Source organism: Polyodon spathula, chromosome 19 (assembly GCF_017654505.1).
Source record: "Polyodon spathula isolate WHYD16114869_AA chromosome 19, ASM1765450v1, whole genome shotgun sequence".
Lineage (NCBI taxonomy): Eukaryota > Metazoa > Chordata > Actinopteri > Acipenseriformes > Polyodontidae > Polyodon > Polyodon spathula.
The window spans coordinates 16849847-17426562 of record NC_054552.1 but is presented as its reverse complement, the minus strand read 5'-3'; the positions used below and the strand labels follow the sequence as shown (position 1 = coordinate 17426562).

The 576716-nt window shown below is 40.9% G+C and overlaps 1 protein-coding gene across 1 annotated transcript; it reads left to right on the top strand.

Annotated features, from left to right (window-relative positions):
- The first annotated feature begins 161958 nt into the window (after positions 1 to 161958).
- LOC121294272 (CUGBP Elav-like family member 4) lies at positions 161959 to 486873 on the top strand. Its single transcript, XM_041217837.1, has 13 exons — positions 161959 to 162384; positions 184057 to 184139; positions 358135 to 358183; positions 408955 to 409083; positions 412656 to 412735; positions 430572 to 430715; positions 448392 to 448539; positions 450351 to 450500; positions 452520 to 452582; positions 454839 to 454919; positions 465842 to 465985; positions 473224 to 473371; positions 486406 to 486873. Exons 1-12 carry the CDS (start codon positions 162135 to 162137, stop codon positions 473349 to 473351), a joined length of 1449 nt encoding a protein of 482 aa, XP_041073771.1. The 5' UTR covers positions 161959 to 162134; the 3' UTR covers positions 473352 to 473371; positions 486406 to 486873.
- Positions 486874 to 576716: the final 89843 nt, after the last annotated feature.

Here is a 576716-nt window from a genome sequence, read left to right as displayed (position 1 = left end):
ACACACCACACACTCCTGTTGCTCTACTTATTAGAGGACAAGTAAAGGGTGTCTCCACCCATAGATGGGGAGATGGATAGCAAAATTGTCTGATAAAGATATACTAGTGAAACATTCTGCAAGCTATCAATTGGCTAGCATGTTAGAATTTGAAGGGGAACCACACCATTGTGCAACAACACAAGGGATCCATGAAGGACCCATTCGAAGTACACCAATTGTAGATTCCAAAGAGATTTTTGTAGACGGCTCTCGTTTTATTTGGAGGGTCAGTACTACACAGGACCTACGTGTTGGGCACCTCACACACACACACACTGAAGAGTTAATTAAAAGCAAACCTACCAATTCTGCACAAAAAGCAGAAGTCTTTGCAGTTATAGCAGCTCTTTAACCTAATGCTACCTACGTGGAATTACCATAATTGGACATGCATTAGACAAATATTGTTTTATCGCTTATAGTTTGATAACCATAAATCACACATTAAAGCCCAATATAGCAACAGAAATGTATTTAGTAGACCTTTCCAATTATGTAATGTTTTGTTGTAGGATGCATTATATTTTTTTTATTATAAGCGATGCCTCCAAAAAATATTGAAAATATTATAATCATAAATTATATTTCTAAAATATGAAACATTTCAGATTTTTCAAAGCGAAATAGAAAAAAAAACCAGAGGATATGGGAGCTATGAAATTTTGTGAGGATTTCAGATCTAATCAGAATTGAAATAGCTTATACAGATGAAGAGCTACACAATGTTTTGTAATGTGTGTATTTTGCAAAAAAAAAGAGCCGAAATGGCGGCTGTAGAAGCGAAAGTGAAACTGAACACAACTAAAAACATAATATAACGTGTTTGTGATAAAAGTTAATTACTGATGTGTAGAGGTTTCAATATATATGCCACACAAAATGTTGTGTGTTTATAATCATCATTTTTTATTATGTAAAAACTGTGAATACTGTATACTAGGGTAAAAAAAAAAGAGGAATAAAAAAACAGCTAAAAAATATTAAAAGTAATGACTACAGATCCATAATTATCCAACATTTTACACAAATATAGGCTAATATGTGTGACTAAATAATAATATGTGTGACTAAATAATAATAATAATAATAATAATAATAATAATAATAATAATAATAATAATAAAAAAAAATATTGAAGTCGGCACGGCAACTACTGCAAAAATAGTCCGGATTACGGGCAGCTTTTATTTACTTTCGCCTCTGTCTGGAGAAACATTTTCAAAACAATATACAAAATAAAGTAAAATATAATTTAAAATAATAGCAAAGCATCCATGAAGAGGGATCTTTGATGTCTGTACGGTAATAATTTTCTTTTCTTTCGGTCAGCGCCTGCCTTCAGCATGCAAACATACACACGCAGCGAGACAGAAAAGCATTCCGTAAGAATTTTTTTTTATATAAAAGTTTTTAAAACGACTAGTTAGTCCCAGGTCTTAGCTTTTGGTTGAGTTGTAGACCAGCACTTTTGGCGATGTAGAACGGGAGATACAGACGTTTCAAATGGGTGAGTGTAAATACAATTCCCCACTGAACTCGTCTGTAAAAGGCGGCAGACAGAAACGTTAGGTTATTACCATAACGATTGGTTGCGGATGCAACCCCGGTTCCCTGAAAGAGAAAATAACCATCAATGTATGTGACATTGCCATCACGCAGTAGGGATTGGCTGAGCTTTATAGCAGAGCTGCCGATAGGCCTCTGTGCGAGCTGCCGTGTAAGCCCACCCCCCTGGGAGCTTACTATACGCAGCATGCAGAGACTCTTTTCCTCTTTTGCTCTTCGGGCGGAGAAGGCTTCCGGAGCGACCTCGCGGGTTGATGGTTATTTAACACCTATAACACCTGTATAACACCTGTCCTAAGGTGGGGTATTAAACACTACATTGGCAACCTGAGGTGCCATAGAGTGTAGTACAGATGCTCCAAATAATGGCGCAGAGGAATCCAGCACGTTTAATCTGTAAAACCTTATAAAGGTATGCGGTGTAGCCCAATTGGCTGCCGCGCAAATATCAGACACTGGCACCCCTCTAAAGAGGACCCAGGACGTTGTCATACCCCTAGAGGAATGCGCCTTCAACTGCCCTGGTGGTGGAAGCCATTGAGTGTCGAGCATCGAAGCGCCGAGCTCGTAGCGTCAAGTCGCCGAGCGTCAAGCACGTGGCTTCGAAGCGCCGAGCGTCGAGCGTATAGCGTCGACTTCGAGCACTGAGTCCCAAGCGCGGAAGAGCTGCACTGAGTCCCAAGCGCAGAAGGGGGAACACACAGCAGTGGAAGATTCTAGACGGCTGCAAAGCAGACTCCACACACATGTGGTCTAGCCAGGCAAGACCGAGACTGCAATACACGCGTAGCCAAAGCCAACGACACGCGTCCTAAGAAATATATATATATCTGAAAGAAATAATATATATACAACCCAAAAACACACAATATATAATAATAATATTTATAATAATATTATAAATAATAAGAGAAGACGGAGACCAAACAAAAACGCGATGCCGAAGCAAAGCGTGAAGGATATATAACGTAATATATAAAAATATATAACACAATTATATAACCCAAAACCAATAATAATAGCATAACTGAAATAAACTCGGAGAAGGGGCAAAAACCAGCTTCTCAAGCCTAAGCTTAGTGAATACAATCAGTATGAGCTCTAGTACCTACTGCTACCGATGCTGAAGACAAAAGAGGGAGAGAGTCTCTGCGCGCTGCGTATAGTAAGCTCCCAGGGGGGCGGGCTTACACGGCAGCTCGCGCAGAGGCCTATCGGCAGCTTTGCTATAAAGCTCAGCCAATCCCTACTGCCTGACGGCAATGTCCCATACGTTGATGGTTATTTTCGAATTGAAACGGAACTCTGGTTCCCTGAAAAGAGAATGACAACCATTACCGAATGGGAAGAGCCTCTCTGACTGTCAATCTCTGATCAAATATACAAAAGCTGCCCTATCAGGGCCCTGCTGTGAGGGGGAAGTCCCTCCCACCTCCTGTTGAAGAGGGACATCCTCACAGTAGCACATTGCCATTTTCTTTCAAAAACAGAGGTCAGCTGGGGACACAACCTCAAAGGGTAATTGTTGTCATTCTCTTTTCAGGGAACCAGGGTTATGGTAATAACCTAATGCTCCCTTTCAATTTGAATGACAACCATTACTGAATGGGAAAGCTGTACCAAAACTGTCGTGGCTCCAGATTACCAACAGTACAGTTCCCCTCAGAGCAACACATGACACCTAAGGGCATGCCGCCTGCAACACTCTAGAGCCCAGAGAGGGTCTTGTTCGGTTTGTCACATCAAGGCGGTAAAAATGCCCAAATGTCTGATTACCTGTCCATGTAGCAGCATTACATAACTCATCTAAGGAAAGCCCACGAAGTTGCCTGGCCCCTGGTAGAATGGGCCATAATGTCCCCTCCTCTGACTCATGCGGGGGAGGTCTGAAAGTTTCCAAAACCACCGATTGGTTAATATGGATTGAGGATACCACCTTTGGCAAAAAAGATGGATTTGTTCTTAATGTTTCCCGCGAGTCACTTCCAGTGAAAGCCATACATGTGTCATCGATGGACAGCGTATGATTCTCCATTACTCGTCTGGCAGACGTAATGGCTATTAAAAATGGCATTTTTAGTGAAACAGGGCGCAGTTCTGCTGACGCCATGGGCTCAAATGGGGGACCCATAAGGTCCCGCAGTACCAGTTCTAGATCCCACTTGGGGACCATACTTTTCATGGGAGGACGAAGCCTCCGAGCCCATCTAAGAAATTGTGCCCCGGGCCACACAGAGTCAATTTTGTCATGGCACACTGTTATTGCTGCCAGGTATACCTTCAAAGTGGACGCTGATTTTCCTGCGTCAAACAGGTGTTGTAAGAAGGTTAATATCGTCTCAATTGGGCAAGTCACCGGATCGTGACCTTCGGCAAGGCACCAGTCTTGGAAAGCTTTCCATTTATATGAGTACTGGGCTCTAGTGCTCGGCGCCCCTGCAGACTGCAGTGTTTCTGCTATTGCATCTGGCAAACCTCATCTGAATAGACGGCTCCATTCAACGGCCAGAGTTGGAGCTGGGCTGGGTTCAGGTGCCATAATAGCCCCTCCGCTTGGCTCAGGAGTTCCTTGCGCAGCGGGAGCTGCCACGGCTGATCCGTCAACATGTCGGAGAGAAGAGGAAACCAGAGGCGTCTCGGCCATCAGGGTTCAACCAGCAAAACCTGTGCTCTCACCACCCTGATCCTTTCTAATGCCCCTGTGGCCAGAGGTGAGCTAGCGATCTGGCAATGTGTGGACTCGGCTGTGGCAAAGAGGTCGACTCGTGCCGGTCGAAACCTCTCCCAAATCTGTTTCACCACTTGAAGATGCAGCCTCCACTCCGAGCTGTCTGGTGCTCCTCTGGACAGGAGGTCTGCTGACTTGTTGTCCACACTGGGGAGGTGAACTGCCCTGATGAAATGCATTTTCTGTACTTCCAAGACAAGAGTTTGTGTGCTGCGTGGTGAATGCCTGGTGAACGCAGGCCACCTTGGTGATTTATGTAGGCTACCACTGTGGTATTGTCCTTCAGGACCAGCACATGTTTGTGCGCTTATTGCTGGTGAAAATATGATAACACCAGGCTCACTGCTTGCATCTCATGTGAATTTATGTGCGCTTGCTGCCAATGTCTCTTCCACTGACCTCTTATTCATCTCCCGTTCCAGACCGCTCCCCAGCCCAGACTGTATCATCAGACATCTGTAGTGATCACTTCCCCTGACAGGCATCTGTAGTGATCACTTCCCTTCTGTCAGGGGATCTGAGGGGAGATCCGAGGCTCAGATTGCCGGAACAGAGCCACTACTCTAGTGTCTTCCTGCTGTCTGGACACTCGATCTTACCGGGTGCACCTTGAGTGTATTCACCCAGGCTTGAAGTGGATGCATTCTCAGCAGCCTTAGTGGAAGGATTCTTGAGGCGGGTGCCATCAGCCCCAACAACCTTTGATATAGTTTGACCTATAGGAGAGTGTCCTCTCTGAACAGGGAGAGTGTGGTCTCTAATGAACAAATCCTGTCTTCCGACAGTGAGACAAGTTCACAGAGTTCAGTTTGATCCCCAGAAACAGTTGCTCTTCTGTTGATGTACTGAGAGCTCTAACTTTGCCACATGATCTATGACCTGTTTTGTGTGCGCCTCCAAACCAACCAATCATCCAGAGAGTTTAGGATCTGAATACCCCGCAGCCTGAGCAGAGCCAGTGCTGCATCCATGCACTTTGGAAAGTTGTGGGGCGCCAATGAGAGGCCAAATGGCAGCACGCATAATTCGTACACGTTGCCTTGAAAGGCGAAGCGCAGATATTTTCTGTGCGCAGAACAGATCGGGACGTGAAAATAGGCGTCTTGCAGGTCGATCGATGTGAACCAGTCACCCGGTTGAATGGACTGGAGGATACGCTGTGCTGTCAACATGTTGAACTTCCTCTGTTTGAGAATAAGTTGAGGACACTGAGGTCCACAATCGGTCTGAAATCGCAGTCCCTTTTAGGCACCAGGAAGTACCTGGAGTAACAGCCGCTGAGGGCATCGCTTGGACTTACCAAGCATACAACGTTCTTTCTTTGAAGTTTAGCAATCTCCTGTTGAAGGAGTATTGCCCTCAGTGGTTAGGAGCACGCCTTTGAAGGGTGGCTGACCTATGCAGAATTGTAGAGTGTATCCGTGTTTCATAGTCGATAGCACCCAGGGTCTTTCTTAGGCCCCGGCCTTGGTCTCCAGCCAGAGAATTGGTTACTCCTGGCCTGTGGTGGTCCCCTGCCGCTGGCCTCCTGCCTCTGCCTACTTGCCTACTCTGTGTTGGAGGGTGGTGTTCAGACCCTTTTACTCCAGCAGGCTGTACATGCCGCCTTGGGCGCTGACTATAGAAGGTGTGAGAACTTTGATGCCCCTTGTGGGACCTCTCAAGGCTCGCATCAATGGTTGCCCCAAAAGTCTGCCCCAGTGTAATGGGGGATTCAGTAGCACCTTCTCAGTCTCTATGACCTTGACTTGTCAGCTAAAAATGCCGGCGAGCGGCCACCATCTCCTCCAGCGACCTCCTTGATGCCTGACCTAACTCCACTATTAGGTCAGTCATTACCTTAGCCACCGCCTGGAGCTCCCCTGTGTCTGCCTCCGTGGCTCTGTCCTGCAGCCTCTCCACCAACTGGCTCTGGTAGAGTACCAGTATGGCCATGGCGTTCACTGCATGCACAGACAGAGCTATCGATGAGTATGCCTTCTTCAGCATCGCGCCCGTTGTCCTGCAAGGCTTTTACGGGCAGGTTGGGTCCTTATCCCACTTGGTGAAGGTGGAAACTTGCACCAACACCATGACAGTGTTCCAGATGGTGGGGAATGTGCCTAGGCCCACTTCTTGGGCTCCTCCAGTCAAGAGCAGAGACCCTGCTGTTCTGGAGGCTGAGGGTACAGGCGTTGGGTTGCCCCAAGGGGAGCACACCAAATCAAGGAAGTCTAAGGGGGTAAGGGGAGGATGTGCTGTGGGTGCTCTCTCTGCTGGAGGAAGCGGTTCCCCTTTCCCTCCTGTTCCGATGGCCATGGGATGTCCGCGGCTGCATAAGAACATAAGAACATAAGAAAGTTTACAAACGAGAGGAGGCCATTCGGCCATCTTGCTTGTTTGGTTGTTAGTAGCTTATTGATCCCAGAATCTCATCAAGCAACTTCTTGAAGGATCCCAGGGTGTCAGCTTCAACAGCATTACTGGGGAGTTGATTCCAGACCCTCACAATTCTCTGTGTAAAAAAGTGCCTCCTATTTTTTGTTCTGAATGCCCCTTTGTCTAATCTTCATTTGTGACCCCTGGTCCTTGTTTCTTTTTTCAGGCTGAAAAAGTCCCTTGGGACGACACTGTCAATACCTTTTAGAATTTTGAATGCTTGAATTAGGTCGCCACGTAGTCTTCTTTGTTCAAGACTGAACAGATTAAATTCTTTTAGCCTGTCTGCATATGACATGCCTTTTAAGCCCAGAATAATTCTGGTCACTCTTCTTTGCACTCTTTCTAGAGCAGCAATATCTTTTTTATAGTGAGGTGACCAGAACTGCACACAATATTCAAGATGAGGTCTTACTAGTGCATTGTACAGTTTTAACATGACTTCCCTTGATTTAAATTCAACACTTTTCATAATGTATCCGAGCATCTTGTTAGCCTTTTTTATAGCTACCCCACATTGTCTAGATGAAGACATTTCTGAGTCAACAAAAACTCCTAGGTCTTTTTCATAGATTCCTTCTCCAATTTCAGTATCTCCCATATGATATTTATAATGCACATTTTTATTTCCTGCATGCAGTACAGTAATGTAATTTGCCATGTGTCTGCCCAGTTCTGAATCTTGTCTAGCTGATTTTAAATGACCTTTGCTGCTGCAACAGTGTTTGCCACTCCTCCTACTTTTGTGTCGTCTGCAAATTTAACAAGTTTGCTTACTATACCAGAATCTAAATCATTAATGTAGATTAGGAATAGCAGAGGACCTAATACTGATCCCTGTGGTACACCGCTGGTTACCACACTCCATTCTGAGGTTTTTCCTCTAATCAGTACTTTCTGTTTTCTACATGTTAACCACTCCCTAATCCATGTACATGTGTTTCCTTGAATCCCAACTGTGTTCAGTTTGAGAATTAATCTTTTGTGCGGGACTTTGTCAAAAGCTTTCTGGAAATCTAAATAAACCATGTCATATGCTTTGCAATTATCCATTATCGATGCTGCATCCTCAAAAAAATCAAGCAAGTTAGTTAGACACGATCTCCCTTTCCTAAAACCATGTTGACTGTCTCCCAGGACCCTGTTACCATATAGGTAATTTTCCATTTTGGATCTTATTATAGTTTCCATAAGTTTGCATATAATAGAAGTCAGGCTTACTGGTCTGTAGTTACCTGGTTCAGTTTTGTTTCCCTTTTTGTGGATCGGTATTACGTTTGCAATTTTCCAGTCTGTCGGTACCACCCCTGTGTCAAGAGACTGCTGCATGATCTTGGTTAGCGGTTTGTAAATTACTTCTTTCATTTCTTTGAGTACTACTGGGAGGATCTCATCCGGCCCAGGGGATTTGTTTATTTTAAGAGCTCCTAGTCCCTTTAACACTTCTGCCTCAGTTATGCTAAAGTTATTTAAAACTGGATAGGAACTGGATGACATGTGGGGCATGTTGTCAGTATCTTCCTTTGTAAAAACTTGTGAAAAGTAATCATTTAATATATTTGCTTTTTTTTTTCTTCATCTACGATTTTGCCATTTGTATCTCTTAAACATTTAATGTCCTCTTTGAATGTTCTCTTGCTGTTGTAATATTGGAAAAACATTTTGGAATTGGTTTTAGCTCCCTTAGCAATGTTCATTTCTATTTCTCTCTTGGCCTTTCTAACTTCCTTTTTGACTTGCGTTTGCAGTTCTGTGTACTCTTTCTGCGTACTTTCTTTTTGGTCCTTTTTTAATGCTCTGTAAAGTACCTTTTTTCGCTGAATATTTTTTTTAATTGATCTATTAAACCATTTTGGCAATTTAGTTTTACATTTAGATTTGTCTACTTTAGGGATGTAATTGTTTTGCGCCTCTAGTACTACATTTTTGAAGAACAACCATCCTTCTTCTGTGGGTGTTTTCTCTATTTTACTCCAATCTACTTCTGTTAGTCTCTGTTTCATACCTTCATAGTTTGCTTTTCTAAAATTGTAAACCTTAGCTTTAGTCATTACTTTTGGGGTTTTAAAAAACACTTCAAATGAGACCATGTTGTGGTCTGAGTTTGCCAGTGGTTCTCTGACCTCTGTTTTAGTTATTCTATCTTCGTTATTTGAAAAGACTAAATCAAGGCATGCCTCCCCTCTAGTCGGTGCCTTGACAAATTGTGTTAGGAAGCAGTCATTTGTCATTTCCACCATTTCAATTTCATCCTTCGTGCTACCTACCGGGTTTTCCCATTTTATTTGGGGGAAGTTGAAATCCCCCATTCTTATGGCTTCTCCTTTGCTACACGCATTTCTAATGTCATTGTTTAACAGATTATTTTGCTCACCTGTCTGAATTGATTCGGTCTATAGCATGCTCCTATTATTAACACCTGGGCTTGAATTTTTTTCATGTTATTCTGACCCATATTGATTCTGTCCTTATCTTTCCTATACAGTGTATACCCACAAATATTATATTCATCACTCTCAGTTACCTGTTAGTGCAGTAGCTTCAAGTTCTAGAATTTTGTTTCTGATACTTCTAGCATTTAGATAAATACATTTAATGGTTGTCTTACCTGAGTTGTTGTTCTTGTTTTGATATGGTCTCCCTTCTGTTTTTTTGTTGATTTCTCCCCCCTTCCTTTCTAGTTTAAATGCTTCTGAACCTGCTCGAGGATCTTTTCTCCAAGTAGACTGGTTCCCTTGTTATTTAAGTGCAGTCCATCCCGTCTATACAGATAGTCCTCGTTGTAGAATGTGGTCCAATGATCAAGATAGGTGAAGCCTTCCCGTGTGCACCACGTCTTCAGCCATGCGTTTTGATTAATTATTTCCAGCTGTCCATATGGTCCTTTGCAAGGTGCCCGTAGTATACCAGAAAATACCACAGTTTTGGTTTTCTCTGTTAATTTCCTTCCTAGCTCTCTGAATTTGTTTTGCAGGGATTTTGGTCTGTCTTTTCCAATGTTGTTTGTACCGATTTGGACGACTACTACCGGGTCGTCTCCTGTTCGTTCTAGGAGCCTGTCCACGTTCTCAGTGATGTGCTTGACCGAGGCTCCCGGAAGGCAGCACACTGTTGTAGTAAGGTGGTCCAAACTGCGAATTGGACTTGCTGTGTTTCTCAATATGGAGTCCCCAACAATCATGACCTCCCTTCTTTTTGCTGTCTGGTCACCACTGTCAATGGGGTCCTGGATGTTGTTCCTTTCATTCTCTTGTTGTAGGCTCTGCTCATCAAAATTCTGAAGTGACTCAAATTTGTTGGTTGTTTCGATTTCTGGTGGTTCTGTTTGACGAAGTTTCTTTTTTTCCCTGCTTCTGCCTACCTGAACCCAGCTGTTCTGACCTTCTATCTCCCTGGTGGCTTTCAGTCTGTTAGGGGTGATGCAGACTTCCATGAATTGTGGGTGTGCCAGTTTCTCAAGATCCTGTTGCTGTCTCACTTCTTCCAGCTCCATTTCTAGCATACTTACTAGTTTATGCAAATCCTGGATTGCGCTGCACTTTACGCACACTTGGTTTAGCTCCGCTGGGTTTTCTCGGATTTCCCACATCAAGCAGGTGCAACAGATTACTGGCTTGAAGACCATGTTGAGGTTTTTTTTTTTTTTTTTTTTTAAGTTTAGTTTCTTCTGCAGCTTTCAGCCTGCTTTCATACTGCTTCTAAACTGCTCTGTACTTTCCACGCCTGTACTTCTCCCACTCGCTGTCGCTGGGAAGACTGCCTCGTTTAACTGCGTTGCTCTGCTGTGCTGTTGGCTCCTCCCCTCGCCCTTGTCTCAGAATGGCGCTGAATTTGAATCAGCTGCTCCGAGTTTCAGCTTGTTTGTTATCAGAAAAACATACGGCTGTTTGACTTTGAGCTGCTCTGTTGTCCTCTGTTTTCTGATTAAAGCAATTCAAGATGCAATTTCTCCTTACTGCTTCTAAACTGCTCTGTACTTTTCCACGACTGTACTTCTCCCACTCGCTGTCGCTTCCACTCGCTGTGGGAGCTGCATGCTCTCACAGCAAGACTGTGGGAGCTGCATGCTGCATTAGCGCCCAGAACTCCTCCCTCGGTGACACATGTGGCAAGGGCGGCAGGGTGCTCCCCACTGTGGCCTGGCCGATGGAGGTGGCTGGGTCTGATACGTCCGACCTGGACGCCGTGAAGGACAGCTCGCCTGGGCTAGGGGGTCTAGGCAGAGTGGACGGGGAATGAGACTATGGGAGCTTGGGCTGCCAGGTGGTATGGGGCAGCCTGTGTTGTGTTTTTAATATGGTCTCCAGCATGTATTGCTGGGCCCTTACAGTCTGAGCCAGCTCTGCGAAGCACCACTCGGTCGAGCTTGGGCGCCTTTGAGGCGACTGAGACGGTGAACGTCTGCGCCTGCGTGAGGAAGGGGAGCGATGCCTGTGTGATGAGATCCTGTCCCCCGGGGAAGGGGAGTGGTGCCTGCGTGGTGACCGTCTGTCCCCTGGTGAGCATCCCCTGGAGTGGTACCACCTCGGCGGTGACCATCTTGCCTCCCCTGAGAGGTGTCTGCGCCTCTGTACCTGTGGTGGGGAAGGGGAGGGTGACCCAGTTGTGTGGGAGAGATCCCTGGTCACTGTAGCAGGAGGGGGGTCCTGGACGACCTCTGCGGAGGTTCTTGGACCACAGATCTCATTCTCCCATGGCTTGGGGAGTAGAGACTCTGCTGGGGATAGGGCTGCTCTCCGTCGCTTAGTTCTCTTTCAGAACTTCCAACATGGAGAGTAGTCCAGCTCACCTGCCAGTGCCTTGGCCGCATGCTCTGGCCCTAGGCACCTGGCGCAGGATCGGTGCTTGTTGTGCCTGGGCAATTTTGCCGCACACCGGTCACTCTGGTGAAAACCAGCAGAGGACCCAGTAGAGTGGACTGACATGCTTTGCAGTTTTTTGGGGTGTTTTTAAACTACTGTGGTCATTGATCAGGCGCGTTTTTAAAACGATTCACCGGTGCCGAATCAGTTGGTGCCGGGATCGACGTCGAGGCGAGCGCTGTCGGTGCCGAGGTCGGCGTCGAAATGTGCATGGTCGATGCCGAGCCAATCGGTGCAGAGTCGATCGGCACCCAGGTCGACGCCTATGTGTAGCGTGGTTGGTTGCTGGCTGAAGATGGCCTCGAAGAGGTTCACCGGTGCCGAATCAATCGGTGCCGGGAACGGCGCAGAGAAAAGTGCTGTCCGATGCAGAGAAAAACACAGCCACACTAGGAAAGCCAGAGGATTGAAGGGGAGCACAAAGCCCGAGCTGTTTTTTTTTTTTTTTATCTGCTCAGAGATTGATGGTCAGAGAGGCTCTTCCCGTTAGTTAATGGCTGTCATTTGAATTGAAAGGGAACTAAAGTTTGAGGTTAAAAAAATTTATATCCCACCCCCTCCTACCCTAAATCAATTACACAGGGACATTCACTGTCGTCATGGCTATGGGCAGATGAAAAAAATGAAAGATAGTTGATTGGACGGCTGAGAAATTACCTTTTTTTGTCATCATTGAATTTTCAATGAAATTAGAGTGCTTTGGCTGGAAAGGGTTAAGAGTTTCCCGGAAGCGTGAAAATTTTTTCAGATAGTGCATTTGTATGTATTTTACAGAATATCTTCCTTTATGAGGGGGCAGTGCGAAATCAATCGGCCTTGGTAATTGATCATTTTAATAACAACCTGTGGTAGGATAACTGGGAGGACAGAGACTTGGAGACAATAAAACTGTAGTGAAAGCGCTGCTGCGCTGTTTTAATCCACGAAAAAGGTCAAACAAAACACAAATCTCTCACGCAATACACTTACAAAATAACTATGTTAAAAAGGTATAATTGCCAGGGTGATGGAACTAAACACATCATAACACAAATAGATAGAACGTTTGCAGATTACCATAGACATCCAGGGATCGTACACTTGTAAAATAAAATAGAGAAAGCAATGCTTCTTAGATGATATTGCTGGGTTATTTAGAGCAGGAAACTCAGTCAAAAACAGAGTAGACATTGATTTATTACGAAGATATGAAAATTGGTTAAAAAACACAGTTGGAACTGAGCTTATAAGTTTAGCATATATAACGCAGAAGCAAATTAGTGAAGACTTACTTATTATTTCAGAGCTAAAACAAGCTATGGAGTCTATTAAGGCATTTTTTATAAACCAGGATAAAATAAATCAATGTGGAAATTTAGCACAAGCTATGCTTGATACCCTGCAAAATGTTTTTCAAGATGTTTATGATGGGAGAGTTTCAGATCTCATGGCAACAGAACATTGGGCACAAGTGATAGATGGGAAATGTAGTAAAGGAAACTGGTGGAAAGAAGGAACAGGATGTGGAAGTTTGGGAGTGAAGGCCAGTACAATCCATCCTCAGGAAGCTTTAAATGTAATTTGGGGAAATATACACATATAGTGATTCCTGTTAGGGAACATTTTCAAGTTGAAGCTTTAAAAAAATATAGAAATGAAATATATTATAAATAAAGGATCCCATTTGATTGCCCATTACCTGCCCCTACACTGAGTGAAATGGTACAGTCAAGTATATTGACCCCAGTTGAAAAAACAGCCTTGAGAGGTTGGAACCTAGAGTTTATTCTTAGGGTTCCTATCGTTCAATGGGAAGATGTAGTAGGAGAGGTATTTCGGGTTAAAGACATTGGGATGGTAAGAAGAGATAAGGTGCTAATAGATCCCACATTGCATTTAGTAGCAAAAGAGGATGAGAGTTGCGTAAAGTTATGGAAATTTGAAGGTTGTATTGAATTGAATACACTAATTGTGTGTACTCATATAATGATAGGAGAAAATATTAATTTAACAAATTCAACTATAGAGATTAAAAGTTTTCAAAAATATATATCAGGAGCTCAATCAGCAAGTAATACTTGGTGTATAATGATATGCTGGGATTATTTTGAACATGCTGATTGATTATGCCCAATTAATTACACCTTCTTTTGTATACAATCTGATTATGAGTTGACCATAGGAGGTGAGCGATTTCCACATATACCAGAATTACACAAGTTTAATCTTACCCTTCCAGTTGATGTAGAAAAATGAATGAAACCTATAGATGCGTAGCACTGGGAAGCCCTGGATAAAGTTATCTATCATTCTAACAGTACTCTGCTTCACTTACAGTTTGAGGCAGGTCAGGTGAAGATTTGAGTACAAAAGTTTATGCAAGACTCTACCATAGGTTTGTTTGTTATATGACAACACATGGTGGGATTGGATTTTTAAAGGTGCCTGTGTATTTATGATATTAACTGTGTCTATCTCTATTGTTGTTTCTGTATTTGAAATGTTTGATTAAGCAATATGTAAGATAGCAGGGAGAGATTCTGCCCTGCTAAAAACAAAATGAAGTTAAAACTACAGTTCTGACCTGAAATCGCATAATGATCCGGAGGACAGGTTTTCGCAAGAGATCCTGTGACCCCCCCCCCCCCAATCAGTGGAAGAGTGATAAGAGACCAGAACAGAGGAAGGAAGGAAGAAGATCCTGAGATGAGAGCAAAGGAAATAAACACCATTGCATGGTTTGCAGGAAAGGGACTGACACTTGAATTTACAACTCACATTTATTCATAGGATGTCCCTTCCAACAGAGAGGGGGCTGTAAATTGGTGTAATTGATATCCTAACACTCTTAACCAAATCACAAGGTTTGCTTAAGAATTGTCAATTCTGAATGTATAATTGAAGATATTTTTGTACTTGTTAGTTAGTCAATCTGCCAAGGTAGCCTCAGTATATTGTTTTGACAACACAAGTTAATGTATTAAGCTGAGTTGAATATCTCTTGAAGTTGAGATCTTGGGTTGACGCCAGATTTAATTAATACTGTTAAGTTGAGTTGCAAGTTGTATATTTTTCTGGAAAGTCCCTCTCAATTTGTGCCTAAACTAATTTGGAGAGGAGTGGCATAGTTAAAGGGGAAGAATGGGGGAGGGAGGGGCTTCAGTCCCTGTCTTCATCCCTTCTCAAGGCTCTCTTGCCCCCCTGTTGTAGGGTTGTGTCCTGAGAGATGATGACATTAAGATGCTTTCTCTTCCAGCAGGGATGACTTTTCTGTGCCACTTTGATGCTGTGATTGAAAGCAGCTCTGAAGTGCAGCTTCTCATTCTAATCGCCTGGCTTCAATGCAATACAGGCTGACCTTCTCGCTGCCACACCTCCAGCAGGCTTTTTTATCGCCCTACTTATTTCATGTTCACTGCATGACACACAATTTGCAACTTCACTGTGAGACCTATAGCATACCCTAAGAACAGCATATGTGCTTTACAGCAGGCTCAATCACTTTCAACATGGTGTGGGAGAAAAAGACCACAGGCCTTATTAGCATCAAACTGAAATATAACAATAACATTAACAATAATCATAACAATCATGATAAGTCAAGCCAAAGATATCTTTGGCTTATAAAATGGTTAAGGTCAGAATTCTAGGGTTTAAGTATATGCCAAGCCTCTGCTGACAATATCTTTCTTCAAATTCTCAGTGGTCTAAGCTTATGAGGACTCTTATATTGTGTTTATCACCCTGATAAAACAATAACACCCTCATACCCCCTTTCTATGCTGCCATGTACAGTTAGTATGGCACAACGTATCGAACTCCTAATAGAACAAAAACAAAAGCATACAATCCTAGTAATAGAGACTACGTTATATGATTATTCCCTGTGTTACAAAGATAGCTCTTTATTGCAACTCCATTGCATATTCTCAGCTGGTGTGCAATGTGTCACTGCCATTGGCATCAGTGGTAGCTGGTGGCCAAAAAACATGGAGATGCAGAAAAAAGGCAGGGGGCTGCAGCAGTAGAATCTTATTATTGTATTCTGACTGACAACACTTTGTATCTTCTAAACTTACCCCAATTTGGCTGTTTAATGCATTTTCTCCACTAGCCAGCAAAAAAAATAAAACAGTAGCCCATCATAGTTTATTCTAATAAACATAACTGTTACCCACTGCCAGTGTGTTTAGAAATGCATTGTATATAGCACATAGGTTTCAAGACCACGTCACAGGGTGTGATTTGTCAAATTTCCAATGGGTTGGACAATATACATGAGTTACAAAACAGTAGGAAGCCTCCAGTAAAGATACATCACTTGATACACCGCTAATATGCTAAGATCTTCCAAAATGCAAATATCATTGTTGTTTAACACATTTTATGATTATATTATTAGTATTGTTATTATTATTGATAACTAAAATGTAATAACAACGTGTGCTTATAATGCTACAAACAGCATTTGCCAAACTAAAAACAGAGTGATGGTGTACCGTACGTACATACAAAGAATTGCCATACTATATGCAGAATGTTTGAATATCATATGCATAAATGACATTTTCCAGCAGAAAGACATTGTCAGTACAAAATCAATTTTCCCTGCCGTGGATGAAAATTGAAAGAGCAGAGCCTGTGGTACAAAAAAGTACAAGAAGCAGATCCAGGGACACATCCCCATCAAACCGCATCACGCTAGCATACTTTCTAAAAAAACATTTTCCAAATAAAGTTGTAAGGCAAGAGAAAAGCAGACAAAAATCAAGCACATCCTATCGACTTTATTTATTAAACATAAATAAATGACCTACAAAATAACTACTGACTGTTCTGTACCAGCTGTGGCTGGTGTCTTCTAAGTCACAAGAGGTCCAGTTACAAACCTGTTGTATCATCTGACCAATCTGCCATGCAAAAAAGGAGCTCCATTCATTTATTTACTGTTTTCTTCTAGCACATTAAAGGAAATGGGTGTGATCAGGCCATTCTGTATGTTTTCTGACATCCTAGTAAATACCATTCCTTGTTTCCATGTGAGCAGCAAGTAAAGGCTGGTTCACACTTGGCATGCAATTCATACGAATGCTACAAATGCACCACCTTGTGTTCAAATTGTATATGATGCAGACGAGCTGGTAGATTTCAACTTCTCAGCGTCAAGTTGGTGACGTCACTCGCATTCTCTTTCCTTTAGAATTTTACAAGTAAAATACAATTTAAAATGTCACTTTTACCATGAAACTGAATGGTGGCATTTGCTGTTAATCACACAATCATTTCTAATTTTTTTTTGGATCAGCTGTTTATAAAAAAAAGAGGCTCTGCGGTTTCCTTTCAAGTGGAATGACAACCATTACTGAATGGGAATATTTTCCATTTGCACAAAAAGCTTATTTCTCTCAAATTTTGTGCACAAATGTGTTTACATCCCCATATCAAGAAGCTAATTAAACAGCATGATCATTACACAGGTGCACCTTGTGCTGGAGACAATAAAAGGCCACTCTAAAATGTGCAGTTTTGTCACACAACACAATGCCACAGATGTCTCAAGTTTTGAGGGAGCGTGCATTTGGCATGCTGACTGCAGGAATGTCCACCAGAGCTGTTGCCAGAGAATTGAATGTTCATTTCTCTACCATAAGCCGCCTACAATGTCATTTTAGAGAATTTGGCAGTACGTCCAACCGGCCTCACAACTGCAGACCACGTGTAGCCACGCCAGCCCATGACCTCCACGTGTATGGAGTCGTGTGGGTGGAAAGCGGTTTGCTGATGTCAACGTGTGAGTGCCCCATGGTGGTGGTGGGGTTATGGTATGGGCAGGCATAAGCTATGGACAATGAACACAATTGCATTTTATCGATGGAAATTTGACTGCACAGAGATACCATGACGAGATCCTGAGGCCCATTGTCGTGCCATTCATCCGCCACCATCACCTCATGTTTCAGCATGATAATGCATGGCCCCATGTCGCAAGGATCTGAACACAATTCCTGGAAGCTGAAAATGTCCCAGTTCTTTCATGGCCTGCATACTCACCAGACAGGTCACCCATTGAGCATGTTTGGGATTCTCTGGATTGACGTGTACGACAGCATGTTCCAGTTCCTGCCAATATCCAGCAACTTCGCACAGCCATTGAAGAGGAGTGGGACAACATTCCACAGGCCACAATCAACAGCCTGATCAACTCTATGCGAAGGAGATGTGCCGCTCGGCATGAGGCAAATGGTGGTCACACCAGATATTGACTGGTTTTCTGTTCCATGCCCCTACCTTAATTTTTTAAGGTATCTGTGACAAACAGATGCATATCTGTATTCCCAGTCATGTGAAATCCATAGATTAGGGCCTAATGAATTTATTTCAATTGACTGATTTCCTTATATGAACTGTAACTCAGTAAAATCTTTGAAATTGTTACATGTTGCGTTTATATTTTTTGTTCAGTGTATAAAAAAAAAAAACCTCCCTATGAGGACCCTGCTGTGAGGAGAAGTCCCTCCCACCTTCTGTTGAAGAGGGACGTCCTCACAGTAGCATATCGCCATTCTCTCTCACCTCACTGAGACAACACCTAAATTGCTTTGTTCTCTCTTTATGCTGGAAATTGGCTCTTTTGCACAGTGAAAAGGCTCAATTTGAGTATCTAACCTGCAAAATCAGCGCTGACTACGGTCACCGACGCCGACAGCTCGGCACAGAAGCCTATTACTCGGCACCGAAGCCTATTACTCGGCACCGACACCTGCGCGCCATGTCAGTGTGCTCTGCAGGGTCCTCTGCTGTTTTTCACCAGTGCGTCTAGTGTGCAGCGAAGCTCCCAAGGGAGGATGGGCACACTACCTGTGTTCGATGTTTGGGACTGGATCACGCAGCCATGGTGCTGGCAGGAGAGTCGGACTGCTCCCCTTGTCAACGGTTATCTAATAGAACCAGAAGTAGAAGGGCAGCCCTCTCCCCAGCGTTTTCCCATTCCTCGGGGCAGGGAAGGATACAGTTTGTGGTAGCCCAGGGACCTTTTCAAAGGACCTCCGGAACCCCACCTACTACAGAGGGAGCACCTCCATACCCCAGGTTCACCCTCTCCTACCCCACCACCAGTACAGAGGCGTAAGCGCCCCTTCACAAAATCGCGGTGGCCACCACCGAGGTGGGACCGCTCATCGGGAGGTAGGTCATCGCCATGAAGGTACTGCTCCCTTGACCCTCGTAGACGCAGGCGCTCCCCTTCTGCGTCTCCAGAGAAACGCCAGAGCTCTGTGGAGCGACTCTTTAGGGAGCTGGCTCAGGCAGTGAGAGCCCAACAGGCAATGCTGGATACTTTGCTGCAGGCTCAGCCCACTGCTACCGGGCAGCCCCAGCTCCCCCACTCCCACTCTTCATCTCCGGCCACGCCTAGACCCCAAGCCCTGGTGAGCTCTCCTTCACGGCCTCAAGGGTGGATGTGTACAACCTCGCCACTTCGGTCAGACAGGCCACAGCTGGGGGGTCCACACTGTCCCTCCCGCATACCTCTCAGAGGGAGGAGTTTCAAGCCCTGATGCAGCGAGCAGCTGCTGCCACTGATGTTCCCTGGCCTGTGGAACAGGAGGGAAAGGGTAACCAATTCCTCAAACAAAAATGGCACCCACAACATGCCCTTCCTCTCTGTGAAGACTTTTTGGAGCTGGTTCGCTCTTCCTGGAACCACCCGGCATCTGTTCCCTCTGGCTTCAGAACAGTGGAGTCCCTGCTGCACACCGCCGGAGCCCAAGAAGCTGGCCTGGACACATTCCCTCCCATAGGGGACATGGTCACTGTGCTGGTGCAAGGGTACACCTTCATTAGAGGGGATAAAGACCCTATCTGCCCATGCAAGCCATGCAGGACAACCGATGAAATGCTAAAGAAAACTTATGCTTCAGTGGCACTGTCGGTCAGAGCGGCGAACGCAATGTCCATTTTGGTGATATTCCAGTCGCAGTTAGCGGCAAGACTGCAGGAGCGGGCAAAGGCGACAGATGCGGGGGAGCTTCAAGCAGTGATGGGAGTGATGACTGTCCTGATGGCAGAGCTAGGTCAGGCATCAAGGAAGTCTCTGGCGGCGTTGATGGCCACCTGCCAACATCTTTGGCTGACCCAGGCCAAAGTGGTGGAGACAGAGATGGCTGCATTGCTGGATGCCCCATTAACATCGGGGCAGACATTCGGAGCGACTGTGGATGCGACCCTTAAGAAGTCTCACAAGGCCACTGATGTTGCTTCAAAGTTTTCGCGCCTTCCTGCTTATCTCCAGTGCCCTAGGTGGCCTTCTCAGCCTGCTGGGGGAGCTGGGCCTAAACACAGCCCTCCACCTCAGGCCAAACAAGCAGGCAGAGGAACAGTCGGCAGCAAGGGATGGTTCACATTGATCGACCTCCAAGATGCCTACTTCCATGTCCCGATTCGTCCCACACACAGAAAATAACTATGCTTCGCCTTTCAAGGCAGTGCATACGAATTCTGCATTCTGCCATTTGGCCTCTCACTGGCTCCCCGCACATTTTCCAAGTGCATGGATGCAGCACTGGCTCCACTCAGGCTGCGGGGTATTCGGCTCTTGAACTACCTGGACGATTGGCTAGTTTGCACGCTTTCCAAAGCATGCACCTAGGCGCACACCAGACAGGTCCTAGATCATATGACGAAATTAGGGCTCTCCATACATCAACAGAAGAGCAACTTCGTACCATCTCAGTCCACCGTGTTCCTGTGTGAACCTGCTTGCCTCAATGTCGGAAGACAGGATTCGGTCGTTGGAAGTCACACTCTCTCAATTCAGGGAGGATGCTCTACTACAGGTCAGAATGTTTCAAAGTTGTTGGGGGGGCTGATGGTAGCCGCCTCGAAAATCCTTCCTCTAGGGCTGCTGAGAATGCGCCCGCTTCAAGCTTGGGTGAATACGCTCAAGGTGCACCCAGTCTGCGATCGACACTGGCTGGTGCGAGTGTCCAGACAATGCCAGAAGACATTGGAAGGTGGCTCTGCCCCGGCAATCTCCCCTCGGCTCACCTCACATAAGGAAGTTGTCAATACAGACACCTCCAGGCTGGACTGGGGAGCAGTCTGGAATGGAAGGGGAATAAGAGGTCAGTGGAAGGGTCCTTGGCAGCAAATGCATATGAATGCCAAAGAACTACAAATAGTGAACCTGGCATTATCTCTTTTTTGCCAGCAGTTAGCACACAAACACGTGCTGGTCCGGACAGAAAATACGACAGTGGTAACCTACATAAACCACCAAGGTGGCCTGCGCTCACCTGGCCTTCATCATGCGGTGCATAGACTCCTGTCTTAGATGCACAGAAACTTGTGTTCCATCAGGGTGGTTCACCTCCCCAGTGTGGACAACAGAGCAGCAGACCTCCTGTCCAGAGGAACTCCACACAGCTCAAAGTGGAGACTGCACCCTCAGGTTGTGAAACAAATTTGGGAGAGGTTTCGTACAGCACAAGTTGACCTCTTTGCCACAGCACTCCACTCTTTGCCCCCTAAGGTTCTCTATGGAGAGAGAAGGGGGTCCCCTGGGAGTAGACACGTTAGCTCACCCCTGGCCACAGGGGCTCTTGTATGCATTCCCTCCTCTACCGCTATTACCCTTGACACTAGAGAGGATCAGGGTGGAGAAAGCCCAGGTTTTGCTGGTCGCACCCAGATGGCCGAGGCGCCGCTAATTTGCTCTCCTCTCCAACATGTTGTGGGGCCAACCGTGGCAGCTCCCACTCCACAAGGACCCCTTGAGCCAAGCGGAGGGGTTATTATGGCACCTGAACCCAGCCCAGCCCAACTCTGGGTTTGACAGTTAAACGGAGCTGTCTGTCCAGACAAGGTTTGCCAGACGCAGTGGTAGAGATTTTCCAAAACTGGTGCATTGATGGGGGTCACGACCCTGTGACCTGCCCTATTGAGACAATTCTAACATTCTTACAACACCTGTTTGATGCAGGAAAATCTGCATCTACTCTGAAGGTCTACTTGGCAGCAATATCAGTGTGCCATGATAAAATTGATTTTGTGTCCCTTGGGGCACACTTCCTGGCAGTGCAATTTCTTAAAGGGGCCCGTATCTAAGTGGGATCTGGAGCTGGGTCTGGGGGTACTTACGGGTCCCCCATTTGAGTCCATGGCCTCAGCAGAGCTGCACCCTGTTTCCCTCAAAGTTGCATTTTTATTAGCCATTACATCTGCCAAAAGAGTAAGTGAGCTTCATGCACTGTCCATCAATGACATCTGTATGGCTTTCACCTGTAATGACTCATGGGTAACATTAAGAACTAACCCAGCCTTTTGGCTCTGCGTTGTTACCTAGATAGGACAGCTTCCTGGAGACTGTCCAACCAGCTGTTTGTCTGCTATGGGTCCCGTTCTAGAGGTCAAGCCTTGTCAAAGCAACGTCTAGCACACTGGGTGTCAGATGCCATACGCTTGGTGTATGAACAGATGGACACATCCAGGCTGGGGGACAATACGGCCCATTCTACCAGGGCTCTCTTTCATGGCGCCTGCTTGGATGAGCTTTGCAATGCTTCTACATGGACAGGTAGTCAGACATTTGTGCGTTTTTACCTCCTCCCTGAGCTCTAGGGTGTTGCAGGTGGCATGCCCTTAGGGGTCATGAGGGCTCTGAGGCTATCGCTGAGGGGCTGTACTATCAGTAATCTGGAGCCATGACAGCTTTGGTACAGCTTCCCATTTGGTAATGGTTGTCATTCCACTTGAAAAGGAATGTTAGGTTATTACCATAACCCTGGTTCCCTGAAAAGAATGACAACCATTACCCTCCGAGGTCGTGTTCCCAGATGACCTTCGATTTCGAAAATGGCGATATGGAGCAGTAGGTGGGAGGGACTTCCCCTCACAGCAGGGCCCTGATAGGGCAGCTTTTTTATATATGATCAGTGATTGATGGGTCAGAGAGGCTCTTCCTATTCGATAATGTTTGTCATTTTTTCAGGGAACCAGGGTTATGGTAATAACCTAACGTTATACAGTGTATAAGTTAAATGTGGCTGTGTGCACGACTCCCAGAACATCCAGAAGAGTGTTGTATTTTTTAAACCAATCAGAATGAAGTAACGCAGGGAGAAGATTGCGCACTATGTACTTCAGCTGCGTCCGTTTGTAGTGTCCGTCTGAATTGTATGCCCAGTGCGAGCCAGCCATAACTTGTCATACAAAGAATTATTTTTATAAGTTCCCTGTGTTGTGCAAAATTACTTTCTGTTCAGCCTATTTTTTGTTTATATATTTGCTTTGAAATATTTGCTATATTTAGCCTCAGATGACTCAAAGGTAGAAATGTATACATGGATGTATGCATAAAACAGTACAGTATTAGTAATAAATAGTAACACCAGCACAAATTTGTAGGTCATTATATTTCAATGTAATATTTTTTCAATTGTTTACTGTATTTTTTTTTTTTTAAAGATATATACCGTTTTAAAATGTTTCCTACCGTTATGATGGATTTTTTGAACTTCCGTCCCAGTTTCAGCTTTCTTGCAGAGGGCAGCAGTTTTTCCTCAAGGACTTCTCTGTAATTTGCTCCATTCATTTTCCCTTATATCCCGACAAGTACCCCAGTCCCTGTCGATGAGAAACATCCCCCCATAACATGGTGCTGCCACCACCATGCTTCAGAGTAGGGATGGTGTTCTTTAGCTAATGTGCTGTGTTGGGTTTTCGCCAAACATAATGCATTGCATTTAGGCTAAAAAGTTCAATTTTAGTTTCGTCAGACCACAAAACTTTTTGCCACATGTCTGCAGAAAATGTTTTTTTGCATACTTCAAATGAGATTTAAGGTGGGCTTTCTTGAGGAATGGCTTCCTTCTTTCCACCTTATCATACAGGCCAGATTTGTGGAATGCTTGGGGTATTGTTGTCACATACACATTTTGATCAATCTTGGTCATAAAAACCTGTAGCTCTTGTAAAGTTGCCATTGGCCTCTTGGTAGCCTCTCTGATCAGTCTCCTCAGTCATCCGGTTTGGAGGGACGGCCTGATCTATACAGGGTCTTGGTGGTGCCAAACACCTTCCACGTCTTAATAATCATCTTGATCAATGCTCCAAGGGATATTCAATACCTTTGATATTTTCTTATACCCATCCCCTAATCTGTGCCTTTCAACAACTTTGTCCCGGAGTTCTTTTGAAAGTGCCTTGGTGCTCATGGTTGAGTCTTTGCTTTGACATGCACTACCCAGCATAGGTAACCTAAAGGAACTGCTGAATTTATATTGAAATCATGTGAATCACTACAATTTAACACAATTGGAGGCCACTTAACTTAGTGTGTGATTTCGAAGGCGATTGGTTACACCTGAGCTAATTTAGGATTGCTATTACAAGGAGGGTGGACATTTATCCAACCAAGCTATTTCAGTTTTTATTTTTCATTATTTTTCTACAAATATCTTGAACATTTTTTTCACTTGGAAGTTGTGGGGTAGGATGTGTAAATAAATGAAAAAAAAAACCAAACTATTTTCGTGCATTTTAATTCCAGGCTATAAGGCCACAAAAGATGACAATTTTGAACAGGGGTGTAGACTTTCTATAGGCACTGTATATATATATATATATATATATATATATATATATATATATATATATATATACATTATTATATTTTTGAGGAGGCACTGTCTCCCTTGTCTCCTCTCAGGAGCCTCCCTTGATTCACATGCAGTCATTAAGGTTCAACTCTGTCAGAGCTGACCTGAACTTGGATTTAAGTATTTTCACTGTTGAAAATCCAGCTTCACTCAGATATCTTGACCCAAAACATGCACTTAAATTGAAGGGAAACTCCTTTTAGACATGGGAATTGCAGTTTGTCTGCTAATCACCACAACTATGGCTGAGATGATCTTGTCTTTAATTGCACCTCAGCCTACTCCTCAGACTCGAAAAGATTCATAATGTAATGTCCCTGGAGAGCAGAAGATCCTCAGCATAGTGCAGCTGGTAAACAATGAGTTTAAAATTACAGTGTAAAAACTGAGCTTAACTCCCCCGAGGTTTGCTTTGACTGCGCCGATGACATTTAGAATAAAAGGTGAGAAAAATGCCACAGCAATCTACGCAGATCAATTAAAAGCATGTGATCTTGTAAATGTTTTATAGTGTCACCAGGGCTTGAATGCAAATGGGGAACCAGGTGGAGGAGTCCTTGTGAAACTATGATTCCTTATATATTCCTTATATACTATTGGGACTCTCCCCGGCCAAGTAAAGGAAGGAGGAAAACTACAGGAGAGAACTTTTAGTTCTGTACGTAATGTTAAAGTAATCAAGGCAGAACTTCAGTCTGGGACTGGATTACTGTCTTTTAAAGAACAAGAGTTGAGGGGTTTACAGGATATAGTCAGTAAGAATGCTGGCCTGGATCCAGAGAAATTCTCACATTTCCATATGCCACTAGAGCCGAGTTAGAAAGGATTTATAATCAGTCCTAAGTGAGATCAAATTGCATTGACCTGAGCCTCCGTCAGCCCCAGTTAGGATTGCGGCTCGCTGCAGATCTCCTTCTCATGCTGCCTATTGGGTGAGCACTGAGAGGGTGCTGGAGGTTAATGGTGGGCTGTCAAGTACTTTTACTATCAGCTACCAGAGGGAATTCCAGAATAGGAATTATAATCTGCTACAAACTGAACATGTTTTGCCTTTGTATAATGTTGAATTACAAAGTGGATAGTAGCCTGAACTTAGCACGTAGATATTGGGAATGCAATGAGATTTTTACAGACTGGTTTCACTGTGCAGATGAAAATGTTACATTATTGGATCTTTGTGGCAGGGCATAAGCCCTGTACATGGCAAATATGTTGTTTATTGTATGTTTTTGGGTTAATTGTTAATAGATTGATTTAATTAATTGTTTAGCTGCTATGGCACTCCGCCGGGGACAATCACCTGTCTGCGAAGAGCAGTAGCTGAAAGCAATCAGCTGTTCCAGCAGGCAAGTGGGCGTGTCTCAGTGGAGTGTCAGTATAAAAACATGCCGATCACTAGGATCGAGGCTGCTGCAAGGCCTGCCGTTTTCACGGCACCTTTGATTTATAGTTTGTTGTATTTAGTGTTTTTACATTCTTGTACCATCGTCTGTGCACTACCATTGCTACTTCAGTGCGGGAACAATACGTAACAATGCCACAATCTTGTTAGAAAATCGACGTATTAATGACCTAATAGGTTTACTGCTAATGACAGATGCTTTTGAGAAAGTCACTTCATTAATTGGATTGTGGCTATTGATCCTCTCTTCTACTACTTCTGTCCAGACCTGCTTCCAAGGCTGTGGACATGGTTGGTCTTAAAGGAATGGTCTGGTTGATCTCAAATACAATACACCAGGGGTTTTCAACCTTTTTTTGACACTGTATCCTTTTGTCGGGAGGTTTCAGCTAAACTACCCTTTACAATTTTTGCTCAATGAATGGTACCACAGTTGCAATAAAAGGCAGAATAATCTGGTTAACACATTTCTCTTTTCTCCTGTTTATTTAGTATATCATTTTACAGTCTGGGACTAACAAATTGTTGAGACAGAAAACCAAACAGAAACCAGGCTTCATTCTTAAAACTTGGATGTAAAGAATTAAAAGGTAGTATTTAGGAATCTTTCACTTTCTATTGGGAAAAGTCATTATAAATAAAACAAAATAGTCTGCACTAAAATAGTCTCCACTAACCAAATATGCTTAAAGTGCATCCTGTAGAAAAAAGTTTAAAAACTGCTAACTAAGAAGTTATTTACAAACCGCTAAGATCATGCAACAGTCTCTTGAACGTGGACAGTCTCTTGAACGACAGGGGTAGTACCAACAGACAGACCAAAATCCCTGCAAAAAAAATTCAGGAGCTAGGATTGCAAACGTAATACCGATCCACAAAAAGGAAGAGAAAACTGAACCAGGTAACTACAGATCAATGGAACTTTCTAAGCCTGACTTCTATTATATGTAAACTTATGGCTACTACAATAAGATCCAAAATGGAAAATGACCTATATGGTAACAGTATCAATCATGGTTTTAGGAAATGGATATCATGTCTAAGTAACCTGCTTGATCTTTTTGAAGATGCAACATCGACAAAGGGTAATTACAAAGCATATGAAATGGTTTATTTAGATTTCCAGAAAGCTTTTGACAAAGTCCCACATAAAAGATTAATTCTCAAACTGAATATAGTAGGGATTCAAGAAAATGCAAGCACATGGATTAGGGAGTGGTTAACATGTAGAAAACAGAAAGTACTGATTAGAGGAAAAACCTTAAAATGGAGTGATGTAACTAGTGAAGTACCACATGGATCAGTATTATGTTCTCTGCTCTTCCTAATCTACGTTAATGAGTTAGATTTTGGTATAGTAAGCAAACTTGTTAAATTTGCGGACGACACAAAAATAGGAGGAGTTGAAAACACTGTTGAAGCAGCAAAGGTCTAGACAGCATCCAGAACTGGGCAGAAACATGGCAAATGACATTTAATAAAGAAAAGTGTAAGTTACTGCATGCAGGCAATCAAATTGTCAATTACAAATGGAAGATACTGAAATTGAAGAAGGAATCTGTGAAAAAGATCTAGGAGTTTGTGTTGACTCAGAAATGTCTTCATCTAGACAATGTGGGGAAGCTATAAAAAAGGCCAACAAAATGCTCGGATATATAGTGAAAAGTGTTGAATTTAAATCAAGGAAAGTAATCCTAAAACTTTTCAATGTATTAGTAAAACCTCATCTAGAATATTGTGTTCAGTTATGGTCATCTCGCTACAAAAAGGATATTGCTACTCTAGAAAGAGTGCAAAGAAGAATGACCAGAATTATTCCTGGTTTGAAAGGTATTTGATTTGCAGATTGGCATAAAGAATTGAATCTATTTAGTCTTGAACAAAGAAAACTACACAGTGATCTAATTCAAGCACTCAAAATTCTAAAAGGTATTGACAATGTCGACCCAGGGGACTTTTTAGACCTGAAAAAAGAAACAAGGATGAGGATCACAAATGGAGATTAGATAAATGGGGATTCAAAAAGGAAAATAGGAGGCACTTTTTTACACAGAGAATCAACTCCCCAGTAATCTTGTTGAAGATGACACCCTGGGATCCTTCAAGAAACTGCTTGATGAGATTCTGCGATCAATAAGCTGCCAACAACCAAACGAGCAAGAGGGCCCAAATGACCTCCTCTCGTTTGTAAACTTTCTTATGTTCTTATGGCTGCTGAACATATGAAAAGTGGTTTAAAAAGTCCTTTATTGTTACAGATACCAGTTTTAAAAAAAAAAAAAAGTCTGCTTTGGTTAAAGTACATCCTGTAGAGAACAATATTTAGCATTCCACTTCCCTGAATGCAGCAGGCTGTATCACAGTAAAATATAAATTACAACAATGTAGAATCAGGAAACTGATCATCACCAAAATCCTTTGTTATGTCATTAATCAAATGCAGCTCTTGTAAATCTGAAAGGGGAAATACAAAAGTGAATTATACTTTTTTTGTAAAAATTATTTCCCTTTTGTTATGTACACCAGTAAAAACATTTCAATAGCTGATGTTTTAGTTGAAGCTCATCCCACAGTGGACAATATTTAGCATGCTATCCAGCTGGAGAGGTAAAGGGAGAAGTCTGTTGAAGTTATGAAGGGAGTAAAGTTCAAAATAAGAGATAGCGCTGGAGTGATGGAGATTTCCAAAAGAGCTTTCAGAAGCATATTGATGAACCTGCATCACTTCTGCTCATAACAAACCAATGGGCCAAACTCCACAGCCCTGTCCTTCCTACAGTAATGCTCAGGGTCCTGCTGGAGATGGCTATACTGTTTGATAGTGTGAAAATGCTTCTTACAGTAATGTCACGTTCCTGCTGGAGATGGCTATACTGTTTGATAGTGTGTGAGGTCGGAATGTAGTCAGCCTTGCTGTGAAATGATTGGTTTTCAGTGCTGTAAAACAGCACGTCCCTCCTGTTCCTCTAATCCCCCTATGATCAGATTGTTAGTGTGATTGACAGAGCGTCCCATGGTGGGGATTAGTGCAGCTCACTGCCCTGCTGTGTAGCTACACATTACATCCTCTCGCCACTTCCTAGCGAACTCGCAATGATGGGATATTGATTGTCTGTGGGACGATGACTTACCTGCTAATTGAAAGGGTATCCAGACCCGATAGAGGCTTTAAAACAGTGAAACACTGCATTAACATACTAGCAACTCACTATTTACAGGTTAAAATAAGCACCAGCATAGATTTCTTTCCCAACATTTTTGAAAAATGATATATTTGTACAAAAATTTTTACCAATTATTTTTATGGATTGTTACTGTATCTGTTCTTGTACAAATGTGTTGAATGAATGGTTACTCGTTGGTATAATATCAGATCTACCGATATAGTAATGTTACAATGGACCAAAGATGAAAAGCTACAGTACAGCAGCATTTGATTTTAATAACACTAATAATAGGAGCAGCTTGTCTGAGTATATTGTCCTCTGATATATCATGTTTTTAAGAGCAAGCTTAGGGGGCTTCTGATTGGTATTAGCAGAAATTATGAACTTGTATTAACTTGTAATTAGGAATCATTCTTTTGCAGGGTATGATAAATGCACTAAAGCCCTCCACATGAAAAGTGTTTTTTGTGTGTCTGTGTTTGTGTGTGTGTGTTTATTTTTCTAAAGGTTTTGTGTTTAATGTATGTAAATACTTTGGGAAAGAATTTGAGACATCCTACCTGCTTCTGATTGTCTAGCTGCAGCTCTCTAACCAGCAGGTGGGTGTGTTCCAGCAGAGCTGCATTTACAAAAAGGTCCAGGTGACACACTTCATGCTGCTGTAAGGAGAAAGCTACTACTGCAGCCTGCAGCTGCTGTGTCATAGCAGCTCTCTCATAGCGGCTCTCTCACAGCGACTCTCTCATAGGGGCTCTCTCATAGTGTCTGTCCATAGCAGCTGTCTAAGAGGGGCTATCTCATAGTGGCTCTCTGATAGCGGCCCTCTCATAGGAGCTCACTCATAGAAACTCTCTCATATTGTCTGTCTCATAGCAGCTGTCTCATAGGGGCTCTCTCATAGCTTCTCTCATAGCTTGTCTCTCATAGCGGCTCTTTCATTGCTTCTCTCTCATAGCGTCTCTCATAGCTTCTCTCTCATAGCGACTCACTCATACCAACTCTCGCATAGCGACTCTCTCATAGCGACTCTCTCATAGTTTCTCTTACATAGCGGCTCTCTCATACCTGCTATCTCATAGCGGCTGTCTCATAGCGGCTGTCTCATAGCGGCTGTTTCATAAGGGCTCTCTCACAGTGACTCTCTCATAGCTGCTCTCTTATAGCAACTCTCATAGAAGCTCTCTTGTAGTGGCTCTCTCATAGCGATTATTTCATAAGGGCTCTCTCATGGTGGCTCTCTCATAGGGGTTCTCTCATAGCGGTGCTCTCATTGCTTCTCTCTCATAGCTTCTCTCTCATAGAGGCTCTCTCTTAGCGGGTCTCTCATAGCTTCTTTCTCATAACTTCTGTCTCCTAGCTTCTCTCTCATAATGACTCTCTCATAGCTTCTCTTTAAAAGCAGCTCTCTCATAGCGACTCTCTCATAGCTTCTCTTTCATAGCGCTGTCTCATAGCAGCTCTCTCATAGTGCCTCTCTTATAGCAGTTATCTCATAGCGGCTCTCTCATAGCTTCTCTCTCAGAGCGGCTCTTATTGCTTCTCTCTCATATGGCTGTCTCATAGCGGCTCTCTCATTGCGGCTCTCTCATAGAGGCTGTCTAGTAGCTTCTCTCTCATGCAAGTCTCTATTAGCTTCTCTGTCATAGCAGCTGTCTCATAGCGCCTCTCTCATAGAGTCTGTCTCATAGCGGCTGTCTCATAGTGGCTGTATCACAGAGACACTCTCATAGCTTCTCTCTCATAGCGGCTCTCATAGCGACTGTCTCATAAGGGCTCTCTCATAGTGGTTTTCTCATAGGGGCTCTGTCATAGCGGCGCTCTCATTGCTTCTCTCTCATTGCTTCTCTCTCATAGCTTCTCTCTCATAGCGACTCTCTCATAGCTTTTTTCTCATAGTGGCTTTCTCATAGCTTCTGTCTCCTATCTTCTCTCTCATAGCGAGTCTCTATTAGCTTCTTTGTCATAGCGGCTCTCTCATAGGAGCTCTCTCATCGCGGCTGTCTCATAGCGGCTGTCTCTTAGCGTCAGTCTCATAGCAACTGTCTCATAGAGGCGCTCTCATAGCTTCTCTCACATAGTGGCTGTCTCATAGCGGCTGTCTCTTAGCGTCAGTCTCATAGCAACAGTCTCATAGGGGCTCTCTCATAGCAGCTCTCTCATAGCCGCTCTCTCATAGCTTCTCTCTCATAGAGGCGCTCTCATATCTTATCTCTCATAGCGTCTCTCTCATAACGGCTTTCTCATAGCTTCTCTCTCATAGCTTCGCTCTCATAGCTTCGCTCTCATACCTGCTCTCTAATAGCGGCTCTCTTATAGCTGCTGTCTCATAGCAGCTTTCTCATAACGACTCACTCATAGCAACTACCTCGTAGCGTCTCTCTCATAGCGGCTTTCTCATAGCTGCTGTCTCATAGAGTAGTCTGTCTCATAGTAGCTGTCCCATAGCGGTTCTCTCATAACGTCTGTCACTTAGCGTCTGTCTCATAGCAGCTGTCTCATAGCGGCTCTCTCATAGCAGCTGTCTCATAGCGGCTCTCTCATAGCTTCTCTCTCATAGCGGCTCTCTTATAGCTTCTATCTCATAGCGGCTGTCTCATAGTGGCTCTCTCATTCTGGCTCTGTTATAGTGACTCTCATAGCAGCTCTATCAGAGCTTCTCCAATAGCGGCTGTCTCGTAGTGGCTCTCTCATAGCTTCTCTTTCAAAGCGGCTCTGTCATAGCGCTTCTCTCATAGCTTCTGTCTCATAGCCGCTCTCTCATAGCGTCTCTCTCATAGCTTCTCTCACATAGCTTCTCTCTCATAGCGGCTCTCTCATAGCGGCTCTCTCATAGAGGCGCTCTTATAGTTTCTCTCTCATAGCGTCTCTCATAGCTTCTCTCTCATAGCTTCTCTCTCATAGCTTCTCTCTCATAGCTTCTCTCTCATAGCAACTCTCATAGCGGCTCTCTCATAGCTGCTCTCATAGCTTCTCTCTCATAGCAACTCTCTCATAGCTTCTCTCTCACAGCGGCTCTCTGATAGCAACTGTCTGATAGCGTCTGTCTCTTAAGAGCTCTCTCATAGTGACTCTCTCATAGCGGCTGTCTCATGCCTTCTCTCTCATTCCTTCTCTCTCACAGCTTCTCTCTCATAGCGACAGTCTTATACTGACTGTCTCACAGTGGCGCTCTCGTAGCTTCTCTCATAGGTTCTCTCTCATAGCTTCTCTCTCATAGGGGCTCTCTCATAGCTTCTCTCTTATAGGTTCTCTCTCATAGTGACTCTCTCATAGCTTCTCTTTCATAGTGGCTCTCTCATAGCAATTCTCTCATAGCGGCTGTCTCATAGCGTCTGTCTCATAGTAGCTGTCTCATAGGGGGTCACTCATAGTGGCTCTCTCATAGCAACTCTCATAGCGGCTCTGTCATAGTGGCTCTCTCCCCGCCTACCGAGGGTACATAACCTTCACTCAGGGGAGCCTCACCGTCTTTTCGTGATGAAACCGTGAGGAAAACCAATGCGACCTCATGGTTGGTGGCCATCTTCTCTTTCAGGGAACCAGGTTTACGGGGGATAAACTAACGTTCCCTTTCAATTCGAAGATGGCCACCAAAGCATAATTATGGGAAAATGAGTACCAGAGCCCAAAGGAGAGAAGAACAGCAGCATATGAGAGACATCTTAGCCCTGCCTGACCAAGGTCAGAGGTGCGAGCGTGCAACCACAAGGACCCTAGTGCCCACAGAGGGCAATGAGGGATTGTGGCAATGTTGCCCCGCCCCTGTGTGTATTTTGGTGTTGTATGTTGCGTGTGGTGGGTTAATGTTGGTGTATAGTCATTGGTACACGGGATATAATATATGAGCACAAGTGTTAAAAATGTATATTTGTATTTAAGCACAAGGATTGCACAGCACAGCACAGTAGAATGGAGTAATATGCGAGAGGAATTGCACTTTTATTAAGAACATAAGAACATAAGAAAGTTTACAAACGAGAGGAGGCCATTCGGCCCATCTTGCTCGTTTGGTTGTTAGTAGCTTATTGATCCCAAAATCTCATCAAGCAGCTTCTTGAAGGATCCCAGGGTGTCAGCTTCAACAACATTACTGGGGAGTTGATTCCAGACCCTCACAATTCTCTGTGTAAAAAAGTGTCTCCTATTTTCTGTTCTGAATGCCCCTTTTTCTAAACTCCATTTGTGACCCCTGGTCCTTGTTTCTTTTTTCAGGCTGAAAAAGTCCCTTGGGTCGACACTGTCAATACCTTTTAGAATTTTGAATGCTTGAATTAGGTCGCCACGTAGTCTTCTTTGTTCAAGACTGAACAGATTCAATTCTTTTAGCCTGTCTGCATATGACATGCCTTTTAAGCCCGGAATAATTCTGGTCGCTCTTCTTTGCACTCTTTCTAGAGCAGCAATATCTTTTTTATAGCGAGGTGACCAGAACTGCACACAATATTCAAGATGAGGTCTTACAAGTGCATTGTACAGTTTTAACATTACTTCCCTTGATTTAAATTCAACACTTTTCACAATGTATCCGAGCATCTTGTTAGCCTTTTTTATAGCTTCCCCACATTTCCTAGATGAAGACATTTCTGAGTCAACAAAAACTCCTAGGTCTTTTTCATAGATTCCTTCTCCAATTTCAATATCTCCCATATGATATTTATAATGTACATTTTTATTTCCTGCGTGCAGTACCTTACACTTTTCTCTATTAAATGTCATTTGCCATGTGTCTGCCCAGTTCTGAATCTTGTCTAGATCATTTTGAATGACCTTTGCTGCTGCAACAGTGTTTGCCACTCCTCCTACTTTTGTGTCGTCTGCAAATTTAACAAGTTTGCTTACTATACCAGAATCTAAATCATTAATGTAGATTAGGAATAGCAGAGGACCTAATACTGATCCCTGTGGTACACCGCTGGTTACCACACTCCATTCTGAGGTTTTTCCTCTAATCAGTACTTTCTGTTTTCTACATGTTAACCACTCCCTAATCCATGTACATGTGTTTCCTTGAATCCCAACTGCGTTCAGTTTGAGAATTAATCTTTTGTGCGGGACTTTGTCAAAAGCTTTCTGGAAATCTAAATAAACCATGTCATATGCTTTGCAATTATCCATTATCGATGTTGCATCCTCAAAAAAATCAAGCAAGTTAGTTAGGCACGATCTCCCTTTCCTAAAACCATGTTGACTGTCTCCCAGTACCCTGTTACCATATAGGTAATTTTCCATTTTGGATCTTATTATAGTTTCCATAAGTTTGCATATAATAGAAGTCAGGCTTACTGGTCTGTAGTTACCTGGTTCAGTTTTGTTTCCCTTTTTGTGGATCGGTATTACGTTTGCAATTTTCCAGTCTGTCGGTACAACCCCTGTGTCAAGAGACTGCTGCATGATCTTGGTTAGCGGTTTGTAAATTACTTCTTTCATTTCTTTGAGTACTATTGGGAGGATCTCATCCGGCCCAGGGGATTTGTTTATTTTAAGAGCTCCTAGTCCCTTTAACACTTCTGCCTCAGTTATGCTAAAGTTATTTAAAACTGGATAGGAACTGGATGACATGTGGGGCATGTTGTCAGTATCTTCCTTTGTAAAAACTTGTGAAAAGTAATCATTTAACATATTTGCTATTTTTTTTTCTTCCTCTACGATTTTGCCATTTGTATCTCTTAAACATTTAATCTCCTCTTTGAATGTTCTCTTGCTGTTGTAATATTGGAAAAACATTTTGGAATTGGTTTTAGCTCCCTTAGCAATGTTCATTTCTATTTCTCTCTTGGCCTTTCTAACTTCCTTTTTGACTTGCGTTTGCAGTTCTGTGTACTCTTTCTGCGTACTTTCTTTTTGGTCCTTTTTTAATGCTCTGTAAAGTGCCTTTTTTCGCTGAATATTTTTTTTAATTGATCTATTAAACCATTTTGGCAATTTAGTTTTACATTTAGATTTGTCTACTTTAGGGATGTAATTGTTTTGCGCCTCTAGTACTACATTTTTGAAGAACAACCATCCTTCTTCTGTGGGTGTTTTCTCTATTTTACTCCAATCTACTTCTGTTAGTCTCTGTTTCATGCCTTCATAGTTTGCTTTTCTAAAATTGTAAACCTTAGCTTTAGTCTTTACTTTTGGGGATTTAAAAAACACTTCAAATGAGACCATGTTGTGGTCTGAGTTTGCCAGTGGTTCTCTGACCTCTGTTTTAGTTATTCTATCTTCGTTATTTGAAAAGACTAAATCAAGGCATGCCTCCCCTCTAGTGGGTGCCTTCACAAATTGTGTTAGGAAGCAGTCATTTGTCATTTCCACCATTTCTATTTCATCCTTCGCGCTACCCACCGGGTTTTCCCATTTTATTTGGGGGAAGTTGAAATCCCCCATTAGTATGGCTTCTCCTTTGCTACACACATTTCTAATGTCATTGTATAACAGATTATTTTGCTCACCGTCTGAATCTGGCGGTCTATAGCATGCTCCTATTATTATGCCCTTTGAATTTTTGTCTGTTATTCTGACCCATATTGATTCGGTTTTATTTTCTTTGTCCAGGTTTAACACCTGGGCTTCAAGACTGTTTCTTATGTATAGCGCTACCCCTCCTCCTCTTCTGTCCTGCCTGTCTTTCCTATACAGTGTATACCCACAAATATTATATTCGTCCCCATCACTCTCAGACAACCATGTTTCTGTAACACCTATCACATCATAGTTACCTGTTAGTGCAGTAGCTTCAAGTTCTAGAATTTTGTTTCTGATACTTCTAGCATTTAGATAAATACATTTAATGGTTGTCTTACCTGAGTTGTTGTTCTTGTTTTGATGCGGTCTCCCTTCTGTTTTTTTGTTGATTTCTCCCCCCTTCCTTTCTAGTTTAAATGCTTCCGAACCTGCTCGAGGATCTTTTCTCCGAGTAGACTAGTTCCCTTGTTATTTAAATGCAGTCCATCCCGTCTATACAGATGGTCCTCGTTGTAGAATGTGGTCCAATGATCAAGATAGGTGAAGCCTTCCCGTGTGCACCACGTCTTCAGCCATGCATTTTGATTAATTATTTCCAGCTGTCCATATGGTCCTTTGCAAGGTGCTGGTAGTATACCAGAAAATACCACAGTTTTGGTTTTCTCTTTTAATTTCCTTCCTAGCTCTCTGAATTTGTTTTGCAGGGATTTTGGTCTGTCTCTTCCAATGTTGTTTGTACCGATGTGGACGACTACTACCGGGTCGTCTCCTGTTCGTTCTAGGAGCCTGTCCACGTTCTCAGTGATGTGCTTGACCGAGGCTCCCGGAAGGCAGCACACTGTTGTAGTAAGGGGGTTCAAACTGCGAACTGAACTTGCTGTGTTTCTCAATATGGAGTCCCCAACAATCATGACCTCCCTTCTTTTTGCTGTCTAGTCACCACTGTCAATAGGGTCCTGGATGTTGTTCCTTTCATTCTCTTGTTGTTGGTTCTGCTCATCAAAATTCTGAAGTGACTCAAATCTGTTGGTTGTTTTGATTTCTGGTGGTTGTGTTTGACGAAGTTTCTTTTTTTCCCTGCTTCTGCCTACCTGAACCCAGCTGTTCTGACCTTCTATCTCCCTGGTGGCTTTCAGTCTGTTAGGGGTGATGCAGACTTCCATGAATTGTGGGTGTGCCAGTTCCTCAAGATCCTGTTGCTGTCTCACTTCTTCCAGCTCCATTTCTAGCATACTTACTAGTTTATGCAAATCCTGGATCGCGCGGCACTTTACGCACACTTGGTTTAGCTCCGCTGGGTTTTCTCGGATTTCCCACATCAAGCAGGTGTCACAGATTACTGGCTTGAAGACCATGTTGAGGTTTTTTTTTTTGAAGTTTAGTTTCTTCTGCAGCTGTCAACCTGCTTTCAAACTGCTTCGAAACTGCTCTGTACTTTTCCACGCCTGTACTTCTCCCACTCGCTGTCGCTTCCACTCGCTGTCGCTGGGAAGACTGCCTCGTTTAACTGCGTTGTTCTGCTGTGCTGTTGGCTCCTCCCCTCGCCCGTGTCTCAAAACGGCGCTGAATTTGAATCAGCTGCTCCGAGTTTCAGCTTGTTTGTTATCAGAAAAACACACGCGGCTGTTTGACTTTGAGCTGCTGCTGTGTTTCCCCAATGTCCTCTGTTTTCTGATTAAAGCAATTCAAGATGCAATTTCTCCTTTCTGCTTCGAAACTGCTCTGTACTTTTCCACGCCTGTACTTCTCCCACTCGCTGTCGCTTCCACTCGCTGTCGCTGGGAATTCACGTGCAGTTGTACCCTAGACTCCAATTGCATGATTGATTAGCAATCGAGTCTCAGTATAGCTGCATAAAAGCAGCATGTTTTAACTCACTCTGGGTTGTGTGTTCGGTGAATGGAGAATGGGTGTGGAGAGGAGAAAGTGAAAACGTTAAGTATATCATAATTTCACTCATCGTGTTTGTTAGTGTGTTTTGTTTAGTGTTAATTTGTTTTGTTTGTCTGTTTATTTTGGCCTCAAGTGCCGTGTCCTGTTTTGGTGTGCTGTTTTTCTGTTTAAATCTTTTATTTTGTTTATTAAATGCTGAGCACAGCTCAGCTTCACCAAAAATCCACGTCTCTCTGTCTGTCCTGTGTTATTGTTCCGGGTCTGACGTCACCCACTACAGCCGTCTTTGTGAGAGGGATCTATCACATTCAGACGATAGAACCTGCAAAAAGTATGCAGGGTAGCCCAGCTAGCCACACCACAGATCTCAGCCATGGAGGCACTTCTGAAGAGGGTCCATGACGTAGCCACACCTCTCGTGGAATGTGCGGCTACCCACCCAGGCGTAGGTAAGCCAGCACTATCATACGCAGCTGAGACTGTGTCCACAATCCAATGCAACAGTCGCTGCTTTGAAAGTGGCTGTCCCAGGGTCCGTGTTCCATGGCAGAAGAAGAACTGGTCAGATTGATGCAGCGCTCTTGTCCGCTCCACATAACATCTCAATGCCCGAACTGGGCAGAGAAATTTCAACCTCCTATCCTCCTCCGAAGCAAATGATGGACGAAAGAAGGACTCCCCAGTTCCGCAGACTGATTCATGTAGAAGGCTGTAACCACCTTGGGGAGAAAAGCGGGTTTGCACGCAGTGACGCTCTGCTACCGTCATCCCAAATACGCATGCTGGAGCTATGCACAGACAGAGCCTGCAGATCACTAATCCGCTTTGCGGAGGTGTTAGCCAGGATGAAGGCTGTCTTCGTGGAGAGATACTTCAACTCAATGGAGTATATAGGCTCAAACAGGGCCTACGTGAGAGCCTCCAATACAATCTCAAGGCTCCACTCGGGGAGAGCAGCTCTCCTAGGAGGGCACAACCACAGAGCGGCTCGGAGAAACTGGGTAGCCAGGAAATGCGGACCCGGGGACACTGAGTCAATGGGGGCATTGCAAGCAGAAATAGCTGCTAGGTATACCTTCAATGTGAAAGGTGATCTAGCCGCCTCAAGCAGATCTTGCAGAAACTGGAAGATGACAGGCATGGGACAAGAGAATAGATCATGACCTTTAGTATGGCACCAATCTTGGAAATATTTCCACTTATAGGCGTACAGCTACCTAGTGGAAAGCGCCATAGCATTCTGTAGTCTACCCACAACAAAGTCTGACAGCCCTATGGCTGACTAGCGGCCCCTTTCAGGGGCCAGACCCATAACAACTGGAGCCTGCCCTGCTCTGGGTGCCAAAGCGTGCCTCTCGCCTGGCTGAGGACATCCCAGCGAAACGGAATATCCCAGGGCGGGCCGTTCAATAGCTGGCACAGGGCTGAGAAACAGATTCTCCTGGGCCACCTGGGGGCCACTAGGAGAACTGATGCCTTCTCTGACAGGATCTTTTTGAGAAAGACCGGGAGCAATGGCAGGCGAGAATGTGCAAAGGAGCACTCTGGGCCATATGTGGACTAGGGCGTCGACGCTGAATGGACCTCCGCAGCGGTGGAGGAAGTACCACAGGGGGAAATGTGTCATCTTAGCTGAGGCGAAGAGATTGACCTGTGACTTCCCGAACCATCCCCAAACGTGCTCCACCACCTGAGGGTGGAGCTGCCACTCCGACGGCTGTGGGCCCTCCCTCGAGAGGAGGTCCGCCGCCCAATTTTCCACACCCGTAACATGCATTGCTCGCAAATCAGGAGCCTGAAGGCTAGGTGATGCAACCCCGAGACCGAAGTCCACCATGGTGGTTGACATATGCCACCACTTATGTGTTGTCCATGCGGATCAGCACATGCTTGTTCTGCACTATGGGTAGGAAGCGCTGGAGGGCAAGGAACACCACGTGCAACTCCAGCATGTTGACATGTAGGGACGTCCAACGACCCGACCAGGGTCAGCTGACTCCTCTGCCTTCGTAGACCGCGCCCCAACCTGAGTTGGAGGTGTCCATCGTCACCACACTGCGGTTGTAGACCACTCCCATTCAGACTCCTTGGAGAGGGGATCCTCCACCAGCACTGGACCGCCACGAACGCAAGACACACTGTCAGAGGACGGTGCCTGTCGTGCTTGGGATGTAAGTGTAACGCATAGAGCTACTCCTGCAATGGGTGCATGTGCAATAAGCCAAGCTCGATGGCTGATATCGCTGCCACCATCAGACCCAGTAACTTCTGGCACAAAACAAGGGGCACCCTCAATCCCTGTCGAAACAGGGAGAGGTGGTGCTGGAGAGCTGCTATCCTGTTGTCTGACAGTCCCTGCTGGGACTATACGCGCATTGTAATGGAGTTCAGCCGGAGCCCCACATGCATTGTGCACTGCACCAGTGTCAGCTGACTCTTGGCATCGTTGATGGTGAGGCCCAACATCACTAGATGCTCTGTCACCAGCGCTGTGTGGGCCACTGCTCCCTCCCGCGACTGGGAACAGATCAAACAGTCATAGAGGTAGTTCATCACTCTGACCCCTTGCAGCTGCAAAGGGGCGAAGACAGTGACTACGCACTTTGAAAAGTACAGGGAGCTAGGGAGAGGCCGAATGGCAGCACGGAAAACTCATACACGCTGCCTTAAAAGGCGAAGCGGAGATATTTCCTGTGCTGTGGACGAATAGGGATGTGAAAATATGTGTCCTGCAAGTCCACCGTGGTAAATCATTCGCCCGGCCGGACAGACTGGAGTATGTGACGTCAGCATTTGGAACCGCCTCTGTTTCCTAACTTGGTTGAGGAACCGCAGGTCTAGGATGGGGCGAAAGCCACTGCTCTCTTCGACACCAGGAAGTATCTCAAGTAGAACCCCTTCCCAGAAGAGGTGGAGTCTACAAGACGAAATGCGCGCTTATCCATCAAGGCTGTCTCTTCAGTTTGAAGCACCAAGGCCTGAAGCGGATCCACGGCGGGTGCCCTGGAATAGCCTTCTAGGATGCTGCTGCGTGGACTGGCCACGGCCGTGCCCTCCACGCTGCGGGAGAGTCCAGTCCCTTGTCTGAGATTAGGCCTGTAGGCGATGCCTAAGGTCACCTAGCGGGGCTGTGGGAACTGGCACCATTCTGCTGACTGTCTGTGTCTGGGTTGTGTGCCAGCGGCTCGACCTACCCCACTCCTGAGCGGGGGCAGGGAGCAACCCAGCTACTCGCCTCAATGCCTCGCGTTCCTGAAGGGACCGCTGCAGTATCTCCTCCACTGCTGGACCAAAGGTATGGCCAGGAGATATAGGCGCGTCCTTATCGGTATCAGGCACCTGCCCCTGCGACAGCCACAGCTGCATGCGCACAACCACTAGGCCCTCCAGGCTCCGGCCCAGGGCCTGGCACTGCAGGCCAGAGATCTGAGCAACGTGTGCGATAATAATCGCGACTCTTTTGCCACTGGCTCTGGAAGCGCGGCGTCACGCAAAATACCATCCATGTATGCAACCAGCATACTAGATGTATTAACCAAGCAGTTACTCTTGGCCCCCGTCATGTAAGCCCTCAGGACATGTGTCTCCATAACCCTGCATTGCAGGTTCGGGAACATAGGGTCCCTGGGCTTACCTCCTACCAGTGAAGCCTTCAGCAAGGCTGCGATGGAGTCTATGGGGGGAAACCCAGCCAGGCCCAGCTACTCCGCCCCCTCCAGCGAGGCCAGTTGAGAACCGTGTCTCAACTGAGCCAGCGCTGTGGCGATGTGGTCCCAGGAGGAGCACACATAAAATCAGGGAAAGTTGGGAAGGGTTGGGGTTGGTGAGCCATGTCATATGGCTGAAAGACTTAGCTCTGCCTTTGCTGTCCAGGGGACATGCAGGTATGCTGCTGCGTGCCCCATGAGTGCGTGCATCGACCCTTACAGTGGTGGCTCGCTAGTGATTGAGGAAACCTTGGAACTAGGGACTGCGTCCATAGGGAACTCAGGCTCCGCTTCGACCTCCATCTCCGTTGGAAAAGCTGAATCCCCCAACGAGTCGGCGATGGAGAGCGCATCTTCATCAGAGCAAATGCCCGGTTGACACACTCTCCCTGCTCTCCCATGGGGAGGTCAGGGGGCAGTACAGTAACTGCAGTCAGCATAGGGGGTGAGGGGGGTGCCACACGGGGGCCCACGGTCAGAGCCAGTGGGGTCTGTTGCCTCTCTAAAAGTGCCATGATCCGGCTGATCTGAGCTTTCATGTCCATAATATCCCGCGCTTGCCGGGACTTCTTCACCCGTCTAGCCGTAGGCGATGGGGAGCGGCTGTGAGTGGACACAGATGCCTGCGCACAAGAGATCCCCCCCGGAGGGGATCTGTGACGGTGTCAGGAGGTGTGGCTGGGAGGGGCCCACTGCGGGGGATGAAGAACGCCCCCTGTGAGGCTCTCTCCAGGTAACTAGCGAGCTCTCGGGCTGAAAAGCTGTGCATATGCCTCAAGAGCCTTGTTGAGCTGTGGAGGTGTGCTTGGGGCATAAGCATCGCGCACACATGGTATGCCTATCCTCCTGTGAGATATTAGTCCCACAGGCCTCACAGGCATGGAATCTAGCCCTGCCCGTCATAGCTGGTATATATACTGCGTGCAATGTGTACCGCACATCATATGCCCCGAGTACCGTGCAACGCTAGCTACAGGCAAAAGATACTGTGTGCACCACGTGCACTGAGCACCTTGTGCACCGAGCAGCGTGTGCACCAAGTGCCATGCAGTACCGGTATAATGTGCACTGCGCGCACCGAGCACCACGTGCACCAGGCAATCGCTTGCACCAAGTACTGCATGTACACAAACAACATTGGAAGAGACAGACCAAAATCCCTGCAAAACAAATTCAGAGAGCTAGGAAGGAAATTAAAAAAGAAAACCAAAACTGGTATTTTCTGGTATACTACTGGCACCTTGCAAAGGACCATATGGACAGCTGGAAATAATTAATCAAAACGAATGGCTGAAGACGTGATGCACACGGGAAGGCTTCACCTATCTTGATGATTGGACCACATTCTACAACGAGGACTATCTGTATAGACGGGATGGACTGCACTTAAATAACAAGGGAACCAGTCTACTTGGAGAAAAGATCCTCAAGCAGGTTCAGAAGCATTTAAACTAGAAAGGAAGGGGGGAGAAATCAACAAAAAAACAGAAGGGAGACCACATCAAAACAAGAACAACAACTCAGGTAAGACAACCATTAAATGTATTTATCTAAATGCTAGAAGTATCAGAAACAAAATTCTAGAACTTGAAGCTACTGCACTAACAGGTAACTATGATGTGATAGGTGTTACAGAAACGTGGTTGTCTGAGAGTGATGGGGACGAATATAATATTTGTGGGTATACACTGTATAGGAAAGACAGGCAGGACAGAAGAGGAGGAGGGGTAGCGCTATACATAAGAAACAGTCTTGAAGCCCAGGTGTTAAACCTGGACAAAGAAAATAAAACCGAATCAATATGGGTCAGAATAACGGACAAAAATTCAAAGGGCATAATAATAGGAGCATGCTATAGACCGCCAGATTCAGACGGTGAGCACAATAATCTGTTATACAATGACATTAGAAATGCGTGTAGCAAAGGAGAAGTCATACTAATGGGGGATTTCAACTTCCCCCAAATAAAATGGGAAAACCCGGTGGGTAGCACAAAGGATGAAATAGAAATGGTGGAAATGACAAATGACTGCTTCCTAACACAATTTGTCAAGGCATGCCTTGATTTAGTCTTTTCAAATAACGAAGATAGAATAACTAAAACAGAGGTCAGAGAACCACTGGCAAACTCAGACCACAACATGGTCTCATTTGAAGTGTTTTTTAAAACCCCAAAAGTAATGACTAAAGCTAAGGTTTACAATTTTAGAAAAGCAAACTATGAAGGTATGAAACAGAGACTAACAGAAGTAGATTGGAGTAAAATAGAGAAAACACCCACAGAAGAAGGATGGTTGTTCTTCAAAAATGTAGTACTAGAGGCGCAAAACAATTACATCCCTAAAGTAGACAAATCTAAATGTAAAACTAAATTGCCAAAATGGTTTAATAGATCAATTAAAAAAAATATTCAGCGAAAAAAGGCACTTTACAGAGCATTAAAAAAGGACCAAAAAGAAAGTACGCAGAAAGAGTACACAGAACTGCAAACGCAAGTCAAAAAGGAAGTTAGAAAGGCCAAGAGAGAAATAGAAATGAACATTGCTAAGGGAGCTAAAACCAATTCCAAAATGTTTTTTCCAATATTACAACAGCAAGAGAACATTCAAAGAGGAGATTAAATGTTTAAGAGATACAAATGGCAAAATCGTAGATGAAGAAAAAAAAAATAGCAAATATATTAAAAATTTTTACAAAGGAGGATACGGACAACATGCCCCACATGTCATCCAGTTCCTATCCAGTTTTAAATAACTTTAGCATAACTAGGCAGAAGTGTTAAAGGGACTAGGAGCTCTTAAAATAAACAAATCCCCTGGGCCGGATGAGATCCTCCCAGTAGTACTCAAAGAAATGAAAGAAGTAATTTACAAACCGCTAACCAAGATCATGCAGCAGTCTCTTGACACAGGGGTGGTACCGACAGACTGGAAAATTGCAAACGTAATACCGATCCACAAAAAGGGAAACAAAACTGAACCAGGTAACTACAGACCAGTAAGCCTGACTTCTATTATATGCAAACTTATGGAAACTATAATAAAATCCAAAATGGAAAATTACCTATATGGTAACAGGGTCCTGGGAGACAGTCAACATGGTTTTAGGAAAGGGAGATCGTGTCTAACTAACTTGCTTGATTTTTTTGAGGATGCAACATCGATAATGAATAATTGCAAAGCATATGACATGGTTTATTTAGATTTCCAGAAAGCTTTTGACAAAGTCCCGCACAAAAGATTAATTCTCAAACTGAACGCAGTTGGGATTCAAGGAAACACATGTACATGGATTAGGGAGTGGTTAACATGTAGAAAACAGAAAGTACTGATTAGAGGAAAAACCTCAGAATGGAGTGTGGTAACCAGCGGTGTACCACAGGGATCAGTATTAGGTCCTCTGCTATTCCTAATCTACATTAATGATTTAGATTCTGGTATAGTAAGCAAACTTGTTAAATTTGCAGACGACACAAAAGTAGGAGGAGTGGCAAACACTTTTGCAGCAGCAAAGGTCATTCAAAATGATCTAGACAAGATTCAGAACTGGGCAGACACATGGCAAATGACATTTAATAGAGAAAAGTGTAAGGTACTGCACGCAGGAAATAAAAATGTGCATTATAAATATCATATGGGAGATACTGAAATTGGAGAAGGAATCTATGAAAAAGACCTAGGAGTTTTTGTTGACTCAGAAATGTCTTCATCTAGACAATGTGGGGAAGCTATAAAAAAGGCTAACGAGATGCTCGGATACATTGTGAAAAGTGTTGAATTTAAATCAAGGGAAGTAATGTTAAAACTGTACAATGCACTAGTAAGACCTCATCTTGAATATTGTGTGCAGTTCTGGTCACCTCGCTATAAAAAAGATATTGCTGCTCTAGAAAGAGTGCAAAGAAGAGCAACCAGAATTATTCCTGGCTTAAAAGGCATGTCATATGCAGACAGGCTAAAAGAATTGAATCTGTTCAGTCCTGAACAAAGAAGACTACGTGGCGACCTAATTCAAGCAATCAAAATTCTAAAAGGTATTGACAGTGTCGACCCAAGGGACTTTTTCAGCCTGAAAAAAGAAACAAGGACCAGGGGTCACAAATGGAAATTAGACAAAGGGGCATTCAGAACAGAAAATAGGAGGCACTTTTTTACACAGAGAATTGTGAGGGTCTGGAATCAACTCCCCATTAATGTTGTTGAAGCTGACACCCTGGGATCCTTCAAGAAGTTGCTTGATGAGATTTTGGGATCAATAAGCTACTAACAACCAAACGAGCAAGATGGGCCGAATGGCCTCCTCTCGTTTGTAAACTTTCTTATGTTCTTATGTTCTTACGTTCTTACACCTGCACCGAGTACAGCGTGCAATGACTACCGTGAAGCACCGGCGCACATGACTGTATTGGTGCTGTGAGTTAATAAGCACCATTCGCACCATGGTACCAAAGTAGGATAGGCTGAGTCTCACACATTGTGGTATTTAAAAAACATGGGCCAGCTATGCACAGTGCCTACCCTGACCACATGGTCACACACTTGAGCAGCATGTAGCCTATAACAGGTAGAGAGGGCTGAAGGGGTGACTGACTTGTTACAACACAGTAAATACAATACAATATACAATAACAGTATATATTACAGTACAGATGGGGGACAGCACACTGTCCGTTTGCTTCTAAGGCCTACGCATGTGGTGAAAGGATAATGCAGCCTGCATACATCTCAAATCAACAACGCGGCAAGCCTCGGTAAGGAGTATATGGCTGATCCAGCTGTAAGCAGCCACGCTGCAGCTAGTCCTCTGTGCAAGCACGGGAACGTGCAAATACAATCAAAACAAGGCCTGACCAGTGGCCAGCAGGCGGCTGGTGGGATAAGTCGACAGAGGAAACAGGCCCAGCCCTGTGGAGTAACAGAGCTCTCCCAAGTAAGAAAGGGGTGAAAAACACAGACACAGTTCTTAATAATAATACTTACTGGCAGTCAACTAAAAGATGACAGACAAAAGAGAAGCAGCCTGACACATGGAGCCAGCAGGTGCTGAAAGAGAAAATAGAAGAAAAGGCTACGAGTTAAGAGCTACTGATTCCAGGAAAGTGGCAGAACCAGCTTATAGCACAAAGTGCAGGGCTTGAGAAGCGAAAAGAGGATGAGGCTCTCCTGCATGATGGTTATGTACCTTCGATAGGCAGGACCGAGGGGGTTACCGAGGGGAGGGGGCCTATCGGCAGCTTTGATAGAAAGAGCTCAGTGACACCTACAAATAGTCGGGTGTATATCCAATAAAGATGTTTTGGTGGCCATCTTTGAATTGAAAGGGAACCTTATTCTTTATTTAAATATATGGGTGTGGCAGGCTGGCGAGTGGATAGAGGCCCAGAGACAGTCTGTAGTTCAGAAAAATAACTATTTTATTATAAATAAACACAAAAAGGAAAGGGCACAAGGGCCAAAACAAAGGGATCTAAACACAAATAAAGCAAGACAAAAAAGCAACAATAACAAAAATAACAATTTCCAGGCTGGGCAATGCCTTCATTGGATTCAAACTTTCAAACATACAAGCAAAACACCAACCTGCTTCCTCAGCTCCCTCCTCTTTAATGGGAAGCAGAGGCCTCCTTTTATGTCAGGTGGCTGGGTGCTGATTGATCGTTAATTAAACTAATCATCTAATCAACCCCAGCCACCTGAACACAATGAACCCAGGCAGGTAGGGAAATTTAACCCCATCCCTGCCAATTTCTAAAGAGCAGAGCTATGCTCTGCCGCAATGGGGTAATTAGACAATATGTTAGTAAACATTAAACTTTCATCTGAAATAACACTTACACCTCGGTCCTTACAACAAAGAACATTATGGAAAGCATCTTTACTTTGTATTCAATACCCTGGCTATCACAGATTCTACACAAACACTGTTTGTGTCATTGGTTCCTCCTTGTTTATGCCATTCATGTACAGATGAAAATGACAGATAGTACAATTGTGTCAGTAAAGCATGCTCTTAAAAAATGTGTTAAAAAATGCAAGTGTATATGTGACAGGCTGGCAAGTGGATAGAGGCCCAGAGACATGGAAAAATAATAAAAAAAATAATACTTATTATCAGATCACAAAATAAAGGGGCACAAGGGCCAAAACAAAGGTATTTAAGCACAAATAGAAAGACACAGAACAAGACTTACAAAAATAAAAGTTTCCAGGCTGGGCGATGCCTTCACTGGAACAGAAAATACAAAAAAAAAAAAAAAAAAAAAAAAAAAAAAACAAACAAAACACAAACCAAAAAAAACAGCAAGCACAAACACCAACCTGCTTCCTCAGCTCTCTCCTCCCCTTTATGGGAAGCTGAGGCCTCCTTTTATGTCAACCCCAGCCACCTGAACACAATAAACCCAGGCAGGTAGGAGAATTTAACCCCATCCCTGCCAATTTATAAAGGCCACCCCCCCCCCACCACTCCCCCCATGTACAAAGTACACAGGCCTCAATCGGCCAACTTCCCCCATCCCCAGAGTCCAATTATGTCCCTTGGGTAGGTTGTTTCGATGGGCAGAGGTGGGCGGGGTTGATGTCGGAGCCCCCAAGTCTTCTTTGTTTGAGGGGACCCCGATCTCCAAGGAAATAAGGCGATGGCGTCATTGGACCTGGACCCTCCAGCAGATGCAATGTTGGCGGGCGGGCAGCACCCCTGGACAGTGTGGGTGTAGCCTCCTCGGATGATGTGGGTCCCCCTAGCAGTGTCAGACCCTCCAATGGCGTCGGACCCTTTAGTGGCGCTGGACCAGGCGCAGGCAACCCCAGGCGATCCAAATGTGGCATCCCTGAGCGAAGCGGGCATGGCATCCCTGGGCGGTGCAAGGCAGGCATCCTTGGGCGGTGTAGGCGTGGCCAACAGTGCAGGAACCTCTGGCCAGGGTGGCAGAGGCCAGACTTCCTCCTCACTGTCAGCCGGTGAAGGCAGTTCCAGCCCCTCCGGCGGCAACGGCTGCAGCCCCCCACCACCGGCGGTGGGGGCTGTGGCCATTCTAGTGGCCTCTGAGGCAGGGCTGGTACCTGCCGTAACAATCAGGTGCGCTTCCACTGGGCTTCTCTCGGCAGCACATGTAGCCTTCTCCCCTTCTGGCTCCTTGGTCCATGGCTCCTCCCCTCTGGGCTCTGGGAGTGGCGGCTCCTCCCCTCTGGGCTCTCGGGATGGCGGTGGGACCTCTCCCTCTGGTGCTGGAGTCAGCAGCAACAGCTTCTCTCCCTCTGGCACTGGAGGCAAAACCAGCAGGCATTCTTACTCTGCTGGTGGAGACTTAGGCGGTGGACTCTCTGCCTTCCTCTTCCCCTTTCCCCTTCTCTGCCTCACCTTCCTCTCCTGGGCCAGTTCCTCCTCTCCCTCTTGATAGGGGCAGCGCACCACCGGGTGTCCGAACTCCCCACAGGCAAGGCACCAGCCTTGGTCCTCTAGATCACCAAGGAGGTCCTCCAGATCCTCGAAGCCATCTCTCCAGCTCTAGCCTTGAATTTCTTTATTACTTTTTTGTTTATTTCTCTTTAAAAAAATTGTCCCCCCCCAAAGAAAAAAAACAAAAAACCCTGCAGTACTGCTCTGAGCCTCCAGGAGGTGCTATAACCCCATCTGACACCACGTGTGACATGCTGGAGAGTGGATAGAGGCCCAGAGACAGACTGCAGTTCAAAAAAATAATACTTTTATTATCAAATCACAAAATAAAAGGGCACAAGGGCCAAAACAAAGGTATTTAAGCACAAATAGAAAGACACAGAACAAGACTTACAAAAATAAAGGTTTCCAGGCTGGGCAATGCCTTCACTGGATCAGAAAATACAAAAAAAAAAAAACCCACAAAACAGCAAACCAAAAAAACAGCAAGCACAAACACCAGCTTGCTTCCTCAGCTCTCTCCTCCCCTTTATCGGAAGCTGAGGCCTCCTTTTATGTCAGGTGGCTGGGTGCTGATTGATTGTTAATTACGCTAATCAACCCCAGCCACCTGAACACAATAAAACCAGGCAGGTAGGGGAATTTAACCCAATCCCTGCCAATTTATAAAGGGCAGACCTCTGCTCTGCCAGTCTATAACTTAGAAAATATGTCTTTCAATATACACCTGCTTTTGGACCTGTCAGATTGTTGCAGAGATTGGTTTCCAGCATGGTGTATGCCTGCATTTCATTATGAAGGTAACAACAGAGTACTTCTTCATTTATTTAGTATGTTCCTCAACAGATCTGCAGTGCATATGTTATTATTAATAGTCTACCTCAGAAAGCAGAAACATGTATGTATAAGGTCTCTGTGAATATTCTAAGAGCATTCAATAGGATACTTCCAGATTTTAAATTGGATCCAACTATCACAGGTCATAAAATCATGCCCCTGGGAAGTGGTTTAACAATGGTATGTCTGTCATTCATTGACTAGATGTAAAACATGCTTCCAAAACAATCTTAATAAATACAATTTTGTTACTAACTCTTTGTATCATTCTAAGAACTACACTAGAGCCACCAAGAGAATCAGCCATACAGTCAGTTAGAGAATGGGAAATTTGTTTACATAATGTCTGTGGTCAAGGTAAAACTTGACTGTAAAAGCAATTCCAGCAGCTTGTGTTTCTTCAGACATATAAAAATCCTGACCAGTAAGTATACTACAGATGGTGATGATGAACTTCCTATAGGGTTGAAGAATTTTTATATGAGGTAGAAGAAGGTGCAGAGGTGTTTGTGTGAAGGAATTTTATATGAGTTTGAAGAAGGTGCAGAGGTGTTTGTGTAATGGATTATTATATGAGGTAGAAGAAGGTGCAGAGGTGTTTGTGTAATGGATTTTTATATGAGGTAGAAGAAGGTGCAGAGGTGTTTGTGTGAAGGAATTTTATATGAGGTTGAAGAAGGTGCAGAGGTGTTTGTGTGAAGGAATTTTATATGAGGTTGAAGAAGGTGCAAAGGTGTTTGCAGGTAACCCAGAAACACTTAATAAGAAGTGTGTTAAAGTACAGTTAGTACATAAAGTGCTACTACAACATGCTGACATACTATATTAATATAAAATACTACAAAATACTGTCAAGTCCTATAGTATTACTATAAAATATTATAAATGACTATAGTATTACTATAAAGTATGACAATATACTATAGTACCCATTATTATTTGTACTATGGTACAGATATAATTGACTATAGTAGTACTACAAAGTAATATAGATGCAAAGGAGCATATGCCAGAGAAAGTAAACAAAAACAAGCAATATATGTTACAAAATGTATTTAGATAAAAACAAGCATACATTTTAAAAAATCCATGAAATACCAGTGCAGGCATTTGAAACGTGACATATCACATATCATTACCCCATTAAAACCCCATTCAGATGGATGTGAAAGTGTAATAGAATTTTAACATTACACATATTATTTTCGAATTAGCATGCTGATGAATCCAATTCTGTTAGTTATTAATGAAAACACAGTTTTAACCCTCCTATTATGTTCAGATTTTAGGTACATTGTTATGTTTTATGGGGTTCCATGTGTAAAATAAAGCTTTAATATATTTTTTTTTTCCCAGATTTAACTTAAATCTTGTATTTATTCTCAGATTTAACTTAAATCTTGTATTTTTTCCCCAGATTTATAAATGTTGTGAAAATAAATGAATGTTTTTTTTTAAATGTGTACATTCAAATACAATTTATAAATCCTAAAACATTTAGCTAAATATTTAACTAAATCTTTCAATCTCTTATCCAGATTTAACATTTAGCTAAAAATGTAACTGGCCAGCTAAATCTGGTGTTTGTATGCAAATGAGCTCTGCCCACTATGTGCTTTACGTCAACATTCTTAGAAGATGGTAAACTCGCCCGTATCTTCCATCCTCGCTCGCACACAAGCGGGGATATCAGTGGAATGAAAAGCTTGCTGCTTGTCTAGACTGAGCAGTCTCATGATAAAATGACTTATTTTAACACGGTTCAACTTGATTCATTGAGAGACAGCCCTGTTTCACATTTACAATGACATATTACTATTCTCATACAGCTCATTTGCATGGCGGAGTGATGCATTCTGGGGCAGGTAAATTAATGTATCACTGTGTTGTGTAGTTAATGAAATTGTGTTTGTCCCATCAATGTCTGTGACCCTGAGTGTAGATGTGTTTCCTTACTTTTCCCTGAAATGTTATTGTTTAGAGTTCCCCTGTTGCTATCTTGACAGGGAATTGTCTGTTAGCTAGCTTTAATTTCTGCTCTCACGAGATCTCCTTCTTGTTCTTTAGAGTTGCCTTGGCAAATTAAAGGTTCCTGAAAATGAATTATGTCTCTAATGTCAATAAGTTGAGCAGAAATGCTATATGATTAATGCATTTGTCTGGCCTGTCAACTACTTTAGCTTAACTGCATCCTGTAATTGTCTGGTGCTTGTGTATATTCATGAGCACACTGTATTGGAGTAGTGGCTTGCTTCTCTAGCTACACAGTAATACAGTGATTATTTATTTTAATTTATCGGTTTAGAACACCCAAAACACTCCACCCTGGAAAACATTAGTGTTATGGGTATACTTTCAAAACATTCTGCTGTGCGTTTATCTGATGTTTAAAACACTCTTCTTTTTCCTCACCACAATCACACCAATGGACTAATGACTGCTGTAAAACATACAAATGGTTTAATTAATTAATATGTGTAATTAATGTGGACTCCTGAAGTGTGTTTGGAAAGTACGTAGGGTGAATGATTTGAACGTATAAGACACTAACATTCCCCGGCAGCCCTCGCCCCAGCATGCATTGCTCCACCATGCAAATGAGCAATATGAGAATAGTAATATGTAATTGTAAATGTCAGACAAGGCTGTCTTTCTATGAATCAAGTTGAACTGTGTAAAAATATGAAGTCATTTTATCGTGAGACTGCTCAGTCTAAGGCAAGCAGCAGCCTTTTACATTCTATTGATATCCCTGTGTGCATGCGAGCAAGAATAGAAGAAACAGGCGAATGCTGATGTAAAGCACATAGCGGGCGGAGCTCATTTGCATACAAACTCCAGATTTAGCTGGCCGGTTAAATATTTAGCTAAATGTTAAATCTGAATAAGAGATTTAAGATTTTGTTAAATATTTAGCTAAATGTTTTAGGATTTATAAATTATATCTGAATGTACACATTAAAAAAAAGAAAAAAAAACATTTATTTATTTTCACAACATTTATAAATCTGGGAAAAATACCAGATTTAAGTTAAATCTGAGAATAAATACAAGATTTAAGTTACATCTGGGAAGTTAAATCTGCCACCCCATAATGTCTTGTGTCATATTTGGTAATAACAATTTCAAACTAATTTAAACAGCCTTCAATTAATTAAATGTTTTTATTTGTTTGGTTTTACTCTCGTATGCTCTTTTAGTCCAAGAGCTGTGATAAAACTTTGACTGCCAACCTGGGAGCTCCTCATTATGGAATGTCTTTACCAGTGAGATGCTGTTGCAATACTGACAGACAAAATTAGGCTCTGCCTTGTTGATATATATTGTTTGTTTTTTTGTTTATAAATATCTCTAGACAGGTGCAGCCATTTCCAGAAATAATAATAATAATAATAATAATAATAATAATAATAATAATAATAATAATAATAATAATAATAATAAATTAAAGTTTGTTTTATTCCTGCACACAAATCTACATAGATAAATGCCAAGGGTCCTGAAACATCTTATTTGTACACAAATAAATAAACATCTCAAAGGTTCTGTTTTCTGTGTATAAGTTCATGACCACAACTTAGGACAAGTCATAAAATATTATAGAGAAAATGAAAAGAAAAATAGCATTTAAGCTAATTGGAAACTAGAGTCGGGTCAAATAGACCCGAAACCTAAAAGGAGGGTTAAGCTTTACTTCCTTGTTTATACAACTGCCATACCGCCCACTACATATGGCCACTACATACTACATACTCTGTGACAACTTCAGCTTTAAAGCTGAAACCTCCGTGTGATGGAGAGCGAGAGGATCTGAGCTGTAAATCTCCCTCCCGATCCAAGAGGGAGCTAAGCAGAGGTACTTGCACGTCTGTACTGAGACTGGCCGGCTTGGAGAGAGGGGTGGAAAAGGAAGTCAGCCATCTTAGTGCAGGGTGGAATGACCATATTAGGGGACAAGATTACTGTGATCAGCTGTGCTGCATTAGACAACTGGCAGGTTTGCTGAGTTGTGCTGATCATGAGGTGGAGTCTCCTGGTATATAAGGGCTGTCATTTTGCAAGTGAAGGGCTTTTGGAGGTAACACTGAACCTGGGTTGCTGAGCCGTGCGTGCGTGCGTGCGTGCGTGCGTGCGTGCGTGCGTGCGTGCGTGCGTGCGTGCGTGCGTGCGTTACGTGTTTTTGATTTGTTTATTGTCAGGACGGGGGTCTGACACAATAAAACCAGGCAGGTAGGGGAATTTAACCCAATCCCTGCCAATTTATAAAGGGCAGACCTCTGCTCTGCCAGTCTATAACTTAGAAAATATGTCTTTCAATATACACCTGCTTTTGGACCTGTCAGATTGTTGCAGAGATTGGTTTCCAGCATGGTGTATGCCTGCATTTCATTATGAAGGTAACAACAGAGTACTTCTTCATTTATTTAGTATGTTCCTCAACAGATCTGCAGTGCATATGTTATTATTAATAGTCTACCTCAGAAAGCAGAAACATGTATGTATAAGGTCTCTGTGAATATTCTAAGAGCATTCAATAGGATACTTCCAGATTTTAAATTGGATCCAACTATCACAGGTCATAAAATCATGCCCCTGGGAAGTGGTTTTAACAATGGTATGTCTGTCATTCATTGACTAGATGTAAAACATGCTTCCAAAACAATCTTAATAAATACAATTTTGTTACTAACTCTTTGTATCATTCTAAGAACTACACTAGAGCCACCAAGAGAATCAGCCATACAGTCAGTTAGAGAATGGGAAATTTGTTTACATAATGTCTGTGGTCAAGGTAAAACTTGACTGTAAAAGCAATTCCAGCAGCTTGTGTTTCTTCAGACATATAAAAATCCTGACCAGTAAGTATACTACAGATGGTGATGATGAACTTCCTATAGGGTTGAAGAATTTTTATATGAGGTAGAAGAAGGTGCAGAGGTGTTTGTGTGAAGGAATTTTATATGAGTTTGAAGAAGGTGCAGAGGTGTTTGTGTAATGGATTATTATATGAGGTAGAAGAAGGTGCAGAGGTGTTTGTGTAATGGATTTTTATATGAGGTAGAAGAAGGTGCAGAGGTGTTTGTGTGAAGGAATTTTATATGAGGTTGAAGAAGGTGCAGAGGTGTTTGTGTGAAGGATTTTTATATGAGGTTGAAGAAGGTGCAGAGGTGTTTGCAGGTAACCCAGAAACACTTAATAAGAAGTGTGTTAAAGTACAGTTAGTACATAAAGTGCTACTACAACATGCTGACATACTATATTAATATAAAATACTACAAAATACTGTCAAGTCCTATAGTATTACTATAAAATATTATAAATGACTATAGTATTACTATAAAGTATGACAATATACTATAGTACCCATTATTATTTGTACTATGGTACAGATATAATTGACTATAGTAGTACTACAAAGTAATATAGATGCAAAGGAGCATATGCCAGAGAAAGTAAACAAAAACAAGCAATATATGTTACAAAATGTATTTAGATAAAAACAAGCATACATTTTAAAAAATCCATGAAATACCAGTGCAGGCATTTGAAACGTGACATATCACATATCATTACCCCATTAAAACCCCATTCAGATGGATGTGAAAGTGTAATAGAATTTTAACATTACACATATTATTTTCGAATTAGCATGCTGATGAATCCAATTCTGTTAGTTATTAATGAAAACACAGTTTTAACCCTCCTATTATGTTCAGATTTTAGGTACATTGCTATGTTTTATGGGGTTCCATGTGTAAAATAAAGCTTTAATATATTTTTTTTTTCCCAGATTTAACTTAAATCTTGTATTTATTCTCAGATTTAACTTAAATCTGGTATTTTTTCCCAGATTTATAAATGTTGTGAAAATAAATGAATGTTTTTTTTTAAATGTGTACATTCAAATACAATTTATAAATCCTAAAACATTTAGCTAAATATTTAACTAAATCTTAAATCTCTTATCCAGATTTAACATTTAGCTAAAAATGTAACTGGCCAGCTAAATCTGGTGTTTGTATGCAAATGAGCTCTGCCCACTATGTGCTTTACGTCAACATTCTTAGAAGATGGTAAACTCGCCCGTATCTTCCATCCTCGCTCGCACACAAGCGGGGATATCAGTGGAATGAAAAGCTTGCTGCTTGTCTAGACTGAGCAGTCTCATGATAAAATGACTTATTTTAACACGGTTCAACTTGATTCATTGAGAGACAGCCCTGTTTCACATTTACAATGACATATTACTATTCTCATACAGCTCATTTGCATGGCGGAGTGATGCATTCTGGGGCAGGTAAATTAATGTATCACTGTGTTGTGTAGTTAATGAAATTGTGTTTGTCCCATCAATGTCTGTGACCCTGAGTGTAGATGTGTTTCCTTACTTTTCCCTGAAATGTTATTGTTTAGAGTTCCCCTGTTGCTATCTTGACAGGGAATTGTCTGTTAGCTAGCTTTAATTTCTGCTCTCACGAGATCTCCTTCTTGTTCTTTAGAGTTGCCTTGGCAAATTAAAGGTTCCTGAAAATGAATTATGTCTCTAATGTCAATAAGTTGAGCAGAAATGCTATATGATTAATGCATTTGTCTGGCCTGTCAACTACTTTAGCTTAACTGCATCCTGTAATTGTCTGGTGCTTGTGTATATTCATGAGCACACTGTATTGGAGTAGTGGCTTGCTTCTCTAGCTACACAGTAATACAGTGATTATTTATTTTAATTTATCGGTTTAGAACACCCAAAACACTCCACCCTGGAAAACATTAGTGTTATGGGTATACTTTCAAAACATTCTGCTGTGCGTTTATCTGATGTTTAAAACACTCTTCTTTTTCCTCACCACAATCACACCAATGGACTAATGACTGCTGTAAAACATACAAATGGTTTAATTAATTAATATGTGTAATTAATGTGGACTCCTGAAGTGTGTTTGGAAAGTACGTAGGGTGAATGATTTGAACGTATAAGACACTAACATTCCCCGGCAGCCCTCGCCCCAGCATGCATTGCTCCACCATGCAAATGAGCAATATGAGAATAGTAATATGTAATTGTAAATGTCAGACAAGGCTGTCTTTCTATGAATCAAGTTGAACTGTGTAAAAATATGAAGTCATTTTATCGTGAGACTGCTCAGTCTAAGGCAAGCAGCAGCCTTTTACATTCTATTGATATCCCTGTGTGCATGCGAGCAAGAATAGAAGAAACAGGCGAATGCTGATGTAAAGCACATAGCGGGCGGAGCTCATTTGCATACAAACTCCAGATTTAGCTGGCCGGTTAAATATTTAGCTAAATGTTAAATCTGAATAAGAGATTTAAGATTTTGTTAAATATTTAGCTAAATGTTTTAGGAATTTATAAATTATATCTGAATGTACACATTAAAAAAAAGAAAAAAAAAACATTTATTTATTTTCACAACATTTATAAATCTGGGAAAAATACCAGATTTAAGTTAAATCTGAGAATAAATACAAGATTTAAGTTAAATCTGGGAAGTAGACCTGCCACCCCATAGACGGTGGGGTGTTACAGATTTGTGTAAACAATTTCAAACTTTAATTTAAACAGCCTTAAATTAATTAAAATTTACCATTGTTTGGTTTGTACTCTAGTTATGCTCTTGTTAGTTCAAGAGCTCTCGTGATGTGATAAAACTTTGACTGCCAACCTGGGAGCTCCTCATTTTGGAATGTCTTTACCAGTGAGATGCTGTTGCAATACTGACAGACAAAATTAGGCTCTGCCTTGTTGATATATATTGTTTGTTTTTTTGTTTATAAATATCTCCAGACAGGTGCAGCCATTTCCAGAAATAATAATAATAATAATAATAATAATAATAATAATAATAATAATAATAATAATAATCATATTGAAGAAGTTTGTTTTATTCCTGCACACAAATCTACATAGATAAATGCCAAGGGTCCTGAAACATCTTATTTGTACACAAATAAATAAACATCTCAAAGGTTCTGTTTTCTGTGTATAAGTTCATGACCACAACTTAGGACAAGTCATAAAATATTATAGAGAAAATGAAAAGAAAAATAGCATTTAAGCTAATTGGAAACTAGAGTCGGGTCAAATAGACCCGAAACCTAAAAGGAGGGTTAAGCTTTACTTCCTTGTTTATACAACAATACCACCCATACCGCCCACTACATATGGCCACTACATACTACATACTCTGTGACAACTTCAGCTTTAAAGCTGAAACCTCCGTGTGATGGAGAGCGAGAGGATCTGAGCTGTAAATCTCCCTCCCGATCCAAGAGGGAGCTAAGCAGAGGTACTTGCACGTCTGTACTGAGACTGAGAGAGGGGTGGAAAAGGAAGTCAGCCATCTTAGTGCAGGGTGGAATGACCATATTAGGGGACAAGATTACTGTGATCAGCTGTGCTGCATTAGACAACTGGCAGGTTTGCTGAGTTGTGCTGATCATGAGGTGGAGTCTCCTGGTATATAAGGGCTGTCATTTTGCAAGTGAAGGGCTTTTGGAGGTAACACTGAACCTGGGTTGCTGAGCCGTGCGTGCGTGCGTGCGTGCGTGCGTGCGTGCGTGCGTTGCGTGCGTTACGTGTTTTTGATTTGTTTATTGTCAGGACGGGGGTCTGAGTGAGTCGTCACGACAAAGTGCTGCCGCACTACTGCCAGCAATTTCACCTTGGACATCACACACCCTGCACAACTGAACTGAAAACGTCAGCACCTGAGCACCTGTACTTTCCACCACCCTGAAAGTGCACAATAAAGGGACTTGCTCTATTGGGACCTATGATTTGTATTTTTTTGTTGCTTTGGACTGCTTTCCCATAAATAAAACACACCCTGTACCATTGCTGGTATTGGGGTTATTGCACTTTTACCAGTAACTCTGTGATGTCTGTTTCACCACCACACCCACCGCACCATCACACTCCTCCAATCACTGCATGCTTAAAGCTGAAACTTTCTCTAATCACTGCATGCTAAAAGCTAAAACCTCCTCCAATCACTGCGTGTTTAAAGCTGAAACCTCCTCCAATCACTGTGTGTTTAAAGCTGAAACCTCCTCCAATCACTATGTGCTTAAAGCGGAAACCTCCTCCACCATGTGTCTATCCAAGGCAGGGGTTTGCTCAGCTGGGTTTGGAATGGGGATGTGTATTTGGATTTTAGATCCCACAAGTATAGGAGCGAGGTGTGGAAGTGGGACCTCAATTATTAGGGGAGTAGTTTTTTGTACAGTGTTTTGTCTTGCTTTTTGTACACCTGGTCATATGTCCACTGTGAGTTACCATTGCTGGTAATGTCATGTGATCTTGTTGTGTAAATAAAACCTGTCAAAGAAAATCTCTGTCTCTTCCCATCAATCAGTGAATATCCACACCTCCCCATACACCTCCAAACTGAAGTCATGTGACTTTTAGGTTTCTGGGGTATAGAGACTGAACACTTTGGGACCTTGTAACAGGGTAGACCTGGACTAACCATCTGAAGTATGCATGGTGTTGCACGAAGAGGGCAGCAGCCCCATGGGATCCACCTGTCAGTCACGTCAGTGACACAGAGAGATGGGGAAGAGGGTGTGTGGGCTTTCCCTCTCTCTGAGTGGCTGTGAGGTGGGTCTTGGGGGTATTGCTGGGCCTATAAAGTAATGCTCTGTTATTCCTTCAGATCTGCCCCTCTCAACCAACAACATTCTATCGGCCTCTCTTGACCATTGAAAATTTTTCTAATCTTTTTGCGGAGAAAAAAAACCCCACCTTTTTGATGATCAACACTGGACCGGAAAGGAGAAATTGTAATGTTGGACCTGGTCCGACATAAGAGCGCAAAGGGTTAAGGCTTTGTTTCCAAGTTCATTTTATTTTTCTAAAAGGGAACATTTTCAAGTACAATTCTAATTTAGACTGCTTGCAAGTACTAAGAAATGGCTCATTTGTTGTTTCTGTCAAAAACAGGCTTCACACTGCCATTTTACTGGACTTTCCCATCCTGCACACTTCCAGTTTTCACTACTACTGAACTAAATATGTTTTCATATTTTTGATTTTTACCCTGGCAAAGCTGAATTTCACTCGCCGCCCCGCCTCTGCTCACTCAGCAGCACCAGCAACACCTTGTCAGCAATAAACACTCATTTAGATGGCTTAGACAATCGCTCCAGCACTATTGCAGTTCCTCCTGCAGCCCCTTCAACTATTGCAGTTCCTCTACTAAATCCTTTATTACATCTTCTGTTTCAATGGCACCACCTGGTAACAACATCTGCTTCAGGTTCCCTTTCAGCTGCCGCCATCCGACATCACACCCTCTCCCCGTTGATCCGAAGGCAAGTAATAGACGATAGCCAAGTTCCACACACAAGTTCTGCACTGCCCACGGTCACAGACACACATACACTCTCTACCGTCCAGCGTCATAGACCCACACGAGCTCTGCACATTCATATGCAAAAATCTTCTTTCTGCTTCCTTTGAACCCAGAATCAAGGTGTTGGAAAATATGGATGGAGAATTGATTAACATATTGCTACGCATGTGGACTGACAGAGCTATACTGGTGTTCTTTTTTGAAAAGAGACTAAAATTGCAGATAGCAGACTGTTTGGTTCAAATTGCATGTACTTCTAACAATTGATAGAGTCCTTGCATCTACAAGCTTCTTGCCCAGCATTGACTGCAAGCTAACAAGATAACAATGCTGTTATCAGCCAGGCTCTAAGACTTTTAGAATACAAAGCATAAATGGGCTAAAAGGCTCCCAGGGACTGGCGTTGGACCCAAAGGTTCTCAGGGAGAATAAGAGATAACACCACTGGACTCAAAGGGTCTCAAGCAAAACAGAGAAATATGAACAAGGAAGATGACAAAAACTAGATGTATGGACCTTTTGGGGCGCCAGGGGTTTGAAGAATGCACTGAGTTCAGAGGTCATCACAAAGACTACACACACAGACACACACACACATATACACAATAAATTACATACATATAGTATATGGTATCAGAATAATGTGTTGTACCTTTGCTATTGGTTAAATGTCAGAGAAAGAGGAGGTGGACCATCTATAAAGAAGAGTATTTAATGTCATGCAAAAATTGTAAGAACGAGTAATCTGCTTGTCCTCTACCTGGGACCAGACTCCCTGCATATTTCGATAAACCTAACAACTGATTGAAGAAATTGACTCTGTGCATTTTCTTGAATCTACTTACTCACCATCCTTTTTTTAAGTTACATCACATAGAGTCTCTAATTCAAGTCGAGATGGACAAAGAATTCATGGTCAGCCCCTTCCCAGCTCCATTCACTGTCTTCAGGATTAATCCCATCGGAATAGCGACCCACAAAATATTGGGAAAAGCACCTAATCATCGATCTTTCCTCCCTGAGAAGCAGTTCCACTCCAGTCTCAACACCCTAATTCCCCACAATCAATTCTCCCTTTGCTATATTACAGCTTCCGATGCTATTAAATCCATCAAAGCAGCAGCTCACGGTGCCTAGCTCGCAAAAGCAGAAATTACTCCTTATATCCCCATCTTCGAAACCCCCCCCACCCGCTCAAGCAATCTTCAATCTGCGATCCCTATTTTCTTCAGTAGGTGTCTGTGGCAAAGTGCCCGCCCCTGTGCTATTTATTTGTGTTTTATGTTGTATGTATTGTGTTAATGTTGGTGTATAGTCATTCGTACATGGAATATAATATGGGTTACAAGCACAAGTGTTTAAAATATATATTTATATTTAGAAAAAAAGGGATTGCACAGCACTTCACCTGCAATGTAATAATATGTGAGCACAGAGACTTGCACTTAATTAATTCATGTGCAGTTGTACCGAGACTCCAATTGAATGATTGATTAGCAATCGAGTGAATTAATAAAAGTGCAATTCCCCGTGCTCAAATATTATATTTTACCTGCACGTAAAGTGCTGTGCAATCCTTGTGCGTAAATATAAATATACATTTTAAACATGTTACACAGAACCATTTATATCCCATGTACCAATAACTATACACCAACATTAACACACAACACGTAACATACCACACAAATAAATAGCCCAGGGGCAGGGCACTTTGCCATATATACCCCCTCCTTGTGCAAAGTACACCTGACCTCAACTGCCACCTCCCCCCATAAAAACCCAACAGTCCTGGTCAAACTCTTGGGCCAGGAAGGGAGGCTTCACTGGGCCATGGATGAAAATGCACTCAGCTCCCCTGCCAGTAGTGGCATGGCTGACAGCATGGTGGTCCACTCCCACAGCGGAAAAGCTGCTCTGTCCTGTTGCACCCCTGGCAGCGGAAAAACTGCCGGGGGCAATGCTTTCAGCAGACCTGCTGACAGCTTCCCAGCTGACTCATTCAGCCGGGACAGTCCTGGCAGTGGAAAAGCTACTGAGGAAGGTGGTCTCCTGACCTTTACCCCCTTCTTCATAGCCAACAGCTCCCTCTGGCGGGGCTCTGGCCACACTGACCACTGCGGCCATGCAGAGCTGACTGCGACCCCTGGTGAAGCAGTTCCGGTGACCCCAGGCGAAGGCAGCAGCGGACTCTCGGGAGAAGAACTCGGGAGGGGAGCCCCTGGCCATAGAAGTGGCAGCGGGAGCTCTGCTTCTCCCTCGTACCCTGCCACCGGTGGCTCCATAGGCATTGTGGAGACAGAGACATCAGGCAACCCCAGGTGATGCGGAGCGGCTGGCAACCCCAGGCGATGCGGAGCGGCTGGCAACTCCAGGCGAAGCCAGGCAGGCACCCTTGGGCGAAGCCAGGCAAGCATCCTTGGGCTAAGCCAGGTAGGCATCCTTGGGCGAAGACGTGAAGGGAATCAGGACAAGCTGGAGTGTGGGTTTTGGCCCTCTTCTCGGCCACTGCGGCCAGGCGGTTCTTCCCTGTGCTTCCCTCAGCAGTCTATGCATGGGCTGCCGAAGGCCACCAAGTCCTCATCCTTCTGGTGAAAGCAGAAGCAGCTCCTGCTCCTCTCCCCCTGATGGTGATGGAGACAGAGGCAGCTCCAGTTCCTCTCCTCGTGATGGTGGGGGAAGTGATACCAGCAGGCATTCATCCTCTGCTGGTGGAAAGGGACCCAGCAGGCATTCACCCTCTGCTGGTGGAGGTGGTGGAGGCAGAGGCAGCTCCTGCTGCTCTGCTTCTGGCAGTGGCAGAGACAGAGGCATATGGTCTTCTGGTGGTGGAGGTAGGAGTGGCGTGTAGTCTCCTTGCGACGGAGGTGGGTGCGGCATGTCGTCTCTTGGCGGCAGTGACGTGTAGTCTACCCTTGTTACAGAGGACTGGTGCTGCTCTCTCTCACTTGCAGGGGACTGGTGCAGCCCTCCCTCATTTGCACGGAACTGGTGTGGCTCTCCTTCACTGGCAGGGGACTGGTGCGGCTCTCTCTCACTGGCAGGGGTAGGTGATGAAGGCAGAGGCAGCACCTGCTCCTCTTCTCCAGGTGGTGACGGTGGGGGAAGTGATATCAGCAGGCATTCACCCTCTGCTGGTGGAGATGGGGACAGGAGGAATTCTTCCTCTAAAGGTGGAGATGGGGTCAGCAGGCATTCTTCCTCTGCTAGTAGAAGTGAGAACAGCTCCCTCTCGGACTTTGGATTCCTGTGGTCCTCCCGTCTGGGCGCTGGACTCTTGCGGTCCCCACGCCTGGGTGCTGGAGACCCTGCTACCTGGGCTGCTGTTCTGTTGTTAGCTTCCTCCAGGTAGCAGAGGACCAACTCCACACCTTCCTCCAGGGAGTTTGGGATGTGTTCCCTCTCATAAGCCTCCCATTGCTCCCTGTCCATCAGCCACAGGACCCGGATGGCTATGGGCATAGACTGGGCCTCCAGCCCAGCATTGTCCTACACCCAGTCTCTCATCCTGACGGCATCTTCTGCCATTGCCCTTTAATATAGATTTATCCTTTGCAATACTCCTCCTGACCTGAGTTTTGGAGGCGCTATTCTCCTGGTTCTGACACCACATATGACAAAGACAGCTGTATTGGGGACGTCAGACCAGAAGAAACACACAGATGAAATGATAAATGGATGCACTGCTGCGTGGTTTATTATTATAAAATAAAACAGTATAAAAAACAAGACATGGCACTTGATGCCAAAATAAATAGACAAACAAAATGGACTAACACTTAAACAAACAGTGCACTATCAGACAAATACATTGAGTCAAAACAACGGTTATATATTTACGTTTAGTTATCATTTTAAATTCTCTCCTCTCCACACCGGTTCTCCACTAATCGAACACACAACCCCAAGTGAGTGAAAACATATTGCTTTTATGCAGCTGTACCAAGACTCTATTGCTAATCAATCATTCAATTGGAGTCCCTGTGCTCACATATTATATTTTACCGGAAAGTGAAGTGTTGTGCAATCCTCATGCGTAAATATAAATATACATTTTAAACACTCGTGTTACACAGCCCCATTTATATCCTGTGTACCAATGACTATACACCAACATTAACACACAACACGTAACATACCACACAAATAAATAGCCCATGGGCGGGGCATTTTGCCACACTGGCCTTGGAAGTTTGCCATCTTCCAAGCACCTATAATAATGTAGGCCCAGAGGTACGTCTGATACTCTGAGGAATCACCAAGAATCCCCCTGCATCTTCTTCAAGGCTTCCTATAATTGTTCCAAAATCATCATTACCAGACACTGGTTCTCTTCCCACCTCTCCGCTCTTGTCACCAGACCAGGTCTTTCTTCCCTATTCTACACCATACACTCCTTCAGGATTGACACAGCCTCTACAACAACCACAGCCTGCTCAGCCATCACCTAATCAAGACCATGGGGTGTTGGTCCTCTTCAGCAGTCAACTCCTACATCCGATCACTGCCACCCGATACCTCTGCAGTTCATCAGTTTCTATAGCTAGTATGCCCGGAGTGGGGGCACCCTCTCCACCAGGACCACCAGAGGTTTTCCGATAATAGAAGTGTTTTTTCCTCTTCACTGAGCAAATGGTCGACGTATAGCTTGTTCCACTAACCATCTATGTTTACTTATTTTGTTTGTCACTGTTTGTCTCTTCTTGCTTATATGTTATACATTTTTCAAGCAGTCTTTGTTTGTCTTCACAGGTCATGTGCGGGTTCAGTGGGGAGCTGGTGGTCCAGCTTTTCGGGGGGGGGGGGGGGGGGGGGGTGGTAGAGAGTCTCACTTCTCCGAACTGGAGTTCCAGTAACTCTGCGGGTTCTTCGTGTGGTCAGACGGGACCACCTGCCACACTATTTTTTCGCAGCTCATGCTCTATATCTTGCCTCAAGAAAGAAGGCTCTGTCCCTTCCTCCTTTACCCTCCTGGGATGTGGCCCTCTTACTCTTAGTGCTCAAGTCCCTAACTAAGAATTATTTGTGTTCTTAAAGAATCTCTTTTCTTCCTTATTTCAAGGCTTTGTATGAGCTGTTCTGTCCTCCAAGGGTCGAACCCAGTCACTAAATGTGACCCAGTCACGACGCCGAGCCTATAACAGCTCTCCGAGAAGTCAGAGGACTTTGTCTTTTCAGGGCCCTGGTGGCCATTAGGACTAGCCTTGACTCCATAAGGAAGGCTGTCTTGGTTGGGGTCCAGCCTGTACTTTTCTCTCTCCCTCTAGAGTCCGAGCCACCAATCCTAAATTACAAAAAACACTCTTTTCCTCATGCAGCCCTGGCTCCTGCCCCATGAAAATACTATTCGCAGATTGAGCAGCGTCTTTAAAAGCGAGAACTGTGCATTTGCTCAAAGCACATTTTGCAATATGATTATATCGCTTTACTCAAAGACAGAAGAAGCTGTGTCTTCTTTTATGCTTTGTTCATTGCGTGTTTTATATTTTCCATTTTGCAATTTGATCAAAATAATTTGCTCAAAGACCAAAATAACTGTGCATTTCATTCTTTGATAACACCGTTGTGGAAGGGTTGTGGGTAATTCACTGGCCAGGAGACAGACAGGTGTACTTGAAAACACCACACAGGTGCACAGTTTTATTTTGCAGGGTGCCTTATTTCTTTTTAGCCCGCAGATAGCGCTGTTGGTTCGTGGTCTGATTTACCAACGATGGTAAACAGAATCACGGGCATACCAAGCAAGGGTACACAATACCGACGCCCTTGCAGGTGCTTCGAAACAATAATTGAAAAATAGAAGGCACAAAGAAACAGGGAAAATAAAACAGTAACACCACGTAACATTGAAAGAAGTAATTTAGGTATGATATTCACTGAAAGCAAACTTGTTTAAGGAGACAGTGGATAGAGTACAACAAATGGACCAGACCCACATGGTTGTCCCAGTCATATCAGGAGACGATGTCAGCTACTGTAGGTGCTTCGAAACACCAATTTGCACAGACTGCACCAGTTTTATTTTGCAAATTGATTTCTTAGAAAATTTAAGGCCTGCAGATCATGCGCTGTCTCTTGACACAGGGGTCCGTGAAAAAAGACCTACCAACGAATGGTAAACAGAACTGAACCAGGCAACTACCAAGCGAGGGTTACACAATAAACTGTAATAAGCCCTTGCAGGTATGGTAACAGGGTCGAAGACAGTAATGGTTTTAAAACAGAAGGCACAAACTAAACAGCTTGATTTTTTTGAGGATGCAACATAATGGATAATTGCAAAGCATATGATATGGTTTATTTAGATTTCCAGAAAGCTTTTGACAAAGTCCCGCACAAAAGATTAATTCTCAAACTGAACGCAGTTGGGATTCAAGGAAACACATGTACAATTAGGGAGTGGTTAAAGGTGCTGAAAAGTCTGATTAGCAATAAACCTCGGTCGCCGCTGGTAACCGTGCGACCCGGATCACCGTCCTACGCTGCCGGCTAACTAATGCCTGCTCAGGTATACTTGTTAAGGGGTCTGCCCAAGGGTTCCCTGGGCCCTCAATATCTCGCTCTGAACCTCCGTTTCTTTCTCCTAGGAGTTTTTTGACTCAGAAATCCTTGTTAAAATTGCAGACGACACAAAAATAGGAGACTGGTTCTCGGTCGTGGACCAGCGCTTCCAGCACTCTCGGCGCGTTTAAATGGGCAGACCTGAGGAAACAGCAGAGCATTTTTTTATAGGGGTAGCAATCTCTCAAGACTTGCCTCTCAACCATTTAGAGAGGGGGAAGGTCCACACACCCACTTTCCCACCTCCCCGTGTCACTGCCATGACTCACAGGCAGTTGTTGGACGACTGCCGACCTAATTCCTGCAAAATTCTAAAAGAACACGCCAGGGACTTTTTCAGCCTGTCAAAAAGAAACAAGATCCAGGGGTCACAAATGGAGTTTAGAAAAAGGGGCATTCAGTATAATACTTTTTTTTTTTTTTTTTTTGTTGAAGTGGGTAGTAAGAGTGTTGATTTTCCTAATTGCAATATGCCTCAAAAGTATAGAAAATGGCTATTATTCCCCACAAACTTTGCTTTTGTGACCAGGACAGTGATATTTCAAAATATCACTATTTCCAATGGGAAAACGGGCAAATGTGTGTCTTTTCGTTCACATAAAGTCAGAAAAAAAACCAAACAACATATGAATCCAAATTAACATGTATTTATACTAAAGTAATACAAAAATGACTACAAAAGATTTAGAAGTGAGTAGTTTTCCTGAGACTGTACACATTATACTGTAGTCAACTACTCACTTCTAAATCTTTTGTAGTCATTTTTTTTTTACTTTAGTATAAATACATGTGGCTATTATTCCCCACAAACTTTGCTTTTGTGACCAGGGCAGTGATATTTTCAAAATATCACTATTTCCAATGGGAAAACGGGCAAATGTGTGTCTTTTCGTTCACATAAAGTCAGAAAAAAACAACATATGAATCCAAATTAACATGTATTTATACTAAAGTAATACAAAAATGACTACAAAAGATTTAGAAGTGAGTAGTTTTTCGAGATTTACGATTATACTGTAAACTACTCACTTCTAAACCTTTTGTAGTCATTTGTGTATTACTTTAGTATAAATACATGTTAATTTGGTGCTAAAGTGCTTAGAGAGAGAGAGAGAGAGAGAGAGAGAGAGAGAGAGAGAGAGAGAGAGAGAGAAATTGTTATCCACAAAATGATATCCACAAAAATGCCAAGTTAACATTAAACAGGATGATTTTTCAAAAGGGGCAAAATAAGAACTAGGCTACAAAGTGATTTGTAAAAGCTGATTTGGGTCACTAAGTATATGGCTTTCAAAGGGTTTAGCTGAAATGAGCTGTGTATTCACTTGCTGATGCTTTAAAAATATAAATAAAGTGATGTGGTTGAATTAATCAGGCTTTAAAAATCAATTTGCGACCTCATTCTTATTTTGCCCCTTTTAAAAATCATGCTGAAAGTGTCATATAAAGATATGAGATCTACAAAAACATCAAGTTAACATAAAGTGGTCACCCATATAAACATATGAAATCTACAAAAATGGCCAAGGTAACATAACATGGCCACCCATATAAACATATGAAAGCTAAAAAAACAGCCAAGTGTGGCGTACAAAAAAGGGTCAACCCTGTAAATGTGAAATCAATTCAATCAATCAATTAATTTTTATATTACGCCTTTCATGGCAAGCCATCCCAAAGCGCTTTACAAAACAAGCAAAAATTGAACTATGATATCAAACATTAATTACAAAAAACAAAATACATCTATTTTCCATAAGCTTCAAAAAAATTGTAGGTAAATTCCTCCAGAGTGTTCGTTTCTGACAACTGGAGGCAGGGAATTCCAGAGGGGGGGACACAAGTAGAATAACTCCAACCTCCAACAGTGACACACCTAAATAAAGGAATGGTCAGCAACCAAAAACTTGAAGAGCGTAGTTGACATCTAGGGATATAGGGATGCAGCAATTCAGATAAATATGTAGGCCCTATTCCCTGAACAGCCGTATAAGTCAAGAGTAAAAGTTGTTATGTTAAACAAGACACAGACAAGGAAAGCTTGACCCCCCCCATTTGTATTTCAGCAAGGACTACAGTATTGGTAACATGGATACAGAAGGGGCCAGGTTTGCTCCAGTTGTGTCTTTTCTAACTTCGCCACTTAGATTGGTAAGAGACGTAAATTAATTTGAATGGTGCTGAAACAACTGGGACAGCTCTTGCAATAACCTAGATTTCCTGTAATGTTCAGTCCTCTATAGGTAGTCATTTTAGTCCATTGTTTATTCTAACTTGGTTGGAGTTACTATAGTGACTACCAACCAGATCAGAACAGACTTAGCAAGAGACTGATTCCTGGTATAGTCTGCACTACCTAAATATTGTACCATTAACATACATTGAAGCCACTTCATATAAAATCACATATAGGATATTAGCAACACTTCTAAAAACAAGGACTGACTGCATGGCTCTCCCTTCCCCCTACCTGGCCTTGGTTCTCTCAGAACAGGTCGCATATTAATATTAAAATAAACTAGTTCAATGTCTTTATGATATTCCTAATGAGATTCTGGATCCTTTGGGTAAACTCTGTTTTTCTACAATGCTGCAGAGAGATGTACACCCACTGGGCCCAAACACCACACTATCAAGCCTCTGTGACCTTATCACATTTGAAATTCACACCTTGAGAGATGAAATAAAATTGTTGAGGGGCTGAAAGAAAAGCAACAATTCTTAGGGGGATTATTTAATAGAAAGATGCCTAAACATTAAGCCAGTTATAAAACTATATTATTAACAGCATTTCTGCAAGACTAGCAGACATAAAAAACATCAAAACAAATAAATTGAGGGGAATTATAATAAATGTATGGATTTTACATCAAAGCTTGAATGCCAAACACTGCATCATAAAGAAACAACAATGAATTCCTTGCATGGTACTGTAACCTTTAACACCGGAATGCACGCCCACTGACAGTACAAGAGAGACTGGTGTTTAACATTACACACACCTGAATGCAAACCCACTGACAGAACAAGAGAGACTGCTGTTTAACATTGCACGTATTCTATTGGCTAAATAATCCCAATCTCTCAGCTAAACCCTAAATACTCCTGGTCTCCTGATCCAGGCAGGGCTTCGGTGAGTAAGATGAGTTCATCCAATGGCTCTCCCCTAAACAGCAATGCCACAGCAAGAGTGACACTAGCTTTTGCTTAACACTTTAAATCACCACACACCCCACTCTCCGAACTTTCTGTCTGGATCAGGATTCTCCAATGTCTCTTCTTAGTCAAAATACTGAGCATACACCTAAAACAGAAACTTAAATAGTAATTATACAGCTTCCACACAGCACAGATGTTCTGAAGGCATATGAGCGCCCTCCGATCTCACAAGCCTAAAGCCAGAATTGCTTTTATGCCAGCAATCCAGAGCAGAAATGGGAGGGTTACCAATCCCAGAAGACAGAGATCAGTCCTGCTTCTTATCAACTCGGAATATGCTTTGTGTCTGGTAAGTAGGGTTCGTTGTTGTGCAATGTGAAGAATAAGTCCCTGCCGGTTTCCCATCCCCCACCCTGGGAGCGTCAGAGCCAATGTGATGCCCCCTCGGGGTCCCCAGCAAACTTCGGCCTCTTTACACAGCCTGGACGCAAACTGATGCCATCCAAGCTGTGTGACTCATCCTTCTCTCCCCACAGCAGGGTGTTAACTGGATGAGCCACTCATGGACCGTGTTAAGCTCAGTAAATTAATATAATTAAAACATGTAAAAGAAAGTACATTTTTATTTTTGATATTGTGCACATTGCCATTGAAAAGATACACCAGGGGGCGGAGTTGAGACGGCACTTTATTTTTTTTTTCTGTCACTCAGTGCAGACACACTGTTTGAGCAGAACAAACGTGTGGAATAAAAATAAATTCAACAAGGCCTCGGATTTCAATCATTCAGGTCTGTGTCAGAAAGGGGTGGATAGTGTGCAGAAGTGTCTTTTTGTGTTTTTTTTAGCGTTTACAAGCTGCAAAAAAATACATTATTTGAAGTGACAAAGTCGGGGTGAGTGAGTATAAGACAGTAAATTTTATTAATTTTTTGGGGTATTATTTTGCTTTGTTATCTTTTAATTCATTTAATTGTTCTTCATCCAACTCGACATGTCTACTTACTTCTTTTGGGATTGTTTTTGCTAGTAATTTGTCACTCCATTTTATAGCTTTACTGTACATCTGTAACTGTAAACAAGATGATTACCATTAGTTTAAATTCTGTGAGTCAGCGCAGTGATTTCAGGTTTTATCTTATTGTAACCTTGTCAGGTTTTTATGAAGCAGGACTCTGTGTTGAATTCTCCAATTCACTGTTTGGGCCAGAATTCACGTCACCAAACAAAATAATAAACCCTTTCTAACTAACCCAATTGCTTTCGCTGCAGTCTCTCCTTGATCTCTCCTTGGTCTCTCCTCTCCCACATGCACCCCCTTATATACCTTGTCACAAAGATGGGTGCAGTGGGTGATGTCAGACCAGAAACAGGAACCAACACAAAATAAACTGAGAGGTGGAGTTTGGTGAAGCTGAGCGATTGCTTTCGCTCAGCATTTAATAATGAACAAACAGGAAATAAAAGGTTGCAAAGACAAACAAAAACGCATGACATGGCACTTTTGCCAAAATAAAGAGAAAAACAAAATGGACTACACAGACAAACACGGTGAGTTGATATTTAACTATTATTATTATTGTTATTGTTATTATCTCTGTCTCCAATCCTGTTCTCCACTCACCGAACACACAACCCAGAGTGAATAAAAACATGCTGCTTTTATGCAGCTGTACCATAGTTGTTACAACTGCACGTGAATTAATAAAAAGTGCAATTCCCTGTGCTCACATATTATTACATTGTACCTGCATGTGAAGTGCTGTGCAATCCTCGTGCCTAAATACAAATATACATTTTAAACACTTGTGTTACACTGACCCATTTTAAACCTGTGTACCAATGACTATACAGCAACATTAACACACTACACGTAACATACAACACAAATAAATAGCCCAGGGACAGGGCACTTTGCCACAACCCTCTACTCATTTCCCCCCACTGTCCGGCTCAACCAATAAAGCCCATGCTCTGCAGCTCCCTTTTTTCTGCCACTAACTCGGAGAGAAAGCATGGGCTGAGCCAATGCATCCCTAGACAGCAGCAGCATCCACACACTAATTCACTCCCCTTCCCATGCTAACTAATGACATGATCTTTTCCCTAACAATACATGAAACATAAATGACAGACCAGACAATCAAACTGGACAGACAACAAGTCCTGCAATGATGCAATTGCCTGGGTCATTACAATATATTCACACATTCTGACACACTGTTAAAGTTTAATTCTCTAGATATATGCAAAACTATAACATATGTACTGTATGTATATCCCAACAACAAGAGAACATAAGGAAAATAAACCAGTCCACACTTGAGCAGGCTGGATGTAAACTGTAGCACTATCAAGTGGCTCTCTCTCAGGCTCAGTTACTTGTTTACTTCAGGAACAATCTCTGTGGTTTAAAACAAGCAGAAAACAAGAGAATTCAATTCACAAGTTTTTACTGTGGTGAATAGGATCAAGCCCTTGAGAACAACACACTGTCTATCAGCTGTGCCAAAAGAGTCAGGCTCTATTAGCTGAACTGACAGAAGTATCTTTATATTGCAACCCAGTGAGCACCTAGAGTTCAGTGCAATGTTCCCAGCTTCACTGGGTCTGCCTGAGCATGCAGAGAAGAAGCCCATGTTCTGGAGAGCTGTCTGTTCCCCGACTGTTACTGCATGCTCCCAGTCCCCCAAGCAGCTCTCTGGGATGTCTCAGGCAGAGTATTCATGTTCGATGCTTCTCTTATTGAACACTGTGAGATAGCAGAGAGGGGGTTAAAATCCTCCCTGATAAAAAACATGTGAGAATGCATGTTTGGGTGAATGGGCTAAGGGTTTTAATTGTTTAATTGTTTTATTGTTGCAAATTAGAGCCAGGTGCAGGGTATTTAAGAGAGGCAGCCAATCTGCTCAGGGCTGTTGCTGAGAAGAGCCTGAGTGTGTGAGTGAGCAGTTGTATCAAGGTATTGTGTGAAACTTGTGTAAGTTTTTGTGTTCGTGGCAGGTAAACGGCTTAGCCGTCCTGCGTGTTAGTTAGGTTCCTGTTGGTGTGTAGTGAGAGCTCCAAAAATGGAGTTAGGTTTTTGTTTCGGGTTTGTTTTAATGTGTGTTTAATTAAAATGTGTGCATCAACGCTATTTTTCTTTCAATCTTGAGTGTATCGTTCGTGATTTGAAGGGAAAAGAACCCAAGCAAGCCTGTTTGGTGAGCCGGCCGTCACAACACCATAAGTTTTGTCTTTTTTTAAGATCAAAAAAGCCTGAAGATCTCCTCTTGTCTACAAAACTATCCAAGTTAAAGATTAAGGCTTGGCTTTTTTTTTTTTTTTACAGCCATTTTAGATGTGTTGCTCATTATAACCGTCATGGTGTTTTGGTTTTTTAAGTGCTTTGTATACCAATGTGACAGAAATACAATGATTTCTGGTGATAAATCTCCCTCCTGACCTGTGAGGGTGCTAAAGAACGAGAGAAGTATCTGGAAGGGCTGGCCTGACAGTTCGTTTCCGGGACTGGGAAGTCTGTCGGCCTGGAAGGAAACGAGACTCTGTTGTAGGACCATATTACCTGAAAGGTAAACAAGGGGCAGCTGCAAGTAATAAGGCAGCTGCAACCGTTTACCTAGATATCATGCGGGAGTACAGATAGGGGCCAGGGTAACGCTGATCTTTTCATTCGTTTGGGTAAAACGCTTGGAGAAAGGAGCGAGAGTGGAACTCTCATCATATTTGATATGTGTTGTGTTTGTTTTATTAATCGTTTGTTTCACTGTAGACAGTTTAAGCACTACTCCGGAGCTGTCGCAAAGGGTCAGCACTGTCTGGAGCACCCCTGCACACCAGTCTCCGTGTTTTCACCACCCACCCTCACGACTGCACTCGCCCAGGACTGGTGACCGTCTGTTTATCTTTGTTCGGGACTGTGCCCTGTTTCTGTTATCCCCGAGCGTTACACATCGTTGTGTATTGCCGGGGATTGTTTTCTTTGTTGGTCAACACACCTGGAAAAGCAATAAAGCACTTTTCACTGGATTATTGTTGTCTGCCTATCTCCTGCACCGCTGAACCCCTTCTCCCTACCAACCACTTTGCCACAACCAAGAAGATTCAGCTCACAAATGCAGTTTCCTTGATATGAACAGTAGGCATTCTCTTCCATCAGTATGGGCGAGGGAAACACACTGTTTGACAGAGGATTGGGACACACAGATACAAGGCAGTATAAAATAGTTGAATAGTCTTGCAATCTGATGAGCTGGCTAATGCTCCCATACATTTATTGTGTGGGTTATCATTTTTAAGCATGGCATTTTTAGCTACAAAAAAAAGAGACTGTGATTAGCAAGCCTGTACAGCAAATATGTGCTTGATTGCATAGTTAGAGACCCAGGCACCAATCAGCTTCTTCCCCTATTGACTGACATGCTTTCAGCCAGTAACATGCTTTGACCCAGAAGACCCTGCTGGGGTGAAATGACTGAGGAAGTGCCGGTGTGACAGATATCCTGAGAATCAGAATTTGAAACCTGTGTACAGTGGCTAATGGAGGTGCAAAATAGGGAAGATTTTGGTATTATTTCACTATTATTTAATGTATCATTCATTTGAATTCTTGATGCTGCAGCGACAAAGTCTAATCCCCTGACGGGCAATTAAACAGATCTGGTACGGCCGGCGCCATGTAACTGGGACATTAATAATTGGGATTTCTGCTTAAATGGGACAGAACTTCTATTTATGTTGTTTAATGATAGATGTCACTTTGTTTAATTGGGATATAGTATTTCAAATGATGAATGGAGATTGCTTTTCAGAGCAAAACAGGTTCACGTAGCTCAGTGCAGTGATTAAGTGATTACACTGTGACTTGCTTAAATTGTGTAAAACAGTGTTTTTTGTCTCGTTTCAGAGTTGTCGTCATAGTGGTTGAATTCAATTTCTAGGGCTGCTGCTAAATCCAAAACAGAAATCACGATTCAAATTAGAAATAATGATTACAAATGTTTCTTGCAAAAAAATGTGGCAATTATCTGCCCATCGTAAATATCACTTCTGTTTTTATTATTTTCATTTTTCAGTGCTTATTTTTTAGCTATTTTCAAGTTTTATGTAAATCTTTTTTTGGGGGGGGGGGATTTTGCTTTTTATATACTGTATGAAATTATTTTTTTGGTTACTTTCTAAAATACTTTATTTCTGTCAAAATATGTATAGTACTAACTTGACAGTGCCTTCTTTCCTTTGTTATCTTCCACATTGAAATTTTCTTCTGGGGTTTTTCTGTGCAGGCATTTTTTTACTATATTGCCACAATTTACAATTCTGTTTTAATTCCTCCGTATCTTTTAAATCCTGTGAATAAGCCTCCATTCCTGCTTGTAATCTCATTTTAAATCTCGCAAGCGGAGTCTTCAATAGAAATGTAGGTGTGTGCTGTCACTCAGTAGTTGGGGGAGGGTTTAAAGTATTCAGAACAGATTGATGATAGATACAAGTCAGGAATGACAGGTATTGTCCAGTTGCTGTTTTTTTTTTTTTTTTTGTAGAAGGATTTTTTAAATTTATTTATTTTTTATGGGAAAGGGAGGTCAACGTGGATGAGTCTCCATTTCCAATGTTTTTTAGTGTTTATTGGCTGTACACCTTTTTTTATTGTTTTTGTATCAGTGTGTTTTTTCATTTTCTATTGGTTAAAACCACAAATCAGAAGCGCTAGTTATAAATGACAGTACCTTGTTTAACAAACATGGCCCCAGAGTAAGTAATAAGCAATTCACTTTGTTTAGGAATAAAAAAAGAAAATTGACTCATATTTCAAGTGATGCATTTAGCATTTATCATAATGTGATGTGATTTAATTATTTTTCTTTTCATTTAAAATACTTCTCTCTTGTGCATGTCGTAAATTATGAGCTTTCAAATGCATCTCATTCTTTAATTGGGTCAGAAGCTTAATCTGGGTATTTGTACATCTCCCGAGGCATCCTGGTAAAGCGGTTCTGACTGTATCAGCTCCTCCATACGTTCAATCTGGACTGCGTTTGTGAATATGTTGATGTGGGAATCTGTGATTAACAGATCTGGATGAAGCTCTGGGTCACTTGGGCAAGTCAGCTGTCAGAGGGCTTCAGCATCACAACCAGCTCCCTCCAGCTGAGGGATATGAAAGGTGGCTCAATTCACTTTTAGGGGGCTGTCAGAAGGAAAGAGGATGTCTTGCTCTTGGCTGTTGTTGGCAGCTGTCATGTCATATTAAAACAGAGGCGATGCATCTGTTTGTGAATGGCAAAAACGCCACCTCCCCCGCTCTCAACCTATCTCTCATGGAGGAAATACAAGTTCACTTATATCTGACTTTTAATGGAATATTTCCTTGTTGTGATATTAATTGATCCAAAATGATCTAGACAGCATTCAAAACTGGGCAGACACATGGTAAATGACATTTAATAGAGACAATTGTAAGGTACTGCATGCAGGCAATAAAAATGTGCATTATAAATACCATATGGGAGATACTGAAATTGAAGTTTAATTGAGTTTATGTTGACTCAGAAATGTCTTCATTTAGACAATGTGGGGAAGATATAAAAGGGCCAAGAAGGTACTCGGATATATAATAAAAAGTGTTGAATTTAAATCAAGGGAAGTAATGTTAAAACTTTACAATGCATTAGTAAGACCTCATCTAGAATACTGTGTTCAGTTCTGGTCACCTTGCTACAAAAAGGATATTGCTGCTCTAGAAAGAGTGCACAGAAGAGCAACCAGAATTATTCTGGGTTTAAAAGGCATGTCATCTGCAGATGGGCTAAAATAATAGAATCTATTCAGTCTTAAACAAAGAAGACTATGCGGCGATCTGATTCAAGCACTTAGAATTCTAAAAGTTATTGACAATGTCGACCCAAGGGACTTTTTTGACCTGAAAAAAGAAACAAGGATCAGGGGTCACAAGTGGAGATTAGATAAAGGGTCATTCAGAACAGAAAATAGGAGGCACTTTTTTACACAAAGAATCGTGGGACTCTGGAAACAACTCCCCAGTAATGTTGTTGAAGCTGACACCCTGGGGTCCATCAAGAAGCTGCTTTATGAATTTCTGGGATCAATAAGCTACTAACAACCAAACGAGCAAGATTTGTAAAATCATTTGTAAACTTTATTATGTTCTTAATTTAAAATGGAATGTTGCTGGGAAAGTCTTTGATTTTTAATCTGTTTATATTGTAAAGATTTGGACTAGGGTTGAACTATTTAGTGTAAAACTATTGCCTGCAGGTTAAAAAAGTGAAAGACAGTGGGTTAAACATTAGAGGTCACCCAATGAGCAATATCTGTAATTGTAATGAAAAAACTCCAGTCAATATATATTAGCCAATAGGACTACACATTGCTAAATAAGGGTTTAATAATATACAAATATTGACTGGGTTGGCCAAAGGGTTGAGAAGGTGACAAGCAATGGATTATAAAGCTCAAAGCTGCCGGACTGACATGACAGCGTAGTGCCACATATACAGTGCCTATAGGAATGCCTATAGAATCAGGAGGAGGGATACCTATAGGAATCCGAATAGTGGGGGGGGTGGGGGTACCCCCGTTTAGACGTTTTCACTGTTTGTTGTGTTACAACCTGAAATCTTGATGCATTTAAATGAGATTTTTTTTTTCCTTTGATTTACACAACCTACTCAACACACTGAAGATAATTGTTATTGTGAAACAACAGTTAATGAAAAAACAACAAAAAAAAAAAAAAATGAAATGTCTTGGTTAGATAAGTAGTCACCTCCCTGAGTCAATACTTGGTAGAACCACCTTTGGCAGTGATTATAGCTGTGAATCTTTTGGAGTAAGTCTCGACCAGGTTTGCACATTTGGATCATGCAATATTCGCCCATTCTTCTTGGCAAAATTGCTCAAGCTCTGTCAAGTTGGATGGGGGTGGTTGGTGGACAGCAATCTTCAAGTCTTGCCAAGGATTCTCAATCAGATTCAAGTTCAGGCGTTGACTGAGCCACTCTAGGACATTCACTTTCTTGTTTTATGTTACTTTGGCCTGCTGAAAGTTGAATCTCCGTCCCGGTCTTAGGTCTTTTGCAGACTGAAACAGGTTTTCCTAAAGGCTTTGCCTGTATTTAGCTCCATCTATTTTGCCCTCTACCCTGACAAGCTTCCCAGTCCCTGATGATGAAAAACATCCCCATTACCTGATGCTGCCACCACCATGCTTCACAGTAGGAAGGGTGTTACCCAGGTGATGTGCTGTGTCGAGTTTGCGCCAGACATAACACTTTGCATTTAGGCCAAATAGTTCAATTTTTGTTTTATTGGACCACAGAATCTTTCTTTCCAGAGTCTCCCACATGCCTTTTTGCAAATTCCAAGTGGGATTTTACATGGCCTTTTTTCAGAAATGGCTTCCTTCTTGCCACTCTTCCATACAAGCCAGATTTTTGGAGTACCTCAGCTATTGTTGACACATGGACAGTTTCTCCCATCTCAGCCATGAAACGCTGTGGAACTTTCACAGTTGTCATTGGCCTCTTGGTGGCTTCTCTGACCAATGCCTTTCTTACCTGGCTGCTCAGTTTGGGAGGACAGCCTTCTCTAAGCAGATTCTGGGTGGTGCCATATACCTTCCACTTCTTAATGATCGACTTGACTGTGCCTTTGAAATCTTTTTATACCCCTCCCCTGATCTATGCTGTTCCATAACTTTATCCCAGAGTTATTTTGAAAGGTCCTTGGTCTTCATGGTAGTATCTTTGCTTTGAATGCACTCCCCAACTGTGGGACCTTACAGAGACAGATGTATTTAATTTGAAATAATGTGAACCACTTTAATTGCACAAAGATGGACTCCATTTAACTATTTGTGTGAATTCTGAAGGTAATTGGTTGCACCTGAGCTTATTTAGGAGTGTCACAGCAAAGGGTTGAATACTTATCTAATAAAGACCTTTCAGGTTTTTATTTTTAATTGATTTGTTTTTTTCACACCCCCCTACCCCCCTAATTTTTTCACACCTTGAAAGTGTTGAGTAGGTTGTGTAAACCAAAGGGAAAAAATCCCATTTAAGTGCATCAAGATTACAGGTTATAACACAACAAACTGTGAAAACATCCAAGGGGGGGGGGGGGGGTGAATACTTCCCATAAGCACTGTAGGTTTGTTGAAAATCTTAAGGTTAATATTACGTGTAGTTTCCATTTGGTTTCTCATTAATTTTGCCCTCAGCTGAAGGAAGGAGGGATGTGATTGGGGAGTGAAGTGAGAACCTGGAATTAAAAAGCAGAAGGAAGGTTAATTGGGTTGTAATTGGAGCTGAGGTGATTAATTAATAGTACCACCTTCGCTTTTAAAGTTTTCTTTTCAAAAGGACTGCACTTCTCTCTCCCACACATGAAGGAGATGAAGAAAGTGATGGCTAAAATACTTGCTTCTTTTTTAATGGTAGTATTCTAGTTTACTGCATCTTCTGTATAAGGGTGCTTTCCCATTGTTGGGATACCATCACCATGTTCATTTCTTACCTCTTTATATCCTATTGTGTGTGTGTGTTTTTCATTGTTATCTCTGTTTATGTTTCTGCTTTCAACCTTCTTATCATACCATAACTCACTCCTGGGCCACTAGAGCAGAGTGTGGAATGACCCGGTAAGGGTGAGTAAAACACAGCTTTGTATTAAAAGATGTCAAGAATCTGCAGACAAAATGCATTTTTTTATGACTTCAAAAACAAAGTAATAACATTAGTAATATGATAACAACTTTAATTAAATTGTAATTTTCCAGCTAATTAAAAACATGTGCAATTAAAACAGATCAACTGAGATTTGTGATGTCAAGATTAATCAAGATTTTTTTTTTCTTTATCGTTTGACAGACCTAAATTCAATACATAGTATTCCTGCAGATATCCTTTATAAAAGTTTATTTTTAAGTATGTTTGCACTTTTACCATGCTTTTCCTATGGTTATACTATGCATTTATCCTAGTTTACAATATAAATATGACAATATTCACCAGAACATTTACCCAAACCCACCCGCCCTCTTCCACCTGCACAAAATCTAACTTCCGGACCTGCTGTTTTCTAAATGCTGCGGCTGTCTTTTTTATGCGGCTGCAGTTTTTTAGATGTCAGCACCCCGTTCTCTGATGTCAGCACCCCTTTCTCTGATGTCACCACCCCTTTGTGTAGATAAGCTACTGTAATTGGATGCTCATTGGATGCATGGTGGAGAGATCAACCTCTGCCAGCTCACAATCCTAACAAGGGCTGACAGCAGGCTGATCCAAATTGATTTGATCTTGATCTGCTACTGACGGAAAGTGTGATTGCAATTTTTGTGAATTACAATGATCTGAAAGCCACCGTTGTTGAATAAGTGATGGGACTGAAAGAAGAGTTCAGCGACTACTTCCAAGAACATTGCAGCTCACTTGCCTGGGTTCATGATCCATTGTGTGGGCTCAGCTAATCTTGTATGCGAGGTCAAAGAACGGCTAATTGAGCTGAAGTGTGAAGCAATGTTTTGACACATGATATCGCCTGAATTTCTGGCTCTCAGTTGCACAGAAATTCCCAGAGCTCTCTACTGCTGCAGTAAAAGTGTTTGTATATTTTGCTTCGACATTGGAAACACAATACAGTATTATCAGTTGGGTGGCCAAAATTCTTAATCATTGTTGTTATTGTTGTTATTATTATTATTATTATTAACAGCAAAATTAAATCAGAGTTTAGCATATGTTATTATTACAAAAGATGTTACTCCAATAAATAAGTAAGTAATACAGTCCAGAGGATGAGCTCAATCTATTTCAACTAAAAGACAGAAGTGATCTCTCCAGGGCTTCTCCCTGTGAGCTGCTCCGGTGGCTCAGGGCTCTGTGCTCTCCAGCTGGCTGGGGAAGATGCTGATCTACTGTGCAAAAGGAGACACCCCACAGAGCTTGTTTACATCTCTCAGGAGGCCCATTAATCAAGCGAGATAGCTCAAGTAACCTGCTTCAGGTCATTAACTGGTCCAGGGGAGCCTGCATCCTGTATCAGATGTTACATTTACAGTACTGTGCAAAAGTTTTAGGCAGGTGTGAAAAAATGCTGTAAAGTAAAAATGCTTTCAAAATAGACATGTTAATAGATTATATTTATCAACTAACTAAATGCAAAGTGAATGAACAGAAGAAAAGTCTAAATCAAATCCATATTTGGTGTGACCACCCTTTGCCTTCAAAACAGCATCAATTCTTCTAGGTACACTTGCACAAAGTCAGGGATTTTGTAAGCATATAGTCAGGTGTATGATTAAACAATTATACCAAATAGGTGCTAATGATCATCAATTCAATATGTAGGTTAAAACACAATCATTAACTGAAACAGAAACAGCTGTGTAGGAGGAATAAAACTGGGTGAGGAACAGCCAAACTCAGCTAACAAGGTGAGGTTGCTGAAGACAGTTTACTGTCAAAAGTCATACACCATGGCAAGACTGAGCACATCAACAAGAGACAAGGTAGTTATACTGCATCAGCAAGGTCTCTCCCAGGCAGAAATTTCAAGGCAGACAGGGGTTTCCAGATGTGCTGTCCAAGCTCTTTTGAAGAAGCACAAAGAAAAGGGCAACATTGAGGACCGTAGACGCAGTGGTCAGCCAAAGAAACTTACTGCAGCAGATGAAAGACACATCATGCTTACTTCCCTTCGCAATCGGAAGATGTCCAGCAATGCCATCAGCTCAGAATTGGCAGAAAACAGTGGGACCCTGGTACACCCATTTATTATCCGGAGAAGTCTGTTCAGAAATGGCCTTCATGGAAGACTTGCGGCCAAAAAGCCATACCTCTGACTCAACTATGCACGAAAACACAGGAACTGGGGTGCAGAAAAATGGCAGCAGGTGCTCTGGACTGATGAGTCAAAATTTGAAATATTTGGCTGTAGTAGAAGGCAGTTTGTTCGCCGAAGGGCTGGAGAGCGGTACACAAATGAGTGTCTGTAGGCAACAGTGAAGCATGGTGGAGGTTTCTTGCAAGTTTGGGGTTGCATTTCTGCAAATGGAGTTGGGGATTTGGTCAGAATTAATGGTCTCCTCAATGCTGAGAAGTACAGGCAGATACTTATCCATCATGCAATACCATCAGGGAGGCATCTGATTGGCCCCAAATTTATTCTGCAGCATGACAACGACCCCAAACATACAGCGAAAGTCATTAAGAACTATCTTCAGCGTAAAGAAGAACAAGGAGTCTTGGAAGTGATGGTATGGCCCCACAGAGCCCTGATCTCAACATCATTGAGTCTGTCTGGGATTACATGAAGAGAGAGAAGCAACTGAGGCTGCCTAAATCCACAGAGGAACCGTGGTTAGTTCTCCAAGATGTTTGGGCCAACCTACCTGCCGAGTTCCTTCAAAAAGAGAAGAATTGATGCTGTTTTGAAGGCAAAGGGTGGTCACACCAAATATTGATTTGATGTAGATTTTTCTTCTGTTCACTCACTTTGCATTTTGTTAATTGATAAATATAATCTATGAACATGTCTATTTTTGAAAGCATTCTTGCTTTACAGCATTTTTTCACACCTGCCTAAAACTTGTGCACAGTACTGTATATGCCTACATCACTTAACTGCTTAATGGCCCCCTGCCAATCATTTTACTAAGCACCCAGGTCCTGACACACTGGAACTGAACAAGGACCTTCCTTTTACTAAGCACCCAGGTCCTGACACACTGGAACTGAACAAGGACCTTCCTTTTACTAAGCACCCAGGTCCTGACACACTGGAACTGAACAAGGACCTTCCTTTTACTAAGCACCCAGGTCCTGACACACTGGAACTGAACAAGGACCTTCCTTTTACTAAGCACCCAGGTCCTGACACACTGGAACTGAACAAGGACCTTCCTTTTACTAAGCACCCAGGTCCTGACACACTGGAACTGAACAAGGACCTTCCTTTTACTAAGCACCCAGGTCCTGACACACTGGAACTGAACAAGGACCTTCCTTTTACTAAGCACCCAGGTCCTGACACACTGGAACTGAACAAGGACCTTCCTTTTACTAAGCACCCAGGTCCTGACACACTGGAACTGAACAAGGACCTTCCTTTTACTAAGCACCCAGGTCCTGACACACTGAAACTAAACAAGGACCTTCCTTTTACTAAGCATCCAGGTCCTAACACACTGGAACTGAACAAGGACCTTCCTTTTACTAAACACCCAGGTCCTGACACACAGGAACTGAACAAGGACCTTCCTTTCACTAAACACCAAGGTCTTGACACACTGGAACTGAACAAGGACCTTCCTTTCGCTAAGCATCCAGGTCCTGACACACTGGAACTGAACACTGACCTTCCTTTTACTAAGCACTCAGGTCCTGACGCACTGGAACTGAACAAGGACCTTCCTTTTCCAGAATGTGATCAGACCTGCGATACTTTGAAGCACAGTCATAGTGCTGTTACATTCAGATGCCGCCTTTTAAACATGACGAGTGCTTTAGAATTTGACACAGGGACGGTGTGTGAACTTCTTTGGGCCCTAGTTAGAAACAACGAGGAAGGAACACTTTCTGAGAAGAATAAACCAATGATATATACAGTGGATCTCAAAAGTATTCCCCCCCACCCCTTCCACTTTTCCAAATTTTATTGTGTTACAACATGGAATCAAAATTGATTTAATTAGGAGTTTTTGCCACTGATCAACACAAAAAAAGTCCATAATGTCAAAGTAAAAAATAAAGTCTACAAATTGTTCTAAATTAATTACAAATATAAAACAGAAACTAATTGATCACATAAGTATTCACCCCCTTTGTTATGACACACCTAAATAAGCTCTGGTGCAACCAATTGTCACATAATTAGTTGAATGGAGTCCACCTATAAGCAACTAAGGTGTTTCACATGATTTCAGGTTAAATATACCTGTCTCTGGGAGGTCCCACAGTTGGTTAGTACATTTCCTAACAAAAACTACATCATGAAGATGAAGGAACATTCAAAGCAAATCCAGAATAAAAGGTTCTTTAAAAGGACCAATCAGGAGTAGGATATAAGAACATTTCCAAGGCATTGAATATCCCCCGGAGCACAGTAAAGTCAATTATTAAGAAATTGAGACAATATGGCACAACTGTGAATCTGTCTAGAACAGGTCGTCCTCAAAAACTGAGTATCCGGGCAAGAAGGGCACTAGTCAGGGAGGCCACCAAGAGGCCTATGGCAACTCTAAAGGAGTTATAGTCTTCTACGTCTGAGCTGGAAGACATTGTGCATACGGCAACAATAGCCCGGGTGCTTCACAAAACTGGCCTTTATGGGAGAGTGGCAAAAATAAAGCCATTGTTGAAAATAACTCACATGAAATCTCAGCTAGAGTTTGCCAGAAGGCATATGGGAGACTCTGAGACCAAGTGGAAGAAGATTCTATGGTCTGATGAGACCAAAATAGAGCTTTTTGGCTTCAATGCTAAGCGCTATGTTTAGCGCAAGCCTAACACCGCACATCATCCTGAGAACACCATCCCTACCGTGAAGCATGGTGGTGGCAGCATCATGCTATGGTGATGCTTCTCTGCATGAGGGCCTGGAAAAGCTTGTGAAGATAGAGGGCAAAATGGATGCAGCAAAGTATACAGAAATCCTGGAGGAAAACCTGCTGAAGTCTGCAAGAGACCTGGGACTTGGGTGAAGATTTATCTTCCAGCAGGACAATGACCCCAAACCTACAGCCAAAGCCACACTGGAGAGGCTTAAACAAAAAGGTCAATGTCCTGAAGTGGCCCAGTCAAAGCCTAGACCTCAATCCAATTGAGAATATGTGGAAAGAGTTGAAAATTGCTGTTCACCAAAGGTCTCCATTCAATTTGACGGAGCATGAGCAATTTTGCAAAGAAGAATGGGCAAAAATTGTAGTGTCCAGATGTGCAAAGCTGGTAGAGACTTATCCAAATAGACCGATGGCTGTAATTGCTGCCAAAGGTGCCTCTACCAAATATTGACTCAATGAAATAGACTGATGTGGTGAATCCAGGTGAAAGCTATGATCCCTTGTTGAAGTAACCTGTTAAATCCACTTCAATCAGTGTAGATGAAGGGGAGACAGGTTAAAGAAGGATTTTTAAACCTTGAAACAACTGAGACATTGATTGTGTATGTTTGCCATTCAGAGGGTAAATGGGCAAGACAAGAGATTTAAGTGCTTTTGAACGGGGTATGCTGGTATGTGCCGGTTTGAGTGTGTCAAGAACTGCAATGCTGCTGGGTTTTTCACGCTCAACAGTTTCCCGTGTATATCAAGGATGGTCCATCACCCAAAGGACATCCAAACAAACGGTTCATTGATGAAATAGGCCATAGGAGGCTGACACGAATTGTGCAGAGCAACAGGTAGGCTACAGTTAGTCAACTGACAGTCCAGTACAACATTGGTGCTGAAAGAACCATAAAAGAATGCACAACTCGTCGTACCTTGACAAGAATGGGGTATGGCAGCCAACGACCTAACAGAGTTCCACTTCTTTCAGCAAAACTCAAGAAACTGCGGTTGCAGTGGGCTAAGGAATAAAAACACTGGACACTGGAGGATTGGAAAAACATTACCTGGTCTGATGAATCCTGGTTCCTGCTGTTTCACACTGATGGGAGGACTAGGGTATGGAGAAAACCACATCAGTACATGCATCCATCATACCGCATGTCAACATTGCAGGCTGGTGGTGGTGGTGTGACAGTGTGGGATCTGTTTTCATGGCACACATTGGGCCCCTTAATAAAAGTGGAGCAACGTTTGAATGCCACAGGATATCTGAACATCATTGCCAATCAGGTGCATACCTTCATGGCAGCAGTGTATGCTAATGGATTTTTTCAGCAGGATAATGCCCCATGCCACAAGGCTAGTATTGTCCAGGAATGGTTATGACAGTGAATTCAGCTTACTGCAGTGGCCTTCCCATCACCAGATCTCAATTCAATTGAGCATCTGTGGTATGAGATGGAACGAGCTATTCGGAGTAGAGATCCACTACCAGCCAACCTGACACAACTGTGGGAAGCATTGGAGTCAACATGGGCCAGCATCCCTGTGGAACGATTTCGACACCTTGTAGAGTCCATGCCCCGAAGAACTGAAGTTATTCTGAGGGCAAAAAGGGGTGAAACTCAATATTAGGAAGGTGTTCCTAATGTTTTGTACACTCAGTGTATAACCAATGCTACCTTTCTTTCGAACCGAATGATCAGCAATGGAAACTTGCATGGGACATTCAACAAATGCAAATGCAGAATATAATACTAAAGCCCCTTTCACATGGGCATGTTCTATGGAGGTCAGCTACACAAATTCATTGTTCTTTGAAGAAGCAGACTTGACCTGGGTGACAGAAGGAAGATAGAAGAAAGCTTCACTCAGGCATGGCTGTTACTTGGTCTTCTTACAAACACCCATCATGTATTTTGTCTCGTTCGACCTGGGTCTAAACGAGACAACCCACATCCTGAGGTGGTTTCACACTACACAGAATTTTGACTCAGGTAGCCAGAACCCTGGTCAGAATGCCAGTGTGAAAGGGACTATAGCAGCTCCAAAAACAACAGCAGAGGATGCAGATTATATCCCACGTGAGTTCTTCGGTTCAGATACTGGTTCAATAAAAGCAGATGTTGGTGGCACTGATGGTACTTGTGCCCAGAGTACTTCCAATCTTTATAGGAATTGTTTGAGACACCTTTCCACTGTTAAACTCAAATTAAATATCATAATACTGTTTTTCAATATCTTTATTTTTTGGAAGAGTTCTCTTAAGAGAATTCAATTTACCGTTCCATCATGGGATCCTTCCCTGGATTTCTATTGGCTACGTTCAACGTTTTAGGGATCTGTCCATTCAGTTTCATACTCCGTTTTGGCAAAACGGCACACCGCTTTTTTTGACTTGTCACAACGCAACCTTGAACTGTGTTGTGCCCAACAACACTGCTGTTTTGCAACTTTTCCACCGGTGCCTCTCAGTCCGTGGCTACCATGACAATGCCCTCATTGCGTGACTGCAGGGAGTGGTAAGTAACCATGGTGACCAGGCAGCTTCATCTGCACTGCGAGCTCCGTGCCTCAGTACTGCAATCTTCTGGCTTGCTGCTGCTGTGCTTTTACAACCTGAGAGGGCTCGTTCAACTCGCCGAATTGTGACATCTAAATACTGTGTTAACATATTTATATACATGACTAACTGTCCTAAAACATGTAACGAAGATATTAAAATCTAAAAGAATATGCAATTGTTGTTCTACACCGACAAGGAATTTAATCACAATAACCAAATATATTCTACCCGGCTTCACTCAAGCCAATGGTTAATTCTAATCATAACCGCTAGATGGCAGTATAACACCACAAATTTTATACAGTCTCTAAGCTGGTTTGCTATCACTGTGAAGCTCACATGCTCCAGTTTTTCTATACATTCCTGCAGTTTGTTGTCATTCCGAGGGATTTGCAGGAGACCCCCTCCTCCTCAACCTTTTGTAGCAACCTTTTCAACTCTTCCCCTCTTCAAGGACCTGGTCAAGAAGCAACCTTACTCAGCTGTTTGAGATGCTCAGTATCTATCATCATAGTAACATCCTGCTTCCATGCATCATGTATCCATTCCTGTGAATCATTCCTGTACACAGATTTGTGTTTCCTCATCTGGTGCTGCTCGTCCAATCCGATCAGCTTCATCAAAGTCATTATTTCATCAACTCGAGCCGCTAGTCAGTCATGGAACCATGTCCTACGATTTATCAATGTTCCAGTCAATGTCCTCCTACCCCCAATAGACAATAAACTGCTCCCGACCAATCAATAGGTTTTGCAGACGCCCCGGAGCAACATATTCTTCATCCTTTCTGGTTCTGCAGCGGTCTCAGATCTCTGCAATCTTCATCTCTGCCCAAACGCAGCCCCATCTCTGGCTCCATCTAAATCTGCCTTAACACTGAAAGACCAATTTCTACTGCATTCAGCAGATCCCTACTCTCTGCAGCAGACCACCACACTCTACCAATGGTAGTCCTCCGTTCTCTATTGCAGATCTCTGCTTCAGCAGATCTCTGCTCTCACAGCTGGGCCTCTGCACACTGCTGACAGCACTCCATTGTTTTCTTCCTCAGACCTCTGCTCTGTTCAGCAGATCCTGCCCTCTACTGTCAATTGCTCCTCACTACAGCAGATCTCCACTCCGTCTTCAGATCAGTTCACTACTGCAGCTGCAAAAGTCGCAGTAGTTTACTGTTTAAATCTGCAGCTGTACTTCTCCAGAGCCTACAATGCTCCAGCCTTCCCCCAATACGTAGATCGTTGGAGCATTCCCACAATCAAGGCTAATGCTAATCCCCATCTAATCAAAATACGGGGCACTTCTTCAGCAATCCAATTCATATCTCCGCTCATCCTCCCAAATGTTACAGCATTAGTACTTGGTTTGAGACGTGGTATGAGACTGGAAATCTGTCTTGACTATGAGCTAAGGATTTCCACTATTAAGAGAATAACTAGCATTGCGAAACCCAAATCTCTGAATGTGAATTTACCTTTTCCATTTCAAGCAGACATGATAGTAGCAAACCGTTGATTGATCCTGTATTAACTAACACATAGAAAGGTGGCATCTCATCTCTGCCCTCATTTCTAGAATATGGGGCTCAAAGGCGCTGTGCTTCCCCAGTGCTTCCCCAGTCCAGCTAGCCGCCTCTATTTTCGGTATCCAAGTTCTCCAGATGGTCCCATTTGCTTCCACAACCCCCATCCAGAATCCTCAGCTTCTCCAGATGCTATTTGACTGAAACCTACTCTCACTAACCTCCTTCAGTCTGCTCAGCATTACATGTCTGCAGCCCCCCACCTATCCAAGTTCAGTCAGCGCCCAGATTTGAATAATCTGTAAGACCTCATCTTGGTGTCAGTTCATCACCTCGCTATAAAAAAGATATTGCTGCTCTAGAAAGAGTGCAAAGAAGAGCGACCAGAATTATTCCGGGCTTAAAAGGCATGTCATATGCAGACAGGCTAAAAGAATTGAATCTGTTCAGTCTTGAACAAAGAAGACTACGTGGCGACCTAATTCAAGCATTCAAAATTCTAAAAGGTATTGACAGTGTGGACGCAAGGGACTTTTTCAGCCTGAAAAAAGAAACAAGGACCAGGGGTCACAAATGGAGTTTAGAAAAAGGGCATTCAGAACAGAAAATAGGAGACACTTTTTTACACAGAGAATTGTGAGGGTCTGGAATCAACTCCCCAGTAATGTTGTTGAAGCTGACACCCTGGGATCCTTCAAGAAGCTGCTTGATGAGATTCGGGATCAATAAGCTACTAACAACCAAACGAGCAAGATGGGCCGAATGGCCTCCTCTCGTTTGTAAACTTTCTTATGTTCTTATGTTCTTATGTTCTTAATCATAGCCCTTCAATGGCTCTCATGGTCCGTGCTAGGGATTCTCTCCAACTCCCTCCAGTCTCTCCATATCAGCATTCCACCTGACCCTCTGTGGGATTCTTAAGAGCTTTCCCCCTGCCTCACCTTCATGTCTGTCTATATCAACATATATTCTCCATTTGCTAATTTCCACTCTTCAGAAAAGCCGCTTCTCCCTCTACAATGATTTACCCATGGAGATCAGCTGCCTCTCAGCCACCTTCCATGCTTACTTCATCACTTGGCTGCATACCTCAAGAAGGATCAATTCAGCGTGGTCGGTCCACTCACACGTCAAGAATCAAGTTCCCTATCTCCCTTTTCAAGGTATCTCCACAGCAGAACCCCCCCCCCCCCCCCCACTCCCCTCCTCAGACCATCTGTTCATTGATTCCTCTCACTTCTATCATCACTCGCCTCGCCTCGAGCAGACCTCCTTCCATTCCTCCACCCTTGCCTCCGAGCAGGCCTCCCTCCTCTCCACCCTCTCCTCCAGAGCAGGCCTCCCTCCTCACCTCCTTGCATGGCTCCATCCTCTCCACCCTCGCCTCCGAGCAGACCTCCCTCCTCTCCACCCTCACCTCCTCACAGGTCTCCCTCCTCTCCACCCTCTCCTCCATAGCAGGCCTCCCTCCTCAACTCTCCCCTTCCCCCCAGCCTGATCACAAATGTGGGGGAACTGGTCCTCCTCTGCAGTGGATTCCTACATTCATTCATCCTTCTCTGATATAGTTGTTGCTACTTTTAAAAATGCTAGAATCATCTCTACTCTTCGGAAAGGCTGCTTCTCCCCCACAAGGATATACTCATGGAGACCATCTGCCTCACAGCTTTCTTTGGCTTTCTCAGAAGCTCTGAATTCACAGTTCCCTCAGCTTCTTGCTTCCCCTCGGTGGGTATTCGTTTATGTGACCTCTCTTCTATTTCCAACTCCTATTTCCTTATTCGGCTGTGCACTTCAAAGACAGACCAACTTCGGCGCGGTCAGTTCATTCAGCTTTCAAGGACCAATTTCAAGATATATCTCATGCAGGAAACCCTGCCCCCCCCCCCCCCCGGACCCTCTATTCATCGATTCTTCACGATCTATCATCACTCATCTCTGGTTCTCAACTCACCTCTCCACCCTCCTCTCCAGGACAGGCCTCCCTCCTCAGCTTTATTCACCCCATTCATTCCGTATCAGTGCAGCCACCTCCGCTGCAAGGGCCAGCATCAATCAGAGTCTGATCAAGACCATGGGGTGCTGGTTCTCTTCTGCAGTGGATTCTTATGTTCATTTATCTCCCTCCGACATAGTTGCAGCCCATTCCAAATTGCTATTATGCCCAAAGTGGGGGCTACCTCTCTGCCGAAGCCACTAATTAGCTTTAAGAGGTTTAGAGGTTTAGTTTAGAGGTTTAGAGGTTTTCCCCTAATTAGCTTCAAGGGGTTTTTTCCTCTCCACTGAGCAGCAGGTATACACATAGTCATATCCTACTAAATTTTACTAACCACCCTCCTGTTTGTCCCGATTGTCCTTCTAGTCTTTTGTTTATGTTATGTGCTGGCATGTGCTCTCTTTTGTTTGTCTCACAGTGGGGGAGATTTGGTGAGGAGCCGGGGGTCCATCATTTTGGGGGGGAAAGTGATCTCACTTCCCTGACCTCAGGGCAGGCTTCAGCCTCCCTTGACCTTCAGGGGGGTTCTCACCATGTGAGTCAGAGCGGACCCCTGGCCACACTCTGTTCTTTTGCAGCTCCTGCGATTATCTTGCCTCACTCAAGGCTGTTCTATACTCAGTCTCAGTTTGGGACATGGCTACTCATGCTTGAGTCCCATATTAACCTCTATGCCTTGTTCTTATCTCAGGTCCCAGGCAGCGTGAAGTCTCGGCCAATTGGGGGTCTAACGAGCGCCCCTTTACAGAAGTCTCAGAAAATGGGTACCGCTCCCTCTCTATCTCCTTTCGTGTCCCTGTCTTCCGGGACCATCTTTTTCTGAGGGGCGGCTCCCCGAGTGATAACCCTCATATATGTTTTCAGTTGCTAGGTCCTTCGGCCCTAGGCTCGTGTCGGCAACGCTGCCCTCAGTCAGTGACCACTTTCTGTATCCTGTCTTTGTTGCTGGGTCCTTCGCCCCTGGGCTTGTGTCGGCATCGCTGCCCTGAGTCAGTGACTACCTTCTATCCTAGATTACATGTCCAGCTTCTCTGGTCTGCTACTAGAGTCGTCCTCGCCTACTCTTTTATTCTTTGTCCGGTCCTTCCTAGCCGGCAGTCTGTCCTACTTACCGCTCCCTTCTGCTTCTTCTGCCCTATCTCTACCCCCCAGCTCATGCCTTGTGAATTTAACTTTAAAAAACAAATAATAAAAAAATAATTCCACCATACATTGTAGTATTTTGTACAGTAAAAATTACTCAACATCCAATCAGCGTGCATCTTCCAAACATTCTGTTTTATAAATTAAGATTATAGCTGGAGATTTGTAGCTTCGACTGTTCTGTTACCTCATGTATTGTAACTTCACAGATTACTAATTCACATCAATCAATTTCTTCTATAATTATCAATTTGTGTTAATGAGAAGTAAACTAAAACCATTCATTAAAACTCCAAAGGTAGAAGGGTCCCTGAGTGGCTCATCCAGTTAAAGCACTGCCACTGTGAGCATGTTCAATATACAGATAAAAACACAATTTTTTTTTTTTTTTTTTAACAATAAAACCCCCCAAAAATGCTACTAATAACAATAATAATCAGTAAACAGTAATTATTGAATAAAAATCAAAAAACATCATAATGTGTACCACTATCGACATGCTCTGTGCCATTTATTGAAATGTTATACAACAGAACCCAGGGTTGCCTTTGCAACCACTGCACATTTTTCTTTTGTCTTTTCTTTTGTTTTCATTCTTATAGCAGACCCTGCACCTTTTTTGTGGTCTCTGCTTCCCTTATGTTGGAGGTATAGTCACAAATGCATGTACACAGCTACTTTGCACAGGCATTATGGTGGATCTGGCTGCAATAGATGCTTGCTTTATTGCCTTGTACCCAGTGGTGTGTTTTGATAGTATTTCGTCATAGTACTGACCAAACAGCTTCTCATTTGCAGCTGGCTTACCTGTAAAGTAGCTGCATGCTATTTTGTTTGTACAGTTTGTACTGTTCCTGGCTCCACATCCTCTTCATCATCATTCCTGAGTGATAAGTCAGCATCACTGTCGCTGGTATCGAAATCCTCCGAACCAGCTTCACTCCTGTTGCTCATTATAGAAAAACCACGTATGTTGTGTTTAGTTTTCACTAAAAACTAGATAAACTACAACTGAACAAGTAAAAGTAATAATAAAGCAAAAAAATAATAATTAAAAAAAAAAAATATATATATATATATATATATATATATATATATATATATATATATATATATATATATATATAAGATAGCAGGGAGGGGGTTAAAATTCCTCCCTGCTAAAACCTTGTGAAAATGCACTTGTTGGTGAACGGGCTAATGCGTTTTAATTGTGTTAATAGTTTTATTGTTTAGTTAATCCCCTGCACCTGGTGGTAATTGCAAATTAGAACCAGGTGCAGGGTATTTAAGGGAGACAACCAGTTTACTCAGGGCTGCTGAGTGAAGAGCCCGACTGTGTGAGTGAGAGCAGTCGTATCAGGAAAAGAAATTGTGTGAAGTTCGTGTGACAGGTAAACAGCTAAGCTACACAGTGCTCCGCTCACAGCATATGCAGGGGCTGCTGAGGACCGCCAGCATCCTGCTCTGGTTTTTCAAGGGGTACAGGAAGAGGCAGCTCCTGCTTTTCTCCCTCTGGTGGTGGTGGAGACAGAGGCAGCTTCTGGTAATCTTCTCCGGGTGTAAAAGGCGGCAGGGTCTCTTCCCCTTCTGGCTGCGAAGGCAGCAGGGGCTCCTTCCTTTCTAGCTGGGAAGGTGGCAGGAGCTCCTCCCCTTCTGGCTGCGAATGCGGCAGGGGCTCCTCCCCTTCTGGCTGCAGTGGTAGGACCAGCAGGCCTGCTCCCTCTACTGGTGGGGATGGGCACAGCAGGTCTTTTTCTGCTGGTGGAGGTGGGAGCGGCTAAGCCATTTACCTGTCACACCAACACACAAAACTCACACTGGCTTCACACAATTCCTTTTCCTGATACGACTGCTCTCACTCACACAGTCGGGCTCTTCACTCAGCAGCCCTGAGTAAACTGTCTGCCTTCCTTAAATACCCTGCACCTGGTTCTAATTTGCAATTACCACCAGGTGCAGGGGATTAACTAAACAATAAAACAATTAACACAATTAAAACTCATTAGCCCGTTCACCCACAAGTGATTTTCACAAGGTTTTAGCAGGGAGGAATTTTAACCCCTCCCTGCTATCTTACAATATATATACTAGTAAAAATTGAATGGCTTCCCGCAATATATCTCAGTCTTCTAAACGCTCACAGGTAGACTGGAATCACTACATCACACTCAATTAGATACAAATATCACCTGACCCTCCCCCTACTCATTGCGCATTCCACAGTACTAGCACTGCCTTAGAGAATGAAACCTGAAATGCTAGACTGAGAAACCGATCATAGAATAAAATGGGAAACTTGACGTACGCACATACGGCATGGTACTTTAAGTGGGTTTTCATTTGACATACTTGTGTACGTCATGGTGTTGAGGTGGTTAATACTGTCCTTTGTACTAACCACAGGATCAGCCACAGTTAGTATGCTACTTTTAGTTTGTTGCAATTTATCCACAGTGATCAGAGGATTTGACTTCTTACTGACAGAGCTCTGATCCTTGTTATACTCACAGTGATCAGTGGATTTGACTTCTTTCTGACAGGTCTGATCCCTGTTATACACATGATGATCAGGTGATTTGACTTCTTACTGACAGCTCTGATCCCTGTTATATACACAGAGATCGGAGGATTTGACTTCTTACTGACATAGCTCTTTTCCCTGTTATACACACAATGATCAGAGGATATGACTTCTTATGACAGCTCTGATCCCTGTTATACACATGATGATCAGGTGATTTGAATTCTTACTGACAGCTCTGATCCCTGTTATGCACACAGTGATCAGAGGATTTGACTTCTTACTGACAGAGCTCTGATCCCTGTTATACACACAGTGATCAGAAGATTCTATCTTTAAATATTTAGTTGTCTGGACAGCAAAGACATTCTTAGTCCTATAGCCTTGCAGCAGCTGATCCCTGGCCAATCACCCCTCAACCAAACATCGCAGGTAGGATGTCCCAGAGGAAGAGTTCTGCTCTCATAATTATTTACAAACTATTTTCCACCATGCTGTTTACAAAACACAAAACTCCAGAATGAAAATAAACAAAACAAAAACACACTTTCCATGCCTAGGGCTTCAGCGCTGTAATAACACTTCCTAAAGCACTGCATGTGGAAATAGCTTGCTAACAAAGGGGAATATTGCACTGAAATGGGGAAAACCTACTAAAGGCATTTGGGAAACATTTGCCTATTGTCTCTTAGCTTCTCTGAAGCTATGAGAGGTGATAATATTTTAAGAATTCTGGCATATTTTTCCAATTGTTCTCTTGAACACTGTAGTTTCTCACTTTGCTTGTCTTAGATAAACACATGCCTTTACAGCTGCATGTAATCGCTGCCATGCCCCTGTTTAGTGCAGCTGGTAATATGAAGTCATATGCAATAAACTGTGTAGCTCAGTCCCCATGCTCTCCTGATGTATGTAATTTAACTGTCTCTTTGAGTGCAATTACTGGGGATCATGCCTGTGTTCAACTGCAATCAGATTCACAAGCACAGCCAACACATCTCAACAGAAAGCTTATTCATTTTAACACCCTTAAATGCTTAAAACTAATTTTAATCTTGACATTTTCTTTATATTGATTTATCAGATCTCTTAATTAATCACATAAGTTATAAATATATGCATTTTTTTTTTTTTTTTTTTGTAAAATAAAAGCCTTACAATACCTGGATAAAAACAACTGCTTCATATGGTGCCTCATTATGAACAGGAAACACTGAATAAAGAAAGTTGCTGTGTTGAGATAAGATCATTTGTCTCAGGATCTCGACATTTCAAAGCATACATCAGGATCATTATACATTTATCTCAGGTGTTCACAATGAAAACTGCTGAAACTTTGTTCACTATAAGCTGTATCCATAAGCAATTTGCAAGACGCAAAAACCAAGAGTGATAGAGATTAGTAAAACTAGAAAGTCCCCTAGTTTGCAATTTTAAATTTATGAGCTCACGTGACCAGTCAGATGGTTCAACTATTCAACAATAATCATGGGAAAGGTCCTTAGTGAATTCGCAGGGGGCATGGCAGTGGGGCTACTGGCTGGTTCCTCAACACAGAGGGCAGCATTGATAAACATGTCTGAGAGTTACTGGAAAAGACAGGAAACTGACCACTTACCACCCCTGAGTTCCATAGTTAACCATTGCTTGTTGGTGTGTGACACCACATTCAAATCATGCTCAGCTCTGCCACGGGTGGCTCGAGTGGTGCGTATGGATGGTGACATCAGGTTAAGGAAGCATCACACAGACAGGTAGTACTGAGGTTGAAACTGAAGCGTTATGGCTGTGCTCAGTGTTTTATTAAATAAACAAATAAAATATATATTTTTTTAAATCACACAACACTTGAGGCCAAAATAAATAGACAAACAAAACGGACTACTCTAAACAAACATAGCAAATGTAATTAATTATTATTTTAAAGCTTATTCCTGAATCTCCCATTCTCTACTCACCGAACACCCAACCACGAGTGAGTGAAACGTGCGTCTTTTATGCAGCTGTACTAAAACTAGATTGCTAATCAGTCATTCAGTTGGAATCTCAGTACATCTGCACTTGAACTAATGGATTGATAGTGCTTAAATACAACAATATATTTTAAATCACTCGTATTACACAGACCCATTTATATCCCGTGCACCAATACCTATACACCAACATTATCACACCACATGCAACATTTAACACAAAATACACACAGGGGTGGAGCACACTGCCACAAGCTCTTACATATTTTTTATAAGTAATTTCCCAATTGAAACCTTTTACCAGCAACTCCACAAAAAGCATCTAATGCAGGTCAGGCTGGGCAGATCGCTTTCACTGTTCCTATGCTTGTTTTTGTTTTTTCAGTTTCTTTTCTCCTCTCACTCTCCTGGTCTTCTCTGTTTTTAGCGAAACTGCTGCAGGGGGAGCTGGTATCCTGCCCTCCCCCCTTCTTCATGGACGGCAGCTTCCCTCTGTGGGTCTCTGGCCACAGTGTTTCCTGCTGCCATTCAGAGCCGGCAGCGACCCTAAGTGAAGCAGAGCTGTCAGCAACCCCAGGTGAAGCGGGACCGTCAGCAACACAAGGTGAAGCGAAACCATCAGCAGTGATGCGGAGTAGCAGGCAACCCCAGGCAATGCGAAGCAGCAGGCAACACCAGGCGATGCAGACCAGCAGGCAACCCCAGGTGATCCAGATGTGGCATCCCTGAGCAGAGCGGGGGTGGCATCCCTGAGCAAAGCAGGCGTGGCATCCCTGAGTGGTGCAAGACAGGTATCCTTGGGCGGTGCAAGGCAGGCATCCTTGGGTGGGGCAAGGAAGGCATCCCTTTGCCGGTGACACACCAGTGTCCCTGGGCGAGGTAGAGCTGGCGACTCAAGGCGACAATGGCTGCTGACTCTCGGGAGACCATGGCAGCAGGGGACCCTCGGGAGGCAACGGCGGCAGTGGACCATCGGGAGGGGAGCCTCTGGCTATGAAGGTGGCAGCTGGATCTCCACTTCTCCCCCTGGTGAAGGAATCTGGACTAGCTAGGTGCTGGGGTTGACCCTCTTTATGACGGTTTTTCCCCCGTGCTCCGCTCACAGCATATGCAGGGGCTGCTGAGGACCGCCAGCATCCTGTTCTGGTTTTTCTAGGGGCACAGGAAGAGGCAGCTCCTGCTTCTCTCCCTCTGGTGGTGATGGAGACAGAGGCAGCTTCTGGTGATCTTCTCCGGGTGTAAAAGGTGGCAGGGTCTCGTCCCCTTCTGGCTGTGAAGGCAGCAAGGGCTCCTTCCCTTCTAGCTGGGAAGGCGGCAGGAGCTCCTCCCCTTCTGGCTATGAAGGTGGCAGAGGCTCCTCCCCTTCTGGCTATGAAGGTGGCAGAGGCTCCTCCCCTTCTGGCTGCAATGGCGGGACCAGCAGGCCTGCTCCCTCTACTGGTGGGGATGGGCACAGCAGGTCTTTTTCTGCTGGTGGAGGTGGGAGCAGCAAGCAGTTCTCCCACTGCGGTGGAGGCGGAACCAGCAGGTATTCTCCCTCTGCTAGTGGAGATGTTGGCTGTGGATGTTCGGCCTCCCCCCTTTTAGGCTGTGAAAACACTGGCTCCTCCCACATGGGCTGTGGAAGACACAACCCCCCCTCCCCTTGAGCTGTGGATGCACCGACTCCTCCCTCTTGGGCTGTGGACACTCGGCATCCTTCGTCTTGGGTGCTGGAGATGGCCGGGTCTGGTCCACCACTCAGAACCACTCTACAGCGTCCCCCACCAGACCCTGGTTCCACGCCTCTTCATACTGCAGGTCCCTGTAAGGGCAGTCCTCCCAGACATGCCCAAACTCGCTACAGGCACCGCACATAGGAGCCCCTTCAGCTCTCCATTGTTCCTGCTCAGTCGACCAGTCTGGGGGTCCAAACTGAGTTGGCACCCGGGACCACCACCTCTTGCTCTGCTGTGGTTGCTGCTGTTGCCTCTGCTGCTGTTTGCAGCTCTTCCTCCCCATCCTTTTCTTCCTCACTCCACAAGTAATAATAATAAATATAAAAACTGCAGTACCTTTTCTGGCCTGAGTTTAGGAGGTGCTGGTGATCCCACTATGAACACCATGTGTGACAGGGTAGCTTTGTTGTGATGTTAGAAGCAGGAACCAAAAACAAAGTAACTACAGGGCAAAAAGTTTATTTAAATAAGAAACTAAATATTTAAACACAAAAACACTGCTCACAGAGCCAAATAAAAAGTGTGAACAAAAACAAATCTCGAACACTAAAAACAACAAACACAGGTCAGGCTGGGCAGATAGCTTTCATTGTTCCTATGTTTCTGTTTGTTTTTGTTTTTCAGTTTCCTTTCTCCTCTCACTCTCCCATACTTCTCTGCACTCCCACCCTGAGTGCAGAGAGCTGCAAGCCTTTATGCAGGTGACCATCTCCCAATTAGCAACAAATTAAATTAATTAATTAATGGCCACCTTCTGCAGGAGGTTTTTAAATACCATTGACAGAGGACAAGCTGCCAGAACACATTTATATAAAAACAAAACAAACGCACTGCTACGCCATCATACACATACAATAATAAATCATAACACTGGTAATACAACAAAACAAATATAAAATAATGAACTGCATAGGGGCGGAGGGATAACATGTTCTAAAAATAAACAATTACATGTACAGGGCTCCTCGTCCTGTTACAGGGATCTATTCAAAGGGTTACCGCCAGTCGAAATGAGAAAACAGGAGAGCACATGATTGGATTTCCTCCATAGCCGCCTATTTAATGGCAGTTGCTATTCATAAGAGATCATTCAGATGCGTCGTTAAGCCCATCTATGAAGGTCTGTTTTAAATGAATTGAGATAAAGCTTAACGACTACGTTATCAGACAGTATTAACAAATCGACCACCCCCCCCAAAATAAATACAAAAAAAAAAAAAACAATAAAAAAAGAAACAAATTGTTACAGCTTTTTTTAAATTAGACTGTGCTCGTATAAAAGTTGATGCCCAAGTGATTAACACTGCCTAATATTTATTTTTTAATTAATGCTGTATCTTTGGTAAGCTGAAATAATAATGTAAATAATTAAGTGTAAAAAAGTGTTTTTCTTTTAACCCTTTCATGCATGAATTATGGTAACCTTAAACAAGATTTTTTTTCAAATGGTTTGTATTAGTCTTCAGGGCCTATAAAAACATGAAAAAAGTTTGTTTTTTTTTTAGTAGAAAATTTAAGAAGTTATACATCTATCCGACTGATTGGACAACATGCGTCTGAAAGGTAACAAATTGCCCTATTATCTGGTACAACATATTATGAATGAAAGTCTTTTTCTTTTATTTGGGAAAAAAAGTAATACAAAATGCAAAACTAAATGGCTGGTACCATTCCAACTGGTATGTATTAGAATGTTTTCTCATATTTTCTTTTTTCTTTGCCAGAAACAAAAATATCCTCAAAGTTGAATATATATATATATAATGCCCAAATATGGACGTATTCACCCAGAAAAAACTTCATTGTTGAAACAATATTGTTTTTTTCTTCCGAGTGTCATACACATCAAGGTACCATTCTTCCCTTTTAGTGAACTGAATTTGTTTGATTTTAGTGCTGGGTGTGGAAGTTGGCAAAGCACCCAGGACACAATAGCTCAAGACACTGCATGCAGATGTACTTAGTTTTCCACGTACAAGCCGCATCATGGCACCTGTTAGCATTTTTTGCATCAGTTAGCTTTGGCCAGTGATTCCCCACACTGAACCTGATTTCAGGGGGTGCCCTGGACACTGCCACTTTCACTGCTGCTACTTGGGCTCCCTGCTTTCTCTCCCTGTATGTCTGGCTGCCATTCACCATCATCACTATCACTGTCACTTGATTGTGATGGAATCTCCTCTACTACCCTATAGCTAGGTGCTCCTGATGTCTGGGTAAGGGAATAACAATGCTACTAATAAAACTGCTACTACTACCACATACTGCTGCTACTAATTACAATTATTCAGAAAATTAATTTTTAATTTAAAAACAGTGGAGAGAAGATAAAATGATCCAAATGAGCCTATTTGTGGACAACATTGCAAAATATAGCTCTTAGATGACAAAAAATATTTAGCATAGGCCTGTAGAATAGCATAGGCCTAATGTGCATTATTAATCTTAATATTGAATGCCGTCCACATAAGTGGACATATGGTTTACCATAAACAGTGAAAAAAAAAATAAAGTGAGTATTTGACAAAACATATACCATATTATTCCCTAAACATTAATTTCTTTGAATATATTGTTTCCCTGCTTTGCTTTTTTTGTGTAAAAGGATTTTGCAGAAATACCTGGCGTGCTTGCTGCTGCTCAACTTTTCTCTGCCATTGTACTGCCACCTTTATGTGTTTGTAGTACCTATCAAATGCCATAGATGGCAGACGTTTTAATTTCGGCAGATGTCCAATGAAGAGAATACCATGCATTAGTGATGTCAAAACAGAGTTTCTATAGGAGATAATCAATAAAAAATAGCTGCCCACTGTAATGACCTCTGTGTGTGAAAGGGTTAATTGCGTATGTCCTGCAAAGCAAAGGTACAATAACAATTATTAAGGTAATTTAAATAACCTGAATATGATTGCATCTTCCAGTATATAAATCATGTATCATACAGGCACACTGTTAATAACACAATGGGTGCTGCTGTCAGTAGATTCAATTTGTTTATGTTCCCAACAGCTACTGACGTAACTGAGCGAATGTTTATAGAGCTGATGATGTCATCAGTAGGAGACTGATTTTGGTTGTGAACAAATATATACCCGTTGATAAATTGCTCAGTCGTCTGTCTGCACAGATAATTTTATGAATATCAATAGGGACGACTATCGGTAGTTTTAAATGTCATTCGGTTACCTAGGACAGTCAGCAAGTACTTTTATGAAGACCTTATAATCTGTTCATACGCGTTCGCTGGCGATATTCCAAACAGAATACTCAGATCTTGAATGTGCTCTAGTATGATATCCCACAACTGATTCACGATTTAGCATACTAACAACAACGATGTTACTCACACTTGCCCAACACCATACAAATCTTGTTTCTGTCACTGTCTGTCTCACTTAAACACATACCTTTGCAGCTGCATGTAATCACTACCATGCCCCTGTTTAGTGCAGCTGGTAATATGAAATCATGTGCAACAAACTGTGCAGCTCAGTCCCTATGCTCTCCTCAAGTATGTAATTTAACTGTCTCTTTGTTTCCGCCGAGTACAATTACTGGTGAGCGTGGCTGTGTTCAGTTACAATCAGACTCTCACATACAGCCCACACATATCAACATCATGCTTATTACTTCTGCTGACACTGTAGTGAATTGCAAAGAACATTTTGAACTTAACGTCCTCGAAAACTTGCTCCTTCATTATTGGTTGCTTCCATTCAATTTATGGACTACTAGTGGGTTGTAGAGTGACACCCAGCCTTGGTCTAACTGCTCATTTGTACTGAAAGATTCCATTATGATTTAGGTGCACACTGTATTCTATGTTGAAGAAAAGAGAAAGTAGCTTAGGAGCCGACTGAGCAGCCTTCTTTAGTTGATTACAGGTGCTTCAAGCGATGTCTTAGAAATGTTTCAGATTATTCAGAACAAAAGAGATTGGAAGGAAATTACCAAGTACACTTTTTTTTTTTAACACTTCATAATTCTGGTCTTTTGTACTGCCAAACTTGCTGGGTATGTTAAGAACATAAGAAAGTTTACAAACGAGAGGAGGCCTTTCAGCCCATCTTGCTCGTTTTGCTGTTAGTAGTTTATAGATCCCAGAATCTCATCAAGTAGCTTCTTGAAGGATCCCAGGGTTTCAGCTTCAACAACATTACTGGAGAGTTGGTTCTAGACCCTCACAATTCTCAGTGTAAAAAAGTATCTCCTATTTTCTGTTCTCATTGCCCCTTTGTCTAATCTCCTTTTGTGACCCCTGGTCCTTGTTAATTTTTTCAAGTCGAAAAAGTACCTTGGGCTGACTTTGGGGCAATTTACAAGCAAAAACTGAAAAGTGTGGTCATGACAGTTCTGCTTCCACGTTTACATAAGAGTTTATTTTAGAGAGAGAATTTAGTCATCCAAATGCAAACTACCTTCATAATAATAAAATAACGGGAAGGGTTATTTAAATATCAACAAACGCGCTGAAAAGAGATGCTGCGCGATAAAGGATATCTTTTAAATAATGCATCAGGGTTGACATGAGGTTTTATCTGCTAGGCAGAGATGAAGAGAAGGTTACCCCCCATCTGTCTAGAATGCAAATGGCTTGCAGTAAAACGGTTCATGTTGCCAAGAAGAAGAAAATAATAATATAGATTTCCGTGTTTTACAATTACGGCATATTTTAGTTTAGAAAAGTAAATGATGGTTGGCACAATTAATGGGGCTGGTACTTCACAGGACATCTGGGAGGATGAGGATCCCAGCTTTTCAGTTTCTTGAATTTACCTCGTACCTGCAAAAGCATTCTGTTTATACCAAGTTCAGCCAGAGCACCGGCAATACTGATGAAAATGGTGGCATTTCTTTGGCGAGGTCGATCCAGTTCATCCATAACCCCCAGGTCTGCAATAATTTGGAGAAGGGAACGAGTTTCCTCATCCTCCAGTGGACCCGATGTTGCATGCTTTCAGAAGGGGTGGAAGCTTGACACATCTTGCAGGGAAAAAAAGATACATTATTCGTAGTATTATTTATATGATAATAATGCTGGTAATAATGATCTAGTAGTTCAAATGCATCGTTCATAATTAGGGCTAGGAGTTTGTCACGGAAAAGTTGGATGTAAATCACAGAGCAGTCACTGTCAATGCATTCAAAATCACAGAGAAAATGACAGAGGGAGAATAAAGTCACGGGGATAAAAAATTTAATAAAATAACTGTCTTTAATAAAAGCATATTGCAGCATTGGTGAGCACAGGTTCAGCAAATAAGGAAGAGACAAGCAAATGAAATTTCAATGTGTTGCTTTTTTTTATTTGCTCTATAATGGTGACTACTAACTAACAGTAGCATGTATAAGCGCTGAACTAAGCAGAGAATAAAGACGCAAACATGGGAAAGGGTAAGAGATGGCAAGCATAACAAACTGGGGGTGAGAAATACACACAGGGATCACACAAATAGGGTGTGGGGCTGACAAGAGACATGTACATTAAATTAAGTGCAACTGTACGACAAATAAAACACAAATGGAACAATAATTTCAATCAAAAAGAGGAAACTGTCCAATGTATGCATAGTACATACACATTGAATTTTGAACTGTTAACATAACTTTCAAGAATTATTTAATCAACGAGCTTAGTTTGATTCAGAATATTTTTTTTCTTCTCCAAAATTTTTTTCATAAATTTAAAAAAGGACAGCACATACTGTGTTGGAGTTAGTTCAAAATATGTAATTATTTATTAGAATTAATAAACGATAAATGCATTGTTTTTAAATGTGAAATTTAATATTAATAAGAAACACTTTCCAATAAAATCACATACATATTGAGCACAATTTACTAACATCCCCGCAAGTTACGCACATCAGCAAAAATCGAGGACACTAGCAAAAGTCACGGAATCTGTGACACCCACAACCACCGTTACTAAATCCCAGCCCTATTTATAATATACTGAAATGAATAAATAATATTCTAAACTGCTGACATCATTGTATTGGTATAAATCAAAATACAATATACTATATACAATTTATATATAATTTAGCAGTGACCCTCACCAGGAGAAGCGGATTGATAATAATGGATGGATGGATATTTAACTGATTTGTATTAGTAAGATTGGGACAAGGAAAATCTTACGCTACAGTGTAGAGGAGGACAACAGGGTGGGAAGAACGTTCCCAGAGAAGAGCGTTCTTTTATATAGGGGAAGTGGAGGAGGCATTGTGGTATTTCATGAAAGTCTATTGTGAAGTATTTTACATGACTGTCGAGTTTGTTGCTATGGGACTAATTAGGCCAATTAGCGTGCACTTTGCCGTGCTTTACCAAAGTGTAAAGACACTTAAGTCGCACACTTTTATTGCCGTACACTTTTGGAACGAGCACAATCACGCATCATTGTAAACCCCACCATTGTCAATACCTTTTAGAATTTTGAATGCTTGAATCAGATCATCATGTAGGCTTCCTTGTTCAAGAATGAATAGATTCAATTATTTTAGCCTGTCTGCATATGACATGCCTTTTAAACCTAGATTGATTCTGGTCGCTCTTCTTTGCACTCTTTCTAGAGCAGCAATATCCTTGTTGTAGTGGATACAGAAGAGGGGCAGTCTCCTCTCCAGCAATTGGAGGCAGAGCGCCTTGGGGCCCAGGAGAGGAAAGTGAGGAGAAGAAGGCAAAGAGGGGAAAAGGTGAGGAGGAAGCCGAAGGAACCAAGGTGGTGCACCCTGTGCATTGCCTATGGGCATGAGGATGAGGACTGCCCAGAGCAGGAGCCAGAGGAGGAGGAGCGTCCAACGTCTGAGTGGGAGGAGCCGAAACTTCCTATGCCTGAGTGAGAGGAGCCCGAACGTCCTAAACCCAAGAGGGGGGAGTCGGTGCTTCCACAGCCCAAAAGGGGAAGGCAGAGTATCCACAGCCCAAGTCTCCACCAGCAGAGGAAGAATACCTGCTTGTAACAGCGAGAGACCTTTACAAATTTAATAAGTTTGCTTACTATACCAGAGTCAAGTCATTAATGTGGATTAGGAAGAACAGAGAACCTAATACTGGTCCATGTGTTACACTACTGGTTACCTCACTCCATTTTGAGGTTTCTCCTCAATCAGTACTTTCTGTTTTGTACATGTTAACCACTTCCTAATCCATGTACATGAATTTCCTTGAATCCGTACTGCATTCAGTTTAAGAATTCATCTTTTATGCAGGACTTTGTCAAAAGCTTTCTAGAAATCTAAATAAACCATGTCATATGTTTTGCAATTGTCCACTGTCAATGTTGCATCCTCAAAAAAATCAAGCAGGTTAGTTAGACATGATCTCACTTTTCTAAAACCATGCTGACTGTTTCCCAGGTTCGGTTTTGTTTCCCTTTTTGTGGATTGGTATTATGTGTGCAATTCTCCAGTGTGTCAGTACAACACCTGTGTCAAATAGGGATGAAACAATAGTAAATTTCTATTATATGAATAGTTGTGAGTCCACACTTTCACGATACACTGATTATCAGGATAGTAGCGGTTATTTTTCAATTACTTTATTAATGCAATGTCATAAAGGCAGCTGTGGTGGATGATGTCAGATCAGAACAAGGAACCAACAAATAAACAACAGAGAGGTGGAGTTTGGTGAAGCTGAGCGATTGTTTTCGCTCAGCATTTAATAATTAAACAGAGCAGAACATAAAAGGTTGAAAAGTCAAACAAAACACAGGACAGGGCACTGGCAGTCAAAACAAAGAGACAAACAAAACAAACTACACAGACAAACAAGGTAAGCTGCTATTATTATATATGTTACTTTTTTACTTTTTCCTCTCCACACCTGTTCTCCACTCACCGAACACACAACCCCGAGTGAGTGAAAACATGCTGCTTTTATGCAGCTGTACCGAGACTCGATTGCTAATTCATCATTCAATTGGAGTCTCTGTACAACTGCACGTAAATTAATAAAGTGCTATTCCCTGTGCTCACATATTACAACATTTTACCTGCACGTGAAGTGCTGTGCAATCCTCATGCCTAAACACAAATATACATTTTAAACACTAGTGTGCATACCCCACATTACATCCCGTGTACCAATGACTACACACCGAAGTACACACAGGGGCGGGGCAACATTGCCACAAAACCCTATTGGATATTTAAGAAAATATTTAAGAAGGCTATCATGGTAAAACTATGGAATTACCATAATTATCATTGGGGTTCACAAACTTTCTTGGCACTGTCTGTGTATGTATGTATGTGTGTATGTATTTGTGTGTGTGTGTGTGTGTTTGTGTGTATGTGTGTATGTGTATGTGTGTTTGTATGTATATGTGTGTGTGTTTCTGTATGTATGTGTGTATATGTGTTTGTATATATTGTGAGATAGCAGGGAGGGGGTTAAAATCCTTCCCTGCTAAAACCATGTGAGGCTGCTCATTTGGGTGTCATGGGGTTTAATTGTGTAATTGCTTTAGTGTTTAGTTATCCCCTGCACCTGGTGGTAATTGTAAATTAGAGCCAGGTGCAGGGTATTTTAGAGAGGCAGCCAGTCTGTTCCAGGCGGCTGCTGAGAGAAGAGCCCAACTGTGTGAGTGAGCAGTCATATTGAGGTATTGTGTGAGGGTGTGTTTTGAATGTTTGTGGCAGGTAAATGGTTTAGCCATCCTGCGTGATAGTTAGGTTCCTGTTTATGTTTAGTGAGTGCTCCAAATAGGACCTAGGTGTTTGTTTTGTGTTTTTGTGTATTTCATTTTGTGTTTATTAAAAGTGCGCGTGAGCGCTGTTTCAGTACAATCCTGTGTGTTGGGTCGTGATTTAAAAGGAAGAAGAACCCGTGAGAGCCTGTGTGGCGAGCAAAAAGGTGACAATATGTATGCATCTATGCACAGCATGCATTGAGTCTCTGATGTGAAAACAGTCCTATACTGTTCAGCTATGGTCAAAAGTTTTACGTCACCATATAGAATTAACATATTTTGCTTCATAAAGTAGAACCTGTTGAATAATGTTACATTAACACATTGAATTACATACTGCTTTGTTGTTTTCCATATACTTGACGAAATACTGATGACATTTCAAAACATAACATGAAATACTATACTGATCAATTCAGTCTCCGTGTGGAGGGACGAGCTAGTACCTGTCTCAAAGGACACTGCTTATTTTAGTCCCCGTGTGAAGGGCTGAGCTGGTTATAGGTTCATCCACTATCATGCCACTGGTGAAGTCACACAGAGCCTTTTGCTTTCATATGATTGTTTCTCAATAGTTATACTCACAATGCAGGTTTAGTTTTAATGTTAGCTAATGTAGTTCAGGAGGCGTGCAGCAGTGGGCTTCCAATTTCCTGTCGATTAGTACCTATTCTCTATTTAAGCCCTGATCACTTGTACCTTCGCTGTCTAGTGTTTTGTTTTTGAAGCAAACGCTCAGACTCTGTCATTTCATGCTTAAACGCTAATCTACACTTCATTGCCTTTCATGGGAGGTCAATTTTTTGTGCTGCGCTCCCAAGATATTATCAATTATTTTCCTACCTGCTCCGGTGATTCTTCTCATCATTCAGCTTCTCTATTCGGCAGCAGGAGCTCCAGCGTTAGTCTTTCCTGCTCCATCCAGCTTCCAGCCCAGCAACAACACTGTCCAAACCGCAGCTTCATTACTCAACTTGTCCATGTCTTTATTAGACAGACTGGGCCTCCACTAAAACTTTCAAAGCTTCTTCAACAAGACATCGACATTCCTGTCATCAGCGTTTGCCTTGCCACAACTCCTCTATTTAAATCCACCACAAAGCTCTGTCAGCTGAATCTATACTCTTCGCTTGCAATCAAGTGCCCCTTCCAGCTCCCAGAGCCAGCACAATTTACAGTTCCTTCAGAAGATCCTGCCCTGGATTTATATTAGCTACATTCAACGTTTTAAAGACCTTGTGAGGCGAGAGTGTATTAAATAGAATGTCCAGACAGTAATTTATGTGTACAGAAATAAAATAATTTATTTTTATTATCTATACACAACAAAATAATTAAATAACAAAAGAAAACAAAATGGTGTGAGGGAAGGAGTGCAGGGGTGAAATCCAAAACCTATCGTGATAACTCGTCTTTAATCGTCTTCGTGGTAAACCATACATAAACAAAAAAAGACAAAAGAAATGTTAGTGTTTTTTTTTTAAAAATCCCGCTGCACCAAACTAGTCTCTCCCTCCACCCGTTACTCCTCCTATTTTACTTACGGACCAACTCCGAACACAGTAGTACGTTCCCTTTAGTATGTAATGTCCCGCCTCTGTAGTCAGTGGAACACCAATCCCCAACTGACAAGTGTCCTTATCCTTCACTTGACTCCAGTGGCTGGAATTTACATACTCGTACTTCCGCCCCTCACCAAGGTGCCGCCCCTCAAAAGATGACTTTTGCCATGGTCACGAGATCTTGGTAAGGGAAGTCCCGAGTTGGTTTGATGCCATCTACTGTCGGGAGGCTGAATCACAGACCGAAATCCCTTTGACTCATCACAGACCTATCCAGCCCATTTCATGCTCCATTTCAACATGTGGCGGCTTGTGCTTCGACTGGTCACAACATGCTGCAATGACACTGTTGTTATGCAATTTTTCCATCGGCGCCTCTCAGTCCATGGCTACCATGGCAAAGTCCTCACTGAGTGACAGCGGGGAGTGGTAAGTCGCCATACAGGTGACTAGGCAGCTTCATCCAGCATTGAGAGATCTGTGCCTCAGTACTGCAATCTTCTGGTTTGCTGCTGCTGCGCTTTCACAACCTGCAAGGGTTCATATTGTAATATCTAAATCTGCAACTGCACTTCTCCAGAGCCTCCAATTCTCCAGCTTTCCTCCAATATGCAGATCGTGGCAGCATTCCCACAATCAAGACTAACGCTAGTCCCCATCTAATCAAAATACAGGGCACTTCATCAGCAATCCTAGTCATATCTTCTCTCATCCTTTCAAATTTTACAGCATTAATACTTGACGAGAGATATGGTACGAGACTGGAAATCTGTCTTGATTACGAGTTAAGGAATTCCACTATTAAGAGAATAACTGGAGTTGCAAAACCCAAATCTCTGAATGTGATTTTACCTTTTCCATTTCAAGAAGGTATGATAGTAGCAAACCGCTGATCGATCCCGTATTAATTAACACATAGAATGGCGGCATCTCATCTCTCTGCCCTCGTTTCTAGAATATGGGGCGTAAAGGCGCCGAGCTTCCCCAGAAGACGATTCATATGTTCGTTCAGTCCAGCTGCCACCTCAGCCCTCAGTTCCAGCTTTTTTTCTACCTCTACTTTCAGTATCCAAGTTCAGTCAGCTGGTCCCATCTGCTTCCACAACCCCCTTCTAGAATCCCAAGTTTCTCCAGATGCTGTTTGACTTAAAATCCTACTCTCAGTAACCTCCTTCAATCTGCTCAGCATTACATGTCCGTAGCCCTCACCCCTTGTTCAAGAGCTCCTATTCTACAGCCTGCTCAGTGTCTTCAACCTTCTGCGCCCAAAATCAATCATATTCTTTCAATCAAAACCGGATCCTGGCTCTCATCGTCCATGTTAGGGATTCTCTCCCTCTCCCTCCAGTCTCTCCATTCCAGTAGTTTGCCTGACCATCCATGGAATTCTTTAAAGCTTTCCTCCTGTCTCACCTTCCTGTTTGTCTATATCATCTCCATTTTCTAATTTCCATTCCTCGGAAAAGCCTCATCTCCCCCTACAAGTATCTACCTATGGAGATCAGCTGCCTCTCGGCCACCTTCGATTGGCTGCATACCTCCAAGACAGATCAGTTTCAGTACGGTCTGTCCATTCAAGCCTCCCTCCACTCCACCCTCGCCTCCAGAGCAGGCCTTCCGCCAACCTGGCCTCCGTCCTCTCTACCCTGGCCTCCAGAGCAGGCCTTCCTCCACCCTCGCCTACTCAGTGAAGGCCTCCCTCCTCTCCACCCTCACCTCCTGAGCAGGCCTCCCACCTCGACTCCACCATCACCTCCGAGCTGGCCTCCCTTCTCTCCACCCTCGCCTCTAAGCAGGCGTCCTTCCTTGACTCACCCCCCCCCCCCCCCCCCCCCCAGCCTGATCATGAAGGTGGGGAAGCTGTCCCTCCTCTGCAGCGGATTCCTACATTCATTCATCCTTCTCCGATATAATTGCTGCTCCCTCTAAAATTGCTAATATGTCCGGGGGGGGGGGGGGGGGCTGTCTGCCGGGGCCACCAGAGGTTTTCCCCTAATCAGCCTCAAGGATTTTTTCCTCTCCGCTGAGCAGCAGGTATACACATAGTCACATCCTACTAAATTATTAGCCATCCTCCTGTTTGTCCCGTTTGTCCTCCTGGTCTTTTGTTTATGTTATGCGCTGGCATGTGCAGTCCTTTGTTTATCTCAGAGTGTGGGAGATTTCTTGAGGAGCTGGGGGGTCCATCCTTTGGGGGGAAAGTGAGTCTCACCTCTATAACCTCAAGGTTAGACATCAGCCTCCCTTTACCTTCAGGGGGGTTCTCACCATGTGAGTCAGAGCTGACCCCCAGCCACACTGTCCTTTCGCAGCTCCTGTGCTTATCTTGCCTCACTCGAGGCTCTGTTCTATACTCTGCCTCAATTCGGGACGTGGCTACTCCATGCTCGAGTCCCATACTAACCTCTATGCCTCTATTTCAGGTCCCAGGCAGCGTGAAGTCTCGGCCAATTGGGGGTCTAACGAGCGCCCCTTTACAGAAGTCTCAGATGCTGGGTACCTCTCTCTCTCTCTATCCTTTCGTGTTCCGGTCTTCCGGGACAGTCTTCCTCTCGATGGGTGGCTCCCTGAGTCATAACCCTCGTATGTGTTTTTGGTTGCTGGGTCCTCTGCCCCTGGGATGTGTCGGCATCCCTACCCTTAGTCAATGACCACCTTATGTCTTAGCCTCCATGTCCAGCTTCACTGGTCTGCTACTAGAGTGGGCCTCGCCCGCTCTTCTATCCTAGATCCGGTCCTTTCTAGCCTGCACTCTGTCCAACTTACCACTCCCTTCTGCTTCTTCTGCCCTATCCTTACATTGGCTCACAGTTGCCTTTAGAAAATAAAAACTAAAATTATTTATGTCAATTGAGCGTTAACATATTGCTCTAAATGTAAGGCAGATTCTGTACAGAATCAGTATCATTGCACTTGAAAATTAACTAAACAACCTAGCTTTAACAAAATAGATCACAGCACAATTAGCAATGAAAACAGGCAGTACAAAAAATAAACATAAATAAATCCAGCCAGCCATCGGAAAGAAAAACCCTTACACCCTTAATCTCACCCTTAATCAATAACGATAAAACGGGAATTGTGGTCCATAGTTTTAACCTCATTTGACATGGGTCAAAGTTCTACACATATTACAGCAGAACTTGTAGAATATTTCTTTGAAAATAGGTCACAGTGGTAGCCTAATGTGTAAATTGAGGGCAGCTTGATAAAGATGTACAATTTGAAGGTGTCCACGAGAGAAATCCATCTTGATGAATGTATTGGTTTAGACTGCAGGATTTAAATGGGATTGAGTCACAGGTAAAACACTAAAGTCTCCTGCAGTAAGGAATGAAATCTTAGTAAACTCCAATATGAGTGGGGTTGTGAAGCCTGAAACCCCAATCAGCTCTGATGATTGAGTAGATGCAATGGATACCTCAGATCAAGGGATTTTGAAATACCTCTGTGTTCAGCCGGCCCTTGGAGAATTTTCAAATAAGAGCTGAATTTGGACGAGATGAGTCACCAAAGCAGTGTGCTGCTGTCTGATTCAGAAGGCCTGAGCATTTGATTAGCTTACACAAGGAAACAGCTGCACATTCCCCCATTAATATTGCATCATAGTGTTGCTTTGACATGTTTGTCTGCATATGTATCAATAAAGTGATTGACGCTGTCTTCAGTGAGAATTGTTAATTTGCACCGTCACATGACCTGTGAGACACTCTCAAAAATGTCTCCTGATTGACTAAAGACAAAATGTTTCTGGAAGCTAAAATATAAGTTATTTGAAGGTTGTGTAGATAAGCATGTAGGTGCATCAATATTAATTTCAAGCTGTGAACCACTGGAGGATCTATTCAAGTAAGAATCAAGGCAGGTAGTCCTGCTAAGCATAAAGGGAGGATCAACTTCCATGACTCAAAACAGGACCAAACTTTATATGACATTTCGCTTCTTTCCAGATCTAGACACTCATGCATATCAACTATGGCTGTGCAGATACTCAGGAAATTGGAGTCATTCCCTTTAACATATTTTTTGTCGGCACATATTAAATGAAACCAAAACATAGAGGTCCAGATTTATAAAAGGATTGTGCATGTTTTCCGACCATAAAACGGGAGCTATGGGTTATGACTTATTGGATGGGATTTATAAAACACACTCAATGGCATAAACACGCAATTAAGACGTGATTTGCGGGGGCAATGTCTCTGTGAGCTTTAGCCCTTGATGAATATGTAATTCTGGGGCATTTCTGAACGAAACCGCTAAAATTGGGAGCATATTTTACAAATGAGGTCTATTAAATATTCCTTCTAATTTATTAAAGCTGCAGGTAATTGCCAGCCTCGTATTTGCTTGATTATTTTAAGAACTCTGAAAAGCAGGTGTTAATTTGCCGCAGTCAGACAGTAGGCTGTATACAGTACCATGAAAAAGCATTTGTCCCTGTCACAAAGACGGCCAAGTGGGCGGCGTCAGAACCAGGAAGGAATGAAATATACAAAGACAGGACGGATTAAATGAAATGATGAAGACGCCTGTTGGCGCCGGTTTAATACAAAATAAAAGGTTTAAACAAACACGAAAAACACAGGACACGGCACTCTACGCCAAAATAAATAGACAAACAAAAACAGACTAAACTTAACAAAACGGTGCACGGACAGACACTGACAAACACGGTGAGCAGATACTTTCTGTTATTATTATTATTATTATTATTATTATTATTATTATTATTATTATTACTATACTTATTTCCTCCGTCTCCAATCCCGTTCTCCGCTCACCGAACACCCAACCGCCAGTATGTGACAACGTGCATCTATATATACTATTGTGCTGGGATTCAATTACCAATTAATTATTCACTTGAATCCCAACACGTGAATTAATAAAGTGCAATTCCTCGTGCTCACATATTACTACATTTTACTTGCACGTGAAGTGCTGTGCAATCCTCGTGCCTAAATACACATATACATTTTTAAACACTTGTGTTACACAGACCCGTTTATATCCCGTGTACCAATGTCTATACACCAACATTTAAACACACCACACGCAAAACATAACAGATAATATACACAGGGGCGGGCACTTTGTTACAGTCCCCTGTCTGATTTTCTGCATTTTTGCATATTTTTGACACTGAATGTTATCAGATCTTCAACCAAAATCTAATATTAGATAAAATGGACCGTGAGTGAATAAATAACACACAATTTGGATACTTATTTCATTTATTTATTAAGGTTATGCAACACCAAATGCCCCTGTGTGAAAAAGTAATTGCCCCCTTAGACTCAATAACTGGTTACGCCACATTTAGAAATGGCTTTGTAACTGATAGGCATTAACAACTTTTTTTCTGGAGGTCTTCAGGAATTTCTTTTGATCGTGGCATGATTTGCCTGTAGAACCAGTGTGCTGACAACTTCATTCTGATGGTAAGGGCCAGAGTTAGTCAGATTTATATTGGGCAGTGCTGGCCCAAAGCAGGCCTGATTGTTAACCAAAATATTCAAACAGCTGACCCTAACTATTTCTTTAATTGGGTTGAGTTAACTAGGGGGGCAATATCTTTTTCACACCTGAAGATTGCATATTTGATTACCTTGCACACCAAACAGATGAAAAAAAAACACCAAAATTTGGTGTCATTTTTTTTGTCTCAGACTCCCTCTATATACTATTACAACCCACAAAATGATCTGACCAAATTCAATGTGAAAAATGTGCAAAAATGTAGAAAATCAGATCTTTTTCAGCAAATACTTTTTCTCGGGAAACTTGTCTGCAACAAGGAGACATCGTTTTCAAGGACAAAGAAACATTTAATAACATTTTGCAAAAAGAAGATTGAGTAAAATAAATAATTAGTTAAAAAGGAAAAGAAAAGGAATTTTCAGAAGCAGGGAACAACTTGTGCATAGCCCCGAACGGTACAAACAAGTTGAGGGAACAGGTGAGTGTAGGGCAGAGACCCGGGCCGTGCGGATAGGAACGGTCAGGGTAACGCTGCCGAGTGCCGAGTTTTATTTTCCCTTTTTCTTTTGCCTATTGTTTTTAATTATTCTTTTCAGCATCTGTGAGTGCGCCCAGATTTGAACTGTTTACCAACATTGATATTCTTGTGGTCCTGTCTACCATAACCCTATAACCCTCTGCAGGCTAAAATAAATCATTGAACAAAATAAAAAGAAATTGAATAAATAAAACTGGGCACCTGTGCAGTGTTTTCCAAATACACTTTTCTGTCTCCTGTGTCAGTGAATACCCACACCCTTCCACACGTGGTGTTAGTAGAAGTGGGATTCACTGGCACTGCCTACCCAAAGCAATGTAAGAGCAAAGAGGCAGAATGGACCCACAGCAATTCACCACTATGGTGGACCTCCTGAACCAAACCCTAACAGAGGTAGAGCAGGGGAGTGTAAGAGCTGCTGCACCCGACCCAATGCTACAACGGCCAACAAAAATGACAGTGGAGGATCGGTCGGACGCATACTTGGTGGTGTCTACCGGGTGGGCCTGAGAACAGTGGGTTAGCTACCTCCTGCCATAGCTGACAGGGGAGGTGCAGGTGGCCGCGAGGACCCTGGATTCCACGGCAATTCTGGACTAACCCACGCTAAAAGCTGCCATCCTCAACCGCGTGGGGACAGAGGGTTCCGGGAGGAGAGCTTTGCTGAGGAGGAACATCCCAGGGTCATCACTCCCCGATTGCAGGATTTCACCCAGGGTTGGCTGTACCCTGGAGCAACCACCACTGCCAGGCTGGTGGAAGTGGTTGTAGTTGAGTGGTTCCTGCAGCGCTTGGCTCTGGGGCCACACTTGTGGATGCAACGACAGGCACCTACCAACCTGGACTGGGCAAGCCACCAACCTGGACCGAGGTCTCTTGCTGCCACTTTACCATCAAGCCCCTTTGATGGCTCCTGTGCTGAAGCTTCATGGCGATAAACCAGATCACCGATGTGTGGAATAAGCTGGGAGGTGAGCCACATCGACCGGGATTGCCCTGCTATGAGATGTGACCTCATCCAACCAGGTAAGACTGGTCCATTCCATTAGTCACTCCAGCAGATAGGTTTTGTTATTCCTGTGTATGATACAAAAACCCAGACTCTTAGATTCAGAGTGTAGTCAGTCCCTAATACAAGAGCACTTAATCTCACTGGGGCATAAACAAATAATGCATATTAAAAGTATTCATGGGGATGTGCGCACTTATCCTAAGATGTTTGTGAATTTAAAAGTTCGTCAGCAAGTGATGAGAGTGCAATTGGGTTGGTGTCCTCAGTTGCCAGTATCTGTTGTTCTGGGGCGGGACTGCGAGCAGGACAAAGATTGGTAGGCTGCTGTGACGACCCTGTCCTCCCTATTGACAAGAAAGAGGAAGTAATTGGATAGATCTTCCTCTTTGCGACCCAACCTGGTTTTGCCATAGATTTAAACCCTGAAAAACTAAACGGGAATGCCAGGCTGGCAATGGAGGAAGTCCAAGAAGTTTCACATGGGGGAGATTGGTGAAGAGTCTGGGTGGAAGGCCGTGGAGACAATGCAGGGGTCGAGCCCTGTTGTACCATGTCGAGAAATTACCACTGGAGAAGTGCGTCACCAACTGCTTATTCCTCAGCCCTTTAAGGAGGATTTGCTGCAGCTGGCTCACGCTATTCCCCAGTCTGGTCATTTGGGAAGGTACAAGACCAAAGCTGGGCTCGAGACATGGTTCTATTGATTGGGGCTAGAAGGAGACATCAGGCATTTTTGCAAACGCTGTGGGGAATGTCAGAAGGCTAACCCAAGAGCCATCCCACAAGCTCTATTGGTGCCATTTCCCTTAGTGGAAGCTCCATTTGAGTGTGTTGGAATGGATTTAGTTGGACCTACTGGTCACAGTGGATTACGTTACGCGTTATCCAGAGGCCATACCCTTCTGCTCTGCATCTGCAAAATCGGTTGCCAACGAGATAGTGAATGTTTTCTCCAGGGTGGGGATCCCCAAAGAAATACTGACCAACAAAGGCACCAACTTTATGTCCTGGCTGGTCCGTGGAACATGTAAACTTTTGGGGATTAACCATTTGCGGTCCAATGTCAGACCAGGTCCGACATTACAATTTTCCCTTTCCAGTCCAAAAGACATAAAGCACAGGTCTCTAGTCATTTTTTCTCTGGAAAAAGCAGAGAAAACCTTTTAAAGGGCCAAGTGAGACAGATAGGAGCAAAATGAAGTGGAAAAAAGGGCATATCTCATAGCCCCAGGCACTACAGAGACACAAACACAAACATAAATAAAAGAGGTAGCTGCTTCTACATGCAGCGCTCAAAGAATTTCACAGACATTTGCAGAGCTTTTTGAGATGTTATAGTAAGAAACTAATGACTTGGGTTGCATTATTAAGGTGTTTGATGATAAAACAAATGATCAGGAGAGGATTTATCAGTATGCACGTATATAAAGAGGTATGTGAAAAATACAGTGAATGAGGGGTGGGGCTTGGCTGGAGATATCATATTGAGTGTCCTTTTGCGATTCAATGCCTTTTAAACCTGTTTTACTCTGAAAAAATAAAAATAAACAGCACATGTAAAATAAACAGTGCATGTGAAATAAATTTGACCTGATGAGCCTGACAAGCGCTGAATAAATGGACTGCAAAGGGTTAGGACCTCGGCTTTTCACCCCCAGACCGATGGTCTTGTGGAGCGTTTTAACATGTTGTGCAGATTTATTGACCGTGATGTGCATTACTGGGACCAGCTGATTGCTCTGCTGCTCTTTGCTATCAAAAAGGTACCTCAAGTTTTTATAGGGTTTTCACCATTCAAGCTGCTGAAAGGGCAGAGACTCCAGGGTGTGCTCAATCTGGTCAGAGAGATCTGGGAGGAACAGCAGGATAATTCGACCAATACTGTCTGGTATGTGTTGGACCTGCGCAAACGTCATGATTCTGTGGGAAAATGGTTCATTAACAAATTGCAGCAGGCTCAGTGCAGACAGGAGACCCAATATAACAGAGAGGGGCCAGTTATGCACATTTCAGCCAGGGGATAAAGTGCTTCTATTGTTACCCAGCTCTAAGTCTAAACTTCTGGAGAAGTGGCAAGGACCTTTTGAGGTTACTCGCTAGTTTGTGATGGTGGACTATGAGATCTGACAGCTGGAATGATGGAGAGAAAAGCACATTTATCATCTAAACCTCTTGAAGCTCTGATTGCAACAGGAGGCTTTATTAGTGGCACAAGCAGATGACATCACAGAGCTGGGACCTGATCTTTCTGTGTTGGCAAAAAAGGGGTTGGTACAGATTGCAGATAATCTGACACCAATACAGAAATGTCAGGCTCGGGTGCAGGTGGCTGATGTGTTTTCTCCCATCCCGAGGCAGACGTGAGTAGCCCATCTTCACATTGAAGTTGATCAGGGGGTGCCAGTTAGCCAGAGGCCGTACCGTATTCCTGAGTGCAAAAGGCAGGTAATAGATGGAGATTGACGAGATGCTCAGACTGGGTGTAATAAAGGAGTCCCAAAGTGACTGGATTGTTTTAGTGGATAAGCCGAACGGGTCATCTCAATTTTGCATTGACTTCAGGCAAGTTAATGAAAAATTGAAGTTTGACGCTTTAGTAGGGCGGTAAGAATGCCCTGCACATATAAAGGGGGCAGGGAAAGTAAAATGTAGTTGTTTTGTATTATGATTTAAAAATGTATTTATTTTTAGACTGGGGTCTCCTTCTCCGCTCCTGTGCAATTTATGATTTTGTATTTGTTGTATTATGATTTTTTTATTGTATTTATCATGGTGTGTTATTTTTTATTTGTGTATATTTTTTATATATATATGACGGCGAAGTGCCATGTGTTTTGTTTTTGGTTTATACTGTTTGGTAGTGTGGATGGGAAGCCGCATCCACTATTTAGCAAACAAGTGCAGATTGTGGCCGAGGGGTAATGGAATAATTACTAACTAGTTAAACCCCTTGGCCATGGTATAAAAAGCTGCAGCTCTCCATGTTCCTGGTGGGTGTTCGGAAGTGGAGAACGGGAGGTCGAGAGGAGAGAGAAATTTAAAAGTAGGAACAGTGAAGGCGATTCCCCAGCCTGATCTATATAGGTTTTGTTTCATGTTTGTGAATTGTTTTTGTTTGAATACTTGTTTTGCTCTCTGAGCAGTGCTTTTGTGTTTAAACCTTTTATTTATTTTTGTGTCTTTAATAAACGGTGCATGGCGCATCTTTTTGCCCTGCAGTACCTTGCCTTTGTTTTGCTTTCTGCATTCTGGCCTGACGTCGCCACAGCACCACCTGGGTGCAGGCCAGAAAGGGTACTGCAGTTTTTCATTTTTTCATTTTGTGTGGAGTGAGGAAGAGGAGGATGGGAGGAAGAAGGAAAAGCTGCAAAAAGCAGCAAAGAAACCTGCTGCACCAACAGCAGCAGCAAGAACAACAGAGCAAAAGGTGATAGCTAAGGGTGCCAACTCAATTTGGACCACCGGACTGGGCAGCCGAATAGGAGCAGTGTAGAATGGAATGGGCTCCTATGTGCGGCGCCTGTGGTGAGCTTGAGCACATCTGGGAGGACTGCCCTTATGGGGACCCCCAGTATGACCAGGCCTGGAACCAGGGCCTGGCTGGGGATGTGGCAAGGTGGTTCTGGGTGAGAGACCCAGCCAACACCCAAGAGCGAGGAGCCCAAACAGCACAGCTCAAATGTCCTGTGCCTGATGGGAGGAGCCTGAATGTCCTGCACCCAAGAGGGAGGAGCCCGAATATACTGCACCTGAGTGGAAGAAGCCTGAAAGTTTTACGCCTGAGGGGGAGGAGCCCGAATGTCCACAGTCCAAGAGGATGGAGTCGGTACATCCACACCATTAGAAGGGGGAGTCAGTGCGTCCACAGCCCAAGTACCCAACAGCGGAGAATACGTGTTGTTTCTGCCTCCACCAGCAGAGGAAGAGTACCTGCTGGATCAACCTCCACCACAATGGGAGGACTGCTTGCTGCTCCCACCTCTACCAGCAGAGGGAGAATACCTGCTGGTTCCACCTCCACTGCCCTGGGAGGAATGTTTGCCCCTCCCACCTCCACCAGCAGAGTAAGAGTACCTGCTGGTTCCGTCTCCAGCGCCATAGGAGGACTACTTGCGGCTCCCACCTCCACCAGCAGAGGGAGCATGCCTGCTGGTTCCTCCACTGCAGCCAGAAGGGGAGGAGCCTCTGCCGCCTTCGCCACCAGAAGAGGAGCCCCTACCGCCTTTGCCGCCAGAAGGGGAGGAGCCCCTGCCACCTTCACCACCAGAAGAGGAGGAGCCCTTGCCGCCTTTGCAGCCAGAAGGGTACTACCTCCTGGGGTGACACTTCACCCTGGTTACAAAAGCTGCCCCCTTAGCACGGCTTTACTGGATGAAGGATAACAATGGCAGAATCAGGCCCTGCAGCCCTATGCCTTCTGGGTAGTCCACCGGGCAGGGAAACTGCATCAAAATGCAGATTTTTTCTCTCAGGAAGGCATGGAGGTGTAGGATTTTCGAATGGACTGGTGGTACCATTTTGAGGGGGAGGGGACTGTTTGGCTTATAATTAAATAAATGGTTGTCTGAGAGTGATCGGGGTTGAATATAATATTTGTGGGTATACACTGTATAGGAAAGACAGGCAGGACAGAAGAGGAGGAGGGGTAGTGCTATACATAAGAAACAGTCTTGAAGTCCAGGTGTTAAACCTGGACAAAGCAAACAAAGCTGAATCAATATGGGTCAGAATAACGGATACAAATTTAAAGAGCATAATAATAGGAGCATGTTATAGACCGCCAGATTCAGAGGGTGAGCAAAATAATCTGTTATACAATGACATTAGAAATGTATGTAGCAAAGGAGAAGCCACACTAATGGGGGATTTCAACTTCCCCCATATAAAATGGGAAAACCCGGTGGGGAGCATGACGGACGAAATTGAAATGGTGGAAATGACAAATGACTGCTTCCTAACACAATTTGTCAAGGCACCGACTAGAGGGGAGGCATGCCTTGATTTAGTCTTTTCAAATAACGAAGACAGAATAACTAAAACAGAGGTCAGAGAACCATTAGCAAACTCAGACCACAACATGGTCTCATTTGAAGTGCTTTTTAAAACCCCAAAAGTAATGACTAAAGCTAAGGTTTACAATTTTAGAAAAGCAAACTATGAAGGTATGAAACAAAAACTAACAGAAGTAGATTGGAGTAAAATAGAGAAAACATCCACAGAAAAAGGATGGCTGTTCTTCAAAAATGTAGTACTAGAGGCACAAAACAATTACATCCCTAAAGTAGACAAATCTAAATGTAAAACTAAATTGCCAAAATGGTTTAATAGATCAATTAAAAAAAATATTCAGCGAAAAAAGGCACTTTACAGAGCGTTAAAAAGGGACCAAAAAGAAAGTACACAGAAAGAGTACACAGAACTGCAACGCAAGTCAAAAAGGAAGTTAGAAAGGCCAAGAGAGAAATAGAAATGAACATTGCTAAGGGGGCTAAAACCAATTCCAAAATGTTTTTCCAATATTACAACAGCAAGAGAACATTCAAAGAGGAGGTTAAATGTCTAAGAGATACAAATGGCAAAATCGTAGATGAAGAAAAAAAAATAGCAAATATATTAAATGATTACTTTTCACAAGTTTTTACAAAGGAGGATATGGACAACATGCCCCACATGTCATCCCGTTCCTATCCAGTTTTAAATAACTTTAGCATAACCGAGGCAGAAGTGTTAAAGGGACTAGGAGCTCTTAAAATAAACAAATCCCCTGGGCCGGATGAGGTCCTCCCAGTAGTACTCAAAGAAAAGAAAGAAGTTATTTACAAACCCCTAACCAAGATCATGCAGCAGTCTCTTGACACAGGGGTGGTACCGACAGACTGGAAAATTGCAAATGTAATACCGATCCACAAAAAGGGAAACAAAACTGAACCAGGTAACTATAGACCAGTAAGCCTGACTTCTATTATATGCAAACTTATGGAAACTATAATAATATCCAAAATGGAAAAGTACCTATATGGTAACAGGGTGCTGGGAGACAGTCAAGATGGTTTTAGGAAAGGGAGATCGTATCTAACTAACTTGTTTGATTTTTTTGAGGATGCAACTTCGGTAATGGATAATTGCAAAGCATATGTCATGGTTTATTTAGATTTCCAGAAAGCTTTTGACAAAGTACCACACAAAAGATTAATTCTCAAACTGAACGCAGTAGGGATTCAAGGAAACACATATACATGGATTAGGAAGTGGTTAACATGTAAAAAACAGAAAGTACTGTTTAGAGGAAAAACCTCAGAATGGAGTGTGGTGACCAGTGGAGTACCACAGGGATCAATATTAGGTCATCTGCTATTCCTAATCTACATTAATGATTTAGATTCTGGTATAGTAAGCAAACTTGTTAAATTTGCAGATGACACAAAAATAGGAGGAGTGGCAAATACTGTTGCAGTGGCAAAGGTCGTTCAAAATGATCTAGACAAGATTCAGAACTGGGCAGACACATGGCAAATGACATTTAATAGAGAAAAGTGTAAGGTACTGCGTGCAGGAAATAAAAATGTGCATTATAAATATCATATGGAAGATACTGAAATTGGAGAAGGTATTTGTGAAAAAGACCTAGGAGTTTTTGTTGACTCAGAAATGTCTTCATTGAGACAATGTGGTGAAGCTATAAAATAGGCCAAGAAGATGCTCAGCTACATTGTGAAAAGTGTTGAATTTAAATCAAGGGAAGTAATGTTAAAACTGTACAATGCATTAGTAAGCCCTCATCTTGAATATTGTGTTCAGTTCTGGTCACCTCGCTATAAAAAAGATATTGCTGCTCTAGAAAGAGTGCAAAGAAGAGCGACCAGAATTATTCCTGGTTTAAAAGGCATGTCCTATGCAGACAGGCTGAATCTGTTCAGTCTTGAACAAAGAAGACTACGCGGTGACCTAACTCAAGCATTCAAAATTCTAAAAGTTATTGATAATGTCGACCCAAGGGACTTTTTCAACCTGAAAAAAGAAACAAGGACCAGGGGTCACAAATGGAGATTAGACAAAGGGGCATTGTGGCAGAGCAAAGCTCTGCCCTTTATAAATTGGCAGGGATGGGGTTAAATTCCCCTACCTGCCTGGGTTTATTGTGTTCAGGTGGCTGGGGTTGATTAGTTGATTAGCATAATTAACAATCAATCAGCACCCAGCCACCTGACATAAAAGGAGGCCTCAGCATACCATTACGGAGGGAGCTGAGGAAGCAAGCTGGTGGTTGTGTTTGCTGTTTTTGGTTTGGTTTGGTTTGGTTTGGTGAATTTTTTTGATCCAGTGAAGGCATTGCCCAGCCTAGAAACCTTTATTTTTGTAAGTTTTGCTTTGTGTTTTGTTATTTGTGTTTAAATATCTTTATTTTTGCCCTTGTGCCCTTTTATTTTGTTTTTATTTATAATAATATTATTTTTTTGAACTGCAGTCTGTTTCTGGGCCTCTATCCACTCGCCAGTCTGTCACAGGCATTCAGAACAGAAAGTAGGAGGCACTTTTTTACACAGAGAATCGTGAGGGTCTGGAATCAACTTCCCAGCAATGTTGTTGAAGCTGACACCCTGGGATCCTTCTAGAAGCTGCTTGATGAGATTCTGGGATCAATAATTTATGAACAACCAAATGAGCAAGATGGGCAGAACGGCCTCCTATCGTTTGTAAACTTTCTTATGTTCTTAATAGGTTGTTATTTTGACACTGACCGTGGCCGCATTGAACACGTACATTATGTGGCTTTTTGCATTTTATAATGTTTTTTCCCTTTTATAAATTAATTAATTTCACAATTTCACCATTTGGAAATAAGTGATCATCCTGTTTGTTGAAGAATTGAAAACATTAAAAAAAAAAAAAAAGTAGATGTTCATGAAACTCTGTGTACTGTTTGTTTTAATTTACTTTTCAATTACCCTCATGGTACATTTGGGTAAAATGAACAAACAAATGGAACAAACTTGGACTGCACCTTTTAATTCATTTTGCAGTTCACATTACAGTAGAATTTAATTAATACAATCATAATGTTTCACTGTAACCCAATACTGCAAACAATATGTTTACTTCTAATGGCCCTATTCCACACAGTATATTCAGAATTCTTCAGAATAGCAAGTAGTGTTTAAGACATCATTATTGATGTTGATGATTAATACAGAAATTAGGCAGTCTACACACTAACCAAATTCAATGTCCTCTGTCATTTTTGAGCAAGCTTTATTAAAGGCAGTAATTACAGAACTAATCTAATAGTTTTATGCAGTCTGCTTTGAATTACTTCAGTCTGGAAGTCCAAAGGGAGAGCTTTCCTCAGTAGAGTTTCCAGTATAAAGCTGGTTTTCTTACATATCTTTAACCCTGTCAGTGGCGTTGACGGGAGGTCTTGTCATTGTGCTGCCTCTCTAATGTTTGGGGAGATTCAGATACAACAGGAAAGCGAATTTGGAAGGAAAACATTTTCTTTTCTCAAGCCTATGTGGGAGTCATCACCAACCCTTTTGGAAGAAAATATTATTGAAAGTGCATCTAATAATCAGAACCTATTTTGCTTTATTTCTGCATCTCAAGCATGAAGAGAGGCATGTGTATGCATTAGGTGACTAAAGAACAAATACAGATTTGATTTAATTTTACTTTTTTCCCCACATTAACTTTGTTCTCATTCAGCGAAGTATCACTATAATTTACATTAAGGATGTTGCAACTTTTTGGAATCCAGATCAAGAGACCTGAATGTCATTGCCAGTGCAACACTTCCTGTGGAACCCCCAGCAAGGACTCGCAACTTGGCACAGGCAGGGTGTAAAACTACGCTCCTCTGACTGTATGACTTTACCATTGTGGGCTTCGGTGCCATTTCTACATTATAGTATTAAAATGAGAGAATATATATTCTGTTTTGAGAGCTGGCAAAAATAAATAATGCAAGTCTGTATAACAAGGGTTTTTTGGAGTTAATCCATTCTTTGTATTGGTGGTAGTAACAAGAGACGAGTGGTGTGGTGTACAAAGTGAATGTCCAGACAAAACTCTCTATGCCAACAATGGTATATATTGGGGAAGCCAATATGGAGGGTTTGCAGTCCCAAACAACTGACACTCCAAAACCACAATCCTCTGTTTACAAAACTGTGCTCTGTAGTTCCTGGGTGAAAGTGGTGCTCGTGTCTGTGTAGTGCTTGTGCAGTGAAGGCAGGTGCTCCGGGTATTCATGCTGGCTACGTGGCTGAAGCTCCTGGGTCTCTCAGTCCTCCTCTGTAACACAAAAACAATAAAAACACAGCATTCTGACTTATCAGTATCGTCACTGTAAGGGCCGTACTAACACAATTGCATCCCCTTTGTACCATCAAACTCCTCCTTGCAATCAGCTGTTTGCCATGGTTTATCCAATCGCTGACCGTATCTGATCGCAATGGAATTGTTTAGAGTACAGGCAGCTACACGCTTCCCCCAAGATGTCCAACTTCCGTTTACTATCTACCATTGAGTCCACCAGTCGAGGGGAACACATACAACTGGTCTTACACAGATTTACAGATCAAATACCTTCACTCTCTGTCACAGTGGTATAACAAATTGTAACAAAAAGAGAGTGGACTGCATATCATTGTATCACTACATCATACGAAAACCTATCAAAAGTGGCTCTACAGGGGTCCCTGAGTGGCTCACTTGGTAAAGGCACAGCTGTGTGGTGCACAGGGGGAGTCATACAGTGCAGGTTTGTGTACTGGCTATGCGGAGCTGTCTTTCTTTGCTAGGAATTCTTAACAGAGCATCGCATTGGCTCTGGCGCTCCCGTGGGTTAGGGAGGTAAAACCGTCAGGGACTGTCTCTCCTCATCATGTTACAGTGAACCTTGTGAGCTCAGAAGAAACACCTGTTGGAAGCTCACTGACTTGCACTCTCAAGTTCCTGCTGAAAAAGAGGAAGCTGGCTCGGTCGTGGGGTTGGAGGATGCCCACTGAACCTACAGCTCTCCTGAGGTGTGTGTGGAATTTCTGCCGTGAGGTGGGAAAAAATTCAAATTGGGGAGAAAATTAAATTTAAAAATATATTTTCAAAAAATGGCTCTATAATAAAATCCCCTTTCTCATTAACAAGTCAATGCATGCATTTGATCAAATGATTGTGATGATAACAGCCTCGTTGAAACTCTCCTCCCTCCGCGGGGAATTTAATTAGAACAGACAGGGTTTCTTTTTACATTTTTATGCTTTCTTCTCCTACAGTGTGGCTGATAATTAGTTTTGTTTCAATGTATTTTGTATTATTTAGCAGAGTCAACAGTAATTTGCTGCTGCAGAGAGATAATGATATGTGATTTAAAAACATGATTGAATTCTGGAGTCAATGCAAAAGTCTATTAAAGTAAACTGATTAATGTCTCCCTAACATTCTTGTCTTTTTATAGAATTGAATGGCATCCTACAGCAAAGGAAATTAGTGGAAACTAGCATTATAGTTTAGAGAAAGTGTGGGGGCTGAAGACTCCAGAACAAGAAATTAAACATTATAGTGCACGTTCATATGGTTAGAATATATTTTTTTTGTTCTAAAGTTTTCAACCTGGTAACATTTTTTCTCAAAGGTCTCTGAAGCATGTTTGTGTTCTATATTGTCTTAGTGCGAGGACGTGACACATTCTAATACTAAGCTCTCTTTTCCTGATTGGGAGTTTTTATACAACAAATTAGTATATAAAAAACGCCATTATTATTATTATTATTCATTTATGCAAAATCTCCATTCAGCAAAGCATTCCGAGGACCTGATACAATTCCAGTTCCCAGATGATTACTGAGGGACTGAAGCTCACCTGCGTCTGTGACACCTGTGCTGCTGCTGACTGTCCCTGCAAAACAAGTGACAGTGGCACGCTGAGCAGCACACATTACAACTGACAGCTGCAAGCTGCAAACATTACTGCTCAGCCTTAACTTCAAAAACACTCATAATGATAAGGTAAAACTGAACATGAGGTGGCCGTGGTGGAGGGTCTTATGTTGCTTGCACATATTGAAATATGTTCAACAATTATGATTTAGGATTACATTAATTTATATAGCACATATACCATTCATGGACATCTCAATGTGCTTTACGTGTAGAAAAGACTAGACTAAAAAAACAAGTTTTTAGTTTTGTTTAAAAACAGGCACTGAGTTGGACCCTTAATGGCAGCTGAGAGGGAATTCTAGAGCCTTCAAGCCCAGTAGCCCTGGATGTGGTTACTGGCGCTCTAAGCAGGCAGAGGTAGGAAGAGAGCAAAGTACGAGAGGGTGAGTAGGGTAAAATGAGTTCCTTATGATTAGCAGTCAGACTATAACACATAGGAATTTCATCTTAACATATTTATAGATTTTACTAGCTATCATTGCAAAGCAGAACAGGTTCTTAAAATCACACAGGACAGAATAACCAAAAATACACAATTGCAGCTTCAGACAGCTTTGAGTGGCTCCTGTTGCTGAAATCAGCATGTAATTTGAAATGCAAAATACAGTTTCTGTTGATAAGAGAAATTTATTCAAATGAACACAAACATACAGGAAATAGAGATGAGAACAAGCCCAGTGAAGTGCCATGACTTTTCTGAGCGGTTTAGGGGATGTGTCCACATGCAATATTAATAAAGTGAAAGATACTAAAACAGACTCATTATATACTCCTTGTTACAATACATCTGAAATGAATCCAGGTGCACTGTAATCCTATGAAAAAAAGACAATGATTCTTGGTGGTAAATCTCCCTCCCGACCTGTGAGTGTGCTAAGTAACGAGAACAAAGTACTCTGGATTACTTGGCCTGACAATTCGTTCCGAGGGTTAAAAGGAAGTCGGTCGTGTAGAAAAGAGAAGGAGGTTCAGTAAACTAACTCATTGACCTGGAAGGGAAATTATGTGGCAGCTGCGGATTACAGGAGCAGCTGCAATCATTTACCAAGGTGTTATGAGTGATGGTATAAAGAGGAGTCAAAGCGATGTATCTGTTCCTTCGTTTGGTTTAAAGCATTTGAACTGTAAGGACTGTAAGAGACCCCATGAGAAATAAAAAAGTTTGTGAGTGTTTTGTTCTGTTTGTCTGTAATTACTAATATACACAGAAGACAATTACAGACACAATGAAATTGTGTTTAATGGTTAACCACAATTCCAGAGCTGTCTCCAAAGGCCAGCACTACACGATTGTCACTAATAAACTATCACCCACCACGAGCACTACTGCACACATCCAGGACTGGTGACCATGTTAGTATTATTGTGGGGCAGATATTTGTGTTTATTATTAGGGATTGCAACCTGTTGTTATTTACGCCACGCAGTACACATTGTTGTGTATTGCTGGGGTCTTATTATTTGGTCACCAGACCTGAATACAATAAAATACCTTTCCAACTTGATTCTAACTCTCCTTGTTTGTTTATTGAGCATTGTATCACTCCTGCACCTGTACACAATCAACCACTTTGCCACAAAACATTGAAACTTCATGATACAATAAATGTGAACATCATTAGATTACTCTCTGTGTTTGAAATGGTTGTTAGTTACAAGTGAAGATCTCAGTGGGATGATTGTTGTTGAATTACATGTTATTTGGACTTATCAATCAATCCATCAATCAATCTTTATTTAATAGATCACATTTGGCAATAAATTGCCACAAAAGCACTTTACATGGATAAAACAGTATATTAACAACTACAGAAGGAGTAACAATCAGCAATAAAAAGCAGAGAATACAATAAAAGCAGTAAATATAATAAAACAGTCAAAACACAAGACAATAAGGGAAACAAAACCAAGAAAAAGAAAAGCACAATCATTTTAGGATAAATAAGACAGATTATAAGACTGTGTCTGGATAATTGCAAAGCATATGACATGGTTTATTTAGATTTCCAGAAAGCTTTTGACAAAGTCCCGCACAAAAGATTAATTCTCAAACTGAACGCAGTTGGGATTCAAGGAAACACATGTACATGGATTAGGGAGTGGTTAACATGTAGAAAACAGAAAGTACTGATTAGAGGAAAAACCTCAGAATGGAGTGTGGTAACCAGCGGTGTACCACAGGGATCAGTATTAGGTCCTCTGCTATTCCTAATCTACATTAATGATTTAGATTCTGGTATAGTAAGCAAACTTGTTAAATTTGCAGACGACACAAAAGTAGGAGGAGTGGCAAACACTGTTGCAGCAGCAAAGGTCATTCAAAATGATCTAGACAAGATTCAGAACTGGGCAGATACATGGCAAATGACATTTAATAGAGAAAAGTGTAAGGTACTGCACGCAGGAAATAAAAATGTACATTATAAATATCATATGGGAGATATTGAAATTGGAGAAGGAATCTATGAAAAAGACCTAGGAGTTTTTGTTGACTCAGAAATGTCTTCATCTAGACAATGTGGGGAAGCTATAAAAAAGGCTAACAAGATGCTTGGATACATTGTGAAAAGTGTTGAATTTAAATCAAGGGAAGTAATGTTACAACTGTACAATGCACTTGTAAGACCTCATCTTGAATATTGTGTGCAGTTCTGGTCACCTCGCTATAAAAAAGATATTGCTGCTCTAGAAAGAGTGCAAAGAAGAGCGACCAGAATTATTCCGGGCTTAAAAGGCATGTCATATGCAGACAGGCTAAAAGAATTGAATCTGTTCAGTCTTGAACAAAGAAGACTACGTGGCGACCTAATTCAAGCATTCAAAATTCTAAAAGGTATTGACAGTGTCGACCCAAGGGACTTTTTCAGCCTGAAAAAAGAAACAAGGACCAGGGGTCACAAATGGAGTTTAGAAAAAGGGGCATTCAGAACAGAAAATAGGAGACACTTTTTTACACAGAGAATTGTGAGGGTCTGGAATCAACTCCCCAGTAATGTTGTTGAAGCTGACACCCTGGGATCCTTCAAGAAGCTGCTTGATGAGATTTTGGGATCAATAAGCTACTAACAACCAAACGAGCAAGATGGGCCGAATGGCCTCCTCTCGTTTGTAAACTTTCTTATGTTCTTATGTTCTTATGTTCTTATGTCTTTAGTCTGGTTTTAAAGCTGCAACAGTTGATGCTTCCCTTCCAGAACTAGGCAGATCATTCCATAGCTTAGGGGTCTGTAGCTGAAAGCTCTGCCATCTGCATTTTATTTTTACAATTTTATGAATAGTAAGCAGTCCAGCATCCTGGGATCAGAGGGTGCCTAGGAACATGTGGGATCAAATGACCATTTAAATAAGATGGAGCCAAACCATTTAAGACTTTATAAGTTATAAACAGGACCTTAAAATCTATCCTGAACCATAAAGGAAGCCAGTGTAGGGCTGGTAACACAGGCATAATGTGAGCATGCTTTTTTCTTTTTGTTAAACCCTGGCTGCAGCATTTTGCACAAACTGCAATCAGGATAAAACATAGCTTGGAATACCAAAAAACAGGGCATTGCAATAATCAATTCTAGATGTTACGAAAGCATGCATCACTCTTTTGGAGTCTTATAGCGAAAAAGAATGTGTTATTTTAGCAAGGTAAAAACAAGTCATATTAGTTACATTCCTAATGTGAGGTTCAAATGAACGATCTGGGTCAAAGATTACACCCACGTTTCTCATTTCAGCCTTCAGAGCAAAATGGAAGCTGTCTTCCGTAGAAGCACATATATTTGTTTTGTTTAGCTGTTTTTTAGATTCAACAACATTACTACTGTTTTATCTGAGTTTAACATTTAAAAATAATTTGACATCCATTGCTTAATATCACCAAAACATGTAGTAAGAATACTTGCAGATGTGGAGTCACCCTGTTTCAAAGATATAGATATAGCTGACTATCATAAGCATAACAATGAAAATGTACCTCATGTCTACGGACAATATCACCCAGGGGAATCTTCCCCAATTCTAACATATTGTAACCTATTTGAAAGATAAGATTTAAACCAAGACAGGAGAATCATACAAGGTTCTCAAGGCATTCAAGCAAAATTGGATGATCAGCAGTGTCAAACGCTAGACTTAAATGTTGAAGAAAAAGGACTGAGGATGAGGCCATATTTGCAGGTTTAGCACATCATTTACCACTCTGATAAGAGCAGTTTCAGTACTATGACATATGCTGCAAGGAATGTATGAAGCTGGATTGCTATTACTCTCTCCTAAACTTTGGATAGAAAGGGGAGATTGGAAATATACCTAAAATTATTAAGAACATTTGGATCCAGAGTAGGTTTTTTAAGCAACAATACCAGATGGAAGGGAACTGTTAATCATACTTAAAACAGTCGCCTCTTTCTCTGCAGCTCACTGTAATGGGAGGAAGATACTTGCTGAGCATCTAAGCCAGGAACTGCAAAAAAAAAAGACTGAGTCATATTTAAAGGAGCGTTGATGACTAATACTAAGAGGGAAACAGTAGGAGAAGGCTTTTGTAAATGTAGAATTATACTACATTCTAGATTACAGGATACTGAAATGAGAATATTGTTGAAAAATCTTTATTCAAAGACAAACACACTGAAGTTGTACACTTCTGTGTTTTGCAGTGTGTCCTGGGAAAGATACAGGACATACATATTCACATGTTGCATCAATTACATCCTATGCACAAATACAATGAACAATAAATACAATACAACACATGGAAAACAAACACATCAAACACCCTTGTACAATGAGGCATTCTTCAAATGGATAAGTAGGTGTGGTTTAAACATTCCTGATGCTAGTAGTGATTTCAAGGGCTCTGGAAGCTGGCTTTGATAGGAAAATGAATGTTAACTACTGTATGCCTACATTTTTCCTAAGTGAAGTACACAGCCAACTATATGTTGTTGGCAAAAGTACATTTGCAGAGATGACCATTTCATGGTGCAAATAGAAACATGTGAATGGTGTGATGAGGAGACTAAAGGGCTCAGTTTTCACCCACAGAGTGACACAATAAGAAGTGCCGTGACGCAGCATCTGTACAGGTAGCATGTCTACCTGTGACAGAGCTCCCCCCCCAAGCAGGAGAGCAGTCAACACTCCCTAATTACCACCATTCCCTTCTTCCAGTGAACTGCTTGCTGATGAAGAATTTGACTTGCAGTCAATTAGCAATCTTTGACAACATCCATTTTTTTAAATCCTCATCAATCTGTCGTTTGCTATAATCATTCAACTAAATGATAAGTTCCAGGAGACAGTCCTTGACCCCAGTTTTATTTTATGGGCACAATATTTTATAGATCTTGATTCTGTGGACCTTGCATTATTGATTAACGAGCATGCTCTTTATATGGCGTTTCCTGCTCTGAATTGTCATTGTTCTTATTCATTGGAGCAGTCTGAATCCGTATCACTTAATTATACTTGCTTTAGTAAGCTACATACTGCAGAGGTGTCCCTACAGGATCTGTTTTAGAACTCTTTATTTTTAATTTATTTATTTGATAAATTCCAATTTATCAATTAGCATTCTCCTCAATACAGTTTTCCATAGCAGTGATATATCTGTATAAAAATGCTCTTCCTTTTCAAACTACCACTCTGAAAACATTTCTAGTTTGTAACTAATAACCTATTCATACAACCTAAACCATGCATGATCAACACATAATAACAATGTGATTAAATAGGGTGCTATTACATTCATATTTCATTCTTATGAACAAGAAGCAATTATTGACACATTCAACTCTTATTCCAACCCACACTGTTGCTGATCATGAGGGGTGGTACCGACAGACTGGAAAATTGCAAACGTAATACCGATCCACAAAAGGGGAAACAAAACTGAACCAGGTAACTACAGACCAGTAAGCCTGACTTCTATTATATGCAAACTTATGGAAACTATAATAAGATCCAAAATGGAAAATTACCTATATGGTAACAGGGTCCTGGGAGACAGTCAACATGGTTTTAGGAAAGGGAGATCGTGTCTAACTAACTTGTTTGATTTTTTTGAGGATGCAACATCGATAATGGATAATTGCAAAGCATATGACATGGTTTATTTAGATTTCCAGAAAGCTTTTGAAAAAGTCCCGCACAAAAGATTAATTCTCAAACTGAACGCAGTTGGGATTCAAGGAAACGCATGTACATGGATTAGGGAGTGGTTAACATGTAGAAAACAGAAATTACTGATTAGAGGAAAAACCTCAGAATGGAGTGTGGTAACCAACGGTGCACCACAGGGATCAGTATTAGGTCCTCTGCTATTCCTAATCTACATTAATGATTTAGATTCTGGTATAGTAAGCAAACTTGTTAAATTTGCAGACGACCCAAAAGTAGGAGGAGTGGCAAACACTGTTGCAGCAGCAAAGGTCATTCAAAATGATCTAGACAAGATTCAGAACTGGGCAGACACATGGCAAATGACATTTAATAGAGAAAAGTGTAAGGTACTGCACGCAGGAAATAAAAATGTACATTATAAATATCATATGGGAGATACTGAAATTGGAGAAGGAATCTATGAAAAAGACCTAGGAGTTTTTGTTGACTCAGAAATGTCTTCATCTAGACAATGTGGGGAAGCTATAAAAAAGGCTAACAAGATGCTCGGATACATTGTGAAAAGTGTTGAATTGAAATCAAGGGAAGTAATGTTAAAAATGTACAATGCACTAGTAAGACCTCATCTTGAATATTGTGTTCAGTTCTGGTCACCTCGCTATAAAAAAGATATTGCTGCTCTAGAAAGAGTGCAAAGAAGAGCGACCAGAATTATTCCGGGCTTAAAAGGCATGTCATATGCAGACAGGCTAAAAGAATTGAATCTGTTCAGTCTTGAACAAAGAAGACTACGTGGCAACCTAATTCAAGCATTCAAAATTCTAAAAGGTATTGACAGTGTCGACCCAAGGGACTTTTTCAGCCTAAAAAAAGAAACAAGGACCAGGGGTCACAAATGGAGTTTAGACAAAGGGGCATTCAGAACAGAAAATAGGAGGCACTTTTTTACACAGAGAATTGTGAGGGTCTGGAATCAACTCCCCAGTAATGTTGTTGAAGCTGACACCCTGGGATCCTTCAAGAAGCTGCTTGATGAGATTTTGGGATCAATAAGCTACTAACAACCAAACAAGCAAGATGGGCCGAATGGCCTCCTCTCGTTTGTAAACTTTCTTATGTTCTTATGTTCTTATGAATAGTGAATGTTATTTGTGGAGTTTATTTATCTCTTGGATCAATGCCCAATTTGAATGTTGCATTTTCTCTGCATCTAGCTTACGATCAGGAGGATTGAACACTACTCTTTTTACTGAAGCAGTCACCGTTACCAAGCTCCTGAGCCCTGCAGACCAAGGCCTAGTCTATGAGGTCTTTTCCTGGACTCACTGGGCACCTGACCTGGAGTGGTTGCTGGAGCATGGAGAGGTGGTCAGGAGTGGTTGCTGGAGTGTGGCAAGGTGGTCAAGAGTGGTTGCTGGAGTGTGGAGAGGTGGTCAGGAATAGTTGCTGGAGCTTGGCGAGGTGGTCAGGAGTGGTTGCTGGAGCATGGCGAGGTGAACCAGCCCCATACAAAGCTTGCCAATCATAATTCAGGAGGCGAGACATCACTTACATCAAGATATCAATTCCCAGTATTCCAGCAGACCCTAGACATATCTGTGTATCATATACAAATGCTGTATCTATACACTGCTGCAGTTTCTATGTATTCCACTGTTCATTGTATTTTAGAATCTGTAAATTAAAATTGTGTTCCATTAAATGTTGTGGCACTGGATTTGTTTTTACACCCTAACCCATTTGGAGTCTAATGCAACATCAGCAACTTTCCTCAAAGAGTTCATTCAGCAATATGACTAACTGGTCTACAGGCAGAGCCATGGCTGCCCACAAAGTGCTGCATCCACACAGGTATGACTGACCAAGCATATCAAGACAGGGGCTTGTCAAAGAGACCATGCAAGACAGACTGGAGTGTAAAGCACATTGCCTTCCTTCTGAGGAAAGCAGTCACCACTGATTAAAGAGGAAATGAAGCATGGCTAGGAGCAATGTGAATGCTCATCTCGCACTAGTCAGTAACCTGAAATTATCTCTGAAAGCCCTTTCTTTACTGTGTGCATCCTTGAAGGGATTCTGTGGAGAAGTGGCCCTTTCAGTTGGAAGGCTAATACAGTAATACTAACCTGTGCTTTGAATTGCATTTTGCCAAACAGTTGCCTGCATTGCAAACCACTGGGATAAAAGGCCATGTCATCCAGATTGCAGTACAACGATCTCCAGGGTGTTGTTTTTTTCCTTCCCTTCAAAAAAGGCTCAACACAAAAAAGGCTTCTTTATCAACTCCTGATGTTTTTAAAGTTTAAAAGCACAACTTTGCAGGATTATTTTTATTATTGCTTTGTTTATTTATTTTATATTCGACCCACATTATGTCTATTCTTGGGTGTCAAAGGAGTGCATTTAAAAGCACCATAGGCACCTAAGCACGGGGAGAAGGGGCACACGCCCCCCCACTTTGAATATGTTTTTTATTTTTGTTAATTATTTATGTATCATACCTTGTTGTGTTTGGCATTGGTTTGCTTTAAAATATTTAAAATAAAATATAAAAATGGAAAAATATTCAGAGGATGGGCCACATTTATAAACAATCACAATAATTCTCGTTACATTCACTGACAGAAGGACTGCACTATGGCTAATGTCTGCTAGCAGTAAAAAAAAAAAAAACATTGTAAGTGAATGTAAACCTGGCAGGCAGTCAGGAGAGACGATTGCACAGAATATGAATACTTAAATATAGGGATATTTTTTACTTATTGCAAAAATATCTGAAGGAAGAAAGAGTATAAGACCATTATTAAAAGAAAAAAGATAAGGAAGAGAGAGTATCAGACCATTATTAAAAATTAAATAATGTTGGATTTTAGAATAAAAAAAAATTATGGTGATGTTGCTGGGGGGCCATGAACAAGTTCAAGTTCAATTCCCACCAAAATCTTTTTTTTTTTTTTTTAACTTGGATTAAGCAGTAGTACATATATGAAAATGTGCATTTTACAATCACACAGGCCTGATTTTACTTCAGTGAAAACATTGGCCACTATTGTTTTTTTCATAAAAATGTGTAATTTAGTTGTTCTTTGCTGATATTAATGTTCAGCTTTCCTATTGAAACGTGTGTACTTACTAATAGTTTAAAGTCACATTAATTTAATAATAAACATTTATGTATGATATTTCCCTGAATGAGTAAAAAATTATTGTGAAACTCGTGAAACTTTGTTCTTGTAAGTTGTAAGGTACGAATAGCTGACAAACAGTGCTATTCGACATTGCCACGCTGTAATTAATACAACTGTTATGCTATATTTAAACCAATGATTATAGTTTTCAATCCTGATATTTTCTACTTTTGACTTGTCTGTCTAGAGAACATTTTTCCAGAAGTCTTGTGGATCATCTATGTGCTCTTTAGCGAACTTCAGACAGACAGACGGGCAGCAATGTTCTTTTTAGAGAGAACAGTGGTTTCCTCCTGGCTATCTTTCCATGAACACCATTCTTGTTCTGTCTTTTTCTGATAGTTGAGTCATGAACACTCACATTAGCCAAGGTGACAGTGACCTACAGATCCTTAGATGTTACTCTGGGGTTCTTTGTGACTTACTTGATGATTTTCCGGTTTGTTCTTAGAGAGATTTTGGTAGGATGACTGCTCCTGCATAGAGTGACTGTGGTCTTGAACTTTCTCCATTTGTCAAATCTGTCTGACAGTGGATTGGCAGAGACCCAAATCCTTAGAAATGGTTTTCTAACCCTTTCTAGACTGATGAGCATCAATAACTTTTTTTTATGAGGTCCTCAGAGATTTCTTTTGATCGTGGCATGACGTGTTTCCACACACCTGTATGGTGAAGACCAAACTCACAAAGTTTATGATCTATATATAGGGATGACCCTCCCAAACTCACCCCTGATGATCTACCTCATTATCTAATTATCCCCTTAATTGAGCTGATAACTCGCTATAACGCAGGTTTTGGGGGACACGATCGAGAATTGTAACCAAAGAGCTTTATAAACGGGGAAGGGGGTGGGGGGGAATGACACATAACAACACATATCTGACTAAAATACAAAATAAAATAACTCCCTCTCTATAATGTACATATAGTCAAGCAAAATAGTAACTTTCTGTGAATTAACCATGCATAAAACCCAATATATGTAATCAGCATAATAATAATCAACGCTGTATTTTTTACGAAAAAAAAAAAAAAAAAAAAAAAGGTAACATTCCTACTTGTGGATCATTTTAATTAGCAGTTTTTAAACTATAAATAGCCTGGCTAAATGGCGGTCGGGGGTTCAGCTCAAAGCAAAAGAGAAGCAAACCAAGTACGAGAAGGAGAGGGAATCAAGAGAGGGGTAGAGGGAATGCGCTCGCCCCACTTTTGGCTGCCTGAGCAGGGCTAAACCGAAGCTGAAGCATCTCGTCTCCCAGAGAAAACCGTAGCTCCTCTCGCAGCAAAAAAGTAAATACATTAGGAAAGATAACCAAGTAAAAGGTATAATATTTATTTAGCTAAAAAACAAATGCTGAATAACATTTCTCTGTTATAAAGTGCCAGCGCAGCTTTTTTTTTCAGTTCAGATATTGTATGAAAAGGGAAAGACAGAAATGGAAGTTAGACTGAGAAGTTGTTTATAGTTTGAACAACACCGGTACTGTATTTACTGTAGGAATATTGCATGAATCGCTAGTACAAGGAATTGGGGGACTTGCTGTAGGAGTGTTATAATCCGAGGCTCTTTATTACCTAGAGCCTTATAGCGAGGGAGCATATATACACTATATATAGATATATTATTTAATTATGTCTCAGTCCTAAAATTATACATGTGGCAAAACTTTAGGCCATAGCTTTTACGTAAAACTGAATCAGAACAGGAATGCTTGAAAAAAATTTAAAGTTTCTAGAGATATTTGTATTTTTGAAATCTCTTAGATTTCAGTATATCATTGACTTCATTGGTCTGGGGCAGGTCATTTAGCATATTTCGAGCATCAATATTTATTTATTTATTTATTTTGGTGCCTAAGGTTGGGAGTGCTGTCAGTGCAGTCGAATACAACTGTACTCTTGCTAACATATGAGCAGTGTATGGTTGATCTACACTGCCTGTAATATTGTCATAAATTGGCTGTGTGAGGGCTGACGTTTACTATTTCAACCAATTAGCACTAAGAATTGCAATGTGAGGATGGGTGCTTATTGTTTCAACCTATCAGCATCAAGCATTGCCCTGCAATATAACGTTTACTTTCCGAAAGTCTCGTAGCCGCTGGTTTCGCTGTGATAATTGAGCTCAGCACGTGACAAACATTCTCTAACATCCAACACTACATTTAAAACAAAGCAAGGAATATTTTAACTGTTAACTCACATGTCAATATATTTATCAATAAACAAGCCATATTATATCATGCTGTACATGTTATTATTTGTGTTTGTTTAGCGTGTCCCTTTAATAAGTTGCATGTTAGAATTATAGGTGCTGTACAGCATTGTGCAGATATGTCACTGGAACTGGTTCTGCCATTTGGTGCTATTTGTGTTTACACTTGATAAATGCTCAGTAGGTATTCTATATTGAAATGCCGATCCAATTTTGTCGGTATACTATTACGAAAACAGCAACTCGAAAAGGATTGAACAGTAAAAACAAGATTTACCAGAGCTTCTTAGCAAAATAATAATAATAGCTTTGTGCCCTACTATTAAACAAGGCTAGCACCCCTGAAAAGCACTCATTAAAGTGATAAATATGAAAACGAATTGTGTGTTTTTGTTAGGCTCTAATTAGAGCTTCACACACTATAAATAGTTAAAAAACAAAAACAAACAAAAAAATAAAATAAAAAATAGATCCTTCGTACCGTGGAAGCAGTTATAAGAGTCATCTTTGTGGCTCTGCTTTGCCCCATAAACCAGAGCACTAGCATTTTCTCATAATAGGATGAAAAGCATGGTCTCATAACTTCTGCTCACCACAATACTGTTATAAAGAGGGTGCACTTTACAGTATATTGTCTTTATTTTTTGTTTTAATTCTCTGTGGATTTCAAAGCTTTCATGGTGACACCTTTGATTTACATGTGATTATAATCTGCCACTGCCTTTGCAACATATTGCATTGTAGATTTTGTTGTTCATAAACTAGTTCTTGAGAAATTATGAGCCCCTCAGTTATTTAAAGAAATCAAACAAACACATATGCTATTTCCAGCAGTAAAACATGTCCTACAGAAGGCCCTGGTGAAGTATGATTAAAATTGGACATGCAGTTCTCTCGTGAGATACATCCTTGACATTCATATGCCTATGTGTGCTCAATTAATTATCTTCTGTAAATACTTCATTTTTAACGGAACTGTACTTCAATCCCTGTATGTTTAATTTTATTTTCACTTTAAAAGAGAATTTAGCATGTAAGGCTACTTGGCCTACGAGGTGGCTGAGGGGCAGGGCAGGAGAGTATTTAGTGGCATAGGGTGCAAATTAAGACACACTCTCACATTCATCCTCCTTTACTGTTCTCTCTATGGGAGAGTAACTGCTAAATTGCATTACTACTGATTAGACACAAAGAACAGCAGTTTCAATAATGCAAGTATTTCATTTATCAATAGCATCTGTCATGCATGATGCAAACATGCAAATATATTTACAAAGTCATTTTACAACTTTCAATGCATATTTCATTTACCCTTGTCTTGTTTTATTATATTATTATTTTCCCATGCTTTGCTATGCTATTACATTGTATTACACTGAATGCTTCCTGCCATTTGTACCTCAAAATGCACTAATCATTTCTCAATTTATTTTTGTTAATTTTACATTATACTGAGACTAAAAGAAACTTATATACGGTTTACAGAAACGTATACAAGACTAGACTCATTGTTTTCAATGCTGCACTGCAACAAAACCTTTCAAACTCTCAAAGTCTTTTTTGTTGTTCTTTAAATCCAGACAGCCACTGACTGTGCCTTTAAGAAGGGAAAGAAAGTTCCTCCATTCTCCACCAGGGGACCTCAAGATAAAGACAGAGATTTGAGAAGCTTGATCTGAAAAGACCGATCAACAAACTCCCAAAACCAGTAGCAGCACTGGCCTGGGCTCGTCCAAAAAGGATACACAGTCACTCTTAATGTGAGCTTTATCGGACAAATGTACTTTAACGGTACATTTACAGATTATTTTTTAATGTAAAAACATTGAAATGTAGTAGGTTCCTGGAGTGGGATGTGTATTTTAGTGAGACTAGCGCTCACCTTGTGTGGCAAACTTGTTTTTAGCTTTGTTTTGTTCTCTTTATTAAATGTGACACAAAACATGTACAAAACATATATTGACTTTATTGTCCTTTATTGACTATTGTACAAAAAACACACACACACACACACACACACACACACACACACACACACACACACACACACACACACACAATACACACACACACACACACACACACACACACACACATATATATATATATATATATATATATATATATATATATATATATATATATATATATATATATATATATATATACAGTGGCTTTCAAAAGTATTCACCACCCTTGGACTTTTCCACATTTTATTGTGTTACAACATGGAATCAAAATGGATTTAATTAGGAGTTTTTGCCACTGATCAACACAAAAAAGTCCATCATGTCAAAGTGAAAAAAAAATCACAAATTGTTCTAAATTAATTACAAATATACCTGAATGGAGTCTCCTGTGTGCAATTAAGGTGTTTCACGTGATTTCAGTTTAATAAACCTTTCTCTGGCAGGTCCCACAGTTGGTTAGTACATTTCCTAACAAAAACTATAACATGAAGAGGAAGGAACATTCAAAGCAAATCCGGAATAAGGTTCTTCAAAAACACCAATCAGGTTTAGGATATCAGAACATTTCCAAGGCATTAAATATCCCCCAGAGCACATTAGAGTCCATTACTAAGAAATGGAGAGAATATGGCACAACTGTGAGTCTGTCTAGAACAGGCCGTCCTCAAAAACTGAGTATCTGGGCAAGAAGGGCACTAGTCAGGGAGGCCACCAAGAGGCCTATGGCAACTCTAAAGGAGTTACAGTCTTCCACGGCTGAGCTGAGAGACACTGTGCATATCGCAACAATAGCCCGGGTGCTTCACAAAACTGGCCTTTATGGGAGAGTGGCAAAAAGAAAGCCATTGCTGAAAAAAACTCACATCAAATCTCAGCTAGAGTTTGCCAGAAGGCATGTGGGAGACTCTGAGACCTAGTGCAAGATTCTATCTGATGAGACCGAAATAGATCTTTTTGGCCTAAATGCTAAGTGGTATGTTTGGCGCAAGCCTAACATCTCATATCATCCTGAGAACACCATCCCTACCGTGAAGCATGGTGGTGGCAGCATCATGCTATGGGGATGCTTCTCTTGTCAGGGCCTGGAAAGCTCATTAAGATAGAGGGCAAAATGGATGCAGCAAAGTACAGAGAGATCCTGGAGAAAAACCTGCTGAAGTCTACAAGAGACCTGGGGCTTGGGAGAAGATTCATCTTCCAGCAGGACAATGACCCAAACTTACAGCCAAAGCCACACTGGAATGGCTTAAAAACAAAAAGGTCAATGTCCTGGAGTGGCCCAGTAAAAGCCCAGACCAATCCAATTGAGAATATGTGGAAAGAGTTGAAAATTATTGTTCACCAAAGGTTCCCATCCAACTTCAGAGCTTCAGCAATTTTGCAAAGAAGAATGTGTAAAAATTACAGTGTCTAGATGAGGGAAGCTGGTAGAAACTTATCCAAATAGAGTAACGGTTGTAATTGCTAGGTGCCTCTACCAAATATTGACTCAAGGGGGGGGGGGGAATACTTATGCAATCAATTATTTTCTGTTTTACATTTGTAATTAATTTAGAATAATTTGTAGGTTTTATTTTTCACTTTGACATTATGGACTTTTTTTGTGTTGATCAGTGGGAAAAACTCGATTCCATATTGTAACATAATAAAATGTGAAAAAGTCCAAGGGGGGGTGAATACTTTTGTGAGCCACTGTGCGCGTATATATATATATATATATATATATATATATATATATATATATATATATATATATATATAATCTTGGTTTCCAGTCAATGTCGAGTATCTCTGAGATAACATGTTTTAGTCAGATATCACTACCTTTTGTGTTGTTGCATTTTTTGAAATGTTGAATTATTAAAACACATAGTCCTTGTGTGTCTCCCCTGGTCACGACTGCATGGTGTGCAAGGTGAGTCATACAGTATTGGATATACAGGACTGCATCCTGGTTTTGTGACGTCCCTAATCTTCTGCATGGGTTCCACAGGGAGAGCTGCATTGGTTATGGTGCTTCTGCAGGTTAGGGAGGCAAGATCGCCAGGACTTCACCGCACTACATCCTAATGATAGTATAGGACTGTGACAGAAACAGAATTATTCTCTCTCCTGAACTGTGAGGGTGCTGTGTAAAGGGAACATAGTGCCCTGGACTGGATGACCTGACAATTAATTCCCAGGGTTAGGCAGAAGTTGGCCATTTTGAAAGGAGGCGGAGCTACGGCACACTAAATCATCGAACCAGAAGGGAAACAATGTGACAGCCGCGGGTTAGAGGTGCAGTTGCAATCATTAACTAAGGGGTCATGATTGATTGTATAAAAGAGGACATAGCCAAGTGATCTGTTCCTTTTTTATGGTTACCGCTAACCAGAAGGAGTACCGTATTGTGAATCGTGAGTGTTTTGCTTCTTTTTGTCTTGTCTAATTGTAGTTGTTTGTTATTTAGACGGATAATATGATCCGGAGCTGTCTCTATAGGCCAGCACAAAACCCGGACAACACTGTACTTTGTTTCACTATAAATTGTATTTGCACCATGAGCACTGTAGTTTAACCACTGAGTTAAAATGTGTAGTACACAGCCTTGTGTACTACCATTCATTATTATTCACAGATTGTCATCAAACTTTGGATTACAAATAAAATACTCTTACACCTGAATTATCGTTGTCTGTCTGTTACTGATCACCACATCACTCCTGCCCCTGCACACTGCTAACTACTTTGCAGGTTTTAATATTTGACTGCAGAAAAAATATATATGTAGGCACAACACAGGACTGTGAATATATTATACTATCAGGAAATATTAGTGAATTTAAATAGGAATAGTACAGATGTTTGACTTGTCTGGTTGCAGATTGGATTGTGGACTGCAGATGGAACCAGTTTGATATTTGTACAGATTGGGTTTTAAAGACAGGAATGATGTGGCATACTGCATACCTTACTGAATTACTCTCTGATCCCCTAGTGGCCGTGGGGAGCAGATAAACATTACAGTTTTTCTCAATGCCTAAAGCAAAATTCCAGAAACTACTAGCACAATTCTCAAAACACTTAACACAAACACCAAAACTGAGTTTTAATTTGCTAAACTATTCACACATTTCATGGGTTTACATTCAAAATGCACAATTCTAAACCATATATTCAATTGCCTAAATGCAACTGTTATATTTTAATACTTGTTTCACATGTGAATGTCTTCTTTGCAAATTACATCAATCTCATTGCTGTTGCTAACACTCAATGCTTGTTAATTTAAATAACATTTTCCACGTGAAAATAATGCAGAGCTTAACTGATCAATCATTTATCAAATGGTAAGCTGTGCATAAAAGGCTGTGATTTCCAATGGAACCACGTTACAGCGTGTGAAAGCATGGAGCAAACTGGTCGTGGTCGTGGTCGTGGACCTGGACGTGGACGTGGATGTGGATGTGGTATTGTGGGCAGACAGTCTGGACAAGTGAGACAAAGGCATGCTACTGTCTCTGATGAAATACGAGTAACTGTCTAATCATGTCATAAACAGGGGCTTGACAACGAAAGCATCTGGGTTGATCGTTCAACCAAACCTGGGACACTCCACGGTTGCATCTATCATCTGTACATTTTGTACTAAGAATAGGTAAGTCAAGTGCATATTACAAAAATATTATAATTACTGTATGAGCATGTTTTGTGTAACATTAGCATTTCACAGTAAATAGCCATTGTGTATTCATTAATCTGCTTTTAGAATTAAAAGGAAATTGAATAGTGGTGGCCGTGGTCGTCTCCTTACTGAACTGTAAGAGTCAACAATAGTTGAGATGATCTGTACCAGTAATGACATCCGCCTTTGTGAAATATAAAGCAGAACTGATGATGAACATGATGATGGTGTGAACAATGTCAGCTTGTCAACCATTGACCGTCTTCTGAAGAGACACCAGGTTCGAATGAAACAAATATATGCTGTACCTTTTGAAAGGAACAGTGAAAGAGTAAAGGAATTACGGTACCAATATTTACAAGTAAGTTGACTATAGCTGTAATGCAAAATACGACCAGTAACGTAATATGAAATGTGCAAATTCTCAATTACTGAGTCCTGTTCTGAGCAGGGACCTTGGTTCTGTGAAATGTTCTGCTGATTTCAAATTTCCTTCTTGCAGTATAAACACACCTGAACATATCTTCATGTTTACAGTGAATGATGGATTTTGATGCCAGCATGTCTCCATGTGAATACATCTTCGTTGGTAACATCACTATGTGTGCTGCCATCTGTCAGCATGGAGTTGTTTGTTACAGAGGCCACAATGTTTGTCGTTTGGGACACTGTGTGTGTTTCCATCATGCTGTGCTGGAGCGTGAGTGGTTTGATGCACATCCCCATTTCTCTATGATGTACCTTCCACCGTATTCCCCTTTTCTGAATCCTATCAGAGTTTTTCTCCTCTTGGAGGTGGAAAGCGTATGACCACAATCTTCTTGATCAACCCACACCTCTCCAGGCCATGGATGAGGCTTGTAATAACATTACAGCAGAAGATTGTCAAGACTGGATCCATCATGCCAGTTGATTCTTTCCAGGGTGCTTAACCAGAGAGAACATTTGCTGTGATGTGGATGAAAATATGTGGCCAGATAGGAATGAACGACTTGATGTTCAATAATCATACATGTATATTATCTGTGTGTGTGTATATATATATATATATATATATATATATATATATATATATATATATATATATATTATATTGGTAGGTACCAGGGAGGGGGTTAAAAATCCTTCCCTGCTAAAAACCTTGTGAGAATGCACATTTGGGTGTTATGGGGTTTAATTGTGTAATTGTTTAATTGTTTAGTAATCCCCTGCACCTGGTGGTAGTTGTAAATTAGAGCCAGGTGCAGGGTATTTAAGAGAGGCAGCCAGTCTGTTCAAGGCTGCTGTCCTGTGTGAGGGAGGCAGAAGGTGTGGTCTGCTTCCAAGCAGTCAAGGTAAAGTGCTGTGTTAAACCGTGTGAGTTGTGTTTGGGTTACAGGTAAACAGCTTAGCTGTCCTGGTTGAGTTAGGTTCCAGACTGTATAGTTAGTGCTCCAAGAAGGAGCTAGGTGTTTGTTTGTTTTGTTTAATTTATTGATTGGTGTTTATTAAAAGTGTGCGTCAGCGCTTAAATCAATTCCATTTCTGTGTCCTGGGTCTATCTTAAAGGGGCAACGAACTTGAAAAGTGAGAGGAAGACATATGGTACTGGTGAAAGAATCTTTTACATATGGTACCAGAAGTGTGTGTGGGCGCCCCTATGACCCAGTAAAATGGAAACCCTAGAGGATTTGGTCGCTTTGATGAAGAGAAACACTGCTGCCCAGATTGAGGAGAAGCCGCCGCTCCCAGAGCCCAGAGAAGAGGAGCCGCCGCTCCCAGAGCCCAGAGAAGAGGAGCCGCCGCTCCCAGAGCCCAGAGAAGGGGAAGCCGCCGCTCCCAGAGCCCAGAGAGGAGAAGCCGCCGCTCCCAGAGCCCAGAGAGGGAGAAGCGATGAACAAAGAGGAGGAGGTGAGGTGCCCACCTCCATCACCCCAGCGAACCAGTCCGGCACTGCCAGTTGCGGTCCCTTGCCCCTTGCTCCTGGACACCCTGCCGGTCTTCCTAGACCTTCCTGCGCTGGACCTGGAGCCCAGGAGTCTGCAACATTGGCCACAGCTTTTCCCCTGGTTCCCTGCTCCGCTCTTCCCGAGCACCCAGACGTCGCTGGGCTGCTGCCAGACGTCGCTGTTTCTCCCCCTGTTCGCTGCTTCGCTCCCCCTGGGTGATCGGACATCGCTGCACCGGTCCCCAGTGGAAGATCTCTGTCCACTGCTGCATCCTCCTGTTCCCCGGTCGTCACTTCGGTCGGCCCTGTCATCCCGGTGGGGTCCCTTGTCGCTGGTTCATGGTCCCTTCCCGGAAGTGCCGGAAGGTTCGACCCACCCTCAAGTCCGCCCGTGGAAGAGGGCGGAAATGGACATTTCGGGACTTGAGTGTGGGTGGTTGTGTTTTAGGGGAGGGGGTGGCCTTGGTATGGCCGATCAGTGTTTCACACTTGAGGGGGAGGATGTGTAAGGTACCAGGGAGGGGGTTAAAATCCTTCCCTGTTAAAAACCTTGTGAGAATGCACATTTGGGTATTATGGGGTTTAATTGTGTAATGGTTTAATTGTTTAGTAATCCCCTGCACCTGATGGTAGTTGTAAATTAGAGCCAGGTGCAGGGTATTTAAGAGAGGCAGTAAGTTTGTTCCAGGCTGCTGTGCGTAGGGAGGCAGAAGGTGTGGAAGGTCCGCTTCCAAGCAGTCAAGGTAAAGTGCTGTGTTAAACCTTGTGAGTTGTGTTTGGGTTACAGGTAAACAGCTTAGCTGTCCTGGGTGAGTTAGGTTCCAGACTGTATAGTTAGTGCTCCAAGAAGGAGCTAGGTGTTTGTTTGTTTTGTTTAATTTATTTGATTGGTGTTTATTAAAAGTGTGCGTCAGCACTTAAATCAATTCCATTTCTGTGTCCTGGGTCTACTTTAAAAGGGGCAACGAACGTGAAAAGTGAAAGGATCTTTTACAATATATATAGTTACTGTAAGTTTAATTTTGTAAATTATTATTTTGTGCCAATCAAATATAACCAATACATTTAAAATGTATTATACATTTCTTTATAATGTTTGATTTTGTGAGTTTTGTAATCCGGTGACATATTTGGATTAAATAAAGGTATTTTCTTTTGCTTGAACACTTAAACACAAAATCTGTAACTATTTCTTGATTTGGTGCAAACATTTGGTTATGCAAGCTGTATAATACAATTTGGCATGGAAACTTAGTTTTGCCACTGTGTGAAGCTTTTTCTAATTGAGTGGGTAGTTCTGGTGTTTTTGTTAACTGTTTTGAGAAATGTGCAAATCATTTCTGGAATGTTGCTTTAGCCATTGAGAAAAACTATAACATTTTGGATGTAAAATGAATGGTGGTCAGGGGTGAGTAGATACCACTGAGGTAAGATAAGAGCCTCTTCATTCTTTATTGTATTTATCCACTAGCAAACCTAAGATACCGACCCTTCCTAATTCTCCAATTACTCTCCACTGCATTTGCTGTAATGTCTCTGTATTCCCTACTGTGTTGTGTGTTTCCTCGACTTCAGATTTGTAGCTACTAAGAACACTGCAAAGGGCCGCAATAAAGCAAGATATACAGCACTAACACGACTCCCAATGAATAATCCCTATTCCTGTGTGTTCACAAATGCACATCTCCTGTCTTTAGCTACAATCTTCAATCAAAGTAGGAGCGAGTGCTTGGAATACTGGCCCAGAGATATTAAGCACTAAACTCCAACTGCCCATATTTTTTATCGTTACCAATTACATGGTCTTATTGGGCTACTGTGTGATCAATCAGCTGATAATTATATCACATGTATTCAGTAACAATCCCTGAACTGCTCTGTCAATGGCAACACATATTATTAGACTATTACCATATATTCAATACCAGTTGTTCTGTAGAGTGCAGATAGGTTTCCACTGTGTAAAATAGCAGATACCCAGTAAAGCAGGGGTACATATTGTTAATTATTTTAATTTGGGCAATATTGAAAATGATGGCTAAAAACACAGCTTGATAATAATATTAATTTCAACTAAATATTATTCCAATTCTTTAAAAATGTAGGCTCTTTTTCTGTCACCTTACCTTTCTAACCCAGGTTTTCTAACTGAAGATCAGTAGGCAGCCTTGTTCCTGCTATGAAGTCGACAAGCTGCTTTCACCCGCTGAACCAACATGATTGAACACTGGAGGCTCAGCTTCATCATCTTCACCTCAACATTGAAGCTCAATGAGGTGAATGAACCCGTCTCGTTGTCTCCGCCTCCACGCTGAAGTGCAATGAGGTGAACGAACCCCAGCCTCATCTCCACTTCCATTCTGAAGTGCAATGAGGTGAATGAACCCCAGCCTCGTCTCCACCTCCACGCTGAAGTGCAGTGAGGTGAATGAACCCCAGGCTCGTCTTCTCCACCTCCACGCTGAAGCGCAATGAGGTGAATGAACCCCAGCCTCGTCTTCTCCACCTCCACGCTGAAGCGCAATAAGGTGAATGAACCCCAGCCTTGTTGTCTCCACCTCCACGCTAAAGTGCAATGAGGTGAACAAACCCCAGGCTTGTCGTCTCCACCTTCATGCTGAAGCACAATGAGGTGAATGAACCCGTCTTGTTGTCTCCGCCTCCACGCTGAAGCACAATGAGGTAAACGAACCCCAGCTTCGTCTCCACTTCCATTCTGAAGTGCAATAAGGTGAATGAACCCCAGCCTCGTCTCCACCTCCACGCTGAAGTGCAATGAGGTGAATGAACACCAGCCTCATCTGCACCTCCATGCTGAAGCGCAATGAGGTGAATGAACTCCAGCCTCATCTGCACCTCCATGCTGAAGCGCAATGAGGTGAATGAACTCCATCCTCGTCTCCACCTCCATGCTGAAGCACAATGAGGGGAATGAACCCCAGCCTTGTCTTCTCCACCTCCACGCTGAAGTGCAATGAGGGGAATGAACCCCAGCCTCGTCTTCTCTACCTCCACGCTGAAGTGCAATGAGGTGAATGAACTCCAGCCTCATCGTCTCCACCTCTGCACCGAATAGAATTTACTAGAATAGCCAACTCTAAGAAAAGTGATCATTTGATCATAATAAAAAGGATGTTGATTAAATAAGCATACCAACGTCATTTATGGGATAAATATTGTGCATAATAGCCTTAAAAAAAACAAAAACTATATTTAAATGAGTGAAAATTAGCAACTCTTATTAGCAATAGCAATATTAATATATGTTCCATGTTGTTCTTGCAGTATTGTATTTTAGTGCTACAGTATTGTATTTTGTTTTATAACTATTTACAAGCTAGAAAGCAGATAGTTATAATTAGAGGCCAGGCATGAAATTGGAGTAACGTAACAAGTTGGGTGTCACAGGAATCAGTATTAAGACCTTTCTTATTCCTAATCTATATAAATGACTTGGACCAAGACATAATCAATAAGCTATGCAAATTTGCAAACTACACAAAACTGGGAGAGGTGGCTAACTCCTAATCAGCAACTTTAATAATACAAAGAGATTTAGACAAGATTCAACCTTGGTGTGACAGGGAGGACCTTGTCAGTGGTTCTTGGTTGCATGTGTACCTTTATGGAAGCAGCTGGGACGTGCAACAGGAGACGTGCTGATAGGCAATTAATTGAGCAGGTAGGCTCGCCCAGTGCTGATTGGCTGGGTGTGCCCGGGGTGCCTGCGCACAGCTCAAAAAGTGTTTGCGCCACAGCTCGATGCTACTGCACAGCCACAGCCATACAGATAGGTGTTGAGCGATAGCTTGCTGTGTTGACCCTTCCACTTCAAAACGGTGCTCGTGAAGGCATTGCCCAGCTGAGATCATTTGAAAAGGCGTTTAAGGAGGACGGAGATGCCGAGGGGATGCCGGGACTCTCGGACCCCAGAAGTAGGCCAGTTTAGGGGATGTTGATCCCAAACAGTATAGAGAGGGTTTGTGTAGAGTAGTAGGTTCCTGGAGCAGTACTTTCCATTTAGTGAGGTTAGTGCCATTTGTGGGCAAATTTTGATTTTTAGCTTTGTTTTGTTTTGTTTTCTTTATTAAATCTAGCACTAGGATTACTATTGCTGGTACCATAGTGTCCAGCCTGTGTGGTTTATTAAAGCTGACTGAGTATACACTTGGGCTGACACATGCAAATGTAATGTGAATAAATGTGGTCTTGCACATAGGGTACAAAAACATTAGAGGCAAGTACAGCATGAATATTAACAAAATAGAGGAGGCTATGTATGAAAAGGACTTGGGGATAGTAGTGGAAGACACTCTAAGCCAACTAGAGATTGCTGAGAAGCTATAAAAAAGGAAAATAGAATGTTAGCTTATATAACCAAGAAATAGATCAGAGTACTAATTCCAGGATTGAAGGGCATGTCATATGAAGATAAACTGAAAGAGCTGAATCTGTAGAGCCTGGAAAGAAGGGGATCCAGAGTAGACTTAGTAGAGGTATTTAAAATTGTCAAGGGGTCTAACAAAGTAACTGCTGAGGATTGTTTTCACAGGTCACAGAGAACAGAACCAGGGGCTGAAGGGCATATTCAGAACCAATGGGAGAAGGCGGTCTTTCATGTAAAGGGTGGTGCCACTGGAACAGGCTGCCGGACAGAGTTGTTGAAACAGATCCTGCTGTCATGAACAACTGTATAATGGTCTCTGTGACCACAATAAGACATTTAGCTAGCCGTCTGGAGGAAGGGTGGTCCGTCTGGCCACTTATTAGCAGGGTGTTTAGATCAAATGCTTGAATTGGACCAATAAAAGGTATGGGAGGATACCAACCAATGCTGGACAAACAGTTACAAAAAGAAAGAGTTGTTGAAGAATGATGTAATGTTGTCTATGAAACTGGTCATTATGAGTAGTAATGCCTTTTTCATATTGCAAGCAGATATTGAAGTTTGATAAAGCATTAGTATTAAACTGACTCATATTGAGTGAATCATTCTGTGTTAATCCAGGGAGTTAACAGTAGGGACTAATCACACACAGACATTGGTCAAGAAAAAAAAAAAAAAGCATTTATGTACTTTTACATTTTTATAAGATTTCAACCCCAGATCTGACTTTTGTCAGAAAAGTGTACAATGAGCACCAGCTTCAGCATGATGCAGTGACGTCTGACCTGCTTGGAACAGTGTTGTCTATCCACTGTTTTAATTTGTTGATGTGTGCATGCTTTGATGTGTTGCGTTCATTCTATTTTACTGGTTCTTTTCTTTTTGTTTGTTCTCAGCAGTATGTCTGGCCTGCTCTTTTAAGATTAAAATTAGACACCTCATCTATAAAAAAAGGACATTTCCTTTAATTGCAAGGCACTTGATTTTTTATGTCATTTTGCTTTATGTTTCAAATTCTTTGACCACATTAAAAACAACTGGGTAGACATGAATGTTTGAAAGTATTCTGTAATTATACAAATCTTAAATGTTTTATCCAGTCCAAACAAAATCAAGATTGATAAAGCAGTTTACAACTGGGGCAATAGCATCCTGCTTCCACTTTTCAAATATTTTCTTACATATCCTTTCAAAATCTTATACCACCAATCAAAAGGTTCTTTCCCTGAGTGGCTCACCTGGTTAAGGCACGGCACCGTGGTGTGCAGGGTGAATCATACAGGGGAGGGCTGGTTTATATCCTGGCTGTACAAAGTCATCAGTCCTTGGTGGGATTCCTCTGGGAGCATTACATTAGCCCTGGTGTTCGCACTCACCTTGCTACTGGCCAGGTGCCCAGCAGGGCTGGCTTTTGACCTCCAGGGGCAGTATCTCAGCACATCCACTATCGATTTGCTGGGTGCAATAAGGAGAGTGGTCAAGGGAGGATGCTAATGGACCTTCGGTTTTCCTGAGCTGCTGTGTGGAATAGCAATGGTGAAGGAACATAACTGGACTTTCCAAATTGTGGAGGAAAATACTACATTTAAAAAAAAAAGTTAATTATGCTGCCCTCAGGACCAGCTGTCCTCCTGTTTATATCTCTAAATCAGATATATATTCACATCAGCATCAAAAGGATCTTCATGGTTTGTAATGCAGACCTAACAAAATAGAAACTGCTACCATAATATTGCCAATGGGGTGTGAAGCCACTATGGGCCACCACAACGGCACTGTTTCTCCAGGTTGTTCCATTGAGCCCTTCACGCCCTTGAGGCTGTCCCTGTAAACAGTCATTTTAGCAGTTATGGGTACAGAAGCACCAGCCAACTGAGCACAAACAATCATCCTCTATTAAGATTTGTGAGATCTGCTATCCCACCACTTGTGAGAGAAAAAGGGAGATGCAGTATTTAAACATAAAATATATAAAATATAAAAGAACTCACATCAGAGATACCACTTGCACGTACAGTGCTTGTTAAACGCTTGTTTACTTGAGATGTACAGCAATGGCCAAAAGTTTTGCATTGCCTAAAATTTTAGGGAGACATATTAATTATGACTCCCTCTGTATAATTATACTATATATATTTATATATATAAATATTATATATCTATATATATATATATATATATATGTGTGTGTGTGTGTATGTGTGTGTGTGTGTGTGTGTATGTGTGTATATATATATCTATATATATATATATATATATATATATATATATATATATATATATATATATATATATATAGACAGTTTTCTCTCGCTATAAGGCTCCCGGTTAAAACGTGCCTCGGATTATAACGCTCCTATAGCAAGTCCCCCAATTCCTTATTCTAGTAATTCAAGCAATATTTCTACACTAAATACAGTACCGGCATTGTTTAAACTATAAACAACTTCCTCAGTCTAACGTTCGTTTCTGTCTCTCCCTTTTCATAATTAAGATTTCCATTACATGAGATGTTGAACTTCATGCTTATTTGAACTCGGCTCTCGCCAAGATAAGCACCAGTTAAGACGTAGCATTGCAGTAAACTAATGTGATCCATCTTCATTTCCATCCATTTGCGTTGCTTTCCATCTGATGACGTAGATATCCTCCTGTCTGGTGTTGATTGCTGAAGTGTAATGCTGGCTCAAGGGATCATCTTATTTTGCCTCCCCAGCACAGCAACACACACAGCCGCTGTGATGCTGGCTCCGGGGATCAACCCATTGTGGTCTCCCCAGCGCATCAGTATGACAACCGTCCGGATTGAACTAAGAAGGATAAATCTCTGGGGTCTTCAAGTTGGCACCTTCCATCCTCTGTGTTTCATTGATTAGCCCATGACACCTCAAGAGGGCTGAACATTGATTCTGGCGTCCCAGCATCACCCCTCTCCATCCTCCACTTAGCTCAGCCCAGCTTACTTACCTGTACATCAGCATTGCTTTCTTTCTATTGTGCTTGAGATCCTTATCCAGAATCTTTCCATCTCAACCACGGCCAGTTGCTGCTCCTTTCTGCTGCTTCAGATAAGTTCTTCACTGTGCGACGGAACTCTTGGCCACTGAATCCGACGTCTCTGAGAAACCGGGTTGTAGAGTGAAAAATCTCGACAACCCACCTCCACTGGGTAAACTGACATCAGCAGCTAGTTGAGAATACCGGTTTCTTCCTCTCATACGCCTCATCCACAGTATCTTCCCATGGCACTGTTAATTCTACCAGATGAATAAGGCGTGATGTTCCAGACCACAAGACAATGATTGGTCGAAGGTTAGTGGTGGTAATCTCAGGTGGAAAAATAAGCCGTTGACCAACATCTGACATTATCTTCTAGTCTCTAGCAACTTTCAGCTGTCCTGGGAGAGGATTGGTTTTAACACCTTTTCTTGGTGGTTGCTCTCCTGGATGGAGGAATATTGTCTTTTTATGCTTTGATGGAACTGGTTGCAATTTATTGGTCAGGTTACGCTTGTCTTCCAATGCTAAAGCCAAACATCGCAGCACCTGGTCAAGGTGCCAAGTAAACCATCCTTGGCTAAGACTCACCTTACATCCTGTCAAAATGCGCCTTAATGTTGCAGGTGATGAATACAAAGGATCCTCACCCACCCAGAGGTTTCGATTCTGTGGTGTTGGGAGAACATCATATTCTGATCTGATGAGGAAACTTCCATTATCCACAGGTCTTGACAGCCAATCTTGTGTTGTTCCACACTCTCCCATCTCATCCATTCTCCTTACTTGGCTTGGGAAATGGCCTTTACACACCTAATCCTTTCCTTCTGCTTTTGCACCTCATTGACTATCAGCTTCCTCTGTTGAGCTGGGGTTGCCTTGTGCCATGTAGAAGGAGCTGAACTGAGACCAAAATCTTCTTTTCCATGCTGAACATGCCCCATAATATCTCTGATTCGAAGGGCAGCCTTATCATCTTCCACAGCTTGCTTTGCCCTCCATTTTCTTCCAGTTTTCAACACAGGTGCTGCCTCCCTTACGCATTTGTCGCGTGAATCTACTAATGTCATTTCCAGTCGGACTTTGGTGCACTTAAACTCCTTGGTTAGAGCAGAGATTGGTAGCTGCAGTATTCCTTTACCATAAAGTCCTACTCTGCTGAGGCAGCGTGGAACTCCCAACCATTTCCTGACATATGAACTGATTAAATCTTCCAGCTTCTCAACTGTTGTTACGGAAACCTCATACTCAGTCAGTGGCCACAGCAGTTTGGCAGTAGACCAAACTGAAAGCACCAGAGTTTCAGTTTGCCTGGTAAAGCACTACTGTCTATGCTCTTCAATCCTTCCACTGCTTGTTGTCTAACTTCTCCCACACAAACTGTGTCCTTTAGATCCCCGTTGTACCATCTCCCTAGACTTTTCACTGGCTTCTCGGACACTGTTGGTATTGCCTCAGCGTTAATGTAGAACCTTTTATCTACTACTTTGCCTTTAATTATAGAGATGCTCCTTGATTTAGTGGGCTTGAATTGCATTCGTGCCCATTCAATGTTATTGGTTAATTTGCCCAGTAACCGATTAGTGCAGGCTACGGTTGTAGTCATTGTTGTCATGTCATCCATATTTGCTCGAATTGGTGGTAGTCGCATTCCAGAAGCCAAGCGCTCTCCTCTCACCACCCATTTTGATGCCCAAATAATTACTTCCATTACCATGGTAAAAGCCAGTGGAGAAATGTTACATCCTTCCATTATTCCAACTTCTAGGCATTGCCATGTAGTGCTGAATTCTGAAGTTGAAAAACTAAATTGCAAATCTCCAAAGTAGGCTTTCACTAAATTTGTTATTGTCATCGGTAAGCTGAAAAAATCAAATGCTGCCCAAAGAAGTTCATGTGGCTCTGAACCATATGCATTAGCCAAATCCAGGAATGTAACATGGAACTCCTTCCTCTCCTTTTTGCTGATTGAATTTGTTGCCAGATTACGCTGATGTGTTCTAAGCATCCTGGTAAACCTTTAATGCCTATTTTTTGTACTGAAGTGTCAATGAAGCAGTTCTTTAATAGGTAGGTTTACAATCTCGGCACAATAATGCTGAAGAAAATCTTGCTTTCTACGTTTAATAGGGAAATAGGACGAAACTGACCGATGCTTGTAGAATCCTTTTTTTTGGTATAAAGACTCCACCTGCTCGGCACCATGCTCTTGGTACAACCTGTTTTTTCCCATGCCACTTTAGTCAATTTCCACAGGATTCGTAGAACTCCAGAAGCACTCTTATCCACTCTGTATGGCACTCCATTAGGCCCTGGAGATGATGATGCCCTTGTTTTTTTGACAGCTTGCTCTACTTCTTTCCACAGGTGCACAGTCTTCCATTTGGTATTTGGGTGGATTGAGAGGTGGGATGTCTGAAGGAATTGACATAGGCTCCTGCCTTTTTTAATCTGTATGTGTTTCCTCCAAATATCTCTCCAGCTCAAACTTAGATAATTTTATTGTGCCATTTTTCTCACTGGTGAATATCTTCTTTACAAATTTGAATGACAATATCAGAACTGAACAAAAAGTTGTGCTGGCACTTTATAACAGGCATCTTATTCAGCATTTATTTTTTTAGCTAAATAAATATTAAGCCTATTACTTGATTATCTTTCCTAATGTATTTACTTTTTTGCTGCGAGAAGAGCTGCGGCTTTTGCTGGGAGATGAGGAGCTTCAGCTTATTAGCCCTGCTCAGGCAGCTAATTAAAATGATCCATGAGTAGGAATGTAACCTTTTTTTTGGTAAAAGATACAGCGTCGATAACACTGGGCTTTATGCATGGTTAATTCACAGAAAGCTAAAATTTTGGTTCACTATATGTGCATTATAGAGAGGGAGACATTTTACTTTGTATTTTAGTTAGATGTGTGCCCCCATCCTTTCTCCCCATTTATAACGCTCTTTGGTTGAACCCCAATGATAATTATTAGTTTTAGTTCCATGTTTTTAGTTTTCCAATTCCATGTTGTTTTTTTTTTTAAACAAAATGATGTATGAATTAGACAAACAATGAGTAACGAAGATTCAGGGTATGTGAAAAAGTAAGTGAACTCCTGGTTTTATCAGATCAATTAAGGGGATAATTAAAATCAGGTGTTTAAATAATTAGGTAGATCTTCAGGGGTGAGTTTAGGTGGCCACACGCTATATAAAGATCATACACTTTGTGGGTTTTGTCTTCACCATACAGGTGTGTCGAAACATGTCATGCCATGATCAAAAGAAATCTCTGAAAACCTGTTATTGAATCTCATCAGTCTAGAAAGGGTTACAAAACCATTTCTAAGGATTTGGGGGTCCACCAATCCACTGTCAGGCAGATAGTCTACAAATGAAGAAAGTTCAAGACCACAGTCACTCTACCCAGGACCGGCCTACCAAAATCTCTCTAAGAACAAACCGGAAAATCATCAAGGAAGTCACAAAGAACCCCAGAGTAACATCCAAGGATCTGCAGGCCACTCTCGCCTTGGTTAATGTGAGTGTTCATGACTCAACTATCAGAAAAAGACTGAACAAGAATGGTGTTCATGGAAGGATATTCAGTACGAAACCACTGCTCTCTCCAAAAAGAATATTGCTGCTTGTCTGAAGTTCGCCAAAGAGCACATAGATGATCCCAATGTTCTCTGGACATACAAGTCAAAGGTAGAACTTTTTGGCCTCAATGAGAAACATTATGTTTGTAGAAAACCAAACTCAGCGTTCAAACAGAGGAATCTTATCCCAACCGTTAAACATGGTGGTGGAAGTGTGATGGTTTGGGGCTGTTTTGCTGCCTCAGGACTTGGACGGCTTGCCATCATTGACACAACCATGAATTCAGCATTGTATCAGAAGATTCTAGAAGAGAATGTCAGGCCATCCAACAGTGTGCTGAAGCTGAACCGAAAGTGGGTCATGCAACAGGACAATAATCCTAAACATACAAGCAGATCTACAAAAGAATGGCTGCAGAAGAAGAAATTTCACATTTTAGAATGGCCTAGTCAAAGTCCGGACCTAAACCCCATCAAAATGTTGTGGCAAGACCTGAAGCAAGCTGTCCATGAAAGGAATCCCTCAAATGTCACCATGCTGAAGCAGTTCTGTAAGGAGGAATGGGCCAAAATTCCTCAAAACCGACTGAAGTCATTGCTGCTCAAGAGAGTGCCACTAGTTACTGAATCTAAAGGTTCACATACTTTCTCACACATGGATATTGAATGTTGAATCATTTGTGGATAAAGAAATGTTGAAAAGGTGTCATGTTTTTATGTCATTAGTTTAATCAGGTTATCTTTATCTATAATAGGACTTATTAAGATCTAATAACATTTTAGGTTTGAAATATGCGAAATATGTCAAAATCATAAAGGGTTCACAAACTTTTTCTCGGCACTGTATATACATACAAACACACATACACATATACATACATGCACACACACAAGCACACATACACACACACACACACACACACACACACACACACACAAAGAAACACATACATACACACACGTATGTATAATATAGTTAATTTTGCTTCATAAAGTTTGGCCATATTGTAGCTTTCAACCACTAGCCTTTTAATTAATTGACAATCTCAAATAAGAGTCTTGTTTAAAGAAATACAGATTTAAATCAGTGTTCCTGTGGTAGTGAATGTGAATTTAATTATTAATGAATCAGTGTTCTTGTGATAGCGACAGTACTGTGCTAGGTGAACAAGTATTTAATTATTAACACAGTGAATCTGTGTTCTTGTGGCACTGCGGCAGGATTGTGCTAGGTGAACGCGTATTTAATTATTAACACAGTGAATCAGTGTTCTTGTGGCACTGCGGCAGGATTGTGCTAGGTGAACACGTATTTATTTACTGGATTATCCTACAACAGTATTGTGTTGTTTTTCACCCTAGTGTGACACTGTCGGCATTCCATCTCCAGGCTTGTATTGGAATGATCTTGCCTCTTGTGAATAGCTCAAACTAAAGTAGAAGCGAAACCCAAACTTTTAGATGGCGAGTCCACTAGATCAGTGGGTTAAGAATATATGAGGTAATGTAAGAGCTGAGGATGTGTGCTGGTTTTAAAACATGCCAAATAGAAATGACTTGATTATGTAGTATTCCTATCTGCTTATTTCTTATCAGACAAAATTCCAAAATAAATGTAAAAAGTGTTTAATCTCCTGGGTGCACATAGATAACACATGAGAGGACACAGCTGAGCTAGTCTAATGTAACATTGTGCACTCCTTCACAATCCCTCGCTTATCACACTTGAAACACGTCTTATTTTGGAGTGATTTTCAGGATCTAAAAATGTCAAAGTAAAAATTTTGAATCAGTAGCCCTATGAATGCTTCTGTACAGATAGCCAGGGAGGTCTTCTGTAGAATGCATGCAAAAACAAGTACCACCGCTTTAGTATTTCTGTGTTACTGCCTGTCTTAACTCAGATTCCTGAGTGATTTTTAAGTGCATGTTCCTTCTAAAGTAGAAGAGATATCACTTTAAAATTACTAGGTGTGCTCATAACTGAACTGACTTTCTGTATGCAGCTTTGCTATCTTGAGCTGGGAAGCCCCGGTTGAGTTGACACGGCTTGACCTGATATTACTATACTGTTTGAATGCTGTTAAACCATAGACACAATCCAGGACTGCTAGTCCTCGTATATGCATTACATGTTTACACAAGAATGCCTTGCCATTTATCATCCAAACCTTTCTCAGCACCTGATATGATTGAGATCAATCAATTGAATGGGACGTTATCAAGCAAAAATCATGCCATAGGAATGGGCCAGCAGGTAACTACTAGCCTCCCAACAGGTAGAGATGGTCTGGATCCAGTGCTTTAATGGATGTGGGATGTAGTAGCCACTAGAGGGCACTAGAAAGCGATGTTCAAATAATAGTAACATTTACTTTAATAGTAACACAGTTTAAGGGTTGCAATTAGGGTTAGGTGTAGACATTAGTTTTAGGAGTAGGGGTAGATTTAGGGGTTAGTAGGCTAGTAGGTACCTACTGGCCCATTTGTATGGGCTGATTTTTGTTTGATAACATCCCATTCAATCGACTGATCTCAATCAGATTGGCTGTTCTCTGCTACACCATTGTTTAAATGTGTACCACAACCAACCCCACACAGCTGGTTCAAGGCTCCCGCGATCCCCTCCCCCAGGGGGTCCCTGTTGTTAAGGGGGCCCCAGAGGTTCTGAACTTCAGAGGTGACTTTTTTATTGAAAATGAATCATTCCTATAATGTTTGCGGTGCCTGCCGAATCCAAAAACTAAGAACATAAGAAACTTTACAAACGAGAGTAGGCCAATAAGCCCATCTTCCTCATTTGGTTGTTAGTAGCTTATTGATCCCAGAATCTCATCAAGCAGCTTCTTGAAGGATCCCTAGGAGTTAGCTTCAACAACATTACTGTGGAATTAGTTACAGATTCCCACGATTCTCTGTGTAAAAGAGTACATCCTATTTTCTGTTCTGAATGTCCCTCTATCCAATCTCTATTTGTGACCCCTAGTATTTGTTTCTTTTTTGTGTCAGGTCGAAAAAGTCCCTTGGGTCGACAATGTCAATACTTTTAGAATTTTTAATGCTTGAATCAGATCACCACGTAATCTTCCTTGTTCAAGATTGAATAGATTCAATTATTTTAGCCTGTCTGCATATGACATACCTTTTAAACCTGGAATAATTCTGGCTGCACTTCTTTGCACTCTTTCTAGAGCAGCGATATTCTTTTTGTAGCGAGGTGACCAGAACTGAACACAGCATTCTAGATGAAGGCTTACTAATGCATTGTAGTTTTAACATTACTTCCCTTGATTTAAATTGAACACTTTCCATTATGTATCAGAGCATCTTGTTGGTCTTTTTTATAGCATCATCAAATTGTCTTGTTCATAGATTCTTTCTTTCAATACCTCCTATATGGTGTTTATAATGCAAATTTTATTGCCTGCATGCAGTACCTTACAATTTTCTCTATTAAATGACATGTTTTACTTTTGCTTACTAGCCCGCAACATAGCCTACCTTTGCTAGTTCATTGCACAAAGCTAGTGTAGGGCTACTATCTAGGCTTTGTGGTTTATCCAGTGACAGTGTAAAGTGACTAATTATATAAAAGCGAAATAAAAGTTTTCTTTTAGTTACCAATTTTTGTTTTTTAGCAATATGAACGTAGTAGAAGTGGGCAGAGCATTTCATGCAATATTTTTCTTGAGGGTGATTGTGGTTGGTAAGGCTGTATCGTACGCTGGCAGACCCAGCGGCTTAACACGTGTGTAAAATATCGCCCAGGAATGGAAATGAGACCAACTAATTAGATTTCAGTTTTGCTTGTGGTGGGTCACATAGGCGTTGTTTCAAAGACACAATTGTAAAAATAACTGGAATTACTTAACTCTATAAATATGTACTTACAAAACATTTGGCGAATTGGTAAAAAAAAAAGAGAGACAATTTTCACTCTAGGAATATATGCGCTTTGTCATACTGATATTTATTTTAGCTACTAAGCGCATATGCCCTGAATATCAAATGTCTTCTGACAGTTATAAACTCGCGGTCTCCGTCTTTTTTAACCCGACTCATGTTCCGAACGTGGTTTCCATCATAAAATGAAACACTTTTCTGCTGTTTTCCGACAGGTGGAATAGATGTACTATACATAAAGGTTGCAGTACAACTATTTAGTATTTAAATGAGAAACCTATATGTTAATGACACAAATTACAGTTTTATATCATTTCATTTCAGGATTACAATCAATGGACAGGTGGGACTAAAAGGTAGTAAAGGCAAAGAAAAACAAAACAGACGTGTGTTTCAGGAGATACTGAAAAAGAAGAGACGATACATGTAATAGAATATAATAATAAAGCATGTCAGGACAGAAAAAACACCATTAAACTTACAAAGGTAATTTAATGTGGCCTAATTTTGAATGTTCTTCATGTAGCGGTTTTGGTAGATATTTTATGCCAAAATGTAAAATAAATGAATCAATAAAATAATACATAAAAAAATATAGAAATACATCAATAGATATAGACGTGCTTTTATTTATTAACTTACTTATTTTTATTTACTTATGTTTCATTTTGGAATTAAATATCCTCCATACCATGTTACACGTATGAAAATTAATAACACAGGAGTGTATAATAAGATATCAAACAAATAACCGTGGCAAAGAATGACAGCGCTGTGAATAATACTGGCAAAGCAGTATGCTTGACTCTAAATCCTCTTTAAATCTATCACATAAATACAATATCGTAGCTTTACCCTGTCGATATCTTTGTAGCATTAGCTCTTCAGTAATGTCCAAACAGGTGGCTTATTTCAGACGGAGTCTGTTTGAAATAGGTTCCCGTCTCCTGTTTGAAACGGGCAGAACCATTTTAGACGGAAAATAGGCTACTCTCATTCCAACCACATCAACCCTTTTCATTTTTGTACAGGGGGTATGTAATTAGATACCCACCTAAAGCTACGTTTTTGCGACAGTTCTCATCCTTCCTGGCCATTTTAATTGCTCTGAACTTGAAAAACAGTCGGAAAGTTAAAACCCCGCCACAAAAGTCCTCCACGACAGTCAGAAAAGCTTTGATAGTCAGGGCATTATCTCAGAATACAGGTGTTCTATAGAAGCACACCGGAAGCATGGTTTTATATGGACACTAATAAGAACAGGTCAAGAAAAATTAAAGATGCTGCCACTGCCGTCTGTTTTATTTTCTTGGTATTTTGTGAAGTGCTTGAGATGCCATGGCGCAATATAAATTGAAGTTGTTATTGTAAGGACTTATACAATGTGTATCCAGTTTCAAACGTTAGTGCCCCTGCATGATTGATAGAAATACTGCAGATTCAGTAGGTCAAGCTATCGGACCTACAAACGGTATAGGGTGGAAATAAAAAGGGTGTATATACTGGAACTCTGAAGCACGGAGGTACCAAATTAAACCTTTTTATTTAATTTATTTCAGCTCTTGATTTGAACGTTTCAGTATGTTTACCAAATCAAATCGAACAAGCATCAGTGCAGCATTTTAACCCTCCCATAGCGCTTCTTCGAGAATTTTTCAAAACAATATTCAATAAAGAATGTAAAGTCAGTCTGTGGGAATGTAAAATTAAAGGTGTGTTTCTTTTTTTCTTACCCCCTGAGTTTGTTTCATGAAATTATTTATTTTACAAGCTGCAGGACTGCGAGTAATTTACATCAAACAAGACATAACGCAGCGAGTGTAGCTGATCAGTTAAATCAGATTAGCTTACACACACATGAATACTTTGCGATGTTATACAATTATTGAAAACAGCATGAGAATATTAGTGCCAAAAACGCATGTGATTTTTTTCAGTTGCCAACATTGCGTATAAAAGGCTCACAAACAGCTGGATTTGCAGTATGTAATAGCTACTCTGATTCCAGACTATTTTTGTTTTAGAAAGTCGTTTACTGGGGAGGTTTATTTGTGCCACATATGTATTGTTTGGGGCCAATTTCATGTTCCCTGAATATGTAGAACTTTACGTAAACACACAAGTTATATTGCTACGCAATGTGGCGTTTATGTTCATAGTTCTTGATTGTGTACTGAACATTTTCTGTGGTGGCCCATGGATCCTTTTTAAAGATATTCTCAGGAACCTCTACACTGGCACACACCTGGAGACAGACAGCTTTAAAAAAATCCACTGTTCCCTCAGGAACCTCTACTGGCACACGTCTGGAGACAACAGCTTTAAAATGATCAACCCTTCTCTCAGGAAACTCTGCTATCACACACCTGGAGACAAGCTTCTTTTTTTCTGGTAATAATAGATGTATAAGGAAGACCCCCATTTTCGTTTTTTTGAGCCTGTCCTGCAACTCCGTTGTCTTCTCTTATTGGCTCCGTCTATGTTATTATGCAAACAGTCTGGGGAGGGGTCTAGTCAAGAGCCAGTGGGCTGACGTCATACGGCAGACTAGTGGAAGCTGACAGAGAGAGAAGAGAGCGAGATCAAGAGGAAGGAAAACATAATAACAAAATAAAGAGAAATCTAAAGGAGAGCGAGGCAGAGCGAGGGAAAGCACGGAGAGAGTAAGAGAGTGAGAGAGAGAGAGAGAGAGAGAGCGTGTGTGAGAGAGAAAGAGTCGGCTTATTGGAAAAAGATGGCTACAGTCACCGCGAACGGATTGCAGCAGGAGAACGGATTCAGCACCATGAACAGCTCCGGCAGGATGAACGGGCTGAGCATGGGACAGAGTACCATTCCAATGAAGGACCACGATGCCATCAAGCTGTTCATTGGGCAAATCCCCAGGAACCTGGAGGAGAAAGATCTTAAACCGCTCTTTGAGGAATTCGGCAAGATCTATGAGCTCACCGTGCTGAAAGATCGGTTCACGGGGATGCACAAAGGTCGGTTTCAGTCCCTAACGTCATTCGCAAGGGTTCAAAAAGTGCCCGTTTAAGAGTTAAGGTTTTAGTGCAAAGATTTAACTTCCTCCAAAATCCGTAAGCATGGGTTAAATATAAATGTGAATAGTTATCTGGAGTTGTATATGAAGACCAGCCGCCCAGTCTACGTTTCAGTTCTGTGTTTGTATAAAGTACATAGCACTCCACTGAAAGAAAGGTCTGGGAAGTTTAGCGCAGTTAATACCATTACTCCCACCCCTGCTGTCAGGATGGAGTTTATGAATACTGCAGGGTTTAAAAGTTGTTTTAACACATTTTGTCAAAGACCAATTTAAACATAGCAAGCGAGTTTACGGCAGGCGTAACTAACTCCCATGTGTGTCAACAGACATGGGAACAGGTGTTTGGTGTCATACCTGCTAATATACAAGTGTTTACATTGACATGAACGAGTATTGTTTTGAAGGTACAGTGTTTCATAATAACACACAAGCTTCAGGAGAAATCTGTCAACGTGTAGTATTTAGGTAACGCTTTCCCAGCCAGAACAAAGCGATATATCACTATCAGCGGTGTAGACACCACGGCAAGCGCAGGGTGCCCAGAAAGAGAATCCTTCACTTGCAACAACAAGGACTGCCTGGGGACCCGGGTCAAGTAGCACCCGCGAAAGTGAACCCACATCTTCTTTCAAATGGTGTCAGTGTAATTAAAATGTGTTTTTAAACACACGACAATTATTGAAATGCATTTTACAGGTGAATCAAACAGGTGAATTGATGTGATTGCGTGCAGCTGTACTGAGGGTACAGATTTGTCTTAGATTGATGAGTTTTCAGTTTGCTAATTGTGTTTAATTTAATTTGTTTTGTTGAGAAAAAACAACGAGAACACTAGAACTGGAGACTGTTAATCATAATTCAATACAGTCCTTTCGCTGTATTCCGAAAGCTTGGATGTAGCCTATTCATTAGTAATCTGTTCTAAAAATAAAACTATTAAAAAAAAAATACTTAAAAAAAAAAAAAAAAAAAGATACGACCTTTGTCAATTAACATGTTGCACAGGTATATATGTAAAATAGCATATACTTCATTTTGGACAACCTTCTTTTGTATTAATTTGATATGTTCCAAACAACATAATCTCACCAAGGATTATGTAGTCCTTGTAATAATTAATTAAAGAAAGGAATGAGTAACACCAGCCGAATCTTAAAACCAGTGCATAGTCAACATGTTTAAAACCACCGAGTACAATATTGACTGAAAACAACAATTTTTTTTTTTTTTTTTTTTTTTAACAAAAAAAACATTTGAAGATCAAAAAAAAAGAAAAAATCAAAAGCTTTTTCATTAGTCTGATCTGTGCATCATCACTGTTGGTAAATGTTTTTTTTTTTATTATTATTATATATTATTTTAAATAATAATACAAAATGATCAAGATATATACATCTTTATCAATTGAGATCGAGTAAAGACATTGAGTACAAATTACAGAAAATATTGACATAATGCTTTAATAGAATTGAGCTTCTAAATTTAACCCATCACCACAATAGCATCTCATAATGGATTGCTGCACTCATCCATTCTCTTCTACCTGTTGCTGGTCTGAGTGACTGCTTTGTGAGTGGAGCTGCTTGCTGCACATTTTCACACTGGCTCCATGTTCTTTTGACAGCTCTTTTGTTTGTAATTGTAACAGGTGGCTGCTAGTGTCCACTCAGGCGAACTTCAGACACACAGTCACTTATTACTGATTCCTGTTCAGCTTCAATGAAAAGCCATTTCTATATAAAGGACAAGAGAAGAGTTCTATACAGTGGGTATGGAACCATTACATTTAAATACCATTGGGGGTTCATTCACTTTTGTGTAAAAACAATTTAAAAATAATTATTATTCAGCGAGTAACCTTCATCAATGTTTTTCATTGGGAACACCTGTAACCAGCGAGCTAGATAAGGGTTTGGGTTATTAAGTAATTTGCTCTCTAATTTAGACACTATGTGAGTAAAATGTATTTTGGGTGAGTACAATGCAACATTACCTTGAAGTCGTGAGTACTTTCAATAAATACTGTACATATTTTAACGTACATTATTTATTAGGGTATGCATTAACTACAACCCCTTAATTATGAACTGTAATCTTACTTGAACTACTATACGAAAAGTTGGTCTTACATAAAAACAAAAACAACAATTATTCATATTTGTTTGACTGACCACAAACACTATAGCTGTGATGTAAGTAAACACAGACACAGATTTATTTTTACTCCAAAACTGCAAATATAATATACTTAACAACGGGCTTGCATGCACATCTATTTATAAAGAAACGATAATATTGTATTCCTTATTGATCACCTTGCTTTAGCAATATAAAGCATCCCGACTCTCTCCAAACACAGAGTATTGTATTTATTTAGATTTATGTTCCAAAAATTCAGATAATTGATAGATAAATTGGTAGGTTTGGTTGAGGAACACTAAAACAGTGCAGAGAAATTCAGAATACAAAATCAAGAATCCAGTTGGTTATTCACCAGTCATAAACATGCATTGAAAATGAGGGGATGCAACTTCATGTTGTTTTTCTTTATTGAAAACCCTGGGCTTTTTGGTCACATGTGTCTGGCAATTCCCAGGCTGGCTACAATTAGCTACTTCGACATTCCATTCTCTAGCTATTACACGCAGTATATTCACAATCGATCACAGAGACACAGGGAACCAATGAAGTACAAGAATCCTGATAACATGTGAACAAGCTGTGCAGTAAAATTGCTATATGTATCCTTTACGCATTACATTTAAATATAAGGTGTAATTCATATTTTATTCAACATGTAAAACAGCCATTATGCAGCTAATCTGGAGCACTGCCTGCAGCCATTGATGGCTAACAACATATCAATATAAATTGAATCCATTATATAGATCCATAAAATAGCTAGTTTTAGAATTTACAAAATAAGTCCAGTCCAGGAACCATCTGCAGTCTACAGTCATTTGCAAAGCATAATAATCTACTTATGTAACCCATAAGCAGATATTTAGAAATATGTTTTAGTGTTTGTTGTACAGTTTTCCTTACTTCCTTGAGTAAAGTAATGTAGGCATCTTCAACACTGTTGCTGGGTGTCTCTTTGTCTAACTGATTATTTGTGGAATCACCGTAGGGTGAATTTGATAAACTACACTGGTGACAATTGCCTCCCAAGCCCCTGGGTGACACTGGCACCAAATACATTTTGACAGGTCCTCTGAGTATCCCAATGTACATAGCATTATCTGTCTCTTGCCTTCTTGCTGCAGTATACTCCTTTGTATCATTTCTAACACGGACACACATGGAAATTGCCTTACAAACAGCACTTCAGTTTCTACACAAGCTGCTTTTATTGCCTAATGTGTCCTTTAATGCCAGTTTATGGTAACAATCTAAACTGTCTTCATTGTTTTTGTTACAATAATCTAAGCACCTCCAAGCCACTTGAAAATTGTAAGTTTACAAAGATTTTAACAGTAAATGAAAGTAAAAACCCTAAATGTCACAGCAAAAGTAAAATATAAAGATGACTATACATCATGTGTTTGTAGCTTAAATGTTTACAGAGAAGGTTTCAATGTTTAGCTATTAAACAGATTTACATCCTTAGTAAATTGTGTGTGTGTGTGTGTGTGTGTGTGTGTGTGTGTGTGTGTGTGTGTGTGTGTGTGTGTGTAAAATGCTATTTAAATGTAATGATGACTGATTACACAGATATAATTAAAGTGTCAAAATGCATATGCATATGCATGTATAATGTGTGTATGCATTATCCTCTTCAATATTGCTGAAATGCTTCATTTTTATTGAGAATGTAACTTAGTTACTGTAGCTTTACTTGATTTACACACTTAAACTTGACTGTATAGAGCTCTGGATTGTGAAATCTGTGTTGTACACACTCACATGCCTGCAGCACACACTGAAGAAGGAGCAGTATAATGGAGCAGCAGATCTGTCACAGCAGTTTAGCAAAGCACTGTCTCTCAGTTATCAATCTCCTTCTGAGGATCACACACTGCTAATCAGGAACAAACATATTGCCATCTCCCAGTGGGACCAGCAACGAACACACACTAGAACGTTAAAAGACATATTTTGCATGATGAAACAAGCTCTGCATCTCAGCAGCTCTATGGTGTAGTACAGTCACACAGATGAGCCATTAGTCACGGCACACACCTCCAATGAGTTCATCACTAGGAAGAAAAGATTCACAAAACCCTCACGTTCAATTCAAGCACATCATATCCACTTTGCAGGAACATCTGTGAAAGGCCTTCAAAAGAGAACTTGTTTTCCACACAATACATGTCCCTTTCTATTTGCACTCTTGTAGAATCAAGGGAAGGGGACAGGCACCGACAGCCTGCCGATGCTTGTGCTAAATCAATTTAGAAGCACCCACATCTAGGAAATATGCAATGAGACTTTTTTTTTTTAATTAATTAATTCACACCTCGACTGCCTAGTTTGACCAAATGTTCCATTTAATAATAATTTGAACTATTTAGGAATGGCAATTATAATTATATATATAATTCTGGAGTGTGGACTGTGTGAAGAGAAAACTCATGGTGATCACAATCATATTTCTGTTGTGCGAATCTGGTGGCTACTGATTTGCTTGTTTTACCAGTACACTGAGCTGTCTTTTTTTTTACAATACATAATGCAAACACATTATGCAACCACAATACAAATTGGTGTGGTTTGGCAGTCAAACTTACTTGTAAGTCTGCAGTTAAGTCCGGTGATTGTGTTTCAGTGGTAATATTGACCTGTGTGCAGGTTATGTTTCAATGGCAGTGGTAATACTGACCTGTAGGCAGGTTGTGTTTCAATGCTTGTGGTAATACTGACCTGTAGGCAGGTTGTGATTCAATGGCTGTGGTAATACTGACCTGTAGGCAGATTGTGTTTCAATGTTTGTGGTAATACTGACCTGTAGGCAGGTTGTGCGGTGCAGGCTGTGGCAGCAGCTCATTCCAGGTCTCACCCTTTGTTTGGGTCTCTTTACCAGCTATTGCAAGGCACTGCTTGTTTCCTGCTGTCTTTTTGGTGGGTTTCTACTGAAGCATGGTCTCTATTATTGTTCCTAGGTCTCTACTGGCCTTGTACATCTGGTTCCATTCTTCATGGTACTTCAACCAAAATTGTTATATTCCATGTTAATATTCCTAGGTTTGCACAGTATATTACAGTAGGTGCTGTTTCTTCTCTCAAACTGTATGCTTTATTCAGCGTTCCTACCTCTGTGCTGCAGCGTACTATATTTGTATTGGTCATCACTTGCACCCTATCAACACTTAAGGTGATTACGCTTTATATAGGCAGTGGCTTGCTTTTCATGCACAAATAAAAAATAAGTCTGAACTTTTTGAGTATTTTGGTCATACCTTTTGGCCTATTTAGGTTTACATGTAGTTTTCTTTTAGGGATAGAAATTATACTTCAAAATTCAAATGACAAAACATAGAAAATGAAGTAAGCAGTAACACACAACAAACTTTACAAATGAGAGGAGGCCATTTCTTGCTCATTTGGTTGTTAGTAGTTTATTGATCCCAGAATCTGCTCAGCTTGACGGATCCCAGGGTGTCAGCTTCAACAACATTACTGGGGAGTTGGTTCCAGACTCCCACAATTCTCTATGTAAAAAAAGTGCCTCCTATTTTCTGTTCTGAATGCCCCTTTATCTAATCTCTATTTGTTACCCCTGGTCCTTGTTTCTTTTTTCAGATTGAAAAAGTCCCTTATCAATACCTTGTAAAAGTAAACCTTATCAATCAATACCTTTTAGAATTTTGAATGCTTGAATTAGGTTGAAGCATAGTCTTCTTTGTTCAAGACTGAATAGATTCAATTATTTTAGCCTGTCTGCATATGACATGCCTTTTAAGCCCAGGATAATTCTGGTCACTCTTCTTTGCACTCTTTCTAGTCCAGCAATATCTTTTTTGTAGCGAGGTGACTAGAACTGAACACAATATTCTAGATGAGGTCTTACTAATGCATTATAAAGTTTTAACATTATTTCTTTTGATTTAAATTGAACTCCTTTCACTAGATCTCTGAACATTTTGTTGGCCTTTTTTGTAGCTTTCCCACAAGATGAATCTTATTATAGTTTCCATAAGTTTCCATATAATAGAAGTCAGGCTTATTGGTCTGTAGTTACCTGGTTTGGTTTTGTCTCCCTTTTTATGGATCAGTATTATGTTTGCAATTTTCCAGCCTGTTGGTACAACCCGTCTCAAGACGATCCAAGTGTGTTATCGAGCTTATAAAATCAGTACAACCCAAGTGTTTTATCAAGCTTATAAAATGTGTGATTGGTATTTTGAAACTGTTCCTGATCAGAACGCAATGAGGTCTGAATCACTGGGCTCACTCTTTCAACCACATGGCATTGGAGTGTTAGCAGCCAGTCAGCACGAAATATTTTAGAAATACATTCAGCTGTTTTACAGATCTGCAGAAAATTACAGAAATATATAGATATGTGTAGATACAGGTATGATCTATATATGTATCTATTGGAAAACGGAAAAAAAAAAAAAAAAAAAAAAATCCTATAGTTTTTCAGTATTAAGCTTTTGTTTTAGGAAAAATCTGTCTTAGTGATTCTTTCTGTGATCAAAATACAGCTGGGACCTGTATAAAATTTTGGATTCATACATTTGTAATATGTTATGCCCATTGATTTCAAATAGATTAATAACATCTAAATTAAATGTAAACTATAGATGAATTTATATTCAATATATTGTATATATTTTATTACAAATAATGACCAGTTTTGTTATATTTAAAAAGTGTTTCTATATGTTTGGAAAAACAAAACACAATTAAAAAAAAAAAAAAAAAAAAAAAAAAAAAAAAAAACACATGTCCTCATCAAAGCATCATTGACTGCCATTCCCTTTATTCACGTGTTCAGCATGCAGTAATTGTATATTGTTCAGGTGTCAATATCATACAATACTGCACAGAAACCTGCCTTGTAAATAGCTTAGTGAATTTACATTTTGTTGTTGTTTTTAGGCAATTGAACATTTATTATAGCGTAAAACTATGGCTATTGAAACCAATTGACTGTTACCATTTCTGTTTCACAGATCTCATTTTGTTGTTCAGCATTTATCTCATACCAAACCCATCTGTACCTTTTTTAGTTTAGTTTATTAAAAATGTGTGTTTTTTTTATTTTTTATAATTAATTTCAGTGGGTATTCCAGTCTGTGGTGGTGAATTGTTTCTGCAGATCAGTGCTAGTATTCTGGGACCTATTTGTAAGTTGCTGTGGTTGTCAATAAGTGGGCGGCTTATGAGTTGAACAACATACAGTAGAACAGATATTCATAAAGCACCAGAACTGGGGCACATTTCAATACCAAGGTTATAATTGTACTTGTACTTGTGACTAAAATAGATTCAAATATGAGGATTATTATTTATTTGAATTGTCTAACTAAAATTACTTTTCAAACTTTTTTTGTATATCATAATTAAATATTATATTATATGAGTGGGGCACATAAATTGTAGGAAGAAATCAATACAAAGTGAGTTATCATTGTTAAAAAACTCTGGAATTGATAAAAACAATTGTAGGTACAATACCGTACCGAGCTTTGGGAAGGATGAAGTCTAGGACAATAGGCCAGACTTTCTAATTCGACTGTCTTTTGAAATGAGAAAAAAAAAAATCAGAAAATATTTCAAAACTAGAACCAAATAAGATCATTTTTAGGTTTATTATTATTATTATTATTATTATTATTATTATTATTATTATTATTATTATTATTATTACTAAAATGGTTCTTATTAAAAAATAACAAAATAAACTACAATAAATGTTAACATTAACACTGTTAGCATGTCTCAATGTCTGACATTAGGCAACATTAGAAAAGCGAAGTACAATTACTAATATAATCAAAAGGCAAGGGTTAAAAACATTAGAATGACATTTAAAGACACTTCAGTGTGTGACCTGACTTGTGAGTGAAACATTTGCATACATCACTTTGTGAATGCTGTACAGCATTGACTATATCAGTAAATGTTCTGCCTCAGTTTATTTACTGAGTTGGAAAACACATTGGCTTTCTCTTTCAGATCCTTGTAAAAGGAACTGACAACCAGAACAACTAAACATTTTAAAAGAGGAAAGAATGTCATCATAATATTCTTTTTTTATTGCAGGACCCTATTTTATCAATTATTAAACTTTCACTATTGCTGCATTTATACATACTAAAAGACTACTTAAGATGTATGTCAAGACAGAGAAAGTGCTACTATTGAAAACACTCATTTCCACGTAGACCCTGTGGCACAGAGTTAGGAAACGGTTAAACCAAACAGTGATAGAAAAAGCTATTAAACTGTTTTTGTTTTCAGCAAAAAAGTACTTGCAGCCCATTATCCAAGTCATCTCACAATGTTTGAATAGTTAGGACAAAAAGACAGAGCAAGGTCCAGTCCATAGAGTTTAAATCTGCAGAGCAGACAGACAGCAATTGGGTATAATATAATTACCGTGGTTGGACACAACATTACAAATGGCTATAATTTCACTGTCAATAGTGTGTAGGCCCACTATGGGAAACCAGGATAGAACTGATTCAGTGTGATGTGTCTGAAAGGCGTTATTTGGAGGGGTCACCATATTATAGGTGTGTGTGTGTTTATATTATAGGTGCTGTAAGGATATATATATATATATATATATATATATATATAATATATATATCTTTTAGAATATATAGAAAATCTACAGATGTGGGGGAACTTTGAAAAAGGTTTAAAACGTAAATGAGGACTCAATTATTGTAAGGCGACATTGGTTTTATGTTGGGAAATATTTTTAAGAAAAATAAAAAACTGAAATATCTTGCTTGCATAAGTATTCAACCCCTGTGCTGTGGAAGCTTCCAGTTTGCACCAATGAAATTAAGTGCCCTAACGAGGACACAATTACCATTGGCCTCCACCTGTGAACCATTAAAGTTGCTGTCACATTTTCTGGATAAAAACCCACTGTTGAAGGATCATTGGTAAGGCTGTGAATCTGAAGGAAAATGAAGACCATCTACAGAAGTTAGAGATAAAGTAATACAAATGCATAGATTAGGGAAAGGGTACAAAATAATATCCAAGTGTTTGGATATCCCAGTGAGCACAGTCAAAAACAGTCATGATCAATAATCAGGAAGTGGAAGCTGCATCACACCACCCAGGCACTGCCAAGAAAATGCCATCACTCAAAACTCAGCGCTCAAACAAGAAGAAGACTTGTGAGAGAAGCCACAGAGAGGTCAACAATCACTTTGAAGGAGCTACAGAGTTCAGTGGCTGGGAGTGGAGTAATGGTACACCAGTCAACCATAGCAAGAGCTCTGCATAACACTGGCCTGTATGGGAGGGTGGCAGGAAAGAAGCCGTTACTCAAAAAGTACCATCTGAAAACACATATGGAGTTTGCCAGAAAGCATGAGAGTGACCCAGCTGCGATGTTGGAAAAGGTTTTGTGGTCAGATGAGACCAAGATAGAGGTTTTTGGCCAAAACTCAAAGTGCTATGTGTGGGGCAAACCTAACACTGCCAATGCCTCAAGACACACCATACCTACAGTGAAGTATGGTGGTGGCAGCATCATGCTGTGGGGATGCTTCTCATCAGCAGGGACTGGGCATCTTGTTACAATTGAAGGAAGAATGGATGGAGCAAAATACAGGAAAATACTGCAAGAGAATCTGCTTCAGTCTGCTAAAAAACTGAAGCTTGGGAGGAAATTCACCTTTCAGCAGGTCAGTGATCCCAAGCACAAGGCCAAAGCAACATTGGAGTGGCTCAAGAACAAAAAGGTGAATGTCCTACAGTGACCCAGTCAAAGTCCTGATCTCAATCCCATTGAGAATCTGTGGCACTATTTGACAATTGCGTTGTCCAACCAACCTGAACAACCTGGAGCAAATCTGCCAAGAAGAATGGGCCAAAATCATTCCGACACTGTGTGCAAAGCTGGTACATACTTTCCCCAAAACACTTAAAGCTGTTATTGCAGTTAAAGGTGGCTCTACCAAATATTAATGTGTGGGGGTTGAATACTTATGCAAGAAAGATATTTCAGTTTTTTATTTTTCTTAAAAATATTTCCCAACATAAAACCAATGTCACCTTACAATAATTGATTTTGAGTTTAAGTGTTTTTAAAAATAAAATATCGAACAGAATGAAATTTCAATGTACCATTTGTAATTCAGTAATATGAGAGAATTGGTCAGGGGTTTGAATACTTTTGCAAGGCACTGTGTGTATGTATATATATATATATATATATATATATATATATATATATATATATATATAGTACTGTGCAAAAGTTTTAGGCAGGTGTGAAAACATGCTGTAAAGTAAGAACGCTTTCAAAAATAGACATGTTAATAGTTTATATTTATCAATTAACTAAATGCAAAGTGAGTGAACAGAAGAAAAATCTAAATCAAATCCATATTTGGTGTGACCACGCTTTGCCTTCAAAACAGAATCAATTCTTCTAGGTACACTTGCACAAAGTCAGGGATTTTGTAGGCATCTAATCAGGTGTATGATTAAACAATTATACCAAACAGGTGCTGATGATCATCAATTCAATATGTAGGTTGAAACACAATCATTAACTGAAACAGAAACAGCTGTGTAGGAGGAATAAAACTGGGTGAGGAACAGCCAAACTCAGCAAACAAGGTGAGGTTGCTGAAGACAGTTTACTGTCAAAAGTCATAAACCATGGCAAGACTGAGCACAGCAACAAGACACAAGGTAGTTATACTGCATCAGCAAGGTCTCTCCCAGGCAGAAATTTCAAGGCAGACATGGGTTTCCAGATGTGCTGTCCAAGCTCTTTTGAAGAAGCGCAAAGAAAACGTGCAACGTTGAGGACGTAGACGCAGTGGTCGGCCAAGGAAACTTATTGCAGCAGATTAAATACACATCATGCTTACTTCCCTTTGCAAACGGAAGATGTCCAGCAATGCAATCAGCTCAAAATTGGCAGAAAACAGTGGGACCCTGGTACACCCATCTACTGTCCGGAGAAGTCTGGTCAGAAGTTGCTTTCATGGAAGACTTGCGGCCAAAAAGCCATACCTCCGACGTGGAAACAAGGCCAAGCGACTCAACTATGCACGAAAACACAGGAACTGGGGTGCAGAAAAATGGCAGTCGGTGCTCTGGACTGATGAGTCACAATTTGAAATATTTGGCTGTAGCAGAAGGCAGTTTGTTCGCCGAAGGGCTGGAGAGCGGTACACGAATGAGTGTCTGCAGGCAACAGTGAAGCATGGTGGAGGTTCCTTGCAAGTTTGGGGCTGCATTTCTGCAAATGGAGTTAGGGATTTGGTCAGAATTAATGGTCTCCTCAATGCTGAGAAATACAGGCAGATACTTATCCATCATGCAATACCATCAGGGAGGCATCTGATTGGCCACAAATTTATTCTGCAGCATGATAATGACCCCAAACGTACAGCGAAAGTCATTAAGATCTATCTTCAGCATAAAGAAGAACAAGGAGTCCTGGGAGTGATGGTATGGCCCCCACTGAGCCTGGATCTCAACATCATTGAGTCTGTCTGGGATTACATGAAGAGAGAGAAGCAACTGTGACTGCCTAAATCCACAGAAGAACTGAGGTTAGTTTTCCAAGATGTTTGGGCCAACCCACCTGCCGAGTTCCTTCAAAAACTGTGTGCAAGTGTACCTAGAAAAATTGATGCTGTTTTGAAGGCAAAGGGTGGTCACACCAAATATGGTTTTGATGTAGATTTTTCTTCTGTTCACTCACTTTGCATTTTGTTAATTGATAAATATAAACTATTAACATGTCTATTTTTGAACGTGTCAATGACATAATATATAATATATATATATATAGATATATATTTTCTAAACATTGATATGTCAGCATTACTGGGTCGGTGACCCAGCCACACAAAAAAGTGATTTTTCAAAGTGCTTGTGTATTAGGTTACAATAACAAAATCCAAATTAAAACAAAACCTAAATTAAAACAAAACCTAGCTCTTTTTTGAGCACTAATTAACACAGGCTGCAACTTTCTCTAATCACCGGACAGGTAAGCTTATTTACCGGTTGAAAAACAAAACAAAACAATTTCTCACAGCACAACTCAAAAAATGTTACACACTACCTTTCTTTTACACTTACTTCTATACACACTCCGGCACAGTCGGGCTCCTACACACACCAGCAGTCCAGAACAGCCTGGCTGCTCTCTTTAAATACCCTGCACCTGGCTCTAATTTACAATGATAGCCAGGTGCAGGGCATAATTACTAATAAACAAATTAACACATATAATACTATACTATATAGTATGTATATACTATATATACTGCTGTGCTAAAGTCTTAGACACATTCAGGAGTTATATATATATATATATTATATATATATATATATATATATATATATATATATATATATATATATATATTTATGAGCATCAGTAATTTACTCAAAGTCTCCACTAGTGTTTTCCGCTATTATATGAACTTTGACTGTTATTAATACAGCTTAGCTCCAAAACTTGTGATCACAACAACTCAAAGTAAACTATACTGTACATGAGCAGCTTACATGAAGTGTTGTAGTAGCTAATCCATAAGATTTACCCAGTGGTTCTCAATGGAGACACGAAGCAATCCAAGGGGGCCTTTCGGTGACCCCAGGCGAAGCAGAACCCTCGGCAGCCCCAGCCAAACCGGGACTCTCATCAACCACATGCGAAGCAGGACCTCGGCAAACCCAGGCGACCCTCAGGAGGCGACAGCCGCAGAAGAGCCAGGCCTAGCTGTGGTGCTGGGGTTGGCCCTCTTCACAGCCACTGCGGCCGGGAGATTTTCCCCCATGCTCCCCTCAGCAACCTATGTAGGGGCTGCTGATATCCTGCATTATCCTGCCCTGGTCCTTTTATTGGTGCAGGTACAGGCAGCTTCTGCTTCTCTCTCTCTGGCGGCGGTGGAGTCAGAGCCAGCTCCAGCTGTTCTGCTCCTGGTGGGGGTGGAGACAGAGGCAGCTTCTGCTTCTCTTCTCCAGGTGGTGATGGTGGTGGAGACAGAGGCAGCTCCTGCAGGTCCGTGTCCCCTCTCTCTCGCTCCTTTCTTCCTCTCTTTCTCCTCACCTTTGCTTTTGTGTGAGGGCGGCAGCTTTTCAGGGTTCTCCAGGGTGCCTGGTCCTGGCTCATTTGGGCAGCCACTGTGTGCCCAAACTCCCCACAACTAGTGCATGACTCATTTAGGACATACATCCAGCCAACGTCCCTCTGCAGCTGCTGTTGCTTCTTCCTCCAGGTCCTCCTCTTTCCTCCCATCCTTCCTCACTCTAAAAAGTATATAACAAAAAAAAAAGAAAAAATCTGCAGAACCTCTTTCTGTCTGGCCTGAGTCGGAGCCTGTGGTCAATCCCATGATAACACCACGTGTGACAGGAAATGGCGTTGCAGTGACGTCACCAGACTGAGGAAGTACACACACCCGGCTAACTGCAGTTCAAAAAGAGAAGCAGTGCGGCGTTTATTTTTAATACACAACAATAAATAAAATATTTAAACAAAAACAAAACACTGCACAGAGCACAAATAAAATATTTAAACAAAAACAAAATCACGAACACAAAACCACAGGTCAGGCTGGGCAATCGCCTTCACTGATCCTATACTTAGTTCCCTTTCAAGTCGAAAAAAACAGAGTGCAAGGTATGGGATATTGCTGTCAGGCAGTAGGATTGGCTGAGCTTTATAGCAAAGCTGCCGAGAGGCCTCTGCACGAGCTGATGTGTAAGCCCGTCCCCTTGGGAGCTTACTATATGCAGCGCGCAGAGACTCTCTTCCTCTTTTGCCTTCAGCCTTTGTAAGACATTGAGTTGGTAAGTTTTCTCTCTGAGAAAATTACATCACTGATTGTACTCGTCAGCCTTGAGCTTGAGAAGCGGGATACTGCCCCTTCTTTGAGTTTATTTCAGTGTTCGCTCTACTGAGCATTATATATATATATATATATATATATATATATATATATATATATATATATATATATATATATATATATATATATATTCTTTTCACCTTCACGCTTTGCTTCGGCATCGCGTTCTTTCCTCGTTGGCTCTCTGTCTTACTTCATACTAATTTTATTACATTATATATATTCGTTTTGGGTTTTTGGTATTGTCTATTCTCTCCCTAGGTTTAGAATAGCGTTTAGAGGACACGTTGCACGCCTAAGTAGGCCACACAATTTTTTGCAGCCCCGGTCTCACCTCTGCGAGACCCGGAGTTCAGTCTGCTTCTAGCAGCCACTCCTAAAATAACACCCGTGGATTGTAATATTACACCGCGTGGTCGCTGTTAACTGTAGCTACGCTACAATATATCTGCAGTTCCTTTAAAATAGTTCCTTTAAAAACGTTTCGGCGTCTAGTGCATAGCGTCTTTACGCTCAGTACACATGCTTAGTCGGGCTGACTACCAATCAGCCGGTGTTTCTGCCACAGCCTCTGGCTGCCCCGATCGTCCAACAACCCCAAGAGGTGTGGGACGCAGATGCTGTATCTAGGGATGCTTCAGAAGGGGAGCTTCTCCTTGAGGAGGACAGCGTGGAAGCTGAACTAACTTCCCAGCACTCAGAGCAAGAAACTGAGTCAGAGGTGCTGGACACCAGTGATCCCTTGTGGTCATTGGTGGAGCGAGCAACTCGCCACCTGGGGATTCAGTGGCCAGCTGTGGAATTGACTCGGCGGTCACTGTTCGAGTCACCGTCTGTACGGTCTCCACAGTCCAGGACGCTCCCAGCCTTTCCGGATTTTATTAAGGAGGTACAATCCACCTGGGGAGCCCCAGCCTCTTCACCGGCAACTTCACAGAAGGCTTCCGCGTTTGCCATGCAGGGATGGAGTCAGGTTGGACTGGTGTCCATCCCACCAGTTGATGCTGCCTTTGCAGCCCTGATTAAAACACCAATGCTTTCTGGCCTAACTAAAGACCCTGTATGTCCTAACAGACAGTGCAAGATCATGGAGGTTCATTTAAGAAAGGCTATTCAGCAGCTACAGAGGCAGTTAGGTTGTCCAACGTGGCCAGCCTCCTTTCAGTCTACCAGGCTTCACTGGTGAAAGATCTCCCGGATCACTTGTCGGTGTTTTTGAAGATGGAATTGGTGTTGATCGCTCAACTCGTGGTTAAGCTCCCAGCTCAATGCAAGGGCTCAGGGCAGGAGTACTGCATCTCTGGTAGTCACCAGAAGGCAGCTCCGGCTCTCGCAGGCGAGAGTTCAAGAGCCTGACAAGGCCCCGTTATTAGATGCTCCCATTATACTGGAGCACACGTTTGGCCCAGCGGTTGAGGAAATGTTGCAGCAATCTGCTAAAGCCCAGGAGGCATCTCAGCAGAGATGTGGCCGCTTAAGCCTTTCCAGCCAACAGGAGCACCAGTGGTGTAGAACACAACCGCAGCACTTGCCATGACTACAAGGTGCTAAGACCTCACCATCTACAGCAGCTTGCAGCCAGCCTCCATTTGCGGGACCGCAGTGCGGAGGATGGCGCCCTAGAGGAGGTGACAGGCCATGCCCTTGTGGCTCTGGCTAGCTCTCTCTTGAATCCGCGTGGCCAAAACAGCCCTGAAATCTCCAGGCAGCTGTTGACCCACCCCTACACTGCCCCACAGCTCCAGTTCTGGCAACAATGCGCCGACGACATCTTGGTGCGCAAAAGTATTTCCACCGGGTACACCCTTCAATTCCAGTTAGAACCTACCACCTTCCGGGGTGTGGTTGTAACTGCAGTAAAGGACTCATACAGGCATTGCTCAGGAAGCGTGCCATTCAACAAGTAGACCCTGCTCTGTCCGAGCAGGGGTTCTATTCCAAATACTTCCTGGTGCCCAAGAAGGATGGAGGGCTCCGCCCTATTTTAGATCTGCGAGTGAACAAATACCTGTGGGTGTTATCGTTCAGGATGCTTACGCACAGGCACATCATCCAGTCTGTCCTACACGTCGACTGGTTTACCACCGTGGACCTGACAGATGCGTACTTTCACGTTCCCATCTGCCCGGGTCATAGGAAGTATCTGCGTTTTCCATTTCAGAGCAAGGTGTACGAGTTTTGTGTCCTCCCATTCAGCCTGTCGCTAGCTCCTCTAACCTTTTCGAAATGTATGGACGCTATTCTAGCTCCCTTGCGGGCTCAAGGCGTCCGACTGCTGAACTATCTGGACGACTGGCTCGCCTGCGCGCAGTCGAAGGAGCAGTTGGCACAGCACACAGTAATGGTTACAGACCATCTTCAGCGGCTGGGTCTGAAGATCAATTCAGAAAAGAGCCACCTCGTGCCAAGCCAACAGACTGAATTCTTGGGTCTGCATCTGGACTCAGTGTCCATGGAAGCGACCCTGTCGACACAAAGAGTTGCCTCCCTGGAGCGGTGTCTCTCCCTATTCAGATTGAGAGAAACAGTCAGCATGGAGCTGTGTCAGCGCATGTTGGGGTTGATGGCTGCTGCCTCGCAAGCCCTTCCCTTGGGCTTATTACACCAGAGACCTCTACAGGCCTGGTTCAATGCCTTCGCATTGCATCCGCGGAGAGACAAACACAGCAGGTTGACGGTATCCCGAACCTGCTGGAAGGCACTGCGTTGGTGGAAAGTTCTGTCGAACATCCGCCAGGGCGTGCGCTTGGGTCCCATCTTCCGAAGGGAGGTTGTCACCACTGACACTTCCAACCAGGGTTGGGGAGCAGTCTGGAACGGCTCAGGGACCCGCGGAGTGTGGTCAGGATCCTGGAGGTCAGCCCACATGAATGCTCTGGAACTCAGAGCAGTGGACCTCGCCCTTCGGCATTTCTTGCCAGTGCTTCTAAACAAGCACGTGTTGGTGCGGTGAGACAACACCACAGTTGTGGCGTATATCAACCGCCAGGGCGGCCTACATTCCCCTCACCTTCACCGGATGATAGCAATGCTGTTGCTATGGGCACAGCCGGGTTTGACTTCTCAGCGCGCGGTTCACCTACCGGGCAGAATCAATTATGCAGCGGATCTCCTATCCAGAGGAGGCCCTCTTGCAGGGGAATGGTGTCTCCACCCTCAGGTGGTTGAACGCGTCTAGGAATGGTTCGGCATAGCGCAAGTATATGTCTTCGCTTCGCGAGAGACCACGCACTGCACCCTATGGTTCTCGGAGAGGGACCCCGACAGCCCCCTAGAAGTCGATGCACTGGCTCACCAATGGCCACCAGGGCTCCTAGATGCGTTTCCACTGATTCCGATGATCCCCACCTTCTTGAAGAAGGTCAGGGTAGAGCAAGCGACAGTGATCCTGGTCGCTCCTTGGTGGCCTCGGACAATATGGTTTCAGTGCTTGGTGCAGTTGCTGCGTGGTCAACCACGGGAGCTTCCCCTGCGAGCAGACCTATTGTCCCAGCCTGAAGGACGGCTTTGGCACCCGAACCCCAAGCTCATGCAGCTATGGGCTTGGCCCCTGAACGGGAGCGCCTGTCAGCCTCAGGGCTCTCAGGGCTCTCGACGGCGGTGATTTCAACCATTCAGAGTGCTAGAGCGCCCTCTACTAGGTCGCAGTACAAGTACAAGTACAGTTGTTCCAAGATTGGTGTCTAGCAGGGGGCCATGACCCAATATCTTGTCCTATGACAGTGATATTACAGTTTCTACAGAAACTGTTAGATGAAGGGAAATCTCCCTCTACACTTAATGTGTATTGAGCTGCCATATCAGCTTGCCATGTATGCATTGACAGGTTATCACCAGATTGCCATTTTCTGGCATCACAGTTTCCCAAAGGCTCAAGACATTTGCGACCTCCAAGAACGACCAGTTTACCATCATGGAGCCTTGACGTGGTGCTAGAAGCCCTTACCAAGGCACCATTCGAGTCTCTCCACACTGTGGATATGAAGCTCATGTCTATTAAAACTGCTTTTCTGCTGTCAGTGGTATCAGCCAAACGTGTGAGCTAGTTACGTGCACTGTCAGTGCATCCATCATGTACTTGTTTCGCAGGAGACGGTTCTAAGGTCTCCATGCGCCCAAATCCAGCCTTTTTACCCAAGGTCATATCCCCGTTTCATATGAACCAACCAGTCGAGTTGATGGCGTTCCATCCTCCTCCTTTTTCTTCCCCAGAGGAAGAACGGTTACACATGCTTTTCCCCGTGCAGGCATTGAGGTGTTATATTGACCGTACAATGACTGGTTCTAAGACTTTGGGTCAGCCATTGTCTAAACAACGCCTTTCCCATTGGATAGTGGATGCTATTAAATTAGCTTATGAATCTGCGGGCCTTCTGCCACCAGGGCAGTTGAAGACGCATTCCACTAGGGGTATGGTGACATCCTGGGCCCTCTTTAGAGGGGTGCAAGTGTCTGACATTTGCGCTGCAGCCAGTTGGGCTACACCGTATACTTTTATGAGGTTTTACCGGTTAAATGTACTGGATTCCTCTGCTCCACTATTTGGAGCATCTGTACCACACTCTGTGGCACCTCAGGATGCCAATATCGTGTTGACTATTCCACCTTAGAACAGGTGTCATTGCGAGCATAGACGCTGAGGCGCAGCTCCTCATATGCCTAGATGTATTGCCTACGCAGTTGCGTTATGACATAAGTCTGTCCTGCTGCCGAGAATCCTCCTTCGTGATGACTTGAGTACACTGTTCCCATACCTTGATGGTTATTTTTGACTTGAAAGGGAACGATAGGTTGCGGATGCAACCCCGGTTCCCTGAAAGAGAAAGTAACCATCAAGCCGCGAGGTCGCTCCAGAAGCCTTCACGGCCTGAAGAGTAAAAGAGGAAGAGGGGCCGACTTACATATCAGCCCTCACAGAGGCCAATCGGCAGCTTTGCTATAAAGCTCAGCCAATCCTACTGCCTGATGGCAATATCCCATACCTTGATGGTTATTTTCTCTTTCAGGGAACTGGGGTTGCATCCGCAACCTATCGTTTTGTTTTGTTTTGTTTTGTTTTGATTTTCTCGCTCGCTCTCTCACTCTCCTCCGTACACCCCAATCAGAGTGCAGAGAGCTGCAGACTTTTATTTACTATGGCCGAGGGGTTAAACTATCAATTCTCTCATTACCACTCGGCCACATTTTGCATGAGTTTATTGATTGTGTGATTGCTGGCTAGTTTAACAACGCACCAGCCGACAGCCACACATTACCCTGAGGTTTTAAATTAGCCACTGGCAGAGAACGGGCTGTCAATCTTGTCTCTGCCAGCATAAAAATAAAAACAAAACAATAACAAAACAAACGCACGGTTACGCCGTCATATATACAATAACAAAAACAACACGGCTACGCTATCATTTAAACAAATCCAATCCAATAAATCAAAAAAACAAAACAAATACAGAATAACACAGGGGCGGTGAGGGAAACACTGTTCTAAAAATAAACACTGTACAGGGCTGCTCGCCCTGTTACAGTTGGGTAAATTGCATATACTTGTGAGCATGACGTAAAATAGAGGAAATCCACAACCATTTTCACATGGAAACCCGCATTTCACATGAAAACGTCCACTGATCCCAATACAGACAGTCTTGGGAGCATAAATGGAAGATGCCTGGCACAGATAATCCTATAATCCTATGTCTCTGCAGATTTTCAGCCATGGTAATCTGCAATAGCTGGGTTGGACAGTTTAATTATATACTTCTGGGTTAATTATTTTTTATTTAATTAAAAAAAAATTTAATTTGTGTGACAAATTAGTCGAAATATTATTCACTACTAACGATATGCCACCCCACCAATGGACATTTGGGAAACAGCAGTAAAACACATTGTTAAACAACCAGGCACGAGGCATTTACAAATGACAGCTTTATTGCATGAGTTTAACATTGTGCTTTAAAGTGAGATTCTCTGGTGTACCTCTGTGCATGGAAACCACATTTTCCTGAGCAGCACGAGAATTGTATGCATGGCTAATTTGCATATCAAGCTCCTACTTTCCATTCATTTACATGACGTCAGCTGAAAAGAGGGTCTTCTTGAGTAAAATAGGCTGAGCCAGTGGAAACCAGAAATGTAGAGGGTCATTTTTCATTTGACAGGAGCACAATGTCTCAAGTAAAAATAGAACACAAATGGAAACTCCCCCAGTGTGGCCAATAATCCTTACACTATCAGTACACTCAAACCGTCAATATGCAGAGATTTTAAATACTCTTCAAAAAGCTGTCAGGATGTTAACAATGAAACAGAAAATGACAGCTACTTACTCTTTAATTTCTGATAGTGGTTAGAATTTGATACATTTTTGCTGCTTGTGCATGTGTTTGAGGGAATATTAAGCCAAGCAAATTGAAGAATGCTGATGTTATTTTGCTCTGATTGGGTATTTTGGAAATAGGCTTTTCAGAATGCTAGGTTTAAATTCTCTGCACACCAGCCTTTCGGTGGAAGATATCAGCTTTCTGCAGATCATTTTGGGGCACAATTAGGTTCAGATTTTAAAGTTGGTGCAAGAAGTAATTTGGTTTGAAAAGTCCAGTAATTGAAGACATTGTGTGTATTAAAATGCAGCAAACAAACAATTTTGTTTGTGTTGCATGACACCCAGCAAGCAAGTAAGCAAGCCTGCCTGTCTCTGAGTGGTGACAACAAAGGAGGGTTTAGCGTTTAAAATGCAAAGGTGCAGAGTGGCATTATTGTAAACATCCAATTTGTAATCACTAGAATGACTATTTTGCACATGTGAAGGATACATTAAGTAAAATTAATTTGAAATTCAAATTCTTTGTCAATTGCAGCATTACCAATTTAGTCCACTTGATGCGCCCAACAGGGGGATTTAGTGAGTATGACCCACTTGCATGGACTAACGTTAGTACCATTTCTAATCTCAATTGCAGGCTACCAAAAGTTGCTGAGATCAGTGGGATCATCAGTTAAACTAGATCAAGATGCTGGTTATTACGTACTAAAGCAGACCCTTATGATTACATTAAGGGGATTCAGTCAGTCCTGGTTTATGATTGAAGCCGCAACAGTCAGGAGATGCCATCCCACCCATAACTCGTTGAGCCAATGAACAATTATAAATATCATAAAAATGTGAGGGTACAGCATTTGTTGCTACTTCCTAGTTGTCTGCCATAGATATATGTAATGTAGATAAAAGTGTCTTTATATTAACGAGTGCCAGCACCATCTAAAGAACTGCTGTGTATTTCCAGAGAAACAAAAGGAAACTTGATGCAAAGTGGAAGCTCACTAAATGATGCTGGCTCTTGCGTTTATCTAATGCAGTCTCATCCATGTTAATGTTGTATCCTAATAAAGTAACAGCACTCCAATATATGGCTTCTCATGGTGGCTTCTGTTTTTGATTGGTTACAAAAACTCCCAATATGTTTAGGAAAATGTAACAGAATCTTCATCCCTACTTGTAGGTGCTTGTAAGAAACTCTGTTCCTGATTCAGGACTGGGGCTGAGGTTACCCAGCAATGGTGTCTTTAATCTAACAGCTCTTTGTTATTTCTAGGATGTGCCTTTCTAACATATTGTGCCAGAGAGTCAGCCCTGAAAGCTCAGAGCACCCTACATGAACAGAAGACTCTTCCAGGGGTAAGTGACCCCATTCATGTACTTCTCCTTGCTTCTGAAGAGACCCCTGGCTTAGACTTGTTTTACTTTTTTGTATGCAAAATACGTCAGAAATATGCATCAAAACATTTATTATAGTCCATTTTCATAAAACTTGAACTCATTATTTAATAGAGTTCATTAAACAGTTCAAGATGGTCTCTTTCCATGCAAACAACCTTAACAAATCTGACTTCCAAAAACATACACAGGATGCCACAGAAGCAATACAAAATTCCCACATACAGTTTAGGGGGTTGGAAGTCTTATGTTGTTTAACAAGGTGAAATACAAATTATGCATCCATTATGTTGTAATGTCCAGAATTCATTTAAGTTTTTAATGTAAAAAATAATTCTCTACCTGCTTTCAAAGAATATTTTATATAGACAGGCACGGTATGTTGATATACTTTTTAAGTTCAATTAATACATATGCAATAGAGCAATGTAAACTTGATTAACTGACAAGATATCGGTACTTTTCCCACACCTCATTTATGTATTAAATATGTTGGAGCAGAAAACTAGCAGTATGATTCCTAAAAAAACTTGCTACTAAGGTCAGTCAAGTTACCAACAAAACGTGGCCTAGAGGATGGCCTTACTAATGAATGGACAAAGAATTTCTGCTATCACATGAATATCGTAGGATTTTGCCCTTTGACATATCTTAGTTTAGTCCATTTATTTAAGTATTTAATATTTCACTGAACAGTGCTCTATGTGTTATTCATTTTAGTACATTTTATGCAAACTGTTAAAAATAAAGTTTGAAGGTCTTATTAGAGAGATAATTGAACATGTTTGATACATGTGGGGCTGCTGACGCTGGCCTTAATATTGAATGTGACATTATATTGCTGTCAATAGGAAGAGGTCAGGACTGTAAGATAGAGGTTTGAATTGTGAGGTGGTCTTTTTACTGAGGTCACTTAATGTCAGGCTTCACTCTAATATAAGCACAACATGTAAATGGCATTAAAAGCATATCAATGCCTTTTTGTTTTTCAATGTAAATAGGTAAATGTACATATAATATGAGTGTGTAATATAACAGAGTGAAATGTTATTCATAAAATGTTTTATGATGAGGAGGTCCCCTCTCCAATTAGTCTTTCTTGAGCTTGCAGAAAAGCAGGAAAATAAATGCTTATTTGTTAAATGCTCAAGAAAGGCAAGGGACAATGGCAACCATCAGGCACTGTGCTGGTGTAGTGTGCAGTGTGGGTTATACCATTACACTGTGCAGGTTAGACTTCTGGGAGAGAGCTACAGTACAGTGAGACCTAGTCGACCACAATCAATCCAAGATAGACATACAGTGAAACCTCACTATTAAAGTGGTTGGATCTTACAAAATACTTGCAAAAATCATATGCACTCATTCACTATATAGGTCTCAAATGGACATGCAATATACTTATTCAAAGAAAGTTGCCTGCCAATCTTAGGAGTTTGACATGTTTCAGGCTGCATTTAGTGGCTTTACTATTGAAGATAACTTTACATTGTCGTCAATAGGAGAATTGTGGCAAGATAAAGTTGCCTTAGTTGCGGGATGGTCTTTGTAGTGAGGTGGCCTGAAAGGAATGTTTTATTGCAGACAGTTAACCTTTTCCACAGCTCATAAAGGTGTCACATTAGACACTGGACACCTGCTGCTTTGCATGTGTTATACCCAGAACCCGCTGTGCAAACAGAAACAGACACACGATTGCTGTCTTAGTGTATAGAATCTAGCACCATAGCACCACATCTGCACCCCTGAACAATGATCAGGTACCAGGAAGTAGCCGTGACATTTTTTTTTATAGTATTGTACTTAAATAATAAGTGTATGCTGAAAAAAAGGAAAACCTATAATATTTCCACAATGAAAGAGTGGAAATTTTAAAATCTTGGTTATCACTGATTTTAGAAGAAAGTGACCCACGTTACTGTATTGAAAAACTTTATAAAAAAGAAGAATCCTAAATGCCATTATATTGTGGTATATTTGTGAATGAGAGACAAGGTGACCTGCCTATCTGATTCAAGCCTGCAGCACATTGATCTGAGCTACAACTGGCATGCTGCACCCCCTCCCTGCTTTACAGTACACTCCAGACTCCCACACACTCCTGTCTCTGTGACTGTAGCCTAACGTCCGGCATAGTGCCATGTCTCTGGGCATCACCCCTGCAGATTCAGTATGCCAGCCCTGCACTCTTCCTTTGTCTTTACAGTCTCTTCACTGGATCACAGTCCACGCTTTACTCAAGCCAATTACTGTCGAGGGTCTGCATGGAACAGACACTCATTTGTGCAGAGCAATCCAGGGAGACCATTAAGTGGAAGAGAACATGATATCACATGTCTCTGTGTAACCATTGCTTTCACCTTGTCCCTCAGAAATTAAATCAAATATGGATAGTTTAAATTGGAACAGGCTATTCCAGGTGGTTTATGGGACACTATATGTTAAATTAATTGTAACTAACAAAATGATCCATGAATCTTATCAATTCTGCAATTTCTTTAGCTGCAAATGCCTCAAATTAACTGGTTTTAAATAGTACATGTCATAGCAAACATGCATTTTCATTTTAAAACATGAGATCTGGTACTACATTAGGTTATAAAACAGTTATCAGATTTAATGCATTATTTGTAGAAATCTATTACATTTGCACTTCCTGGGTGCATACTGGCTGAAAGCATGCCAGTCAATAGGGAAAGCTTCTAGTTGGTTATTGACAGGAAAGAATGGGTGTGACAGACGGAGATTTCTTTAGCCTAGTGTAGTACTAGATACTGTATCATGTTTTAAAATAACATGTTTACTATAGCACTTGTTTCTTTAAAACCTGCACATTTAAGACCAGGAGATAGAGTCAAGTCATAGAGGTGTTAGAGGTCATAGAGGTGTTCTGAGAAGCTGGAATAATTGAAGTTTTTCAGTTTGAAGTTTTTCTTAAGCAGCATAAAATCTAACTATTTATAAAATTACAGGCGCCTTAAAATGGGAGGAGAGGTATAACACAGGGATGATTTACCTTTTGGGAGAGAACTGAAGTTACCAGCTTTTACTGAAAAAAATAAGGGGCTGGAACAACAGAAGGGAAGACAACATTTATTTTCTAATGTATTATTTGAAGCATCTTGCCCATATATTGAAGTATTTAGAAGCATATAGCAGATACAAGCCATTTTTGTTGCTATGATTATTTTTACATTTTAGAATAATAACTTGTATAGTCTCTAGCTGTGTTTGGGGTACTTTGGTATGGTTATGCACATTTTATATTTAGTGCACATGTTTTGTTATTGTTTTTTTAAACGTGAATCTTGAAGGAGGATGTATAAGAGCAACTTAGAACCTATCTTTAAAACCGAACTGCGGAACCTAATGCTGGTTCTTTTGAATGTGTTTTTATACCACATTAAAATGACACACCACCTACTGCAATAACCATTCTGTTATTTAAACAGAATGGTTATTGCAGCTTGTAGAAGTTACAATCTGTTTAACGTAACAAGTGAAGTAATTAGAGCAACAATGTCAATGTTACAAAATGAGAAACAAACTGTACAATGTTTGCTTCAATGTCAAGCAGTTGAGCGCTATTGTGAATTTTTAATAAGAAACATTTAAACTACCTTAGCCAAGTCAATTTGATTTAAACGCCCCCTGTAAAATGAATGGAAGTACATAGGTTAAGATTTATGGAATTATTTTGCTAGCTACAGTCACTGTAGGGAGACGGATGCTTCTACGAATTGCTTTTCTCACTCTCCTACAATGTGTACCCGTTTCTTCTCTTGTTGAGCATGTAATTGTGCACCCATAACTTCAAAGACTCAGTATTGCATTCTGAGGTCAAACCATGTTTACTCCAATCTTAATGAGACTTAATTCCAGTTATTTCTAAAGAGAACCTGTTAAATTTGAACCAGATCCAAATCACTAATTACTTTCATGTATTCATTTTTATTTCAAAGTTTCAGCATGGGATACCCTTATGAGATTCAAGACCTTGCTTCCAAAGGGGGTCCTGTAGGTTTACAGCAGCAGTTACACACAGGCTCTATTACTTGAACACACCATACAGACAGCAGCAATTACATCATCCATGCCGTACATCCGCACATTAGAGCAGCAGAGTTCACAGGTACGTTATGGGAACAGATAGACTTTAACTCTGCTGCAGAGTTCAACAGGTACGTTATGGGAACAGATATACTTTACCTCTGCTGCAGAGTTCAACAGGTAAGTTATGGAAACTCTGCTATGAAGTTGCACAGGGTTGTAGTTTAAAAAAAAGAAAAGCCTGCAGGGAGAGAATTCCAACAACAAAGGACCTTCTGTCACGTGATCGTCTATTAACTGGAACTGATTGGTAATATAATTATTTTTGGTTTGTTTTTCATTTTGTAACATTGACATTGTTGCTCTAATTACTCTTCACTTGTTACGTTAAACAGATTGTAACTTCTACAAGCTGCAATAACCATTCTGTTTAAATAAAGGTCTAGCCTGGAGTGCACAATTTTAATAAATAAATTCAATTTACACAAACTTTCCCACCCACCCAACACCCTGTAGAGCTACAAAGCGCTTGCAAGGTACATCCAGAGTAACCTGTACATCATTTAAAGTCAGAAATGTATACATTTCTTGCAAAAGAAAATTGTAATTAAAAGTTGATAATTACTGTTTGGTATTCTGTCCTAACCCAGCAGTTTGTCAGTCCCAAACTGTTGTGACATAAATTATATATGAAAAAATGGGAACATTTTGCATTTGTTAATCAGATTATTTTACCTTTTATTGCAACTGTGGTACCATTCAGTAGAGCAAAAATTGCAAAGGGTATTGAGCTGAAACCTTCAGATAGAAGGGGTACAGTTTTTAAAAAAGTTGAAAGCCACTGCCCTAGATTATTTCACCCCAAGGACAGTCCTTTGTCTGTCTCTGATGCTCTCCCAGTTGTAGCTTCTTCCTCAGCTCACCAGACTCCACTTGATTTGCACAGTCCCCCTGTTTGGGGAGAAGGGGAGTGCATGACCTTGTCATATCAGTTCCATTTTCAAAGGGGTTCCTTATCCCTTGATATCAAATTTATAAGCATTAACATGATCAATTTCCAAAGAAGCCCCCATGATCCAGACATCAATGAAAGGGCCTGTATCACAGCTACTGCATGTAAGTTTGAACATATCTGTGAGATGTATTAGACCCTTGCTCTAGTGTGCACTATCGAAGATATAAATCAGTGGAGTTGTTTTTGCAGAAAAGATTGATGTGATTATCACCCCTTTAGATAGTTTTAGACAGCTATTTTAAAACAAAATACAACAATTGACCAATTTTGTAATTGTAATGTTCTTACAATACCTACAGTTCTTACTATGTATTTCCTACTGCTGATGACTTTGAATACATTTGCTTTATCAGATATATTAACATAATTGCATGAATTGTAATACTTTGATCATAGTACTGACAGCTTATACATTTATTGTGTCACTAACAATGCTGATAATCTTCCTTTTTACCTTTGAATCTGAACTGGAATGGTGCTCGCCTCACACGTCAAAGTCCCCTAATGTGTGCTTGCACATGATCCTGCATGCACGCTGCTGTTAGCCAGTGGGAATGTGGGGGTTTTCATTGTATTGGGGGATTTTTTTTTTTCCGTGTTTTGTTTCCCTACCATTAAGATTTCCAAATCAATCTAACAAGTTCTAAAAGTTGCTAGCTTTCATAGAAACAAACACATACACTATACAGTACATACTGTACATACAAGAGCACATGAAAACAGATTTGTGATGCACCAACAACTGGGTTCTGTTGAGTGTCCCAGCGACAGCGAGTGGAAGCGACAGCGAGTGGGAGAAGTACAGCGTGGAAAAGTACAGAGCAGTTTCGAAGCAGAAAGGAGAAATTGCATCTTGAATTGCTTTAATCGGAAAACAGAGGACATTGGGGAAACACAGCCGCGTGTGTTTTTCTGATAACAAACAAGCTGAAACTCGGAGCAGCTGATTCAAATTCAGCGGCGTTCTGAGACACGGGCGAGGGGAGGAGCCGACAGCACAGCAGAACAACGCAGTTAAACGAGGCAGTCTTCCCAGCGACAGCGAGTGGGAGAAGTACAGCGTGGAAAAGTACAGAGCAGTTTCGAAGCAGTTTGAAAGCAGGTTGACGGCTGCAGAAGAAACTAAACTTCAAAAAAAAAAAAAACCCTCAACATGGTCTTCAAGCCAGTAATCTGTGACACCTGCTTGATGTGGGAAATCCGAGAAAACCCAGCGGAGCTAAACCAAGTGTGCGTAAAGTGCCGCGCGATCCAGGATTTGCATAAACTGGTAAGCATGCTAGAAATGGAGCTGGAAGAAGTGAGACAGCAACAAGATCTTGAGGAACTGGCACACCCACAATTCATGGAAGTCTGCATCACCCCTAATAGACTGAAAGCCACCAGGGAGATAGAAGGTCAGAACAGCTGGGTTCAGGTAGGCAGAAGCAGGGAAAAAAAGAAACTTCGTCAAACACAACCACCAGAAATCAAAACAACCAACAGATTTGAGTCACTTCAGAATTTTGATGAGCAGAACCAACAACAAGAGAATGAAAGGAACAACATCCAGGACCCCATTGACAGTGGTGACCAGACAGCAAAAAGAAGGGAGGTCATGATTGTTGGGGACTCCATATTGAGAAACACAGCAAGTTCAGTTCGCAGTTTGGACCCCCTTACTACAACAGTGTGCTGCCTTCCGGGAGCCTCGGTCAAGCACATCACTGAGAACGTGGACAGGCTCCTAGAACGAACAGGAGACGACCCGGTAGTAGTCGTCCACATCGGTACAAACAACATTGGAAGAGACAGACCAAAATCCCTGCAAAACAAATTCAGAGAGCTAGGAAGGAAATTAAAAGAGAAAACCAAAACTGTGGTATTTTCTGGTATACTACCCGCACCTTGCAAAGGACCATATGGACAGCTGGAAATAATAAATCAAAACCAATGGTTGAAGACGTGGTGCACACGGGAAGGCTTCACCTATCTTGATCATTGGACCACTTTCTACAACGAGGACTATCTGTATAGACGGGATGGACTGCATTTAAATAACAAGGGAACTAGTCTACTTGGAGAAAAGATCCTCGAGCAGGTTCGGAAGCATTTAAACTAGAAAGGAAGGGGGGAGAAATCAACAAAAAAACAGAAGGGAGACCGCATCAAAACAAGAACAACAACTCAGGTAAGACAACCATTAAATGTATTTATCTAAATGCTAGAAGTATCAGAAACAAAATTCTAGAACTTGAAGCTACTGCACTAACAGGTAACTATGATGTGATAGGTGTTACAGAAACGTGGTTGTCTGAGAGTGATGGGGACGAATATAATATTTGTGGGTATACACTGTATAGGAAAGACAGGCAGGACAGAAGAGGAGGAGGGGTAGCGCTATACATAAGAAACAGTCTTGAAGCCCAGGTGTTAAACCTGGACAAAGAAAATAAAACCGAATCAATATGGGTCAGAATAACAGACAAAAATTCAAAAGGCATAATAATAGGAGCATGCTATAGACCGCCAGATTCAGACGGTGAGCACAATAATCTGTTATACAATGACATTAGAAATGTGTGTAGCAAAGGAGAAGCCATACTAATGGGGGATTTCAACTTCCCCCAAATAAAATGGGAAAACCCGGTGGGTAGCGCGAAGGATGAAATAGAAATGGTGGAAATGACAAATGACTGCTTCCTAACACAATTTGTGAAGGCACCCACTAGAGGGGAGGCATGCCTTGATTTAGTCTTTTCAAATAACGAAGATAGAATAACTAAAACAGAGGTCAGAGAACCACTGGCAAACTCAGACCACAACATGGTCTCATTTGAAGTGTTTTTTAAATCCTCAAAAGTAAAGACTAAAGCTAAGGTTTACAATTTTAGAAAAGCAAACTATGAAGGCATGAAACAGAGACTAACAGAAGTAGATTGGAGTAAAATAGAGAAAACACCCACAGAAGAAGGATGGTTGTTCTTCAAAAATGTAGTACTAGAGGCGCAAAACAATTATATCCCTAAAGTAGACAAATCTAAATGTAAAACTAAATTGCCAAAATGGTTTAATAGATCAATTAAAAAAAATATTCAGCGAAAAAAGGCACTTTACAGAGCATTAAAAAAGGACCAAAAAGAAAGTACGCAGAAAGAGTACACAGAACTGCAAATGCAAGTCAAAAAGGAAGTTAGAAAGGCCAAGAGAGAAATAGAAATGAACATTGCTAAGGGAGCTAAAACCAATTCCAAAATGTTTTTCCAATATTACAACAGCAAGAGAACATTCAAAGAGGAGATTAAATGTTTAAGAGATACAAATGGCAAAATCGTAGAGGAAGAAAAAAAAATAGCAAATATGTTAAATGATTACTTTTCACAAGTTTTTACAAAGGAAGATACTGACAACATGCCCCACATGTCATCCAGTTCCTATCCAGTTTTAAATAACTTTAGCATAACTGAGGCAGAAGTGTTAAAGGGACTAGGAGCTCTTAAAATAAACAAATCCCCTGGGCCGGATGAGATCCTCCCAGTAGTACTCAAAGAAATGAAAGAAGTAATTTACAAACCGCTAACCAAGATCATGCAGCAGTCTCTTGACACAGGGGTGGTACCGACAGACTGGAAAATTGCAAACGTAATACCGATCCACAAAAAGGGAAACAAAACTGAACCAGGTAACTACAGACCAGTAAGCCTGACTTCTATTATATGCAAACTTATGGAAACTATAATAAGAGCCAAAATGGAAAATTACCTATATGGTAACAGGGTCCTGGGAGACAGTCAACATGGTTTTAGGAAAGGGAGATCGTGCCTAACTAACTTGCTTGATTTTTTTGAGGATGCAACATCGATAATGGATAATTGCAAAGCATATGACATGGTTTATTTAGATTTCCAGAAAGCTTTTGACAAAGTCCCGCACAAAAGATTAATTCTCAAACTGAACGCAGTTGGGATTCAAGGAAACACATGTACATGGATTAGGGAGTGGTTAACATGTAGAAAACAGAAAGTACTGATTAGAGGAAAAACCTCAGAATGGAGTGTGGTAACCAGCGGTGTACCACAGGGATCAGTATTAGGTCCTCTGCTATTCCTAATCTACATTAATGATTTAGATTCTGGTATAGTAAGCAAACTTGTTAAATTTGCAGACGACACAAAAGTAGGAGGAGTGGCAAACACTGTTGCAGCAGCAAAGGTCATTCAAAATGATCTAGACAAGATTCAGAACTGGGCAGACACATGGCAAATGACATTTAATAGAGAAAAGTGTAAGGTACTGCACGCAGGAAATAAAAATGTACATTATAAATATCATATGGGAGATATTGAAATTGGAGAAGGAATCTATGAAAAAGACCTAGGAGTTTTTGTTGACTCAGAAATGTCTTCATCTAGGCAATGTGGGGAAGCTATAAAAAAGGCTAACAAGATACTCCGATACATTGTGAAAAGTGTTGAATTTAAATCAAGGGAAGTAATGTTAAAACTGTACAATGCACTTGTAAGACCTCATCTTGAATATTGTGTGCAGTTCTGGTCACCTCGCTATAAAAAAGATATTGCTGCTCTAGAAAGAGTGCAAAGAAGAGCGACCAGAATTATTCCGGGCTTAAAAGGCATGTCATATGCAGACAGGCTAAAAGAATTGAATCTGTTCAGTCTTGAACAAAGAAGACTACGTGGCGACCTAATTCAAGCATTCAAAATTCTAAAAGGTATTGACAGTGTCGACGCAAGGGACTTTTTCAGCCTGAAAAAAGAAACAAGGACCAGGGGTCACAAATGGAGTTTAGAAAAAGGGGCATTCAGAACAGAAAATAGGAGACACTTTTTTACACAGAGAATTGTGAGGGTCTGGAATCAACTCCCCAGTAATGTTGTTGAAGCTGACACCCTGGGATCCTTCAAGAAGCTGCTTGATGAGATTTTGGGATCAATAAGCTACTAACAACCAAACGAGCAAGATGGGCCGAATGGCCTCCTCTCGTTTGTAAACTTTCTTATGTTCTTATGTTCTTATGAGTGAGCTTATTATTTTGTAAATCACTTTGAATTGTATTGGCAAGATAATGTGCAACCTAAAAATGCTTTACTATTAAAGCCACATATTCTCCATTGCCATCGCAAGACGCGAAGCTCTCTTAGGAATTCCCCTCAGAGTCGGGGCAGTGACTTTGTAATTAAGCAAGCATTCCAAGCTGGGCAGATTGTGATCGAACCTGTGACCCATCAGACTAAAAGAGCAATTATATTAATCTAAGGTCCAATGATGGCCAAATAGAAGACCAATATGAGCCAGCAACAGCGTGCCTTTGAATATTAAGCATCTCACTTTCAAAATTCTCAACCCGCAAACATTAAACATGAAATGGCACCTTCGCTTTGGCTTTTCAATTTCACATTAGCACATACTCAAGACCTACCCATGATGTGAGCATGATTCTGTTAATTATTTAGTTTCTTCCTGAAATGTTAAACTGTAATTGGACCTTGGATGTTTTGAGCCTGAATTGTTTGTGTCTGTTGGAGTGGTTTGCAATCCCCAATGACTCCCTTCAAAATGAGATTTCTACCGCAAGAGTTTATGATTAAATACATGCAGAAAAAAAAAAAAAAACTCTTTAATATCACTCCTGCAACCCTGCCTCTTGTCACATCATAGTAATGTCCCGGATAGTGTGAGTCAATGGGGACAAGTGCTAAATAAAACCACGATGGCTATTTTCACATTGCTTAATTTCATTTGATTGGAGAGTTTTATTAAAGTAAATACGTTGTTGTTTCAAGTTAGTAAAACATTTATTCCCTTCAGATCTATAAACTTGTGTAACCATTTTCAGTACTTTGAAACATTTAAGTTATAATAATAATAATAATAATAATAATAATAATAATAATAATAATAATAATAATAATAATAATAATAATAATAATAATAATACGAATTATAATGTTGCGCTTTAATATTGGCCATATTTTAGTATATGTGGAATTCTTTACACGCAGGAGAAATGGAGAAATGTGCCCTCTGACAAGTAAGGGAATACCACTCTGACAAGGAAATATTTCATTCAAAGGAGGAATTACACTTCCTTAATGTGCTCCACATTCTTTTATTTTTCTTTTATTTATTTACTTATTTATTTTAAATAAAGGCTACTTAAATAAAGGAAACTATGGGCCACATTTACTAAACTGAGGTAAATGACCAAATTACTGTGTAGCAGGTGGAAGCCACACTGAGCTAAAAAATGAACCAGCGGTTCATCCATATTTGGTGTGACCACCCTTTGCCTTCAAAACAGCGTCAATTCTTCTAGGTACACTTGCACACAGTTTTTGAAGGAACTCGGCAGGTAGGTTGGCCCAGACATCTAAGAGAACTAACCACAGTTCTTCTGTGGATTTAGGCAGCCTCAGTTGCTTCTTTCTCTTCATGTAATCCCAGACAGACTCGATGATGTTGAGATCAGGGCTCTGTGGGGACTCCTTGTTCTTCTTTACACTGAAGATAGTTCTTAATGACTTTCGCTGTACGTATGGGGTCGTTTGTCATGCTGCAGAATAAATCGGTGGCCAATCAGATGCCTCCCTGATGGTATTGCATGATGGATAAGTATCTGCCTGTACTTCTCAGCATTGAGGAGACCATTAATTCTGACCAAATCCCCAACTCCATTTGCAGAAATGCAGCCCCAAACTTGCAAGGAACCTCCACCATGCTTCACTGTTGCCTGCAGACACTCATTCGTGTACCGCTCTCCAGCCCTTCGGCGAACAAACTGCCTTCTGCTACAGCCAAATATTTCAAATTGTGACTGATCAGTCCAGAGCACCTACTGCCATTTTTCTGCACCCCAGTTCCTATGTTTTCGTGCATAGTAGAGTCGCTTGGCCTTGTTTCCACGTCGGAGGTATGGCTTTTTGGCCGCAAGTCTTCCATGAAGGCCACTTCTGACCAGACTTTTCCAGACAGTAGATGGGTGTACCAGGGTCCCACTGTTTTCTGCCAATTCTGAGGTGATGGCACTGCTGGACATCTTCCGATTGCGAAGGGAAGTAAGCATGACATGCCTTTCATCTGCTGCAGTAAGTTTCCTTGGCTGACCACTGCGTCTACAGTCCTCAACGTTGCCTGTTTCTTTGTGCTTCTTCAAAAGAGCTTGGACAGCACATCTGGAAACCCCTGTCTGCCTTCAAATTTCTGCCTGGGAGAGTCCTTGCTGTTGCAGTATTACCTTGTGTCTTGTTGCTGTGCTCAGTCTTGCCATGGCATATGACTTTTGACAGTAAACTGTCTTCAGCAACCTCACCTTGTTAGCTGAGTTTGGTTTGTTTCTGTTTCAGTTAATGAGTGTGTTTCAACCTACATATTGAATTGAAGATCATTAGCACCTGTTTGGTATAATTGTTTAATCATATACCTGACTATGCCTGCAAAATCCATGACTTTGTGCAAGTGTACCTAGAATTGATGCTGTTTTGAAGGCAAAGGGTGGTCACATCAAATATGGATTTGATTTAGATTTTTCTTCTGTTCACTCACTTTGCATTCAGTTAATTGATATATATAATCTATTAACATGTCTATTTTTGAAAACATTCTTATTTTACAGCATTTTTTCACACCTGCCTAAAACTTTTGCACAGTACTGTGTGTGTATACATATATATCAGAAGTAGTGGTGGGGAGTTATGAAATGAAACATTAGGTCGGAGGTCTTGTCCCAAATTTCGGCATCATGCAAGACAGTCGAAAAAAAAACAAAATGTACAAAATAAAGGTTTCAAGGCTGGGCAATGCCTTCACTGGATTTAACAAAATTTCAACCACAAAAAAACCTGCTTCCTCAGCCCCCTCCTCCTAAATGAGAAGCAGAGGCATCCTTTTATGTCAGGTGGCTGGGCGCTGATTGATCGTTAATTAACCTAATCAACTGATCAACCCCAGCCACCTGAACATAATAAACCCAGGCAGGTAGGAGAAATTAACCCCATCCCTGTATATTTAAAAAGGGCAGAGCTTTGCTCTGCCACACTGACTCAAAGCTTTTATTTGAAAAACATATCTCTTCAGTGGTATTACTTTATTACTTAAAGAAAGTGTGTAGTTTTTTGCCCCCTAGAGATGCTGAGATTCTCACTCATGCATTTGTTATGTCTCATTTGGATTATTGCAATGTTCTTTTTGTTAATCTTCCTGCTTGCTGTTTACATCGATTGCAGATGGTGCAAAATGCAGCAGTAAGGGTTCTTACCAGTAGCAAGCCGACAGAACACATTATTCCAGTCTTAAGCATTTGCACTGGCTTCCTATTCAGTCCTATGTTTGCTTTAAAATACTACTGTTGACCTACAGCTCTTTGCACAGTCAGGGTCCTAGTTATATAATGGACCTTCTTAGCTGTTACATCCCTGGGAGGCAGATCCTCTAACTCTGGATTGCTAAAATGCATGGTTTCAAAACAAGTTACCCTCGGAGGGCGTAGTTTTAGATGTGTTGTCCCTTTTCTTTGGTACGCAATACCAACTTTCATTAGAGAATACCCAGCAGTAACTTCATTTAAAAATACCCTTAAGATGCACTTATTCTCCTTTGTATTTTTTAACTCTTTGACTCTACTGCAGTCTGCACTGTTTATTACAATATACTGTATTTTTGTGATGATTGACGTTCTTTAGATTTACAAATGTTATTGTATTTTATTTATTTATTTATTTATCAGTAGAATTGTTTAATTGATTAATTGTTAATAATTGTGTTTTACAATGTTGATTTGTTTGATTGTTTTGTACAGCACCTTGAGACACCTAGATGTGAAAGGCTGTTACAAAGACGGCCGGGGTGGGTGACGTCAGAACCAGGAAGGGAACACACCGAGACAAAACAGATGAAGTGAAATGATGGGGACGCTTGCTTGCGCCGGTTTATTGAAAATAAAATGGTTTACGCAGACAAAAGGCCGGACACGACACTTTACGCCAAAATAAATAGACACACAAAACGGACTATACTAAACAAACACGGTGAGCAGATAGACAGACTAACAAACACGGTGAGTTTTAAATAAACAAGTATTGTGCTGGTCCCACCAGCACGCAATAGCAATTGATATTAAACTCGATTCCTCCTCCGCCCTCTCCCGTTCCCTACTCACCGAACACCCAACCCCGAGTGAATAAAACGTGCATTTATATATACTGTTGTGCTGGGATTCAATTACCAATTAATTATTCGCTTGAATCCCAGCACGTGAATTAATTATGTGCAACCTTGTGCTCACATATGCACGTGAAGTGATGTACAATCCCGTGCCTAAATACAATTATACATTTTTAAACACGCGTGAAATACAGACCAGTTTATATCCCGTGTACCAATGCCTATACACCAACATTTAACACACCACACGCAACATATAACAGAAAAATAGACACAGGGGCGGGAATTTTGTCACATATCCCCCCCACCCCTGTGCAAAGCACACATGGTCTCAATGGTCACTTCTCCCCTTAAAAGCCCAAAAGTCCAGCACAGTCCTGGGCCAGGACCGGAGTCTTCAAGGGGCCCACAGGTCGTAAGGCTGTCAGCCACAATGCTGCCAGCGGGGTGGCATACTCCTGCCACTCTTCTGCTGCTGGAGGCTATGACGGCAGCTTCCCAGCTGACAGCGGAAATGCCGTCAGCAGAGACATTAATAGTCCCCAGTCTGGCTCCTCTAGCCGGGGTAGTCCTGGCAGCGGAAAGGCTGCTTGAGGGGTGGTCTCCTGACCTCCCCCCTTCTTCACAGCCAGCAGCTCCCCTTGGTGGGGCTCCTACCACAGTACTTCCAGCAACGGAAGTGCTGCAGTGGGAGCAGGTCTCCTGACCTCCCCCACGATCTCCAGCAGCAAAAGTGCTGCTGGGGTTGTTGGTCTCCAGACCTCCTCCCCCTTCTTCATGGCCAGCAGCTCCCCTTGGTAGGGTTCCGGCCACAGTACTTCCTGCTGCGATGCAGAGCAACAGGCAGCCCCAGGCGATGCAAAGCAACAGGCAACCCTGGGCGATGCAGAGCGGAGCGGCTGGCAACCCCAGGCGATGTGAAGTGGCTGGCAACCCTAGGCGATGCCAGGCAGACATCCTTGGGCGAAAAGTGGCAGGCATCCTTGGGTGAAGAGTGGCAGGCATCCTTGGGCAAAGCGAGGCAGAGATCCTTGGGCGAAGAGAGGCAAGCATCCCCGGGCGAAGCGAGGCAGGCAATCAGGACAAGCTGGTGTGAGGATGCAGCGGTACTGGCCCTCTTCTTAGCCACTGCGGCCGGGCTGTTTTCCACTGTGCTCCCCTCAGCAGTCTACACAGTGATTGCTGCGGAATGCCAGCATCAAGTCCTGGTACTGTTTCTTGTACAGGGAGAGGCAACTCCTGCTCCTCTCCCCCTGATAGTGATGGAGGCAGAGGCAGCTCCTCTCCTTGTGAGGGTGGGGAAAGTGATACCAGCAGCATTCATCCTCTGCTGGTGGAAAGTGACCCAGCAGGCATTCACCCTCTGCTGGTGGAGGAAGTGATACCAGCAGGCATTCATCTCTGCTGGTGGGGGAAGTGATACCAGCAGGCATTCACCCTCTGCTGGTGGGCAGGGACCCAACAGGCATTCACCCTCTGCTGGTGGACAGGGAGCCAGCAGGCATTCATCTTATGCTGGTGGATGGGGACCCAGCAGGCATTCACCCTCTGCTGGTAGACAAAGTTCCAGCAGGCATTCACCCTCTGCTGGTGGAGAAGGCAGAGGCAGCTCCTGCTGCTCTTCTCCTGGAGGTGGAGGTGGTGGAGGCTGTGGCAGCTCCTGCTGCTCTGCTCCTGCCGATGGAGGTGGCGGAGGCATGTAGTCTGATGGCGGCGGCGGTGGGAGCGGTGTGTAGTATCCTGGCGACGGAGGTGGGAGGGGCGTGTAGTCTACCCTTATTACAGGGGACTGGTGCAGCTCTGCCTCTCTTGCAGGGGACTTGTGCGGCTCTGCCTCTCTTGCTGGGGAAACCAGCAGGCATTCTTCCCCTGCTTGTTGTGTTGGTGGAGGCAGAGGCAGCTCCTGCTGCTCTGGAGACAGTGGTAGGACCTCTCCCTCTGGCGCTGGGGACAGCAGCAACGACTCCTCTGGCTCTGGCGCTGGAGAAGGCTCGTCTCCCTCTGGCTCTGGAGGCGAAACCAGCAGGCATTCTTCCTCTGCTGGTGGAGACTTGGGCGGTGGATGCTCTGCCTTCCTCTTCCTTTCCCCTTCTCTGCCTCCTCCTCACCTTCCTCTCCTGGGCCAGTTCCATCCCCTGCCATGGAGGCTGTCGGTCGGGTGATTTGTGTCTGACCTCGCTGTCGGCAAAGTGCCACTCCTCTCCTTTGTGGCAGGTGAGGCAGGTTTCCTGCTACACCTGTGGCGATCCACGGTCTCTACCTCACCCCGATCGAAGGCCTGCAAAAAAAAAAGGGTCTTCATATGGGCACATGTCACGGAGGTGCCCATACTCCAGACAGGCGAGGCACCACGTAGCCCCTCCTTCTTTTAACTCCCTCTGGTGCTCATGCTACCTCTTCATGTAGTCCTCCACTTCATCCATTTTTTTTTTTTGAGCCACACAAAAACACCTCTCCTGGTCTGACGCTTGGAGGCGCTGTTAATACCACGACTGACACCACGTGTCACAAAGGTGGCTGGGGTGGGTGTCGTCAGAACCAGGAAGGGAATACACTGAGACAAAACAGATGAAGTGAAATGATGGGGACGCTTGCTTGTGCCGGTTTATTGAAAATAAAACGGTTTACACAGACAAAAGGCAGGACACGGCACTTTACGCCAAAATGAATAGACACACACAACGGACTATACTAAACAAACACGGTGAGCAGATAGACAGACTAACAAACACTGTGAATTTTAAATAAACGAGTATCGTGCTGGTCCCACCAGCACGCAATAGCAATTGATATTAAACTCGATTCCTCCTCCTCCTCCTCTCTCTCCCATTCTCTACTCACCGAACACCCAACCCAGAGTGAGTAAAATGTGCATCTATATATACTGTTGTGCTGGGATTCAATTACCAATTAATTATTCACTTGAATCCCAGCATGTGAATTAATTATGTGCAACCTTGTGCTCACATATTAACTACTTTAAATGCACGTGAAGTGATGTACAATCCCGTGCCTAAATACAATTATACATTTTTTAACACACATGAAATACAGACCCGTTTATATCATGTGTATCAATGCCTATACATCAACATTTAACACACCACATGCAACATATAACAGAAAAATAGACACAGGGGCAGGCACTTTGTCACAAAGGCATTATAATACAATAAAAGTTATTATTATTATTTCAAGTGTTTGGCGAAAGGTCATTGTTTAAGATTAGATGCAGTTTGATTGCTTGTATTTATGACTGCGCCTCAGTTCGCACTCTGTGCACATTAATTTATTGGACATTACAGTTTCTTTTGTATATTTTAAAGCTATTTTAAGCATAGCCTATTTAAATATCACAAGTACATGGTGTCTATATAAATATATTAACATAGCCGAAAGTGTTGCATATACACCTGCCTCATAATTACAATGACCATACAATTCCCATAGACAATCTTGCTGCCTTTAATCCCAAAATATTAATTGCAGGAGAAACGTTAACTGTAAAATTATTAGTAAATTATATAACATCATATTTTCCACTGGAGCCTAGCTGGATCGTTGTATATATATATATATATATATATTTAATATCTATATATCCCCGATATATATATATAATATATAATTCTATGATATAAATTAAGTAAGATGTAACATTTGTCGATCACAAAGCTAGAAAATCGCCACTCATGGGGTTTCCTTGTGGGTCAATTCATGAAATGGTGATGCATGTGCACGTTTTTGGAGGATTACTAGGGTAAATCAGGTTTGTGGCCGAAAAAAAATGGCCAACGAGAGGGATAAGGTAAATCTGATTTACTCATGTAAATGATGAAACACACAGGAAAAACATACCCAGTTTTGCATGGAAAACCGCATTTCACGTGTAAATGTTAATGAGCATATTTATTCTTAACTATTATATATAAATATTTCAAGGGAGCAGGTCAGTTGTTACTGTGGATTCCAAGACGGCAGAAACTAATGGCCGATGGGCGATTTTATGGTTAGCAGTGGTGTAGTTCACCTTAATGATAATGCAGGTGGCTTTTTTCTATTATTGTGTTTTGCTGTCTGGTCTGTCATGTTGTATATCTCTTGTTGGTTTACAGTTCTATATAAAACCACTTACCACGAACTGCGTTATGCTCATGCTATAGTATTAATGCAGCTGTTTGAGAATACCTTAGCTATGTTTAAAGACAACACGTGTCTACCCTCCACGTTAATAAATATAGATGCTGAACTGGATGTCATGAGCCAGCTTGATCGCCCAAAACAGCGCAACAACATCCAACAAGTTGTTGATGCTCTCTAAGAACTGACCAAATAAAATTACAAATTAACGTATTGACTGTGTTTTATTTGTTTATTAAACATTAATATTTGACACTACAGTAATTCCAACACAATTTAAAAGAAAGGAGAGAATCTCTGACAGCACAAAACTCCTCAGATCATTCCTTTCCAATTGAAATTGGCGGCTGAGATAACCTTCACAGTTGCCAAGTCCGCTTATAAAAAGCAGACTTGGGCTTGTTTTTGAGCCGCTGGTTGGAACTTGCACAAACACCCACACTCTAACAATGGTTCGCTTGTTTTGAAAGGCAGTGTCGCTTTTTCTCGTGAGACTTGGCAACACTGGTAACCTTCCCCGTCTGTCTCACAGCAGGCAGTGCCAATTTTGGGAATTAACTAATGCTGCACTTCAGTCTGTTTCATAAGTATCCGTCACCTCCCTTTCAAGTGTCCACTACTCATATTTGCCTAATCATGGTGTTGAATGCTTCCTCAGCAGTGGTCAGCCTCCTAGACTGTAAGGTTTCTAAGCCAGGGTAGTATATGCAGCACCACCTGATCCCCTGCTGCATTGCCTGAATGAAAGGGATATATATATATATATATATATATATATATATATATATATATATATATATATATATATATATATATATATAAATATATAAATGCAGGTAAATTTGATATGTTCTAAAACGAAATAATTGGGTTTACAAGGTATTTTGCTTATACAGCAGCTACATAGTCAAATCCTTTATTACAGCAGCTTACATTCACTCGTGTACCAGTTCTCTGCTCATGGAAACCACATTTTCACAAAATTTCACTAGTAATCTTTCGGATGAGTACTTTACACATAGCTAATTTACATATCAGCCCCCACCTTTCCCATTCATTTGTATGATGTTGGGTGAAAAGCCTGGTTTTCCTGAGTAAAATAAACTGAGCAAATGGAAACTCAGAAAAGCCTTTTACACAAGACGTTTTTCTCATGTAAATGTCTTGCAGTGTATCTGCTAAATAAGCAGTACGTTCCTTTGAATTAACAGTTGTAAAGCTCTGTGGGATTAAAATAATGTACAAAACATAGCTGCCTTGATCATCATTGTCCTAGTCCTATACAATGCACACAGACTCAGAATCGTTCATTTTTCCAGTTAAATATTCTTCTCTTGGTGCACACACTTTAGGGAGATACTCTCATTTGTCACTGTTAAGCACAGCTGCACAATTCAGGATTTTTTTTTCATTAAAAAACTTTGTAAATGTTTTCATTAACCAGTGGTATGTTTGCTGCACTAAAGGCTTCCACTAATTCAAACCTGTTGACATTACGTATTTCTATCTAATTATGTCTTTGGCTACTGCAGTGCCTCGAGCCCCAGAGCAGCCCACTGGACTCATCTTCAGCCAACCAGTAGCCCCCCCACAACCTCTATTGGACTTTTCCCTTCCGATACAGCTGCAGCAGGACTGGGATATAGATACCATCTCCAGAGATGCTTCTGACATCCTGGAAGGGGACAGTGTAGAGGCTGAGGTAGCCTCCCACCACTCGGACCAGGACGCTGAGCCCGAGCTGGTGGACACTGATGACCCTATGTGGTCTGTGGTTGACAGAGTAACCCGCCACTTGGGTATTGATTGGCCCCAGACAGAGCTTCCACGGCGATCTCTGTTTGAGTCGCCCTCGGCCCAGTCCCGTCAGTCCAGGATGCTCCCAGCATTCCCGGACTTTGTTAAAGAGGTGAAGTCTACTTGGGGAGCTCCGGCCTCTGCTCCTGCGACGTCTCGCAATTCTTCGGCCTTTACTATGCAGGGGGCCAGCAAGGCTGGCCTAGTGTCCTTTCCACCGCTGGATGCTGTGTTAGCCGCGTTGGTGAAAATGCTGACACTGTCTGGGCTTACTAAGGACCCAGCGTGTCCTAATAAACAGTGCAGGACCACAGAGATACACCTAAAGAAAGTGTATTCTGCGGCCACGGAGGCAGTCAGACTGTCTAACGTAGCCAGTCTACTGACAGTCTACCAGGCGGCACTAATTAGAGACCTTCCGGACTGCCCTTCTGCGGCCCTCAGAAGCGAGCTAGACACGGTCAACCAGCTGATGGTAAGGTTAGCCCAGCTCAACGCACAGGCTCAGGGCAGGTGAATTGCTTCAATGGTGGTGGCCAGAAGACAGCTCTGCTTCGCAGGCGAGAGTGCAGGAGCCTGACAAGGCCCCCTTGCTGGATGCTCCAATCACTCCCGGACACACGTTTGGTCCGACAGTAGAGGAGATGCTACAACGCTCCATCAAAGCACGAGAGGCGTCGCAGCAAATGGCCAAGATGTGGCCAAGCAAATGGTTCCAGCCGAAGTGGCCCCAGGGACAGCCCTGGTGCAAGGCACTGCCACAACAGCAGGTGCGACCACGGGGTGGTAAGACCCCCCCCCCCCCCCCCCCCCCCCCCCCCTATCAGTGCAGGTCTTGGGGTTACACAACCATGGCACGTAATATGGCGCCCTAGCGGAGGTGGCAGGTCACGTCCTCGTGGCTCCGGCCAGGCCCCTCGTGAGTGTGAGCAGCCAAAGCAGCCCTGAGACACCCAGGCAGCTATTAGCCCACCCCTACACTGTTCCACAGCTCCAGTTCTGTCAACAGTGCGCCAGAGACATCTGGGTGCACAACACCATTTCCACCAGGTACACCCTTCAGTTCCGGTTAAAGCCTCCCCCCTTCAGGGGGGTGATCGTAACTGCAGTAAAGGACTCGGTTCAGTCCTCAGCTCTGAATGCAGAGATACAGGCACTGCTCAGGAAGCGTGCCATTCAACAAGTAGACCCTGCTCTGATCGACCAGGGGTTCTATTCCAAATACTTCCTAGTGCCCAAAAGGGACGGCGCGTTCCGTCCTATTTTAGATCTGCGAGTACTGAACAGATACCTAGCGGTTATCGTTCAGGATGCTTACGCACAGGCACATCATCCAGTCAGTCCGGCACGGCGACTGGTTTACTACCGTGGACCTGACAGATGCGTACTTTCACGTCCTATCTGCCCAGGTCACAGGAAGTATCTGCGTTTCGCATTCCAGAGCAGGGTGTACGAGTTTTGTGTCCTCCCATTCGGTCTGTCTCTAGCTCCTCGAACCTTTTCAAAATGTATGGACACCATTTTAGCCCCTTTGCGGGCTCAAGGTGTCCGACTGCTGAACTATCTGGATGACTGGCTTGTCTGCGCGCAGTCAAAGGAGCAGCTGGCACAGCACGCAGTGATGGTTACAAACCATCTTCAGCGGCTGGGTCTGAAGGTCAATTCAGAGAAGAGCCGCCTCGTGCCAAGCCAACAGACCAAGTTCGTGGGGTTGCATCTGGACTCAGTGTCCATGGAAGCGACCCTGTCGACACAAAGAGTTGCCTCGCTGGAACGGTGTCTCTCCCTGTTCAGGTTGAGAGAAACAATCAGCATGGAGCTGTGTCAGCGCATGCTGGGGCTGATGGCTGCCGCCTCATAAGCCCTTCCCTTGGGCTTATTACACCAGAGACCTCTACAGTCCTGGTTCAATGCCTTCACGTTACATCCGCGGAGAGACAAACACCGCAGGTTGACGGTATCCCGAACCTGCTGGGAAGCACTACGCTGGTGGAAAGTTCCGGCAAACATCCGCCAGGGCGTTCGCCTGGGTCCCATCTTCCGGAGGGAAGTGGTTACGACCGACGCTTCCAACCAAGGTTGGGGAGCAGTCTGGAATGGCTCAGGGACCCGCGGAGTGTGGTCAGGACCCTGGAGGTCAGCCCACATCAACGCTCTGGAACTCAGAGCAGTGGACCTCGCCCTCCGGCACCTCTTGCCAGTGCTTCTAGACAAGCACGTGTTGGTGCGGTCGGACAACACCACGGTTGTGGCGTACATCAACCGACAGGGCGGCCTGTGGTCCCCCCCGCCTTCACCGAATGGTAGCACGGCTGTTGCTATGGGCGCAGCCGCGCTTGACCTCTCTACGCGTGGTTCACCTACCGGGCAGAGTCAATTATGCAGCGGACCTCCTATCCAGAGGAGGCCCTCTTGCAGGAGAATGGCGTCCCCACCCTCAGGTGGTAGAGCGCGTCTGGGAATAGTTCAGCAGAGCGCAGGTAGATCTCTTCGCTTCGCGAGAGACCACGTACTGCCCCCTATGGTTCTCGGTGAGGGATCCTGACACGAGTGGCCGCCAGTCCTCCTATATGCTTTTCCATCGACTCCAATGCTCCCTGCCTTCTTAGAGAAGGTCAAGGTATAGCGAGCGACAGTGATTCTGATCGCTCCTCGGTGGCCTCGGAGAGTATGGTTCCCGAGCGTGGTGCAGTTACTGCATGGTCAACTGCGGGAGCTTCCCCTGCGAGCAGACCTATTGTCCCAGGCCGAAAGGTCGGCTTTGGCACCCGAGCCCCAAGCTCATGCAGCTATGGGCTTGGCCCCTGAGCGGGAGCACCTGTCAGCCTTAGGGCTTTCGACTGTGGTGATCTCAACCTTTCAAAGCGCCAGAGCACACTCTACCAGGTCGCAGTACACGTACAAGTGGCAGTTGTTCCAAGATTGGTGTCTGGCGGGGGGCCATGACCCAATATCTTGTGCTATGGCAATAATATTACAGTTTCTACAGAAACTGTTAGATGAAGGGAAATCTCCCTCTACACCTAAAGTGTATTTAGCTGCCATATCAGCCTGCCATGTACACATTGACGGATTATCATCGGGTTGCCATTTTTTGGCATCTCAGTTCCTTAAAGGTGCAAGACGCTTGCGACCCCCAAGAGTGACCAACTTACCGTCATGGAGCCTTGACGTGGTGCTAGAAGCCCTTAGCAAGGCGTCGTTTGAGCCTCTCCACTCAGTGGATATGAAGTTCATGTCTATGAAAACTAAGTTTTTGCTGTCGGTAGTGTCAGCATAATGCGTCAGTGAATTACATGCACTGTTACTGCACCCTTCATGTATTCACTTCGCAGGAGACAGTTCTAGGTCTCCATGCGTACAAATCCAACCTTTCTGCTAAAGGTTATATCCCCGTTCCATATGAACCAGCTGGTCGAGTTGATGGCATTCTATCCTCCTCCCTTTCCTCGCCAGAGGAACTACGGTTACACATGCTCTACCCTGTGCGGGCATTGAGGTGTTATATTGACCGTACAAAGACCGTGAGGCAAACAGAACAACTGTTCATATGCCATGGTTCTAAGACGTTGGGTCAGCCATTGTCAAAACAACGCCTTTCCCACTGGATAGTGGATGCTATTAAATTAGACTATGAGTGTGCAGGCCTTCCACTGCCAGGGCAGTTGAAGGCGCATTCCACTAGGGGTATGGCAACATCCTGGGCTCTCTTTAGAGGGGTGCCAGTTTCTGATATTTGCGCGGCAGCCAATTGGGCTACACCGCATACCTTTATGAGATTTTACAGATTAAACGTGCTGGATTCCTCTGCTCCATTATTTGGAGCATCTGTACTACACTCTATGGCACCTCAGGATGCCAATGTAGTGTCTGATACCCCACCATAGCACAGGTGTCATTGCGAGCATAGATGCTGAGGCGTAGATGTATATGCATAGATGTATTGCTTACACAGTTGCGTTATGACGTAAGTCTGTCCTACTGCCGAGAATCCTCCCTCGCGACGGCTTGGGTACACTGTTCCCATTCTCTTTCAGGGAACCGGGGTTGCATCCGCAACCTATCGTTCCCTTTCAATTCGAAAATAACCATCAACCCGCGAGGTCGCTCCGGAAGCCTTCTCGGCCCGAAGAGCAAAAGAGGAAGAGAGTCTCTGCATGCTGCGTATAGTAAGCTCCCAGGGGGGCGGGCTTACACGACCGCTCACACAGAGGCCTATCGGCAGCTTTGCTATAAAGCTCAGCCAATCCCTACTGCCTGATGGCAATGTCCCATACATTGATGGTTATTTTCTCTTTCAGGGAACCGGGGTTGCATCCGCAACCTGTCGTTACCTTGCCTGTGTTTTCAGTTCCTCCTTCTGGCCTGACGTCACTGCAACGCCATTTCTTGTCACAGTCCTCTATTTTATAACTATTTTTATGAGGTGAGGGTAGAAAAAATGCCAAAAATTCACACAATTATTTGTTTTGTTGATTTAGTGATTTTAGAGCAATCACTCAGGTTCCAAACTTATTATAAATCAATAATGCATCCATAACAAAGAAAGCAAGTGAAAAAAATTACTAAAAACTATTTTTTATGTGTTTTATAACTATTTATTTGAAAACTGCAAAATACAAAAGACAAAAGAAAGCATTTGAACCAACAATTATAGAACAAACAACTATGTACATGCTATTCATAGATTTATCTGTAAGTATCCAGTGTGATGCTTTTCAAAGCAGACACCTGTCTTTCACAAAACTATCTGCGCTTAGAGGTGCACGTCTCCACCCCCCCCCCGCCCCCCCTCCACGTCTGCCTTGTCGTGATCGCTTTCTTCATCCTCTGATTCGTCACTTTGAGAAACATTAATTTCTTCTTCAGTGGATTCTTCGAAATATTCATCTAAATTACTTTCATGGTCACTGACTTCTTCATCCATCATCTCTGCAAGTTCTTCAGGCTGCTGTGTCTTTCTCTGCAGTCTGCTCTCTGTCATGATGCTCTCTCCAAGTACTGTGTCTGCGCTTCTCTGTTCAAATCATTTTTCTCCAGCTTTTGAAGAGAAACTCGGCTAGTTCCACCTTCTTTCCGATCAGAGAAGATTGGGGAACACCCTCTGTCGGCTTTCTCTGCTTAGAGCTGACACATGACCTGTTAAAAGAGGTTTTTTTGTAATGTCGGACTGACATCAGACTGGAACAGGATTTTTGCAATGTCGGATCAGGTCCGACAAAGGGTTAAATACCAACCCCAGTGGCAAGGCACTAACTGAGGTGGAGGCTAAACACAGGCTTCATTACTATTGACACTGATACTGATTCAAGGTTGTTGTAGTCGGGGGAGTTATCACCTTAGTCCAATGTTGGCTTGAGTTTTAGTGATTCTCCTGTCATGTATGGATCATATTTGCAGGTTTATTTAGAGTTTCCTAAGTAGAACTCGGCAGAGCTTTACCTGACTGCGCTATTCTCTCAGGGTAAACAGTGTAAACCCCTCAAAGATTTATTGAAGCCAAATGAAATATTATGAGGGGACCACAAAGCATTTTGATTGATTTCCCCAGCAGCTTGCTGCGGAACAGCGACCGCCAGAGCTTAAAGTGAAAGTAAATGTTTAATTATTCTTCTAAATACAAATGTCAATTTCCCCTGTGAGCCAAGTAGTGATGCTGAGGGTACAGGAGCTCCTTAATAGATGTTCAAGCCTGATTGAATGAGAGGAAATTAGAAGGTTAAACTAATTACAGAACCAAAACGGGGGGTCAAAATCAAGATTCTGTTATGGGCAGTATTTGCTTTTTTATGTGTAGGACATCAAACTGAAAATTGCTCAAAAGGCATCTATTCAGAATTACATTACAATAAAGTAATTTACATTACTTTATTTTTTGTAATTAAACTAAATATATGCTAAATGGATTCTTTGCCAGGGACATTACATCCGGAAATGAGCTTCAGTGAATGTAAAACAAATGCACTTATATAATTAGGCCACAGAACAGTGGTGAGAGGGCATTGCCCTCTGGTAAGATGTGTCTGCACAGGATAGGTCAACTAATGCCTGATAATCAGTGTTTTAATGCAATTAGAAACCGGTAAGCAGTACAGAATTTAAATGTTTTCATTTTTATCAGTTTTTGTTTGGTATGTGGAAAACTACAAAGCGGGATCTGATTAAATATGTTGAATTAATATTATTCAGCAGGTTTTATCTGACTTTATGAAGCAAAATGAATTAATTCTATAGGGTGAAGCAAAACTTTTAGTCATAGCTGTACTTTGAATTGAATCCTATTTTGTAAATTGATGCCTACTGCAAAATAATGCTTTTTGATTCTAAATCTAAAAGACTGAAAGACAATGCACCATGAAAAGAAAAACAGGATTCATCCTATGATTGGTGGATGCTTGCTTCCTATTGGTAATCATAGTGAAAGGAAAGACAGATTAAGGGTCTCTATCACATCTTGTCTGGCTGTGCCTGCTCCCATTTCCCCAGCTAGTGACACGTTTCCTGGTAATTCAAAACCCAGGAGTTAGGAAAAAAGATTCTTACCTAATTTAAATGCTGAAAGTCCTGAAGGCAGTCATTGCTGTGCACTAAATATCTTTTCAATTGAGTGTGCTAAGTGAGATTGGTGAGTTTTCCTTCACACTGGAGGTAAAGTGTATCTGTGTTTAAAATTCCTGCACTATCAGTAACAATGTGGTCATAGAAAATGTTTGCTCAGTGTTAGTCTTTTAAATTTGATTGTAATACTAATCGCAGAAGAGGGCTCCTGAGGTGTGCTGCTCTACAGTAGTCGATCATCCCCAAAAAATCTGCTAAATTCTGGAATGCAGCATTATTAAAACCAAAACATGATTGAGCCAGGAAAAATGTAAAAACATTTTTCTTTACAGACCTCATTTCATCCTCTGCTCTTGTGACAAAATCATTATTTTCCATTGCTTTCTAGACAAAAATCCAAAACAGGGCATCGTTAGTGAAGGAGTTCAAATGAATGAGTCTCCTGATATAGTTTCCTGCTCTGGCACTGGAAAACCTCACAGTGTGGGAAACACAGCATTGAATCTGTTCAGTCAAATCCTAAATTTTGGCCAAACTTGCACCTCTAGGATGTTCATGCAGGGTGAGGAGTAGAGATGTCACCCTAATATGCTTTTCAATAGACATGTGATGTGGTTGCTGCAAAAGGTGTGACCTGCCTTGGACAAGTTTATATCAAAAACTAGAAAACCAATCAGGAAACATGCATTGAAACTACAGGGGAAACATGCACTCAAACCACAGGGGAAACATGCATTCAAATCACAGGGGAAACATGCATTCAAATCACAGGGGAAACATGCATTGAAACCACAGGGTAAACATGAATTGAAACAACAAGGGAAACATGCATTCAAACCACATGGGAAACATGCATTGAAATCACAGGGGAAACATGCATTCAAACCACAGGGGAAACATGCATTCAAACCACAGGGGAAACATGCATTCAAACCACAGGGGAAACATGCATTCAAACCACAGGGGAAACATGCATTCAAACCACAGGGGAAACATGCATTCAAACCACAGGGGAAACATGCATTCAAACCACAGGGGAAACATGCATTCAAACCACAGGGGAAACATGCATTCAAATCACAGGGAAAACATGGATTCAAACCACATGGGAAACATATATTTAAACCACATGGGAAACATGCATTCAAACCACAGGGAAACATGCATTCAAACCACAGAACATGCATTTAAAACAAGGGAAACATGCATTCAAACCACAGGGGAAACATGCATTCAAACCACAAGGGAAACATATATTCAAACCACAAGGGAAACATGCATTCAAACCACATCAAGAAACATGCATTCAAACCACAGGGGAAACATGCATTCAAACCACATTACATTCAAACCACAGGGGAAACATTCCAAACCCTCATGCATTCTCAGGGGTAAACATGCATTCAAACCACATGGGAAACATGCATTTTTTCTACAACTCCATGCATACCACATGGGAAACATGCATTCAAACCACATTTCAGGCATTCAAAACAGGGAAACATGCATTCAAACCACAAGGGAAACATGCATTCAAACCACAAGGGAAACATGCATTTTAAACCACAGGGGAAACATGCATTGAAACCACATGGGAAACATATATTTAAACCACAGGGGAAACATGCATTCAAACCACACTGGAAACATGCATTCAAACCACAAGGGAAACATGCATTCAAACCACATGAACATGCATTCAAACCACAAGGGAAACATGCATTCAAACCACAGGGGAAACATGCATTCAAACCACAGGGGAAACATGCATTCAAACCATGCATTCAAACCACAGGGGAAACATGCATTCAAACCACAGGGGAAACATGCATTCAAAAACCACAGGTGACCATGAATTGGAAACACAATATTTCAAACCACACGGTCTTAACAGTGCATTCAAACCACAGTTTTAACATGCATTTCCATTCAAATTCAAACACTGGGAAACATGCATTCAAACCACATGGGAAACATGCATTCAAACCACAAGGGAAACATGCATTTGCCTAGGGAAAACATTTCTGACCACAACAAAACATGCATTCAAACCACAAGGGAAACATGCATTCAAACCACATTTCAAACATGCATTCCCATATGGATAACATTTATTCAAACCACAAGGGAAACATTTATTTCCACAAGGGAAACATGCATTCAAACCACAGGGGAAACATTAAATTCATTTGCCACAGGGGAAACATGCATTCAAACCACAGGGGAAACATGCATTCAAACCACAGGGGAAACATGCATTTGCCACAGGGGAAACATGCATTGTGTCCACAGGGGAAACATGCATTAAACCACAGGGGAAACATATATTCAAACCACAATCTAAACATGCATTCAAACCACAAGGGAAACATGCATTCAAACCACAAGGGAAACATGCATTCAAACCACAATGCATTGAACCACAGGGGAAACATGCATTCAAACCACAGGGGAAACATGCATTCAAACCACAGGGGAAACATGCATTCAAACCACAGGGGAAACATGCATTTTCCACAGGGGAAACATGCATTCAAACCACAGGGGAAACATGCATTCAAACCACAGGGGAAACATGCATTCAAACCACAGAAAACATGCATTCAAACCACATGGGAAACATGCATTGAAACCACAGGGGAAACATGCATTCAAACCACAGGGGAAACATGCATTCAAACCACATGGGAAACATAAATTCAAACCACAGGGGAAACATGCATTCAAACCACAGGGGAAACATGCATTCAAACCACAGGGGAAACATGCATTCAAACTCAAAAACATGCATTCAAACCACAGTTATGCATTAGGCAAACCACAGGGGAAACATGCATTCAAACCACATGGGAAACATGCATTCAAACCACAGTAAACATGCATTCAAACCACATAGGAAACATGCATTCAATTTTGGGGAAACATATATTCAAACCACAGGGGAAACATGCATTCAAACCACAGGGAAACATGTTCAAACCACAGGGGACACATGGTTGAAACCACATGGGAAACATGCATTCAAACCACAAGGGAAACATGCATTCAAACCACAGGGGAAACATGCATTCAAACCACATGGGAAACATGCATTCAAACCACAGGGGAAACATGCATTCAAACAACAGGGGAAACATGCATTGAAAACACATGGGAAACATATATTTAAACCACAGGGGAAACATGCATTCACGTTTGCAACCAACCACAGGGGAAACATGCATTCAAACCACAAGGGAAACATGCATGATCAAACCACAGGGGAAACATGCATTCAAACCACAGGGGAAACATGCATTCAAACCACAGGGGAAACATGCATTCAAACCACAGGGGAAACATGCATTCAAACCACAGGGGAAACATGCATTCAAACCACAGGGGAAACATGCATTCAAACCACAGGGGAAACATGCATTCAAACCACAGGGGAAACATGCATTCAAACCACAGGGGAAACATGCATTCAAACCACAGGGGAAACATGCATTCAAACCACAGGGGAAACATGCATTCAAACCACAGGGGAAACATGCATTCAAACCACAGGGGAAACATGCATTCAAACCACAGGGGAAACATGCATTCAAACCACAGGGGAAACATGCATTCAAACCACAGGGGAAACATGCATTCAAACCACAGGGGAAACATGCATTCAAACCACAGGGGAAACATGCATTCAAACCACATGGGAAACATATATTTAAACCACAGGGGAAACATGCATTCAAACCACAGGGGAAACATGCATTCAAACCACAGGGGAAACATGCATTCAAACCACAGGGAAACATGCATTCAAACCACAGGGGAAACATGCATTCAAACCACAGGGGAAACATGCATTCAAACCACAGGGGAAACATGGATTATTTAAACCACAGGGGAAACATGCATTCAAACCACATGGGAAACATGCATTTAAACCACAGGGGAAACATGCATTCAAACCACAGGGGAAACATGCATTCAAACCACAGGGGAAACATGCATTCAAACCACAGGGGAAACATGCATTCAAACCACAGGGGAAACATATATTTAAACCACAGGGGAAACATGCATTCAAACCACATGGGGAAAACCATGCAGAAACATGCATTCAAACCACAGGGGAAACATGCATTCAAACCACAGGGGAAACATGCATTTAAACCACAGGGGAAACATGCATTCAAACCACAGGGGAAACATGCATTCAAACCACAGGGGAAACATGCATTCAAACCACATGGGAAACATGCATTCAAACCACAGGGGAAACATGCATTCAAACCACAGGGGAAACATGCATTCAAACCACAGGGGAAACATGCATTCAAACCACAGGGGAAACATGCATTCAAACCACAGGGGAAACATGCATTCAAACCACAGGGGAAACATGCATTCAAACCACAGGGGAAACATGCATTCAAACCACAGGGGAAACATGCATTCAAACCACAGGGGAAACATGCATTCAAACCACAGGGGAAACATGCATTCAAACCACAGGGGAAACATGCATTCAAACCACAGGGGAAACATGCATTCAAACCACAGGGGAAACATGCATTCAAACCACAGGGGAAACATGCATTCAAACCACAGGGGAAACATGCATTCAAACCACAGGGGAAACATGCATTCAAACCACAGGGGAAACATGCATTCAAACCACAGGGGAAACATGCATTCAAACCACAGGGGAAACATGCATTCAAACCACAGGGGAAACATGCATTCAAACCACAGGGGAAACATGCATTCAAACCACAGGGGAAACATGCATTCAAACCACAGGGGAAACATGCATTCAAACCACAGGGGAAACATGCATTCAAACCACAGGGGAAACATGCATTCAAACCACAGGGGAAACATGCATTCAAACCACAGGGGAAACATGCATTCAAACCACAGGGGAAACATGCATTCAAACCACAGGGGAAACATGCATTCAAACCACAGGGGAAACATGCATTCAAACCACAGGGGAAACATGCATTCAAACCACATGGGAAACATGCATTCAAACCACAGGGGAAACATGCATTCAAACCACAGGGGAAACATGCATTCAAACCACAGGGGAAACATGCATTCAAACCACAGGGGAAACATGCAAACCACAGGGGAAACATGCATTCAAACCACATGGGAAACATGCATTCAAACCACATGGGAAACATGCATTCAAACCACAGGGGAAACATGCATTCAAATCACAGGGGAAACATGCATTCAAACCACAGGGGAAACATGCATTGAAACCACAGGGGAAACATGCATTCAAACCACAGGGGAAACATGCATTCAAACCACAAGGGAAACATGCATTCAAACCACAGGGGAAACATGCATTCAAACCACAGGGGAAACATGCATTCAAACCACAGGGGAAACATGCATTCAAACCACAGGGGAAACATGCATTCAAACCACAGGGGAAACATGCATTCAAACCACAGGGGAAACATGCATTCAAACCACATGGGAAACATGCATTCAAACCACATGGGAAACATGCATTCAAACCACAGGGGAAACATGCATTGAAAACACATGGAAACATATATTTAAACCACAAGGGAAACATGTATTCAAACCACATGGGAAACATGCATTCAAACCACAGGGGAAACATGCATTCAAACCACAGGGGAAACATGCATTCAAACCACAGGGGAAACATGCATTGAAACCACAGGGGAAACATGCATTGAAACCACAGGGGAAACATGCATTCAAACCACATGGGAAACATGCATTCAAACCACAGGGGAAACATGCATTCAAACCACAGGGGAAACATGCATTCAAACCACAGGGGAAACATGCATTCAAACCACAGGGGAAACATGCATTCAAACCACAGGGGAAACATGCATTCAAACCACAGGGGAAACATGCATTCAAACACAGGGGAAACATGCATTGAAACCACAAGGGAAACATGCATTCAAACCACATGGGAAACATGCATTCAAACCACAGGGGAAACATACATTCAAACCACATGGGAAACATGCATTCAAACCACAGGGGAAACATGCATTCAAACCACAGGGGAAACATGCATTCAAACCACAGGGGAAACATATATTTAAACCACAGGGGAAACATGCATTCAAACCACAGGGGAAACATATATTTAAACCACAGGGGAAACATATATTTAAACCACACAGGAAACATGCATTCAAACCACATGGGAAACATGCATTCAAACCACAGGGAAACATGCATTCAAACCACATGGGAAACATGCATTCAAACCACAGGGGAAACATGCATTCAAACCACATGGGAAACATATATTTAAACCACACGGGAAACATGTATTCAAACCACAGGGGAAACATGCATTCAAACCACAGGGGAAACATATATTTAAACCACAGGGGAAACATATATTTAAACCACACAGGAAACATGCATTCAAACCACAGGGAACCCATGCATTCAAAGAAATAAGAAGTGTTTGGAGTTAACAAAACCTTTTTCCTTTAATGCTTTATCTTTACACCATTTTATGTCTGTGTTCCGCAACTCTGTCATATTTGTTTAAGTCTGTGAGCACTGGTTGTATGATTTTAAAGCATATTGAAGGCATGTTGAAACATAGGCAAGCATTGTAAAGTACACAGAGTTATATTAAAAAAACATGACAAACCATGATAAGCAATGGCATATTCATAGAATAACCATGGGAAAAACATGGGGAAGCTACAAAATTACTGGGCAGATTTACAATGGTGAACTTTATAAGATGACTTTTATTCTCATTGCATTAGCTACTTAAATTAGTCACTGCAGGTGAGGCAATTATATAAACCTTATTTTCAATCAATCAATCAATCTTTATTTTTTATAGTGCCTTTCATAGCACTATGTAACACAATTTTTGTTCCTGGGTGGTAAGTGTTATTTCCTAATTGCTTATGCCTCAAAAGTATAGAAAACGGCTATTATTCCCCACAAACTTAGCTTTTGTGACCAGGACAGTGATATTTCAAAATATCACTATTTCCAATGGGAAAACAGGCAAATTTGTGTCTTTTCGTTCACATAAAGTCAGAAAAAAACAACATATGAATCCAAATTAACATGTATTTATACTAAAGTAATACAAAAATGACTACAAAAGATTTAGAAGTGAGTAGTTTTTCGAGATTTACGATTATACTGTATTTACAGTATAATCGTAAATCTCGAAAAACTACTCACTTTTTCATCAGCTGACTGGTTACAGCCCTTTCAAGAGTTTTTGAGAGAAAAGGGAGTGTATAGTAAAGGAATAGCAAGCAGGACACAGGCTGAAGACCAGAGCTGTACGGGTAGCAACATTGGGGGAACTCTGCAATAACAGCGACTTTTATTTGTAGTTTTGTTAGTGTTTTATTTTCTCTTTTTGCTTTCACCTTTTGTTTGGATTATTATTTTGATGCACATACATGTGTGTGTGCATTCTTCAATGGTTCCCTGATTACCACTGATGGTATATGGGTGAGCCAGCAGTGCAGTGCCACCTTGTGGCAGAATTATTAAAGTACACCCCTACGGGGTGTTCAAACCTCTGTGTTGTGTCCGCTGAATTTCACCACCCTCCCACAACAGGTAAGAGAAGAGGATGGACAGGAGATGGATCTGTTGGTCCCTGGATGTAGGATTTGATCAATGGTCTTAAAGAGAAAATTGGGTTTACCGTGTCCCATAGTTTTCAGACAACATACTATTTAGTTTTTTTACATAATATGCCCCTGATTTACAGTTTAACTCACAGGAAAAACTGTGGTAGCTCACTATATCACTGTCACAACATAGAATGTCCAAACCAATCCATGCATTATCACAGCTGTTGTTGGTTTCATTATTTGCATACTTTTTAAAAGCTGCTGTAAGGATAGTTGTAATCCTGGCAATGGCAGATTTATTACACTGTAGGTGTATGTGTTTATAAACAAGCAGCTGAAGAAGAACTGTTTGGGAACCAAGTGCCAAGCCCAAGTTGTCTTTATTTAGTAACTTGGCTGTGCTTGTAAGGTACTTGGAGGGCGTTTTGTTCAGGTATCACATTTTCTTTTTTATTTTGGATGTTTATAAGATAACACTGAATAGAAACACAAATACACATGCTGAAGTAATAGCATAATGGAACAAATTAGAGGCATGATCATATCTGCTTGAGCAGGATGCAGTAGTTTTGTCCTGTACACTAACTTTTGCTCTAGCCAGAATGAGCGTGTGGGTATAGGGGTATTAGAAGATGTCGATTGAACTTTTTGCCTGGCTTATCACTGTCTAACAGGTTAGAAATAGCAATCTGGAGCTGCTCTACAATAAGACTGATGTCCTTCTTGATCTCCCATGACATTCGGTTCACTATTGCATGTTCTACAAAATGGCCATTTAAAAGCCTTGGTCTGTTTATATGATTCGACTGGGGATTTCTCCTTCAATTAAGACTACAATAGATTGAGTTTTCCCAGGGTGGTACATTTCCCATTTCCATGGGAACTAAATGCAACTAGTCTTGCGTCTTGTTGGATTTTTGAGAAGATGAGATTGGCAATCTTGAGCTCCGCTCTTCCTCACTTGCAGGGGACTGGTGCGGCTCCCCCTCACTTGCAGGGGACTGGTGTGGCTCTCCCTCACTTGCAGGGGAAGGTGATGGAGGCAGAGGAAGCACCTGCTCCTCTCCTCCAGGTGGTGACGTTAGGGAAGTGATACCAGCAGGCACTCACCCTCTGCTGTTGGAGATGGGGACAGTAGGCATTCTTCCTCTTCTGGTGGATGGGCCCAGCAGGCATTCTTCCTTTGCTGGCGGAGGTGGCACATTCACCAAAACAACAGAGACAAACAAAATGGACTACACAGACAAACATGGTGAGCTTCTATTTTAACTATTATTATTACAATTACCTCCGTCTCCAATCCCTTTCTCCACTCACCAAACACACAACCCCGAGTGAGTGAAAACCAAGACTCGATTGCTAATCAATCATTCAATTGGAGTCATGGTACAACTGCACGTGAATTAATAAAGTGCATATTATTACTTTTTACTTGCACGTGAAGTGCTGTGCAATCCTTGTGCCTAAATACAAATATACATTTTCGTATTACACAGACCCATTTATATCCCATGTACCAATGACAATACACCAACATTAACACACAACATACAACACAAAATACACACAGGGGCGGGCACTTTGCCACAAGAACCCTTGTGCATTTGGCTGTTATTTCAATGCAACCCCTTGATATGTTTGGCTGTTATTTCAATACAGAATCCTTGTGCATTTGACTGTTATTTCAATATAGAACCCTTGATGTGTTTGGATGTTATTTCAATCCAGAACTCTTGTGCATTTGGCTGTTATTTCAATGCATAAACCTTGATGTGTTTGGCTGTTATTTCAATCCAGAACCCATGTGCAATTGGCTGATATTTCAATGCAGAACCCTTGATGTGTTTGGCTGTTATTTCAATGCAGAACCCCTGATGTGTTTTGACCATTATTTCAATGCAGAACCCTTGTGCATTTGGCTGTTATTTCAATGCAGAACCCTTGATGTGTTTGGCTGTTATTTCAATGCAGAACCCCTGATGTGTTTGGCTGTTATTTCAATGCAGAACCCCTGATGTGTTTTGGCCGTTATTTCAATGCAGAACCCTTGCGCATTTGGTTGTTATTTCAATGCAGAACCCTTGTGCATTTGGTTGTTATTTCAATGCAGAACCCTTGATGTGTTTGGCTGTTACTTCTATGGAGAACCCTTGAGCATTTGACTATTTCAATGCTGTAATGTATTTCTTTTGTCGCCGCTTCCAAGTCGCATTATGAGTGAGTGATGGTATCTGGACCACAATCCTGCCCCCTAATCCAAGGTGTTCCTCCTGTAATTGAATTCACTCTTTGTACTCGCCAGAGCTCTACCAGATGTGACTCAATCTGTGCCAGCCTCAATAGACATCTATCTAAATGAACTGCAATTGGCACGCTCAAAGGTATTGTTCTATGAGCAGCCTGCTTCTGCCCAAACAACATCATTGAGGGACTAATTCAGGTTGACAAAAACACAAAGAAGAATTCTGGCAGCCAGAGACATCAAGGCTTATTAAGTAAAAACTAAAAACGAGTTTTACAATTTATGAACTAAGCCTTGGAAAATGTTTAATTGTGGTGCTGTAATCCTTACAGCAGTAACAAATAACAAACATTAGCAAACACAACTTGATAAAGGTACTTATGTCATGGAGCTAGAAAACACAATTTGATAAAGGTACCTGAGGTCATGGAGTTAGCGTTAAATCATTTGGAATACAGATATCAGCATTGTGAATAAAATGTAATCCTACATTTCTTTTTAGTGAGGTTTCACTGTATAGCAATATAATGTAATGTTACATTTAGCTAACAAAATCATTCCAGTAAAAGTAAATATACTTTGTGTTATCATCACTTTGTAGGCACTCAATTTTCCTACATGAAAGATGCTCACATTATTTTAAACATGTATTCCATTTCTTTTATAGTAGTTGTTATCAATAAAACTGGAGAACGTCTCTTGCACTCTTTTCCATGTGGCACTTTCTGCTGAAGGATCACATCTGAAACGGGTTCCTTCTGGGAAGTTGCATCATTGTAGGAAAAACAATTACAAACGTTTAGTTTTTTTAGACAGTCACGGTTTCTTTTAAAAAATATACATTTCTGCTTTTTACTTTAAATTGTAAATGTTTGCTATCTTTAAAATATCTCAAACACCCAGTAGCTAGATGCATTTGTTCGCATTTGAGAACCAATGGGTTCTTTCCCATGACTGACGTGTTTTCACTATCGACTTAATTCCTGAATATAACCTTACAAGGCTGACTGAAAGTGCAGCAAAGAAGTCTTGTACTTACAAGGAGCTTTCACTAAGTAAAGCAGAGCACTTCGCCTCCAGTTCTGAGGCTTGTGAAATGATGACAATATTTATTAGGTAAGATTTACTGGAATTATTTTGTTAGCACCATGTACTTTAAGCAAAGGTAGAACAATGAAAACTGTGACTATATTCAGGCTGTTGTAACATTGGTCTTGTTACCAAAAAGCAAAGTAATCATGCATCAATAATACCCTATTTTTAAGACTTACAATAGAGTAACCTTGCCCTAATACTTTATCACCATACACTATACTTTCCCTTCCCTAGAGCAAGCTGTTCTGTACTTTACCCTGAACACAATCCCATTGAAATGGCTGTTGTACCACGGGTGGAGGTGGCACAGACAGCAGTAGCTCAGGGTTTAAATGAAAGTGCTCTTACATTACTGTCATTTTTTGAATATTACATGCACCCTTTTAGAAGCATTGTGGCATGCTAAACACGGTGTGTGTTATTTACGAGGTATACTTCAGTACAGTTAACATGTGTATCATAAGTCACAAACTACATGAATACACAATTTTCTTGCAGCTGTCAGCAAAAGCTAAATTTACAATCAAGCCTTTGTTTATGTTTGAGAAAACCATAGATTGTATATTGGGATTGTCTGACTTTATAACAAGTGTAGTTTATGCCTAATTGATCTATTGATAATATTGTTTACAAATCACAATTTAACATACAATTGATGAAACTAAGTGTTATACGTTGCTTTATACAAGGGGTGCATGTTATACAAGGGGTGCTTATTATACATGGTAATTGAAACTGCTTGGTTATGTGCAGGTGTTTCTATTTTTGTCCTTATTTCAAATACCTTTAAATCTGTCAGCACTCGTCATGTGATTAGATTTCCAACTATTTCACATCAATTAGCTACTTAAATTAATTGTTTTACGAGACATTAACCCATAAACTATATATTGAATTGCTTTTTAAAACAAACCAGTTATCAATCAGATATGTACAGTTTATATACATTTCACAATTGTCATACAGGCATTTAAAACAAAAATAAACTTAAGTAAACCAATGATTAGTGTATTGGAGAGGACAGCTGATATTGCCTGAGAATTATTTGAAATGCTGCTGTCTGCTTATTGAGGTTTGAAAGCAGAGCACTTAGACCCCAGTTAGCTTAAGTTACCTGCTTAATGTAGCAGTGATGAAATGCAGATTTAATATAACAGAATGAATCCAACTCAGTGAAGATGCTTCACAGTCCAACAGGACCCAAGCATTGAATCAAAGGAGGAAAAACATTCTCAATGTTGTTTTTCTTGTATGTTTCAGTCAAGTAGTTCTGAGTTCCGTTGTTTTAATGTTGACTTGTCATTTCAGAATGTGATAATTTATTGAATTGCAATTGAACAGACGATTTAATGATGGATGATAAATTTGCCTGGAGACATCTACCCACACATTAGAAAACACAATTGGTATCATGCATCCTAGTGTTGCAGATAGGAAGTGGCACGTAGGGCAAACTCCCCACAAAATACAAGACCACCATGAATGGATAAAAAATAATAATGAATGATTAATGCAACAAGCCACAGTGGTGCATTGTCACCTACTCCCCAAAAATATGGGAAAGGTATGACTGAAAGTGAAGCAGCTGAGACACGTTCCTGCCCCATGGAGCATGAACAGCACTGAGAGATAAAGCCAAGCCTCTCCAGCCTGACCATGCACCCTGCAGAACTAAATACGAACCGCTCAGCACTAAAGGCAAAACTACGCACATTATTTTAAATTATTTTCGATGGTAGGGGGAATCCATGGCTGAGAGTAGCCCTTCCTCCATTCTCTAAGATGGCTGTCTCCCACTTTGGCCTCACCGCGCGCGACAGAGGCCAAAATAAAAGAATCAACATGATTGAAAGCCACGTGGAGTTTTTATGGAGCTTGGTGATGATGTGTTGGTTAGGGACAGATTCTCCTTTCCAGAAAAGCAACCAAGTTATCAATTTATCTATGTCGATCTTCACTGGACTTGGCAGTGAGCTTGCTTGGAGAATCCCAACTTCCGTACATTGAACATACTTCCTCGTTCAATTCTAAATCATGTGACAATGTAACATTTCAACTCTACCTGCGCCCCTCCCCCCACCTCTCCTTATATTTTATATAGAAACGGCTCAGTAATATATACTGTGAGAGAATGACAGAGCTGTGGTAGAGACTGATAAACTGGACAGCTAAGCTGTTCACCAGTCACAAAACATTTATTTTAATGTTAAAACACAAACAAAAAGATTTACAAACTGCCTTTTCAATTAACCACAGAGGTCTCTACAGACCAGGACTACCCAACCCTGATCCTGGAGGGCCTCTGTCCCTCCTGGTTTTTGTTCCAACTGTACCTTAAATTACTTAATTGGACTAATGGACTAATTAGAAGCTTAATTGCTCCAATTAGTCAATTTAGTGTACAGTTAGAACAAAAACCTGGAGGGACAGCAGCCCTCCAGGACTAGGGTTGAGTGCCCTGCTCCAGACTGACAGCCTCTTAACTTCTCACAGTGTCCTGAACAAACCTTTCCACTGTTTAAATACCTACAGACTGGTGACACCAATTAGTAAATATGGAAGCCACAGGCTGAGGGCACTGCACCCTGGAGGTAACAATAGTCTTCGCGAGGGGCATTTAATTTTCCACTATGCTGAGTCTGCAGTATATATTCAATATATGAATCAGTCAAGAAAATAAGTGAGGCAAGGTTGGATAATAAAAACGACTTTATATATTTTGTCGAGTTTATATTCTGCCTGTCATATTTGTTTACATCGTTGAGTTGAATTTGTTTGAATTTCAAAAACTTTGAAAACAGTGACAGTGACGCATTATTCACCATTTTAGTGTTTGGAGTATCTTTCTTTTGTAATATGTTTTGTAATTTATTTTCTGTCAACTCACAGTATCGGTGTTCAGCCATTTTCTCTTGTGAAGACTGCAAGGGAGAAAGGCGTTCCTTTGAAAAGGGATGGGACTGACAGTGATGTAAACCAGTCACATGGCAGACCTAGACTATTGACCGGTGTTGTAAGGATGTTAGAAGAATAGTTCAATCTATTTTTCCTCCTATGATGAGGTTTTAACGAATCATAGGCCCGGATTTCCAATCATCGATTCATATGTGTTTGTTTTAAAGACACAGAGAACATATTTCTAGACCTACTGTATGACATTTTCTTTGCACCTTATTTTATTTTTCTGGATATTTTTGGATATTTTTTACTTTAATACAGTTAATGGCTTTGATAACGTTTTGCAATTGAACTAATAATTGAATATTGTCTGAATTTTGAATAGATATCCAAACATGAAAATACACTGTTCGTCCAGTCACTAATTCATTTATATATATATATATATATATATATATATATATATATATATATATATATATATATATATATATACACCCATGTCAGTCTGTTCAGACAAGCGTCCAGTGTATCAGGTCACATAACTTACCTTATACCTGGAGAGAAAGTCTCTTCACGGGTCAATCCTAAGAGTTTCGTTCGAGACCACATGAAGGGCCGGGCAAGCAACCAGGAAAACTTCAGGTGTCCACAGGGAGGTACCATGGTAAACGGAAAAGGTGGAAGTTTTGTATAACATCTCCAGAGTCTGTCCCTACCTTTTCCTCCTGGATGCGGAGATACTCTGTCATGCATTTGTCTCCTCTCAACTCGACTATTGAAACTCTCTCTATGGTGGTCTTCAGGCACGTGTCATCCAACCGATTGCATCTAGTTCAGAATGTTGCTGCCAGGATTCTTACCAGATGTAAAAAAAGTGAACACATCACCCCCTGTCTTGCCCAGTTGCACTGGCTACCTTTACAGTTCAGGATTACTTTCAAAATTCTCCTGCTCACCTACAATGCGCTTCATCACACAGGTCCTGAATACCTTTTCAACCTGCTGACCCGCTATGTCCCTACCTGTAAGCTGAGGTTCTCTTACATTGGCCTGCTTGTTATTCTCAAGCAAAAATGTACCATACTTGGAGAACGCTTGATATTGAATGTTGAAATATACAATTATAAAATCTCTATTGAAAGTCCAGTTCTTTTTTTTTTTTTTTTTAAACGTTATTAAAAATCGTCCTCACTTATATTTTGCCACAAAGGTGTTTATAACATAGTATTGGCACAAAACCAAAGGATTGGTTAAAAAAAAAATCTAAATGTAAATGGATCTTCTTAAAATGTCAAAGCACAGATACAAAATGTTTTTAATTAATTCTGGGGTTTCACACTTTAACTGAAAAAAGCAATTTTTTCCCCCATACTGTATTTATTGCACCTCAAGTTTAAACTAGAGTGACCCTGTAGTGTGATAACTAACAACAGTGGTCGTTCAGTTCCGTTTAGCAGCCTTGAGTTCCCATCTATCAGAGCACAGACTCCATGCAGGTGTGTAACACCAGGGGTGTAATCGGTGGGGTAGCTGTGTGCACTAAGCATTGCCTGGGATAACGAGTGATGAGCTGAGATAGGTGCTGATTGAGCCTCGCCTCAGGGCTGTAATCTGTGGGGTAGCTGTGTGCACTAAGCATTGCCTGGGATAGCGAGTGATGAGCTGAGATAGGTGCTGATTGATCCTCGCCTCAGGAGTATAATCGATGGGGTAGCTGTGTGCACTAAGCATCACCTGGGATAACGAGTGATGAGCTGAGATAGGTGCTTATTGAGCCTCGCCTCAGGGGTGTAATCGGTGGGGTAGCTGTGTGCACTAAGCATTGCCTGGGATAGCGAGTGATGAGCTGAGATAGGTGCTGATTGAGCCTCACCTCAGGGGTGTAATCGGAGAGGTAGCTGTGTGCAGTAAGCATTGCCTGGGATAGCGAGTGATAGGGTGAGATTTAGGACCCCTGTGAGTGTTTGTTTGTAAGCAGTTTCAACGCAGAACTCTGGCCTCTTCCATGTTGCACTTCATGAGAAATGAGCAACTCTTGTGTGCATTGTTATCATCACAGTCATTAAGACTGTTAAGGTCAGTTGATTCCTTCAGTAAACATAATTACCCCTAAAATTAACATGTGTGAAAATACCAAATGAATTAACTAATGAAAACAGGAATGACTGTTTGGTGTGGGTTGTGTAGGAGAAGGTGGAGCTGAGAAGGCATGTAACAGTGAAAGAGTGCTGTTTTGTTTATTTCAAGAAGTCTGTGTGTAGTGTTTTTGTTCAAACTGCTATTTTGTTCCTTCGTGTTTTGATAATAAAAGTACTTATCTGCAGTTTCTGTGTCTGGGTTGCTATTTCTGCCTCTGGCCAGCCTTGACTGCCAATCATGTTAGACACACACATACACATATATATGGGAGAGACCTTGCTGATGCAGTATAACTACCTTGTGTCTTGTTGCTGTGCTCAGTCTTGCCATGGTGACAGTAAATTGTCTTCAGCAACCTCACCTTGTTAGCTGAGTTCTGTTCCTCACCCAGTTTTATTCCTCCTTGTGAGGCGTGTGAGTAAAAATGGATTTTCCAGACAGTGATTTACGTGTAAAAATTAAAATTTCATTTAATATTACATGGAATAAAAAAGAAAAATAATAAAGAAGGATGTGAGGGAGGGAGTGCTGGAGTAATCAAAAATAAAGGAACGGAAGCCTCTTAGTCCTCTTCGCACTCTGCTTAAATCCAAAAATAAAACAAAAAGGAATAAAAACAGAAAAGAGCCAAGTTAGTAAGGCCTCCGTTCGTGACACAGTCCAAAACTCCCACGTACTTCCCTCCAGCCTTTTTTTCCCCCCACCTCTATTCCTTAGGACCAACCCCGAACACAGTAGCGCGTTCGCTTTAGTGTGCAAACCCCGCCCCGGTAGTCAGTGGATCACCAATCCCAAATTTACTGGTATCCTTATTTTCACTTTACTCCAGTGGCTGGAATTTACATACTCGTACTTTTGCCCCTCACCAAGGTGCCGCCCCTCAAAAAGACGACTTTTGTCATGGTCACAAGACCTTGGTAAGGGAAGTCCCGAGTTGGTTTGATGCCTTCTACTGTTGGGAGGCTGAATTGCAGACCGAAACCCCTTTGACTCATCACATATCCCACCCCTCAGAGTGGAGCCGAAGGAACACTCGGAAACCTCTAACCCCTCCTTTTCCCCTCCCTCCCGGGAAAAAAAATCAGCGTTTTGATGTAACTTACCTGCACGATGCCTTATTTGAAAGACGAAGGGTTGGAGCGCCAGGCACCACCGCGTAATCCTAGCGTTTGAATCCTTCATTGTGTCTAACCACTTTAAAGGGGCGTGATCTGTGATGAGTACAAAGGGTCGTCCCAGAAGATAGTATTTTAAGGACTCCACCACCCATTTTACTGCCAGGCATTCTTTCTCTACCACAGAGTACCTTTGTTCTCTCGGCAGTAACTTCCGACTAATATATAATATCGGGTGTTCTATACCATTTTTTTCCTGGGACAGAACTGCCCCGACCAGTCTGTGATGCATCGGTCTGAAGGATGAACTCTCGGCTGAAATCCGGGCTTACTAATGCTGGGGCCTGACTCAAATTAGTTTTAATAGATTCAAAGGCTGTCTGACACTCTGCACTCCTATTAATTTTATTTGGAGCGTTCTTTTTATTGAGATCAGTGAGAGGGGCAGCTATAGTGGAAAAGTGTGGAATAAAGCGGCGGTAATAACCAGCCAATCCCAACAATGATCTCACCTGGGTTTTTGTGGTAGGTACCGGTGAATCCAACAAAGCCTGGACTTTTGAAACCAACGGTTTCACTCTACCCTTACCCATTATGAAACCTAAATATTTTGTTTCTTCTTTTCCAATAGCGCACTTTGCCATGTTCGCTGTGAGCCCCGCCTTCCTCAGAGACTGTAGGACGGCTTTTAATCTACTCAAATGTTCTTTCCAGGAAGAACTGTATATGACTACATCATCGATATATGCAGCTGCATACTCTCGATGAGGTTGTAATACCCTGTCCATCAGTCTCTGGAAAGTTGCGGGAGCTCCATGAAGTCCGAACGGCATAGTACAAAATTGAAAAAGACCATCTGGGGTTGAGAATGCCGTTTTCTCACGAGAGGCTTTTGCTAATGGAATTTGCCAGTATCCTTTCGTCAGATCCAAAGTTGAAATAAACCGAGCTCGCCCCAGCCTGTCTAAGAGTTCATCTACCCGAGGCATGGGATATGCATCAAACTTAGAGATAGCATTCACCCTCCTAAAGTCTATACATAACCGTAGTGACCCATCTGGTTTGTCTATTGGTACAATTGGGCTACACCACTCACTTCGGGAAGGTTCAATTATCCCAAGTTTCAACATACACTCCACCTCCCTCCGGACAGAATCTCTCCGACTTTCTGGAATGCGATACGGTCTCTGTCTAACTCTCAGACCTGGCGGAGTGATAATAGCGTGTTCAATCAAATGCGTTCTTCCGGGCACGTTAGAAAACACATCACCAAACATTTTGATTAAATTGCTTACCTCTTTGCGTTGATCAGGAGTTAATTGTTCCCCCATCGGAACCCCAGCTGCTGATACTGGCTCAATTGAGGGTCCATAGTCCTCTCCCTCCTGTTCGGGAGATATAAAATGGACCTCCCGTTCTTTCCACGGTTTGAGGAGATTAACATGATAAATTTGATTTTCCTTCCGACGCCCAGGCTGTCGGATCTCATAATTAACTTTTCCAATTGCTCGAATGACCTCAAAGGGACCCTGCCATTTAGCAAACAATTTAGATTCTGATGAGGGAAGCAACAACAACACTTTGTCTCCAGGTCGAAAGTTCCTAATTCTTGCATTTTTATTGTAGCTTTGCTGCTGCTTCTGCTGTGCCACTTTGAGATTGTCATGTGCCAATCGACCGACTAATTCTAAGCGATCGCGTAGCTGTAATACATATTTCACTATATTTTTAGAGTCTTTTGACTGTTCTTCCCAGCCTTCTCTTATGAGATCCAAGATACCCCGCGGCTGCCGACCGTACAAGAGCTCAAACGGAGAGAACCCCGTTGAGGATTGTGGTACCTCACAAACTGCAAAGAGCAAGTAGGGAAGCAGTTTAGCCCAATTACGTTTCTCCTGATCTACAAAGCGGCGCAACATACTTTTTAAAGTCTGATTAAGTTTTTCATCCTCACATGGATGGGCTATCCATGTGAGGATGAAAAACTGAGGTTCAAATTGAACGGATTTTCAATAATTTGTATAATTGCTGAATACAGCCAGACATAAAATTAGTGCCCTGATCAGTGAGAATTTCTTTAGGGATTCCCACCCTAGAAAATATTTTAACCAATTCATTTGCTACTACTTCTGCACTCATAGAGCGTAAGGGAACAGCTTCTGGATATCGTGTTGCGTAGTCCACTACTACCAAAATATACCGATATCCTGACTCTGCTCCCTCCAGAGGGCCTACTAAATCTACACCAATCCTCTCAAACGGTACTCCAATAATTGGCAGTGAGACCAGAGGTGCGGGGCGAACTAACTTAGGGGCAGCTAATTGACATTCCGGACACTCAGATACATACTTCCGCACAAGACCATAAACCCCTGGCCAAAAAAACCGGGCCAGAATTCGTTCCTGAGTCTTTTCAGTTCCCAAATGACCTGAAAATGGAATGTCATGCGCCAATCTCATGACTTCTGACTGAAAAGGCCTAGGAACCAATAACTGTTTTACGAGCTGTCCCGTCCCGGGAGCCCGGGTTATTCTATATAATAAGTGCCCAGATACAGAAAAATGCGGAAATACCACTGGTTGTCCTTCCTGCATATCCTTCCCCTCAACATATCTAACCTGTTTCCAAGTAATGTGGGATCATTTTGTTGTTCATAGCCCAGGTCAATATCTCGGTCCCAATGATTAGGTACACTGAGAGGAGTGTCTTTTATTATGTGACCTTCCACATCAGTAACCTCGCAGCCCCGGTCACACTGAACACCTACTCCTTTACCCTGCCGTTTACAAGATTGGTTTACCTTTGAGTCAGACCCCTCCCCTTGTCGTCTCAGAGTTCCCTCATATTTTTCCACCCTGCGCTCTCTCTTTGTTTTTCTCGGGCGGATTTTAGGGTTAAACAGGTCGGATTGTAACGGGAAAATCTCGCCAATTGTTTTCTCCCGTTGCTTAGATTGTCCCCTGGTAGAAACTAAGACCATTTCCCGACCTAAAATACGATCAAAAAACGGCCAGTCTCTTCCCAGGAGAACAGGGTATGGTAAACATTGCGCTACAGCCACTTTAACGTAAGCTGAGTAACCATCTACAGTAAGTCTAACTTTAGTGGTGGGATAAACCCGAGTTTCTCCATGGATACATGAGATAGCCACTTTACCCTGTGGCTCCCAGGTTACCCCCTCCAAAAGAGCTTGTCGAATCAATGTTTGTGCACACCCAGAGTCTGCAAATGCATTAGTACTCTTATCCCCGACCTGTACTCTTAATTGATAAGGGCCCTCCCAACATTCCCCAGTGTTCTTACCTGTTACTGCCGACCAGGATCTTCTTGCCAGGTCTACCTCCATCATCGGACAATCCCTGGCTATATGTCCGGGCTCATTGCATCGGTAACAAACTGGGGTAGAAGGCACCAACGGGGTTTGCTTGTCCTGTGAGTTGGTGACTGACAGGTTAGGGGGTTTTTCTCTCGCCCAAGATGGGGCTAACCTCGACCTCCATGGTCTGAAGGTCTGGTTATCTCCTCTGGGCTTCACTGATGGGTTGGTCCTGGTTAGTTTAGGCGCAGGAGTGGGGTCAGAGGCAGCGCCTTCATTCGCATCCTCATAAGCCTCCGCCAGGATGATGGCCTTCTCGAGAGTGGTAGGTTGATTCCTTTTAACCCACTCCCGATTTCCTGGCGGTAGTATGGAGGCGAACTGCTCTATAGCGATCTTCTGCACCAGTTCTTGGGGTGTGTGTTCTTCCGGTTGCAGCCACCGGGTGCACTGATCCAGGAGATACTGTCCCGCAACCTGGGGCCGCACCCCCTTGGACAGCTGGTATTCCCGGAAACGGTGCCGGTATGTTTCTTCCGTGATCCCGAGGCGTGAGAGAATGGCTTCTTTTATTTTTATATAATCCGCGGCCTCCGAGGCCATCAAGGCTGTATACGCTGCTTGCGCTTGTCCTGTCAAACAGGGTGCCAATTTCATGGCCCAGTGTTCCTTGGGCCACCCTGCTGCTTCTGCCACTCTCTCAAAGGTGACCAAGAACGCCTCAGGATCATCTTTCGGAGTCATCTTCTGTAGCTTTGGTTGTGAAGAAAACATCCGGGCAACCGCTGTTTCCGCCGCTGGAGTCGAGATTTTCTCTACCAGCTGACCAAAGAACTGGGCGAGCTGTTCCTGGCGCCGTGCTTCCCTCTCCTCTCACTTCTCCTCCTGCTCCCTAAACATCGCCAAAACTGTAGCTGGATCCATCTCCCACAATGACACCACGTGTGAGGCGTGTGAGTAAAAATGGATTTTCCCGACAGTGATTTACGTGTAAAAATTAAAATTTTATTTAATATTACACAGAAAAAAAAAGAAAAATAATAAAGAAGGATGTGAGGGAGGGAGTGCTGGAGTAATCAAAAATAAAGGAACGGAAGCCTCTTAGTCCTCTACGCACTCTGCTTAAATCCAAAAATAAAACAAAAAGGAATAAAAACAGAAAAGAGCCAAGTTAGTAAGGCCTCCGTTCGTGACACAGTCCAAAACTCAGACGTACTTCCCTCTGGCCTTTTTTTTCCCCGACCTCTATTCCTTAGGACCAACCCCGAACACAGTAGCACATTCCCTTTAGTATGCAAACCCCGCCCCGGTATTCAGTGGATCACCAATCCCAAACTGACAGGTATCCTTAATTTCACTTGACTCCAGTGGCTGGAATTTACATACTCGTACTTCCGCCCCTCACCAAGGTGCCGCCCCTCAAAAAGATGACTTTTGTCATGGTCACAAGACCTTGGTAAGGGAAGTCCCGAGTTGGTTTGATGCCTTCTACTGTTGGGAGGCTGAATTGCAGACCGAAACCCCTTTGACTCATCACACTCCTACACAGCTGTTTCTGTTTCAGTTAATGATTGTGTTTCAACTTACATATTGAAATGATGATCATTAGCAGTTGTTTGGTATAATTGTTTAATAATACACCTGACTATATGCCTACATAATCCCCGACTTTGTGGAAGTGTACTTAGAAGAATTGATGCTGTTTTGGGCAAAGGGTTGTCACACCAAATATGGATTTGATGTAGATTTTTCTTCTTTTCACTCACTTTGCATTTTGTTAATTGATATATATAATCTATTAACATGTCTATTTTTGAAAGCATTCTTACATTACAGCATTTTTTCACATCTGCCTAAAACTTTTGCACAGTACTGTGTGTGTATATATATATATATATATATATATATATATATATATATATATATATATATATATATATATATATATATATATATTAATTAAGGGCGAAACCCGGTGGTCTGGTGAGTCTAGTTTTGCCCAAACCAATCTAGTTTCACAAAGGGCTGCTGGGCAAATCCCGAAGTGGCCCAGAATTTGAAAAAGACGACTGGGCGAGACACGTTTTTTCAGTTTTTGCTGAATTTCAGGACTAGCCCGGGTGAGTCTAGTTTTGTCAAATGCTTCAAAATCATTGCTGGCCAAATCTGGTTCGCAAGCGTAAACAAGCGAGAACAACGCTGCTTAGTCAGCTTTCTCCTTCCTAATCGTCTTCTGATTAGTGTATAAAATCCTGGTACATTTATCTTCTAATACATTAGTTGAGAAAGAGTTACAGATGAGTATGCTGAAAGGACAGAAAGCATTTTTGGTGATTCAAATTCAGATTTTTTATTTATTTTTTTGACCTGGACCCAAACCAAAAAAGTTCACCTTCCGACTTGAACCCGACCCGCTTTTAGAACATAAGAACATAAGAAAGTTTGCAAATGATTGGAGGCCAATCAGCCCACCTTGCACGTTTGGTATTATATCCAAGCATCTTGTTGGTCTTTTTCATAGCTTCCCCACATTGTCTAGATGAAGATATTTCTGAGTCAACATAAACTCCTAAGTCTATTTCATACATTCCTTCTTCAATTTCAGTATCTCCCATATAATAATTTATAATCCTATTATTGTGTCATCTGCAATTTCAACAAGTTTGCTTACTGTACCACAATCTAAGTCATCAATGTAGATTAGGAATAGCGAAGGACATAATATTGATCACTGTGGTACTCCACTGGTTACCTTGCTCTATTTTGAGGTTTCTCCTCTAATCAGAACTTTATGTTTTCTACATGTTAACCACTCTATAATCCATGTGCATGTATTCCTTGAATCCCTACTGCGTTCAGTTTGAGAATTAATCTTTTATGCAGGACTTTGTCAAAAGCTTTCTGGAAATCTAAATAAGCCATGTCATATGCTTTTCAATTATCCATTGTCGATGTTGCATCCTCCAAGCAGATTAGTTAGACATGATCTCCATTTCCTAAAGCCATGCTGACTGTCTCCTGGGATGCTGTTACCATATAGGTAATTTTCCATTTTGGATCTTATTATAGTTTTCATAAGTTTCCATATTATAGAAGTCAGGCTTATTGGTCTGTATTTACCTGGTTCAGTTTTGTCTCAATTTGTGTATCGGTATTCATTTGCAATTATCCAGTCTGTCATTATAACCCCTGTGTCAAGAGACTATTGCATGATCTTGGTTAGCGGTTTGTAAATAACATCTTTCATTGCCTTCAATACTATTGAGAGGATCTCATCCAGCCCAGGGGATTTGTTTATTTTATGAACTCCTAGACCCTTTAACACTTCTGCCTCTGTTATTTAAAATAGGATAGGGACAGGTTGACATGTGGGGCATGTTGACTGTATCCTCCTTTGTAAAAACTTGTTAAAAGTAATCATTAACATATTTGTTATTTATTTCTCTTTGTCTATGATTTTGCCATTTGTATCTCTTAGACATTTTACCTCCTCCTTGAATGTTCTTTTACTGTTATAATATTAGAAAAACATTATTGGAATTGGTTTTAGCCCCCTTGGTGATGTTCATCTCTCTCTCTCTTGGCCTTTCTAACTTCCTTTTTGACTCGTGTTTGCAGTTCCAAGTACTCATCCTGTGTATTTTGTTCTTGGTCCCTTTTAAATGTTCTGTAAAGTGCCTTTTTTTCTCTGAATATTTTTTTTTAAATTGATCTGTTAAACACTTTTGGTAATTTTGTTTTAGATTTAGATTTGTCTACTTTTGAAATGTAATTGTTTTGTGCCTCTAGTACCAAATTAAAAAAAAACAGGTATCATTTTTCTGTGGATGTTTTCTCTATTTTACTCCAATCTACTTCTGTTAGTGTTTCATACATTCATAGTTTGCCTTTCTAAAATTGGAAACCTTAGCTTTAGTCATTACTTTTGGGGTTTTAAAAAGCACTTCAAATGAGACGATGTTTTGGTCTGAGTTTGCCAGTGGTTCTCTGACCTCTGTTTTAGTTATTCTGTCTTTGTTATTTGAAAAGACTAAATTAAGGCATGCCTCCCCTCTAGTCGGCGCCTTGACAAATTGCAGTAGGAAACAGTCGTGTCATTTCCACCATTTCAATTTCGTCTGTCATGCTCCCCACCGGGTTTTCCCATTTTATATGGGGTAAATTGAAATTTCCCATTAATATGGCATCTCCTTTGCTGCATGCACTTCTAATGTCATTGCATAACAGATTATTTTGCTTGGTGCCTGAATTCGGCGGTCTATAGCATTCCCCTATTGTTATGCCCTACGAATCTGTGTCCATTATTCCGACCTATATTGATTCTATGTTGTTTATTTCTTCCAGATTTATCATCTAGGCTTCAAGACTTTTTTGATGTCTTGCGCTACCTATCCGCCTCTTTTGTCCTGCCTGTCTTTCCCATACAGTGTATAACCACTTGTATTTGTCTCCATCACTTTTAGATAAACAAGTTTCTTTAACACCTATCACATTGTAGTTACTTGTTAGTGCAGTAGTAGTAACATTTTGTTTTCTCTAGCATTTAGATAAATACATTTAATGACTATCTTACCTGAATTGTTTCCCTTGTTTTGATGTGGTGTCCCCCCCTCCCATGATTTCTGTTGGACACTTGACTGCTTTTCTCACACACTTGATAACAATGCTTATTGCAAGAAATTGGTTACTTCTGCATTTCTTATATTTTCCCCAGTACTCTGCTACTAGCCAATCCACTGTTGGTGCACCCTCTATTGTAATACCACCAGAGTTAATTTCTTCCAAGGTAACTCTGCACTTTCTAAGGCTTCTTGAAGTTAAAAAAAAATCTATTCCTTTTGTTGATACTCCATTGCTTCTTTAAATTCCAGTAAACTCAAAATGTATTGCTTTGCGCAGCATTTCATAATGACAGTGTATGATCTAATCTTTCAGAATTGTAACCGTTGTACTGCAAGCAAGTCAGACATGTTGCCTTGTCATCAAAATAATTCAGTGAAAAATAGTCATCTGGCTAATGATTTTGGAAAGTTATGTGTTCCGCCTCCACCTTTCGCTTCTGTGACATCTCCAATTACTTTTTCGCTACAGATTTTAAATTTTACAGAAAGTAAAATAAATAGTTTAACAAGCCTTTGCTTTGCTATCCTAATCAAAATTATGTGCATGAAGAAATGGATCCTGTGTGCTAGTTAATTGGCTATTTTACTACCTCTTTGAGCTGTGTTTGGCTAAATTGGAATGTCACTCATTCAATGCAGAATGCGCATGATGAATACGCATGTTATATTAAAGAGGCGGGTTGTTTTAAAGAATTCCAATATGATACAGTATATCAATGCAATTTTATAAAGTAATGGGCAGGCTGTATGTTTGGCACCCCTGCTTTAGTATATTAACTATTTGTTTTAAACTATATCATTCAGCTTTGATTACAACCTATTTAATAAACTTCGATTTACACAAAAAAAAAAAAAAAAAAAAAAAAGCCCTGCTAAAGCTCACAGGGAATTATGTTAAATTTTCCACACAGAGGACAGGTTTATAAGACCTGTGCTATTGATTTTACTCACATAGCTCTGCCACCCCGATCCATGAAGCCTGCTCTGCAGGGTGGCAGTGCCAACAAGGAAGAGAATTGAGGCTACGTCTCATCAACCAATATTTCTCAAGTAAGCAGAACAAAAAAACAAAAATCCATTCCATAACAATAATCCCCCAATGTGATGGGTGCTATTGATTGTATTCACATAGCTCTGCCACCCCGATCCATGGAGCCTGCTCTGCATCATCCATTTTCGGTCAATGTAAGCCACCTCCACGTTCACAATAAACTAATGACCAAAAGATATGCCAGGACTGCTGGGGCTTTTGATATCTCAGTTGTCATGGGTAAGACTCAGACATTATCATGCACAGTAAATTAACGCTCACAATACATGTAGTGTACACGCTATGGTATGTAAATTAGCCAAATACTGTGCATGTAAATTAATGTGTTCTCTGTTAGTAAATAGGGCAGTAAATTTAAATTTACTGCGCACATTAGGCTCACTACTTTAAGTAAGCACTAACTTTTGTAAATGAAGCCCTTAATATAATGGCGGTAAAACTTGACTGACCTGTATCTGGGTAACTGATATCCAAGTGCTGATATTTTATATAGTGCCTATAGAAAGTCTACATCCCCTTGAACTTTTTTCACATTTTGTTGTGTCAGTGCCTCAGAGTTGCATTTAAATGAGATTTTTTTTTCACTTACCTACACACCATACTCCACACTGTTAAGGGGAAAAAAAATTTGCATTGAGAAAAAAATGATATGTTAAAAATACAAAACTGAAAGATCATAATTGGATAAGTCTCCAGCCCCCTGAGTTAATACTTGGTGGAAGCACCTTTGGCAGCAATTACAGCTGTGAGTCTGTTGGGATAGGTCTCTACCAACTTTGCACACCTAGATTTGGTAATATTTGACCATTCTTCTTTACAAAACTGTTCAAGCTCTGTCAAGTTCTTTGGGGAGCATTGATGGACAGCAATCTTCAAGTCATGCTACAAATTTTCGATTGGATTTAGGTCAGGGCTCTGACTGGGCCACTCAAGGACATTGCCTGTGTGCTTTGGGTCGTTGCCACTCTGAAAGGTGAACTTTCTTCCCAGTTTCAGCTTTCTTGCAGAGGGCAGCAGGTTTTCCTCAAGAACTTCTTTGTACTTTGCTCCATATATTTTCCCTTCTATCCTGACAAGTGCCCCAATCCCGGCCAATGAAAAACATCCCTATAACATGATACTGCTGCAACCATGCTTCATAGTAGGGACGGTGTTACATAAGAACATAAGAACATAAGAACATAAGAAAGTTTACAAACGAGAGGAGGCCATTCGGCCCATCTTGCTCGTTTGGTTGTTAGTAGCTTATTGATCCCAAAATCTCATCAAGCAGCTTCTTGAAGGATCCCAGGGTGTCAGCTTCAACAACATTACTGGGGAGTTGATTCCAGACCCTCACAATTCTCTGTGTAAAAAAGTGTCTCCTATTTTCTGTTCTGAATGCCCCTTTTTCTAAACTCCATTTGTGACCCCTGGTCCTTGTTTCTTTTTTCAGGTTGAAAAAGTCCCTTGGGTCGACACTGTCAATACCTTTTAGAATTTTGAATGCTTGAATTAGGTCGCCACGTAGTCTTCTTTGTTCAAGACTGAACAGATTCAATTCTTTTAGCCTGTCTGAATATGACATGCCTTTTAAGCCCGGAATAATTCTGGTCGCTCTTCTTTGCACTCTTTCTAGAGCAGCAATATCTTTTTTATAGCGAGGTGACCAGAACTGAACACAATATTCAAGATGAGGTCTTACTAGTGCATTGTACAGTTTTAACATTACTTCCCTTGATTTAAATTCAACACTTTTCACAATGTATCCGAGCATCTTGTTAGCCTTTTTTATAGCTTCCCCACATTGTCTAGATGAAGACATTTCTGAGTCAACAAAAACTCCTAGGTCTTTTTCATAGATTCCTTCTCCAATTTCAATATCTCCCATATGATATTTATAATGTACATTTTTATTTCCTGCGTGCAGTACCTTACACTTTTCTCTATTAAATGTCATTTGCCATGTGTCTGCCCAGTTCTGAATCTTGTCTAGATCATTTTGAATGACCTTTGCTGCTGCAACAGTGTTTGCCACTCCTCCTACTTTTGTGTCGTCTGCAAATTTAACAAGTTTGCTTACTATACCAGAATCTAAATCATTAATGTAGATTAGGAATAGCAGAGGACCTAATACTGATCCCTGTGGTACACCACTGGTTACCACACTCCATTCTGAGGTTTTTCCTCTAATCAGTACTTTCTGTTTTCTACATGTTAACCACTCCCTAATCCATGTACATGTGTTTCCTTGAATCCCAGCTGTGTTCAGTTTGAGAATTAATCTTTTGTGCGGGACTTTGTCAAAAGCTTTCTGGAAATCTAAATAAACCATGTCATATGCTTTGCAATTATCCATTATGGATGTTGCATCCTCAAAAAAATCAAGCAAGTTAGTTAGGCACGATCTCCCTTTCCTAAAACCATGCTGACTGTCTCCCAGTACCCTGTTACCATATAGGTAATTTTCCATTTTGGATCTTATTATAGTTTCCATAAGTTTGCATATAATAGAAGTCAGGCTTACTGGTCTGTAGTTACCTGGTTCAGTTTTGTTTCCCTTTTTGTGGATCGGTATTACGTTTGCAATTTTCCAGTCTGTCGGTACCACCCCTGTGTCAAGAGACTGCTGCATGATCTTGGTTAGTGGTTTGTAAATTACTTCTTTCATTTCTTTGAGTACTACTGGGAGGATCTCATCCGGCCCAGGGGATTTGTTTATTTTAAGAGCTCCTAGTCCCTTTAACACTTCTGCCTCAGTTATGCTAAAGTTATTTAAAACTGGATAGGAACTGGATGACATGTGGGGCATGTTGTCAGTATCTTCCTTTGTAAAAACTTGTGAAAAGTAATCATTTAACATATTTGCTATTTTTTTTTCTTCATCTACGATTTTGCCATTTGTATCTCTTAAACATTTAATCTCCTCTTTGAATGTTCTCTTGCTGTTGTAATATTGGAAAAACATTTTGGAATTGGTTTTAGCTCCCTTAGCAATGTTCATTTCTATTTCTCTCTTGGCCTTTCTAACTTCCTTTTTGACTATGTTTGCAGTTCTGTGTACTCTTTCTGCGTACTTTCTTTTTGGTCCTTTTTTAATGCTCTGTAAAGTGCCTTTTTTCACTGAATATTTTTTTTAATTGATCTATTAAACCATTTTGGCAATTTAGTTTTACATTTAGATTTGTCTACTTTAGGGATATAATTGTTTTGCGCCTCTAGTACTACATTTTTGAAGAACAACCATCCTTCTTCTGTGGGTGTTTTCTCTATTTTACTCCAATCTACTTCTGTTAGTCTCTGTTTCATACCTTCATAGTTTGCTTTTCTAAAATTGTAAACCTTAGCTTTAGTCATTTCTTTTGGGGATTTAAAAAACACTTCAAATGAGACCATGTTGTGGTCTGAGTTTGCCAGTGGTTCTCTGACCTCTGTTTTAGTTATTCTATCTTCGTTATTTGAAAAGACTAAATCAAGGCATGCCTCCCCTCTAGTGGGTGCCTTCACAAATTGTGTTAGGAAGCAGTCATTTGTCATTTCCACCATTTCTATTTCATCCTTCGCGCTACCCACCGGGTTTTCCCATTTTATTTGGGGGAAGTTGAAATCCCCCATTAGTATGGCTTCTCCTTTGCTACACACATTTCTAATGTCATTGTATAACAGATTATTGTGCTCACCGTCTGAATCTGGCGGTCTATAGCATGCTCCTATTATTATGCCCTTTTGAATTTTTGTCCGTTATTCTGACCCATATTGATTCGGTTTTATTTTCTTTGTCCAGGTTTAACACCTGGGCTTCAAGACTGCTTCTTATGTATAGCGCTACCCCTCCTCCTCTTCTGTCCTGCCTGTCTTTCCTATACAGTGTATACCCACAAATATTAAATTCGTCCCCATCACTCTCAGACAACCACGTTTCTGTAACACCTATCACATCATAGTTACCTGTTAGTGCAGTAGCTTCAAGTTCTAGAATTTTGTTTCTGATACTTCTAGCATTTAGATAAATACATTTAATGGTTGTCTTACCTGAGTTGTTGTTGTTGTTTTGATGCGGTCTCCCTTCTGTTTTTTTGTTGATTTCTCCCCCCTTCCTTTCTAGTTTAAATGCTTCCGAACCTGCTCGAGGATCTTTTCTCCGAGTAGACTAGTTCCCTTGTTATTTAAATGCAGTCCATCCCGTCTATACAGATAGTCCTCGTTGTAGAGTATTCTTTGGATGATGTGCTATGTTGGGTTTGCGTCAAACATGGCGCTTTGCATTTAGGCCAAAAAGTTCAATTTTAGTTTCGTCAGACCACAAAACTTTTTGCCACATGGCTACAGAATCTCCTGAGTGTTTTTTTTTGCCTACTTCAAACAGGATTGAGCATCACTCAAATCTAATACAGGCAATATGATTTGCTGTGCCAGTTGTATTCTTATACTAAGTCCAACAATCCTCTTTGGTAAGAAAACTTTTTGTATTTTTATTTGACTTTTCTTGCTTCCAGCTCTTTAGATTTCAACTTTCAAATTCAAGGGAATCCCAAAAGTGAATGTGATGCTAGGTTGTCTAGAGTCCAGACAGCTCTTGTAACAACAGAACTAAGTAACACTGGGATCCAGGTAAACCATTGTCACAAAGATGGCTGGAATGGAGGACATCAGATCAGAAACAGGAACAAGGTAATAAACAAAGAGAGGTTGAGTTTGGTGGAGCTGAGCGAATGGTCTCACTCAGCATTTAATAGTACACAGACAAACAGAAAATAAAAGACAAACAAAACACAGGACACGACACTAGTAGCCAAAACAAAGAGACGAAATAAAACAGACTAACATTAAACAAATATGGTGAGCTTCTATTTTTAACTATTATTATTATTATTATTATTATTATTATTATTATTATTATTATTATTATTATTATTATTATTATTATTACCTCCGTCTTCAACCCCGTTCTCCACTCACCAAACACACAACCCCGAGTGAGTGAAACCATGCTGCTTTTATACAGCTGTACCAAGACTTGATTGCTAATCAATCATTCAATTGGAGTGGCTGTACAACTGCATGTGAATTAATAAAGTGCAATTCCCTGTGCTCACATATTATTACTTTGCAACACCCTAGAGTCCAGAAAGGGCCTCGCTTGGTTTACAACATCAAGGCTGTAAAAACATGAAAATGTCTGACTACCTGTCCATGTAGCAGCATTGCAAAGCTCATCCAAGGAGGCACCATGAAAGAGAGCCCATGAAGTTGCTTGGCCCCTGGTAGAATGGGCTGTAATATTCCCTGGCATGGGGGAGTCCGTCTGTTCATACTCCAAGCATATGGCATCTGCCACCCAATGTGCTAGACGTTGCTTCAGCAGGGCTTGACCTCTAGAGGGGGACCCATAGCAGACAAACAGCTGGTTGGACTTTCTTCAGGCACTGTCCTATCCAAGTAACAGTGCAGAACCCAGACCGGGCAAAGCGTGTGCTGTCCTCCTCTGACTCATGCTGGGGAGGTCTGAAAGTTTTCAGAACCACTGATTGATTAATATGGAATGAGGATACCACTTTCGGCAAAAAGGCTGAGTTTGTTCTTAATGTTACCCGTGAGTCATTTCCAGTGAAAGCCATACATGTGTCATCAATGGACAGCGCATGAAGCTCATTTGCTCTTCTGGCAGACGTAATGGCTAATAAAAACGCCACTTTGAGGGAAACAGGGTGCACCTCTGCTGAGGCCATGGACTCAAATGGGGGTCCATAAGGGCCCCCAGCACCAGCTCCAAATCCCACTTAGGGACCATGCTTTTCATTGGAGGAAGGAGCCTCCGAGCTCCTTTAAGAAATTGCACTGCCAGGAAGTCTGCCCCAGGGGACACAGAGTCAATTTTATCATGGCACACCAATATTGCTGTCAAGTAGACCTTCAGAGTGGATGCAGATTTTCCCGCATCAAACAGGTGTTGTAAGAAGGTTAGGATTGTCTCAATAGGGCAGGTCGCAGGATCGTGGCCCTCAGCAATGCACCAGTCTTGGAAAACTTTCCATTTATATGAATACTCAGCTCTAGTGCTCGGAGCCCTAGCAGACGGTAGTGTCTCTACCGCTGCATCTGGCAAACCTTGTCTAGATAGACTGCTTCATTCAATGGCCAGACCCAGAGTTGGAGCTGGGCTGGGTTCGAGTGCCATAATAACCCGTCCGCTTGGCTCAGGAGGTCCTTGTGGAGCGGGAGCTGCCACGGTTGGTCCAACATCATGTTGAAGAGAACAGCAAACCAGGGGTGCCTTGGCCATCTGGGTGTAACCAGAAAATCCTGGGCTCTCTCCACCCTGATCCTCTCTAGTGTCAGGGGTAATAGCGGTAGCGGAGGGAGCACATAAAAGAACCCCTGTGGCCAGGGGTGAGCTAGCGCGTCTACTCCCAGAGGCCCCTGTCTCTCTCCATAAAGAACCACAGGGGGCAATGAGTGGACTCGGTTGTGGTGAAGAGGTCAACTTGTGCCGTACGAAACCTCTCTTAAATCTATTTCTGAGAGTGCAGTCTCCACTCTGAGCTGTCTGGAGCTCCTCTGGACAGGAGGTCTGCTGCTCTGTTTTCCACACCAGCATGGTGAACCACCCTGATGGAACTCAAGTTTCTGTGCATCCAAGACAGGAGTCTGTGTGCTGCGTGGTGAAGGCCTGGCGAGCACAGGCCGTCTTGGTGGTTTATGTAGGCTACCACTTTCGTGTTGTCCATCCAGATCAGCATGTGTTTGTGTGCTAACTGCTGGCACAAATGAAATAGCCAGACTACTGCTTGCAGTTCTTGGGCATTTATATGCGCTTGCTACCAATGCCCTTTCAAATAATCTCTTATTCCCCTCCGATTCCAGACCTCTCTCCAGCCCAGGCTGGAGGCATCTGTAGAGACAACTTCCCTTCTGTGAGGGCACCTGAGGGACACAGATTGCCGGGGCGGAGCCACCACTCCAATATTTTTCGGCATTGTCTGGACACTCGCAGCAGCCGGTATCAATCATGGAGATGGTGCAACATGAGCATATTTACCCAGGCTTGAAGCAGACGCATTCTCAGCAGCCCTAAGGGAAGGATTCTCGAGGCGGCTGCCATCAGCCCCAAAAACCTTCGAAATATTCTGACCTGTAGAAGAGCATCCTCTCTGAATTGTGAGAGGCTTAATTCCAACGACCGAATCCTGTCTTCCGAGGAGAGCCATAAGTCACATGATCTATGACCTGTCTGGTGTGCGCCTTGGATCCAAATACCCTGCAGCCTGAGTGGAGCCAGTGCTACATCCATGCACTTGGAAAATGTGTGGGGCACCAGCGAGAGGGCAAACAGCAGCATGCAGAATTTGGACACGTTGCTTTGAAAGTCGAAGCGTAGATATTTTTGTGCGCAAGACGGATCAGGACATGGAAGTAGGCGTCTTGCAGGTCAATCCATGTGAACCAGATGCCTGCCTGGACAGACTGGAGGATTTGCTGCGTGGTCAACATGTTGAACTTCCTTTGTCTGAGGAACATGTTGAGGACCCTGAGGCCCGGAATAGTTCGGAAACCGATGTCCCTCTTGGACACCAGGGAGTATCTGAAGTAGAAACTGCTGAGAGCATTGCTTGGGTTTACCAAGCACACAACATTCTTCTGTTGAAGATTGTCGATCTCCTGTTGAAGAAGAATCAAGCACTCTGGTTCAGTGGTAGTAAGGAGCACACCCTTGAAGGGTGACAGGCCTAAGTGGAATTGTAGAGCGTAACCGTGTCTCATAGTCGATAGCACCCAGGATTCCTGGGTGCAGCCTTGCCAAGGGGTCGTGTCCAGTGGTCAGTCCTGTTGTGAGGGGGGAAGGTGGCAGCTAGAGCCCCTCAGGGGCCATGTCCCTTGGGCTTTGGAGGGGGAACGTCTTTCTTAGGCCCCGGCCTCAGTCTCTAGCCAGAGAACCGGTTGCCCCTGCTTGTTTGCTCTGGGGTGGAGGGTGGCGTTCAGGCCCAGTTGCTCCAGCAGGCTGGGAAGGCCACCTAGGGCACTAGCAATAGGCAGGAAGGCGCAAAAGGTGGAAGGTCTTGTGGGACCTCTCAAGGCTCACATCAACAGTCGCTCCGAACGTCTGCCCCGGTGTTATAGGGGCATCTAATAACGCAACCTTCTCTGTCTCTATGACCTTGGCATAGGTCAGCCAAAGATGTCAGCGAGTGGCCACCAGCGCCTCTAGAGACCTCCCTGATGCCTGACCTAACTCTCCCCAATCAGGTCAGTCATAGCTCCTGTCACTGTCTGAAGCTCCCCAGAGTCTGTCTCTGTTGCCCGGTCCTGCAGCCTCGCTGTTAGCTGCGACTGGTAGAGCACCAATATGGACATTGTGTTTGCCGCTCTTACTGACAACGCCGCTGATGCATATGCCTTTTTAAGCATGATGTCAGTAGTCCTGCATTGCTTAGATGGGCAAGTAGAGTCTTTTTCTCCTCTGGTGAAGGTGGATCCTTGCACCAGCGCCACGACCATGTCCTTGATGGGAGGGAACGTGCCTAGGCCAGCTTCTTGGGCTCCGTCGGTGTGTAGCAGTGACTCTGTTGTTCTGGAGACTGAGGGAGCAGACGTCGGGTTGCTCCATGAAGAGCAAACCAGCTCTATGAAGTCATGCCACAGAGGGAGGTCTTGTTGTGGGTGCCTTTTCTGTTTCAGGAAGCGGTTCCCCTTCCCCTCCTGTTCTGCCAGCGAGGGAACGTCCGTGGCAGCAGCTGCATGCTGCATCAGGGCCCAGAAGTCCTCCCTTTAGGAAGTGTGAGGTATGGAGCCTCCCACTGTGGCCTTCCCAGTGGTGGGGTTGGACATGTCCGAACTCGATGCCGTAAACAACAGCTCACCAGGCCTTGGGGGTCTAGGTGGGGCCGAGGATGGAGAGCTGGAGTGGGGAAGCTGGGGCTGCCCGGTAGTAGGGGGTAGTCTTCCCTGTGATTGTAATAGGGTCTCCAGCATGGCTTGCTGGGCTCTCACCGTCTGAGCGAGCTCCTCGAAACGACACTCAGCCGAGCTTTGGTCTCTCTCTCTGGCGACTCAGAGGGGGACCACCTGCACCTACGAGGGGAAGGAGAGCAGTACCTCCGCGGAAATCGTCTGCCTCCCGGTGAAAGCCCTTTTGAGTGGTGCTGTCTTGGCGGTGTCCACCTCGATTCTATTGAGGGGCGATATGCCTCTGCACCGGTGGTGGGGAAGGGGAGGGTGACCCAGGGGTATGCAGGAGCTCCCTGGTCACAATGGAAGAGATTTTTAGAATCTCTGGCAGGGAGAGCAGTCCAAATCACCCACCAGCACCCTGGCTGCGTGGTCTGGCCCTAGACACCGAGTCCAAGAGGTCTTCCCATCCTGCTTTGGGAGCTTAGCTGCACACTGGTCGCACTGGTGGAACCCAGCAGAGGAACCTGCAGAGCACACTGATGTGGCGCGGGGGATGTTGGTGCCGAGCAATATGCGACAGTGCCAAGCTGTCTGTGTCAGTCACCATAGTTGGTGCCGAGTAATTGACGTCGGAGTCGGCGCCTTGGTGGACGTATCAATTGGTGTCGGTGTTGGTGCAGAAATGAGCACGGTCAGTGCCGATGGAGAGCATGTTCGGTACCAAGCAGTTGATGCCAAGTCAATCGGCACCGAGTTTGGTGGTGAGGAAAAGCGCGATTGGTGCCGAGCTGTGCCGTGTCAAGGTCGGCGCCTAAGATGTTCAAGCTGGTGTCAAGTTCATTCGACATCGAGGATGTCCAAGCCAGTGTTATAGCAGAGTCAATTGTCGTTGTCGTCAAGGATGAGTGCAGTAGTGCTAGGAGAATGAGGCTGAGAAGGTCACGTAGGCCCAAGCTGGATGGTAGCTGTAGCTGAGTAAATCGGCGTAGAGGATGGCACAGCGAGAAACAGTATATAAACTTCACAAGGCAGTAGTAGAGAATTTAAAAGCTAAGCGCCAATCTCAGTAGAGGGGTCGAAACCAACTTTAATTAATCAAATCTACTGACGTGACACTAAGGCAACTATCAATCTCAAAAGCACTTGTATAAATGTAGCTCACCATTAGCAATCCAATTTGTTGGTCGAAACCGTAGAAGTGAACCAATTTCCAACACAAAGAAAAGCACCAGGTAATCAATGTGTTGTCTTAGTGAGGTGAGAGAGAAAATGGTGATATGCTACTGTGAGGATGACCCTCTTCAACAGGAGGTGGGAGGGACTTCCTCCTCACAGCAGGGCCCTGATTGGGCATCTTTTTTTATATTGCTCAGTGATTGACAGGTCAGAGAGGCTCTTCCTTGAAAGGGAATCCTGGTTAGCTGCTCCAGAGCCAGTATGGAGAGGAGAGGAGAGGAGAGGAGAGGAGAGGAGAGGAGAGGAGAGGAGAGGAGAGGAGAAGAGAGGAGAGGAGGGAGAGGAGAATGTTCAGGTGACAGGGTTTTTAATACGGTCTTACATATTTGTAAGTAAATAATTCTGACATTCAAGTGTGGCAGCAACACTGAAATTAGTGAACACATTTGGTACTGTTTCTGCTCTACCTTGTAATTAAGCAGTGGTCATTTCCCACTTTGTATTGTTCCCTACACAGTCTGGTGTTCTACAGCAGCTTGTGTTTGCATGGTTTCTGGAAGCCATCTCCTCCTGTGCCTTCCCATAGCTGGCCTGTCATCAAGATTAACTCAACAGATGGCCTCAGATTAACAAAGACTGCCTTCCTCCCTGGTGTGTAGTAATGGCTGCAGAAACAAAACCATTGATCCAAACGTTCCCCGAGCACTTTCCTTGACTTTCCCTCTTCCGAAGGTTAAGCAGACTAAACTTGCACAGCAGTTTCCCCATGCTGTTCCCATGATCATGATGCATTTAACGTAGTCTACCATGGTCAGACATGCTTGGCCATACTTGGCCATACCAAGCTTTACAGTGCTTGTCTATTCTGAACCATACTTTTCATCATGGTTTTGCTATTCTTTTCAATGGGACACTTTTATAAAAGTTAATTACAGTATGAACTCTACAAAAAGGGCTAATATGATTCCTGGGAGACTATTCCATAGTTATTGTGCAATCACTCTCACCAGAAGGCAGGTGTTGTTTGTATTCCAGTTTGTTTACAGGTTCAAAAATGTAGTTTTAGAGAACAAAAACCTGTTTATTGCTTTGTCATTCTAGAGTTGAGTACACACAGTACTACTATCCCTTATAAAACTTGACCAGAGTATATTTGCAGCTTCTAGAAATTTTCATATGCTTCTGTTGCTCTTTACCATGCTTGTGTAATGTATTGGTGAGGCTGCACTTCGAATACTGTGTTCATTCTGGTCCCTGCATCCTGTAATACAATAAGGACATGGGAGCCCTGGAGAGAGTCCAGGGAAATGCAATCAGAGTAATCCCAGGGCTTAAAGAATGAGTAACTGAGTCTATTTAGCCTAGAAGAGAGAAGGAGTAGGAGGGACTCAAACTCTGAAACTTGGCCCAGAAGACATAGCTGGAAATGAACTAGAGTTAACGAGGGTAGGAGACCCTGTTTTTTACGCAGTGTGGTTGATACTGGGTCATGGAGATCCTTTAAGACCTGCCTGCTGACATGTGTTTTAGCATGCTTTCACTGTGCTTTTACTATGCTTACCTGCAGTACTCTTTGTTGTTTGTACCATGTTTATGTAGGGTCTGCATTTCTATCTACCAGAATGGGATCCCTGTAATGATCTCTGTATTTCCTTCTTTGTTTTAAGCTCAAAGCTTTGCTGAAGTGTTCCAGGTTGAGCTGTGGCACATCCAGTTAATGTAGCTGCAGCCAATGCTGAGCACTCAGCTTTTACATTTAAACGGTATCATTACCAGACTCATAGAAATAAAAAGTGAGCTGAACACAGCTCATAAAGCCAGACTTGCCTCCGAGTGAGGCTGGGTTGATATTGCATTCGGCACTTTATTTAGATTGATAATCAGTGAGGCACTCTGTTTACACAGGCAGAAGATCAAACAGGAAAAATAAAACTGTAACAAAACTACAAAGAAAAGGTGTTGCACTTTGCAGCAATATCCCGGTTGCCGCTGCCCGTGCGGCTACCTAGCCTGCTCAGCTATCCTTATTCAGGGATCTGCCCAAGGGTTCCCCTCCCTCACTGTCTCACTCTGAACCTCCGTTCCGTTGGGTCGTGGACCAGTGTTTCCGCGCACTCTGCGTATTTAAAAGGGCAGATCTGAGGAAACAACAGAGCGTTAATTTATAGGGCTAACAGTCTCCCAAGACGCGCCTCTCAGCCATTCAGAGAGGGGGAAAGTCCACACACCCACTTTCCCACCTCTCCGTGTCACTGCCATGACTCACAGGCGGTTGTTGGACGACTGCCACCCTCTTCCTGCAGCCCTGTGAACGCGCCAGCAGAGTCAGCACAGATTTCTCCCTGTTACACCCTCATTTTAAGATATCTCTAACTGACAGTTTGGTGCACCATGCTAGCCAAATCCACATATTATTTAAATATATCTTTAAATCATTTAAATATATCTCTAAATAACGTCCTGTTCATTTAAACATACATCTAAATCATTTGAAGATATCTTCATCATATCTAGCTTCCTGTTCATTAAGAGATATCGCTAAATAACTTCTTGTTCATTTGAAGATATCTATAAATGGACAGGAAGTCCATTGAAAACATAGAGCACTTTCACAGGAAGTAATTTCGAGATATCTTGAAAAGGCTTGCTGTTAATTTGAAGGTATCTTCAAATGATTTAGAGATATCTTTAAATGATTTATAGATATCTGTAAATGATTTGAGATATCATTAAATGATAATTTGGCTTGCCATATAGACAGGGAATTCTAGAAGAATGGCATGCTCCACATCAAACCCATAAAAGTAACTTTGGAAAAATACATTTACAGTAACTAATTAAATAGTTTCAGTCTCATATGGAAGTAAGTCATACAAAAATGATAAAGGGGCATACCCAAGTCTGGATCTGATTAACTAGCCTGTTGTGTTGAATGTAGTTCTTTTTTGGGAACATTTGCCAGGTGAAAGATCATTTTTCCTCTAAACATTGCAGTGTATCCAGATCCTGCTCCCTGCTGCAACACTGCAGGTGCTCTGATTGCAATGAGTGGCTAATGTGGGAACAGAAAACCATAAGGAATAGTGTGAAGGAATAATGCTGCAGGAATAGTGTGTGATCTGGATACACTGTGATCCTTAGAAAATAAATCTTTCTCAGTGAATTTATGACCCATGCTGTGCGAGTAAACATTTCAGAAGTGTTGCCAATATGTTTAAAAATATAACAATACGATACTGACAGCACGGGACACAGCAAAGATAATGCTGTGCGTTTCTTGAACACACTGCAGGTGTTCTGTAACACAATGATACATGTAAATCCTGGAATGGACTTTTAGATTATATCAGGTTGCAAAATGCTTCGACAAAGATTTATATTGAAAAATTTGAAGTTTTGAATTTGAAAATGTATCATGAAACACCATTTCAACTTTAATGTGGCATTGCAAAAGTAGCTTTTCTTTTTGGCTTCATTCCATCTGCTGTATTCCTTCATTTCTCTTTTCCTTTCTCTTTTACCTGCTTACTGCAGCAATTTGGTATTTTACCCTTACAGAAAGTTTGAAAAATTTAATTATTTTGTAATACAAGAAAACAAAAATAGCAACAGTAAAACCAATAGCAGTCCAATCAGAAATAGTATTGTTTTATTACCATTGTGAAATCACTGGCATGTCAAAATATGTAAATGTTACCACTGTGGTCCCATTCTAACAGTGGTCATATACTTGTCCCTGTGCTACCAACGCCCATTGTAGTGCCTCTGTCTGCATTACCATTGCAGACCATCAGGCTTTTTACTTCTCCTTTTGCTTATTTAATTTCTCAACCTCAGAGTTGGAAATACACATCAGCCTAAACAGACGCAGCCTTGATTTTCATTAAAAGCTCTAACCTGAAGATTACACAAGCCCACCATGTAGCTTGATTGGGTGGCCCTAATAAAGCTGCCACCTTTCGTGTTAGAGAATGTCCTCTTTCTCCAGATGTGTTTTTTCTCCTGCAATAAATCTTCACCTAATCTCATATCAACCCACATCAGGCCTTGTGCTTGCCTCAAGCAGCTGTCCTTTCAACTCCATTACCTACAATTGCTCTAACATTAGGGATTTAGTGCACACCTGTCCTTGCTTAAAAGAACATTCTCTAAATATAAAACCTGCCAAAAGGGATTTCATGGCAATAATACCACCTGTCTAACAGGGAGCTTTTAACTACCTTCTGGGGGAGTCCCAGTACAAGATCTAATCACTCATTTGTAGTTGTCATGGATTGGGTACTATCCAGCTTCCCTACAGATATCTTGCACTCTTGGCAGCAATGTAACAAGGTCTCATCCCTCAATTAAACTTTCCAGTGCTTTAAGATGGCTTGGCTTGAGGCTTTCAATTTTAAAAACAGATCAAAGTGATCACAAAGCAAGTTGCATGACAGCCTCCATTTTTTGTCATATCTGCCTATGTTCCATTATAAATGAAGTGTTGAAATCCAATATGCAGAGCACATTATAATCCCCCTTGCTTTTCCCTTCTTATGCATTTGCTGTTCTTTACCTTTTTATCATTCTTACCCATACGATAGTCCCAGTGATTCACCGTTCTTGCCTGTGCCTTATCATTCTCTTATCACTTCTTACCAGAGTATATATTTGTAACAGTAGAGATAACTAGATTTAAAGTGTCCAGAATGGCCCAGTGGAGGTCCTGTTTTCTTAGTGGCTGAAGTTGGTCAGTCCTGTATTGAAAGGATAATTTTATTGTTGTGGAAAAGCCCCAGAGCAGTGTTTGAGTGCATTCATTGAACAAGGAATCTCTGTTTTTATGCAGAACAGCCCACAGCGATAGCATCAACTCTAGTCTACAAAGACTTTCCTGATATTTAAAAAATGTGATTCTTGTATTGCTGCTGCTTATGCCTGCCTCTCTGTCAATGCTGGGAGAGGAGCTTAGCAAAAAATAAAACATGAGTCCAATTTATCTAAACAGCCAATTGTTCAGTCAGTTACATACTTCTGTAAACCAAAAGACTACATTATGGAAGACCATGCATTAGATTCTCAAAGCTCTTAACTACAAATTGTCATCAGCAAGAGAAAACGCACCCAATAAAGATAAATACTGAAGACATTTGATTTAGTTATTATTATTATTATTATTATTATTATTATTATTATTTATTATTATTATTATTATTATTTGTTTCTTAGCAGACACCCTTATCCAGGGCGACTTACAATTAACTTAGAGCTCAAATAATTTTCAAATAATTTTCTCGAGTCTTAAATGAACTCCTATTCTTTCTAGTAAAATTCATGTAAATGTTACAAAATGAGAAACAAGAATGCTGCGAGTGCTCAGGAGAACTTGGAATATATAATTTAGTCATTTGGTTCCAGATTTGTAAAATTTAAATTCTGTTTACCTTTTTCAAGGTAATTAAAGACTGGAGTAAATGATTTAAAAATATAACCTTGTGTGTCTTATGTTGTTTGTTATTCATTTTGAAATTGTAATTTGTCTGAAATGTTAATACCAATTTTAAAAAGCTCCTGGCCCTACAACTGTAAATAAACACTAATCATCTTTTAAAAAATATTTTTATTAGATCACAGCCGTTCATTATTTGCTATTCCATTATGGAGAAATTCTGTGTCTATAGAAAGTAATGGGAGAACAGTGTCTCATTGTAAAATACTAAATGAATAATTTGTTATATATTGTGGCATTACACTGCCTTCCTACTCTGTTGGGACAGAGACACAGTGAATAGCTGTCTGGGAGCTTGGCTGATTCTTGCTGATTGACACTGATGTGAGATACAGACACACAGAGTGGAAATGTGAGCAGAGAGCTGGATCAGGAGATAAAGGGCAGATTACAACTACAAGTGGAGTGAGAGATACATACACACAGTGAGACAGTGCTATGTGTGAGAGAGATGGGAGCAAGAGACACACACTCACATTAAGAGAGAGAGGGAGTTAGAGATACACACATACTGAGAGTGCTATTTGAGAGAGAGAGAGAGAGAGAGAGAGAGAGAGAGAGAGAGAGAGAGAGAGAGAGAGAGAGAGAGAGAATGTGTATGACTCTCCTGTGTTGGAGACACTATCAGATGAACGTAGTACTAGCCTCGATAGGGACTGTCTAACTTCCACCCCAGACGGGACAAAAGAAGACAGAAATATTTTTTATTCACACATACTGTCCATAGTTATCAACGCTATGTCGAGAGAGAGAGAGGTTGAACAGGGGCACACGCACTAACACTTTTGATTACATTTGATCCATGTATATTGTCTACTTGTGGGATGAAAAATCCTCCAAATGTCAACCAGATCAAAAGTATTTAATACAGTGGCCAGCTCCCTGACAGATTGAGGATGGGGTTCCCCGTGGTTTCTGTCTTTATTAAAATCAATAGTACAATTAAAATCTCCCCCCACCATGAGGAAACTGTCTGTACTGCAACCCCCGAGTACCTGACTGAGCTTTTTAACATCTTCTTCTCCCCAACATTTGGTGCATAAATGTTAATAAAATCAATAAAAATCCCAGCTTGTTTTTTCTGTACTTTTAAAAGTCGACCTTGAACAATCTCCTGAATAGATAAAATATGCGCCCCAAATCCTGGAGAAAATAAAACAGCAACCCCAGCACTAAAATTAGAACTGTGCTTAAAATACAGTCGTCCCTCCACTCAGACTGCCTGAGAGACTGATTACTGCTGTCTGAGTGTGTCTCCTTCAATAAAATCACGTTTGAACGCTTGCTGTTTAAAAAAACAAATAACTGTGCTCTTTTATTAAAATCCCTGCACCCTTTCATGTTAAAACAGCCTAAAATAATTTTCTTCATTGATAAAAATAGATTATTCAAAAATAACAAACAAGTTAAAATAAAAGTCTTCTTAAGAAAATTAGCCATTAAAATTTTTTAGATGCGGCTAACATTTGCCAAACTGAGCTGACACATTTTTTAAGTCTGAACCTTTTTTCTGGTCAAACTCATTCATAGACCATTTCCTTAATATTAAGTCTACAGAACACAAGAAAAGTTTCTGGTCTGGGAAGAAGGATTTCATGTCTACTCGCCTCTTACCTTTTGTTCTTTCAAGAAAATCGCTGATCTCATTCAGTGAATATAGTTTCCCCCTCTGGCTGGCCGTGATGTCAGAGAGCTGCAAGGTGTCGGAGAGCCCGTCCTCCCATCCATCCTCGTCCGATTCCTCTGATCCGTCCTCCTCCTTGTCCGCAGAATCTACATAAGCCGCCGGCATCTCTGATACCGATCCCTGGCTGAGGAGTCTCAACGAGGGGGGGTTGCCAACAGGGCCTACCTGAGGCCAGAGGCTATCCCCCCAACACCGCTCTCTTCTAGCACCAGGTCCTCAGACACAAGAACCGCAGGTTGAGGCCTGCCTTTCTCTTGTCCTTCAGACCTGGCGCTCTGCTCCACCTCAGCGACCTTATGCAGCTGTCGTGAGAGACCATAAAGGGCCCCCACACAGACTCTTCCTCACCTGCTGCCAGGTCGGCAGCAGCAGGAGATGTTCTTTTTTTAAGTTTTCTTTTTTTTACAACTACAGTGTACACACAGTCCTTGTCTGCGTCAAGAGATACACACTAAGACAGCACTGTGTGTGTGTGAGAGAGAGAGAGAGAGAGAGACAGAGAGAGAGAGAGAGAGACAGAGAGAGAGAGAGAGAGAGAGAGAGAGAGACTTTTGACTTTTAAGATCCTTTATTAAATCATTGCAATTAAAATCCATTAAAAACAATAAGGTAAAACACCACACAATTAAGATACTTGCTGGCTCCAGGGAAACCTCCCCAGGCAACAGCATAAAATCCTAAAATACATCATGTTTTCCTTTAAAAACAGATTTTAACCAAATAAAAGGACCATAAAATGTAATTAAATGTAAATAAAAACCCTATATTAAAAAAATCTAAACAGTGCTTTTCCTATAAAAACAGATTAAACCCAAAGTATAACCACTGTAAAACAATAAAACCAAATAAAATTAAAACTAGAAGCTGTCCCTCCTCATTCAGTGAGCACAAAGCGTCTCCCACAAACCACCTCTCCTGAAAGCCCTCCAGGTTACTGACCATTTTAAAATAATTAAAATCCATCATTACCCGGCTAACTATTAAAATATGAAAAAGTCTGACAACTTCTATTAGTCCTGCCTCTAAAATCTTATTTTTCCTGGATTTTAAAATGGCCAATTTTGCCTTCCCTAAAATAAAGTTAATTAATACACTCCTATTCCTTGTTTTAAAACTATAGGGGAACCCAGAAATAAAAATCTCCTTGCTGAAAGTTACCCCAAGAGCTTACAAGAGCCCCTACAGGAGGTGAAAGAATGACCCTAGCCTGACACAGTCACTGAATGTGTGGAACACTATCTCCTCCTCCCCACAGAAACAGCACTCAGCACTGATACTGGGGTCCACTCTGTGGAGGAAGCTGCCCGTAGACACAGCAAAATGCAGGATCCTACACTGCAGGTCCACTGCTCTCTTGGTGAGGGGCCGTTTAAACAACACCACACATACCGGCTCACTCTCTTCCGCTAGCTGCAAATGGCTTCTCCATTTTGTGTCCAGTCCTTTTTAGCTGTTTGGACTGGATTGTTTTAACATGCAACTCATACAGTTTTTTCCCCTCTGCTGTGTGAAGAGCTATATTTTTAACTCTCTCCACTTTCCCTATTCTTGCTCTATCCCCGTCCTCTTCCTCACCTAAACCTGGGGATAAAAAAACTGTAGGGAAAAAGGGGTCCCTTCCCTGATCAGACCCCCAGCTAGCCCCTCCACCAAAGCCTCCTTGAGCTTTGAGGAGAGAGAGTTCTTCAGCTCATTTATCATTCTCTCAGCCAGCCTCTTCGAGCGCCAGCACAGCCGCCTGTCCAGCTGAACCACTGAGATCCAACAGGGGTGGCCTAACTCAGTCAAATGAACCAGTCGGGTTACACCGGACTTAACAAAACTGGCACACAGCAGCCCTGACTGAAAAAACTGAATGGAAAAAGGGGGATTAAAGAATAGGGGCTCCTCTAATAAAGACTGCCTGTCACTGACCCCTCCTTTCTCTCCACTCTTACTGTTTGCCACGTTTTAAAAATATTAACATAAAAAGAGGGGAGGCCTGTCTTCTTTAAACTGACAAAATCAATTAAAAACAAGTTCCAATCTAGCTCCATTCCTCCTACTATTCTCAGAAAATAAAAGGTTATCTCTCTCCAGTGAGCACCTTCCTCAGCGTACAGGAGCCTTTTCACTGCTTGCAGTCTGAAGGCTGCTACCCTGCTGACAATGCTGACCAGGCCTTGCCTCCCTTCATCAGTGGGGAGGTACAGAACTACCGGCATCAGCCAGTGTCTCCCGCTCCAGAAGAAATCCAGCAGTATTTTCTGAATCTCCTCTACCATTTCTCGTGGAGGGTCCAGACATGCCAGCTTGTGCCATAACATGGAGCCCACCAAATTATTGATGACCAGGCCCATCCCCTTGAATGACAGCTGAGCCAGCAGCCCCTGCCAGTTGTGCAGCCGCCCTGTCAGCTCATCCACCAGGCCCTCCCAGTTCCTCTGCATGAACAGCTCTGTCCGAAAGAACACCCCCAGCACCTTAATTCCAGTCCTGTCCCACTGCAGAGCCTGAGGCAGTGTGCCTCCCCCCCTCCTGCCAACCTGACAGGAAGGTGTTGCATTTTTCCCAATTTATCCATGCTGACGATGCTCTCCGAAACACTGCCAAGCTCTCCTTCAAGGCCTGGACGTCCCCATCACTGCACACAAACACATTCACATCATCAGCATAGGCTGATACTTTCACAAAGACAGGGACGGGTGAGGAAGGCACTGTCCAACCAGACAACCTGCCTCAAAAGATGCAACAGTGGCTCTATAGACAACGAGTACAGCATGCCAGACAGAGAGCAGCCCTGTTTAATGCCCCAGCTCACCGAGAAAGGTTTGCTCAACCCATTATTAATCTTTAAAACACTAGAAACATTACAGTAAAAAAGCTTTATGTAAGAAATAAAAACAGGGCCAAACTCAATGGCTTCCAGGAGTTTCACAAGGTAGGTGTGGTCGACCCTATCAAAAGCCTTCTCTTGATCAAGGGAGACCAATCCAACATTAAAATGACAGAGTTAAAAAAATCCCTAATTAAAAACAAGTTATCAAAGATAGATGTTCCAGGGATACAATAAATTAGATCTTTGTGTATTACTGTACATTTTTTAAGTCTATTTGCGAGACATTTGGAAATTATTCTTAAATCGACACATAACAGCGAAACAGATCTCCAGTTCTTTAAAAGGCAGAGGTCTCCTTTCTTGGGCAGCAGTGTGATCACTGCCCTGCGGCAGCTGAGCGACAGTTATTTTTTCTCCAGACTCTTTAGCACCTGGAAGAGGTCCTCCCCGATCACTGGCCAGAAATGTTTGAAAAACTCAGTGGGGAGGCCATCTATCCCAGGCGCCTTCCCACTGGAGAGTTGTGTCATTGCTGTAGTCAGTTCCTTGAAGTAGAGCTCTGTATCCAGTCAACTCTGCTCCTCCTCACTCAGGCTGGATAGATCCTGGAGCAGGGTATCTGTGTCATCAGGATCACACTGTTCTTTTGTGAATAGCTGCTTGTAGAACTGCACAGCGCTGCACTCACTGATCTCCTCTCTGCTCCGCCCACACCTCAACTGCTGGCTGCACAATCTCCTGTTCTCCAGGCCAAAGAAGAAGGAAGTAGGAGCGTCCATGTCCCTCAGCTCCACAAAGCGAGAATGACCCCTTCACCTTCTCCAGCAAGCTGCCCAACACATTTCTTTCTTCTTTTATTTTTTGGTCTTGCTCATTAGAGTGATCTTTGTAATTTTCTAAATTTAGAATGTCTCTCTCTAACTCCTTGACTGCTTTGTCCAGTGACCTGGTTGTTTCCAGAGTGTACTGCTGACAAAACATTTGAATTATTTTTTAAAATTAGCATTTCCAAATTAGCAGTCTTTTAATAATTGAATGTTAAAATGCCAATAAAAAGATTTGTGCCCTTTTGTTAGAATAAGTACATTGACTAACAAGCAGTGATGGTCCGATAGATTATTGGGAATGATACTTTGAATGAAAAATTGAGGTGATAATGGAAATAATAAAACTGGTCCAGTCATGCTCTAGAAGTGTAATTATTATGAGACTGGAACCAGGTGTACTGTCGGGCATGAGGGTGCAGACATCTCCATATGTCAACCAGATCACTGGACTGTAACACTGCAGTCAGCTTTCTGGAGGACTGAAGATGTGGCTCCTCAGTATTTCTATCCTTTGTAAAATCTATAGTGCAATTAAAATTACACGCAATCACTAATACGTCAATATTATTACATTTTAAAATGGTTTGATTCTACTTGTTAAACAAACAGTTCTTCCTCTTCTTGTATTTGGTGTATAAATATTTATAAAAGTAAAGTTAAAACCAGCTATTTGCGTCTGTACTTTTAAAAGCCGCCCTTTCTCAATCTCTTGAACTTGCTTTATACTGACACCCAGGTCTGATTTAAAAAGCACCGCTACTCCTGTGCTGGTGCTGGAGCCGTGATAAAAAACATACACTGACCTCCACACTCTGACAGCCAGACCGCCTCATTCTCCTGCAACTTCACAACCCCAGCCCTTTTTGGTTTTAAAAAATCAAATAACTGTGCTCTTTTAAAAGACTGTCTACAGTCATTAAAGTTAAAATAAATAAAAATAGACTTCTCCATGGCAGCTAAAATATTTAAGACCATCAAGTTAAAACAAACAATAAAAAATAAAAATAAAAATGTTGCATTATAAAAATCAATTTTAAAATGATGTTTTCGATCGTATCATTTTCTTTACAGTCTGTACTACTTTTTTTTAAATGATATCTCTTCTGCTGATCTAGCTCCTCAAGTGTGGACTTCCTGGAGACTACATGCACAGAATGTAAAAACAATTTAAAATTGGAAAAAAAAAATTTTTTAATGTCCACTCCCCTCTTACCTTTGGCACTGTCAAGGAAGTTATTAATATGCTGTAATGTATATAGTTTTTTCCTGATGGGTTGGCTATCAGGGACATCCGAGATTAACGAGGAATCAGAGAGCCCCCCGTCATCCGACTCGAACATGCCCTCAATTTCCTTGCCGTCTGCCCCATCTTCTTCAGCGGCCTCGCTACTCTCCACAGCCACAGCTTCAGCCACAGCCTCAGCCTCAGCCTCAGTACCCCCTGTCTTACTACCTATCTCGTAGTCACACTGGGGCAGTTCTGTACTCCTTTCTTCCTCCGGACAAGGTTGCACAGCCTCCGGGGAAGATGTCAGCTCCTCTTCTGGCATCAGTTGGGAATTGCCTCCGCTCTCTGCAACTTTCACACCGGGAGACTGAGTCTTCTCTCCACTGTCCACAGACACTAACCCAGGGTCCTGCTTTGTCTCTCCTTCTTCAGGCTGTTTGCGTTTCTTTTTCTTTTTTTTTGCTACAGTTTCACACTCCTCATTTTGTCCAGCCTCTTGTCCTGAGGCTGCTTGCACTTGGCTGTGGTTGTTTCTCTTTTGATGCGGTGTCGGCTCCAGGCAGGGCTACCTCTGGCTCTGCTGGCTCTGCTGACTTGGGCATTGCTGGCTTCAGGGGCTGCTCGTCCTCCCGCTCTCCCCGATCGCCCCCAACCTCCTCCCAGCCAGGAGCTCCCATATCCTGCTCTGCTTCAGCTCGATCCCTGTTTTATGGGCACTGTTTTCTTTGATTTCCTGAGCTCCACTTTTAAAACACCTCATCGTATCAGAGCGGGCAAAAATGACGCAAGTTGTCCCCTCTACATTAAAATTTTACGTTACCTCAATAACTAAATTAGGGTCATTTTGTAAAATAATCGCTTGCTTTCTAAAAGACAAAATATGTTTCACACTGGGAGTTTTACAACCTAGAGGGATTGTCTTAATTGTATACATTAATTTTCCATATCTTGATAACTCTCTTTCCATTAACTCTTATCTTAAGAAGGGAGGGACATTAAACAGTATTACTTTGGTTACGGGTGTTACTAAAGGTGAAACTTCAATAAAAGACCCCTGCACACTAAAAACCTCCTCCACCAGCTTATTGACCAAATCCACATCGTTTAAAAAAAATGACTAGAGCTTTATTCATTCTCAAAGCTGATTTTATTTTCTCAAAGCCCACAACCTCTCCTACTGCCACCAGACAATCCTCCACCGACACCCCGATATCAGGCACACAGCGGCAGCCATGCCGGCGAGTCAATACTACCTTCCCCCACAGACTGAGAAAGTGCTGTGTGTGTGTGTGTGTGTGTGGACAGACCTAACCCTTTCACTGCTGAACCAGCATTGATTTTGTCCTAGACTCCTGGCTTGTTTTTTGACCAATACCAACATAGCAATAAAACAGTTAATAAGCTATTGATATGTTAACCCATACTGTGGTGCATTCATTCACCAGCTGCAGATGAATGACTACTAAGGGACTAGAAGAGAGATTGGTGAGAGCTGAATGGGCAAAATTGTGACAGTTTTGCTAGGAGATAAGAACATTTCTTTCACTGATAAATACTTCTTTTTTCTCAATTCAAGGTTTGACATACTAGAGAAAAGCAATTGAAGCTGTCTCTAGAAAATAAGTTTCTAGATTGTGATTGTGGGTTAATATGTGACAGTATCTGAAATACTGCTGTAATGCTGCAATGATCAGATTCCTTTTTGTAAAAAAGCTTTTTCCTTTTTTAGGGTCCTTGTTCAAAAAATGGGGAGCTGTATACGTTGATCGTGTCTGTCTGTCCACGCGTATGTCATGCTGTCCCGGGTGAACAAGATAACTGCCTTCATTTTGCATCAATCTTCACCAAACGTTTGTCGTAAACTCTGGTCCTCCTGTAGACGTGTCAGATTGCATTGGGCTGTAATCTGAGAAACTTCCGAGTTTAATTGAATATTTTAACCTATACATGCACTTGTTCACTTTCTTACCTTAACATACTGCAAGAAAGTAGAATTACAATTGGAGTTTGTTAGAATTGAACCTGAATTCAATAAATTTTTCCTTCTCAAAAAAGACCAATTCATTTTTTAAAAAATAAACATGACTGGCACACGGGGTTTGGTAGTGTCTGTAACAACAGCACTGTAATGTAATGGTGCACACTAAGCACTTGAATTCAAATCTCTGTGAGACCTTGTCACAAAGACAGCTGTAGTGGGTGACATCAGACCAGAAACAGGAACCAACACAGAATAAACAGAGATGTGGAGTTGGGTGAAGCTGAGCGATTGTTTTCGCTCAGCATTTAATAATTAAACAGACAGAAAATAAAAGGTTGTAAAGACAAACAAAACACAGGACATGGCACTGGCAGCCAAAACAAAGAGAGAAACAAAACAAACTATACAGACAAACACGGTGAGCTTCTATTATAATTACTATTACCTCCGTCTCCAATCCCGTTCTCCACTCAGCGAACCTAACCCTGAGTGAGTGAAAACATGCTGCTTTTATGCAGCTGTACCGAGACTCAATTGCTAATCAATCATTCAATTGGAGTCTCGGTACAACTGCACATGAATTAATAAAGTGCAATTCCCTGTGCTCGCATATTATTACATTTTACCTGCACGTGAAGTGCTGTGCAATCCTTGTGCCTAAATACAAATATACATTTTAAACCCACTCATGTTACATAGACCCACTTATATCCTGTGTACCAATGACTATACACCAACATTAACACACTACACTTAACATACAACACAAATAAATAGCCCAGGGGCGGGGCACTTTGCCACAGACCTCCAGAGTGTGTAAGCCAGTGTTGTGTCATGCACTGTACATTGCATGGAAGCTGGTCCAGGGGAATCAGCTATTTTGCACAGTAGACAGGACACTTTTTTTTTAAATCAGCCTCTGCCTGTTACAATAGCAGACAAGGCATTGCTATTAAAACTGTTAATTTCCCCCCTTTGACAGTTATTACGTAGAGTGTATAAATGTTACTCTGTAAATATGTTTTTATGACAAGAAAAACTTGTCTACTTGTCTCAGTTTATTAAGTTTTACCTGACAAAGTGAAAGCAATATTAAATGCAAATGTTATAGGGTGTCAGGTGATACAGAGGATTCATGCATTACTGTGTGCTATTGTTTTTGTTCAGACAATCACACATATATGGTTAGTTTTGTCAGAAATAGGTATTTGCAGTATTGCCCCCCTGTTGTCTTGGCTACCTATCAGTCTTGCCTACACAAAACTGCCTATGTGTAAACATGTCCCTTTGATTGGCACTTTGGAGAGACATGGAAGAGAAACAAAGACATTTGAGTCATGGCACTTTAAAAATAAATCCATCTCTCTGTGGTGGGGACGAAATCGTAATTCTTTGCTGTGGAACAAGATGAGGATTGGCCCAGTGGGGCTGAAGAAACCCAGTTTTCTTCCCTTCAGTGCTGGCACTGTGATTTATTCAGCGCAGCAGACTAGTTTGTCCTTGTTTGCCGTGTCTTCCTCATTCTCTTCATCCCTGCATTGAGCTCCGAGGCCTGTCGAAGCATGCTGCACCCAGCTGCCCTATTGGAGACCCCAGTCTGTATCCCTGTGCTGTGGTTACCCAGTTCCACAATACCCCCCAGGCCCCAGGTAGGTAGGTAGGCCCTAGTAGAGCTGATTTGAACCGCAGGCTTTCCATGTTTATCGGTACTGCAGACAAACGGGCTAGCTATGTCTGTCTCCTGCTCTGGTGGCCTAGTTTTAGAGGCCTGTGGTTATGCTAAAATAAATTGGGTTTCACTGCTATCTGCTGAGTGTTTTATACCTCTGAAATAATTGTTGTAATTCTAAGAAACAATCACAATCATATTTGTTTAATCTAGTTTGTTCAGCTGTATTCAATATTTCTGTTTATCGTGTGTTTATGTGTTTGGGGGGGGTTACAAAAAGGGTTTTAATGCTTATGCACTCAATCATGTATATCTACTACAGCTGTTATGTACTGGTGTTGCTGTGACATTTCCCCTCGTATAGATAAAATGAATGTCAGTTAAATATTTGGACTTGCAATGCCTTGTTACTATATTATAATTATAATGTTTCTTTAAGTTTAAAGTGTTAGAAATTATTAACATTAGAACTGTATTTGTGCAACTTTTAAATACAATTTTAATATCTACTTTTTAGTTTCTTTGTCTCGTGAGTTACTGTGAAGCTCATTAAATAGAGCAATAAACATCTGTACAATATTCCAAGCTGAAAAGAACATAAAAACATAGAAAGTTTACAAACGGAAGGAAAAGCCATTTGAAAAAGGAAGCCATTTGACCCATCTTGCTCGTTTGGTTGATTGTAGCTTATTGATCTCAGAATCTCATCAAGCAGCTTCTTGACAGGCCCCAGGGTGTCAGCTTCAACAACATTACTGGGGAGTTGGTTCCAGATTCCCATGATTCTCTGTGTAAAAAAGTGTCTCCTATTCTGTTCTGAATGCCCCTTTATCTAATCTCCACTTGTGACCCCTGGTCCTTGTTTCTTTTTTCACATCGAAAACGTCCCTTGGGTCGACATTGTCAATACCTTTCCGAATTTTGAATGCTTGAATCAGATCTCCATGTAGTCTTCTTTGTTCAAGACTAAATAGATTCAATTCTTTTAGCCTGTCTGCAGATGACATGCCTTTTAAACCCTGAATAATTCTGGTCACTCTTCTTTGCACTCTTTCCAGAGCAGCAATGTCCTTTTTGTAGAGAGGTGACCAGAACTGAACACAATAGTCTAGGTGAGGTCTTACTAATGCATTGTAAAGATGTTGAGGGTGTGCAGTGTTTATTGTGTATCCCATTTTAGATCATACCCTGCTTTGGGTCAGGTAAGCCTGCTTGTGCACATTTTGGGTTGATTTCGTACTTTTCTTCTTGGCTAAAAGAGAGCTGTTCAGAGATAACTAGAAGAGCCATGTTGACAACCAGCAGCCTTTTAAAGAAACAAAAAACAACTGAATAAACTCTAAACATTGCAAGCTGGAACCCGAAATAGTTTTAATATAATCAAAATCAAAACAAACTAAATAGTAGTGAATAATCAAGACTAAACCGAGATTCTGTTTCACTGTTGTTATGCGTATTATGCATTTTCCACCAAAGGCTACCAGTTTCCCTTAACAGCCTTAAAATTGGATACTCTACCGTTATATATAAAGAATATAGTTTGGAGCTCAATGAACCAACACAGAATGTTGTATATCCTGTATTATACCAAATGACATAGGATGACATAAATAGCTATTATTAACTGATGAAATAACTGCTGCCCTGGAGAGACACTATATAGTAGGAGACAGCAGCTGTGCCATGTGAGTCAGTGAGAGTGTGGGAGAGGTGAAGACAGGGATTCTAAGAACAGCCCCATGTATGCTTTTTTTTTTTTTTTTTTAACTGAGTAAAATGAGTTCTGATGGTTTAGACAACAAAATACAACAGTAACCCAGCTTTCCCACTCTGTTGCTCTCAAATCCACAGTTCGAGCTCCTCAAGAATAAGTCTTGAAACAGGGGAGAGAGAGAGAGAGAGAGAGAGAGACTTTGACTTTTGAGATCATTTAATGAAACATTAAAAATAAATTCAATAAGCCACAAGACAATACAATAAAAAATTTAAAATCCTTCTAAAACACTACTATAACTATAAAAACAAAATACACTAAGAAGACCAATTAAAAACTTTTCCTTTTTTTTTTTTCTAAGTTAACACACACACACACAAAAAATAAGCACACAGAGTCTTCTCCCACACACCACCGCTCTTGGAAACCTGCCTGTCGGGGCATCCATATCTCCATAAATCAAGATCGCACCATTGCCCCCCTCACTCTCTCCTTCAGCAGGTCGCCCAATAATCCTTTATTCTCTTTTAAATCTTGAAAGGTTTGCTCATTAAATGTATTATTTTCATCATTTTGCAACTGTAAGATATCTCTCTCCAACTCTCTAACTGCATTGTTTAGGGACCTGGTTGTGTCCAAAGTGTATTGTTGGTAGAAGTATTTAATTTGTGCCTTCCCGATATCCCACCACTGCCTTAAATCTCTATATTTAGTTTTTTGCTTCTTCCACACACACCAAAAATATTTTGAAGTATTATTAAATGTACCATCTTCTAACAATTTTAAATTAAAACATGAATATGAAGGTCTGCTAGGTTCCCTTGGGAAAATAGTTGTAACTACCAAGCACTGGTGATCTGAAAGACTATTAGGAATAATAAATGCTGCTGTAATAATGTTAAAATGACTTCTTAAAATATACACCCGGTCTAAACATGCTCTATATACATGAGTACTATAGTGTTGCGACCAAGTATATTGACGTGTGCATGGATGCAGACACCTCCAAAGATCAACTTGGTCACCAAACTTAAAAACTGCAGTTAAAACTCCAGCAGACTGGGGATGCAGCTCCTCGCCATTGATATCTCTATTAAAATTCTCGGTGCAGTTAACCCCCCCCCCCCCCAACCATCAAAACCTCATTGCTATTAAGTTTTAAAAGAGTATCCTTAAGTTTATAAAAAAAAAAAAAAATTAGAGCATATATATTAATAAAAACATAATTTCCCCAATTTTAACTCTCACCTTTAAAAGAAACCCTTTAACTATGTCCTCCACATCTAAAATGCTTAAACTTAATCTAGAGCTAAAAAGAACAGCCACCCCAGAGCTAGCATTAGAGCCGTGACTCAGCACACTCTGCCCCCGCCACTTTGCACGCCAGGCTGCTTCATTCTCTGTGTAAGAGTGGGTCTCTTGCAGGAACGCCACACCCGCCCACTTCTGACCTAAAAAGTCATAAAGTTACATTACATTTCTATAAAAAACAGCCATTTTAAATAGTGTTTTTTAACCATTTTTCCACAATTTTCTTCACATTCTGCACCATTTTCTTTACTCTAAATCTTTTTTGCTGACTTAATTCATCTAACGTTGCTTTTTTAAAAGCTATCTGTACAGAGTATAAAAACAATTTCAAATTGGGGAAATAATGTTTAACTTCTACGCCTCTCTTGTTTTTTGTAAGATCCAAAGTTGTATTTTCTCTATTGAGTATATATTTTTTTTTGCTGGCAGGTTGGCTGCCAAAGATATCAGAAGAAACAAAGGAATCAGAGAGCTCCCTGTCCTCCATCTCATACATCTCTTTATTTTCTTCAAATTCACTCACCCGAACTTGTTTCAGCTCCTCACCCCTCCTTTCTGCTGATACAAACTGCTCCAAGTCGGGCACGGGGATTTCTACTGTCAGGCATGTCAGTACAGCCACTGGACCAAACTCCGGCCCATCAGCTAACAATGCCTGTAGATCACCTCCACACTCCACAACCTTTGACCTCCTGACTCCCTGCCCATGAGCTCCACTCCAGCACAATAACTGATAGCCCAGCCACACTTTTATTCCTTTTTTTAGTTGTCACTTTAGTGAACTGTCCTTCATTAACAGTACAATCACTGGCTTGCTTCGCAGCTTGCAAAGCAGGTTGGGGTGCAGGCTCTGCGTCATTCTGTGAAGGCTCCGGGCCTTTGACGGGAAGCCCCTTCTCCCCCTGCTCTCCGACATCCTCAGCCACCCCCCCACCAGCATCTTCCTTCTCCTGTCTTGCCTCAGCCTTGTCTCTCTTACTGGGACAATCTTTTCTGTTGCCCGTGCTTTCCACAACTAAAACACCTCATTGTGTCTGATGAAACAAATTTTGAATTTTAAAATCCCTTTATTGAACAACAAAAAAGAACAAAAAGACATTAAAGTAACATAAATAAAACTAGTAGATTTCAGCACTGGTCATAATAAACAAGAATAAAACAACTTTAGAACCAGACCTTTAAAAACACACAGGGCATCATCTATACCAATGCTAGATACTCTGTTCTTATGGGATTTTAAAATCGTGAGCTTTGCTTGACCCAGGAGAAAATTAATCATGGCACACCGATGATGATATTTAAAAGAATACTTAAAACTTAAAATTAATAATTCTTTACTAAAAAGCACCCTGAGGTTCATCAGCAGGCCTTCTAGAAAAATTTAAAAAAAGGCCAGTGTGTGAAAAGGTTGAACACGTTTTGCACGGCGGGGCAGAAGGTGCACTGCTCCCCTACACCTGGGTCGACTCAGCTCAGCTAGCGTTAATTACGTGGTGAAGATGCCGTGCTACATTCGCCACTGCAGGACCCAGGAGTGCTTGGGCAAAGGCAGCTTGTACAGCACCCTCCAGGACGGTAGTGCAGACTCCTCCATTGGCAGGTGAACCCTCCACTAGGTGTCAGTGAGGTATTTAAGTTTGAGATAATGTTGGGTCTTAATCACAGTGATGTACAGCTACTTCTTCTCTGCAGAGTGAAACTGTAAGTTGGTCTGTTCATCCAGGGATAAGAGCATTCCGAGCCCCCCCGACAGCGCAGGGGAGAGCAGCACAGAGGGGAAATCAGGCTCAAGATCCGGGGCCTGCCTCTCCGAGAAGCACTGTGCCATGAATTCCAACGCTGCTAGGCTCAGGGAGGCTGGGATCTCTCCCAACACCCTCTATATGAAGCGCACTGAGGACAGGCCCAACATTACAGTCAACTCAGCCCTGCTCTTCCATTGCCACTCAGTCCAGCCTACTAAGTGACCAAGGGTGGTGACTCTGGCATGTAAAAACACAAAAAAAAAGCTGTTTAGAAAAAAAACAAAGGCTCCTCAGAAATAAAACATGTACAGAGGTTTTCATTGGACTTAAAATTTTAACTAATCCCTAGGCATTTCACATGTTCCTGTAAAAGCTTTCCAGCTTAGTACACGTAACTTCACTGGGGGTCATTAAAAACAGCTGCATATCCAAGCCAAGCCCCCCAACCCTCTTGAGGAGGGACAAAGCCATGCCTCTCCAGCTCAGCTCGGGGGTTTACAGCAGCCTCTGGGCTGCCTGCAATCTGAACTCAGTGACCTGAGAGGGGATGTCAATCAGCCCCTGCCCCCCTTCATCTCAGGGCAGGTACAGTACTGCTGGTTTCAGCCAGTGGTTTCCATCCCAAAAAGAAATGAACTAGTTTTCTCTGGACCTGCTCCAGCAGCCATGGGGGAGGGTCCGGACACATTAATCTGTGCCACAGCATGGACGCTACCAAGTTGTTAATCACAAAGACCCTTAAGAGGTGGTTTAGCAACCACTGCTAGCTCTGTAGCCTTCCTGCTACCTTCTCCAGCACCCCTTCCCAATTTCGCTGCATGAATGCCTCAGTTCCTAAATACACCCCCAGCACTTTTATTCTAGTTCTGTTCCACTCTAGCATCTGTGGTAGGCTTTCCCAGCCATCTCCCTGCCAGAAATGCTCCACTTTTGGCCCAATTCACCCGCCTTGAGGAGACTGTTTCAAAGCCCCTCATGCAGGACTCCAGCACCGCCACATCTTTATCATTGGTAAAAAACATGTTCGGGTTGTCAGCGTACACTGAGAGATGGACAGGCTGAGCAGAGGGGAGGGCAGGTATGGTTAGGCCAGCGAGACGTTCCCTCAACTGGTGTAGCAGTGGTTCAGTGGAGATGACGTAGAGCATCCCAACAGAGAGGAGCCCTGTCTGATCCCTCTCTGCACCGGGAAGGGCTGGCTCAGGCAATTATTAATCTTGATAAAGCTAAAAATATTAGAATATAAAATTTTAATATATGTGTAGCAGGACAGTAGGAAAGCCCTGCTACTTAAAGGTATTTGTTTATTTCAGAATGGGGTTTCCCCCTCCACCCCTGTCTTGTGACATTCTGGGTGAATTGTTGACAGAAAATTTTAATTTTGATTTTCCCCACATCCCAATACTGTCTCAGATCAGAAAAGGATATATTTTCTTTTCTCCAGTTATTCCAAAATAGTTTCTATATTAGTGCTGTGCAGTGGATAAACACAAAACAGCTGTGATGAGGTGATGATCAGATAGAAATGTGGGATGAGTACTGTTACTAATAATTCTATTAAGGTGATTCTATTAAAAAAAATTTTTAATCTAAGAATATTGTTTAGATAGATTATGTAAGTTTCTCCAGACGTCAACTAAATAAAATGTTGTCAGCTCGCTAGCCAGCACTCTCGCAGTTTGGGGATTGGGTTCATCATGATTTCTGTCATAATTAAAATCCAGTGTACAGTTAAAATCCCCTCTCTTGTACAACCTCCTCTACAGATACCATGTCTACTTCCAGCCCTGGAGAGAATAAAACTGCCAGCCCTGCACTAACATTAGAGCCGTGACTTAAAATTGCCTTCCCCTTCCACTCTGACAGCCAGTGTGCTTCATTGCTGCTGTCAGAGTGAGTTTCCTGCAATAGAATAAAATTAGCTTTTTTAAATTCAGTAAAATTAAATAATCGGGCTCTTTTAAAATCATCATGGCAACCGTTATATTTAAAGAACTCAATAAAAACTTATCCATGAAGAAAGAAAAATAGAACGGGTAAAAAAACAATGGTAAAAGCTTTAAAATTGAATTAATACATTACAAACTTTTGATTGCTCAACCATTTTTTCTAGCAGTGCTTACAAACTTTTTCAAACAAAACCTCTTTTTCCTGTCAAACTCCTCTAAACTCATTTTTCTTAACAGTACATAGCAGAGACTAAAAACTATTTCAAGTCAGGAAAGAAAAGTGGAATTTCACCTCCCCTTTTACCCTTTGTGCTACCATAAAATGAATAAACTGTTCAAGCGAATACAGTTTCTTTTTTTTGGGGTTGACTGACCTGGATGTTGGAGAGCATCGAGGTGTCAGAGAGCTCTTCCTCCTCATCCTCATCCTCTTCTGCGAGCGCCTCCCTTTCCTCATCCCAGTCCTCTTCTCTGGCTCCCTACTCATCTTCCTCCGGTCGAGAGGACTCTGCTGGGCTATGGTGTTACTGGATGTTAGTCCAGCGCTGCAGCTAGCCTTGTTCCCTATGCAGGGAAGCACCGCAGTCACAGCTTTGAACACTGCATTTGCCACCGCTCTCCCCTGGCCCCAACTCTCTGGGGATGGGAGCACTGGGCTGAGACCGTGCTTCACCACCCACCAGTGAGCTGTGGCTCAGCTCCCCCTGAGCAGCGAGATGAGACCCCTGCTACCTTTTTGAGCCACCACAGGGTCCCAGGTAGACTACCCCATGACTACTGTTTAAACTTTTTTCTGCATTTTCTTTTTTTTTATGACAGCAGTAACAAATCATCTCCGGATCATCAGGGGGTTCCTCTACAGTTGCCTCTGTAGGCTGCTCTGCTGCTGTTGAGTGCTCCTCTGCAGCAATCCTCTTCTTAATTTGGGGGGTAGGCACAGGTGTCTCCACCGACTCCTCCACCTGTGCTACCCAAACACCCTCATTCTGACCAGCCTTCTGCCTTTCGGCACTGCCCTCTGCCGCAGCCACACATCTGAGCTGAGGTTGCAAAAATAACATACTCTTTCCCCTCTACAATAAACCTCCAGGCTACATTCAGATCCTACCCTGGGTTATGCAGCAATACTAACACTTGTCTATGAAAAGACAACACATGTTTCACCTCTGGGTCCTTACAGCCTAACGGAATCATTCTAATAGGGGACATTATTTTACCATATCTTGCCAATTCTCTTTCGATCACTACATTTGGAATAACAAGGGGAACATTTGATAAAACCACTTTCCTTAGAGGAGTTGAAAGAGGTAAAGCAGTAATAAAAGCACCATTGTCAAAAAATCCTTCCTCCACAATCTTATTTACCTGGGGGCTATCGTATGGGGACAAACTTCCCCTTGGGTTAAAGGCTGCTGGAACTGTATGTTGCTGAGTAGGATAACTATAAGTTGGGAATGAACTCCCAGTTTTCATCAATCAAGCTGCATTTATTCACCGACAAGAATCCAAGGCTATACATAAGATTTTCTTACTTGTTTGAGTAAAGATAATGCATGCAATGCATACGACTGATACAATGTAGACAAAGGTTCTTATCCGGCTTAGTTAAATTTCCATTACAGAGCAGGTGCTTCTGCATTCCCCTGTCTCTCTGCTAGCTCTCACTCCTACATGGTAGCTAGCACAGAGAGAAGTGGTGGCACACCCATAGAGGTATAGCGATGCTAGTAACGTATGATTTAAGTAGGAGCTTAAAAAGTTCATTACCATTGGGACTAGCTATTCTCTATTGTCCAGGATCCTTCTAATGATGTGGAGCTGCTAATGTTTTGTAAAACCAACAATGCTAGTTTAATGTGAAGGCTGAAAGCTGCTGATTATGTTTCTGTAATTGCTGCTTTCCCTCTGTTATGTACACAGAGTCCCAGGGTTTCTCAATTATTTGGTGTCTCCAGTACTTGTAATTTATTTAGTTCAGTCCCAAGGTACTCAGGATGCCTTGGTAGAAAAACTGATAAAACCTCCCCAGCCGCTGTGAAAATAGCTTTGATTAGTGTTTTAATGGAATTGCTGAGGCACAAGCTAATGGGATTCATTATGCTTGTAAATGTAAGCTGTGGTGAGTTTATTTCAGTGGGAAACTGGTTTTGAGGCTGGTGCATTCTAACCTTGTTCTCCTGAGTGTAGCTTGGCAAACCTTGACCCTAAACTTTCTATTGAAATCTACATGCATTATATACAATTAAGTTACTGTCTGGTGGAAGTATGAATTGGGTATTCTTATGCTATGCTGGTGTGGGCATGTACTTCTTGTATATCCTGGGCCTCTCTGGCATTGCCCTGGTGTGGGGCATGTTTTTGTGGTCTACCCTGGCATTCTAACCTTGTTCACCTGTGTGTAGCTTGGCAAAGCTTGACCCTAAACTTTCTATTGAAATCTACATGCATTATATACAATTAAGTTACTGTCTGATGACAGTATGGATTGGGTATTCTTATGCTGTACTGGTGTGGGCATGTTGTCCTGGTATACCCTGGGCCTCTCTGGCATTGCCCTGGTGTGGGGCATGTTTTCCCTCACTGGATTTGGCATCATCCTGGTCGGGGCATGTTGTCCTGGTATATCCTGGGCCTCTCTGGCATTGCCCTGGTGTGGGGTATGTTATCCCTCACTGAATTTGGCATCACCCTGGTATGGGGCATGTTCTCTTGGTATACTCTGTGCTTCTCTGGCATTGCCCTGGTGTGGGGCATGTTCTCCTGGTATACCCTGGAGGGCATTGACCGTAACGTGACCACACCCCGTACAAAAGGACCATATGGGACCCGGAGAGACCGGTAGCCCTGGTGTGGGGCATGTTCTCCTGGTATACCCTGGGCCTCTCTGGCATTGCCCTGGGGTGGGGCATGTTTTCCTCCTCTACCCCAGGTCTCTTCATTTCTCTGGAAGGCTGAACGAGTTTAGGTATCTCTGCGGATCAAGTCCACCCAATAAGGCTGATGGTGATGGTTACTTCAAGATCCCTCTACCGGGTCATAATTGTGCACAAATGTTTTGAAGATCTTAATAGAGACTTCAGGCATCTTCTATTGCCACATTCTTAAAGATAGTTCAGATTCTCACAATGACACATACAATGTGTGCAAGGCTCTTGCTTGTATAGGTGCGCACACTGTGTGTGTGTGTGTGTGTGTGTTGGGTGGGCGGGGGGAGTAGTGGATAAGCATGCTGGCAGAGTTTCCAAGGCAGCGTTTTCAGCCACAGTTTCCTAGGCAACCACACTGCACATTCATGCGTAGCGGACAGAGCTCAGGCAGGCGGGTGGCCGGGCCTGCTCCCCACAGGAGGCAGGCCTGCATATTTACTCTACCGTGATTGTGGCAATGATGATAATGACAGAGGGAGATGATTAGGTTATCAAGACCCGTGGCAGTGCCTGGATTCCTGAGCTGCCAGAATAGATGGAAATGAATTCCCTTATCTAACTAGCCCTAAAGAGTCCTCTCTCTCTCAATCACCCAGAACAGGAATATGTGCCGCATGTAATGAGGCATTGATGTTATAATGATTTCAGGTTTATTATCAGGCTGTATTTTGTTAAGTATTACACCAGATATATCTGAATTGGTCAAATCCCAAATACAAAAATTAAATGAAATAAATGTCTCAATTACAGGTGTTTTTCATGGTAGCACAGTACGTCAGACCTTACCAATGAGAACACTGATGGAGTCTTTTTGAATGAGAATGGTAACTGGTGGAACATTTCTAAACAGAGACATAACCAAGATAACTCATGAAGAACCATAACATCCATGCATTATTTTGGTGCAGAATATTGCATTTATTTCCTGTTTACAATATTATTATGTGTGTCATGTTGTTTCTACATAGATAATTTTTTACCAGAGTTACTATTCACCAGCTGGACTATTCAAGCAACAAATTAATGACTAGATTTTCTTCTGTGAAGTGTTGAAAAATGCCCACTTGGTATGTGCAGCTGTCATTACTGTCCCCTCTGCAACTTGATATATTGTAGAAAGAGATCCTATAGAGGTGGACAGGAATGCACTTCAGAAATGCAGTCTTTCCAGAAGCAGCCTGAGGCTAAAACAGTACATTAGTTAAGCAGGATAAATAATGAGAAGAAAAAGCAATACAGAACTGCACATAACACACACCCACTAGAATACTGAAACAGATAGTCGACTAATTGCACATCATGGGATTGTCCTCAGTAGGACTCTATTTTGTCACAGTAAAGAATGACTTGTTTCACAGCATTTCAGTTTAAAAAGAGATATTTCAAGATATTGTCTGATTAAACATAATATTTATTAAAGCAGAAAAAGATTACAACCGTGTGGCAAAGTAGTTTGCAGTACGCAGGTGTAGAAGTGATGCAGTGCTCAGGAATAACACACACAGCATTGTTCACAGTGAAAAACAGCTCTTTTATTTGGCTGGGTTTTGTGCTTGCAACACTTAGGTAATAATACCTGGCTCATACAATGATTCTTTGTTGTAAATCTCCCTCCCGACCTGTGAGGGTTCTAAGCAGTGAGAACAAAGCTCTTTGGACTGGCTGGTCTGACTTCTTTCCCGGGGTCGGAAAGTCAGCCGTTGCAAGAACGTATTGACCTGGAGGGGAACAACGTGGTAGCCGCAGATTGGAGAGGCGGTTGCACTCGCTTACCAAGGGGTCATGCATGACAGAAGAAAAGGGGATGGAGAATCATAATCTGTTCCTTCGCATTGGTTTGTTGTGAATAAGAACCCAGAAGGACAGTGAAAGTAATACAGCTTCAGGGTCCTAGTTTCGAATCTGGCCTAGGGGGTCTGTCTGTGTGGAGTATGCATGTTCGCTCCGTGTTCATGTGGGTTTTCTCCGGGTACTCCGGTTTCCTCCCACAGTCCAAAGACATGGTGGTCAGGTTGATTGTTCACTCTAAATTGCTGTGTGTGTGTAGTGCCCTGCGATGGACTGGTGTCCCATCCAGGGTGTAGTCCTGCCTTGCACCCTGTAAAGGATTAAGTGGTTATCGAGAATGGATAGATGGATGTTCTTGTTATATACTCCGTGCTGTACACATTTGTGTGTACTGCTGGGGAATTACAAAATAAAAACTGTATTATAATTATCTCTGTCTGCTTCTTTCATGTACTGCATCACTCCTGCACCTGTATACAATCAACCACTTTGCCACAGTACAGCATAGGCAAACCATGGTGTTCAGTCCTGAAATAATAATAATAATTACACACACTGAGTATACACGATCACAAGACCAGCAGCAGTCTACAAATGACAAACGTAACAGTTTAGTAGACATGCAAAACAACACAAAACACTCACTATTTTCGCTATACTATTTTACAGGTCTTTTCGTAACCACAACAAAGGAACAGATTACTTTGCCACATCCCCTGATATACCCTCAGTCATTCCTCCTTTGGTAACAAGTGCAATCACGTCTCCTCAAATCCACATCACCTACTGCATTAAGGTGATGACTTCTGGTATTGTGACTCCGTCCCCTTTCTGGATGGCCAACTTCTGACTGGCCCTGGAATGAACTGTCAAACCATCCAGTCCGGGGCACACTGCTCCTGTTATAAAGTGCCCTCAAAGGTCAGGAGGGAGATTGTTGACTAGGATTCATTCACTGTCACAAACTGGCGCATGAAATGTCCCCATCTGATACTAAAGAAAGCGATCTTTAGCAGAACTATTGTGAATCTTTGTTGCAGCTGATATCTTTTTCATTGAAGACATTTTAAAGAAGTCTTAAAGTTCTATGCTTTATGTTCAATCATTTACTGGAACAAACTAAACTGGCTGCCAGGTTTCAAAATGTAACAGGCAATGTGTCAATAAGGCAAACATTTATTTATTTTAAAGTGATAATAAATATTTAAGATGACATAAAATGTCTAAAAAGTCTAAAATGATATCTTTGAAACAGAAATGTTTTTTAACTAGTGTAGCCCCAGATGTCATGTTTTCAAATGCAAATACTTGCTAAAACATATATTTCCTTCAAAACTCCACATCTCAGACCTATACAAGGAATGGATGTGCATAGCAGAGAAAATGTATGGCTACTGTAAGATGTTGTGGTGTAGGCAGTTCATGGTTTGGGTGTTGATTTCATAACGGCTTGAATGCAACAGGGATGCTGAGCCCAGCACCTGGGTGTAACATGAGTTAACAAGTTTTAACTTTCTAAAAAAGACTTTAAGTGTCAATGTCAAGCTCTGAATGTGTATTTGATTCAACAAGCACATAGTTTTTGTAGAGTAAAAAAAATCAGTTCCCTGCACACAAACAGCATACTGATAGGTTGAGTGGAGGAAGCTTTGGGAATTGGGTCTATCTGTTGTTTACTGCTTATCCACAGTGCTGAAGGGACGTGAGGGGAGTATGTAACAAGCTTTGCCTTTTCTATGATTGACACTTAACTACTCGGTTGAAATAGAAATAACAACCATTGAGTTTTATAGCTTCTTGTATGCCAAGGCACCCCCAAGCAGCGTATTTTGACAATCAAGTAAAAACGTTGGCATGGGTTAAATACTGTGAGACCCAGATGGCTTGTGGGTGACGTCAGAGCAGAAAAAGAGTGGACACAACACAGGCAAGTACTGCAGGGTGAGATGCAAATGTGCTCATATCTTTGTAAAATAAAATGTTTAAACAAAACAAAACACTTTTCATAAATAAAAAGGCATGGTGGCCAAAACAAAACAAGCAATAATTAAAACAGGTGTGGTGCTGCGGAACATGGTACTGCAATCACACATTATATTTCAAAAATCATCTGTAATATTATTACAAAAGCAAAACAGCAAAAAAAAAAAATGACTCAATATCAAAAACGTTGTTTTCCTACCGTCAAACAGCGAAGGAATTTTTTGAATTCACCATTTCACCGCTGAGCTATTCCCTTCACAATGTGTCTAGTACCTCACGGCTCAAAAACAACTCTGATCGACTAGCTGTGCGTTTCGCTGCTCTGGCCTTACATGTATCTGTTGATGGTGAAATCTTAGTGATCACTTTGTAGGGGAGGTCACAAGCTGTCCAATCATACCTTGACTTTGTTTGTAGCCTAATCCATTGAAGAGTAATCGATGTGCATATGTAAACAAGACACATATTTACAAGCGAGAGGGCAACATTACGCAGACATAATACAAAAATGACTATATACTGTATTTACAGTATAATCGTAAATCTCGAAAAACTACTCACTTCTAAATCTTTTGTAGTCATTTTTGTATTACTTTAGTATAAATACATGTTAATTTGGATTCATATGTTGTTTTTTTCTGACTTTATGTGAACGAAAAGACACACATTTGCCCGTTTTCCCATTGGAAATAGTAATATTTTGAAATATCACTGTCCTGGTCACAAAAGCAAAGTTTGTGGGGAATAATAGCCATTTTCTATACTTTTGAGGTATAAGCAATTAGGAAATGACACTTACTACCCAGGAACAAAAATTGTTTTACATAGTGTTATTGCATGGGAGTGTTTAGCAAACTTTTTTTTATATTTCCATGATTACAAGGAGTGATGTTACTCACCTGGAGTCAGTGTAGGTTTCTTAGCCTTTCAAGATAAGCTGTTTGCCTGCTCCAATAGTCACTCAGTTCTTTTGTTTGCCCCATGTCAATCAAATTAAAGTTGAAAGGAACTGAGGTGTTTTCAGTCTAGCAGCACGATTTAGAGCAGCAAAGGTGTCTGCAATCTCATTATTATTATTATTATTATTATTATTATTATTATTATTATTATTATTATTATTATTATTATTATTGTAGACATTTAGCAGACGCCTTTATCCAGTAATCAACATATGTTCACCTGTCAGCAGTGCTTGAATGAGTGTAACCACTTTATTTTGAAAAAAAAAAAAAAAATTCCTCATTATTTAGCATCTTGACATTTACATACTTTCAAGCAAGTGAGTAACAAAAATACAGTCAGGTAATGAAAATTCAGAGCTACAAAAAAATCTCAGTAGCAACATTCTCCTGCACAAACACAGTTATGTGAGAGCAACGTGCTTGACAGTTGTGGCGTATGAACTGAGAGTATTTGTCATGCATACTCATCATGGATACATTTCGGACACCCCAAAGCTCTCAAAAAAGGCCACCTTTTGAATGAAATATTGGACAAATAAGTGAAAAAGAGGATTACAAAATGTAATTAATATGGCAATGTATAGGATGTGAGGTGCCAGAAGGTAACCTCCCTTTTAGAACTTGCTCAAGAAACTAGTGTTTGCCATAATTATTTACACAATATTAATTTTTTGGAGAGGTTTGGGGGCCCATGGGCCTAGCTTTGTAAAAAACTCACGTAGAATTTGATCCCTTTATTCAGTCAGTTTCAAATTTTTACCCAGTGTAGTAGACATGTTGGGGAAGCACTGGAATCTGACTCTTTTCATGTGCTACAAGGTGAAAAAAATGACGATAGAATATAGACAAATGAAAAGTGTTTCTTGTTTTTTCTGTTTTTTTTTTTTCTGGATATCTCCTTCCAGTGTGGTACTGAGTAAGACTTATATCAAATCTCAGGTTTTAGTCCTAATGGTCAGGGGGTTACTTTGAATTCAAGCCCTGAACCATGCCTGTGCTGTCTATACTTTGGAAGATAATGTGATTTATTTAAGGTCATAGCCCTCCAGGCGGAAATTGCCTGTGGGAGGCTGGGGGTTTAACAGGTTAAAGTCAGCATGAGCAGCAAGTGTTATTTTAAAGCTTTTACTCTGTCTCCTTTCTCCAAACTTCAACTTTCATCACCCTGCTGGAGTGGCTACTTCACTTTTATATCTATGTGACCATCTCCCAGTTGGGAATTACTGGATTAATTGGAAGTTGGTCACATTGTTCAGGAGTTTTAGCTGGATGGGGGATGGGAAGATGTTACCAAACATTAGGTCTATACTCTCAAAGCTCATTACTCCAAATCCTTAATTGCATTTTTTTTTTTATAAAGGCAAAAATTACACCAAACCAGAAATTAAGAACCTGGGGCTTGTAAAGTATGAGGTTGCTCCTTATTCATTTCAGATTGGTAGTAAATAGCTTTGAGAATCTAGCCAATCCAGCTGGGTGTATCCTGCCCCTTTGTTTATTAGGATTTATATGATAATTGATGGCAAAAGCTAATATTGTTTGTTATTCTTTTATTTTAAAGGCCTTGTGAGGATGTGTGACTGATCAGCTACTGATAGTTAACTAACTGACAGTCACGCATCCTTATTTAACTTGTGCAGCATGTGACAGAGCGATAATAAGATAATTGTTAGCCAGTTAATTCCTCGGTCAGCACTATAAGAACCTACAGCTTGAGCTACACGGGAGGAGAGTGTCAAAGGCGAGACGTGAGTCTAAAACACCGAAATAACAATTGCTAGACGTGCTGGTTTATTAACTAGCACGATACTTGGTAGTATCGTGCTAGTATTGTTTGTTTTTGTTTGGCCAATGTGGCCTTTTGTTTTGTGTCTTTTGTCGTGTTTAACTCTTTTGTTTGATTATTATTTAACTAACACTGAGCGCCGTAGTATCTCAGTTTTGCCCCGCTACTTCCTGAGTCTGTGTTTCTGGTCTGATGTCACCTCTGCAGCCATTCTGTTCACAGGTGTCATGACACGTTATTGAATTAAGAAAATGTATTGCTTCGCACTCCTTTAAACAAGCATCAATTCCAATGGTCTTTTTATGACATTGTGATCTGCTTACCAGTTGGCTTGCCTGGGTTATTGCAGTTTAATTGTTTTTAAATGATAAAAACACATTGAGTATTTTATGTGATTGTTTGTGATTATATCCAAGATGTATTGCTTGCTGTAATGTGTGTTGTGCCTAATGTACTGCCTGTGGATGTTCTGCTAACCCTGTGTTAACGAGACATTGTATATGAATGGGACTAATCCTGAGCAGTGAAATCTCAATAAATATAATATTTTAGAAAGTCCTTGCTAAGTCTTGTAGGTTGATACTGTGTTACTGTGAGACCCTGCAGCCTGTCCCGCTCCCCAGCACTGTGGCTCTGCCAGCCTGACTCCCCTGACTTTCAGCCGTGTACCTTGCTGCTCACCACGTGAGGTCAACATCTATTCATGTACTCGACTAGTCACCTATTCAGTGCAGCTCCTATTGCAGGAGATAAGGCAGAGGTACACACAGATTCACATGTCATACATTGGAGGGAAGTGGAATACAGATCTACAACTGAAATGTTTCACTTGACTTTCTTATTTGTATTAATGGTTGTGTTGGTTATGGTTGAATCCACTATGATATCACAGATACTTCCCATATCACACTGATGGCACTGAAGTAATTCCTGGAAATTCAACTAAAACTCAACAGAAGTATTAAAAGCCATTAAAAGCCGCACTTCTGTCTTTATATTCTGTACTTTGTATTGAGACACCCACCAAGCTATTCATTTCATCCATGGATACATTACTGAAGCCAATTATCAAATTATACATCAAGCCAGCAACGTGCTTCGAGTCAGTTGGTAATGAAGCTTCATTTTTGAAGTTCTCTATGTACCTTGTTCTTGCTGAGTGTCTGTATTTATCTCTTTTTGGAATGTACTTTTGTTTTATTGTAAACCATCCTGCACTGCCATCTGAAAATTAAAGAGAAACTATCTTCAGATGGGATTTTAATTTCTTTTAATATCAGACCTTTTTTTTTACATTTCCCAAACTGTTTTATGCAGCTAGCAGTCATTCTGATTGGTTCTTACTGAATACATCTTAGAACTATAGCTACTACTACTATGACTACTACTACTGCTGCTCCTATCACTAGTACCACTACTGCAACTGCTACTGCTACCACCACTACTGCTACTGCTACTGCTACCACTGTTACTGCTACTGCTACTGCTACCACTATTACTGCTACTGCTACTTCTACCACCACTACTGCTACTGCTACTGCTACCACTGCTACTGCTACTGCTACCACTACTACTGCTACTGCTACTGCTACCACCACTACTGCTACTGCTACTGCTACCACCACTACTGCTACTGCTACTGCTACCACTGTTACTGCTACTGCTACTGCTACCACTATTACTGCTACTGCTACTGCTACCACCACTACTGCTACTGCTACTGCTACCACCACTACTGCTACTGCTACTGCTACCACCACTACTGCTACTGCTACTGCTACCACCACTACTGCTACTGCTACTGCTACCACCACTACTGCTACTGCTACCACCACTACTGCTACTGCTACTGCTACCACTACTACTGCTACTGCTACTGCTACCACCATTACTGCTACTGCTACTGCTACCACTATTACTGCTACTGCTACTGCTACTGCTACTGCTACTGCTACTGCTACCACTACTACTGCTACTGCTACTGCTACCACTATTACTGCTACTGCTACTGCTACCACTATTACTGCTACTGCTACTGCTACCACTACTACTGCTACTGCTACTGATACTACTGCTACTGCTACTGCTACTGCTACCACTATTACTGCTACTGCTACTGCTACCACCACTACTGCTACTGCTACTGCTACCACTATTACTGCTACTGCTACTGCTACCACTATTACTGCTACTGCTACTGCTACCACTATTACTGCTACTGCTACTGCTACCACTATTACTGCTACTGCTACTGCTACCACTATTACTGCTACTGCTACTGATACCACTATTACTGCTACTGCTACTGCTACCACTATTACTGCTACTGCTACTGCTACCACTATTACTGCTACTGCTACTGCTACCACTATTACTGCTACTGCTACTGATACCACTATTACTGCTACTGCTACTGCTACCACCACTACTGCTACTGCTACTGCTACCACCACTACTGCTACTGCTACTGCTACCACTATTACTGCTACTGCTACTGCTACTTTTGCAGCACTGAAACTATTTTACCACCTCCCAGCTCTTCCAAATTATTATTATTGAACTGGTATACTGTGCAAATAAAATGAAAGACCCATATATGTGTATATGAGTACTATACATTTAAGTATTGATTGTGCAGTTAATCAAAATGTTACTATGGAAAACAAGCACATTTTTTTAAACAATAGTTGGAGAACACTTTCATTTATATAAATTCTATTTTATACCCCTGCTATCATAAGAATATATATATATATATATATATATATATATATATACTATAGTATATATATGTTTTTATATGGTATATATATATATATATAACAAATTTTGCTGTGTAGTATCTGGGCTGTGTTGGCAAAAACAATCACGAAACATGGACGTGTAAAATTATTATGTTTCTTTGTTATTGTTTTATTTGGTAATTTCTTATAGGTGAGGGGGGTAATGTACACTTACCAGGAACATAACGCTAAACTACACATATGTAGGTTTTTTGATTAGCTCACAGGATGGCTAAGCCGTTTACCTGACAAATAAAAATTTAAAAAAAACACAGTTTTAAACAGGAATTGGAAACAGTGCACACAGTTCCTGTTTGTTTACTCTTATGACACATAGTCAGCCACTTCACACAGCAGGTGCCCAAAAGAGAGCAACTGCTTTCCTTAAATACTCTGCACCTGGCTCTAATTTACAATAATAGCTAGGTGCAGGTGATAATTAATTAAAGAAATTATCAATTAATAATTAAACACATGTACACATGTTTTTGGCAGGGAGAATTTTAAACCCCTCCCTGGAGACTATGATATTTATCTATATATAAATAATAATATAATTATATATATTATTATGTTTATATAATCTCACACACACACACACACACACACACACACACACACACACACACACACACAGTGGTTTGCAAAAGTATTCACCCCCTACTAATATTAATTTTTTCAAACAAACTTTTTTTATTCAGAGCTGTAGTTGTTAAACTGAACACTGTTATATGAGGAGGATGTTAAATGTCAGAAATACTTGCAAAGAGAATGCACAAAATGAAATCCACTGGTTGTATAAGTGTTCAGCCCCTTAAGTTAGTACTTGGTAGAAGCACCTTGTGCAGCAATTATTGCTACTCTTTTTGGATAGGTCTCTACTAGCTTTGCACAGTAGGATGGTGACATGTTTGTCCATTCTTCATGGGAAAATTGCTCCAGTTCTGATAAGTTTGTTGGGGATTGTCGATGGTCTACAAACTTCAAGTCTTGCCATAAATTTTAGATTGGATTCAAGTCAGGACTTTGACTGAATCACTCAAGAACATTAATTCTCTTCTTGTTCAACCACTCCAGTGTGGCTTTGGCTTTGTGCTTCGGTTTATTGTCCTTCAGAAATGTAAATTTACTCCCCAGTTTCAGAGTTTTGGCTGACTCAAACAAGTTTTCCTCTAGGATTCGCCTGTACTTGCACCATCCATTCTCCTCTCTATCCTAACATGTTTCCCAGTCCCTGCTGAAGAGAAGCATACCCATAACATGTGCTGCCACCACCATGCTTTATAGTTGGGATGGAGCTGACTGTATGATGCTGGTGATGAAAGTTCACTTTTTGTCTTGTCTGACCACAAAATCTTTTTGAACATGTTTGCAATATCATTTACATGCATTTTCACAAATTCCATACATGCTTTAAGATGAGGCTTTTTGAGCAGTGGTTTCTTTCTTGCCATCTGTCCATACAGGCCAGCTTGCGTAGGGGCTGGCTTATGGTTGATGTGTGAACACTGACACAGAACTTTGCAGATCTCTCAACATCATTGTTGGCTTCAGAGTGACATCCTGAACCAGTTTCCTGCTTGCCAGGCTGTTCAGTTTGGGAGGGCGACCTACTCTCTCTCTCTCTCTCTCTCTCTCTCTCTCTCTCTCTCTCTCTCTCTCTCTCTCTATATATATATATATATATACGCATACAGTATATATATATATATATATATAGAATATATATATATATATATATATATATATATATATATATATATATAGTCCTATAGAAAGTCTACACCCCCTTTCAAAATGTTCACCTTTTGTTGCCTTATAGCCTGGAATTAAAATGCATTAAAATAGTTTTTTTTTTTTTCATTTATCTACACATCCTATCCCACAACTTCCAAGTGAAAAAATATTCTAGAAATTTGTAGAAAATGAATTAAAAATAAAAACTGAAACAGCTTGGTTGGATAAGTGTCCACCCCTTTGTAATACCAATCCTAAATTAGCTCAGGTGTAACCAATCACCTTCAAAATCACACAGCAAGTTAAGTGGCCTCCACCTGTGTTAAATTGTAGTGATTCACATGATTTCAGGATAAATTCAGCAGTTCCTGTAGGTTTCCTCTGCTGGGTAGTGCATTTCAAAGCAAAGACAAACCATGAGCACCAAGGTGATTTCAAAAGAACTCCGGGACAAAGTTGTTTAAAAGCACAGATCAGGGGATGGATATAAAAAAAAATACCAAAGGCCTTGAATATCCCTTGTAGATCGATATAACAGTCAAGACGATTATTAAGAAGTGGAAGGTGTATGGCACCACTAAGACCCTGCCTAGATTAGGCCGTCTCTCCAAACTGGATGACCGAGCAAGAAGGAGACTGATCAGAGAGGCTTCGAAGAGGCCAATGCCAACTTTACAAAATGCCAACTACAGGCTTTTATGGCCAAGACTGGTCAAAGTTTGCATATGACAACAATATTGCAAGCACTCCACAAATCTGGCCATTATGGTAGGGTGACAAGAAGGAAGCCATTACTCAAGAAAACCCACCTTGAATCCCATTTGAAGTATGCAATAAAACACTTAGATTCTGTAGCCATAGGCAAACAGTTTTGTGGTCTGATGAAACTAAAATTGACCTTTTTGGCCTAAATGCAAAGCATTATGTTTGGTGCAAACCCAACACAGCGCATCACCCAAAGAACACCATCCCTACTGTGAAGCATGGTGGTGGCAGCATCATGTTATGGAGATGTTTCTCATCGGCAGGGACTGGGGCACTTGTCAGGACAGAAGGGAAAATTAATGGAGTAAAGTACAGAGAAGTCATTGAGAAAAACTTGCTGCCCTCTGCAAGAAAGCTGAAACTGGGATGGAATTTCACCTTTCAGCATGACAAAGACCCAAAGCACACAGCCAAAGCTACATTGAAGTGGCTAAGGAAAAAAAAGGTAAATGTCCTTTAGTCAGAGTGTCCCAGTCAGAGCCCCGACCTAAATCCAATTGAAACTTTGTGCCATGACTTGAAGATTGCTGTCCATCAAGGCTCCCCAAGGAAATTTACAGAGCTTGAACAGTTTTGTATCCAATTATGCAACTTATACAATTATGATCTTTCAGTTTTGTATTTTTAATGTATATTTTTTTTCTCAATAAAAGCTTTTTTTTCCCTTAATGATGTGGAGTATGGTGTGTAGATAAGTGGTAATATAGAATATAGATAGGTAATATAGAATATATCTACATAGTCAATTGTTATGCTGTCTTCTCTGGGTGCCTTTCCTGTCTTCATATGTTTGATAGCATGTTTCACTTCTTATGGTAGAATGTCTGGAACTTCTTCCTTGGGTTGCGTTTTTGTGTCTCGTCTTTGTCATCTGCTACATTGCTCTTTTCATCTTGATATTATTTTCTTCAACTTTCTTCAAAATCAATCCCATCCTTTTACTTTGTTAGTAAAATCTGTCTTTGTTTTGCTTTCTTCATGCTTTGGTTGTTTTCCATAGTTTTCTCTACCAACCTACAGTTTCTACAGATCTTGAAGAGTGCTGAATCTATTCTTCAGTTCCAATTGAAATACCAGGCCTTGTTTCTGGAACATTTCTAGTTGATTGTGTTGGATTTCGTCATCACGAGTTTTGCTTTCTCCAGTGCTGTGTTTAGGTGTATTTTGCATCTTACAAATCTGTAAGCTGTTCAATTCCTGTGTTAAAATTGTTTAGTACTGAGACATCTTGTATGTAGTGCTTCTTGATGGGGAGTATGTAGTCAATTTCATTCTTCACTCCATTGGGTCCTCTCCATGTTCCTGCTGGGTTTCTTCTGAAAGAAGGTATTGATGATGAATAAATTCTTGTTCTCTGCAAATTTGACTAGTCTTATCTCCCGTCTCGTTCCTGTCGCTATGTCCAAATTTGCCAACAAAATTCTCTTCTTTTTGCTGGGCTCCTATTTTGGCGTTGAAGTCACTGATAATGAACTTACAGTGGCTCTTCCCACTTTTGTGTAGTTCATGTATTTCTTCATAAATATCTTTGACTTCTTCCAAATAGCTTGATGTTGGTGCATATACTTGGATGACCTGAAGTTCATACTTCCTTGAAACTTTCACTATCAGTCTTGTGGACCTCTCTGACACACTGTCAATCTCTACTATGTTATTCTTGATTCTCTTGTGGACAACGAATCCAACGCCTCCTGTTCATTCATCTGTAGTGCCTCGGTAGAAGAGAAGATGTCCACTCTTTAACCTTAGATCATATCATCCAACTATTAACCAGTACCAGACTAAATCATCAGTCAAATAGCTAGTTTTTTATTCCTCCCTTGATAATGTCCAATCGGCAAGAAAAATTATTTATATTTCGCCTCCTCTCCCCATCCTGCACCTGCTTTCTTTGGGTTTGTCTAATGGGGGAGGGCAGCTATATTGCCCCCACCCCACCCCCCACCCCCTACCCATGGCATCACTATGGCCAGACTCTCTACTTATCTGCAGCAAGGCAAGGCCAAAGGCCAAAGAATGCACTGTAAAATACGAATATTGTAGTAGTGTTGTCTAGACTGTTATAATAAATGAGTGTCCTGACTGAACGTGTGTATATGTAAGCACACATGTGAACAGCTGGTGGAGGCTGCTTCACGGTGGCTGTGTTTGCATCAGTCTGGGATGGATCTTCCCTTCCCGACACTAATTTGACAGCTCCGGCGATGACAGGTTTGAAGGTGATGGAAAAAATGATTGTCAAGATGACAATGCGGGGCAGCTGCTGACAGGCTTTGATGCTTATTTGAGCCAGAACAATGATTTACTCATGCTGGTTCTGAGTGAGGGGTTTTGACAGCCAGGTGTGGGCTCAGGAGGATTAACCCTTTCAAGTCATGAGTGTGGGTAGTATGTTTTTATTATAATGGTGACCCTTGTTGAAAGAAATATGGTAGCATATTTAAAATCATATGTCAAGTGGAATCTCTACCATTCTCTATATTGGGACTTTAAATGTTATCATGCGCTAAAAGGACACAGTACAGTTTCAATAGACAAACTTCACAAAGCCTCCCATTCACAGCAGGACTGAATGACTGATTTCATTTAAATATATCAAAAGTAGTAATTGTACATATTTAAGGCAGCAGTGATGTATACTTGTAGGTTTCTTATGGTGTGGGAACACATTTATATTTGTTTAACTTCCAAAATATATTTATGAACTATTTCTGAAACAAACTATTAACAGTCAGGAAGCTTTTCATTAATAGCCGACTGTTTTACATACTTAACATAACTGATTTTATTGCCATTCATGTCACCCCCTATCTCTTTTTAATATAAACTGCTGGATGAAGTTGTTCAGACATTCTGTATTTGGTGAGAGCTCTCTGGGTGTTGTGTCCTATTTGCATGCAATATTTAACAATAGCTTGCCACTTTATGTTTCTACTTTAAGTATAAAAGGTTTTGGCTGCTACGTACCATTTTCTCGATGTGAATAGAAATGGCATTGTTCTTATATTAAAAGGTATGTGATGTATTGTTTATTTGAAAGATGAATTCATGCAGCTGCTGGACAGTGCCACTTACCAAACACCAGAGCAGAGAATGGAGGAATCGCGATAGAAAAAGCTGATTCCTCTAACATGGACAGTGCCCCCCCCCCCCCCCCCCCCCCCCCAAAAAAACTACTCCGTAGGCATATCATGCAAGCCATTGCATACAAAGCACAAAGGACATGATGTAGGGCAGTGGTACCCAGCTCTGGCACTCAAGATCCAATTCAGACCAGGTTTTTACTCTAAGCAGGTTCTAATGTAATTAATTGAAGCTACTAAGAGGCAATTAACAAATTTACAACCTGATTGGTATAAATACCAGGACTGGAATGAATCTCGAGGTCCAGAGTTGAATATATTGATGTAGGGGATACATCATTTCCTAGCATACAATAATAAAATCATTTTCTCTAAGTATCATTGTCTGCTTCGGGGAGCTGTCAGGCTGTGCAATGCTGTCATGGCCTGATAGAAACTGCCTGAACCACTGAAACTTACAGGTACATTAAATTTGTAGTGAGAGGTCTTTACATTTTTGAAGGGAAATCATTGTTGTTATTGTTATTATTTGGAATGTCATAATTCAGATTTTTTCCATATAAACTAATGTTGATTGACCACAGGCTATACTAACAAAGACAAGAGAAACTAATCCACCCCTAATAAAATCCCAACAAAGGTAAAAGCAAAGACTGCCCGAGCACATCTATCACTGCAGATTCAAGGAGAATAGGGAAATCATATGTTCTTGATTACCTGATTGGATCACCTGATTATCTGCTATTTAAACTACCTACCCAATGTAATTAGGTAGCAGATAAAGTTTAGTTTAATCGTTCCTTCATGATTTGAAACAACCAATGTACCAATGTCTCATTCAGCACCTGGACAGCTCCAACAGAGCCTATGCGGCACAATCATTAGTTAGTGTTTTCTTACCTAAAGATCTCCAAATCAAATATAATTAGACCAGACAAGCAATAAAATGCAGAACTAACTAGTAGAGTCTAGTTATTCAGCTCCTGGCCAGGCAGGTTATGTTAGAAACATATCTCATGTTTAAAATACAACGTTAATATGTTGCATGTTGACTGTATTTGTGGTTGTGTTTTCTCTGGCACAATTGGTTTCAACAGTTTGCCAGAGGAGCACTGGAATTTCACAGCAGAGAGAAGAGTCTGTGTTCAGTGTGTCACCCTTTGATCTCAGTCTAATCTGTGAACACAAGGCAGAAAATCCGGAGCTGCAGATGACTGTTGCTGCTTTCAGAACTTCAAAGACAGTCCCTGAATCAGCTGGTGAGCGCCCACTTGTTTGGGTTAACCCTTGAGAGCCGAGGAGAGAGAATCAATGTGCATACCGCTATTACAAAGTCATTATTTGGTAATTACAGCCAAATAGAGTAAGTGTGAGGGAGATTCTAGCAATGACCAGTCAGAGGGGGTGTTTTGCTGGTATTTGACTTGTCCTGCTGGTGCAGGAGACTTGGTGCTGGTTGAGGAGCTGGATGAACTGGTTTCATGATAAATAAGTCCATTAAAAGCCATTTACTGTAAAGTTATAAATTCAACTGTTTGTTCCCTACTGTCATATTTCAATGTATATGTTTTAACTATTTCTGAGTTACTTCAACCAGTTAGGATCTCTGGGACTAATTTAAAATCCATTGCTGCTCTTTGGCACTGTTTCTTGGTCTTGGTTGATTATCTTTAGTACTTTTTTTTTTTTTTTAACTTTTATGGAATTGTTAGCATTTATTTTTCAGCTGATGTTTATTCCTAAAAAATTGTAATCAATAAAAACAATTGTAAAAAAAAGAAGAGAAGCACAGACAAAACCAGAATATCTTCCTCAAGGATCAACCTAATAAATGACCCTTGCAGAAAGATGAACACTGTTGCACAGTTTGGTGTGAGTGCACTGCTTAGACTGCTTGATGTGAGCACACTGTTTAGACTGCTTGACATGAGTGCACTGATTTGGATGCTTGATGTGAGTGCAATGCTGTGGCTACTATGCAGAACCACTGTTCTCTGTGGTGCACTGTGCATTAGTTTCTAGTATTCTGAGGATTTATAAATTCCTCCCACCAGAAAGCAAGGCATGTGATTGTTTTATGGGTTTTGTGGCCACTCACAACCTGAGTGGTACCAGTTCTCTTTGAAATCTGTTAATGGGAATATTTAATCCTTTACTTTGGCTTACTCTATATAGCTTTTGAAGACAAATCCCTTAAAACTAGGTTGTTTGCGTAGCACGACAAATTTCATCAATGTGTGCTCACAAATGCTATGCTCATCTATTAATAGCTGGTGCGTGAGTGTTCTATGTGTTTTGGGTTAATCAGACAAGTTGTTTGCATGCTATACAAGTTGTCTATAACTATACAATTTAATATAGAAATACTGCACAATAAAGACACTGAAAAAGACTTCTACTTATCAAGTGTCTAAAGCTATACAAGTCACAATCTCACAAAACAGCCACCAATCCATACAACTAACTGTATTATTAAACTTTAAATAGGTCCCAATATATGACATACCATAGTTTGTGGTTATGCGAAGAATATAATTTTATTAGATAATTGCACAGGAAGTCTGTGAATATGCTTTGAATGATGCTGAGTGAGAAAAAAAATAAAAAGCGTATAGTGAGGTATAACAGGGGTATGCTGTTACCGTGTGTGTAACCACTGAGAGAAGAGAGAGACACAGAGGGTTTGAAGTTGAAACACTGCACAGGTTTTATTGTAAATCACAGACACTTGCAGTTGTTGGTGGCCGCCACTAGGCTACCAGCAGTGGAAGCCCTAGTGCAGAATGAAATACACACACCTGTACTTAATTGCAAAAACTAAAGTTTGACATTTCATTCCCAACCCCGTATTGACCTATGAAAAGCAGTTAATCAAGCACAGTCATAGTAGTTTTGATTTTGTTTAAAAGCATAATACCTATAATTGAACTGTATGGCTTGCGGTTCGCATCCAGCCCTTGCCTTTCCATTTAAATCAATGGGCTGAGATGCCATTCATTACAGTGGGAGCCTATGGGAAAGAATTCTGACCTCTGTGGTTGAAACATGTTTCTTTGCAATGGCTTTACATTAACAAAATGTATAGCATGGCTTTACATTATTTAAATCTATAGCATGCCTTTACATTATTAAAATTCATAGCATGGCTTTACATGACTAAAATCTATACCATGGCTTTACATTTTTCTGATCGGTAAGAGGTTGCATTGGCGACAAGATTGGGCAAAAAGAAAAATAATATTTCTCTAAATAGTTAAATAAGGAATACATAAGGCAGCCCTCAGAAAGTAAAACCAAAAGAGTTTTTAAATTTTATTTTTGAATCATTGAGAAGGTTTGCAACACAGCTGTTCTTGAGTTGTTTTCCATTGGAGTGAAGCATTAGAGCCCAGGACTGTTCAGAGCCCGAGCAAATAAGCATAATTAGAGGACTGAGTTCAGAATCCCTCTCCAGCGATAACAGCTGGAAAGAGATCTGTGCACAGGCTCTGTATTCCAGAAGAGCTTTGAGCTTAATATAATCCTTGTGCAAATGGGAACATCCCACAATTCAATTACATGGAAACTAAACCCACAAAGGGTTTGTGAGACACCTTTCTAAATGTCTTCCCAGCTGCTAACAGAAATGCAAAAGGCAGTGTTAGCAGAGTTGAAAACCAAAACGAATTTCAATTTGACCCTTTTCCCAGTAATGGTCAGGACTGGATCCAAGCTGGTTCTTGGGCCCTGCACATGGAAATAGTGGGTTTTGTTGGCTTTGTAAATACAGTTTGTTTAATTTGAAAATAAAGTGTGTGTTAAATAAGGCATTATTGGTACCCTAGTGGCAGCCATGTACAACTGCACTTAAATTGTAAATAAAACCTGGACTTTTAAGCAACATTTCAATGTCAACCTCTGTGTCTCTTTTGCCAATTAACGGATACCCACACATAACAAACAATCCTGTTACAATCTATTAATGTACCAGCCTGCTTATTATCCTTTCTGTCCTCCCTTGGTAAATAAACATGGATATATTTGTATACACATGCTCGATTTAGATGTGTTTTGTGGTGCTGGGTTACAGTAGCTGTATTTATCCAACACAGAGCCCTTCCTTGCTTGTTAAATATCTTGAATTGAATCACTGAATTGTCCCCTGTTCAAATATTAACCCCAAACATTATGGATTTGCTACTAATGCAGTAGGTCTGGTTGTGATGTTCGTTCTACATGTTGTTTTAGCCAGTGTTGGTACTTCATTGAGGCATACATTTTACTGTCTGCTTTTATTAACTCTTGTTTTTCTATAAATCAGGAGGAAATCCAAGACTAAAATAAAAGATTTGACAATATGCCCCTGAGTTTGTTGAAATTTAGAGTGATCAGTTTCCAAAATATGTTTAATGTCCATTGTGGAAAAAATGACTTTACTGCATTGGTAGTAAATTCTGTTCCTTTTATTTTTAAGGAGCATTTCTATAATTTCCTAAGTGTAAACAACTATCTAAGGCTATTCATATATTTGTTTGTTCTTGTTAGTGGTCAGACGCCAGCTAGTGGTACTATATGTAATAGCTGATATATAGTACACTTTTAATAAACTATAAAGAAAGGAAACTCTAATTCAGGATTATTCACTCCAAATTGTCCAGATTATTAAAATGTGGTTACATTTGGTTAAGACACTTTTGAACATGTAGTAATATTTCAGGTATTAAGTATTATTTTATTAGTTTATAAATAGGTATATATATATATATATATATATATATATATATATATATATATATATATATATATATATATATATATATATTTTTCATATAATAAAAAATGAACAGCATATGCTAACATGTTAGTAAGCTTGTTGTTAACAATTTTTATAGACTACTGGGGATCTTTCAGCCAATCATAGCATATGTTGTGCCTTCATATCATCAGCTGTACCACACTGAGTTTCTACCATGCTTTATTCTGAATATTGGTACAGTTGATTTAAAACACCAGACCTGTGTCACCTCTTGGGATTCACTTTAAGTGCAAAGTGCATCAAAACAGTGACATTACAATCGGCCGAGTACCTCAGTCATTATACAGCATTCTCTTCATTAAACTTTTTATCTCCTCTTTTCCATCACAAACACAATTCACTAAAAAAAGGTTGATCAGGAATATAAAACAAATAACATGTACAGCATTTACTTGTATATTAATTATAAAGCTGTATATAATAGACTTTAAGGACTGTGAGGGTCTGTGTGGGTTATATCGGCAGAGCGAGTCCACGTCCATTCAATATTTATTGAGTAAAGCCCTGAGTCTGCCTGGTTAGGCTCCAGCTCACCACGACCCTCTGTAGGAAAAGCGGTTAGAGAGAATGAATGGATGGATCGGATGGTATTAACTGTGACATACAGCAGTGCTACTGAACAATTATACCACCCCTTTCCTTCTTCTCAAAATGTTGACTTTAAAAATGATGAAGCAATTACATAAACTAGCTGTTACTAAAAAAGAAAATTAAATGGATATTAATAATCTCCTTGTGAGAACAACACTAAAGATGCTGCGCTGTGTGATAGCTGAAAGAAATAAGGATTTGTCACAGAGACGGCCGAAGTGGGCGGCGTCAGAACCAGGAAAAGTAATGAAATACACAAAACACAGGACGGATGAAATGATGATGGCGCTGGCTGGCGCCGTTTTATTGTAAAATAAAAGGTTTAAACAAACACGAAAACACAGGACACGGCACTCTACGCCAAAATAAATAGACAAACAAAAACAGACTAAACTTAACAAAACGGTGCACGGACAGACACGGTGAGCAGATACTTTCTGTTGTTGTTGTTGTTGTTGTTGTTATTATTATTATTGTTGTTATTATTATTACTACTACTACTACTACTACTACTATACTTATTTCCTCCGTCTCCAATCCCGTTCTCCGCTCACCGAACACCCAACCGCCAGTATGTGACAACGTGCATCTATATATACTATTGTGCTGGGATTCAATTACCAATTAATTATTCACTTGAATCCCAGCACGTGAATTAATAAAGTGCAATTCCCCGTGCTCACATATTACTACATTTTACTTGCCCGTGAAGTGCTGTGCAATCCTCGTGCCTAAATACACATATACATTTTTAAACACTTGTGTTACACAGACCCGTTTATATCCCGTGTACCAATGTCTATACACCAACATTTAAACACACCACACGCAACACATAACAGATAATATACACAGGGGCGGGCACTTTGTTACAGGATTGTATTAAAGTATAGATGGGTACAGACTGAGGGAGAGTTGGGGGCTGTGTTACAGTATAGAGGTACAGATTGAAGGAGAGTTGGGGGCTGCGTTACAGTATAGAGGAGTACAGATTGAGGGAGAGTTGGGGGCTGTGTTAGAGTATAGAGGGATACAGATTGAGGGAGAGTTGTGGGTTGTGTTACAATATAGAAGGTACAGATTAAGGGAGAGTTGGGGCTATGTTACAGTATAGAGGGTACAGATTTAGAGAGAGCTGAGTGTCTGTTACAGTATAGAGGGGTAGAGAATGAGGGAGAATTGGGAGCTGTGTTACAGTATAGAGGGGTACAGATTGAGGGAGAGTTGGGGGCTGTGTTACAGTATAGCGTGTATACATTAAGGGAGAGTTGGGGGCTGTGTTACAGTATAGAGGGGTACAGATTGAGGGAGAATTGGGGGCTGTGATACAGTATAGAGGGGTAAAGATTAAGGGAGAGATAGAGGCTGTGTTACAGTATAGCGGGGTACGGATTGAGGGATAGCTGAGGCTCTCTTTCAGTATAGAGGGGTAAAGATTAAGGGAGAGTTGGGTGCTGTGTTACAGTATAGAGCGTATACATTAAGGGAGAGTTGGGGGCTCTGTTACAATATAGAGTGGTACAGATTGAGGGAGAGTTGGCGGCTGTCCAATATTTCATTCAAAAGGTGGCCTTTTTGGAGAGCTTTGGGCTGCCCAAAATGTATCTATGATGAGTATGCATGACAAATACTCTAAGTTCATATGCCACAACTGTCAGGCACATTTCTCTCACATAACTGTGTATTTGTGCAGGAGAATGTTTCTACTGAGATTTTTTTGTATCTCTGAATTTTCAGTACCTGACTGTATTTTTGTTACTCACTTGCTTGATGTAAGTAAATGTCAAGAAGCAAAATAATGAGGAGATTTTTTTTTTTCAAAATAAAGTTTTACACTCATTCATGCACTGCTGACAGGTGAACATATGTTAATTATTGGATAAAGGCATTTGCTAAATGTCTACAATAATAATACAGTATGGAGGGTACAGACTGAGGGAGAGTTGAGGCTCTGTTATAGTATCGAGGGGTACAGATTGAGGGAGAGTTGGGGGCTGTGTTACAATATAGAGGGTATACATTAAGGGAGAGTTGGGGCTCTGTTACAGTATAGATTTGTACAGATTGAGGGATAGTTGGGTGCTGTGATACAGTACAGAGGGTAAATATTGAGGGAGATTTGTGGGCTGTGTTACAGTATAAAGGGTGCAGATTGAGGAAGAGTTAGGGGCTTTGTTACAATATGGAGTGGTACAGATTGAGGGAGAGTTGGGGGCTGTCCAATATTTAATTCAAAAGTTGGCCTTTCTGGAGAGCTTTGGGGAACCCGAAATGTGTGCTTGATGAGTATGCATGAAAAATACTCTCAGTTCATATGCCACAACTGTCAGGCACATTGCTCTCGCATAACTGTGTGTTTGTGCAGGAGAATGTTGCTACTGAGATTTTTTTGTATCTCTGAATTTTCAGTACCTGACTGTATTTTTGTTACTCACTTGTTTGAAAGTATGTAAATGTCAAGATGCAAAATAATGAGGAGATTTTTTTTTTTTTTTTCAAAATAAAGTGGTTATACTCATTCAAGCACTGCTGACAGGGTGAACATATGTTATATATTGGATAAAGGAGTCTGCTAAATGTCTACAACAATAATACAGTATAGAGGGGTACAGATTGAGGGAGAGTTGGCTGCTGTGTTACAGTAGCGGGTTCAGATTGAGGGAGAATTGGGGGCTGTGTTACTGTACAGAGGGTACAGACTGAGGGAGAGCTGAGGCTCTGTTACAGTAGCAAGAGGTAAAGATTGAGGGATATTTGAGGGCTGTGTTACAGTGTAGAGGGGTACAGATTGAGTGAAAGTTTGGGAATCTGTTAAAGTATAAATGGTACAGATTGAGGAAGAGTTGGTGCTTTGTTTAAGTATAGAGCGGTACAGATTGAGGGAGAATTGGGGGCTATGTTACAGTATAGAGGGTACAGATTGAGGGAGAGTTGGGTGCTGTGTTACATTATAGAGTGTATACATTAAGGGAGAGTTGGGGCTTTGCTATAGTATAGAGGGGTACACATTGAGGGAGAGTTGGGGGCTGTGATACAGTATAGAGGGATAATGATTAAGAGAGAGTTGTGGGCTGTGTTACAGTATAGCGGGGCACAGATTGAAGGATAGCTGAGGCGCTCTTACAATATAGAGGGGTAAAGATTGAGGGAGAGTTGAGGGCTGTGTTACAGTATAGAGGGTTACAGATTGAGGTATAGTTGGGGCTGTGTTCCAGTATAAAGGGGTACAGATTGAGGCAGAGTTGGGGGCTCTGGTACATTACAGAGGATACAGGCTGAGGGAGAGTTCGGGGCTGTGTTACAGTATGGAGGGATACAGATTGAGGCAGAGTTTGGGACGTTGTTACAGTATAGAGAGGTACAGATTGAGGCAGAGTTGGGGGCTGTGTTACTGTATAGATGGTACAGAATAAGGGAGAGCTGAGACTCGGTTACAGTATAGAGGGGTAAAGATTGAAGGAGATTTGAGGTTTGTGTTACAGTGTAAAGGGGTGCAGATTGAGAGAGAGTTGGGGGTTGTGTGACAGTATAGAGGGGTACAGATTGAGGGAGAGCTTAGGATCTGTTACAGTATAGAGGGGTAAAGATTGCGGGAGATTTGAGGGCTGTGTTACAATATAGAGGGGTACAGATTTAGGGAGAGATGGGGGTTGTGTTACAGTGTAAACGGGCACAGATTGACGGAGAGCTGGGGGCTCTATTTCAGTTTAAATGGGTACAGATTAAGGGAGAGTTTGGGGTTGTGTTACAGTATAAAGGGTTACAGATTGAGGGAGAGTGTAGAGCTGTGTTATAGTATAGAGGGTACAGAATGAGGGAGAGTTTGGGGCTGTGTTACAGTTTAGATGGGTACAGATGGAGGCAGCGTTGGGGGTTATGTTACAGTATAGAGGGTACAGGCTGAGGGAGAGTTGGGGGCTGTGCTACAGTTTAGATGGGTACAGATTGAAGCAGCGTTGAGGGATGTGTTACAGTATAAAGGGGTACAGATTGAGGGAGAGTGGAGGGCTGTTTTATAGTATAGAGGGGTACAGATTGAGGGAGAGTTGGGGGCTTGGTTGCAATTTAGATGGGTACAGATTGAGGGAGAATTTGGTACTATGTTACAGTATAGATGGGTACAAATTGAGGGAGAGCTGAGGCTCTGTTACAGTATAGAGGGTACAGGCTGAGGGAAATTTGGGGGCTGTGTTACAGTATTGAGGGGTACAGGCTGAGGAAAAAGTAGGGGGCTTTGTTACAGTATTGAGGGGTACAGATTGAGGGAGAGTTGGGTTCTGTGTTCCATTATATAGGGTGCAGATTGAGGGAGAGCTGAGGCTCTGTTACAGTAGAGAGCGTAATGATTGAGGGAGAGTTGAGGGCTATATTACAGTATAGAGGGGTACAGATTGAGGTAGAGTTGATGATCTGTTACAGTATAGAGTGGTACAGATTGAGGGAGAGTTGGGGGCTGTGTTACAGTACAGAGGGTACAGATTGAGGGAGAGTTGGGTGCTGTGTTACATTACAGAGCATATACATTAAGGGAGAGTTGCGGCTCTGTTACAGTATAATGGGGCACAGATTGACGAAGAGTTGGGGGCTCTGTTTCAGTTTAAATGGGTACAGATTGAGGGAGAGTTGGGGGCTGTGTTACAGTATAGAGGGTACAGATTGAGGGAGAGTTGGGTGCTGTGTTACATTACAGAGCATATACATTAAGGGAGAGTTGCGGCTCTGTTACAGTATAATGGGGCACAGATTGACGGAGAGTTGTGGGCTCTGTTTCAGTTTAAATGGGTGCAGATTGAGGGAGAGTTTGGGGCTGTGTTGCAGTATTAAAAAGGGGTACAGATTGAGGGAGAGTGGAGGGCTGTGTTATAGTACAGAGGGTACAGATTGAGCGAGAGTTGGGGGCTGTCCAATATTTCATTCAAAAGGTGGCCTTTTTAGAGAGCTTTGGGGTGCCCGAAATATATCCATGATAAGTATGCATGAAAAATACTCTCAGTTTATATGCCACAACTGTCAGGCACATTGCTCTCGCATAACTGTGTGTTTGTGCAGGAGAATGTTGCTACTGAGATTTTTTTGTAGCGCTGAATTTTCAGTACCTGACTGCATTTTTGTTACTACTTGCTTGAAAGTATCTAAATGTCAAGAAGCAAAATAATGAGGACATTTTTTTTTTTCAAAATAAAATGGTTACACTTATTCAAGCACTGCTGACAGGTGAACATATGTTAAATATTAAATATACAGGTGTCTGCTAAATGTCTGCAATAGTAATACAGTATAGAGGGTACAGATAGTGGGAGAGTTGAGGGCTGTGTTACAATAAAGAGGGGAAGAGATTGAGGGAGAGTTGGGGGCTGTGTTACAATATAGAGGGTACAGATTGAGGGAGAGTTGGAGGCTGTGTTACAGTATAGAGGGGTACAGATTGACAAATAGTTTGGGGCTGTGTTGTAGTATAGAGGGTACAGATTGAGGGAGATTTAGGAGCTGTGTTACAGTACAGATGGGTACAGATTGATGGGTAGTTGGGGACTGTGTTACTGTATAAAGGGGTACAGATTGAGGGAGAGCTAAGGGTTGTGATACAGTGTATGGGTAGAGATTGGGGGAGTTTTGGGAGCTGTGTTACAGTATAGTGTTACAGTATAGATGGGTACAGATTGAAGGATTGTTGGGGGCTGTGTTCCATTATAGATGGTACAGATTGAGGGAGAGTTCCGGGCTGTTTTACAGTATAGAGGGGCACAGCTTGAGGGAGAGTTGTCTGCTGTGTTACAGTATAGATGGGTACAGATTGAGGGAGAGTTGGCTGCTGTGTTACAGTATAGATGGGTACAGATTGAGGGAGAGTTGGCTGCTGTGTTACAGTAGTGGGTTCAGATTGAGGGAGAATTGGGGGCTGTGTTCCATTATAGATGGTACAGATTGAGGGAGAGTTCCGGGCTGTTTTACAGTATAGAGGGGCACAGCTTGAGGGAGAGTTGGGGACTGTGTTACAGTATAGAGTGGTACATATTGAGGGAGAGTTGGGGGCTGTGTTACAGTATAGAGGGTACAGATTGAGGGAGAGTTGGAGCTCTGTTACAGTTTAGAGGGTACAGATTGAAGGAGAGCTGGGAGCTGTTGCCGTATAGAGGTCTGCTGATTGTAGGAGAGTTGGGGGCTGTGTTACAGTATAGAGGGCTACAGATTGACGGAGAGTTGGGGGTTGTGTTACAGTATAGAGGGTACAGTTTTCTAACAGTTTGGGGCTGTGTTACAATATATCGGGGTAGAGATTCAAGGAGAGTTGGGGGTTGTGTTACGGTATAGAGGGGTACAGATTGAGGGAATTGGGGGCTTTGCTACAGTATAGATGGGTATAGATTGAGGGAGAGTTGGGGGCTGTGTTACTGTATAGAGGGCTACAGGATGAGAGAGATTTGGGGGCTCTGTTACAGTATAGTGGGTTACAGATTAAGGCGGTTTTGGGTACTCTATTACATTGGTCTTGGTTTGACTGTTTATTGCAGTATTTGGTATTCTTTATTTCATATTTTTTACTTAATAGATTTTGCTTTTTATGAATTTATTTATTCCCCATTAAGATGCCAAATTGAGCTATTATGTAGGATTGCATTAGACCGTTGCTTGATCGACTGAATAATTCCCAGAATCTATGATGTCAGCTCTATTTCTTCTCAGTGTTTTGTATTTTGTGGTTACAGCAGTAAGTTCATAATGAGGTTGCAATCAGGTCTATTACTTTGTTTTCAAGTTAATTAGGAGAAAAATATTTTGGACAACAAAACGATTGAAAAACACCATTTACCTTTAAAAAGCACACCACTGTGATAAGAAATACTGGTTATTTTAACAGTGGTAACCGAATATACTGTAATAATATTTTCAAAGGCAGTTATTACTCCCATTTATGTTTTTTTTTTTTTTTTTATCATCATGCTGTTATAAATTATATCATTATATTTCAAGCAACCTTAACAAAATGCAATGCTGCAATTTGAAATCAGTGCATTGCCATGTGCTCTGCAATATTCATGGTAATTGCAGACATGTCAATCTCGTGCACAGTGTTAGAAACTCATTTGCATGTTACTTGTATTGTTACGCATATCATTGCTTATCTCACGCATTTAATGAAATTATTTATAATTATTTGTATAAGTTACAAGAACAATATGTCACACGTATCTCACTGTAGAATATGAAGGGTGGAGAAGGAGCAGGCAGATCAGCACACATGTGTCACAACAACTTCCATTTACTGTTGTATGCTGTTGTAGTTGGACTTTTTATGTTATTTTTTAAGCAAACACACAAGGTAAGTGAAGTAAAGTCATAGATAAGGAGTGGGGCATTGCAATATCCATCAACACAGTTCAGTACACTTTTTTGTTGGTTCAGTACTGTTGGATGTTGATACTGTTGGATGTTGATAATAGCATAGCTACTTCTTATTCACTGCCTTGGGGATCATTCCAGGCTGCAGCAATGCTGCTTTTTATTTACTGTCTCTTGGGATCATTCCAGGCTGCAGCAATCTTGCTTCTTATTCACTGTCTCTGGGGATCATTCCAGGCTGCAGAAATGCTGCTTCTTATTCACTGTCTCTGGGGATCATTCCAGGCTGCAGCAATCTTGCTTCTTATTCACTGTCTCTGGGGATCATTCCAGGCTGCAGCAATGCTGCTTCTTATTCACTGTCTCTGGGGATCATTCCAGGCTGCAGCAATCTTGCTTTTTATTCACTGTCTCTGGGGATCATTCCAGGCTGCAACAATGCTGCTTCTTATTCACTGTCTGGGGATCATTCCAAGCTGCAGCAATGCTGCTTCTTACTCACTGTCTCTGGAGGAGATAATTACAGACTGCAGCAATGCTGCTTCTTATTTTGTACAGTTTGGTTTGGATTTTAGTGTCTGATCAAATCTCTATCAGAGCTTCAGTTTCTCACACTCTCCATGTAGTTTAGTATAACCAGATTTCCAGACTGAAAAACTGGGATGTTTTTTTTTCTTCAATTCACTGACGCTGTAGCAACTCTGAAGCCGTTAAAATTTTTTTAAAAATAAATAATAGTTTAACATTAAACACTGAGTCTATTTATTGCAGATCATAACAACTCATTATTTTCTTTATAGTGTCATTTAGTTTAAACACATTCTATGCAAAAAAAAAAAAAAAACTGATTAAAATATTTTTTTGAATGGAGCTAACAGAACCTAATAAATCACTCTGCTGGTTAATTGCTGAGAACACTAATACAGTTTTATACTGTAAAAGTGATACAATAGCAAAACGATTTCCACCAGCCAACAGAAAAAAGAAAACAGTAGTCCATCCTAATTTATTCTAATAAATGCAGCTGTTGCACACTGCCAGTGTATGTCTAAAATACAACATTAATATAGCATTGAGATTTTTAACATACTTTGCATGACAAAACAAAGCTGTTAAAGTAGGAAAGGACCCAAAAATCAAGGAAGCCCTATTGATTTAATTTGTTGAACATATTAAATGGTAAACAAAATAATGGGATACCGTAATAATGGGATACTGTAGATATGAAACGTATCTATTTAATATAAAAGAAGCAACTCAGCACACTTTAACTCTGGAGCAAGGTGCATTACTCAACTATATCTCTTGAAGCAAAGGTGGCTGATGGAAAACCATTTCCCAAAATAAAAACAAAAAAACAGTACTTTTAATTATTATTTAAAAAATGTATTGAAAATTAAATAAATCAAAGTGCTGTATTTGTATTTGCTAGTACTACATCCTTTGTTACCACCTGCACCTCTTACCTTTCACTCTTGTCAGTGTTAGCATCTTTGGTCATCAATGTGGTCCGGTGATTTGCTAAAACAGGCAAAAGGGGATGGGAAGCATGTCGTTTTTGGTTATTATTTTAAATGGCTTGACTCACATGTTTCATGCTAGTCATCGGAAGAAATGGAAGAATATGACTGGATAATAGACGTTCTAACCATAACTGTAGAATAGGCAAGAGCTCGCTTCCTGTGTCTGCCTCCTCCGAACGTACAGCGGTGACTGAGTAGAGAATTGTGGCTGCCTCTGTGTAAAATAAACATGTTGCATATTACATAAATAAATAAATGCATAAATAAGAACTTATTTGTTTTAAAATTGTGGATTAGGCATTGCCTCCTCTGCTACATTTGAAATCTAATCAAATACATAATTCTGCTGTATAGTATATTTGAGATAGATTTTTATTTTACTATGGAGAGCCCAGAGAAAAAGTTTCTTTTTTTTAAAACACACGATTTATTTGTATTGCTCCCAGTCTAAGTCACACTTGAAATATGTTTCTAGAAAAGTAATTCTGGGGTCCCTGGTTTCATTATTAAATCCTCCTGGGCGCGCGCTCAGAATTATGCCTGAGGAGCGTGAAAATGGTTGTGAAAAATAGAATGAGGATGTTATATTTCCTTCCTATGTTTTATTGATAATGGAAGGTTTCACTGAGAGGATTTCAACATATTCATGAATACAAAACACACACACTTAGCTATTAATTACCATCCTTGGCAGCTTAACCAACCTGAGAAATACAGGTGTTATTTTCAGCATGTCTTAAAGTATCATTTTTGTTTGTTTTTTCAGTAATTATCTGAGGTTACAATCCACAAGGATCAGACAATCCAGAACATTCTTAAGTATACACAAGGATACATGTTACAAAGTTTAAAAAAAGACAAACTCTACATGATCATTCCTACAGACTGGCAATCCCCTGACTGAACTGTCTTGCATTCCATTTATTTGAAATTAAGGTGAAAATGAATGGAAAGAGGACAGAGAATGGTGAGGAAGAGGAGGCAGGGAGGGGCCACAGTTAAGCTACAGTTCAGTGGAAGTAAAGGTAAATATCCTTTAAAACATGCAGAAAACATAACATTAGCATTAAGGTCAACTGAGAAATTAATAACACAATGAAGGTGAATTTAAGAGATGTAAAAATAATCAGTGCGTGAGAGAAGACAGGAATGCAGAGGGAATAAATCTTTACTCACAGCATTATTATTTTTATTATACTTATCCACAAATTATCATTTTGTTTTCTGTTTAACCAACTCATAATTAACTATTTACTTATGATATGGGGTGCAATTGTCAGTCTCATTTCTTAATCGATTATCATATATCCATTTATTAAATATGAATTTATCGACAACAAAATATTTTTCAAAATCAGTAACAACTGATCAGTAATCAATACATTAATTAATTGTTGCAGCTCTATAGATTTAAAGAGTTCAAAGCTTGGTGAAGTCGTTACTGTGACATCACTGGGCATTGAAAGATGAGAAATATTTTTCCTACTGAAAATGTTCAAGTTCAAACCAACATCATTTCAAAGCAGTATTTCTGTGTGGAAGTCTAGAATGTGTGCTGCCATACCTAGCCTAAGTTATGACGCTGGCTGTGTTATTTTTGTATTCTTTCTTTTTATTTATTAAGAGTGTCCAATTAATGAACACCCTTTAAGCTCCCTAATTTAACCTCACCTCAGCAAGCCACTGTTAATTGAGAAGGATGCTGAACGGTGATCGCACTCAATCACCTGGCTAAAGCAGAAATGTTTAACTGATTAAATCTGTTAGGTCAGGGAACATTTCTTACTCTATCTTTATGTCAAGAACATAATATCTGTAGCATTGATATATGGACTGTGTGGATTACGAGAAACTTGGAATATTAATAGATTAAGGAATGCAAAATAATTTAGTCATGCAATGTATAGTGAATGACTTGGTGAGCAGTCTGCAAACCAAATACATTGTATTTAATATAGTATAGTGTAAATTGGTCTTCCACTGATGTTGTATAAAATACAGAGAAACCTCTTTACTAGGCCAGTAAAATGACCAACAAAATGGCCTTGATGGTGGGGAGGCCTTGCAAAGGGTGTTTCTCATTGTCACTCTTGAAGAAAATGAGCATCAAAGGACAATCCCTCCAGATGATGGAATAAATAAACACACTCACACATGACATTTGTCAAACAAGCTTGACAACCAGAACAAGGGGAAACTTTCATGGAAGTTGATTAACGTTTGTGGGACCTGGGACTGATACTTAAGCACCTGCTTTTGAGTCAATAAATAAGGTGCTAGTTGGTATTAATCAGTGGCATCTTAATAGTTTAGGAGTCGTGGCATTATAACGATAATGAGCTTTGTAGAGCTTATGGTACAGAGATAGGAAGTTGGAAAGTAATGTCATAAATCAAGTGGGGCAGGAATCAACACAAACAACTGCATAGCCTCCAGTAGTTAGGAGGGAGTTTAAACACAGTGGCTGGAGTTTCATTAGTTGCTGTAGATGCAGCTAAACACCACTTCCAGTTACACATGCTTCAATAGTCTTTAATATTTAACTGTGGCAGGGGTTAGAACAGGAATTGATTGTCATGAAATTATTGATCATTTTTGTAATAATGAATTGTACTAAAAATTGTTATCAATAACGGCATTATTGCTGATTGTTGTGTTTTGTCTGCTAACTCTGAAAAGGATAAGCCCCACTGCTACCGAGATGTTTTCTTCCTTTCTTCCTGGATCACCTATATGTACAAGATTTGGGAAATGTTTTTAATTCAGTTTCCCCTTTACTATGAGTAAACTTGTGCAGTCTGGGAAAGAGAACTGTATTCTATAGTACAGCACAAACTCGCTATAACAAACCTGTTGAGGACCATGCCTTTTGCTTGTTATATTGAGGGGTTCGTTATAGAGAAACAACAATCAAAAGGAATGATGAACTCTTGGAGTAAGTTAATTAGTTAATATTTAGAATTACATATACCTGTTCATCTTATGTATGCAGTATTTGCCTTTGCTTTATCCAATTTGGTAAAGAATTAAAATGCAGTACAAAAAAGTAAAAATCCTGAATTGAAGCTACATTTTTATTCAGAATCAATCTGACATGAATCGTTTCAAAGTGCTGTAACCACACATTGCTTTACCTGGCTTAATATTCTTTTCCACCCAGTTTATTTTTAAACAAAACAAAATCCACAAAGCATTTCCATGCAATCACAATTTATTTTCAAATGCAAGTCAAACCTAACATGAAGCCAGCAAGGTTTCCTCTCTAGGCTAGTTTAGTTACAGTTCAGTGGGGTTCCTACCTTATGATTGTCAGCATGTATTTTCTGAGACCAACCAGGTGTTGTAGTACCAGGTTAGTAAGGTTAATATCTCTCCAGGCTGTGGCAAATGTGAACGTAGATATGCTGTTCCATTCATAACGATAATCTCTCTCATTAAGTCTGGATACTATCAGAGTATTAGTTTACCTAAACTGCGTATAATGTGTACAGTCCATTATCGTGATTTCATCACTTCAACTCACAGACTCCTCTTCAATGTAGCTTTACTAGAATAAAACCTGACCCTCATTAATGTGGATTGGGCACGTTAGCTGTACATCAATACTGGGGTTGGTCTCAGTAAGAAACTTACTATGTCAAGAGCAGAGGGTATATGGCTACATCTCCCTCTCCCTAAGGGTCACTTACCAAGAGACCAAACTAACTGGTTACGTTAATACACTTGCGCTGGCCATTTTAAACAAACTTACAATGATCAAAAGATAATAACGTCAACTCTCGAAATTAAATTAAACACACTTATATTTGTGCAATAATGTCCCTTCATGTACAATTCCTTTCTTCAGGATCACTCAGATGTGGAGCCTGGTCAAATACCCGCAAGTCATAAAAAAAAGATAGTGATCCTTTGCCACCATGTGATCCTTTAGCTAAAGCCTTATAGTCATTTTGAGCTCCACTTCAGTTGGTACTGATTTTGAAAAGCTATCCTGGTGGGTTCCGACTCTTTAGTCGGAAGTCTGTGGAAGTCTTTAGTCAGGTACATCTGTGGCTGCTTCAGAATCTCCTGGTGCATCCTCAATGTGGGAAGGTGAACGTAAGACTCTTCAATCCGTTTCATCCAATGATGAAATTGCCTCAGATTCTGCATGTGCTGTGCAGCCAGCAACTGACCGCTAGAATCAAAGATCACATAGTTGACATCTGAAATCTTCTCTGTGACTGTATAAGGGCCTAACCATTTCTGTGTGATCTTGTTTCTGTGTGAGCTGTACAATGGTTTGCTTTGCTGGAGATGGGATGAGCTCTGAGCAGGAAGCAGAATGCCTTCTCCAACTTTATACTCGATTGGCCTCCTTTTTGCATCATAGTAACTTTTCTGCTTCTCTTGAGCCTTAAGCATGTTCTTCTTAGGTAACTCATATAACTCTTTCAGCTTCTCTTGCAGTTCCTTTCAGTGTTCATCAGGGTCTTCCTCGACTGGAACATCTTCTGGGGCTAATGTATCAATAGGTGAAGCAATGTCTCTCCCTAGATTTAACTGTGCTGGGCTGTATCCTGTTGTGTCCTGTATGGCAGTGTGGACTGCTAAGGAAAACTTTAGAAGCTCCTCATCCCAACGGCTGTGGGCCTGTTGCACCTATGACTATAGTATGAATTTGATGGTCTAGTTCATCCGTTCAGTCCAATTTGCTTGTGGATGGTATGGGGATATATACTTGTGTGGAACTCCCCATTCCTTTCAAGCTTGCTTCCAAGCCTTGGAGACAAATTGTGGTTTGTTGTCTGATACAAGTATCTTGGGCATTCCCCAATGACAGAATACTTCATTCTCAAGATTTTGAACGACAGCATTTGAAGTTGTTTGCGGAATGCAAAAATTTCTGTCCATCATGTAAACTGGTCAACCACTACCAAAAGATATTCATTCCCACAGTGAATAATATGTACCATGGTTCTCCATTGCAATTGTGCTCCATGAAACCCATGGGGTGTTGATATTGTTGGGTTTCACCTTTTGGCAGATTCTGCATGTTCTGACATACTAAGATACGTCTCTGGACATCCTTCTCCAGAAGTATTGTTGCTGCATTCTTTGAAGTGTTTTTGGAGATAAGATGGGCTGCCATTTGATCATGATGGAACAGATTTAGCACCTTTTTCTGTAAATCTGCAGGGATAATCCTTTACAAGATAATACAGAATGTTGTCCACCAAAGCATCGTGTCGCCTGGCACCTCGAATTCATGCTGCTTGAGTGTCTGAATGAGGAAGTTCACCATGTTTGACATAATGTAGGTTGAGGCTTAAATTCTCATCCTTGGCCTGGGCTTCAGGTAGTGTGTCATGGTATAGAGGCGACAAAGCAATGTTATCTGCTGCAGTAGTTAGAGACAATGGGGTTGGGATTCTGAGATGAGCATGACAAGAGCAGGTAATATCTTGTCCCCTGGATGTCTGTAGTCTTCCTCACTGCTTGCTATGGGATTATGTGAGACAGCATCAGCAGCTTGATTTGCAGAACCTGCACAGTGCTTTACCTCAAAGTCCAACTCCTGCAGCTGAAGAGACCACCGAGGTAACTTGTCGCTTGTGTCTCGCATGCTGGCCAGTCACTTCAGAGATGTAAGTTGCCTAAAATGTCTTATCATTGATAGTTAATCAAGAACGTCACCCAAAAACCAAGACTGAAGTATTTTAACATTTAGCCTAGCTACTGAGTCAACTTTTGAAAATGTACATTCTGACATTGGAACTCGAGTCGCTATTGAACAATCTTTAATCGGTAATTGTTAAGCCTAAACTTCAAGTTTTATTTTCTTCAAGTTTTAATACCTCTTCTTAGATGATCCAAAGACATTTCAAGTTGAGCGAAACAAAACCCTTTTGTAGGTCTGAACGCGATCTTCTGAAATTAATTTAACTGTTTTTGATTGCATCATGAATCGGTGTGGGGTGCATGAACAAAGACAGAGTGATTGTGCAGGGGTCTAAAAATCTAAATTTGTTAATGTGGGTCAGGATTAAAAAAACATTGAGGACCCCTGGTATTAACTTCATACTTCTGTTAAAATGATTGTATTCCCCTCTGAAAATGTACATCTAAAGTTATAACTCAGAGGACACGGCTGATGTGAAATGACATACTGTAGGAAGTGCATATGCAGCCGATTTCCTGAGAGCAGGGCATGGAAACTGAGAACTTTCTTTAACCTAATGAAGTACCAGATGCTTTCAAATAAAAATACATTTGTGCTGTAACATGTGATTCTTTCAAAATTGCACATTTGAAACCAATGTAGCTAATGGAAGTTAACAAGAGTTAAGATTAATGGGATTATTTTGGCCGTGACCCTCACCAGGAGAAGCGGAATGATAATGGATGGATGGATGGGATTATTTTGAAATAACTTTAACAGTCTATTTTAGAAAGATTGGAAAGCTATGATATTAATGTGTACTGATGGCTCTGGAATAAGTAATGCTTAGCAAGCAAGTTAACTATTAACCATGTAACTAGATAAGAAGTGTGCTTCCAGCTTTATCAGTCTGGACCCCATCATTTGTGAATGTACAAAAAGCTTCACAATTTCATTACAGTGATGTCATCTTTTAAACAATTGAAAGGTCTATTTAAACAAACATTCATATGATAAAAATAAATAAATAAGAAAGATAAACACATTCCCAGAGACAATCCCTAATCTCCCTGAGAGTCGTGTACACCGGCCGTGACATTTTTGTTTCCCTGGAGATGTAGTGTGCCAGACGGTTGCCATGGAAACGTCCCTGCACTTAATACACACATAATGATGGCCAATGACGCTGTGATGCCAATGGAGCTGCCAAAGACAGGCTGGAAATAACTCAGGAAAAGGTACACCTGCTGTTTTAACACTAATTGGCAATCCATTTCTCTCTCTTTCTCTCAAACACACTAGCAAACAGAATAGATTAGCACTATTTCTCTCCATCTTGCATGACTATGCACAAATTACTAAAATAGGTTTCTATATGCAAATTATATATATATTACAGTTCAATAATGTAAAAATATATATATATTTTTTTTAGCAAAGTACCAAAAAAAAGCATTTAGCCAATATTGAAGATAAACTGAACTATAATATGCCTATTAGTTGCTATATTCAAACAATCTTTGCTTCTCCTGGAATGCTGAATAATGCCCCTCTCAGGAAGAGTCTATCCACTATTCTGGTATTGCCTGTTTTTTTTTGTTTTTTTCTTATGAGACAGACAGACTTCAGTCCTCTGCCTTGAATATGAATTAATACATAATGCATTGCCTTAGTGGCCAGGATCCTCTGCCTAGCTCATTGACCCAGTGGCTGGCCATATTCTTTGACAAATATGCCAAAATCTCACAAGACACCTTCAGGAAATTTATGGAGTCTATAAGACCATAAGAACATAAGAAAGTTTACAAACGAGAGGAAGCCATTCAGCCCATCTTGCTCGTTTGGTTGTTAGTAGCTTATTGATCCCAGAATCTCATCAAGCAGCGTCTTGAAGGATCCCAGGGTGTCAGCTTCAACAACATTACTGGGAAGTTGATTCCAGACCCTCACAATTCTCTGTGTAAAAAAGTGCCTCCTATTTTCTGTTCTGAATGCCCCTTTGTCTAATCTCCATTTGTGACCCCTGGTCCTTGTTTCTTTTTCCAGGTCAAAAAAGTCCCTTGGGTCGACATTGTGAATACCTTTTAGAATTTTGAATGCTTGAATTAGGTCGCTGCGTAATCTTCTTTGTTCAAGACTGAACAGATTCAATTCTTTTAGCCTGTCTGCATATGACATGCCTTTTAAGCCCGGAATAATTCTGGTCGCTCTTCTTTGCACTTTTTCTAGAGCAGCAATATCTTTTTTATAGCGAGGTGACCAGAACTGAACACAATATTCAAGATGAGATCTTACTAGTGCATTGTACAGTTTTAACATTACTTCCCTTGATTTAAATTCAACACTTTTCATAATGTATCCGAGCATCTTGTTAGCCTTTTTTATAGCTTCCCCACATTGTCTAGATGAAGACATTTCTAAGTCAACAAAAACTCCTAGGTCTTTTTCATAGATTCCTTCTCCAATTTCCGTATCTCCCATATGATATTTATAATGCACATTTTTATTGCCTGCATGCAGTACCTTACACTTTTCTATATTAAATGTCATTTGCCATGTGTCTGCCCAGTTCTGAATCTTGTCTAGATCATTTTGAATGACCTTTGCTGTTGCAACAGTGTTTGCCACTCCTCCTATTTTTGTGTCCTCTACAAATTGAACAAGTTTGCTTACTATACCAGAATCTTAGTCATTAATGTAGATTAGGAATAGAAGAGGACCTAATACTGATCCCTGTGATACTCCACTGGTTACTTTTTGAGGTTTCTCTTCTAATCAGTACTTTCTGTTTTCTACATGTTAACCACTCCTTAATCCATGTACATGCATTTCCTTGAATCCCACCTGCGTTCAGTTTGAGAATTAATCTTTTGTGCGGGACTGTGTCAAAAGCTTTCTGGAAATCTAAATAAACCATGTCATATGCTTTGCAATTATCCATTAGCGATGTTGCATCCTCAAAAAAATCAAGAAGGTTAGTTAGACATGATCTCCCTTTTCTAAAACCATGTTGACTGTCTCCCAGGACCCTGTTACCATATAGGTAATTTTCCATTTTGGATCGTATTATAGTATCCATAAGTTTACATATAATAAAAGTCAGTCTTATTGGTCTGTAGTTACCTGGTTTGGCAGCTAAATCACTAGTGAAAATCACGAGGGATAATTCGCAAAGAAAAAAAGGGAGTTAAAATGTGTAATTGAAATGCTAGCACTTTCACTGGGTAAAACTGTCAGAGATTTCCTACAATTCTGTAATTATTTTGTGTTCATCAGCTTTGATATGATCATTGTGACACATGGGTCTCATCTGGACTGCCTTCTGTGCTGTATATTCTGTGGTAACATGATTTTTATTGTGAAGGTGTGTGTGTGTGTGTGTGTGTGTGTGTGTGTGTGTGTGTGTGTGTGTGTGTGTGTGTGTGTGTGTGTGTGTGTGTGATTGACTGCTAGTGTCAGTTACAGTGTACGTGATTGGAAATATGTGAATAAGAGAACACATACCAGCAGGTGTCCACAGAATGAATACATACACAAATAAATAAAGTGCTCCCTCTTTATAAGGCTCTCGATTATAACGTGCCTTGAATATAATGCTCCTACAGCTTGTCCCCCAATTCCCTATACTAGTGACCCATGCAATATTTCTACAGTAAATACAGTACCAGTGTTGTTCAAACTATAAACAACTTGTTAGCCTAACTTCCATTTCTGTCTGTCCCCTTTGATACAGTATAAGAACTGAAAAAAAGCTGCACTGGCACTGCACAGACATTTTATTCAGCATTTGTTTTATAAGTAAATAAATATTAGGCATATTACATGGTTATCTTTCCTAATGTATTTCCTTTTTTGATGCGAGAGGAGCTGCAGCTGTCTTCAGGAGATGAGACGCTTCAGCTTTGCTTAAGCCCCGCTCTGGCAGCCAAACCTGGGGGGAGCCCATTCCCTCTTCTCCTCTCCTGACCCGCTTTCCTTCTCACACTTGGTTTGCTTGTCTGTCACTTCAAACTGAACTCCCAACCACCGTTTAGGTGTAAAATATACAGCGTTGATTACATAGTGCTTTATGCATGGTTAATTCATGGAAATGAAAATTTTTGCTTCACTATAAATACTGTAAATACAGTATAATCGTAAATCTCGAAAAACTACTCCTAAATCTTTTGTAGTCATTTCTGTATTACTTTAGTATAAATACATGTTAATTTGGATTCATATGTTGTTTTTTTCTGACTTTATGGGAACGAAAAGACACAAATTTGCCTGTTTTCCCATTGGAAATAGTGATATTTTGAAATATCACTGTCCTGGTCACAAAAGCAAAGTTTGTGGGGAATAATAGCCATTTTCTATACTTTTGAGGTATAAGCAATTAGGAAATAACACTTACTACCCAGGAACAAAAATTGTGTTACATAGTGTTATTACATAAATCTTACCTGTTATGCACTTCCAGTTGTTACATTGGTCTCAAAAATACAGTTCTGAAAGAGTTACATTAAAAAATAAGTATTTTTTTTATTTTTTATTTTAAAACCTGATATCTGGTACTACACTAGGTTAAAATAGTAAGCTGAAAACAATTATTGTCACTGCCAACATCTAGCATCTCCAACTTTGGAAAAAGATTTGCGATATAATGAGCTGCATAAAATCTAAAGCTGTTTTGTTTCATGGAAATGTGTTGCTTGCAGCTGTCTTCCTGATGCCACTGCCAATGACAGGTTTACACATCATACAGACACACTGCACAATGACAGCGTTACACACACCACACACACTATAAAATGACAGCATTACACTCACACACTTCACAGTGACAATGTTACAAAAACCAAACACACTGCAGAGTGACAGTGTTAAATACACCACACTACACAGTGACAGAGTTACACACACCACACTACACAGTGACAACATTACACACAGCCCAATACACAATGACAGTGTTACACAGCCTGCAAAGTGAAAGTGTTACAGACACCACATTACTTAGTGACAGGGTTACAGACACCACACTGCACAGTGACAGCATTACACACTCCACATTGCACAGTGACTGCATAAAACACCACACGCTGCACACTGACAACGTTACAAACACTACACTACAAAGTGACAGCATTACACACACCACACTGCACAGTGATAGCATTACACACACCACACACACACACACTGAATAGTAACAGTGTTATTCACCACAGATACACACACACTAGACAGTGACAGCGTTACACACATCACACACGCTCCACAATGACAGTTTTACACACACCACACTGCATAGCGACAGCTTACACACCACACACTGCTCAGTGATAGCTTTACACACACTGCATAGTAACAGAGTTACACACACCACACATACTGCACAGTGACAGCAATAAACACACACCACAACACAGAGTGACAGCATTACACACAACACTGCAGTGACAGATTTACACACACTGCACAGTGACAGTGTTACCCACCACAAACACATTGCACAGTGACAGCCTTACACACACCACAGTGACAGCGTTACAGACACCACACTACAAGTGACATGGTTACACACACCATGCTGCACAGTAACAGCATTACACACACCACATTGCAGAGTTACTGCATAACACACCACACACACTGCACAGTAATAGTGTTATAAACACCACACTACACAGTAACAGCATTACATGAACCACACTGCACATTGACAGTGTTACACACACCATACTGCACAGTAACAGCGTTACACAACACACACTGCACAGTGACAGCATTACACACACCACACCGCACAGTGACAACTTACAGACACCACTAACACTGCAAAGTGACAGCATTACACACACTCACTGCACAGTGACAGTATTACACACACCAAAAAATACACTGCATAGTGAAATCATTGCACACATAACACTACACAGTGACACAGTTTTTCACAAACCACACTACTCAGTGACAACATTACACACACACACCAATACACAGTGACAGTGTTACACACGCTGCAAAGTGACAGCGTTACAGACACCACACTCCACAGTGACAGGGTTACACACACCATACTGCACAGTGACAGCATCACGCACACCACATTGCACAGTGACTGCATAACACACCAAGTTGCAAAATGACAGCATTACAAACACCACACTATACAGTGACAGCCTTACTCACACCACACTCACAATGAACAGTGACAGGGTTACACACATCACACACAAACACTGCACAATTACAGTGTTACACACACCACTACACAGAAACAGCTTTACACACACCACACACACTGCACAGTGACAGTGATACACACACAATACAGAGTGATAGTGTTACACACACCACACACTGCATAGTGACAGCGATAAACACAGCACACTACAGAGTGACAGTGTTACACACACCACATGCTGCACAGTGACAGCGTTACACACACTAATCTGCACAGTGACAGCATTACACACACCACACACAGACACTGTGCAGTGACAACATGACAAACAGCAAACACACTGTACAGTGACAGTGTTAAAAACACCACACTAAACAACGACAGCATTACAAACACCAAACTGCACAGTGAAACCTTTAAACACAGCACACAGAGATTTCACGGAGACAGTTTTGCACACAAGAAACACACACTGCACAGTGACAGAGTTACACACACCACACTACACAGTGACAGCATTACACATCACACTGCAAGGTGACGGCATTACACACGCACACTGCACCTTGACAGCGTTACACACACCACACTGCACAGGGACAGCATTACACACAAAACACTATACAGTGACAGTGTTAAACAAACCACACACCACACATACACTGTACAGTGACAGCATTACACACATCACACTGCACAGTGATAGAAACACACACACCACACTGCACAGTGACAGCATTACACACATTGCACAGTGACAGTGTTCCACACACCACACTGCACAGGGACAGCATAACACAGACCACACACACACACTGCACAGTGAAAGCATTACACACACCACAATACACAGTGACGGCTTTACACGCACCAAACACTGCACAGTGAAAGTGTTACACACATCACACACTTACAATGTTCCACACACCAAACACACAGACTACACAGTGGCAGTGTTACACACACCACACTACACAGTGACAGCATTACACACACTACACTGCACAGTGACAGCATTACACACACCACACTAAACAGGGACAGCATAACACACACCACACACACACACACTGCACAGTGGCACTGTTACACACACCACACTACAAAGTGACAGCATTACACACACAATGCTGCACAGTGACAGATTTACACCACACACACTGCACAGTGACAACATTATACACACCACACAAACACACTGCGCAGTGACAGAGTTACACACAGCACACACACCACACTGCATAGTTACAGTTACACACACCACACACACACTGCACAGTGACAGCTTTACACAGACCACACTACAGAATGACAGTGTTACACCCACCACACTGCTCAGTGACAGATTTACACACCACACACACCGCACAGTTACAGCGTTACACACACCACAATACACAGTGACAGCATTACACACAGCACACTGCACAGTGACAGTGTTACACACACCACACATACACACACACTACACACTGACAGTGTTACACACTCTGCAAAGTGACAGCGTTACAGACACCACACTAAACAATGACATGGTTGCACACACCACGATGCACAGTGACAGCATTACACATACTACATTGCACAGTGAATGCGTAACACACCACACACACTACACAGTGACAGTGTTACAAACACCACACTACAAAGTAACAGCGTTACACAAAAAACACTGCACAGTGACACTGATGCACACTCCACACTGCACAGTGACAGCGTTACACACACACACTGCACAGTGACAACATTATACACACCACATGCACACTGCACAGTGACAGCATTACACACAACAATCTGCACAGTGATAGCATTACCCACACCAAACACACATTGCATAGTGACAGCATTACACAAATCACACTACACAGTGACAACGTTACACACACCCCAATACACAGTGACAGTGTTACACACGTTGTAAAGTGACAGCATTACAGACACCATACTACATATTGACATGGTTACACACACCACACTGCATAGTGACAGCGTTACACACACCACATTCCACAGTGACTGCCTAACACACCACACTTCACAGTGACAGCGTTCCACACAACACACACACACACACACACACACACTGCACAGTGACAGCGTTAAAGACACCACACTACACAGTGGCAGGGATAGACACACCACACTGCACAGTGACAGCGTTACACACACCACATTCCACAGTGACTGCCTAACACACCACATTGCACAGTGACAGCGTTACAAACACCACACTATACAGTGACAATGTTACATGCACTACACAGCACAGTGACAACGTTACACACACCACACTGCACAGTGACAGTGTTAAAAACACCACAAACACACTGAACAGTGACAGTGTTACACACCACAACACACACACTGTGCAATGACAGCGGTACACACAAATACTGCACAATGACAGCATTGCACACACCACACTACTCAGAGACAGATTTGTACACACCACATACACTGCATAGTGACAACGTTACACACACCACACTACCACGTGACAGCATTAGACACATCACATTGCACAGTGACAGTGTTACACACATCAAACTGCACAGTGACAGCGTTAAAAATACCACAAACACACTGAACAGTGACAGTCTTACACACCACACACTGCACAATGACAGTGTTACACACCACACACTGCACAGTGACAACATTACACACACCACACACAGACTGCACAGTGACAGCGTTAACACACCAATCTGCACAGCGACAGCATTACACACACCAAACACACACTGCATAGTGACAGCATTACACAAATCACACTACACAGTGACAGTGTTACTCACACCACACTGCACAGAGACAGCATTACACAGACCACACACACTGCACATTGACAGTTTTTCACAAACCACACTACTCAGTGACAACATTACACACACACCAATACACAGTGACGGTGTTACACACGTTGCAAAGTGACAGCTTACACACACCACACTGCACACTGGCAGCGTTAAACACACTGCGCAATAACAACATTGCACACAAACACTGCACAATGACATCTTTACAAACACCACTCTGCACAGTGAAATATTTACACACAAACTGCACAGTAACAGCGTTACACACCACACACACACACACACACACACACACACTGCACAGTGACAGCATTACACACACCACACAAACACTGCAGTGACAGTGTTACACACACCACACTACACAGTGACATCATTATACACACCACACTGCACAGAGACAGCGTTACACAAACTGCACAGTGAAAGCATTACACACACCAATCTGTACAGCGACAGCATTACACACACCAAACACACACTGCATAGTGACAGCATTACACATATCACACAACAAAGTGACAGTGTTACTCACACCACACTGCACAGTGACAGCATTACATACAACACATTACACAGTGACTGCATAACACATCACACTACACAGTGACAGCATTACATGCATTACTCTGCACATTGACAGCGTTACACACACCACACTGCACAGTGACAGCGTTAAACACACCACAAACACACTGAAGAGTGACAGTGTTACACACCACAAAATACACATTGCACAATGACAGCGTTACACACACCACACTACACAGAGACAGCTTTACACACACCACACACTGCACAGTGACAGTGATACACACACATTGCGCAGTGACAGCGTTACACACACCACACTGACTGCATAGTGACAGCGATACACACACCGCACTACAGGGTGACAGTGTTACACACACCACACTGCATAGTGACATATTTCCACACACACTTCGCAGTGACAGCATTACACACCACACACAAACACTGCACAGTGACAGCATTACACACAGCACACTGCACAGTGACAACATTACACACACCACACACTGCAAAGTGACAGTGTTACACACATCACACGCTGCACAGAGACAGTGTTACACACACCAATCTGCACAGCAACCTCATTAAACACACAACACACACAGTGACAGCACTGCACACACCACCCACATACACTGTGCAGTGACAGTGTTACACAAAGCACACAAACCGCACAGTGACAGCATTACACACACCACACTGCACAGGGACAGCATTACAAACACCACACTGCACAGTGATACCTTTATACACAGCACACACAGAGACATCACAGTGACAGTTTTACACACAACACTACACAATGACAGTATTACACAATTCACACTGCACAGTGACAGCATTACACACACCACACACACACTGCACAGTGACAGCATTATACACACCACACTGCACAGTGACACCTTTACACACAGCACACACAGAGACTTCACAGTGATAGTTTTACCCACACCATACAAACACACACACTGCACAGTGACAGCGTTACACACACCACACAAACCACACACACTGCACATTGACAGCATTACACACACCACACTGCGCAGTAACAGCGTTACACAGCTCACACACACACACACACCATTGCACAGTGATAGCATTACACACTCCACACACACTACACAATGACAGCTTTACACAGACCACACTGCAGTTACAACGTTATACACACCACACACACTTCACAGTGACAGCATTACACAGAACACAGACACTGCACAGTGACAATGTTATACACACCACACACGCTGCACAGAGACAGCGTTACACACACCACACACACTCTGCACAGTGACAACGTTGCACACACCACACTACACAGTGACAGCATTACACACACACACCACACAAACACACACTGCACAGTTCTAGCGTTACATACACCACACACACATTGCACAGGGACAGCGTTACACCTACCACACACACACTGCACAGTGATAGCGTTACACACACCAAAGTACACAGTGACAGCGATACACACAACAAACTGGACAGTGACATGATTACACACAGGAGACACTGCACAGTGACCGCATGCCACACACACACACACACTGCACAGTTTCAACGTTACACACACCACACTGCACGTGACAGCATTAGACACACACCACGCACACAATGCACAGTGACAGTGTTGCACACACCACATACAGACACTGCAGTGACAGCATTACACACACATTGTACAGTGACAGCGTTACAGACACCACACACAGACACTGCACAGTGACAGCATTATACACACTGCACAGTGACAGCGATACACACACCACACTACACAGTGAAATGGATACACACACCACACTGCACAGTGACAGCATTACACACACTACACTGCATAGTGACAGAATCACACACACACTGCACAGTGACAGTGTTACACACACACACACACACTCAAACACACACCTACACCACACACACACAATGTCACCTCAACTGGGCCCACTGGCTTTCTGAGCTCCAGCCCTGTGCTCTCATCTCGTTTGTCTTTTCCCATCTCGATCAGATGCTGATCTGCTATCCTGCTGAGTCTTATCAGCTCAGGGTGGGCAGACATCCAATAGGGATCCAACAGGGATCCAATATGGATCAACCTGGGATAAAACAGGATCCAACAGGGATCAAAGAGAAATGGATAAAACCAAGATGGAAATTAAACATGATGCGACAACTCAGTCTGAACATCTGAATCTGGGTATAGGTGCAGCCCAGCACAGTTCTAACACAAGTCCATAAACTCACAGACTATCACGGAGATCATTGAGCACAGTGCCTCTAGTAACTCGTGGGGACCCCCCCCCCCCCCCCCCCCCCCCCCTCCTCTCCTCCTAATTATTCAATTCGTCCATATCGAGTTGAAGGTCAGTACTGTGGGAGGAACGTAAATTAATTTTACGAAAGGACAACTGTTGACATGCCATGCATTTGCGTCTTTCAAAAAAAGAATATGAACGTCTTGTTATACTTTCAGACGTAAAAAGCAAATAAGAACGTTTTAGAACGTATATATATCTATATATATATATATATATAATATTATATATATATATTATGGTATGTAGTAAAACATGATTCATAACAAGTTGTTTGCAGTTGACCCAGTCTCTTATGGTATAGCTGGGCTTGCCACTTTTCAATATTAATCGGTAAAGCTTATTAAATGTCAAACTCCCCAAAAATAGTTTGATTGAAATAGATTTATATAGGATAAACATTTGTAAAACCTATTTTTACCTATATTAATCTCACTATTTTTTAAAATTCTCTTTCCAAAAATAATCATTTAGAAATCATCTTTAATTTGTTTAGTTTTTATACTTACTGTCTGTCCCGTCTCCGTTCCGCTCTGAATGGGTCGGCGTCGTTATCAGTCAACTCAGTGGGCTGTTAGTACTGTGGTTTCACTGTCACTGTCATTTCACCCTGTTCTGACAGATCTCATTGCCTGAATCAGCACTAGAATGCTCTCATTCGTTTAAATGCCTGTCAATCAACAGACCGGCACCGACTGCATTATTACTTGCCAGCTACAGTGTCTGTCATTCAAAGCGCTGACTTTGAATTTAGAGGGTAAGATGTAGGTAAGCTTTTGCTATATATACAGTGACAGTTGCTTGTTAGATTAAAAAATGTAGTGCAAGAGGATAACACTAAATGAGTATTGTGCAGAATACCCTGACTGAAGTGAAAACTGTAAAGAAACATGGGACAGGAGATAAAGAAAATATTCTGGTATTTAAACTGGTATGTAACTGTGCAAGGCAGAAGTCACTGCGAATGCAAAATTCTGGAGAAAATAGAATCTGATGCTGGTTTCCCTCATGATTCAATGCTGTAGGTTTTGAAGCGATTCTGCTCAATGCTGCTAGTTGAGGGAGCTGTCATGAAAATATGGTATCTGAGTCCAGCTGTGCTGAAGCAGGCGGGTGGGGGAGGGGTGCTCTGACTCCGAATAAAAAGTGTAAGTTAGTTCTGTTCAACTATCTGTTTTGTATTGTATTTACTAGTAAATGTATGCTATTAAAGTCTTTGTGATAAACATTTATATGCTGCATTTTAAGCTGTTTATTTGAGACAGTTTTTTTCATTGTGTAGGATCTTTATCTATACAAGGCATAGATCGGCATTGACCAAACGTCATTTCAATTTGAATGTTGTTCTATTAGAATGTTTATGACCACGGTTTTGTTGCATGTTGACAATGGCATAAACAGTCTGTTTTTTTTAAAAGCATAAAGGTCGATTTCACCCATTCTCTGCTTGAATTGAAAAATAAAGCAAAAAAATAAAAATGGAATAGTAGCAAGCCGATGTATAACAATGCTTGTTTCTCATTTTGGATGACAGAACCACTGGGCTCCGCAGACCCCTTGCCCAAAGTGATCATAAGTAGATACTCTTACAGCATAAGAGACAGGGCCATCTGTACATATTATCATAGAATCTGTAAGTGTCTACCTAGAAATGTTACATTCATGCTAGAAAAAGGGAGAATTTGATTTCTGTGCACAAGTGTAAAATAACGAATGTATTTGAGAAAATAAGCTTGGACAAGCAGTTTATGAATCAATAAAATAATATCACCACAAGGGGCTGCAATAATATCACCACTAGGGGCTGCAATTAATTGTCAAATACATATTTCAGGACGCAAGTTAAATACCTGTGCCAGCTTCAACTATACTATGTCTTGGGACCACAGCGTCATTCCGGAATGCTTTCTCTGTCCAACCTTACTTTGTTTAGTTCAACAGATAATGATCATAGACAGATTTAGCCAGGGAATTTGCAGAAACACATGACACGAAAGAAAAATATATAATTTGTTGATGTAGATGGACTTGGCAGGTTGTTTTGGGGATTGGAGGGAAGAAATGTCAGCATGGACAGTATAGGTGGAGGTGGAGTTAACCTTTTTCATCTCTGGACAGCAAACACAACAATTATTTTTCAAACGGTACATTTTTCTAAAATAAAAACAAGCTAATTGAGTTAAAATGTGACATTTGCAGTGTCAAGTTACCACCCAACCTGTGAACGTCGTTATTTAGAAATACTACAAAAAAAAGACAATGAAAAAGAGTTGAGACGCTTGTCATTAAATGGATGAAGTTTCTTCAGAGTCGAGACACTTGTCATTGAACGGATGAAGTTTCTTCAGAGTCGAGACGCTTGTCAATGAATAGATGAAGTTTCTTCAGAGTCAAGATGCTTGTCATTAAATGGATGAAGCTTCTTCAGAGAGTCAAGACGCTTGTCAATGAATCGATGAAGCTTCTTCAAAGAGTCGAGACGCTTGTCATTGAATGGATGAAGTTTCTTCAAAGAGTCGAGTGGCTTGTCATTGAATGGATGAAGTTTCTTTGAATGTTTCTAAAGTCAGCAATATTGCATGTCTTAATAGTTATGGATAGTGTTTGGTTATTGGAACTCGGTTAACAAGTAGCCACTCAGCTAATTCCAGTAAGACTGTTGTATATACAGTGCCTATAGAAAGTCTTCTCCCCCTTGAACTTTTTTCACATTTTGTTGTGGCAGTGCCTCAGAGTTTCATGGATTTAAATGATGATTTTTTCCCACTTATCTACACACCATACTCCACACTGTTAAGTGGAAAAAAAGTTTTTCTTGAGAAAAAAATTATATATTAAAAATACAAAACTTAAAGATCATAATTAGATAAGCCCACCCCCCTGAGTTAATACTTGGTGGAAGCATCTTTGGCAGCAATTACAGCTGTGAGTCTGTTGGGATAGGTCCATATCAACTTTGCACACCTAGATTTGGCAATATTTGAACATTCTTCTTTACAAAACTGTTCAGCTCTGACAAGTTCCTTGGGGAGTGTTGATGGACAGTAATCTTCAAGTTATGCCACAAATTGTCGATTGGATTTAGGTCGGGGCTCTGACTGCCACACTTATCCAACCTAGCTATTTCAGCTTTTATTTTTAATTAATTTTCTACAGATTTCTAGAATATTTTTTCCCTTGGAAGTTCTGGGGTAGGATATTTAGATAAAAACTATTTTACTCAACAACAATGAACTGCATCATAATACCAGGGATATCGTTCAGATTAGGACCAAGGCATTTGACCCAGTAAACTGTAGGCTTCTATTTAATAAATTGAGATCACTCTTTTATTGAGTCTGCCATAAGCAGGAGGGCACCTTACTTGTCAGTTGGAGTTTGTTCAGCATCCTCAGATGCCCCTCTGGGGTTTGTTTCAGGTGCAGTGTTAATGTCAATTAATCTCCTAGGTTTCTTATCCTTAGTCAGACAAATACACTGTCTTCTCAGACTCTGACTTTACCAAACAAAAAACAGGTTCCTCTTTACATGGAAAACAGGACATATTTATGGAAACACATATTTGCCTATATAAAGTATACCCATACTGTATATAAACTCAGTGATATTGATTCTCATTGTGCATCATGTATATTTTGCATATTTTTAAAACAAAATTAGTGAAAAAGTCTTCTCTTAGTTTTTAAAACACAATATACCATGCGCTTGGTCCCGAGATTAGTTCACCTCCTCGTTTTGTAAAAATAACAATTTATTTTCAGTTTTTTTTGTGTTTCGCTCTTTGTTTACCAGTGTCTGGGACCTGTTGCTGGAGAGAGGGCATCCTTGAGGAGATACTTAATCTCGGAGGACACTTCCTGTATAAATTTGTTTGAATAAAGAATAAAATGCTGCACTGCTGTTCCATGGTGCTTGTAAATTAAAAGTGAGAGAAATCTCTACAACTCTGGTGACAGGCCTTGTCAGGCAAGGAAGAATAGTGCAATTTGCCTCCCATGGGATTCTGTTCAAACAGAAAACACAAAAACAAATCACTTTTCAAATAAATGCCGGAACACTTTTGTATTTTAATTAACTCTAGAGTTATTTCTAAGTGTAAAATAAAACCGACATCACTATTTAAAAAATGCTACTCATCAAAATAAAATAATTTCATTCAGGTTATATAAGCTTCAAACACATAAGTTATGTAGTAGTGCTAAAAAGTAACTACTGTACTGTTGGCTAAATACTCAACAAGACTTAACTTACTGGAAGTTTAACGTAATAGCAGGAACATCATTCAGATTTTGCCCAAAGCATTTACCTAGTAAAATGTATGCTTGTGTTGAATAAGCAGGGCCCCTAGTAAAAACATTGCTGGTAGAGTGCAGTGTGGCTCACTCTCCCATGAGGTCTGTGGATATTCTCCTCACCACACTGCTGTGACCCCTACTGGTCTGGAGCCCAGTGCTTGGTTATGTCTCTGGCTGAGGCTAAAAAGAAGCAATGTGTTGATCTTCACTCCTCCTGCTCAGTAAGTGGGATAGCAGTAAGACAACAAATTTGGCACTTCAAACTCGGTAGGAAAACAGGGGTCAAATTGGTCAAAAATATATCAAATAAAGGAAACGTTTGTCTTAGGGACCATGGTACAGCACATAATTTTGCATCATGGTGCCCAGGACCAGCACATACCTGCACAGATAAAGGTCCTGGATCATGATGCCCACAGGACCAGCACAACCCTGATAGAGGTCCTTGATCATGGTGCCCACAGGACCAGCAGATACCTGCACAGATAGAGATCCTAGATCATGGTGCCTACAGGTCCAGAACATACTTGCACAGATAGAGTTCCTGGATCATGATGCCCACAGGACCAGCACATACCTACACCGATAGAGTTCCTGAATGCTGGTGCCCGCAGGATACAGCACATACCTGCACAGAGGTCCAAGATCATGATGCCCACAGGACCAGCACATACCTGCACAGATAGAGGTCCTGGATCATGATGCCCACAGGACCAGCCGATACCTGCACAGAGGTCCTAGATCATGAGGCCTACAGGACCAGCACATACCTGCACAGATAGAGGTCCTGGATCCTGGTCTAGATGAAAGTGAGCTGTTGAGGTGACATGACCAAGAAAGTGCAAGTTGAACAGATTTCCTGGAAGGAAAGCAAGCAAACTGAGAACGTTGTTTTATGTAGTGTAGTATGTCATCTTTAAAACAAGCAAACACAACTTTTAGTAATAAGAAGTGTTTCTTTGGAATTATTTTGATAGCTACAATAATTTTGAGCCTCATTTACAAAGTTTCATCATATCTGTCTGTTCCAGTTACTGGACCAGCTAGCTCATTTTTTATAAATGCCAACATGGTTGTGGGCTTCATACTGAAAAAGGTGGGCATCTTCTCTTTAGAGTGGAACACTGGCAGAACAACAAAGCTTGGGTAGGATTCACCAGGATAGCCACTTTGTGGAATTCGGAACGTGGTTGTACTGTGCACAATAAGCTTGGATTGGGTAGAGTGTGTAGGTCCTCAAGCTCTTGACTGGTAAAAGATGAAATTAAGTGCCTGTAGTCTTTAATTAACTCTTTTTTTTTAAAGGAGAAAAATGAAAGGTGCTTTTCAGTCATTAAATCGATTACATCATGTGTGAATTTGAGATAGAAAGAGAACAAATTTACTGATATAATAATCTCTGAAGACTGCCTTTATGCTTGACAAATGCAAGTTTAGTAATGGACTGTTAAATGGTGTCTTGAGACATATGACAAATTACATTTCTTTTCTTGAGCAACAAGTCTGTTGTATTTATCATTGCTTTTGCTTGTAATGGTGAAATGATCACAAAGAAAACAGCCATATGACACGGCTAGCAAATACTGCTATTGCGTGAGTGTGTTTTTTTTTCATAGATATGCACATTAATTGTCTATCGATGATTGAAGTTTATTTGTGAGGCCTACAATTACCAGGGTTACCACAGAAACAGAGAGTGTTCTTTCTTTTTCACCATGAACCCATTCGTTGTATAATTAGCCCTGTAACAGTTGTAAGTAAATGCCAGTTGCTGTCCCATTAGTTATCTGGAACTCCAAAGTTTTCTGGGAGCTGCATATAGTTGGCAAGTAATGGCTAAGCACCTGCAAGACCAGCCCTGACTGTAGCTGTCAGGATTTTGTACCTACTGTATACAATGCTTGATTTCAATAAAAGTGTCTATAATACATTTGCCCATATGAATTCTAACCACTGGGTTTGGTAGTTTATCAATGTTATAGTGCAACTGAGGCAATTATATAAAGTCAGCTCTCCGATATCCATTACCCAGATACATGTCAGTCGCGTTTTACCACCCTTGTATTATGAATAAAATCATTCCCCATTATATGTGTGTGTGTGTGTGTGTGTGTGTGTGTGTGTGTGTGTGTGTAACAAATTAATGCACTTACCTTTCACACGCGATTTCAAACTCCTTCAACAGTTTTCTGATACAAAGCCCATCTCTTCAATGTTACTATCTATCTGAATATCCATCGCAGCCTGCTTTTTTTTCTGTCTGCATGCCAAATCAGTCTATGCGGTTACACAGCACTTCCTCCAGTTTCACCTGAAGAAAATACAGCCAAAACGAAGAGACAAGCTACGGTAACGGTCATTAAACAGTTTCAGATACTATGATGTATTTTTTTTCTGTGATCTTTACTTGTTTTTGTGCATTTTCACTGGCAAGTGAACTGTGATATTACGGCCTTATTGAGCACTATATTCTGCAATTTAGAATAATGGCTTTGGATTCTGTTTTCATTTTGGAATTATGTTGTTTTTTTTTTTTTTAAATCTTTTGTAAATTACATTACCTTTTACGTTGTATGCAGTTCTGTGCATGGGATAACATTCTGATTTCATTTTTTGCTGTTACCGGGTCGTTAATGGGGAATTTTACATACTACTACAAAATGTATCGGATTTGATGATGATTTCCATTACATGAGAGTAGATGTAAAACTTCATGCTGATTTGAACTTGGCTCTCGCCAAGATAAGCACCAACTAAGACATAGCTTTATAGTAAACTAATGTGATCCATCTGCATATCCATCCATTTGTGTTTCTTTCCATCTGTTGATATAGATATCCTTCTGCCTGATGTTGATGGCTGAAGTGTAATGCTGGCTCCATGGATCAGCTTATTTTGCCTCCCCAGTGCATCAGCGCATACAACAGCTGTAATGCAGGCTCTGGGGATGACAACAGTGCGGTCTCCCCAGCGCATCAGCATGACAACCGTCTGGATTGAGCTAAGTAGGGTATATCTCTGGAGTCTTCAAGTGGGCACCTTCTGTCCTCTGTGTTTCGTCGACTAGACCACGACACCTTGATCTTGCGTTGTTGCACACTTTCCCATCTCATCCATTCTCTCTGCTTGGCCTGGGATATAGCCTTTACACACCTGATCTTCTCCTGCTTTTGCACCTTGTTGACTACCAGCTTCCTCCATTGAGCTGGGGTTGCCTTTTGCCATGTAGGAGGAGCTGAACTGAGACCAAGACACCCTCTTCTATGCTGAACTTGCCCCATAATATCACTGATTCGAAGGGCAGCCTAAGCATCTTCCACAGCTTTCTTTGTCGCCCATTTTCTTCCAGTTTTCAATGCAGGGGCTGCCAACCTTACATATTTGTTGTGTGACTCTACTAATGTCATTTCCAGTTGGACTTTGGCACACTTAAACTCCTCGGTTAGAGCCGAGTCTGGTAGCTGCAGTATTCATAAAGTCCCACTCTACTGAGGCAGCGTGGAACTTCCAACCATTTCCTGATGTATGAACTGATTAAAGCTTCCAGCTTATCAACTGTTATCAAGGAAACCTCGTACAGTCAGTGGCCACAGCAGTCTTGGCAGTAGACCAAACTGAAAGCACCAGAGTTTCGGTTTGCCTGGTAAAGCGCAGCTGTCTATCCTCTTCACCCCTTCCACTGCTTGTTGTCTAACTTCTCCCACACGAACTGTGTCCTTTAGATCCCCATCATACAATCTCCCTAGACTTTTCACTGGCTTCTTGGACACTGTTGGTATTGCCTCACCATTCATGTAAAACTTTTAATCTATTTCTTTACCTTTAATTATAGAGATGCTCCTTGATTTAGTGGGCTTGAATTGCGTTCGTGCCTGGCTTTCACAAATTTTGTTATTGTCATGGGTACGCTGAAAAAATCAAATGCTGCCCAAAGAAGTTCATGTGGCACTGAACCATATGCATTAGCCAAATTCAGGAATGTTACATGGAGCTCCTTCCTCTCCTTTTTTGCAGATTTAATTTGTTGCCAGATTACGCTGATGTGTTCTAAGTGTTCTTTTTGTAATGAAGTGTCAATGAAGCAGTTCTTTAATGGGTTGGTTGACAATCTCTGAGCAATAATGATCTTAAATAATCTCAATAATAATCGTGCCTTCTATGTTTAATAGGGAAATAGGGTGAAACTGATTCGTAATTAGACGAATATAATATCGTAATATCAGGTGAGAATGATTAATTTGAGGTAGAATTGAACTGCAGTGCTATGCCTTGGAGTTTGCATTGGTGTTTTAAGACAGCCATCATGCCTGTACAGTTTACTGTGGAACATCTGCAAAGTCATTCTGCAGCCAAAGTTGTAGTAAGAAGAGGGGGTGACTTGAATTCTGATTTGAACTCAGCCCTCACATCATTCAAATGTATGTTTTTTTTTATTTATTTTTTATTCAATGTGCCTGTTCAATGTACTTGATGAAACACTCACTGCAAATGCAAATGAGCATCTAAACCACTATGCAAAAGAGCCAGGCTCATCTTCATTGCATCTTACAGACAGGGCCAGCATACGTAATGGTAGCGCAGCACACAAAACTGCCTGTTACACCAACAGCATTGTCTTAAGTGAAAAGATAGCAATGTGTTGATACTTCTTAGCATTGACTAATGCAGTATGGGAGCACGCTGCTATAGTGCTAACATGGGTGCCATTAAAGCAATCAAAAGCGGAGCAGAGATAACAGGGACTGAAGATATTTTTCTCAGAAACAAACTTTATTCCAAGCACATCACAAAATAGCAGTCAAATCAAAACATATTCACACAGCCCATTTAATCAACATCTTTGAAAACAATGCAGAATTTAAGCAGTAATGCAAAATTAATTGTATTGGGATATAAATAATGTATAAGGAAGATCATCTTTAAAAATAAAAACATTGGTTGCTCTCAGTCCTCAATGCGTTTTTAAGAACATGAATTTTAATGCTGTAAATATATATTGTTTATGTAAAAACAGGACATACAAATCAGCGCTCAGCTTTCTAAACAGCCACAACTGAGCACGGCACATAAACACAGCAAGTGCCAATCAAAGCAGCCTCCAGCACGGCCGCTCTCACCCGTGCGCAAACATTAGCATGTATTTGCATAAATCTACATGTTAAGTCATTTCACTTGGCTCTCTCCCTGAATGCCATTTCCTTTTCCAAAAGCTGATAAGAACTCAGGGACTGAGGGATAACCCTTTCTATGCCACCCTTCCCAGGAATGAGGGGAGAAAAAATATCAGGCCTCGTTCTAGCAGATATACCAGTTTTTTTTCTACACGACAACATCTGGTGGTTGCAAGATGCAAATGTCCACTGGTTGTAGCTACATTGCACCTGTCATGCAGTTCCATTTGTTATATAGGTCCCTGTCACAAAGACGGCTGTAGTGGGTGACGTCAGATCAGAACCAGGAACCAACAAATAAACAACAGAGAGGTAGAGTTTGGTGAAGATGAGCGATTGGTTTCACTCAGCATTTAATAATGAAACAGACAGAAAATAAAAGGTTGTAAGACAAACAAAACACAGGACACGGCACTTTCACCAAAATAAAGAGACAAACAAAATGGACTACACAGACAAACACGGTCAGCTGATATTTTAACTAACTATTCTTATTATTGTTACCTCCATCTCCAATCCCGTTCTCCACTCACTGAACACACAACCCCTAGTGAGTGAAAACATTCTGCTTTTATGCAGCTGTACTGAGACTTGATTGCTAACCAATCATTCATTGAAGTCTTGGTACATTTTACCTGCACATGAAGTGCTGTGCAATCCTTGTGCCTAAATACAAACATACAAACTCGTGCTCCACAGACCCATTTATATCCCATGTAGCAATGACTATACACCAACATTAACACACAACACGCAATATACAACACTGAAATACACACAGGGGGAGGGCAACATTGCCACAGTCCCTTTAAAAGAAACATGTCGTAGCAAACATGTACAGTATTTGTGTTTTAAAACATGATATCTGCTTTCAGATAGAGATTCACCACTTCACCTGAACTGCTCTTTCCTGTTATAATTCAACCAGCTACTTCATCTATTGCAGCCAGTAACAGGCTTTACCCAGAACAGGTGAGGTGAGATGACCAAGGAAGTGCAACCAATTTTATGAGAGTAAGGCATGGTAACTGAGCACTATCTTTAACTTCATGTAGAACAAGAAATCTTGATTTAAAATGAAAATAAATATTTGTTCTTGTGTTTCTTTCATACCTGCACATTTGAGAACGCATGAAGTGCTAAACATGTAGGATTTAAGAAATGATTTAGTTTGCTTCATTTTAATTTACATGTGATCCCAGCTGGATTGAAGCCCTGCCCTCCTGATGCAAAAGACATGATAAGCTGTTGATATCTTTATAAAAATGTTTGCGATAGAAAAGGCATAGCAAGTGAGATAAAACATTATGAAAGTGTCGTAAAGCATAGGTAAGCACTGAGGGGTTTGGTGAAGCATATCTACAACATAGCAAATCTGAGAAAAAATAACCTTGGAAAAAATATTGGAAAATGGCAAAATTACAGTGGAAATTGACCAGGTTAGGGTACTGTGCCACCCAGCCCCCACTTGTAAATGTGTTTTACAGGGGACAGCACTCTCCATTAGACTCCCAGCTCGTGGGTTTTCTGCTCTGAACTCTATCAAGTGAACACTAGACAGTGAATCACTGTTTAAATCTGTATTTTCAGGTTGTAAGATGCTAGACGAATGCATTATTTAAAATACACTCTCCCGGGGTGCTGCACATGTTGACAGGTCAGTTTTCATCTTGTTGCAGCATGCAGTCTACATATCTGCAACTAAAAAGAAACAAATAACAACCTCAGTTTTGGAATTTCATTTTATTTTGAATGATGTATTTCCAAGCCAGCACTGCAAGCCTTTAGCCTTGTTTGAAATGGAAATACTACAATATTATAAATGACTTATAGAGCAACTCGTAAAGCTTAATGCCATCCTGAGTAAAGCCCAGTTTCCATCTAACATCTATTAAAGCACTTGGAACAGGTTCAGGAGGAAGAACTGCCGTTAAAAACTAGAAATAACACTGTTTTTGAATTGTAGCATTCATAATATTTCATTAACTTGCTTGATTTTTTTGAGGATGCAACATCGATAATGGATAATTGCAAAGCATATGACATGGTTTATTTAGATTTCCAGAAAGCTTTTGACAAAGTCCTGCACAAAAGATTAATTCTCAAACTGAACGCAGTTGGGATTCAAGGAAACGCATGTACATGGATTAGGGAGTGGTTAATGTGTAATGTAGAAAACAGAAAGTACTGATTAGAGGAAAAATCTCAGAATGGAGTGTGGTAACCAGCGGTGTACCACAGGGATCAGTATTAGGTCCTCTGCTATTCCTAATCTACATTAATGATTTAGATTCTGGTATAGTAAGCAAACTTGTTAAATTTGCAGACGACACAAAAGTAGGAGGAGTGGCAAACACTGTTGCAGCAGCAAAGGTCATTCAAAATGATCTAGACAAGATTCAGAACTGGGCAGACATATGGCAAATGACATTTAATAGAGAAAAGTGTAAGGTACTGCACGCAGGAAATAAAAATGTACATTATAAATATCATATGGGAGATACTGAAATTGGAGAAGGAATCTATGAAAAAGACCTAGGAGTTTTTGTTGACTTAGAAATGTCTTCATCTAGACAATGTGGGGAAGCTATAAAAAAGGCTAACAAGATGCTCGGATACATTGTGAAAAGTGTTGAATTTAAATCAAGGGAAGTAATGTTAAAACTGTACAATGCACTAGTAAGACCTCATCTTGAATATTGTGTTCAGTTCTGGTCACCTCGCTATAAAAAAGATATTGCTGCTCTAGAAAGAGTGCAAAGAAGAGCGACCAGAATTATTCCGGGCTTAAAAGGCATGTCATATGCAGACAGGCTAAAAGAATTGAATCTGTTCAGTCTTGAACAAAGAAGATTACGCAGCGACCTAATTCAAGCATTCAAAATTCTAAAAGGTATTGACAGTGTCGACCCAAGGGACTTTTTCGACCTGAAAAAAAAAAAACAAGGACCAGGGGTCACAAATGGAGTTTAGACAAAGGGGCATTCAGAACAGAAAATAGGAGGCTCTTTTTTACACAGAGAATCGTGAGGGTCTGGAATCAACTCCCCAGTAATGTTGTTGAAGCTGACACCCTGGGATCCTTCAAGAAGCTGCTTGATGAGATTTTGGGATCAATAAGCTACTAACAACCAAACGAGCAAGATGGGCCGAATGGCCTCCTCTCGTTTGTAAACGTTCCTATGTTCTTATGTTCTAAGCCAAATGAATTGTTTACGTAAACATCATGTCAGATGTTTTTGATGTTGACAAATTATATCTGCAACTTTGTTTCCATGTTAAACTCTGATTTTCAGCCATTAATATCTTGGCAATGATAGGGGTAGAGTGATGTCATTTGGACCATAAACACTGCCTGACAAGGCCTCTTTAAATCTTTAAACAGTCTTTCAATAGAATTAGTATCTTACAACAAAAAATGGTTCAAACACAATTCTTCTTGTGTTCATTATGAATTATAATGTCATGTTTCAGAAGACCTGGAGAAATAACTATAAGAGCAACAGCTATAGTACTCGGTGCCAAGGTAGCGGTCTCTCTCCGCTGACTTCATTTCCAACCGTGGTTAGAATTTGATTAATTTTTGTGGCTTGTACATTCAAATGTTTGAGGGGATATTAAGCCACTCACATGGTCGCATGGTGATGATATTTTATTCTGATTGGTTATTTTGGTAATAGGTTTTTCAGAACGCTAGTTTAAATCCTCTGCACCTTGGTCCTGTCAGCAGGGATATTGGCTCTCTGTGGCTGACCACGTGGGACTCCAGGTGCAGACTTCCCTCTCCATTCATTTACTATGGGGGCAGATTTTCCAAACCTATTCATTGTTGTTATTTTAATGCAGCGGTACATCAATTATTATAATTATATGGAATTTGCCTGTGACTGACAATGCAAAATTACCTAACGATGAATAAATACTTTAACAGCGAAATTGAAATATTTTTGAATGAAACATTAAAGTTAAATTACATTAAGAAAAATATAGAACTGTGGGGTATAATATTGTGGACTGATATTAATTACATAAAGATCGAAGGGTTTCTGGGTCAACAGCTTTTAAAAAAGTGAATTTTGTTGCCATGACAACTGGTTAAGAACTACAGGCCACTTAGAGATCCAGCTTTATTCATAATTATACATTCGTCTAAGATTGGCAGAAAGTAAACAGAATCGGATACATCTAAAAGGCTGATCATCTTCTTTTGATGTTTTTTTTACATTTCCAAATCTGGATCTGGTCAGCTACAGTGAGAACACCTTTGAGCATACCGATCTTTATTACTGAATGCAACCGATCAGCAGTTTCTATAGCCGGGGCACAGCATGGCTGCATTGGACCTCAACAATGAACATATTGTCTATGAAAGAAAGGAAACAAAAAAACAATTAAGTTTGGATTTTAAAGCTGGTGCAATAAAGTAGCAAACAAAAGTCCAGTAATTGCAGACATTGTGTGCGCATTACAATGCAGTAAACTGTTTTGTTTGTGCAAGTAAGCAAGCCTTCCTGTCTCTGAGCCTAACTGGTGGTGAGACAATTTTTTTTGTAATGAATACTTTTAGAATGCACTCAATTGAGGTCAAATGTTAATAATAACATTTGAAACCCAGAGAATAATTTTTATTGTTCATATCCTCTAAATAAAGATTGCATGCAATCTGTAGTGAGTTATAATATGGTGCTTTTGTAAGAGTATGGAGGACTGCTTATTCTGACTTGTTCAATAGCTATTAGATGATATGTGGCGCTTTTCAACATTGGCATTGAAATTCAGATGACAGTTGGAGGTCAGGAGATCTTCTGATGTAATAGGTAAGGGGAAGAGAAATCGTAAAACATAATATACTCTGAATGGCAACATTATAAATTTCGTGCACAAAACACCCCAGAGATTGCATTTGTTTAGTATTTCAGCACTGAGTGATCCCAACTGATGACAGCCTTATTGTCATGTCACTAGTGTTCCCAACTGACTGGTTGTATCAATATATATATATATATATATATTATATATATATATATATATATATATATATATATATATATATATACCACACACAACACACCACAACATTACACATTGAGAGTACAAAACATTAGGAACACCTGCTCTTTTAATGAAATAGACGGACAAGGTGAATCCAGATGATATCTACGATCCCCTATTGATATAACCTGTTAAATCCACTTCAATCAGTGTAGATGGGGAGACAGGTTAAAGAAGGATTTTTAAGCCTTGACATAATTGAGACATGGATTATGTATGTGCCATTCAGAGGGTAAATGGGCAAGACAAAAGATTTAAGTGCCTTTGAACAGGGTATGGTAGTAGGTGCCATGCGCACCGGTTTGAGTGTGTCAAGAACCCCAATGCTGCTAGGTTTTTCATGCTCAACAGTTTCCCGTATGTATCAAGGATGGTCCACCACCCAAAGGACATCCAGCCAACGGCAGGCAGGTGGTCGAAAATGGCTCATTGATGAAAGAGGCCAAAAGAGGCAGACACAAATTGAGCAGAGCAACAGACGGGCTACAGTTAGTCAACTGACAGTCCAGTACAACATTGGTGCCGAAAGACCCATAAAAGAATGGACAACTCATCATACCTTGACACAAGTGAGGTAGGGCAGCCGACGACCCAACAGAGTTCCACTTCTTTCAGCAAAACACAAGAAACTGTGGTTGCAGTGGGCTAAGGAACGAAAACACTGGACACTGGAGGATTGAAAAAACATTGCCTGGTCTGATGAATCCCGGTTCCTGCTGTTTCACGCTGATAGGAGGACTAGGCTATGGAGAAAACCACATGAGAACATGCATCCATCATGCCGCGTGTCAACATTGCAGGATGGTGGTGGTGGTGTTATGGTGTGGGGTGTGTTTTTATGGCACACATTGGGCCCCTTGATAAAAGTGGAGCAACGTTTGAATGCCACAGGATATCTGAACATCATTGCCAATCAGGTGCATCACTTCATGGCATCAGTGTATCCATCTGCTAATGGATTTTCCCAGCAGGATAATGCCCCATGCCACAAGGCTAGGATTGTCCAGGAATGGTTTGACAAACATGACAGTGAATTCAGCTTACTGCAGTGGTCTGCCCAGTCATCAGATCTCAATCCAATTGAGCATCTGTGGTTTTAGATGTAATGATGTATTTTGAGTAGAGATCTACTACCAGCCAACTTGACACAACTGTGGGAAGCATTGGAGTCAACATGGGCCAGCATCCCTGTGGAACACTTTCGACATCTTGTAGAGTTCATGCCTCGAAGAATTGAAGCTGTTCTGAGGGCAAAAAGGGGTGCAAATCAATATTAGGAAAAAGTATATATATATATATCTATAATATTTTATATATATATATATATATATATATATATATATATATATATATAGTAACATGCATGGGGAAGGCAGCAGTTGGGCCGGTAGGTGACGTAATCACATACAAAGACATAACCCTGTGTCACAAAAACAAGTGTAATGGGTGACAACAGACCAGAAACAGGAACCAGAAAATAAACAACAGAGAGGTGGAGTTGGGTGGAGCTGAGCGATTGTTTTCCTTCAGCATTTAATAATGAACAGACAGAAAATAAAACGTTGTAAAGACAAACAAAACACAGGACACGGCACTATCGCCAAAATAAATAGACAAACAAAACGGACTACACAGACAAGCACGGTGAGCTGATATTTTAACTATTACCTCCATCTCCAATCCCGTTCTCCACTCACCAAACACACAACCCCGAGTGAGTGAAAACATGCTGCTTTTATACAGCTGTACCAAGACTTGAATGCTAATTAATCATTCAATTGGAGTCACGGTACAATTGAACATGAATTTATAAAATGCAATTCCCAGCACATATTATTACTTTTTTACTTGCACGTGAAGTGCTGTGCAATCCTCGTGCCTAAATGAGAATATACAGTTTAAACACTCGTGTTACAAAGACCCGTTTATAACCCATGTACCAATGACTATACACCAACATTACCACACAACATACAACACAAAATACACACAGAGGTGGGGAACTTTTCCACATATACCCCCCCCCCCCCCCTTGTGCAAAGCACAAATTGCCTCAATGGCCACCTGCCCCCTTAAAATCCCAAAACTCTCGTTCAAAGTCCTGGGCCAAGAACAGGGACTTTAAGGGGTTGATGGGCGGCAATGTTGCCAATAGCCAGGCTGCTACTGGCTATGCTGTCAGCAGACGTGCTGACAGTGGGACGAATCTCTCCTCCCACTGTACCACTGGCAGCAGAAATGCTGCCAATGATGCGGCTGTCAGCAGACATGCTGACAGCTCCCAGACTGACTCCTTCAGTCGGGCAAGTCCAGCAGCGGAAAAGCTGCTGGGGTTGGTGGTCTCCAAACCTCCCCCAAGATCTTCGGCAGCAAAACTGCTGCAGGGAAAGGTGGTCTCCTGACCTCTCCTCCCTTTTTTATAGCTGGCAGCTCCCTATGGTGGCGATCCGGCCACACTGACCCCTGCGGCCAAGCAAAGCTGATTACGACCCCTGGCGAAGCAGAGCCAGCAGCCCCAAGTGATGCGGAGCAACAGGCAACCCCAGGCACTACGGAGTGGCAGGCAACTCCAGACACTGCGGAGTGGCAGACAACCCCAGGCGATGCGGAGCAACAGGCAACCCCAGGTGATGCCAGGCAGGCATCCTTGGGCGAAGCAAGACAGGCATTCTTGGGCGAAGCGAGGCAGGCATCCTTGGGCATGGCGAGGCAGACATTCTTGGGGGAAGTGAGGCAGACATCCTTGGGTGAAGCGAGGCAGGGAGTCAGGTCAAGCTGGAGTGTGGGTTTTGGCCCCATTCTCGGCCACTGCCGCCGGGCGATTGTTCCTTGTGCTTCCCTCAGCAGCTGATACAAGGGTTTCTGAGGACCACCAGCATCTAATCCTGGTCCTTCTTGTGAAGGGAGAGCCAGCTCCTGCTCCACTCCACCTGATGGTGAGCGAAGTGATACCAGCAGGCATTCATCTTCTGCCAGTAAGGGAAGTGATACCACCAGGTATTCACCATCTGCTTGTGGAAAGGGACCCAGCAGACATTCACCCTCTGCTGGTGAACGGGGACCCAGCAGACATTCACCCTCTGCTGGTGGAGGTGGCGGAGGCAGAGGCAGCTCCTGCTGCTCTGCTTCTGGAAGTGAAGGTTGTGGAAGCAGAGGCAGCTCCTGCTGCTCTGCTCTTGCCAGTGGAGGTGACAGAGGCAGCTCCTACTGCCCTGCTCCTGCCAGTGGCAGAGGCAGAGGCAGCATGAAGCCTCCTGGCAACGGAGGTGGGAGCGACGTGTAGTCTCCTAGCGATGGAGGTGTGAGCGACGTGTAGTCTACCCTTGTTTCAGGGAAGTGGTGCGGCTCTCTGGTGGAGGTGGAAGCAGCTGTCCATCGGGCCTTGGATTCCCACTGTCCCCCCGTCTGGGTGCTGGAGGCTTACGGTCCCCCTTCTGGGCGTTGGATGTTTATGGTCCCTGCCTTTGGGCTCTGGACGTATGGGTTCCTCCCACTTAGGCATTAGTTCCCCCTCTGCATATTGCGTGGGGCATAGGGCCAACGTGTGCCCATATACCCCACAGCCGGGGCACAATTCCGCCGTGAGCTACTGGAAAAAGGCTTTCAAGCTGTCGTCCCCGACCTCCTCTTGCTGTTGTAGCTTTTCTCTCCCCCTTCTCCTTCTCCCCACCTTCCTCTCTTGGGCCGGTTCCTCTTCCTCCTCCTCATAGTGGTGGAAGGGACAGTTGGCGAACAGATGGTCCTGGTCGCAGAGGAGGCACCCTGGTGATGGCTTGTTATATCACCGTGGATGTCTGGCCATGAGGCAACATTCCTCCTCCCTGTCCTTCACCTCTTTATCCTCCTTCTATCCCATTTGATTTTTTTTTTTTTTGTAATCCAATTATTTTTTTTTTTTGCCCAAAACTGCGGTTCATGCTCTGGTCTGCGTCTAGGAGGTGCTAGTAATCCCACGATGACACCACGTGTCACAAAGACAGCTGTAGTGGGTTATGTCAGACTAGAACCAGGAACCAGGAAATAAACAACAGAGATGTGGAGTTGGGTGGAGCTGAGAGATTGGTTTTGCTCAGCATTTAATAATGAACAGACAGAAAATAAAAGGTTGTAAAGACAAACAAAACACAGGACACAGCACTTTCGCCAAAATAAATAGACAAACAAAACTGACTACACAGACAAACACAGTGAGCTGATATTTTAACTATTACTTTGATTAGTACCTCCATCTCCAATCCCGTTCTCCACTCACCGAACACACAACCCTGAGTGAGTGAAAACATGCTGCTTTTATGCAGCTGTACCGAGACTCGATTGCTAATCAATCATTTAATTGGAGTCGCGGTACAACTGCACGTGAATTAATAAAGTGCAATTCCCCGTGCTCACATACTCACATATTATGACTTTTTTACTTGCACGTGAATTGCTATGCAATCCTCGTGCCTAAATACAAATATTTATTTTAAACACTTGTGTTAAACAGACCCATTTATATCCTGTGTACCAATGACTATACATCAACATTAACACACAACATAGAACAGAAAATACACACAGGGGTGGGGCACTTTGCCACACCCTGATATATGCTCCTTGCAAAGGAGCCGGGTCTTTTGTACAGTGGTATCGGCGCTATGCTTCAGTGTGAGAGGTCCCAGGTTCAGGCCCACCCTTCGCCTGTATGTGGATTGCCCCACCCTGTGTGATGCAACTCAACTGCCTACATTAACAGAGATTGCTACATTGCTGTTAGAAGTGGACACAGGTACACTGGCACGCACTCGTCGGACTGTAGCCTGGTGAACAAGTCCGCAGCGGACTTGAGGCTGGCAGGGGAGAGTGTAGCGTGCAAGGGCGAGAAGGCAGCAGCAAGGCTGGTAGGTATCTGTGGTATCGGCGCTGTGCTTTAGTGCGAGAGGTACTGGGTTCGCGCCTGCCCTCCATCTGTGTATGGATTGCCTCATCCTATGTGATGCAATGCACCTGCCTGCGTTAACCAAGATCCATGCAATATCAATAAACATATTCGTGACCCAGAAAAAAAAAAGTAGTTTTTAAGGCTCTTATGCGCACTTTTATTCACAACCGAAAAAATACAAATAAATGAAACACAAAAACACAAACAAACAAACAAAACCCTAGCTCCCTCGGAGCACTAATTATACATATATACATCCCTGACTAACGCACGAGACAGCTAAGCTGTTTACCTGATATATAACACAAAAATAAACACTAATACAGATTTTTATAAAACCAAACTTCCAGTCGGGCTCTACATTCCACAGCAGCAGCAGCCTTGAACAGACTGACTGCTTCCCTTTTATATCCGACACCTGGCTCTAATTTTTAAGAATTGCCAGGTGCAGGTGATAATTAAACAATTAACAATTAAATTAAATTAAACAATTAGCTTGTCAGGGAGGCTTTTTAACCCCGTCCCTGCCATAAAACATATATCCAGGAAGAGCATCCTCATTGCGCTACAGCATACCTTGCTGGCCAGGGGCATGGTGATCTGAAGCAGACACCTGCAGGGCTGGTCTTTGTCCTCTAGGGGTTGGTAGCTCGCGGATATCCGCTCTCAAGTGTCTGGGTGTAAAGATGCAGTTGGATTGTTATGGGGAATATTCTGAGAATGTTGCTGGTTTAAAGTATCTCACATTAGTATATCTGTTTCAGGACTCTATCGCTATGGGCTTTTGTCTTGATAAACGACCCAGTCACTTACAGGTAAGGTGAAAAAGGGGAGAGACTGTCTGTGGTCCCGCTTTCAGGTAAAATAGAATAATAAAAGCCATGTCATTTTGACTAATTTGGTAGTCTTCTCTCTCTCTGTATCTGCTCGTCCCTACTCCAGGCGAAACCCATCAAATTAATCAAGTGCTGAAGCAGCGTGCTGTGATGATGCACATGTCTCAGCAGCAGGGAAACGCCAGCTTTATGGACCAGAGATAATTTAAAGGCAAACTTTTCCATTCGACTTTCTGTCCCAGTTTCTCCTATATCTGCAGGGCCTTATGACAGCTCGGGAAATAGAAATAATCTTTCACTGCAGTTTCGGAAGACTACTTAATGGAGTGGAATGGATGAGAGCATGTGTGTGTGTGCACATTTGTGTGGGGTTGTGATTATGTGTATAAAAGTGAACAAAGGGAGATGAAACAATAGAAGGCACAGTGCTCTAATGGTTAATGAAATGGAAATTCTGGGTTTAAATCCCAGTAAAGCACAGCAGACTAAATGACTAGCCTTGTGGAGATAGGGTATGTGTGTGTTCTGGTACTGACACAGAAAGACCCACAGGAGGTGCTGCTGAGGCCCATATGTGTATATTAAATAGGTAATCAGCTATGCACAGCTATCATTCTGTGTGTTAGAGGCCTTGTTCATTGAGTATTGTGTCACTTAGTGATGCTAGAACAAAACATGGGATAAACTGAATATTTAAAAAATATACATCACTTGAATTTGTTGTTAGAACAAGAAAACAAGTTGCAAGAACCAAACATGATATGATGAAACTCACCAAAAAAAACCCACTGAAAATCAAAATATCACTCCCCTGAACAACAAAACCATCCTTCTGCAAAACAGCAGTCCTGATCTCCACAGAAAAAAAAAAAACTCACTGAGAATTAAAATATCACTCAACTGAATGTTACAAAACCATCCTTCTGCGAAACAGCACCCCTAATCTCCACAGAAAAAAATAACTCACTGAGAATTAAAATATCACACTCCTGTACAACAAAACCATCCTTCTGCGAAACAGCACCCCTAATCTCCACAGAAAAAAATAACTCACTGAGAATTAAAATATCTCACTCCTGTACAACAAAACCATCCTTCTGCGAAACAGCACCCCTAATCTCCACAGAAAAAAATAACTCACTGAGAATTAAAATATCTCACTCCTGTACAACAAAACCATCCTTCTGCGAAACAGCACCCCTAATCTCCACAGAAAAAAATAACTCACTGAGAATTAAAATATCACACTCCTGTACAACAAAACCATCCTTCTGTGAAACAGCACCCCTAATCTCCACAGAAAAAAATAACTCACTGAGAATTAAAATATCACACTCCTGTACAACAAAACCATCCTTCTGCGAAACAGCACCCCTAATCTCCACAGAAAAAAATAACTCACTGAGAATTAAAATATCTCACTCCTGTACAACAAAACCATCCTTCTGTGAAACAGCACCCCTAATCTCCACAGAAAAAAATAACTCACTGAGAATTAAAATATCTCACTCCTGTACAACAAAACCATCCTTCTGCGAAACAGCACCCCTAATCTCCACAGAAAAAAATAACTCACTGAGAATTAAAATATCTCACTCCTGTACAACAAAACCATCCTTCTGCGAAACAGCACCCCTAATCTCCACAGAAAAAAATAACTCACTGAGAATTAAAATATCACACTCCTGTACAACAAAACCATCCTTCTGCGAAACAGCACCCCTAATCTCCACAGAAAAAAATAACTCACTGAGAATTAAAATATCACACTCCTGTACAACAAAACCATCCTTCTGCAAAACAGAACTGTACTAACAGATAAGGACATGACAAATAACACCAAATCAGTTTCCAAAAATGTATTTTTCCAAGCTAAAAAGTTAGTTCAGGCCCCCTAAATACAGAAACCTCCATTAAGCCTGACCCATCTCTCTCTGTACAGTTCAGTAATTCCATAGCATACCATACTGATCAATCATCTGAAACCCTCCACTGCAAAACTTGGTTTAAAGCGCAACCGGACGTTTCAACACAACAACAACCCAAAGCACACATCAAAATCTATTACAGAATGGTTAAAGAAGAATAAATTCAAAGTTCTGGAATGGCCGAGTCAAAGTCCCAATCTAAATCTGATTGAGAATCTTTGGTATGAATTGAAGAAGGCTGTGCACAAGGGAGGTCCTCGGAATTTGAATGAATTGGAACAATTTTGCGTTGAAGAATGGTCAAAAGTCTCTAAAGAATCGTGCCAAAAGCTCAAAAATCCTAATCATTTAAAAGAGGTTATTGTTGCTAAAGGTGCCTCAACTAGTTATTAAATTAATTACCCTTCCCAGGGTGTGAATACTTTTGAATTAGCATTTTTGGAGTTTTTCAAAAAATCTATTTCTTGTAACTTGTTTTCCGCATCCACAAAAGCAAAACCTTTGCTACAAAAGATTTTTCCTATAATCATATGTTTTCGAGAAATGTCTAGAAATGATAAATTTCCATTGTGGTATGTAAACTTTTGACAACAACTGTATATCATCTAGGGTGCTGTATAAAACAAGCTGGTATCCACTCCACACCAGTGGACTTACTGGCTGACCTGCCTTGATATATTGTTAAATAAGAATAATTAAACAATTTTAATGGGACATTATTTAAGAAATTTCAGATGTCTGTAACACACCACATTCAGGGTCTACTCTATAAGATAAATATATATGCATTTTGACACACAGAGGGGGTCCATGAGTGACTGCACTGATGAACTTTGTCCTGTTTGATCATTTCACTTGGAATGTAGTTCCAAAAAATGTTACACAAATATTAGGAACCTTCAGAAACAATTTGGTTATGTCATTGAAGGTTAATGAAGTTTTTCTAGCAACAGTAAACACAACAGATTATTTGAAAGCACAGGTTGTCAATACTTCAGGGAATCACTGTGTACACAACAGGTTATTGATTCAAGTCCTGTCAAAGACTCCAGTGACATCTCCGGATTCAGCTCTATTTGTCTACAAACAAAGTGAACTCCTCCTTCACGGTGCTTCTGTGTTCAGACCGAGCACTCGTTCCTCAGGAGGCTCCTCAAATATTTCCCTTTAAGCAAAATAATTTACACAAATGTACCAGATGCTCCTAAAATATCTTCTGATTCCTTAAAATATAACCCCATGAATAGTTAATGTGCTTGTTTCCCTTCCTCTGAACTTGAATAAACAAAACATATTTCAATGACTTCTTTTAAAGCCTGGTATCTCTGTTTGCAAGCCCTGCTTTCAGATAGTGCTACACTTATACACCTTCAACATCTGTCATTAGTCAAGCAGCAGCTGCTTCACTTATTGACTGACCTGCTTTCAGACAGTGTCATGCTTTCACCCAGAAAACACTGCTGAGGTGAAATGATCCAGGAAGTGCAAGTGTAACAGATCTCCTCTAAGTGTAAGGCATTTCAAATGTATTTTACCTCATGTAGTACCTGATGTCGTGCTTTAAAATACAAATATGTGTGTTTCTTTCACAATTGCACATTTGAGACCTCTGTAGGTAATGGAAGTAAAACTGTGCTCATTCTAGTTTCAGGTGTACCAGTTTGCACTGTCAAGGGACAAACCTGCCCTTGACCCCAAGATTTCTTATGTTCAAAGAACCTGCTCAGAGACCTCACTGAAAAACTTACTGTCAGTCAAAGTTTTAACCTGGGATACAAATCCGTATGTTGATAAATGTATCCACAAATATAAAACATACATTATTCATTTTATATTGATTTTTAATGAGTATGGTTTAGGTATCACTAACTTCTCCCAAGAGACCTGCATCTTAAATTGCATAAGATGTTCAGGTTGTGAAAGCATCTGGCTGTAGAAACTATGAGCCACATGGCATATACAGAACCACAGCAGTTTACATCAGTGTTCAACTCATCTTCCCTGTCAGAGAAGCTTTACAGGGCTCGAGTCTGGATTTCAGAAGCAGGTATCAGGCATTGCGAACAAATAGCTCATTCCCCCCATGACCTGAAAGGGCATCACTAAGAAATGTAACTACAATAGAAAAGCAGTAAACAAGTATCAGTAACATACATCCCTCACCACAGCTGTAACTTCCACATTAGAGCAGCAGCATGATGAAACAATGGATTGACCAACAGTGTGTGTGTAATATATATATATATATATATATATATATATATATATATATATATATATATATATATATATATATATATATCAAACAGTATGCCTAGAACAGTATAGAATAAGAAATGGCAATACATACTTTAATGAATATTGTGGAAGTGTATTTAAGATCCTGTAGTCATTAGCTAAGCAAATGTAGTTGTGTTAGTATCATGGTACTGACCAGTACATTAAAATGACTGATTTACAGCACATGGATGGATGAACAGAGTACGATTTACAGATGGACGGATGAACAAAAACACACACCCATATATCCTCACAGTCTAATAGTCTCAATAACTTATAACTAGTTTTATAACAATTGGATAAGCACTTTCTGAGAGATAGGGACAAATATGGACACAGGGCCCCCAGTGTATCACAGTGACAGCGATTATAAAGCATGTGCTGCAGTACAAACAGAGCTTAAAAAAGAACTAGAAACACATTGCATAATTAGCACACACTTTCATTTTACTAGCCTGCTCTTCACATTTTATGGCCTCACCCCAGTTCAGAATCAAGGCTAGTTTGTCTGTAGCTATCTGTGGACTGAAGTAGAGCTTCAGCCTCTGGCATATCAATCCCTGGCATTAAATGTGCAAAATCATGCTCTGCTGAAAAATGTAAAAGTTTTCTACTGATGGGAGATAAAGGCATATTTCTCATAAAATAATGAAAAATACTGATTTTACTGAGATTAAAAAATAAATGGTGCTTGTGTAAGCTGCTCATTTGTCAAATTGATCAACCTATTAAGTGGACTGGAAGTTAGCATATAGGTTTTGGGAGGTTGTAAGGCTGCTTGCTCAGGGCACAAGAGTTAACATCATGGCTTCATAGCCGCTGTGAGAAGGGAAATGTGCTCAGTTCAAAGATAATAAAATACCTTGGTTAGGTATATCACAGTAACTGCATCATCTAAACAAGTGCCTGTGCAATATCAAGTACTGATAAGTACAAGAGGCTGTAACTAATAAAATAATTCCATAAAGCTTACCTGCCATGCACTTGTATTTACTATATAGGTATCAAATATGATACTGATAGAAAGCTTGGGGTAGTTGCTTACCCTGATCCAGAATAGAAATCTAAATTGTGCTTTCTTGTTAGCAGTATGCAAAATATACTCTTGAGAGTGATTTAGATACCCACCCATTATCAAAATCCATATTGGTGCAATACTAATGGATCTTCTAAATCAGTCGCAAAAAAACTAGAGATCCATCAGATATTTACTGTGACATGTTGTGGATGTGAACAAGGCAACATGTGGCTTCTTCTTTGTGTAGTATTGTGGCAGAGGAACCATTCCAGTTCCACCAGTTTGATCCAGCTCTGAGTTTACAGAGCCCTGTATGTTGGAGTTGCACCTTCACAGGCTGTTCTCTAGTGAGAGCCCAGGGAGAATGTGGAGAGAGAACAAGGTCAGGATTAGAAATGACCTTTTAGAGGTATAGACATAACAGCACAGCATGTCCAACTGGCTCATCAGCATAAACCTCACTTGAAGGAATTTAAATGCCTTCAAATTGGCATTTCATTACACGCTTTCACAGATGGACTCTGAGCTTTCATACATTCTGATGCCTTTCACATTTTAGTAGATGAGCACCACCGATTTGTTTAAAAAACAGCTCCAATCAATGTTACCTGGGTGGTGGTTTCTGTTGATCAGAAGCTAGTACAGCAGACACATGTTGCTTCAAGATTTCAACTATCTCTGCAAGGAATGAAATTCCTGTGACAGGGATACAGTGGAGGCGTCACATATTGGGAGAATGTCACACTATTAGAAAAAAAAAAAACACTTTGACAGTACACTGAGCAATTATGATTCAACCTGTGTCATGCCAATCTAACGCCATGGATACAGTCATGCCAAACATGTTATAAATCATAACATTAGGGTAGGCTGATCTGATATCACATGGCATGCATCTTTCTGTAATTTGGTGTTTACCTCAATTTGGTGTTTTTATCCCTTAGATGATATCAGGTTGGACCTCCACTTGTACTGATCACAGCGTGGCACAGACTCCACAAGGCGCTGAAAGGTATCTCCAGCGATGTTACGTAATGGTTGCTGAGGATGGTAATGATAAATGCAATGTTTATCCCACAGGCTCAATTGGATTGAGTGGTGGTCATGGAAGATGCTTCAATTCTCTGTCATTAGTTCAGGCTTTCCAGAGTAAGTGAGTTACCTAAGGTATACCAGAAAAACATGCCCCACTCCTAAGCGATGCCAAATCCAATTAGGTAGACAGGTCCTAATAAAGTAGCCAGGCAGTGCATGTTAGTGACATACCTTGTTGTTACACCTATTGTTTTTTGTAAACTGTGTATTTTTAAGTATTCAACCTAGCATTTATTGAAGTCCAAAATGCCCCTATTTGTGTTTAGCAGAAGCATCAAACATAATTGATATAAATTGATAATACAAACCCTGCCCTTGTGGAGTCATGCCCTCATTACAAATCCATGTCACTACAAATCCAAAACTTTTCCCTGTGCATTCCCAGTCATAATATATATGAGCTGAGAGAGAGCAGTATCTTCCAGCCCTGCAGTGTTGAGTTTGAGCTTCTTATTGTCGAGTCTAGTGGACAGACCTGTAGGAGTCAATGTCAGGCTAAATGCAGCCACATCACACAGCTGGGAATAATCAGAAACTATGAATAACTTTACAAATGGAAGCTGTTAAGAAGCAGTGGTTTCGACTGTCTGATACATATTAAAACCTATTTAACAATTTCACTTTTGATGTACCTCAGAGACCAAAGATGTGCCAATTCACTGGATAATGACCTATAAACCAACGTGCAGCCTGCTCTAAAATGGCCCTCTCCACTGTTGCTAGGCAACAGCAAGCATATTAACCACCGTCTAATGATTTTTTTTCAAATGTTGCCTTGGAGGCCACTAATAGCCTGGTGCTCCAGCCTTGAGCAGGAAATGCTATTAATCAGGGTGAAGAAGCATTTACTACAGCCTGGACAGAAAAACAAGGCCTGAGAGTCCTCCTGTTACTCACTATTGGTCAAACTGGTCAATGTGGGGCCACCAAGAAAGGTACTGGTTTGATTACACTACTGCAGAGTGAGCTAGACAGGGCCAGTTAAATAGTTGTATCAAGGCTTTTAGAGTTCAAATTCCTGTGTGTTTGCCAAACACCTCCATTTTCAATGTGCTCTTGATCTTATTGAGTCACTGTTGTCTTGTGTCAGAAGTAGAGATCCATCTGGTTTGCGGCCAACCCTTTTCATTAAGCAAAACCCGGTTTATCTTTAAAACACTATCATTTGTTGAATAGTTATTTATCAGCGAATTAGGAGTCATGGTAGTTACTCTGGCCCTGTTACAATAAAGTATGGAGGAAAACTATACAGGACTGAAATTTTTGGGATTGTTTTTGCCACAGCCATTCAAGTTTGCCCCAATTGTGTCTTGTTTACCTTTTATATTACATACAGGGCTGACCATTTTCTGTATAAAACCTGGCGCTATACATTTGTGTTTTCTTTAAGACAATATGACTATTGTGAAATTAACACCATTGCCTTCATTTCTTCAGTGACCCCAGAGTACAGGCTCATACGATTTATAGACTCGCTTCACTATGGCACATTGAAGACAACACGTCTTTTGTAGTCACTTTATAGATTCACAGCGACTGATCTCAGCCTCTCAAATATTCCTATTGAGATCAATCCATATTTGTAAACTCTCCTGGAAATAGCTTCCCACAGATTCGGGGATAATAATTTGTTTTATTTTATGAACCATTTAAAGATTAGTTCTCAACAAACTAGTATTTGAAACAAGACATTTTTGAGATTCAAAAATGGTCTTAAGTATCTTTGTTATAATATGCACATTTCATCCTATCTCTTATGATATAACCCCTAAGTCACTGTGTGAATAATTGTGTTTCTTATCTATGTACCGTATCCATATTTTAATACATAGATGCTTTTTCAAAGTTTTAGCAGGCAACTTTTCAAAGTTCACACAAGCTATTTTTTAATTTAAAAAAAGCAAAATATAAATTGTGACTGAAGCATCGGATGGGCAAGAGGACTACAAAGTGAAGCTGAACTATAAGAGACAGGGACGGTTTATTAGGAATGTTTTCATTAAAAAAGATCAAAATTCACAGTAAATGCCATTTGAGATTTGTCAGTTGGTAGTTCACAGTGTATGTGATGATAAAATAAGATGTACTGGAATGTTCTGAAATCTGCTGCCGTGATTGAATGAGAGTGGCTTCATGATTCAGAATGTCTTAATTCGATTTGCATCATTTTATTTACACATTAAGAAACACAAGCTATGTATACATGTGTTCAGTTACTGCAGTCTGATTGTGAAATAATAACAGCACTTAATAACACAGTGCTGGAAACTGCCATCTAGTGAGTACTGAGGGAAGTACATACCTTGGTGTGTGTGGTTGGGTTCAGTGGTACACAGTAAAAATGTACTCAGTTGTGTACAACAATTAGGAACTAGAGAAGTGTCAGGGAGTGTTATTCACTGTGTGTTAATGCTGTAGTTTTCTATCTGTGCCTGTTTGTTTTGTCTATATTTAGCATGAGACTCAGCTGTGGTTTCCCTGGCAGGCAGGCAGGCAGGCAGGCAAATGATGCTGGTCAGTGTAGCTAGGCTAGCATGACTGATCCGTGTTGACACTGTGTATTGGGGGCTCGCAGACAGACCATACCCTCGTCTGCCTCCTTTAATGGAGGCCGGTCCCTGGCTAGACGAACTGCAAAACCTTTCTGACCCGTCTAGGTGCTCTGTGACACTCAGGACTCGGACAAAAAACAAAACAAATCTGTACTAACAACAGGGATCTTTCATACACAATCAGTAACAGTGGATTGGTCCTGATACAGGACCACAGTGTCTGTACTGATCATATCTTTCATATTCAATCAATAACAGTGGATTGGTCCTGATACGGGAGCAGTGTCTCTACTGATCTGGTTCTATGGTATTATCATTTTTTTTATGTTAAAGAGGAGCTTTAAATGACATTGTTTTAATTACTGTCCCTTTACTGTTTCATGTTGTTTCATTTTGTGTCTGCGTTTATAGTGCTTCGACTTGAGTTGAAGCTGCTGGTCGGTTTAGTTGTGTGCGATAGTCATATATAACTCAGGCTATAGTGCCATCTTATGAACACCTACATTATATTGGCAGCCATATAAAAGGAAACTCTGGCACTGGTGCCTATCGAATACTGTTTTCAGAATATTATGCACACTCTTTTAGAAGCACTGCGGCGTGCTATACAAGGGATGCATGTCACAAACATGAGTGCAGTTTACATGTGCTTCAATAGTCACAACCTACATGATACCAGCTTTTTTTTTTTTTTTCTCACAGCTGTTAGCAAAGCCTGATGACACGTGAGAGTTGATTTATGTTTGAAATAAAATACAACTAAAACTAAAGGTTTCATGTTGGGATTGTCTGACTTTATAGCAAATATGCAGTTTATGCTTAACTGATACATTGATCCTACTAAGAATCTGAGCGCAGCGAGGGTATCTCGAGCCCCAGAGAACGTTTGTGGTGACGCCTCGTCTGAGTTCAAACAAAAGAACTGTGTTGGGTATTGTATGGTTAAATCTTTATACTAATGTAATCCATGTGTAATAAATCAAATACAAAATACTAAATAATACAAGAAAGCAAACAACCTGGTTTTAAGAAATAATGATGGAGGTTTACTGACTGATCAGAATTGAGCTGTATCTTACACTATTGCAGGGTGGCAGTATTCACATTGTTTTGTGTTTGCTAACCCAGACAGCTGCCCATGCCGCTCACGCCTAAAGCCAGGCCTGCTAAATATTGTTTTCTGCTTTACCCAGCTAGCGGGACAGTGTGTTACACAAGGGATGTTTAATGAAACTGCTCAGCAAGGGTGCAGATTTGGTGAATGGCCCTAGATAGAACATTACATTCTGAGTATACATGTTTAATTATTATTATTATTATTATTATTATTATTATTATTATTATTATTATTATTATTAGTAGTAGTAGTAGTAGTATTCCTTAGCAACCATCAATGATGATAGTTTCTCATTGGGTCTGGACTACTCTCATGACCCTCCCACACTCATCCACAAAACACTAAAAATGAATTGAAGAGCGGGGGTAGGAGGCTTGATCAGGATGGGGTTTGATCATTTTGTATCAGTGGGCTCTTTTGTGCTAAACTTTCAAAACAGTTTGCACCCTTGCTCAGTCATGCGCACAATGCACAGGGTCATCCTTATACTCTGACATTACAGTGGATTGGCTGGCTGAACCCAGGTCAAAGCACCCTAAACACAGACCTGCAAGCAAAACAAACACTGTGTTAGTATAAGAACAACTCAGAATCATTTCAAATGTCATAAAGATGGCAAGGAGAAAGTGAAAAACTACTCTGTGTGTACAACAGGCAGCATCACTTAACTGTAGCTACCCTTGTGCTGCCATGTCCATTTAGTCTTTGCAATTAGAAGGATTCAGGTTTGATGTTAACAGTACAGGTTCATTACAGAGCCGCTCTGAAAATAGCCTCAGCCTAAAAATATAGTGGTAACAATGTAGTTTATCTTTACAATAGTGCACTATAAATAATTATTCAGTAGTTTTGTAATATGCACAAAAAAGCAGTCCTCATTTTGTAATACTTCAGCTTATCTGTTGAGTTCAAGAGACATCAAGTAAGACTGGACAGCAAACAATTAAAATCCATGACATCAGCTTCAGAATCTGTTAAAATGAATTCATCTTTCGTCCAGTTCCACCTCAGCGTAAATCTCTCTTGCTATAAACCTAAGTGAGCAATTTGTTCTCAACCACAATGCATGTGTCTCTCTGACTGTATGCTTTGTTTCCTGAATATTTGTCAGCTGTGGTTTTAATTGCATGAATGTGTGCAGGAAACTGTCAGGAATACCTTTTTCAAAGGCAATGAGAAATAATTCAGTAGTGGGAAGTGCAGAGCCTTAATAAAAGTGGATTACAATGATAAAGGAAGTAATATGGTGGATAGGTGTTGAGAGTTGATTTCTCAGGAGTCTATGGGAAACTGAATCTAGTGGACTCTTTATGAGTGAGCAGCTTCCAATGTCTTGTTTTTATTTGTACCTTTTGTTACCAGTTAGAAGCTCATAAAAGATAAGAATTCACTAGGTGAGTCAATGAGTTTTTAAGTCACACTCTTTTTGACAGCCCTGTGAACGTGGGTTTTCAGTCATTTCAAAGATAAATTGATTATTAGCATGGATATAGCTAATGAATAAAAAAAAACTGAATCTATGGGTTCTCACAGACAAAAGCTGTCGTTGGTCGTGGAACCGCAACTCAGCCTAAAAACAAACTGCTTTTTAAAATTTACCCACAAAATCATATAAATATATATATATATATATATATATATATATATATATATATATATATATATATATATATATATATATATATATATATATATATATAACCCTGAATGTATGGTCACTCACTCGCTGGCTTTCGAGTGGTTGGGGTTCATCTCAAGATCTCAAGTGTTACTACTCCAAACTGATCCAGTGATAGTCATATATTCTGATCCATGCATTATTCTATTCATATTCATACCATCCTCTTTGCTTCCTTTGTGATTTATAGTTCAAATGTCCAGCACAGTCACCTAACATTAAAATATTCTAGCAGGAGAATGGGAAACCTGTGTTATATAGTTCATTTGCATTGCAGACTAGTCCCAGCTGTGGTTAGAAATAAGTTGAACTTTACTGTCCTTCTAAATGAGTCAGAGCCTCACATATATACCACTGAGGGAGTGAAGGTAGACAGGGACAGTCTCAGAAACACTTGTGTTAATAATGCATGAGCTTGTGGATACACTGTAGTGTTATAAGCCCCTGTTATTTTCATAGCTCCCCTAGTGACCAAATCTAAATTATGGACCTGGGGGCAACAAAAGCCCCCATACACAATCATTTGGTAATGCTTAAAATAACTGGGTATTAATTAAATTGGATATTATTGTCAAATTAATTTAGAAATCTCCAAGCGGGTGAATAACTAGATATTGAGAGAGTTTTGCTTTTTCATATTCAGCGCTGGTGATTTTATTTATTTATTTATTTTTGAACTCTTGCATTCATTCAAACCCAGCAACAGAACCACCAGAGCCGAACTGCACTCTGTCAAATTAAATTGCTAAACTGATGCAGAACTTGACCTAAGAAAATAACTGGGAATAATTCACTGTTCAATGTAGGGTTAAAACATGCTTTCTTTTCCATATATTGTGCTTGTTAATGCTGTGGGTATTTCACTCTCCCCATTCATGTTATAACTGCAGTACTGTTTACTGTGGGCTCTGGTGAGACAGCCACACTTATCTCGTTTGTGACCTGATGGAGATTTGAACCCAGACCGTCGTAGATTAAGTTGGCATTTTAATTGATATGTATATATGTGATTTCAATGAAGAGTAACGCACAGTTACTCTGCTGGGGAGGTAACTAGTCCTTTAGTATAATGATTAACATGCCTGTACAGGGAGAGGAGGAGTGCCATTGTGTGCCAGCCTCCTTCTCATATATTATTACCGAGTTCAAAGTGGTGATATAATTGAAATAACAGAATTACTTTTGAACAGAACAGAAAAAAAAGCTAATAGGCATTTCTACCGATTTAAATTGTTATAATTCACTGTGCATGATTCATGATTATTGACAAACCGTTTCTTGGACCTCAATCAGATTCTTTTATCAAGGTGAAATGAACCAGAACAGCTACTACATTCAAATCAAATGGAACCAAAGCTTGAACAAATAGATTTTTTTTTTTTTTTTAATTACAATAAAAATCTTTATGAGAAAACTAAGATTAATTAAGAATTAAATCTAAAACAATTCTCAAACCTACCCCTCTGAGGGTCAGGTTTCTATCAAAAATATTCAATGGTGAAAAATTTGAGAACTTTTTTTTAATCTTAGTTTGAAGCAGTCATGTGCATAAAAGACTGGATGTATTTCAATGCCTCAGCAACTTGTTTTGTTTGTCCATGGCCACATGGTGCCGATCCCTGAAAACGGCTCTGATTTAAACATGTGTGCCATTGATAACTGTGGTGGTTGTTTCCATCACCTTGCCCTGTTCTAACAGTCACTTCGACACAAAAAAACATCTGAGATGTCCATGGTGGACATACAGTATTCAGATCTTCAAACAATGCTAAACCATGGTGTACAGTGCACTAGAACACAGTTAAACCCTGGTGTACAGTGCACTAGAACACAGTTAAACCCTGGTGTACAGTGCACTAGAACACAGTTAAACCCTGGTATACAGTGCACTAGAACAATGTTAGACACTGGTGTAAAGTGCACTAGAACACTGTTAGACCCTGGTGTAAAGTGCACAACACTGTTAAACCCTGGTGTACAGTGCACTAGAACACTGTTAAACCTTGGTTTCTGATACAGATTGATAAATGTATTAATAACCTGTCACATGTATACAAACCTGCAGCTTTGCCTGAATGGGGTTAGTGTATTCAGAGGCGGAATGAGACGTGAGTTGTGAGGTAAAGAAAATAATATAGAAAACAATTGCTACTTGTGCTAGTTTTACACCAGCACGATACTTGTTTGTTTTGCATCTGTTTTGTGTGTCTGTTTTGGCCACCATGCTGTTTTGTTTTCTATTTAAACCTTGTAATTATTAATAAACTTGCACACCAGTGCTTCATACCCCATAGCACTGTTTGTGTTCATTCTCTTCTGGTCTGACTTAACCCACAAGCCAACGGGGTTCCTGACATGTTGCCAAGTACCATTAACAGACTTTTTTTGGAGTCAAACAAGGCCAAAATGAAACTTAGCCTTAAGCATTAATATTGGACAGAACAGTCTGAGTAGTTCAAATTCCTCATAAGAAAAAGCAGAGTAGTTTAACAAGATGAGATCAGGACCATAGGCATTGAATGACCCACTACTAATCTTTGGTTTACATAGCTTACACAGTTGCCAGGTTCACTTATAAGGAATTTTCCAGAAATCCAAAGACAATGCTTACATTTTGTATCATTTTTAATTTAACTTGACACTAATGAGTAGAGTAAATCCTGTAACAAAACAGATGCAGACTCCACTCAGCATCCTGGAGCAGACATGTGAGTCATGAACACAGTCTGTCTGCTTTGTTAGGAATGCACTTATTGGTGAAGGCATGAGTTGACATGTTTGTTTACTTATCTCTTACTGGTTTTACCTGACATTATGCATTTAAAGCAGTACCCCACAATCATGTTTACTATTACACCAGATTATGATTCCTGGGTGTAATTCAGTTTATTCCTCCATTCAGTATACACTCTATCTGAGAACACATACCAGGGCCTTCCAATGTGTTGAATTCAAGCAGCAGGCTTCCTCTGTCAATATATGGTACATTTACCATTCTACTAAGGACATTGTTGTATCATCTACCATTGCATTGAGTACAGAACCATTGACATTCAAGACCATGTGGTAAAGGTACATAGAGATGTAACAAGTAAGCATAAAGGGTTATTAGCACAAACAGTATTATCACTTGTGTATTGTGTTTGTATTTTGTATGTTGGATATGCAAATATTTTTACACTATAGATGGAAAGTGGCTGCTGTAGTGACTTTGGTATACAACTTATTTATATATAAATTAGTCTCTAGATGCACTGTTTAAGAACGGCCAAATGCTAGTAACTGAGACATACCATAATAGTTTGGTGGTATCATGTAGAACTTGGATTCCCTTGACAACAACTGACATCCACACAACGTGTCAGAAATATAAAACAATTGTTTATTTAAGGGAAAAAGGAGTGCACAACTAATCTAATGTTACAGAAAGGAAAGGCTATTGGTTAGAGATATGTGTGAGTAGTAATATGCAGTTCATAGATTCCATAGTCATACGATTACAACGACCATAACATCATTAGCATACATGGTTAATATAGTAATATTGAATATGTCTTATCACACAAGGTGTCTACTTTGCATTAGTATTTTCAATACCCGTTTCTCGTTGTAATCGATCATGTCAATATGCACAAGAATTAATTCAACTTCCATTTAGCAAGGAATCCAACATTCCAGTACCTAATTTAGCAAATTAATTTTACCGCGTTAATTTAGTTTAGATGTGATGTACCAAACTAACAATATGTTATAAACCTCAGTTGATTATATATTCAAATTAACTCAGAAATGGGGCAATGATGAAATTCTCAGCATTTATGAGGCAACACCTTTTGAGTTGCACATTTCAAACAATCATAATACATTTCTTACACACTCTAAAACAGGAATTTATATTGTATTCCTAGAACAGTTTCCACTTAACTCGACAGCATTTGCTTCAGTTACTGTCTTGAGTCATAAAGTATTTAATATTAGACATGTTGAGTACTTATCGATTTCCATATACAGAAGTCAATCTGTGTCGATGAATATTGCAGCTCTCCAGATCCGCACTTCCAATGTAGACGGCACTTTGCTGTACACATTGTATTGCGTAGGCTCGCAATAACAAATAGTTCCTTTTCAAATGGAGATCAGTTTGTTCATCTCCAAGGCTTGCAACGTTGTCTTTGTTGTAGTTCCGTGATCAGACTTAACTCAGTTCAGCTAATGCATTGCAAATTAAAAGTTATATAGTTTGTAAAAGTGCTATTAGAACATAAGAACATAAGAACGTTTACAAATGAGAGGAGGATATTCGGCCCATCTTACTCGTTTGGTTGTTAGTAGCTTACTGATCCCAGAATCTCATCAAGCAGCTTATTGAAGGATCCCAGGGTGTCAGCTTCAACAACATTACTGGGGAGTTGATTCCAGACCCTCACGATTCTCTGTGTAAAAAAGTGCCTCCTATTTTCTGTTCTGAATGCCCCTTTGTCTAATCTCCATTTGTGACCCCTGGTCCTTGTTTCTTTTTTCAGGTCAAAAAAGTCCCTTGGGTCAGCATTGTCAATACCGTTTAGAATTTTGAATGCTTGAATTAGGTCGTCGTGTAGTCTTCTTTGTTCAAGACTGAATAGATTCAATTCTTTTTGCCTGTCTGCATATGACATGCCTTTTAAACCCAGCAATTCTTCTGTATGACTATACATGGAAACAAAGACCCGCTTTCAGATTAATGCAGTATCCCGCTTACTAATCCAGTCTCTCATAGGACAGATGGCAGGGCCCTTCCTCAGAAGATAATTCTAGCCACTATTCAGAACATTGGTTCTTCCTTGCTTTCAATAAATTCAAGCACGTGTGCTCCCATGACTGCAACTTTCTCCACAGCAGCACACTGGAAACTTCACCTAGCAAAAGAAGCTCACTCACACTTCGAAAGTCTGTGGGTTTTGCGATTCTCTCTTCAACCCTGTGATTGGTTAGTTTGGTTATTTTGGGCAGTGCCTTCCATGTGAAGTGTCTTTCTTGGTTGTTCTCGTACTGACTCGGCCCCTTGTTCTCCATTGGTCCATTGTTTGGCTTGTGGCACAGAATTGGTCATTCAGTGATCGTTAAGATAAGCCATGTGTCCAGTATTTAGTTTACGGCTCTAAAAGTATTCTTTGTCAGTGGAGGAGTTGGAGACCAGGAACCAAGAAGACACAAAGAATGGTTTAAGACTCCTCCTATATATTCCAATTCTGTTACTTTCATGCACAGAATGATAAGATGACCCCCCCCCCTCTTTGACGCAACACTGCTGTTTCTCATCACTTCGTGTTGTCTAGTAGTTTAAAATCACACTAATCTGTTCTAGTGCTAGTATTAGCATAGCTTTAATTATAATCAAAAACAAGCCTGGAATAACCAGAAGATCCTCATTTAGATAAACAGGTGCCCAATAATTATGTTAATGAGTGACAAAATGTAAAAAGACGGTGAGCACTCCTACATATAGACCTTGCTAATTACCTCATCCAGACCGGATCATTGGTTCTACTTGAATGTCAAAAATGAGAAAACAGTACCTTTATGAGCAACTTACTTGTGTGACAGTGACTGCCAAGTGTGATGAGCAGGTGAAAAGATTTATTTCAGTTTACAGCACTGCACTAACAAAATAACAACAAGATGTAAGCACTGTAAATATACATGAATCAAACATAACTAGAAACAATACCATTCCCCAGTTCCAATTAGTACATCTTGGGCTGGCTGACATACATATACTGTATGCCAAATATGTGTAGTAAAACTCCATTGGCTCTGGCTATGGATAAAACAATGTCAGGGGAAAATGTGAGGTCTGGCCACTGTGTTCCAGGGGCTAGTAGCTCGTCAACACCCTCTGTGGAGCTCCTGGTTGTAAAGGGTGGGTACCAGGTATTTCACATATTATGTAGAAGTCACTGCATTTAAAATATTACAGTACCAGGATGAATAAAGGGTGCACTTTAGGTGACTAACTTTCCTGTTCCATCCTAGCAGACAATCTTTAATTGCTGAGACTTTACATTGACCCAGAAGACTGTATCAGTGTTTTTGTGCAGTGAATATCTGAGCTGCCACTGTCTGTCACACAATCACATGTCTCTTGTGTGTGAAACTCAAAGGCAGTCAACAGCACGCTCAGGTAATGATGGATCTGCCCTGAGAATAGTCTGAAACACACACACACTGGTACAAATAAAATCCAACAAGCCGGTGGCTTCTCTCTATGTCACTGCTGTTTTTCTTTTCGGTTTTTCTTTTGCACAAACCAGCCACTGATCCATCGTAATAACAGCAAATGTAACACTGCACATTACAGTTTACTAATTGTGCCCAATGCTTACTAGTAGTAAGCTGATAAACAACATACATTACCAGATGACAGCGTACTTCATCCAAAAAATATGCAAGCTTAAAATGCACCAGTCAGACACAAAGCTCCATCTACAAACTTTGACATGCTTCGAGGTGTCAGCAGAAAGATTTCATTTAAGTTAATATATACCATATAACAGGAAATTTTGGCTGGTGTTAAATTCGGCTGATTTGCTACCTTGGCGGGTGTCACAGTTTTGCATTTATACTTTTAATTCCAAAAACATTTAAATAAATGTTTACTTAATTAAATAATAATAAAAAAGTATCTAATTTACAGTAACTCGTAATAGTATCTACAATGTAACTGTAGCAACTTGGAGAACAACAAACAAGGCCTTCCAATCAGTTACAGTATTTATCATTCTTATGTGGCCCTTAATTTGAAGGTACCGATAAATTAATTTAACTCAACTCAACTTAACTGTTTGAAATGTCGAGATCCTGAGATAATTTATCTCGTGATTCCAACATTTAGATTTTATTTAAATACCCACCATAATATGAAATATGTTCAATTAATCTGAACAGTGGGCAGAATTACCGCCATATCAATATTAAAACAGCAACAAACCCTTACTTTGAAGGTCTACAATACATTAAGAATGTTAAGGATTATGTTTTTCACAGTAAATAAGTATCCTTATTTTATTAATTTCAAGAATGATTTAAATCCACTACTGTTTTGTTTAGATCAATTGAATGGATACCTGCTGTATTGGACTGGACTCTGATTATAAAGGCTGCAATGCTAACCTCTGCCTTCTCTTTGTTTACAGATGAACAGGCCCATCCAGGTGAAACCAGCAGACAGTGAGGGAAGAGGAGGTAATTGTCCTTTTATTTTCTCAATGTTGGTCCTCATTGAATACCAACCGGGAGGTGAAGGGTTAACTCTGAAGCGTTCCTTTCTCTCTCCATACAGTCCTCAGTGCGAGGGTTGATTGTGATTTACACGGCAGGGCTAGTATTTGGCAGCTGATTTCCACACCACACAAATCCCATTTAGATCCTATTTCTGTCATGGCGCCACTTTAATTAATGGTCGTCTAAAAACAGTCTGACCGACAAGGCCTGAGCTTGAGCTAGTCCACATTTTAAAGAGATAAATTGGACACTTGGCTTAAGAGAGAAGGATGGATGGGCTGAGCCATCAATTACTGCATTTACCAGGAGAACAAAAAGAGCCTGCCCTCCATGTATCAGAGCTGCCATGTGAGACAACTGATGATGTGCATAGTGGTGCCAGATCACAAACAAGGACTGGATGTTAGCATGCCTGGACCAGGAGCCTTTTGTATGGAAACACTGCTTTGTGTAGTTTTGAAATAAACATGTGTATTTTAATTTTAAAAAACAATCCATGGTACCACCTTAAAAAGCTCTGTTTGCAAGTCATGCTTTTAGACTGTCTTGCAATTCTTGGGCTATTTCACCTGTAGGGTGAATTTGTTCCCACCTCTTCAATGGCTTTGTTAATGTCAATACACCAATCAGCTGCTTCCCCTATTGACTGACATGCTTTCAGCCAGTAACATGCTTTGACCCAGAAGACATTGCTGAGCGAAGTGAAGTAAAGCAGTAACAGACTTCCTGGAAGGCAAGGCAAGCAGACGCTTCTGTTTGCTGAGTGTAGAACAAGGTGACTGTTTTAAAATGAAAATTCATCTTTGCTATAGCACGTGTTTCCTTTACAACTGCACATTTGAGACTGATGTAGAAACTGAAAGTGCAAACTGGGTCCGAAGTATGGAATTATTATGTAAGCTTGTGGCAAAGTGGCTAGTGGAGGGGAACAGGTATAACGGTGATGCGATGCAGGAGTGACAGGCAGACAACAGTTTCCAGTGAAAAGGTGCTTTTATTTATAATCCAGGTCTGGTGACCGTTAAATAATAAATCCCCGGCTATACACAACAATGTGTAAAGCACGGGGATAGCAATAACACAGACACAGTCCCGACCAAAACGAACACACGGTCACCAGTCCTGGGTGAGTGCAGACGTGCTTGTGGTGGGTGAAGACACTGTATTTCGTGACGGTTCCGTGCAGTGGTGATCCGGATTGTGCTGACCCTGGTCGACAGCTCCGGATAGGTGAGTTAACTGTCTGGTGGTGCAAAACGCAGACAATTACAAAACAAACACAACAAAACACAACACGTAATTCTCTGTAACAACGAGAGCTCCTCTCTCGCTCCTTCTCTCTCCGAACATTTACCCAAACGAAGGAAAAGACCAGCGTTACCCTGGCCCCTATATGTAATCCCGCATGATATCGAGATAAACGGTTGCAGCTGCCTTATTACTTGCAGCTGCCTCTCGTTTATCTCTCAAATCAATACAGTCTTACAACAGAGTCGCGCTTCCCTCCAGGCTGACCCACTTCCCTGACCCGGAAACGAACTGTCAGGCCAGCCCTTCTAGATGCTTCTCCTCCCGTTCTTTAGCGCCCTCACAGGTTGGGAGGAAGATTCATCACCAGAACTCATCTTTCCGTCACAAAGCTGCAATGAAGTTTTGTTACTATAAGGTCATTATTTTATCATACTAAAATTATGCATAGTAATAGGGGTTCCCATGCTTGAACAGATTGGCTGGTGGTGACGTCAGACCAGGAAGAGACGCACACAATACTGGGGTTGAATGCGCTGCACGTTTTAATAATAAATAAAAGGTTTGAACAAAAACAAAACACTTTTATAAAACAAAACAGCATGTTGGCCAAAACAGCCAGTAAACACCAGTTGTGAATGAACAAGTATCATACTGGGTTTAAAGCAGCATGAGTAGCAACTGTCATTGTATTCCTCTAGTTCTCTTTATCTTACGTTCCGCCTCTGAACAACCCAACCCCATTCAGCCAAAGCTACAGGGTTTAATACATGTTACCATCTCGTTAGCAATACATTATTCAATCTGGAGACGGCCACATTCTAAACAAGTTTAGCATGGATGGAAGATTTTAACCCCATCCATGTTGTAAATTAAAACAAATTGTTTTTAAATACCAAACCATACATTTTAAACAGTAATAATACAAAATACAAAACACACACAGGGGCAGGGGGGTAGTCCGTCACACCATGGGCAGTTAAACGAGGCAGTCTTCCCAGCGACAGCGAGTGGAAGCGACAGCGAGTGGGAGAAGTACAGGCGTGGAAAAGTACAGAGCAGTTTCGAAGCAGAAAGGAGAAATTGCATCTTGAATTGCTTTAATCAGAAAACAGAGGACATTGGGGAAACACAGCAGCAGCTCAAAGTCAAACAGCCGCGTGTGTTTTTCTGATAACAAACAAGCTGAAACTCGGAGCAGCTGATTCAAATTCAGCGCCGTTTTGAGACACGGGCGAGGGGAGGAGCCAACAGCACAGCAGAACAACGCAGTTAAACGAGGCAGTCTTCCCAGCGACAGCGAGTGGGAGAAGTACAGGCGTGGAAAAGTACAGAGCAGTTTCGAAGCAGTTTGAAAGCAGGTTGACGGCTGCAGAAGAAACTAAACTTAAAAAAAAAAAAAAACCCTCAACATGGTCTTCAAGCCAGTAATCTGTGACACCTGCTTGATGTGGGAAATCCGAGAAAACCCAGCAGAGCTAAACCAAGTGTGCGTAAAGTGCCGCGCGATCCAGGATTTGCATAAACTAGTAAGTATGCTAGAAATGGAGCTGGAAGAAGTGAGACAGCAACAGGATCTTGAGGAACTGGCACACCCACAATTCATGGAAGTCTGCATCACCCCTAACAGACTGAAAGCCACCAGGGAGATAGAAGGTCAGAACAGCTGGGTTCAGGTAGGCAGAAGCAGGGAAAAAAAGAAACTTCGTCAAACACAACCACCAGAAATCAAAACAACCAACAAATTTGAGTCACTTCAGAATTTTGATGAGCAGAACCAACAACAAGAGAATGAAAGGAACAACATCCAGGACCCTATTGACAGTGGTGACCAGACAGCAAAAAGAACAGAGGTCATGATTGTTGGGGACTCCATATTGAGAAACACAGCAAGTTCAATTCGCAGTTTGGACCCCCTTACTACAACAGTGTGCTGCCTTCCAGGAGCCTCGGTCAAGCACATCACTGAGAACGTGGACAGGCTCCTAGAACGAACAGGAGACGACCCGGTAGTAGTCGTCCACATTGGTACAAACAACATTGGAAGAGACAGACCAAAATCCCTGCAAAACAAATTCAGAGAGCTAGGAAGGAAATTAAAAGAGAAAACCAAAACTGTGGTATTTTCTGGTATACTACCCGCACCTTGCAAAGGACCATATGGACAGCTGGAAATAATTAATCAAAACGCATGGCTGAAGACGTGGTGCACACGGGAAGGCTTCACCTATCTTGATCATTGGACCACATTCTACAACGAGGACTATCTGTATAGACGGGATAGACTGCATTTAAATAACAAGGGAACCAGTCTACTCGGAGAAAAGATCCTCGAGCAGGTTCGGAAGCATTTAAACTAGAAAGGAAGGGGGGAGAAATCAACAAAAAAACAGAAGGGAGACCGCATCAAAACAAGAACAACAACTCAGGTAAGACAACCATTAAATGTATTTATCTAAATGCTAGAAGTATCAGAAACAAAATTCTAGAACTTGAAGCTACTGCACTAACAGGTAACTATGATGTGATAGGTGTTACAGAAACGTGGTTATCTGAGAGTGATGGGGACGAATATAATATTTGTGGGTATACACTGTATAGGAAAGACAGGCAGGACAGAAGAGGAGGAGGGGTAGTGCTATACATAAGAAACAGTCTTGAAGCCCAGGTGTTAAACCTGGACAAAGAAAATAAAACCTAATCAATATGGGTCAGAATAACGGACAAAAATTCAAAAGGCATAATAATAGGAGCATGCTATAGACCACCAGATTCAGACGGTGAGCAAAATAATCTGTTATACAATGACATTAGAAATGTGTGTAGCAAAGGAGAAGCCATACTAATGGGGGATTTCAACTTCCCCCAAATAAAATGGGAAAACCCGGTGGGTAGCGCGAAGGATGAAATAGAAATGGTGGAAATGACAAATGACTGCTTCCTAACACAATTTGTCAAGGCACCGACTAGAGGGGAGGCATGCCTTGATTTAGTCTTTTCAAATAACGAAGACAGAATAACTAAAACAGAGGTCAGAGAACCACTGGCAAACTCAGACCACAACATGGTCTCATTTGAAGTGTTTTTTAAATCCCCAAAAGAAATGACTAAAGCTATGGTTTACAATTTTAGAAAAGCAAACTATGAAGGTATGAAACAGAGACTAACAGAAGTAGATTGGAGTAAAATAGAGAAAACACCCACAGAAGAAGGATGGTTGTTCTTCAAAAATGTAGTACTAGAGGCGCAAAACAATTACATCCCTAAAGTAGACAAATCTAAATGTAAAACTAAATTGCCAAAATGGTTTAATAGATCAATTAAAAAAAATATTCAGCGAAAAAAGGCACTTTACAGAGTATTAAAAAAGGACCAAAAAGAAAGTACGCAGAAAGAGTACACAGAACTGCAAACGCAAGTCAAAAAGGAAGTTAGAAAGGCCAAGAGAGAAATAGAAATGAACATTGCTAAGGGAGCTAAAACCAATTCCAAAATGTTTTTCCAATATTACAACAGCAAGAGAACATTCAAAGAGGAGATTAAATGTTTAAGAGATACAAATGGCAAAATCGTAGAGGAAGAAAAAAAAAATAGCAAATATGTTAAATGATTACTTTTCACAAGTTTTTACAAAGGAAGATACTGACAACATGCCCCACATGTCATCCAGTTCCTATCCAGTTTTAAATAACTTTAGCATAACTGAGGCAGAAGTGTTAAAGGGACTAGGAGCTCTTAAAATAAACAAATCCCCTGGGCCGGATGAGATCCTCCCAGTAGTACTCAAAGAAATGAAAGAAGTAATTTACAAACCGCTAACCAAGATCATGCAGCAGTCTCTTGACACAGGGGTGGTACCGACAGACTGGAAAATTGCAAACGTAATACCGATCCACAAAAAGGGAAACAAAACTGAACCAGGTAACTACAGACCAGTAAGCCTGACTTCTATTATATGCAAACTTATGGAAACTATAATAAGATCCAAAATGGAAAATTACCTATATGGTAACAGGGTACTGGGAGACAGTCAACATGGTTTTAGGAAAGGGAAATCGTGCCTAACTAACTTGCTTGATTTTTTTGAGGATGCAACATCCATAATGGATAATTGCAAAGCATATGACATGGTTTATTTAGATTTCCAGAAAGCTTTTGACAAAGTCCCGCACAAAAGATTAATTCTCAAACTGAACGCAGTTGGGATTCAAGGAAACACATGTACATGGATTAGGGAGTGGTTAACATGTAGAAAACAGAAAGTACTGATTAGAGGAAAAACCTCAGAATGGAGTGTGGTAACCAGCGGTGTACCACAGGGATCAGTATTAGGTCCTCTGCTATTCCTAATCTACATTAATGATTTAGATTCTGGTATAGTAAGCAAACTTAAATTTGAACACAAAAGTAGGAGGAGTGGCAAACACTGTTGCAGCAGCAAAGGTCATTCAAAATGATCTAGACAAGATTCAGAACTGGGCAGACACATGGCAAATGACATTTAATAGAGAAAAGTGTAAGGTACTGCACGCAGGAAATAAAAATGTACATTATAAATATCATATGGGAGATATTGAAATTGGAGAAGGAATCTATGAAAAAGACCTAGGAGTTTTTGTTGACTCAGAAATGTCTTCATCTAGACAATGTGGGGAAGCTATAAAAAAGGCTAACAAGATGCTCGGATACATTGTGAAAAGTGTTGAATTTAAATCAAGGGAAGTAATGTTAAAACTGTACAATGCACTAGTAAGACCTCATCTTGAATATTGTGTTCAGTTCTGGTCACCTCGCTATAAAAAAGATATTGCTGCTCTAGAAAGAGTGCAAAGAAGAGCGACCAGAATTATTCCGGGCTTAAAAGGCATGTCATATGCAGACAGGCTAAAAGAATTGAATCTGTTCAGTCTTGAACAAAGAAGACTACGTGGCGACCTAATTCAAGCATTCAAAATTCTAAAAGGTATTGACAGTGTCGACCCAAGGGACTTTTTCAGCCTGAAAAAAGAAACAAGGACCAGGGGTCACAAATGGAGTTTAGAAAAAGGGGCATTCAGAACAGAAAATAGGAGACACTTTTTTACACAGAGAATTGTGAGGGTCTGGAATCAACTCCCCAGTAATGTTGTTGAAGCTGACACCCTGGGATCCTTCAAGAAGCTGCTTGATGAGATTTTGGGATCAATAAGCTACTAACAACCAAACGAGCAAGATGGGCCGAATGGCCTCCTCTCGTTTGTAAACTTTCTTATGTTCTTATGTTCTTATGTCAGTAAGATATGAGGTTCACTCATAGTTACGGGACACATCCATACATTAACATGCAGCTGTTGTGTAATTACATAAGATTGTGAACTGAAATATTATTTCAAATGGATGCAAAGGTTTTGATTATCTGCATGCAGTAAGCACTATAAAATGTATCAAATATTAATTACCTTATGCTTGTGGTATAATGACCATATAAGTACACCATTTTAACTTAAAGCATTACCTCAATTGCATTATACAGTTTTCCATCCCCCAGCTCTAACTACTAAGCTACACTATCTCACAGTCATCTAGTACCTCAGCTCTAACAGCTAGACCACACAGCCTCCCGGCCCCTTAGTCCTAACCACTATACCACACAACCCTCCAGCCCCTCAGTCTTAACCCGCAAGTTAGTAGAGAATCCATTTCTGCATGAGGGATTTTAGCAACTTAGTTTTCAATTCAAATCAGGCAGAGAGAAGATGAGCGAGTCCATAACAAAGCCGAGCTGTTTTTACCCTGCAGTCCCTGCTGGGATTTCTTCCCCCTGACCTTGTCTGCTTTCCTCTCAGTAAGGAAAATATCAAGCCTGATAATCTCTGATTGGAAATGGCCGTTATCTAAACACAATCTGTTTGTTTTCTCTGTTGCGCTCCTCCCGCCGGAGTTCAGTAAATCCGTCTGCAGCGAAATATGGAACACATCCAATTACTGCTGAGATAGCAAGAGATGGCAGCCAGGTCACAAAGAACATTCTCTTTCATTAGCTGTGATAACAATGAGCTTTTCTTTTCATCAGCGCTGGAGTTTCTGCAGGGGCTTTGCTTTTTAACCTTTAGAAGGGGATTTTTTTTTCTCTCTCTCTTAATATTGCCAATGTTTGAATTGAGTGCTTGTGAATGGTGAGGGATTGACAGCACCCAGAGAAGCAATAGTCCAGAACTAACCAGAGGGCAGTGAAAGACAAAGATGAGTTTAGCTTCCCTGGATAGAAAGGGGCTGACAGCAACAGAGACAGATCTGAGCAGGTAGTTTGCTGGTGTTCGACTGGTCATGCTGGTTCAGGAAATCTAAATGTCTAGACAATCATATACTATATACTAGCTGGGTACTTGTTCAAATTCCCAAGTCTTGCTGGCCAGCAGCTCATCAGGAGGTGCTGGAGTATTGCACAGAGCTTGGAGCACTATTCATAAATACTGAGGTTAAGGTTAAAGCTGAAACTGCTGGCCTTGACGAAGGGATAAATATATATATATATATATATATATATATATATATATATATATATATATATATATATATATATATATATACACACACACACACACACACACGCACGCATATACACACACAGTGCCTTGCAAAAGTATTCAAACCCTTGACCAATTCTCTCATATTACTGAATTACATATGGTACATTGAAATTTCATTCTGTTTGATATTTTATGTTTAAACACTGAAACTCAGAATCAATTATTATAAGGTGACATTGGTTTTGTGTTGGGAAATATTTTTAAGAAAAATAAAAAACTGAAATATCTTACTTGCATAAGTATTCAAGCCCTGTGCTGTGGAAGCTCCCAGTTTGCACGGATGAAAGAAAATGCCCAAACGAGGAAACAATTACCTTACCATTGGAACCATTACCTCCACCTGTGAACCATTAAAATTGCTGTCACATTTTTTGGGTAAAAACCTCACTGTTGAAGGATCATTGGTAAGGCTGTGAATCTGACGGAAAATGAAGACCAAAGAGCATTCTACAGAAGTTAGAGATAAAATAATACAAATGCATAGATTCGGGACAGGGTACAAAATAATAGCCAAGTGTTTGGATATCCCAGTGAGCACAGTTGGATCATTAATCAGGAAGTGGAAGCTGCATCACACCACCCAGGCACTGCCAAGAAAAGGCTGTCCCTCGAAACTCAGCGCTCAAACAAGAAGGAGACTTGTGAGAGAAGCCACAGAGAGGCCAACAATCACTTTGAAGGAGCTACAGAGTTCAGTGGCTGGGAGTGGAGTAATGGTGCACCAGTCAACCATATCAAGAGCTCTGCATAACACTGGCCTGTATGGGAGGGTGGCAAGAAAGAAGCCGTTACTCAAAAAGTACCATCTGAAGGCACGTCTGGTGTTTGCCAGAAAGCATGAGAGTGACCCAGCTACGATGTGGGAAAAGGTTTTGTGGTCAGATGAGACCAAGATAGAGCTTTTTGGCCAAAACTCAAAGTGCTATGTGTGGCGCAAACCTATCACTGCCCATGCCTCAAGACACACCATCCCTACAGTGAAGTATGGTGGTGGCAGCATCATGCTGTGGGGATGCTTCTCATCAGCAGGGACTGGGCATCTTGTTACAATTGAAGGAAGAATGGATGGAGCAAAATACAGGAAAATACTGCAAGAGAATCTGCTTCAGTCTGCTAAAAAACTGAAGCTTGGGAGGAAATTTACCTTTCAGCAGGACAATGATCCCAAGCACAAGGCCAAAGCAACATTGGAGTGGCTCAAGAACAAAAAGGTGAATGTCCTACAGTGGCCCAGTCAAAGTCCTGATCTCAATCCCATTGAGAATCTGTGGCACTATTTGAAAATTGCGGTCCACAAGCGTCGTCCAACCAACCTGAACAACCTGGAGCAAATCTGCCAAGAAGAATGGGCCAAAATCACTCCGACACTGTGTGCAAAGCTGGTACATACTTACCTGAAAAAAAAAAAAGCTGTTATTGCAGCAAAAAGTGGCTCTACCAAATATTAATGTGTGGGGGTTGAATACTTATGCAAGAAAGATATTTCAGTTTTTTTATTTCTCTTAAAATTATTTTCCAACATTAGACCAATGTCACCTTGCAATAATTGATTTTGAGTTTAAATGTTTTAAAATAAAATATCGAACAGAACGATATTTCAATGTACCATTTGTAATTCAGTAATATGAGAGAATTGGTCAGGGGTCTGAATACTTTTGCAAGCCACTATATATATATATATATATATATTAGGCCTGGCTTGTTGTTGGTGCTAACTAGTTCTTTAAGTTGATCCAACACTAAGTATTAATTTGCAATATACAGTGCCTATAGAAAGTCTAAACCCCCTTTCAAAATGTTCAACTTTTGTTACCTTATAACCTGCATTAAATTTTTTTTTTTTTTAATTATCTACACATCCTACCCCACAACTTCCAAGTGAAAAACATATCCTAGGAAATTGTAGAAAATTAATTAAAAATGAAAACTGAAATAGCTTGGTTGAATAAGTGTCCACACCCCTTGCAAGAGCAATCCTAAATTAGCTCAGGTGTAACCAATCACTTTCAAAATAACACACCAAGTTAAGTGGCCTCCACCTGTGTTAAATTGTAGTGATCCAAATGATTTCAGTATAAATTCAGCAATTCTTGTAGGTTCCCTCTGCTGGGTAGTGATTTTCAAAGAAAAGACTCAACTATGAACACCAAGGCGCTTTCAAAAGAACTCCGGGACAAAGTTGTTGAAAGGTACAGGTCAGGGGATGGGTATAAAAACAATATCAAATGCCTTGAATATCCCTGGGAGCACGGTCAAGATGATTATTAAGAAGTGGAAGGTGTATGGCACCACCAAGACCTTGTCTAGATCAGGCCATCCCTCCAAACTGGATGACCAAGCAAGAAGGAGACTGATCAGAGAGGCTACCAAGAGGCCAATTGCAACTTTGCAAGAGCTACAGGCTTTCATAGGGTGGCAAGAAGGAAGCCATTTCTCAAGAAAGCCCACATTGAATCCCATTTGAAGTATGACAAAAAACACAAAGGAGATTCTGTAGCAATGTGGCAAAAAGTTTTGTTGTCTGAAAAAACTAAAATTGAACTTTTTGGCCAAAATGCAAAGCGTTATGTTTGGCGCAAACCCAACATAGCGCATCACCCAAAGTACCATCCCTACTGAGAAGCATGGTCGTGGTAGCATCATGTAATAGAGATGTTTCTCACTGGCAGGGACTGGGGCACTTGTCAGGCTAGAAGGGAAAATGAATGGAGCAAAGTACAGAGAAGTCCTTGAGGAAAACCTGCTGCCCTCTGCAAGAAAGCTGAACCTGGGACGAAAGTTCACTTTTCAGCATGGCAACGACGGAAAGCACACAGACCTAAATCCAATCGAAAATTTGTGGCATGACTTGAAGATTGCTGTCCAACAGCGCTCCCCAAGGAACTTGACAGAGCTTGAAGTTTTGTAAAGAAGAATGGTCAAATATTGTCATATCTAGGTGTGCAAAGTTGTTAGAGACCGATCACAACAGATTAACAGCTGTGTGCACCCACTGTAATTGCTGCCAAAGGTGCTTCCACCAAGTATTAACTCAGGAGGGTGGAGACTTACCCAATTATGATATTTCAGTTTTATATTTTTAATATAATTTTTTTCCCCTTAACAGTGTGGAATATGATGTGTAGATAAGTGGAAAAAATCCTCATAAATGTATGAAACTCTGATGCACTGACACAACAAAATGTGAAAAAAGTTCAAGGGGATGCAGACTTTCTATAGGCACTATGACATTGGTTAGGTTGCTGTATGATACATGATGCTGATATCCACTCCTAAACTCAGAGGTCAGAGTAGCCAGTAAGCCCACTCATGGGCAGACGCGCTGTCCTCCTCACTACCTTGGGTGAAAATCAGCTTGTATCTCACACAGCAAACTATGTAACTGGGCACACAAAATATCAGGGTCTTCTAGATATTTAAAGTCATTTCAGATGACTGTACCACATCAATATCAGGGTGTGCATATATAGGGTGTGTAAATATCTGTGTGTGTATGTGTGTGATTGTATATATATATATATATATATATATATATATATATATATATATATATATATATATATATAATATGGCACGTGCACTTTTTATACTGTCTACTCTGTTTTTACTGTCCACAGACAGCAAGTCCTGCAACAAAACAATTGTCTTGGTCATTACAATATACTTTTTAATTTGAAAGTAAATAATATATGAAAGCATGATGACCTGTTGTACAAAAATCTTCGCTAATATACAATTGAACAAGAACTGTTGAATATTTATTTTCGTTTCATACTGTATTAATTGTCATTGTTTATGATAGTGAAAAATAAACAAATATCAAGATAAATAAATAAATACATAAATGTCTATGCATTCATGTATTCCAATATTTATATTAATGTATTTATTTATGTTTTACTTTTAACAAATATACAGGCTTTCCTTCAGCATAGTTAATTCTCAGAAATTGTTCCTTTTTTGTCCAGTGGGGACAACAAAGAGCGTTACCCTCATCAACCAGTATAGAAAGGAACTCGTACCACCTTTTGCAAATAGGGACCAAAATGAGTGTTACCCAATTTTTTAAGAGCTCCAGCTCAAAATCTCAGAATGAGGATTATAAAGATGGATTATGGCACGAAAAAATTCAAAAATATGACAAAGTCCAAAGAATTCTCAGCTGGCTGACTACTTATTTGAAAATACTGCTTGTCTCAACTAATCGTATAGCACTGACAGATAACACAACATGCTTGTAAACTGAAGGTTGTAGGTTCATACTATCTAAGTGGGGACTATAATGTGGGAGGTATTTATATTAAGGATTATGGACCTGGTGAACTTTTATATTGATAGAACCTTGAAAACAGTTAGCAGCCTAATTACTATAACTATTTTATACCGGTTACCTACAATGTACTTGCATAGTGTACTTATGTTGCACACAGCAGTGTCATATCAGGTCATATTATCTAAGTGAGGACTATATTATATGAGGATTAATATGAATATTATTGATTAAATATGATAAGGTATTAGCTAAAGAGAACTGCAGTCTAATGGTTGATGATAGCGTACACTAATTATACCAACACACAAACTTATCTAGAGTAGGTGAGCACTTTATTGTAGAAGGATTGTAGAAGGATTCTGAAAACTGAAATAAATTGTATGAATTATTGAAGACAAAATAATGTGATTAGCAATGTTATTTGACTGTAATGTGAGTGAATTTTTATGCTAGATTTTAAATCACACACTTCGGTAAACATTATTATTATTATTATTATTATTATTATTATTATTATTATTATTATTATTATTATTATTGTTATTTTTTTTTTTTTTTACATGCCGTCCATTCAATGTGTAGGAGCCAGAGTGTAATTATTTGTGTTTTAACACTGTTGAAGTGGGACCACAACAAATTACATAAAGAGTTCAATTAATAGTGACACAAATGAAATTAGGAGTAAAAATACATTTATTGCTTATTTGTAGACATTCAAAAACCAAAAAGTATTAGCATGAACATTTTGTTTTATTTTTTTTACAGAATTGATTGTTAGCAGATCGAGCACATTTTAGTGTTAAAGTGAATCCACACTGGACTCGAGAGATGTGAGCTATGGCGCCAATGTCAATCCGCACCCATGCATTCCTATTGGACATACTAAAGATGGTTGGAGCTCTGACCTCCACCAATTCTGTTGTAAAATAAGTTAGACTTGTAAAATCTATAGATGAGAGTTATTACATCCCTATATAGCCAACAGTTGTCGTCATAGTGTTTTTTTTTATTATTATCACACACACACACACACACACACACACACACACACACACACACACACACACACACTGCTTTGCAAAAGTCTTGAACATGTTGTATTTTTCTACTCTGATGCATTATCAGCAATTTACTATTATAACAACCTTGAGTTGCATAAAGAAGGAAAAACACTGAGTGAAATAGCTTGCATCACTTGGTTTTCAAGGTGTGGTATCCGAAGCATAACCAACAAGTACAGAGAAACATCATCTGTAATTGACAAACCCAGGACTGGAAGACCCAAAAAGCTGTCTAACAAGGATGAGCAATATTTGGAAGATAACAAGGAATAGACAGATGACAAGCGTTGAATTGACAAGAGAAATGGAAGGCGGCACAGGTGTCATTTTTCAGTCAAATGCTGGAGTTGTAGACTGCATGTACGGTTCGGTTTACTTTTGCTTACAAGCCGATTTTTATACAACTTGCATAAAATCAGAAAGAAAATGTCTCAGTGCTGCTAAATGAACTACATTCCATGGTCAGGCACCGTCTTCTGGATGTCTTTGTAGTCGTTCAATTCACAATTGTATATGGATACTGCTGCACCTTATAAATTAACTTTTCATCATCCATGCTGAACTTGTTTTGAAGCATGTGTTTGACGCGGGTGAAGGATGTTAACATTGCTTCCGATTGGTCAGTTTCATTCGAGATGCGACCAGTGCAGATGCACTTTTACTGTTGCAGTAGCGGACGCTGTGACAGGAGATGTAGATTAAAGACCTAGAAGAATGTCTAGAAACCATTTTTTTATTAATCAAAGCTATGTATTTCTTTTGATTGAGTTTATTCTGTTGTACAAGCAGTATTTCAAAGCTTTCCAGTCACGACATTCTCCTCTAGTGTGCGATTCACTTTTCACAGTCAGCTTTCCCAGGGACTTGCATCATTTTAATGAACTGTTTGAAAGAACGTTCAGTCATTTTTTTTTCCATTTTGGACCAGGGTTTTCTCTTTGAAGTAGATCTCCCTAAAATAATACTAAAATATATTACTTAAATTATAAATAATAATTAACATTTGTGAATTACACTGAATACAATTCTCTAATTTTAACAATTACTTTTTTGCTTCACAATTTCTTTTCAAACTCCGATAAGCTTTTCATCTTGCATTGCCTCTGTGTTTCGTTCAAGGAAAGATGAAATTAGCATCCTTGAGACTTCTCCTTCTCTGCGACGATTGAAAAGAATAATTTGAACAAAAGTCACCTGAGAAAGATCATGCCATGATTCTATTGTTTGGCAAGCTTCAAGGAGCTTTTTTGTTTTCTTCTTTTATTTTGAGGTGCTTTTGAAGATTCTTTATGTATTCTTAACAGGAATCATTTGTGGTTTGTTCCACTTTTTCTGATAAAGGGTTTTAAGTGCATTTGATGAAACCTGTACAGGCCATTCAAGGTCTATCAATTAACAAAACCCCCTCCACACATTTCTTGAGATGTTCATTACCATTTCAGATTGCCTTGCCTTCCAAAATACCTGCAACCTTCACAAGTGAATGTCGTAGTTTCATTGCTGTTGAAGGTATTGCGTATCGATTGCTGTCCTCATTAAACAAGTCATGGTTTTTACAGCTCTTTTTTTTTTGTAATAAAAATGTAGTCGTTGCCAATTATTTTTGTTATTTTCTCCCAATTTGAAATGCCCGATTATTATTTAGGCTCAACTCGCCGCTACCACCCCTGCGCTGACTCGGGAGCGGCAAAGATGAACACACGCTGTAATCCAAAGTGTGTGCCGTCAGCCGACCGCTTCTTTACACACTGTGGATTCACCATGCAGCCACTGAGGAGATACAGTGTCAGAGGACAAAGCAGCTCCTGGGCAGCTAACAGGCAAGCCTGCAGACGCCCAGCCAGACTAATACTGTAGAAAACTAATTAGGGATGCACTGATAATCGCCTAGCCTATCGGCATAGCACCGATATAAGGGAAAATACAAAAATTTACCATTGCCGATTGTGGTTTATTTTAGCTGATAATGTACACCGATATTCATGCTTGAATATCTTCCAGCACAAAATTGAATGTTTGGTTAGGCGCGCTTACTATACTTATTATAGTATTATATTATTATTATTATTACATAATGCATTCAAAATGGCCTTTTGTAATTTTTGTTTATCTTGCTTAATCTGTATTGGTTGTGGGTGTTTTCAGCGCTTTTTTTTTTTTTTTTTTTTTTTTTTTTATTTAGTCGTCTCCAATTTTTTTACCCCAGTTTTCTCCCCAATTTAGTGTGCCCAATTATTATCTGTATCCTTGGCCCTGCCGCCTTGGGGAATGGAGGCTGGAGCACGCATCCTCCAAAATGTGCTCCTGTCAATCCGTCATTTATCGCACTGCGAATCCACAGCGAGGCCAATAATGACACCACAGATCTGGCGGCTCCACTGCAGAACCACAGGCGCCCTATCAGCCACAGGGGTTGCTGATGAGCGGTAAGCCATGGATTCCCCTGCTGACCTAAGCCCTCCCTATCTGGACAATGCTCAGCCAATTGTGCGTCACCCCCTAGGAGCTCCCAGTCACGTTCAGTTGTGACATAGCCTGGACTCGAACCTGCGATCCCCAGGCTATAGAGCACACACATCCTGCACTTAATGTGAAGTGCCTTTACTGGATGCGCCACTCAGGAGACCATTTCAGTGGCATTTTTGAAGCAGAAATTGATTACTGTGCCATGTTTTGTTAAGTAACAAATTCAAGTTGACTAGATTTTGTAACCAGAAATTTTATAGTTGACATCTTTTTTTTTTTTTTTGATTACGTGAACAATTTAAGTTGTGCTGCATTTAAGCCATGTATGTAGTTGACGTTGTTGTAGTTGACATTGCATAGGCTACATTTTTCTTTTCTATTGTAAAGTACAGGTAGACGTTACAATACGCAATGTTTGACAGCAAGTGGCTATAAGTAAATGTCACATTATATAATTCTCTACAGAAGTGTTTACTACAGTGCACTCCGTTTATAAGAATCACCGATATAAGAATCGACAGCATGTAATGATCAAAACCAAATCATTCCCATACCAACCAATGTCAAATAATCTGCTTGTAATAATCAAGCAATCCGCTTATAAGAATAATTTTGAGGCAAATTGACTAATAATAAAGATAATACAAAAATGTATCAAGTGAAATGACGTGTACAGCCAATAAAGCTGTTTTGGAATTTGATCATATCTCGTGTGATTAGGCACATATGTAGCGTAGATAGTGCAGTGATGCAGGAAACACTGCATGGTTTGTAATCAAACGGTGACTGCGCCACTGCATTGCGCAGGTATGTTTTCTTGTGTTCTCTGTTAGTAAAAATGTGTTTCAATATAGTGAATACAGATTATTTTAATACATACAGAGTACAGCAGTGTTATTGCGTGATATGCATGTAGAGGGAGTGGGGCTGTGGCACAGTGCAGTTGGGGGGGGGGGGGGGGGGGGGGAATTGCAGAGCTTTGCATCTCCACTTAATGAAAAACTCAGATTTGCACCAGAAAATAAGTAAGCGACAGATGCTTAAATGCAGTGATAGTCCACACAGTAAAATACTGTACTGTAATGTCATTTAAATTAAAAAACTAGGTACCCTCAGGAGACAATCACTTCTCAAGTATACGGTAGTAAAATAAGATTATGCAGCCTTGAGTAAACATAATCGTGATCATTTTAACAAGCTGCTTACCCACAAGGACTTGTTTTGATGTATTGTCCTCAGTAATTGAGCACCATTGACATCTGTATACTGTACTTAAACTGCTGATGGCACACTTTTGCTAAATGAAATGTCACACAGTGGCATAGGACAGTGTAAATTATCAGACTGGAGTCTGGATTTACAATTTTAAAACTGGTATTGGTTTTCTTTCTTACACTGCAGTGACAAATCAACCACTAATAAAACAAACAAAATAAACCTAGCTCTCAGCTGGAGCACTGAGTAAACAATGTGCGGAACAAACACTAGATCTCTTACTCATGTTTTGGTTTCTTTCCCTTGCTTCTTTACTCCTCTATACTCCCATTACAAAGCTGTCAGATACGCCCTTTTAACAAACAGACAGTTAACCAATTGAACATTATCTTTAAATTGTAAAGGAAAAACACCTGTGGGTTTTTCATGGGCGTGTATACGTATGGGAACTTGTGACATCTAGTGGTCAACCCATTACACTGCAGGGAATGGTCTTATTCTCATACTGACATGCTGATTCTGCACCACAGTAATCATATTGGTCCGCTTTTAAGAATCAACTGCTTAGAAGAATCAAATCATCCGGGATGGATATGATTCTTATAAACTGAGTGCACTATAGTACAAATGCACAATGTTAGTTTTGTGTGACACTGTTGTAAAACAAATTTATAAATTGCTGTCAAGCACACAATATAATACTACATTATTCTTTGTATTCATTTTTTGAAGTAAATGCAACAAGTAAAAACACCTGTTAATTTTTGTCATAAATACAACAAGTAAACTATGTCAGTTTATTTATTTTTTTATATTTATAATTATAAAACAGTTTAAATATAGGCCCTAGGTCTTGTTCTAGTAGTTTACAATAGCTTACCTGCACTATTTATTATTGGTATTGGACAATGGGTAGATAACCACCAGCTCTCGCTATCAGCCAAGAAAATATTTATACTTTGGAGCCAAGTTGCACACTTCCTACCAGTTCTTATATTACTGAATCTATTCCTGGCACATACTGTATTTGTAATTTGGTTTTAAACATTTGTATTTTAAAGATTAAGCAGAAAATAAAAGCAAAGCAGGTTGTGAATCTTATTTGATCAGAATCTGTTATTCCAAACTCTTGCACTATGAAATGGAACAATAAATTGTTCAATTTTTAAGTTTCACACTTAACTTACTGTATCATGAAGACACTGCCGGCACACAGCCCTATTTGGCACACACAAAAAATATATATATTCAGAATTAATTTTTAAGTAGTACAACTCAAAATATGCAGCAAACATGTCGTCATATTTTATAAACAGATCTGGAGAGAAGGGCGTTTTTGGATTCAAATCTGCAAAATTAAAAGAGAGAATGTTAACAAAAACAATTAATTTAATTTGTCTAGAAGCTACTGTATAAATGCAATGATCCTTGACTTACAACGCTTCGACTTAGAACGGACGGCACTTATGACTCTTTTGCATTATTACCCTACTTTGACTTAATACTCAATATCAATACAGTGTTTTCGACATGGTGAGACAAGAGCCATGCGTCATGTGCACATGCTCGGTGTCCCAGCCGCAGTACCTGCTGTGGTCGCCCTGACTTTTCTTTATGCATGTAACTTTTTTTTAGAATATATTTGCCCTTAACAATGTCTGATAAGTGCAATGGACTCAAAGCGAAACCTATGAACTCTGTCACATGATGAGGGGCTTAACTTCAGGTGATCGTAGTTCTAGACTTACAACGCTTCAACTTACAACACTACTTTAACCCTTTGAAGTCCAGGTCCAACATTAAATTTTTCCCTTTCCAGTCAAATGTCAGACCCTGTCCAACATCATCAAAAAGACATAAAGCACAGGCTAGAGCCGTTTTTTTCCCCGGAAAAAGTCAAGAAAACTTTTCAATGGCCGATTGAGACCAATAGGAGCTGAAAGAAAGGGGGAGTATCTGAGCAATACAGATAGCCCCTGCACCACAGCGATAACATGGACACAAACAAAGGAGATAGCTTCTTCCGCAAGAATATCACAGATATTTGCAGAGCTTTTTGAGATGTTATAGTAATAAAATTATGACTTGGATCACATTATTGAGGAGTTTGCTGAAAAAACGAGTGATCGGGAGAGGATTTATCAGTATGCACGTCTATGAAGAGGTATGTGAAAAATGCAGCAAACAAGGGTTGAGCTTGGCTGGAGATACAATAAAGCTCAACCTGTGCTTTTGCGATTCAGTGCTTTTTGAACCTGTTTTGCTGAAAAAAAAAAAAAAATTAAACAGCGCATGTAAAATAAACAGCTTGTGTGAAAAAAAATTGGACCTGACGTGCCTGACAGGCGCTGAATAAATGGACCACTCAGGGTTAAAATAATGTAAACCTATATTTAAAATGTCCTTTTTAAATTTACAGCTTAGTAAAAAAAAAAAAAAAAAAAAAAAAAAAAAAAAAAAAAAAAAAAAAAATACCACATTACACAGTCACATATTTTATTATACTTTAAAATACAACAGTGCAATACACATTCTGACGTCTTCCATGTCTTCAGTGTACATACATTGCTAATTTATATAGACATTTCAATGACTGTTGCTGTTCTGTAAATTAGTGCTATCCCCCCCTCAAAAAAAAAAAAAAAAAAAAATAGGTAAATAAATTAGTTTTGCTCAAATCCTTACACCAAAAACAATGAAATACATAAAAAAAAAAAAAAAAAAAAAAAAAAACAACAACAACTCAGCAAGTAACTATGTATGACATGGTTCAAGTAGCAGCTTCCTGCATTATGAAATGAGTAGGAGACATAACACAGTGCTCCCTCCTATAATGCTCTTGGTTATAGCGCGTCTTGGATATAACGCTCCTACAGCATGCCCCCCAATTCTCCATAGGAGTGATTCAAGCAATATTTCTACAGTAAATACAGTACTGGTGTTCAAATTGTAAACAAACTTCTCAATTTAACTTCTGTTTCTGTCTCTCCCTTTTTTATACAGCTTCTGAACTGAAAAAGCTGCGCTGGCACTTTATAACAGACATCTTAATCAGCATTTGTTTTATAACTAAATAAATATTAGGCCTATTACATGGATATCTTTCCTAATTACTTTTTTGCTGCGGAAGGAGCTGCAGCTTTCTCCGGGACAGGAGATGCTTCAGCCCCGCACCGGCAGCCAAACCTGGGACGAGCCCATTCCCTCTTTCCCTCTGTTTGGTATAATTACATACCACGGTCTCTTGTCTGGTTCCTTAATTCCAAACGTGGCTGTGCCTCGTTCCTTTGTTTAGAGATGTCATTTCATTAAATATACAACAAGTCAGAAAAAACGCAATTCTTACCTTGTGTGGACTGAACCATACCATGCCCACTACAGCATGAACACAGTGTGCACCAATGAAGCACCATTTCAACCGAAAATAAAATCCTCCCCAGCGTCACTCTTTCACCAATTAGAGAAACTACTTTAGGCAATTGCCAAACCCCTTCCTTTTTATATCCAGCATTACTGTGGTACCACAGCAGTCGGATACATGATGCACTGCAGTCAGGGTTCGAATTACACTTTGACTCTTGGGGGGGTCTGCAAAAAAATAGCTGCACCAACAGCCCATCAAGATGACCTAATAGAATCCCTTTGAATTATGTTCTCTATTTTAAAAGGGACGTATACATATAGAAGCACACATAGAAAATACCTTTAGAAAAACACATTCGCTACTTCTAAGCAAATAATAACAATAATAAAAATAAATTAATTAATTAGCCTACCTTAAGCGTCCTAATATCGGTATTCTGAGGCTGTTGTCCTGGTTTCCATGAAGTTCATGGACGATGACCTGCCTTGAGCCAGGATCTCACAAAAGGCACCGGATCAAATCTCTCCAGTGGGGGGCCAGAAAGAGGAGCAAAGTCAAGCTTTGTGCTCGAAGTCGGTTGCGAGATTTTCTATCAGTGCCATTTAGGGCTGAAAACCCGCATTCACATTCAGCAGAAGTAGCAAGGTATGTTTTGCTTGCAGTTGTGAGTTTATAGAGAGTTTTTCGTTGTCTTCACCATGCAACTTCCAGGTACGAAATTCCTCAACAGCATCAGTAGATTCTCCAAGTAGTTTTGCCAAATGATGTATTTCATTTTCACCATATAAAATAAGACGGTCACGATCTTTTGGCTAGAAATGTGTATCCAGTGATTTTAGCAGGTTGATAAGTTCCGAGTCTGGGAGGCGTTTGGTTAGATTATCAGTTATTGCCTGATAGAATTGCAACTCCATTTAACACTCTGGTTGAGTTGCACTGTTCAGCTTTTTTCGTGGGTTTTCCACCCTCAGTGTTACTAGCGTTCAAAACTTCCATAGTCAGCAGAATGTTGCGATGTGAGTCTGTTAAGGACATGTTCCTTTTGTGAAGTTTGATGAAAAGGCTTTGGAGTTCAAAAATAACATCTTTCATAGTAGCCAAGTCGAAAACAAAGCCTCTGGTTGCAAGCCGTTTGTACAGTGCACTGTATTTCTTTTCTAGTGTCTTCACTTGCCTTTTTAAATTGCAGCGCCAATCCTGGGTAATCTTTACACACCGCCTTAACTGTGGTAAAGATACTTGAGACCCAGCGTATCGTAAAAACTTGATCAATTTTTTAAATATTCATTTCAAGATTGGCTGCAGCTTCACTAAGAAATCTTGTGTTCTTTGGTGACTGATAGTACAGAGCGTAGAGTTTTGAAATAAAAATCTCAAAGTGGTTGCAGCCTGTAACAGCTTTAAGGGAGTCTTGTATCGCAAGCTCAAGTCGGTGTACAAGGCAATGGACTGATTTTAGCGAGGGAAAATCTTTCTTTAGCCGAGTAATAAGTCCAGTTTCCTTATCAGTCATTACCGACGCACCATGTGGCAAAACTGATCAGATATTTTTTCAAATACTCATCATCCAGACCTGACTTGCAAAGACTTTCTTTTAGAGATCTATATACTGCCTCTGCAGTTGTCCCCTGATCAAGCTCCACCAATTCTAGAAAAATATTTTCTTTGTCACCACTGTTAGTTACATCAGATCTGTGGTAAACAATTAGGTAATTTAAGCCACACAAGCTGCTTTCATCAGTTGTGATGCCGACATGAGACTCTCTACTTTTTCAATGTTAAAATCATTTTCTTTTTCATTTCATGGGCTATGTGTTCGATAATATTTGCACAAGAGTGGTCTGATCGGTGTACTGAGCCCATTTTTGCACTATTCATATCTTGAAGTGAAATTAAGCGATCCATTTTCCTAAAAGCCAGCTTTTCTTTTGCAAATAGTTATGCAGTTCATAATACTGCAGCTGTCTCGTTGAGTAAATTAGAGCCTAACTCCAAAACCATGTTCTGAAGTACACTTTTCTCCCTTATGCTGGCGATTTCAACAGCCTTTTGATGTGCAGCGCTATCTCTGCGTTTGTATATATTTTTTTTTTCTGAAATCCTTTTTCGGACAGAAGAATTCATTTAGCTTCTTTGCATACTGTACATCCTAGATTTCCTTCATGACAAAACAACCACTTCCATTCCTCCCACTGTTTAGTGCTCCAGATATTCGGTACTAATATAGTGCAAGTGGGGTTTTCAGTGTCATTGTTGTTGGTGGCTCTTTCTGTTGCCAAATTATCGCTTATCTGGCCAGTGCTACATGTGGGGTTCAAATCAGAGACCACAGACTGACTTTTGCCCTCATCAGTCTTTGCATTTGTCGTAGTCGTAGGTTTCTTCGTGAAACCGAAATTCGATCAATCCATTTGTTTTCTTTTAGACATTTTAAAGAAAGCACTATAGAAGTTTCATAAATCCACACATGATAATACAGTCAACCGCTTGCTTCCGATATCACACCGCCTCGAATACGTTAAAAAAAAAAAAAACGGTTGAAACCTCCTCTGAACATGGCAAATCTGTAGCGCCACGCATGGTGTGGCTGACAATCAACACTTAGTTAAACTTGTTCATTGATTGACAAGTCCACCTAAGTGAAGGAACAATCCGATCGGAGACCCCCCAGGTTATGATTTTCAAACCTTACAGGGGGGCTCGTGTCTTTTATGGGGGAGTTTAGCCCCCCTGAGCTAAATTACTAACATGAACACATTAGAAAATATGTGTTTTCAGGAAATTTGTCACGTGACCGGTTGTACATCTAGCATAATCTTCAACATTTAACCACTTCTTTAGAGTTTATATGTTTAAAATTCCCATCCCTACTAATTGTCAAAAAAAAAATGTCAAATCTAGAAAAAAATAGTGTATCACAAGTAACAGAATGCTAAATTCACAAATTTTACTTTGAAATTATAGTTCTACGCTACCTCAAATACTTTATTCAACACTATTAAAACACTCAATAGCAAAAAATGTACAAAATATTAAAGTAAACTTAATAGGTAATGACATTTCAAGAAGTCTTCCACAATGCCTTCAAATGAGGACTTTAGTATTAGTATAATTAGTATTTCTTTATGTCTCACATACTTAAAACTAGCTATCTACCTCATCTTGAATATTGTGTGCAGTTCTGGTCACCTCGCTATAAAAAAGACATTGCTGCTCTAGAAAGAGTGCAAAGAAGAGCGACCAGAATTATTCCGGGCTTAAAAGGCATGTCATATGCAGACAGGCTAAAAGAATTGAATCTGTTCAGTCTTGAACAAAGAAGACTACGTGGCGACCTAATTCAAGCATTCAAAATTCTAAAAGGTATTGACAGTGTCGACCCAAGGGACTTTTTCATCCTGAATAAAGAAACAAGGACCAGGGGTCACAAATGGAGTTTAGACAAAGGGGCATTCAGAACAGAAAATAGGAGGCACTTTTTTACACAGAGAATTGTGAGGGTCTGAAGTCAACTCCCCAGTAATGTTGTTGAAGCTGACACCCTGGGATCCTTCAAGAAGCTGCTTGATGAGATTTTGGGATCAATAAGCTACTAACAACCAAACGAGCAAGATGGGCCGAATGGCCTCCTCTCGTTTGTAAACTTTCTTATGTTCTTATGTTCTAATTGCTGCAACTTCATTAGAATCTTTTTGCCCTTTCTCTGTGTGAATTAAGTAATATTAAAATCTGCACTTGAGATAGCTGTATCTATATATTAACTACTGGTGTATAAAGATTGGGAGATCTGGTTATGAAAAAAGCTCCATCCCAAGCTTATTTACCATCTTTTTCAACTGCAATCAGGCTGTGCTTGGCTTTCACATTAGCTTCAAAGCTGTCCATATTCTCCCTCTCATATTCCTTCACGTCTGCAGTTACCCTTTCCAAAATCTCATCAGGAGAGGGTGAGCGACTGCGGGAGCTGCTCTGGGAACTGCTGGGCTCACATGGTACAGACATGCTGCTGCTGTCTTCATTCACAGACTTGTATATCTGAAAAAAAAGTTTCAATATTTTTAATAAAACATTGCTAAACTTAAAATAAGGATGCTAAGTTTAAAACATTTTTACATGGGTCTAAAAAACATTTCAATCTCAGTACCATAAAACCAAGCAACAGCTGTAGCTTGACACAATTGAAATAATAAATAAGAAACCCACATACCTGCACAACAGCCAGTCTCTGCAACCTTCTTTGTTCAATAAGGGCTTCCTCATCATCATCATCTACATCATCTTCCAAGCTGTGGTTATATATAAAAAAAACAAGGATACCGATGCTGTCACTAATAAACTTATTGCAAAACTTCATACCACCATCAAACCATTTTTACCTTAAGACTTTTGATAAGAATGCTTTCTGTGTCCAAGAATACAAATTTAAACAAAAACCACACAATTAATGGAAAATTCTTACACTTGAAGAAGAATTCTGATCAATTTTCATGCCTTCAAAAAGGCTGCCTTTAAACTTCTGATCGTCCTGATCTGTGCTGTGCCTCTGGCGTCTATCCCTGGACCTTGATCTCAACCACAGTTTGGATCGGTTTCTCCTCATCATTCTGTCTTGATCTAAATATCAGCCATGGGCCGTCAGGGGCAACAAAATCTATTACACATTCTTAAATTCAGACAAATTCTTATTACAATTTAAAAATGAAGCCTATTTTTTAGTCCACAGTTTCGATTTTAGTACCGTTAAGCAAAAAAGACCCTGAAACCTCAACCAAACACTCCTAGTATAATATTCCTTGATTTGACCTTTGAGCCTGTAGTACAATTATAGAGTTATACAATTTCCAGTAAATTCATTGAGATTCTCACAGATAACCAAAGAAATTAATGTTAGAAATTAATGTAATACCAGCAAGCATTTATTTTATTTAAATAACAAAATTTAATAAAAAAAAAAAAAAAACCCAAACAGAACCAAAAATAAATATGTTAATGAGCAAGATCAAACATGTCAAATTGCTACATTAGTTGAGAGAGGACTGGTCTGTGTATTCGTGTACAAAGTCAATATATGAGGGATGTGCTTTTGGTATATTTCTATGAATTTTTAAATGATATGCAGGTGTCAGCATTTAAACCATATCCACACACACACACACACACACACACACACACACACACACACACACACACACACACACACACACACACACACACTATTTATATTACATTATAATGCATATTGACAGCCTTGGTTAGTATTTTCTAAGCAGAGAAACCCTAAATAAGCGAATAACATTTGAAAACCATAAAGACTTAACTACAGAAGTATATAGTGAAATTAGGGCTGTCACTCGATTCTAGTTTTTGATGAGTTAATTTCTGGCATAGGGGTTGATTAACTTTTTTGAATAACATTATTATTAAAAAAAAGCCCAGTGGGAATTTGGTATTTTATTTATTTCTTTTTTAAAAGCATTTCTATCTTAGTAAACGTCTCTCTTTGTATTTGTACTGCACTGTTGAGATGCACCTGTGTTGGCTAAAATAAACGATATATTATAATAAGGGTGGGCACCAATATTAATTTGATATCGATAATTTTCATATCGCGATATCGTGGAATAAAAATTTAAAAAAACTCACGCTCGCAGAGACACAGTTTTTATTGCTAGTACTGCTAAAAATGCAAACGCAATGTAATCAAGTTTATTTTATATTAAGATACAACAAAGCCTATGCATACCAACTAGTTAGTCTCGTAGGCAAATATCTTCGAATATCTCGAGTCTGCTCCGGGACTGAAGAGAACACGTCAGGAAACTCCGCCACCAGACCGTGAGCCTGACATTTCTGCATTGGTGTCAGAATCGCAGCAATCTGTACCGATCCTTTTCTTGCCAACACAGAAAGATCAGGTCCCAGGTCCGTGAGGTCATCTGCATGCGCCACTAACAACGCCTCTGGTTGTAGCCAAGGCTTTAAGAGATTGATATGGTAAAAGTGTTTCTCTGTCCCTCACTCCGGCTGGCAGATTTCATAGTCCACCTTCCCAACCTGACGTGTAACCTCAAAGGGTCCTTGCCACTTAGCCAAGAGTTTCTACTCAGAACTGGGTAACCTTTCTTATGTTCTAAAGGTTCTCTTTCTGATTTTCTAAGTAATTGTTCTTCCCATTTCTCCATGTATGTACTGGCAAAATACATTCTTAGTTTAGATCCTATTGCGGTACCATCATTTTGTTTGTAATTTTTATCAACAAATGTAAAATAATTGTTTTCTAAAACTAGTGATCATGTTCAGCACCTCTGCTGTGGGCATTGATTTATCTAGTCTATTATCTAGTGCTTTTTGACAAGCTTCTAAAGTTTCTTTATGAGGGACACTTGGATACAAGGATTTTACATCCATGCCAAATAAAACTGTATTCTCTGGAAGGTTGTGCTTTAGTGATTCAAGTCTTTTTAAGAATTGTGTTGTATCCTTAACATAGCTTGGTAATTTCTCAACGTGTGACCTAAGTTGTTTTTCTGCTGTTTCAACTATTATGTGTGTTGGATTCAATCGTGCTGACTATCATTCGCATAGGGTGATTTTCTTTGTGCATTTTAGGATTTCCTCTTGCTAGGCCTGTTCTTGCATTATGTGGCTGCATGTATTTTTTTTAATTCTTTTGATATAATGCCTTTATTGTATAGTCTCTCTGCAATGTCCTTAACCTATTTTACTGATTTATTGATCCTATTGCTTTTAACTTCTTCATATGTATACATATTCTTTAATTCACATTCTACAAATTTCATATAGTCCTCTGTGTTCATTATCACTATTCCTGATCTTTTATCTGCCGGTCTTATACTTATATCATCATTCATCATTTAACAACTCAGTCATAGCTTGTTCTTCAATATTGGTTAAATTAAGTTTACATTTTTTCTTTAGTCCTTTTATAATTTCTTGTTTAACTACTTCAATATACATGTCTAACCACTTGTCTCTTCCATCTGGAGGAGTCCACATGCTTGTACTATTAACCTTAATCCCATGCTCATAATCGGAGATCTCTTCATTGAAAAAATATTCTGCTAATCTCATGCTTCTTTCCCACTCCTTTAATTCAGTGGCCAGTTTATCTTTATCAATGTATTTTTTTTAGTCGGTATAAACTTAAGTCCTTTACTCAATACTGCTTTTTGGAATGTGGTTAAAGTTTTCCTTGATAAATTAAATACTATGTCTTCTGTCTTATCTTTAATGTATTTGGTACCATTTCCATTTCTGGGTCTCCTATCTTTCTGTTTTGAATTATCTGTCCTAGTCGTGTTTAATTCTCTATTTTGCATTTTATTGTTCACTTTAAACTGGTTTAATTTTACTGTTTTAGATGTATTTTGATTGTCTTTCTTAATGATGGCACAGTTTTCAGATGTTCCTTTGGTTTCAGTGTCTTTAAATACAATAACTGAGAAATGGTTATTGTTGTATAAAAGATTAATTGGATTGTTCTTATTTTTAATAGTTTCTATTGTGCCTTCATATTTAAAACAATCCTTATTCTTTAAGTCACAGTGGGGCTGCAATATAAAAAAAAATGTTTTTTTTATAGTAGGGCCTCCCTGCCAAAGTAATTGCTTTTGTTTAATTTAATTATTTTGTTTAATTAGTAATTATCACCTGCACCTGGCAATTATTGAAAGTTAGATCCAGGTGCAGGGTATAAAGGGAAGCAGAGTCAGCACTAATAATTTGACCAATGTGAGCTTTTTAATTATTTTAAACAGATGGAGATTTCACTTTAAATATAAAATTGTATAATGAAGATAAATTCTTAAATATTTTACAAGCTACTCTATTTAAAATGCTCAGATTAGGCAAATTATTTGTTCAATTAAGGGTTTAATTATGTAATTGAGTGCTTGTTTGGAACAAAAACCAGCAGGGCAGTGTTTCCTCCAGGACCAGGGTTGAGAACCATTGCTCTAGGTCGCTACTGCTGCTGTTAAATGAAGAGCCCGATGTAAAGGTCTGTTTAAAACCTATGTTTGGTTTTGTAACAATTTGTAGTAAAGTATTTTGTTTTGGTATTATATGTCAGGTAAACAGCTTAGCTGTCCTGCAAGTTAGACAGGGACCTGCATGTGTGTAGTGAGTGCTCAATTAGAGCTAGGTGTTTGTTTGTTTTGTGTTGTGAATAAAAGTGCGCAGAAGTGCTAAAATCAAAGTTGCATCTCTGGGTCATGTTTTTTAAAGGGGAACAAACCCAAAACTATGGCCAGCTTGGCATTTATAATGCAGGTAAAACGGTGGATTTCAAGAAGAAGAAAATAATCATAAATCATGTTTAAGATAAACTGTTAAAAATACATTATTTGAAGTTTACAAACTGCTAAAAATACATTATTTAAAGTTTCCAAACTGCTAAAAATAAGTTATTTGAAGTGACAAAGTCAGGGTGACTGAGTATAAAGACATTTTTTATATAAAGGCATTTTTGTTGGTATTATTTTTCTGTTTTGCTGATTTCCAGTTCATTTAATTGTTCTTCATAAAGAACGCACCACTACATTCTAAATTCCATAACAAACTGCCATTTTATTTCTTATTAGTTACAAAACCACAGCCAAAACTGAGTGGCATTTCACCTATTTCCTTTAATATATTTGGGGATGAAACTCCACATAACTGGTACAACACCAACTTTCTGAGTGAAGACAGCAGTCATAAGTGCACCAGCAGCTGTCAAGAGTAGACACATAATGGATGAGCAACAGCTAAAAAAATAGAAGAAAACAAAGATTAAAAAAAGACTAGGAAAAAACTACAGCACGGGCAGTTAAAGACTAAAGACTGGTTTAAAGGAAAACATATAGACAGAAATTAAGGAAAAAAGTAAAAAAAAAAAAAAAAAAAAAAAAAAAAAAAAAAAAAATCTTAAGTTTAACTATTCAGTCTCCAGTTTTATAACGCTGAGTTGGACTAAATACATATTTTAACAGTAGAAGTTTTAACATCTCTGCTGACAGCAAGTTTAAATCCATCAATGTATTCCTGTCAGTCAAGAAAACTCTTAGAAAAGGTAAAGACAAGGCCAGACGCCACCACGCTCCTGAATTACCGGCCTGGATTTTAAGTGTCTGTGGGGAAACTGAGACACTGAGCTCTATTTCTAGAAGTGTCCGTATTTACAATTTTTAAATAAATCTTTTCCGAACATTCCGTGTTTACACCTTTTACTTAAATCAAGAGCGATGGTTTTATTTTGAAAAAAAAAGACAGAGCACGCTTTGGATTTTCATGCATAAATTAAAATAGACGCTACCCACGAACTGCCCACAAGAAAGAACAATCAGAAGAAAAAGGGAGCCAAGTCGATCCATGAATTGTGGATTGAATGCAAAAAACTGCACACCAACTTTGAAGAATGAATCAACTGCAAGGGACATCAACACATAAGAACATAAGAAAGTTTACAAACGAGAGGAGGCCATTCGGCCTATCTTGCTCATTGGTTGTTAGTAGCTTATTGATCCCAGAGTCTCATCAAGCAAATTCTTGAAGGATCCCAGGGTGTCAGCTTCAACAACATTATTGGGGAGTTGATTCTCTGTGTAAAAAAGTGCCTCCTATTTTCTGTTCTGAATGCCCCTTTGTCTAATCTCCATTTGTGACCCCTGGTCCTTGTTTCTTTTTTCAGGTCGAAAAAGTCCCTTGGGTCGACATTGTCAATACCTTTTAGAATTTTGAATGCTTGAATTAGGTTGCCGCGTAGTCGTCTTTGTTCAAGGCTGAATAGATTCAATTCTTTTAGCCTGTTTGCATATGACATGCCTTTTAAACCAGGATTAGTTCTGGTCGCTCTTCTTTGCACTCTTTCTAGAGCAGCAATATCCTTTTTGTGCGAGGGGACCAGAACTGAACACAATATTCAAGATGAGGTCTTACTAATTCATTGTACAGTTTTAACATTACTTCTCTTGATTTAATTTCAACACTTTTCACAATATATCCAAACATCTTGTTGGCCTTTTTTTATAGCTTCCCCACATTGTCTAGATGAAGACATTTGAGTCAACAAAAACTCCTAGGTCTTTTTCATAGATTCTTTCTTCAATTTCAGTATCTCCCATATGATATTAATAATGCTCATTTTTATTTCCTGTGTGCAGTACCTTACATTTTTTTCTCTATTAAATGCCATTTGCCATGTGTCTGCCCAGTTCTGAATCTTGTCTAGATCATTTTGAATGGCCTTTGCTATTTTTGTGTCATCTGCAAATTTAACAAGTTTGCTTACTATACCAGAATCTAAATCATTAATGTAGATTAGGAATAGCAGAGGACCTAATACTAATCCCTGTGGTATATCGGTATATTATATTATAGTATCCATAAGTTTGCATATAATAGAAGTCAGGCTTATTAATTTGTAGTTAGGTTTTCTTTCCCTTTTTGTGGATCGGTATTATGTTTGCAATTTTCCAGTCTGTGGGTACAACCCCTGTGTCAAGAGACTGTTGCATGATCTTGGTTAGTGGTTTGTAAATAACTTCTTTCATTTCTTTGAGTACTATTGGGAGGATCTCACCTGACCCATGGGGATTTGTTTATTTTAAGAGCTCCTTGTCCGTTTAACACTTTTGCCTCTGTTATTCTAAAGTTATTTAAAGCTGGATAGGAACTGGTGGGGAATGTTGTCCGTTTGTCTATGATTTTTTTGTTTTTATCTCTTAGACATTTAACCTCTTCTTTGAATGTTCTCTTGCTGTTGTAATAGTGGAAAAAACATTATGAAATTGGTTTTAGCCCCCTTAGCGATGTTCATTTCTATTTCTCTCTTGACCTTTCTAACTTCCTTTTTGACTTGTTTGCAGTTCAGTGTACTTTTTCTGTGTACTTTGTATTTGTTCCCTTTTAAACACTCTAAAGTGCCTTTTTTCGCGGAATGTTTTATTTTAATTGATATATTAAACCATTTTGGCAATTTTTAGTTTTAGATTTAGATTTGTCTACTTTTGGGATGTAATTGTTTTGCACCTCTAGTACTACATTTTTTTAAAAAACTGCTCTCCTTTTTCTATGGATGTTTTCTCTATTTTACTCTAATCTACCTATGATAGTCTGTTTCATACCTTCATAATTTACCTTTCTAAAATTATTAACCTTAGTTGTAGTCATTACTTTTTGGGTTTTAAAAAGCACTTCAAATGAAACTATGTTGTGGTCTGAGCAGGGGCTGCGCCACGTTTGGGCCTGAGGGACCTGGGCCCACCCAGTTATGGAGCGATTGACAATTAAAAACATTTCATACCAAACAATAGCAGACTATAATCTGCTGCGGCAAGTCTAGCTCATCCTTGTGGTTTAAAAAATATATTCCTCCCACCCACCTCAGTACTTTTGTCATGGTTATGAAAAAAGATTATGTGCGAAATTATGTGCATCGGCAGCAAACATTCAGGAACTTTTCTTTTTCATTTTGACATCCTGGTCACAAAAGCAAAGTTTGTGGGGAATAATAGCCATTTTCTATACTTTTGAGGCATAAGCAATTAGGAAATAACACTTGCTACCCAGGAACAAAAAAAATAAATAAAAAAATTGTTACACTGTTATTAATACTGAGTTAGTTTGGAGTCCCTAGTTGGATAGTGTGAAACGACGCTGACACATTGCTGTGTGTGTTTGTGTAATATAAGTACACTATGCCAGTACGTTGTAGGTAACTGGTATAAAGTAGTTATACTAATTAGGCTGCTTCCTGTGCTTTCAATTTTCTATCCATATAATGTCACCAGGTTCAGAATTATTTATATAAATACCCTCCACATTATAGTTCCCACTTAGATAGTATTGAGCGACACAAGTCCCCACTTGCATAGTACAGAATGATGCTCCCACACTGCTATTTGTGTTTCTGCAAAATACATATATAACAGAAGCACAATAGTGCTACTGTAGGTAAGAAAAGGGGATATTATAGTTAATTAGTAATGGACACTTAGAACAATTGCATGTTTTATTGGTGTTCTTCTTTTGCAATTTTTATTAATAATGATAATGATAGTAATAATAGATTAAATAATGCATCAAATGTAAAAAGCAGTCCACTTTTAATGAATATGACTGAAAATTTCAGCATTAATTAGTCTTATTTTATTGCTGACATGATTGTTACTGAAACACTGCTTACTAATGTGAGCATCAAAAAATAAGTAAATAAACAAATACTTCCATCATGGAATTTTACATTATTAATATTTTATAATTAGGGCTTCTAGGTTTCAGGTTTTATTTTTGATCACGTGATGTCCCTTTAAACATATTTTGAGACGAGCCACTTTCTTAATCAAACACTAATTACCGAAGGAAGTTGTTTCTTTTTACCCTCATATCCTGAAAAAGTTAGATACTTGGGGACCCCACAGGTCCTCACTCGATCATTTAAAAAAAAAAAAAAAAAAAAAAAAAAAAAAAAACTTCATGAGGGGGTCTAGGCATCACTTTAAGTTCAGTTAAAGGCTTCGCCAAGCAGGGACTAGTGGATGTGTAACCATGCCTAAATCCCCACTTAGATAGGTAGACAAAAGCTCATGCACTCCTCTCTCTCTCTCATACATAAGCACACACACAAAGAACAATAATATGTATGTAACAAACTGTACTTTAAGGTGAGAAAAATCAATCTTGACAGCATATGCAGTTTCAGCGAAACCCATTAATTTTTAATAGAGTGTGTGCTGAAATGAAAACGCTTGTGAGATCAGGCAGTTGTCAGATGTCAGTACTGTTTTGATATCACTGTTTCGATCTTTTTTTTATTTGCTTTCATATACCATCAACACTCCATTTAAATATGGACAAATCTCAAGACTGGCATCTTCCTCCAGCTCATTTCCTCGACTGAGTTACTTCTGCCTTCAGCTGAGAAATGAAACCACTTGGACTAGATGAGGCAACGGGGCCAGTGGGAAGGGGTGACAGCCTCTTTCAATGTGGAAAGTCTGTACACTAACATACCACATGAGGGTGGTTTGGAAGCACTGTCATTTTATTATGAAGTAAAGCTAAATTATCTGCCCATGGATTTCCTCTTGGAATTAACCATATTTATATTGGAATCAAACTACTTATTTATAGATATATTGTATTTACAAATTCAAGGCACAACCATGGGCTCTGCTTTTTGATCCAAACTATGAAAACTATGTATGGGATATTGGGAAAAGCTGCATCTAATCCACTCCTACATGATGTTTTGTTTTGGAAAAGATCTGAGACAAACATTCAGCCATCTCTTAATAACATCTATGTTTCTTAAGTCAACAAGTAAAAATACAATTTTGCGTGCCAATAGTGATCATTCCAAACATTTGATAAATATACCATATTGCCAATTTATATGGCTAAAAAGAATATGTAGTGATATGACTGACTTTAAAATAAAAAGCTGAAGACATGCAGGCTTGCTTTTGATCCAGGGGGTATAATAATATCTTTATATCGTGCCTTTCATAGTGGACCACCATCACAGTGTGCTTTAAAGAGGTAGGCTCTGAACTGTGCATTATATGGAGAGTCACTTACAATATGTTGATTTAACATCTCATCCACAGGATGGGGCACAAGCTGGTTAAGTGACTCGCTCAGGGTCACAGTGAGTCAGTCAGTGACAGAGGTGGGATTTGAACCATCAGTGGTAGAGGTAGGATTTGAAGTGGTGACTTTCTGGTTACAAGCATTGGACTTTAACCACTGGACCACACTGCCACAGATAAGAACTTAATTGATACAGTTTTTGGTAAAACTGAAAAGAAAGGCCGTACTGAGCTTATAGAAACTCAAGATTAAAGATACAAAAGAAAGAACAACTTTTTTCACTTGAGTATAATTATATCTCCAATCACATTAAAAGAATAGTCTCAAGACATTGGAGGATATTGGAATGGCCCTTCATTACCTCTCCACCTCGATTTAGTTTTAGACATGGCAGGAATATTAAGGATGTGTTGTTGCTTCTATGTATAAATCAATACTATCTAATGACAATTCTAAAACGGTGCATGGTAACTTTTGAGGTGGAAGATGTGTTCATTGTTCTAACATGGACAACACCAAATATTCTAATCATCCACACTGGTCATAAATACATGATACAAGGTTTTATCAATTGTAATACAACCCATGTGGTATTTATGCTTAAATGTCCCTGTTGCTTAATTTATGTAGGACAAACAAAAATTAATTTAAAAAAATGTATACCAATACAAAATAACTATGTGATAGTGAGACACTATAAAGCCATGAATTATGGTTCTGACTCAAGCCTTAAATTTATAGGACTTGTGAAAATGTTTTTGAGAGAGGTGGTAATCAGTCTGCTAATGAGGAGAGCGTCAATATCTTCAATATTGAATAACTGTTTAAGTTAATTATGTAATATGATCTGTAACGTATAGCACAGTATATGTCTGTATTCTAAAGCATTTTAATATATTAGTGTTTGAGTTTAATTATTGTTTAATTACACTATGTATGTATTAACATTGATTTTCAAACCATTTTCAATTAATGAATGCTACGATAGGTGAAAATTGTCCTAACTTATATCTATGGCTATTATCCAATTAATTATTGGATTGATTGGTGTCTATTATATATGAAAAAGCTGTGTTTTTTAATTGCTGCAACACTTGATGATTACACACTGTGTGTCAAAATGCATTGTTTGTTTTATGTTTTGTTTTAATAAAGTTTTTTTAATCTGATGTGTCATATTAGCGATCAAGTCTCAAAGAAGATTTTTGAGTGTGCGACCAACCTCGTCTCTACGAGAGGCATCAAGCAAAGAGTACATGGTTGATTTTTCATTGCTGTAAACTATTTAACTCTGTAGAGCCATGAAAATATAAAGTGCCTTATGGTCGGCACCTCTTTTTGGAAAAAGCTTTGCTGTGCATGAATGTTTTCATGATTGTATATGTATGTGTGTGTGTGTATGTGTGTATATATATATATATATATATATATATATATATATATATATATATATATATATATATATATATATATATATATATATATGATTGAGTGCAAACAGCCAATCAGATTCCAGATCTAGCAGGCTTCTATTTTTCATAGATGCCCGCTGGAACGTTGAAGTGCTTAACTGTGAATTAAATTTGAATTCAATCCGCCCATGAATACTGGCTTTTTCTCTTAACATTCTAATCTACAACTAATCTGATAACATAAAAAGCTACTTAAACATACCTTCTGATGCTGGTCTAGATGTAAACAAAATCATGTCTGTGACAGGACACCGTACTATTCAACACTTGCTCATGTCCAGATAAATTATAATAAGAAAGATTAAGACCACAATAAGAAATGTTATCAATAATAATAATAATAATAATAATAATAATAATAATAATAACGTTTTCTCTACGTGTATGTCGTTTTTCTATTCTAATTATGATACAGACTATTTTCCTCAGCGGAATGTTACCTGGCGAAATATCAGAAGTTCAAGGTAAATATAGGTTTTAAGAAATCGTCCCTATCGTCCAGTCGCCGTCATCTACCACATGGTAGAGCCCGCATCGCCAGGCTCTATTGCTTGAATATAATCCAGGTCTGGCAATGGAATGTGAAACAAGTAATGTGATTGGTTGAGCAAGGTTCCACCTGTCCACCAGTATGTATATTGGATGGATATGGACAGTTGGAGCCTTGTCACATATTCAAAATCACTGCGAATTTAGTACCGGTAGCTATCTTGTTTGACCAATTACCAGCAAAAAAAAAATCCCCAAAGTAGTAAATAGACATGCCGATTTGGATTAAGAACAATTAAATGAACTGGGGGGGGGGGGGGGGGGGGGGGGGGGGGGGGGGGGGACTGGAATACAGCAGGGGGGGGGGGGGGGGGGGAGGAATCTGTCTTTTTATCCTGTTTTTTTTTTTGATTGAGAACTCTCTCCTTTTTTTGAAAACAAAAAACTGTTGTTAAATGAGTAGAATTAAGTCACACGTCATTGTATTTATTCGATGAAAGCTACTTTTTTGGATAATTTATTTTGTTTTGTTTAGTACAAATCAGTTTGTCCAAAAAATGTTTTATGAATTATTTATGTTTAAATCCACTTTAACCTAGATTATAAATGCAATAAGGCCCTCTGGGTGTCTGTATACATTGAATATATATTCGTCTTGTGCCCAGCTCTTTATCCAAGATGACAGAACTTCCAATTTCTCTTCCAAGTCCTCATTCCAGTTAGTGCATTTCCACAGTGACCTGCAGCATCTCTTTAGCTTGACCGCTCACTGAACCCGCTTTGTTTTTTTGAAAGTGGAGCTTCTGCAATTTTTACGGCAGGTTTATTCGAGCTGCCTCAATTATGTTCATGGACATTAACTAAATGTATCTGTGTGTATGCAATCTAATTTACTGTCCAGTCTGCACTGAGCCTGTTGGATCAGATATGGGAATAACTGGCAGAATCGGATTGGGGAGGATGGCCATATTAGCACTAATTGTGTTTTAGTTAACTAAAATCTTTCACAAACCTGTGATTCAAATGAGTTATTGTAGTATGTATGTTAGTCACTTTAGTTATAGTGTATGGATTTTAGTCACTGTAGTTTTTTAAAGATCCAGTTCACACACATTACTATCTAACTCACACAGCTGGAGTATATTATTGTTAAAAACATAACGTTAAGAGTAATAACGTGAACATATCTGGAAAGCAGAAAACCCCTTTGTATAAATAAGTGTTCAATTCTGCTCAAACTTAATATGCATTGATTTTTCAAATAGAAACACATCTTTTCTGCAGGTCAAGCATATTGTTATATTAATAAATACAGAATAGGTAAGAATAATTATTATTGATTCAGTGCATATACTGCCATTGGCACTGATTTGCATTGTAATTGTATTGCAAATCTTATGATGTATAATGGAAAGCCAGTATATACTGTATGTTATAACAACAGAATCAGTTAACAAGCACTGCTTGTAAGATCTAGAGATTGGGTATTGCAAGTGCAATGAAGTTTCCATTATCTGAAAAAGGGTAACCAAAATCAATAGGAAATTAGCTTTGGAAAGTCATTTGAAAGCCATTACTACTCACCACACTGGAGCAGTTGTATAGAAATTATGTTTGACAGCTTAAATAAAGTACCATAGGAGTATTTTGACAGGGACGCATGTATCATGTTAAATGTTACAGTACCCCCTGCAGTGTTCACTTGTTATTGCTGTTCCCATGTTTTCCATATCACAGCAAAGCATTCTTCAACATTATCTTGGCTGTTTGAATATTTTTATTCACACATCATGGGTCATAAATCTAAGAAATTCATTTCTCAACTTTTAATGGAGTGTGGGGGTGGCCAAAAGGCACGAGTTCCACAAATGTTCAGTATGTCAAAACCATGCTTAGATTTTATTAAATTAAAACTTGCAGCAACCAGCCATGAAAACATTTCCAATAACTTCCCATCTTCTAACATAAATGTTCTTCTCAAGTAAAGCGTCGACTTTAAGCATTCTCCTGTGCATGCACCAAAGGCAGTGTTTGCCATAGCAACAACCCTGAGTCAAGGTGAAGTTTGGCTCAGGATCTTGTGTTCTTGCATCATGCAAGTAGAAAGTCCACAGCTCTTTACCTAGTAGTACCAATGACGTACAATAAAAAAATCTCTAAAGTGAAACTTGAAAGACAGCAAAGCAGCTCACATTGTGTTATCATTGTGCTCTACAGCAGCAGATGTTTTTTTTTGTTTACTAAAAAAAACAAATGGTGAGTGTAGGCCGTTTAGCAGATTCACTTTAAGAATGTACTACAGACCTGGCTTGATAAATTCTAAGTCTAGTTATGTGGCTGTATGTTATGTAACTATTGTATTACCAATTATAAACTACCTGCATGTATAGTTAAGATGTGGTTGCAGCTACATATAAATCTATCCGTATTTACATGATTTTTACTGGGTTGACAGGCTTGCCCAGAAATGATAAATACTGCGTTTTCAGGAACCTGTGTGACTGCAGTCTTACAGATGTGCCTCACCTGGTCACCAGCTGCCACTGCTCAACAGAAAAGGAAAATAAAAATATTTCTCAACCTCATAGTGTGAACCCAGATCCTGCACCCTCCAGCCTCATTTTGAAGTAGTTTTGATTGATGTAGTAGTATTTCTTTGAAAAACACTAATCACAGTGTTTAAACATTAAATACCTGACACACATGTAGTTCTAGGTATTTTAGATATGTTTCAGATGACCAAAACAAAGCGGGACAGATTTTGAGGAAATGTGTTTAAAAGCAAATGTAAGAGCAGAGTGCTCTGTGTTGTGATAAAGGGAGTTTGAGCTGGGCTGGCACTGGCGCTGGCAGAATTCTGTTAGTACTGACAGGTGCTGCCAGAACCTGAAAGCAAATCAGGTGCCAGTGACACTCCCTTTAAGAAAATGATAGCCCTAACAATTGTCTTTGCTGCGATTTTGAAAAACAAAAAGCAGTTCTTTATTGCAATAGCACCATTTGTTAGTTTAATGTATTTAGAAATATTTATATTCATTGAATGGTTTTGGCATATGAGATTACAGTGTTTCATTATATTTATACCCATTAATTATTTTTATACATCAGCCTTTGCAGTAAAGAGCTTATTTAAGATGTATATGGCAACTGTGATTTAGAACGTGGCTTTTCCTTTAACTTACTGAAGCCCATCTAGTTTTTATGAAACATGGATATTAGTATCTCTAATAAAAATACAATAAACGGGTTAGGCAAAGTGGTGAGTGGATACAGGTCAGTGCAGTGCATAGCAGGTACAAAAGACAGACAATGATTATTGGGTGCAAAGGTGTTTATTGGTTTGATTAACAATGTCCAGAGCCTTACGGTGAACACCTTTAACTAATAATGCTGGAGTGTTACAGCGGCATGTATCACTCAGTATTTATAAATCCCTGGGTTTGACCTGCAACCAAAAGTCCAGTTTGCACACCCACACTAAACACAGAACACAAATGCAGTTTTTAGTGATGGTGAATTAGTGTTAGTGGTGCAATACAATTCTGTGTGAAAGCAGGGGTGAAGTGATGTCCAGGTTGGTGTTGGCTTTCACTACAGCTCTGGAACGTGTTAGTGGTAGTATATAAGAACTCACAAACAATTACTAACACGGACGAACACAAACAAAACACTCTCAGTTGCTGGAATCTTTTTCAACGTCTCCTTTTAGGTCTATTTTAACCATTTACAAAGAAATAGATTTATTTGCTACAACCCCTTTTTATACCCTCCCTCATAACAACTTGGTTAACGAGTGCATCTGCTTCTCCAGTCCGAGGATGCCACGTCGTTTCCCGTCTGGGTCACTGAGTTCCGGTACGGTAGCTCCGCCCCTTTTACTAGCCAGCCAACTTCCACCTACCCACAGGAATAAATTGTCATGCCTTTTACTCCAGGGTACTCTGTTCCCTTTACACAGCGCCCTCACAGGTCGGGAGATCTAACACCAAGAATCATTCGATCACTGTGACATATCCCACTGCTCAGAGTGGAGCCGAAGGAACTCTCGGCTAAATCTACCTTGCCCATTACTCTCCCCTCCCGGGAAAAATAGTCTGCATTTCGGTGGTCTTTTCCCACATGGTGTACCATATGGTACATGAAGGGCTGCAATGCCAGATACCACAAAGTTATCCTGGCATTGCCATCCTTCATTGTGCTTAACCACTTGAGTGGGGCGTGGTCAGTGACGAGATCAAATGCCCCAGCAGGTAATATTTGAAAGAGTAGCCCATTTGATGGCCAAACATTCTTTTTCGATGACGGGATACAGGATGGGATGTTCTATTCCATCTACCATTTGGGACAAGACTGCACCAAACTGTCATCCGACGCATCGGTGTGGAGAATGAATCTCTTTGCAAAGTCTGCTTAACAATGTCAAACACACCCTGACATTCTTCTGACCACTTAATTAGTTTCGCTGCGCTCTTTCTGGTGAGCTCAACTAAGGGTTTGACTACTGTGGCGTACTTGGGGGGGAAAAAGCAGCAGTAATAACCAGCCAACCCCAGTAGACCTTGGTGAGAGGGTGAAACCCGCTGTCATTCCCCATTATGAATCCCAAATATTGTGTGTCTTTCTTGGCAAAATTTTCACAAGTTAGCTGTCAGCCGGGCCGCCCTTTGAGACTGAAGGACGGCTGTGATCCTAGCCAAATCCTCTTGCCAGCTGGAGGTGTAAATAGCCACATTGTCGATATACGCTGCCGCATATTCACGATGAGGATGTAAAACCTGGTCCATCAGTCTCTGAAAGGCAGCGGGCACACCATGAAGCCCAAATGGCATGGTTGTGAAATGAAACAGCCCCTCTGGTGTTAAAAATGCTGTTTCTCTCTAGAACTACGGGTTAACGGGATCTGCCAGTATTCCTTCGTCAGGCTAAAAGTGGAAATAAACTTTGCTCTCCCCAGTCTATCTGTAAGCTTTTAAATCCAAGGCATGTTATATGCATCAAACTTGGCAATAGCGTTTACCTTGTGGAAATCAATGCCTAAGCGATTGGTGCATTCCTTTTTGGCCACTAACACAATTGGACTGCACCACTCACTCCTAGAAAGCTCATCACCCATACCTCTTGTGAATGCCACTTTGTCGACTTTCTGGGATCCGATAAGGTCTCTCTCATACCGTGACACCTGGGGGAGAGACAATGCAATATTCAACAATGTTAGTTCTACTGGGCACATCACAATTATCATACAAAGTTCATGTTGCTTTCAGGAAGTAACTGTTCCACCATCATAATGTCTTTTGTTATAGAGGTCTTGAGATTGGGGCCTAAATCATACTCTACATTGTCTGGGGCTGTAAATAAGGCCTTCCTGCCTACCAAGGTTTTAATACATTTATATGATATTTTTTTTCGTTACGGCAATCATGCTAATTTTGTAATTCACTTTTCCTATAGCCCAAATCGCCTCATATGGCCCCTGCCATTTAGCACATAGTTTTGATTCTGAGTAGGAAAGCAGCAGCATTACCTTGTCTCCAGGTCGAAAGGTTCGAATTAATGCACTTTTATTGTAATGCTGCTGTTGTCGGTGCTGAGTCGATTTGAGATTGTCCTGGGCCAAATGACCGATCAAATCTAACTGATCTCTAAGTAGGAGCATATGCTGCCTTTGTGCTCCTCCCACCACTCTCTCAACAGATGAGGATGCTGCAAGGCTAATTAAGATTTGACCACACCCTCTGTCCATCAATACATAGGTTTTCACATTTCCCAATATCATATTAACAATACAAGGCCTCTCCCGACCATTTTCCCCTCACTTACCCGCTTCTGATGGCAGATTGCATGCTGCCACATCACACTCCATCGCAGATGAGCATGATGGCCTGATGTCCCGGCTGGTGGCACCTAAAAGCTGTAGTTGGGAAGGAGGGCACATTGGTTAATTATTTGTTCCGTTGCTGGTATGGCAATGGGGCAGAGGTAGTACCTCTACCTCAGCTGGGGGACAAACTTGGTCTCCATGGAGGGGAGGCAAGGTTGCCTATTGGGGCTGGCGGTCTAAGAGGTCATTGACCCGGTCTTGGTGGTGGGGGTGATGGAGCAGAGAGAGTTGGTGCTTGAATGCTCCAATGTACTGGAGCGGTGAGTAACTCAGATCAGGCTGATACCAGGGAGTCCTTGAAGTCTTCAGCGAGCTTCATTGCCTGGTCCAAGGTGTTGGGGTTGTGGTGCCATATCCAAGCTTGGGTCTCTGTGCCAACCACATGGAAAAACTGCTCAATCGCTATGGCCTCACCCATTTGTTTGCTCGTTTCCTCAGCAGGGTTGAGCCAGTGTACCATGTGGTCACAGAGCTTTTGCTTGACCACCCTGGGACGTGTATTCGGGGACCGTTTGTACTCCCTGAGTCTCACATGGTGGGTTTCCTCCGGGATGTTGAGACGATGGAGAATGGCTAGCTTTACCAGGTTGTATTGAGCGGCATCATCATCAGCCATAGCCTGGTAAGCTGTCTGTGCTCTGGGTCATCCTCCCTCCGTCATTGTGTGCATCCTCGCTTTTGGGGTCACCATGACAGGTTCTGCTGATGCTGTGGGTGATATTGCCAGCCCGACCCTCTCGATCAGAGCCATGTACCTCTCCTCTCTCTGCCTTTCCTCAGCGTCCCTTCTGCTGTCCAGCTGCTCCAGCAGCGCCGACAGTGCTGCATAGTCCATCCCTCTTCTGACAACCACGTGTGGCAAAGTGCTCCCATTGGTGGAGGATGATTGTAAATCTTCACAGAGACAGACTTGTTAAAAGTGCCAAAAAAGTAGAAATTGTGACTGTTGTCAAGTGATTGAAAACAAGACATTTTGTTTTTTGAAAGTGGTCTCAGGGTGCACAGGAGTCAAATATGGGTCAAAGGTCAAGTATAATATTCTAGCCGAATAAGCCACTTTGATGTCACTACTGTTGTAGTATTTTTTTTCGAATGACTCAGGATGCAAATATAGTCTTCATCCATGTATTATATATAAATTTGCACACTATAAAATGATTTAATTAAAAAAAAAAACATTTGGTATTTAGTATTTTACTATGCCAAATAACTTGGTACGTTTCTTTTTTATAAAGACAATCAGAATAATAAAAATTAAATAAAAAAAAAAAAAAAAGTTTATACTCTCAACTTTATAATCAAACAGCATTAAGAGCTATTATTTGCTCAAAATGAGCAGAAATGAGTCGTTTATTTTTTCAACCGGATAAATAAAATGTGTATAGCAAAAAAAATACTTAAATACTAAAAAGTGTTATGGATTTACATTTACGACATTGCACAAGTAAGCTTTCAATGATTATAACACATGTGGAGTTTGAAAAAAAAACCCATAAACATAAGTGATGTATAATTTTACAATAAAGTTAATGTTTATCTGTTACATTAAACTGACTGTTGATAATCCAAATAAATGTAAATAAAATTGAAAATATGTGCTACGCTACAAGGTTTGGAGAAGGCTTTTCTCTAAAAGCTGCGTGTGACGTCAGATAGACAGCAGCCAAGAGCAGCCCACGCAGCAAGTTCTAGGTAACAGAACACAACAATTGAAACATGTATTCTGTGTTGTTGACCGTTTCCTTGAAAACCATTATCAAAATACAGTATCAGTCCACAAAAAGATCTTCCTCAGACACTTTGCTAGGGATGCAAGTACCATCGATTCATTTAGAAAAAGCGTGTTGAAAAAATGTGTTAACTGGTTTATAACCGGATTACAATACTGGCAGTTTAGAATAAAAGCAACAGTATTAATATCATAATGTACCTAAACTGAAAACTGAAAAACTGGTATACCAACCCATCCCTAATTATATATATATATATATATATATATATATATATATATATATATATATATATATATATATATATATATATATATATATATATATATATATATATAGTGTCTATAGAAAGTCCCCTTCTCAAAATTGTCACCTTTGTTGCATAATAGCATGGAATTAAAATGCATTAAAATATATATTTTTTCATTTATCTACGCATCCTACCCCACAACTTCCAAGTGAAAAATATATTCTAGAAATCTGTTGAAAATTAATTAAATTAAAACTGAAATAGCTTGGTTTGATAAGTGTCAACCCCCCTTGTAATAGCAATCCTAAATTAGCTCAGGTGGAGCCAATCGCCTTCAAAATCACACATCAAGTTAAGTAGCCTCCACCTGTGTTAAATTGTAGTCACATGATTTCAGGATAAATTCAGCAGTCCTTGTAGGTTCCCTCTGTTGGGTAGTGGATTTCAAAGCAAAGACTCAACCATGAGCACCAAGGCGCTTTCAAATGAACTCCGGGACAAAGGCACAGATCAGGGGATGGGTATAAAACAAAATATCAAAGGCCTTGAATATCCCGTGGAGCAGTGAAGAGGATTATTAAGAAGTGGAAGTTATATGGCAACACCAAGACCCTGCCTAGATCAGGCCGTCCCTCCAAACTTGATGACCGAGCAAGAAGGAGACTGATCAGAGAGGCTACCAAGAGGCCAATTGAAACTTTGCAAGAGCTACAGGCTTTTATGGCCAAGACTGGTCAAGTGTGCATGTGACAACAATATCCCAAGCACTCCACAAATCTGGCCTGTATGGTAGGGTGGCAAGAAGGAAGCCATTATTCAAGAAAGCCCACCTTGAATCCTGTTTGAAGTATGCAAATAAACACTTGAGAGATTCTGTAGCCATGTGGCAAAAAGTTTTGTGGTCTGATAAAATGAAACTTTTTGGCCTAAATCCAAAGCATTATGTTTGGCGTTAACCCAACACAGCGCATCATCCAAAGAACACCATCCCTACTGTGAAGCATGGTGGTGGCAGCATCATGTTATGAGGGTGTTTCTCATCAGCAGGGACTCACTTGTCAGGCTAGAAGGGAAAATGAATGGAGCAAAGTACAGAGAAGTCCTTGAGGAAAACCTGCTTCCCTCTGCAAGAAAGCTGGAACTGGGACGGAAGTTCACCTTTCAGCATGACTGCGACCCAAAGCACACAGCCAAAGCTACACTGGAGTGGCTAAGAAACAAAAAGGTAAATGTCCTTGAGTGGCCCAGTCAGGGCCCACACCTAAATCCAATCGAAAATTTGTGGCATGACTTGAAGATTGCTGTCCATCAACGCTCCCCAAGGAACTTGACAGAGCTTGAACAGTTTTGTAAAGAAGAATGGTCAAATATTGCCAAATCTAGTTGTGGAAAGTTGGTAGAGACATATCCCAGCAGTCTCACAGCTGTAATTGCTACCAAAGGTGCTTCCACCAAGTATTAACTCAGGGGGGTGGAGACTTATCCAATTATGATCTTTCAGTTTTGTATTTTTAATATATATTTTTTTTCTCAATAAAGCTTTTTTCTCTCTTAACACTGTGGAATATGCTGTGTAAATAAGTGGAAACAAATAATCTTTTAAATGTATGAAACTCTGAGGCACTGACACAACAAAATGTGAAAAAAGTTCAAGGGGGTGTAGACTTTCTATATGCAATGTGTATGTGTGTGTGTGTGTGTGTGTGTGTGTGTGTGTGTGTATATATATATATATATATATATATATATATATATATATATATATATATATATATATAATGTGAAATGATAGTTTTTATTTTACAAATCAAAACAAGAAAATGTAAATAAATAAATAAATCTATCTAATTCCAAATCTCATTCCAACTGAACACATTGCGGACTGGTAAATAAATATAGTAAAGTAGAATACCGTTCTGATTATCAAAATACAATTGTTTTCTGTGTGTCCGTCAATATGACTGCTCCCGGGGCTTTCAGTTATAATGTAATATATCTCCTTTACTTCTGCACTCCCGCGTTTCATGCTTTGTGAGAATATTTAATACATACAGACAGAAAGGTACATGAACGCACAGCCCCATATGTGTTACATAACTGGAGAAAATTACATTTTAAAATTAAAAACTGCTAAAATGACTGCCTTCTAGTGTTAACTATTGAATTGCACTACCCAGAGCCTTGATCCAACCAGGTCTTTCGTCTCTGTAATGCGTGGGGCTATGAGATACCTCCCTTTTTTATTTTTATTTTTCTGGTTTCATTCGGCTCCTATCGGTCTCACTCGACCATTGAAAGGTTTTCTTGTTTTTTTTCACAGAAAAAATGACCTGTGCTTTATGTCTTTTTGATGATGTCGGACAGGGATTTATCAGTATGCACATCTATAAAGAGGTATTTGAAAAAATATAGCGAACAAGGCGTGGGGCTTGGCTGGACAGGGTCCGGCATTGGACTGGAAAGGGAAAATTGTAATGTCGGACCAGGTCCGACATGGGACCGCAAAGGGTTAAATGTTGCAGTATTATTTGTGTTTATCAGTCGAGACTTGCAGCCCTATTGAAGATTAATTATATCAGTCTGCATTCCTTAAACGAACTGTCTGTTGACATGTCTATCGTTTCAATGAGCCTCGGATAGCCCATCAGTAAGCCTTGACAGCTCACGGCGCCAGACTGTCTGTTTGCGCATTTTTCATAGAAATTCATTGCTGCCCCAATACATATTGCAAATGGATTGCTGAAGAAGTAGGACAAAAAAGAGTGTTGGAATGACTGCAAATTATACCAAAAAAAAGATTCTGATGCAGCAAAGACGAGCAATGCAGTAAGTGCACTACGTATTTGGAAAATAGTATCTGTGTGATTTGTGCCAGCACTTAGACTTTGTAAACAATTGTAAATGAAGCCCATTCTGTTCAAATTTATTCATGTCATTTTTAATAGTATGTCTGTATATAAACACATAGCTTTGGTTGCGCTTTGTTATGTACTAAATATAAACCCATTTATTTGAAACAAAAATTGATACTTATTTACATCGTTTTACATCTTATTTACATCAGTTGTACAGTTTTGCATGTACATTATATACCTGTACATACACACATTAATTTTCAAATATTTGTTTATTTCATTTTTACAATTTTTTGAGAATGTGCGTTATGTAATATGTCTGTATATAAACACAGGTCTGTTCAAATGTCTTTTTATTTACAATGTTTTGGTTGTGTAGATGCTTTACGTGACATTCCTGAATAAAACTTTGACTTATATTCAATTGTTTGTCCTTTCATTATAATGTTTATGTTGTTTGTAATACACCGGTCAAATTGACAGGTCATGGTTCTTCTAGGTGTGCCTAAAAACACGGTCGTTGTAGTGTTAAGGCTGATCTCACTGGAGTTAGGCTCAAAACAGGAATGGTATACACAGGAGTTCAGATTTACAGAAGGGTTTTAGTAAAGCTGCAGATCTCTGGAACATTCACAAAGTAGATTAAACACACCTGCCCAGTGACTCTGCAAGGCAGCACTTAGTTACTATATGGGTTAATTAAATCTATACCACTGGAGCCAAGCAAACAACAGGCTCGTTTCTGTCAATCTGGAGTGCCTCTCGGGTATGTCTAACTAGGGAAGATAAGCATTAATGAACAAGATGAAAAATTGGCTAATTTGCAGTGTTGGCAGATGAAGCGTGACTAAATGGCCATGTTGAGTTTGGAAAGTGTCCAGTTTGTGAAGGAGATTAATGAAAAGGAGAATTATTCGTGACTGTCCCTATTTCCTCACAGAAGGGAACCAGATTTCCAGGCTCTCACTGGTGAACCTCCAGCAAGGGAAGCCTTGCTGGAGTTGTGCAGGCCTCTTGCAGACTGTTCTCCATTTGAACGGCACAGGAGCCCAAGCAGGAATGGTCATACACAGGGCTCTTCATTTTCAGTGCACAAAATAATGCGATCATTCAGTTAGATATGTATCCTCTTGTTGAACCTTTTAAAGCCTTCGGTTTTATGCATTCTACAAATGTAAAATATGACTAATATTTGCAATTTTACATGTCTTATCAATAAGTCTCACTTGTATAGGGATTTGGTCCTCCATCAAAAAATGTTCTTCACCGTTCCTCCTTATTTGTACAATTTTGCAATAAGGACCGAGGGGGTTTCCTGCCTGTCTGTCTGTTTCGTTGCATGTCTGATAAGGCAGGTGCTAGATATGATTGACACCTAGCTTGCCTGCTCCCTGTCTTAGATGTCTCTGCCCCTGCTACACTTAAAGATCCAGTATCATGGATTAACCTTAATAGTGTTGGGCATGCCTTAGTTTTTACATATAAACAATTTTACCTTTTGGCCGTTCTTACGCCAAAAATGTAAAGAATGCCACCAAGCACCGGGATAGATCAGAGTTGCCTGAAGCATTTTAGAATTCCTAAAAAGTACTGACCGCTATTTTAAGTGATCTATGAAGATAGGAAACAGCACAGCAAGGTCAGGTACTGGTATTGTTATAGATTATATGGACATGATACTGGCTCTTCAAGTCAGCTGACAGAAACAATAAATAAACTGAAGCAGCAAAGCCTTTGCCTGTTTCACAGTAAACAGGTTTTAATGATGTACAGATGAGCAACAAATGAAAGCTGATGTATGTGTACAGTCAATTCAGTTACTCAGATCTGCTTGAATCCAGGACGTCAGCAATCCTCCACTGTTTCCTTTTTTTTCTACCCTACAGACTCAACATTGTGGCAGACAACCCCATCACAGAAGTGCAATGCAACTAATATGTATAATGCTTGAGGATAAGACATAGGCAATGAAATGGAAAATAAAGGTTTATATTAACCAAAAAAGAATACATTGCTGTGGGATGACTTTGACTTAGCAAGGTGTCTGGCCAATTACATTTAAAAAAAAATTAAAAAAAAGATTGTATCAGTGAAATTTAAAGTAACAGTATTAGTATCTGGCACCATGTTTTAGTTTTTAAATTGGTCTAAAGCCATCTTCAAGTGCAAAGTTACCCTGTCCTACAGTACTTACCTTTGAAATGTGAAACTTGTGCATTGCTTTCTGATGCTGACGTACCCATGGTAGGCATGAAAAGACTTTCAGCTTGTCTTTCACCTTGGCTCAGTACCTAGCTTGTATTGACATGATCCCGTCCACGCACCTGTACAGGGTTTGTTTGAAAAGTGATATTTGTTTTTTTTTATAGAAACAGTGTTTAAGTGTAAGTTAGCAAGCAACATGAGTGGTAAAGGTGAGGAGACAGCTGCCCAGGATATTAGCAAAGGTGAGTACCTGTAAGTGTCTGGGAAGTGTGCAGCACAGTGTTGTGTTTATAAAATACAACTCGCTTGGGAGGTGCCGTCATTGCATAAAGAAGAATAGTTTGACACTTGTGTTTGACATTTGCATCTTTTTGGTTTTCCATTTGCTCATTAACTAAAATAACTACCACAAATAGCTGCCCATTTATATCTGTGCTCCTGACAAACTTGTAGGGCTGCACTTTGTTTCTCGTCCACGATGAGCACAGAAAAGTTTTTAAAGCCCAACAAGAGCAGTTAGAATGAGTAAGACAGGCCCAGCTGGCTCACCAGGACTGTGTGGTTTGCAGTTGGGTGAGCCCTACAGTCAGGGGGCACAGGCTCACATCCTGGCTGTGCCAAATTGCTGATCTTTGTTGGGGATTCCACAGGGAGCATGGCATTGGCTCTTGCACTCCCGCGGGTTAGGGGTGCAATACAGTCAGGGACTGTTTCTCTTACTCTACTGGCCAGGCATTCAGTAGGTCACCGACATCCATGAGGAAGACCAATCGCATGGTCTTGCAATTCAGTTCTACCAATAACATATTTTATCCTAGCCATGTTATAGTGCAAGATATTAGCCACACCCTGTAGCTTTTGAATTTTGTATCTATGTTGCATTCTATTTGAACTTTGAACAACATGTGGTTCTTTGCTAGTAAAAATAATGTTGTCAAGATGTGCTTAGTCTAGAACTATATTTAAAAATGAAAAGAATGTTGCTTGTCAGTGATATTAAAAAGGTGGATTGAAGGAATTTTCTTAAGTGCCTGAAGCATGTGACTGATGCTCCTGACTGATCCCCCTGGGGGGAAAAGGGAATCCATGGAGCAGGTGATGCAAACCATGCTGATATTGACAGTAAAGCACACTAGAAACTCAAGCAAACCGTGCTGATACTGAGTGAAGCACACTAGAAACTCAATCAAACCGTGCTGATACTGAGAGTAAAGCACACTAGAAACTCAATCAAACCGTGCTGATACTGAGAGTAAATCACACTAGAAACTCAATATGGTGTGGGGGTTAAGGTAGTTAGTTTGTGGTGTGGTGTGGCATACAGCACACAAATCTGGCTCTTGGATGAGACTCACAGCAGTTTGTAATTTAGTATTGTGAGGCATTAATCACTAAGTAGGTTAATATGTCATCTGAATTGCTTTTTATATTTCACTTACTAGGATTCTGTAGCTCCAGTATGGAGTTATTTTGCTATGTTCTCTTATTCTTTTTACCTGGGATTGAGCTGCCCGGAGAAGCCTCATCTTAAGTGCCAGCACTGCCTGCTGTATATTTATATAAACAGAGCAGAGAGGGCCAGCAGAGCTGAAAGTTTACATTGTCACATAGTTTGAAAGAGGAAGGCTATTCTTTCCTGGTACTTACTGTATAATTCTTCAGACCAGCTGGTCGCAGCTCAGTGCCAGGTAAAGGCAGATTTAGAGAAAGATGTCATAATCTCAACATTTGAGCAACAGAATCCAGAAACACATGATTTAAATGATGTTTAAGAATCTAATATTTATGTGAATACCTGGTAAATGTAACTTTAAGAGTGGTTTCTATACGTGTGTGTGTGTGTGTGTGTGTGTGGGACTGTGTGTTTGGATGCATCTCTGTGCGATGGCATGTCTGTGAGTTGATTTGTGTTCGGGTTTCAGACTAAATGAATCTTTTTTTTTTTTTCTTAAATCAACCACTTCTTTTAGTTTAAACAGCACAATTGATTATTCTGGAGGAAGAATTCCCTGTTGCTTTGTGACTTTGTCTCGTAAGCTGTATCTCTGTTGTTTTTTTTAGAAGACAGGAAGCTGTTTGTGGGCATGCTGGGGAAGCAGCAGAGCGAGGAAGACGTGCGGAGACTATTTGAGGCCTTCGGTCAGATCGAAGAGTGCACCATCTTGAGGGGGCCTGACGGGGCCAGCAAGGGTCAGCAAACACACTTTACTATCCTTATTAAACACCCAGCAGGGGTCAGCAAACACACTTTACTGTCCTTATTAAACACCTAGCAAAGGTCAGCAAACACACTTTACTATCTTTATTAAACACTGCCAGCAGCACTTTATGATAAATCAGATCATACAGCAGTAAGGGGGAAGTGAAAGCTAGCACAGTGGAAAATAACACATTCTGTATGGAAAAGTAAGGTGAACACTGAGCAATATCTAGGCTTGTTCTTTTTCCAACTGGGGTTCTTCATTGGAACACCAAGAAACATGTTAATTAAACAATGGATTTTGTTTCTCACAACTGAGTCGTTTCTGACAAGCTGAGCTGAAGATATTGATATCCAGAAACACCAGTAGGAAACATCAGCTATGATTGACACCTGTTTCATCTGCTGTGATTTCCCTTAGCGTGGATATCTCTCTGTCCAGCATGGCTAGAAGCAAAGAATACATTGAAAATGGTTGTATTCAGTTGGCCCTGGAAATTGATTGTTGTCTTTATGAAAATGTACAAACAAGAGCAGGCTATTCTGCTCCCAGTGATCTCTTCTACACTCAGTTTTAAGTCCCTGTGTCTTTTCCAATGAATCCTCTGTTCCTGGTTTCTGTGCTGCATCGATATCTGTTATATGACCCTTTAGTAAGTGAGAAGAATGAATTGCACAATTGAGTGATTAAAGTATTAACAAATTAAAGTATTAGCTTTACCAAAATAAAATGTCTTTCTCAATATCTTTTTCTTTTTTCTTATTTTCTTTTTAAAACTCCCCTACCTTTTCAACCCCTCCCCACTTTCCACTCCTGATCACCCCTCTATCCCATTCCTTTACACCCCTCTATCCCACTCCTGATCGCCCCTCTGTCCCTCTCCTTTTCACCCCTCTATCTCACTCCTTTACAGCCCTGTATCCCACTCCTTTACACCCTATCCTACTCCTGATCACCCCTCTATCCCAATCCTTTACACCCCAATGTCCCACTCCTGATCGCCCCTCTATACCACTCCTGATCAGGCCTACTGTACCACTCCTTTACACCCTTCTATCCCACTCCTTTACACCCTTCTATCCCACTCCTTTACACCTGTCTATCCCACTCCTGATCGCCCCTCTATCCCACTCCTTTACACCCCTCTATCCCACTCCTGATCGCCCCCATTAACAGACTAATCATAGTGATCAGTGGTTTTCACACATGTCGTCTCTCTCATAGGGTGTGGCTACCCTTTCTTAACTGATATAAAATACCAGTATATACAGTTCCTAATTAGTACATTGAAGAAGGCGCTGGCCAAAACATTTACACTATCTTCTTTGCTTAGTTGTTTTTGTAGGTTTTTTTTTGTTTTGTTTTTTTTTTTTTTTTTTAATTATCACCCTGAGAAGCAAAAAACTAAAAAAAGTTACTGTGTAACTGTTTTATTCATTTGTTCCTATTGCAATAAAAATGGGGACAAGTTAGTTGTAGTTCTCAAATCTTTCTACGATGGATCCCTTTTTTTCTAACTTGGATACAGGTGTAACCAAGATTAGCTTACCGGTCTGCTTTTTGAGTGGCGTTCTGCAGCATTAAAAGAATTGATACAATTAAAACACATTTTCATTTTCATAAATCATATGACAATTGTGGGACTTTTCAGAGTAAGATTTGTTTATTTCTTAAAAATAATAAGTCAGTCTTCATGTAATCTTCAATCAAACAGTTTAATTTAGGAACTAAGCAAATCCAAAAGACAGTACAGAACGCAATCACATGCAAGCTGCAGGTACAATCTTGCAGAAACAAAAACTGCAGGTGCCAAACGTATAGGACTCTTACTCTACAGGTCTACTTCCTTGGAGTGGTCCAGCTGACACTTGTAGCCGAAGCCGTGTGTATGAGAACTGATTTTAGTTGGGTTTGATCATGGCTCGCACCTATGCTCAAAATCTGCTTTTAAAGTAGAAACAACACTTTGTAAACAAGGGTAACCCTCCAGAGATCAAAGGGGCTCTTTGAACCACAAAAGAACCGGTCTGTATCCTGATCCCAAGATAAGCAGACACCTTTTGCTAGGTGAGCGCGCCTCAATGATTTCTCATATTCTTTCCCATTTAAAGGGCTACATAACAATTATTATAGTTTATATTAAACCTTATGAGATGGATAGAAAGAGATAGTTTTACTGGTGCTGGACTTGCAGTGGACAGTACACCTACACCTACAATACACACACACACACACACACACACACACACACACACACACACACACACACACACACACACACACACATGTTTTCTGTTAATGAAATAGAGTTATACAGACGTTTGGATTCATATATTTATAAATTATGAACAAGTTCCAGTATATCAGTATATGTTATTGTTGATTTATATATGCTCCTGCACTACCGGCACACAGGGGGTTATTAAAGGTTTGTTTCTCTGGTCATTTCTGCTCAAATCATTGTCATGCTTACTAACTGCCAGCAAAAATGGCTTCTGATAAGACTCCTCAACTCAAGGTTGATTCTGAGCAAGGGAGACAGGGAAGCAAATGAGTGTAAATGAGAAATAGTATACCAGACACTGAACCACTGGGATCTTTGGGGCATGGAATAAAAGAGTTTATTATTCACATTTTGTTCCTCTGAAAATGAATAGCCACTGTTAATTGTATGTGTAATTTCATTGTCATCATTCATTCAGGATTTTATTTCGAGCAATTTGCAACAAGGTTTGAAGATGGTGGCTCTATTATTCTGGAAAGTAAAGCAATGACAATGTTTGGTGTTCATCTAATTGATGTGTAGCGGATGTGCAGAGGGGGGCTGACTGATTTGGGTGGGTGTTACAATATCAGGCTTTAATCATGGCCTGCTGAATGAGGGATCCTTTTTATTCCTGTTTGAATTCCCCATTGATTCAAGATTTGATTGAAATGAATTTGAATGAAAAGATTCCTTTTCATCACTCTTTCATATTTTCTTTACTGTGAATAATGTTTGTTTGGGGGAAACCACTTTTTACCATTCCTTTGCTTCAAAGGCTTGCATATTGCCCTTCAGGTTTTTTTTTACGTTCCCTAAAGAAGTTATTGTCACTATAGAAATTTCAAAAGTGGGGTTCCTGAATAGCACAAATGGTAAAGGCATGTCCTTGTGGTGTGCAGGGTGAATCATACTGTACAGTCACTGTGAAAGAAAGCGAGAGAAAATCAGAAGAAAAATAACTGGCAATAAATCACAAAGGGCAGTGAAAAGATTAATCACAAATTACATTTAAAGACCATGTTTGAAAACTGTTCAAATTTGTTTTAAAATTTTTTTTTTTATTTGTGCGTTTGTAGTCCTAGCAGCCTTAACATGAGCTAAAGTGACCGTTGAGCTACAGTAGTCAGTGGAATGGTAAGACATCTGTGAGGTTCTTGTTTCAATATCCAGACTCTTCCTTTTCATTTAATTAAATGGCCTGAAGTGTTTGTCCATTACAAGTCCATCTTTACTTGTGCATGCTTAAGAAATGTCCAGTTTTGTTACAGTCTTGGTTTTCTTGTCTTGCTGTGCAGGTTGTTCCTTTGTGAAGTTCTCCTGCCACGCAGAAGCACAAACTGCCATCAACAACCTACATGGAGGCCAGACCATGCCGGTGAGTACCAGACACAGCTGATATTCAACCTTCTCCAACAACCCTGCAATGGTCCTCCACCGCTCTGACACAGATCTGTCTGTATCTCTGCCTCTCCAGGTCCAGGCCTGTAGACTTTACTCAGAGGTATGGGTACATCTTCTGGCAGACTTTGTGTAACCTCTCTGTTGTGAATGTGCCCTGGAATTGACAGCTAACCTTGTTATCCATTACTTACGTGGCAAAACAATTACTAAGTTGCTAAGTAATAATATAATAATTACCTAAAAATGAAATAAATATTTGAAAATAAATTTGTGTATATACAGTTATATAATGTATATACAAAACTGAAACGATGTAAATAAGTATCTTTTTTTTAAACAAATGGGTTTATATTTCTTACATAACAAAGCACATATATGCAACTGAAGCGATGACATGAATAAATAAACATTTGAACAGAATGGGCTTCATTTACAATCGTTTACAAAATCTAAGAGCAGAACAAATCACACAGATCCTGCACTTTTCAATGTATGCAGTGCACTTACCACATTGTCCGTCTTTGCTGCATCATAATCTTGTTTGGTAAAAATGGTAGTAATTCCAAATACTGCTTTGCTGTCTCTTCAGCGATCCATTTGCAATGTGTATTGTGGTAAGACGGAATTCCTTAAAAAAACGTGTGACTTATCGTAACCAGTGCAGACAGACAGTCTAGCCCCATGAGTTTCAAGGCTGATTGAAACAATGGCAATGTCAACAGACAGCTCACTTGAAGAAAGCAGACTGATACAGACTCAATATGGCTGCACGTCATGACTGATAAACATGAATAATACCACAACATTTAATTGTTATAATATGTTTTATATGTATCGGTCAATTTGACCACGCCTGGTCAGAATAGGTATGACAGTATTTTATTTCGCTGATTTTTGCAGCTTTGCAAATCTTTCTTTGTCAGGGTAATTAGTACATATATTTAGGAAAAGTCAGGAAAGCACAGCTCCGTATCTTAAACACACACACCGCAATTTAAATTTAAATTCCAAAAATGATGCCTTGTTAATTCTAGTGTTAATAAACATTATCTACTTTATTTTAAACATTTTGTCATAAACAGACTCACATGAAAATAATTGTTATCATAATTTCTCATTAGTGGTAGTAACGGTAACGTACAGTCCCCCACTCTTTTTAATCAACTGCCAATTTACAATAAATACTGCCCATGCCCTCTATAAAATACAATAAGATCAAATAAAAATAAATAAAAAAAATATTTCCACTGCCTTACTATTGTGGGGCTATTATTCTTGGCACATACAGCAATCTACCCATAAGATTTATATTGTTAATCCCAATTTGACTTGAAGCAGTATACAACAAGCTTGTTTACTAAGCAGCTTTAATTGGAAAAAATTACAGGAGGAAAACTGAGGTGACTGTGCATGGCATTCCCCAATGTGTCACTTCCTGTTACTAACTAATGAGAAACAAAAATACCGGTCGGAAAAATTCTAATTAGCAAAGAGATTATGGGATGGCAGCAGCTCTGAAGTTGCACACAATATTTATTCTATAAACAACAGCTGAAGGAGTTTACTTACTGGTAGGGATTCATTTGATTTTATTACTGTACTGTTTAAGCCTATTATTGTTCATACCTATATTTTTACACAATTTAATGTGTACAGAGAACACATTAATATTATTTAATATGCCCTCATATTTATTAAGCTATTCATATTTTTGTATTTTATTTTTTACTAAAAAAACAAAAATCAATGAAAACATACAAATACATATCATATTTTAATTAATCGATGTCAAAACAAAGATTACATCATTGTGCATCAGAGTGTTTATATACAGTGCCTTGCAAAAGTATTTAGACCCTTCCTATTGTGTCCCATTTTGTGAAATTACAAAATGATGCACACACACACATTTTTTTTAAACTTATTATTTTATTCAAAACTTGAATGCTCAGACTGAAGACTTCTAAGGGTATGATAAGTTACAGTAAATGTTAGCAAAAACTAAAGAGAAAAAACTGAAATATGTTGATTGCATAAGTATTTAGACCTATCAACTCAATATTTGGTAGAAGCATCTTTGGCAGCAATTACTGCCACAAGTCTTTTTGGGTAAGTCTCTACCAACTTTGCACACTGGCTTGGTGCAATTTGTGCCCATTCATCTTGGCAGATTTGCTGAAGGTCTCCCAAGTTGCCTAGGAATTGTTTATGGACAGCAGTTTTAAAGTCTTTCCACAGATTCTCAATAGGATTCAAGTCAGGACTTTTACTGGGCCACTCAAGGACATTCACTTTCTTATTCTTAAGCCACTCCAGTGTAGTTTTGGCCTTGTGCTTTTGGATCATTGTCCTGCTGAAAGGTGAATTTTCGTCCCAGTTTTAAGTCTTTAGCCGACTGAAAGAGGTTTTCCTGTAGTATTTGCCTGTACTTTGCTCCATCCATTTTTCCTTCAATCCTAACAAGCTTTCCAGTCCCTGCTGAGGAGCAGCATCCCAGTAGCATGTTGCTGCCACCACAATGCTTGACTGTAGGGATGGTGTTGACTGGGAGATGTGCTGTGTTAGGTCTACGCCAAATGTAACGCTTGGCATTTAGACCAAAAATTTCGAATTTGGTCTCGTCTGACCACAACACCTGTTGCCACATTTTTGCAGGATCACTCAGGTGCTTTGTTGCAAACTGCATTAAGGCCTTGAGAAGGCTTATTTTTAGTACATAAGAACATAAGAAAGGTTACAAACAAGAGGAGGATTGGTTTGATTGTCAGTAGCTTAATGATCCGAGAATCTCATCAAGCAGCTTCTTGAAGGATCCCAGGGTGTCAGCTTCAAAAACATTACTGGGGAGTTGATTCCAGACCCTCACGATTCTCTGTGTAAAAAAGTGCCTGCTATTTTCTGTTCTGAATGCCCCTCTGTCTAATCTCCATTTGTGACCCCTGGTCCTTATTTCTTTTTTCAGGTCAAAAAAGTCCCTTGGGTCGACATTGTCAATACCTTTTAGTATTTTGAATGCTTGAATTAGGTTGCCGCGTAGTCTTCTTTGTTCAAGACTGAACAGATTCAATTCTTTTAGCCTGTCTGCATATGACATGCCTTTTAAGCCCGGAATAATTCTGGTCGCTCTTCTTTGTACTCTTTCTAAAGCAGCAATATCTTTTTTATAGCGAGGTGACCAGAACTGAACACAATATTCAAGATGAGGTCATACTAATGCATTATACAGTTTTAACATTACTTCCCTTGATTTAAATTCAACACTTTTCACAATGTATCCAAGCATGTTGTTGGCCTTTTTTATAGCTTCCCCACATTGTCTAGATGAAGACATTTCTGAGTAAAACTCCTAGGTCTTTTTCATAGATTCCTTCTCCAATTTCCGTATCTCCCATATGATATTAATAATGCACATTTTTATTTCCTGCATGCAGTACCTTACACTTTTTTTTATTAAATGTCATTTGCCATGTGTCTGCCCAGTTCTGAATCTTGTCTAGATCATTTTGAATGACCTTTGCTGCTGCAACAGTGTTTGCCACTCCTCCTATTTTTGTGTTGTCTGCAAATTTAACAAGTTTGCTTACTATACCAGAACCTAAGTCATTGATGTAGATTAGGAATAGCAGAGGACCTAATACTGATCCCTGTGATACACCACTGGTTACCACACTCCATTCTGAGGTTTCTCCTCTAATCAGTACTTTCTGTTTTCTACATGTTAACCACTCCCTAATCCATGTACATGTGTTTCCTTGAATCCCTACTGCGTTCAGTTTGAGAATTAATCTTTTGTGCAGGACTTTGTCAAAAGCTTTCTGGAAATCTAAATAAACCATGTCATATGCTTTGCAATTATCCGTTATCGATGTTGCATCCTCAAAAAAATCAAGCAAGTTAGTTAGACATGATCTCCCTTTCCTAAAACCATGTTGACTGTCTCCCAGGACCCTGTTACCATATAGGTAATTTTCCATTTTGGATCTTATTATAGTTTCCATAAGTTTGCATATAATAGAAGTCAGGCTTACTGGTCTGTAGTTACCTGGTTCAGTTTTGTTTCCCTTTTTGTGGATCGGTATTACATTTGCAATTTTCCAGTCTGTCGGTACCACCCCTGTGTCAAGAGACTGTTGCATGATCTTGGTTAGCGGTTTGTAAATAACTTCTTTCATTTCTTTGAGTACTATTGGGAGGATCTCATCCGGCCCAGGGGATTTGTTTATTTTAAGAGCTCCTAGTCCCTTTAACACTTCTGCCTCAGTTATGCTAAAGTTATTTAAAACTGGATAGGAACTGGATGACATGTGGGGCATGTTGTCCGTATCCTCCTTTGTAAAAACTTGTGAAAAGTAATCATTTAATATATTTGCTATTTTTTTTTCTTCATCTATGATTTTGCCATTTGTATCTCTTAAACATTTAATCTCCTCTTTGAATGTTCTCTTGCTGTTGTAATATTGGAAAAACATTTTGGAATTGGTTTTAGCCCCCTTAGCAATGTTCATTTCTATTTCTCTCTTGGCCTTTCTAACTTCCTTTTTGACTTGCGTTTGCAGTTCTGTGTACTCTTTCTGTGTACTTTCTTTTTGGTCCTTTTTTAATGCTCTGTAAAGTGCCTTTTTTCGCTGAATATTTTTTTTAATTGATCTATTAAACCATTTTGGCAATTTAGTTTTACATTTAGATTTGTCTACTTTAGGGATGTAATTGTTTTGTGCCTCTAGTACTACATTTTTGAAGAACAGCCATCCTTTTTCTGTGGATGTTTTCTCTATTTTACTCCAATCTACTTCTGTTAGTTTCTGTTTCATATCTTCATAGTTTGCTTTTCTAAAATTGTAAACCTTAGCTTTAGTCATTACTTTTGGGGTTTTAAAAAACACTTCAAATGAGACCATGTTGTGGTCTGAGTTTGCCAGTGGTTCTCTGACCTCTGTTTTAGTTATTCTGTCTTCGTTATGTGAAAAGACTAAATCAAGAAATGCCTCCCCTCTAGTCGGTGCCTTGACAGATTGTGTTAGGAAGCAGTCATTTGTCATTTCCACCATTTCAATTTCATCCATCATGCTCCCCACCGGGTTTTCCCATTTTATATGGGGGAAGTTGAAATCCCCCATTAGTATGGCTTCTCCTTTGCTACACGCATTTCTAATGTCATTGTATAACAGATTATTTTGCTCACCATCTGAATCTGGTGGTCTATAGCATGATCCTATTATTATGCCCTTTGAATTTTTGTCCGTTGTTCTGACCCATATTGATTCGGCTTTGTTTTCTTTGTCCAGGTTTAACACCTGGGCTTCAAGACTCTTTCTTATGTATAGTGCTACCCCTCCTCCTCTTCTGTCCTGCCTGTCTTTTCTATACAGTGTATACCCACAAATATTATATTCGTCCCCATCACTCTCAGACAACCACGTTTCTGTAACACCTATCACATCATAGTTACCAGTTAGTGCAGTAGCCTCCAGTTCTAGAATTTTGTTTCTGATACTTCCAGCATTTAGATAAATACATTTAATGGTTGTCTTACCTGAGTTGTTGTCCTTGTTTTGATGTGGTCTCCCTTCTGTTTTTCTGTTGATTTCTCCCCCCTTCCTTTCTAGTTTAAATGCTTCTGAACCTGCTTGAGGATCTTTTCTCCAAGTAGATTGGTTCCCTTTTTATTTAAGTGCAGTCCGCCCTGTCTATACAGATAGTCCTCATTGCAGAATGTGGTGCACCACCTTCCCATGTGCACCATTTCTTCAGCCATGCGTTTAGATTAATTATTTCCAGCTCTCCATATGGTCCTTTGCAAGGTGCCGGTAGTACACCAGAAAATACCACAGTTTTGGTCTTCTCTTTTAATTTCCTTCCTAGCTCTCTGAATTTGTTTTGCAGGGATTTTGGTCTGTCTCTTCCAATGTTGTTTGTACCAATGTGGACGACTACTACCGGATCATCTCCTGTTCATTCTAGGAGCCTGTCTACATTCTCAGTGATGTGCACCCTGTTGTAGTAAGGGGGTCCAAACTCCGAATTGAACTTGTTGTGTTTCTCAATATCTCCAACAATCATGACCTCCCTTCTTTTTGCTGTCTGGTCACCACTGTTAACAGGGTCCTGGATGTTGTTCCTTTCATTCTCTTGTTGTTGGTTCTGCTCATCAAAATTTTGAAGTGACTCAAATTTCTGGTGGTTGTGTTTGACGAAGTCTCTTTTTTTCCCTGCTTCTGCCTACCTGAACCCAGCTGTTCTGACCTTCTATCTCCCTGGTGGCTTTCAGTCTGTTAGGGGTGATGTAGACTTCCATGAATTGTGGGTGTGCCAGCTCCTCAAGATCCTGTTGCTGTCTCACTTCTTCCAGCTTCAAGTCCTGGATCACGTGACACTTTACACACACTTGGTTTAGCTCTGCTGGGTTTTCTCTTATTTCCCACAACATGCAGGTGTCACAGATTACTGGCTTGAAGACCATGTTGATGTTTTTTTATTTATTTATTTTTTTTTACATTTTATTTCTTCTGCAGCAGTCAACCTGCTTTCAAACTGCTTCTAAACTGCTCTGCACTTTTCCATGCCTGTACTTCTCCCACGCTGTCGCTTCCACTCGCTGTCGCTTCCTTCTTGCCACCCTGTCATACAGGCTACTTTTGTGAAGTGTTTTGGATATTGTTGACTGATGCATATTTTCTCCCATCTCAGCCATTGAACTCTGTAGCTCTTTCAAAGTTGTCGTTGGCCTCACAGTGGCATCCTTCACCAATTTCCTCTTTGCCCAGCTGCTCAGTTTGGAGAGATGGCAGAGATCTTGACATTTTCTGGGTGGTACAATGCACCTTCCATTTCTTGATGATTGAGTAGACTGTGCTCACAGGGATATTCAGAGATTTTGATATTTTTTGTACCCTTCTCCTGATCTGTGCTTTTCAATGACTACCCCTGATTTGCTTTGAAAGCTCCTTGGTCTTCATGGTTGAGTCTTTATTTGAAATTTATTACCTGACCAAGGAACCTCACAAAGACAAGTGTCTTTATTCTGAAATCATGAGAACCACAATATTGCACATAGACAGAGGCCATTCAAATAATTGTGTGGCACGTTAAGATCATTTTGTGCACCTGAATTAATTTAGGTTTGCTACAGCAAAGGGTTTGAATACTTATGCAATCATTACTTTTTAATTTTTATTTCATATTAATTGTCCATTTACTTCTTTCTTTTTGTTTTGAATGTGTGGAGTAGGTTGTGTATATAACACATTAATTCCTACTTCAAAGTGTCATGACTGCAAGCTTTAAAGCAACAAGATCTGAAAACTGGGAGAGGGATTGAATACTTGTGTTTGAATACTGGCACTGTGTGTGTATATATATATATATATATATATATATATATATATATATATATATATATATATATATATATATATATATATACTGATGCACAATGAAAACGCAACAGTCTAACGTTTACATCAATATCTCATTGGACACATACATAATATTATATACATTTTAAATAGTGAGCAGATTGTTGAGTAGTACTGTTCCTTGGGATAAAATAATACTGAACTCAATTTCATAAAAATGCTAGGTGCTCAGTGTTTTTTATTTGAATTGAGTTAAAATTGCCAAAATGAGTTGACTAAGAATCTGTATAAATAGCCATTCGAAAAGACATGATTTTAATTAATGCAAGAATAATGAAAGATACGACCATGCCCCACTTGAGTAATGAACATCGTCTGGTTGCTATCGGCATGATTGAAGGCAGCCTGTCTGTGAGGTAAAGTTTCCCAGAGAATAAGATGTTCTGCTTCAACAATCAAAAGACTAGTCCAGAGAAACCAGGATAGGTTTCTGTGGGGGATAGGCCACGTCCTGGAAGGCAGAGGGTCAACACACCATCCCAGGACCGTCACATCCAACTGATCCATCTGTGTAATCGTTTTCAGGAAGCAGTGGCTACAGCATGAGAAATTCCATGAAGAAATAACCTGCGCATCAGCAGAACGACTGTAGTTCGCCATCTGCATGAAAATGATTTGCATGCTGGAGGCTGTTCAGGGGTAACATATTGACTGCTGAGAGATGAAATCACCGTCTTCTGTGGGCCAGAGAATGTCTGAGGTGGCGGTAGAGAGAGTGGTAGTGTTTTATTCATGGATGAATGCCATTTTGCCCTTGAGCTGAATGAAGAACAACGTGTGTGGAGACGTCGTGGTGAGCGTAATGCTGACTGTTGCATTGTTCAAGCCAAAGTGTGATGATGTGGGGAGGAATCTCCTTTAAGACAAGAATGCCTTTGGTGCAGATTGAGGGCAACCTTGCTGCTCAGCGATACATTAACAAAGTCCTTGAGACAACAGTTTTTCTGTTCCAGCAAGCCGATCCAGAAGTATCGATTTTTTCCAGCAAGACCACACAGTGCTAGGATTACAATTGCATGACTCCGAGAACAATGTCAAGGTCTTGCCATGGCCAGCTTTTTCTCCTGACCTGAGTCCAATAGAATATCTGTGGGACTAAATCGCCAGTCCCATCCACAGTGGACAGTGTGTCATGTTTTATACTCTTCATACTCATGATTCTTTGATATGTATTGTTGTTCCCATTTTTGGTGATTTTGTTTGATATCTATGTTTAAAATATTGATTAACTATATTAGACCGGAGTGTTGCGTTTCTTACGTGCATCATTATATATAAAAATATATGAATAACGAACTAAAATACAGATAAATGCGCTTGGGATCAGAGAGTATAATGTAGAAACAATTAAAAAGAGTTATAAATAGATACCAGAATTTGAATTCAATTCAAACTTAACACAGTGTTACAAGATTCATCAAGACTCACTGTTACAACATAACCTCCCAACTTTGTTAAAGCCAGAAAGAACCTACAGAACAAGGTTCTAGTAAATAAAACTAGTTACAGTTAACTATTTGACCTGCAGATTCTAGTAAATAAAACTAGTTACATTTAGTTATTTTACCTACAGATTCTAGTAAATTGTGGTACACAGCAGCAATTCCCTGGTGTTGATCCCTGGACCATCCAGTGAACATTCTAGAGCCCTGTGTCAAAGTGCCCCGCCCCATAGGCTATTTATTTGTGTTGTATATTGAGTGTGTGTTAATGTTGGTGTACTGTAGTTGGTACATGGGATATAATATGAGTTATGAACACAAGTGATTTAAAATGTATATTTGTATTTAGGCACAAGGACTGCACAGCACTTCACATGCAGGTAAAATGTAATATGTGAGCATGGGGAATTGCACTTTATTAATTCATGTGCAGTTGTACCGAGACTCCAATGGACATAAAAGCAGCATGTTTTCACTCACTCGGGGTTGTGTGCTTGGTGAGTTTAGAATGGGTGTGGAGAGGAGAGAATTAAAAACGTCACTGAAGTAAATAACTGTTTTGACTCACTGTGTTTGTTTGTCTGTTAGTCCACTGTATTGTTTAGTCAACACTCAGCCAGCCTTGTGACAAGCCCTAACCACTACTCTACACTGCCTACATGTGCAGGGATCTGTGTACTAACATTACTTACATGTTCGTAAATACTGCAAATTTTTAGCCTCTTTCATAGAAATTTTTGTGTGCAATGTACTAAACAGCTCTTTTTTGTGAACATCTACCATAATATCTTGTGGCAAAGTGGGTAAGTGTGTGCACGGGAAGGTAATACAGCAGTGCAGAAGAAACAGACAGACAACGATATCCAGGTGCAAGGGTGTTTTATTTATTGCAATTGTCCAGAGCCTGATGCCAAACAATGGTAAATAATAATGATATAGAGTGACACAGAAGCATGTATCACTTATCTGTAAACCCCGGGTTTGACCCTCAACCAAAAGTCCTGTTCTTTTACACCAACACATAGCACAAAATACATACACAGGTACTACAGTGAGTGAATTAGTGCTCGTGGTGCAAAGACAGTTTGTGAAAAAAAGGAAAGTGCTGGTGTCTGAGTTTAATGCTGGCCTTCAACAACACTCATGTTCTCACATCACAGGGTTCCTCTTCTAGGTTGTTCTAACCATTTACAAAGGAACAGATCACTTTCACTACATCCCCTATTTATACCCTCCCTCATGACACCTTGATTAACGAGCGCATTCCACTCCCCCAATCCGCAGATGCCACGTGGTTTCCCATCTGGGTCATTGAGTTTGGGTACTGTAGCTCTGCCCCTTCCCCAGATGGCCAACTTCCACCTAACCCTGGGAATAAACTGTCATATCATTTACTCCAGGGTACTCTGTTCCCTTTACACAGTGCCCTCGCAGGTTGGGAGGGAGATCTTACACCAAGAATCATTCGATCTCTGTCACATATTACCGTAAATTTATGAACAGCATACATTAGTGCTCATTATACAGGAGAGACTGGAATTTGCATCTCTTTATAAATAGATTTGCAATGGTGAAAGTCAAGATTTAGAACTTCCTTCTGGCAAAGATAAATGAGTGCTATAATGAACAGAAAGACTTAATAGGCAAATATAATAGGATCAAGCTATGGCTTTACAGACTCCGACCTTGATGCAACTATGGCACCGGCCAAGAAGAAAAGGAAAACAAATTTCCACAAAAAAACAAATTGACCTGTTAGTCAGTGAAATGTAAAAAAAAAAAAATAAGAAATATTATTTAACACTTCGCAGGTCCAAATAACATTGACACGATACATGGAAAGAAATAACTAACAAAATAAATTCACTGAGACCAGAGCTGGTGTTAGGATTTACTGTGAAGTAAACCCCCCTCAAATGAAAGAAAAGTCAATAATCAAGCAACAGTATATCCAAACATTTTAATAAATCAATCAATTATGGAGCAAGATTAATCAATTTGTTTAATAACTTGATTAAGTTAATATTGAAACCTATTAATATTTTCAAATTAGTCACAGAACCTGTTAATCATAGGTATCAATTGGATTTTTTCAATTAATGTTATTATGTTATCAAGTACAAAAGTTAGTATGAAAACGTTTATATAAAACAAAACACATGTGCATCTCAAGCCTAGCCTGCAGTACAAATGCATTTGTTGCAACTTATAAGCGAAAACATAATTTTATGAACACAGTTAACAAATTAATATCACAAAAGCATGTTAATTTCCGAATATCGCAGAAAAGTTTTGTTTGAGTTGATGTATAAGTAAATACTTTTCATTGTATTTCAGTTTATGCACTACAATTAATTACTGAGAAGAAAGATTTCGGTTTGTGTTTAATTAAAGAACTCTGCAATGATTTGTTTCTGTGCTTCCCTTCATTAATAAAGCACCTTAACATACAAAATAAACCAAAACAAGATGTATTTATTGCCATTGTTATTTAATATAGACATATATATATATATATATATATATATTATATTATATATATTATATATCTATATATATATATAGGATATGACATAAAAGTTCATTGAGTTTCGTGCTTTACGGCATTTTCCTTAAAGGAAGTATCACTTGTCGATCAACTTAGATGCGGTCACTCCTCCGTACGCTTTTTATTGTCCGTGTTTGGCTTCAGCCTTTAGTCGTTTTTAACTCATGCCCACTTCGCCTTTGAAGAATACGCAAGGGTAAGCGTGTAAACTTCGATGTTTACACATAACTTCGACTGTCAGCATACGACAAAAGTGAGTCGTTGAAACTGGAGTCATATCGCTAAACATCTTTCAGTTCAGGATGTCGTTGGAGTCTTTAGTAGTTCTACGACGCGTCGTTTAACTCTTCATGTATCATGCTACCCCGGAAAGTTGTAGCTCTCAGGACTACAACTCTAGATTAGAGTTCAATTGTAGGTTGGACCCTGTTTTTACTTTGTTTGAGGTTAAGAAAATATTTACATTCGCTACATTTTTTTATCAAGTTTTGGGCAGGTGTTTCTTTATCAGGTGGTTTTATTTATGCATGTCTATATCTGTTTGTTAGTTTAGTTAGTTTGTTATTTATATATTTTTCTATATATAGTGTAGCATCGTGTCTCGCATTGTCACCAAGTGGGACTCTTTGTGCTACATTGAACTTTAGTGGGGACCGTGACTATTACTTTTCCTGTAAATAGTGTATTTATGTAATGTGTGTGTCCTGTCTTCCCCACTGTTTGTGTGTGTCACCCTACATGCATCTGTAAGTGATGCGCATTTCATGTCTAAGCAGTGCAGGCGTGCTGCCTAGGGTGTCACATGCACAGTTCAGCTGTATGAGAGAGGGGTCTGTGTTGGCTGCACTGTGATTTGTGTTCAGTTCCACCAGTCAGTTGTTTGCGGGGGACCGAGGGTCTAAGCGATTGGTCTGTGTGTATGTGTCCTTGTGTGTGTGTGAGCCAATAGGGCTCGGGGGGGGGTGGGGGTGGGGGGGTCTAACCAGATTGATCACTGCTAAACTATATATATATATATATATATATATATATATATATATATATATATATATATATATATATATATATATATATATATATAGTATGCGTGATTGATTGAAGTACTATATATGTTTTTGTATGTTTTCAAAACAAATAACACATTAATAGCCTAATAAATATGAGTGCATAATTAAATAACATTAATGTGTTCTTTGTACACATTATAAGTGCTAGTCAGAGCTTCCATATCCCTTCAGACCGTGTCTTGGTAACGACTGAGCCTTGACAACAATGACTGCAAGTATTTATTTAAAGTATTTTTTGTATAAACCTCCCAATTTAAAAATGTCATTCATTGTTAGCTTTGAAATGTTACATTTCAATTTATTTGGTGTTATTTCATATTTGCGAGAAACACAGGGCTCTAATTACATGTCTCAAATGTGCAATTTTGAAAGAAGCACAAGTTTTCGCAGGATATCTGGTACTACTCTAGGTTAAAGTAATCTCTGTTTGCAAGCCCTGCCTTTAGACTGGCTTGCTTTTTCTGGGTCATTTCACCTGTACAGAGAACTTTTCCTACCCTTCAGAGCGTTCTTTCCTGTCAGTAAGCAATCAGCTGCTTTCCCTAATGAGCAATACATTTCCAGAAAGGCAAGGCAACCAAACTGAACTTTCTTTAACCTAGTGTTTTAAAATGAAAATACATGTTTGCTATAATATGTTTCCTTCAAACCTACACATTCAAGCGCATTCATTCATTCATTCATTCATTCACATTCATTCAAAACTGCTTTGTAGTGGATGAAAGTATTTAACTGGTAAGATTTATATAGTGGATGAAAGTATATAACTGACAAGATTTATGAAATGGTTAGCTATGACCCTTTTAATTACAGACACATAAATTAATAACTTTAGCATTAAGGCCCTGCAACAATCATGCCTGCTAGACCATTGGCTGCAACAGCAAGGGCAGAAAACAAGGCGTTTTCAGTGTGTTTTGGACTGCATTTCTTACATCTTTGATGCTGTTTAAAGTGAACTTCACTTGTTCCCTTTCGAGGGAATCTACCTGTGAGACAATGATCGGCTGTGACAATATGTGAGTGTTACAAAGACGGCTGGAGAGGGGGACGTCAGACCATAAACCAGGAACCAGGAAATAAACAACAGAGAGGTAGAGTTTTAGGGAAGCTGAGCTCTTGCTTGCGCTCAGCATTTAATGAATGAATAGACAGTAAATAAAAAGGTTGTAACAAAAACAGCACATGGCAAATTTGCCAAAACAAAGAGATGAAACAAAACAAATTAACACTAAACAAACACGGTGAGCTGATATTTTTAAACTATTATTATTATTATTATTATTATTATTACCCCCGTCTCCACCCCCGTTCTCCACTCACCGAACACCCAAACCCGAGTGAGTGAAAACATGCTGCTTTTATGCAGCTGTACCGAGACTCGATAGCTAATCAATCATTCAATTGGAGTCGCGGTACAACTGCATGTGAATTAATAAAGTGCAATTCCCCGTGCTCACTTATTATTACTTTTTACTTGCACATGAAGTGCTGTGCAATCCTTATGCCTAAATACAAATATACATTTTAAACAACTTGTGTTCCACAGACCCATTTATATCCCATGTACCAGTGACTATACACCAACATTAACACACCACATACAACACAAAATACACACAGGGGCAGGCACTTTGCCACATATACCCCCCTTGTGCAAAGCACACATGGCCTCAATGGCCACCTCCCCCCTTAAAATCCCAAAAGTCTTGTTCAAAGTCCTGGGCCAAGAACAGAGACTTTAAGGGGTTGATGGGCGGCAATGTTGCCAGTAGCCAGGCTGCTACTGGCCGTACTGTCAGCAGACGTGCTGACAGTGGGGCGAATCTCTCCTCCCACTGTACCACTAACAGCGAAAATGCTGCCAATGGTGCAACTGTCGGCAGACATGCTGACAACTCCCAGACTGACTTCTTCAGCCGGGACAAGTCCAGCAGCGGAAAAGCTGCTGGGGTTGATGGTCTCCAGTCCTCCCCCAAGATCTCCGGCAGCGAAACTGCTGTGGGGAAAGGTGGTCTCCTGACCTATCCCCCCTTTTTCATAGCCGGCTGCTCCCTCTGGTGGGGCTCCGGCCACACTGACCACTGCGGCCATGCAGAGCTGACTGCAACCCCTGGCAAAGCAGTTCCAGAGACTCTAAGAGATGCGGAACGGCTGGCAACCCCATTCAATGCGGAGCGGCTGGCAATCCCAGGCGATGCGGAACGGCTGGCAACCCCAGACGATGCAGAGCAACAGGCAACCCCAGGCGATGCGGAGCAGCAGGCAACCTCAGGCGATGCCAGACAGGCATCCTTGGGCAATGCCAGGCAGGCAGCCTTGGGCGAAGTGAGGCAGGCATCGTTGGGCGAAACGAGGCAGGCATCCATGGGTGAAGTGAGGCAGGCATCCTTGGGTGAAACGAGGCAGGCATCCTTGTCTGAAGCGAGGCAGGCATCCTTGGGCGAAGCAAGGCATAGAGTCAGGACAAGCTGGTGTGTGGATGTTGGCCCTCTTCTCGGCCACTGCGGCCGGGCGGTTCTTCCCCTTGCTTCCTTCAGCAGCCTATGCAAAGGCTGCTGAGGACCGCCAGCATCTATTCATGGTCTTTCTGGTGCAGGGAGAGGCAGCTCCTGCTCTTCTCCCCCTGATGATGATGGAGGCAGAGGAAGCTCCAGCTCCTCTCCTGGTGATGGTGGGGGAAGTGATACCAGCAGGCATTCATCCTCTGCTGGTGGATGGGGACCCAGCAGGTATTCACCCTCTGCTGGTGGACAGGGACACAGCAGGCATTCACCCTCTGCTGGTGGACAGGGACCCAGCAGGCATTCACCCTCTGCTGGTGGAGGTGGCGGATGCATGTAGTCTCCTGGCGATGGAAGTGGGAGCGGCGTATAGTCTTCTGGCATTAGAGGTGGGAGCGGTGATTAGTCTCCTGGCGGTGGAGGTGGGAGTGACATAAAGTCTACCTTTATTGCAGGGGGGTGATGGAGGCAGAGGAAGCATCTGCTCCTCTCCTTCAGGTGGTGATGGTATGGGAAGTGATACAAGCAGACAATCACCCTCTGCTGGTGGAAGTGGGAACAGCTCTCTCTCGAGCTTTGGATTCCCGCGGTCCCCCCTTCTCGGCGCTGGACTCTCCTAATCCTCCATCCCCCTGCCCCGGGCGTTGGAGACCCTGCTACCTGGGTTGCTGTTCTATTTATAGCTGCCTCCAGGTAGCAGAGGACATACTCCACCCCTTCTTCCTGGGAGTTTGGGGTGTGTTTCCTCTCGTGCACCTCCCATCGCTCCCTGACCATCAGCCACAGGACCCGGATGGCTATGGGCATAGAATGGACCTCCAGCCCTTCATTGTCCTGGATCCAGTCTTTCAATCTGGTGGTGTCTTCTGACATTTTTTTTTGTTTTGTTTTATTTTTGTTTTTTTTTGTTTTTGGTCTTTTTAAACAAGAAACTGCGGTTCCTGCTCTCGTCTGCGTCTAGGAGGCACTGGTAATCCCACGATGACACCACATGTCACAAAGATGGCTGGAGTGGGGGACATCAGGCCAAAAAAAAGCCAACCAGGAAATAAACAACAGAGAAGCTGGGGAAGCTGAGCGCTTGCTTGCACTCAGCATTTAATGAATTAACAGAACAGTAAATAAAAAGTTTGTAACAAAAAAAAAACACAGGACACGGCAATGGTAGCCAAAATAAATAGACAAACAAAACTGACTAACACTAAACACACGGTGAGCTGATATTTTACTTTATGTTATTATTTTATTATTATTACCTCCGTCTCCACCCCTGTTGTCCACTCACCGAACACACAAACCAGAGTGAGTGAAAACATGCTGCTTTTATGCAGCTGTACCGAGACTCGATTGCTAATCAATCATTCAATTGGAGTCGCGGTACAACTGCATGTGAATTAATAATGTGCAATTCCCCTTGCTCACATATTATTACTTTTTACTTGCACGTGAAGTGCTGTGCAATCCTCGTGCCTAAATACAAATATACATTTTAAACACTCAAGTTACACAGACCCTTTCATATCCCGTGTACCAATGATTATACACCAACATTAACACGCAACATACAACACAAAATACACACAGGGCCGTGCACTTTGCCACAGTGAGGCTTGTCATATTTAATATGTGCCCTGTAACTGCAACGTTACCAATCTCTATGTTCAACTACATCTCCCAGCAGGGTCCCTCCTTGGGCTGGGGAAATGGAAAGGTCAGGGAGAGCTTGCTTGCTGTGCTGAATACAGTTTGCCTTCGGCTGCCGCAATTTGTGGGCTATTATTGAAAAAGGAAATTGAATGTGATCTAAATGCCAGCCGCACAGGGGAGGGGGAGGCTGGCTGAGATTTGCGTCCAAAATGCTTGTCATCAAGCCTGACAGACATGGGATTGTGCAGTGCATCGCTTCCTGACAAGCGGCAGACATTCCCTTTTAAATCATAGCCTGTTACACTCCTGCTGATTTGAGCCTGAGGGGTGCTGTCCCACCCCTCTGAGCAGCCAGGAGAAAAGCAGTTTGGAACCAATCAAAAGCTTAGACCAGCCACAAGGAATCATTAGCAAACTAATGCAGGACCAATCTATTGCTATACAAGGTCTATTAATAATAGTCTACAAATGAAGATTCACTTTAAAATAAAACAACTGTACAGAAATCAAAAATACCTAACCAACAGAAACAGCAGAAAATGAGATCATCACTCCCCTGAGCATACTTATAGTGGAGGAGCCTGTTAGTCCACATATCACCTTACATATCACCTTAGTAGTGCTTATCCCATTGCGATGAGGCTTTGGAAGGACATTCTAAAGTACAAGAGTATCAGTTTTTTTTTTTTTTTTTTTTTATCACAATCTTCCACACTTTTTATCACAATATTCCACACATTTTTCACTTCTTGTTTCTTCATGATCAAGGTGATCTGTTTTTCCATGATACCAAGCCACACCCTAGGTCAATTATTAATAAGAAACTAACAAAGAATCCATATTGCAATATGGATTACAAAAGAACAATAAGTACAGTATCTGTAAACAGTTTAAGGTGACTTTTCAGGCTTGTTGCTAAGTGTTGGTAGAGATACAGCAATGCTGAACAGATCTTAAGCAGAACATTGGGACTTAGTTTTTAACCTTGGTCAGTTCACTTCTACTCTTGTCGATATTCCCACATATGTAGACGTCCCCCTGTCAATTTACTTCAAATGTTTCTCCAGTGGTGAATGTCAAGGCTGGTACCTTACTTTCGCAATCTTGTACTGTAAATGTGGAATGAAGGAGACAGTCAGTTGGTTCTGTATATATATATAGATCTGTCTTGTGGTCCTGTGTTGAAGGGGGCCTCGTCGAGCCTGGTGGTAAAGTTTGCGGACAGTGACAAGGAGCGCACACTGAGGAGAATGCACCAGATGGCCGGGCAGTTGGGAATCTTCAGCCCCATGACCATCCAGTTCGGGGCCTATGGAGCTTACTCTCAGACGGTACGTCAGGTGTGTGTGCTGGGATGTTGGTTTGTGTGGCTTAGTTAGTAGAGGCCACATATTGAACAATGTCATTGTACATATTTAGGATGCTTTTGCAAAAAATGTGATTGTGTCTGTAGGTCTGTCTGTCACACTCTACATGGCAAACACAATAACTGCCTTTATGTTGCATCAGTCTTCACCACACAAGCATCATAGACTTCTAGACCATTATAGACGTTTCTGACTGCATGTAGCTATAACCCTATAAACACTCGATTTTATACAAATATTTTTAACCGTTCAGGCGTTATTATTATGCAGTTATAAGGACCCTCGTGTGTGCGTGTACTGGTTTATATTATATAGGCATTTTTATTACCTCAAGTGTCCACTAAGAGACACCAGCTATCTGAGAAGCACTTGTATTTGTACATAGACTTGTTTAGTAGTACACAACACTAGAGGCATGTATTATTAGTAAACCTGAATCCAGACCATACTTGCTCCTGTTGACAGCAATGTGTTGCAATCTGTTAGGCCATCATTGTGACCAGTATCTGCGTTCCCAAATGTATCAGCATTCATTTAGAACAAAAAACAAAAAGCTATAAGAAGCTGAAATTGAAAACTGACCAAAACAGTAAATTAGAACAGCTTGCAAAAGACCATCCCCTCAATTAAGGACATATATTGTGGGACACTTCACTGGCCTTTTCACTGCATTTCATCATTGATGAAGGTATCAGACACTCTTGACTGGCCTTTTTCACTGTATTTCATCACTGATGAAAGCATCAGATACACTTAACTGACCTTTCTTACTGTATTTCATCATTGATGAAAGTATCAGATACACTCGACTGACCTTTTCACTGTATTGCATCATTAATGAAGGCATCACATATACTTGACTGGCCTTTTCACTGTATTTCATCATTAATGAAGGCATCACATACACTTGACTGGCCTTTTCACTGTATTTCATCATTAATGAAGGCACCACATACACTTGACTGGCCTTTTCACTGTATTTCATCATTAATGAAGGCATCACATACACTTGACTGGCCTTTTCACTGTATTATATCACTAATGAAGGCATCAGATACACTTGACTGGACTTTTCACTGTCTAATGAAGGCATCAGAAGCTAAGCTACATCTCCTGTCTGTGTTAAAGCTTTGTGAAAAAGTATAACTTGTAAATTGTATTTATGTTTTAGCCTTCTGAGCACTCTGCTTCAGCAGAAACTTAGCATGTTATGTTATCACAAGTTTCCTGCTTCCTTGAAAGCTTTCTGTCTACTCTGTTTCCTGCAACAGAGGGGTGTATGACTGTGATATTACAGCTCTGCATAAACACAACAATACATAATTTTACATATTACAAAATAAGCTCAACTGCAATATAAGGACATGTTTAAGCTAAGTAACAGCAGAATAGAATATTGATAACATTGAGCCACGAATACATGGAATCACAGGGAATACATGGTAATAACTGGGTAACTGTGCATGTTTCCTGCTCTCATATGGTAACTATAGGTTGAATAAGTGTATAATTACACGGAAATGACTTGTACCATGGTGTTATTTTGTTATTACATTAGTACACAGTGTAAGAACAAGAACCATCGGCAGTTACATTGTTGTAACATTGTAATTACACATATATTTATAGCCTATAATCTAAAGTGATACTAATATGACATGCAGGTTAACAATTTGCATGGGACAAATCAGAACATATAAGCATACAACAGTTTTGTTACGGCTGATGGGGAGAGCCTTCTGTGTCGTCCAGTAGCACAGATGAAAATATCCTGACTGTTTCTGCATATGAGACTAAAATAATGCTTGTGTGAACATAAATTTTAATTTAAGCGCATGTGTGCAACTAGAAATTCCTAAAGGTTGACTATAAAAAAATGAACATGATTTTATTCAAATGCATGTGATGTTTGTTACGCTTTTGTTGTTGTGGTTGTTTTGTTTTATTATTGCTATCTTACATATTGGACACTATTATATTATTATATAATTATTGGTCAGCTTACTGGTGGATCGCGGAGCCTGTTGAGATCCACCAAAATGGATCGCAGTGTCAGATCGCACGGACTGACCCCCCCCCCCTCTCTCTGAGGATTGTGGGAGGGGATGCTGGAAGCAGGGTTTGCGAGCTGTGTGAGAGCGGCTGCGGCGAGCTGTGTGAGAGCGGCAGCGGTGAGTTGTGAGAGCGGCAGTGGCGAGCTGTGAGAGAGTGGCAGTGGCGAGTTGTGCGAGAGCGGCAGCGGCGAGCTGTGTGAGAGCGGCAGCGGTGGGTTGTGAGAGCGGTAGTGGCGAGCGGTAGTGGCGAGCTGTGTGAGAGCGGCAGTGGCGAGCTGTGAGAGAGTGGCAGTAGCAAGTTGTGCGAGAGCGGCAGCGGCGAGCTGTGTTATTTTTGTTATCTTAATACTTTTTAAAGGTTTTTAGCCAGTGTGTGCCCAAAGATGGGCTCCCACTTCGGTGGGTTTGGGGAGCAGATGTGCTGCTTGCCGTGGGGCGGGTGGTAGGTTTTGAAAAGTCCGCCACACGGATGAACAACGCTATAGTCATTTTCCTTAACCAAGAAAATCTGGTTAACAAAATTGTGGAAGAGGGATTTATGTTGAATGATTCTTTGGTAACCGTAACACCATTATCTACGCCTCTTACCAAAGTAATATTGTCAAATATTCCCCCTTTTATTAATAATTCATTGATCGAAAGAGAGCTTTCGAGATATGGTAAAATAATGTCACCGATCAAAATGATTCCCGTTGGATGTAAAAACCCTGAAATTAAACACGTCATGTCTTTTAGGAGACAAGTATTTGTAACCCAGATAAAAGTTTAAAAGTTTTGCATTTTAATATCAAGGTCATTTTAATTATGTTGTTTTTGCCAGCATGGAGGTTTTTAAATGTTTTTCTTGTGGGGAACAGGGGTTCCTTAAACAGACCTGCCCCAAGCTACAAACTGAAGCAGGGATAAGTAGTAGTGGGGGTGACGGGGTGGTTCAGAGAGCGGAGGTAGAGGAGCTGCCGCCCCAGAGGAAGAGAGCGGAGGAGCCGGATACCAGTGCGGCTGCAGCCGAACCGACACAGACAAGGACGGTGTGTACACTGCCGTTGTGAAAAAAAGAAAACTTAAAAAAAGAACATCTCCTGCTGCTGTCGACCCGGCGGCGGGTGAGGAGGAGTCTGTGTGGGGGCCCTTTATGGTCTTTCATGACAGCGGTGTAGGGTCTCAACCCTCCGCTACGGTGGAGCTGAGCGCCGGGTCTGAAGGACAGGAGAAAGGCAGGCCTCAACCCACGGTTCTCGTGTCTGAGGACCCGGTGCTGGAAGGGAACGGTGTTGGGGGGGATAGCCTCGGGGCTCAGGTAGGCCCTATTGGTGTTCCATCCCCTAACAAGACTCCTCAGCCTGCGAGGTCGGTAGCGAAGGTGCCGGTGGCTGATGGAGATTGTGCGGGTGAGGAGGAGGATGGATCGTCGGGATCCGACGAGGATGGATGGGAGGACGGGCTCTCCGATACCTTGCATCCCTCTGATATCACGGCCAGCCAGAGGGGAAACTGTATTCACTGAACGAGATCAGCGATTTTCTTGAAAGAACAAAAGGTAAGAGGTGAGTAGATATTAAATCCTTCTTCCCAGACCAGATTTAATATTAAGAAAATCATCTATGAATGAGTTTCAACAAAAAAAAAGGTTCAAACAGGGATTTTAATAAAAAGAGCACTATTTTTTGATTTTTAAACAGCGTTCAAACGTGATTTTATTGGAGGAGACACACTCAGACAGCAGAAATCAGTCTCACTGAGGCAGTCTGAGTGAAGGGTCGACTGTATTTTAAGCCACTGTTTTAATTTTAGTGCTGGGGTTGCTCTTTTATTTTCTCCAGGATTTGGGGCAGAGATTTTATCTATGGAGGAGATTGTTCAAGGTCGACAGATTAAACACGCTGGGATTTTTATTGATTTTATTAATATTTATGCACCAAATGTTGGGGAGAAGAATACTTAATTTGTTAAAAAGCTCAATCAGGTACTCGGGGGTTGCAGTACGGACAGTTTCCTCATGGTGGGGGGATATTTTAATTGTACTACTGATTTTAATAAAGATAGAAACCACGGTGAACTCCATCCCCAATCTGTCAGGGAGCTGGCCACTGTATTAAATACTTTTGACCTGGTTGACATTTGGAGGATTTTTCATCCCACAAGTAGACAATATACATGGGTCAAGTGTAATCAAAATCAGCTGTCAGGGGCATGACTGGATACGTTCTATACTCCACAACAGCATATTAACAAATTCATTAAAAGTAGTAAAGCACCCAGTAGCTTTTCTGATCATGATTTTGTTTCCATCATTGTTTCACTACCAACCAAATAAAATACAAAATCATATTGGCACTTTAACAACAATCTGCTACAGGACAAAAACTTCACTAATTATTTTAAATTGTTTTGGAAAAATTGGCAAAATGAAAAAACTAATTTTAGTAGTTTAAGACAGTGGTGGGATATAGGGAAAATTCAAATAAAACTTTTCTGTCAACAATACACACAAAATGTGACCAGGTCAGTGGATGCAGTGGTCAGTGAGCTGGAGAGAGAGATTGTTGAGTTTGAGAGCCAGCTGGCCAGTGAGAGCGATGAGGGGGCGTAGCGGGGCCTGCAGGAGAGGAGGCAGCTCCTGGGCAGCCTGCTGGAGAAGAAGGTGAAGGGTTCTGTGAGAAGCCACTGAAGGGTTTGTGAGGCGAGAGTGTATTAAATGGAATGTCCAGACAGTAATTTATGTGTACAGAAATAAAATAATTTATTTTTATTTTCTATACACAACAAAAGGATTAAATAACAAACGAAAAACAAAATGGTGTGAGGGAAGGAGTGCAGGGGTGGAATCCAAAACAAACTGTGATGACTCGTCTTTAATTTGTCTTCGTGGTGACCATACATAAACAAAAAAAAGACAAAAGAAATGTTAGTGTTTCAAAAATCCCGCTGCACAAAACCAGACTCTCCCTCCACCCGTTACTCCTCCTACTTTACTTTCGGACCAACCCCGAACACAGTAGTACGTTCCCTTTAGTATGTAATGTCCCGCCTCTGTAGTCAGTGGAACACCAATCCCCAACCGACACGTGTCCTTCTCCTTCACTTGACTCCAGTGGCTGGAATTTACATACTCGTACTTCCGCCCCTCACCAAGGTGCCGCCCCTCAAAAGATGACTTTTGCCATGGTCACGAGATCTTGGTAAGGGAAGTCCCGAGTTGGTTTGATGCCATCTACTGTCGGGAGGCTGAATCACAGACCGAAACCCCTTTGACTCATCACATATCCCACCCCTCAGAGTGGAGCCGAAGGAACACTCGGAAACCTCTAACCCTTCCCTTTTACCTCCCTCCCGGGAAAAAAAAAATCAGCATTTTGATGTAACTTACCCGCAGGATACCTTATTTGAAAGGCGAAGGGTTGGAGCGCCAGGTACCACCGCGTAATCCTAGCGTTTGAATCCTTCATCGTGTCTAACCACTTTAAAGAAGCGTGATCTGTGATGAGTACAAAGGGTCGTCCCAGAAGATAGTATTTTAAAGATTCCACTGCCCATTTCACTGCCAGGCATTCTTTCTCCACTACCGAATACCTCTGTTCTCTGGGCAGTAACTTCCGACTGATGTATAGTATCGGGTGTTCTACACCATCTCTCTCCTGGGACAGAACCGCCCCCAGACCAGTCTGCGATGCATCTGTCTGCAGGACGAACTCTCGGCTGAAATCCGGGCTTATTAATGCTGGGGCCTGACTCAAATTAGTTTTAATATATTCAAAGGCTGTCTGACACTCTGCACTCCACTTAATTTTATTTGGAGCGTTCTTTTTAGTGAGATCAGTGAGAGGGGCGGCTATAGTGGAAAAGTGTGGAATAAAGCGGCGGTAATAACCAGCCAACCCTAACAGTGATCTCACCTGGGTTTTCGTGGTAGGTACCGGTGAATCCAACAAAGCCTGGACTTTTGAAACCAACGGTTTCACTCTACCCTTACCCATTATGAAACCTAAATATTTAGTTTCTTCTTTTCCAATAGCGCACTTTGCCATGTTCGCTGTGAGCCCCGCCCTCCTCAGAGACTGTAAGACGGCTTCTAATCTAGTCAAATGTTCTCTCCAGGAAGAACTATAAATGACTACATCATCGATATACGCAGCTGCATACTCTCGATGAGGTTGTAAAACCCTGTCCATTAGTCTCTGAAAAGTAGCAGGCGCTCCATGAAGTCCGAACGGCATAGTACAAAATTGAAAAAGACCCTCTGGGGTTGAAAATGCCGTTTTCTCACGAGAGGCTTTCGTTAATGGAATTTGCCAATATCCTTTCGTCAGATCCAGAGTTGAAATAAACCGAGCTTGCCCCAGTTTGTCTAAGAGTTCATCTACTCGAGGCATGGGATATGCATCAAACTTGGAGATAGCATTCACCCTCCTAAAATCGATACATAATCGTAGTGACCCATCTGGCTTGTCTATTGGTACTATTGGGCTACACCACTCACTTCGGGAAGGTTCAATTACCCCAAGTTTCAACATACACTCCACCTCCCTTCGAACAGAATCTCTCCGACTCTCTGGAATGCGATACGGTCTCTGTCTAACTCTTAGACCTGGCGGAGTGATAATAGCATGTTCGATCAAATGCGTTCTTCCAGGCACGTTAGAAAACACATCACTGAACATTTTAATTAGATTGCTTACCTCTTCACGCTGATCAGGAGTTAATTGTTCCCCCATCGGGACCTCAATTGCTGACTCTGACTCAATTGAGGGTCCAAAATCCTCTCCCTCCTGTACAGGAGATATAAAATGGACTTCCCGTTCTTTCCACGGTTTCAGGAGATTAACATGATAAATTTGACTTTCTTTCCGACGCCCAGGCTGTCGGATCTCATAATTGACTTTACCAATTGCTCGAATAACCTGAAAAGGACCCTGCCATTTAGCAAACAACTTAGATTCCGATGAGGGCAACAATAACAACACTTTGTCTCCAGGTCGAAAGTTCCTAATTCTTGCATTTTTATTGTAGCTTTGTTGCTGCTTCTGCTGTGCCGCTTTGAGATTGTCATGTGCCAATCGACCGACTAATTCTAAGCGATCGCGTAACTGCAACACGTATTTTACTACATTTTTAGACTCCTTTGACTGTTCTTCCCAGCCTTCTCTTATGAGATCCAAGATACCCCGCGGCTGCCGACCGTACAAGAGCTCAAACGGGGAAAACCCCGTTGAGGATTGTGGTACCTCGCGAACTGCAAAGAGCAAGTAGGGAAGCAGTTTAGCCCAATTGCGTTTTTCTTGATCTACAAAGCGGCGCAACATATTTTTCAAAGTCTGATTAAATCGTTCAACAAGCCCATCCGTTTGTGGATGAAAAACTGAGGTTCTAATTGAACGAATTTTCAATAATTTATATAGTTGCTGAATACAGTCTGACATAAAATTAGTGCCCTGATCAGTGAGAATTTCTTTCGGGATTCCCACCCTAGAGAATATTTTTACCAATTCATTCGCTACAGCTATTGCATTCATAGAGCGTAAGGGAACAGCTTCTGGATATCTCGTTGCGTAGTCCACTACTACTAAAATATACCGATATCCTGACTCTGTTCCCTCCAGAGGGCCTACTAAATCTACACCAATCCTTTCAAACGGTACCCCAATAATTGGAAGTGGAACCAGAGGTGCGGGGCGAACTGACTTAGGGGCAGCTAATTGACATTCAGGACACTCCGATACATACTTCCGCACCAGACCATAAACCCCAGGCCAAAAAAACCGGGCCAGAATTCGTTCCTGAGTCTTTTCAGTTCCCAAATGACCTGAAAATGGAATGTCATGCGCCAATCTCATGATTTCTGACTGAAAAGGCCTAGGAACCAATAACTGTTTTACGAGCTGTCCCGTCCCGGGAGCCCGGGTTATTCTATATAATAAGTGCCCAGATACAGAAAAATGCGGAAATACCACCGGTTGTCCTTCCTGCATATCCTTCCCCTCGATATATCTAACCCGTTTCCAAGCATACTGTAACGTGGGATCATTTTGTTGTTCATATCCCAAGTCAATATCTCGGTCCCAATGGTTAGGTACACAGAGAGGAGTGTCTTTTATTACATGACCTTCCACCTCAGTAACCTCGCAGCCCCGGTTACACTGAATACCTACTCCCTTTCCTTGCCGTTTCAGCGATTGGTTTACTTTTGTGTCAGACCCCTCCCCTTGTCGTCTCAGAGTTCCCTCATATTTTTCCACCCGACGCTCTCTTTTTGTTTTTCTTGGGCGGATTTTAGGGTTAAACAGGTCGGATTGCAACGGAAAAATCTCGCCAATTGTTTTCTCCTGTTGCTTTAATTGTCCCCTGGTAGAAACTAAGACCATTTCCCGACCTAAAATACGATCAAAAAACGGCCAGTCTCTTCCCAGGAGAACAGGGTATGGTAAACATTGCGCTACAGCCACTTTAACGCAAGCTGAATAATCACCTACAATAAGTCTAACTTTAGTGGTGGGATAAACCCGAGTTTCTCCATGAATACAGGAGATAGCCACTTTACCCTGTGGCTCCCAGGCTACCCCATCCAAGAGAGCTTGCCGAATCAATGTTTGTGCACACCCAGAGTCCGCAAATGCGTAAGTACTCTTTCCCCCGACCTGTACTCTTAACTGATAAGGGCCCTCCCGACATTCCCCAGTGTTCCTACCTGTTACTGCTGACCAGGATCTTGTCGCCAGGTCCACCTTTATTACTGGACAATTCCTGGCAATGTGTCCAGGCTCATTACATTGGTAGCACACTTGGTTAGGAGGCATCAACGGAGTTAATCTGTCCTGCGAGTCCGCGACCGGCAGGTTAGGGGGATTCTCTCTCGCCCAGGATGGGGCTAACCTCGACCTCCATGGTCTGAAGGTCCGGTTACCCCCTCTGGGCTTCATTGGTTGGTTGGTCCGAGTTAGTTTAGGGGCAGGAGTGGGGTCTGACCCGGCACCTTCGTTTGCGTCTTCGTAGGCCTCCGCCAGGAGGAGGGCATCCTCGAGAGTGGTAGGTCTATTCCTCTTAATCCACTCTCGATTCCCTGGCGGTAGTATAGACGCAAACTGTTCTATAACTATTTTCTGCACCAGTTCTTGGGGTGTATGTTCTTCTGGCCGCAGCCACCGGGTGCACTGATCTAAAAGATATTGTCCCGCAACCCGGGGCCGCATCCCCTTGGACAGCTGGTATTCCCGAAAACGGCGCCGGTATGTTTCCTCCGTGATCCCGAGGCGTGAGAGAATGGCTTCTTTAACTTTAACATAGTCCCCTGCATTCGTGGCCGTCAGGGCTCGATATGCTGCCTGAGCTTCCCCTGTCAGGCAGGGTGCCAATTTCATGGCCCAGTGTTCCCTAGGCCACTCTGCAGCCTCTGCCACTCTCTCAAACGTAATCAAGAAAGCCTCGGGATCATCTTCCGAGGTCATCTTCTGAAGATTAGGCTGAACTGCAAACATCCGGGCAACCGCTCTCTCTGATGTTGATATTGATAGTTTTTCTACCAGCTGTCCCAAGAACTGGGCGAGCTGTTCCAGGTGCCGTGTCTCTCTCTCCTCTCGCTTCTCCTCCTGCTCCCTAAACATTGTCAAAACTGTAGCTGGATCCATTTTCACTTCTGACACCACGTGTGAGGCGAGAGTGTATTAAATGGAATGTCCAGACAGTAATTTATGTGTACAGAAATAAAATAATTTATTTTTATTTTCTATACACAACAAAAGGATTAAATAACAAACGAAAAACAAAATGGTGTGAGGGAAGGAGTGCAGGGGTGGAATCCAAAACAAACTGTGATGACTCGTCTTTAATTTGTCTTCGTGGTGACCATACATAAACAAAAAAAAGACAAAAGAAATGTTAGTGTTTCAAAAATCCCGCTGCACAAAACCAGACTCTCCCTCCACCCGTTACTCCTCCTACTTTACTTTCGGACCAACCCCGAACACAGTAGTACGTTCCCTTTAGTATGTAATGTCCCGCCTCTGTAGTCAGTGGAACACCAATCCCCAACCGACACGTGTCCTTCTCCTTCACTTGACTCCAGTGGCTGGAAGTTACATACTCGTACTTCCGCCCCTCACCAAGGTGCCGCCCCTCAAAAGATGACTTTTGCCATGGTCACGAGATCTTGGTAAGGGAAGTCCCGAGTTGGTTTGATGCCATCTACTGTCGGGAGGCTGAATCACAGACCGAAAACCCTTTGACTCATCACAGGTTCTCTGCTCAGAGCCCGCTTTACTGAATTTATATGGACACCCCACAGCCGCCTTCTTCAGCCTGGAGAGAAAGACAGCAGAGTGCAAGACAATGTGCTGTCTGAGGCTGCCCTGGGGAGAGGGGTCTCCAGCCCTGCAGAGCTCAGGCTTGTTGCAGTGAACTTCAATACTGATCTGTACAGTGAGCCCTGGCATTCCCAGAGCTCACTGCGGCAGTGGCGCAGCTCTCCAAAGGGAAGGCTCCCAGACTGCCTGCAGAATTCTATAAAAAGTTCTGGAGCAATGTTGGTGAGCATCTGTACCAGGTCCTGCAGGAATGTGTTCGGGATGGGAAGCTGCCGCTGAGCTACCGCAGGGCAGTGATAACACTGCTACCCAAGAAAGGAGACCTTTGTGACATCAAGAACTGGCGCCCTGTCTCCTTGCTGTGCTCCGATTACAAACTGCTTTCCAAGGCTCTCGCTAATCGCCTAAAGACCAATATTGGATCAGTGGTGCACACAGACCAATCGTACTGTGTGCCCGAGAGATCGATTTTTGATAATTTGTTTTTATTAAGATATCCTTTTAATGTATCCAAAGTCTATAATGTTGATTTTGGTTTAATTTTATTTGATCAGTTTTTACTTCTATTATAAGACTCCTTTATCACAATGTGCCCTCTATGCCCTCTGCTACACCAGCTGGGGAGGAAACTGCCTGGACTGGCAGTACCAGCTGCGCCCAATGCAACTCCTATCAAGCTCTCCACATATGCTGACAATCTCAGCATGTTTGTCACAACTGACCGAAACGTCGCTGTGCTGGAGTCATGCATTAGAATGTATGAAAAGGCAACCTCAGCATGAGTAAACTGGGCAAAAAGTGAAGCTTTTCTTGTTGGCAGCTGGGAGGGTACCCCTCCTTCCATTACTGTCTTCAGTTTTAAGCTGGAACAAAATTGGAGTCAAACTTTTATGTAATTATTTTGGGAATGAACAGTTCATGCAGCAGAATTGGAATGGGATGCTGGACAGAGTGAAAGTGAGGCTGCAGAGCTAGCAGTGGCTCCTCTCTCAGCTCTTCTTCAGGGTTAGGGTCCTCATCATTAACAATCTTGTCACCTCCATGCTTTTTCATAAGCTGGTTTGTCTGGATCCTCCCCTGGTTTTCTTAAATGAGATACAGAGATGCCTGGCACAGTTTTTTTTTTTGGAGCGGGCATCACTGGCTTTGTATTCTCCCTGTGAAGAGGGAGGGCAGGGTCTCATTGATATCCCTAGCAGGATGGCAGTGTTTAGGCTGCAGACTGTCCAGAGGCTGTTGTACACCCCATAGCTGAGCTGGAGAGATCTGGCATTTTGTTTATTGCAGAAGGCAGGGAAGCTGGGTTTTGACAGACATTTGTTTTTAATATCTCCTGATTGTTTTAGTATGCAGGGTTGGAGGGTTTTTATAAGAATCTGTTAAATGCTTGGAGACTTTTAAAGATCACAAGGTCAGAAGAATCACAAAGCACAAAGTGGGTTTTTGAAGAGCCTCTGATTTTTAACCCCATTTTTAAATGTGAGGTTTTTAGCTCTGCTTTTTTATCCACTTTGTTTCTTAAAGCCGGTTTTACTGAACTGGGGCATTTGATTGATTTTAACCTTTTTAGTTGGAAAGCCAGCAGGGTTTTAATCCCTGCACTGAATATTAGATCAGAGTGTTTCCTGGAGAATGTGCTGAGTGATTTCCAGGCTCCCTCTGTCCAGCACTCTCCCAGTTTCTGAGCAGGTTTCTGGAAGAGTACGTAGCTCCAGAGCAGGAACTCCTGTTCCTCGCAGTGCTGGTTTCCCCTTCAGTGACAGTGGAGGAGGAGGAGGAGGAGGAGGATGGAAAGCTGCTGTCACTTAGGAAGGTCACTGAGGTGGCTTTCCACACAATTGAGAAAAAGACTCTTTATGAAATCTGTGTGAAAACCAGACATTTTAATAAGTTGAAAGACTTGGTGGACAGTAAGTGGAGGGCTCACCTTGGTGTCCCTGTTGATGAAGTTCCTGTCTGGAGGGTGCTGTATAAGCTTCCCTTGCCTAAGCCCTCCGGAGACCTGCTGTGGAGAGTGCTGCATAGCATTATAGCCATAAATAGATATCTGAGCCAAGTGGAGCTGGGGGTCAGCGTGCAGTGCCCCTTCTGTCCCGCGGAATAGACCATTTTCCATCTGTTTGTGGATTGCCCTCGGCTGCAGCCCTTCTTTCTGTTTTTAGAGAACCTGCTGGCTTCCTTGGGGGTTATTTTTACTAAAAATGTTTTTGTTTTTAGTGTAAAGTATAATTTTACACAGAGGGATGGGTGCTCATTGATTAACTTTGTCCTTGGTCAGGTGAAATTTGCTATTTTAAAATCCCCCAAAAAATAAAGTTTTAGCCACTGGTTTTATAAATCCTATTAGTATTTTTAGGATCCTGATGGTCTCCAGGATCAAGATGGAGTTTGCCTGTTTTAAAATGGTGCATGACCTGGACAGTTTTGATAGACGTTGGTGCACTGGGGAGGGGGGGTGTGCCGTGGGTGAGGAGGGGCAGCTTGTTCTGCTCATGTGAGAAACACTCTGAAAGACTGAGATCCCATTGAACTGGATTTTTTTTTTAAATGGAGTGAGAAATGTTGGATCGTTTTGTGTTTTTGCACCAGTGTATTGTTTTTTTTTGGCTTCTTTTTTAAAGAGTGGCTTTATTTAGTTTTTATTTTGTATTCTATTTTATAGAAGAAAGGGATTTTAAAAGTCAGTCTCTCTCTCTCTCTCTCTCTCTCTCTCTCTCTCTCTCTCTCTCTCTCTCTCTCTCTCTCTTTCTCTCGTGGAGGATTGTGGGAAGGGCTTGCAGAGAGATGGAACGCTGGTGCGGTAGGACCGGGAAATTTTAAACTTTATTTATTTAGTTATTTAGTTAGTTTTAATAGTTTATTAGTTGTTCTTTTTGGTGTGTATGTGTTTGTTTGTTCATAGGTTAGTGGTGTGTGTTTGGAGATCCCGTTATGGGGTTTCATTCCTGAGGGCTGGGGGCTCTCACCCGCCGACACAGTGTCTGTTGTCTACCTGACCCTGGGGTTTTTCGGTGGAAGAGTTGGCTCCTGCATCACAACCGCAGAGCTAGCCTGTGCTGACTGAGGAGGAGGCGATCCAGTTGCTGACAGGAAGACTGTAAGCTCCAGATGGGGTGTCAGTGGACCCTCCCAATGCAGAGGTAGAGAACACAGTGGAGGGTGAGCCGGGCATGGTGCAAGACTCTCCGCTGGCTGAATCTCAGCCGCATGAAATATTGATGGCTGTGGCAGAGACCAGTGTCGAGGAGTCAGAGGTTGCTTTGGAGGAGCGGATTCTCAGGGGCGAGCGAGAGGACAGCGCAGAAGAGATGGAGGAGGAGCTCTCTGACTCCTCGTTTATCTCAGACATCCTTGATAGCCAACCCGTCAGTAAGAAAAAATTATATATGCTTGGTAAGTAAATTATTTTATGAAAGAAAAAAAGGAAAAGGGGAGTAGAAATAAAGTTTTTTTTCCCTGATTTAAGGTTATTTCTCCACTCCGCTCACATTATCACAAGGAAAGCAACAATAGAAGAATTTGATCAGCCAGAACATTATAGATTTAAAAAAATTGCTCAGAAAATTAAGAAGGATTGTAACAGTGGTTCAAAATCTCATGTCTAAAAATGGCTGTGTTTTATGCAACTTCTTTTATTACTTGTTTTAGTCTGTGTTGGTTTTTTTAGCCATGATGGAAAAGTGCATTTTTGTTTCTTTTAATCTAAACAGCTGTAGACAGTCTTTAAGAGGGCACAGCTAGTAGAGATTTTAGAGCAGAAGCAGGCGGGGGTGGTGTTTCTGCAGGAAACGCACTCTGATCTGGAGAATGAGGAGGAGTGGCGAGCGGAGTGGAAGGGGTTGTGCATGATGAGTCAAGAAGGAAGACCTTTGCCAGCTTAAGAATTTGAGACCTGTGTCACTTTTATGTTCTGATTTAAAGCTTTGATCAAAAACAATCGCTAATAGATTAATAACAGTTATTGGAACTGTGGTACATATGGATCAAACATATTGTATACCGGGTCACTCTATTTTTGATAACTAGTTTTTTATTTGTAAATGATATTTGTGATTTTAATGTGGGAATGGTCCCCCTGGATCAAGAGAAGGTTTTCAATAGAGTCGATCACACCTACCTTTTTAAAACACTGGAGGCCTTTGGGTTCGGTCCTGGTTTTATCTCTTATATTCAGCTTTTATATTCCAACATTTTTAGGATTTTAAAGATCAACAATTGGCTGAGTCAGCCCTTCCCATTGTGCAGGGTTATAAGGCAGGGATGCGCCCTGTCTGGTATGCTGTATTCGCTGGTTATAGAGCCCCTGCTGCACCTGCTGAGGGTCAGGTTAGCTGGATGGATAGTGCCCTCCTCGCCCTCCACACCCTCTTCTGCCACAGTGAAGGAGTCTGCCTACGCAGATGATTTGACTATTTGTGAGTGGGGAAGTTGATGTCCAAGCACTGCAGTAGACTCTAAATGAGTTCCAGAGAGCATCGTCTGTCAGAGTAAACTGGGCAAAATGTGACACCTTCCTGTCGGGCAGCTGGGATGAGGGCACCCCTGCTGTCCTGCCTGAGGGGCTGGAATGGAACAGAACAGGCATTAAAGTTCTGGGGGTGCACCACAGAAAGGAGAACTACATGAAGAAGAACTGAGAGATGACTATAAAAGATTTAGGAGTAGTTTTTCGAGATTTACAATTATACTGTATAATTGTATAATCTTTTGTAGTCATCTTTGTATTACTTTAGTATAAATACATGTTAATTTGGATTCATATGTTGTTTTTTTCTGACTTTATGTGAACGAAAAGACACACATTTGCCCATTTTCCCACTGGAAATAGTGATATTTTGAAATATCACTGTCCTGGTCACAAAAGCAAAGTTTGTGGGGAATAATAGCCATTTTCTATACTTTTGAGGCATAAGCAATTAGGAAATAACACTTACTACCCAGGAACAAAAATTGTGTTACATAGTGTAATGGGTTGAGCAAACCTTTCTCAGTGAGCGGGGGCATTAGACAGGGTTGCTCTGTCTGGCATGCTATACTCGTTGTCTATAGAGCCACTGTTGCATCTTCTGAGGGGCAGGTTGTCTGGATGGATGGTGCCTGCCTCATCCATCCCTGTCTCTGTGAAAGTATCAGCCTACGTTGATGATGTGAACGTGTTTGTGTGCAGTGATGGGGACGTCCAGGCCCTGAAGCAGAGCTTGGCAGTGTTTCAGAGAGCATCTTCAGCACGTATAAACTGGGCAAAATGCTACACCTTCCTGTCAGGTGGTTGGGGGGGGGGGGGGGGGGGGGGGGGGGGCTGCCTCAGGTCGTGCAGTGGGACAAGAGTGGGATTAAGGTGCTGGGGGTGTTCTTTGGGACAGAGATGTTCATGCAGAGGAACTGGGAGGGCCTGGTGGATAAGGTGAGGGGGCGGCTGCACAGCTAGCAGGGCTGCTGGCTCAGCTGTCATTCAAGGGGTGGGTCCTGGTCATCTATAATTTGGTGGCCTCCATGTTACGACACAAGTTGGCATGTCTGGACCCTCCACGGGGAATGGTAGAGGAGATTCAGAAAATAGTTCTGGATTTCTTCAGGAGCGAGAGACACTGGCTGAGGCCGGCAGTTCTGTACCTCCCCACTGATGAAGGGGGGAAAGGTCTGGTCAACATTGCCAGCAGGGTGGCAGCCTTCAGACTGCAGGCAGTGAAAAGGCTCCTGTATGCTGAGGAAGGTGCTCACTGGAGAGAAATAGCCTTTTATTTTTTGAGAAGAGTAGCAGGAATGGGACTAGATCGGAACTTGTTTTTAATTGATTTTGTCAGGTTAGATAAGACAGATCTCCCCTCTTTTTATGTTAATATTTTTAAAATGTGGCAAATATTAAGAGTGGAGAGGGAGGGGGGGGTCAGTGGGGTCAATCTTTATTAGAGGAGCTCCTATTCTTTAATCCCCTTTTTCCCATTCAGTTTTTTCAGTCGGGGCTGCTGCTTGCCAGTTTTGTTAAGGCCGGAGTAACCCGACTGGTTCATTTGACTGAGTTAGGCCACCCCTGTTGGATCTCAGCAGCTCAGCTGGCCAGTTGCTGGGCTGACACTCGGAGAGGCTGGCTGAGAGAATGATAAATTAGCTGAAGAACTTTCTCTCCTCAAAGCTCAAGGAGGCTTTGGGGGAGGGGCTAGCTGGGGGGTCAGATCAGGGAGGGGACCCCTTTTTCCCTACAGTTTTTTTATCCCCAGGTTTAGGTGAGGAGGAAGACGGGGATGGAGCAAGAATAGGGAAAGTGGAGAGAGTTAAAAATATAGCTCTCCACCTAGCAGAGGGGAAAAACCTGGATGAGCTGCACATTAAAACGGTCTATTCCAAACAGCTAAGAGGGACTGTGGACACAAAATGGAAAAGCCAGTGAGTGAGCCGGTATGGAGGGTATTGTACAAACAGCCCCTCACCAATAGAGCAGGGGACCTGCAATGGAGGATCCTGCACTGTGCTGTGTCTACGGGCAGGTTCCTCCACAGAGTGGACCCCAGCATCAGTGCTGAGTGCTGTTTCTGTGGGGAGGAGGAGACAGTTTTCCACACGTTCAGTGACTGTGTCAGGCTGGGGTCATTCTTTCACCTCCTGCAGGGGCTCCTACAAATTATTGATATGACTTTCTGCAAGGAGATTTTTATTTTTGGGTTCCCCTATAGTTTTAAAACAAGGAATATGAGTGTTTTAATTGAATTTATTTTACGGCAGGCAAAATTGGCCATTTTAAAATCATGGAAAAATTTAATTTTAGAGGCAGGAATAACAGATGTTGTCAGACTTTTTTGTATTTTAGTAGTTAGTCGGGTAATGGTGGATTTTAATTATTTTAAAATGGTCAATAACCTGGAGGGCTTTCAGGAGAGGTGGTATGTGGGAGACGCCTTGTGCTCATTGAGTGAGGAGGGACAGCTGCTGTTTAACTTCTAGTTTTAATTTTATTTGGTTTTATTGTTTTACAGTGATTATACTTTGGGTTTAATCTGTTTTTATAAGAAAAGCACTGTTTAGATTTTTTTAATATAAGGTTTTTGTTTTTATTGACATTTTATGATCCTTTTATTTGGTTAAAATCTGTTTTTAAAAGAGAACTTGATGTTTTTTAGGATTTTATGCTGTTACCTGGGGAGGTTTCCCTGAAGCCAGCAAGTATCTTAATTGTGTTATTTAATGGATTTTAATTGCAATATTTAATAAAGGATCTTAAAAGTCAAAGTCTCTCTCTCTCTCTCTCTCTCTCTCTCTCTCTCTCTCTCTCTGTTTCTCTATGTTCTCATCTTCAGCAGCTAATGCAGCAACAGGCAGCACTGATGGCAGCAGCACAGGGGTCCTACCTGAGCCCCATGGCCGCGATTGCTGCCGCACAGATGCAGCAAATGGCAGCTTTCAACATCAACGGCCTGGTGGGGACCCCCATGACTCCCTCCTCAGGTGCGGCCCCTCGCTCAAATCCCATGTTAAAAACTTTATCCACAAAACTCTGAAATCCAACCCTGCCCCATTACATTATACTGCGTAGTGTAGCATACAATACATTGTATTCAACACTACTGTATAAAACACTAGTGTAATTTACATGGTTAGCTTTCACTAACCCCTTGCCTTTGTATGATGCTTGCACATGTTCTGCTTGGTTCTTATTGCTATTGCTCAAATATTGTGCTTTATTTTCTGTGTTATGGTGCTTTTACTATGAGTTCAGGAGCTTCTCTTCAGATTCAGTCATCTGCCCCATCTGGAGCACTGCTGTGGTTTGCCTGCAAAACAAAAAGAGTCTTGCTCCGAGTGGTGAGATGGCAGCGACTCTCACTTCTATAAAGACACTGTGGCTGATCTAGCCTGTATTACAGACACATATAGCAAGTAACTAGAAGTGAAATAAAATAGAAGGGGAAAACACCTTAACACAGAATTCTGCAACCAGAGTAATTGCTTGCGTAATTGCTATGATAAGCATTCAGACTGACTGGAAACATCATGCACAATTCTCTTTATCTTTATTAATATGCCCCTCACATTTAATTTTTATGACATGTAAAGATTTCAAATATAATTATAGATAAACTTTTGCTGCCGGTGCTGTAGGGCACATGGTCTAATTGCATTAGTACTAAAATGAATATGTGATATATCCAGTAGGGTTTACTGGAGTCTATTCCATTGATACCACATCTGTTCATATCATTATCCAATAGGCTACTCTAACATCTAATCTAACAGTCGTATCTAACAGGCTAATCTAACAAACTAATATAACATTTAATCTAACAGGCCGATCTAACATCTAATATAACAGGCTAATCTAACAGGCTAATCTAATATATACTCTATCTAATCTAACATCTAATCTAACAGGCTAATCTAACAAGCTAATATAACATCTAATCTAACATTTAACAAGCGAATCTGACAGGTGAATCTAACAGACTAATCTAACAGGCTAATCTAACATCTAACATGCTAGTCTAACAGGCTAATCTAACAAACTAATCTAACAAACTAATATAACAGGCTATCTAACAAGCTAATCTAACAGGCCAATCTAACATCTAATGTAACAGGCTAATCTAACATCTAATCTATCTAATCTAACGGGCTAATCTAACAAGATAATATAACATCTAATCTAAGAGGCCAATCTAACATCTAATGAAACAGGCTAATCTAACATCTAATCTGTCTAATCTAACGGTCTAATTTAACATCTAATCTATCAGGCTATCTAACATTTAATCTAACAGGCTAATCTATCGTCTAATCGATGGATTGTTTCTACAGATTCTATTTTAATGATTTCAATAGCAGGAATATTTTGAATTTTATTTTGCACTTTCCTCCCATGTTTTCATATGGTTATGCATTTATCATAGGTTACCATGGTTTCACATGTTTTTAAATATTTTTTCCTTACTTCTTAAACTGCTTACCTATGCTTTGCCGTGCTTACACTATGCTTTGTTACATTTTGCTATGCTTTTACTATGGGCCAATTCTACAAGGGTGTTAGCGAGGGTATTAAAAAATATGAGAAGTGGAATCTGTGTGTGATGGTTGTCTCTCCCTCACACTCTGTTGCTGTTTGTCTCCCTCTCCCTCTCCCTCTCTGTCTATGTCTCTCCCTCTCTCTGTCTCTGTCTTTGCCTTTCCCTCTCCCCCTCTCTCGCTCTGCCTCCCTCTCTCCCTCTCCTTCTCCCTCTTTTTGTCTCTCCCTCTCCCTCTTCCTCTTTGTCTTTGTGTTTCAGGCACCAGCACCCCCCCGGGGATCAATGCCACTGCTGTGCCCAGCATAGCGACGGCCATCGGGGTGAACGGGTTCAGTGCTCTCCCACCCCAGAGCAACGGGCAGCCAGCCTCTGAGCCGATCTACACCAATGGGATCCACCCCTACCCAGGTGGGCGTGGCTGGGGGCCCAGCGAGTGGTGTTTAGGGGGGGGGGACAGGGCAGCTACCAATCAGATCTACCCAACCCTAGGTGAGACCAGCTGGGGACAAGCAAAGGGTTGGTGGTGGGAGGGAGAGCAATACTATTGCCAAAAATGAGAAAGTAGACAAACCAGTGATTGTAGCAAACAAAGTAATTGTCTAACTCTTACCTGTTGTTGGCTGTTATACAGATCTCAAAAGTACAGTTTTGAAAGAAAGCTATAGTAAACACTTTATTAGAAAACATCTGGTACTAAATATTGGGTAAGAAAGCAATGCTTTCAGACAGTGTTGTACTTCCTTGGTCACTTGGAGGGCGAAACTGCCCCACTCCTTCAACAGCTTCTTTTCTGTCATTAACCAACCAGCTATACCTCCAATTGCTGCTTTCAGCCAGTAACATGCTTTGGCCTGGAAGGCACTGCTGAGCTGTCTTAAGAAGTGCAAGTGGAACATATTTCCTGCAAATAAGGCATAGAAACGGATAACTTTCTTTACTCTAACGTAGTGTCTGATATAATAAAAACTGAAAATACATGGCTGCTGTAACAGGTGTTTCTGTCTAAACTGCATCTAGCTGGGTGCAAGTCTAGTAACGGGACTAAAGTGAGGGCACACCATTTCTTAGGAAAGATCAGAATATCCTGTTAATATAGATAAGTCCTGATTTACAGAGCTTTTATTTTATGTATTATTTCATATTATTTTAAGTCATAATCTTCGTGTTAACAGACGTGGTAATTTATAAGTGTGTGGTCTTAAACATTAACATGACTGACGACTTTCCTTTCACAGGTACTGTCTTTGTAGGACTCATCTCAGTTGCTACCACATAGAGGTCATTATTTCAGTTTAGCCCCTCCTCTGAATCTAGTTTAAACCTTCTGTTATTTATCCAAACAAGCTTTAAACAACAGTATTTCAATAAAGTCTGCTAATGGTTTGTAAATAGGTCCTAGTAGTAAGTTTATTATAAATACATATTATCTTGTTTATTAATATTAAATGAAAGGAAAATAAAACTGACAGCATTCCAAAGCCATTTAATTTAAAGAGTCTAATCTTGCTAACAGTAATGATACGAAACAGGGTCATTGAGTTTGTGTAAAAAGCTTTGATAACTACGAATGTTCTGATATTCTTTGGTAACCAGATTATCTCCAGTGAAATTGCTGGGGCACCAAATATCCATACAGTGGGCAAGGTTAGGTAGAATGGTGCCACTTTAATTTCACAACCATTGATATGTCACATACTATATCAGTACCAGTCAGTATTTAACCTATTTGTTCCAAACCTAGCTCTATCTAGGGTTTGGGTCATTTCATGACAGGTCTCCCACAAACCCTACCACCTCTGATTTACACCAAACTCAGTGTGTTACAGGCAATACAAAACAAATCGCTGTGGTCAATGGGCAACCACATGACTTTTCTTCAACTTTTTACTCAAGTACTGTTTGCGCTACAGACTTGTGTTAGGTGAGCTCTAACTTCTCACTCCTTGACCCATTCAGGTTGAAAACACACATTTACTCTGGAAAAATCAGAGGTGGACGGGTGTTATCTGTTGTGTGATGGGTCACACAATGACATGTTTCTGATCTACAGAAATTCCATCCTGCAGCTCTTTGTCTCTTTATTCAGCTCCTGCACTGTTCTGTCTATGAAGAGCCAGGCCAGGAAAGGGCCTCGAGCTCTGCTCCTCTATGTGTCTGCCTGGCCAGGGTAGGGCCTGAGCTCTGCTCCTCTATGAGTCTGCCTGGCCAGGGTAGGGCCTGAGCTCTGCTTCTCTATGTGTCTGCCTGGCCAGGGTAGGGCCTGAGCTCTGCTCCTCTATGTGTCTGCCTGGCCAGGGTAGGGCCTGAGCTCTGTTCCTCTATGTGTCTGCCTGGCCAGGGTAGGGCCTGAGCTCTGCTCCTCTATGTGTCACTGCCTGGTCTCTCACACTGCTCTCCTGTTTTCTCTCTCTTGTTTTCTCTCCATAGCACAAAGTCCCACTGTGGTGGACCCCCTGCAGCAGGCTTATGCAGGCGTGCAGCACTACGCAGGTCACTTTGCTTTCCTCTTTCCTCCTTTCTCCTTCCTCCTTCTTCCCCTTATACCCTGTCTCTGAAACCTCTGTCGTAACCGTAACCTTACTGGCCCCTTACTCGCCCCTTCTATTCAATGTGCATTGCATGTTTTTAATTTGCTAGCTCACAGATCCTCAAGTATATTTTATTGACTTGCTTGGCTTTAAAGAGTAAGTAGCGGGGTTCCAAAATATCTAGCGTTGTAAGTCCGCACCTGTTGAAACACTTGTTTAAATAACGTACCTGTAACTTTTACTTTCATTGTTAACATCCTGACATCTTTTTACACTTATAACTTTAAAGTCTGTTTCAAAGCTCTTTTAAAAAATGGCTGCTCTAGTGCACTGTCATTTGAGATCTGTCTTCTAAATCACTGCAGGAAGAGCGTTTTAAAAATCTTCTACTTTAGAAAGAACATGCACTTAAAAATCACTCAGGAATTTGAAAATTGGATAATTTTTCAATTTTAGGCCCCTAGTAACACAGAAATACTAAAGCAGTGGTACTTATTTTGCATGAATTCTACAGAAGATCTTTTGATTGATTTGACACGAAATTACTCTTTTGCTGTGTTACCTGTTTTACAATGTGGGCAATGAACCTTACACTATCAATGCACTAGAGTGGACATTTTGAAAAGATCTTTGAAACAGACTTTAAAGTTCTAAGTATACAAAGCTGTCAGCATGTTAACAATGACAATAAAAACGACATTATTTAAGCAGGTGTAGCAACACCTGTGGGGACATATAACACTAGATTTTGGGAAGCCTGCTGCTTACTCTTTAAGATCTCTTACTCTGCACTGGTTGTTATGTACAGTGCTCCCTTCAATTCAGTTAATTCAGAGTTGTCCACGTTGACAGTAGTTTATACATGTATTACTGTATATTATAGCCCTTGTCTAATTCACCATTTTCAAAATGTTTTAAACCAGGCAGTGAAATAAAGAGGGAGCACTAACAGTATATTGTAAAAGGCTGTTAAGGTATTCACTTCTTAGTACTGCTTGGTGCAGTACTCTCTGAAATGAATATGCTGGCTTTGGAATTTCAAAATAAATTATCTTGTAAGTTGTGTAATATTTGTGTTTCAATGTATAGTAACATATTCATGAATTCCTTGTTGTTTGTTTGAATTGCACATTCTTTTATAGTTTAGCTTTATTGCATTCCTAAGGTATTTTCATTGCTTATCAGATACAGTCTGAAGTTTGTCTGTTGAATTGGCTGATTCTCAGTTCCCCAGAACTAAACCCAGTATTGTGATTGTAGCTGGGTTTCTCTATCTAATTTACTGGAGTCTACAGCAGTGACTTCTTTGTATTACATTCCGTACAGCACTGATCTTTTCCTTGGTCTGCTCTTTTTGTGCTGCAGCACAGTAAAACAATCACAATGTTGTCAGTACAGCACCACAACAGAATGAATGCATCATTGTATCATATAAAAATGCCAACAGTGGTCTTAAACAGCTCAGTTAATATTCAGGGGAATTTCAGCAATGACCAACACTGGTGCGTGCTGGTCAGAGCTGCTGGTTTTCTGCTGGCTATACTGGTTTAGGAGATTTGGTGCTGGTTGAGGAGCTGGTTAAGCTGGTCCAAGACAAGAACAGGGCCATTAAAATCCCTTAGTGTGAAGTTGTGCTGTCAGCTGTTTGCTGTCTCCTCTCCTATTTGCTGGGAACCTTGTCTGGAATGTTATATACCTGCCGGGGGCCCAGTAAGTGGACAGTAAATATTTGTTCCAATTCCCAAACTTGTCACCAGCTCACCAGCAGAGTTTTCAGCAGGACAAAATACATTCATGAAACTTTTAAGGTAAAGCTTTGTGAATTGGGCACAATTTCAGATATTAGAAAGCAAAAATGGAATTCACTATATATAAGCTAATGGATAATTTTACATAGAGTGTTTGTGAGCAGTTAGCTGAGTACTACAGATATATTTTTACTATGAACAGCTTACAAAAGATTTGTGAATTGAGACTTCAGGATTTCTTAATGCGACCATTTGAATGTTGCATTATCACCATAAATAAGAGAGACTATAATGAATGTTGTACAGCATCCAGTACTGTTCCCACAGAACTACAGCAGGTCTCATGAAGCCTGATTTCATTGAAATAAATAAGTGAAACCTCCCACCCTGGTATAAACACCTGCATGTTACCTGTATTTGAAATCTGAAGACATTAATAAAGGGTGTTTATTTTCTCCTCATTGCTACAGCAGCCTACCCAGCAGCCTACGCTCCAATCAGCCAGGCGTTTCCACATCAACCAGCCATCATTCCCCAGCAACAGAGAGAAGGTATATGTAAGAGCTTACCATCATTCCAACACAAACACAGTGACACAAAACAGCTAGCTTACATGGACCAGCCACCCCTTCCACTAAGAGCGTCCGACACAAAACAACTACCTCTCATGGACCAACCACCCCTTCCATTAAGAGTGTCCGATACAAAACAGCTACCTCTCATGGACCAGCTACCCCTTCCACTAAGAGCGTCCTACACAAAACAGCTACCTCTCATGGACTAGCCACCCCTTCCATTAAGAGTGTCTGATACAAAACAGCTACCTCTCATGGACCAGCCACCCCTTCCACTAAGAGCGTCTGACACAAAACAACTACCTCTCATGGACCAGCCAGCCTTTCCACTACTCAACAGTACGCAAAGATATATGTTACCAAAAAATGTTGCAGAATATTTTGATCACAGCACAAGGTGAAATGCAAACATTACTGCCATATACAGCTCTCTCAAAAGGACCCAGCAGAACAGCTACATGCTAGTTTATCGGCTAAAGCATTCTCTGGTTGACCTGGATTTCAAAGGGCCAGTGCACATTGCAATGCAAAGTTTTGTTTTGAAATAAAAACACATTTTTATAATATCTTGTTTCTTTAAAAAATAGATTTAATATTAAATAAAAAATCTACTATATACAGCTGCCATATGCTGAACTGCACTAAAATCTGCCACTTTATTACAAACCATGTTTACTCAACAGAACAAATGTCACCTTAACGTTATTTATTTTGTTTGTTTTATGCAGCATATATGTTTCTTGTAGCTTTATTTTCTAAAGGGAATTGTGTTATTTCATTTCCCACATTCATACTACACTAATAAACCAACTCTGTGTTTTATATGAGCTTTTTGACATCCTTATTCAAAAAAGTATTGTGTCTGTCCATCTGCCTATCTACCACACTCTACACAGGAACATAGTAATTGCCTTGATTTTGCACCAGTCTTCATCTTCACTGCATACTTCTAGTCTCATATAGAAGTTTCTGTTTGGCTATAATCCAATAAACTGCTGATTTGTATGCACGTTTTTCAAATGTTTTCACTACATGATTATAAGGACCCTTGTACAGAATGCAGTGGTGTATCTCTACGTTAAATGGAAATATCATCCAGTACACTAGTCATCATTTCAAAGTCTTGAGTAGCTCTGGCCCTTTTAAATGCCACACTTCTCAGATGAGCATGGGTTCTTCAGAGTCATATTTAAAGTGCTGCACACACAGTAGTATTAGCATTTGCATGGTGGCTTGGGCTGTGACTAAAATGTGTCTCAAAGTGAGCAAGGACTGAACCGTGTAATAGGGGCAAGACAATTCCGTTTTTAGTTATGCATCCCAGTAGTACTTGTGGGTATATTTTAATGTTCACAGTATGATCCATCGACTTGAAATTCAGTGCGTTTGGATATAAAATACAAGACTATGTCTGCTCTTTTTAAAACTGGTTTAGTGATGTGTGTCTGTCACTTTCTTTACTGGTTTAGTGATGTGTGAGTATCACTTTCTTTACTGGTTTTGTGATGTGTGTCTGTCACTTTCTTTACTGGTTTAGTGATGTGTTTCTGTCACTTTACTGGCTTAGTGATGTGCATCTGTCACTTTCTTTACTCTTATTTTCAAACAAGGTAATGGAATAGCCAGCAATATAATTCCAAACAGTACATAAATTATCCTTTCAAACTGAAAAAAAGAGAAACCTTTTGGGTGCATGTGGCAAAGTGGTTTATTGTAAACAGGTGCAGGGCTGATGCAGTGTGTGAAAGAAGCAGACAGAGATAATTCTAATCCAGTTTTTAGAAATGTTTTTATTGTATTTCCAGGTCTGGCAAAAAAACAGTAGATCCCTTTCAATGGAATCACAACCATTACCGAATGAGAAAGAGCCCTCTCTGACCGTCAATCACTGAGCATATATAAAAAAGCTGCCCTATCAGGGCCCTGCTGTGAGGGGGAAGTCCCTCCCACCTCCTGTTGAAGAGGGACCTCCTCACAGTAACATATCACCATTTTCTCTCTCACTTCACTGAGACAGGTCACAGATTGCCTTGTGCTTTCTTGGTCTGAATTTGGCTGATTTGTCAGTTTCCACCTTCAAATTAAAAAATATTCACGGTAAATTACACTTTCAAGTGTTTTATTGAGAGTGCTCCTGCCTTATTCTCCTGACCCCTCTTTGAGATTGGCAAGCGGCCATTACTCTCTTTTCCACTACCTCATGTAGTTTTTAAACCATGTTTTGAGCTGTTCTGGTGCCGTAAGGAGACCCCACGGGCTCACAGCTTGGGCCTAGCGCCCCTATCAAGACTCAGGCTCTCCTAGTGTGGCTGTACTTGCCCTCGGCGACTACGCAGACTGAATCGGCTGCATACCCCGGCATCGACCGCAGTTTTCCCGACTGATTCAGCAACGGTGAATAGCCTTGGAGCAGTCTACAGACTGGCACTGACCGTGCTAACGATCTCCACTAACCTCGGCACCAAGTGACTCGGCACCAACCACTCGTTCTTGGAATCGAGCGCAGCAGCCCCGCCTAGACGCAATGTCAGTGCAGTCGACTAGGTCCGCCGCTGGTTTCCACCAGTGCGACCAGTGTGCAGCAAAGCTTCCCAGGCAAGATGAGCACTGATCCTGCGTCAGGTGCTTAGGGCCAGACCATGCGGCCAAAGCACTGGCGGGTGAGTTGGACTGCTCTCCATGCAGGAGAGCGACCCTATCCCCAGCAGAGTCTCTCTCCCTGAGCCATAGGAAAATGAGATCAGTGGTCCAAGGGTCTCCACAGAGGTCCTCTAGGACTCCCCCTGCTACAGTGACCAGAGAGCTCTTCCACACACCTAAGTCACCTTCCCCCACCACCGAGACAGAGGCGCATACACCTCTCAGGGGAGGCGAGATGGTCACTGCCGAGGCAGTAACGCTCAAGGGGATGATCACTAGGGGACAGGCAGGCACCGCTCCCCTTCCCCACGCAGGCGCAGATGATCCCCGTCGGAGGCGCCCAAGCTCGGCCGAGTGGTGCTTTGCGGAGCTGGGGGAGACTGTAAAGGCTCAGCAGACCATGCTAGAGACTATACTAAAATCGCAGGGCAGACTGCCCCCTACCACCGGGCAGCCTCAACTTCACAGTCTCGTTCTCCATCCCCACTACCTAGACCTCCTAGCCCAGGCAAGCTGCCTTCATGGCATCGAGATCGGATGTCTCGGACCCAGCCACTTCCATCAGGCAGGTCACAGCGGGGGGATCCTTACCACCCCTGCCGCATGTGTTGCAGAGGGAAGAGTTCCAGGTGCTGTTGCAGAGTGCATCTGCAGCCACAGACGTTCCCTGGCAGGCAGAACAGGAGAGTTAGCAGAGAGGCTGCAGGAAAGATCCACAGAGACAGACATAGGGGCTCTCCAGGCAGTGGCAAAGGCGATGACTGATCTAATAGGAGAGTTAGACCACGGATCAGGGAGGTGGCCACTCGCCGGCATTTGTGGCTGACGCAAGCCAAGGTTGCTTAAGGCGAGTGAGCACCCTTTTTTTTTTTTTTTTTTTTTTTTTTTTTTTTTTTTTTTTTTTTTTTTTTTTTTTTTTTTTTTTTTTTTTTTTTTTTTTTTTTTTTTTCAGGACGTCGGACGATATTGTGGCCACCAGGGGTCGTACATAGGAAGGTTAAGGCGCGTCGGTCCATTGCTTGTCGTGGCAACGTAACGTCCTGACGACTACATTAGGAGACTTGTCCACGGATCGTGGAGGATGGCCATAAAACTTCGGCAGTTATTCGGGACGGACTAGATGTAGTCTTGAGGTACCTGGCAAGGCCATGTAGGTGCTTCCGGATTCTCGGTCTTCCCGCAACTACCCAGTTTACCAAAACTTGGGCACCCCCCGGGGGTGACCTAAAGGAGGCGACACTACGGTGCCGTTTAAAGAAGTCGGGAGAGGACTACCATCAGGACCTGTAGGTAGATTAGAGGCGGTGGCCTGCACCAGGGTGGAGTAAGGTAGGGACCAGAAGTGTGGCAAAGGTCCAGTCGGCCGGGGTTATTCGAGGTAACCTCACTTGGGCAGATATTCGGGGCGACTATTGATGTAGTCTTGAGAGGTCCCACAAGGCCATGTAGGTTGCTTCCAAATTCTCGCGTCTTCCAGCTTACCGTCAGCACCCAAGGTGGCATTTACAGCCTGCTGGGGTAAAAAGGTCTGAACACCACCCTCCACCCCAGAGTAGAGAAGCAGGCAGAGGAAGAGCCGGTGGCAAGGGACCACTGCTGGCCAGGTGTAACCGGTTCTCCGGCTAGAGACCGAGGCTGGGGCCTAAGAAAGACCCGCCCCCTCCCAAGCCCAAGGGAGACCTCCCTTGAGGGGCGCCGGCTGCCACTAAACCCCCCTCACAACTGGATTGACCAACGGCAATGGCTGCACCCAGGAATCCTGGGTGCTATCGACTATGAGACACGGATACAATCTACAATTCCACATAGGTTCGCCACCTTTCGAGGGTATGCTCCTCACCACCATCAAACCAGCAAGAACGATACTCCTTCAATAGGAGATCGCCAATCTTCAATGGAAGAATGTTGTACACTTGATAAGTCCAAGCGATGCCTTCAGCAGCTTTTACTCCAGGTACTTCCTGGTGCCCCTCAGGGTCCTCAACTTGTTTCTCAAACAGAGGAAGTTCAACATGTTGACAGCACAGTGTATCCTCCAGTCCATCCAACCGGGAAACTGGTTCACATCGATCAACCTGCAAGACGCCTACTTTCACGTCCCGATCCATCCCTTGCACAGAAAATATCTGCACTTCGCCTTTGAAGGCAAAGCGTAAGTATTTTGCATGCTGCCATTTAGCCTCTCGCTGGTGCCATGCACATTTTCAAAGTGCATGGATGCAGCACTGGCTCCACTCAGGCTGCGGGGTATTCGGATCATGAACTATCTGGACGATTGTTTAGTTTGCACGCATTCCAAAGCACGCACAGAGGCACACATAAAACAGGTCATAGATCATGTGAGAAGTTAGGGCTCTTGATACATCAACAGAAGAGCAACTTCGTACCGTTTCAGTCCACAGTGTTCCTTGGATTACAAATTGAATTCTGTGAGCATGCGTGCCTCGCTGTCGGAAGACAGGATTCGGTCGTTGGAGGCCACACTCTCCCTATTCAGAGAGGACGCTCTCCTACAAGTCAAAATATATCAAAGGTTGTTGGGGCTGATGGCATCCGCTTCAAGAATCCTTCCACTAGGGTTTCTGAGAATGTGCCCGCTTCAAGCCTAGGTAAATACACTCAAGATGCACCCAGTCCGAGATCGGTACAGGCTGGTGTGAGTATCCAGACAATGCCGGAAGACACTGGAGTGGTGGCTCCGTCCCGGCAATCTGCGCCTCGGATATACCCACAGAAGGGAAGTGGCCACTACAGACACCACTAGCCTGCGCTGGGGAGCGGTCTAGAACGGGAGAGGAATAACAGGTCAGTGGAAGGGATATTGGCAGCAAGTGCACATAAATGCCAAAGAGCTGCAAGCAGTGAGCCTGGCGTTATCCCATTTTTGCTAGCAATTAGCACACAAACATGTGCTAGTCTGGATGGACAATACCACCATGGTTGCCTACGTAAACCACCAAGGCAGCCTGCGCTCACTGGGCCTTCACCACGCAGCGCACAGACTCCTGCCCTGAATGCACAGAAACTTGCGTTCCATCATGGCAGTACATCTCCCCTGTGTGTATAACAAGGCAGCTCTGTCCAGAAGAACTCCAGGTAGCTTGGAATGGAAGCTCATCCCTGGCCACAGGGGCTTTTGTATGTGTTCCCTCAACTACCATTACCACACCCTGACACTAAAGAGGATCAGGGTGGAGAAAGCACAGGTTTTGCTGGTTGCACCCAGGTGGCCGAGATGCCCCTGGTTTGCTCTCCTCTCCAACATGTTGTTGGGTCAACCGTGGCATCTTCCGTTGTGCAAGGACCTCCTGAGCCAAGTGGAGGGGCTATTATGGCACCCGAACCCAGCCCAGCTCCAACTCTGGGTCTGGCCATTGAACAGAGCCATCTATTCAGATGTGATTTGCCAGATGCATTGGAAGAAACACTACAGTCTGCTAGGGTGCCAAGCACTAGAGCCCAGTACTCATACAAGTGGAAAGTCTTCCAAGACTGGTGCATTGCCGAAGGTCGTGATCCTGTGACTTGCCCTATTGAGACAATATTAACCTTCTTGCAACACCAGTGACACAGAAAAATCAGAGTCTACTTTGAAGGTATACCTGGCAGCAATATCAGTGTGCCACGACAAAATTGAGTTGGTGTCCCCTGGGGTACATTTCCTGGCAGTACAATTTCTTAAAGGGGCTCGGAGTCTTCGTTCTCCCATGAAAAGTATGGTCCCCAAGTGGGATCTAGAACTGGTACTGCGGGTCCTTATGGGTCCCCCATTTGAGCCCATGGCGTCAGCAGAACTGTGCCTTGTTTCATTGAAGGTGGCGTTTCTAATAGCCATCACGTCTGCCAGACGAGTAAGTGAGCTTCATGTGCTATCCGTCGATGACACACGCATGGCTTTCATGGGAAATGACTCGTGGGTAACATTACGAACAAATCCAGCATTTTTGCCAAAGGTGGTATCTTCATTCCATATCAACCAGCCGGTGGTGTTGGAAACTTTCAGACCTCCCCCGCATGAGTCAGAGGAGGACCGTAGGCAGCACACACTTTGCCCAGTTCAGGCTCTGCGTTGTTATCTGGAAAGGATGTTGTCTTGGAGACAGTCCAACGAGCTGTTTGTCATCACAGTCACAGGATCTCAACCCTAATGAGCTGTTGTGGGAGCAGCTTGACAGTATGGTACATAAGAAGTGCCCATCAAGCCAATCCAACTTGTGGGAGGTGCTTCAAGAAGCATGGGTGAAATCTTTTCAGATTACCTCAACAAATAAAACCAATTCCAAAATGTTTTTCCAATATTACAACAGCAAGAGAACATTCAAAGAGGAGGTTAAATGTCTAAGAGATACAAATGGCAAAATCGTAGATGAAGAAAAAAAAATAGCAAATATATTAAATGATTACTTTTCACAAGTTTTTACAAAGGAGGATATGGACAACATGCCGCACATGTCATCCATTTCCTATCCAGTTTTAAATAACTTTAGCATAACCGAGGCAGAAGTGTTAAAGGGACTAGGAGCTCTTAAAATAAACAAATCCCCTGGGCCAGATGAGATCCTCCCAATAGTACTCAAAGAAATGAAAGAAGTTATTTACAAACCGCTAACCAAGATCATGCAACAATCTCTTGACACAGGGGTGGTACCGACAGACTGGAAAATTGCAAACGTAATACCGATCCACAAAAAGGGAAACAAAACTGAACCAGGTAACTACAGACCAGTAAGTCTGACTTCTATTATATGCAAACTTATGGAACCTATAATAAGATCCAAAATGGAAAATTACCTATATGGTAACAGGGTCCGGGGAGACAGTCAGCATGGTTTTAGGAAAGAGAGATTGTGTCTAACTAACTTGCTTGATTTTTTTGAGGATGCAACATCGATAATGGATAATTGCAAAGCATATGACATGGTTTATTTAGATTTCCAGAAAGCTTTTGACAAAGTCCCACACAAAAGATTAATTCTCAAACTGAACGCAGTAGGAATTAAAGGAAACAAATGTACATGGATTAGGGAGTGGTTAACATGTAGAAAACAGAAAGTACTGATTAGAGGAGAAACCTCAGAATGGAGTGTGGTAACCAGTGGAGTACCACAGGGATCAGTATTAGGTCCTCTGCTATTCCTAATCTACATTAATGATTTAGATTCTGGTATAGTAAGCAAACTTGTTAAATTTGCAGACGACACAAAAATAAGAGGAGTGGCAAACACTGTTGCAGCAAAGGTCATTCAAAATGATCTGGACAAAATTCAGAATTGGGCAGACACATGGCAAATGACATTTAATAGAGAAAAGTGTAAGGTACTGCACGCAGGAAATAAAAATGTACATTATAAATATCATATGGGAGATACTGAAATTTGAGAAGGAATCTATGAAAAAGACCTAGGAGTTTTTGTTGACTCAGAAATGTCTTCATCTAGACAATGTGGGGAAGCTATAAAAAACGTCAACAAGATTCTCAGATACATTGTGAAAGTGTTGAATTTAAATCAAGGGAAGTAATGTTAAAACTGTACAATGCATTAGTAAGAGCTCATCTTGAATATTGTGTTCAGCTGTGGTCACCTCGCTATAAAAAAGGTATTGCTGCTCTAAAAAGTGCAAAGAAAAGCGAACAGAATTATTCCGGGTTTAAAAGGCATGTCATATGCAGACAGGCTAAAAGAATTGAATCTATCTTGAACAAAGAAGACTATGTGGCGACCTAATTCAAGCATTCAAAATTCTAAAAGGTATTGACAATGTCGATCCAAGGGACTTTTTCGACCTGAAAAAAGAAACAAGGACCAGGGGTCACAAATGGAGATTAGACAAAGGTGCATTCAGAACAGAAAATAGGAGGCACTTTTTTACACAGAGAATCGTGAGGGTCTGGAATCAACTCCCCAGTAATGTTGTTGAAGCTGACACCCTGGGATCCTTCAAGAAGCTGCTTGATGAGATTCTGGGATCAATAAGCTACTAACAACCAAACGAACAAGATGGGCCGAATGGCCTCCTCTCGTTTGTAAACTTTCTTATGTTCTTAAATTGACAACTAGAATGCCAAAGGTCTGCAAGGCTGTAATTGCTGCAAATGGAGGATTCTTTGACGAAAGCAAAGTTTGAAGGACACGATTATTATTTCAATTAAAAATCATTATTTCTAACCTTGTCAATGACTATATTTCCTATTCATTTTGCTATATTTCCTATTCAAACTCATTTCATCTATGTTTTCATGGAAAACAAGAACATTTCTAAGTGACCCCAAACTTTTGAACGGTAGTGTATGCTCAGTGATTAACGGTCAGAGAGGGCTCTTTCCCATTTGGTAATGGTTGTCATTCTCTTTCATGGAGTACAACCAATGTGTACAGCCCGGGTATATAACAAGAACAGATGGTCTCAAATAATAAACAAATATCCATCCCACTATAATACAAATATTGTCACCAGTCCTGGTTGAGTGCAGTAGTGCTTGTGGTGAGTGATACAATTTTTTATATTTGTGACAAAGGTGTAGTGTTGTCCGGTTTCGTGCTGGCCCCTGGTGACAGCTCCGGAACTGTGTTTACTGTTTGGTAATGTACAAGACAAGATGAGACAATTACAAACAAACAAAAACACTCTTTTATGTAACAATACACTTTTACTGTCCTTCTGGTTCTTACTCACTACAAACCAATGCGAAGGAACAGTTTACGATTCTCTGTCATCCTTATTTGCTGTCACACATGACCCCTTGGTAAACGAATGCAGCTGCATTTACAATCTGCGGCTGCTACATTATTTCCCTTCCGGGTCAATAGATTCTTGCAACAGAGTCTCGACGACTTCCAGACTGACCGACTTCCCGACCCGGGGAAAGAACTGTCAGGCCAGCCTGTCCAAAGAACTCTGTTCTCGCCGCTTAGCATCTTCACAGGTCGGGAGGTAGATTTACAATTATTGTACTTCTGTCACAGTGCATTATTATAAAACATCTCTTAGGTCTGATTTTCACACCATTTTTATTGTCAATTCTAGCTGACAGCAAAAAACATGGATGAGTTGATGTTGCTAAATGTACGAAAACACACTGGATTTTTTGGGGGTTGGGGAAATGAAGCAATCAAACCTGAAGTAATTCACGAGATGCAAGTGGAATTTGTTTGTATGAACTATGCACCATTCCGTGGCAATGGGAAAATTCATAGAAATGGAAATCAAGCTTTATATGTTCCAATAACCCATTTCTTTTCAGATGTGCTCCAGTAAATCTACTTTCTTTATCGAATTGAGTTGTCAGTGACTGACACACTGACAATTTGAAATGTCATGCATGAGCCTTGTTCTCTAAAAATGATAAAAATGACCTTTAAAAAGAATGGTCACTGAATTCCTATAGTTCATGAGTAACTGTCTGATAATGCACTGTTAGGCATGAAGCGCTACATGAAACGTTCATTACATGAAAGGTATCAATTATTTAACAACCACTTATCAACATCTAAACAGGTATCATATATTAACAGCTATTACATCTTGCAATTGATAACATTAGTAGCACTGTCCTGAAAAGAAACTTAGTAATGCATTTATTAAATAAAGTTGCAACATAGTGTATAAAGATATTGAGAAATGCTGGTCTGGATTTAGTTATGTTTACAGTGGTTGTATCTAACAACATAGTTTGCCTGTCATGCACTTCAATTCACTGTGCAGTAGATCTCAAATGGGCAGTGTTGTTGTTTGTGCTTTGATTACAATGTACCAGGCTTTCTAATAGTGGTAACAGAAAATGCTTCTGAAAAGACTCCTGGGCCAGGGTGGGTGTGGAAGCATATCAGTGTTGCACAGTGTACTGAAGCCCACAGGAAAGGCATTGTGTAATGAAACCAAACATCAGCCTTGAGGAGTCTTTTCAGAAGAAATTTGCACTGGAATAGTTTGTAAACAAATAGTGATAAAGTAGATGCAGCACTAGAGAATGGCAGAGAACACACATCCATCAAAGGATATTTAATAGGGGAGTCATGACATATTAGGAACATGAACATGATTTAAAGCAAGGCTGGCCAAAGTTGGTCCCTCCACTCCTGGTCTTTGTTCCAACCCTGTTCTAAAATTTGTAATTTAACCAATTAAACCTCCATTCAGACCCTGAAGTTATTATTGATCTCATTTTACCTGTTAACCCTGAATAAGAATGGCCCTCCAGGACACCCCTGATTTAATGTATTCTGATTTGGTTTTTCTTTGCTGCTGCTCTCTCTCAGGGCCAGAGGGCTGCAATCTGTTTATTTACCACCTGCCCCAGGAGTTTGGTGATGCAGAGCTCATGCAGATGTTCCTGCCGTTCGGCAACGTCATCTCTGCCAAGGTGTTCGTGGACCGGGCCACCAACCAGAGCAAATGCTTCGGTAAGCACCAACATTTTCTGACCGCGTGTGTGACGCGGATGACAGAGCAGCATTGGCTTCCTGTAATACAAGTGGACAAGCTCGTCAGGAAACTATTGCCATTTAAAATGTATTACAGCATTTTCCCTCGCTTAGATTGGGCTCTCTGCACTTACTCAGACTGCACTGCCGAGCCCCATGGAGAGACTAAAAACAGCATGTTAAAAGCATGACACAGATTGCAAAGAGAGGCAGGGTTAAATACACCAGGTTTCATTACTATCAGGAGCTGACTCTGATTGGAGGTTGACATGAATGGGGAATTACCTTCTTAGTACAATGTCTGCTTGACTTTAGTGAAGGTTGCAAAGATTTTCCTGTTAATTAAATGAACATATTACATTCAAAACAGAAGGTAGGAAGTACTGTTTAAGCAGAGGATTATAAATGGCTGTTTATCAGGTGACATAGTAACAAATTTAAAACACATGGAACTTTAGGTGCTGATTTCACCCACTAGCACTATTCTTGGACTACCTAATGTTAACTTGGGGTAGGTGGTCCAAGAGCAGCGCTAACCAGGACTGTGAAACAGCTTATAGAAAACATGTATTTTTGTAATGTGTGTGTGTGTGTGTGTATATGTATATATATATATATATATATATATATATATATATATATATATATATATATATATATATATATACACACACACACACACACACACACACCACACACACACACACACACATACATATATATATATATATATATATATATATATATATTATATATATATATACAGTGCCTATAGAAAGTCTACACCCCCTTTCAAAATTTTCACCTTTTGTTGCCTTATAGCCTGGAATTAAAATGCATTAACATAATTTTTTTTTTCATTTATCTACACATCCTACCCCACAACTTCCAAGGGAAAAGAAATATTCTAGAAATGTGTAGAAAATTAATTAAAAATAAAAATTTAAATAGCTTGGTTGTCCTCCCCCCTTGAAATAGCAATTCTAAATTAGCTCAGGTGTAACCAATCACTATCAAAATCACACACCAAGTTAAGTGGTCTCCACCTGTGTTAAATTGTAGTGATTCACATGATTTCAGGATAAATTTGGCAGTTCCTGTAGATTCCCTCTGCTGGGTACTGAATTTCAAAGCAAAGACTCAATCATGAGTACCAAGGCGCTTTCAAAAGAACTCCAGGACAAAGTTGTTGAAAGGCACAGATCAGGGGATGGCTATAAAAAAAAATATATCAAAGGCCATGAATAAGAACTGGAAGGTGTATAGCACCACCAAGAACCTGCCTAGATCAGGCTGTCCCTCCAAATTGGATGAACGAACAAGAAGGAGACTGATCAGAGAGGCTACCAAAAGGCCAGTGTCAACTTTGCAAGAGCTACAGGCTTTTATGGCCATGTGATAACAATATCCCAAGTGCTCCACAAGTCTGGCCTGTATGGTAGGGTGGCAAGAAGGAAGCCATTACTCAAGAAAACCCACTTTAGACAAAAAGAGTATATATATTTGTAGACTGTATATATACATACATAGTGCAACATAGAAAGTCACGGAGTCACAAGTCGTTCACATTCACATGTTGTTAGTGCCTCAGTTTCCCGTCAGTGCCTCAGTTTCATGCATTTAAATTATTTTTTTCCACTTATCTACACACCATACTCCACACTGTTAAGGGGAAAAAAAGTTTTTATTGAGAAAAAATGATATATTAAACATACAAAACTGAAAGATCATAATTGGATAAGTCTCCACCCCCCTGAGTTAATACTTGGTGGAAGAACCTTTGGCAGCAATTACAGCTATGAGTCTGTTGGGATAGGTCTCTACCAACTTTACACACCTAGATGTGGCAATATTTGACCATTCTTCTTTACAATACTGTTCAAACTTTGTCAAGTTTCTTGAAGAGTGTTGATGGACAACTATCTTCAAGTCATGCCACAAATTTTTGAGTGGATTTAGGTCGGGCGCTGTCTGGGCTACTCAAGGACATTTACCTTTTTGTTCCTTAGCCACTCCAGTGTAGCTTTGGCTGTGTACTTTGGGTTGTTGTCATGCTGAAAGGTGAACTTCTGTCCCAGTTTCAGCTTTCTTGCAGAGGGCAGCAAGTTTTCCTCAAGGACTTCTCTGTACTTTGCTCCATTCATTTTCCCTTCGATCCTAACAAGTGCCCCAGTCCCTGTCGATGAGAAACATCCCCATAACATTATGCTGCCACCACCATGCTTCAAAGTAGGGATGGTGTTCTTTGAGTGATGCGCTGTGTTGGGTTTTTGCCAAACATAACGCTTTGCATTTAGGCCAAAAAGTTTCATTTTATCAGACTACAAAACTTTTTGCCACATGGCTATAGAATCTCCTCTGTGTTTTTTTGCATACTTCAAACTGGCTTTCTTGAGTAATGGCTTCCTTCTTCCCATCCTATCATACAGGCCAGATTTGTGGAGTGCTTGGGATATTGTTGTCACATGCACACTTTGACCAGTCTTGGCCATAAAAGCCTGTAGCTCTTGCAAAGTTGCCATTGGCCTCTTGGTAGCCTCTCTCATCAGTCTCCTTCTTGCTCGGTCGTCCAGTTTGGAGGGATGCCGTGATCTAGGCCGGGTCTTGGTGTTGCCATATAACTTCTACTTCTTAATAATCTTCTTCACTGTGCTCCACGGGCTATTCCATGCCTTTGATATATATATATATATATATATATATATATATATATATATATATATATATATATATATTTTTTTTTTTATACCCACCCCCTGATCTGTGCCTTTGTCATGGAGTTCTTTTGAAAGTGCCTTGGTGCTCATGGTTGAGTCTTTGCTTTGAAATGCACTACAGGAACTGCTGAATTTATCCTGAAATCATGTGAATCACTACAATTTAACAGAGGTAGATGCTACTTAACTTGGGTGTGTGATTTTGAAGGCAATTGGTTACTCCTGAGCTAATTTAGGATTGCTATTACAAGGCGGATGGACACTTATCAAACCAAGTTATTTCAGTTTTTATTTTTAATTAATTTTTCTACAAATTTCTAGAATATTTTTGTCACTTGGAAGTTGTGGGGCAGGATGCATAGATAAGAGAAAAAAAAACAATTTTAATGCATTTTAGTTGCAGGCGATAAGGCAACAAAAGGTGAAAATTTTGAAAGGGGGAGTAGACTTTATATAGCAATGTACCTGTGGCTTCGGGCCTTATAGTCCCGTGGTGGTAACTATAGTTCTTCCCTCGGGGACCGTAGTTTCTGACTATACACCTCCTCTCCAGTCCATATTATATATATATATATATATATATATATATATATATATATATATATATATATATATATATATATATATAGTAGGGACAGTTAATTAAAGTCAATTGAAGACGTAATTTTTTTTTTTTTGCACAATTAACGTACGCTAGGGTCAGCGCCGTCGTAACCTAATTCACCAGACTCACGTCAATAACAAATTTATCTGTCAATCCGTGACTTGGTACATTACCTCGTTTCGTGACTTTTATTACTGGACTGATTTTTGAATTTTTTTTTTTTAATTTTTTTTTTTATGTTCTGACGGCTCACTGGACAGAAAGACGCTTACTTGTCTACTGTCAAAGTGAGTTCCAGTATCACACACAGTATCACATACGAATACATCTAGCCTGCTGCAAGCAGAACACGCCTTCACTTCTCAAAATACACAAGCAGCAGCTTTTCTGCTACAGACAATAACAATACAACAACAAATTAAACCCACCAGTTTTGGGAGAAATTCAGCATCTGCAAGCCCATGAATCAAGCTAAGTATGATAAGATTTATTTTTTAAAGGAGTAGGCTGTGTTGTTGCTTTTTTGTGTGTGTGTGCGTAGCACATAAAGCCTGCTAATTTTTCTTGTTAGTTTGCAGTTTTTGGATATGATGGCAAAGTTGTTTTTTTTTGTTTGTTTTTTTGTTTTTTTATCAAAATGAATGGTTCATTTCCTAGAAGTGCTTACTGTAGTTACATATTTTTAGTTTTATTAAAAAAATAAATAAATAAAAAAAATAAACTAATTTATTTCAGTCCACAATCACATTTAAAAATAGATCGCATGTTTTATTGTGTTGGTTGTATTTTAAAATTTGTGAATTATTGCCCCTATTAAATTTTGGTCACGGTCTCAATGGATAAATTTCCTGGTTAAATAAACGAAAATAATTTACCTAAAATATAGTAAAGTAAATGTCAATATTATTATTATTATTATTATTATTTAATAATAATAATAATAATAATAATAATAATAATACCATTAGTAATAAAATACATTTAAATTAGATGGGTGTAGTAAATGTATCAATTTAATAGATTTAAAAAATGACATTAACAAAGATATTTTTTTTAATCGTTTGACAGCCCTAATATATTATATAATATATGGAAAGACAAATGCCTGCCTCCACTTTATCCCCTAATATCCTATTTATGGTTTCTTAAGTTTAATAACATTTACCATTTATATCTTTTCAAGAGGTCAATAGAATCTTGTTTTTCACCACTTTGACTGTTCAATCACAGGCCTACAACAGTCATACACCATTCCATCTCTAGAAGTGTTGTAATATACAGCAGTGCACCAAAACATTTCTCTTAAAATGTCAGAATAAATCGTCACACATTGGACCGCCTATCTGAAATGCTATCTGCAGGCATCATATTAAATGATAAAAGCAGAAGACATGAAGACAGGGACTAAGGAGATATTTACTGCGGTGTTGAGACAGAGCTGAGTTATTTCAATAGGAACCCTTTTACCCCCCTTTTAACATGTTGACAGTGTATATGAAAGGAGATGTATTAAAAGTGCGGGGTCTGTTTGACAGGTCTTAGCTTCAGGTTTATTTAAAGGTTTGTAAAGCATAGCCTTATCTCTCCAGAGCTGACAAAACTCTGCCCTCCCTCCCCCCAAATTAAATTGGACACGTCTCGACACCATCAGATCAGCCGGCAGCTGGAAAATTCAGCCGTCAATCAAAGAGGTGCCTGATAAGAATGAGGTGGTCATGGCTCAGGAAGCCAGTGCTGCCTCTGAGCTGACACCCAGGTCATAACTTACTGGCAGGAGCCAGACACTCAGACACGTCAGCACCAACCTGAGACTGAGGCACACAGGCACATTCAGCACTAACTCTACCTTAAAGAAGTGATAGCCAAGGCTTTGACAGACCGTTTGCTTCCTTCTTATTATCCCTAGCGACAGGGATATAGTGGAGAAGCACTTATCCAATTGTGGTGAAACTTTCTAAGGATATCTGTGACAGGCTGGCAAGTGGATTGAGGCTCAGAGACAGATTAAAGCCAAAATAAAGTCCTTTTATTAAACAAAAGTAATCAAATAAACAGGCATTAGGGCCAACAGAAAAAAGGTTCAAAAATAAATAATCAAAATGAATTTACAAAAACAGTCCCGGTTCTTCCTTTAATTTAACCACAAAATCTTCCAACATAAAAAAAAAAAACAACTACTGCCAGCCAGGGCCTCTCCCCTGGCTTTTATCCCCTGTGGCTGGAGCCCAATTAATCAATAATTATTCAATTAGGGCTCCAGCCACATTCTCACACGTTTTCCTAGCAGGGAGAAATTTAACCCCCTCCCTGCCAGTTCCAAACTTGTTCATATAGACGGGGAGTTCCCCGTCACATATACCCCCCTTGTGCGTAGCACACATGGCCCCAACGGCCACCTCCCCCCTCAAGTCCCAAAGTCTTTTATCCGGTCCTAGGGATGGGGAGAAGTCCGTGGTCCATGGAAGCGGCCAAGGTGGAATGTCCATTTTTCCATCTGGTGTTCTCCCGTCGGGACTGAACCCCCATGACCGGGTGCCCTCTGGTGGCGGAGGCGGGAACGGCGGCCCGGCTCCCTCTGGTGGCGGAGGCGGGAATGGCGGCCCGGCTCCCTCTGGTGGCGGAGGCGGGAACGGTGGCCCGCCTCCCTCTGGCGACGCTGGACCCCCTGGCGACGCTGTCGACACTGGACCCTCTAGCGGTTCTGGACCCCCTGTTGCTGGTCCTGCTTCACCTGGGGTTGCTAAGGGCTTTGCTTCGCCTGGGGTCGCTGAGGGCTTTGCTTTCCCTGGGGTCGCTGCGGGCTCTGCTTCACCTGGGGCCGCTGCCGGCTCTGCTTCGCCTGGGGCCGCTGCCGGCTCTGCTTCGCCTGGGGCCGCTGCCTGGCTTGCACCGCCTGGGGCCGCTGCCTGGGGCCTCTGCCTGGCTTGCGCCGCCTGGGGTCACTACTAGTCATGCAGGAACGCAAGAAGTACCGGGGCCGGCACCTCAGAAAAGGAGGCTGCCAGCTACAAAGAAGGTGAGGGAGGTCAGGAGACCAGCTTCCCCAGCCGTACTTTCGCAGCAGGAAGTACATTGGCTGGAGCCCCACAAAGGGGAGCTGCCGGCCATGAAGAAGGGGGGGATCCCCCTGCTACAGTTAGGCTGGAGCCCCGGAAGAAGGAGCTACCAGCCAGGAAGACATGGGGGGAGGAGGACCTCCTACCATGGCCACCCCCATGGATTACTCCAGACCCCTCTTCTGGGACATTGAGACTGAGGGGGGAGGTGGCCATTGTGGCCATGTGTGCTTCGCACAATTTGGGGGATATGTAGCAGGGCGGTAGGAAAGCCCTGCTGTTTGACCGTATTGTTTGTTTATTTTTAGAACGGGGTCTCCCCCTCCGCCCCTGTGTTATTTTGTATTTGTTTATTGTGTGTATTTGTGTATATTTATAGATGACGGCGAACCGCCGTGCATTTTTGTTTTGTTTTGTATTGTTTTGCAGCGTGGATGGGAAGCCCCATCCACATTAAAAACCTTGTGCAGAAGGTAGCCATCTCCTGAATTAAGTGATTAATTTGTTGCTAATTGGGAGATTGTCACCTGTATAAAAACTCTGACAAAATTCCATCCCTAATGATAATGCACCCATCCACCACACCAGAACTGCGACAAATGGTTTGAGAAGCATGAGGCATGGTATCTTTCTATGGCCATTGTAATCCCCGCATCCCAATACAATTGAGCATGTTTGGGATAAACGTAAGCAACACATGTGTTATCACAATCCACTACCTACCTCTATATGCCAGTTGCGTGAAATATAAACTGTAATGACTGTAAACAGCAGTATCGGTGTTCCTACAAGACCTTTGTTTATTTTTCAGGTGTAAAGTTTCAGTGTTATTTCTTACAGGTTTCGTAAGCTTTGATAACCCTTCCAGTGCTCAGGCAGCTATCCAGGCTATGAATGGCTTTCAGATCGGCATGAAGAGGCTGAAGGTGCAGCTCAAGAGGCCAAAGGATGCCAACCGCCCGTACTGACCCCTTCACGCTTCAACCAGGTAGGGCAGCTCCTCAATCGCCCATACTGACCCCTTCACACTTCAACCAGGTAGGGACAGCTCCTTAACCACCCATACTGACCCCTTCACTATTCAGCCAGGTAGGGCAGCTCCTCAGAGGTCTGAGCAAGGTTGTTTCTGCTGCATGTAGTTTTGCAACAATAGCGATGCATGTACATAACATATTCTGTAATTGTTTATGAACAACATAATCCCAAATAAACCACTATAAAACAATGATGGGACTTTATATGTATAATTTTATTGGCAATGTAAGCAAAAATGCAATGATTTCTTTTAAAAAAACGTATACTGTAATTACTCATGTAGTATAGTTTCACATTGCGTTTATAATGCCACCATGCTACCATGTTACCACCATGTGGTAATCTGAATATTCATTTGATTTAATAAAGCTAATTCCAATATGATGTAGTAATATTAAAAGAAGCTTAAAGAAAATGTCTTCAATATTTTTTTTTTTTTTTTTTTTAATAATTTCAAGGATACACAACATGATACAGTATATAGCATGGTCAATGATGTCAATAACAGACTACAACACAGCCCAAAGCCTGCAATACAATCAGTATCACTTCAGTTACTACTAGGCTCTTCCCAGCAGATTTAGAGACAATTAGTAGTAATAGTTTTTCTTAGATAACCAATATATTTTAGACTGCAGTCTGACAACTTTATACCACCATATCCTCAAATAAACACACAGTCCTTCAACACAAGTGCTGAGCAGTTTAAAGGAACAATGTATACCAGATTCATTGAGTCGAATCACCCTTCCAAATCTCTACTCAATACAGACAAATTAAAACCAATTCTGCCAGTGTAGGTCAGTTCAAAACATTCATGTGAACAGATGCAATGTAAGAAACCACAGATTCTAGGAAAGGTTAGTTATCAAATATGTAGGACTATTGTTAAACACCTGTGTGCTGCTTTTACTATTACAGAAAGGCAGTGTGTTTTTGATTGAATATACCCAAGGTGATGTTTTATCTGTTATTTTATGTGCATTGTAATATTAGTGTGTTTGACATGGAGGTTTCTTCTTGCCCTGAGTCCTATTGGAGCGTAATATATATGTAAAGCTCTGATTATTTAACCAATTCATTTTTAAATATGAGTGAAATTAGGGGTTAACAACATTTTTTAGATTAATCCAACTATATATGTATATAATTATTCCTTTAGAAAAAGCTAAATATTAATTTAGTAAATCCTGTGGTTTTCATAAATTCTTGGTTGTGAAAAAATTGCCTTTTAAATGGAAAATGCAGCTTCTCCAGACTCACAGAAGACACAGCGATCGGAAGGGAGATCTAGATCTCTTGGAAAACATAAGAAAAGGCTGAGTTTAGAAATATAAGGGTGTGTCTTCCTACTGTAAATACAGTCCAGCAGCTGTGCCTTTCCAGAAATTACGTCAACAAGCAATCCAGCAACCGTACAATTCACAGCAAAAACTGGAAGTTCTTCTATAGGTTCATGCAATGCACAGTTCATGTAATGCACAGGTCATGTGACACACAGTTTATGTAACGTACAGTTCATGCAATGCACGGTTCATGTAATGCACAGTTCATGTAATGTACAGTTCATGTGACGCACAGTTCATGTAATGTGCAGTTCATGTAATGTACATTTCATGTAACACAGAGTCCATGTAATGCACAGTTCATGTAATGTACAGCTCACCTTCTGTTATGGTATATCTTTTGGGAAGCATTTTGGGTGGGCAAGAGACTCTTACACCATAAGAGACAAGATCAGCTACACATATTAAACTATAATAAATCATGGTTTAATTTAAAAAAAAAAACAATAAAATGTAACATTTATGTATATAACTTTCATAACCAAGAATTTGAGATAACATTTACTAAATTAAATGATAAAGCTTTTGTTTTTGTAAACCTTATTGTCTGGTTGAGAAAATTAGTAATTTCTACACTAAGTTTGCAGTCTTTGGCTGGACCTTCTGGGGGGTCACGTAAAGCAGCCAGTTCCAGGAGAGTGATCACTACTAATCTCTGCAGAGGAAGGGAATGGTGCACTAGCATAGTGATACACACCACTTCAAATCCAAAGAGACCAAGAATACCTCTGTGCTTTCTGTCACTAACCTCTTTGTTCTGCTTGGGTTTCGGCATGAAGTCAAAACTGTTTTAGGAATACAAAGAGCTAATAGAGAGTGTATTTGGTCTAATTGTATTCATTCCATTTAACTCCTGTTTTGTTCTGTCTGATGTGTTTTTGTCTGTCTTATCGTCTAATTTGCCTTTCTTTGTTCAGTGCTATTGTTGAGAAAAACTAGGACTCAATTTAACTAATTTCAACATAATTTAGACTCTGTTTCAGTGATAACCTGTATCAACTAGACCGTAGCACTGCAGTCCAGCTTGGCCTGAGTCTATCAACAGAGCCCAAACCCATGGTAGCGGTGAGCACTATCTCCTGGTCCGAGGGAAACTCCATAAGACCAAACTGTGGGAGTACACAGGTTCTGGAGCTGAACATGCTCTTAGCTGATGAAAGGACAACAAATAGTCTGATCTGATAGTTTACTGAGCTTCAGATCTCTTAAGCCATGTAGTCTTGTATTCTTCAGTCAGCCCCATTGCTTAGAAGGAGGGTTAGTAAGACTGCTGTGGATTTTACAAGACTGATCAGCACAGTGATCCCCAATCTGTATCTCCAGGTCTACTCAAATGTATTTCCTGGTTGTAATGAATATCTGGACTAGATTGGATCTTGAGGTCCAGTTGGTCTGTAGTTTAACCACTATTGTTAAAGAATGATTCTGTATCAATACAGGTCACTGTAATAACAGCTTCCCTAAATCAACAGAGGGAAGGATTCTTTTTTTTTCTTTTTTTTTTTTTTTTTCTTATGGGTCATATTAACCACCAAAGGAAAGAAATTCCACCACATCTTTTCTTCTTTTGCACCCAACCACCTTTAAACCAGGCAGGGCCAATCATAGCTCAAGATGGCCTTCCTGTTGCCTAGCAACCCTACCTGTCATGGGGGACAAACTCCCAAACCTGTAAGTTGAATCCATGGTGTCATTTGTTTTGGATGACGTCATGTGACGGGACTGTGACTGCGTTGCATGACGTGACGTCGAGTTTCTATATTTTCTATATATATATATATATTTTTATTTTTTTTTTGGCAATTGTGAAGTGCAGTTGATTAATGCCTTAGTAGTTATAGCTGTTGTAAGTAAATCTGAAGTGCTGATTGGTTGATCATGATCAAACGTGAACTTTGACCCTTTTGCTGTTGTAATGTGAATTTGTGTGTTTGTGTGGAATTCAATGTATATGATATTATTGAATATATATATCAACAAATTGCTTTTAAATTGTTATGATTTGTATAACTTTATCATTTATGCAATATGCTGATGCCCGTTTTTGTTAGCTCAAGAAGTTTTATTCAGTTTTGCAAAAAAGGACCTTTTTCATCCCTGAGCTAATTTTCTCTACAACTAAATGTGTTTTACAGCTGCTCTGTATATATGGGCTCAGTCCATTTGCAGAGAATGCTGACATCGAAAATAATGGGCCAAAACTTTTCATTTGTGTTATTTAGTTAGAGCTCCCTTTCCTCCCCCTTCACACAGACAAGTCTCGGTGTTCTTCACATGTTGTATAATTTTAACTGGATACCACTTATTTATTCAATAAATCCGAACTGTAAAGGACCCCAGTGCTAGCTTTCCCTTTGTGAGGCTTTTGTTTCCATTGTAAATCCAATCCGATCAAGTTGTTATAATATTAATATCACATCCTGTGTCCTTGCGGGGTGTCTTAACAGCTTCAGTTTTAATGAGCACAAGCCAATAAGGGGGGGACAGGTTTTAAGGAGCACAGGCCGATCAGGGGGGGGATCTAGACAGGATTTAAGGAGCACAGGCCGATCAGGGGGGATCTATATAGGTTTTAATGAGCACAAGCCGATCAGGGGGGATCTAGACAGGTTTTAATGAGCACAAGCCGATCAGGGGGGATCTAGACAGGTTTTAATGAGCACAAGCCTATCAGGGGGGATCTAGACAGGTTTTAATGAGCACAAGCCGATCAGGGGGGATCTAGACAGGTTTTAATGAGCACAAGCCGATCAGGGGGGATATAGACAGGTTTTAATGAGCGCAAACCGATCAGGGGGGATCTAGACAGGTTTTAATGAGCACAAGCTGATCAGGGGGGATCTAGACAGGTTTTAATGAGCACAAGCTGATCAGGGGGGATCTAGACAGGTTTTACTGTAGCAGTGTAAGCTACTATGGGCTCTTTTAAAAAATATACCTTTTCCAATCAGTTAGGGTCCCATTTTAATGTAATCATAGAGGTGAGTATATAACGGACGAAGCCAGTATAAATTGGAGACTTACCTGGTTACAGTAATGCCAGATTACTAGAAACTACTTCAGAAAACATTCATGACAGTACAACCTTTATAAATGTATTAAGTAGTTTATTACAATAATAGTTTATTATACATTGTACATATGTACATGTAACATGTATACATGTATATTTAATCTATTATATATATATATATATATATATATATATATATATATATATATATATATATACGGCCGGGATCTTTAAAAAAAAAGTAAACATCAAGTACTTTCTTTTAGATTATAGCAATATTTTTTCTTAATAATTGCACATCTAGATGCTTTGGCGTTAATTGTAAACCATGAAGAGTTTTTGAGTGCTGCCCTGTCACAGAGACAGTCTGGGCTTGTGCCTGTTACAGGTTATTCTGCTATCGACTCAGCAACCACATTCATTTGAAAATGAAATGTCTTTTTCTCAGCAAAGTAGGGAGTTAATACATATTTTCCTCAAACCAATGAACCAACTATCATCAATAACAATAAAGACTGGGTCAGGGCTATTTGTGGAACTGCTTTAGGTTAAAAGAATATTAATGAACATACGGTATACCTATGATACTGTGATAAGCCCCAATGACACAGAGACAGCATTGTTTACAGCAAGCCTGGTTCCCATTAAAGTCTCATTCCTATATACAGTGCCGAGAAAAAAGTTTGTGAACACCATTGATAATTATGGAAATTCCACAGTTTTACCATGATAGCCTTATTGAATCAAAAATATCCAATAGGGTTTATATTAACCAATTCCATGTCTTTTGAATCAAAATGATGTATGAATTAGACAAACAATGAGAAGTGAAGATTCAGGGTATGTGAAAAAGTAAGTGAACCCCTGGTTTTATCAGCTCAATTAAGGGGATAATTACAATCAGATGTTTAAATAATTAGGTATATCTTCAGGGGTGAGTTTGGGAGGGTCCACCCTATATAAAGATCATAAACTTTGTGAGTTTGGTCTTCACATACAGGTTTGTGGAAACACGTCATGCCACGATCAAAAGAAATCTCTGAGGAACTCAAAAAAAACGTAATTGATGCTCATCAGTCTAGAAAAGGTTACAAAACCATTTCTTAGGATTTGGGGCTCCACTAATCTACTGTCAGGCAGATATTCTACAAATAGAGAAAGTTCAAGACTACAGTCACTCTACCCAGGAGCGGTCGTCCTACCAAAATCACTCCAAGAACAAACCGGAAAATCATCAAAGAAGTCACAAAGAACCCCAAAGTAACATCCAAGGATCTGCAGGCCACTCTTGCCATGGCTAATGTGAGTGTTCATGACTCAAATATCAGAAAAAGACTGAACAAGAATGATGTTCATGGAAGAACAGCCAGGAGGAAACCACTGCTCTCCCCCTAAAAAGAACATTGCTGCCCATTTGAAGTTTGCCAAAGAGCACATAGATGATCCACAAAACTTCTGGAACAATGTTCTCTGGACAGACAAGTCAAAAGTAGAACTTTTTGGCCTCAATTAGAAACGTTATCTTTGGTGAAAACCAAACATGTTGGTGGGAGTGTGATGGTTTGGGGCTGCTTTGCTGCCTCAGGACGTGGACGGCATGCCATCATTGACACAACCATGAATTCTGCATTGTATCAGAAGATTCTAGAGGAGAATGTCAGGCCATCCATCCGTGAGCTGAAGCTTAACTGAAAGTGGGTCATGCAGCAAGACAATAGTACTAAACCTGTAAGCAGATCTACAAAAGAATGCCTGCACAAGAAGAAATTCTGCATAGTCGAATGGCCTAGTCAAAGTCCGGACCTAAACCTCATTGAAATGCTGTGGTAGGACCTGAAGCAAGCTGTCCATGCAAGGAAGCCCTCAAATGTCACCTAGCTGAAGGAGTTCTTTAAGGAGGAATGGGCCAAAATTCCTCAAAACCCATGTGATAGACCGACCAACAGTTACAGGAAACGCTTAGTTGAAGTCATTGCTGCTCAAGGGGCTGCCACCAGTTACAGAATCTAAAGGTTCACATACTTTTTCACACATGGATATTGAAAGTTGAATTATTTGTGTATAAATAAATGTTGAAAAGGTATCATGTTTTTGTGTCATTTGTTAGGACTTAGATTAAGATCTAATAACATTTTAGGTTTGAAATATGTGAAATATGTGAAAATCCTAAGGGGTTCATAAAGTTTTTCTCGGCACTGTAACACTGTAGTTGGGAACAATAGCTAACAGTCTACTTGTGTTATGCCAAATAACAAGAATACAAGTGTAGGTGTAATGGCTTTATGGGACAAATAGGAGCCATAACCAAACTGCTTTATAACCTGCTCCATGTTACAGTATAAAGGGATGCCTTATAAACAGGGAGCACTGCAACCCAAAAATATAAAAGGTTCTCCTGTTAACCACTGGTTAAAACTGTAAAATAATATTCTGCCAGATATATGAATAGTTTAACAGTACAGTCAATAAGCCCTTCTGAAAACATGCCATTGGAATGGCTGATGCCAAAAAAAAAATTGCTTGTAATCACTGCTTCTTCTTGCCTGTGCCCTTCCACCATGAAAAAGGTCCTTTTAGTGCAAGTCACATGTTTTAAGTTCCTACAGGCCAACCCTGATAAGACTGCATGATTCCTATTGAACATCTTTCCCATTTTCTAAATGCCCATCGCTGTCCTGACCCTTGAAAAGATGACACTTGGGACAGCTGTGAGGGCGTGCGTCTACCAGGGTTTGCCTTTTCCTCTTGTGCCTCGATTGTATTGTATTGGATACTCTCATAGATACACCCCAGGTGTGTGCCTCAAGATGATGGAACACTTGCAAATAGCATGCACTTCAATGCTACTCAGCATGCACATGTGCACAAATACACAAAGCCCATATGAAATGAACATATATGTGATGTGGTTGAAAATACAGCAACAATTATAATTTTCAGATCACATTTTCTCTTATTAAATTAAAAAATTACTGTTAGTAAATAATAAAATTGGTGCTTCTATAGTTTAAAGCGACTGTACCTTTGTTTAACAAGATATAAAATACTGAAGATGGTCAAGGTTTGTCAGGAGAGGGTTTCAGAACTCCTGAGACATCCAGAACTCTTTGAATTGCTTTTATTTGTCTCTGTATGTCACTGGAAGTATAAGTCACATTAAGTATATTCTTTAGGTTTCCTTCTAATCTTACACTATTTGGAATTTTGTGTTACAGCTAGTACTCAATACTACAGTTTCTTTACTGAGGTACACAAGAAATAAACAGAAAAAAATTTCAATTTTCAGCCTAGAAATACTACTGAATTAAAACACTTCCAAAGGTTTAATTAAAGGAAAAAAAGACATGCCTGTTAATTACACATTATTAACAATAGTAATGGCATTTTGTTCTCTCAGATGATAGCTGGAAAATATTAATATTTTTCAATATAGCACGTTTTTTGAAGTTCATCGGGTACACATATAACAGAGTATAACTATCGTCCTTAGTCATCACATCCTGATGACTTTTAAAAATCTATCCTGTGGCCTCAATTGCATCCAGTTACCCACAATTTACACCAGACCCCTGCAACACTGTGCCCCAAGTGGATATAAGATGCAACATCGATAATTAATCATTGCGAAGCATATGACATGGTATATTTAGATTTCCAAAAAGCTCTTGACAAAGTCCCACATAAAAGATTAATTCTCAAACTGAACGTAGTAGGGATTCAAGGAAACACATGTACATGGATTAGGGAGTGGTTAACATGCAGAAAACAGAAAGTACTGATTAGAGGAGAAACCTCAGAACGGAGTGTGGCAACCAGTGGAGTACCACAGGGATCAGTATTAGGTCCTCTGCTATTCCTAATCTACATTAATGATTTAGATTCTGGTATAGTAAGCAAACTTGTTAAATTTGCAGACGACACAAAAGTAGGAGGAGTGGCAAACACTGTTGCAGCAGCAAAGGTCATTCAAAATGATCTAGACAGCATTCAGAACTGGGCAGACACATGGCAAATGACATTTAATAGAGAAAAGTGTAAGGTATTGCATGCAGGCAATAAAAATGTTGACTCAGAAATGTCTTCATCTAGACAATGTGGGGAAGCTATAAAAAAAGAAAAACAAGATGCTCGGATATATTGTGAAAAGTGTTGAATTGAAATCAAGGCAAGTAATGTTAAAACAGTACAATGCATTATTAAGACCTCATCTTGAATATTGTGTTCAGTTCTGGTCACCTTGCTACAAAAAGGATATTGCTGCTCTTGAAAGAGTGCAAAGAAGAGCGACCAGAATTATTCCGGGTTTAAAAGGCATGTCATATGCAGACAGGCTAAAATAATTTAATCTATTCAGTCTTGAACAAAGAAGACTACGCGTGACCTAATTCAAGCATTCAAAATTCTAAAAGGTATTGACAATGTCGACCCAAGGCACTTTTTCGACCTGAAAAAAGAAACAAAGACCAGGGGTCACAAATGGAGATTAGACAAAGGGGCATTCAGAATAGAAAATAGGAGGCACTTTTTTACACAGAGAATCATGAGAGTCTGGAATCAACTCCCCAGTAATGTTGTTGAAGCTGACACCCTGGGATCCTTCAAGAAGCTCGGATCAATAAGCTACTAACAACCAAACGAGCAAGATGGGCTGAATGTCCTCCTCTCGTTTGTAAACTTTCTTATGTTCTTATGTTCTTAAGAAACACATGTTAATATTTGAATGAATGTGATACTTTTTAAATCCTGTAGAATGTTGCAGGGGTCAAACATGATTCTAAGAGCTTCATCAAGGTCACTGGAGAGCTTTAGACTTCTGGATTTTAAAATGTCACCATGATATGATGAATAAAACAGAGAATTGGTTAACTCTGATATGTCCTACCCGTACCAACCTCCCCTTTAAAGACTAGAGGTACTTATTTGAAAACTATGCAGTAGGGTAGGTGGGGCAGCATCCCTTTCATCTACAGCTCAGGTCACAAGGGAAATGAGTTTGGTGGACTCAAAAATTGCCTTCAATAGAAAGGAATCACAAATCACCTCCCAATTCAGCACAATTGGCAGTCTGATTGATAGGACTGAATGGCAGACAGGGGATTGCATATCTGTGCAGGGGAGCTCTCGTGGTGCCTGTCTGTCTCTATCTAGTGCATTGACCTGAAGTGAACTCTTAAATCCACTGCTGTTTTTGCAGGATATTTTTCTTTCCTTATTTTTACACCTTACGTACCTCCCTGTGTCTCCATTGTGTTCCCAACTGTTTAACTGAGTCAATAACATGTCCAATAAAAAAGAATAACCACATCGCCTCTCCTTCAGAGTAGAAATCTAGTGTGCTCTAGCATTTGAGTTTCTCCTTCATATGATGTGTTCTTCCTCCCCTTTTTCAGGTTGTCTCTTTAAAAGACAAAAAAGTAGACTTAATATTAAAGTCAAAAGAAACTTGTGTAGACAAGGTTTTGGCTACTGCTTTCATTAGTGAATATGCAAAATGTAGTCTCATCTATGTCTTTCCTCTCAGGATGGGGAGAGAATGGTAGTTTAACTCTCCCTGTCAACCAACATCTTTCCTGGGCATCTAGGAGATCTTTTTTCCTTGGCTAGCTTTCTAAAAGTGCCTTGCTGTTTAGTTTCTGTTGTTGAGACAGATATTTTGCTTGAAATGATTATAGTGACATTCTTAACAGAGAATGTCACTCCCTGATCAATGTGGAATCAAAATGATGAGAAAGTGTGTCTCATAGATTATGCCAACTATTCATTTAATTTAAATACTCTGAGCTTCCGTTATAGTGTTCCAGCGTTTATCAGTGTATTATTCTTATTGGTCACATTATGTACAACAGCTCAACACTTACAAAATCCATCAGGTAGTTTGAGGTGCATTGTAATAGACTGCCTGAATCACTGGTCGCTTGTTTCATAGACCCTGCTTATTACTTACCTTACATACGGAAACATTATGCGTCCAAAATGAGTGCCAAAATAGCTCAGGAAAACTGTCTGTAACTGTTGTGTCTAAGGACCATTTAGAACTATCAATGCAGAGCAACCACTGTGCACTCCTTATAAATATACACAGAAAACAGAGACCCCTACCTAAGTCATATCAGGTAGATTTGTTTTTGCACAGCCACTGGTATGTACTGAAAATTGTCTGGGGACAGACCAGTTTACTAGAGGGATAGTTTTTAGGGTCTTATTAAAAAAATAGTACCATAAGTACTAATTGTGGCTGTCTGTGTATCTTGACTTTATAACAATCTTCACCAAACATGCATCATACACCATTTGCCTCCTTTAGACATTTCTGGTTGCATTTGAATATAATCTGATCGCCTCTTGATTTTATACAAGTATTGTAATCTTTTACATAATGTGCACTTACTATACAATTATGAGGGCCATCTCTACATGCCTTCACTGGTTAAAAAAGTATCCAATCTGTCAACAAAAAAAAAAAAGAATATAAAGTCCAGGTGTTAAACTCATTTTCTGTATCAATTGAATAACTTTGGAACAGTCAGGCATTTATTTGCGTAGCTGGATTTCACAATATGAGACAGGCACTGCAGGGTGAGAAGGGATGCTGGAACATTAACAAGAGAAAAGAAAGCTGAAAAGAAAGTTTTAATTGCTAGTAAAACTGAGAAGCTGTCAGGAATGTGATGTGGCGGTCAGCCTCTGAGCTACCAGGCTAGATGCTGGCGAACTGAAATGGGATCATCGGTAGGGTCACCACTTGTTTTTAATAAAATTTCCAGCAGCAGTGCTGGATTGAACAAAGGCAAGAAGAAATTAAGTTAATGTGCTCACTGGCCCCAAAGGACCCACTTTCTATTTTTAGAGCCAAGCAGCTCCATAGCAGGGCTAAAAAAGATCAAACTTCATACCCAGTGTTGTTTGGATTTCAACACACTCAGATCCCAAACCTTTTAAACTGAGTTCCAGGTTCTGTTCTTCATGCTTCTGTTATATTAGTTTATAGACACAGGGTTCATTTTATTAAAATTACGGTGTTTCAGAATGTATGCACACACAGGGAGACAACAGTACTAGGGTATAAGGCACTGATGCACAAGTTTCTTACTCAATAAAATATTTAAACAAAATAAAACACTTAACAAAACAAAACGGCATAATAGCCAAAACAGACAGCCAAAACAGACAAGGAAAACAGACAAAACACCCAACCCAGAGTGAGAGATCCATGCTTCTTGTATACAGCTGTGCCGGGACTCGATTGCTAATCAGTCATTCAATTGAGTCCAGGCACGGTCTACACATGAACTATTTGGGAAACACCCATGCCCAAATACATCTACATTTTACATAATAATAATACCACACCCTGTGCACCAATACATCCATACATATAACATGAAATATGCACAGGGGCGGGGGTACCCCGCCACAGTGCCCTGAACATTTGAATTTCTGCAGCCCCAAGCCTAACTAAAAAACAGAAAAAGGAATTGGAAAGGAATTACAATAAAATAATGACTGCTTTGAAAAGTATAACTAGCATAATCTCAACCCAGACGTGAACCCTGTTCTACACAGTGGAAGCACAGGACCCCTGTACCATTCAATACTGAAATAGCAACCTAACGGCATGAGCCAGCCCTGTAAAGTGCATGGTTTTATCTTAATTTGCAAACATTTCTCTTCCTTTTCTTATCAATTTGTACCAATCAATTTGTGTGATAAAATCATATTACAGCTCAGTACTCACTTAACCCTAAAATGTAGAATATAAAGTAAACATACAACTTGTTTTTACTATCCCCTTGATATATGTATTACCATAAAGAGAAGGTGAGCAAATTTCAAGTGTCAGTTTTTTTTTTTTTTTTCCACACACATGATAGATTATTAGTATAAAGACCTTAATTGGTGTGACAATAGATATTTACACTGCTGGATTATATGGCCAACCAGCTAAAGTAATATTATTAGATGTGTTACTACATCAGTCCAGAACACAGTACAGGCTATCTAGCTTATGTGAATACACATTGTTATTTTGCCTTGATAAACAATCTTTTAAATGTTCAGAATCCTCAACTATGTATCCTATTTATGAGTTTCACAAGTTTGACTGTCCACGTTTAAAGAAATAAACTATATTTCTTATAAAATACATCTGTTTTCAAATATTTTTAGAATCACACACACACACACACACACACACACACACACACACACACACACACACACACACACACACACACATATATATATATATATATATATATATATATATATATATATATATATATATATATATATATAGGATTGTGAAGTGACAGTGATTAAGTTCTCTAACTACAGTTTGATGAATTGATACTACAGGTCTTAGAAATACTGTCGAACAAAGCAAAGAGTGTAAACTGGTACTGAATAGTGAAAAGGCAATGTTAGTCTAGGATGTATAATACAGTCTACAGTCGCTTTAAATGAATCCTGTTTCAATAAACATACATGTCTGTTCCATATGGTACAAACCTCCCTAATACACCCATTTGCTGAGTTTTTTTTGTTCATTGTTTTTGCTACCTAAGCCTGGAGCCAATCTGTTGTTTGCAGCCTGCCTCTTTCTAACTGCTTTTTTATTGTCTCTTGCAGGAGGATGGGCCATGGAGTTTACGAGTTCTAATTTCCACAAGTGCAGTATCAATACAAAGGCTCCTTGTTTTGCTACATATCATGAAGGAAGGTGTCTCTCTGATTTGGTTTTAGAAAGGCTAACAGAATGGAATGGATTTTGTTTTTTTTTTCTTTTTTTTTAACGGGAAGATTTGAAATTCTGCAGAGGAATGCTGGAACCATGATTTTGCTGCTGTTTATGAAATATAAAAAAATGACATGGAAGATACACACACACACACACACACACACACACACACACACACACACACACACACACACACACACACTAGCCAGCTGGCTTTTTGGTTTCTGTGCCTACTCTGGGGTTTGAAGAAGCCTGGCCGCAGGGCTTGAGGGTTTGCCAGAATGAACTACACCCAGACTGTTGAGAACCCTGGGATTATATACAAGACAGTCACATCATTCCATAGAAAATAGGGACCAAAGGACTAAATGCTTTTTTTAAAACTCTTACCTTGTAGCTGAAGTATTACAAAAAAAACAAAAAAACAAAAAAAAAAAAACATTTATAGTAGTTAAAAAAAAGTAATTGTCTTATGAAATCTAAGTTGGCTGAAATTGTTTGTCCCGGTAGCTGTTTGCTGTACCAGGTAGTGTAGAAAGTAGTTTTATTAGATTAGCCATGTCAGCCATTTTGTTTGGCTGTGGAGGGAAAAAGTAGATCAAATAAATCTTTATCTCTCTTTTAATTTTAGGGATAGTTTCATTTAGGGGTTACAGCCACTGGATTTCTTCTTCATTATAAGGGATGTTAATTTCATTGCGATTTGAGAAGAACACAAGAATATAAATATAGAGCTGCATTTAAAAAACAATGCCTTTGTAGGGCACAGTGTGGATTTCAGAGGCTTTCAAAAGGCCTCGGTTTGAGCGACAATCTATCGAAGAGACCAAGCAAAACAGACACATTCAGTTTTTTGCAATTATAGTTTAAAACTGCAAACACATTCTGAACTATATTTTAAAATGGCTATTAGAGAGCCTGACTGCTTCTGAAACTATCAAGAGGATGGAGGAAATTTGTGACCACACAAGCGAAAACAGTTTGGATATCTTGCAAAGAAAGGAGCAGGCTTTGGTGGAGCGTGAAGGCAGAGGATTATATTGTTTTGTATATTTGTTCTAGTTGATGTTGAGTGTAGGTTGGGAATCAGAGATACTTGTATAGATTTTCAAACATATACCCTGCTTGGTTGCCAGGAGCCCCACTGTTTGCAGGACAGTGACCAATATCACAATTCAGTGAAATGTGATTGATATTGTTGGGTTTAGTTTGCATCTACTACACAGAGCTAACAAAACTATTCCTGTAAATGTGTTGCCATCCTTGTGTAGGCCTTACGTTGTGAGATATGAGACATGCCCACATTATAGTTAGGTGATTTTTTGTGTTAATTATCTAGTAGTGCTATTAGTAAAGAAAGGGTATCTATTACTCCTGCAGACACATCACGTCCACACTTCCGGTCAACTTCCAGAATTCACATGAAGGATTGCTGTCCACATTGAAAATATGTCGGTCACAGGACGGTAGGAACAAGCCAAAGTATGAATCTTCTGGGGGTCTTGAGAGTAAAGGAAATGAAAGGCAAACATTTAGAATGTTTCCAAAAGAGTGTGCAATATACCCGTATTCCTTCAAAATTAGACTGTGTCTTAAATTCCAGTACAGTATAGTGATGCCTGTATTAAAATCACCAAAAAGAGACGTGACTACCAGAGTACACAAACAGCAACATGACTGACTGCCGAGAAAAGACAAACCAAAACGTTACTGTCTGATCTCTAATCATCACACAGGCAGCCATTTTCAAAGATAAGCTTTTACAATTTCAGCAATTCTAACAAACAGTACCAGCTTGGAGAGATCAGAAATCCTGATCAGAACCATATAACAAGCATGTATATGTCCACAGTTCATAAATTGGGAGAAAAACAAGTGTGATTAATTATGACTAGAAATAAGAAGCAGCACATAACTGTAATGCTCTGTGTGATAGCAGACGGCTGCAAATTGCCTCCATATGTGTAATTGAGGTTTTATCTTTGTAAATGCATATTTATTTGATGATTTATTTTAACCTCAAATTGAGGGTGGAAAATTTGGGCTACATCTTAAATTCAATATTTATATATAGAACTCCAGAAGCAATTTATGTTTTCAATGTTGACTGTGTTCCTTCATGATAGGAGAAGAATGAAAAGAATGCAATTGAGCTATGGGAAAAATACAACTGAAAATCAAATACATGTTTAACATAATGTGTGCATCTTTCATATGTTACATCTACAAAGTGATGAAAATACATATTTGATAAGATTAACTGGAACTCATTTGTGAGAACTATGAACTTTTAAAAAAATTAGGTCCAACATACATCAAATGCTCTAAACCGAATTTGGCCACTATTTTAAAATGTGCAATTCTCTGCCGAACACTATAGTGTTCCCTATACTATATTGTACTAACCTTATACACTAAAAACAAGAAATATCCATTTGTCTTGGTAAACAGGCAATGTACAGATCGACAGTCTTTATCAGTTAAAACTACAGCTCCCAGGCTCTTTCACCCTGCAGAGCTTTTTATTTCCTGTTCTTGCTGCAGGTGGCATTGACTTCAAAAGTTTTTCACTGTCATGAGGTAGGAGAATGGAGCTAGCAAGAATCTAGACAGCTGTTATTTCGGGTGGCATTTTACAGTACCCCTACTTTTCTCAGTTGAAATCCTGGCTTAGTCATCTTGCAAAAAGAGCCTCAGGAAGAAAAAATTGAGAGATGAGGATTAAAAGTCAACGTAAATTTGCAGAGAGAATACATATAATATGTCTAAATTCACGGAGAGCAACATAACATAGCCACCCAGAATAAGTACACACATTACACAATTGGAAGGGCATTGCTAATGGGAAAACTAACTCCACTTAAATCTAGATACTGCCATGTAGAATTGGGGCAGAACAGTTTTGATTTAGTTAAAGTATTCCTAAAAATATTTTCTGTATGTGTGCAGAATACTGCAGCAGTGCAAAAGGAAATGATGAAAAATCTGCATAGTGTTATGAGAGCAATAGTATGCAGTTCCTTTTGAAAAAGTCTTTGTACCCAATCACACATGATCAGTGTCCTGGAGACAGCATTGCTCAGATGGGAACACACTGTTCTAATAGTTCTTACACAAAATGATATTTGCTGCCTCAAAGACTCAGAGTCTGCTCTTGTTCCTTGAAGGTGTCTTTCTGAGACCAAATTGAATATAGGTTCACAGATGCTGCTTAATGCATTGATACCTTTTCCGCAGATCTGCACTGACCCATGCATTCTATATAGTGCAGGGTCTCAATGTGTGCCACAAGAGTGATACAATGACATGTTGTTTCCCAGGCAACATGTTTTGCTGGTAGACTGGAGGTGTGTGGATGTCATTCTCTTAAGCCTCTAAAAGGCAATGTGTTACAGCATTAAACAGCTGTCACATTAGCAGAACACAAGATTGAGACAATACCATGATCACCACTGGAGGGAGCCACTGGTAGTGCTCAGTGTTGCATTGGTGGAAAACGAATGATAAAGTGAGATCGTTGAATATTTTGTGGTTTAATTTGAACAAAAGGGCTGGTGTCTGTGGCCCGCAAGCCAGTGAACTTCTCTCATGTACATTTCTAAAGCATGATGGGCAGTGAAAGGGAAAGAAATGGGTGACATTGCCTTGCTTTATGCACTGCAGTAACTTATATTCACTCAAATCATCCAAGGTGCCATTTATTAAACTATTTATCTTCATAAACAATCATCACAGAAAAATAGCTTTTAAATGATGACAAAACTAAGATTTTTCATACTCTTGAAACAGAGACAGGGTGAAGGTGCTGTGAAGAGGATTAGCCAAGACTTCATTTGAAATCTTTCCACAATAAGGCAGCACCAACATATATATATATATATATATATATATATATATATATATATATATATATATATATATATATATATATATTTGTGCAGTAACCCCTCCATCGCAGTTTGTACCCTTTCCTTTATAGTTGGTATCACTGCCTCTCGCCTTATTGCTGTAATGCTGTAACTCCTTTTTGTTGGCTATTGCTAACCCGGACACACCTGAAACTTGCCTTATGGATGCTCAAGTGACATTCACCACTGTACTGTCTGGCATTGGTTATTTGTTAAAATAATTTTTGTTTTACTAAGTCTTGTACTTTGTGTTTATGAATGATGTATCTTACTATGGATATTGAAAGCTAGGGTAACTTTCAAACATATTTTATTGCCAGGGTGTAAAGATGGTCAACTGTGGTATTGCCAATTTATTTTATCACGGTGAAGGAAGTTGATACCAGGAAACACCGGTTTGCATGGAGACACCCAAACCTTGATTTCTTTTTAGTGTCAGGATCTGAAAAGACTATGAGCTTGAAAACATTTACTCCAAATCATCATTAGCACATTATTTCCTGAAAGAAAAATTCACCCAATAACCGTACAAAGAAACATTTAGTTTAGGGGCTTGTAAGAATCTTGTAATCAATAATGTTACTAAACCATAAATATACAAATCAGACATTACACACGGCTCCTGTTAGTGTAATTGAAATAATTGTAGTTAACATAGTAATTCCAAACATCTGTTACCAGAGGTGCGTTCAACTAGGTGCACTTTCGCAACAAGCTGTGTTAGCTTTGAACAAGACTAGTTGAATGGTTTATTGAACATTCCACAAACATTTCAAATATGCAACACATCCTAAAATCCGAAAGCAAAACGTCTGGATTACCAATTTTAAAACTAGAATTCATATTTTTTTTCTTTTTTCTTTCTAAGTAAACAGACCTTTATCATCATCATCATCATCATCATCATCATCATCATCATCATCATCATCATACTACTACTACTAATAATAATAATAATAATAATAATAATAATAATAATAATAATAATAATAATAATAATAATAAGTGCATACATATTTTATCAATTTTATTGAAAAATACCAATATTTTATAAATAAGTCACATAATAGTAAACATACCTGAAGTAACTATAAATTGACAAAACTTGTCCATCCCCCATGCTCTCCCAGCCTGTTGACATTATTGTTTTATGCAAACTACCTCTCCTGAGTGTTCGTCTCAGTTAGCAAGAGTTTGAGGCGAACAGACCACCAACAGAAAACAGTTTAGAACTGTTTGCAAACGTTCACAAACATTCTCTTAGTTGAATGCACCTCTGGAATGCACTTCAAGGTCTCAAATGTGCAGCTTTGATAGAAACACGTGTTTTAGCAAACATGAGTCTTCATTTTATAACAGACATCTGGTGCTACACTAGGTTAAAGAAGACTGTTACTGCTTTACTGTCTTGTTCATTTCATCCCAACATGATACTTACCAAATGGTGTCAGTTATCAGAGGTTGGTTATTGACAGGAAATAAGCCAGGGAAGGGGAGGGACAATATCACCATCCAGGTGAAAACCCAGGAAGTGCAGGACAGTTTAAAATGGCTTGCAAACAGACATTTCTTTAATGCAGTGTTGTACCTAGTATCATGTTTTAAAATGAAAATACAGTTTTGATAAAACAAGTGTTTTTTTTTTGTTTTGTTTTTTGAGGCATACCGTTCTAATGTTCATGGCAGAGACAAATGATGGAACTGTGGAGCTGTGTTTTAGCTGATATACACATGTACAATAACTAAATGTTTTCCTATTTGTAATTGTTTATCCTTTCAGGTGAAAAAAACAACAACACTGCTAATGACGATGTTGAGTAAATAGTGCTGTATATTGTAGCCCTGGGGTATGATATAATTTTAGCATACTACTTTCAACCGCACTCGAAAATCTCGAAAAAAAAATTAGCCAGTAACCAAATTCCAAAATGTTTAATACATTACAATTTAGATCCTGTATTTTAAACCAATGTAAATCTTTCCAAGGCAATCCAGTACTAAAAGTTGTAAAGACTTGTAGATGTTCTCCAACAGACAACAGGCAGCTCTACAAGAACTAAAGAGTCATTGAATTGAAGAATTTGATATTTAGATCTATTGAAGATACTGTATTATAAAGACTTGTGTATATAACTTTAAGCTCTCTTCTGCCAGTTTCCATCACCCTGCCTCTGCTTTTCAGGTTATGCCAACTAGCTGCATTACTTGTATATATAATATAGCTTATTTTTTAAGTCTGTTATCAACCTTCTTTATAGACCATACAAAAAAAGAAACAGTCATATATTTCAGTGAGTTAATGAGAAGTAGGAGACTATGAGATAACTGATCAGAAACAATAACAGAGATATGACTCTATTGTATGTATATTAATACGCTGATGTTTCAATTATTCAGTATGTATGGATTTTTTTTTTTTTTTCACATATGGATTTTTGTTTCAAATGAAGCTGGGATAGCTGGGAATTACAAATGCCTAATGAAAATAGGGAACTGGTGGCGAGGGGGTCAGGGTGTGCTCTATGACAAATATTTTCACAATGCAAAGCAACAGCCATGGGCAGGTTTGGATGAAGCAAAGCTGGTGAAAACATGTTGGCGACTTGAAGTAAAGAGCCTTCTGTACTGGTGAGTCAACATTGAGTTCCAGTGCTGTGTTTAGCATTGTTTGGTTTGTGCAGCTAAGCTCAGTTACACTGAGATCTAGGGTAGGGAGTCTTGGTATAGTCCTGCCGCAGTTTGAAGTTTTAATGCTATCACAGCAAATGAAATGTATTCACCATCAGAATCACAGGATCCATTTGCCTTTCAGTCAAAATTTGAAATGCTATTTCTCTGTTTTATGAAACTATTCAGTCAATCTTTAAAGAATAGGAGGACATGACCTAAACAAACCACTGCATTGGCAAACACTCTGGCACTACAGTTCTGTAAGCCCTTATTGAAAACACATATGCCGTGCCTTAGGATAATGTTGCCATAGAACAGGGAAGGAACCGATGGGTTTTTTGATTGAGTGCACAGGACGATTGCATCAGACTACCTGATAGCAGCCTTTAAAAACTACTAAATTAAAGAACAAGCAACATCTGTGTTGCTATTGTTTTTTTTTTGTTTTTTTTTTAAAGCTGTTATAATTAAAGTGTAATCCTAGAGCATTAGTCAGAAAGTTGCTGCATTCATTGCACTAATGCCTTGCACTTCATTGTATTCAGTGTGGACTAATTTCACAATCTACAAGTCTAAATCCACTCATTTCACAATCCACGAGTCTAAATCCACCTATTATACCTGGCTATTGATATTCATCATGTTACTTTATTGGCATTTGTGTTTAACCCACAACAAAGACTACATTGGCTTTTTCAATTTCACACTGACTTTATACTAGATAATCTTTTACAAGGCTGTTCCCATTATAGCTTGTGAAAGAACCCTGTTGGTGTTCATAATGCTGATATTATCAGCACATAGTGAAATAATATGGTTTAGTAGAACAGTATTCCCCATTTCCCAGTGCAAGATTTCATATTATAGGACCTAGGACTTTATTTGAACCTCGTTGGTCGAAATTATTCAAAAGGGTCCCTTTTTATCTTTAAAATGTTGTGTGATTATAGATAGGCACCCCTCAGCACAGCCACATACAGTAAGAATCTCAAGTCAATTCACCTCCTGTGTCTCGTAGCTTACTCACTGTCATTCAACATAATGTCAGTAAGAATGTTCAGCCTTCACAGGTAAGCAATGTACAGTAAGAACGCTCAACCTTCATAGGTAAGCAATGTACAGTAAGAACACTCAGCCTTCATGGGTAAGCAATGTAGAGAAAGAACACTCAGCCTTCATGGGTAAGCAATGTAGAGTAAACAGTGCTTTAAAAACTGGATGCAGCATGATGTAAGTCATCTACTTTTGATTTAGAAATAAAAACTATTGAAAGTAAAACGGAATGACTGTGTTAACCAGTTAACCAAACTTTGTTAAATACCCATAATCCTGCAGTATTACTTTGATACATGGAATGATATGCCCCTTCAGACACATTGTTTTGGTCTCTTGACTGACTTTGATATCGAGGTTTCATTGGATTTAAAAACAGAGCCAGCTTTGCTTTGTCTGTGATGGTGCCCAGTCAGTCACTGCAAATATGTTACTTTAATAAATACACAAGAAGCAACCAATGCATGTCAAGGTTAATTAAAATGAGTATATTTAATACAACTTTTCAATTAAAGTTTAAAATAATTAATGTGAAACCAATCCCAAATTAATGCCATTTTCTAAAAAGTATTTGTCATTTTCTTGTAATAAAATAATTATGGATATATTTGTTTGAGGTTAGATAACATAAAAAGTACAAAAAGAATGATGCCTAAACTTAAATTCCATCGTCAATGTGGAATCCTGAGTAGATGTTTCAGTGATTGTTGGAACATTTTTTAAACCTTGAATATATATTAGATAAAATAGCTCAATAATAATTCCCTATGTCTTGTCCCAAACCCTTGCTATGCAGTGGTATATGCTTAAACTGGAACTCCCCTTTGTCACCCCAACAGTCACTAGAGTTTTCATGGAGGAGTCAAGCACTGCAGTATGTACCTTCTTCTAGCATTTAACAGGGCTGGAAGATATGGAATAAATACTGGAAATTAAAATGAACTGCATAGAAAAATTCTGTTCAGATTATACCTATGAAATAGACATGACAACAAAGAGCAATTTCTGGCTGTACTACAAGTCAGGTCAGGCATGTAAACTTGGAACCTGTGATTTACTGATAATGGCTGGGTAACAGTGTGTCCAATTCTGAAGAGATTATTTTTAGTGAACTAAAAAGTAATAATTGTAGTTACACTGTGATACATTTTGACAAAGTCATATCACAATATTAAAAGGTTTGCATTATAGCTAACAAAATAGTTTAACAGATTTATTGTGCACTTCCGTTTTCTATCTGGGTCTCAAATGTGCAGTTTTGAAATAAACACATGAAAGTAAACATTTGTATCTTTGTTTGCAAGCTATACTTTCAGAGTGTGCTGCACTTCCTTGGTCACCTGGAGGGTGAAATTGTCCCCACTGCTTCAGCTGCTGCTTTACTGTTTTTAAGTAACCAGCTGCTTGCCTGATTGACTGCCATGCTGTCAACCAGTAACATGCTTTACCTGAGAGACCCTGCTGAGGTGAAATGACCAAAGAAGTGCAGGAGTAACACATTTCAAGAGAATTAAACAACTGAGAATGTTTTTAAATAAAAACATATGACTGTGTTATTTTAAATCAGCACAGACCTATATAGCTAATGAAAGCACAAAACAGGTAAGATAATTGGGGTTGTTTTGTTAGCTGCAATCTCTTTAAAATAAGCCCCTCTACATCGGTAAGTTTTGCACATTTTTTGCTTTAGTTTGCAGGACAGATTGCCAAGGCATATGACTAAATGAGCAGTAAAAATATACCCATGGTTCCAATTGTTTCCATGGTAATAGTGTAACAGTGACAAGGTTCTGTTAGGTTGCTACGTGGGTAAAAAGGTAAAATGTCTCAAGCGCATGATGAGGTCAACAGGAAGTCAGAGGAAGTCAATCTCAGCTTCTTTTTAACCAGGAGTGAAACTGTCTTTATTTCCTTGTTTTTAATTTATTAATGTATTGATTTATTTATTTATATATGTATTTATTTGGATAATTATTTATAAAATGTCTCTATTTATTTCTGGGAAAAGATTCTTAATTTTTTAATATTTTCATTTCTCAAATAGAATTGTAATTTGAACTAGAGTTGGTAGGGCCTGTTTTGCCAAATGATTTGAAGAGATTTCCTGTAGTGTTCCTAAACTCTGTAATTCTCTCGTACATGATATTCTACTTAGTCTAAAATAAAGCACAGTCCTGTAGAACACTGAACACATTTCTGAAGATTTCTTTACTCTTTCAGCGGGTTACACACACACAAACTGAGCCTTACAGCTGTAATAGTTAACCCGATAATTTGATAAAGCATACCTGTCAACTTGCACTATTATTATTCAGCTCTCACTTGCAGTAAACAGTTTAGAAAGAAACACATATTATAGCAAATGTGTATTTAAAAAAAATATCTGCTGCGATATTGGCCTAAAGGAAGTTAACCATTTGCATGATTAATTCACCTCAAAGCATGCCAGTCATGAGTGGAAGCTGCTTGCTGCTTAATGACAGGAAAGAAGGTGTTGAAGGCCTGGAGGGAATTTGGATTTTCACTTTTGAAATAATTAGTGACCGATAACTTATGAAGTGCACTTGTAGCAAACCTGAAAGTTTTATTATAAAAACATGACACAGCAATATCTCTGAGATGATGAAAAACAGACCTATCCACCAAAGACAGACTGGATAGGTGGTTTCTGTATGTTCCCAAAAAGTTTCATAAGGGTGGGGGGAACCTTTTTCCACCTTTTATTGTGTTACAACATGGAATCAAAATGGATTTAATTAGGAGTTTTTGCCACTGATCAACACAAAAAGTCCATAATGTCAAAGTGAAAAATAAAACCTACAAATTGTTCTAAATTAACTACAACTATAAAACAGAAAATAATTGATTGCATAAGTATTCACCCCCTTTGCTATGACACACCTAAATAAGCTCAGGTGCAACCAATTGTCTTTAGAAGTTACATAATTAGTTGAATGGAGTCCACCTGTGTGCAATTAAGGTGTTTCACATGATTTCAGGTTAAATATACCTGTCTCTGGGAGGTCCCACAGTTGGTTAGTACAATTCCTAACAAAAACTACATCATGAAAACAAAGGAACATTCAAAGCAAATCTGTAATATGGTTCTTCAAAAGTACCAATCAGGGGTAAGATATAAAAACATTTTCAAGGCATTGAATATCCCCTGTAGCACAGTAAAGTCCATTATTAAGAAATGGATAGTCTGTCTAGAACAGGCTATCATCAAAAACAGAGTATCCGGGGGAGAAGGCACTAGTCAGAGAGGCCACCAAGAGGCCTATGGCAACTTTAAAGGAGGCACAGTCTTCCATGGCTGAGCTGGGACACACTGTGCATATGGCAACAATAGCCTGGGTGCTTCACAAAACTGGCCTTTATGGGAGAGTTGCAAAAAGAAATTAATTGTTGAAAAAAACTCACATCAAATCTCGGCTAGAGTTTGCCAGAAGGCATGTGGCAGACTATGGTCTGATGAGACCAAAATAGAGCTTTTTGTCTCAACGCTAACCGTAAAGCATGGTGGTGGCAGCTTCATGCTATGGGATGCTTCTCTGCATCAGGGAATGGAAAGCTCGTGAAGATAGAGGGCAAAATGAATGCAGCAAAGTACAGTGAAATCCTGGAGGAATACTTGCTGATGTCTACAAGAGACCTGGGACTTCGGAGAAGATTTATCTTCCAGCAGGATAATGACCCCAAACATACAGCCAAAGCTACACTGGAGTGGCTTAAAAACAAAAAGGTCAATGTCCTGGAGTGGCCCAGTCAAAGCCCGGACCTCAATCCAATTGAAAATACGTGGAAAGAGTTGAAAATTGCTGTTCACCAAAGGTAACCATTCAACTTGATAGAGCTTGAGCAATTTTATAAAGAAGAATGGGTAAAATTGCAGTGTCCAGGTGTGCAAAGCTGGTAGAGACTTCTCCAAATAGACTCATGGCTCTAATTGCTGCCAAAGGTGCCTCTACCAAATATTGAGTCACAGGGGTCAATACTTATTCAATCAATTATTTTCTGTTTTGTATTTGTAATTAATTTAGAAAAAATTGTAAATTTTATTTTTCACTTTGACAGTATGGACTTTTTTGTGTTGATCAGTGGCAAAAACTCCTAATTAAATACATTTTGATTCCATGTTGTAATGATTTAGATTCTGGTATAGTAAGCAAACCTGTTAAATTCACAGACAACACAAAAATAGGAGGAGTGGCAAACACTGCTGCAGCAGCAAAGGTCATTCAAAGTGATCTAGACAAGATTCAGAACTGGACAAACACATGGCAAATGACATTTAATAAAGAAAAATGTAAGGTACTGCACACAGGAAACAAAAATGTGCATTATAAGTATCATATGGGAGATACTGAAATTAAAGAAGGACTCTATGAGAAAGATCTAGGAGTTTTTGTCACCTCAGAAATGTCTTCATCTAGACAATGTGGGGAAGCTATAAAAAACGCCAACAAGATGCTCGGATACATTGTGAAAAGTGTTGAATTTAAATCAAGGGAAGTAATGTTAAAACTGTACAATGCATTATTAAGACCTCATCTTGAATATTGTGTTCAGTTCTGGTCACCTCACTATGAAAAAGAAATTGCTGCTCTAGAAAGAGTGCAAAGAAGAGCGACCAGAATTATTCTGGGCTTAAAAGGCATGTTATATGCAGACAGGCTAAAATAATTGAATCTATTCAGTCTTGACTATGCAGCGACCTAATTCAAGCATTCAAAATACTAAAAGGTATTGACAATGTCGACCCAAGGGACTTTTTCGACCTGAAAAAAGAAACAAGGACCTGGAGTCACAAACGGAGATTAGACAAAGGTGCATTCAGAACAGAAAATAGGAGGCACTTTTTTACACAGAGAATCGTGAGGGTCTGGAATCAACTCCCCAGTAATGTTGTTGAAGCTGACACCCTGGGATCCTTCAAGAAGCTGCTTGATGAGATTCTGGGATCAATAAGCTACTAACAACCAAACGAACAAGATGGGCCAAATGGCCTCCTCTCGTTTGTAAACTTTCTTATGTTCTTTTGTTCTTATATTCTTACAATAAAATGTTTTAAAGCCCAAGGGGGGGTGAATACTTTTCAGAGCCACTGTTTGCTTCTCCAGTCTGAGACCACTATCTAGGGTGACCCCCAAGCTCCTCACAGGAGACAAAGGTATTATCTTGTAGCTAGCTGTTTTTTGTGCCATCATTGAGCTGAAGGAAGAAGGTCATTCTGTCATGAATGTCCATACAACTGGCTGCTAAGGAGCCACCAGTACCACTATCCCCCTTGCCAACTGGGATATACAGCTGAGTATCCTCAGCATACGTGTGCCGTATCAGCAATCCAAGAGGCAGCATATCAATGCTAAGGAGAAGGGGACCCAGAACAGAACCATGTGGTACTGTGTGAGGCACGGTCTATCTCAGGGCCTTGATCTACACAACTCACATAATGCGTTCTGTGTGAAACACAATCTACCTCAGGGTCCTGATCTACACAACTCACATAATATGTGTTGCCTGTCTCACAGGGTCTAACAAATTACTGGCCATTATGTTTTGAGAGCTGGATGTAAACCGCCACACTCAAGTAACCTAGAGATAAATTGTATGTTAGAGATGGGGCAATAGTTTGATAAATCAGCCTTTTTCAACACAGGTCTTATGAGGGCCTGTTTTAATTGCACTAGGACAGTGCCTGTAAATATTTCACTTTGCCACAGTGACCCCACTACCTGTCCTTTGGACACTTTGCTGTTCAATATACTCCATCAGTGTGTGACTGAACTTGCACCAGGCCTCTGTGGCAAAGTGGTTTGCAGTGCTCAGTAATAACAAACACAACACAGTTCACAGTGAAAAACAGCTCTTTATTTGTGCTGGGTTTCTTGTCTGGCAATCTTAAATAATAATGCCTGACTCTACACATTGATGTGTATAGCACAGATAAACCACAGGGTTCAGTCCTGAATTAATAACATTAATAATGACACACACTTTATACACACACGATCGCAAGTCCAATAGTGAGTGCTGCTTGAGCAAGTGGTGATTTAATACAATATTAGGTGACAACAATAGTTTCATTTGTACAAAGGAACAGATTGCTTTATCACATCCCATGATATACCTTCAGTCACACCCCCTTCAATGGCAAGTGCAATCATGTATCCTTCAATCCATGACTAACATATTGCCTACCACAGTAAGGCTCTGACTTCTGGTATTATGACTCCAACCCCTTTCTGGATGGCTGACTTCTGACTGACCCTGGAATTAACTGTCAAACCATCCAGTCCGGGGCACACTGCTCCTGTTATACCGTGCCCTCACAGATCAGAACTGAGGTTGTTGACTAGAATTCATTTGCTCTCTGTCACAGTCACGTAGCCTCAAGTAGCCCTAAAATTCCAGCCTGAGAAACTTCCATAAAGGTACATGGGAATTATGAGGCAATCGCCAACAACTAAACTCATTGCACATTGAAGAGGAGTCAAGGATCATGCGACCTGATTGTATTCATCAAGTGTGCAGCAAAATCATGACATGACAGCAACGATTGAGCAGTAGAACTAGTGCTGCTGTATGGGAACCTCAGAGATATAATTTTGTTAAAGATGGAGAATAAAGAAATAATGCCAGAGTAATATTCAATTTTCATCTTATAGCGCTGTTTATAGTAGTGTTTATGGTGGATAATCCCATTCAACCTGTCTTCAGCCATACCAGAAAGTCTCCAAGCCCGTTCCAGTTTACACCACTGTATTGTTAGTGTTCTTAACTCAGCCATAAGCCAGCTATACCATTCTAAACCACTGGCAACTGTATATGCAATTTTAGTTAAAGTGGTGTTGAAAACTCACAGCTTCAGTTACATCCTCGGGAAATGTAGTCAAACTCATTGAGGAGAAGAGTCGCCGAGCCAGGACTGCTGGAGTAATATTTTCCTTTGGGCTAAAGGAGATAAACTTATCATGCACAAGGGCAGTGGGGGGGGGGGGGGGGGGGGGGGGGTCAGTCTCGGAATCAAAAGTTTAGCAGATACTAAATAATGATCAAAAAAAGCTACTTCTATTCTCAGTGAGCCCTCCAGGGTACGACCAGGAGTTCAAATGAAATCAAGGGTGTGTTCTCCAATATAGGTTGCAAAATCCAGGCTATCAATCAATTATAGAAAATCGGCAGTAGCTGGAGATTAAGGAAGATCTTCTATGTGAATATTAAAGTCTCCAGTAATTAATATATTATCTGCTTCTAAGATAAGTTGAGAAAGAAAGTTAAAGAAATGTGTAAGAAACAACTACAACTGGGTGGGTTGTAGATAAAAGCAAGTAGCAGCCCCCGCTCCTTTAGCATTATTAGAGTCATGAGGGGCACGAGTTCATGCACCTCCCAAGGTGCTGCATTCTGTACTTCTGTGTAAAATATAGGATGGAAAATTGTCAAATGATCATAGTGTGTGCATTAATAAATAAAGGCATTTTTTTCTTTATTCTGTTCAGAATTACAAAACATTTTTTTTTTTTTTACTTTATCCACTGGTGTCTTCCTGTGTCTTTTCTGATTATAATCCCTCCTAATTTCCATCAGAAGATTCGTCTGGAAATAGGTGAGTACAGTATCAAGTTAACCAAGCACTTTATACAAAACTACACGTGCGCTTACATTTCGGCAAACTAAAATGAAATGTTTTAGAGAGAAGTGATTTTGTGTTTACAATTGATGTAAACCTTCAGTTGATGTAAAGATCAGTAAAAAAATAATAATAATAATAATAATAATAATAATATAATAATAATAATAATAATAATAATAATAATACATGATGGCAGGTGACAAATAAACAGAAAACAGGTTAAAAATATGTATTTATTTATTTATTGTATTTATATAGCTTTTTTTTTAATAAAAAGTTTCACAAAGCACTGTGCAGTACATAGCAGAAAAAAAGAACAAACCACAATACAGACCAGAAGATATGTGGTCAGTAACTCCTACTAATAACTAGGTGCTAATTCATTCAGGGCCTTGTAAGTTAACAGCAAAATCTTAAAATCAATTGTAAACTGCACAGGGAGCCAGTGTAAAGAGGCCAAAACAGGGGTAATGTGTTCAGTTTTCCTGATTTTAGTCAGAATTCTAGCGGCGGAATTATTGAATAAGCTGCAAGCAGGATAAAACACTTTTTAGGACACCAGAAGAAAAAGTGCATTACAATAATCAATTCTTGATTAAACAAAGGCATGCATTACTCTCTCAGCATGAAATATGGAAATAATTGGTCTAAGTTTGCCTATATTGCTCAAATGGTAAAAAAAAAAACTTTAGTAACTTCTCTAATATGAGTCTCAAATCTCAATTTCTTGAGTTTGAGTTTTGATGAGAGACTGCAAGGGTCGAGTTCGTGTAATCTCACATTTCCTTTTAGTTGGTTCTTTGATCCTACTATCCTAACCTCTGTTTATCTGAATTCAACATTAGAAAGTTCTGTGACATTCAGTGCTTGATGTCTGTTGGCAAGAAGCTAATAACACCCAGGCAGAAGAAATTCTTGGCTTCAGCGACAAATATAGCTGGTGTGACAAGGCAGGGAGGGGAACTTATATTTGTTTATTTGTTTAATTATTGTTTAATTATCACCTGCACCTGGCTACTATTGTAAATTAGAGCCAGGTGCAGGGTTATTTATAGAGAGCAAGTAGTCTACTCAAGGCTGCTGCTGTGTCAAGGAGCCTGTGGAAGGTTGGTGGGTAATTCACTGACACAGGAGACAGAAGGTTAAACTTGAAACAGCACACAGATGCCCAGTTTTATTCAAGGGGTGTGTTTTCACTTGCTATCCCACAGAGGGCACTCTTGTCCGTGGTCTGCCTGCCAGCGATGGTAGACAGAACCACAACAATACCAAAGACGGTACAAAGTTCAAGTGTGGGTGCACTCACAGGTGCTGAAAAGAATAATCAAAAACAAAAGCCAAAAGTAAAAAGGAAATAAAAAAACACAGTAACCAAACTACAAATTAAAGGTGCTACACTCAACAGCGTTACCCCGGCTGTCTCTACTCACATAGCCCGGGTCTCAGTCTTAATCTCGCGGCTCTCTCAGTCTGCTAACGATCCACATATGGGGTCTGCCCAAGGTTTCCCTGCTACCACTACTTTTCTTTGTTTTCGTCTCTTTTGAATTTATTTCCCGGTTTTCCTCCAGGCCATTCTCAGTCCTGGACCAGAGCTTCCACCAGCTCAGTATTTCTTAAAAGGGCAGACCGGAGGGAACAGCAGAGAGTTATTTTATAATGCCAACAATCCCCCAAGACCCTCATCTCAGCCACTCAGGGAATGCCCACACACCCCCTTTCCACCTCTCCATGTCACTGCCATGACCGACAGACGAGTATTGGACAACTGCTGCCTTCCTCCTGCAGCACTATGAACACCCCAGCAGAGACAGTACAGATCTCCCCCCTTGTTACAGAGCCCAATTGAAAATATGCTCAATTGTAAGAGAAAAAAAATGTATTGTGTGAAGACTTTGTTTTAATTGTTTAAAAACAAGTGTTTTTGTTTAATTTGTAGCCAGTGAACAGCTTAGCTTTCCAGAGTATAGTCAGGGTGTTCCTATCTTTAGTCAGTGCTCCAGGTTTTGGTTTTGGTTTAGTTTTTGTTTATTATCTTTATTAAAAACAGTGCGTAAGCGCCTAAAATCCAAAGTTCTTCTGTCTGGGTCTCTCGTTTAAAGGGGCAAATGAACCATGGAGAGTGAGCCCGGTTTACAGTGGGTATCATCAGCATAACAATGGAAGTTCACTCCATGTCTGCAGATAATGTCACCTAACTGTAGCATATATAATGAAAACAGCAAGGGACCTAGAATGGATCCCTGTGGAACACCACAGACAACTTCCAGTATTGCTAATTTTACTTCGCCATTAGAGACAAACTGAAATCTATTAGAAAGATCAGATTTAAACCAGGCTAGGACAAGGCAAGACAGTCCTACTGTGCTTTCAAGATGATTCAGTAAGAAGGAATGGTCTACAGCAGGGGTGTCCAATCCTGGTCCTGGAGGGCCGATGTCCTCCTGGTTTTTGTTCCATCTGTACCCTAAATTAATTAACTGGGCCAATTAGCCTTTTAATAAGCCCTTAATTGGTCCAATTTAGTAATTTAGTGTACAGTTGGAACAAAAACCAGGAGGGACACAGGCCCTCCAGGACCAGGATTGGACACCTCTGGTCTACAGTATCAAAAGCAGCACTTAGATCTAAAAGAATTTAAATGGATGGAAACCCAGAGTCAGAGATTATCAGCAGATCATTCACAACTGCCGTCTCAGGGTTATGTGCAGCACGAATCAGACTGAAGCTTCTTGAATATACCATTAAGGATTTGAAATGTTTGTAATTGATTTACAACAATTCTCTCTTGACCCTTATCTAAGAATGGTAGGTTGGAGATTGGCCTATAGTTATTGAACACTTTAGAATCCAAATTGTGTTTCTAAGCATAGGCTTTATCACAGCTACCTAAGAGCTGAGGCAATTATATGAGAGGAAAGTGAACTATGTCTAATTTTTAAAATGTTGGCATTAATAACACCAAGAACATCTTTTAATTTTTTTGTATGAATAGGATCAAGACAGTATGTTGTAGCTCTCATATATTGAACTAGCTCTGTCAGTTCCTGTAAGGTAATCAAAGAAAAAGCCTCCTTAGTACCCTTAATACGTGTAGTTGGTAAAATTGTGCTGGAGTCCTCCTCAATAGAAGGTGTCTATGGAAGCTCATTTCTGATTTTTTTTTTTTTTTTTTTAAGTCATTGCAGCTGTGCGAGGAGCCAATGTCCAGAGTAGGACTATTAAGAGAATGATTAATTAATGTATCTATGAATGAATGATGAATCTATGAATGTATCTATAAATCGCAGCCCTTCTTGCACACACCAACCAGCCAGCCAAGTATGTAAGGCCCTAATTCTACTGAATTCATCCCCACCACCAACAACAGGTAGTAGACCAGAGAGAATAACTCTGCATCCTAACTTTTTTATCTGTCTTGTTAAGATTTTAAATCCCCTTTCAGAATCTCAGATTTCCTGTTCCTCAAGTGATTTAAGAACATAAGAACATAAGAACATAAGAAAGTTTACAAACGAGAGGAGGCCATTCGGCCATCTTGCTCGTTTGGTTGTTAGTAGCTTATTGATCCCAGAATCTCATCAAGCAGCTGCTTGAAGGATCCCAGGGTGTCAGCTTCAACAACATTACTGGGGAGTTGATTCCAGACCCTCACAATTCTCTGTGTAAAAAAGTGCCTCCTATTTTCTGTTCTGAATGTCCCTTTGTCTAATCTCCATTTGTGACCCCTGGTCCTTGTTTCTTTTTTCAGGTCAAAAAAGTCCCTTGGGTCGACATTGTCAATACCTTTTAGAATTTTGAATGCTTGAATTAGGTCGCCGCGTAGTCTTTGTTCAAGACTGAATAGATTCAATTCTTTTAGCCTGTCTGCATATGACATGCCTTTTAAGCCCAGAATAATTCTGGTCGCTCTTCTTTGCACTCTTTCTAGAGCAGCAATTTATTTTTTATAGCGAGGTGACCAGAACTGAACACAATATTCAAGATGAGGTCTTACTAGTGCATTGTACAGTTTTAACATGACTTCCCTAGATTTAAATTCAACACTTTTCATAATGTATCCGAGCATCTTGTTGGCCTTTTTTATAGCTTCCCCACATTGTCTAGATGAAGACATTTCTGAGTCAACAAAAACTCCTAGGTCTTTCTCATAGATTCCTTCTCCAATTTCAGTATCTCCCATATGATATTTATAATGTACATTTTTATTTCCTGCGTGCAGTACCTTACACTTTTCTCTATTAAATGTCATTTGCCATGTGTCTGCCCAGTTCTGAATCTTGTCTAGATCATTTTGAATGACCTTTGCTGCTGCAACAGTGTTTGCCACTCCTCCTATTTTTGTGTCGTCTGAAAATTTAACAAGTTTGCTTACTATACCAGAATCTAAATCATTAATGTAGATTAGGAATAGCAGAGGACCTAATACTGATCCCTGTGGTACACCACTTGTTACCACACTCCATTCTGAGGTTTCTCCTCTAATCAGTACTTTCTGTTTTCTACATGTTAACCACTCTCTAATCCATGTACATGTGTTTCCTTGAATCCCAACTGAGTTCAGTTTGAGAATTAATCATTTGTGTGGGACTTTGTCAAAAGCTTTCTGGAAATCTAAATAAACCGTGTCATATGCTTTGCAATTATCCATTATCGATGTTGCATCCTCAAAAAAATCAAGCAGGTTAGTTAGACACGATCTCCCTTTCCTAAAACCATGTTGACTGTCTCCCAGGACACTGTTACCATATAGGTAATTTTCCATTTTGGATCTTATTATAGTTTCCATAAGTTTGCATATAATAGAAGTCAGGCTTACTGGTCTGTAGTTACCTGGTTCAGTTTTGTTTCCCTTTTTGTGGATCAGTATTACGTTTGCAATTTTCCAGTCTGTCGGTACCACCCCTGTGTCAAGAAACTGCTGCATGATCTTGGTTAGCGGTTTGTAATTAACTTCTTTCATTTCTTTGAGTGCTATTGGGAGGATCTCATCCGGCCCAGGGGATTTGTTTATTTTAAGAGCTCCTAGTCCCTTTAACACTTCTGCCTCAGTTATGCTAAAGTTTTAGTTATTTAAAACTGGATAGGAAATGGATGACATGTGGGGCATGTTGTCCGTATCTTCCTTTGTAAAAACTTGTAAAAAATAATAATTTAAATCATTTAATATATTTGCTATTTTTTGTACCAGCATGTACAATGACCTTAGACTCTTTTTTGTGATTTAATAATCTGTGCACTCTTGATTCAATATCCTTTACTTTTGCTCCAGGGAGGCCGGTAACAACCTTACTTATGGGATCTTTATGGCTCAAATCACTGTCAACATAGCGTAGAACTGAATCACCTACTAACAACACCTCACCCCTGTATTCATCCAGCACTAGTTTGTCATTGCTGAGAGCTTGGAATCTATTAACTAGATCAATCTCCTCTCTATGTTGACCGCTCAGTATCCTCCTCTTTGTACTTTTTCTAACAGTTACTCAGCCCCCACTTCCTGCCTTTTATCCATATTTACTTCTCAGGTCCCTCTATACATACAGATCCATTGTCATGCTGTGGCACTGAAGCGTCACATGGAGCAGGCGCATTTATAAAGATAAAATCAGAGTTGTTTTCAGTCTCACCTTCAGTATCCAAAACTAACCAAGCGTGATTAATTTTGTTAAAACTACTTTCAATGAACTGCTCATTTTCGTTTATGTGTCTAAGTACTTTATTCCAGATTGTTTTTCAAGTTCAGCAACCTTCCGTATTAAAGAATACGTGACAGAGCACTTCTTGCAAAAAAAGTTTTCCTTAAATTAAAATGTATTGACCACCATATGCATTTCACAAGAAATACAGATCAAAGCACTCATTTCGGAATCCATTGTGTGTAGAAGACAATAAATAAATAGGATTTTAAAAAATTAAAGAAGGAAGAGAGCAGAAGATCATTTGATTGTACCGTGCATAAGACCGCATGCTAGTTGAGCTCCGGAAACCACTTCACAAATTTTAAGTTAACTGAACAATTTGCAGTCCCCGTTGCTATTTTTTTCTGTTTTATTTTACTTTAACTGCATAGTGTCGGATTACCATGACTGCTTTGCACAAGCCATCAGTTGTTTCTCTCAGTCGACACTGGAGGGAAAGCACTTGAAGAAGTCAATGGGCCCAGAGGATTGGAAGACTCATTTGGTCGAGGTTACATACACTTTCAAGGGGTCAGTCCAGGAAGCAAAAGACTCGACCTTGCAGCCTATTCTTCAAAGTGTGGCTGATACCACTGTTGTCATCAATGCTCTTGAAAATGAGGTTACTGATATTACGTCCTCAGTAAAGAAGTTAACAGCAAGACAAGACAACACCAGAGCAGATCTTCTCCAATAAAAAGGTGAAATTAATCAATGCAATGCTCGTGTTGACACAATGCAAGACAAGATGACGGATCTTAAAGACAGATATCGTCATTGCAATATAAGACTGGTGGACCTACCGGAGGGAGGCGAAGGTGAGGACCTTGTTCCCTTACTTCAAAAAGAAATTCCACGTTGGTTTCTGGCAATGCAATGAAGTCTAATGGCGATCAGACCTCTATAGAGCTAAACAGGGTGCATTGCATTTATTCCAATGGTAATAGAGATTCTAGTCAGGCCTAAACTTTGATATTTCTGTGCCTATGCTGGTCGAAAATCAGACACAGTTATCGTCCAAGGTCATAAACTGTCTTTCTATGTGGATTAGTCTTCCATTAAGCTTTGTTCCCATGGAGTTAATAACTTTTTAGTATACCCTGCTGTTATGAAGGTTAATCATGACAGAGCATGCTTGTCCTTTAACACTCAGGATGAGGATGCTGCTTTCCTTGGCCAACATTTCCAAGATTTTGCGGTGCCTGCGGATTTCACTGAGTGCAAGTTGAGTGCTGTGATTTTACCACTGTAAGGATCTGGAAATAAAATAGTTGAGTTTTTTTTTTTTTTTTTTTTTTTCTGCCATTGTGGATATAATGTCAGCCTACAGGACTTTGCAGTGAAGATCCATAACCAGTCGGGTTGTTTTAATATTTCAACTTTATTATTGTCCTTGTTATTACTATTTTCATCTTGTATGAATGGGTTATTTATGTATGTATGTATGAATGTATGAATGTATGTATGTATGCATATATGCATGCATATACAGTGGCTTGCAAAAGTATTCAGACCCCTGACCAATTCTCTTATATTACTGAATTACAAATGGTACATTGAAATTTCGTTCTGTTTGATATTTTATTTTAAAACACTTAAACTCAAAATCAATTATTGTAAGGTGACATTGGTTTTATGTTGGGAAATATTTTTAAGAAAAATAAAACACTGAAATATCTTGCTTGCCAAAGTGTTCAACCCCCACACATTAATATTTGGTAGAGCCACCTTTCGCTGCAATAACAGCTTTAAGTCTTTTGGGGTAAGTATGTACCAGCTTTGCACACAGTGTCGGAGTGATTTTGGCCCATTCTTCTTGACAGATTTGCTCCAGATTGTTCAGGTTGGTTGGACGACGCTTGTGGACCGCAATTTTCAAATAATGCCACAGATTCTCAATGGGATTGAGATCAGGACTTTAACTGGGCCACTGTAGGACATTCACCTTTTTGTTCTTGAGCCACTCCAATATTGCTTTGGCCTTGTGCTTGGGATCATTGCCCTGCTGAAAGGTGAATTTCCTCCCAAGCTTCAGTTTTTTAGCGGACTGAAGCAGATTCTTTTGCAGCATTTTCCTGTATTTTGCTCCATCCATTCTTCCTTCAATTGTAACAAGATGCTCATTCCCTGCTGATGAGAAGCATCCCCACAGCATGATGCTGCCACCACCATACTTCACTGTAGGGATGGTGTGTCTTGAGGCATGAGCAGTGTTAGGTTTGCGCCACACATAGCGCTTTGAGTTTTGGCCAAAAAGCTCTATCTTGGTCTCATCTGACCACAAAACCTTTTCCCACATCGTAGCTGGATCACTCTCATGCTTTCTGGCAAACTCCAGACGTGCTTTCAGATGGTACTTTTTGAGTTACGGCTTCTTTCTTGCCACCCTACCATACAGGCCGCTGTTATGCAGATCTCTTGATATGGTTGACTGGTGCACCATTACTCCACTCCCAGCCACTGAACTCTGGCTTCTCTCACAAGTCTCCTCCTTGTTTGAGCGTTGAGTTTTGACGGACGGCCTTTTCTTGGCAGTGCCTGGGTGGTGTGATGCAGCTTCCACTTCCCAATTAATGATCCAACTGTGCTCTCTGGGATATCCAAACACTAGGATATTATTTTGTACCCTTTCCCTAATCTATGCATTTGTATTACTTTATCTCTAACTTCTGTAGAATGCTCTTTGGTCTTCATTTTCCTTCAGATTCACAGCCTTACCAATGATCTTTCAACAGTGGGGTTTTTACCCAGAAAATGTGACAGCAACTTTAATGGTTCACAGGTGGAGGCCAATGGTAAGATAATTGTGCCCTCGTTAGGGCAATTTCTTTCATCGCTGCAAACTGTGAGCTTCCACAGCACAGGGGTTGAATACTTATGCAAGCAAGATATTTCAGTTTTTTATTTTTCTTAAAAATATTTCCCAACATAAAACCAATGTCACCTTACAATAATTTCAGTGTTTAAAAATAAAATATCAAACAGAACGAAATTTCAATGTACCATTTGTAATATTTGTAATAATAATTGTAATACAATTTGTAGATATATCTAAAAAAAAAAAATTGAATTTGAAAAAAATCAAATCTCAGCTAGAGTTTAATTTTATATATATATAAAATTAAACTCTAGCTGAGATTTGATTTTTTTCAACAATGGCTTTCTTTTTGCCACTCTCCCATAAAAGCCAGTTTTGTGAAGCATCCGTGGCTATTGTTGCCGAATGCACAGTGTCTCCCAACTCAGCCGTCGAAGACAGTATCTCTTTTAGAGTTTCCATAGGCCTCTTGGTGGCATCCCTAACTAGTGCGCTTCTCTCCTGGATACTCAGTTTTAAAGGACGGCCTGTTCTAGACAGATTCACAGTTGTGCCATATTCTCTCTATTTCTTAATAATGGACCTTACTGTCCCCCCTGAGATATTCAATGCCTTGGAAATGCTTTTATATCTTACCCTTGATTGGTACTTTTGAAAGAACCATATTCCAGATTTGCTTTGAATGTTCCTTCGTCTCCATGATGTAGTTTTTGTTAGGAATTGTACTAACCAACTGTGGGACCTCCCAGAGACATATCTATTTAACCTGAAATCATGTGAAACACCTTAATTACACACAGGAGGACTCCATTCAACTAATTTTGTGACTTCTAAAGACAATTAGTTGCACCCAAGCTTATTTAGGTGTGTCATAGCAAAGGGGGTGAATACTTATGCAATCAATAATTTTCTGTTTTATATTTGTAATTAATTTAGAACAATTTATATATTTTATTTTTCACTTTGACATTATGGACTTTTTTGAGCCCCCTCATGGGATTTTGGTTCATTCATTCTATTTACTTTTTCTTTGAGTTCTATGTCTTATTCTGTTATTCTGTTATTCTGTTTTTTGGATCTTTATTACTTTCTTTGACCATGGGTAGTGTGGTTATTAGTTCCTGTAATTTGCATGGAGCCAATCACCCTGTAAATGCTTGGATTATCTTCTAAAAAAAAAAATGACATTGTGTGTACAGAGGAATCTCACTTGATTTTAGCCGATGTTACTTGATTTCAAAATAAACATTCCAGGTGGTGGCACACTCTTCTGCTCAGAGTAAACATAGTGGTGTTCTTATTCTTGCCAGGAGACAACTTAATCTTAAAATTAATTCTCAAGGTAGTGATTCAGAGGGGAGCTTCTGTTATATAACTAGTGTTGAACAACGCAGAGGTGCGTATTTCTGTTCTTTGTGCATCTAATATTTTTGAAACACAGTTTTTTGATCAAGTGAAATGTACATTGACATCTTTGACAAATATTCCTATTATATTGGCAGGAGATTTCAATCAGTTATTTTTCATTTTTCATTTCACAATTTTCATCAAAGAAGTCTCCTAAAACTATTCAAGTATTAAAGGACTGTACTAAAGATTTATCTGTTTGTGACCCCTGACGGATTCTTAACCCCTCTGCATGTGATTATGCTTATCACGTAACATTTTACGGTTTGTGCGATCTACAGAAATTCAAAATATGGTAATTTCAGATTATGCCCCAGTATTATCTACTTTTAATTTCACTCTAGAAATGAAAAAAGTTAAGTGTTGGAGGGTTAATACCTTCTTGCTTCTGGACAAAGCTTTTATTAAGCATTTAACAGAGTATTTAACTAGAAGAATTCATGGTGCTGAATGTAACCCCAGATGTGACCCCCCATACTGCTTTGGAAGTAACAAAATGCCACATTCGTAGTTATACGATTTCATATGCTTCACATTTAAATAAATCCAGATTCCAGCAAATCACTAGGTTAGACTAAGATGTGAGACAACTTCAATCAGAGCAAAAGCTCTGCTTTTGTGACTAGGATGGATCGTCTGCTTGCTTTGAAAGCCAGTCTTATAAAGGTGCCTAGAAATAAAGCAGAATTCCTTTTGCATAAATCTAGGCAGCTTTATTATGAACATGCTGAATGATCAATGAGATTACTAGCTTTGTGTTTAAAGCAAGCAGAACCATTTGCCTCTATAGACGCGATCAGAGATACAGTGGGAGGCTGGTTTCACAGCAGGAGCAAGTAAACGAGACCTTAAAGTTATTTTACTCTCGACTTTACACATCTGAGGTAACAGTAGATATCGGTATAGCTGAAGACTTTTTGAGCACCCTAGAATTACTCACGCTCTCCCCTGAGCAAACCTCAATGTTAGACATGCCTCTTACATTACAGGAGCTTGAGAATGTGATACGCGCTATGAATAAAGGTCATGCCCCAGGTTTAAATAGCTTACCACCAGAACTTGTGCTATTATTATGGAAACAGGTTGGCCCACTCATTCTAAAGTCCACTAATCATTCACTAGAGGTTGGATCTTTCCACAGAGACCAGAAATCTGTGTTGATCTCTTTTTCACTCCTTGATTCACCATGATCAGATGGGGTTTATAAAAGGTAGATTTGCTTCATATAATTTGCACCTTTTGCTTCATGTTTTAGATCTGGCTGGGGAATCTCCCTTACTCTCTGCTGTTGCTAGATGCTGAAAAAGCCTTTGACAGAGTGGAATGGGATAATTTGTGAGCTGTATTTCATCGCTTTGGCTTTGGTGCTCCCTTCATCAATATGATTTGTACGTTGTATAGCGCTCCAACTGTTAGTGTATTAACCGGATCTGTGATGTCTGCTCAGTTTCTGCTGACAAGAGGAACCAGACAAGGTTGTCCTCTTAGCACTCTTCTATTTGCCATCTTGCTGGAACCTCTGGCACAAGCGGTCAGTCAAAGCACAATGATTACTCCTATTGATATGCAGGGCACTAAACATTATATATCTCTCTATACAGATGATGTGCTGTTATATCTTGCAAATATATCCAATTCCCTCCCTAACGCATTACAATTGTTTATTTTTTTTATTTTTTTATTTACAAAATTTAATTGGTCCGAATCTGTTCTGCTCCCTTTAAATTTAACGGCTACAGATCCATTACTTTGGCACTCACACTTACATGTGCAGATAGATACAATTTACAAAACTTTGTCATTAATCAAGAAACTTCGGTGGCATGTTATCCAAAATACAACCAGATTTGAATAGATGGTTACCACTTCAGATTACTCTTCATGGTAGAATATCTGTAATTAAAATGAATGTGCTGCCAGGTATTACTTTTTTATTCTCTAAGCTGCATCTGTCACTTCCCCCCAAATTTATTACTGAGGTTAATTCATTGTGCTCCAAATTTATCTGGAACAATAACAAATCCAGAATCCACTTATCCACTTTGCAGCACCCCAAATCAGCTGGGGGTCTCGCCTTACCGAATTTTCAATTTTATTATTGGGCTTTCCTGCTCAGGGCTGTGAAGATGTGGTTACATCTAAAAACTCCAGCACCTTGGCGTCCCATTGAAGATAAGTTAGTTAAGCCGCATCATTTGAGGGATCTCCCTTTTTCTGGGTTAAAGCACAAATTTGTTTCAATTGGCATGGGTACCATCATTACCAATACTTTACAAATTTGGAAGAAGGTTCATTTATTATTTAATGTCTGCTGGACTGCATACACTGTCTCCTATTTGACGTAATGTTCACCTTTTAACAGACTCCCACCCCTAGGGATGCTCTTTTCCGTCCTCATCCTTTCGTAGATATTTTCTGCAGCGCTCCTAGCTCAGGACTTGTGTCATATATGTATAATAAACTTGTAGCATATAAATGTCAAGACTCTTCCAATTATGTTCATTTGGGATAAGGAGTTAAGCAAGGATCACTCCTGACTAGGAAACTACTGTCTGGGAAAATATTTTTATATCATCCAAAAATCTGGCCCATAGGCTTATTCATTTTAAATTGGCTCATGGATTGGCTCACTTATTTACATATGTTCTGGGAGTGCCCAAAACAGTTTAAACTAACAAGGAAGACAGCAGATGAAAAAATGGTGAGAACCGAATAAAAACAAAAGGTAAAATTATAGTCTGGGTTACGAGTGACTTACCCTTGTTCTGGATCCAACACAGTTCAGCTCAACCAGCAGCACCCTCTCACAGGCTAGCTAGGACAAATACAGATAACCAGAAACAGCCTCTCACAGGCTAGCTAGGGCAAATACAGATAACCAGCAGCAGCCTCTCACAGGATAGATAGGACAAATACAGATAACCAGCAGCACCCTCTCACAGGCTAGCTAGGACAAATACAGATAACCAGCAGCAGCCTCTCACAGGCTAGCTAGGACAAATACAGATAACCAGCAGCACCCTCTCACAGACTAGCTAGGACAAATACAGATAACCAGCAGCAGCCTCTCACAGGCTAGCTAGGACAAATACAGATAACCAGCAGCAGCCTCTCACAGGCTAGCTAGGACAAATACAGATAACCAGCAGCAGCCTCTCACAGGCTAGCTAGGGCAAATACAGATAACCAGCAGCAGCCTCTCACAGGATAGATAGGACAAATACAGATAACCAGCAGCAGCCTCTCACAGTCTAGCTAGGACTAATTCATATAACCAGCAGCAGCCTCTCACAGGTTAGAAGATCTTAGAAATTGATGACGACAAATAGTGCAGTGTTTTTTCAGACACCAATTTATAGATCCAATCGCAATTAGCATAGTACCTGCACCAATCTGGGCCAATTCACAGGGCAATTCAAAAAGGAATGTAGCCACACCCTACCAGATTCAGTACTAGTAATGTGGAAAAAGCTACTCAATATTTAGTCAATAATAATAATCTGGTAAAATGAACTTCCCAATCACAAGAAAGCCTCAATGGAAGCTTCAGTATATCATATGTTAAGAGTGACCTCCTCCTACTCTGGACTCTAACTCAGTTCTGCTTAACACGCACAACACACCACACCTCAGCATACACGCACAACACACTGAACCTCAGCATACACTCACAACACACTGAACCGCAGCATAAACGCACAACACACTGCACCGCAGCATACACTCACAACACACTGCACCTCAGCATACACGCACAACACACTGAACCTCAGCATACACGCACAACACACTGAACCTCAGCATACACTCACAACACACTGCACCTCAGCATACACTCACAACACACTGCACCTCAGCATACACTCACAACACACTGAACCTCAGCATACACGCACTACACACTGCACCTCAGCATACACGCACAACACACTGCACCTCAGCATACACGCACAACACACTGCACCTCAGCATACACTCACAACACACTGCACCTCAGCATACACGCACAACACACTGCACCTCAGCATACACTCACAACACACTGAACCTCAGCATACACTCACAACACACTGCACCTCAGCATACACGCACAACACACTGAACCTCAGCATACACTCACAACACACTGCACCTCAGCATACACTCACAACACACTGCACCTCAGCATACACGCACAACACACTGCACCTCAGCATACACGCACAACACACTGCACCTCAGCATACACTCACAACACACTGCACCTCAGCATACACTCACAACACACTGCACCTCAGCATACACGCACAACACACTGCACCTCAGCATACACGCACAACACACTGAACCTCAGCATACACGCACAACACACTGCACCTCAGCATACACTCACAACACACTGCACCTCAGCATACACGCACAACACACTGCACCTCAGCATACACGCACAACACACTGCACCTCAGCATACACTCACAACACACTGAACCTCAGCATACACTCACAACACACTGCACCTCAGCATACACGCACAACACACTGCACCTCAGCATACACTCACAACACACTGCACCTCAGCATACACTCACAACACACTGAACCTCAGCATACACTCACAACACACTGCACCTCAGCATACACGCACAACACACTGCACCTCAGCATACACTCACAACACACTGCACCTCAGCATACACTCACAACACACTGAACCTCAGCATACACTCACAACACACTGAACCTCAGCATACACTCACAACACACTGCACCTCAGCATACACATGCACAACACACACCATAAATGTTGTAGGAGATTTGAAATAGGAATCTCTATTGTCTTGTGTTTGTGTCAAATGTAAGGTATTTTGTCGATTGTCATTTGTTGTTATTGGACTATATTATTGGTTTGCGATTGTCTGTGTATTATTAATATTATTATTATTATAAGTGTTTTGAAATGTCAACCGAAAAAGAGAAAGAGACTTGGCATGTCTCAGACTCCATATTGGCAAAATTGGAAAACGTTAAAATTAAAATGGAAATAGGTTACAATTATAGGTAATAATTGTACTGATGAATTAGCACAAGGATCAGTCAATTGCTATTTGAATTTCCACCAGATGTAGACAGATACCAATAGTGTACAGACTGTTTAAAACAAGCAAGAGAATAGTACCTCCTACATTAAGCAGATGGGCTATTCTGATGAAAGCACATAAGAAATAGGAGCACTACATAGTGTATTAAGGGGATCCTATATCCACCTATGAAGAAAATACTGGTGCCCAGAACTGCATGCTGAAATCAGAGATCTACAGAGCATGTTTATTCTACCAGCACTTTATATTGAAGCATTACATGCAAGCAGGCAAAGGTAAATGAGAGAGACTTCTGTTTGATAAGGTGACTGTGCAAATGGAACATATTAAGAATTGTACCTGGAAATGTTTTATTAAAATATTTTCATGAATTAATACTTGGATTATAGATTGCATGAAAAATCAAAGACATGTTACTAATTTGGCTAAATGATTTAGGAAAATAAAGTATACATTATACTATTTAAGCCTGATGTGGTTTTATTTATTTATTACATGAATTGGAAAAAATAAATAAAACTTTAAAATACAAATTAATAAGAAGAAATGTGAACAGTAATGGAAGTAAAATTTTTCTGTTTTGCTTTTGTAGAAAGAATGTAACAGAATTACTGTCTTGACTTAACAAGTAAAGCAAAACCATGCAAAGAAAATAACAGGGATTTAAGAGAGCAGTTTGGAAGGTACAAAATGCTTATGACTGTTTATTGAGAAAGTGTGTTAATATGCACCTTCCTCTTGAAATACAGCAGGCTGATTGTATAGGAAGGAAAAGGAAGAGAGAAAAGAAAAGGGGAGAGTACAATGAATAGTTTTTTTTTTCTTCCTTTTAACACTTTCTTAAATTTAATTGTTCTAGGCGTTTTGCCAAAAGGAAGAACTAAGGAGTTCAGTTTTTGTGTTTTACATGTATATGTATTAACTTTTGCAAGTCTAGCCAGGACTAGAAGAAGGGATTTTAACAGAAGGTAAACCGCATCAGTGTGACCTGGAGGGTGAAATAGAATTAGTTAGTGATATAAATACTGAACCGCTAGAAGAGGGAATGACACTAGGAGTATTGAGAACAGGAACCTCGTACGGGATGGGCAGTAGTGACGTCAGATGAAGTAGTGGCCTCGGGGCCCTTCCCCAGCCACCTGTCAGCCCAGGTGGCAAAGTTACATGCATTGACTCAGGCCTGTGTGTTTGGTGCTAACTCAAACTTGACTATATACACCGATAGCCAATAAGCTTTTGGGGTGGTTGGGAGAGAAGTGGGTATGTGATAAAAGGAGGGGGAGTAATAAAGAACTATGAGTATGTTCAACGCCTGGTAGATGCAACGAAACTCCTCGCTTGATTAGCTGTTGTAAAAATTAAAGCTTACCAGACCGGGGCAGACCCACATGTAATTGGCAACAGGAGGGCGGACGAGGCAGCTAGGGCAGCGGCCTGGGAACCGGTGCCAAAGCCCCGCACCCCTAGTGGATGTAGTGGATATCAGGCAACTACATGCTCAAAGTGAGACAGCTGAAATAAATAAATGGCAGCAGATAGGAGCCCGGCACGAGGACGAGGTCTGGTGGATCCCCTCCACCGGACAAGGTAATGGCTCCTTAGAGCATACAGCGGTCTCTATTGGAGATGTATAATGGACCGTCTCATGTGGGGAGGAATGGTTTGATTAACACATTAAAGAGAGATTGGTTTTAACCTGGTGTGGGCAGGGATGCCGCTAAACACTGCAAAACATGCTTGACATGCGCAAAGGCAGGGGGTTAGCCCCTGAGAGTGAAACTGGGTCATCACCCCAGACCGAGGAGTCCCTGGCAGAATCTGCAGATAGATTTCATGGGACCCCTCTGGGACTGGGGTAAATGCTACATCTTAGTAATAATAGACCAGTTTACAAGATGGGTAGAGGCATATCCCACAGGCAACTGCACTGCCACCACTGAAGCGCAGATCCTGGCCACCGAAATACTACTCTGCTGGGGGGTACCCACGCAACTAGACTCTGACCAGGGAACCCACTTCACTGGGAGCCAATGGAAGCATTGGTCTAAAATAAAATCATATCTAACTGCAACTATTTCTGTTTCTTGTGTCCAGAGCTGCATGAGGAATGCATATTCAGGGGGCACTTCTGCTCCTGTGGATGACTGGATGCAAAAGAAAAAACAGACTGGCACTGGCAAACTAACCCTCCACCTCCTGGAGTGCTTCGCTTTGATTGCCTAACCCAACAACCACTTCACCTTTCCAAACCAAGAACATCCCAAGGGAAGTATGGCCACCCATCCATCTACAATTAACCCTAGGGGACGGCAACCTCCAAACAAAATTTAACACATATACTGACTACCATGCACACTGTGAATACAATGAGATACACATCCAAATCACTAGCCCTTGTACAGTGCAATGCTGGTGCCAAGTACCCCAAATTAAAAGGTTCTACGGTAGCCTATGGGAGGAGGACTGGTCGGCCTGTATAAGCGGAAATGACACCCCATTGGGAACATGTTGTCAGCCCAGAACGAATAAATGGCACAATGATAAGGGTGAGATATAATGAAACTAGCCTGCGCATTGTCACTAAACAGGATGCATCCAGATATGATCACTATGAACCTGGGGAGTACAAGAAACCTGGAGCATACACCTTTCTACACAATTACTTTGCCATTTGTAACAGCAGCACCGAATACACTGGGAACATGTATAGTGGGTTGGTCAGGTTTATTTGGGTATACCAAGAGCCGGGGCCAGGGAGAGAGGGGTCCACCGAATCTCACAACTACACCGGTCAGGTGCCGGTTGACCTTGGCCCAACAGATAGTGGTTGGGGCATACCTCTGGCAGAGACACAATTGGTGGGAGCAGCATGGTTTATTTGGACATGGTATAACCCCACTCTCGAGTGCCCCAGCCCCAAAACAATTGCGTGAGTCGCAAAAAAAAGAACTGAGTCCCCTTGATTGCATGGTCTCTCCTCACCAATATCTGGTCCCCAATCCGGGATTGTTGTGGGTAGAGCCTGTTCTTCCGGTGCTTACATCTGTTGTGTTCCACATGCATAAAGTAGAAGTGCATATACCCCTCGGGGCATTGAAGGAAGTCTGTGAGGATCACAACCATGAGTTGGAAGTGAAACTCACCCAACTTTCAGATCAAATAAGGAACAGAACCAAAAGAGGAATACTAGATGACATAGCTGGGTGGTTTGGGGCCGATACCTCTGTCGCTAAAACCTGGCAATTTGCATTCAGGCGCAATACCGAGATGGGCTGGAGTCCCGGCTCTCCAGCACGCAAATCTCAGCCACTCGAGGGGGAATGGACATGGACCAGGCCAGCCAGTTAATCGTGGGCAACCTCCGAGATTCCTCCAACTCAATAAAGACATCTCTAGACATAACCGGCTATTTGAGCCGAAACCTAGTTCAACTCCTGCGGACAGACATACAAAATAGAACCTGTTGGAGGGCAGGGCAAGTATTTTCTCTAAAGTTCCAGGGAATGGTGTCTGACCTATTGTCACAACTAGTACACCCGTTGCTATTTGAATTGATAGCGTCTGAGCTAATTGCTTCCTCCCCGTGGGCGTGGGGTCACAAAGAATCAATAAGGGCACATCGGCCCAGCTGGACCAGGTCCAATATCCAATTCGACTTGTTAGCCCCATTGGGAATTCCCCAGCCCAGTAAAGTGAGGATGGTCACCTCATTTCACATTATGAGAGCAGAACATATTGCCCGGATAGTAGGAGTGGCGTATACTAGCACTGGTACCCGGGGAACGTTGTACACCCAGGATTGTGGCACCCACTGAGACCAGGAGGTGCTCTGTACCTGTTCCATTGACTCCATGGCCAACCTCACCCGGTTCGAACTCACAGTAACTGATCTGCCCTGACATACCGAACTGATATAAATGAACGAGACTGTGTGGTGTATTGCAGGACCTAATAACTCGATAGAGATCAATGGGCGAGTCTGCCCCTCCACGGCACCATCAGTGTGCTTGGAAGTGACCCGTCGTGCCATCCTCACTGTGGGGAGGTGCCGCCTCTACCGCATGCCACCCCTCCAGGGCAATCTGACCTGGGACCCATCGTGGCACCACGGTAAAGATGAACTGATTCAGGGTCTGACCACGTTAGAGAAGGAAATAAAGAAAATGGTTGTGGAAGCCAAACGACACATATATCACACTCACCAACACACTCCAGCAAGCGGAATACCGCAGAATACCAGGAATACCACACAGCAGAAGTCCAAGCTGTGGTCGTTAAGAATTCGATGTACGGGAGAGCTACAACTGAGGGGGTGGTCGACTGAGGGTGGATTTGGGTAATATTTTGCCAAATGATGTGGGGGGTGTTAGTACTCACGTTCCTATGGGTCTAGCGCTGTATAAGTCCGCTCCAAGCATAGGACATTGCGAATTTTGTATATGACCAGTCGAGCTTGGGAACCCCTTGCAGGGAACAATCATTGTTAAATAACTTATGTGTTATCCCATGTCGATTCAGGGTATGCACGGATGGCCAGACGTCCGCTGGACCACCCCTCTTGAGACCACCCTCCAACACAACTACCCTGGGAGCAGTACCAGTGTAACTTGTAGTTTACCTCTGCTTATGTGCTCATATTGTATTGCTGCTAGTATATATCTTCACTCCTCTCATGGGGCCTGAACCACCAACAGGAGGGACCTGAATAGACATTTCAGTATAAGCTTTATATAATTATAAATATTTAAGTTACATACAATGTGGCATAAGTAGAGGAACTAGTCATTAATGACCTCGTGTATCACATGAAGAGTTTTAAGTAATCTTGGTGTATTCTTGACAAAGATATTTATGTAGAAGTGCTTTAGGATCTAGGATCTAGGGTTGGGCCCGTCCCTCGACTGTAAGAAGTTTTATTCCCCCAAATAGGATTAAAACTGTTTGTTTTTCTGTTTTCTAAGACTACTAACACCTATCCAGAACTGTAGCCACAGGCCAGCATTAAACCCAGATACCAGCACCTCCCTTTCATGGAGAAACTGTCTTTGCACCACAAGCACTAATTCACTCACTGTAGGAACTGTGTATGTTTTTTGTGTTACGTATCTGTGTAAACAGGACATTTGGTTATGGGTCAAACCCTGGGATTACAAACAAAGTGATATCGCTTTCCAACATTTATTATTTACAGTTGTTTGACGTCAGGTTCTGGACATTGAGCGCTATAAATACCCTTGCACCTGTAAATCGTTGTCTGTTCCTTCTACACTGCTGCATTACCTTTACCTGCACTAATTTAAGCACTTTTCCACAGCCCTACAAAAAATGCACCATAATGTGAACTCTGCTTCAAATGAAAAGTAGCTTAATGTGCTTAAATTGAAAACAAATACCTAAGAACTTTGCAAATAACAGCTTAACACTACCCAATACTGTTCTAAAATTGGGGCTTTCACTAATATAAGATACTAATCATATTAACCCCTGACATCATCACCATGTGAGCTTCACTATGACATTAACACCCTCTACCTGCACCATGACATCATTACCCTGTGAGCTGCACTGTGACATCATCACCCTGTAGTTGCACCGACACTTTCATAGGTAGGCTAGTCTGCCACCACTGCTATGTATGATATTAAGCTGAATAACTAGTTCCCATCTCTCTTTGGTGGGGGTATTAGGGTCTGGGATGATGGAGCCTTGTGGCAATTTGGCAGGTAATAGTGAACAGGTGTAGAGGTGATGCAGTGCAGAAGAAATCACAAACAATTGTAATCTGGTAGGAAGCGGGGGTTTTAATTATAATCCGGGTCTGGTGACCAACAAAAGAAAAATGCTCCAGCAATATACAACAATGTGTAATTTGCAGAGCCAAAAAAATGGGTTTACAGTCCCAAACAATAAACATTATCCACCCCACAGTACTAAAACACTGTCACCAGTGCTGGGTGTGTGTAGTAGTGCTTGTGGTGGGTGATAACAGGTTATTTGGTGACAGTTCGTGCAGTGCAGTTCTGGCTTGTGCTGGCCCAAAAAGCGACAGATCTGGAACGTGTTTAGCCGTCTAGTGATACAATAAACAAGACGATTACTAACACTCAAAACAAACAAACACTCACGAATATTCCTAGGCAGTTTCTACTGCAGCTGTCAGTCCTTCCAGGTTTACATATACAACCCAAGCGAAGGAAATATTAGCATTTCTCTGGCCCTTTTTATGCTACCCCACATGATCCCTTGGTAAACTATTCCAGCTGTGTCTATAGCTTGCAGCTCCTATCTCGTTTACATTCCGGGTCAATATGTTCCTGCAAGTCTCGCTTCCATCCAGGCTGACCAATTTCCCAACCTCGGAAACGAACTATCAGGCCAACCCGTCCAGATACTTACTTTTCCTTTCACTAGGTCGAGAGGGAGATTTACAGCCAGAAATTGTATTTCTGTCACAAGCCTCTAAATGTACACAGTGATTGCAAACTGAAAGGTGGAACGGAGCCAGCATCAAAGATACTCAATGGGTGGACATGCACAACCAGTTAAGCCATGGCATGTACCGTTATTCAAGTTGAGTAATCCCAGGTCTCTAAATTAGCTCAGGTGTAACCGATCGCATTTAAAAATCATATACCAAGTTAAATGGCCTCCACCTGTAGTGATTCACATGATTTCTGGATAAATTCAGCAGTTTCTGTAGGTTCCCTCTGCTGGGTGGTCCATTTCAAAGCAAAGACTCAACCATGAGTACCAAGGTGCTTTCAAAAGAACTCCGAGACAAAGTTGTTGAAAGGCACAGATCAGGGGATGGGTATAAAAAAATATCAAAGGCCTTGAATATCCCTTGGAGCACAGTCAAGACTATTATTAAGACGTGGAAGGTGTATGGCACCACCAAGACCCTGACTACATCAGGCCGTCCCTCCAAACTGGATGACCTAGCAAGAAGGAGATTGATCAGAGAGGCTCTAGCGCTGTGCCCTATATTACCAGGTTATATAAATTCTTACTATTGCTTTAAGTATTTGCGATCCCGTAGTCCTCTGAAAAACTAGAAGGAAGTGATGCAGTTGGAGGATTTCTGGGTGCAGAAGTCAAAAGCAGGGTATGGGGCTTGAGAAAAAAACTAGAGACAGAAAGGAACTGTAGAGAGGGGAGAGGTGCTGACCTGGAACCACGAGTTGTCGATAAAGCAGTAGCTTTAGTCCCATTGTTTTTTTTGTTTTAGTAGTTTTTTTGCCTGTATAGATTGCCATAGGTTTTTGTTATCCCGAAGAGGAAATGTGAGCTGATGATTCGAGTGACTGGACTGCTGTTGCTGCTGCATTGGTGTTACAGTTTGAGGGCATCCAGGCGAACCAGACCTGCAAGCTTCAAGCGGATTTGATTCTGACAAACTACTATTACTATTGCTGTTTTTTTTGTTTGGGAAACTGACCATGTGCAGTTAATCCTGGACTGTGTGCTGCTATCTTGGACGGTGCAGGGATTTATCTGAAGGCTATTGCGGTGTCCTGGTTTGCGGGAGTTTGTTTTTGTTTTGGCTGAAATAAGGACAGACTCTGGTATAGTTTGGGACATTTTTTTGTTTTATTCGGCAGAAGAAATAATCAAACTTGGCAAAGGCTCTTTATTTTGTTTATTTTCTCTCTCTTTATTTCTGTTATGTGATTTTGGGGAAGATAGCTCAAAGAACGCTAACTCAACTTGAAGCCATAGATATTTGTCTTGTTAGTACTTTTTTAAAAACGGCAATGCATTGCAACGTCCTATGTGCTATATGGTTTTTGTTTATATGTACATATACATACTTAGTTATTGGGCCTTTGACCAGTTAGTTGTTCCAATGTAGGATAACTTAGGTAGCTGTAGTTAGGTACACTTTAAACAAGTTATGAATCATATAGCATAATGGATGTGTTTTTCTTTCTTTTTAAGGGTTTGCTAATATGCATTCCAAAGTGTGCAATATTTATGTGCAAATTGATTAACAAATGTGCTTATTAATTGAAGGTGCTGCTATTAATATTGTGCAATATGCATTCCAAAGTGTGCAATATTTATTTAAATGTTTGCCAATTGGGTGCAAAATTTATTGGAAAGTGTGCTTATTAATTGAAGGTGCTGCTATTAGTCATGTGCAATATATATTTAAATGTGTGCAAATTGAATATTTGAGCTTATTAATTTAATGTTATACTTGTTTAGTTGGCTGCAAGTTAATTGAAGGTGCTGATAATTTTTGTGTGCAATATATATTTAACTGCTGCCTCTGAACAAGTGTTAATGTTGCCTGAATGTGCAATCTTTACTTGTGCAATAACTGGCGCGCTTACTAATGGTGTGAAATGTCTATTTAAATATTAAGCAATTATGGAATGGGCTCTTGTTAATTTGTGAATGCTATCCTTTATTGCTATTTAAACCCCTGAGCTATTTTTCCCAATATAAATATTCAGATTTAGTTCCTCTATGTTTTCTATTATCTTTTTTCCTCTGTTTTTGGTTCTATTTCCTTTAGTAAATATAATTCAATTTATTTTCCCTGGATATATAGGGTGGAATTTTCCAGTATGTCCTAGTAGCAAGGTGGCCATAAATAAAAATGGTAAAATTGTAAGTTTACCTGGCACCCCAGATCGCCAAGCGTTACAAGGCTACCAAGAGGCCAATGCCAACTTTGCAAGAGCTGCAGACTTTTATGGCCAAGACTGTTCAAAGTGTGCATGTGACAACTATATCCCAAGCACTCCACAAATCTAGCCTGTATGGTAAGGTGGCAAGAAGGAAGCCATTACTCAAGAAAGCCCACCTTGAATCCTGTTTAAAGTATGCAAAAAAACACTCAGGAGATTCTGTAGTCATGTGGCAAAACTTTTTGTGGTTTGACGAAACTAAAATTTAACTTTTTGGCCTAAATGCAAAACATTATGTTTGGTGCATACCCAACACAGCGCATCACCCAAATAACACCATTCCGACTGTGAAGCATGGTGGTGGCAGCATAATGTTATGGGGATGAAGCACTTGTCAGGATAGAAGGGAAAATGAATAGAGCAAAGTACAGAAAAGTCCTTGAGGAAAACCTGCTGCCCTCTGCAAGAAAGCTGAAACTGGGACGGAAGTTTACCTTTCAGCATGACAATGACCCAAAGCACATAGCCAAAGCTACACTGTAATGGCTAAGGAACAAAAAGGTAAATGTCCTTGAGTGGCCCAGTCAGAGCTCTTTTTGTGGCATGACTTTAAGATTGCTGTCCAACGCTCCCCAAGGAACAGTTTTGTAAAGAAGAATGGTCAAATATTGTCAAATCTAGGTGTGCAAAGTTGGTAGAGACCTATCCCAACAGACTAACAGCTGTAATTGCTGCCAAAGGTGCTTCCACCAAGTATTAACTCAGGAGAGGGGGTGGAGAATGATCCAATTATGATCTTTCAGTTTTGTATTTAATATGTAGATTTTTTTTTTCCCCTTAATAGTGTGGAGTATGGTGTCTAGATAAGTGGAAAAACTTTTAATTTAAATGCATGAAACTCTGAGACACTGACACAACAAAATCTGATAAAAGTTCAAGGTGGGTGTAGACTAGGCACTGTATGTTGTACAGATTCTATGTTACCTGTGAATTATATCAATTTTTTCATCAGCTTCTTAATGTTTCTATTTGTCTCCTATGTTAAAATCTTGAAGTAATATCTCAACATGAAATTAAATGCAACCAAATCCTATAATTTGGTTAATGTATCTGAAACAAAACTAAAAGGGGGAGTGTCAGTGTTGAGGAGTGAGAAAATATTAGATACTGTATGTTCTTTATTTTGTGGTGTCGTTCATTACTAAACATCCAACCCAATTGAGCACAGAGAAAGGGGTCTTTATACAGTGGCAAAATATGATTATAAACAGATCAAGGAATCAAATTCACTAAAACGGAAAGATGAAAACAAAGCAGAGACCGTGGACTTTTAATGATGAACATAAGTGGGGCAAGAATGACTACATTATTGTGCATCCTAATTTCTGTATTTAACAGATTTGTTTTTTATTTTTTTTGTATTGATTGCTAATATCCTGTAAAACTAATCTGATTAAATCAAGATATCTTGAACAGCCAAAACCTCTAGTTAAAGTTCTTGCGTGCGCGCTAAAGAGAGACAGTCCACTGCCACATTTGTAGCCTACATTAAATTACCGCACTTTACCATTTGAGCTTGAGTGTCTTTAAATAAAATGACACTGGCTGCAACTCTATTGTTGTTGTTTTTTGTTTTTTTTAATACGCAAGTGTATTGCTGCCATATAGAGCAAAAACTAATTAAACACATATATCCTTAAAACAATATAATTATTTTGTTATAACAATATAATTATTTTGTTAAAACAGTCTAATTATTTAGTTACAACATCTCACTAAATATCACAAAACCCCAGAAATTAGAAGAGACTAATCTCATTTGGTGAACAAAATCTGATTTTATTTTGGATTAGGCCTTCACCGTAAGGAGTTTTGGGAATTTTTAGCGCACTTGCGTGTAATTATTATAAGCATTAGAACACTAGACGGTACTTTGAAAAGTACAAGACTGCATCGGTGAAAACACCAATTTGACATACTAGATGTGGCACTGTATTTAATGCAAGAATTTGAACACTTTGGACAATTACATGGATACAGATTAATGCACTTGAAATGCATTCAAGAAGGATTTGTTGTCAGCCAGAATTACGTTAGAGAGTTGCTTAATATTATTGACTACCAAGAAGTTCAATTTAGGTGTAGAAATAGATTGAGACATAGAACATACCATAACTCAGGCCCTGATTTTCTATGATAAACTGAAACCCTACAGAATCTGCATTAAAGGAGCAATCGATGAATATTCTAGACATATTATTTAGTTAAAAGCATATACAACTAACAGTGATCCGGCCATAATAGCAAGTTATTTTATGGAGGGTGTGAAATCAAGAATGGGGTGTTCGCCACGAAGACGATTAAAGACGAGTTCTCACGATCTGTTTTGGCTTTCACCCCTGCACTCCCTCCCTCACGCTGTTTTGTTTTCTTTTGTTATTTAATTATTTTGTTGTGTATAGATAATAAAAATAAATTATTTTATTTCTGTACACATAAATTACTGTCTGGACTTTCCATTTAATACACGCTCGCCTCACAATAGTAAATATCCATTCCTGGAATAAACACATTGTCAAAATATGGTTTGCAGATTAAATTAAGATAGACGTTAGGACCATGATAAATAACTGTGTAGAATACCAGAATAACTAATTCGCAAAGTTGAATTATATCTTATTAATCATGTCGAAAAGGGGGTGCTGCAAGATCACCTGTATATGTGTGTGTGTGTGTGTGTGTGTGTGTGTTTATATATATATATATATATATATATATATATATATATATATATATATAGACACACACACACACACACACACACACACACACATACAGGTGATCTTGCAGCACCCCCTTTTTTGTTAATGCTTTTCCTTCTTTTTATACTTTTAACAACTGACAAATCTCCCACTTGCTTTAAATATATACAAAGACTGTATTTACTTGACATAAGGCAGTTCTAACATTTTAGTGTATTATCTACAGGATGACCTCATCAGAATTGCTAACTTATGGAATAATTATCATATTTGTCCTTGCCGGAATCAAGTTGCACCTTGTGGTCACCCAGTGATGATGTATAAATTACCACAACTATATGGTGCCCAATCACATCTGTGTGAGGTCACAGCTGATCAGGCCCACATGTGCCTGGAAGAATGTGTACAGAAGGCTCCCCTTCCTTGTGACAAAACTGTGTTTGAACTGTGCCGTTTGTTGATGCAGGAAAATGGTTGCAGCCCACCAACCAATCCATCAGATGCAATTCTGCTCTATGAGTTCCTTCAAAACACAATATACTCAGATTTATAAATAGAATAATGGCTGGTTCAGTGTGTATTACCAGGGAGTATGTTGGAAAGTGTATATAGTTAGTGTTTTCTGTTTTACCGCTGAGTGCATGTGGTCCCGGAGCATGCGTGAATGGTTGAGTGTGTTACTGTTCTCTCTCTCTCTCTCTCTCTCTCTCTCTCTCTCTCTCTCTCTATATATATCTATCTATATATATATATATATATATATATATATATATATATATATATATATATATATGTATATATATATATATGTGTGTGTGTGTGTGTGTGTATATGTAGGTCAGATTCCTCCCTGCCTAAAAACATGTGAAAATGTACATTTTGTTTGATTTAATTGTATTTGTGTTAATTGTTTTATTGTTAATTATCCCCTGCACTTGGCTATTATTGTAAATTAGAGCCAGGTGCAGGGTATTTAAGGAAAGCAGCCAATTTGCTGTTGCTGCTATGGAGTGAAGAGCCCGATGGAAAGTCGTAAAGGTCTGTTTAAAACCTACGCTTGGTTTTATAAAAATTTGTATTAATATTTGTTTTGGTGTCATATGTCAGGTAAACAGCTTAGCTGTCCTGCACGTTAGACAGGGACCTGCATATGTGTAGTGAGTGCTCAATCAGAGCTAGTTTTTTTTTTTTTTTTTTTTTTTTGTATTGTGATTAAAAGTTCACATAAGCACTAAAATCAAAGTTTGTATCTCTGGGTCACATTCTTAAAGGGGCACGAACCCAAACTACGGCCAAGCCTGTTTACAATATATATACATATATATATATATATATATATATATATATATATATATATATATATATATATATATATATATATATATATCAATAAACTCTGTCAATGTACTAGATTTTTGTAACAAAACTCTTGTCAATGTTACTAGATTTTTCACTACATTGAAAAACAAAAGCACTGAATATATCTTTCATGTTGTGACAGGCAGAGCCATATCCTGTGTATATAGTGTGTTGTGAAATTGTGTCCATGTGTGAATGTTCGATTAAAACCATGGGCGAATTAAATCAGTGTTTCTGTGTTGTTTAGACAATTGTTTGGTTTATTGTTGATTTGCGGTGGTTTGTTTGTGATTAATGCACAGGGATATATAGATAGATAGATGTGTGTGTGTGTGTGTGTGTGTGTGTGTGTATATATGAGAGAGAGAGAAAAAAACAACAACTGTGTATGAGAGTTGCTAGAGTAGTGAGAAGAGTGGAGAGTGTGTTCTGTGTAAATAAACATGCGCTGAAGCAGTTAATCTGCAATTCTGTCTCTGAATCTTATTACTGACATCACGCTTCTGACACAACCAGATGACAAGATGAACTTGGAACACCGCAAATCTAAACCTGCCATGGCAGCCAACCCACCCACATTCCCAAAGCATCAGTGTCTAATGTGTGCTGTAAAAAATTCCCTGTTGGTATCAGTTAAGTAAAGTATGGGCTGCAAAAAAATATTAATAATATGTTAACTGGAGGCATGTATATAAAAGGAAGTAGAGACAACACAATAGTATAAAAATAAAATGATCCATAAATCACATGTAGTACAAGAAAGTTGCATTACTAGTTTATGGACTTAAATACCATTTACAGTGGCTCTCAAAAGTATTCACCACCCTTGGACTTTTCCACATTTTATTGTGTTACATTTTATTTTACATGTAATCAGTATGGATTTAATTAGGAGTTTTTGCCACTGATCAACACAAAAAAAGTCTATAATATCAAAGTGATAAATAAAATCTACAAATTGTTGTAAATTAATTACAAATACGAAACTGAAAATGAGTCTAGTTGGATAAGTCTCTACAAGCTTTGCACATCTGGACACTGCAATTTTTGCCCATTCATCTTTGCAAAATTGCTCAAGCTCTGTCAAGTTGGACGATGCCCTATGGTAAACAGCAATGTTCAACTCTTTCCACATATTCACATTTGGATTGAGGTCCAGGCTTTGACTGGGCCACTCCAGGACATTGACCTTTCTGTTTTTAAGCCACTCCAGTGTGGCTTTGGCTGTATGTTTGGGGGTCATTGAATCTTCTTCCAAGTCCCAGGTCTCTTGTAGACTTCAGTAGGTTTTCCTCCAGAATTTCTATGTATTTTGCTGCATCCATTTTGCCCTTTATCTTCACAAGCTTTCCAGGCCCTGACACAGAGAATCATCTCCATAGCATGATGCTGCCACCACCATGCTTCACGGTAGGGATGGTGTTCTCAGGATGATGTGTGGTGTTAGGCTTGCGCCAAACATAGTGCTTAGAGTTGAGGCCAAAAAGCTCTATTTGGGTCTCATCAGACCATAAAATCTTCTTCCACTTGGTCTCAGAGTCTCCCACATGCCTTCTGGCAAACTCTGTCTGAGATTTGATGTGAGTTTTTTTTTCAACAATGGCTTTGTTTTTGCCACTCTCCCATAAAGGCCAGTTTTGTGAAGCACCCGTGGCTATTGTTGCCATATGCACAGTGTTTCCCAGCTCAGCCGTGGAAGATTGTAACTCCTATAGAGTTGTCATAGTCCTCTTGGTGGCCTCCCTGACTAATGCCCTTCTTGCCCAGTTTTTGAGGACAGCCTGTTCTAGACAGATTCACAGTTGTGCCATATTCTCTCCATTTCTTACTAATGGACTTTACTGTGCTCCGGGGGATATTCATGCCGTGAATACTTATACAATCAGTTGTTTTCTGTTTTATATTTGTAATTAATTTAGAACAATTTGTAGATTTTATTTTTAACTTTGACATTATGGACTTTTTTTGTATTGATCAGTAGCAAAAACTCCTAATTAAATCCATTTTGAGTCCATGTTGTAACACAATAAAATGTGCAAAAGTCTAAGGGGGGTGAATACTTTTGAGAGCCACTGTATTTTACTATATCTGTAACATTAACAGTCTGATTTCACTTTCACAAAAATGGTGTGAATAATTTGACAAATCCAGATTCTGATTTAATTGGGTGATTACTTTGGTGCTAAACAACATTTTCAATACTTACAGAAACAAACATTTAGACTTTTATCTTCTTTTGTTTCTAGTAGTTCTAAATTGTAGCTATTGTGATTTTTCAAAATTAAATTGTACACTATCAGACATTAAACAATTTCCATCTTGAAACATCCCTTGCTTGACAAAATATTCTCCATTTCCCCCCTCACTTCTGGATAGCTCTGGTACGTTGAAGGAAGTTTAAACACAAGCCCACATGTATTTGAAACTGAACGTCTTGCTAAACCATCCAAACTAGTGAACATATTTTGGATTTTCTCCACTGCCATAACATCTGAGCAAGTCATAAAACAGAGCATCTTCCTTAACAACATATCATCTAGACCTCTAAGGTATTGCTGAAAATATCTGAAGCTCTGTCTTTCAGCTTTGGTTGATGAAGTTGCTTGCAACAGTTTCACCACTTTTTTTACAGTTGGCATCTTCTCTGTGTACATTTTCTCTACTTCTTGACTGTTTAGGAATTGGAAACTTGTTGTCTTTCCGAAAGGAGACTCCACCCATCACTCTTATACATTATCAGTTTGACCAGTTAATAGGTCTCTCTGCCCACAAACCCCTGTCGTTTCTTTGTTTGGTACACTTACCTGGAACTATGGATTCGACTCCTTGATCTGGTAGTCGTGTTTCAGCTCCTGAGAGCCCAGCTACTCCCATTTGACCTAGCCACAAGAGAACATCTCAGATGCCTCTTCAATGCGCTGCTCCAAAAAAAAAAAAAAAAAAAATACCAGTCATGGAAAATTTCTCGGCTTCTCAGTACTCCGTACTCTAGGAATATTTCTTACACCGCTGGTGCTTCCCGCGAGGACCTCCTCTCCTTGCTAAATCAATCCAAGTGTCCAGTCCCATCTTCATTCGGAGAGGCCTCCACCGTTCAAGCCGTCCAGTTCGGGTCTGATTCCCCCGCATCAGCCTTAAGTTCCCCACGCATGCCAGCTCTGTCTCTAATGCAGACATCCTTCAAGCCCTGCAAAGAATGCAAGCTTCAATCTCCGGGCTGGAGACTCAACTCTCGCACCTTGAACACCACCCCATACCTCTTGTTCCCTCTGGATCGGCTTACTTTGGCAGAGTTTGTTACAACATTCAGTCTGTACGGAGACATTCTCTGTGACACATTTCCCACACACCATCAGGAGCTGGACATCTATCTTAGTCTTGTAACGGACTTGTCCATGAGATATGGAGGTTCAGCTTTTTACGACTACCACAAATCTTTTTCAGCTAAGGCCGCTGCAATTTTGGAGCAATTTAATATCAGGATTAACTGGGGTATTTTAGACAATGAGCTGTTCTGTCGCTACTTCGCCAGCCTGAGGGTCTTCACTTGTATGGTTTGCAACTCCAGTTTTCAAAGAACTAACCTCTGCCCCCTTTCAGCCCAGTCTGTAAACCAGCAAATGCAATCTCACACCTTGCCTGAAGTTCCAAGCAGCAGTTCCTTCCAACCTCAGTTTTCAGTTAATTTACCTAGCCAAGTCAAATATGCAATAACTTTAATGAGAATGTGCGTGCATATTCCCCGTGTAACGTTCTTCACATCTGTAGATTCTGCGGCCTTAGCCCCAGCAAAAGCATCTGCCCAGACGTGTCCAAACTGCGTCTGCGCAGAAAGCCTCCCGTCCACCCCTATTAATACAGTAGCAATGGCTGTGGCTCTTGCAGATCACCCTGATAGAGTTTTTGTTAGTTATGTTATTTCAGGTTCCCCACTCGTATTTTAACTCCTCCCTCTGTTTTCCACATTTGCAGTAATCTAAGATCTGCACTAAATGATCCTGATTCTGTTGAGATTTTGCTTAGGTATCTTCCAAAGGATTCATTTCATGAATCCCTCTTCCCCTCATTCCGTATCAGTCCACTGGGGGTTGCAACTCGCAAATATTCAGGAAAGAAAAGGTTAATCATCGATCTATCCTCACCTCATTCAGGTTGTTTCCAGCATTAACAACCTAATTCCCCCTGATCAGTTTTCTCTACACTATACCAGAATCGATGATGCTATTCATTTTATCAAAACAGCAGGTCAAGGGGCCTGGTTCTCCAAGGCTGATATCGCAGATGCATTCAATGCCATGCCCATTCATCCTTCCCAATGGCATCTATTTGGAGTTCAATGGAAACAACAATTCTATTTCTCAGTTCGCCTCACGTTTGGTTGCAGGAGCAGTTCTTACATGTTCAATTCACTATCTGAAGCATTGTGTTGGATTCTACTTAATAATTTCAAATTGACATTCGTGCTCCATCTATTAGATGACTTTCTATTAGTGGACTTTAAGGATCAGTCCCCTGCTCGTTCTATTAGCATTTTAAGAACCACATTTTCCGAACTTGGAGTTCCTCTATCAGAGGAGAAAACCTTGGCAACTACTACCTGCCTGGAATTTCTCGTGATTGAACTGGACTCCAAGGAAATGGAGGAATGTCTCCCCTAAGACAAATTATGTCGTATTTCACACGTCTTAAAATCCTTTCAGGACAGAAAATCCTTTACTGAACGCGAACTTCTTTCTCCACTGGGTTATCTTAATTTTGCTACAAGGATCATACCTCCGGGATGTTCATTTGTTTCTTTTGTTAAAATTAGCATCTTCTGTTGTTGAACTACAACACCGCATCAACATCAATGCGGGGTGCTGGGCAGATATTAAACTATGGTCCCTCTTCCTCTCCAACTGGAACTGCATTTCCCTATTTTACAACGACTTGCCTACTTGTGCAGACTTTCTTGGTCTCTATACCTATGCTGCCCCTCCCGCGGGGCTTTGGTGGTATTGCAGGTCCCAATTGGTTCTACAGGAATTGGACCACAGAATTCTCGTCCCTACCTTCCACAGAACAACCTTCAGCACTGCTTATAACACAGGGTGACAGTCTTACAACAAATATTGCTCCATGTCACTTTCATGCCTCACTTCTGAATCTTCCATTATAGAATTCATCACTATTGTTTTTTTTGTTTTGTTTTTTTGTTTTTTTTTTTGGCAGGACTACAGTTTCACTCTTGTTTGCTTGGAATCACTATCCCTCCCCCATCTCATCTTCCTCGGATACAAGTTCTGCTCTGTGGGATTCAATGAACTGCTTTCAAACCTTCATCCTCCATGTTGCCAATCACAAAGAAAGTCCTGGAATCCATAATCAACACTCTACGCTCAGGCTGCTTTTCTCCTTACAAAGATGCCCTGGAATCAATGTTCGCTTTGGCCTTCTGCGGATTTCTGCAATGTGGCGAGATCACGTGCTGGAGCCAGTCAGTTGACTCATCCTCAGACCTCTGCATAGGGGATCTCCATCGTCAATCCCAGGTCACGTACTTACTTTTAAAACATTCAAAATCAGACAGAGAAAAGAAAGGCATGCATGTTTATTTATCCAAAACACATTGTATTATTTGTCCTGTTTCTGTTCTTTCCAGCTATCTGTCGCTGCGTCTGGCAGCCAGCAACTAGAATCCCGTTTGTCACCCCAGTGGGGATAGTCATGTCCAGGAATTGGTTCTGCGACCACCTTCATCGGATTCTCCTTCGCGCTAGGCTTTCTCCCGACAAGTACTCCAGACATTCGTTCAGGATCGGCACTGCACCTTCTGCTGCTTCCAGGAACATCACTCCTCACCTAATCAAGGCTATGGGGAGATGAACTTGCGATGCATATGAACTCTACATTCGGAAGAATGTCACAGACTTATTATCGGCACAAAATATGTTATGTGGCCAACTGGATTAGTGGAGTCATTATTTTAGAACCCGGAGGAAGGGTAACCCTCTGCCATGGATTTCCTAAGGATTCCCCCTATTTCCGGTGAGTAAGGGATTTTTCCTTACCTGAGCGCTGAGTGGTTTAGATCTGCAGGGTGGGGGTGGCTTAGGTTGCCTCATTCTTTTGGGGGGAAGGTGGCCCGCGTGCCACTTGTCCACATTCAGCACGCATTCCTATCATACCTGTTAGCATTGGGCAGCGTTTAACTCCTTGAACCAGGCAAGGACCAAAGTAATAATCATGGTCTATTTTCATTTTATCATTCTATTCTGCATTTGTCAGTCTGGGCTATTGATCAGTTGTAGAATTAATTTTATACATTGTCAATGGACATTGTATTGCATTCATCACAGGTCGGCCAGCATAGGGGCGGCTATTGAGCTCCAATGGATAAAGCCATGAGCCAGTTGTAATGTGAATGTATTATGTATCTGTCGGGTATCACATTCATGTCAGGCGCATCTACTTGCCAATTGTTCATGTCCCATCAGGCATATCTTTCACAACCAATAAACTGCTCTTTTTACTACTAAGTGGATGTCTTCTTTCTGAATTGGAAACTTGTCTTTCTGAAAGGAGACTCCACCCATCAATTTCGTACTGTAGCAGGGCGGTAGGAAAGCCTCTGCTATTTATACTGCTATTTATACAGAAAGATGGGAGGAAGATGAGAAAAGGTGGGAGGAAAAAGGAGGTTGGGAAGGAGACAGCAGCTGCTGCAGCAGCAATACCCGCAGCAAGTCTGCATCAGCTGTCTCTGGGGGAGGAGTGGTGCTTTAGCTGTGGGGAGCCCTGGCACATATCCCCTGGCACCTTTCGCATATGGCAGGAGGAAGAAACCGAAGGAGAGAGGAAGGAAGGCAAGGGAAGAAGAGGAGTGATGCACCAACTGCATGCGCTACAGCCATGAGGAGCACCACTGCCTGGAGGTCTTCTAGGATACAGACCTGGAGTGGGAGGAGCCCGAATATCTTGCGCCTGAGTGGGAGGAGCCAGAAAGTCCTGCACCTGATTGGGAGGAGCCCGAACGTCCATAGCCCAAGAGGGGGGAATCAGTGCATCCACAGCCCAAGAGGGGGAAGTCTGTGCTTCCACAGCCCAAGAAGGGGGAGTCGGTGCGTCCACAGTCCAGGTACCCACCAACAGAGGGAGAATACCTGCTGGTTCCACCTCCACCTCGGTGGGAGGACTGTGTGCAGCTCTCACCTCCACTAGTAGAGAGAGAATACTTGCTGATTCCACCTCCACCTCCGGTGGGAGGACTGCTTGTCACTCCCACCTCCACCAGCAGAGGGAGAATACCTGCAGATTCCACTTCCGTGGGAGGACTGTGAGCAGCTCCCACCTCCACCAGCAGAGGGCCAGTACCTGCTGGTTCCACCTCCACCCTCTGGTAGAACTACTTGTCGCTCCCACCTCCACCAGCAGAGAGACCATGCCTGCTGGTTCCACCTCCACCCCCTTGGGAGGACTACGTGCCACTCCCACCTCCACCAAAAGAGTGAGAATACCTGCTGGTTCACCTCCACCCCCATGGGAGGACTACATGCCACTCCCACCTCCACCAGCAGAGAGAGCATGCCTGCTGGTTCCCCCGCTGCAGCCAGAAGAGGAGGAGCCCCTGCCGCTTTTGCCACCAGAAGGCGAGGAGCCCTTGCCGCCTTCGCGGCTAGAAGGGGAGGAGCCCCTGCCGCCTTCTCTAGTAGCAGAGCAGCAGGAGCTGCCTCTGTCTCCACCACCAGGAGCAGAGCAGCAGGAGCTGCCTCTGTCTCCACCCCAGCTAGAGGGAGAGAAGTAGGAGCTGCCTTTCCCATCAGCATTGGACGGACCTCAGCAGCCCCTGCATAGGTTGCTGAGCGGAGCATGGGGGAAAGCCGCCCCACCAGCAGTGGCTTCGAAGAGGGCCAACCCCAGCACCACAGCTAGGCCTGGCTCTCCTCTCGCCGTCACCTCCCGAGGGTCCGCTGCTACCATCGCCTTCCGAGGGACCGCTGCTGCCCTGCCTCGCACCTCCCAAGGATGCCTGTCTCGCACCGCCCAAGGATGCCTGCTTCACACCGTCTCGCACCGCCCAAGGATGCCACGTCTGCATCATCTCGGGATGTCTGTTTCTTCGCCTCGCCTGGGACTGCCTGTTGCTACACATCACCTGGGGCTGCTTGTGTCTCTTTAATATCCCCTAGGGTTGCCGAGGGTCCCACTTCGCCTAGGGTTGCTAAGGGTCCTGCTTCGCCTGGGGTTGCCGAGGGTCCCGCTTCACCTGGCATTGCCGAGGGTCCTGCTTTACCTGGGGTTGCCTGTCTCTCCTCTGCTTCTCCTAGGGTTGAGGGCTCTGCTTCGCCTAGGATCGCTGCCGGCTCTGCTTCGCCTGGGGCCGCTGCTAGTTCTGCAGGACCGCAGGAAGCACCAGGGCCGGAGCCTCAGAAAAGGTAGCTGCCAGCTACAAAGAAGGGGGGAGATCAGGAGCCCAGCTCCCCCAGCTGCACTTTCGCGGCAGGAAGTATGGAGGTCGGAGCCCCACAAAGGGGAGCTGTCGGCCATGAAGAAGGGGGGGGGGGGGGGGGGATGTCAGGATGTCAGGAGACCAGTTCCCCCTGCTAAAGTTTTGAAGACGGAAGACGGAGCTACAGCACTTCTTAGGAGTGGGGGGAGAAAGAACATCGACTGACCTTGCTCCCCCTTTAGAAACTTTGATAATAGGGGGGGACGTGTGCTTGCACAAGGGGGGGGGGGGGGGGGGGGGGGGGGGTTTGTATGTAGCAGGGTTGTTAGGAAGCCTGCTATGTCTATAGTTTTGATTTATAATGGGGTTTTCCCCTAAAGCGGAGCTACCAGTATAGTATGATGACATATTGTTGATGTATTTGATTTATTTGTTTGTTTTTTATATATATATATATATATATATATAGATGACGGTGAACTGCCGTGTATTTGTTTTTTAAAAACCTTGTGTTAATGTGTGGCTGTCGGCTAGTGCATTGTTAAACTAGCCGGTAGTCACACAAATTAATGAACTCATTCAGATTGTGGCCGAGGGGTAATAGAATAATTACAAACTAGTTAAACCCCTTGGCCATGATATTTAAGACTGCAGCTTTCCCTGCTCTAGGTGTGGGTGTTCAGAAGTGGAGAATGGGAGAGCGGGAGAGGAGCGATTTAATTTAAACGAAAGATATAGGAACAATGAAGGCGATTGCCCAGCCTGACCTATACTTGTGTTTGTGTGTTCGTAATTTTGTTTTCGTTTAAATATTTTATTTGTGCTCTGTGAGCAAGTGTTTTTTTTCTTTGACTATTTTATTTATTTTTATGTTATTTAATAAACGGCACACGCCACATCTTTTTTGCTCCTGTGTGTTCACTTCCTCATTCTGGCCTGACGTCACCGCAAACACCATTTCTGCCACGCATAACGGTTGCGTAGTTTAAAACATGGTAAAAAACTTGGTTCAACAAGTTATCCAGATTACCAAGTTGACCAGTTCAATAGGTCTCTCTGCCCACAAACTTGTCGTTCAGCTAGAAGGGTTACAATGATTGTCCGGGTAGCCAGGGTCAAATTCCACTTCCATAAATACATAGGGACATTGTGCACATAGTACCAAGAATAGCCCGGTTATAGACAAACAGTTAAACAAGTTGCACATAGAAATCAGTGTTGATTATTTGACCAAATAAACAATATTGATTCACCTTTCACAAAGGGACCAAAAAAAAGACTTATCGTGGGGAACGGTCTTAATTGGACACCTCTTAAGACTGTAGAAATTTAGTTCCCAAAATTTTGGTCCAAAAAAGGACCTTTTGCCAAGGCAACCCACCGCCTCCTCCTTCCTGCTTCCACCCTGCAGCGTGCCTTGTCTAGGGGGAAGGTGGCCCCACTTGTCCTGCCCGCTGGCCAAACCATTCTTAATCAATGTATTGCATTCATCTCAGCTCGGCCAGCATAAGTGCAGCTATCGAGCTCCAATGTATAAGGCCATCGGTCAGTTGTAATGTGAATGTATTATGTATCTGTCATGTATCATGTTCATTTCGGGCATATCTGTTTGTCAATTGTTCACGTGTATCTTTCACAACTAATAAACTGTTATTTTTACAACTAAGTGGATGTCTTTTTTTCTGAATAGCCCTTTCAGAATAACTGTGGAGAATTCTGACATTTTATCAAGGGTGTATTTTGTTTTCTGGAAAAGTTCTTTGTGGCAATCTGTAGGAAGACTTGTTTCATGTTTTCCTTTGTTGGAATAGTGGTACACCCCATCCTGTCCAGAAAATCCAATAAGTCACCTGTGTCATTTTCTGTAAGAATGCCTTCAGAGTGTTGATAAGTACTATTCTGACAGCTGGGGCAAGCTGTAGCGGGAAGTAACTGTGGTCTGAATATCCCTGGCTAAAATTCTGCCAACAGCCCTCCATTCTTCTTCTTGCCACCTAGGACATATGGCAGGAACTCTAGTATTTTCCCCTTCAGCAACAGAAGCAAAGAATTCTGTCAAAAAGGCAGAATAAGTATCTCTAGACAGTCCTGAAACATCAGCTCCTGCTTCGTCTATGAAGAAAATTTTTAGCTGCGCTGACAGTATATCTGGATTCTTGAACTGTGCATTCATTTCTTGAAGGAAATTAGATCAATATGTCTGATTGTTGTAGTTATGGGTTGGTTTCAGGAGAAGGGGTCAGTCTTCTTGGAGATGGTGGGACACTAAAAGAAACACTGTCCACCTCTATTGAAGATAAATCTAGGTGAACAGCACATTGTGAATTATCTGGAGTGGAATGGGTCATGTTTTGAATTGACTAACTCTGTAGAGATGGTGGTATCTCATATGGGACAGTGTCAGTCAACTGAGAAGCTGCTAGGTCCTCAGACACTGGTCCAAACTGTATTTCATACAAGAAACTTTGGTTCACTGGCTCCATGTTGGTTGCAGACAATTCTTCTACAACATGAAATGTTGTTTCATGCACAATGGGTTCTTCAATTTTGTATTTGTATTCAGTGCAATTTGTTCCACTATTATTTCTGACCTGTCTTCACTGTGTTCATTCATGGTCTCTAAAACTGACTCTTGTTCCATTGCTTATGTGGAAAGATTAATTTCCTCATCTTTGGCCTTGCCAATGGTTTGAGCTAGGGATTGTTAACAGTCATTTATGTCTGTAGTTAGATCAATCTGAGGCAAAATATCCTTTTGTGGTTGACTATCTGAATCTGATGTACTCTGAGAAATTGTATAGGTTGCCAGGTAAAATTTTAAAACACCCAATTTTAGAGCATTGTACAATTCCCCCACATGTGAACTATCTGGCTTTACTGTTTCCTGTAAATCTAGGAAATCCAAGTAACCTTTCTTGAATTTTCCATTGGGAAAGAACAAATCCTTTGCCAACTGTATAAGTGCCTGTTTGTCTGCTGTTTTGGGAACATCTAACACACACGTTTCTTCACACGTTACTTTCTTTTACTGCATGTCTGTTGCCTTTTAAGTAACATCTTCTTTTACTGTTCTCATAGCCCTCTCCATCCCTTTCACGGTTCACAACTTCTTTCCCATTGTTATGTAGCATCATTTTGTCTCTGAGCTTGTGCAATAGGTTAGGTTTCTTTGTTTCAGCTTTTTCCTTATATTCTGATTCTCTGTTTTTGCAAAAATTGCGTACTGCAATCCTGTCACCAAAGATCGGGACATATTTGGCCAGAATGTCATCATCTATTAGTTAGATTACTTCTCGGTCAATCTGTAAAGGTAAAAATATTGTTACATATCTACATATAACATAGTAAATAAAATGTGACATATATTGCTTTGCAGGGAAATGTTTTAAATGAACAAGAGGCATAGGGCATCACATACTATACATTTAAAATACACTGATAGTTGGATGGTACACTATTGAAACAGTGTTGCAGAAAATATTAAGGAGCATAGCTGCATTTTATATACTGTAGAACCTCCATAAATCACAAAAAAGTATGAAGCATTATTTGAAAAGGTGTTGTTTTTAAAAACATTTTTTTCTAACAGCATAGAAAAAAAATGTATATTCATTAATGAATGTGTCTAAAAAGTGTTTAATCTGCAGTACTTTTCCAGTAGGGTTTGTGGATGTTAGGCCTATCAGATATGTAGGATATAGTTCAACATTATCTGCCCCCTACTTTTTATTTTGGCATCAAATTAAAAAGGAAAAACATATTATAAAATGCTACTTGGCATTTTAAAACTGTTTCTACATGTGTTTTCAGGCACACTTTGACAATAATAGGATACATTGAAGCAGATTTCTGAAATGCAATTAAAGAAATGTGAGTAAATACACTGACATTTATAAATTTTTGCTCCATTTTTGCAAGCTGATCGTCAGGCTGTGTTTATAAAATATTATAGAAATAAATAGGTCTACTTAAAAACAGACTGACTGACTTACACATATTTGGGGGGCTAGAGATGTCTGCTGTTGGGGATGTTCTCAAGACTGACACTGATTTCTGTTTTTTATGATTAAATGAGTAGTACACAACAAAATATGCAAGCTGAACATTAATTTCAACAAAGAACAAAGACAACTTTTTAATGAAAAAAATATGTTGTAGCCCAGGGGTTCCCAAACTATGGAAGCCCTAAATCACAAGTTGAAGTAGAAAAAAAATGGGATTATCTCATACATACCAGATACTATCTTACGGATAAACTATCTTGTACATAAGAGATAATATCACAGGGGAAGATGCATCCCTTTTGCGTCACCAATACCATGACTGACATCTCCCTCCACCAACTCAAACATACATTTCAGAGCGACTCTCACTAAAAGCCCGGTGTTTCAAGACTGACTTCAACATTTTCAGCATGTTTACGGAAAAAACAAAAACAAGGAAGGTCACAGGTCATGCGGGCTGAAGGGATTTGACAAGCGCGCTCCAACTGGTTTGCCTAATGTGAACTACTGCACCAGTCCAAGGTTTGTATTATTTTAATTACTTACTCATTAATACTATATTTCTCATCAATAAGGAGTTTTAACAAATCTATTGTTGTATGTTATAGTATTATTTTGCAACAGCAATATTATAACATTTCACTAGCGTTGTATTATCTATATTATAAATTTCATTAACGCATTAAAACAATGTAATGTAATCTTAAAACTTGAAGGACCAGAAATGACTGCACCCAGGAGCTGAAAGTGACATTTAGTCCTGGAGCCCTGTACCATCAAAGGTATCTGGGCAGAATTTTATTTTTACACACAACGAAAATTAAAAGTCCAGTATTGCAGAAAACAAACAAGAAAACTACCTGGAATACTAGCAATGGTAAACTCAGGTTTTAAATAAAAAGAGTAAACAAAAACATTGCTGTTTCAAAAACAACAACAAAGGAAGCACATGTTTTCTCTGTGCTGTTGTAGTGGGAAGACAGAAGTAGATGAAGCTTATCAGGGTTGCTAATAAGCTTCATCTACTTTATTTCACTTCAACCAGTGTATACTTTAAGGTGAAAATTAGCATTTAGCTTTATCCATTATTTTCTTTCTTTCAGAGTCACCTCTAACAGACTGGCTATCAACCAGTTGTAGAGTTATAAGCATTACTAATACCCATGTTTGTGGATTCGTCTCTACAAGAGATAAACTAAACAATGTGCTAAAGTGTCACACGAGGGCCACGTTGACATCTTTCACTGCCTGGTAAGAGTAGTCATTAGTTAGGTACAGTTCATACAGCAAGTATACCATAATGGTATTTTATGCCTTTCATATAGTGCAGAAACACCAACACTTAATGGTCATTGTTTAATGTTTTATAAAAGACTTGTGGCAACCTTTCATACAGGTTATGTAAATGAACTTGCTTCATCTTCATTTTAGGTCCGATGACAAAAAGAAGAAAGAAAAAGGGAAGCAGTGACTCGTTTGGCAAGTAGAGGATTTTTTAGACAATGTGCCACTTGCTGTGAACAATTGTGTTATTCATTGCCGTCAATATGGCAAAGCACACAAGCGGGACTCAAAATATAGAAAGGTAATACGTAATATTCAACGTTTAACTTAGTTGGCCAGTCTGGCCAAAAATTAAAACATGTGCATTTTTTTATGTTTCTAGACAAACACCTAGATTAGTGATTCTCACTCTTGGTCCTGAGAGCCAAGGGTCTTCTGGTTTTAATTCCACCTGAGCTCTTAGTTGCTTAACTGAACTGATTATTGACCTCATTGGTCTAAATGACCACGGTTTCCTGGTCTTTAGCCATTGAGGATTTAAAGTTGCCTATAAAACCTGCAGAACTTTGGCTCTTCAGGACCAGGAGTGAGGATCATATAACTAGATTATACGTTTTGTGATCATTCATAATTTCAAAACAAAAGTATTTATTGGAACTGAGGTACACCACTTTAATTTATGAATGCCATTACACACATAAGTACATCTAAAATATCTATATATATATATAGTTAAAAAACATTTCTATTTAAATTACAAGTTTATACATATCTGCAAAATTACTACAAAGATACATTTATTCTCAATAAGGACAAATTATGTTCTGTGTCCTTGTGCATAGACTGCTTCAGTCTTGGTGAACATGACTACACAGTGCCTTGCAAAGGGTTTTATCTGCTATATTACAAGGTAAATACAATCGGTTATAGCACTGTATGTTTATATCTATTGTCAGTGTTAAAAAAAACAAGTTAGAAAAACGCAACAGCCGTTTAAAGTGGTGATATCAAACACAAACACTCAAGTTAGGAGATGCAATTGGGGCAACCTTCTCAAACATCAAGCAAATAAGCACAATTGGAAAGGTGCTGGGGCCCAACATTCACACAATTTCTGCTTCTAACTTGGCTTCTTTTTTTGAGCTCTCCACTTTACATTGAAATGCTCATTCCCTTATCATCTGTGTTGTAACCAGAATAAAGATGCTGAGACACATATGTGCGAAGGAAAGTGCTCAACACAGACTGACGTGTTCTTGGTTATCCTTACAAGCACCACTACAGAGAATAAGACAGACAGGGAATGGGAGAAGCGTCATCACAGGCACAGAGAAGTATGCTTTGGGAAGACACACGGACAACATGCAGGTAAGGCACAGGTAGATGAGGGCACACATGGACAGACATTTAGCACATACATACAAGAATACATGAAAGAGCACAAAGTATATATATGAACAAAAATATAACCTCAACATGTAAAGTGTTCGTCCCATGTTTAAAAAGATAAAAGATCCCAGAAATTTTCCGTATACACAAAAAGCTTATTTCTCTCAAATTTTGTGCACAAATTTGTTTACATTCCTGTTAGTGAGCATTTCTCCTTTGCCAAGATAATCTATCCACCTGACAGGTGTGGCATATCAAGAAGCTAATTAAACAGCATGATCATTACACAGGTACACCTTGTGCTGGGGACAATAAAAGTCCACTCTAAAATGTGCAGTTTTCTCACACAACACAATGCCACAGATGTCTCAAGTTTTGAGGGAGCGTGTAATTGGCATGCTGACTGCAGGAATGTCCACCAGAGCTGTTGCCAGAGAATTGATTGTTCATTTTTCTACCATAAGTTGCCTCCAATGTCGTTTTAGAGAATTTGGCAGTACATCCAACCGGCCTCACAGCCGCAGACCACGTGTAACCACTCCAACCCAGGACCTACATGTGGCTTCTTCACCTGCAGGATCGTCCAAGACCAGCCACTTGGACAGCTGATGAAACTCTGGGTTTGCACAACAGAAGAAATTCTACACAAACTGTCAGAAACCGTCTCAGGGAAGCTCATCTGTGTGCTCGTCGTCCTCACCAGGGTCTTGACCTGACTGCAGTTCGGCATCTTAACCGACTTCAGTGGGCAAATGCTCACCTTCGATGGCCACTGGCATGCTGGAGAAGTGTGCTCTTCATGGATGAATCCCGGTTTCAACTGTACAAGGCAGATGGCAGACAGTGTGTATGGCGTTGTGTGGGAGAGCGGTTTGCTGCATTGTGAACAGAGTGCCCCATGGTGGCGGTGGGGTTATGGTATGGGCAGGCATAAGCTGTGGACAACAAACAAAATTGCATTTTATCAATAGCAATTTGAATGCACAGAGATACCGTAACGAGATCCTGAGGCCCATTGTCATGCCATTCATCCGCCGCTATCACCTCATGTTTCAGCATGATAATGCACGGCCCCATGTCGCAAGGATCTGTACACAGTTCCTGGAAGATGAAAATGTCCCAGTTCTTCCATGGCCTGCATACTCACCAGACATGTCACCCATTGAGCATGTTTGAGATGCTCTGGATCGACGTGTACGACAGCATGTTCCAGTTCCCACCAATATCCAGCAACTTCGCACAGCCATTTGAAGAGGAGTGGGACAACAATCCACAGGTCACAATCAACAGCCTGATCAACTCTATGCGAAGGAGATGTGTCACGCTGCATGAGGCAAATGGTGGTCACACCAGATACTGACTGGTTTTCTGATCCACGCCCCTACCTTTTTTTTTAAAGGTATCTGTGACCAACAGATGCATATCTGTATTCCCATTCATGTGAAATCCATAGATTAGGGACTAATTAATTTATTTCAATTGACTGATTTCCTTATATGAACTGTAACACAGTAAAATCTTTGAAATTGTTGCATGTTGTGTTTATATTTTTGTTCAGTGTATATATATATATATATATATATATATATATATATATATATATATATATATATATATATATATATATATATATATATATACACACACAGTGCTGTGAAAATAGTATTTGCCCCCTGTCTGATTTTCTGCATTTTTGCACATTTTTTACATGGAATTTGGGTCTGAGAGAAAAAATGACACCAAAGTTTGGTACTTCCTTCATTTGTTTGGTGTGCAAGGAAATCAAACATGCAATCTTCAGGTGTGAAATTTATTGCCCCCCTTGTTAACTCAACCCAATTAAAGGGATAATTAGGGTCAGCTGTTTGAATACTGTGGTTAACAATCAGGCCTGATTTGGGCCATCCCTGCCCAATATAAATCTGACTAACTTTGGCCCCTACCATCACAGGTTCTAGAGGCAAATCATGCCACGATCAAAAGAAATTCCTGAAGACTTTCGGAAAAAAGTTGTTACTGCCTATCAGTCTGAAAAGGGTTTCAAAGCCATTGCTAAGGCTCTGGGGCTCCACCAAACCACAATCAGAGCCCTATTGTCCAAATGGAGAAAGTTTGGGACAGTAGTGAATCTTCCCAGGAGTGGCCATCCTGCCAAAATCTCTCCAAGAGCAAGGCGTAAAATCGTCCAGGAAGTCACAAAGAACCCTAGAACAACATCCAGGGATCTGCAGGCCTCTCTCACCTCGGCTAAGGTCAGTTTTCTTGACTCAACCATCAGAAAGACACTGGGCAAAAATGGGATTCATGGCAGAGAAGCAAGGTGGAAACCACTGTTCACTAAGAAGAACATGAATGCTCATCGTAAGTTTGCCAAAAAGCACCTGGATGATCCTCAAGACTTCTGGAACAATATTCTATGGACAGATGAGTCAAAAGTGGAACTTTTTGGCCAAAACGGGCCCTGTTACATCTGGTGAAAACCAAAAATTGCATTCCACAGTAAGAACCTCAAATTAACGATTAAGCATGGTGGCAATAGTGTCATGATTTGGGAATGCTTTGCTGCATCAGAGAATTCTATAGGATAATGTCAGGCCATGCATTCTTGAGCTGAAGCTGAAGGGCAGCTGGATCATGCAGCAAGACAATGATTTGAAACACACAAGCAAGTCTACGTCAGAATGGTTGAAGTCAAGAAATTCAAAGTTTTGGAATGGCCTAGTCAAAGTCCAGACCTAAACCCCATTGAGATGTTGTGGGAGGACCAGCAACAAGCAGTTTATGCTCAAAAACCCACCAATTTCACTGAGTTGAAGCAGTTCTGCATGAAGGAGTGGACAAACTGTGAGAGACTGATCAATAACTACAGGAAGTGTTTGGTTGCAGTTATTGCTGCTAAAGGTGGTATAACCAGTTATTGAGTCTAAGGGGGCAATTACTTTTTCACACGGGGGCATTGGGTGTTGCATAACTTTCTTTAATAAATAAATGAAATAAGTATCAAAATTTTGTGTTATTTTTTCACTCAGGGTCCCTTTTATCTAATATTAGATTTTGGTTGAAGATCTGATAACATTCAGTGTCAAAAATATGCAAAAATGCAGAAAATCAGACAGGGGTAAATACTTTATATATATATATATATATATATATATATATATATATATATATATATATATATATATATATATAGAAACCACTTCAGCAAGACCAATAATGGCAACGAGTATAAGGGATAATGAGAATTCAAGGCATTGCAGATCCAGGGCTGGGGTGTTGGAGCCATCTTTTGGTTGCACATTGTCAATGTTTTTTGTTGCAGATGTGACTTTTGATAAGGGAATGGTCACAATGCCATTGAAGTTGTACAACGAGCGATGATAAAAAAAGAAGCCAAGTTAGAAGCAACAATTGTGTGACTGTTGGGCCCCGGTACCTTTCCAATTGTGTCTATTTGTTTAATGCTTGAGAAGGTTGCCCCAATTGCTTCTCCTAACTTTTGTGTTTGATATAAATGGTTGTTGGGTTTTTCTAACTTGTTTTTTTTGTTACACTGACAATGTTTTTGTTATAGATATCACTTCTTTTTTTTATTTGATCAAAGAATGAATAAAGTGAAGGAAAGCTATTCGAGAATGTGTATGGTAAACAGACAGACAAGACAAGAGAGTAATAAGTAGAGTAATAAGAGAAATGAGAAAAGATTTAAAAGTAAAATAATGGTACAAGGGACATTTGGACGATATTGAAAGTGTAAACATTGTATTGTTTTAGTTGCAAATGTACATCCATGAGTGGTGAAAACAATATGTCTGTTTTGATAGGTATTGACATATTCATATTTACGCAGGTACAAAACAACAATGTTATGAATGGCTAAAAAGGTATATATGATGTCAATGCTAAAGAGTAGTTTACTAACATATTTTAATGCTGAAAAAAAAACATTATTCTCCTTGTTATAGAGGTGTTATGAAGTTAGGCCAATGTAAGGCATTTGTAAAGCATTCGATCTCTTGATAAAAGGCCATGTCCATGTCCTTTGCATTTGTTGGCCATGGTTTTATTTCAATGAGTGCATCATTTGCATGCACCCATTTTCCAATAGCACCCACAGCAAGAAGAGACATATAGTGTCCTGAAGTAACACCCTGTCCTTGGTGTATGATCATGGAACATAGCTGGTCATTCCTATTGTCCACAGTAATTTTGCTCTTCTGCATAGCAGTAAACTTGGCATTGTGTCGCTTTGTAATGGTCCTGTCTGGTTTTCACTGCAATCATTCTTCCTGCTGACTGAATAAGTTCACATTTCATGATTGGAGAAGTTATGCATTTGCTATCAAGGATCGTTGCTCATTTGTCATTTTTATAAATTAGTTCTTCCAAACACATGGAATCTGTACCAGCAGGTACATGTAGAGGGTAAACATGCAACACCTGTCAGTGTGATGAGCAGCAGTTACATCTACTACATAGAATGTCATGACTTATTGTGACTGAAACCATGCGAGATACTTCAGGACACATTTCAGACAATTTGGTGAGAAAATCTGCAACATCTTGCAGCTCACCTGTATTGAAGGGTTCTTCTAAGAAGTGACAAATATCCCCAGTAGTTAGAGATGCAGTGGATGGGCAAGTGATCATAGTGGTAAACAAAGCTCCTGACAGCTACTTGTTGACTGTGTTTTAATGAATCCTTCAGAGGCTGCAAGTGAAGAAGGAACTGCAATGTGAAAATTTGGGATGCCTCTGAAAGGATGTGTAACTGCAAGTATTAGAAGATTGAGGCTTTTGTTGTCCCTGAACATTAGTGATGGCTTTGTGAATGAAATACACATTATCTTTTACCTTGTGTCCCTTGTGCATGCTGGTCTCCTTCAAGCTTATCAACTTAGGGCAATAAATCCTTCTGAGCCTATTGTACTCTTCAACTGCAGTTTGACGTGCCTTAAAGCAGGTTGGGTCAAAATGTGGATAAGGTGGACATCGCTTAAAGAAAGTGCAACGAAACATTGTCCATCGGAGGAAATGGAGTTACAAAGATCCATCCTAACTGTTTTTAGAGTCTTACCCTGGCATTTGTGAATGGTGATTGAATAAGCACCAATGACTGGGAACTGATTTCAAACAATGTAGACTCTGTCCATGATTTCAAAATTTGTGTGTAAACATTCAAAGGTATGGCTGACTCCATTGTTGAGAGAGATGGTTATGGTTTTGAACATACTTGTGTTTTCCAGATAGTGGGAAGCAGCTTGAAGCTTCCATATTTCCCCATTGATGAGACCAGTGGCAATGTCAATGTTCTTGCAAAGCACCAGTTTGCAGCCTATTTTGACTCGTATGGTAGTTTCCAGTCCAGCTGTACGACTGTAGTAAGCCGTGTAGCCATTCATTTTTGTCAGCACATTTCTCTGGAAATTCCAAGTTCAGTCCACATTCCATAAGATGAATGTCCTCTCCAGGCATACAATCAAGCACAATCACGCTGTCTGGATCTGGTTACAGGCATCTACCATAGGTATGACACAGTTTGAGCACTTGGGATGAAATAGCTAGGTGGCTATTTGTTTTAGTTAGCAGTGGGAGAAAAACACTTCAGCAAGTACAGCAGAATCTGCCAGAACTGACGGAGGCTGTATCTACTATAGATACTAATGAGAACAGAACAAATACAAAAGAAAAACAAGGGAAACACAGATCTTTTTAAGAAAGCTGGGAGTATTTGTATAAATGGATTTAATATTTTTAAACTCTACAATAACAGTTCTGCTTGTGAAGCATCCACACTATAATTTGAGAGAACAGGTGATTTATTTACACTATGCAGGACCTTATTTTCTCTGAATGGTGCTTGAATTGTCAAACAAACTGATTATCGCTTACCAGTACTGTATTGGTATAAGAAAAGTGTGTTTTTAAAAAAGTAATTTCAGATTTCAATCCCTTAAAATATGCTAACGATAATGTAAACAACACCAAGCTATAGACAGGGACTCCCAAGCTTTAAATGTGTTACTGTTTATAAATAAGAACTCAGCTTTATTATGAATATTGTGTTATTATGTTTTAAGCAACATACAATGATAGTGTTCATTATGGTAATTGTTTGTTTATTAGTTTTAAAACATTTAGTAAAACGTGACCTATTGTTTGACCTCGTTAGGGCAACCTGTTACATTTGCTAACGACATCTTCAGTCAGGGTCATAACCAAGTATAAATCTCTACATTTTTGTAAAATGACTTTACACTTATTTTACAAGATGCAACGCATTTCAGTAAATTCGTATGAAAAACTTTTCTCATCCCACGCAGAAGGAGAACACAAACGTAAAACAACATTAAGTGTAGTTGGCATTTCAAGGCAGATGACGGGAGGTTTCACGGTTCAGATCGAGTGACAATTTTCTAATCTATATTTGTGAATGCTTATTCACCATTGCTAAATCCTGTTAGAAAATTGAGTTCCCTGCAATTATTCATCGTTTAATCATAAAATCACAATTGACAAGATTAAATACGCTACTATACTCCTCCTGGGCTCTGCCATAATAGGGTCACACGACTGCAATACTGTATGCCGATTGGCTCAATGGATATGTCGGATTTTACTAAGTTAGAAGGCTGGCGTATAGCAAGTTATGGAAAGAAACGATCATTTGAGTTGTATTTAATGTGGTGTTGTGACAGAAATACAATGAGTTCTGGTGATAAATCTCCCTCCCGACCTGTGAGGGCGCTAAAGAACTGGAGGAGAAGTATCTGGAAGGGCTGGCCTGACAGTTCATTTCCGTCCTCGAAAGAAGCAAGACTATGTTGTATGACCTTATTGACTTAAAGGTAAACAAGGAGCAGCTGCAAGTAATGAGGCAGCTGCAGCCGTTTACCTAGATGTCATGCGGGAGTAAATATAGGGACCAGGGTAACGTTGATCTTTTCCTTCATTTGGGTTGAATGGTGGGAGAGAGAAGGAGTGAGAGAGGAGCTCTCAGAGTGAAAACAAAAGCGTTATACATGTTATTTCTGTCTGTATGTAATTGTCTGTTCTTTGTCACACCAATAGACAGTTAAAGCACACCTACAGAGCTGTCGCAACAAAAGCACAATCCGGAGTACCACTGCAGAGAGCATTCACCCAGGACTGGTGACCGTGCCTTTGTTTGTGTTCAGGACTGTGCCTTGTTTATCATCCATCCCCGTGCTTTACACATTGTTGTGTATTGCCGGGGATTTATTATTTGATGGTTACCAGACGTGGAAAAAGACACAATAAACACTTATGTGAAAAATCTAAATCAAATCAATATTTGATGTTACCAACCTTTGCCTCCCTGATGGTATTGCATGATGGATAAGTATCTGCCTGTACTTCTCAGCATTGAGGAGACCATTAATTCTGACCAAATCCCCAACTGCATTTGCAGAAATGCAGCCCCAAACTTGCAAGGTACCTCCACCATGCTTCACTGTTGCCTGCAGACATTCATTCGTGTACCACTCTCCAGCCCTTCGGCAAACAAACTGCCTTCTGCTACAGCTAAATATTTCAAATTTTGACTCATCAGTCTAGAGCACCTGCTGCCATTTTTCTTCACCCCAGTTCCTGTCTTTTCGTGCATAGTTCACTTGGCCTTGTTTCCACATCGAAGGTATGGCTTTTTGGCCGCAAGTCTTCCATGAAGGCCAAATCTGACCAGACTTCTCCGGACAGTAGATGGGTGTACCAGGGTCCCACTGTTTTCTGCCAATTCTGAGCTGATGGCATTGCTGGACATCTTCCGATTGCAAAGGGAAATAAGCATGATGTGTCTTTCATCTGCTGCAGTAAGTTTCCTTGGCCGACCACTGCGTCTACGGTCCTCAGCGTTACCCGTTTCTTTGTGCTTCTTCAAAAGAGCTTGGGCAGCACATCTGGAAACCCCTGTATGCCTTGAAATTTCTGCCTGGGAGAGACCTTGCTGATGCAGTATAACTACCTTGTGTCTTGTTGCTGTGCTCAGTCTTGCCATGGTGTATGACTTTTGACAGTAAACTGTCTTCAGCAACCTCACCTTGTTAGGCTTGTTTGGCTGTTCCTCACCCAGTTTTATTCCTCCTACACAGCTGTTTCTGTTTCAGTTAATGAATGTGTTTCAACCTACATATTGAATTTATGATCATCAGCACCTGTTTGGTATAATTGTTTAATCATACACCTGACTATATGCCTACAAAATCCCTGACTTTGTGCAAGTGTACCTAGAAGAATTGATGCTGTTTTGAAGGCAAAGGGTGGTCATACCAAATATGGATTTGATGTAGATTTTTCTTCTGTTCACTCATTTTGCATTTTGTTCATTGATAAATATGATCTATTAAGATGTCTATTTTTGAAAGCATTCTTACTTTACAGCATTTTTTTACATCTGCCTAAAACTTTTGCACAGTACTGTATATATACATATACAGTGCCTTGCAAAAGTATTCAGACCCCTGACCAATTCTCTCATATTACTGAATTACAAATGGTACATTGAAATTTCGTTCTGTTTGATTTTTTTTTTTTTAAAGAAGCATCCCCACAGCATGATGCTGCCACCATCATATTTCACTGTAGGGATGGTGTGTCTTGAGGTATGGGCAGTGTCAGGTTTGCGCCACACATAGCGCTTTGAGTTTAGGCCAAAAAGCTCTATCTTGGTCTCATCTGACCACAAAACCTTTTCCCACATTGTAGCTGGGTCACTCTCATGCTTTCTGACCAACTCCAGACGCGCTTTCAGATGGTACTTTTTGAGTAACGGCTTCTTTCTTGCCACCCTCCCATACAAGCCATGTTATGCAGAGCTCTTGATATGGTTGACTGGTGCACCATTACTCCACTCCCAGCCACTGAAGTCTTTATCTCCTTCAAAGTGATTGTTGGCCTATCTGTGGCTTCTCTCACAAGTCTCCGTGTTTGAGGGACGGCCTTTTCTTGGCAGTGCCTGGGGTTGTGATGCAACTTCAACTTCCTGATTACTGTGCTCACTGGTATATCCAAACACTTGGATATTATTTTGTACCCTTTCCCTAATCAATGCATTTGTATTACTTTATCTCTAACTTCTGCAGAATGCTCTTTGGTCTTCATTTTCCTTCAGATTCACAGCCTTACCAATAATCTTTCAACAGTGGGGTTTTTATCCAGAAAATGTGACAGCAACTTTAATGGTTCACAGGTGGAGGCCAATGGTAAGGTAATTGTGCCCTCGTTAGGGCAATTTCTTTCATCGCTGCAAACTGGGAGCTTCCACAGCACAGGGGTTCAATACTTATGCAAGTAAGATATTCAGTTTTTTATTTTTCTTAAAAATATTTCCCAACATAAAACCAATGTCACCTTGCAATAATTGATTCTGAGTTTCAGTGTTAAAATATCAAACAGAACGAAATTTCAATGTACCATTTGTAATTCGGTAATATGAGAGAATTGGGAGAATATTGAAAGAATACTTTTGCAAGGCACTGTATATATATATATATATATATATATATATATATATATATATATATATATATATATATATATATATATATATAAAATACCATTTTTTGCCATTTTGTCTGGAGCAGGGGAACGGAGTATAATCGTAAATCTCGAAAAACTACTCACTTCTAAATCTTTTGTAGTCATTTTTGTATTACTTTAGTATAAATACATGTTAATTTGGATTCATATGTTGTTTTTTTCTGACTTTATGTGAACGAAAAGACACAAATTCGCCCGTTTTCTCATTGGAAATAGTGATATTTTGAAATTTACCTGTCCTGGTCACAAAAGCCAAGTTTGTGGGGATTAATAGCCATTTTCTATACTTTTGAGGCATAAGCAATTAAGAAATAACACTTACTACCCAGGAACAAAAAAAAAAAATTGTTACACTGTGTTATTGGAGACACACTCAAAGGATCTCGTGTTTATGCAGTTTAATATGCAGCTAACAGAATATCAGCACCATCCACACACACACACCTACATAGACACAGACAGCCCTTCCCCACCCCAGAGCACTACTCTTCCTCTCAAGGTGACATCCATTTTTTAAATGTTTATTTTATTATAGTTTTTAATTTTTTTTATGTCATGCATTATATGTGCAAATTTTGAAAACAAAGCCTTTTATGTTTATTTTTTCATTTAAATTCAGTGTTTCTGCTATGCAAATGTTAGATATGATGATCATAAATAAACATTTTGAGTTGTATCTGATAGTTTGCGTTTCATTTTCATATCAAAGCTGTTCAAAATGTACCCGTCAAAATGACTACTGCTGGCGGTTAGTAGCAGAAACCCAGCGGTTCTAGTGTTAAACTAGGAACTACATTAGGTGCAGGCAGATTGTTCCCCTCGAGTACTGATCCAAGATCAGTGAGAGAAAAACAAAGAAAACAATTTTTAGAATATAATAGTACAAGGTTATGGGTAAGGTTAAAGTTAGGGTACGGTTAGGTACAGTTAGGTACAGTTTGCCTTCCCTCTATCAGGACTAAATGACAAGGTATTTTTCATTTTTTGTTTCTCTCACTGATCCTAGACCAGTACTTGGGGGGAACAATTTGCCCGGAGCACTACATTCTACCAAACAGGGAATGTTAGGTTATTACCATAACCCTGGTTCCCTGAAAGAGAATGACAACCATTACAGAATAGGAAAGAGCCCTCTTGGTGGTTTATGTAGGCTACCAATGTGCTATTGTCCGTCTGGAATAGCATATGTTTGTGCGCTAATTGTTGGCGGAAATGAGATAACGCCAGGTTCACTGCTTGCAGCTCTTGGGCATTTATGTGCGCTTGCTGCCAATGTCCATTCCACTGACCTCTTATTCCTCTCCCATTCCAGACCTCTCCCCAGCCCAGGCTGGAGGTGTCTGTAGTGACCCCTTCTCTTCTGGAGGGGATCCGAGGGGAGATCAAAGGTGCAAATTGCAAGGATGGAGCCACATTCCAGTGTCTTCCGACAATGTCTGGACACTTGCACCAGCCGGTACCGATCTCGGACCAGGTGCACCTTGAGCGTATTTACCCAGGCTTGAAGTGGGCGCATTCTCAGCAACCGCAGTGGAAGGATTCTCGAGGCGGCTGCCATCAGCCCCAACAACCTTTGATATATTTTGACCTGTAGGAGAGCATCCTCTCTGAATAGGGAGAGTGTGGCCTCCAACGACCGAATCCTGTCTTCCGACAGTGAGGCAAGCATGCTCACAGAGTTCAGTTTGATCCCCCGGAACACTGGACTAAGATGGTATGAAGTTACTCTTCTGTTGATGTACTGAGAGCCTTAACTTCGTCACATAATCTATGACCTATTTTGTGTGCGCCTCTGCGTGTGCTTTGGAATGTGCACAAACTATGATCGTCCAGATAGTTCAGGATCCGAATACCCTGCAGCCTGAGTGGAGCCAGAGCTGCCTCCATGCACTTTGAAAATGAAAGGCCAAATGGCAGCACGCACTATTCGTACGCGTTGCCTTGAAAGGCGAAGCACAGATATTTTCTGTGCACGGGACGGATCGGGATGTGGAAGTAGGCGTCTTGCAGGCCGATCGATGTGAATCAGTCACCCAGTTGGACGGACTGGAGGATACACTGTGCTGTCAACATGTTGAACTTCCTCTGTTTGAGGAATAATTTAAGGAACCTGAGGTCCAGAATTGATCTGAAACCACCATCCCTCTTGGGCACCAGGAATTACCTGGAGTAAAAGCCGCTGAGGGCATTTCTTGGACTTACCAAGCATACAGTGTTCTTCTGTTGAAGATTGGCGATCTACTGTTGAAGGAGTATCATGCTCACTGGTTCAATGGTGGTGAGGAGCACACCCTTGAAGGGTGGCGGACCTATGCGGAATTGTAGAGCGTATCTGTATCTCATTGTTGATTGCCATAGGTCGCTGCTGTTGTTCAGTCCGGTAGTGGGGGGGTTTGGTCTCTCTTGGGATTGGGAGGGGGGCGGGTCTTTTTTAGACCCTGGCCTCGGTCACCAGCCAGAGAACCGGTTACCCCTGCTCTGGGGTGTAGGGCGGTGTTCAGGACCTTTTGCCCTAGCAGGCTGTGAATGCCACCTTGAGCGCTGATGGTAAGCCGGAAGGTGCGAGAATTTGGAAACAACCTCCATGGCCTTGTGGGACCTCTCCAGGCTCACATCAATAGTCGCCCCAAAAGTCTGCCCCGGTGTAATGGGGACATCCAGTAACACAACCCTCTCGGTCTCCACGACCTTGGCTTGTGTCAGACATAAATGCCGGCGACCGGCCACAATCGCCTCCAACGACCTCCCTGATGCATGGTTTGACAACTTATATTTCATTGATGTAAGAAAGTTTCAGACTTATGGTACTTATACAGATGTTAATTCAAAGTGATTTCGTTTTGCCGCTATAACATGGTAAAAACAGCAACACTCTTGGAGCTGTATAGAGACTCAGGGTAGTTTCAAACAAGTTTTTCTAACTTGTAGAGGAACTAATGTTCCTCTCAATAGTTGATTTACAGTATGGAATAACCTCTTCTGTTCTCAACATACATGTAAAAATGAAAAGTGAGACATACAGACAGACAGACAGAAAGATGTACAGATAGAGCGACACCACAATATACACCCACAATCAGATACACCCAAATCCTTAGCCTAACCCTAACTCAAACCCAAACCCAAACCCAAATCCTAACCCCAACCCCAACCTGCACCTTAAACTTCCCTCACCCTTACTCTCAACCTCACCCTTACTCTCAACCTCACGCTAAATAATGTTTATTCCAATATGATCACAATTGGACAAGCATTTTTTCAGATATATGGAGAACACACTCTCTTCCATTGTATCCCACTTGCTTGAGATTTTATTCCTATGGGGATAATAAACACACAGTTTTAGCTGCTGCAAGCACTTTCTGTTACAAAATGATTTGCTTTTTACATTTTCAACTGACCTGTAAGACAAATCAACTTCACTGCCTCCCCAATCCATTGTAAATCTTGACTGCAAACCACTGAGTGATGTTGTGTACAACAAAATAGAATGAATGATATAAATGAATGTTTATGTTCTGTAAAAGAAAAATAATCAAAATGAATGAAAGATATATTTTTGTAAATGCTATTGCATTTGTCATTAGCAAAGACTCCGGCTGAAGAAAAGAAAGCATTCTTGTTTCAGTTTCTTTATTAACAGTAATCTGTGATGTGTCAGGCCATCCTCATACCCGTAAGAGATTATTGGGGGCTGTGACAAAGTGCCCGCCCCTGTGTATATTATCTGTTATGTGTTGCGTGTGGTGTGTTTAAATGTTGGTGTATAGACATTGGTACACAGGATATAAATGGGTCTTGTAACACGAATGTTTAAAAATGTATATGTGTATTTAGGCACGAGGATTGCACAGCACTTCACGTGCAAGTAAAATGTAGTAATATGTGAGCACGTGGAATTGCACTTTTTAATTCACGTGCTGAGATTCAAGTGAATAATTAATTGGTAATTGAATCCCAGCACAACAGTATATATAGATGCACGTTGTCACATACTGGCGGTTGGGTGTTCGGGAGTGGAGAACGGGAGTGAGAGAAGGAGTAACTTAAAATATATCAATTGCTATTGCGTGCTGGTGGGACCAGCACGATACTTGTTTATTTAAAACTCACCGTGTTTGTCAGTGTGTCTGTCCGTGCACCGTTTTGTTAAGTTTAGTCTGTTTTTGTTTGTCTATTTATTTTGGCGTAGAGTGCCGTGTCCTGTGTTTTCGTGTTTGTTTAAACCTTTTATTTTGTAATAAACCGGCGCCAACAGGCGTCTTCATCATTTCATTTCACATCATCGTCTTTGTATATTTCATTCCTTCCTGGTTCTGACGCCGCCCACTTGGCCGTCTTTGTGACACGGGCTCATCCGGGATTGGTGTGAAATACTGTAGGAAGAGAATACACATTGTTCCTATGATATGAACCGCTAGATAGCAGAGCTAGAATGCCTGTGGAGTGAGTGATCTTCAGCAAGAGAGCCAGAGGGATCGAGTTGGCAGTTCCTGTGGAGGCCCGCAGTAAGACAAGCCTGGGGAAAGCGCTGTGCCTGTGCCGGGAAGGAGCTCAGGGGGAACTGGAACGACTTGTACCAGACCTGCAGAAGCCATGGCTGAAGGATGCAAGAACATAATCTGGGACATGAAAAAGCTGCTGTGTTAGCATTGTGGATCGTAGGTGGAAGACAAAATACCTACCCGAACAAAAGATACGTCCTATAAATGAGTAAATTGGGACAGAAACAACACTGAACTTAACTGCAGTGAATGGAGCCGTTTTCCACTTTGATGGATGGGTGGAGATACCAGTGCAGCTAAGCGGAGGGCATAAGTCCAAACACCTTTTCTGGCGAGTGAAATTCCTCTGGAACAACCACTGCTTGGATTTAATGCAACTGAAGAGATCGTTAAGAACAATTCAACAAAACTGAGTAATAATTTTGATGGCCTTGTTCTCCTCTTAAGTGATGCAATGAGAACTGAAAAAGAAAAAAAATGAAAACACTAATTAATCTGGTTAGAAGTTATAACAAAGAGCGAGAAAGTTACCCAGTAAAAACAGGTCGAGGTTGTGTTACGATTACAAAAGACGTAGAGTCCATCAGCCAGTTAAGGACAAGACCCTTGTGCTTTTTGAGCCACGAGACACCACATATGTGAGGACTGACCAGCATTCCAAAAGGGAATTCATGCAAAATTCAGGTACTTGTTGAAAATTGTTCTAACCATGACATAGAAATCCCAGTAAGACGATTGTGGAAAATGTTAGCTTAGTAACCATTGTGAGTGATGGACAAACTAGAACCAATACCTCAGAAGAACCCATGTTTTGTCATGTAGCCTCATCTACAGCAACAGTAGTTATTTCAGAAAATGCAAAACAAGAGAAGTTATATGAAGAGTCATTTGCTTTTGCACGGCATGAAAACAAAATTGGCTGTATTCCTAATAAACATGTTAGGAGGATACTCATACTTTTCAATCCTAGATCAAGGTTAAGCATACTATGAGGGCTTCGTAGTTGAAGAATCTCGATGTTTTACAGCTTTTGTTACACCATGGGGTTTATATGAGTGGGTGAGAATACCGCTTGGCCTCACTAATGCCCCAGCTTCTTTTCAAAGGAGTTGGAAGAGATTTTAGAAGGACTCTGTGATAACTGCTGTTCACCTTACCTTGATGACGTCTTGTGTTTATCCAAAACATTCCAGGAACATATGGCTGATGTCTGAAAAGTATTGTGAAGACTAAGAGAAATTGGAGTAAAGCTGAGAGCTGACAAATGTGAATTATTTAAGTGAGAGAGCTATATAGGCAGGTTAGTGTCTGAGAATTGTATCAGGATTGACCCCAGTGATACCAAGACTGTCACTATCCTGAACGAGAAAGAACCAGGAACTGTTGGAGATGTTAAAAGACTGTGGCAAAGTGACTGGTAAAGGGGGAACAGGTGTAGCAGTGATGCGGTGCAGGAGTGAAAGGCAAACACTTATAATCCTTTAGAAAGTGCTCTTTATTTGTATTCCAGTTCTGGTGACTGTTTAAATAATAAATCCCCGGCAATACACAACCATGTGTAAAGCACAGGGATAACAAACATGGCACAGTCCCGAACAGAAAACAAACACATGGTCACCAGTCCTGGGTGTGTGCAGACATGCTTGTAGTGCATAAAAAACACAGGTATTTCATGACAATTTTGTGCAGTGATGATCTGGATCGTGCTGACCCTCGGCGACAGCTCAGGATTGTGAATTTAGCTGTCACACACAAAGCACAACACACAACATGATTTTCTTTTGCAATGAGAGCTCCTCTCTCAGTCCTTCTCTCAACTGAGAGTTTACCCAAATGAAGGAAAAGATCAGCGTTACCCTGGCCCTTATATGTAATCCTGCATGATATCTAGGTAAACGGTTGCAGCTGCCTTATTACTTGCAGCTGCCCCTCGTTTACCTTTCAGGTCAGTAAGGTCTTACAACAGAATCTCGCTTCTTTCCAGGCTGACCCACTTCCCAGTCCCAGAAACGAACTGTCAGGCGAGCCCTTCCAGATACTTCTCCTCCCGTTCTTTAGTGCCCTCACAGGTTGGGAGGAAGATTTATCACCAGAACTCATTGTATTTCTGTCACAAAGACTTTTAGGCTTTTTGGGCTATTATCGGGGCTATACTAAAGACTTCTCCAGAACTGCTCAACCGTTGTACGAGTTACTTCAAGTAAAAGAAGAAAGCAAACTGCAGAAACATAAGCTTACCAAGTCAAACCAACCTGTTCACTGGACTCCAAAACATCAGTAAATAGTGAACAACATCACAGAAACCCTGAAAAATGCACCTACATTAGCTTACCTGGACTTTAACTTACCTTTCATGCTACACACAGGCACATCTGCCGAGGGACTTGGTGCTGTTCTATACCAAAAACAGGAAGGAAAGCTGAAAGTTATTGGATTGAAGGCTGCTGAAAAAGGCTACCACATGCATTCAGGGAAGTTAGAATTTCTTACCTTGAAGTGGGCCTTGTGTGATAAATTTCATGATTACTTATATTATGCATCCCATTTCGCTATCTTCACAGATAACAACCCCCTTACATATGTGCTCAATATGGCTAAACTCAATGCCACCAGACACCACTGGGTTGGTGAGTTAGCAGACTTTCACTTTGATATCACCATGAAACATTTTTTTTTTTTTTGTTCTTGTGTAGTAAGTGTTATTTCCTAATTGCTTATGCCTCAAAAGTATAGAAAATGGCTATTATTCCCCACAAACTTTGCTTTTGTGACCAGGACAGTGATATTTCAAAATATCACTATTTCCAATGGGAAAACGGGCAAATGTGTGTCTTTTTGTTCACATAAAGTCAGAAAAAAACAACATATGAATCCAAATTAACATGTATTTATACTAAAGTAATACAAAAATGACTACAAAAGATTTAGAAGTGAGTAGTTTTTCGAGATTTACGATTATGCTGTATTTACAGTATAATCGTAAATCTCTAAAAACTACTCACTTTTAAATCTTATGTAGTCATTTTTGTATTACTTTAGTATAAACACATGTTAATTTGGATTCATATGTTGTTTTTTTCAACATATGATTATGCATTAAACAGAAACAACCAGCAAGTCACAATCGAGCACCGATGGGAAGCATTGTTACTAGCTCACCATTTGAATTAGTTTCAATAGATTTTCTCCATCTAGAACCAAGCAAATGTGGTTATGAATACATCCTCATTGTGATGTATCACTTCACATGTTTTGCACAAGCATATCCTACCATGAATAAATATGCTAAAACAGCTGCAGAGAAAATATTTAATATTTAATCCCAATGTTTGGATACCCAGTTAAGCTACACCATGACCAGGGTAGAGAGTTTGAGAATGAACTTTTCAAGCATTTAAGACAACTTGCTGGCAAAAAACATTCTATAACTAGTCCCTACCATCCGCAGATCAACCCTGTTAAGAGATTAAACAGAACAGTACTCCAAATGTTGAGAACAGTGGAAGAAGAGAAGAGCTCATGGAAAGACTATGTACCACAGGTAATTTGTGCTTACAATTGTACCAAGCATGAACAACAGGGTATTCCCCATTCTTTTTGCTTTATGGAAGACACCCCAGATTACCAGTAGATTTAGTATTCGGAATTGGGAAGGATGAAAACCAAATTAATCCACAGAGCTATGCATAAAAATGGGCTGCCAGAATGACTGAAGCTTACAACCTTGCTACTGCTAACAGTCAAAGATCATCAGAAAAAGGAAAAAACACTATGACAAAATGGTGAAAGCAGTTGTCCTACATCCAGGAGACAGAGTACTTGTGAAAAATGTATCTGAGAGAGTTGGACCCGGAAAGTTGAGGTCTTACTGGGAAAAAAAACAGTGTATCGGGTAATTGAAAAGATAGAAAACAGTCCTGTGTACAAAGTGAAAACAGAAACTGGTGACCAGAGAATTAGAGTTTTACACTGAAACTTACTATTGTTAATGAATTACATTCCATTTGAGACTATTGATGAACATAAATCTTAAGAAATATAATCTGACAGAAAAGTGTTTATCAGTTCAAATAGCAGTTTGAAAGTGTTTCTGTAAATATGTTGATTATTAGTGTAAACTTGTTGTATAAATACATCAGGAGCCATTTTCATTTTGTAGGGGAAAGTGTGACAGACAAAGAATTGTCAGATATTTGGTTTATCGTACCCTCCACTGAAAGTATGTGCTATTAAAATTACTAGCCTGTTTATCACTACTGTCCAGTATGTGGCAGTGCAGTTAGTCAATGTGTCTAAGATAATTGGGAACTAGAATCTGTTCTTCATTAGTAAAGACTCTGGTTGATGAAGAGAAAGCATTAGTGTCTTGGTTTCTTTATTAACAGGTCAGTATTGGTTAAAATAAACATAATAATAGCTAAAAATAGTAATACTAGAGTAATGATAAATCACTCCAGTTATGAGTTTTGTTAGTTTAATTGTAGAAAAAAAGAGTAAAGAAAGTATTTTGATTATGAAGGTTTACCACATGTGTCAGAAAGAACAAAGTTCTTATATAAAATGTGAATAATATCAAACTGATATTACTGGTAACATATGCTAATTGAACATATATTTATTGAAATCCTACACTTTGAATTTGATAGAATTATTTTGTATTACATTTGATTCATGTTGATTAGTGAATGGAGATGTGAATTGTTCTGAAATTAAACAAAATGGCGATAGCACATTGTGTACAATGAAATAGAATGAATGATATAAATGAATGTTTATGTTCTGTATAATAAAAATAATCAAAGTGAATGAAAAGATGTATTTTTGTAAATGCTATTGCATTTGTCAGTAGTAAAGACTCCAGCTGAAGAAAAGAAAGCATTACTGTCTCAGTTTATTAATAGTAATCTGTGGAATGTCAGGCATCCCCAGACCCGTAACATAAGCATGGGGGCGTTGCATGAGCTCATTGTATGATTAGATATATTGCAGTAGAATATAGGGGTATAAGCTGAATACAATGTTAGTTAGAGTATGTACTTCTGAGCATGAATTGTTTTGCTAACTTAAGTGATAATGATTTGAAGCAAATGGAATGATGTAATCAGAACACTGATAATGACAAAAGGGTTAAAGGTTAGGGTTAGAGGATTGTTAAAGTAAGTTAGGTATGAAACAGGATTATTCAGGTTCTATTGTTAAAACAGGAAGAATGAAGTAAAGACTACGGTCCCGTCTCTCCAAAATTGGTAAATATTCACACTAAAAAAGAAAGACGAGACCACCAAAGCACTTCATGTCCAGAGTGTGCCCGGCTCTGATTGAATGATTAACAAGCAATAGTCCAGGCTACAACTGCATAAAAGAGGTAAAAATCTGGGGTTGACTATATATTAATATATTAATATTAACAATTGCTACACATGCTGGATTTAGACCAGCATGACACTTGTTTGTTTTGGTTCATTGTTTTGTTATGTCTCTTTGTTTTTGCCATCGTGCTTTTTTTGTTTTGAAGTGTTTTGCTTTGTTAATAAACACGTATCAGCACTTAATTCCTCGCCGTACTCATTGCCAGTATTTTCTGGTCTGACATCACCCACAAGCCATCCGGGTGACAGTGACATACAGGGGGATGGATAAACAAACACACCCTTATATCCCCGGAATATTCTCAATAACTGAAGCGCTGATACTCTCTGATAATCCAATAACTTCAATAAATAATGTGAATACCAAGCTTCTGGGCAAAAGGCCCTTCTCCAGATACATGCAAAAATGTGACAAACAGAACAATGAATGTGCAAACAGACAGCCCACTTATCCCCTGAATCTGATACTCTCAATAAATAAAAGGAAAAGGGAGCATGTGCAAAGAAATGTTTTGTAAAGTACATTTTTCCTTATATAATTTATTTAACACTGGAAGCGCCAAGCCAGTCAATTTGACCATCTTGGGTTTTAAAATTTAAATTAATCTGCTTTCTGGAATGTAATGCACATGCCTGTTCGGGATTTTTCCTAAATATGTGTATTATATATACTGATGGCGTTTGAGCCCCATATTCGCAATAAATTGATAATTATAAACAATTACCTTGAAGCGCCAAAACTGGACATTTTAACTGGTTATTGGGAGGGGGAGGGGGGGCACTTCTAAAAACACAGTGACTGAAGCACCAGGTCCAGCACTGCACGTCAGACACAACATTGGCACTGTACTGTACTAGTCAATGTACAGTAACACAGGCTGTACTGTACTAGTCAATGTACAGTAACACAGGCAAATCACATACAAAATAATGATTACTAGACATTATCTGTGAAGGAGTTGCAAGCATTTATTGCAATGTTGTGGCGCATACAGGGGCAAAAGTGTTCCTCTGGAGAACTTGTGGTCCAAGCAGTGGGGAATTTCTTTTTTTCCCCTCAGACAATGGCATGCAATTGTTTCAGAGAAATAATGCAATATATTTGTTTTCATGTGAGAGCAACAAGAGTCGCATGCCTTCTGATTGATAAATTTGCCCTGGCATTGGACATTTGGAATGGTTTCATTACAAACAGTATTGCCTGTTACAAGCCAGGCCTAAACATTACAGAAGATGAGCAGCTGTTTCCTACAAAATCATGCTGTCCATTCACCCAATATATGGCTAAAAAAACTGAAAAGTTTGGCAACAAGTTCTGGCTGGCAGCGGAAGTTGTTTAAAAATATCTTGTTAATGGTTTCCCCTACCTGGGCAGGAATGACACTCGCCCTGCTGGCCAGAGACTGGGAGACAGCATTGTGCTGAGGCTGACAGAGCCATACTTCGACAAAGGGAGGAAGGTGACCACTGACAATTTTTTTTTTCACATCACTGCATTTGGCCAGAGAATTGACAAAAAAAACACCCTGGTAGGAACTGTAAGGCAAGACGCAAACTACCCCTTTCAGCTCCAGGCTTGTGAGCACCCTTGCACTTGACAGAACTGTTCAGGCACAGTGACTGTGCCACCATCAGTGTTTACAAGTGCAAGAAGAACAAAACAGTGATTATTCTCAGCTCTATGCACAAAACAGTGATTATTCTCACCTCTATGCACAAAACCATGGCGATCGGAACCTATGGCAAACAAAGCCTGAGCCAGTGGAACACTACAATGCTACAAACTTTGATGTGGATGTGCTGGACCAGGTGACGTGACAGTATTCAATTAAAGGCAGATTTTGTCGGTGGCCTGTGGCTGTATTTTATAACATTTTGGACCTGGCAGCCATGAATGCGTATATTTTGTAGAAGGAATGTACCGGGGAAAACTGCACCAGGAGGGACTTCATCTTGCAGTTAGCCATGGAGCTTCAGCAAGCACATATGGATCAGAAAAGGGCAGAGACAGATGCCCCTTCTGACAGTGCTGCAGTTGCTGCACCCACACTCAAGAGGAAACAGTGCCTGGTTGCAAAATCCAATGACAACAAAACTTTGGATGTCTGCGGTGGTTGTGGAAGGGCAGTGTGGGTAAATGCTGAGGGACAGTGAAGAAGCGTGTATTGTGCATGGACTGTACAGGTTAGAAAGCTGCCAGGTATGTAAGCTAAATAAATATGTTATGTAAATAGTTTGCTGTATTATAGTTATTTATGTTTTTAAACAGTGCATTATATACTTTTTTAAAAAAAAAAGAACCTTTAATGTTATTTTTTACAAACAAATAAACGAGACCTGTTACATAATAGTTGTTATTTATGATTTATTTATGTTTTTCTTGTTTTGTACTGCTCCTTTTGAAAAAAAAAAAACGCTTCTAAGGTTAAATTGTATTACTTAAATGTTGTATTTATTTATGTATTATTTGTTCATTCAAATAATATTGAACCTTATGCAATGATTTTGTCCATCCGCCTGTCTTTCTGCCTTAAATTAGCACCAGTCTTCTCCAAATGTTTATCATACACTCCTAGTCTACAGAAATTCAGGGTGGCATTGGGCTATAATTTCATAAACTCAATTCTATACAATTGCGCATATAAGGACCCTCTGAATGTGCCTACATTGGTTTTCTAATTATGTTAAGAGTAGGATTTTTTACTTTGATAACCCAAAAATTAAGCTTGTTTGTGTCTGAAATTGAGAGATTGCAGGATAAAAGTTATTCCTATTTTCCAAGAAAATGTCTTACAATGACAAAGTCATACCCAAGTGTTCTGAGCACCCTGGCTCTGCTGGGGAAAAGGCTCTTTCAGCACTCCACAGGAGCTGCAGCAGTCGTCTCTCAGTGTTCACAGGCTTTAGATGTGTTTCATGCTCTGCTGAGGGCTGTAGAAATGCTATCCCCAGCACAGCTATCCTTCACCACTCTGCTAATTTAAAGTAATAGGAAAGATCAGAGATTGAAGACCAGAGGGCTGATAGCAGAACTCTATTATATTTTTAGAAAGCTGATCTTTCACTTGTGGCAGAAATCATCAAGAAAGACAATTGAATACACTGTGTCACTCCCATCTAAACAAGGAAGCACATTAACTCAATGTTAATGAAGAGTTCCTGAGAGCTGTGCTCCTGCTGTGTGCAAGGCGTCTATGCTGCTGCAATGCAAAACAACAGCTGTGATGAGAAAGCAACGCATGACACATCCCTCTTCACTACCAAATGAAACCTGACACCTCTCAATATTCTTCATTAAAACACTGCTCGCTATGAGAATCAAGCTGATTCCAAATCTGGCACTTGTAATGAATCGCAGATTGGCTTGCAGTTCTTGCAAAAGTGCTGTTAATGAGAAGGGGTAATAAAGAAGAGCTGAACAAAGGGTATTAGTAGACTTACAAATCCAAAGTGACTTTTTACTTTAGTTTCTGGGTAAACTTTACTGAAAGCATCTGTTATTTACCCAGATGAAAAAACACAATCTCAGGGGTCCACTTATTAACTAGAAATGTCCTCCTGAGTGTCTTGTTTTCTCAGCTGCTAAATGTGCAGCAAAATTGCCCTGATGAAAGGTGGTGAATTTAGAGGACTGGCTCAATGAAAACAAATATTAATGACAGTTAGAATAAGCAGCAGAGTTTGAACTGGACTTACTCTGCAGACACTTCTGTATGCACTGCCAGCAAATTGAAGATGGCTGCTGTAGTTTGAAGAACTTGACCTTTGTTCTCATCCCACAATCTTCCACATACTTTGAAATCATGTTTTAGAAGTCTTGTGTCAGTGTCAGCCCTCAGTCAACCTGGGCAGCTGCCTGGGGATGAAACCAGAAGGGGGCCCACCAGGCTTTATTGCGTCACAGATTCAGCCTTCACAGAGTTCTGAGGGACGTGGGTTCACACCCTTCCAAAGGTGCTGCTTCCTGTACCACTAGGTAGGATATAACATAAAAATATAGACTTTAAAATTAAGAATAACCTGAAAAGTAAATCAAGCAACCAGGTACTGCTTTTTTTTTTTTTACTTAAATGCTAGTGCTGTCGCCGTTCAGATGACGTGGGGGGATTGCCTTTTTATTAATTATACAACTAAATGCAAGCAGATGACTTTTTGCATTTTTTATTCAGTACACTGTCTCAGTCATACACTCCTTTTGTCCCTGTGGAAGGGTGTGGGGATTCACTGACATGGGAGACAGAAAGGTATATTTTTATAAACACTGCACAGATGCCCAGTTTTATTTCTCTTCTACAGTGATTTATTTTAGCCCGCAGAGAGCTTTGTTGTCTGTGGCCTGAGTAGTGGCAACAAGGTTGCCAGGTTGGTACACAGTCCAATGCACATGCAAGTGCTCAAAGATAATAATGAAAACAAAAGGCGAAAGAAAAAGGGAAAATAAAACACAGTAAGAAAACTACAAAATAAAGGTGCTGCATTCAGCAACGTTACCCCGACCATCGCTATCCACACTGCCTGGGTCTCCGTCCTACGCTCACCGTTCCCTCAACCTGCTGATACTGTTTGAGGTTCTGACCAAGTATTTCCCTGCTACTAAAAATTCCTTTTCTTTCTTTCTATTTAATTAGTTTGTTGTGCTCATTGATCTCCAGCCTTGCTTGGTCCGACAGCAGCACTTCCATCAGCTGGCTCATTCATCTTAAAGGGGCAGACCTGAGGGAACCACAGGACATTATTTTATAGGGCTAGCAATCCCCCAAGGCCCGCCTTTCACAGAGAGGGGGAGAGCTCACACACCCTCTCTCCCACCTCTCCGTGTCACTGCCATGACCAACAGGTGGATATTGTAAGGCTGCTGCCCTCTTCCTGCAGCACTATGAATGCACCAGTAGATTCAGCACAGATCTCCCCCTGCTACATACCTTCCCCATAAGAATGGCACCACTGGTCCATTCAAAAATCCTACAACCCCAGTCCTTCTGGAGAGAAAAAATCTGCGTTTTGATGCAGCTTTCTTGCTCGGTGGACAACCCTGAAGGCATAGGACTACGGGGCCAAGTACCTCTGCATGATCCTGGTGTTGTTATCCTTCAACCAATGAAGCCATGCTACGGGGGCATGATCTGTAACCAGGGTGAAGTGTCACCCCAGGAGGTAGTGCCAGAGTGACTCAACTGCCCATTTTACCACGAGACACTCCTTCTCGATAGTACTATAGTTTTTCTTGCGGGAAGGAGCTTCTTGCTGATATACAGGACCAAGTTCTCACTTCCCCGGACCTACTGAGACAATACTGCCCCGAGACCTGTCTCTGTGATATCCATCTGCAGTGTGAACCTCCTGTTGAAATCAGGACTGCATAGCACTGGCTTGCTACACAGCCTTCGTTTCAGAGCGAGAAAAGCTCTCTGGCATGGCTCCGTCCACTGAACCATATTTGGGGCAGCCTTCCAGGTGAGGTCTGTCAAGGGAGTAGCAAGCGTGGCGAAGTTTGGGATGAACATCCGATAATAGCCTGCTATTCTCAAGAAAGAGCGCACCTGGGTTTTGGTCATAGGAACTGGCCGGTCAACCAAGGTTTTCACCTTTGCAATCAGCAGTCTGATCTGGCAACTCCCTACACAATACTCCAAATACTCTGACTCACTCTTCCCAATGGCACATTTCTTTGGGTTAGCAGTGAGCCCAGCCTGCAAGGATCACAATACCGCCGCTACCTTACACAGACGACTCGGCCAATCCTCACTGTGGATAACCACGTCGTCTATGTAAGCGGCAGCATACTGCTGATGGGACCGCAAAATGCTTTCCATCATCTGCTGGAAAGTTGCTGGTGCTCCATGCAACACAAAGGGCATGGTCCTAAATTGGTACAACCCGAATGGAGTCAAAAATGCCATCCTCTCACTGGGTTCTGGGGTCAGGGGTATGCCAGTACCCCTTCATTAAATCCAGTGTCATCAGATAATGAGCCAAGCCTAGACTCTCCAGGAACTCATATACTCGGGGGATAGGATAAGCATTGAACTTAGATTTTTGATTAACTTGCCTGAAGTCAGTGCAAAATCGAATTGATCCGTATGGGTTATCCACTAAAATAATGGTACTGTTCCAATCACTGTACCCAGCCTGAGCATCTTGTCAATCTCCACCTGTATTACTTGTCTTTTGTGCTCAGGTATGCGATACGACCTGTGGCGAACTGGCACCCCAGGCTAAATTTCAATGTGATGATGGGCAACTCAAGTCTTCCCCAGGACAGGAGACACTAGGAAACTCTACCAACAGCACCTGAGCCTGACATTTCTGTGTTGGTGTCAGATTACCTGCAATCTGTACCGATCCCCTTTACGCAAACACAGAAAGATCAGGTCCCAGGTCTGTGATGTCATCTGCTTGCACCACTAACAAAGCCTCTTGTTGCAACTAGGGCTTCAAGAGGTTTACATGATAAATGTGCTTTTCTCTGTGTCTCATAATCAACCATCCCAATCCGACATGTAACCTCATAAGGTCTTTGCCACTTCACCAGAAGTTTGGACTCAGAGCTGGGTAACAACAGAAGAACTTTATCCCCTGGCTAAAAGGTACGTAACCAGGCCCCCCTGTTATATTGGATCTCCTGTCTGCATTGAGCCTGCTGCAAATTGTCATGCGCCCACTTTCCAACCAACTTAAGACGTTTGCGCAGGTCCAACACATACCGGACAGTATTGGTCGACCTATCCTGCTGTTCCTCCCATATCTCTAACCAGATCGAGTACACCCCGGGGTCTTCGCCCATACAGCAACTCGAATGTCGAAAATCCTGTAGAAGCCTGGGGTAAATCCCTGATAGCAAAGAGAAGGGGAGGAATCAGCTGGTCCCATTAGCACACATCACTGTCAATAAATCTGCGCAACATGTTTTTGAGGGTCTTATTAAAACTCTCCACCATCAGTCTGGGGGTAAAAAACTGAGGTCCTAATGGTCTTAATCCCCAAAAGCTTACATGTTCCGTAGACTAGCCAGGACATAAAGTTGATGCCTTGGTCGGTTAGTATTTCTTTGGGGAGAAAACCTTTACTATCTCAATGGCAACAGATTTAGCAGACGCAGAGAGGAGGGGAATGGCCTTGGGATAACGCGTGGTGTAATCCAGAATGACCGGTAGGTGGGTGTATACTGCTGCACTTTGTTCTAGTGGTCCAACTAAATCCATTCCAATACTCTCAAATGGAGCTTCCACTAGGGGCAATGGCACCAGGGAAGCTTGTGGGATTGCTCTAGGGCTAGCCTTCTGACACTCCCTGCAGCGTTCGCAAAAACACCTGACATCACCATCTAGCCATAGCCAATAGAACCGTCTCACAAGCCAGCTTTGGTATTGTCCCTTCCTAAATGACCAGACAGTGCAAGAGTATGAGCCAGCTGCAGCAAATCCTCCTTAAAGGGCTGAGGAATGAACAACCGGTGACACGCTTCCCTGGTCTGTGGTAATTTCTCAGCACGGTACAAGAGATCTTGATTAATTTCAAAGTGAGGGTATGCGGCGGCACATCTGGGCTTGACCACCTGACCAATAACCACAGCTGCTTAGTCATAGAGCCTGCCCAGCACTTCATTGGGCCCTTGCTCCCTTCCTTGAGCCTGAAGTCATGGGAACTAGCTAAAAAATCAGCTCGCATGGCTTTTAACTCAGGATCGGGTAGGTCCTTAGCAGAGGCAGCCGAGCCAGCCCAGCCAGCCCCTCAGCGCTGGCTCCCTGGCCTCCCCCCTAGACACTTCGCCAATCAATCCCACCTGAAATTTCTTGGACCCCCTCCATTGCCAGCCCTCATTCTTAATAATCTTGCACTCCCGTTTAGTTTTACGGGGTCAAAATTTGTGACAATACCATTCCGGATCATGAAAGGGGAAGATCTCTCCAATCACTTCCTCTTTCTTAACCAAAAGGGAGAACAGGGCTGTCAAGGCAGCCAACCAATCCTTGAACTGCCCACAGTCCTGTCCCAGAACAACTGGTACTGGCAATCGAGGACATGACCCCACTTGTACTCGCGTCATCTGCTGGCCAATTTCTACATTTATACTGATCTTGGGATAAGAGTGCACATCCCCATGAATACACTTAATACACTTGTCCCAATATTTGTTTATGCCCCAGTGAGACTAGGCTCTCCTGTATTAGGGACTGACCACACCCTGAATCCAAGAGAGCCTGGGTTCTTGTACCAACCAGGTACAAAAGGAAACACAAGAGTAACAAAACCCTTCTGCTGGAGTGACTGATGTTACCCCACTCTGCACTGGTTCTCAGGCCAGATCCTTCTGCCGCCACACTCAAAGACAGGCTCAAAGACCTGGCTACCCCCCCCCCCCCCAGTTACTTTGCCCTCCTTGGACCCAAAGGAAGGGGTGATGTTGAAATAGTGCTGTTCCCAGGAAGTTTAGCGGGCGTTGGTTCTGATTCCTGATCCTGCTCTTCCAACTGAATTGCTCTATCGAGGGTGGCACGTGCCTGTTGTTGCAGCCACAAGCACAGCCCCGGTGCTAATAGTGCATGATGGCCCAGTGTGTTGCTCCTTGGAAAAGCTCTCCTCACTGGTACATGGCTGTAGGCAGTCATGGTGCATAACCTTCTTTCGGTGATCCCATACTTTGAAAGGAACTGGTCCATGGCATGCAGAAATTACAAATGGTCCTTTCCATGGTGCTTGAAGCTTTGAACTGAAGCCCTTCTTTTTAATACTGTCTCTAAGATAGACTAAATCTCCAACACTGTAGACCTTTTCTTTGGCCCGCATGTCATAGGTTTTATTCCACTGTACTTGAGCCGTGCACAATTTTTGTCAGGCCATGTGCTTGTCTGAGGCCTCCCTCCAGATCTTACAGAAAATTTGGGGCATCCATCTCATCATAGTTTAGATCTGCAGCACGCCACTAGATGTCATGGGGTTGGTGAACATCTCTCCCTAGTGTGGCATACTGTGATATGCAGCTGTGAGCAGAGGCAGGTGTTTGTCCAAGTTCCCCTGTTTTTGGTCAACAAAACAAAGAATCATTTGAAGAAGGGTGCAGTTAAACTGCTCAGCCTTCCCATTAGAGACCAGGTGATAGGGCATATTCTGTTTTTTTATTTGTAAGAGCCGACATACTTCTTTGAACCAGATGCACTCAAAATTTCTCCCTTGATCGGTATGTAGTTTGATGGGAGCCCAAAACAGAGCATTAAAGTCATACACAAGCTTCCTGGTTGTTGTTTCAGCCACTTGATCTGGCCAGAGAAGGCTTCTACCCATCAGGTAAACTGATTAATAATAGCTAAAATGTATTTGTTTCCTGCAGCCGATATGGGGAGTGGGCCTAGAATATCCATATGCAGCCGGTCCATGGGTGCTCCTGCTTGGTAATTTTGCAGTTTGGCTCTACTGGTGGGACCTACTGTTTTACGGCCTCTGCACTGCTGACATTTCTGAACAAAGAAAGAACATCTCCTCTCATCCCGTACCAGTGGTAGTGTTGTTAGAGATGTTGAATAGTCTTACCTTTCCTAAATGGCCAGACTAAAGAGGATCGTGGCAAGCCTGTAGAACTTTTTCTGAAGTGATGCCGGCACAAGCAATAGTAGGGATTGATTGGATTCATTGGCACTTTCCCAGCGGTAGCGAAGGACCCCATGGTGCCGTTCAATTTGAGGCCAACACAACCAGTATTTTCTCACTGCTGGGCTTTCTAGGGTCACTTACTCTTGAGTAGGTAAGGTCTCCTGATCTTCCCAATGATGCAAAACTGAAAGATTAGGGTCCATCTTCTGCTCTATAGCCAATTGTTGCAAATCGAAAGGCTGGTTCACCCCTTCTGCTTGTTGGTCTCTGGCACTGCCAGTCTCTGTTGAGGTGCTTGTCTCACTCTGTTTGAGTTCCAAAGTCCCATCTTGTTCCAGTCACCTGACTGCCAACGGCACCACATCATCCACATCAGTGTCAAACCATGTCCACTGCTGATGAAGTTTCTTGCAGTATGCGCAACCTTGACATGGTAAGTTGACTACATTCCTTCCTGCCTGGTAACAGTCACAAGTGTTAGGATCTTCTAGATTACTTTGTGACAGTGCATCTGCATTTCAATGGCAACAGCTTGCTCTGTGTTCAATTTCTAAGTCATACTGGCTAAGTTCTTCAAGCCAGCAGGCTAGCTGGCCTTCTGGGTGCTTAAATCAAAAGAGTCATGTCAGACTTATGATTTGTGCGCAATAGGAACCTACGCCCCAAGAGGTAGTAGCAGAACTGGCAAGTATACCACACATTAGGAAGAAGTTCTCGTCTTTTCACACACTATCGTTGCTGAGCAGGTGTCAAGTGAGAACTTGCATATGAAATTACTCTCTCCTCCCCCCATTGGAACTGAGATAAGATGGCTCCAGTGCTTCAGTTTGAAGCATCCGTGTCAAAGATTAACTTTACCTCTGCTGCTGGATGTACTAAAACCGGGGCATTTGTCAATTTTTTCTTGAGCGTCAATGGCACAATGTTTTGTCCCACCCCACTGGAACTTTCTTGAGGAGGCTGTTTAGAGGGTTTGCAATCTCTGCAAATGCAGGAACAAACTTGCGGTAATAGTTGTACAGGCCAAGGAAAGATTGTAATTCTTGCACAGTGCGAGGAGGTTGCCAGTCCTGAATGTCCTTTATTAAGGCAGGGTTAATTCTAATGCCTTTGCTACTGAATCAAAACGACCTCTTTGAGCAGCTGGCACTTTGATGGTTTAAGTTTTAAACCGTTGCTATGTAGATGCTCAGAAATGTCAGCCAAATGCTATAGGCTTTGTTTAACTCCTCTTCCCAAGATGATGATGTCACCAAGGTAGATTAAAAGTGTCTCCCATTGCAGCCCGCACAGCACCAGTTCCATGGCCCTTTGAAACATGCTGGGAGCATTGCACAGTCCAAATGGCATTCTAGTATATTCATACAGTCTGTACCTCATGACAAATGCAGTCTTGTCACTGTCTTTTTTGTGTACTTTTTGTGTACTTTTCTGCCAGTAGCTGCATTGCAACGCCCACGCCCATTCAGAGCTGGATGGCATGACAACACCTGCAGTAGCATGGCTTGAAGATGCAGGAACAGTATCCCATTTTACTCTAGCTTTTAATTACATCTGGTCTAAACACATCCTGCAATTGGACAGCAGTCAAGAAGGACCAGTTATAGCATAATACAATAATACACCTCTGGGGCAAAAAACTCCAGTAACAACAGAAAAGAGTAGATTTAGATTTCAAAACATGTAATAAGCACATAGCTTTTCTTGCTCTGTGGACAAACATACAAAACAAATATAACTGTGTAGCAGGGCGATAGGAAAGCCCTTCTGTTTAAATGTAATGTTTTGTTTATTTTTAGAATGGGGTCTCCTCCTCTGCCCCTGTATCGTGTTATTTAGTTTTTGCATTATGATTTATTTGTTATATGTAAAAATGATGGTGTGGCCGTTTTTTGTTTTTCTAATTATGTTGCAGCGTGGATGGGAAACCTATCCGCATTAATTTAAAAAACCTCATGCAAGAGGTGGCCATCTCCCAAATTATTTAATTGTGTCATTGTTGCTAATCAGGAGATGGCCACCTGTGTATAAACCCACAGCTCTCTACACTCCAGGTGGGGTGTTCAGAGGTGGAACGAGAGCGGAGAGAGAGAGAAATTCAAAAGTACACACAATCTAGGATCAGTGAAGGCGATTTCCCAGGCTGACATGGAGTATTTATTTTCTGTGTGTTAGAGGCTTTGTTTTTGTTTACCTGTTTCATTTGCTCTGTGAGTGTTTACTTTTGTTAAATCTTTTATTTTTGTTGTTAAAATAAAATAAACGGTGCACCACACACCTTTTTAACTGAAGTTACCTTGTGTGTTTTCTGTTCCTGCTTCTGGCCTGATGTCACCACTCGGCCATAGCCTGTCACACGTGGTGTCAGCAGTAGGATCGACCACAGCCTCCAACTCAGGTCAGAGAGAAAGGGTATTGCAGTTTTCGGGGGATTTTTTTGTATTTCGTGTGGAGTAAAAGAGGAGTGGGAAGAAGCAGCAGAAACAGTTGCAGCAAATTTGCCTCACCTGCCTGAGGGGAAGGAGTGGTGTTTCAATTGTGGGGAGCCCTGGCACGTATCCCCTTGCACCTTCCCCATGTGGCAGGAGGAAGAAACCCAACAGGAGAGAGGTGAGAGGAGGCAGAGAGGAAGGAAGGTGTGGAAGGAGCCCGAATGTCCTGCACCAGAATGGGAGGTGTCTGAACTTCCTGCGCCTGAGTGAGAGGAGCCCGAACATTCTGTGTCTCAGTACATCCACAGCCCTAGAGGGGGGAGACGATGCATCCACAGCCCAAGAGAGGGAAGGCCGAACATCCATAGCCCAGGTACCCACCAACAGAGGGAGAATACCTGCTGGTTCCGCCTCCACCGCCGTGGGAGGACTGCGTGCCGCTCACACCTGAACCAGCAGAGGGAGAATACACCGCCATGGGTTGGACTGCTTGTCAACCCACCTCCACCAGCAAAGGGAGAATACCTGCTGGTTCCACCTCCACCCCCGTGGGAGGATTACGTGCAGCTCCCACCTCCTCCAGGAGAGGGAGCATGTCTGCTGGTTCACCCACTGCATCCAGAAGGGGAGGATC

Bases quoted from the DNA above. Each gene is read 5' to 3' on its own strand.
- LOC121294272 (XM_041217837.1), top strand. From the start codon at position 162,135: ATGGCTACAGTCACCGCGAACGGATTGCAGCAGGAGAACGGATTCAGC. The intron at 412,736-430,571 runs GTGAGTACCAGA...CCTGTGTTGAAG, and splicing joins ATGGAGGCCAGACCATGCCG to GGGGCCTCGTCGAGCCTGGT. The intron at 430,716-448,391 runs GTACGTCAGGTG...TCTCATCTTCAG, and splicing joins ATGGAGCTTACTCTCAGACG to CAGCTAATGCAGCAACAGGC.